The sequence below is a fragment of the Acomys minous genome (assembly GCF_964271855.1).
Source record: "Acomys minous genome assembly, chromosome: 9".
Taxonomy (NCBI): domain Eukaryota; kingdom Metazoa; phylum Chordata; class Mammalia; order Rodentia; family Muridae; genus Acomys; species Acomys minous.
In genome coordinates, this window is record NC_140490.1 from 96,723,191 (window position 1) to 97,237,962 (window position 514,772).

Genomic DNA, 514,772 nt, shown 5'->3' on the forward strand with positions numbered 1-514,772 from the left:
CTCACTTTCGAACCTCAAAAATAACTAGTTTTCCCCTCTGTTCTTTTGACCCAAATCTCACTCATCTTGCGAAGCTACGTGTGTGCTTGTCTGTCCCGCCCCTGACTCTGAGGCCCGACTCCTTCTCCCTCTTCCCTTTGTGCCAATTACGAATTAGCCAATCACATCAGATTGTGAAGTCACGCTCCCACCAGCGGGGTGAGACGCTGTCGCGTGCCTTAAAATTAAATGCCACCCGCATTAGAATAAAACGTAAGTCAACTTCCTTTCCCGGTGTTGCAGCTCACCCAGTGTAGATCACGGCGTGCCCTCTTGACAACAAGAAATCGCCTCGCCTGCCTACTTTCCCTTTGTTTCTGGGTTTCTTTGTGCAATGCCGCCAAGGACGACGTTCTTCTCTCTAGCACTTGTTTTAGCTAGAGGGTCCTTCAGAACTTCAAATCTGTCTCAAAAGAAAACTAAACTCTTTCTTTCTTTCTTTGTTTCAAATCAATCTACTGGATATCTTTGTCTATAGGCTGGTCTTTGTTCCTTCTCTAGAGAAATGTTAGTTCCAAGAGAGTTGGGTTCTATTTTGTTTTATTTATTGTATGTATGAGTGTGTGTGTGTGTGTGTGTGTGTGTGTGTGTGTGTGTGTGTGTGTGTGTCAGTTTTTTCTTTTGAACTTTACATGGGTTTCAGGACTTGAACTCAGGTTTACTTGCTGACCCATCGGCCTAGCCTGGGTCTCCAGTTTCCTGAACCACTCTATCCATGTTGAATTTTGCTTCATCCAGTGCATATTTCCCTCCGCTGTCTCTTCTTTGAAGCTGAGTATGCCTCCAAAGGAACTGCTTAGCCCAGTCTACTAAACTGTTGGTCTCCTAATTTATTTATTTATTTACTTATTCTCTTTCTTCATATTTTTTTGTTTTTGTTTTTGGTTGGTTGGTTTTTTGTTTGTTTCAAGACAGGGTTTCTCTGTGTAGCCTTGGCTGTCCTGGACTCATTTTTGTAGACCAGGTGGTCTTGAACTCAGAGATATACCTGCCTCTGCCTCCCTGAGTGCTGGGATTACAGGTGTGTGCCACCTCACCCAGCTCCTTTCTCTTTTTTCCTCCCTCTATGGATTCACACACACCCGCCACCACATTGATTTGGCTGAGGACTAGACCTGGGGCTTTGCATGCTACAAACTAATTTCAGTGATCTAGCCTTTCCAACAGGGATGATACTCCTTAGTGCAGAATTTTCTGAAAGCTACCAGTAGAGGTCACTGTGCTGCCATGTGCAATAGATGGGATTATTGAAGGCTCTGAAGGTGTTAGTGATGGCGTTCTAAGAAAACAGCAAATTGAAGGACAATCCCATCTTCCGGATACCACAGCACACAGGGCTCCTGAGACTTCACACGTAGAAGGCAGCACTCGAGAAAATTATGGGACACTAACAGGAAATCAGCTTATTCCTTCTTGGCAAATCACATTCACTGAATTCAACCTGCATCAGAAAACCACTGAATTCCAGGATGCCAGAACTGGTAGTGTCGCTAATTTACAGAGAGTTGTGGGTACTGGAGGGTCTGCAAAGCTTCTAAAAACATTTCTCATTTGTTGCTAAGACAGAAAGATCAAAGATATTTAGAAGAGGAGGAGGAGTTGGGTTTTTTTTTGGGGGGGGGGGTTGGGTTTTGTTTTGTTTTTAACTGTTTTCTGACATCAAAGAAAACTCCAAAAAGAAATTTGATTCTGAAGCCTGTCCAAGCTCTTCAGTCTCAGGGGCATCGCAGTCAGCTGGAGGCCAGTCAAAGAACTGGTGGCTAAAGGCCCTGTTTTCAAAGCGACAGAACTGAGGCTGGGCAAAGCCACAGCATTCATTACCAAGGTAGAATGCAGGCAGAAAACAAGAGGAAGACCAATGAGCTTGGCCCCCAAATCCCCCGGGGCAACACCCTACCCCCACCCCCAAACACCCCCCCACCCCCCCGGCAACCAGGGACAAATGGGGATCAATGACATCTAAGGGGGGATGGAAACCCCCAGTGTGATGCAGATGTTTGAAGCTTAGCGACCAGATGCTGGGGGTGAGAGCGTCCCTTACCCAGGCCAGCCTTCCCCTCCCCTCCCCCACAGCTCTGTATGAGCTCACAATGCCCACCCTTCTCGTGGCAGTGGCTTCATAGGACTTCAAACAGACGAAATGGAAAGCTTTGGATGAGCAGAACCTGCCTTGGCGAGAAGTCTGGGAGTTCAGAAAGGCTGGCATGAGGACAGGTGAGGCTGGGAGGAAACAGAGTCTGGTTCTCTTCCCTTCAAGACTGAAGATTTGAGCTTTAATGCACTTCTGTCGTTTTGGGGGTAGGGTTGAGGGTTAGAGTTTAAGATTTTTTTTCCCCTTTTTAAACAAGGACCTTTGTGTCTGACATATGGTATCTCCTGACCTTTCCTGATTTGATGTAATAATAATAATAATAATAATAATAATAATAATAATAATAATAATAACAACAACAACTCATTTAAAAGTACCTAGCAATAGTCCCATCCACTTGAAGAAGGTGTGCACTTAGCAAAAAGGGCACTGGCTACATCCTCTCACCTTATCTTCAGTTGGATTTGGCAGGCATGAGGAAAGAACTCCATTTTATACTGTATTTGAAAAGCAAAGTGACCGGGCAGGAAAGGTGGCTCAGCAGTTTTTACTGCATTTCCAAGAGGTCATTACTTCCGTGCCCTGCGCCCATATTGGGCAGTTGACAACTGTTCCTCACACCTGCTCCAGGGCCGACACATTCTCACACCGGCCAGCCTGGTCTACAGAGCAAGTTCCAGGACAGCCAAGGCTATACAAAGAAAAGCACCCCCCACCTACCCACCCACCACAAAACAACAAACAAGCAAACAAACAAACCCAAGAATTTACTTTTCAAGAGACTGATTCTACCTCCAGAAGCAGCTTTGTAACTTCTTGGATGTCTTGCTGGACATGAACCGCAGACGCACCATGCCACCAGACCTGGCATTCACAGATTACAGCAAAAAGCAAGGATTTAAAGCCGGAGATAAAGCTTCATTAGCAAAGCACCTGTTTAGCTCACCTACACCCTGGGTTTGAGCCCGAGCACTGTGGAAATAAGACTTGGAACCACAGCGCTTTGGAGGAGGAGGCAGGAGGACCAGAGGTTCAAGGTCAGTTGCGGATGGAACTCAGTTTTTAGAGCCCTTGCCTAGCATGCATGTTGTGACACACCTGCTATAACCCTAGCGCCCAGCAGGTGGAAGCAAAGGAGTCAGGAGTTGGTTGTGTTCAACTGCATTGCAAGTTTGAGGCCAACCTATGCTACATGAGAGTTTGTCTAAAAAAAAAAAAAAAAAATCAAGGTTATCCTTGGCTACCTAGCTATTTGAAGGCCAGCCTGAGAAAAATGAAAAAAGACAAAATAATAAAATATAGTCCGGCATTCATTCCTTGGAAACTTTCATTTCTGTCAAATGCCTGGCTGGACATTTTGAAGAGCTATTGACTCTCTTTTTCTTCATATGTAAAATTAGAATATCTTACCTCATAAGGATTAAGAAATAATAGTTGCTCTACAAATGGAGTGTGTGAACACATGTGTACCTGTGTATAAATTACCCCCCAGCCTCTCCCAGACAAGAAAGTAAGACAAGATAGTCTGCTAACATGCAAAGCACTTTGATAAAGCACTGCACAAAGAACGTAAATGGCTCCACACTAAGAGCACACAGAGCGCTCACCAGCTGTGCCACACACAGCAGACACCCGCCGAGACCTGCCGCAGAGGCACTGACACAGCCGTGTTCATCACTCGCAGGACTGACAAGAAGCTGCCCAAAGACACGTTTCCACCCAACATCACTTCTCCACAGTGATCCTCAAACAGGATTGCTTCAGGAAGCTGCGAGTTCCTGTTGCTCCAGGTAAGGCGAACTGGCAAGGGGAAGAAGACGGGTGGCACGGGCTCACGCTGTCCGCATCAACCGTCCATGCTTGGATAAGTCTCTTATAAACCTGAAACTTATTCACTGGAGGATACGGAAGGAAATGCTACTTCGGAAAAAAAAAATACTACTTCAAAATGACACTCTTAAAAAAAAAACAATGACACTCTTTACTGGTAGTGTAACTTGGTGGCAGAAAGGATGCCTTATATCTGCTAAGCCCTAGATCAGTCCCCAGTACCACAGATAGACAAACAGACAAAGATAGAAAGGGAGGGAGGGAGGGGGAGAGGGGGAGGGAAGGAAGGAAGGAAAGAAGGAAGGAAGGAAGGAAGGAAGGAAGGAAGGAAGGAAGGAATACTTACTTACTGGCTACACTAAAGGAAAAAGACTTCCATTTTCTGTTTTGTTTATTTATTGTTTATTTATTTTTAAGACCGCGTTTCTCTGTGTCACCTTGGCTGTCCTGAAACTTGCTTTGTAGACCAGGCTGGCCTTGAACTCACAGAGAACCTCCTGCCTCTACCTCCCAAGTGCTGGGATTAAAGGTGTGGGCCACCATCTCCCTGGTCAAAAGCTATACTTAATCCAGTTTATCACACACACACACACACACACAATTTATTTAATTTTACGGGCATTAGTGTGAGGGTGTCAGATTACCTGGGTCACCTGGATCCATATTCCGGGAACATTACAGTTGTGAGCTGCCATGTAGGTGCTGGGAATTGAACCCGGGTCCTTTAGAAGAGCAGACAGTGCTCTTAACCACTGAGCCATCTCTCCAGCCCCAGTTTATCTTTTGAATGAGTTGTTTGCCGTTTTTTTTTTTTCTATAAGAATTCTAAGAAAAGCGGGAGTGTTTGTCAGATCAGATGAACGTCTTTTGAATATCTTTGAAAGTCAAAATAACCCAGAAGGCCCCAAAGAGATGTTGTGTGTGGTCTACCTCAAGCTGATACTGGCAGAAGCCGGCCCTTGCCTGACTTTGGGTACAGATTAGGTAGGACGAGTGACAAAGTAGAGATGTACCTGGTGACATCTAGAGTCAAATGTGCTGGGTTCAAGTCCTGGCATTGTTTGTAGCTATATGACCAAAGCAAGTCACTATTTCTCTGTGTGTCTTTAGTTTTTCATCTCTCAGTAGTAACTCTTAGGGTTTATTGCATGGAGTAAGTGACAAGAAGCAAGCCAGGCAGTGGTGGCCCAGCCTTTAATCCCAGCACTGGGGTTGGTTGGGCGTGGGAGGCGGTGGGGGGGTTGGGGGGAAGGTGTGGCCAGAGGCAGGCGGATCTCTGAGTTCAAGGTCAGCCAGGTGTACAAAGGGAATCCAGGTCACAAAAGGCTACACAAAGAAATTCTATCTTGAAAATACAAAAAAAAAAAGATTGACAAGCTGCTGTTAAGCATAGGCGTTGGCATGTGTAAGTGCTAGGAAACACTAGCTATTATTCACATGTGGTTACCCACGGATGGCGTGATGGGCTGAGTTTTTCTGTTATAGAGATGGCAGGCTGGGGGTGGGGAGATGACTCTGTGGCTTTAACGGCACTTGCTGTTCTTGCAGGGACGGGGATTTAGCTCTCAGCACCCACATGACGGGGGGCTCAACCATTCTTAACCTCACAACGCCTTCTTCTGGCCTCCTTGTGCACTTCATGCATGTGGTGCACATACATACATGCAGCCAAAACATGCGTACATATAGAATGAAATAAGTAAATATTTTTAAAAATTAAAAGTGCTGGGTGACCTGCCAGGTGTAGTGGCGCTCGCCTTTAATCCCAGCACTTGGGAAGCAGAGGCAGGTGGATCTCTGCAAGTTCGATACCAGCCTGGTCTACAAAGTGAGGCCAAGACAGCCAAGGCTACACAGAGAAACCCTGTCTCAAAAAACAAAACAAAACAAAAAAAGTGCTAGGTGAAGTGGAATGTGCCTGTAATCCCAGCACTCAGGGAGGCAGAGGCAGGTGAATCTCTGAGTTCGAGGCTGGCCTAGTCTAAAAAAAAAAAAGAAAAAGACACACTTATCGTAAACTATTGAAATGAATAAAAAAATTTAAACAAACAATTTTATAAGTAAGTTTTCCTTGCCCACTTATTTCTATGTATATGCTTATTTGTAGGTGTATAGATGTTTTCCCTGCATATATGTCTGTGCACTATAAGCATGCCTAGTGCCTATGGAGAACAGAAGAGTGAACTGTATGCCCTGGAAACTGGATGTCCAGGCCATTGTGAGCCAATACTTGGGTGCTGGGAATTGAGCCTGGAAGAGCAGACAGAGCTCTTAACCACTGATCCATCTTGCCAGCCCCTCCGTGCCCACTTTAAATGGGGTTGAGATCCTATGTTCACAGCATAGTATGACTGAGACAGTGCGACTTCTGAACTAAGGGAGTCAGCAAGTGACGGGAGGCAAAGAAAGCATAAAGCTAGTTTTCAGTTATCCAGGCTTTCAGAAAAAAGGGATGGAGAAAAGCAAAGAGGGGCTGCAAAGAAAGGTGCCTTCTTGGCTACACACACATAAATACACACATATATCCACATACACACATAATACATACATACATACATACGCACACATACATATACATGCACATACACATATGAACATATACACACATGAACATACCCACATTTACACACACACACACACACACACACACACACTTAAAAATAGTTTCTAAAATCTCAGAAAAAAAGAAAATGTAAAATAAAGCCTGGGACTGGAGAGACAGTTCAGCCTTTAAGAGTACATGTTGCACCCTTAATGCCAGCAGTTGGGAGACAGGAAGATCTCTGTGAGTTTGAGGCCAGCCTGATGTACAGAGTGAGTTCTAGGACAGCCAGGACTACACAGAGAAACCCTGTCTCAAAAAAAAGGGGGTGGGGTGGGGGGAAGTGGTACTTGTTGCTCCTGCAGACTGCAGAGGACTCAGGACTAGTTCCCAGCACCCACATGATCACATGATGGTTCACAATCAACTGTAACTCCAGTTCCAGGAAATTTGGTACCTTCTTCTAAGGTCTGCTGGCACCAGGCACTCATGTGGTGCACCTAGATGTATGCAGACAAAACGCTCACACACAGAAAATAAATAAGCCTAAACCACGTTTTGTCTTGGTTTTGGATTTTTGATACAAGGTCTTTACACAGCTGGAGGTGTCCTGGAACCCACCATGTAGACTCAGACCTTCTGAGTGCTGGAATTAAAGGCACCCTCCGCCATGCCTGGCTCCTTGTTTTGTTTTGTTTTTTAAGAAAAAAAGACGAGAGGGGAAAAGTTGTTATTAAAGCAAACAATTCAGCTAACAATGGATTTTGGGGATGGGTTAGCAGTCATGTGTAGGCATATACTAACACATTTAACCCATTTAGCTTGCTCTAAAATTGTTAGGGTTTTTCCCCCCCATATAGTGAGTGCTCTACACAAATATACAGTAGTTACTAAGCTGCATTATAATAACCTCTATCTTATTATAATAGTCATATATAGAGAAGCACGTGGGCTTGCGATTGCTGGGGTCATGCTTTGCTTTGGCATTCTTTGGCCAAGGTCTCATTATGTGGCCCAGGCCATATAAGTCTCCCACCTTAGACTCGCTAGTACTGAGGTCCAGGCAAGCGCCACCACGCTTGGCTCCAGGCTTAGCTGTGGGTTTTTGACAGGTATGTTAGCACATGCAGCTCTCAATGAAGAGTACTGCTAAGGCGAGGAGGGTCTCGAGTTTCAGGCTAGCCAGGGAAAACTCTGTTCAGGAAAAAAAAAGGGGGGGGGGTCGGGAGAGAAAGAGCCAACTGTGATTATTGTTCTGTTAAGTATGTATTACTTTCCCTAACAACCCTTAGGAGCCAACTAACTTGAAAAGGATGTGGGGGAAATAGAACTGGGATGTAGCTCAATTGACAGAGAGCTTGCCCAATAGGCATGAAGCCTTGGCTCCAAGATTGCTGGCATTACAGGCATATGCCACCAGGTCCTGTGTAGGTGACACTAGGCACGGAAGTCAGGGCTTCATCCATGTTGCGAAAGCGCTCTACAGCCAAGTGGCAAGCCCGGCTCACACTCCCTTTTGTTTTCACTTCTCTTTTGCAGCGTTGTAAATTGAATCTAGGGCCTTCCTTATGCTTGTCCAGTGATCTACCCCTGAACCTACGCCTAACTCGAACATAGTCTCCAAAGTCATGACTCTATCTACAAATGTACAGTTGTGGTACAAGAGCACCCTACACATTATGGTGGTAGAGCATCTCAAAATGGAGTAGACATCTTGAGATGCGTATTAAATTATGTTGGGTATGCTAGCTCTCTAACAGAAGACAGGGTGCTGGTAAAATGCTCTACTGAATGCAATTCTTTTCTAATTTTACCCTCACATGCTGTCTTGGTTACCTTTGTCCTGCTGTGAAGAGACACCGTGACCAAGGCAACTTAGAAAAGGAAGCATTTAACTGGTGGCTTGCTTACAGTTTCAAAGGATGAGTCCATAATCATTGGGGCAGGGAGCAATAGCTGAGAGAGAGCGGGGCAGGGGGAGGAGAGAGAGAGGAAGAGAAGAAGGGGAGGAGGAGGAGGAAGAGGAGGAGGAGGAGAGAGATGCTTAAGACCTCAAAGCCCACCCCCAGTGATACATTTCTTCCAGCAAGGCCACACCTCCTAAAATCTCTTAAACAGTCCAGCTAGAAACCATTCACACACATGAGTCTATGGGGGCTACTCTCGGTCAAAGCCCCACACAAGTTCTACTTAGTAATTCCAGCACATTATTTTTTCGGATGTAGGCAGTCCGGCCTCCACACACTTTTCCAGAATTAGACAGGCTGAGGTGGGTGGCGGTTTATTTCATATTGCTGGGGACTGAACCAGAATCTTAGACATATGATAGATAAGCCCTATACCTCACGTAGGCACGTGATCAGCCTGTAAAGGAAGTTTTGTTTTGTAACTATTTTTTTTTAAAAAATAATTCCTATGGTATTTGTAAGGTGCACTAGAAAAAATAACAAGTAATTATCCGATTTGTTTTCTAGTTCCAGGTCTGTTCATTGTTATGTCACTTAAGACTCCAATTACCTCATCTATATAATATATAATATGCAATAGGACTATATGTTACATAGTATATGTTAGGAATATATATTATATACATAAAGGCATTATTACTAAGACACAAGTATTTCCATCCTTGTGTTTACACTGAAACAATGCCTTTTATATGTCTCTGTGATAACGCATAGGTCTCCCCTCTTGCCATCAGACTTACCAATGAAATGACCAGGGCATTTTGATAGTCAGGTAAAAGGCTTAGGACCAAAAGCCTGCTAAAGGTGCAGGACCAAATGTTTGTGGAAAAAATCAGTATGGGAACATGAAATGATAAAAATCAAGGGCTAACTGGTATTTCCAAGACAGATACCATGTCTTTATTATTTTCAGGTCTGTCGGTTAAGAGACAAAGTTACCTAATGCATGCAGGGGAGCTAGTGTTGTGTTAATCTAAGCTGACAAGCAATAATCCCATTTGTTGTTAGATTTGTACCACTGATCTCACATGAAATCTGAAACTCCCAATTCCCAATGGTTAACACTGACGTGCCAACAAAAACCTGAACCAAATCTTTTGTAGAATGACTACATTGTTGTTGGGTACTTACCTCATAAAACAAAATGTATATGGAACTAAATCTCACTGTTATCACTACAGTGGCTTCAACATGGCTCACTCAGTTTAAACTGATGATGTCATATGGTATGTTCTGGTAATTAACGCTTTTTTATTTTATTTTTTCTATGTGCTTTACGGTTGTGTTTTCGTTCCTGCGGGAGCCAGCTGACTTGAGACGGGGGTGGGGACCAGTGGCATAGCTACTTTTCCTGAGACCTTGGTGAAACTGAGTTAAAGGCAACCAGAGAAAGCTGTATGTGGGCAGCCTAGACAAGAAAACATGAACGCCACCACAAATGAGGACAAATATTCTGTCAGATTGCAGATCAACGAAATAAAACAAACTGCACAATCTAGACACAGACAGAGTTTGCTGTGGTCCCCTTAGGAAAATGCTTCTTTCTCCCTTGCTAAGTCCAGCCTCCCAAGTGGAGACTCTGCTCTGCAAATTTGAACAAGTTGATCAAATTCTGTCCTAGCACAGCAAGTATGATGCCTGGTCTTATGTGAAAAGAAAGAAGGGGAAAGAGAGGGAGAGAGAGAGAGGGAGAGAGAGAGAGGGAGAGAGAGAGAGGGAGAGAGAGAGAGAGAGAGAGAGGAGAAGGAAAGAAAGGAAGGAAGGAAGAAAAAGAAGAAGAAAGAAACAGGCTGGAGAGATGGCTGGGCAGTTAAGAATACTGACAGGTCTTCCAGAGGACGTGGGTTCAATTCCCAGCACCGACGTGGCAGCTCACTACTATCTGTAACTCCAAGATCTGACACCCTCACACAGATGTACATGCAGGCAAAACACCAGTGCACATAAAATAAAAATAAAGTATTTTTTTAAAAAAAAAGAAGGAAAAAAAGAAATGGTAAGGGTCTAAGCAGCTAATTAAGTTCTGTCCTGGGACGTGACAAGGCTCAGTAGGAACACCACACAGAGGTGACACCTTTAATCCCAGCATTCAGGAGGCAGAGATAGGCAGAATTCAGAGTCTGAGACCCGTGTGGTCTACAGAGCAAGTTTCAGAACAGCCAGGGCTACACAGAGAAACCCTGTGTGTGTGTGTGTGTGTGTGTGTGTGTGTGTGTGTGTGTGTGTGGCGCCACAGCACTTAGCGTTCATTGGATGCTAATATTAAAGCACTATACCTGCATCTACATCCCAAGTGCCGGGATTAAAGGCGTTGTGCCACCGGTAAGGTTCTAAGTCACAAAACAACAACAAAAAAACCACAACAAACCCTGTTGCAGTAGTGTTTTGGTCACATATAAAACAAGCTAAATATGTTGTAGCTTTCAAGAACTTTCATCGAAGCCAGGATGGTCCCATGCACTTGTAATCCCAGCACTAGGGAGGTTGTGACAAGAGGCTCGAGAGTTGGAAGGCAGCCTGAGCTAACAAGCCAGGTCCTGTCTCAAAATCAAAACAATAACAAATCTCACAGATCAACATGGTGAGTCTGCTGGGTCAACACCATCAGCCTCATTTTAGGTTGAGTTAATTGAGGGGTGTGAAGGACATATTTGAGTCTACATTGGAGCCAAGACTGCAGACCCAGTCTTCTGAAATGGCTTCTCAGCCTTTTCCCGAGTCCTTCAACAGTCATTTCTACTCCTCCTCACTTGACCTGGCACTTCTGAAAGAAGAGACTCGAACAGAAAGATGCCTGCTGGCACACAGTGAGTCAGAGACAGGAAATGACATTGAAACCTGCCCTGCAAAAGGAACTCAAGAGCTGAATCTCCTCAGATTGTAGCACATACACATGTTTAGCTAAATAAATGGCTACCAAATCTACTACAGTGAATCTGGATTAATGCCAATACAGAGGAATACAGTTAGCAATATGCCAAGTTATCCTTGAACTCTTAAAAGAAAAATTTTAAAAGAGGAAAATTGGTTACATCCAATGTAAGTTTAGTTTTAGGGTTTCTGCACCAATGTTAAATATGTGCCACACAACACACATGGTATAAGATTTATTGCAGAGGCTGGGCTTGGTGGTGCATGCCTTTAATACCAGCACATGGGAGGCAGAGGCGGGTGGTTCCCTGTGAGTTCGAGGCCAGCCTGGTCTACAAAGCGAGTCTAGGAGAGCCAAGGCTACACAGAGAAACCCTGTCTCAAAAAACCAAAAAAAATTATTGTAGAGCGTGGGAGAGAAGGAAATGGGGGAGTGCCCCAAGGGGATAGAGACAGAGAGATAGGGAGAGAGAGAGAGAAAGAGAGAGAGAGAGAGAGAGAGAGAGAGAGAGAGAGAGAGAGAGAAGAGAAGAGAAGAGAGAGGCAAAGTAAAACAGAGACAAGATGGCATGTTGGCCTTTTTATATACCTGGCAGCAGCAAGCGATGACATCATAGGTTGCTAAGTAACCTAGAGGCAGCCACTTATATGATGTCAACACATAGGCTTCAGAACATTTTAAGTAAATTTTCACATAAGACGAGCTAAATGGGACACATCTATAACCTATAACCTTAAATCCCAGCACTGGGAGTCAGAGGCAGGCAGATTTCTGAGTTCAAGGCCAACCTGGTCGTAGAACAGTGTGATCCAGGACAGCCAGGGCTACACAGAGAAACCCTGTCTTCAAAAAAAATCCAAATAAACAAATATAAATAAGTATATAATAAAAGTGAATATTAATAAAGTAACAGAATAAAATAAAAGAAGGAGGAGGAGTAGGAGGAAGGAGAAAGAGAAAGTTCCTTCAATGGGGAACTCTCCCCAACCCTCAATTATTTAACCTTATTCGCCAAACAGCTAGAGTAAGACAATTGACAAGGTACAGTGCTACTCGTAGGATGTTGGGTGTGTAAATTGTCATTATCTATAAACCTAGGTAGAAAATATGAGTCTGTACACCTCCCCTCCAAAGAGAGGGCTGCAGATAAACACTAAGGCCGAATTTGGTGGCGCTCTCTCATAATCACAGTCTTCAGGAGGCTGATGCAGGAGATTACCCGTTCAACGACAGCCTGTGTTATACTGGAAGACCCTGCCCCAAAAACACAAAGTGAAGCTAGCGTGGTGGTGCACGCCTTTAATCCCAGCACTCGGGAGGCAGAGGCAGGAGGATCGCTGTGAGTTCAAGGCCAACCTGGTCTACAAAGTGAGTCCAGGACAGCCAAGGCTACACAGAGAGACCGTGTCTCGAAAAACAAAATAAAACAAAACAAACAAAAACCCCACAATGTGAGAAAATGGTTCAGTTGTGAAAGACCCCAGTTTCACACATCTCCCCACTTTGCTTGGCATGTATCCTTCATTAATTTGTCGCAGTGTGCACTGTGCAAAGGCTCCACTACTGAGCTGGCTAGCCGGTCCTCCTTACTCTGTAAACACTGGCTTCAGGACGGAAGATATGATGAACATTAAACAGTGAATATCTACTGTACAAACAAACTTTCTTTCCCAGTGGAAACCTCGGGTAGCCAAGAGTAAACCCCTTATAAAGATTACGTGTATCTTTTTGCCATAGTTTTTCCTGAACCTTTAAAGGTTAATATTTTAATCCTAGAACCACTCCCAACCTTTCCTTTTCTCAAACTCCTGGCCTTGTATAAGCAAGGGGTGCTGAAACTTTGCTGCCCATGTCTGTCATAGTACTATAATTAACTTAACCTTTGTAGTACTTTTTTTTTTTTACCTTTGTAGTACTTATCCTCAAATTTATTGGTATTTTAGTACAAACCCCTTCCCCGCCCAAAAAAAAAAAAAAAAAAAAAAAAAAAGTAAAATTTAGGGCGCTGGAGAAATGTCTCAGAGGTTAAGAGCACTGGCTGCTCTTCCAAAAGTTCTGAGTCTAATTCCCAGCACCCGCATATGGCTCACAACCATCGATAATATGACCTAATGCAGACCTCTAGCCTGCAGGTGTACACGTAGGTAGAGCACTTGTATACACAATAAATAAATCTTTTAAATTTTTTTTTAAAAACAAAATTTCAAATTTCATTTTAGAAATTCCATTTTCCAAAGGCAGGCGAAGCTCTGAGTGTGAAGCCAGCCTGGTTTACAGAGAGAGTTCAAGGACAACCAGGCTTATACACAGAGAAACCCTGTCTCAAAGAACCAAAAAGGAAAAAAATAATGTCATTCTCTGGGTGTCTATTGGCTCTACTTAGATCAGTCTTTTTGTTTCTTAATGATTTATTTTTATTTTATGTGCTTTGGTGTTTTGTGGGAGGCTATCAGTCCTCCTGGAACTGGAGTCACAGACAGTTGTAAGCACCGTGTGGGTGCTGGGAACTGAACCCAGGTCCTCTGGAAGGGCAGCCAGTGCTCTTAACCACTGAGCCTTCTCTCCAGTTCCTACTTAGAGCACTCTTAAAGAGAATAATGCAAAAAATAAAAATTAATGAATGCACACTTTACAAAGTGGATGAATTTGCTTCATGAGAATAGAGCAGCTTCAAACAAATGCAAGACGGAGGTACCTGCCTTGCAACAAGATGAGAAAACGTGGAACAGAAAGAAAGGAGAAACAACCTTGGCAGTGCAGTAAAAGCCTTGAAGGGTCTTGAACGGCTGGAGGGGTGTAGGCGGGGTGCACGCGTGGAGACTTCGAACAGGCCAGCTTCACAATTTTGCGTCCGACCCTTCATCCCTCAACCACCCAGCGCTCAGCTTCATTCTCTCCGATGCAATTCGTCTCCAAAATGCAAACTCCCCTCAGAGAACGAGAAACACCCCGGGGAAAGTTCTTCAGAGGCTCCGGGAGGGGGAGGGGGGTCGGTGTCGGGGGTGTGGAGGGTGCGGGGGTGGGGTAGCCCAACAAAGGGCTTGCCGTTGGCGAGATCCTAGATGCTTTCGGTCCCCTGCGCCAAAAATGAAAGAGAAAGAGAAAACTGTCCTTTTGAAACAAGAACAGCTTCTTTCAGCTGGCATCACCTCTACCAGCTGCCACACTTGTCCTTTCTTCCTTAGACTAAAACAACAACAACAACAACAACAAACAAACAAACAAACAAACAAACAAAAAAACTGAAGCCATTTTTTCACCTTACATATTTGCCAGAAATATAAGGTCTTTGGTTTCCTGTCACTTAACTCAACCGTGTGCTGCTTCGCTTCAACCAAACTTTCCAGCTAAGCTCTTTGGGGGTGTTTCTGTTTTGTTTTGTGGCAGGACTGGGGATTGAACCCTGGGCAAGCCCCTCTACCACAGGGCTCCTTGCCCAACCCCCACTCTCTTAATCTGCTTCCTCCATTCAGTCCTTTTATCTCCTCATTACACTGACATTTCAATTCCCGCTGTAGTGCCTGCCACACAGGTGTCCAAAGAGCAGTCTGTAAAACCGTCAAGTCAGCGGACGGGAGCCGCCTGAAAAGCTGACAGAAAGTTTTTGTCCATCCTAAAATTTAAGAAGCTCACTAATCCTTCTTTACCCTGAAATGAATTTCAAAGACAATTCTCCGACTCACGGAAGCCTGGGTAAACAAAAACAAACAAACAAAAACCCTCTAAAAAACAAGACAAAACATAAAAAGCCAGCTCTAAGCTGTATGAAGTGTGCTGGTTGTCTTGTATTCATTCGTGCTCCGCTCTACAGAACCAAGGACAAAAATCAGTTGGTACTATACTTCAGGAATAGCTAGTTACATACTAATTAGGAGTCAGAGTCCTTAAAGTTATTTCTTACGAAATTGCTTACTTTGGGAAAGGGGTAGATTGTCACCTCTCCTAATTTGGCCCGTTGGGAACAAAGGAAAACTCCCTCCACACCACTCTCAAAACTCCATCTCGCGCCAGGCAGCTTCCGTTTTTTGTTTTCATTAGGAATTTTAAGAGTATTTTGAGCTGGCACTGGATTATGAGCTGTGGCGAGGTAAACAAATGGGGCAAAGCCTCAGTCTTTGCCATTCCCCCCCCACACCAGAGGTTGCAATGCAAATGCAGGGAACCAGGCTCAGAACTCAGAACAAAAGCAAAGGCCTGCATAATAAAGGGCTGCTGGCATGGGGGATGGGAACCCAGGACCCCCCCTTTTCCTAGGAAAGTGGTTTTCAGGAGGTGAGAGTTTAGGCCAGCTTGATTGTAGTGATCGGAAGAGTTGAAACGGGCAGACTTTCTATTTAGGAAATAAACATCTGCCCTGATTTAAAGGTGGGGCACCCCTAAAGTCTGGGAGACCATAAAAGGACTGACCTCTTAGTCTAAAAGGCATCGGGGACAGATTTTTTTAAGGACATAATAGGTAAGTGTGGGGAATCAGTTGATATGGAGGAGAAAGAGGCATCTTTAAAAATACTATAACGGAAAGCTTAGCTTTGATGAGTTTGGTTAGAAACCAAAGGGAAGTGATTCTGACAACAAGGGACAAATGTGGTTATACTAGAGAGCTTCAGAGCTCGTGATGGAAGGGAGAGTGTGCGGTAATTGGTGGGAAGACAGGCGGGACTGGGCAGCAGCTGAGGGAATTTGTAAGAGTGAATATAAAGTGCTATAAATGTTGTCTGTAACTAACACTGTTAGCGTTTTTCTCCGGCCTCCCTTACCACTTGGCACCGTACAAACTCAAGATCTTTGATAAGAACATCCAGTTCCCTGCCTTCACCTATGCGTAATTGTCCTTGCTGTTGCTTTGTTTTTTGTTTGTTTGTTTTTGTTTTTTTCCCTATTTCGCTTCCTTCTCCATTTATTCACACGGCTTTGGTTAACAGGCTATGTGACTTTTTTTTTTTAACATAATCTCAGGAAATTCTTGTGTTTAAGAGTCCATTTGACCACGTGTCCCTTGTTTTCCAGCTACTCTCTATTGCTCCTGTTCCTTCATCCTATTTTACACTGCCTGTTGTGTTCTGCAGACCTGGGGACCAATTCACCCAGGGCTCCCTCTCAGAGATCCAGTCCCCCCTCCGCCCCCCGCCCCCAAGCCACTTGGGATGCTTCTCGCTGGGTGATTCACATGGTGAAGACACTTGCCACCAAGCCTGGTGGCCTGAGTCCCATCCCTGGTACCCACATCGTGGAAGGAGAGTGTGAGTGAAGATGCAGAGAAACTGCCTAACAGCAATAACCAGCTCTTACAAGTTGTCCCCTGACCATATCATATGCATACCGTGGCACTGGAGGGCCCCCCCCCCCATATTAAATTTGTGTGTAAGAATGCAGTGCAGGGAGGAATTGAATTGGAATTGCTGTGTGCTTAAAGAGTTTTACATACTGTAGATTCATTCCTTTTATTTGTGTAACTATATTTCCTGTATTTGTAATTTTCATTTATACGTTTTTTTTAAAAATAAGAGTCATTTGCATTCTACTGTTATTTTGTTAGCAATCTAAGAACTCCCAAGAGGTTATTAAGTTACATCTGTGATAAGTGTTAATTTGTCGTTTCCCTTGGTTGAGCATTTAGCCATTCAAATATTGTGTGTTGATTTTTCCTCTCTCACTTCACACTATTGGAAGAAATTCCCTAGAGTACACTTGTTAGTTTAACAATACGAACCGGGCCATGGTGGCGAACAACTTTAATCCCAGCACTCTGGAAGCAGAGGCAGGAGGATCGCTGTGAGTTCGAGGGCAGCCTGATCTAAAGAGCGAGTCCAGGATAGCCAAGGCAACACAGAGAAACCCCGTCTAGAAAAACAAAACAAAACCAACCAACCAACCCCCCCCGCCGAAAAAAAAAAACCCGAACCATTTTAGTGTGCCCTACATAATGCCAGATTTAGCATTGCACTGATACTAACTTCGATCATTTGTCTGGCTGCGCTATAAAGAGTGTCTTCGTTTTTTAGTGTCCCATGGCGGCGTGGGGTGGGGGGTGGGGCGGGGTGTGTGTAACTGACGCCAAAATACCCATCAGAACTCAGTAAGCATTGATTTAAAAAAAAAAAAAAGAGCTTTCTTATTTCAAGTGTATGGATATTTTGCTTGAATGTCCGTCTGCACCGCGTGTGTTCCTGTTTCCGAGGCAAAGCAGAGAGGGTGTCAGATCCCCTGGAAAGCGAATTACAGAGCGTTAAGCAGCCTTGTGGGTGCTGGGAACGGAACCTGGCTCCTGTATGTAGAACAGCCGCCAGCGATCTTAACCAGTCATCGATCCAGCTGATTGACAGATTGTTTTGTACCCGTAGGTCGGACTTTTCTAATGCAGACTTCCTCTTGCCTCTTTGTTTCTTTTGCACATAAACTTCAGTGTCGTACATTGATCATTTTGAGTTCGGTGATGCCAAACTGAGGAGCCCTTTCCTGTTAAATCCTTATCGCAGCAGACGGTGGCCGCTGACGCACAGCCGGGTGCCTGTAGGGGATAGTTTCTACAGCCGCAGATTTGAGCAGATTTTTAATTTAAGGAATTGGCCCAGGTTGCTGCCTGATGATGATGATTCGAAGTTATGTCAGTGGCAAAAAATCGGGGAGTTTTGTGAGCACGAACCCGTGGGATATTTAGCATCTCACACGTATGTGTTAACAGTGGGTTTATTCTTCCAGGACTCTTAAGGATGCCGCAAGTAGAAAGTCTGCCCTGAGAGCAAGTTTTTGTTGTCCACGCAGAGCCATGTGCCCGAGTGGGACGCGGGATGGCCTGCGATCAAACTTATTTCAGCCAAGCGCAGTTTAGCACAGGGATGTCAAGGGGCGTGGCTTCACAGGAGGCGTGGCGGGGGCGTGGCTTCGTCCCCGCAGACTTAGCCCGGACCCTGGCGCCCAGATGCGTCCGAACTAGGGGGCCCGGGGCGCGCTGTGAGCGCTAAGATGGCTGCTAGGGCTCGAGCCGGTGAGTGGAGAAGGGCGCGCGGCTGCGGCGGTTGGCTGAGCGAGGCTCCCCAGTAGGAGCGGACGTCGGACGGGAGCCGGGGGGCGGGAGGCACCTGACAGAGTTTTCCCGCCCGCAGGCAGCCGGGGGTCCTTCGAGAGGAGAGGGGGTTGTGGCCCCGACGGAGGGAGCGAGCCAAGGGGCGCGCGGTGGAGAGGCGCCGGCGCTGGCGAACTTAGAATCGGCGCCTCTGGGAAGTCTCGGTGCATCCTGCGGTCCTGCAGCCGGAGTCCGCTGGCTACCTCCCGGGTACCGGAGATGCTGCAGGTGGACCAGAGCGCGGCCGGAGGTGGGGCGCGGGGTGGATGCGGGCCGGGCTCTGAGGTGCAAGCGCCTTGGACATCTAACCACTTCCCCCACGCCAGCTCTGATCCCCGGGAGGTGACACTCGCCTTCCCTGAGTGGGTCAGGTTCGCAGTCGCCCACCGATACTGGGTTGTGTCTGAGTTTGTAATACCAGCTTTCTAAAACCATTCCCGCCGTCTTTGAGGAGAAGGATCCTTAGAGGGGTGATAAGGAAAAAAAAGTGTCACCATGTGAAAGAGAAACAGCTGCTCAGAGTTAGAGAACAGGACTCGCCGCTTCGCCATCTTAAGTAAAAGTACAAAAGTAATCATTTTCAAGTGGAATATTAAGCTGATGTAAATTCCACTAGTCCTGGCTAATTTCCTGCAGGATAACATTGGTAAAGTGGAAAGTTCATTTCTTCAAGCTTCCCCACCCTTTAAACCTTAATTTATAACACTTTGCAAATAACTGAGCTATGAAATTAGCATGGAAATGTGATTTTCAGTTCCAACGCTTGAATTCCTTTATATCTGTTGGGAGCTGCCCTTGTGAGAGTCTTCAAAACTAGTATTTGGTGTACAAAAAGAATTGTTTGTGATTATATTCATATCCAAACAGGAGTTAAACTTCATCTTTGATTTTATAATCTCAATGAGATTATAATTTCAGTACCTATTTGCCCTAAAAGAGATGAAACTGTAGTTTTTGGACCACATAATGTTTTGTCTTTAATATAGCATCTCGAATAATCTGAAAAAGATTTTAAACATTCGGCACATTTGGACTTTATCTTCTGGTTTGAGATTTCCATAGTTGTTTTGTTTGTTGCTATTTGGAGACAGTGTAGCCTTGACTGACCTGGAATTCACAAAGATTCATATATATGTATTTGTGTGAAGGTGCCAGATTCCCCTGGAACTAGAGTCACAGACAGGTGGGAGCTGCCATGTGGGGTGCTGGGGATTGGACCAGGGTCCTCTGGAAGAGCAGCGGGTGCTCTTAACCTCAGAACCATCTCTCCAGCCCAAGAATTCATTTTTGCCAATTGTAGGGGAGAAAAGGCACTTTTTTTTTTTTTTTGGTCTAAGGTTGTTTGTTAGATCAAGTCATGAACAACCACAAAGAGTAGACTACAGATGTTTGTAGAAAAGAATTTCAATTCAATTTATTAGACTCATAATTGTGTTTTTGCTATTGTTAATGAAGCTTGCCTTGGGAAGCTGATGTATAAATGTATTGGTGTGACACTGATAATATTGCCCCCAAATGAATTACTTGTAAGTAGAAATGGGAGTAAGGAAATCAAGTAGCCTGGAGGCAGAATTTGCTTTTGTGCAAGCTTTATTTAAAAAAAAAAAACAAAACCCAAGAACAACCTTCAGCTGAGTTATAAGCAAAGCTTAGGGAAAGGCTAATTTATTGCTTAGTAAGAGGGGATCAGGGTAATTGTAGACTCTAGATTTCTAAAAGAAGAAAGAGTAACCAGAGCCTTTGGGAGGAAAGGGGAGGAGCTACATCATGATTGATACAGAGAAGTGCCAAAGCACACAATAGTAATAATAGGAGACCAGGGAGAGTTAGGGAGCCTACTGTGTTCATCTCACTCAATTTGTCCCTTCAAAAATATTGAACCCCCACTTCTGTCCACCGAACACTGTGCTCTGACCCCCACACCCCCACCCAGAGCATCTTACCAACGTCCCTTACGAGAGCAGGCTTCTGCAGTGGCTCGATGGAATAAATAGAAAGCTGAAAACTATTTACAAGGAGTGAGTAGGGTTTACCTACTTATGCGCTGCGGGTGCCGTTATTGTCATCCTTATGCAAACCCAAGTAACCATCGCAGTTTGTAATTCCTAAAGCCTGCCTCCCACTGAAATGACCATTTCCTCTCCAGCTTGCATTGTGGGAAACGCAGCGTCTTCCCACTTGTAACTTCCCGCAGCGGCGGGTCTCAGCGGACGAGGATCTGACCTCAGGGTCATCATCCACAGCACCCACGGTAGATGGGTGGACTGCTGACGTGGGGGGGCGGTGCTGGTAGGAAAACAGACTTCTGAACCTCACATGCACGTGAACACACCCAGTGATTAAAAATATAAGAGATGCTGCCTCAAGAAACCCCCAAAATAAAATACAATCAATGAAAATAAAAATTACCTTTGTCAGAGAGCAACTCAGCTTGCGCCTGCTTTAACATGTCTCCCAAGGGAAGCCGTCTTTTTCCTGTTGAGTCAGCGTCTCTCAGGCAGCCCAGGTGGCTCTCCGGCTTGAGCTCTGCCTCAGCTGTGAGTGCTGAGGAAGCATTAACATGTGCCTGACTTTCAGGATTACTGTAACACAATTTCATTCTGTTTAATGTACAATGGTAACTGGCGGGGGGTGGGGGTGGTGGTGGTGGGGGTGGTTGTGGTATGATGTTGCTATTCTGGTATCGGGGTTCGAACCCAGAGCGTTTTCTATACACTAGGCAAACACTTTATGGCTGTGGTATATCCCTATCTGTGTCTTTTCTTTCAAGGAAGTGGCCAGCTAAAAAAGGTCATATTGAAGGTAAATAGAATGACTGGAAATGTCTTTTTTGATGTATTGATTTTATGTGTATGAGTGGGTTGCCTGCATTTTTTTATGTATGTGTACCATGTGCACCCCTGGTGCCTACGGAAGTCAGAGTGGTCATATTCCCTGAAACTGGAGTGATGGGTGCTGGTGAGCCGCCATGTGAGGGGAGGGAACTGAACCTGGGTGCTCTGTAAAAGTAATATGTGCTCTTAACCACAGAGCCATCTCTCCTGCCCCCAGAAAACTAGAGTTTATAATGAAATATATTTTTTAATTTTTTAACAAGATTTATTTATTATTTGCACAGTATTCTGCCCGCATGTGTGCCTGCAGGCCAGAAGAGGACACCAGACCTCATTGTAGATGGTTGTGAGCCACCGCGTAGTTGCTGGGAATTGAACTCAGGATCTTTGGAAGGACAGATAGCTCTTAACCCCTGAGTCATCTTTCCAGCCCCATATTTTTATTTTTTATTTTTAGTGTGTGTGTGTGTGTTGCCTGCATATATGTATTATGTGTCTGGTACCTACATAGGCTAGGAAAAAGCATTGGATCTCCTGGAACTCGAGTTACAGCTAGTTCTGAGCTGTGGGTGCTGGACCAGACCTGCATCCTCTGCAAGAGCAGTAAGTGCTCTTAACTGCTGAGCCATCTCTCTAGCCTCAGTGAGATGTTAGAGATTTTATTGTTGTTTTGTTTTAAGACAGGGTTTTTCTGTATAGCATGTAGATCGGGCTCACCTCAAACTCAGAGATCCACCTGCCTCTGCCTCGTAAGTGCTGGGATTAAAGGCGAGCGGCACCACCGCCACCGCTTGACAAAATAATAGTTAGTTAGTTTTTGTTTTTGTTTTTTGGCTTTTTGAAACAGGGTTTCTCTGTGCAGCCTTGGATGTCCTGGACTTGGCTTTATAGACCAGGCTGGCCTCAAACTCAGAGCGATCTGCCTTCCTCTGCCTCCCAAGTGCTGGGATTAAAGGTGCCACCATGCCTGGTTGCGAAATAATTAGTTTTTTAACTTGTTTTTATTATTTTTAATTGAATGTATGTGCGTGTGCATATGCTTGCAAATGCTCTCAGAAGCATTGGGTTTTCAGGAGCTGGAGTTGCAGGCAGTTGTGAGCTGCCTGGTGTGGGCGCTGGGTGCTAACTCCAGGTCCTCTGGAATAGCAGCAAGTGCGGTTACCTGCTGAGCCATCTCCCTAGCCCCCTGAACTACTAATTTTTGAAGTACAGCAATGTAACTACTCTACTGGCTGGCTTCACTGTCCGTTTGATTTGGAATCGCCTAGGAGAGATACCCATGTCCCATGTGCTCATGTCTTTGAGGGATTCCCCAGATACCTTTCACTGCGGAGGCCATTGTCCCCTTTCCCTGGCCCCAGCATTCTTTGCTGTTGCTTCCTGTTCACCGAGCTGTGTGTGAGTCAAGGCTGAGAGTCACTTCTGCTGCCCTGCCTTTCCACAGTGATGGTCTTTACCTTTCAACTGTGAGCCAGGAAAGAAAGAAAAAAAAGAAAGAAAGAAAGAAAGAAAGAAAGAAAGACAAAAAAACCCCTTCCTTCCTGAAACTTCTTTTGTCAGGTAGTCTGTCACAGTAACAAGAAAAACAATTTAGAAAAAATGGTACCGAGAGGTGAAGACCGCTGCTGGGCCTCCCTGAGCCGTGCGCTTTGCTGTCCTCTGGGAGTGGTTTGCAGTTGAAGGTGATAGAAAGAGTTTGGCCCCCCGCAGGCTAGATAGGCTCTAAAATGCTGTAATTGGGAGTTTAGCAAGCTATTCGCATGGAAGACTCGAAAGTCAGTAGGAACGAGGACAGTAAAAGCTCTGTTTTTAGCTTATTGAGAAGCTCAGTGCTGATTTTCATAACACCAGATTATATTCTCTGCAGCAACGGTTGTGTGTTCCTCTTTACAACGTCTGGCATCTGTTGTCCCTTCCTTCCTTCCTTCCTTCCTTCCTTCCTGTTGAGACTCAGGGTCTCACTGGGTAGCCCTTGGCTGGCCTCGAACTCACAGAGATCCTCCCACCTCTGCCTCCTGAGTGCTAGGACTAAAGGCTGGGACTCCTTTTCTCTTTTTTTTTGAGCATTCTCTTCAGCAGCTCGCCACATTATATTATATATATAATATACGCACATATATATTTCTTTGTGTATGCTAGATATGAGTCCGCTGCTAGATACATAGCTGGTAAAGATCTTCTCCTGTCTCTTGGCCGCCTCTTAACATGGTCAATGGTTTTCTTTGCTAGACAAATGCATTTTAGTTTCACGAGTCCCATTTGGGGACAATTGGCCTTGTTTCCTAAGTAATCAGAGTCCTACTCAGAAAGGCTTTATCTGTCCTTGAACCTTGACGTGTCCCCCCTACTTTTTTCCTCCAGTGTTTTCAGAGTTTCAGGTCTTTGTGCAAGTTGAGAGAGAAAGAATCTAGCTTCATTCTTATATATACAAATGTCTGGTTTCCCAGCACTATTTGTTATGGAGTTGTCCGCTGTGCATGTTTTTGACATTTTTCCCCCGAGACAGGGTTTCTCTCTCTGAAGCCTTGGCTGTCCTGGACTCACTTTGTAAACCAGGCTGGCCTCGAACTCACAGAGATCCTGAGTGCTGGGGATTACAGGTATGCACTACCACCCCCAGCTTGAAGAATTTTTTTCTTTTTAATTTTATGTGCATTGGTGTAAGAATGTCAGAACCAAGCCAGGCATGGTGGCACACGCCTTTAATCCCAGCACTCAGGAGGCAGAGTCAGGCGGATTGCTGTGAGTTCGAGGCCAGCTTGGTCTACAAAGCGAGTCCAGAACAGCTGAGGCTAACATAGAGAGACCCTGTCTCGAAAACCGGAAAAAAAAAAAAAAAAAGAAAAATGTCAGAACCTTACTGGAGTTACAGACCATTGTGCTGGGAATTGAGCCCAGGTCCCTCGGAAGAGCAGACAGTGCTCTTAACCACTGAGCCATCTCTCCAGCTCCGTTTCTGACATCTTTGTCAAAAACCATGTGGTACTGGGACCATAGGGAAGGGGCCTCCCATCAAAGGCCTGGCTTGTAAAGATGTTAATCCATCTGACACAGACTGGACTAAGAATGTCCTTGTTAGTTCTCTGCTCAAAACGGCCATGTAAGGAGCCGCTAAGGTGCACAGAGCAAGTGCCCCTGAAGCAAAGGCACCTAGGTCGCCACATCCCCAGTTGGCAGCAGAGCCTGGTAGCACATCCACGTGGTGCTGGCATTGCAGACCTTCATCACCACGTCTCCTATGCCATGTTGAACTGCACCCTCAAACTGTGAGTCAAAACTTCCTCCCCCCTTCTCTAAGTTGCTTTTATCAGATATTTTGTCGAAGCAGGCAGCAACTGGTAATAGCTACTTTTCTTACTCTTACATCAATAACATTGTCAAAAAGGCATACTACATCTTATAACAAAATCCCAGCTTAGTTTTATATGAAATCTGCTTCTGATGTCCAGAAGCACGTACAATGGTGACCAGACATGACTTAGACTCAGGTTAATGAGACAAGTAGAGCTGGCGACGAGCCCTATATCTGTGACACCAGCACTCGAGGGCCACAGGGTCAGCATCACGTTTGAGGTAGAGAGGCACGGATGTGGTTGCCACGCACGTATAATCTCGGCACTTAGACTGAGCAGGAAGCTCACCACAAGCCACAGACCAGCCTGAATGACAGGCAGTTACCGTACCAGGGAAAGATGAAGAAACAGTTGAGGACTGACCATGACAGGGAGAGCCGTGACAGGGAAAGCAGCTATAACCAGAAGCACGTGATTTTCTAAGAGTCCGGGAGACGGGATGAAATGACTTCCTAGTTCAGCCACTGGTGTAAATGTTAATAAAGGGAGTGGTTTGTAATCAAGGGGCCTGGTGTTTGCCAGGCAGGAGCAGGAGGATTCCTGAGTTCAAGGCCAGCCTGGTCTACATAGTGAGTTATAGGACAGCCAGGCTGACATAGAGGGACCCCTGTCTCAAAACCAAAAGAGATTTGCTATCTTTTTGTTTTGGATTGCTCTAAGAATCTGCTAGCTGAAAACAATATTGCTATGTACTCTTGGTGATATTAAGCCCTTGGGTTTAATTTTATTATTATTGTGTGTGTTGCATGCATGTTCTACAGGCATGTGCAAAGGTCAACTTTCTGAGTGTTTTGTTTTGTTTTGTTTTTTCTTTCCTTCTACTGTGGGTTCCAGAAACCGAACACAGGTCATCAGACTGGAACTTTTATAGCTGAGCCATCTCACCAGTTTTCTCCTTCAAGTTAGATAATGTTTGAGATATAGCCCCTCCATGATGGTAAAGAGCATATCCAATGGTGACAAAGTGGTCTGGAGAGTGCGGCCTGTTCTTCCAAAGGTCCTGAGTTCAATTCCCAGCAACCACATGATGGCTCACAACCATCTATAATGAGATCTGGTGCCCTCTTCTGGTGTACATGCAGGCAAAACACTGTGTATATATGATAAATAAATATTTTTTTTAAAAAAAGAAATACAATGGTGACAAAGTAAATGTGTATCTCCATAAATACAGACAGTCACACTGGCTCGTGTATCAGTGCTGCAACCAATCATCCCATAGGGAGTTAGAAGGGGAACTATTGTTTTTGGTTGACAAGTTTTTATGGAATGGTGATGAATTCTGGAAGTTAATAGAAATGGCTTTGCTGGAATACACACGACAAATAGAACAGTAACAAAGAGGACAGGTTGGAATCCAGAAAAGTTTGAATACAAGACTGACGAATATATATTACTTTTTCTTGTTCCACTAGCATTTTTATTATATTTTTTATGTGTTTGCGTGTTTGCCTGAATGTGTGTGTGTGTATATATATATATATATATATATATCACACGAGTGCCTGGTGCCCTCAGAGCCCAGAAGAGGTCATCAGATCCCCTGGAGCTGGAGTTACAGGTTGTGAGCCTTTATGTGGACACTGGGAAATAAACCCAGTGCTCTTACCTGTTGAGCCATTTCTCCTACCTCATGACTAGCACTTTTTGTTTGTTTTGTTTGTTTCCAGACAAGGTTTCTCTGCGTACCCTGGCTGACCTGGAATTCTATTTGTGGACTGGGCTAGTCTCGAACTCACAGAGATCTTCCTGCCTCTGCCTCCCGAGTACTGGGATTAAAGGCGTGTGCCACCATGAGTGGTATGTCTAGCAATTTTTCTTTCCTTCTTTCTTTCTTTCTTTTTTTTTTTTTTTTTTTTTTTTTTGGTTTTTCAAGACAAGGTTTCTCTGTATAGCCTTGGCTGTCCTGAACTCACTGTGCAGACCAGGCTGGTCTCTGACTCACATCGATCCACCACTCTGCTTCCCTGAGTGCTGGGATTACAGGTGTGACGGCTAGCACTTTCTAAGAAATGAACGTGAATAGAAAATTTCAGGCTACATTATTCTCACAGGGCTTGTTTATAACATTTAGCTCCTGAGCGTATTTGTTAAATGTGAACCCTGTTCACTGGGACATGAAAGAGGCAAATCAACGCAGTGAACAAATTAACAATTTATTGTCCTTAAACCCTGGATAACCAAAAGCTTTTTATAACATTTGTAAGTACATCTGTCCTTAAAGCTGCATATGTGGTTTTTAAAAGCCATTTCATGGCCACTTATGTCATGGGTGGCATATTTTTAAAATGCATAGGATGACAGTACAGATGGCTTCAATCCCTCCGAGCAGATTTCATTGAGAGCATCCTACGTATTTAATGCTATTCTACATATGCAAGTAATATTTTCTTAGAACCTAGGAGGGGATGCCAGTGTTTTTGTTCTGCCATAGCTCTTTCAAATGCATGCGTCAAAAACCATATTTTTTGACGCCGCGGAGCCAGGCAGACTCTTATGCCTCCTCTCAGAGAAGTTGAAAAGAAATGCTTTGAGTCCTGGAGAGGAAAAGAAGAAGTGTCAGGAAAACCCTCCCATCCTCTCTTCTCTTGCAGCTTTTAGATCTTTGTGCGCTTGGGGCCTCTTTGAGGCGCTTGACCTAGCTCTCTGTGAGCTGCGGGTCCAGGCACATTGAATCTCTAGGGGCAGCTACAGCTTTGGGCCCCCGCTTTCCTCCCTGCTCGTCCCCTGCCCTGCCCTGCCGTCCACCACTTACTGCCTCCTTTCAGTGGTTAACAGCATAAATAGGTCCCCAGCTCTAAAATGTCCACGATCTGGGATTCCACCATCTGTTTCACACATCTTGAGATTTTTTTTTTTTTTTTAAGATGTGATCCCTTTTAAAATGCAAATACCCATGGGAGAGGTTAGACCTCGGTATGGTTTTGTTGTTAGACAGACTCTCACTGTGTAGCCCCCCGGCTGCCATGGGACTCACTATGTAGACCAGACTGGCTTCAAATGCAGAGATCCGCCTGTCTCATCTAGGACTAAAGCCGCATGCCGCCACATCCTGCTTGTCATAGCATCTTGACATCCATTAAAGCCTGATTTGGCTTAAAAAGAAAGAAAGAAAGAAAGAAAGAAAGAAAGAAAGAAAGAAAGAAAGAGAAGAAAGAGAAAGAAAGAAAAAAGAACCTCTGAAGAAAGTGATCAACCTGAAAGAAATTATTATCTACAATATTTTATTAATTATTTTTTGTTTGAATCTAGAGCTTTGAATCTGCTAGACACGCATTCTACTCCTGGGCTATAATCCCAGCCATTTTTTTTCCTTCTTCTTCTTCTTCTTCTTCGTCTTCTTCTTCTTCTTCTTCTTCTTCTTCTTCTTCTTCTTCTTCTTCTTCTTCTTCTAAGTCTTTTCTTTTTAAAATTGCCACCAGCAATTAAGCGGCAGTGAAGGTTATGTTATTGATTGCTAGGAAGTGTTCTCTGTGTTACAGATAAAAATATGTTTGTAACCTCACTGATAATCCCTAGCAGGATTCCTTTACAATCAGACAGCTCAGGAACGTGGCTTTGCCAGGCAGTCAGTGGTGGACACCCAAGGGAAGAGTGGCAAGAAAGGAGAGGCCAAAGTAGTAGCTGCTCCGGCATCTTTCCCCGCCCCTAGATTCTCTGATCTCCTGCCTGGAGCCACAGCTCACAGAGTGAGGTCAAGAGCCCCAAATGACTTGTCTGGCCATGTTGTAAGTTCGGACTCCAGAGAATGCTTTTAATAAAAACCATTTTCCTATGACACCTCCCCTGTACTTGAACACGTCAGAGAAATGACATCTGAGCAAGTGTTCACCGAGCAGCGTCTAGAAGTGATATCATAGGTGTCACTAAAAAAAAAATAAAAAATAAAAAAAAAAATTGAAGAGTAACAATTGCAACAAAATAGGAAAATCTGCTTGTAGCCACAGGAGTCTATTACAGAGTAGCAATGGTGCCAGATCGTAGAGCTCCGTCTTTTTTTGAAGATAAAGTATCACTGCATGGAGCCCTGGCTGGACCGGAACTCCTTGTACAGTACACCAGGCCTTAAGCCCGCAGAGATCTTCCTGTGTCTTCCTGTTTCCGTCTCCCAAGGGCTCGGATTAAAGGTGTGGGCCACCCCATCCAACCTAGAAGTCTGTTCTTATCTAGTAAGCTATATCACCTTGAGCCGTAGGCACCTACGATGCCCACAGTTGCTTGTTTTCAAGACCTTGAAAATGTGAATGGATGAAAAGGTACGATAGTGTTATTATCCAGCCATAACCCCAGGATAAATACATTGCAGGCTTTTTTTACCCCCTGTGCAGCCCCCCCCCCCCCCCCCCGAGCCTTGCATAAGGCATTAACTTATCCTACCTCTCTAGAGGTTTTTAAAGACGGGCCTGGGGATGCTAGTTGGGCTGTTAGAATGCTTGCCTGTTGCACACAAAGCCTTGAGTTCATCCACTGTACATAATAATCCCGGTGTGGTGCCGCACACCTGTAGTCACAGCACTCAGAAGGTGGAGGCAGGAGAATCAGAGACTTAAGGTCATTTTCAGATTATAGTAAAACTGAGCCATGCCTGGGAGACACGAAGCCCTGCTGCAAAACAATTGTTGTTGTTGTTGTTGTTGTTGTTGTTGTTTTTCCCATGATGAGCTAAGTGTCATGGCACACACCTGTAATCCCGGTACTTTGAATGCTACTGAGTCAGAATTGAGAGTTCAAAGCCATCCTGAACTTAATATTGAGATCCTGTGTCAAAAAAAAAAATCTAAAATGGAAATAATTGTTCTTGATATAAACAGCCCTCTCAGCTGGGCGGTGGGGGCTCACGCCTTTAATCCCAGCACTTGGGAGGCGGAAGCAGGTGGATCGATGTGAGTTCAAGGCCAGCCTGGTCCACAAAGCCAGTCCAGGACAGTCAGGGCTACACAGAGAAATCCTGTCTCTGAAACAAACAACAGCAAACATCCCTCTCAGTTCTTCAAGGATTTAAATTAATAATTATTGTATTTTTCCCCCAGAGACTTAATTTGAAGCTATGTTTTCTCTACATTTTAGAAATACATTTTTCTATTTTGTGTGTAGGCATGTGTGTGTCCCACTTCATGTAGAGATCAGAGACCACAGAGCTCGACTGTGTGGGAGTAGAGTCTGTCTTACCATGTTGGTCCCTGGGATGTAACTCAGGTCTTCCTCAGATTTGGTAGCAAGCTCCTTACCCACTGAGCCACCTTGTCAGCCCTTCACTGCATTAAATCTTTTTTATTCTCCTCCTCCTCCTCCTCCTCCTTCTTCTTTTTGTTTGTTTTGTTTTGTTTTGTTTTTCGAGACAGGGTCTCTCTGTGTACCCTTGGCTGTCATGGACTCGCTTTGTAGGCCAGGCTGGCCTCGAACTCACAACGATCCACCTGCCTCTGCCTCCTGAGTGCTGGGTAAATCTTTAAAAAAAAAACATGTATTACTTGTATGAGTGTTTTGCCTGCATGTGTCCATGTGTGCCACTTGCATGCCTGGTGCCCTTGGAGGCCAGCAGAGGGCACTGGCCTAGGACATAGTGAGACCCTATGCAGGGAACTGAACAGCAGTGTTCTGGAAAAGCACCCAGTGCTCTTAACTTCTCTGCATTTTTAAAAAGGATTTATCTATTTATTATGTGTACAGTGTTCTGTCTGCATGTAAAGACTGCACTCCAGAAGAGGGCACCAGATCTCATTATAGATGGTTGTGAACCACCATGTGGTTGCTGGGATTTGAACTCATGGCCTTTGGAAGAGCAGCCAGTGCTCTTAACCTCTGAGCTATCTCTCCAGCCCTCTGCATTTTTAAATAATTAGAGTTTTGTTGTGTTTGTGCATGCTTGAGTGACGACAGGACAAGGCTGAGGGGTTGGGTAGCAGGCCTTTTCCTAGTGAGCACTACTCTCTCTCTCTGATTCCTTCTTCAAAACTGCTCCCTCAAGGCAGCCGACATTTCCCTGTCATCCATCTTTCACCATCAGATTGTTCTGTAACCTACAGAACTGCTCAGGTCATTCTTCACAGAATTCTTTGCTCAGCTTATATTGTCCATAGACAATCTGGGGAGTGATGCAGGCTGAGAATCCTCCAAAACCCAGGTAACAGGGGTGGTTGTAGAAGAGGTGTGTGTATGTGTGAGACTGTGTATGTGTGAGACTGTGTGTGTGTGAGACTGTGTGTGTGTGTGAGACTGTGTGTGTGAGACTATGTGTGTGTGAGACTGTGTGTGTGTATGTGCGAGACTGTGTGTGTGTGAGACTGTGTGTGTATGTGCGAGACTGTGTGTGTGTGTGAGACTGTGTGTGTGAGACTATGTATGTGTGAGACCGTGTGTGTGTGAGACTGTGTGTGTGTGTGTGTGTGTGACTGTGTGTGTGTGTGTGTGTGTGAGACTGTGTGTGTGTGACTGTGTGTGTGTGAGACTGTGTGTGTGTGTATGTGTGAGACTGTGTGTATGTGTGTGTCTGTGTGTGTGTGAGAGACCGTGTGTGTCTATGTGTATGTGTATGTGTGTGTGAGATTGTGTGTGTATGTGTATGTGTGTGTCTCTGTGTGTGTGAGTGAGACTGTGTGTGTCTGTGTGTGTGTGTCTTATATCTGTGTATATGAAACTGTGTGTATGTCTGTGTGTATGTGTGTGTCTGTGTCTGTGTGTGTGTGTGTGTGTGTGTGTGTGTGTATGAGGCTGTGTGTGTACACTTCCCTTTGGCCCTGCTGATTCAACATGAACAGAAGAGAGCCAGAATAGGGATCTGAAGCAGCAGATCTAGGCTCTGGTTATCTTGAGTCTAGAAGCAAAAATACTGCTGTGTGAAGTAAACTTTTGTTAAAAAAAAAGATTGAATGAACTCAAGTGACAGGGTGTGAGCTACCCTGTGAGCGCTGGGGACTGAACCCAGGCCCTCTGGAAGAGCAGCCATCCACGCAGCCCCTGCGTGTGAAGTAAACGTTTGCTTGTGATTGAGTATAGAAGTGGGGGACCATTTAGAAGCCTCATCGTCATAGTCCAGGTGAGGTGCGGCTGTGGTTTGGATCAGGTCAGTGGCAGAATATCAAAGGCTGGTGGGAGTCTAGAGGTATCATGGAAGTGAAGGCAACGGTTTCCCCTAAGCCGCCCCCCTCTCTGATCTGGAGGGCGAATTCAAGACTGACTCCAAGGGCTAGAGAGATGATGGCTCAGTGGTGAAGATGATCCAGGCTTGCAGAGGATCCAGGCTCAGTCTCTGGTGCCAACATGGCAGCTTACAGCTCTACTTCCAGGGGATCCAACACCCTCCTCTGACCCACAAGGGCACCAGGCATGCCCATGGTGCACTTCTATATGTCCAGGCAAAGCACCCATCCACGTAGAATAAAAAGGAAGTGACCTCGCCGGGCAGTGGTGGTGCGCGCCTTTAATCCTAGCACTTGGGAGGCAGAGGCAGGTGGATTGCTGTGAGTTTGAGGCCAGCCTGGTCTACAAAGCGAGTTCCAGGACAGCCAGGGCTACACAGAGAAACCCTGTCTTGAAAAATCAAAAAATAAAAATAAAGTGATCTTAATATTTTTCTATCAACACATGAAAAGATATAGGATAATGATGTGCATTTAATTATCTACTGATGTGTTACTAGCAACTGTATGTCTTGAATTCTGTGTTTCCTATAGATTTCAACAGATTTTTAGACCTGAAGAAATTTTGAAGAATTACATTTAGTTTATTTTTTGGTTTTTGAGATAGCGTTTCCCTGTACACCCCCTTGGCTGTCCTGAAAATAGCTCTATAGTACGGACTGTCCTTGAGTACCTCTCACCTGGCTGAGAATGAAATTTATTTATTTATTTATTTATTTATTTTTTGGCTTTTCGAGACAGGGTCTCTCTGTGTAGCCTTGGCTGTCCTGAACTAACTTTGTAGACCAGGCTAGCCTCAAACTCACAGAGATCCGCCTGCCTCTGCCTCCTGAGTGCTGGGATTAAAGGCAGAGACTGAAATTTAAAACGAGCATTTGAGATGTGTGGTTTGGGCCTGAGAGCAGATCCTTCACAAAGAGAGGTTGGAAGGCACCAGAAATCAAGTTGACTTCTGCAGTTCTCCTAGGTCCCCGGAGGTGACACCTGCAGGTACCATTGCAGTGCGCAGTGGATTCTTTGGTTGTTGTTTTTGTTGTTGTTGTTGTTGGTTTTGGTTTTTGTTTTTTGAGACAGGGTTTCTCTGTGTAGCCTTGGCTGTCCTGGACTCACTTTGTAGACCCGGCTGGCCTTGAACTCACTTCCTGTAGTACTTAAGCACGGTGGCCTCGGAATTCTGTAACTAGGTACCTATCTGCATCTTGAAGTCTGCATTCAGCTTCTGTTAAGACTATGAAGAAATGCTCAGTGGTTAGCTGTTTTTAAGTTAGACTTTCTGCTTCGTTCTCTCTGTACGTTACATGGTGTTGGAGATCAAACCTAGGAACTTCTGCACGCTCTGTTGTCCTGCCAAGCTGTACCTGTAGCCTATGTGGTTACGATTTACTCCATGTTGCTTAAGCCCCTCCTACTTCCGCCCCCTCCCCATATTTTATTTACTTATTATATTTAAAGAATGTGCTTTTGGAGACGGCTGTCAGTATAGTGGACAGATACAGTTCTAATCGAGTGGAAAGTGGTCACTGGGTCTTCACCACTAGATGAGACAGAAAACAAAAGGTTTTAAAGCGGACCCAATGGAGAAAATAAAATGAAGTGTATGCAAGTGGGGGCGGGGGTAAGAAGGACGGGAGGGGCGGGGGAGGGGGGGAGGGAGAGGGAAGAGATGGGAAAATCAAATCAAGGGGAGAGAGACCAGCCTCTTGTATTGTGACAGGCAACGCAGAAATAACATTCGGAGGGAGCGAATGTAGAATACTGTTCTTGGGAAAATATCAAAGAGGATTTTCTGAGGGGGACCAAACAAAAAACAAAAAACAAAAAACCAAAAACAAAAACCCTGATCTTGTCCGACTTAGTTTTCAGATGCCTCGGGTGTTATGAAGAGAGACCCGTCCGGATTATGTGTGTCTCAGACAGACTAAGTAAATGCTAACAATGGATAGATGCAAACACATTGAGCAATTGCAGCTTGCTCAAGGGCACTCCGTCCTCAACCCTCAGAAATGGCACTGCATGGACTGCAACACGACCGAGTCAATTTGGGCTTGCCTCAGCTGTCCCCACGTGGCCTGTGGACGGTACATCAAAGAGCACGCACTGAAGCACTTTCAAGAAAGCGAGCACCCCGTGGCCATCGAGGTGAACCACATGTACGCTTTTTGTTACCTTTGTAACGATTATGTTCTTAACGATAACGCCTCCGGAGACCTGAGGTCCCTACGAAGTACACTAAGTGCAATCAAAAGCAAAAATCACGCCTGTGTGGTTCCGAGCGGCAAGGTTTTACAGCCGGTGGATACCAGTGACAAGTCTTACGCCCAACCTCCGCCCGCCAACGAAGATCAAATGGGCACCGCCCTTTGGCACCGGAGAAGGGCCCTCATGGGTAAGATCTTTCGAACTTGGTTTGAACAATCACCCATTGGGAGAAAAAAGCAAGAAGAAATCCGGGAGAAAACGGTAGCCAGAAGAGAAGTTAAGCGAAGACAGCAAGAGTCGGAGCAGCAGGCGGCCGCTGAGTCGGAAAGTACGCCCCCACGAAAGAGTTTACGCCTGCAAGGCCTCACCGAGGCTGCCACCATAGAAGTGGGCCCAGAGCAGGCGCCGCTGCCGACTCCAGCGTCACCAGCCAAGGAGAAGGCAGCGCTGCCTACCTCGGAGGACATCAAACTGAAAAAAGTAAATGACTCTTTGATCAAACGAAGGCCAGTACTAACTCCGGGTGTAACGGGCCTGAGGAACCTAGGAAACACTTGCTATATGAATTCCGTCCTCCAGGTGTTGAGTCACTTACTTGTTTTTCGACAGTGTTTTTTAAAACTTGATCTGAACCAGTGGCTGGCTGTGGCCGCTAGCGATAAGGCCCGATCCTACAAGCACTCATCCGTCTCGGAGGCGACGGCGGCGGCACAGCAGCTGAGTGAAGGCCAAGAGAGAGAGAAGAGCTTCGCGTGCTCCAAACACGCGAGTTTATCGCCAGGCCTAAGCGGAGGTGCCGTGAAAGGCCGAAACATGGAGCTCATCCAACCGAAGGAGCCGAGTTCACCGTCCAGTTCTCTTTGCCATGAATTGCATACCCTGTTCCAAGTCATGTGGTCTGGAGAGTGGGCCTTGGTGTCCCCCTTTGCTATGCTTCACTCAGTGTGGAAACTGATCCCCGCTTTCCGTGGGTACGCCCAGCAAGATGCTCAGGAATTCCTCTGTGAACTTCTGGATAAGATACAGCGGGAGCTAGAGACGACGGGAACCAAGTTGCCGGGTCTCATCCCCACTTCCCAAAGGAAACTCATCGAGCAAGTCCTGAACGTCGTGAATAACATCTTTCACGGACGACTTCTTAGTCAGGTACGGATCTCTTACCATCTTTTATCAGCTGAGAATCTCCCTACCGCGCGGCCCACAACTGGGCTGTTCTGTATGTATCTAGCAGGATGAAAAGCTCGTGGGAGGTTTTTTGGGTTTGTTTTGTTTTGTTTTGTTTTGGGGTGTGTGTGTGTGTGTGTGTGTGTGTGTGTGTGTGTGTGTGTGTGTTTCAGGTCAAAGTAAGATTCCCTTTATGAACGTGTAAAGAAGTCATCTGTTCGTTTTCAGTGGAAACAGTTGTGTTTTCGTGGGATCAAAAAAGCCTTTTGAGGGGAAGGAGATGAAGGAACCGTTTTTTCTGGGTTAGGCTGAAGCCATTCCCTGAGCAGCTGGGGGAAGGCGGGAAGAGAGAGGGAGGGGGAGGGGGAAGGGCTGGGTGTTACCTAGAGGACACAGTTGCTGTCCTGTGAGTAGATATGGCCCATGAGCAGTTTCCTGGATCCCAGTGTGGGACTCTCTGGCAAAATCCCATTAAAAGCATAAGGGTCAAAAATCTTGAACAAGTAGGGCGATTTGAAGGTAAGTAAGCAAATGTGATTTTTGTTTACATTCGTCACCCCAAATTGGTTTCCTTTGTATCAGTCACTTCTGTAGGCTTTCCTCGTTGGGCAAGGATGGGCTACAAGCCAGATTCCATCTGCCTAGTGGTCCTCTGTCCTGCGGACCTGATAGACAAACTGTCACTAGACGCAAGCCCCAGTCCTCCCACAACACACAGCTTTCCTTTTTAGTTGTTTTTAGCTTAACAGAAGGGGCTAAAGCAGTGGTTCTCAGCCCCCCCCCCCCCATGCTGCGTGTGCCCCTTTGATACAGTCGCACATGTTGTGGTGACCCCCGCCCCCCCAACCATGAAATTCTTTTTGTTGCTTGCTGCTTCCTCCTGTTAAATTTGTAATGTAAAATATCTGTGTTTTCCCATGGTCTTAAGTGATGACTGAGGAAGAGCTCTCCATCCACAGGTTGAGAATCACTGGGCTAGAGAGATGGTTCACTGATTACTGCTTTTACAGAAACCTAGAGTTTGGTTCCCAGCACCCACACCTGGTGAGTCACAACTGCCTGTAATTCCAGCCACAGGGACATCTGACACCTCTGGCCTCCACAGGCACCTGCAGTCCCATATTCCACCTAACACACACACACACACACACACACACACACACACACACACTATATCTATCTACATATATATGCATATAAATAATAATGAATATATTAAAATAATAATGAATATATATTATGCATACAATGTTATGCATGCATGCCTGCAGGCCAGAAGAGGGCACCAGATCTCATGACAGATGGTTATGAGGCCTTTGGCCTCCATGAGCACCACCACTTAAATGTGCACACCCACAAACAAGTGCACAGAATCTTTAAAAGAGGCAACAGTTTGGGTATTTAGTGATACTTTCATTTTCAGAAAGTTAGTTTCTCCCTTTAGATTTCCAATAGTGTTAAAATGGCTAAGTGGTTTTTTTTCCCCACTTTTACTTTATAAATAAGTGAATCTTGAACTTAATAAAATTTGTTATATAAACATCTTGCTTCTCCTTTGGGATGTAAGCATCCTACTGCTGAGCCATTATAGCTCCTCTCTTTTCCCTTTGAACGTGTAATAGACTCCCAAGGCACTTCAAGAGGCTTCTCAAAAGCTGACTTTCATGCTGTACTCAAGCATTGGTTTGCTACATCCAAAGTCCTTACTGGATTTGCCTTATTTTGTTACCTATACGCCTACACGCCAGAAGAGGGCGCCAGATCTCACAGATGCATATGAGCCACCATGTGGTTGCTGGGAATGAAACTCAGGACCTCTGGAAGATCAGCCAGTGCTCAACAGCCAGGTCATCTCTCTGACCCGTTATTCTGCTGTCTTCCTGTTTGTGTGAGTTACTCTGCTGGTTTTCATGCTGTGTAGATTCGGCTCATAATGCCTTCAGCTATTTATATGTCAGGTTGGTGGCATTAAGTACCCCAAATCACTAAATTGCTTCTAGCTATCAGAACTCCTTTTGTGGTGTGTGCCTCCATGTTTGGACATCAGAGGACATCTTAGAACTGCATCCTATGCCCCTCATCTTTCCCGCCCTTTGGATTCTGGGAGTCCAGCCCAGCTGGATGCCTTTCCCTAGGCAGCCATTTTGCCGCAGGCCCTAAGGAATAGCTTCGTGAGGGGAATTAAAAAAAAAAAGTTACAATCCGCGGTCCTGAGAGATTGTAAAACCTTTTCATCAGCATTCTAATCATTCATTCCTAGAAGAAAAATTTATAGCTGGCAGTGACCTCTGCTGAAAGTTAATGTTTTGGCAGAAAGAGGGGAAAACTGAGCACTACTACCCTTCCTTGCAGGTTACGTGTCTCGCATGCGACAACAAATCAAATACGATCGAACCCTTCTGGGACTTGTCACTGGAATTTCCGGAGAGATACCAATGCAGTGGGAAAGATGCAGCCTCCCAGCCGTGTCTCGTTACTGACATGTTGGGCAAATTCACAGAAACAGAAGCCTTAGAAGGAAAAATCTATGTGTGTGACCACTGTAACTGTGAGTATAGACCGTCTCTCCGCGCCTTTGTAAGACTAATCGTAGAGACTGAGGGAGCTGCAAGAAAGTTCTTCAATAGCAGCTGTGAAAACAAGTTTTTTGTTTCCACAAAAGAATTCAGACATTTCTACCTTATAATTGTTAAAATTATTAAATTTTAAATTATTAAAATTCTTCTTGCAGTGCTGGGGAGATGGCACAATGGTTAAGGGCACTGGCAGTTCTGATGGAGGGTCAGGGTTCGATTCTCGGCATCCCCATGGCAGCTCAAACCTGTCTTTAACTCTAATCTCAAGAGGTCTGATGCCCTCTTGCCTCCTCTGGCACATATGTGGTATACAGACTTCATGCAGGCAGGAAGAACATTTAACCCATACACAGAGAACAAAATACCAATTATTTTTATTATTTATGTATTTTGGTTTTTCCAGATAGGGTTTCTCTGGCTAACCCTGGCTATCCTGGAACTCATTTTATAGACCAGGCTGGCCTAGAACTTAAAGAGACCGCCCCCTGCCTCTGCATGCGCCACCACGTCTGGCTGTTGTGTTTTATTTTTCCGTGAGTGTTTTGCCTGGATGTATATAAGCATTCACATATGCAGCGCCTTCAGAGACCTGAAGAGGGTTTGGCATCCCCTGGAACTGTAGTTGCAAACAGTTGTGAGCCTCCATGTGGGTCCTGGGAACCGAATCTGGATTCTCTGCAAAGCAAGTGCCTGCTCTTAACTGAGGAGCCCTCTCTATAGCCTGTTGCCGGATTACTAAGTCCTGTTCTGTCATGTCAGTTTATTTTACATTATGCACTATGTTTGCTGAGGTCAAGGCATACACTCACAGTGTATGTGTGACTAGCATAGGCCTGTCACATAGTGTGGGTGAGGGATATGAAAGAGCTTACACATTTTTTTTTTTTGTATTTTTTGAAACTGAAATTTTCTTTTCTTTTCTTTTTTCCCCCTTTCTCCTTTTTCTGACATTTTAGCAAAGCGTAGAAAGTTTTCATCAAAACCAGTTGTGCTCACAGAAGCCCAGAAACAGCTTATGATCTGCCACCTACCTCAGGTTCTCAGGCTACACCTCAAACGGTTCAGGTCAGTGGTGCTAGTCCTACCTGTCCACCAGCTGCGAGAACAATTCGCTCACCCCTTCTGCACTTCCTGTACGCATTCTTAAACTAGTGAGGCAAACTTGACGGGACCTTGTTGTAAAATAAGCCATATCCCTCTACAGCCAACTCAGCATTGAAAGTGTGTGTGTGTGTCCTTATATGGCACATTCTTCCCTTGATTGTGAAGTTCCATTTTCTTTTTTTTTTTTTTCTTTGCGGGGGGGGGGGTGGGGTTCAAGACAGCGTTCCTCTGTGTAGCCTTGGCTGTCCTGGACTCGCTTTGTAGACCAGGCTGGCCTCGAACTCACAGCGATCCGCCTGACTCTGCCTCCGGAGTGCTGGGATTAAATGCGAGCACCACTACGCCTGCCTCTGAAGTTCCACTTTCTTTATCCCCAGATGGTCAGGACATAATAACCAAGAGAAGACTGGTGTTCACGTTGTCTTTGAGGAAACCTTAAACATGGAGCCCTATTGCTGCAGGGATCCAACACCCTCACACAGACACATACATGCAGGCAGAACACCAATGCACATGGCATAAAAATAAATAAAAAAGAATAGATATCACCTGTTTTGTTTTTGCTTTTCTGTTTTGTTTTTGTTTAAAAAGCAATGTCTCACTGTGCAGCCTTGGCCAGCCTAGCCTAGGACTTGCTACATAGCCCAGGCTAGCCTCAAACTTAGATATTACCCCTGCCTTTGCTTCAGTTCCAGGATTAAAAGCATGTGCCACCATACTTGTATTAGAAAACAGTGAGACCCAGCAAATCTATTAGTTGACGAAGTCCTATTCTTTATAAAGGACACTGTAATCATACTTGTACTAAAAGGCTATGAAAATAAGCCAAATTACAAGATAAATTTAAATTATTTTGTCTTAATTTTTTTAACATTTTGGTGGTGTTTTTGGAGGGGTGGGACATATACATACATACATACTTTAGTGGGCACGTGCCAGCGACAGTTTGTGTGAGGTTGTTCTGTGTGGGGACTGAATTTAAGCCATCAGATTTGACAGTAGGCACTTATACCTATACTAAGCCATCTTGCCAGCTCTTAAAATCATTTTCTATACAGGTAGTGCAAATACAAAGCTAATTATGGTGCACTGGAATAAATCACCCAGTAAGCCACATATATAGAGAAAAACGCATCATTAACAGGACAAAAAGGACACACACACACACACAAAACATGCATTAGTACAAAGAGTTTAGTTATCAGCTGGGTTCCCATAAGGTCTTCTTTAGGTCCCTTACTCTGCCAGTGGATCTTACACAAGCATTCAAGTTTATCCATTACCACAAAGGGCATCTTAAGATAGCGATGAACGGAAGGATAGAGGAGGCATTTAGGAAGGGGCAAAGGTGCATCTATTACTGTCTTAGTCAGGGTTACTATTGCTGTGATGAAACACCGTGACTAAAAGCAGCTTGGGAGGCACGAGCTCACACTTACCCATCACTGTTTCTGACAGAAGGAAGTCAGGGCAGGAAAACGTGGTGGCAGGAGCTGATGCAGAGGAGAGGCCACGGAGGGGTGCTGCTTACTGCCTTGCTCTTCGTGGCTTGCTCAGCCTGCTATCTCATAGACCCCAGGACCACCCACACCTGTGGGTGTGGCACCACCCACAACAGGCTGGGCCCTCCCCCATCAATCACTAAGAAAATGCCCTACAGCTGGATCTTAGGTGTTTCCTCGAAGTTCCCCACTCACTCAGGTGACTATAGGTTATGGAAAATAGAAATAAACTAGCCAGCACATATACCTTTCCCAGACTCCTTATGTTTTAAGCTGTCAGCTCCCAAGCCCAGGCCTTTAGGGGAAATCTGTGCACTCATATAGATGTTATTTATGGTATCCAGAGTTCTCCCCTTTCTCGGACTGAAAGTCTGAACATTCTCAACAGTCTTTATGGCTACCAAAGAGCATACAAGACTCATCAACACTTCAGAGATCCCAAGGGCAGTCTGTCTGGGGAAATGCAAGGCCAATGCATGTTACATGGCATCATATGCCTTTCTGGCCCAGCAGGCAGCTCTACACTACACAAAGTATTTGCATTCTTTTTTTTTTTCCTTTTTGAAGCCAGCCTATATTAACATCTCTGTATTCTCTAGGAACGTAATGCTTTAATACTTTCTTCGGTGGTGCATTTTCTCCACAGTACCCCAAACAAGATTAGTCTCATGAAAGACCTAATGTACACTGTCAATTTCCCTTTTGTACCAACCGATAGCATGTCAGTAACAAACTGCTGCTTGCTGCGCTTAGACTCCGTAATGGGACACACTGAGCAAGTGACATTATGGAGCCTCTTTTGATTCTTGTCCCTTAGACATTCCCCTGACTTAGTGCAGATGGTTGTGAATCGTTGTTAGGTATTAACAGGCACCCGTGCTTTTCTTTGTTCGTACCGACCTGTCAAGGAAGGACAGACAGTGCACCTCCCACTGAGATGTCACATCTACACCATAGCAAGGCAGAATTCCATAGCAAGGCAGAATTAAATCCAAACTATCATTCTCTAAGTTTTATTTCTACACTACGGAAGACAATTCTCTCAAGCCCCTTGCCATAGTTGCACAAGCCTGAGACAAGACATTCAGGGGTTAAAGGTCACTTCTGACTACCCTGTCTGTAAAAACAAAACCATGTGGCCACAAAGATGATGGAAGGGCTTCGGATACAGCACAGTGGTGAGATGCATGCCCAGCAAGTCTAAGGCCCTGACGTCATCCCTTCTGCACTTCCTGTACGCATTCTTAAACTAGTGAGCCAAACTTGACTGGACTCTGCTGTACAATAAGCCGTATCTCTCAACAACATTGAAAATGTGTGGTGTGTGTGTGTATGTGTGTGTGTGTGTGTGTGTGTGGTGTGTAGGGCTCAATCATCCTTATTGATTATTGTGATTATTGTGAGCCCTTATATGGCATACTTTCTTCCCTTGATCTTGAAGTTCCAACTTTCTTTATCCCCAGATGGTCAGGACGTAATAACCGAGAGAAGATTGGTGTTCACGTTGTCTTTGAGGAAACCTTAAACATGGAGCCCTATTGCTGCAGGGATACCTTGAAAGCTCTCAGGCCAGAGTGCTTTATCTATAATTTATCTGCTGTCGTAATCCATCATGGCAAAGGATTTGGCTCAGGACACTACACTGCCTACTGCTACAATTCTGAAGGAGGTAGAGCCAAAAAACAGATTTTTATCTTGGGTTAAACTTGCAAGTTTGTGTGCACTTAGCTTTTCAGCTGTTCTTAAATTGGCCATTAAGTCACCTGATCACTCACCTGCCTTGTTTCTAGAGCAAGGCTTTCTGCAGTCATTGCTGCTGGATTACTTGGGGGCAGGGGAAGCAGGGGTACAAGCTTGGATACTGTTTTGCTTTTGAGATCGATTCTCACTATGTAACTCAGGCTACTCTGGAATCTACTATGGATACCAGGCTGACCTTGAATTCAAGAGATGTGTCTGCTTCTGCCTCTCTTGACTGCTGGGATTACAGACATATGCCACCAGGCCCAGCACTGGCTACTTTTCCTTAAAGTCACACTCTCTATGTCCACTGGTTTGTTAAAGAACGGGGTATTTAATGACCTGGGCGATTGCAGCTATTTGTTCAATTTTTAACATACAAAATCACTTTGACTTGTTCTCCGTGTCCCTTCTAGAGCAGCCTTTCCACTTCCCACTGAAAAAGAGCGAACACGCGTGCGCGCACACATGCTAGTACTTCAGACAAGCCTAGCTATTCTGCAAAGATATCTGTTAAACCGCTAGTATACTGTGCTTTGTCATGAGTGGCTGAAGCGTTACCTAGTATTTCCACTGGAAATGGAAGGTGTCAAGTACATGCGTCAGATTCTGTTAACTCCAAAAAAAATGGGTCACTCCATAAATGGCACCTAAAAGAATTCTAGGCTAACTCTTTCCTGCAAAGAAAATGAACGAGCCTTTACTCTAACCTCAGGAAGCCCTGCCGTTAAGCAGGCTTTTGTAGTAGAAGCTTTTGAAGTTCTGTTACAAATATCTGGTCTCTGTGCTTCGCTCTAGGGTTCTGGGTACACTGCAATGATTCCAAGCTCAGCATGTGCACTATGGATGAAGTCCGCAAGGCCCAAGCTTATATCTTATTTTATACTCAGCGAGTTACTGAGAATGGACACTCTAAACTCTTGCCTCCCGAGCTCCTGTCCAACAGCCAACACCCCACTGAAGAAACCGATGCATCTTCTAATGAAGTCCTTAGCTGATCCAGACAGTGGGCTCTTGTTATTTGTATATATACTTTTTAAATGGGCTGACTTACGATGCTGAGCTTCATTGTTTTTATTTTAATTATAATCAGTGCATGCTAAGACATTTTGTATTTAACTACAAAGGATTTTTTTTACAAAGACAAACTATAAATTTATGTTTATCAACTGTAGGACAACTAAACTTTTTCCAAGTATTTGAGATTTATACTTTTAGTGTTACCTCAGACTATAATTACCTCTTATATTTTGATGTCTTAATTGCCTCAAATCATGAATTTGTGCAATCTAACTAAGGAAATTCAGGTGGCATCATTTTATATATATTGTTACTTATTTATCTTTTGTAGCTGTTTTCTATGCAGATTCTAAATACACAGGAAGGATATGCTCTTCACAAAAAGCATTACCAAAAAAAAAAAAAAAAAAAAAAAAAGCCATTGGTATACTGACTCCAGTTCTGCCCCTTTGGTGGTGAATAGAGATTGGAAGTGAAATACTGAAGTATCACCTACTTAAGGTTATTCCTGAGGTTTCATGCTTCTATGGGGCTCAGAATAGACTTAATGCGGTTACTGGTCTTTCACTACAAACTTTATTGCTTCCACAACTGTTCTTTATTGAATACAAACTTGAGATGAAAATGGCAGATTTACAAACAGTATACTTAAATGAACTTTGGAACTATGGGCAATGGAAAAAAAGAGTTCTAATAAAGCAGTCAAAAAAATCTGAATTTAGCAAACCAGTATATTATGCTATTATACAAATGTAGTTTATCTTGAGAATTATTTTAGATCTCTGAAGTGCTTGAGATTTTTTAGTTGAAAGGAATAAGAAATCTTAAAGAGGGGACAGATGCATAGGGCAGAAGAGAACTATTTGGCAACTGTAACCTCATTTTAAGTAACCTAAGCCTGAGTCTTTTGCTAGGATTCTGTCTACTGGAAACCTCTTAGGGCCCTGGCCTCTCTCCTGAAAGTGACCTAAATTTGAATTTACTGAAAGCAAGAGATTTCTTCTGTTGTCTTCTGAAGAAAGCTTTCTAGGCCCTGCTGCTGCTGCTGCTGCCACCTAACCTACTCAGAAAAGTGGACTCCACCAACGTACAGATCTCAAGCTCCCTGTTAGCCACTGGGAGAGCTCTGTTCCTTTTTGCTGAAGTAGGTTTATTTACAGCTTACTTATAAGCCAGAAAGAGGTATCTTTAGCATGGATTTCTGAAAGCAGTGTTACCTGGGGGAGCTGGTAACTCCAACAAAAATGTATCGACGGACAGATCATTTGTGGGAGTATATTAAAGGCTAGGTGTTCACTTACCAACACCTATACAAAGTGTTGCCTCAATGCTTAAATATACCTCATTAAAGATTTATGTGGTAAAGGTACGAGTCTACCCTTTAATTTCAAGGGCACATTGTAGCCCCTGATTTTTGCTTTTTTTTTTTTTTTTTTTTTTAAAGTTATGCTGTCTCTCATGATAGCCTACAAAGTAAAAATACCAGAACAGAAGTGACACACAGGAGAGCTATGGTACTTCAGAAAAGAGAGCCTTGAAAAAGTAAAATCCAAATGAAAAGAAACTGGTCTCTTATTAAATACCCCAGGTCTAACATAGACATCTACATTCTAAGTTGTTTTCACAAAACAGTTTGGGTTGTAATTTACTAAAGGCACTATTGTTAAACATCAAACTAAGACTTTGTTGCCAGTTAGAGGTGCATCAGTAAATGTAACAATGATTTTAAGGGATACATAGCTAGTCAGCAAACAATACATTTTTGTATGCTGGCTTTGCTTTCCTTTTGTAAGGGTGTAGTCCTTCCAGCCTTTCTGGGACTCACTGATCTCTCTGCTTCCAATAGCGTTCTGAGATAAGTTTGGACCTCACAAAGGAGACTGTGCTGACAAGCATCTTGGAACACTCTAAAGCTCTTTCTTTATAGGTCAGTTTTTTAAAATCTGGGCTTAGATATCAAGCTGCTCAAAAGCCTAGAACAGGAATCCAGAGCCCAGGAGCCAGCTTGAGAGCCTCTTGAACAGTGTGTGGGGAAAGACAGAGTTCCTACAGCCCAAACCTAGCCACATCTCTCCCCAAGAAGAAAGGTAACCCTAACAGCTGGAACCGGAACTGGAAAAGAGCAGCTGTTCACAGCAGCACATAGTCTGGGTCCACTGAGTCTCCTCTTCAGAGACAATGTCAAGCGAAATTTAAGAAATCTACAAAGCATCCCAGAGGCAATACAGCATCATTGTGCTAAGGCATATACACAAATTAAGGCTTTACATGGGCAAGTAACAATTTCGAAACTATAACGGAACATTTCTAGCAAACCACATGTAAGAATTTAAGCAGCCAAATCATTATTGGGCAGTCTAAACAAAAAAATGTCTTTACTTTCAAATTAACATACTTGGCTTTATTAAAGATAAGAACCACCTCTTTTCCTCAAGTGATCCATGATGTTAGGATCTCTAGCTTGCTGAGGGCTGTGAACGTTTATAGTGCCCGATTCCAAGGTGACATTTCTATTTAGAACAAGATCCCAATAACTTTTGCTCATGGCTTTAATGTTTTGGTTTTATAATGTGGAATAGATACCCTATTAATGTGACCACTGTGTTAAGGGACTTTTACTACATCAAGGTGGCACAATTTTTTTCCCCATGATGCTTAGATTAGTACATCTTCCTAATGATAGGAAAGACAAAAGATTTTAAAATCTGTTTCTACAAAAAAAAGCAGAACATTCCTCAAGTGTGCTCATTTCTGCCATTTCATAGACATGAAGACCTTGTAGCTCCCTTGCCTGTAGCTACTTTCTGCTCAGAATTACAACCACAGACATTAAAATGTAGCTCTCAGATCTGAAAATGTCTTTATTTTTTTTTTTTTAGAAAATGGATTCAGGAAGGTTAAAAAGCAATACCAGAGGGCATAGGTGCAGAACTGGATGTGTGCAGTCATTCAGAGCATCCAAGTAAGAATATGGCAATATAAATATCGAAAAAGCATCTCTTAGGTCTTCAAAACAAAATGTGTAAGGAATTCCTAACTAGTGAGTGATACAGCGTTTCCTAGACAGGAAAAACAGTTAACATTCAAGTCCTGAAAGCCTTTTCCTTGGTTAACTACATGTAGACAGTTTGCCTTTGATCAAACTTCTTTAAACATGGATAAAGGGATTACACAGGTCCACTGTTAAAACAGACAACATGTTGCAAATTACTTGTGGTATAATGTGTTCCAACAAAGCTTAGAAAATAAAGACGTTGAGTTGGCTTTGGACTAAGTTTAATAGTCATCTCCTCTGCTGACAACTTCTTTACAGGTTGGACGTAACAGTATGGTGTGTTCAAACTGTGCTGTGTATGATCCTTTAATGTCACATAATGGTGGATATGGATCTACAATGCCCAAGTCACACAGATTCTTCAGAGCCATTAAGTATTTACTTTCTCCTAAGCGATCCAGCCACCTTCGGCAGAAGGCAAGGGTGCCAAAGTTATCATTGATGACATTCAGCAAGTGTTTTGTTCTTGGAAGCCTAAGAGAAAAATGAAGATTAATAGTCGAAGAGTTGACTAACCAATTTCCCCCATGTTAACAGTCAAGTCTACCTGGAATCTGACTTTAAAAACATTTACTGTTCTTTCACTAATAAAAATATGTAATGTCCCAAAGACAAAACCTGCTGCAGAAGTCCTAAACAGTATAATAGAAGTTACTTTTTATACAACACCCTCAAAGAGTGCCACCTGTGAAGGCAAGATAGAATCCTACCTATAATCAATTTCTGTGAAGACTGAGAACAGTGTCACCTGGGATGGGACATTTACCAATAGGAAAAACATTAGAATCCCAGGCCTAGGAATGCCAGGAAATGACTGCATTCTCATCAGAAACTGGATCTGAATCCTTGCCTGTATCATCTTCAACGCAGTAGAAGAAAACTCGACTTTATTGCTGTATTACAGAAACCAAAGAGCTTACTGACAAGCCTACACACTTGACATCTACAATACACCATCTGAGATGCTCACTAGTTAAAACCAAGTCTTACCTTATTGGCACATGTCCCACATCAAAATTTTTCATGTAGTGTGAACACTCCATGTCATCATGAACAACACCCTTTCCTGTGCTACCAAAGGTCTCGATGGCGTACACCTCTCCTTCCTTCAAAAACATGAGGATAAAAAGGGGAAGACAGGTCAGAACGAAAGAAAGCTGTAACATGAAACATTCCCAGAGCCTGGCAGCCTGTCTCCTCAGTACCTTGGACCACTGGATATCCCTTATCAAAATACAAGTTTTACATGGGTGGGGACTTTTGTTCACTGCTGTACTCCAGTGCCTGGGGTTCCTAAAGACCCCAGCACTGAGGCCATTCATTGGTAAATAGTATGTTGACAGCCCCAGTTTTAATAAGCTTGGCACACTATGAATATGAATAGAAAGCTTATTTTGTTCAGTATTAATTTAGATGGGAGTCTCCGTTTGGAGAAGTGTCAGACAGTGACAGTGACCCTTCCTCGCATGTGCGGTGCCCCTTGCTAGCAAGGATAACTCACATACCTCCATTCTTGTCGCTTCCCCGCCTTTCACAATGGGCACTGTTTTCCCAGCATGTATTCTATATGGCCCGATTGAATGTCCATTTAAATTTCGGATGGGTTTCACTGTCATAATAAAGAAGTAAATGTTCTTTAGATCTCTCAAGGATAAAAAGATCAGCTTTTGGTACTAAGTGTTTACACCAAAGGAGTTACTGAGTCAGACTGGTGGCATAAAACCTTGTAATTCCAGCACCTGGGAGGCAGGTGAATCTCTGAGTGCAAAGCTAGCCTAGTTTATACCTAGTAAGTTCTAGGCCAGCCAGGGTCACAGTGAATCTTGGTTTGTTTGTCTGTTTTAAAAAGGGCTCTGGCTGGGCTAAAGTGAAAAGTAGTTTGTTTTATTAAAATAAGAAAGAGCTGAAGAGGAGCCAACCGTTAGAGAACACACCGCTCTTCCAGAACACACCGCTCTTCCAGAGGACCAAAGTTAATTCCTAGCACTCACACTGCAGGAGGCTCACAACCACCTCCAGAGGATTCAATGCTTTCTGGCCTCCATGGGCACCTGTGCTCATTTGCACAAACCTGCAGTCGCGTATACGCATTGTTTTAAAAATACTGAAGAGAATGTTATGGGAGGAATGGAAGAAAAAGTAAATTATAGGTGATACAAACCATATATAGACATAAGAACCTTAAAGACAAAAGAATATGGCTATAGACTACAATAACATCAAGGTAAAGACACTGCCAAACAAATCTTAAATTTGGGCTTTACTATTTCAAATGTCACAAAATCTAAGCAATCTCAATTTCTGCAACCAATGATAGAATAAAGTCACACAACATTCCTTTACAATGGTAACAGAAAGCAGGGAATAATTTAACAAATGGAATAAACAATACTGAATGATTAAGACACAAGAGGCATCCGTGTGTGTTCAAACCTGAAGTGTAACTGTCTCTTAGGAATGTGTAATTAGGAGAGACAAAGCGAAGCAGATGCCGCACATCAGCACGTATGACCCTGGCCCATAGAGATCACTGCTGCAACTGGAAAGGCAAAGAGGGGTGCTTGGTTTTCATGTCCTCTAAAGTTCCTTAACATCTCAGAACGCTCAGTTCAGATTTGGATGCTGTAGGATAAATTTCCCAGGTGTCTTAACTACTTCTTAGCTTAGAAGCAGCTTCCACAGTGCTTCTTCCATGCACCCGACAAGCGGCCCGAGACCTGATTTGGCGGAGCATACCTTGATAGGTCTTCCCATCGATCTCGACTTCATAGGACTCCATAACTTCTTGAATGGCCTCCCCGACATCACAGAGGCGAACATCAATCCCAGCACACTAAAAAAATAATGTATATATTTTAAAGCACAAACTTTTATAATGGCTTAATATTTTTGAAGATTTTTTTTAATGTATACAGTATTCTGTCTGCATGTACACCTGCACACCAAAAAAGGGCACATAATCTCATTATAGATGGTTGTGAGCCACCATGTGATTGCTGGGAATTGAACTCAAAACTTTTGGAAGAGCAGCCAATGAGTGCTCTTAACTTCTGAGTCATCTCTCCAGCCCCGGTTTAATATTTTTGAATAAAGGACAATCAGAAAAATAGTATGTATACTGCAAATTATATAAAAGGCTTTGTGAAGGATGTTAAAATAAACACACCAAGATTAAACACAATATCACACAAACTGGGAACAATGAATGAGCACGAGCTAAAGAGAACAGAAGGCAACTTTTTCTATAGCTAACTACATTTTCGGTGGTGAATAAGTGAACAAATATAGCTAAGTATAAACTCCAATGTGAAGCCCCATGGCATCCTTTCTGAATGGCTATTCTAATTGCATAGAACTTCATTGAGTTGCATAGTCTTTGGGTCTGCTTAATTTCAGTGTGATGATTTTTACTTGCAACTTAAAATCGATGTGAGTTCAAGGCCAGCCTGGTCTACAAAGTGTGCCCAGTACAGCCATGGCTACACAGAGAAACCATGTCTCGAAAAACAAAACAACAAAGACCAAAACAAAAGCAAAAAACAAAAACCGAAGGCCCTGAATAGGTGAGGGGCCAAAACTCAAAATGAATTAGCACATGAAAAGATGCTCCTCACACTAGGGGGCTACAAGTCAAAATTACAGACATGCTCACAACCATTAGGATGACTACAAAACGACCAACACATTAGAAAATGAGTGGTGAAGATCTAAAGCAACTGCTGGAGCCTGCCTTGTGCACGGCTGGTGGAGGTGAGAGCAGTAGAGTCAAAGAGTAGCAGCTCTCTATAAATACACATAGCAGAATACAAGATAGTAACTTTACATAGTGTGTATCTTAGGACACAGACACAATGTGAGGCGAAGCTAAGTGCTTTGGGGCCCACCAGAGGACAGGCTTCATCAGCACAGCACACGCACTTTGGAGGCAGTCAAACCACAGAATGTAAAAACAAAACACATAACTAAGAGTGACCCCTAATGCAAACTGTGGACTTTAATGACCGTCATGTATCAATCCTGATCAAACAACTCTAAGGAGTGTCATTTATTGAAGACACTGGCAGTGGAAAAGTAATGTGTGCTGATGACAGGGTTTATATGGGAAATTTTCCTATCTTCTGCTCAATTTTGCTGTGAAGATAAAACTGCTTTAAGAAGAAAATATATTAAGAAAAAAGTAAATAAAAATAGTCAATTCTAAGCTGGGCGTGGTGTTGCACGCCTTTAATCCCAGCACTCTGGAGGCAGAGGCAGGTGGATTGCTATGAATTTGAGGCCAGCCTGGTCTACAAAGCGAGTCCAGGACAGCCAAGGCTATACAGAGGCTGTCTTGTTTAAAAAAAAAAAAAAAAAAAAAAAAAGGTCAAATTTAAAGGCAAAAAGAAATCTAAACTGTTCAGTGAGTATGCCTATTAGAGCTCCTGGTACTGTGGACTACTAAGAACCTAAGGGCAATAGGGTACACAAATCACCTAACTATCGCACAGACCTTAGAACAATCCCTAAGAGTACTCAGCATCATGCTGTTAAATAGCACTTCAGTCCACATACCTTTATTCCAGTATTAGTGGCGTCTTTTACAGCTTTTAATAATATGTCATATTTGGGATTAAAAGTAACAGTAAAAGCACAATCAATTATTCTACCTGAAAGAGAAAATAAAGTTCACCTTTGGGTTTATTTAACTGTTAACTGTATATCCGCTTTACAGCATTACTCTATTAACCTTGCTAGTTAAAAGGAGATTGGCAGGCTCAAAGGAAGGCAGCATTCCTAATCCTGAGAGAAATTTAAAACCAAAGAGGCAAAAAAGTCCCAACTATTCAATGGCTTCAGAATACAATTTTTGTGATGTTACTGTATGATGCGCAATTCAGTGTTCTCCCAAACAAAGCAATAAACACTGAGGAAGCACAGCAGAATAGCAGAGAAAAAAAAACCCATAGTCTCAAAGCCCTAAACACAGTTTCACACATAATTTAGCAAAACCTTACAGTCTTAAGAATGTAAACTCACTCCCTTGCCGTTAAGTAAATACACACAAGGCATTTCGGATGTTACGAGCTTAGGAACTCTGTAGATCAGACAGGTCTTGAGTTCTGAGACCCGTGCCAGTATCCTGCCTTCCAGCCCCACCCCACACCTTCAAATGTGACACTGAGGACTAAATGTCACACTACTGACCTCTATACCCAGCCCTAGTGAAATATTTTGTAGTTGAATATATTGTGTATAAATCAATGACCTAAATAAGTCATATAATCATATATGAAAACAAAATAAATGTCAAGATCCAATAGTTTTCAGTTTAAGTAGGATGCCTTAAACCCAAAGCAACCAAAACTGTCCCCACACAGCTTTACAGAAAGGGAGACAAGAACAAAATATGGAGTTGAGTATTTTACAGCTCCATCTTACACATACAAAAGGGTCCCAGATGGGACTGTCTCCAGAGACTTACCACTTATATGTGTTCCAAAGTCTATCTTACAGATGTCATCATACTGTAAGACTGTCGTGTCACCAGCGTTGGGAGTGTAATGTGCAGCACAGTTGTTGAGAGAACACCCAGTGGGAAATGCCAGGCCTGCATTTAACCCGTTCTCTTTTATTAGCTTACGAGAACAGTCTTCCAACTTCTCGCTAAAGGGAAAGGCAATTTGATTTTAGACTCAAAGTATAAACCCCTGGCTACTTTCTGGGAGTGATATGAGTACCTTCTGAATATAAACAGTTCTCTGTGAGAGACAAGGAAATCTATTCCACCTCAAGCTCAAGAGAACACTCTGCTCTCAAGCCAGGCCATCCTGAAGAGCAGCCTGTGTTCTCTTAAGCACTGGACCATCTCTCCAGTCCCTCATAATGTGCACTTAAGAAACTATTTAGGGGCTGGAGAGATGGCTCAGAGGTTGCTCTTCTAGAGGTCTTGAGTTCAATTCCCAGCAACCACATGGTGGCTCACAACCGTCTATAATGAGATCTAGTGCCCTCTTCTGGTGTGAAGGCACACATGCAGGCAGAACACTTACATGTAATAAATTAATAAATCTTAAAAAAAAAAAAAGAAGCTATTTAGATAGGAGAATTGTATTCTATGATAATCATTTCACAAGATTAAGAAGAAAAATAATTTGACTAGTTTCTTCGGTACATTATATTTTGTGTCTAGACACTAAGAATTCCTATTTATTTTTGGGAAATATTTATTTAATGTATGTAGAAGAGTGCTCTATCTGCATGTACATCTGCGTGCCAGTATAGATGATTGTGAGCCACCATGTGGTTGCTGGGAATTGAACTCCTCCACGGTCACATGTCACAATGCCCAATGTTGCGGTAACATGAAGTGTCATGCTCATAAAAGATGTGAGCAGGGAAGTGCGTCTCTGCATTGTTCTCACAGTAAGAAACGGTCATGGAAGGAAAAGTACTATTGAAAAACAATTTTTTTTCTATTTCTGTATTATTAGTTTTGAAATGCTCTTTGAAAGGTGTTTTTTGAAGCCCTGTAAGGGAAGTTTACCGGCACAGGGGAGTCCAATCCAGGCCATAAACTAGGGTGAGTGGAGGTCCAAAGTAATGCCCGGGCTATGGGGGAAGAGTGGGTTTGCTGGCAGAGGCTGGAATAGCAGACAGAAGGCCAGCTGGTACTCTTAACCTCTGAGCCATCTCTCCAGCCTAGAATTCCTATTTCTTAACATGGATTGCTAGTAGTGAGTAACAGATTTCCAGAGAGACATTAGTCACTACTATATGCAAGCACATCCAGATGAAAATGTACTCAAAGGAGCATGGCTAATGTGCACATATATGCATGCTTCATAGTTCCTGATGTCCAAGGACAAAGACTCAGGAGACATTACAGATTCTCTACCTAGGACAATGACTTACTAGTGCAGGACTAATAATGGCTGATTTTAACGAGGAAGCTACTCAGTATTAAAGTGTGTGCTCTCCCACAGACCCCTTAAAAAAAGAGTCTCACTAAGTGGCCCTGGCTGGTTGGAATTCACCATGCAGACCAGTCTAACCTCAAACTTAGAGATCCACTAGCCTCTGCAGGATTGAAGTGTGAACCACCATGCCCAGTGTGAACTTTCTTAACATTTTACAAAAACATATTCCTCTTACCAGATTTCTATCATTGTCATCCCAGGCTTGATCCAGCTCATAACATATTTTCTAACTTGCCGGTGTGCTTCTGCAGCTTCTCGGAAGTCATTCCAAATCTCTTCGCTAGCCTGGTCTAATGCTTTTTTTTCTTCACTGGTACTTCTCCACGCAGCTGTTCGCCTTTGGAATAGGCATAGCATAGTATGAGTCATTAAACAACTTCACAAGAATATTAAAAGCTGAGAAAGATTAAAATTTACATGGCAAGCATTTCGGATATAAGTATATTATCAGTTTCTATATATTTTACAAAACTTGTGAAATATTAAGAGTCACGTGCTTGCAATTAATCCAATTTACATGAGGCCCCTCTAAAAGATTCATAATCAGAGGGACTCATTATTTCCTAATAAAAAATGGCAAAGAGAACCAGAAATATCAGATTTCCAGAAATCAAGCAGGTGCTGTTTGCACATGAGAAGCTACCTACACCAGCCTTCACAGGAGCACAATGACAACAGCTACGTGGGGCTTTCTCATCATTATCTGGGGACCTGGTTCCAGAGACCCCTCTAACTCCTCCATTCTGTGGACAGCAAGACTGCTCAAGTCCCTGATAGCAAATGCTATTATACTTATGATGTAATCCTCTCCAGGCTGTTTAGAAGTCCTAACACGAACCAAATGCTGCCTCAATTGCTTTAAGGTCTAACAGTTACAAAAATATCTGCACAAACAAAATAGGTGTGGGGCTCACACCTATAATTCCATCCCTCTGCAGGCTGAGGCAGAGGATTACCACCAATCTCAGATCACCCAGGGCTACATGGTAAGTTCCAAACAAAAATCACCCAAGTTTGTAACTACTAAGTGAGATGCAACTTTGTGGAGAGGGTGGTTTGCTCTTGAAACTCTAGCTTTGTGTAGGTTGTCAGAGCCTTTGCTGCCTCTAATCCACGGCCCTCCCGCACCACTCATGCTATCTACGGGTTTGCACGCGTGCCCTATACAAGACAGAGCGCTGGTTCACAAAGACATCCAGCATGGCAGAGTATCCAGTATCTAACAATGGTGGTTGTTGCGGCTGTTATTTCTGGTTTTTGTTTTGAGGAACATTTTTGTGCTGCCTAGTCTAGCCTTACCCTCCTAGTCCTCATGTCCACCTCTCAATGTGCAGCTCACTCAGTGTCTAATTATGAAAGCTACTGATGACTAAGCAACATGTTCTCAGAAACAGTAAGTACTTTAGAATGGGTTAACCTTATGAATTTGTATAATTTTCACACATTCTTTTGTTGTTGTTTCATCAGGGTCTCGCTGTGGCCCTGGCTGTTCTGAAACTCACTACTTGACCAAGCTGGCCATGAACTCAAGAGATTCACCTTCCTTGCCTCTCGTGCTGGGATTAAAGGTGTGTGCTGCCATGACTAGCTTACTTTCATTCTTTTCTTCAATTTCGCATGCATGGCTGTTTGGCCCGCATATGTATCTGCACTTGCTGTATGCTTGGTGCCCAGAGGCCAAAAGAGGGTACCAGATCCCGTGAAGCTGGAGTTACACAGCTGTACGCTGCCATGTGGGTGCTGGGAATTGACCTAGGTCCCATGGACAAACAGCTCGGAGTGCTCAAGCACAGGACCATCCCTCCTCCAGCTTTTTACATTCTTCCACTACCACAGTGCTTAGACTCAGTAGCACTGTCTCGCTGATGCTACAGAAGTGACTCCCTTCAAGGACTTAGTTCTGTTGTCTCTATAAACTAGTGATTCAGCAGACAACAGTCTGCAGATAAACCCAATAAAAGTGTATTGCAACACACCTATCGTATTTGTTTACATCGTTTATGGCTTCATCTGTGTGCTGAGTATGTGCATGTATGAGGCTGGAGGCCAGGATCAGGCATCTTCCTCTATGGCACTCTCTTACCTTTTGAGGCCAAGTCTCTCACTGGAGCTGGAGCTTACAAACTGAGAACTACTAGTCACTGTACTCCCAGGCATCCTCCTGTCTGTCCCCACAGCACTGAGATTACAGGCGTGTGCCACATCTGGCTTTTTACATGGTACTAAGAGCCCACACTCAGGTTCTTCTGCCTGTGTGGACTGCATATACTAAGGAAGAGCTATTACTGAGCAACATGGCCAGTCCTCTACAGCTTTTCATAAGACAACAACAGTAACACTCAAAACCCAATACTCTATGACCCTTTACAGGAGCCACAACTGTTCTCAACTACAGGCTTCTAAGTCAGTAAATAGCTCAAAATGCTTCGACTCTTCCCATCACTATTAAGTTCATTCCTTCCTACTGCTGCTGCTACTACTTGAAAATCAACATCTGGCATCTCAAACTTCCTACAAAGGCCCAAATGAAATGGCCTACTTGACGCACATGAGCTCAACAAAAAGTTCTTAGGTTTATTTTTCTGTTTAGATTATGTATGCTATCTATCCACTGGTATAATCGAATAAAACTACATTAAAGTCAGGTTTTAACCAGGACAGGAATACTGTAAAAACCTCACTGGAAATGATTAGAGTATGTAACTCCATCTTTGAAATTTTCTCAAACTCTGATCCTCTTGTCTCTGCCTCTCAGGTACAGGTGTGTACCACTGTGCCCAGTTTCACCCATGCTGAGGAAAAGCCCAGGGATTTATACAGGTGAGGCAGTCCTACCAACTGAAGTGAGCTACATCCACCCCCCCCCCCCCCCCCGCACCAATATTTCTTTTAATGTTTTGCCATTTTAAAAAAAGACCAAAGGTGAAAACCAAAATCCAACAAAGCAACCCAGGAATAGTGGGGCATGCCTTTAATCCCAGCACTTGAGAGGCAGAGGCAGGCAGATCTCTCTGAGTCTGAGGCCAGAGTATCTACATAATGAGTTACAAGACAGCCATAGGTATATAATGAGACCCTGTTTCTTTCTTTTTATCTCCAACTCAAGAGATCCACCTGCCCTGCCTCCCCAGTGGTGAGATTAAAGGTGTGTGTACTAAGTCTGGCATTATTTTTAACCCTGTACATGGAAACATAAAAGCCAATTTCATTTGCATTTTAAGGCACTGTATCATATATGGCTTTAAACCTAAAATAATTAAAATATAAAGGTTAAGTAAAATCTCTTTCTCTGAAAATTGGTCAAGAGTAAAACACATTTTAAATCTTCAACTAGGAATAAGTTGTATAGTAAGAGAACATTCATCTTTTGGGAAAATATTAATAAATGCAAACTATTTTGTACTTCCCAACAAAACTGATAGAACAAAAGTCATCAGTGGATATTAAGAAAAGTAAATGAGGGCTGGAGAGGTGGCTCAGATGTTAAGAGCACTGGTTGTTCTTCCAGAGGTCCTGAGTTCAATTCCCAGCAACCACATGGTGGCTCACAACCATCTGCAATGAAATCTGGTGCCCTCTTCTGGTGTGTATATGTAATAAATGAATAAAATATATTAAAAAAAAAAAGTAAAGTAAATGAAGTGGTTGAAACAAAAGGATACACCAATGACTCCAAAAGATCCGCGGATTAGCTGGAAACTACAAAAAGAAAATTCTGCCCAGCATTATGGTGTACATTTAATGGTACATAGCACTGGGGAGACAGAGGAAGGCAGATTCTTAGTGAGTCCAAGGTTAGCTGGTCTACTGAGTAAGTTCTGGGCCAGTCAGAGCTATACAGTGAGACCCCCAAAACAAACAAAAACCAGAGACAGGGGGAGAAAGAAAGAAAAAAAGGAAGGAAGGAATTGAGGCTGAAGAGACAGCTCAGCAGGGAAAGTGTTTACTACGTAAGTATCGGGGTCTGAGCTGGATCTCCAGCACTCACATAAACATCAAGTGTGGAAGTACGCATCTGTTACCCCAACACTGGGGCAGAGTGAAAAAACAAGTAAATCCAACCGGCGGGCTGGCAAGCTCCAGTCAGTGAGAAAGAGACCCTGTCTCAAGCACCTGACATTGACCTCCCAGTCTAGACACACACACACACACACACACACACACATACACACACACACACAAAACAAATGAGAGGGAGGGGAGTGAGAGAAGAAACAGTGTCATCACCGTAAGAAAGCGCCAGGACACAGAGACTAACAGGTCAGCCTGACAACACCTCTACTATAATAGGGTATGATGTAGCCTAAAAGATTTGATATAGCTGTGTCGGAAACGTTTACTCCAAATAGAACCAAGACTCATTCATACCTAATTACAGTTTACAGACATGACGAAAGTTTACTACCACAAGGAAAAACAGGAAAGCCTTTTTTGTTTGTTTAAAAGACTTTCTACAAGTGTCTGGTTTATAAAGGAGTAAAATGGGGAGAAAAAAAGAGAAAGGATTTTAAACAAGCACACTGTATTTACATAACATGGGGGGTTACTGCTGAGTTTCCTTCCAAGTGATCCTTCAGAGGCTACATTTATAAGGCAACATTCAAAGTCATCAAGTCAAACATCTAGCGCCTTATTTTTAAACAGGCCAGCAACAGAAAGAAGGCTGAGGTGTGCACATGGGAGGGGGAAGGGAGGGGGAACCACCATCCAAAAATTAGAGAGAAAGCACACAGGAAAACTGTTAAACAGTTTGGTAGGGATGCCATCACAGCACATATAGCCTACTCATTTAAGCTGTCCTGCATTCTCAGGTGCATCTTCTCCTGTTTCTCTTTATTACATCTGTGTGAGTAGGCTGTGGGTGCAATGCATGGCACGGCACACACACATGAAAGTTACAGGACACGTTTCAGGACTAATTCTCTCCTTCTACCATGAAAGATCTAGGGGCTGAGTTCAAGTCACTAGGCTTGGCAACAGGTGCCTTTACCTGCTCTCCATCTTGTGAGCAGAATACCAGGTATTTATATCAAGAGGCTTTGGAAGAAGAAACACTGAGTGAAAAAAAAAAAAAAAAGAAGCACTGAGTGCCTCAGTGACTTTTATTTGCTAGAAAATATTTATTTTCTCTATTTTATCCATATTTCCTAAGATATATATATCACCTATAAAATTAATAGCGCCCACTCAAATTTGCTCATAAAATTTAGAAAGAGGCTTGCTTATCAATCCTCAGAAATCAGAATCATAGAAAATCTTAAGTAAAGAACAAAATTAAATCTTTAAAAAAAAAAAAAAAGGTAAGCTGGGTTCAGTGGCCCAAAAGTATGATCCCAGCACTCGGGAGGCAGAGGCAGGCAGATCTGTGTGTTCAAGGCCAGCCTGGTCTACAAAGTGAGTCCAGGACAGGCAAGGCTACACAGAAAATCCTGTCTAAAAACCAACCACCTCCCACCCCACAAAAGGTAGGGGACTTGCATACAGGTCAGTGGTGGGCTTATGAAAGCTGGTGTGCACACTGCCAGACAGTGGCTCATACCTCTAACCCCAGAACACAGGATGCAGAGGCTGGAGCATAGTGAGACACTGTCTCCCAAAGAGGGCCAGCAAGATGGCTCAGTGGGTAAAGATGCTTGAGTTCAGTCACCAAAACATACACAGTGGAAGGAGAGAACCAATTCTCATACACTGTCCACAGCCCCCCACACCCATGCCCTGGTACACAAGTGCCTGCCTCTCCCCTCCCCACACAAATGCAAAACAAAAAACCAACAACTGAAAGATGCTTAAAATCACTAGCTGTGTTCAATCTCACCCTGGGAAATTATCTCATTATAGTAAAATTATCCATACATAAGACACTCTACCTATTTACCCAATATGTTAATTATAAAAGGTAATGGTGGCAAAAAAAGGAGACAGAGTAAATCTTCACCAATTAGAACAATGAGGAAAAAAAATGATACACTTATAGCACAGAATACCAAAGCCATTCAAAAGAATAACAAGAGTTATGCTTCGAACTTGGAGGTAGTACTCAATGAGATATTTGGGGGGGGGGGGGTTATGATATTAATTTTATAAAATAAATGACCAAACACTCCCCTCATAAACAGACACAAAAGTACACATATATGAGCATAGAAAAATATGGAAGGCTACCTGCTGGGTGGTTAACATGGGTCTGGAAGGAAGGGAAAAAAGAGGGAACAAGCAAAATAAAAAATAATTAAAAGATTACATTTTAAAATAAATGTGATATAAGTACTATGAGAGTTTGCATGTATTTAGACATTTTAAGGTAGGGACAGTAACAGGCGAATTCAAAGAGAAGATGTGTTATCATAAAATTTTAGAACATTCGTATCTGGGAATGAGAACGGTGACACTGTAATAACATTTGTTCATTTCTATGTTTATAGGCCAATGAGACAATACTACAGGAGACGCTTGCTTAACCAATGGCTCCACGTACTGTATTAAGCAATGCTCTTGATTCCTTCTTTAAGGCACAGCATGGCATCCTAAGTACATCCAGTCAGCAGGCTCCTGTGCTGTCAATGGCACTAAGTGACCTAGTGTTTACACCGCATCTGTCACTTATCTAGGGGCTTTATTTCCATCTATCACTGTCCCTAATGCAGTCCTGTGAAGTGCCCATTTATGGATGAGGAAATAAAAGTATAGGCCTAAGTCACCTTCTGTGTCACAGTGCAGAGTTAAGGTGTTAGACGTGAGATTCAAACACAACTCCCATGTTCAAGCCGCCCACGAAATGAGTTCTCCATGAGCTTCTGCTGGCATCCCTGACTCCTTACAGGACACTTACACGTCAGCTGAGTGGCCTACGTTACTGTTGTGTAATTTACGTGTTAGGTAAAACCAACTACTCCTATGAAAACAACAACTACTCTGAAAAGTTTCAATTAAAGACAATCATTAAAAACATTTTTCTGTCTGGGGCTGGAGAGAGATGGTTCAGCAGCTAAGAGCACTGTTGCTACTGGCAGAGGACTTGGGTTCAGTTCCTAGCACCCACATGGAGACTCACCACTACAACTTAACTCCAGTTGCAGGGAACCCAAAGTCCTCTTCTGACTTCAACAGACATCGGCATGCATGGGATACACACACACATACATGCAGGCAAACACTCATACACATAAAATAAATACATCTTTGAGAGGTTTATCTTTTTTTTTCTCCCAAATTAAGTACAGATAAGAATTGATAGGAGCAAGCAGGATGGCAAACCAGGTAAACACTTGCCATGGGAGTACCATCTCTGGAACCCACATAACAGTGAAAGGACAGAGCTGACTACACTACACAGGCACACGCGCGCATGTGCACACACATAGGCAAAAGTTTTGTTTTTGTTTTTAATTTTAAAAAGGAAGAGCTACAGGAGCTATGGAGATGGTTCAGGGGGTAAGATGCCAAGTCTGGTTTGAGGACCTGAGTTCAGATCCCCAACACCCAAATACAAAATCTGTACGTGTGTGCCTCTAACCCCAGTGCTACAGGGTGCAAACAGGCAGGCCCAGAGGACCACTGGTAACCCACAATAGCAAAAACAGCAAGTTCAGGTTCAAGGAGAGAAAGAGATACCCTATACCATCCCCATCCCACCCCACTCCCACGTGCACACACATGCACACTCACAAACACTAAATGCTTTAAGGAAAAAAGTCACACCAGGCACACATCAACTCTCAGGTCACTTCCTTTTGCTCATCTCCCCAGAAACCCAAAATGAAATTAATAAATAAAGCACTATTAGACACTTTATGGCAGAAAAAAGTGCCGTGTTATGTAAATTTATGCTGAAAGACTAAGAAGGAAAAAGCAAGTTAACCTGTATCTGTAAAGACTTCCAACTTTTTAACACCTACCCCAACATACTTTTTTTCATTAGCCAACCTGTTACTGGTCCCAATTATTTTGGATAAGAAGGCTTCTGCTGAATTTTCTTTGCAACAGGTAACAAAATTTTTAATAAAACTGTCGAATAAACTTCTGCGAAAAGTTAAACTGGCTTTACTGCTAAGCTACAATAGACAACCTAAAACAGGAAGCTATTTTATGATTCTTACCCATCTTGTGTGGGTGGGTAGTCACACTCTTGTCCTTTGGGAAATACACCATTAGGATACAGGTCACATATTGGAACTGAGGGAGGGTCTGTTTGAACTTTTGCTGTGAGATACAAATATTCGGTTATATTATCTACAGAAGCAATAAGGCAAAACCATATCTGAACAGTACAATACACAAATTATTAATAAAACCTCACCATATTCACACTTTAAGTTATGGGACTTTCCATTAACCATTTACCCAAAATTTAGTCATTTCAAAGCTGGTCAATAGTCAGAAACCTTGTTCTTCCTGCGGCAGTACAGCAGCATTGCGTCTACCATCCTTTGTAGAATTACTAAGTGTGTACATTTAAAATTAAATAAATATTTTGTTTGTTTTTGTTTTTCGAGACAGGGTTTCTCTGTGTAGCCTTGGCTGCCCTGGACTCCCTTTGTAGACCAGGCTGGCCTCGAACTCACAGCAATCCACCTGCCTCTGCCTCCCGAGTGCTGGGATTAAAGGTATGCACCACCACCGCCCGGCTTAAAATTAAATAAATTTTAAGAACTCATCCCCAACTTGCAATTAAAGGAACCAATCATGCTAACATTCCTGGGGATAACTGGTAAAGAAAATGCCAACAAGACTGCTAGATCAAAATGATCAGTGTCGCTAATTCAAACTCTTGTCTAGTTCTCTGATATCCATTATGATCTTAACGTCCTCCTCAAACCCACGGCTTAAGAGCCATTGCCAATCTAACAGGGCTCCTAAGACACTAACGTCCTCTCTTCTTCTTCTTCTTTTTCTTCTTCTTCCCGGCTGCACCATCGCCATCTCCATCACCATCTAGGAAAAAAAAATTCAAACACCTTCATTTAAACTGAAAATTTTAAAGTGCAGAGAAATAAAGCAAGCACAAGAGAAAGTGTGTGCACCCACACGTGCATACAATGCCTCTTACCCACAGATAATGGTCATTCATGCTTCTAGAGTTAAGTATCAGGTGTAACATTAAAACACTAGCAACTTTTACTTTGAATTACTCTAATAACCGCTAATGAAATTTTCTAAATTAACTTGTTTATGTGTGAATGCTTGCATGTAAGTAAGTATGCCACACAATGCTCAGTATTCATAGAGGCCAGAGAAGCTGTCAGATCCTCTGAGACTGGAGAGATAAGCAGTTGTGGACGACCCAATGTGAGAGCTAGGAACCAAATGCTGCTGTACTGCAGAAGCCACCTCACCAGCCAGAATGAAAAAAAGCTGTATCAACTTGAAAAAAGAAAAAAAGCTGGACAAGTTACTGACAGTAGTTTAATAACAATAACAGCCCAGTGACATCACCTAAAATAATCTAATCTAACACCATCAATCTTAATGCTGTTTTAAATGCCTTTTTTGTTTGTTTGTTCATTTTGTTTTTTGAGACACAGTTTCTCTAACAGCCCAAGCTGTCCTGGACTCGATTTGTAGACCAGGGTGGCCTCAAACTCAGATCTGTCTGCTTCTGCCTCTGTCTCCCAAGTGCTGGGATTAAAGGTGTACACCACCACACCTGGCACTATTTTAAAATACTTATCGGAGAAAAATAGTTCTAGGGCAAATTGTACGCAAATTAATATGCATATACACATTCTGTAGGCTCATAGGTTTCAGTCTCAAAGGGGCTGCATAGCAGTAATCTCAGCACTTGGACGACTGAGGTGGGATGCTCTTGAGTTTAACGGCAAGCTGGGGTCACTGTCTCAAACAAACAAACAAAGCTCAAAAATGAGACTTAAACACTGTGTTGCAAAATGCCTAACTCTATCCACAGATTAGTGCTATGAAATGGGGGCATAAATAAGATGGCGCCCAAGACAATTACAAGTTGATGGTCTAGCTGTAGGCCCACCATGTTATATATTAAATGTTCTCCCTAGTGATGTGGCCTAAGTAGTAATTTTAGAAACCTACACCTAAAAAATGATGTCAAGGGGCTAGAAAGTAGCTCAGTAGTTAAGAGCACTGACTGCTCTTCCCGAGGACCTGGGTTCAATTCCCAGCACTCACATGGTGCTAATAACTGTTTATCACACCAGTTCCAGAGCATCTGTTGCCTGATGCCCTCTTCTGAACTCTACAGGAACCAGGCACACATATGGTATACGTTCAGGCAAAACACCCCTACACACAAAGTAATAATTAAAAATTAGTCAAATGGGAAACTGGAGAGCTGGCTCAGAGGTTAAGAGCACTGACTGCTCTTCCAGAAGTCCTGAGTTCAGTTCCCAGCAACCACCAGGTGGCACATGACCATCTGTAATGTGATCTGATGCCCTCGTCTGGCCTTCAGGTGTACATGAAGGCAGAGCACTGTATACTTAATAAATAAATCTTAAAAAAAAAAAAAAAAAAGTCAGCCGGGCATGGTGGCACATGCCTTTGTCCCAGCACTCGGGAGGCAGAGGCAGGTGGATCACTGTGAGTTCGAGGCCAGCCTGGTCTACTACAAAGTGAGTCCAGGACAGCCAAGGCTACACAGAGAGACCCTGTCTCAAAAAACCAAAAATAAAAAATAAAAAATAAAATAGTCGACTAGATTTCTTTTTGAAGCATAGCATGCCCCTTTAAATCCTGGAGTCATAAGAGAGTCACTAAAAAAATTTTAACCACTCTACAATTTTCTAATTAATCACACAAAAATTATAATCATTGGCTTTCTATGATTCTTTCCTATCTGTGGGCTTCTTAAAAGACAGATTAGATATCAGCTGGTCAACTAAGCTTTGTAATAAAAATGTGGCACCTAATGCTGGGCATGGAGATGCATGCCTTTAATCCCAGTGCTCAGCAGGCAGAGGCAGGCAGATCTATGGGAGTTTAAGGCCAGCCTGTTCTACAGAGTTCTAAGACAGCCAGGAGGCAGGACTATTACAAAGAAACCCTGTCTCAAAAAAACAAAACAAAACAAACAAACAAAAAACCCAACAAAATAAAACATGATAATTACAGTCTACTAAAAAAAAATGTTCTTTAGATTTTTATTACTTAAAAGAAAATGGCTTAGAAGGGGAGTTTATAACGTGATACATTCTATTATAGAACATTAGCAGGTCTCCTACGCAGAGTATGATAAAAACATTGATATTGGTTAAAATGCCCAACATGAAAATATTTTAAAATACACACTTTTGCCGTCTTTCAATGCATCATATAATCAGATTTGCATACATAGCCTCTGCCATTTCATTAACGGTGTGTTTGTTAGGTGCCAAGCAATAGGTACAGGACAGTTATAAGCAAGGTACTTTTTGCTCTGGGAAAAACATTCAGTACCTAGTATAAGGCTTCAAACATTAACCTAAAGCAAAGACTCCAAGATGTACAAGCAATTTTACAGTAACTAAAATCTCCCCAGCTGTGTGAACTTGGGCGTTATTAGCTTCTTTCTACAGGGACTTCTTAAACTTTATATGGGATAGTAAAACTGTCCTCTAATAAAAAGGTCTTTCTTTGATCTGCTAGCATCCCCTGGAAGCTAAGTGCCTCACCTCAATGCCCCACATGTGAATCAGTACAAAATAAAGCCACCACTTAGCTGGTAACAGGGTGCCAACAGAGGCAAGATCTGAATATTGATATATGCTTATGGTTCTAACCATTTTAAACAGACAAGATTTACATTTATACATGTCATTTGTCCTCACTAGCATCCTAAGATATTTCTAATAGACAAAGACTATATCATCATTAACATTAGACTCAGCTCAGTGGTTATTTGTTGAATTGACGACTGATGTCCATACGCTAAAAGAAACAACTACGGAGTGTACCTCAGTTAGCAGAGTACACTTGTTCAGCAGGAACTAAGATCAAGCTAAACACTAAGACAATACAGGCAGGATGAGACAGATGCTCTAGGTCACTCTTAGCTACATAGCAAGTTTGAGGTCAGCTTGAACTACAGGAGACCTTGTCTCAGGAAAATTAATTCAATCTTTACTTTATTTAAAAATTAGAAAAGAATATCCTTAGATATAGCAGCGAAAACTGTGCAAAAACTCTTAAAACCTTAAAAAGACAGTGTTATAGAGAGGACACAGAAGCACCACCTATACAGGGACACAAACTAAATGTCATCAAAATTAAACTTATTGTACTGCAAACTACACCATCAGCAAAGGGGAGTGGACATCACAAAAAAGAAAGTATCTGTAAAACATACGTCCAGAAGATACAAAGGACAATTACAGTTCAGTGACACTCAAATAAAACAAAAACCAAAGACTATACAAGAACTTCAAAATGTGTCCAAGGCAGTAAGAACATGACAGCATGCTCATATCATCACTGTGGAACTACAAATCCCAGTGACTAACACTATACACTTTTACAGAGGCTGTAATTTAAAAGCTGACAATCATCAATTTCTTACACAGTTACTAACAATGGAGTACTCACTGCTGACATGAATGTCATACTTAGGAAAACAATTTGACAGTTTCTTTCCTTTTTTTTGAGACAGGGTCTCACTATGAACCTCTGACTGTCTTAGAATTCACTGTATAGACCAGACTGGCCTGGAACTCACAGAGATCTAACTACCTCTGCCTCCCAAGTGCTAGGATTAAAGGCATATGTCACAACACCTGGCTTGACAGTTTTTATGATGCATGGTACTATGTGTCACATGCAAATGAGACAGCTTACCGAGGGTGATAGATCATTTCTACTTCTAGGTATTTACCCAGAGAAATGAAAATACATCTACACAAAGGCATGTATATAAATGACTGCATAAACAAACAAAAAAACAAAAAAACACAACACAATATCCTTCAACTAGTAACAGACAAGTAAAATCTATTAACCACTGAGCAATAAAAAGAAATGCATTAATAATTCCTAAAACAGAATGCAACAACTGGATCACTGTCAAAACTACTAACTAGGGGCTAGGTTATGTCCCATTAGGTAAGAAAGCTTGCTGCACAGCATGAAGCCCTGAGTTGAAATCCCCAGCACCCATGTAAAAAGCCTGGCACAGCTGCATGTGCCCACAGGCCAGCATTGTGGGACTGACAATCAGATCATGGTTGTCCCAGCAAGCCTAGCTAAAGAAGTAGGCTAAGGGCTCAGTGAGAGACCCCAACCCAAGAGAATGAGGCAGAGAGAGCAAGGCACCCGGTGTCTTCTGGCCTCCACACTCACCCACACCATACGTATACATACACGTTAGGTAAAACAGGACAGATAACAACAAAAAGCTGAATAGGAATTCCACTCATGATGTTGCAGAAACTACAACACTGTATAGGGAAACAGATTAGCCATGCAAAGGGTAAAGGGTGGAAGCAAAAGAGCCAGATACAAAAGGATACCAGGTAAGCGGTTAGCGGAGGTGACACCACTAGTGAACACAGATGGCAGGTCAGTGAGTGCCCGCCACCAACCAGATGGACTTGAATTCAATTCCCCAAACCCAGTGGAGAAGAGAGACTTTATCCTGCAAACTGTCCTCTGACCTGCTAACGTACATATTTCATATTTTGTTTTGACAAGTACACAGCTATACATTCTTTCTTTCTTTTCTTTCTTTCCTTCTTTCTTTTTGGTTTTTCAAGACAGAGTTTCTCTGTGTAGCCTTGGCTGTCCTAGACTCACTTTGGAGGCCAGGGTGGCCTTGAACTCAGAGAGATGCGCCTGCCTCTGTCTCCCTAGTGCTGAGATTAAAGGTGTGCACCACCATGCCCACTAATTTTTCTAAACAATGTGTAGCCAGGTGCAGTAGGCAGAGGCAGGTTGATCTCCAAGTCCAGGACAGCCAAGGTCACACAGAGAAACCCTGTCTCAAAAAACAAAACTGTAAATATTATTTTGAACAACTAGTTTATTAGCTCAACCTAAAATTTACTGAATGTTTCCTGGCAGTGATAAACTGCCTATAAGACCATGCCTCTCAAAAAGGATCTCCTTTCCAGGAGGGGAGAAGACAAAACACAGGAGAAAGAACTGGTGCAGAGCCCCAATTCCTACTTCACGGACATGAGATGCCCAGGAGGCTACACAATGCTCACTCAGCCCTCAGCCATGCACAAGCAGCAGTCTTGTATGCTGGCTGCTCTGCTGTCGTGTCAGCCTACAGAAGGAAAAAGCAGGTGTAGGGAAGGATGCTCCTGCGGGAGGAATCAGCACAGAAAGCATCTGATAAGAGGTGAGTGGGAACCTTCCCAATGGGCATGCTCTGGATAAAAAGCAAATACTGAATGAAAGCCAGGCAGGACAGTGCACACCTGTTATACTAGCACTCAAAGGGCTGAGGAAGGATGATCTTGAGGTCAAAGCCAACCTGGCCTCTTGGTCATCTGTCTCAAATATAAGAAAAACGATTTAATGAATGACCTCTGGCATACTGTCAGATGACCACAGGATCAACTTCTCAAGTGGTACTCAACAATTCCAAATTCAATACATCTAAAGTGAAGTCTGTTTTCTTCCTGGCGTGCCATCATCCTTCCTCAATCTCCAGGCTCTCTCCTGACTTCATTACTTCAATCAGCAACTTAAACCCCTGGGGTGGATGTACTAATGCCTGTCTCCCTGCTGCTCAGACTCAAAGTCTCTATTACTAGCCCATTAAATCTTTCCTTTGAACACTATCTACAAGAGCCAGTTAAATATTAATTACCACATGCACAGCCAATTGCTAAGTGGCCTCAAAAATGATCTTGCCTTTCCTGTTTCTTCTCTGTCTCTCTCAAAGGATCCTCTCATCTGTACTGTTCACCACATTTCAAAACTTTCTCAAAATAACCCCTACTCAAGTAAATAGTCTTTCCATTTGAATTGTTTGATTTCTTTTCTCTCCTATTCTTGAGATGGGGTCTCACTATGTAGCCCTGGCCTGACACTTGCCTCAAAAGAGATCTGCCTGCCTCTGCCTTGCATGTGCCACCAACACCAAGCTCCATTTGGATTTGATCAGATCCCAAGGCTTACAAGAAGAGTTTCTTCAGCTAAGACAAAATTGCACCTCCACATTCCACACCTAACTTGCACTGATGTGTAATATGCACATTAGAGAGCCTTTTCACCTCTAAAGGTAGCCTCTCAACCACACCAGCCAGTTTTCTTTTGAAAGAAAATTTCTGAGCCGGGCGTGGTGGTGCACACCTTTAATCCCAGCACTGAGGAGGCAGAGGCGGACAGATCGCTGTGAGTTCGAGGCCAGCCTGGTCTACAAAGTGAGTCCAGGACAGCCAAGGTTAACACAGAGAGACCCTGTCTCGAAAAACAAAACAACAACAAAAAATTCTGAAGTGTCTGTGTTCTCCATTCCCTTCAAAGCTTATTCAAAAGATAGGCCAGCCATGGTCATCTGCACCTTCTACCAACATACCAACAGAGGCAGAAGGAAAGGAGTCTCCCTCACTCTTAGTGGGTAAAGGCACTTACTGTCACACCTGAGAGCCCCGAGTTTGGACCTAGGGACTCACATGGTGAAAGAGGACAAATTCCCTGAGGCTGTACTTGGAAGTCCATACATGTGTCATGAACATGTATACATACACAAAATAATTAAATGGTTTTTTAAAGATTTATTATATATACAATGCGTACTAGATTACATTGTAGATGGTTGTGAGCTACCATGTGGTTGCTGGGAGAGCAGTCAGTGCTCTTAACCACTGAGCCATCTCTCCAGCCCTTGTTTTTGTTTTTCAAGACTAGGTTTTCTGTGTAGCCCTGGCTGTCCTAGGCTCCCTTTGTTGACTAGGCTGGCCTCAAACTCAGAGATCCTCCTGTCTTTGCCTCCCTGGGTGCTGGGATTAAAGGCATATACCACCACGCCCAGCTTAAAAACCAGATAAGTAATTATTGATTCTGGTAGTCAAAATGAATTAGAAAATTAACTCAAAGTGAGAGAAAACTACCAATCTAACATATAATTCTCCTTTTCAATGTCAAGGAGATTCATGCAACTTTCTAAGTAAAATGCGGTATGGCACACTTCAAAATCTGCACTAAGATTCCACACAGTAAGACCTACCATTTCTTCTTCAAAATTCTTCTTCAAAAATACAGCTATAATCTGAAGTGATATAGAAGAGCAGAGGTGTGCTTAAGGAAGAGGAAAAGCCAACGGCTTCTTGAAGGCAAAGAAGCCAACTGTCTAAAGTAAAAACTATTCAAACTACCTCACCCAGCTAATAGTTAAGCATAACCTGTCGGCTGACAACAGACAACCCAAAACCCAAAGAATGGGAAAGCCCCAATTACTCCTGTGCCAAAATAGGCTGGGAAATAATAATAGTTTTCCTAATCATCTCTTCCTGTTGTTTTACTGATAGCACCAAGCACTAGACTTCTGGCAATTTCTATAAAAGAAATCTTATAGTACCCAAATACACTTAAGGTTAGACACAGTCCAGCATGCACATCTGAGAATGATGACTCCAATTCTTATATGGACTGAGGTGTGTGGGGGGGGGGGGGCAGGGGCAGGGACAGGGTAGAGGGTCAGACTCTGGATAAGGTGCTTTGCTTCTACTTCACATACATTAGGTCCATCACATAACCACCACATAAATATGTGTGTGTGTATAATACATATATAAATGGCATACACACTAGTATGCATTATATACCTGTGTGTATGCCATCTATATATGTGTCACATATACATACACATATTTATGTGGTGGTTAAGTGGGGTGGATAACGTATGTATAATTATACACACACACAGAGAGAGAGAGAGAGAGAGAGAGAGAGAGAGAGAGAGAGAGAGAGAGAGAGAGAGAGAAATGATAGCATCTACTTCAGCTGGTCTTGTGAGATTAAAAAAAGAAGGCATATGAAATATCCTAGATAGCACACAGTAGCAGTTCAGTAAATGTTAAAATAACAGCCTCTAATTTTATATCATACTCACCTTGGCCTTCTGCCAAGTACATATATAAAAGTTAGACTCCTGCTATCTGAGCAGGTATCAATATAGCCAAAGGGTTGTTAATAAACACCTTTTCCTTTTTATCTGTGACATTAAATTTTAATAAGTCAAGCATGGTGGCACACACCTTTAATGCCAGCATTCAGGAGGCAGAGGCAGGCGGGATCACTGTGAGTTCAAAGCCAGCCTGGTCTACAAAGTGAGTCTAGGACAGCCAAGGCTACACAGAGAAACTGTTTCAAAAAAACCAACACACACACACACACACACACACACACACACACACACACATCGAATGTTAGACAATTACTAGATGGACAAACAAACAGATTTTCCTTAACTAATGTCACATTTTCAGGGCTGGAGGGATGGCTCAGCAGTTAAGAACACTCACAGCAGAACTACCTGTAAATCCAGTTCCAGGAATCAAACATCCTTTTCTGGCCTCTTAAAATACTAGCATCAATGTGGTATACCTATATACAGGCACTCTCACACAGAACCATAAAACGGAAAAAAAAAATCTTTAAAAAAAAAAATGTTACCAAGAAGAGACTTGATACCCTATGAGCATATACGGGGGAGGAGGTCTCCCTCAGTCACAGTCATAGGGGAGGGGACTAAGGGGAAAATGGGAGGGAGGGAGGAATGGGAGGAAGCAAGGGATGGGATAACAACTGAGATGTAATATGAATAAATTACTAAAATATATTTTTAGAAAAAGAATGTTGCATTTTCTGTCTTCTCTAACCAAAGATCACATTAAGTGCTTACCTTCGTCGTCATCATCTTTCTCTTTCTCATCTAAGGCTTGTCTTTCCAACTGTCTCGCTACCTCATCCACTGCAGCTCCCGATTCTGCATCAGGTTCTTGTTGCACTGCTGTTCAAGCAAAACAGGACAAATTAAATGTAATAAAGGACCTTTCCACACTTCAATATACTCTAGAGATCCTGTATAGTCCACAAATCATTTCACAATAAGCAGCATGGGGGAGACAAGACAGAAACGTTATTATTAATATAATTTGTTAAACCACAGGAAAAAATTTCCATACCCAAGTAGTACTGCCTACTCAATTCACATTAGGAAAACCTCCATTACATAGGATAGCACCTACAGGATAGATGGAAATGTTAAGTTGGCCCCTATTCTTAAGCAGCTTAAAGATATTTTAAAAACATGCTGAATATTAAAATACATGCTGACGGCTAAGACAAGGATGTATTACACACCAGCTGGACAAAAAGCAAAATGGGAAAAGATAATCCACCACTAAAATACAAATTCTTAAACATCTACGCACACCCAGAAGTGATTACAATCCAGCTGTAGGAGCAGCATGTGCACATTCTACTGAAGGAGGGTTCCCATTGAGAAAGACAACTTAAAAACACTAGGCTCTCTAACTGGAGGGGTGGAGTTCCAGAACAGCCAGAGCAGCGTAGCGAAACCCTGCCAGACATATTGTCCAACACTTTTAATCCCAGCACTGGGGAGGCAGAGGCAGTGGAATCTCTGAGTTCAAGGCCGACTTGGTCTATGGAGGGAGTTCCAGGGCAACCAAGATATGCAGAGGAAACCCTGTCTCAAAAGACAAAAACACAAACAACCATATAACGCCTAAAAACAAAAATAAACAAAACAAGCCCAACATCTTTAGAGATGGTCTGATGTTCACCTTCAAGGGCAAACTGTGAAAGCCCAAACAGCCACAGGAGAATTCCCCTAGATTAAATCCTGCCCTGGAAAAGACCTACACAAGGTACAACTTCCACTTTTTTTTTTTTACTCTCATCTAACCACCAAATTTCTGAAACGTGTAGGTAAGTCCTCTTCAATCTCTCTGAATTCCAATTCTTATTCCTCATCTCATGACTCTTAAACATGAACAGGTAAAGGAGAAAAAAAAAACAGTTTCCCAAAATGAAGGCCGTTTGTAAAAACAAAACTTTTCACGCTAAAACACGTTCCTAGCTAACACGGTCCACGCGTAAACATTGCACAGTCCTGTCGGCCTTGCCCCTGGATCTAGATATTACCAGTTAAGAGAACCTTATCCACAGTCGCACAGCACCCCGTCTGCGCTGCACGCCAAGCGGCATCTAAACTCAGGCCTGCAAGCCCTTTAAAGCTTGAGTATGCTGAGAGAGTTAAAGCACGTGAAAATCTGCACCACCATCACCACCCGTCAGTGCCATGAGCTGTCAGTGAGGACGCACACCCATAGAAGAAGAAGAACACCCCACATCTGCAGCCCTAGTGCAAGCGCGGATGATGTGCGGGGAGGGACGTAACCGTCCCAGCAATAGGCTCCGATACCCAACCCCCACCCTCGACAAAAATAAGGTAGGTCCGGCAACCGGGCCGCTACCAGAGTCCGAAGGGGGGTTTTGGGGCGGCGTCCCAACCGCGCCGAACCCCGTGCACGGTTCAGACCTGAGCCACGCTCTGCGTGGGAGCCGAGTCCGCGCTCTCATCACCGCCCCCCCCCCGCGCCCTCCCACCATCCCTGAGGAGGAGCCGCAGCACGGGAAGCCGGCCATGCCACCTCCACCAGGCCTGGGGGATTTCACGAAAGCCAGGGCTCCGGGCTCCCGGCACCTCCGCACCCCCCTCCCCCCCCGCGTCCCCGCTCCCCGGCCACTCCTGCCGGAGCCCGAGCCAAGTTCGGCCATTCCTGGCAGGCAGAGCGACAACGCTCGACTCCTTTACCTGACACAGCCCCTTTGCCCTTCTTCTTCTTCCGTCTTTTCTTCTTGGCAGCTTCCTCGGCCGTGCTGGAGGTTCCCTCTTCCTTGTCGTCTGGGTCCAGGTCGCCGTTCAGGTGGCTCCCGAAGGACGCTGACTCCTCCACGCCCGCCATGTTGCCCGAGAGAGGGAGAGCGAGGGAGTGAGATCGAGCCGCGACGGCCCGCTCCTTCTTCACCCACCTCCACCAGCGGCGCCGGAAGCCGCTCACCACGGTCGGGACGCAGGGAATGCTGGGACGGCGGAGGACTCCGCAGCACGCGGCCTGAGCGCCCGCCCCTCGCCCGGCTGGGAGCACCTGTCTAGTCCTAAGCCTAGGGCATCTCCCCACCCCCTTTACCACCGTCCCCCGCCCCCCGCCCCGTGCTCGCCTTCCCGGCTTGGAAAAGGGTTTTCGCTCTAGAGCGCTCCCGAGATGCCACGAACACGAAAGATTTAGTGTTCCCGGTTTCTTTTTCTTTTTTTCTTTTTTTAATCCTACAGGAAACGTGTTCGTTATACGCATTCTTTTTTTTTTTTTTTTTTTTTGGTTACACGCATTCTTGATGACTCAACTGCGTTAAATTCACTATCACTGCTTACCAAAAAACTGTCTAGAAGTTTGGGATGATTTTGGAAGCCAGAATAACGCGTTTCGTGCACTATACTCCAAACCTCCGATGGTTTAAGATAGAATACCCTCTTGGGGGCGGGTTAGTACTTTTTTGGGGGGTTGGGGGTTGGAGACAGGGTTTCTCTGTGTAGCCTTGGCTGTCCTAGACTCGCTTTGTAGACCAGGTTGGCCTCGAACTCATAGCGATCCGCCTGCCTCTGCCTCCCGAGCGGTTAGTACTTTTAATCTGAGCTCTCAGGCAGAAGCCTGACAATCTCTGAGTTTGGGGCTCATCTGGTCTACATAGCGAGTTCCAGAACTATATAGAAAGACCCCCGTCTCCAAAAAGTAGATGATGAGGGGCTGGAGAGATGGCTCAGAGGTTAAGAGCACTGACTGCTTTTCAGAGGTCCTGAGTTCAATTCCCAGCAACCACATGGTGGCTCACAGCCATCTATAATGTGATCTAATGCCCTCTTGTGTCATGTAGGCAAAGCACTGTATACATAATAAATAAATAAATCTTTTTTTAAAAAATTAGATGATGAGTGGCTATTTGGATGAACTAAGGAGTTATACTGTGTACAAGCCTTTGTCCAACTAGAGAGTTCTGGTGTTTTCTTTAGTTTTAAACTAGGTCTAGCTCTAAGGTTCTCCTTGCTAGTGGTTTTATTTTATACAAGCCTGACCACGGCTACAGAAAGTGGGACCTGGGAGTGTTCGGGGATGCTAACAGCCCCTCATTCATTCCTGGCACTAAAAAACAGAAGCACTGCCAGTGGTGGCGCATGCTTTTAATCCAGCACTAGGAGGCAGAGGCAGGTGGACCTCTGTTAGTTTGAGGCCAGCCTGGTCTACAGAGGGAGTTCAGGACAGCTAGGGTTATGCAGAGAAACAGTGTTTTGAAAAACCCAAACAAACAAACAAACTAGGAGTGCATTATTTATCTCAAAGGTTCAGGCAGGCCTTATCCAATCCTCCTGAAAACTACTTCTCTTAATCTTTTACATATCTTCATTTCTTTTTTCCCCTAAGTGTATCTCTAGATTTCAATTTTATGTCTCTGGTTAAGAGCTAGCAATGTTAAAAATTAATAGGCCAAACATATTAGAAAGAAGAAGGAGGTAGCCCTTACCCAAAATCCTTGTAATTTCCCACCATGATCCCAACCCTTCCTCTTTAGTCCCTCCATTTGGGGGAGTGGGGTGGTTTGGTTTTGGGACAGAGTCTTTCTATGTACCCCTGGCTGTCTTGGAACTTTCTATGTAGACCAAGTTAGCCTCAAACTCATATCCTGCCAGGATTAAAAGCATGAGATGCCACACCCAGCTTTAAAGTTTTTGTTGTTGGTTTTTGGTTTTTGGTTTTTGATTTTGTGTTTGTTTGGTTTTTGGCCTTGGAGCATTTCACACACCCTATTCCTTCCATCTGGGCTGTGTTTTGCCTGACCAATACATACCTAATTCATTCTTTTATCCAGCCATTCAATGCCTAGTATGAACCTGGAGCTAGCAGTGTATGGAGAAAAAGAACAAAACGAAACAGAGTCCTTGTCTCATGACAGCGACTAATAAAAATAGATATGAATGATTCGAACTCTGACCAACTTACCTTAGCGACCTGTGAGGGGGCAGCTGGACTGAGATCTGAAGGCTAAGTGTGAAAAGTTCTTGGCAAAGGGAAAGGAAGACAAAAGCATCACCTATAAAAGAGGAGAAGTGCCAGGTGTGGGAGTGGACACATAATCCCAGCACTAAGGAGCTGAAGGGAGAATGGTTGGGACTTTCAGGGCCATCTATGGCTGTATAGTAAACTTAAGGCCAGGCCACAGGAAACCCTGCCTCACAAAGCAAAACAAAAGCAAAAGAGGGATGTATTTCTAGTGTTAGAGTGGTCTTTTAACTATCTTTTGTTTCACTACATAGTTCATATCTTTCAGTTTTCTTTTTTAACAGTACAATAGAGCTCAAACTGGCTCCAAACTCACTATGTAGCCATGAATGACCTTGAACTCCCAATGCTCCTGCCTGTCTGATTCCCAGGCCTTAGATTACAGACATAGCACCATGCCTAGTTCATATTAACTTTTTTGCTTGTTTTGCTTTTTGAGACAGGGTCTCTCTCTGTTGCCCTAGCTGTCCTGGAACTTACCCTGTAGACCAGACTGGCCTCGAATTAAGAGATCTTCCTACCTCTGTCTCCCAAAAGTGCTGGGATTAAAGGCATGTGCCACCACTGCGTTATTAACGTCTTCATTAGTGACACCTGCTACATCAAAGCATGGTGGTACACACCTTTAATCCCAGCACTCAGGAGGCAGAGGCCGGAGGATAAATGTGAGTTCAAGGCCAGCCTGGTCTACAAAGCCAGTCCAGGACAGCCAAGGCTACACAGAGAAACCCTGTCAACAAAACAGAACAAAACAAAACAAAAGGACATTCAAATTTTGTTTTGACCCTTCAGTTCATCTCTCACTTCTAGGGACACTCTGGCCATCTCTACCTCAACTCCAGCACAGATTGTCACAGGATCAGGGCCCAACAATGACAAAGAGATGCTAGGGTGTAAATTGATCCTCAGAAATGGTGTTAACAATGTGTGTGGGAGGAACAAGGTACTAAAAGAACAGTGATAAAACAACCTGTCCTTCTCTGTGCCAAAGGGAAGAACTGAAGTTTGCATTTCTCCTTTTGTTCCTAAAGTGTCTAGGAAATAAAATCTCAAAGCAGCAATTAAAAAGAATATATGAGCTGAATTCCCATCAGTCTGATCTAGCACTTTCCAGCCCCCAGAACAATGGGAAATAAACTCTGTTGTCTATACTTAGTTTATGGTATTTTGTTTAAAATATATATAGAAAAGCCGGGTGTGGTGGTGCACGCCTTTAATCCCAGTACTTGGGAGGTAGGAGGCAGGCGGATTTCTGTGAGTTCGAGGCCAGCCTGGTCTACAAAGCGAGTCCAGGGCAGCCAAGACTACACAGAGAAACCCTGTCTCAAAAAACCAAAATAATAATAATAATAATATATATATATAATATATATATAATATATATAGTATATCTATATTATATACACACATATAAACATATATATTAGAGATGTATTTAGTGGCAAACAACATAGTACATAAGTATGTAAAATACAGCAACATAAAAATACACATAAAAAGCACATTAAGAATGCTTAAAAGATAAGCAGGCAGTCAGCAAAGGGGAAGAAGGAGAGCTGTGCTGTTCACCATATGAAAGAGGAAACATTAGTTCTAATTTAGAACACCATTTAGCAATAGCTTAGAGTCTCTGAAAGTTCATATCATGTCCTTTGGACCACAGTTTTCTAATATACAATAAGATGGGAGGAACTGAACATGGCGGTGCACACAATCCCAACACTTGGCAGGAGGATCTTGAATTCAAAGCCAGCCTGAGACACATAGCAAGATCTTGTCTCAGCAAGTAACTAAAAATTAAAAAGAGGGCTGTGAGGGTGGATTATACTAAATTATCTTGATGGTCCTGACCTCTACCAGTAATGTGCCCTCTGCTTCCATCCCAACCTGTGATAACTTAAGATATTTTCAGAGCGTATTCGCTACCTCAGGCTGCTGTAACAAATACCATTTTTTCTCTTTCTTTTTCTTTCTTTCTTTTTTTTTGGGGGGGGGCAGGGCTTTGATTCAGGGTTTCTCTGTGTAGCCTTGGCTGTCCTGGAATCACTTTGTAGACCAGGCTGGCCTCGAACTCACAGTGATCCACCTGCCTCTCCCTCCCGAGTGCTGGGATTAAAGGCGTGTGCCACCATGCTCGGCACAAATACCACTGACTAGGTAATTTAAACAACAGAACTCTATTTCCTCACAGTTGTAGGGTTTGAAGCAGCAAATGAGATCCCATTAGGGCTAGATGCCGTGTGGTACCACAGATTGGCAGATGACCTCCTTAGATTCTGTGTGACTAGACCTTATAAGAACAACATCAGGGCTGGAGAGATGGCTCAGCAGTTAAGGGCAGTAGCTGTTCTTCTGGAAGACTGGAGTTCAATTCCCAGCGCCCATACGGCAGCTCACACCTGTCTGAAGCTCTAGTTCCAGGGCTCCTGGCATCCTCACACAGACACACATGCGGGCAAAACACCACTGAACATAAATTTAAAATAAATTATTTTTTTAAATGTCCTGTAGAATTAGGGCACAATTCTTGAGATGTTATTTGATATTGATCACTTCCTTAGCAGGTCTGTCTCCAGCCACAGCCACATTAGAGGGTGGGGCCTGAAAACATGGATGTAGCTGATGAGAGACACATACACTGTGTAACATAAGTCATACGAAGGTCTTCAGGGGCGAGAACAGTTCCCAACTGAAAAATCATAGGCAGCCCGGCATGGTGGCGCACACCTTTAATCCCAGCACTCGGGAGGCAGAGACAGGCAGGTTGCTATGAGTTCGAGGTTAGCCTGGTCTTCAAAGTGAGTCCAGGACAGCCAAGGCTACACAGAGAGACCTTGTCTCAGGGGAAAAAAGAAAAAAAGAAAAAGAAAAAATTCAAATGCCTAGTAGAAGACTATAAAACACTGTAGCCTGTCAACACAATGAATATTATATAGCCAGGGGAAAAAGAGCTATATATGGACTATGTGGATAAACTACACTCTCAAGTTGAAGAATGATACAGTCATCTTACTTTGTAAAAGATCACTCTTTTAATCTTAGTCTAGAGTCTAAGTCAGTGCTCCTCATCCTGCCTTTTGTTTGTTTGTTTTTTGATTTTTCAAGACAGGGTCTCTCTGTGTAGCCTTGGCTGTCCTGGACTCACTTTGTAGACCAGGCTGGCCTCGAACTCACAGTGATTCGCCTGCCTGCTGGGATTAAAGGCGTGCGGCACCACGCCCGGCCATCCTGCCTTTTACCATGAACATGTGGTAGTTTCTTCTTTTGAAGTTAAGGAGTCTTTTTGTGTCCCTATGAAATGACAATGAGGATACGGGAGTTTTGTGTGTTGATATCTTTTTTTTTTAAGAGTTATTGATTTATTTCGGTTTTTCAAGACAGGGTTCTCTGTGTTGCCCTAGCTGTCCTAGACTCTGTAGACCAGGCTGGCTTTGAATTCACAGAGATCTACCCGCTTCTACTTCGGGATTAAAGGCGTGAGCCACCACGCCTGGCCTACAATATCAATTCTTTTTATTTATTATTTATTGTATATGAGTGCTTTATCTACAGAAGAGGGCATCAGATCACATGATAGGTGGTTGTGAGCCACCATGTGGTTGCTGGGAATCGAACTCAGGACCTCTGGAAGAGCAGGCAGTGCTCTTAACCACTGAGCCATCTCTCCAGCCCCTACAATATCAATTCTTAAAGCTGTACTCAACAACAAGATCTTTAAGTCTGATGACCTCTGTCCTAGAGACAGCACAGAGATGGTAGAAGCTAGGGCAAACAGAAGCAGTAAGTTATGGCTGATCACAATATCGATGACACTTTAAGCAGAGGCTTATAATTGGGGACCAGAGACAAGAGGCTTGAAGACAGAAATATTTCCGAAGTATAATTAAGAGACTATGATAGTCCTTGACCTTGGAGGGGGAGAAGGTAAGAATGACACCCAGGTTTCTGACCCAGAGTTCCTGGGTGGGGAATGGTATGACAGCTGAGATAAGGAATAAAGTAGGCAGAGGGGGCTTTGGATCAGGTGGAGCCAAAGATAAGCTGCCTACATCCTAAGTTCGCGATGCCTGCATGGCAGCAGACAAAGATACCCAGCTGTCAGCGAGCAATGTGGATCCAGCGATAGGGATACTTGTTAAATGTAGCCTCAATGTGGCAGAAGACTTGAGAGTTCAGTGACCCAAATGCAAACAAAACCCAGGAGGACACTGGTGTTTTCAAGTTTTGGGGGTTTTTTGGGGGGGGGGGCAGGGCGGGGCTGGATTCTGTCAAGGAGACTTCAAAGGAATGGTTAGGCAAGAAGATGCTGTAGAAAGTGGTCAGTGGAAGTAGAGATGGTCAAGCATCTCTAAGGGAAAGAGCAGACAGGTCTTAGGAAGCCAGTGACAAACATTTTTCTTAGGAGACACTAAGAAGGAAGAAATTGGCACACACTGTCCTGCTTGGAGACCCAGGATCTCAAAGCCGTTTCAGAGATGAATTGTGATTCTCCCCTGAGTGTCCCCGAGAGGACTCTTCTTGAAATGATGCATGTTTCCCTTGCACTCTATAATATTTTCTCTAACTTTTTTTTTTGGAACGGGGTCAGGGAGGCTCAAGACAGGATTTCTCTGTGTAGACCTGGCTGTTCTGGATCTTTCTCTGTAGACCAGGCTAACCTCAAACTCAGGGATCTGCCTGCCTCTGCCAGAGAGTGCTAGAATTAAAGGGTGCACCACACACACACACACACACACACACACATGTTTTTCAAGACAGCGTTTCTCTGTGTAGCATTGACTCTCCTGGACTCTCTTTGTAGACCAGGTTAGCCTCGAACTCACAGCGATCCCCTTACCTCTGCCTTCCAAGTGCTGGGATTAAAGGCGTGTGCCACCACCGCCCGGCCCAGATATTTTCTTAATTGTATCCAGTGATATCTTAAGTTACCTTTTACCTTACAGTGTGTTATTAGCTTCTTTTGCAACTGCAAGATGATTAGTAGTTGAAAATTTCTAGTTCAGGGTAGCAAACTCCAAGTTCTCCCTAATAGCCTCTGTTTGTATCTCCTAACAAAACTGTTCTTGCAGATAGTGTCTATGCTACAAGCTAGAGACACAAGCTAGAGACATCTAAGAAGAGGAAACTTCCGCTGAGAAATTGCATCATCAGATTTGCCTGTAGGCAAGGCTACAGGGTCACTTTCGTGATGAAATGATGCTGTGGATGGGTCCAGCTGACTGGCCCACTAGGGACAACGCCACCCCGAACCAGGTGGCCCTGAGTGACATAAGAAAGCAAGCTGAGTAAGGCGTGAGCAGCAAGCCAGTAAGCAGTGCTCTTCCATGCCTTCTGCTTCAGCTTTTCCTGTCCTGGACTCTGTAGACCAGGCTAGCCTCGAACTCTCAGTGATCCACCTGCCTCTGCCTCCCAAGTGCTGGGATTAAAGGCTTGTGCCACCATGCCCGGTCACGACCAAGCATTTTATTTCACTTGTTTCTTCTCTGTTGAGCATCAAATGCTGTTTCCTCTGGGCCAGTGTATTTTAAAAAAAAAAAAAAAAGCTATTTTCTTTCTTTTGCCCAGTCCATCACTGTATGGGAGGTTTGCTCACAATCAGCTTCTAGATCATGGTTGAAAGTTGAAGTCACTAGGCAGGTCTTTGATTTCCATGTGGCAGGTTCCCTCCCCTCCCCCTGCAGGATTTCTCTCTGAAGACCAGGCTAGCCTGAAACTCACAGATCTGCCCACCTCTGCCTCCTGCGTGCTGGGATTAAAAGCATGCACCATCACACTTGCCTTTTGTGTGTGTGTGTGTGTGTGTAGCACTGACTGTCCTGGAACTCACTCTGTAGAGCAGGTTGGCCTCGAACTCACAGAGATCTGCCAGCCTCAGCCTCCCGAGTGCTGGGATTAAAGGAGTGTGCCACCACTGCCACTGCTGAAGGCGCTTTTCTTACTTTCAGATAGGAAAAAGTCTTAGAGCTCACATCCCCTGAAGCCTTGCTCCCATTCTGTGTGTCGTAGACTGCTGTTTTTCATTTCTCCGCGGCTGTGATTTTAATAAGGTTCTGGTAGCGTGTTTGGGTCTCTATCCAGAAATTCCAGCCTTGTATTTGAGTGACTACGGAGGACCAAGATAAAGGTCATGAGTGGAATCAACTGGGCCGAGAGTTCTAAATGGAGCTCTGGTACACGAATGTTCTGTGTCAGAACCAGGAGATCCCTCAAGACTTGAAGGTGATGAGGCAGAAGGTAGGTACTTTATTTATTTATGGGGTCTCTTTGTATCTTTCTGTCTCTGTCTCTGTCTCTCTGTGTGTGTGTGTGTGTGTATGTGTGTGTGTGTGTGTGTGTGTGTATGTGTGTGTGTGTGATGTTGAGAATTGAACCCAAGCCCACCTTGTGAGTGCCACACATTCCCCAGTACACATAGGCACTTTCTTCTCTAAAGGCGTATTCTTAGTAATGCATAGCCCGTGTGTGGGGTTGTGCCCATGAGCGCCGGCGCTTTCAGATAGCAGAAGATGACATCAGATTGGGTGCAGCTGGAGTTACAGACAGTTGTGAGCCTCATGATATGGGCACTTGGAACCAGTCCTCTACAAGAGCAGTGTGCACTCTTAACCACTGAACCATCTCCCTAGTTCTCACATAGGTCCTTTTAAAGGTGCACAGATATTTATGAAGACTTGGTCTCTAGCTGTTGGTATCTCTAGTCTGGCACAGGTGTAAGATGGAACTGGTAGAGTTCCTTTTAAAAATATAACCTATCGCCGGGCGTGGTGGCGCACGCCTTTAATCCCAGCACTCAGGAGGCAGAGGTAGGCGGATCACTGTGAGTTCGAGGCCAGCCTGGACTACAAAGTGAGTCCAGGATGGCCAAGGCTACAAAGAGAAACCCTGTCTCGAAAAAACAAAACAAAACAAAAATATATATATATAACCTATCTATCATAATTTTCATTAAAATGCTTATTACATATATATGTGTATGTGTGTGTATATGTGTGTGTGTGTGTGTGTGTGTGTGTGTGTGTCCCAGTGCACACACCCTCAGAGGACCACTTTCAGGAGTCAGTTCTCTCCATCCACCATGGATGATACACCACTAGGTGTAACGGTTAAAAATAAGATGCCAGGGAGCAGATATGCTATGGAGAAGTTTATTGTAGGAGAGTGGGAGAGCAGGGGAGGGGGAGGGGTGCCCCAGAGAGAATGAGAGACAGAGACAGAAAGGGGAAAAGAAAGAAGAAAGAGGAAGACAGTGGAAGAGAGGAAGAGGAGCAAGACACACACACACACACACACACACACACACACACACACACACACACACACGAGATGAGTTTTCCCTTTTTATATCCTAGGCAGGTGACCTACCTAGTGGCAGGCAGGTAATGACATCATAGGTTGCTAGGCAGACTGGGGGCAGTATGCTAACACGAGGGATAGAACTCAGGTCACCAAGCTGATGCGTTCTCTTGCTACTTTCCATTCCCTTCTCAACACCAAAAATGTCTGTATCTACCCTGACCTTTCCTTGGTTGGTTGGTTGGTTGGTTGGTTGTTGTTGTTCACTCATTCCTTTTTGGTGTTTTGAGGCATGGTATTGAGATTCCACTCTGATGACATAGTGCCTGCGATGTAGCTCAGGCTACCTCGCATTCACAACAGTCCTCCTGCCTTGCCCTCCTGAGTGCTAGGATTTCTGACATGAATAATCACAACTGGTTTTCTAATGCCTTTTAAAAGTTGTCCTGAGTGGAAGCATCGGACACAACAGCCTTCCTGGGATAGCCAAGCTCCTCCTGATGCACCAAGTGACAGTTTTGTTTGTTTGTTTTGTTTTTCGAGACAGGGTTTCTCTGTGATAGCCTTGGCTATCCTAGACTTGCTTTGTAGACCAGGCTGGCCTCGAACTCACAGTGATCCACCTGCCTCTGCCTCCCAAGTGCTGGGATTAAAGGTGTGCACCACCACACCCGGTTAATTTTCTTTTTTCCTTTTTTTTTTCTTTTTTGGTTTTTTGAGACAGGGTTTCTCTGTGTAACCTTGGCTATCCTGAACTCACTTTGTAGACCAGGCTGGCCTCAAACTTACAGCAATCTAACTGCATATACCTCCTGAGTACTGAGATTAAAGGCGTGGGTCACCACGCCTGGCCTCTTTCTTTTTTTTTTTTTTTTCTAAACTAGGTCTTGTTTTATTCCAAGTCTGACTTCAAATTCCTGCATTAGCCCCCCAAATGCTGGGATTATAGGTGAATAGCATCATGTTCCCCCTCGTGCAAGACTTTTCCTTTCCACTGCACTCTGATCCCCAAGGACACCTGGCAGTGTTGGGAGACTCCTTGTTGTGTGATCTTAAAGTAACATTGTGTGTATTCACATCTGGTAGGCTGGTAGGTGGAGGCCAGGCTTGCATCTGTGAGACACCCTCTTTTTTTTTTTTTTTTTAATTTTTAAAATCTTTCTGTGTAGCCCTGGCCCCTCCTGAAACTCACTATATAGACCAGCCTGGTCTTGAACTCACAGATATGTGCCTGCCTCTACCTCCCATGTGCTGAGATAAAGATGTGAGCCAGCATGCCTGGCCTGCTGGGCATCCTAGCATGCACAAGGAAGTTCCTTATTGCAAAGAGCTACTTGGTCCAAAGTGTCAGCCATGTTGAAACTGAGAATGAGTATCACGTTGTTTCCTGCATCCCTAATCACTTCTGTTGCACCAGGTGTCCTATCTGGGGCCCCATTGACCCATTGGGCTCTTTGAATCATCACCTACAACCATGATATAACTGATTTTTCAGATTTCAATTTTTCCTTTCTTAGGTCTCATGGCAGCATGGAGGAAATTATTGACACCACGTCTTTTTACTCTGGGCCGATATATTTCTTTGATCAGGTAATACCAATTGCTCCATTTCCCACAAGGTATTTTTTTTAACATATTTTTCTGTTTTTATAATTTTTCCATATATTGTTTTTATTTTATGTGCACTGATGTTTTGCCTCCATGTATGTCTGTGTGAGGGTGTTGGGTCTCCTCGAACTAAAGTCACAGACAGTTGTGAGCTGCCATGTGGGAGAGAGAGATCTGCTTGCCTCTGCTTCCCAAGTGCTGGGATTAGAGGTGTGTGCCACCACGCCTGGCACTTTTAGCTGGTGAGCTATCTCTCCAGCCCCGCCCCCAAGTATAATTTACTCTGTGTGTGTGTGTGTGTGTGTGTGCATGTGTGTATGTGTGTGCAAGTTCAAATGTTATAAATATGTTGCTCTGAGTATACATGTGTGCACATGTGTGTGGTAGCCAGAAGTGTCAGTCCTCAAACACTGTCTACCTCTTTTTTTTTTTTTTTGTTATATGAGGGCTTTATCTGCAGAAGAGGGCATCAGGTCATGTTGTAGATAGTTGTAAGCCACCATGTGGTCGCTGGGAATTGAACTCAGGATCTCTGGAAGAGCAGGTGGTGCTCTTAACCACTGAGCCATCTCTCCAGTTCCCACTGTCTACCTCTTAAAACTTTTTTTATTTTATGTGTATGGGTGTTTTGCCTGCATGTGTGTCTGTGTACCACATGTGTTTCTGGTCCTCACAGAGGCTGGCGTTACAGATGGTTGTGAGCTGCCACATGGGTGCCAGGTCCTTTGGAAGGGCAGCCAGCACTCTTAATCACTGAGCCATCTCTTTAGCCCCACCTCGTTTTTGGAGACCAGGTCTCTCACTGGCCTAGAGCTTTGCCCAGTAGGCTGTGCTGGCTGGCTACTGAGCCCCAGGCATCTTCCTGTTACATCTTCCTAGTGCTGGGAATGACAGGAGCATGCCACCAGGTTTGAACTCAGCTCCTCATGCTTGCATGGGAAGCACTTTACCAATTCGGTCATGTCCCCCTTGGTGATGTCCCCGTGGCAAGCACTTTACCAATTCAGTGATGTCCCCGTGGCAAGCACTTTACCAATTCAGTGATGTCCCCGTGGCAAGCACTTTACCAATTCAGTGATGTCCCCGTGGCAAGCACTTTACCAATTCAGTGATGTCCCTGTGGCAAGCACTTTACCAATTCAGTGACACCCCCTAGCCCTTCCTTATAATTCATTTGATTTGTTTTAACCTTTAACCAGCATCTTCCTCCACATGCCAATCATAAACTTTTCTTTTGTTTTAGTTAAAACCTAAATTAAGAAAATGGAAAAAGAAAACACAGGAGGACCAATTCTTATACCTAAATGAGAAGGACAGGTAAAACATTTGGAATTCCTCTTCGGTTTTCATTCATCCTTTTTTTTTTTTTTTCTTTTTTGTTTGTTTGCTTTTTGAGACAGGGTTTCTCTGTGTAGCCTTGGCCGTCCTGGACTCACTTTGTAGACCAGGCTGGCCTCGAACTCACAGCGATACCCCTGCCTCTGTCTCCCGAGTGCCGGGATTAAAGGCGTGCACCACCACACCCCTGGCTTTTCATTCTTCATTTACATCTGCGAGAGCACAATGTTGAACACCAGCGTTCCCCTCCCCTCCCCCGTTCCTCACTTCCCCCAAAACTTGCACCAAAGAATCACTACAACAGCTCCCATCACAACTTAATCAATGGTTAATTTAAGTTATCAATGGTTAATTTAAGAACTCAGTGAGCCAGTCAGTGAGTTCTTCCTCATTTTTTGTAACAAGCCAATCCTATTCCTGCCTTGGCAGGGTGGGGGGTGGGTGGGGTCTGTTCTAGATGGCACCTCTCCTTTCTGCGTGGCTTCCTCCCTCCTTGTGCCCCTTCAACTCTTTACTAACAGCACCTTGGTGTGAGAGTCATTTTTAGATTTCTATTCTCTTCCTACGGTATCTCCCTTTCTACCTTAGTTTTTCTGTTGTGTTCTGGTACTGTAAGTGATGTCTGTAGACCAGGCTAGCCCCCAACCCACATAAGTGATATCTGTAGACCAGGCTAACCCCCAACCCACACCCACATAGATCTGCCTGCCTCTGCCCCTCCCATTCTGGGATTAGAGGCGTGGCCCACCACATCCGTCACTGGATTATAAGGTGTTTAAGAATGGCTTTGGTATTTGATTGCTCTCTATCCAAGGTCACTCAGATTGCACTTGCGGCATAGAATGTGCTTCCCAAAGATTTGCGATTGACACCGGTGGGATGTGTCAAGCTCAGAAAGATGAATGAAATAATGGAATTAGACGGTTCACCTTTTTACCCTCTAGATACTGCACGTTCTGTATTTGTAAAACCAAAATAAAATCGCTCTTCTCTGTCTGTATTTTTCCAGTGTTGGGGATCTAGTCCAGAACCCGGACCATCTCAGGTGAGTGTTGATTCTAAAAGCCACGCCTTCGCCCCTTCCAACATGTCTGTATGAATCGGTCCTGAGTCTCTAACTTTATAAAGAAAACGGGTTTATTTAGCTCACGGTTTTGGAGCTTCAAGGGCACGGTTCCAAGCACCAGCTCACTTCTCTGCTGTAGCGCACTCTGTTTCAGAGCAATGGTGGTTATAAGTGAGTGACATCTCAGCGCAGGAGCAGAGAGAGGCAGGAGAGGACAGCCTTGCTCACGTTATAGCAACCCTCTTGTGAGAACTCAAGGGATTTCATGATAAGTCCTGAGAAATCCATAAATTATTCCACGCATCCAATGACCATCCGGCTCAGCAAGATTATCATCACGTAAAAATCCAGTATACAGGGGCTGGAGAGTGGCTATATAGTTAAGGGAACTTGCTGCTCTTGCCTAGGACCAGAGTTTGGTTCTCAGCACCCATGTTGGGTGGCTCCCAACCACCTGTAACTCCAGAGGCTCCAACACCCTTTTCGGGCCTCTGAGGGCCCCTGCATGTGTGTACACAGTCATACGCAGAGACATACGTACATAAATAAATAATAAAATAACCTCCCCCAAAACAACATATAAAATTATATGTTAAGCACATAAGCAGAATGTGGTGATGTCTGCCTGAAATCCCATCCCTTGGGCGGCTGAAGCAGGTTTGCTGCAAGTTTGAGCTAGCTTGGACTTCTGTGTGAGTCTCTGCCTCCACCTACGAAACACAGCAAGAGTTATAAAAAGGTTTATATGTTATAATATAGACTAAATGTATGCATGGCACATTAAAAACCAAAGGCTGTGAGATACCTGCAATAATAGTGTTTATTGAACCATCGACAGACACTAGCTGGAGGAGGAGATGGGGAAGGCAAGGTTCTAGAAGTTTCTGCAACAACATGGAGCAGGTTGAAAAGGAGTCCACTAGACCCAGACCTAGGAATGCTTCTATGATGGATACTGGGAGAAAGAATGAGATTTTTACATCTTGAGAAGTGATCCACCAAAATAAATTGAGTTTGAAAATGGTAGAGAAAAAGCAGAGGAAAGAAACCATAAACTGCATGCATTGAACACACACTGTCAATCAATGAGCGGTGAGGCAAGATGACAGAAGGACCAGCTCTGGGACAGGAGGACATCCAAAGGACTAGAAACTGGGTGGGCAGTGCAGGAAGAATATGTAAATGGATGAAGTGGCTTCCTGGTCAGCTGTGATGGGAGGTAAGTCAAGTTGCTTCCAGGGATGTGAAGCCAAGTTTCTTCTGTTGGCTTGACCTACAGCCTGCCCTTAATGGGCTAATTTTCCATTGTCCACCATTTGCCTTTAAAATCAAATTCAGGACCTCTTAGAAGTTTTCTTTTATTATATACTTTTACTTACATATAAGTATCACATCGTGTGGGTGTTTTTAGAGTTATCTGTGTATATATATATGGAATGAGAAATAAGACATGAATTTAATTCACTAAAAACATCTTCCTCCATTTAACCTGTGTATATATGTATATGTATATATATACCCATGTATGTGTATGTTTAATATAATATATTAATTTTATTAAATATAATATATATTAGGGTTGGTTTTTTGTTTTCTTTTTTGTTTGTTTGTTTGGTTCTTTGAGACAGGGTTTCTCTGTGTAGCACTGGCTGTCCTTACTCTGTATACCAGCCTGGCTTCTAACTCAGAGATCCACCTGCCTCTGCCTACAAAGTGGTAGGCTAAAGGCATGTGCCATCATCACCTAACTCATCCTAGTGTATTTTGAAATTAACTGGATTTTGATGGTGGTAACAGATAGTTTATAGCCTCATTTTTGGTCAGTTTTACTTTTCTGTTTCTCATTATAGAAACTGTCTTCTGATATATCTTTCATCCAACTAATATTCTCTTTATGTATATGGGATAGCTGTCAAACCTGTCCACAGAGCTACTAATTTTAGTTATTAATAATATCAGTTATTATTATATTTTTAAGCTTTATGGTTTCTGTGTGTGCATGTGTGTGCAGTTTCTAGTTCCTTACAAAAATACTATTTTTTAAAAATTTCCTTGAACAAATAATTGATTTAGAATCCATATCTTCCTGTAGTTTTGTTTTTTAAATTGCTGATTATTCTGGTTCTTGTTCATTTTCTCTTGATGCCTTGTGAATCTGTTTTTTAAATTCAGATCCAATATTATATTTGAAATTTTATTTTACAAGTAATGTGAAGTGTATCCTAAAGTTAGTTTCTACTGATAGATCTAAACCCAGTTCTACCAGTTGCCAGCCGCTTGAGAACAGCACCTTGGATCCACCTTCATTCTGTCTTAGAACTGTACTTGAAAATGCTAGTCTAAGCCGGGCGGTGGTGGCACACATCTTTAATCCCAACACTTGGGAGGCAGAGGCAGGCAGATCGCTGTGAGTTTGAAGCAACCTGGTCTACAAAGTTAGTCCAGGACAGCCAAGGCTACACAGAGAAACCTTGTCTCGAAAAACCAAAAAAAAAAAAAAAAAGAAAGAAAGAAAAGAAAATGCTAGTCTAGATTTATTCTAGATAATTTTCCTTTTTTTGAGATAGGGTTTCTCTACGTAGCCGTGGCTATCCTGGGCTCGCTTTATAGACCAGGCTGGCCTCGAACTCACAGCAATCCGCCTGCCTCTGCCTCCCAAGTGCTGGGATTAAAGGCGCGCGCCACCACCGCCAGGCAAGGCTCACTTTATTTCAAGGAAGTGCGGTTTACACAGCAAGACTCCATCCCTCCCGGCCCCTTGGGCAGGCTGAAAGAAATGCCTTCAGCAGGAATAGCTCTTCAATCAGAACTTCCTCGTTTCTTTAACAACACAAAGATTAGCAACTCAAAGAATAGATTATGCAGGACAGAGGATCCTCCCAGCAGGGGTCGACAGCTCAAAAGCCACAGCTCTGCGGCACTGTGAATTCAGGCAGAAGCAAGGCTTCTGCTCAGCATTTGGCCACAGGCTGAAGGCGCAGCCCCTGACTGCAGAACCCTTGGAACTGGAGTTACAGGTGGCTTCAGCTGCCTCAGAAGAGAACCAGGGTCCTACTTAACCCCTGAACCATCTAGCCCCTGGGTTCCGTTCCCAGGATCCATCCACATCTGGCAGCTCACACCGACCAACTCCAGTTCCAGGGAGATCTGATGCCTCTGGCCTCGGGGACTCTATATGTGCGCGCGCGCGCGCCCACACACACACACACACACACACACACACACACACACACACACACTTAAAAAAAAAATAAATATCTTTTAAAACTTCTAAAAAATATTAAGTGGACTGTTCCAGTGTAACTGTTCTACTATGCTGTAGGGCATTGGGAGTTGTCCCTCCCAGGCAACTGCGCTGCACACCTGTCTCCACTAATCACTCTCTCTGTCCCTACCCACCCCCACCACTATTGTGCCCACCCTTCCCGAGATTTTGAGTATTCCCAATACGAAGAAATGGTCAACAAGCAAGGAGCCGATACGTCAGCTGTCCCTATCTAACCGCTATGCTTTGTCTGCTTATATTAGAGTGCCACACAAACGTTCACAACTTCTACATGTCAAGTAAAAATTCTAAAAAAAGATAGTTTGTTCAGCTCCTCCAGTTGTCCGCTATGGCAACGTGGCTTTGAAATACCTAGGTGCTCTAACCAAAAGCGGAAGACCCCACGGGGCATGGCGGAGTCTGGCTGTAAACCTAACACTTGGAAAGCAGAGGCAGGGGAAGGTTGAGGTCAGCCTGGGCTACACAGTGAGTTCCAAGCCAACCCGGGCTACACAACACAACCTCAGAAACCAGAACAAGTGCCAGGGAGTGAGAGGGCTCAGGGGGTAAAGGTGTTCGCTGCACAAGCCTGGAGACCTGCGTTTGATCCTAAGAACCCACACAAGTGTGGGAAGAGAACCAATTCCATATAGTTGTCCTCTGACCTACACACTCACACATAACACACACACACACACACACACACACACACACACACACACACACACACACCCCACAGATATGGGCCCTCACAAGTAATAATAATAAACCGGGTGAGATGGCATATACCTCTAATTCCAGCACACAGGAGGCAGAGGCAAGCAAAGCTCTGAATTCCAGGCCAGCCTGGTCTTCGTCATGTGTTCTGGGTTAGCTAGGGATACATAGTAAAACCCCATCAGAGAGAAAGAGAGAGACAAAGACAGAGACAGAGAGAGAAAGAGAGAGAGAGGGTTCAGTGGTTAAGAGCCAACCTACATGGTGACTCACAACTATCTCTAACTCCAGACCCACGGGATCTAGCATTCTCTTCTGGCCTCTGTGGGCTACAGGCATGTGTGTGATGCACAGATATACATGCGAGCAAAACACCCATATACATAAAACAAATTAAAAAAATATATAAGAATAATAAAAAACAAAAATAAAGGGAAGAAGGCCGGGCGCGGTGGCGCACGCCTTTAATCCCAGCACTCAGGAGGCAGAGGCAGGCAGATCGCTGTGAGTTCAAGGCCAGCCTGGTCTACAAAGTGAGTCCAGGACAGTCAAGGCTACACAGAGAGACCTTGTCTCGAAAAAACCAAAATAAATAAATAAATAAATAAATAAAAATAAAGGGAAGACCATTTCATTTGTAATTTTAAAACATGGTATACTTTGGCTTTTTTGAAATTCCATGAACAGTCACTAAAAAAAAAAAAATCTAATGTCTGAAATAGCTAGCCTGCTTATGGGCTTGTTATCTGTTGCACGGTTTAGAAATTTAATATAACATACTAATATATAATTGAAGTGTATAGGACAGGCTGAGGAATAAGAGAACATATCTGAAATCTACTGAGAAACTGAGGAGCTGGAAGTGTGGGTCAGTGATATAGCACTGGCCAAGTATACCTGATGTCCTGATTTGAACACTCTGGAACCCCCATGCCAAATAAAATTCAGCTAATACTTTTTGGAAAAAAGTGGTCTCCGATGTGTCCTAAAATCAAACAAATGTATAAACAAAACATTTTTTCAGCCATGTGTGTGTAAGAAAGTTTGAGAAGTATTAACTGGGTGTAGTGGTGCATACCTTTAATCCCAGCACATGGAGGCAGAGGCAGGCAGGTTTCTGTGAGTTTGAGACCGGTCTGATGGTCTACACAGTGAGTTCTAGTACAGACAGATCTACACAGTGAGAGCCTGTCTCGCAATAACAAACAAATAAATAATACAATACAAAACAAAAATAGTTTGAGAGGTATAAAAGAAGAAAAACTATTATTATTATTATTATTATTATTATTATTATTATTATTATTATTATTATTATTTTGAGGCAAGTTCTAATAAAGGCATGCACCATCACGCTTGGTTTAAAGAAGGAAAGTTTAAGTAACTCCATAATCTTCCAGTTAACTACTTGATGGATTCTTGCTTAGTATTTTTATTATCAAATATGCCTTATATTTATATATAACTACACAGGCATATCATATATTGAGGTGATTTTACATATATAATTATGCAGACTTTTTAATTTTTTTATTTTTTGGTTTTTCAAGACAGGGTTTCTTTATGTAGTCTTGGCTGTCCTAGACTCACTTTTGTGGGCCAGGCTGGCCTGGAACTCATAGAGATCCTCCTGCCTCTGCCTTGAGAGTGCTTGGGATTAAAGGACGCCATGCTGGCCAATTATGTATACTTATAATACAGTGGGGTAACAGGCTAGATCACTGTGTGGTTATAGCATTGGCTACTAAGTTTCATTTCCTATAAAGCATCCTCCTACCACTCTTTTTCTGATAACAACAAAGTTTTAGTAAGCCATCCTATAAAAGGTGTACACATTTTTAAGATGGCTTTCCAGATGCCAAGTTAGCAGGTAAGACTACGTAGGAGCTCTCTAATGCTAGTACATGTTGTTTACAGTCACGAAATCGAACAATCAACAGAGCCAAAGAAAGCCCAAGAGAACAACGTAATTTTACCTGAGGAAGGAGACAAGCCCCGCACGACCCTCATCTCGAAACCGGCGGAAGGAGACAGGCCCTGCACGACGCTCATCTCGGAACCTGAAGAAGGGGACAAGCCCCGCACGACCCTCATCTCGGAACCTGCGGAAGGAGACAAGCCCCGCACGACCCTCATCTCGGAACCTGCGGAAGGGGACAAGCCCCGCACGACCCTCATCTGGGAACCTGCGGAAGGAGACAAGCCTCACACGACTCTCATCTCGGAACCTACCAAAGAACACAAGCCCCACAGGACCATCATTTCAGAACCTGCCAAAGAAGACAAGCCCAGTAGGATCATCTTCTCAGAACCTGCGGAAGAAAACAAGTCCCCCATGACCCTCATCTCCGACCCTCAAGAGTTTCCTGATTCTACATTCTCCAAAACATACTTGCATGAGATCTTCTTTGAAGAGTACAAACTCATGGCTTCTGAAATACTCTACGAACTTGAGAAGACACTGAAGAAGTATGCTAGCAAGGGTATGACTTTCCCTGTGGGCCTCATCAGTCTCATTACTTGCGGTTGGCAAGATCTGATTGAAGATTCTAACGCGAGCGTATCGCCAAACATGGTGGCACAAGACAGGGCCTTGGGCAGGGGGTCCAGCTCCATGACCATCATCAACGACAAGAAATACCAAATCAAGCCAGATGCAAAGGAACTGCCTCAAGAGGGACATCAGTGGGTCAGAGTGAGAAAATTTTCTCAGGTGGTACCAAAAAAATCTCCAGAAAAATCTGGTAAGTTGAAGTTACTGGCTGTGTTTATGAATATTTGGGGATAAATGAACAAGACAGTATGTAAATAAGATAGTGACAAGGCCCTGCTCAAACTATGGCACCAGCCAAGGACAATACATGCAGTAAACTTGGAACCCCTACCCAGATCTACCCAATGGACAGGACATTCTTCACAGTTGAGTGGAGAGTGGGGTCTGACTTTCACACGAACTCTGGTGCCCCATATTTGACCATGTCCCCTGAATAGGGAGGCCTGGTGGCACTCAGAGGAAGGACAGCAGGCTACCAAGAAGAGACTTGATACCCTATGAGCTTATACAGGGGGAGGAAGTCCCCCTCAGTCACAGTCATAGGGGAGGGGAGTAAGGGGAAAATGGGAGAGAGGGAGGATACAAGGGATGGGATAACCATTGAGATGTAATATGAATAAATTAGTAAACTATATATATATAAAAAGATAATGACAATGCATTGGATTAGTACAGTCTGGTTTGTTAGAGCCATTCTATTGACTAATTAATGCTTGTCAGGAGAAAGAAGCAAGTTAAAACCCCTGTTAGGCTTCTCCTGGGATAGATTTGAGGTTCTCTCTTACAGCAACAGAGACACATAGGACCTACTGCGTAATGATTGCTTAATTTTCTCTTCTTCCTCCTTTTCAAGACAGGGCCTCACTGTGTAGCCTTGGCTGTCCTGGGCTCACTTTGTAGACCTGGCTGGCCTCAAACTCACAGAGACCCACCTGCCTCTGCCCGCCCCCCACCCCACCCCACCCCAGCCCCCGAGTGCTGAGATTAAAGGCGTGTGTCACCACGTCCAGCCTTGACGTATAATTTTCTTTCCTGAAGTTTAATTTCTTTTCCAAGTTATCTCGTTTTTATTTTTGTAGCAGTATTTTTTTTTCAGTTGGATCACAAAATAATGGGTCTCATTATGACATTTTCATACATGCAGATCATCGTGTTTTTGTTTACATTAACCCCCTGACCTCACCCAAACCTATTCATTATATTTGCTAGAGCAGCAAATTGTACGGCATTTTACTAGTCTCCTGAACTGAGAGCATAGACAGGTTTGTGATGGTGAAGATTTTCATCTGTGTCTACGGCTCTACTGCAAACAAGCAGCAGATGGCCCCATCAATGAACACTGACCGACAGCTGGCTATGAATGATTGCAAACAGCTCAGAAACTCTGCTTTTAAAAATATCTTCTTGGATTTTCAAATGATTTTTTTGGGGGGGGAGGCGGTCAGTGTTTTTCAAACTTTTCTTGTTTAAACTGGAAGAACAAGAGGAAATGTGGATGTGACAGGTTGTTGCTGCTGCTGCTGATATTGATGATGTTGATGATGTTGATGATGAGGATATTGATGATGATGATGATACTGATGATGATACTGATGATGGTGATGACAATGTTATGATGCTAATGCTGGTAGTAATGGCAATGATGCTGATGATGATGGTGGTTGGTGATGTTAAGATAGCTTTTATCATAGAAGGTACCATTTCTGCATGCGTTAGGGTATTTAATTCTACTAAATTATATGGTTTATTAGATGAAGTTACTCTGTCCATCTTTATGAGCGGTAAGTAGGTTCAGAGAGATTAAATACCTTGCCCCCAAATCCCCAGAGTGATTTCTGGAAGATTAAGTTCCCAACATGTTAACACCAGAAGTTGTCTGCTATTATTAGATGCCTACTTTTGGAGGTTAGAGTTCTTAGTTGGGAATCAGACATTCATTTATAAGACAAAATTTAGGGATGGTATATGTCACCATTGAAATTGCTAGGGAGCCAGGTGGGATGGTTCATATCTGTCATCTCAGCACTTGGGAGGCTAAGGCACAATGAGACTATCATGAGTTCGAGGCCAACCTGAGATACAAAGTGGGCTCCTGTCTCAAAAAAAAATTTTTTTTTTTAACTTGCAAAGGAATCCCATTCTCCCACACTTAACTTCTAAGACCACACAGCAGCTATGTGTGATTATCTAAATTTGAACTCATAAAAACATTAGGTCAAGTAGAAGTTTCAGTTTTTCAGTCTCGCTAGCCAGCATTTCAAGTGCTCAGGAGTCATGCTGGCCAGTGGCAGCTTATCGTGCAGTGGATGTTCAAAGCCTTTCCAATAGCACAGAAAGTGCTTGCTGTACAGTGGTGTTCTAGGAGGTAATGAGTGTGCGTGTGTGTGTGTGTGTGTGTGTGTGTGTGTGTGTGTGTGTGTTGATTGAGACAGGGTCTCACTATATAGCTCTGATTGACCTGGGTTGACCTGATTGACTTGCTCTGTAGACCAGGCTGGCCTCAAACTCATGAAGATCCGCCTGCCTCTGCCTCCCTGAGTGCTGGGATCAAAGGTGTGTGCCATCACGCCAGGGTAAGATTCATAGTTTATACAAGAAAAACAATAGCAAAAACATCAGATTCTTAGCAAAGAGTTGGAAATCCCCGTGGTGTTGACCCGGGCTCTGGGGCATCTCGCAGCACGTAGTATGGTCTGAGAATGATGGCAACGTTTTTTTTTATCAGCTGCTTCCTGACTGTTGCGGTTTGACCTGAGTCCTCAGTGTGTTCTGATCCTTTCCCCTCCTTTTATTCACGGATCAAAAGGGAGCAAGAAAAAGGAGAAACAGGGTACAAACCTTCTGAGGGAGCTGGGTCTTACCAAATTTAAAGATTTCTGTGGTGGCAGCAGACCTGGCTTTTGTACCTTCTGCGTTGACAAACCTTTTCCTAGGGAGACACAACACACACATCTACTCACCCCAGATAGGAAACCCGAAACAGACCATAGTACAGACACCACCAAAGCCCAACTTGGCGAACCAGGAATTTTATTGGGGTTACTTACAGGAATATGGGTGAGGGGCTCACTTACAGGAGCAGAAATGACTCAAAGGCAGCCGCATCACCGAAGGCTACCCCACCATGGGTGACAGCTCATGAAGCCAGGAACTGGAGCATGCAGCACAGCCTGCAGTCAACTCAACAGCCTGGAGAGTGTCCTTTCCAAGTGACTCTGGTCTAAATCTCTTCAGGCAGCTCAGCTGCCTGCTGCTTCTTCGAGGTAGTTGATCTGGTCCTAAAATCTTCTTGGCAGCTCAGTCTGAGAGGGACTCTTGACTCCCCCCTCCCCCGCACCCATACTCTGGCAGGAAGGGGTCTAGAGAATCTGCTTGGTTTCAAGGAGTCCTGAAGCTATTTTGAGTTGTTTACTGCCTTGCTTAAGGAGTTTCCTGCAGTATATTCCAATCTGTAGGAAACTATTATTCTTTTTAAAAAAATTTATTTTTAAAGATTTATTTATAGTACTCTGCCTGCATGTACACCTGCAGGCCAGAAGAGGGCATCAGATTTCAATATAGATGGTTGTGAGCCACCATGTGGTTGCCGGGAATTGAACTCAGGACCTCTGAAAGAGCAGACAGTGCTCTTAACCTCTGAGCCATCTCACCAGCTCCAGGAAACTATTATTTGATAGCACCCTATCAATGAGGACAAATGGAGGGACACAGGGACATTTTATCATCAGGAGCCTGTTAATTTAACAGGTACTGTTTTGTTAGTGTTTTGGTTGCTGCAATTGTTGTTGTTTGGTTTGCTTTTTTTTGAGACAGGGTTTCTCTGTGTTGCCTTGGCTGTCCTGGAACTCATTTTGTAGACCAAGCTGGCCTCCAACTTGAAGCAATCCATCTGCCTCTGCCTCCTCAGTGCTGGGATTAAAGGCCTGTGCCACCACATTCAGATTTTTTTTTTTAATTCTTAGCAGTATTTTCCATTAATAGATTTCCTCTTCTCTTTCCTCTTTTATGGTACATGAAAAACATGTTTTTGTTAATATTTGTGTCTATGTCCAATTCATTTTCCATTGAAAAGTGTGTAGAAAACTCAAGGACAGTTAAGAAGGGCTTTAAAGAAGGCAGGTGTCATAAAAAGGTCCCTGTCCACGTTTCTGCTACTGGAAATGTAATTGTTTGATGACCCCCGAAGACTCCGAAATTCCTCATTGCTCATCCCTGGGGGACATGAGACACTCATGACCTGCGCTCTCTCTCTTAAAGACTCGCCGTGGCTTTGTGTAACACCCTTAGGCTGCACTGCACTATCAGATGCCCCAAGCAACTCTCTCTCCTCCTCCTTTTCTTCTCTGGAAGTCACACTCATGTCACTGAATGAGAGAGGCCTTCTCAGCCTCCTCAGCCTCCTCCCCATCCCTCCCTTCTTGTTCTCTCAAGCAGTTCACCTAATTATATTTCTGATTTATGTTTCGCTCTGTATTAGCAGTTGATTCTTAGAAGACCCTGCCCCCACCACAGGGGCTCCCCAGAGGCTTGCCCATCATCAAGATACCCGCCCAGCCCTTCCCCAGTCAGTTTTGCTTTGACAATAGTGACTGTGACAGCCCTGAGTATCCGGAGAATGAGGGTGCGAGCAGCGGTTCACATGGACTAGATCTTCAAGGCCACCTAACAGCCTTTAGAGCTATCAAGACTCCAGAAGAAGCCAAGCATAATCTCACAGTCTCACAACGAATCTAGAAACTATGCAGAGGCATCTCCAGGTTTAAAAGCTGGTTCATTTAAAGAGCAAGTGATGAAAACATTTTTTTTTTTTTTTGATTAACAGCAAGGCTTATTTTATTGGACTTTCGAGACAGGGCCTCACTATGTAGACCAGGCTGGCCTTGAACTTCCAGAGATCTGCCTACACCAGCGTCTCAAATGCTGAGATTAAAGGTGTGTCTCAGCGGGGCGGTGGCGGCACATGCCTTTAATCCCAGCACTCAGGAGGCAGAGGCATGCGGATCACTGTGAGTTCAAGGCCAGCCTGGTCTACAGAGTCCAGGACAGCCAAGATAACACAGAGAAGCCCTGTCTGGGGGGGAGGGGGGAGGCATGTCTCACTATGCCTGGCTATTATTGGTGTTTATTGAAATCCTGGGTAAGAATGGTAAATACCGGTCGCTTGGTTTTCTGTTGAGGTTCTTCTAGAGCAGCATCCTCTATCTTCTCCTTCCCCTCACATCCTCCTAACAGCTCTCCATTTTTCTCCCTTCTAGCTTTACTCAGTCAGACCCAGGGATCCCAGCTCACCAAGAAGAGCAATATACCTAGTGCCAGTCACTTCTCACTAACACCCAAGATCTGTTTTGAGAATGGTAAGACCCCTTATTCAACCAGGGTCAGCTCTGATGTGCAATTGGAGTGGGCTCACTTGTTCCCCAAGCCCGGGAATGGTCCCCCACCCCCACCCCCAGCTATCCTCTTATAGTGGCCTCCATCAGAGTGAGACCCTGAAGGTCACCGCTCCCAAGGCAAACTTTTCGATGTAGCCACCTCTGACTTTTCTACCCTAGAAACCACCAGGAAGTCAGGTTTTGTGGCAGTGATGCTTCTATTCTTGGAAGAGAGTCTTTGGACCCTTCTGTTATAGCCAGAACCAAGAATAAAGGCTATGGGCCCAAAGGCAAGCTTGTCCCATCCCCCCCCAAACTCTTCCGCTGTTATGAAGGAGACTCCCCAAGGAAAGGGTATGGTTGCAGAATCAGAATCTGAAAAAATGCATGAACTCTTGAATAAACTTACAAAATGGATGATATATTAACTTTAGAAAAGGGAACGTTGGTGCGCAGGTGTGATATAGCCATTGGCTGTGCTGTCACAGAATGCACAGGAAGTCAGGTGACAGGGCTTTTTATGACGCCCTTTATCTTAAACTTAACAACCTTGAGAACTTATCAGAGATTCTTGACTCGGAGAAGTGCTTAACAGCCACTTGGGTCTCCACGCTTGCCTCTTTATCTAACAATATGTGTTCAGGAAATCAGAATTTAGGACCGCCTCCGCCACAGGCAGGGTGGGCCAGGTGTTGAGGAAACGGGTGCATTCAAGCACAGTAGGTAGACAAACAACAAGATGGAAAGGGCATGTAAGAACCCCAAAAGTTCAACATATAGGTATGCAGGAACCATGCCCCAGTGACAGGAAGTGCTTCATAGACAATCAAATGACAGCTCACTCTGTGCTCTGTGAGAGGGACCCAGGGCTTGGTCATTGAAGGGCAGGACTTTTTCCCAGGTCTGGGGAATGGAATTGGCAGGGCCAGAGTCTACTCTCAAAGAAACCAGGGTGCAGCCTGTTCCGTCTTCCTCCTTACGGCAAAGCTGGTTCTTCTGATCCGGTGAAGAAGAGCCCGAGGGTAACTGTGGTTGGATTTGGACTCTTGCTGGTAAACAGCCATTTAACTCAATCTAGCTCAAACAGTAGTTCGTTGTTCAAGAGCTGTGGGTCATTACAGGAAGCAAAGCGTTTATAGGGAGCAGAGCCCAAGGCAAGCGCAGGGCTCAGCATGGCAGGAACTCTGCTCTCACTGCCTCTGTCCTGCCATATTCCAGTCTAGTCCCCACCCACCGACCAACTGGGGAAACCACTCCCCGCTGCCCTTAGATTCACACGTTCCTTGCTTAGGAAGAAGGGTTTGTTTCTCTCAATGTCACAGGTCAATCCCCTGTACGGGGCTCAAATCAGACCACCCAATCGTGATAGTCTGGACAACAGAGTGAACGTATTGCTCAGCCTGGCTTAGTAGCTCAGAGATGGCGAGAGATCTCTAGTTGCTGGCTCCCCTAGAGCGGTATTCAGTGGGAGTGAAGACGTTCCGTAGTCTCGCGAGAGAGGGTCTGTTTACGATGGGACAGGGAGGTGGGGGAAAACAAAGGGGCCACGTTGCCACATTGCCCTGCCAGTTTCCATTAGAGCCATAGCTAAAATGAAGAGCAGGTATTGTAGGCAAAGGCCTGGTGATGGAACATGCATGCCCTTCCAGGGACCTGCATGGCTTCCCTTTGCGGAAGGCAAACATTCCAGGTGGCGACAATGGCGCTTACGTGGGAGGAGTCATGTTTTCCTTTCTCCCTATCACTTATTCATTCTTCCAGTTTTCTTCTATATTCGATGGATTAGTGAGTGGGCTAGACTTGGTGGGATGGCATAAGGAAGCGGCAGGCTCCTCTTCTAAATTCCCCAAAGCTGCCCATGGGTCTGCTGCCTCTCTGCCTCTCTGTCTCTCTGTCTCTCTTTGTGTCTCTGTCTCTGTGTCTCTGTCTCTGTCTCTCTCTCTCTCTCTCTCTCCTACAAGGATAGAACTTTCACAAGACAAGAATATTACAATTGAGAGCGGCCATAAGAAACCATCTTGCTCGAGTCTCTCTCGTTTTACACAGGAGAGAAAAAAAACACAAGGATGCTGAGTTTATTTACCCAAGTTCAGTAGAGCCCATCTGTTGATAACTGCTGCAAACGTTCTTTCTGGCAGATAGCACTGTGTCCCCAGGCAGATAGCACTGTGTCCCCAGTCTCAGGGCAGGGGTAATGAAGACCCTGGTCTCTGCCTGGAATGTTGGGATTCAGGAAAAAGCCTCAGATGACATCCTAGGGATTGAATGGTTCCAGGGTGAAGCGTTCATCCCATTTCCGTGCAAACCCTCCGAGGACGGGTCATCTCGAGGGGACAGTTATACGCAGTTTACCGCAAATGAGAGATGTGGCGGCTTTTCCAAATAGGCTTCGGTAGACTTGGGACAGGGTTTGCCCAGCCAGCACTGGTGGGGCACATGTTTTGAACGACCTCCTTTGTGCTTAATATGTGTGTTGTCTTTTTAAAGGTTGGATCCCTTGCTCGAAATGGGAAATTCTGAAATGGAAGGCAAACCTCAGTGCAGCTGTGAAGAGACTGCAAGTAGCCACAGCTCAAATGTAGGGAGCTCCCTCCATCCTTACAGTAGGATGTACTTGTATAAGGCATAGAACGTGGTAGCAAGAATAGGTCAGGGCCTGTGGCGCTCTAGACAGGTCACAAAATCACACTGCCTGTCATGTCTATAATATGAAAACATGTATTAACACTCTCTCCTCTTCTCTCCTCCCCTGCCCTCCCTGCCTCTTATTCCTTGCCCTCCCCTCCCCTCCCCTCCTCTTCCCTCCTCTTTTCCTCTCCCCTCCTCTCCTTTGTTTCCTCTCCTCTTCCTGGTAATGTGTGGGGAAATTCATAGTGAGGTGGTCGGTCTACCAGTTCTGCCACGTGACTAACACAGGATCGTGTGTCAAAATGTGGAGAAGGGAAAAGAGGAAGTCAAGGAACTAAAAGGCAGCCGAGGGCATTGTTTTATAGTTTTGTTTTTGTTTTTATTTTTTAAGTAAAATTGGTGTTAATGGAACTTGTCATCTACAATAGGATCCTGAACATTTCAGGACATTAACAAACAATAGAGGGCAAATCTAACCATCTGGAGGCTGGGATGATGGTAGGTGTCTCTCTCTTAATGATGAGGCTAATATACCCTATTAAGAGGGTAAGTTAACATACCCTAAAGCAGAGGTTCTCAACCTTTGGGTCACAACCTGTTTTGACATTGAATGACCAGGATCACCTAAGATCATTAAAAAAACACAGATTATTACACTACACATAAAATTCCAGTTATGAAATAGCAACAAAAATATCTTTATGGTCAGGGTTACCACAACACGAGGGACTGTATTAAAGAGTTGTAGGCACTAGGAAGATTGAGAACCACTGCCCTAAAGTGTGGCTAACTGTTCACAGTCTTACGCTTCAAATAGGCAGAGCCTGCCATAAGACCTGGCACTCTGGCTGACCACTCCCAGTGTTTTTGTGTGTGTTCCTTGCCTGGTCTCTGAGAATGACATTGGGGGTAAATTGCAGATGTAATACATGCTCAGTGTTTAGTTTAGTTTAATTTTAAATTGAAAGTAAAAGACAAATTAAAAACATATAATCTTTCTACTAAGATAATAATGTTTTTACATTTTGGCATGTTTCCTCAGACCTTTTCCCCAGACATGCATGCACAGAGATCTCCACAAATATGCAGTAAATATATAACATGTATTTTATGTATGCTTATAATACATAAAACATAGCCAAGCAGTGGTGGTGCATGCCTTTAATCCTAGGACTTGGGGAACAAAGGCAAGAAATCTTTGAGTTCTAGGCCAGCCTGGTATACAGAGAGAGTTTCGGGACAGCCAGTGCTGTGACACAGAGACAGCTGTCTCTCAAAAAACCAAAGCCAACCGAACAAACACAACAAAAACATAAAATATGTTTTAAAAATATAAAACCATCTTTTATATTTTATGCACGTGTGGTTGTGTGAGCTTGCATTCCCCACATGTGTGCAGGATCCTGCAGACAAAAAGAGGGCATTGGATCCCTCAGGACTTGACTCACAGACAGATGTAAACTGCTATGTCGGTGCAGGGACTCGGACCTTTGAAAGAACACCCAATGCCATTTCTCTAGCCCTAAAAACATCTTTTAAATATCACATTGGTCTTCCTTTATTTTTCTCTCTTTCTTTGACCATGAGGATTTCCCCCATGCTTTTAAGTTCTTCAGACGCAGAATGTTGAAGGCTGCTTGGGTTCCGAAGCATGGGTGGATCATGAGGGTTTACATTTCTACAACCATGCAGAACGTGTGTGTGTGTGTGTGTGTGTGTGTGTGTGTGTGTGTGTGTGTGTGTGTGTAGGGGGATGTTCTTCTTGAATTGAGAATGCTAGATGCAGAATTTGTTAACAAGATACATCTTTAAGGTTCTAGAGATGGATTGCCGTTTGCTTTCCAGAAAAATCCTAACCCTTCACAAGAATGTAAGAGAAGCTCCACCTCCCATTAGTCTTCGAACTAAATAAAATCATGATTATTTAACCTGGCTAAGTTAATAGGCAAATGTTAGTTCTCTTAGATAATTAAGGACATTTAACTCTTTCTTTGTTTCTACTGGGCTGTAGTAGAGGAAGCTTTGCTTTTCTAGTTGTTTTTGTTTTTCAAAATTTTCTTTAAAAAAAAAAGATTCATTTATTTATTATTATGTATACAGTATTCTGCCTGCATGTACACCTGCCGGCCAGAAGAGGGCATCAGATCTCATTGTAGATGGTTGTGAGCCACCATGTGGTTGCTGGGAATTGAACTCAGGACCTCTGGATGAGCAGGCCAGTGCTCTGAACATCTGAGCCATCTCCCCAGCCCATCTCATATTTTCCTTTGGAGGATGGTGATGTGAAATACTAGGCTGGGTGCCCCTGACTGGCATTTAACCCTAATTTGACCATTTCTTAGCCCTGTGACCAGGACTTCAGATGTCACCATGATAGAACCGTTTGCGTGACTCTCCTGCTCCCATCTGTTAGTCATGGAGCCGGACGCACTACACTTCTCAAAACCTCATTTCCCTCCTGTAAAATTAGGGTCCTCAAAGGGTCCACACCACCGAGCTGTGGAAAGCACTGAGATCACGTTGCTAAGCAACACAGTACCATGTACACCTTGTGGTAAGAAACGGAGACAGGTAGATTGCTATACCTCCCGCCTTGCCAAAACAGACAGGTCCAATGAGAGGGTCTGACTCAAAGAAAAGATGGGGGGAATAACTGAAGAAGACATGTGCTATCAAACCCTGGTCCTCACACGTTCATACTCACATGTGTATAGACATTCACACGCATGTGTGTAGATATAAACCACACACAAAAATTATGTGTATCTGTGTGTAGGTCTATATATGTGTGCAGGGCGTGCAAGTGTAGGAGGCCAGACACCCACCTATAGAGTCATTCCTTAGGTGCTATGCACCTAATTGTGTGTGTGTGTGTGTGTGTGTGTGTGTGTGAGAGAGAGAGAGAGAGAGAGAGAGAGAGAGAGAGAGAGAGAGAGAGAGAGTCTATCTATCTTTAGCCTTTACTCTGGTCCTTTACTGATGAAGTCAGCTCCCCAGCCCCTTCCTGATGGAGCTGGCTCCCCGGAGCAGTTTCTTTGCTGTACTTTGATTCTCTCCTCATCTGTAAGGTGTGTTTCACATCCTCAATGCACACTTCTGTTCTTGCATTCAGTGACTGCCCACCACCCTATCCTGGCTTTAGCTTGGTAATAGACTCCTGGGCTGATTTCATGTGAACTTACAGGTACTTGTCACCTGCAGGAGAAGCCAGGGGCTGGCCTCTGTCCCTCAACCTAGAGATGATCAAGATCACTGTCAATGTCTTGAGGAAAAAAAAAAAAAGCAAGAGAAACATCGTCTTTGGGCCCGTTGGTCTTCACTCAGAAAGAAGCTGTGTCTATGAGCCTGTTAAGGGTGTTAGAAGAGAAAGCAGCGCTTTCAAAAGCTAGTGGGGAACTTTGCCAAATGCCACCACCCACTCAGTATTTCACTAACATGGCATTTATAGAACACAAAAGTTCCACCTTGTACATTTTTGCACAAGGGCTTTTGTGCCTTAATTTTTGGCCCTGTTGGCAAGGAGGGAAATCATTCCTCCCCAGGTGACTAAAGAGGTTCATGCTGTACAGGCGTGCCTCGCTTTCCTTTAGAACAATCCACAAGGCCCATTGGCAGAAAGTCAAAGAGATGTAGAAGCTTGTCTAGGCAACAAATGAAAGTGCCAGGGCTCAGGAAATGGGAACTAGGTTCAGGATTCTGAGTGGCTTTCTAAATAAGTGTTGATGACCTGCCATTCCACCAGGCAGGCCCCTGTGCTTATAAAACGAGGTGGTCTGCACGTGCTCCAACAAGGCAATCTGTAAGCGCCTTGCCTCAGTCACACTGTTCAAAAATTCTTCTACCCACTCATTTCTGTTTGCTGTTGTTTGTTTGTTTTCTTCATTTCCTCCATGGTTTGTCTCCTCGGCCGTTGTTCATGGGACTCTGGGAAGTCATAGGGCGATGTACACCATCGCAGACTCGGAGGCCAGCTTCCTCTCCAATGCTGTGGGAAGGGGCTGTACTTCAAGGGGCAGAGCCCTATGCCTCCCTGATGCCACTTGTCCAATTTTTGACAACTTATTTGATTCTTAGTTGTGAGAAGACAGGAATGAAAGGAGAGGAGAAGCCGGAAGAGGGAAGCAAGAGGAAATACAAAAAAGAAAGTGAGAGAGACACACAGAGACAGACAGAGACAGAGGAACAGAGAGACAGAGAGACAGACAGTGACACAGAGAGATAGAGAGATAGACAGAGACAGAGAAACAGAGAGACAGAGAGATAGAGAGACAGCGACAGAAAGAGATAGAGAGACAGAGGCAGAGAGACAGACAGAGACAGACAGACAGACAGACAGACAGACAGACAGAGACAGACAGACAGACACAGATGGCTATAATCCAGCATTTGCCCCTCACTCACCATACTGGCTCTCATTTCCTTAACAGGGGCAATGGCTATTAGCCAGCCCCTCCTTTTGTTAATCACCTGCATTATCTTCTCAGTCCTTTAAACACATGTTTAACCTTTATTTATTTATTTTTTTATTTTATGTGCATGGGTGTTTTGCCTGCAGCTGCCACACGCATGCAGTGCCTGCAGAGACCAGGAGAGAGTTATGCACCCCGGAACTGGGGTTACAGACGGTTGCTAGCAGCTACCTGGGTGCTGGGAATCAAACCTGGGTCCGCTGGAAGAGCGGCCAGTGCTCTTAGTCACCGAGCCGTCCCTACAGTCGCCGCCTCCTCCTCTTCCTCCTCCTCCTCCTCCTTTTCACACTTGCCCTTTAAGTATGGCTCTTTTCACACTCCCAACACTCTCACAGCACAATTAATATGTGTGCGTTCACACACGCTGGACACACTCCACCCCTGACTCACACTCACAGAGTCCAATTCTCCCAAACACTCCCCAAGAGCCTTGCTGACATCTGCCCGCCCCATTTTAGGACATTTCAAGTGCATCAATCACAACACGAAAACACCAGGCTTTGTCATCCGACGCGCCTGTCTCAAGGGACTTGCCTTGTGCAGTTTTAGACATTTTCCCATTGTTTTCCGCCTCTCTCTCTCCTTGCTTTAACATGCTAAATCTCTGTGGGGCCCTCCACTTCTAGCCAGAGCCCTGCTGCTTCTCATCCGTCTCAAGTACTGGAACCTGCTCAATTCCGCCCCTTCGTTCTAAATATCTGAGGACCACAACCAGGCACTTGTGGTCACCGAGTCCATGGAGCAGAGGCCAGGCCATGCAGCTAGGAGCTAGGTAGCCATGGAGATCTCCCTCTAGTGCGTGACCTTGTCCTCAAAAGCCTGCCTCCTGGCTTCTCTTCTTGATGATGTGTTGCTGAATACTTTACTCGGCATGCTTGGGCATGCACATATATGTGGGTCTTCATGCATCAGCGTGTTTACATGGGTTGCATGCAGAAAGCTGGGCTGGGTGAGAAGGCTTGCTCTCATCGGCTGATTTGGTGGCTCTTGAATGTGTGGCCTTGCGCCCTGGCTTTTCACATAGCCGTGTAACTCCTGCACTGTCTTTATAATGGTGACAGTGAGTACTTTTCTTATAAGAGTGTTCGTTTTTGCCTGTTAGATGGTCCCTAGTGAATTCTTGCACAACACTGACTCAGTGTTCTAAGGGCCTGCCTTCCCGGCTTAGGTTGAAACTTAGAAACTAGCTGGTTTTCTGTCCACCTCCCTCTTCCTTTGCCAGCACATAATCAATAACACGTTCATGCCCCCTACTAAACTGCAATGAATGCAGCCAGTGTTTATGGAGTACAAGCCAAACACTGGGCTGGGGTGTGTGTGTGTGTGTGTGTGTGTGTGTGTGTGTGTGTGTGTGTGTATGCCTCACATCTCTGTGAGATCCTTTTAGCCCCATTTTACAGGTCAAGAATGTAAGGCTTTGGCGGGTGTGTGTGTGTGTGTGTGTGTGTGTGTGTGTGTGTGTGTGTGTGTTAGTATTTTGCCTCATATGTTCAGTGCCACATGGAACGGTTAGAACTCAAGCTTAATTCTCATCCTGTGCTTCCTTCTGCTCCTGTGAGGTCAGGGGTTATGTGGTTGTTCCTTTTCTCACAACCTCTGGCACAATGCTCACCCACAGAGAGACTTAATGCATGTTTAGGAAAGAGAAAGCACTCTTGCCCAGGCGGTGGTAGTGCACGCCTTTAATCCCAGTACTTGGGAGGCAGAGGCAGGTTGATCTCTGTGAGTTCGAGGCCAGCCTGGTCTACAAAGAGAGTTCCATGACAGCCAGGCCCACACAGAGAAACCCTGCGTCAAAAAGAAAAGAAAAGAAAAACAAAACAAAATAAAACACCCAGTTGAAGGTTTCTGGGCTGAATCTACTTCCAATGAAGGCTTGGCTAAGCCCTGGGCTGACTTCTGATTTAATGTAATCAATTCCCTTAACCGCTCAGGACGAGGCTACAGAGCCCTCTGAGTCATTAGCCAGACAAGACCAAGAAGATAGGAGACAGCCATGTCTCATGATCTTTTCTTTTGCACAGAAAAACAGAGGAAGCTAAGCAAAGAAGAGAAGGATTCAACAGACAATTGATCCTGCGCCACTACAACGACCCGGAAGTAGAAGAGGAGACGGCAGAGCGCCCCCAGGAACCGCAGCTTTTCTGGATGGAACTGCTGCAGGGGAAAGCTCAGATGCCAGCTATGGGAGAGGCCAACCCAGAGATGAAGAAGTTCCATTACGCCCTCATAGATGGCTCGTCTCTGACCTAATATCCTCACGGGATTCCCCAGAGGAAAGGAGGGGGAAGGAGGCAGGCCTTAGTCATTAGTGCTGACAGCCCGGGTTTCCACCCAGCGGAAAAACTAGTCCAGGAAACACTGGAGGGAAGAGGCCCATGTTTCCTCAATTCCTTTCCCCCAAGCATTCACATCCTGTCCCACTGAGTCAGGAAAAAGAGCCCCAGAACAGAATGGAAGCGAGCCCCCAATTCTTAAGCCTTCAGCTTTGTTCAGAGAACCTCTGATATTTTTGTTGAGCACCCGAGGGCTCGTGTGATTCTGAGAAGATACATTCTGCGTGCTTCATTTTTCTTTACGGAGAAGGGACCACATAGAGACTTGGTAAATAGAGAATGTGGCTTCGAAAGAAGAGGGATGTGTGTGTAGGGGGGTGTCAATTCCTACGAACCCCAAATGAAAAAAAAAAATTCAAGAGTCCATCACAGCCCATCTTGTAGAGGTTAGGATGGACCAGTTTTGTACAATGATTCATAGACCTAGTGTTAATCCTCAGCCCTACTTAGCCTGCATCTGTCCATGGATGCTGATGGTGATTCCTGACCTCCTTGTTCTTTGCTGAGTCATCATCATCACCGGGTGGTACTAGCTAGTAGTACCCGGCCACTTTGGTGTCCAGAGACACTGCCGTTACCAAGACCAGCCTGATTGGACTTCTCTGTTATTAGAGTCCACAGATTAGTTTCCAACGGTGGTTCTGCTTCTCAACCTGTGGGTCAAATGACCCCTTTCCTAGGGGTCGTACATCAGACAACTCTCTGCACATCAGATTTTTACATTACCATTCGCAACAGTGGCGAAACTACAGTTATGAAGTAGCAACCAGAATAAATTTATGGTTGAGGGTCACCGCTGCACGGGGAAGTGCCTTAAAGGCTTGCAGCACTAGGAAGGTTGAGAACCACTGGTTTAAAGGAACGTGAAGCTAAATTATGAGAGCCCAGGGAGGTGAACCTGTGGGGAGAATGGAGAACATACATCAGGAAGTCAGGAAGCCTGTATGTCGGTCTACCTGCCACCAACATGTCCTGTGACCATGGGAAAGAGTCACCCTATTTAGACCCCCCTCCCCCCAACACACACACACTGTCTTATTCTGTAATAGCTGGTTTTTAAAAGTAGCAGAGTGAGGTATGGTGACGTGTGCCTATAATAATCCTGGCATTTGGGAGGCAAGAGGCTTGTGGGTTTGAGGATAGCTTGGGCTCTATAGCTAAACCTTTGCCTCAGAAAATTAACAAATAAAATTTAAACAATTAGAATGTGTGTGAGAAGGACAATTATCAACATTCTTGTTTGACCAATGTCAGTTCCTTAACCTGTTTTTCCATCTATCCTTCTGGCCGCTTGGCTGTCTGCCAGAGTTTCTCTGACGTTCCTTGGGGTGGCCTGTACACCAATATATTCAGTGACTGGCCGGATCCAGTTGTCCTGGGGACCTTTACACCCTTTGGATGTGGTAGCATTTCTTTTCCTCATAGGTATGTCAGGTTGCAGGTAAGCTAGACTCTGTGGGTAAGCAAGGTTGTGGGAGAAGCGCTAGCTGATGCTAACAACGCCATCTTTTAAGTTGCCTATCAATTTGGAAAAGAAGTTAGGGGGGATGAAATACTCCAGTATAGAATAAATATGTATCTATGGGCATATATGTTCAAAGCTTCTTCCCATATAGGCTTGCAAATTTACGTGGGCCTCAGTCTCAGGTTGTAGCGCCATCCATGTGGGGGCGCTGCAGCTCTCGGGAGCACAAGCTTTCGGGATGGCACAGGCTGGAGACTGTGTTTGAGTGAGTCCTATATCATCTGGTCTTCCTTGACCCCTAAGAAGCAGGAAACAGGAAGCAGGGATCCATCCTACCACTGCAGAAAGTCTCACATCTCTCTCAAGCTCTCTAGTGTCCCTAGGGGTCCCTTTCTGGGCTCTGTCCTCTGCCTTTGTCATCGGCCATCTTGGAGTCTGGTTCTCTGTTCTGTCTCTAAAAGTTTTTAGTTTGAGCCAAGTGAAGGATTTGCTTCTTTGCTGCTGCTGCTTCTTCTTCTTCTTCTTCTTCTTCTTCTTCTTCTTCTTCCTCCTCCTCCTCCTCCTCTTCCTCTTCCTCCTCCTCTTCCTCCTCCTCCTCCTCTTCCTCCTCCTCTTCCTCCTCCTCCTCCTCTTCCTCCTCCTCCTCCTCCTCCCCTCCTCTTCCTCTTCTTCCTCCTCCTTCTTTCCCCCCCCTCTCTCCCCCTCTCCTTTCTTCCTCTTGGAGAAAGGATCTTTCTACATAGCTCTGACTATCCTGGAATTCACTGTGTAGTCCAGGCTAGCCTAGAACAGAGATCCTCCTGCCTGTGCCTCCTGGGTGCTAGGATTAAACTCAAGCACCACAGTACCCAGCACCACTTCTTTTCTAGATTCTCCCCCAAGTTTTATTTTATTCTATTAAAATATAATTTTTTCAGACAATATATTTTAATTATGGTTCTTCTCCCCCAACCTCCCCACCCAGTAGGTGTGAGGGATCTTGCTAAGCACCAGCTTGACTTCTCCACGTTCAATGAGTTCTTTAGGTGATGTCATCAGCAATAGAGCTTTGCCATCAGTTTGTGGAGAGCAGCCAATAGCCCTAGCAATACCTGGGTTGTTTGGGTATCCCCACAGGGCCCCTTTGGCCAAGAACTCGATTAGATTTAACCTATTCTTGGAACTGGAAGCTTCCTCTGGTGATAAGAGATGCCCAGTTGGGGCTCTGTCTCCCTTGTTATTTGACAATTCCATTTACATCACCTTCATATGAGTATATATTTTAGGAAGCTTCTATTGTATTAGGTTTTCATACAAACTCTTAAATGGCTTTTAGTTTTACCTGTCCCTCCCCTATATTCCCTCCCCCACCTCATCTTTCCATCCCCTTCCTATTTGATCTCCCCATTCTAGTCCCCCCATCTCCATATCCAGCCATAACTATCTATCCTATTTTACCTTCTAGAGTGATCCAATCCTCCCCCAGTCCTCATACTGTAAATTGTCCCTCTGTAGCTATATACCTGTTAGCTTGCTTATGGAAGACTTAACAGGTGACATCCACATATAAGTAAACACATACCATATTTTTGTCTTATGGGATCTGGATTACTTCCCTCAGGATGATTTTTCCCAAATCTATCCATTTATATATGAATTTCATGATTTTATTTTAAACAGTTGAGTAATAATCCGTTGTGTAAACACACCACTGTTTTCTGTATCCATTCATCCATCCATTGATGGACATCTAGTCAGTGTTCAGTTTCATGCTGTTATGCATAGAGCAGCAGTGTACATGGTAGAGCAGGTGTCTCTGTAGAAGGATGGAGAATCCTTTGGGTATATGGCCAGAAGTGGTGTAGCTGTGTCTTGAGGTCGATCTATTCCCATCTTCCTGAGGGACCACCACACTGCTTCCCATGGTGCTGTACACGTTTGTACTCCCACCAGCAGTGGATGAATGCTCCCCTTACTCTACACCATCACCAGCATGAGCTGTCATTTGTTTCATTGACCTTGGCCATTCTGACTAGTGTAGGATGAAATCTCAAGGTAGCAGATTTGCATTTTCCTCATGGCTAAGGACATTTATTTAAGTGTTTCTCAGCCATCTGTGTTTCATCTCTTGAAAATTCTGTGTTTAGACCTGTAACTTATTTTTTTGATTGGGCTATTTATTTATTTTCTTTCTTTCTTTCTTTCTTTCTTTCTTCTTCTTCTTCTTCTTCTTCTTCTTCTTCTTCTTCTTCTTCTTCTTCTTCTTCTAATTATTCTTCTTCTTTTTGGTTTTTCGAGACAGGGTTTCTCTCTGTAGCTTTGGCTGTCCTGGACTCGCTTTGTAGACCAGCCTGGCCTCGAACTCACAGCGATCCATCTGCCTCTGCCTCCCAAATGTTATTTGTTTTCTTAATGTCCAGTTCATTGGGTTCTTTATGTATTTTAGAAATTAGCCCTCCATCAGCTACTCAGATGTGAAGCTGTTAAAAAAAAATCATGTCCCATTCTGTAGCCTGACTCTTTGTAAGTGACAGTGTCCTTTGCCTTACGGAAGCTGTTGATTTAGTGTCTTAGGTGTGTTCAGGAAGTTGTCTTCTGTGCCAAAGCATTCAAAAGTCAGTGTATCTGGCCTTACATTGATGTCTTTGGTTCATTTAGAAGTGAGTTTTATGTAGGGTGATAATTGTGGATTTATTTGGATTCTTCTGAATACCAACATCCAGTTTGACCAGCATCATCTGTTGAAGATTCTTGTTTTTATGCAGTGTGTATTTATGGCTTCTCTATCAAGAACCAGGTGTGTACAGGTGAATGGATTTAATTCACAGTCTTCTATTTGATTCCATTGATCAATGTGTCTATTTTTATGTCAATATTATGCTGTTTTTACTACTATAGCTCTGTAGGACAAATTGAGGTTGGGGATGGTGATGCCTACAGCAGTTCTTTTATTACTCAGGATTGTTTTAGCTTTCCTGAGGGTTTTTCTTTTTTTCATATGAAGTTGAGAATTGTCCTCAAAGTTTGTGAAGAATTGTGTTGGAATTTTGATGGGAATTGCGCTGAATCTGTAGACTGCTTTTGGTAGGGTGGCCATTTATACTGTTAATCCTACTGATCCATGAATGTGGGACATCTTGCCGTCTTCTGATTATCTCCTTCAGTTTCTTTTTTTTCTTTTTTTCTTTTTCTTTTTGGTGTCTTAAACTTTTTATTACACAAAATTTTCACTTGCTTGCTTAGAGTTACCCCAAGACATTTTATGTTTTCTGAGGATATTTGACAAGCACTGTTGCCCTGACTTCTTTCTCAGTCACTTTGTCTTTTGTTTGCAGGAAGGCTACTGCTTTTTGTGCATTAATTTTTGTATCCTGATACTCTTCAGAAAGAGTTTAACAGATGTAGGAGTTTCCTGGTGGGATTTTTAGGGTTACGTATGTATACTACCATATCAGCTGCATATAAAGATACCTTGACGTCTTCCCTTCCTACTTGTATCCTCTTGACCTCTTTTGTTTGTTTTATTGCTTTAGCTAAGACTTCAAATACTGTATTAAATAGGTATGGAGAGAGTGGATAGCCTTGTCTTGGTCCTGATTTTAGTGGGATTGCTTTGAGTTTCTCTCCATAGATGTTGATGTTGGGTACGGGTTTGCTGTGAACTCTGTTTGTTATGTTGAGGCGTGTAGTCTTAGAATTACTATTGCTGTGATGAAACATCATGATTCAAGCAGCTTGGGGGAAGAAAGGGTTCATTGGCTTATGCTTCCACATTACTGTTTATCATCAAAGGAAGTCAGGACAGTAACTCAAACCATACAGGAACCTGGAAACAGAAGCTGGTGCAGAGGCCATGAAGGGCTGCTTTTTACTAGCTTGCTCATTGTAGCTTGCTTTCTTATAAAACCCAGGACCACCAGCTCAGGGATGGCACCGCCCACAATGGGCTAGACCTTCCCCCATAAATCACTACTTAAGAAAATGCCCTACAGGCTTGCCTATAGCCTGATCTTAGTGAGGCTTTTTCTCAGCTAAGGCTCCTTCCTCTCCAGTAACTCTACCTTGTGTCAAGTTGACATAAAACTAGCCAGCACCTATGTCCATTGTGTCCCTAGTATCCCTAGCAGGCTTATCATAAAGAGGAGCCGGATTTTGACAAAGCCTTTTTCTGCATCTAATGAGATGATCAGGTAGGTTTTTTTTTTTAATCTTTCAGTTTGTTTAGATGATGGATTGCATTAATTGATTTTTGTTTTGGTTTTGTTTTGGTTTTGGTTTTCCGAGGCAGAGTTTCTCTGTGTAGCCTTGGCTGTGCTGGACTCACTTTGTAGACCAGGCTGGCCTTGAACTCACAGCGATCCGCCTGCCTCTGCCTCCCGAGTGCTGGGATTAAAGGCGTGCGCAACCACGCCCGGCTACATTAATTGATTTTTGTATGTTGAACCATCCCTGCATCTACTATATGAAGCCTACTTGAATACAGTGGATGATCTTTTCGATGCGTTCTTGGGTTCAGTTTGCAAGGACTTTATTGAGAATTTTTGCATCTATGTTCGTGAGAGAAATTGGCTGGTAATTCTTTGTTGGGTATATATATGGTATGGTTATCAGGATAACTGTGGCCTTGCAAGACAAATTGGGCAATGTTCCTTCTGTTTTTACTAAATGGAATAATTTGAGGAAGAGTGGTGTTAATTCTTCCTTGAAAGGATTTTTTTTCCTGTTGGGGGACTTTTACTTATTGTCTCTACTTCTCTAGGGGTTATTGGCCTGTTTCAATTGCTGATATGATCTTGATTTACTTTTGGTATATGACATGTATCAAGAAAAGGATCCATTTCTCTTAGATTTTCTAGGAGTCGAGCACAAGTTTTTAAGGTATATATATATTTTTTTAATTTTTTAAGGTATATTCTTATATGATTCTCTGGATTTAACCAGTGTCGCTTGTTATGCCACCCCCTTTCATTTCTAATTTTGTTAATTTGGTTTTATTTCTCTCTCCACCTTTTAGGTAATTTAGATAAGGGTTTGCCAATCTTACTGACTTTCTTAAGGAACCAACACTTTGTTTCTTTGATTCTTTCTTTTGTTGTTGTTCCTATTTTATTTATTTCAGCCCTAAGTTTGAGTATTTCTTGCCATCTACTCTTTTTGGAAGTTATTTCTTTTTGTTGTTGCTGCTGTTGTTCTAGAGACTTCAGGTGTGCCATTAAGTTACTAATATGAGACCTTTCCAATTTGGTTTTTTTGTAGGCACTTAGTGCTATGAACTTACCTCTCAGAACCACCTTTATTGTGCCCCATAAGTTTAGCTATATTGGTTTCCATTTTCATTTTCATTTCTTTCCATCAGCCTGTCTGTCTATGTGGGTTTTTTGTATTGTTTTGTTTGCTTTTTTGTTTAGTTTTGTTTTAATAGAGTAGGTTTCTCAGTGTAGCTCTGGCTGTTCTGGAACTCACTTTGTAAACCAAGCTGGTCTTGAACTCATAGATACACCTGCCTCTGCCTCCTGAGTGCTGGGATTGAAGGCATGGGCCACCACCACCTGGCTTTCTTTCTTTCTTTCTTTCTTTCTTTTTATATTGACACTTTTTTTTTTTTAATTCAGTAGGGAATGGTTCAGTTTCCCTGAGTTTGTAAGCTTTCTGTAGTTTCTGTTGCTGATAACCAGCTTTAATATATAGATAAGATATAAGGGTGTTGTTTAAATTTTCTTGTATCTGCTAAGAATCGCTTTGTGTCCATGTATGTGGTTAATTTTGGAGAAAGTCCCATGAGGTGCTAAAAAGAAGGTATCAAAATCATAGAAGAAAATTTCCCTAATCTAAAGAAGGAGATGCCTATTAAGGTACAAGAAACATACAGAACACCAAATAGACTGGACTAGGAAAGAAATTCTCCATGACACATAATAATCAAAACAGCAACTGTACAGAACAAAGAATATTAAAAACCTCAAGAGAAAAAGCAACGTGCAAAGTCATACCTACTAGAATAATACCTAACTCCTTCACCGAGACTCTAAATGTCAGAAGGGCCTGGAAAGATGTTCTAGAAACTCCAGAGGCCACAGTTACCACCTTAGACCACTATATTCAGCAAAACTTTCAATCACAGTAAGTGGAGAAAGACATTCAATGATAAAACCAAGTCTAAGCAGTATTTATCTACAATTCCAGCTCTACAGAAGATGTTATAAGTAAAAGTTCAACCTGAAGAGGTTTAACCTTTCATCCACGAAAACACAAGGAATAAATCATTTCAGGCAAGAAAATTAAAAGAGGGGGGAAACCCCCATGCCACAACAACAAAATAACGGGAATCAGCAGTCATTGGTCATTGGTATCTCTCGACATCACTAGTCGTGATTCTCCAGTAAAAGGACAAAGACTACGAGATTAGATTTGAAAACAGTATCCATCCTCCTGCTGCATCCAAGAAATACATCTTAATATCAAGGATAGATATCACCTCAGGGTAAAAGGATGAAAAAAGATATTCTAATTAAATCACACCAGAAAAAGCACAAGCTGGTGTAGCCATTTAAATACCTGATAAAATAGACTTCAAACCAAAACTAATCTGAAGAGATAAAGAAAGACACTATATACTCATCAAGGGAAAATACACCAAGAGAATATGACAATTCTAAATATTTATGAACCAAACACAAAGACCCCCACGTTATAAAAGAAACATTACTGTAGCTTAAATCACACTGATAGTGGGAGACTTCAATACCCACCTCTCAGCAATAGACAGGTCATCCAGACAAAAACTAAACAGAGAAATGCTCAAGCCATCAGACATAAACCAAATGGACCTAAAAGATATTTACAGAACATTTCACCCAAACACAAGAGAATATACCTTCTTCCCTGCAGCTCATGGAACTTTCTCTTTTCCTGACTTTCATACATTAAAAATATTCTCCTTGGGCCTCTGGGAAGGAAGTTAAATTCTTGAAAGAAAAAGTTGCCTGTGTAGTATATTTGTATGTACTGATTAAAAGTCTTGCCAGGGCGCCTACTAATGTGCGCATGTGCGGGCACCAGGTGTGTCAGTTACATTTGGAGGAGACAAGAAAACAGCTAAATATATGCTCTCGCAGGAGGGCAAAAGTGTTTTAGAGAGATGTAAGTCAGGATACAAGGAAGCACAGGGACGTGGACTGGAAGTCTCTCTGCTTATATGAGATGTCCCTTTGGTAAGAGGCCATAGGAGCAGAAACATCTGGAAGTCATTGTTTGGCCTTACTGCTGTAGAGTAGTGGTTCTCAACCTGTGGGCTGTGACCTCTTTGGGGGCGGGTGTTGTATATCAGATATCCTGAATATTAGATATTTATATTATGATTCATAACAGTAGCAAAATTGAAGTTATGAAGCAGCAACAAGACAATTTTATGGTTGGCGGGGGTGGGGGTGGGGGTGATTTCACCATACCATATGGAACTGTATAAAATGGTCACAGCATTAGGAAGATTGAGGACCACTGCTGTAGGGAGTATTCTAGGCAAGAGGAAGCCAGAATAGAGGCCTTCTGATAAGCGGATGCTCCCCAAAGCCAAGCACAGCTATGATCTGTAGGCATCCCCCCCCCCAATGTCTCTGGACATTCTACCCTACACACTCCCCGCTCCTGCCCCCAACACTGCTCTCCATTGACACCCCTCTGGAGTCAAGACAATCCTCCTGACGTGGCTTGTTATTTCATAGCTCAAAACTTTGAAGACAGTTTATTTGTTGAATGCCTGGGTCACGGGAGATTTATAGAACAGTAACGCAAACATCTTATATAGACAGTTAAATGGACTGTCTTACCTCAAAAGCCGAGAACCTGTCCTTTCCAGTCTCACAGTGCTTTGCTGAAGCCATAAGTACCGTATATGATCTAAGTGACGCGGACATGAGTCATGGACAAAGACTAAATGCAGAGACAAGAGCACGTGGAAGGCTTCCCTCCCTGTGCTGTGTAGCGTGGCCCTTCCAGGTGGCAAGAATGTGGACAATACTGTTACTACTACTTGCAGCGTGTATGTGTGTAAATGAAGACATGAAAGGTACTGCTTTATATGTGTGTTAACGTGAAGGACACACCGTCTGCACTCAGTCAGATAGCAGAGTATACAGGCATAATGAATTTTTTCACCCTTCTGTTTTTGGGAAACTGAATCAAGGACCGTGAGTATGCTAGGCAAACCCTGTCACTGAGCTATGTCCCCAGTGCTCTTTTTTTACTTTATTTTATTGTTTATTATTATTATTATTATTATTGTTGTTGTTGTTGTTGTTGTACATATGCCATTATACGTGTGTGGAGGTCACAGGACAACTCTGGAGTTTGCTCTCTCTTTGCATCTTTCCGTGGCTTCTGGGGATCAAGTTCAGCTTTCCAGGTCTGCGTGGCAAGTGCCTCTGGCTCTGAATCTTCCTGAAGGCGCCACTCTTTTTCCCTTTTGTGTTTGAGGTGGGTTCTGGCTAAACCACCCAATCTGGCTTTGAGCTCACTCTGTAACTTAAGCAGGCCTTGAATTTGTGACTCCCGGGCCTCAGCCCCTTGAGTTGCTGGGGATTATAGGTCTGTACTGCTAGATCTGCCTTAGTGTCTTTATAATCAGAAAAGCCTAAGTATTATTTTTAAAAATCCATTGTACCAACCCAATAATATGATTCGGAGACTTAATAAGACAAATTACAATGGAAGCTTTTAGTGTGTTCTAAGATAGATAGGATGAGACAGAGCAATAGCTCACGGGGTGATGTGTATGTCAAGGCCCAGCCTGTGGAGATGGCTTCATGGGTATCAAGTGCTCTCCAGCTCATCAAATTGTTTATAGTAGTTATATAGCCTTTTAAAAATGTCAATCATACCTCAATAAAGCAGCTTTAGTCTTTAAAGGCAGAAGCTGAGCTTGGTGCGGCAAACTTGTAATCCTCCAGTGGACTAAGGCAAGAGACTACTATGTTCAAGGCCAGCTTGAGCTATACAGGAAGACACTGCATCAAAAACAAAGTGAGAGACAGATAGTACATAGACTAGATAGATAATAGATAGATTGTAGATGGATAGATAGATAGATAAATAGACAGAGGAATAGAGAGAGAGAGAGAGAGAGAGAGAGAGAGAGAGAGAGAGAGAGAGAGATAGGTGGATAGAAGGGTAGACAGACAGACGGATGGATAGACAGACAAGCAGAGGGATGGGTAGATAGATGGATGGATAGGTAGAGAAGCTGAGTTTGGAGCTGTGTGGGTAGGCAGATAGCACTCTGAAAGACCTATGGAATGGAGCAGAGAGATTTGAAAATCCCCAAGCATAGTAGAAACACCAAGGCTGAGAATGTGCACACCTCACAATGTACAAGTTGATACAGGACTGAGAGAAACTCTCTCACAGGGGCCATGAGAACTGGTGGTTAAAATTGTTTTACAGTCCTGGGAAAGGTGCCAAGGTATAAAGGTGTGTGTGTGTGTGTGTGTGTGTGTGTGTGTGTGTGTGTGTGTGTGTGTGTGTGCGCGCGCGCGCCAAGCTGGAGATGGTCCAGTGCCTTAGATGGGCTGAGCAGGAGGGACCTCTCCTTTCTTATTATTGGGAACCACTCCTCAGCTCCTCCTGTAAAAGAAGTCTGGAAAGCAGTGAGCAGCCCCCTCCCACGGAGGAGATACAAGCAGCCTTGGAGAAGAGGACAGTATATCACTTCCTTATGACCCCTGTGACAGATGACCATAAATGACGTGACAGCACAGATCAATCCTATAGTTGTGGACATTAGAGGTCCCCAACAGGTCTCTCTAGAGCAAAATCAAGGCACAAACGAAGTCACATTTTTTTTTTTTTTAGCAAGCTGCAGGGAGAATCCATGTTTCTGGCTTCCCTGGCTTCGGTGGGCAGCCTGCACTCTTGGGCTCCTGGTCCCTTTCCTTCCCTTCAAGCAGCAGGTTAAGGTCTTACATCCCTTTCTCCACTTCTCCCAGCATGTCTCCACTTCCAATTCTGCCTCTTCTGCATCCTTTATTTAAGCATCCTTGTGATGACATTGGGCCCACCTAGAGAACCTCCTCAATCTGGAGATCTTTAGCTAGAACCACACCTACAAAGTCACCTCCCTTTTCCATGTAAAAGTATATTTATGAGCCCTTGGGATTGGAAAATGGACACATCCAGGCATCACTATTTTTCCTAAAAGGCCAAGTTAGAATCTCTAGCCATCTCTTTTGCAAAGCTGGACTTTTGACTGTTACCATTTGGCTTCTAAATATACTCCTGAGTGACGTTTGCTGAGGTTGCGTCATACAGTTTCTTGAACCTCTGGTGCTATGAATATGACCGATGCTTGACCCTCCTGATTTATACCATGTCTCCCAGCCTCAACCAACCCCCTTCCTCCCCAGAGCCATACCTCCAAGGCTCAGAAAGGAAGCCCGGTAAACAGTGGCATTAAATGTCAAGGAGAGTCAGTTGGTGCTAGCTCACTCGGGAGGCAGAGGCAGGCAGAGCTCTGTGAGTTCGAGGCCAGCCTGGTCTACAGAGAGAGAGACAGCCAAGGCTACACAGAGAAATGCAGTCTTCAAACAAACAAACAAACAAAGTCAACAAGGCTTGGGATAAGGTAAGATGCAGGCTGCAGGAGTCAGGAGCGATGTCAAAATGTGGCAGTGAACCAGAAGCAGGCAGTAGGAACTGCAGGTCTCAAGGGTACCTACTGGCTGTGGATGATAACTATGTTAGTTTTCCTTCGTTATCTTGAAAGTCACCAGAAGCTGGGTGTCCTAAAACAACATGGTTGTGTTCTCTCCCAGTGCAGGGGGCTGGAAGACAGAGAGGAAAGCCCTGGGCTTCTGGAGAGACTCTGTCCCACACGTGTTTCTTGTTCTGTCCGTTGGCAGCCCACAGATTCCTTGCCTGTGTCTTTGTTTCTGTTTTCCATTTCCCCCTTTTCTGGGTTCTCTCTCTCTCTCTCTCTCTCTCTCTCTCTCTCTCTCTCTCTCTCTCTCTCTCTCTCTCCTCTCTCTCTCCTCTCTCTCTCTCCTCTCTCTTGCACACACCCTAAACCCAGGATTTCATTCTGAGATTCATTCTTTCTTTCTTCTTCTTCTTCTTCTTCTTCTTCTTCTTCTTCTTCTTCTTCTTCTTCTTCTTCTTCTTCTTCTTTTTGTGGTAAGGGTTTTTTCCAACAAAATTTGGACAACCTGCTAGACAAATTCTAAAAGAGCTGCAACACTTCTAAGATTCTGAACTAATTACATTTGCAAAGGCCCCGCTTTTCAAACAAGGTCACATTCTGAAGCTCAGGCCTGGGTGGGGTTGGAGGGAGGTTGGACTCAACTGTCTGTGGTCGCTTTGTTTCTCTGTGGCATGTTATTTTCCCACATGGTCCTATCTGCTGGTTTTCCAGATGCTCAACTTGAGTTCAGTCGTTGACAGTGAAAGCACCTAGGTGGAAATGTGTAACAAATGCTGCGAATATGTACAAATGCAGCGATGCGGATGTTTCCTGGCCCTTAGAGTTTCAGGAAGATGCCAACATCACAATTGACCCATAAAGTCACCTCCCAGTGAAGCAAGGCCCCAAGGGGAACGGACTTGAGCTCCGCATTTGCTGAATTTCACATTTCATATAAACTCCAATCACACATCTTCCCATCTCCTGTATTTTGAGTTTCCTGGCTTCCAGATGATGATAGTTTCATCTCTTAAAAAGTTTGGAAGGCAGCTGGGCGGTGGTGGTTCAAGCCTTTAATCCCAGCACTTGGGAGGCAGAGGCAAGTGCTCTCTGAGTTCGAGAGCCATTTCCATGACAGCTAGGGCTACACAGGGAAACCGTGTCTCGATAAACCCCGCCCCCCAAAAGAAAGTTTGGAAGGAAAGATTAGGGTGGGAGTTGAGAATCAAGCCTTGCAAGGAGCAAGAACATTCTTTTCCTCCTCAGGAAGCTTGTAACTGTGCATTACTGCACTTCCGCTGCGTTCAGCACTTCCTGCATACTGCCTGAGCTTCCTCTGCTGTGGCCCCTTTGCACTGTCTGTCTCTCCGGTCGTTTCTGTGAGCCAGGCACCTGTCGAAATATGTCAGTAGCTCGCCGCCAAAGACGAGACTGGTCAGCAAAAAGCCAAAGGAAACAAAAGACTAAGGCTTAACCCTTAACACAGAGGGAGATGGATTAGCAGGCTTGCAGAGCGGCGCATGCGCGCGCGCGTGTGCGTGCTTCACACTAAATGCCTGCCCTCAGTGTGCAAGGAAGGGCCTGTCCCAACTTTGATGTTGAGATGAAATGAAGATGACCTGGAACCATCTCAAAGGCCGAGGAAGCACTTTCAAAAGGTCGTCTCGCCTCTCAACAAGACTAGTTTAAAAGTCGGGGAGGGAAGATTAAAAGGCATGACGCAATCTTCTCTGGCATCTTATTTGGACATCTTATTCCGGGACACTGTAGACAGGATGGAGAAGTGATAATTGCTTTGTTGTTGTTGTTGCTTTTTTTTGAGAAAGGGTCTCATTGTGCACTAGAAGCTGATCTCAACTCCCTGTATAGGACAGGCCGTCTCTGAGCTTCCTGCTTCATCATCATTTTTTAAATAATTTAATCAGATTATATCTCAATTGTTATCCCCTCACTTGGATCCTCCCATTCCCTGCTTCAACATCTTAAGTGCAAGAATTACAGGTTTGTGACACCAGGCCAGAATTTCCAAGGGCGGGGGAGAAGGGGGGAGGGAAAGAGGGAGAAAGAGGTGGGGGGAGGGGGTGAAAGGATTTAAGTGTAAAGGACACTTTAGATTTCATTTAATTTTCTCAGGAGCCCTACGCTTTTAGCATATTTCTCATCAAAGAGAACTGAGGCTCATGGACGAGGGATAGCTTTCCCAAATCCACGTGGTTCAGAAGAGTTTTGGACGTTTTAAGCCTCTAATCCAGTGGCGCCCCCCCCCCCCCCCCCACTTTCCAACCTTTAATAGGTTGAGAGAAGGAGAGGCAAGCGCTGAGTACATGTTGGACGAGAAACCGTGAGTCATGGTAACCATGATACTGAGATTATGAGCCTGGGCTCGGAGGCTCGATGACCTAAGGATCTGGCTGGCTGCCAGAGCTCGGAGGCAACTTGGCCTTGCATCTTGCAGGCCAGCTCAGGCTGTTTCATGGGATGGCTGGGCTGCAAAGCAGCAAGAAGGAAGACGAATCCCACTGCATAAGTGCTTTTTTTAAAAAAAAGATGTATTTGTTAAGTACACAGTGATTTGCCTGCATGTACGCCTGCCCACCAGAAGAGGGCACCAGAGCTCATCATAGATGGTTGTGAGCCACCATGTGGTTCCTAGGAATTGAACCTAGGACCTTTGGTAGAGCAGACAGTGCTCTTAGCCTCTGAACCATCTCCCTGGCCCGCATAAATGCTTTCCAAGCTGGTTGGTTAAATAGGGCAAGTCATATGGCCACATATAGATTCAGAGCATGGAGAAATAGCCATGCATTCTCTTGAGACACTGTACAGTCTTGTCTTTTATTTTTATTTTTTCCTATTAGCTACAAGAGAAATGGTTAAAAAATTATCTAGTGTCTCTTTCCTTTGGTTCTTTTCATCTTCAGTTCTATTTTGATCAACCATTTGCCATTCCCTTGAGGTACATGAAGACATAAGAGATGGATGTTCAGGTCCTATTAGTTTGCCATTTAAGGGCACGGATGCAGACTTGTAAGGACTGGGTATCTTCTCACTCCTGATTTGGGCCCAGATGTTTTTATATTCTCACTTGTGCTGATTTTATGCTGATCCAGCCTGCACTGGCCACCTCCTTTTATCTCAGATACCAGACCTACTACCTGTAACTGTTTCCAATGTTCAGACACTTAAGTCTATTATTTCCGTTGCTGTCTTTGTATATTTTCTGTCCCCTAACAGAATACCCAAGACCATGTCTCTAGCTCCTTCCTATGAATTCTTTCTTTGTTTTTTGAGAGAGGGTCTGTCTTTGTAGCCCTGGTTGTCCTGGACTCGCTCTGTAGACCAGGCTGGCCTTGAACTCACAGGGATCCACCTGCCTCTGCCTCCTGAGTGCTGGGATTATAGGCATGCCCCACTGTGTATTCCTTAATGTTTCTTCATACTGCCAATTCTTTTTTTCCCAAAGATTTATTTATTATGTAAACATTATGCATCAGATCACTTTATAGATGGTTGTGAGCCACCATGTGGTTGCTGGGAATCGAACTCATGACCTCTGGAAGAGCAGACAGTGCTCTTAACCACTGAGCCATCTCTCCAGCCCCCCATACTGCAAACTCTTGTTGGAATTCTGAACATTTAGTGTTGATCACTTCTCAGTGAGAAAGCCCATTATGATGTGGGCATTGATAGTACACTGATGTTTGTATATATGTATTATTATGGCTGTATTTTAAATGTTTATTATTTTGTGTGTGGATGATGCAGGGAGGGGGACATGTGCTGTGGTCAAAGGACAACTTCGTGGAGTTAGTTTTCTTCTTTCACCTTTATGTAGGCTCTGAGGATCTAACTCGGTAAACCAGGTTTTCAAAACAAACACTTTTATGTTGTCTTAAGAACAACATCCCAATTGTTTGATTGTTACCGATGAAGACTCAGGAACCAGATGCTGGGGTGAAAGCATACTAACTCAGAGAAGCAGAGAAAGCACCCAGGTGACCTTCCTACTCAGCCAATGATGTCCCAGAAGGAGAAGGTCTTTCTCCTTCTCCACACCGTCTTAAATACCCTCAACTCAATGTCCCTTTTTTCTGTTTACTCCCTTTCAACTGGCTCCTTGCTCCACCTCTTGACCTATGGCTGATGTTATTTACCTCTTGGGTTAAAGGTGTGTGTTAGGGCTAAGCCACACCACAAGAAGAAACAGGTTTTTTTTCCCCCAGTTCACAATCTCAGGGTTTACAATGGGATAAAATATTCTGCAACACTTTTGTTGAGCCTTCTCCTTGGGACCTAGACCAGAAGTTCTCAACCTGTGGGTTGCAACCCCTTTTGTGAAGGTCAAACAACCCTTTCATAGGGGTCCCCCCAAACCACTGGAAAACACAGATATTTACGTTATGATTCATAACAGTAGCAAATTACAGTTATGAAGTAACAGTGATATAATTTTTATGGTTGGAGGGGGCACACCACAACATGAGGGACTGTATTAGAATGTTGCGGTATTGGGAAGGTTGAGAACCACTGGCCTAGATAGCTCTTTAATCTATCATCTTCTCTCTTGAATCATTTAACAGGTCTCAGCTTCTAAGTCTCCTAGTATGGACTTTGTGTCCCTCACCCACCCATTTGATCATGGCACTTCCTCAATTTACTGTTAAAGTGCTTTCATGTCTCATTTCTTCTTAAAGACAGAATTCGTGACTTCACTTAGGAGTCATGCATTTCTGGCCCAAGACTGCTAGTCACTCCAGAATCTACTCTAGTCACACTAGTATTTCCCCCACGCTCTGGAATGCACCATGCCTGTGTGCCTCTTTGTGGCCTCTTGTTGGAACCGTTTGGATGGAGCGTGTTCCTGGGTCAGGTGTCCATGTCTGGTTCAGTCAGCCATAGTCCAAGAAGCATGGCCACATGATAATGGAGGCCAACAGAATCCTCTGGGTTCCCTGTCGGTGGGAGTGATGGACGGACAGGGATGAGCATCTCACAAGGATTGTTTGGATCAGCTGAGCATCCAAGAAGCATTGGGTCAGAAGTCAAGTGGCCATACTCCAGCACCAGGATAGACGGGTTCTTTTTCTCCTTAAGGCTGTACCCTGATGGCTTCTATCATCAAAGCAATAAACCTGTGACTTTCCCCCCTTGTTCTAAATTGGCCCCATTTCTGTGTTTGTCATAGGAAAATCATAGCAATGATGTTTAACCAGGATGGAGGCATGTTGATCAGCAAAACGGGAAACATCGTCAGGGAATGGATGTGGCCTGCAAGGGGAGAAATTGAAAATCCAGTAGAAATTTTGGTATTATTTTATAATTCATTATTCTTTTTCAAATTTGTGTGCGTGTATGTTCATAAGTGTGAGAGGGCACATTCGTGAGTAGATATGTGTGCATGTAAATACAGAGGCCACGAGAAACACCATCTACCTTTTGGCAAAAAAGAGATTTATTTATTTGTGTATCTATTTGCATGTAAGCCTACATGACAGAAGAGAGCATGAGACAGAAGAGGGCATCTGATCCCATTACAGATGCTTGTGAGCCACCATGTGGTTGCTGGGAATTGAACTCAGGACCTCTGGATGAGCAGCCAGTGCTCTTAACCACTGAGCCACTGTCCACTTCCTTTGAGATGAGCGCTCTCATTGGCCAGCAACTTACAATTAGGATGGATTGGCTGACCCTTGATTCTCATGGATTCTCCTGTCTCTGCCTGCCAATGCTGGGATTATACTCCTGTGCCACTGTGTCTGGTGGTTTTTGTGACTTCTTTTGCAATCTGAAAGGAGGGGGGCAAACTTGACTCCAGGCCAGAAAACTATTGCCGTATGAGGATGTGAGACTAAAGTTACTATATTTTACAATTAAAAAGGTGAAGAAAAGCTGAGAAATTAAACTTCTGATGCAAGTACCCTGCTACTTGAAAGTTAACAAATGATTAAAGCTTTGAAAGCTCTGGCCAAATACATCAGAGTGGCCGTTCTGCATCTTCGTTGCCAACTTTCTAGGATATGTTGCTTTGTATGTGGTGTTTGTAAAGTAGCCAGCTGCACTATAGCATGGCCACTGTGTATGGTTGTTTAAATGGGACACTGAACAGTTAATGTTAAGGCTTCTAAAATGTGTGAGTACTTGGGGTCATTAATGACGTTTCTCGGCACTAAAAGGGAGTCATAATATCTTGCCTGTCATGCATGAAGAGGCCGGCGGTGCTAGAGGCAGAGAGAGACCTCAGACGGACCCAACTGACCTAGGATTTTCTCAACCTAAAATGGATCCAACCTTTTTTTGAATTATTATACATTTTATTTTCGATTTACTTTATTCATATTAAAGCTATACCTGCCCGAATGCATGCATGCCTGGTGCCTGAGGGGGTAATGAGCCTCCATGTGGAGGCTGGGACTTGAACCCTGGTCCTTTAAAAGGACAACAAGTGCTCTTAACCACTGAGCCAACTCTCCAACCCCCAGGATCAGCCTTCTTTATAAGATATGACCGCATGACTTGCCCTCTCGACTTCCGTTCTTTGAATAAGGGAGCAGCACAGGACCCCCAAGCCCGTCCGCCTTCTGCATTTAGGTGGCTGCTGCCTAGGAATGTCTGCCTCTCTTCTCTGTCCGTGCCTCACGCAAACATCGGGCTTTTACTCAACTTGTAAAAGTAGCTAATATGTCCCTGAGGAATTCTCCTTTTTGTTGCCTCCAGGTTAATAAATACATCACTGTGACCATTTCAGGGCGCTTTGCCATCACCCTGATCTACAAATGGCACCCCCAAAGCCTGAAGCTGTCGCTGGCGCCTGTAAAACCTCCAGATTTACTTGATAAGGTAGGCTGGATTTTTCCCAGGCATTTTAGACCAGTGGTTCTCAAACTGTGGGTCTCGACCTCTTTGAGGGTCACATCTCAGATGTCCTGCATATCAGACGCTTACATTATGATTCATAACAGTATCGCAATCACAGTTATGAAGAATCAACAGCATGATTTTATGGTTTGGGGGGTCCCCACAACATGAGGAGCTGTATGAAAGGGTTACAGCATTTGGAGAGTTGAGAACCACTGTGTTAGGCATTGAGCCATGTATAGTGGGGTGTGCCTGTAAACTCAGCACCCAGGAGGCTGAGGCAGGGTCATTATGGGTTCCAGGCCAGCCTGGTCTAACACAGTGGATTCCAGACCAACCTTGGATGCATTTCAGCCCTTGTCTGAAAAAAAAAAAATTTTTTTTTTTCTGTTTTCAGGTACCTTAGTAGTGAACTTGACTGGTTTTGATGAAACTTCAGAAACTTGAAAAATCTTGAATGTATTGATGTGAATGGTACAGCTATTGGTTTGGTTTTGTTGTTGTTGTTTTTAGATTTATTTGTTTATAATGTATACAGTGTTTCTCCTGCATGTACACTGGCATGCCAGAAGAGGGCATTAGATCACATTACAGATGGTTGTGAACTTAGGACCTCTGGAAGAGCAGTCAGTGCTCTTAACCTCTGAGCCATCTCTCCAGGCAGACTGGTACAGTTATTTAAAGAAAGCATATGAGCGTGTATGTAATGTACTTTTTACTTTGTAGAATTATGACAAACATTTTGAATATCCTGAATTTGTTGGAATTTCCTCACAATTATTAATGCCTTTATGCCAAGCTATCTTGCTCCCCTGGGTTTCAGTAGCCCTGATAAGAGCTTCAATCTCTCCCAGCAGTTCCCTGATATTAGCCCCTCTTCCTTCCAAGAAGCTAAGGAAAGATTGGTCACCTACAAAAGAGAGCGCAGGCTGCTGGAATTCCTGGCCCAGAACAAAGATGTAAGTGCCAAGGATTCCCTGTTTCCATCTGGCAGGCCGAGGGGGCTTTTCTTTTTCACGTTATTTAGTTGTTTTCAGTCTCAGCATAGACTGGGTTTGCCTGAGAGAGCCAGTGAGTCTTTGCCGGTCTCGGCCTCTGGCGGGGAACAGTCAGTTCATGCTTTCACATTATCTGGGCCTCTGGAGCTTCTCTCACCTACAGCTACGTAATGTTTAATGCCAGTTGCCAAAGAAGCTTGCACTGTAAAGCTTTCTACTTCCAGTTAACATAAACCACGACTAGGAATGAGGTTCATTTTACTCATGAAGCATGCTAACAGTTGCTTCTTTCTCATAGGTGGGGTCTTCAGAGTCCAAGGCCCATTCGTGCTCATAGGATGTTTAGAATGTTAACCACGGCAGGGGGGTAGGGGTAGGGGAGAGTTGGGGGGTGTTAGGGGCAGGGTCGGGGGGGGAGGTGGGGGGGGGTGGAAGCAGATGATAATGCCGTGTGTTCACATCCTGGAAAAGAATTCTTATATATTCATTTTAAGAGACTGGAAAAACACATATCTAACATTCATATTGACTATGTTACTTAAAAGATTTATAAGTGTTTTGCACACACACGTGCGCGCGCATGCGCGCGCGCACACACACACACACACACACACACACACACACACTGTGCATGTGCTTGTAGCATGGAGGCAAGAAGGCAGCATTGAATCCCTCAGAACTAGAGTTCTAAGCCTCCACGTAGGTTTGAGTGCTAGGAACCAAACACGGGTCCTCTGCAAGAGCAGTGGTTCTTCTTAACTGCCGAACCATCTCTCCACCATCAAATGAATATGTTACATTCATTTATTTACTCATTTATTCCTTATTTGTTTGTTTGTTTCTCTGCGACTGTGTTTTTCTGTGTAGCTTTGGCTGTCCTGGACTCACTTTGTAAAGTAGGCTGGTCTCGAACTCACAAAGATTCACCTGCCTCAGTGCTGGGATTAAAGGTGTGTGCCACCACACCTGGCTAGTATATTTCTTTAATGAGAGAGATGGGAGAGAGGCAGGGTGGGGGTGGGGGAGACAAATCAACAACAACAAAAAATATTTTAACAGTATTATTCAAGGGCTGAAGGTTTTTGGTTTTGGTTTTGTCTTTGTCCTTTGTGGGCCAGTGACCAAACTCAAGGCCTTGTGCCGGGTAGGCCAGGACTCCACCACGGAGCTACAGCCCAAGGCAGTTACTGCAGTTCTGAAGGTTTGAGTGCTATTGTTTATGCTCTTTCCTGTCGTGAAATCTGTCACACCTTCCAACAACTTTGAGTAAGGATGGTCTGTGCACGAGCCTTCCTGTGTTGTCTTACTCAAGGTGGATACAGCCGTCCCACATGTTCACAGATGGCTCAGAGTAATCAGCAGAGGAGTCTCTTCTAGCCTTGACTGTCCTAGACTCACTTTGTAGACCAGGCTGGCCTCGAACTCACAGCGATCCGCCTGCTTCTGCTTCCCAAGTGCTGGGATTAAAGGCATGTGCCACCATGCCCGGCAGCTCTTTCAATTTTTAAAAAGTGTTTTACTTTTTTTTTTTTTTGTATGATATTTCTATGGGAAAAAAATGTTAAGGCATGACATTTTTGGAAAAGATTGGCTATTTTCTTTCCTTCCCAATAACCTGAGCTCTCAGGTAAATGATGATATTTTGTGATGTCTGAGTCCAACAGCTGTAATAAATACACCATTGAGTCTTCCACTTTGGAAATCGTACAGGTGATTCACAGACAGATGTCTGAAACTTAGGAATCTTTTCTTTTTCCCCTGCCCAGCGTTTCCTGTGACCTGCTTCCTTTTAATGTCCTGACATGAAAAGCAAGCTATGTCTCTACCCTTAGGCATTTATTTACTGTTGATCTCAAGCTGTGCCCTGGCGGGTGCTGCTCCATGCTGTGTACACTGGCTGTCTCTCAGGCTGTGGCTTGCTTGCCCTGAGAGGTTCCGTTTCCCAAGCAGCACGGGATTCTAGTGGATGGAGGGTGACCCCCACCCCTTGGCGGACACATAGATACCACCATCTGCCCAGCACCCGCCACAAGGCACAGTCTGATAGCCATCTATCCTAAGGGTAGAAAGAGTGCCACCCTGTAAATGTGTCAGAGTAACTGAGAGTTTAGGAGCACATGGGGCTATTAAAATCCCATGGGTAGGAGGCTGGGGAGATGGCTCAACGCTTAAGAACACTGGTTCTTCTTCCAGAGAACCAGAGAACCCGAGTTCAAGTCCCCAATATCCACACGGCTCCTCACAACTATCTGTAAAATCCCATTTGTGTGTGTGTGTGTGTGTGTGTGTGTGTGTGTGTGTGTGTTTGAAGAGTTGTTAAGATGACTAGCTGTTCCTCCAGAAGACCTGGATCGAATTCCCATCCCCTACAGTGACTCACACCGATCCTAGCTCCAGTCCCAGGGGAATCTGATGTCCTCTTTTGGCTTCTAAGAGTGCTATGAAAGGAGTAATAATAAAGCTTGTTGTTCAGGAGGAAAAAAAAAAAAAGAAAGTATCAGACACACCGGACCAAGGAAAGGTTCAATTTCCTGACCCTACAAAGAGACGGAGATGTGAGAGTCTGAAAGTGCTGTCCTCACTAGCCTGTCCCCTGACTATCCAGTGTGTGCATCAAGGGGGGCTTAGCTTGGCTCTCTCCCTGGTGTTGATGTATCCCTCTTAGATTGCTGTCTGTCCCTCTGTCCATTTGTCCCTCTGTCCTGTGTCCTGCCTTATACTGTACAGTCTCTGCAATCCTATACATTGTGTCTGCACTTTTGTTCAACACTGAGGTTTTGCTCCAACCCATGACCCTCAGCCTGACCCCACAGCAGCATCTCTGGCAGACCTGCTGTGGACTTTGCTGTCTTTTCTACCACAGTAGAGACACTTCCACATGCATAGCAACTTCCTGCTTCTGCCTCTCAGGCCTCCGAAGCTCCTTGAACTCTGTTGTGGTCTCCATATCTCTTTGTAACCTATATGTATTCAGATAAGTATGTTTCCTATATGATGTATAGTATGTAATCTTAGAACTAATATTAGAAGTGAAGATTAGAAATAAAAAAAATATGTATTTGCCTTACCTTGATATCAAAGAAATCAGGACTTCTTGGCAAATTACAGCCAATATTCATTGTTTTTCACTAAATTCTGATATTGTGGATGGGCACATATTGTTTTTAAATTATCTGTATTATCAGCAGGCCCAGCTAGCGATCAAACAAGACACAGACACTTGTTATATTTTAAAATAGACTTAGTTAACCTAGGGCAGGGCAGATATTAATCCTCTAACCTACCTGCCCCAATCCCACGCCATCTGCTTCTACTAACTTCTATCAAGCTACCTCCCATCCATAATCCCAAATACTTGCTAATGTTCTTCATCTGGGCCAGATTCTCCATCCACTCCGGCCATGTACTTCTCCTCCATCTAACCCATGGCGGCCTTCCTCTCTTCACATCAGGGTCTCTCTCCATTCTCCTCTTGGCCGTCCTTCTTCCCAGAATTCCTCTCTCTCTCCTAGCCCCACTTATCTCCTCTGCCCTGCCCAGGTGGGATGGCTTTTTATTAAGCAAAAGTTGGGGCACACAGACAGCAAGCAGTAATTACCATCAAAATACATTAGACCATCCCCCCAACAGACACAAATGTGTTTGCTTCTTTTTTTAAAAATTTATTTTTTTATTATAACTATGTATACACTGCTCTGCTTGCATGTACTCCTGCAAGCCAGAAGAGGGCGGTATATCACATTACAGATGATTATGAGCTCCCATGTGGTTGCTGGGAATTGAACTCAGGACCTTTGGAAGAGCAGGCAGCACTCTTAACCACTGAGCCATCTCTCCAGCCCTGTGTTTGTTTCTAACGTAGTGTGTTTATGACATTTAAGGGGAGATGTCTATTTTCAGAGACTTTAAATATGAATGTTTGTAATGAGTTGATTCATGATTTCCACGCTGGAAACAACTCAAGTCTCTATTAGTTGGTGAATAGATAAAAAGACCATGTCACTCACTGATACTGAAGAAATGGGCTCCAAAACAAACGAGTTCATCCAGGCATGGTGGCTTATTCCTGTAATCCCAGCAGCCAAGCAGCTAATGCAGGAGGATACCAAGTTTGAGGAGGGTGTGGGTTGAGCGGCAATAGTCACAAAGATGGATATCCAAAAGGTTCAGCTAAGCAAGAAAATTTGGACTTGAGAGAGTCGACTCCAACTATGTGTAGCTCTAGAAAGACCTTGGGGCAGAGCTGGGGAGTGCTCACAAAGAGGAAGAAGGAAACAGCGGGGCGATAGAAAGACCCCACATCTTGATTCGAAAGTGGTACTTACACAGACAGGGTCAGAGCCCATCACATGGTCACCTTACAAGGTGCTGTGTATTGACTGTAAGTTATAACTTAAAAAAAAAAAAAGGCTAGTATGCCTAAAAGACATTCTGGTAAGAGCACAGATTCAGTGAAGAAATTGAGCAGAACAGGGTCACACACTAGCTGCATATGTCAGCACTAAATCTCTCTCTCTCTCTCTCTCTCTCTCTCTCTCTCTCTCTCTCTCTCTCTTCTCCCCCCTCCCTCCCTCCCTCCCTCCCTCTCTCCTTCCAGCCCTCCCCCAACTTTCTTTCATTCTTACCTATTTTTGCAGTTCTGGTAACCCAGAGCTTGCCACATGCTAGGCAAGTGTTATGCACCTGGACAAGATTCCCAGGCATGAGAGTTTTTAAACCACACGCGTCCTGTTCAGTGTGTTAGCCATATGAACCCACAGAAACAGTTCCTGTGCAGTCTGTGCACCTGTAGAGAGATAGGCTCCTGTTGGGGGAATTTTTTAGTGTTCATTCCTTATTTCTTAGTGCTAGTAATCATTTAAAAACTAATCAAACTACACTTACTCTTTTTGCCTCTGACTCTTCCAAAATTTATTCCCCACAGATGGTGCACAGCTCTGTGAACTATCATTGTAAATTCCATTTAGTGTCTTTGCTGGCAAATTGTGTTTTTAGCAAGTCTGAGAGAAATTTTGATTAACGTCTGTTGTGGAAGTTTTGGAAGGAGGAAAGAGAAGGGAGAAATGTAATTATAACCCCCCAAAAGTAAAATAAATAAATAAAAAGAAAGAAAGAGAAAAGGAAAAAGCTTCAAAAAGAAATCGAGGGAGGGAAGAACCAATAGATGAATGGATGGAAGAAGGGAAAGAGGGAGAGAAACTTGTGAAGAAATTTATTGATATTATATTAACATGTAGCTGGTCTTTGCTACTTTGTGGGTTCTTCTTTTTCTCACCCTTTAGCCCTCCACCCTGTTCACCCTTTATCACAAGATAGGAGTGAAAGAAGGATAGTGGGAAGAGAGAGAGAGAGAGAGAGAGAGAGAGAGAGAGAGAGAGAGAGAGAGATCTTTGAACCTAATTTATTTTTTGTTGTTTCTTCTTTGAACATGAGTTCTGAACCACCACCATCACCCACCACCACCATCACTACCACCACCACCACTGTCACCATCACCACCACCACGACCACCACCACGACCACCCCCCCACCCACCATCACCCCCCACAACCCCCCCCACCCACCATCACCCACCACCATCCACCACCACCCACCAACACTACCCCTCTGCTAGAGCACGAGGCAATTCATAGTCAGCTGCTGAGAAGCCGTCCCATATCCCCACACCTGGGATTAAAACAAAAACATATTCATGTAATATCCCTGTGCTTTTAAAGAAACCAAAATCACAGAATTCTCACTATATTAACCAATTCAGCAAACAGTAGTGAGAAGATGCAAGAAAAAGCTTGAAGCTGCAGGTATGATGAGGGGTTTCTTTCTTCTTCTTTTTTTTTAATCCAAGAAAATCATTTGACTTGGGAGTTTAAAATATTTTTTTGTAGAGCCACCCATTAAAACCCCAGCATTTGCCAGGGGTTATGGCACCCAGTTCTGACTCTAGCACATGAGAAGCAGAAGCCTCTAGCTGAGAGAATCTCAAAAGAATTTTTAAAAGCTTTGTTGAAAATGTAAGGTCATTTAAAGTATACTTATTCCACCAATAACCTCAATTAAGATAGCCATTGTTTTTATTGAGCTGATTATACTTGATAATTAGATTCCTTATCAATTAATGAACAGAATGTTATGTATTTTGAAGTGTATTTATAATTTTAAAGTGTTTTATTCTCCATTAAGTACTTCAAATGCATATTTATAACCCTAACAAGCAAAACATTGTCAGGTTCTTAACCTTTATAGAACATATAAATTAAATTAAAGGGATGTCTAAGTTCTCTTAAGTATTTCAATTATGTTTGAACTTGGTCACTTTATGTAAAACTTTTAAACTTAATTATCCCAAGTATATACCATTGTGCTCAATGTAAATGGAAGACTCAAGGAGAACATCTCAGGTTTTATTTTTTGTTGTTGTTTTTTGGCGACAGGGTTTCTTTACATAGCTCTGTCTGTTCTGAAACTCACAGAGATCAGCCTGCCTCTGCTTCCTAAGCGCTGGGGCGAAGGGTGTATACTACAGCACCTGGTTTCAGGTTTTCTTTTTTGTTTTGTTTTGTTTTGTTTTTTGAGATAGGAGTTCAGTGCATAGCCCTAGCACTGGCTCTGTAGACCAGGCTGGCCTTGAACTCAGAGATTCTCCTGCCTCGGCCTCCTGTGTGCCACTACACCTGGTTTTAAGGTTTTCTTAATTCATCAAAATCTTCACCTTCCCCTGCTTGAGAGAATCAAGCTGTTAAGAGCACTTGTTGCTCTTGCAGAGAACCAGAGTTCTCTTCCCAGCACCCACATGGTTGGAGGTTGGTCTGATGTATTTTATTACTAATTACTGCTTGCAGTCTCTACCCGACCTGTACCTTGCCTAGAGCCTAACCTATTTGACCAATAAAAGGCCATCACACCTGGGCAGGGCCAATGGGATAGGCGTGGCTAAGGTTCCTGGGCAGGAAGACAGAGAGAATCTTGGGAGAGCGGAGATGCTAGGAGAAGAGGTTGCGCCATCATGGGTTTGGTGGAGGAGAAGCACATGGCCAGCATGGATAGAGACTTGACCCAGATAATGATAATTAGAAAGTATTTGGGATTATGGATGGGGGGGGCGAGGTAGCTTGATAGAAATTATTAGAAGCAGATGGCATGGGATTGGGGCAGATCTCCCAAACCTGCCCCACTATGGGAAGTAGTTTAGGGGATTAATATCTGCTCTGGTGAACCAAGGCTATTTTAAAATATAACAAGTGCCTATGTCTTGATTGATTGCTAGCGGGTTAGAAAATACTGCCATAATAATAATAATTATGGGCCTAATAATAAACATTATTAGGCCATACTGGTAATTTAACTGCAACACACGTGGTAGCACTCAACCATCCATTGTAGACGATCCTGCGACAGGTAATACATTCATACATATTAAAGCTTCAGTATCGTGAGATAAATTGGCTTCATCTTTATTTACCCATTACATTTTTGAAGTTGAGATTGGGTTGTAAGCCTCATAGTTTTAGGTGATTGATGTCAAGACCACTGATGTTTCTTTGAGTTCTTCTTTTTTTGGGAATCATTATAACAAGGACGTTCCAGACTATGTCCTCTAGGTGAAGCTGATTTTTCAAAATCATGAAAGTATCAGCTTTAGAGCCTGATTTCCATAGAGTGCACCCTTTAAAGTCCTCCCTGTCTGCTTCGTCAGCCTCCGCACGCCTCACGACTCCTGTGTCTCTTCATGTTCTCCCTGCTCTGTGCCCATCTTCATCTGACCTTGCATGATGCCCCAAAACAAGAGAAGAAAAATACAATTTGTGCCTTTACATGTAAATGTATAATTAGTGAATATTTATAACAGAATTAACAAATTTCCCAGCCCTTTCATTTGCCTGACCTAAGTAAATAACTCTACATGTATAACATGATATGGAAACAGCTCATTTACTCTTGTAACTATAGACTTCAAAGGCTAATGAGGTCATCACTATATACTTCCTTGGCTTTCTCTGCCCATAAGTAGAAGCCTGGGCACTTAAAGGTTAAACTTCCTCCCTATAACTCCAGTTCTGACATGGTCTTTGCTGTATTGTGCTTTTCAGCCTGCCAGGGTTTTCAATGGACTGTGAGCTCATTAGGGATAGAGAAATGGCCCTTTCTCTCTTAATTTCTTCATTATGATAACATTTGTAAGCATATATTTCAGTGGCATTAAGTATGTCCGCAAAGGAATGTGGCTTTTACGTGTGACTTTAGTCCAGGTTTCTGGCACATTGTCGGGCTATATACAGCACTTAGTAAACACTCACTGGGTAGTGAGTGTGTGCATGGGGAGGAGGGATTGAGGCTTGCTGACCACGCAGCAGGCAGCCTCCCTCCTATGCATGTGTGTATACCATAGATATCAACATGTGTATTCCTCTCCTTGTTTTGAAAGTCTTCAAGTTTAGCAGACACAGCGGACACAGACATTGACGACCTCCTAATGGACGTAAGCCTTTTGCACGACCTTGTGGCTTCCATCAAGCTGAGCAGACTGCGGAAGAAGGTGAAGCACACATTCCTTTGCTGGATGAATTACTACAGATCCATGCTGGGTAAGCCCTGGAGTGCATTGTGCTGCTTCGAGTGACCAGCTTCCCTGTCCTGATTTCTGGAAAACCAACACGTAGACAGTGCCCCCACCCCTCCGGCAAAGGCTCCAAGGTGGCACATTTACAGCTGTAAAGTCCTGTTCCATGGCTTCTTATCATGGACTTGGTGATGACCTGCATTAGGAAAACATGACTTTTGATCTTGTTTCCTTCTTTGTTGGGGGGGGGGGGAGAAAATCTACATGGTCCCTGCTGTGTTTTCTTTTTTATTATTTTTTTGTGTATTTTCTTTTTTAAAATATATTTTATTAATTTATTCATATTACATCTCAATGGTTATCCCATCTCTTGTATCCTGCCATTCCTCCCTCCCTCCCATTTTCCCCCTACTCCTCTCCCTTATGACTGTTCCTGAGGGGGACTTCCTCCCCCTGTATATGCTCATAGGGTATCAAATCTCTTCTTGGTAGCCTGCTATCCTTCCTCTGAGTGCCACCAGGCCTCCCCATCCAGGGGACGTGGTCAAATATGGGGCACCAGAGTTCATGTGAAAGTCAGACCCCACTCTCCCCTCAACTGTGGAAAATGTCCTGTCCATTGGCTAGATCTGTGTAGGGGCCCTGCTGTGTTTTCATTTGGAGAGCTTTCAGATCTATGTAATCTATCTTAGATCTATCTATCTGGTTGTGAGCCCAGGCTTTAATGGCTGAGCCATTTCTCCAGCCCTCGTATTTATTTATATATATATAGTTTTTATCAGAAGCTCCTCTCACACATAGAAGCGCAATCTTAGTCTCTGTAGTAAAATGTCAGTCTTGGTTTATATCACTGTCTCACCTGTGTGGAGAAGGGGGTCTCGTGCTCAAAAGTTCTATTGAATGTACATCAACTAATAGTTGGTGCTAATTACAGAGCCTATCACAATCTTAGTTCTTGTCTGGTGATGAAAAAGAGAATCTTCTCATTATTCATGGATGTTGGGTTCTGTAGTCTTCACAAATACTTGGTTAGTGTGCCAGTTGCTTTTCTCACATCTGTGACCATATTCCTAACAAATAACAACTTCACAGGAAGAAGGCCTGGCCTTGGCTCACGGTTTGAGAGGTTACAGTCCGTCACGGTGGGGAAGGCATGGAACAGCTCATAGTGGCAACACTACATGGCTGGGACTCCTTAGGTCTCAATGGATGAGGAGCAGGAGCATCTTAGCACTTAGCTGGCTTCCTCTGTTTCCCTTTCTGTGGAATCACCCTACATTCAGGGTATATCATCCCTCTTCAGCTAAACCTCAAAGATACCCAAGTAATTTCTCAGCCCTTTGGTTGATGTCAAGTGTAAAGACATGCCCCAGGTGTGTTCTCTGGGTAAGTCCAAATCCACTCAAGGTAACAAAGAAGATTAGTTCATCCTTGGTCAGCTTTACATCCAGACACAGTCCAGCCCTGGCCCTCCAGGGTTCACGGTAATTTCATGATACAAAAGGTACTTAGTTCGGAGGCCAGAGAGATGGCTCAGAGGTTAGGAGCACTGACTGCTCTTCCAGAGGTCCTGAGTTCAATTCCCAGCAGCCACATGGTGGCTCACAACCATCTACTTTGTGATCTGATGCCCTCTTTTGGCCTGCAGGTATACATGCAAGCAGAGCATTGTATACATAATAAATACATCTTTAAAAAAAAAAAAAAGGGTACTTAGTTCATCTTTAAGAGCCCCAAAGTCTTAACGATTTCAACACTGTTCCAAAAGCCAAAGTCTCCTCTGAGATCCAAGATGATCTCTTTAACTATGAGTCCCTATAAAATTAAAAATGACATTACGCATCTCCATAAAACACTAACACATAGTAAACATTCCCATTCTAAAAGGAAAGAATTGGAACACAGCCGAGAAAGATCAGACTTAAGCAGTGGTTCCCACCTTTCCTAATGCCGTGACCCTTTAATACGGTTCCTCATGTTGTGGTGAACCCCACTCCCCAGCCAAAAAAAATTTTTGTTGCTACTTCATAACTGTAATTTTGCTAGTTATGAATTGTAATGTAAATATCTGTGTTTTCCAGTGGTCTCGGGTGACCCCTGTGAATGGCCATTCAATCCCCAAAGGTTGAGCCCAGTGGGAGACTAAATATTTTAATTTAATAAAGTGATACCTAATGGATTTTTCAAATAAAAATATATAGTACTGTAAAAAAAAAAATCAAAAAAAAAAAAAAAAAAGCCCAGTGGGGCAAACACCAAATCCTGCAGCTCCATGTACGGCATCCGAGGCTCTCGGTGGTATCGTCTGGGTTCCAACAAACTTGAGTGTCCCCATCCCTTCAGTTCTGCAGCCTGAACACACACAATCCTTCAGTGCCAGTAGCTTTCCTTGGTAGACATGGGATGGTCCAGGCACCTTCAACATAGAGGGGCAGCCACTGAAACTTAGGCTTTATTTTCATAGCTTCGTGCCAGCCTTTGAGGGGGTTTTAGCCCCTCCCACATATTGCCTGGCCTCCATGGAGTTTTGGGACCTCAGTGCGAAGTTTAACTGCTGCATTGCACATGCCTATAAAGTCAGTATCATAGCTCATAATACCAAGTTCTGCTAGCCCAAGATATTTTGCATTGCTTTTGACCACAGCTGTAGTGGCATCTGTGTGCCTGAGAGGATGAATCTTGGAAAATACTTCCCTACATGGCTACTTGTTGATGGGACATCCCTTTAGTGTCACTCTTTCCAAAGGAATTTGCATTTTATAAGCTGTAATGTTTGATGAGTGAGGCCAAGGCAACTTTTCTATTTTGTTGCAAAATCCAAATTTTTTCTTTAGTGGCCCTGGTTTGTCTTAAAATTATAGCATCTTAAAAAAAATTATAGCATCCTAGCCGGGCGTGATGGCGCACGCCTTTAATCCCAGCACTCGGGAGGCAGAGGCAGGTGGATCACTGTGAGTTGGAGGCCAGCCTGGTCTACAAAGCGGGTCCAGGACAGCCAAGGCTCCACAGAGAAACCCTGTCTCGGAAAACCAACCAACCAACCAAACAAACAAAAATTATAGCATCTTTATACATATTTTGTCTGCAGCTTTAAACCTGCTTATTCGTCAAACCACACACTCTTGTATCTAAACCACATGGGCAGGAGCTCAGCAATAGTCCCACTTCTCAGGACCAATTTTCTGTATTAATTACTTTTCTTGTCACTGTGACCAAATACCTGATCAAAAGGAATCTGTGGAAGGAAGGATTTGCTGGGGCTTATGGCGTGAGAGAGTAGACTTCAGCAGCAGGAGCTCACTTGAGCTTCCTGTAAGCTCTGATTACAGTGCTTTTATCAGTCTCTATAATCGTTTTTATTTACTCATTTGCCTTTATAAATAAAATTTTTTTCTTTTTAATATTTTTTATGTCCAGCAGCAGTTTCCCCTCTTTCCTCTCTTTCCAGTCTCTCTCCTCTGCCTCCTCTCTGTCCTTCACCCCTGCCCTCCCCATCACTCCTCTCTGTCCTTCACCCCTGCCCTCCCCATCACTCCTCTCTGTCCTTCACCCCCCGTCCTCCCCATCACTCCTCTCTGTCCTTCACCCCTGCCCTCCCCATCACTCCTCTCTGTCCTTCACCCCCGTCCTCCCCATCACTCCTCTCTGTCCTTCACCCCCGCCCTCCCCATCACTCCTCTCTGTCCTTCACCCCCGTCCTCCCCATCACTCCTCTCTGTCCTTCACCCCCGCCCTCCCCATCACTCCTCTCTGTCCTTCACCCCTGCCCTCCCCATCACTCCTCTTTGTCCTTCACCCCCGTCCTCCCCATCACTCCTCTCTGTCCTTCACCCCCCGTCCTCCCCATCACTCCTCTCTGTCCTTCACCCCCGCCCTCCCCATCACTCCTCTCTGTCCTTCACCCCCCGTCCTCCCCATCACTCCTCTCTGTCCTTCACCCCCGCCCTCCCCATCACTCCTCTCTGTCCTTCACCCCCGTCCTCCCCATCACTCCTCTCTGTCCTTCACCCCCGTCCTCCCCATCACTCCTCTCTGTCCTTCACCCCCGCCCTCCCCATCACTCCTCTCTGTCCTTCACCCCTGCCCTCCCCATCACTCCTCTCTGTCCTTCACCCCCGCCCTCCCCATCACTCCTCTCTGTCCTTCACCCCCGCCCTCCCCATCACTCCTCTCTGTCCTTCACCCCCGTCCTCCCCATCACTCCTCTCTGTCCTTCACCCCCGCCCTCCCCATCACTCCTCCTGCTTCTCTTCAGAAAAGGGCAGACCTCCCATGGATATGAACCAAACGCGGTAGAGTATCAAGTCGCAGTAAGACTGGTCACCTCTCCTTGTATTAAGGCTGGATGAGGCCACCCAGTAGGAGGAAAGGGGTCCTAAAAGCAGACAAAGGAGTCAAAAACATCCTCTACTGCCACTGTTGTGTGTCCCACAAGACCACCACATTACACAACCAAACCATATGTGCGGAGGACCTAGTGCAAACCCATGCAGGCTCCCTGACTGCTGGTTCAGTCTCTGTGAGCCCCTATGGGTCCACGTTAGTTGACTCTGTGGGTTTTCTTGTGGGACCCTTGACTCCTTTGGCTCCTACAGCCCTTCCTCTCCCTCTTCTACGGAATTCCCCGAGCTCCACCTAAGGTCTGGCTGTGGGTCTCTGAGTCTGTTTTCATCAGTTGCTGGGTGAAGCCCCTTTGATGACAACTGTGCTAGGCTAGGCTGCGTGTGGTGGCGCATGCCTTTAATCCCAGCACTTGGAAGAGGCAGGTGGATCTTTGTGAGTTTTGAAGCCAGCTTAGTCTACAAAGGAGGCACCAGGACAGCCAGGGCTGTTGCACAAAGAAACCTTGTCTCAAAAAAACCCAGACAATTGGGCTAGGCACCAATCTATAAGTAGAGTAGAATATCATTTGGAATCGTTTCATTCAGGGTATTTTTGGTTTGTTGTGTTTTTTGTTTTTGTTTGTTTGTTTGTTTTTGCCAGTCATGTTTGGTCCTATCCCAGGTCTCTGGACTATCCACCCTCTGGTTCCTGGCCCTCTAGGTAGTGTCAAGGTGCACTCCCTCTCAAGCTGGGTCTCAAGCTGGACCAGCCATTGGCTGGCCATTCCCACGATTTCTGCTCCACTTTTACCCCAGCACATCTTGTAGGCAGGACAGATGGTAGGTCAAAGGTTTTGTAGCTGGGTTGGTGTCCCAATCCCTCTTTTGCAAGTCTTGCCTGGTTACAGGAGATGGCGAGTTCAGGCTCCATATCACCCATTACCAGGAGTAGAACCTTATGCGTGTTTCTGGCTGACAAGACCTTGTTCGTTAGACGCTGTTAGTTCCTTAGCTATGCGCTCAAGGTCGGCGGTGTTGGCCTTTTGTTTCTACGGGAAGGTGTCCATTAACTCTGAAGCCTGGGAAACTCACAGCTCTGAGGGGGGACAGTGTGCCAAGGGGAGGGAAACTTGAGACACTGAGGCCCAGGAACCCCAGCGCTCTGAAAGAAGGCCTCCTCAGCAGAGGAGGCATCGCAGCTCCCAAGGGAGCATTTCCCCAACCCCAGCTGAGCTCAACCCAGCTCTTTCTTTGTTTTTCTTCTGGGCTTGGCTTCTTCTGATGAGTCACACCACACAAGGCAGAGAAATCTCTTAAAAGAGATTTATTGGAGGGATGAATCCAGGAGTGGCTGCCTCTGCTCCCAGAAGACAGCAGGGAACTGGGCACACACACACAGCCTTAAATAGGATTTTTTATTTAGGAGGCAGAGCTTTCTAGGGTAGAGATTTCCAGAGTGAGCGTTGGCAGGTTTTTGCTTAGACTTTTCACCTAAAATATGCATAATCTAGGAGGGGTGCCGCTGAGGGACTGGAGATGGTCTTTGTGACAGTTAGAGGCTGGAACTGCCATTGTGACTTTTAGAGAGATGTTGGGGAGGGGCCTATTAACTCACGCCTCAAGGGCTTTACACAGACTTGAATTCTAAGCTAAGCAAACAACTTTCCTTAACTAAACTGTGAATTTAAGGGGTCAGATTCTTGGTCCTGGTCCCTGGCTGACAGTGTCAAACCATGTAAAGCTCCCTGCTTTCGGGGGGGGGAATTGCTAGTTCATACACTGTTGCCGCAGAGATAGTGATGGAGCTCACAGACTGCTTCCAGCTAGACAGGCCTGGTTCCCCCTGAGAGCCCTGTCAACAGCAGCAGCTGTAGCTGAGGCCTCAGGTGCTGCTGCTTTCTCTGTGGCTTCAGCGGCTCAGTTTCTCCAGGCTTCTGATCTCAGGTCCCCCCTACCCATCTACCCCCACCCCCACCCCCACCCCCGCCCCTAGGCTGTGAAGATTTAGTTTCATCTGCTCTGGATTCCTGAGGTGACCACAGAGGGTGGTACCCAGGGGAGCTGAAGAGCTGAAGAGGGGACAGCCAGGGAAAGATGTAAGGGGAGACCAGATGCAAAGTTTGAAGTGGCCCAGCCTGGCTGCTGGAGCTCCCCTAGGCCAGCCCTGGACGCTTTTCCTGAAAAGTATACAAAGCTTACAAAGGGAGTCTGTGGCAGGGAAAGCCAAGTTGGCGTGAGGAGCCATAGGTAGCGTGCCTGAGTGGAACCTACTCCACGTATGTGTTTTCTTTGTAATATGCATCAAAGGCCATTGTATGAGGGTGCTATTTGAATAGGATTATACATTTTAAATACTTGGCTCACTCCCTGGCACAAAGGTAAACTCCTATGGATTGTATATGTTGATGACCTAGACATCGTCCTTATTTATAGCACTAGTACCATGTTCCCTCAGGGAAGACCCAAGAGGTACCCATGTCCGGGGGTCGGGGGTGGGGAAGGTCAATGAACAGGGAGCATCTATATGTGGTGAAGGAATATTCCAGCTATATTACACCCAATATAATCTACCCAGCTCGGCCTACAAGTGTCTTTGTCCCACTAACGATGGTTTCATTTCAGGCCTGGAATCACCGCACACTTGCAAGATGCCCAGGCTTACCAAAAAAGCGGGCAGGAAAGCAAAGATTCCGTTGGCGATACCTGCCGTGAACCAAAAGGCAAAGCAAACAGATTGGTATAAGGAGTGTCTTCGATACAGAAACACCATCCTCACACTGAAGGAGTTCTTCAAGCCTTCGCCTCAACATTACACCCACAAGACTTCAACCACCAACCAATGTCCCCGGTAACCAGACTTTCCTATTTCAGCCGTCTGAAATCTGCCCTCGTGGTTGAGGGACATTAGAGCAGTGGTTCTCAACCTTCCTAACGCTGGGATCCTTTAATACAGCTCCTCATGTTGTGGGGACCGCCCCCCCCACCATAACATTAGTTTCATTTGCTACTCCATAACTGTAGTGCTGCTACTGTTATGAATTATAATATAAATATTTGATGTGCATGCAGGATATCTGGATATGTGACCCTCCGAAGGGGTCATGACCCACAGGTTGAGAACCACGGTATTAGACGACCCTGTCTTTCAGCTCTTTCATGTTGGCTCGGTGGTGTCGTCTAGGTGGCTGAGCACATGTGTGCTGGCTTGGTTAGACGTTGTCACCTTCAGCCTGTATTTAACTGCTTTTCTTACAGATGGGAAAATACCTAACATGTGCAACGCAGAAGAGAAAGAGATCACTCTCTTACACAATTTTAGGCGCTACTCCATTATGGTTAGGGCATCTACATCAGGGGGCACGGGTTAGACTTTGGTGGTTTTGGTCTTTTCCACATTTTGGGGTATCAGGGAAGCAAAGAAAATGGGATCAGAGGTGGGGCAGCCTGTAACCCTCGACACCCTACCCCCAAGAACCAGCTCCAAACAGGTCCTCCAATTAAAGAACAAACACTCAACGTACAATAAGAATAAACCATAATACATGCTTATCAATGAAAAACTTTCCTGTCACTGGGGTCCAGTTACATGCACAGATTCTCTCTGCTCTCGTAGGTGTCTCATTTAACAGTGGAATCTGAATGACTCAGAGATAGTGTCTTAGTTTGCCTTCCCCTGTTTGGAGAAACATGTTTAGAAACCAGCTGTGCTGCTCACCCATCTTGGACCCATCGGCACATGCGTGGCACACGGGACTAGTTATCTTCTTTTCCTTGCCTTGCTCTCTTGAGGGGACTGAGCCATTGTTTTTATTTGTTTGTTTTTGTTTTTGTTTTCATCAGCATAGAAACAACCTAGTTCTCTATGCACCTGTATCTCTGGTCAGGGGTGAGCTGCTAGGGGCAGGACTTTGGGATGGTTGTAGGCGCACATGTTTCTGTTCCCGTTTTCTTGGCTTCTTGATTCATCAAGATGAGAAGGAGCCACCACCAAAGCTAAGCAGAGGCATCCATCCCCTGCCAGGCAGGAAGGCTATGGTGTCATCTCCAGCTGCGTCTAGATAGCGTGGGAAGGGGGCAGCATGGTTTCTAACCTGGCTGGCCCACTCTGAAGCCAGGCCAGGGAAGGTCTGGCCTCCTTTCACATGTACCTATGCCCATACCTGGCAATAAACTTAATATCACTCCCCAGCCTAAAACTGCTTCAGCACCATTTAACAACAGCAACAAACTCATAAGTACAATGAGCATGGGGTTTGTGTATTTTTAATATTAACTAATTTTTGGCTTTTATTATTTTTTAAAATTAAACTATAATTGCATTATTTTCTCCTTCCCTTTTCTCCCGCCCAACCCCTCCCATAGACACTCACCTTGCTAAATATATAAATACAGCTTGCTCAATCCATTTAGTGCTACTTGTATATGTATGATTTCAAGTCTGACCACGTGGTGTCGGATAAGCAATTAGGGGGCTCGTTCCCTGGGGTGGACTATATGGCTCCTGCTCTCAGCATTCCTTAGTTGTTTGTAGTTCTTTGGTTATGGGCGGGGCTCCATGAGCTGCCCCCCTCCCACAGTAGCATGTCTGCTGGTGGTGCACTTCTTCAGGTCTCGTTTAATCAGCAATATTGCTATGGGTGACAATTCCCTGTCATGTCTCGGGGATATAACCTCACAACAGCTTTTCTGGGACTCTGGCTCTTACAGCCTTTCTGTGCCGTCCCCCCCCCCCCCCAGTGATGCTCTCTGATCCTCAGGTGTGCAAAGATTGTGTTTTAGATGTACCAGCTGGGGCTTGGGCAGCCCATGATCTGTTTGTGTTTTTCCGCAATGGTTTCCTTTTGTTGCAAAGAAATGTTTCTTTGATGGAAGGGTATTTGAAGGCTTGTCATCATACCTCACTAATGCTGCTACGTCAAGGGATGCCATGAGACAGCTGGCCATGTAGTGAATTATTGCAACCATTATCAGCCACTTACAGGCATGTGGCTAGGCACAGTCAGTGAGGGAGAGACTTGGCCAACATCCCCTGAAGGCATCACGTCCTTGGGAAGAGATGGTTATGGAGTGTGAATCAATGGAAGGATAGGAGTATCATGTTAACAGCAGTATAGACAGAACAGGAGAGATGTGCTGAGGAAGGAGTGTATTTTTAGAAAGGGAGGATGTGTGTGTGTGTCACTTTTCTCTTGCTGTGATACAATACCATGACCAAAGCATCATATACATATATTAAAATATATTATATACATATATAATATACCACACACACAGACATACACAGACACACACACACACACACACACACACACACACACACACTGATGCTGAGGTTGGGGGAATCCAGGGTCTTGCACACGCCAACACTGAGTATTACCACCAAGCCACTCGCTGCCTGCCCAACCCCCACCTCCAACGCTGAGCTGAAAAGATGGATGGTTGATGGTTTTAGGGAGCACTTGCATAGAGTCTTAGGTGCAGGTAGAAGGGAGGAGTATTTTGGCTGGGAAATGAGGATTGTGTGGAACCCTGCTGCCATCAGAGGTGGTTTCGGATTCACTGAACTCCACTCTCCACTGAGGACTGAACTAAAGAGACCCCTTGCAGGATCCCTGTTCATGCTCATGGCCTGCCTATGCTTAGCTGTAAGCACGTCCTTGCTGTGGTTCTCTCCCCACTTTGGAGCCAAGGACTTTGATTCAGTGCTGTGACTGGAACGGTAGCTTGCAGGGTCAGTTGGTAGAGCGTCTTCCTCAAAAGCTTGTGAACTTCAGTTTGGATTCGCAGCAGCTGTGTTAACACCCCGGTCCATGGATCTAGATGGGAGCTGCAGCTCATTGGCTAGACAGCCTAGCTGGACCTCATGAGCTCAAACTTAGAGAGAGACCCTTTCTCTCTGTAAGTTCGAGGCCAGCCTGGTCTACAAAGTGAGTCCAGGACAGCTAAGGCTACATAGAGAAACCCTGTCTCAAAAAACAGACAAACAAACCAAAACAAAACCCCAACAACCCAGCCTTCCCCCCCTCAAGAAAAATCCCAACACTTGGGACACAGAAGCAGGCAAATCACTCACTGTGAGTTTGAGGCCAGCCTGGTCTAACCTGGTCCATCCAGTGAGTCCCAGGATAGCCAGGTTCCTCCCCCCCTCCCAAAGGGAAAAAAGATAGTGAGCAACTGAGGAGGAGGAGCTTTCTGGTGCCTTCTTCTTATAATAACATTAATTCTGCTAGGTGCAGTGGGGTATGCCTGTCATCCCAGCACTCAGGGAGAAAGAGGCAGGTGGGTAGCTGTAAGTTTGAGGCCAGCTTGGTCTACAAATCAAGTCCAGGAGAGCTAGAGCTGCCCAGAGATACCCTGTCTCGGGGAAAAAAAGAAGATTAATCCCATCAGGTCAGCATTGACCCTTTATGACTTGATTTAACCTTAAGCCACTTCCAAAAAGGACCTGTTTCCAGTGCAGGAGCATCGAGGGTTGGAACTTCAACTTATGAATTTCATTGCTGCTGTTTTGAGGCAGGGTCCTTTGTAGCTAGCCCAGGCTGGCCTCATGTAGCCCAGGCTGACCTCAAAACTCCTTATCTTGCCTCCATCACTGGCTGCTAGGATTCCACCACATTTGATTTCTGTCATGCTGGCAGTGGAATCAAGAAGTTCATGTGTGCTAGGCAAGCACTCTGCCAACTAAACTACATCCTCAGCACCAACATACAAGTTTTTAAGGGGATACAAACATTAGGTCTACAATGTCAACGGTGAATACTTTAATGATAAGGCAATGTGCTGTCCTCACCCCTAAGAATTAGAGTTGTTAATAACTAAATACTGTGGTTTGAACAGATTTTAGTATGTCATTAGGAAAAAAAAAACCTAATCCGGGTTTATGAAGTTTTTGTTTTTGTTTTTTTCTATAACGCTTTATTACCTGACTGGAAGTGTGCTGGAAACATGAAATTCCCCTCACAGACAGATATGAATACCAAGGTACAAAGATGTCACGTCTCAAGTGATAGATGACAGACTGGGCGTGGCTTTCCAATTTCCACTCTTAATATACACGGCTATAGAGTAGTCTATGTCTTAATTACTGTTCTACTCCTATAAAGAGACACAAGTAAGGCACCTTACAGAAGAAAGCAGTGAGTTTGGGGGTTTGCTCACAGTTCTAGAGTGTTAGCTCATGTCATCATGGCGGGAAGCAGACAGGCATGGCCCTGGGGCAGGAGCTGAGAGCTGTATATACAGCCTGATCCACAGACATCAGGCAGGGGCACTGGTGTGAACTTTTCAAATCCCAAAGCCCATCCCCACTGACACACCTCCTCCAACAAGGCCACACCTCCTCCAACAAGGCCACACCTCCTCCAACAAGGCCACACCTCCTCCAACAAGGCCACACCTCCTCCAACAAGGCCACACCTCCTAATTCATTTACTTCTCAGTTCCACTCCCCAGCAACATTCAAGTGTGTGAACCTCCGGGCTCATTCCCACCCAAGTCACCACAGTCTACTAACAGACAAAACAATCAACTCAGAAACACACTGTGGGAATGTCATCTTCAGGGGTCATTGAGACAGTGGGATTGGGGTGGGAAACAGACACACAAGTTGAGCTTTCAGCTCCGTTGTTGTTCCTATTTTTTGGAGTTTAGAGCTTCACTTTTTCTAGTATGAGAGTCTGCCCTCTGTTTCTAACGGTAAGAGAATAAAAAGGAAGTGCCTTGCACACCCAGCCTTGAATGTATTCTTCCGGTACATGTTAGGCCAGTCACCACTCTGGTAATAGACTACTGGCCCACGGAGCCAGCAGGCATGCATCTGTGTGTTTTTGTTTGCTTGTTAGCATGTTGATAGATACTGTCCAGGACTCAGCTTGACGCATTTACAACGCACCGCCCATGACTCAGAGTGCGCCTTCTGTGCTGGACGTATTACCAACGCACCCGCCCGTGCACCGGGGTGCACCTTCTGCCCTTCTAGCGCTTTAACTTGGCTCCTAACCACTCTGTTTTCAGGCTTCCTCTTCTCAACAACAGGAAGGATTGGTGGTTTTCTTCCCAGCTGGTTTGCCCTGTGATCCTGAGGAAGACAATGTGTGGGGAGGAAGGGGACATATGCAGATGCAGCTGTCGCATCATTCCTGAAGTCACAGACCTAGAGTACGACCACCTCATAAGGAACCAGCTGTCCCACACGGATCAGATCATTGTAGTCTGTGTGTTCTCAGCTAAGAGACAGGACAAGACTATAAAAGAAGTGACTGAACTGTACAAGGAAATGAACAGGTCTAGAAACATGCCTTGTGTTCAGGTGAGTGTTGTGGGGGCAAAGACAAAGGGGGGGTGTGTTTGCTTGTGGGTTCCATTTTAATACACTTCCCCAGCCACGTAAAGGATCAAAGAAGAACTTCACTTTCCTCCTTTGTATTTTGGCATTGTAATACATTCGTAGAATAAGGTCACAAATCCCTTTTTGAAGATTATATTTATGTATGATATATGCAGTACTCTGCCTGCATGTGCGCCTGCCCACTAGAAGAGGGCACCAGGTCTCACTATAGATGGCTGTGAGCCACCTTGTGGTTGCTGGGAATTGAATTCAGGAAGGTTACAAATCTTAATGACGTCACTCTGGGTTTTGATATGCTTTTTCTCCCAAAGAGAATACTAGAAACTTGAAGGGAAAGGCCTGGTTGGAGATGGTTACGTCCTGGGTCACAGCCCCTAGAGATTAATGCTTTTCTTTTGCATTTGCCTAAAAGAATTGTTATAAAATTAGATCACCCCCACTGCACACAGATATTTCCTCCTACGTTTCTCTACCATGCTGTTTTTTGTTTTTGTGTGTGTATGTTTTTGTTTTGTTGTTGTTTGTTTTGTTTTTTTTGTTTTTTGAGACAGGGTTTCTTTGTGAAGCCCTGGCCGTCCTGGAAATTACTCTGTAGACCAGGTGGCCTCCGCCCAACTGCCTCTGCCTCCCGAGTGCTGGGATTAAAGGCATGCACCACCACTGCCGGGTTCTCCACCTGTTGTAAAGCAGCCAGGTTGGGAGCCATCCCCAGAATCATGAGCCAAGTAAACAACTTTAAAAAAACATATATGCTTTACCTCGGGCCAGGTACTCTGTTATACCAACACAAAATGGGTCAAAATAGGTATACAGTATGATGGATTTTTGGAATATAATGGACCTGTATATTATAATGGACCTGTATATTATAATGGACCTGTATATTATAATGGACCTGTATATTATAATGGACCTGTATATTACCACCCAGGGGAAGATATAGAATATATCCAGGCCTGAAAAATCTCTCCTGTCTCCCATCTCTTCTCAGTAAATAATCTATTAAATTAGCCAAGCTCAGCCAATCGTATTCTGATTTCTTTGCATGGGTAAGTTAGTTTTGTTCATTCTTGATGATTGTTGTATACTAAAAAAAAAAAAACAAAGCAAAACAAAACAAAAAACCCCACAAAGTATAACTTCCTGAGCTATAGAACAGGAACCAGAACAGTGAAAACCATCTACCTGCCAATATCTGCCCCCCTCCCCCCCATTCTGTGTCTATGGCAGACATCACTAATCCATCTTTCTTTCCTTCCTGGCTTCTTCCCTCTTTCTCCTCTGCAAATGTCCCTTCTTTTCCCATCCTATGGCTTCTGCTCACTTGAGGCTTTTGTCATCTCCCAAGTCACCTCGAACTGGTTTGACCACGTCTGGTCTTGTTCCCACTGAGGTTTCCTGCTTATTACGGGGTGTTCTTTAGACCCAGGGGCACGATCACGCAGCTTTCCTGCTTATCTTCTCAGCCAGTGGTTTCCAACCTAACGCTGGGACCCTTTAATGCAGTCCCTCATGTTATGCTGAGCCCCAACCGTAAAACCGTCTCCTTGTTGCTTTAAAACTGCAATTTAGTCACTGTTATGAATTGTAATGTAAACATCTCCTATGCAGGAGATCTGATCTGCAATCCCCAAAGGGGTCGAGACGCACAGGTTGAGAACCACTGCTTTCAGGACTTCCCTGTGGATCCAGGCCAAGTTTCTGTGGCTTGGCTCTCCATACTAACCCCAGGAGGACTATTAGGCGATGAGTCAGAGCACATAGTGCTTGCTCTTGAGTAGGCTGAGCCTGCAAAAGCCAAAGGCCTGGACTCCGTCAAAGCACTAGCTGCCCCTGGGGAATTGTCTTTGGGGCGCCGCCCCGCCGTGTGCCGGAACAGCTTCTGGGGAGTGTGTCATTGTCTGCTACAGGCCTGGTGGCCTTGTCTGAAACTTGGTAGGGGAAAAAAATCATCTCTCTGATGAAACTACAAAGCTTTACTTCCCATGAGGATAACCTCAGTTATCAGAAGACCGGTTGGTTTCTCTTTCCCCTTGCTTACTCATACAGCACAAAGCTCAAAACTGCATGGTAATAAACAGGTAAAACCTTCCAGAACACCAGGTGCAGTCATGTCTTCAATCCACAGGGAGCTTCCAGTTATTTCTATTGGTGTAAGGCAGGCAGGCGGACTCTAGAATTTTGGGTTTGAGGACATGAACACTGTTGAACGGAGCCAAAGCTTTTTTGGCTGTTTTTCCATATGGTGGAGTAGTACAGGCCTTCAATCCCAGGACTCAGCAGGTCGGTGGGTTTCTTTGAGTTCAAGGCCAGCCTGGTCTACACAGTGAGTCTGAGGCTAGCCAGGGTGATAAAATGAGACCCTGTCTACAAACAAACGAATGAATAAAACAAAACAAAACAAACAACAAAACTCCCTACCAAACCTCTGGGTTTTTTTTTTTTCTTTTTCTTTAGAGTCGTTTGGATTCCTTCAGATTGCTCAAATACGACATTGCCTCTGCAGCTAAGTTTACAAAGTCTAGCTGCCCACTTCTAGTTCGAAGGCACAATCTCACCCCGGGAATTTTCTTGGTATGTGTTTAAGATTCATGACGGTAAGACACATGTTCCATATGTTGATTACCCAACTCAAATTCACTCAAGATCAATAGAAGGCTAAAAAGAAGGCAAATACAGCTTCACTAGAGCCTTCATAGAGACCCTGACCATAGGCCTTCTTGGCGCTGGAGGGATGGCTCAGTGGTTAAGAGCGCTGGTTGCTCTTCCAGAGGTCCTGAGTTCGATTCCCAGCACCCACAGGGTGGTACCTCACCAGTCTACAACTGTGGTCCCATGGAATCCGATGCCCTCTTCTGTCATGCAGACGAAACACTCATATAGGTAAAGTACATAAATAAATCTTAAAAACAATTAGGTCCCTTTAAAACAGAGGTGCCAAATCGTCTACCATATGAGTTGACAAAGAGATTACTGAAGTGACTACAAGTCAATTCTCACCTTTAAGAAGCATACTACATAAGCTAACTGAGGAGGAAATAAAGATATAAAAACTTCCAACCAAGTAGAATAATACCATAAGTGAAACAGCCTTATGAGGTAAAATATGGACTTTGAAAGCAAGGCCGACGTTAAACCTGAGTTCCACTACTTGCCAGTGTGAATTCAGGCAAATTACCCCATTTCTCTTGCTTACAAAAAAGGGAGTGGTTGATAAACACATTTTTTATAGCTTTATCTAAGATAATACTATATATTACTTGTATACTGTAAGAAATGAAATATCTTGTGCTTTCTTTTTAAGATAGTGAACTCATAAAATTACTAGCAACTTTCAGCAAGGCAGTTGAGCTTGTTACAGATCCTGTAGCACATCATGGACATCTACTCATGCCACAGTTGGGCTTTCTGTCACTGTGGATTAATTTGTCCTCTCTAGAAATCATCCATGAAGTGCGCTGGCACATACCTTTGATCCCAGCACTCTGGAGGTAGAGGCAGGGGGAGCTCTATGAGTTCGAGCCCAGCCAGAGCTGCATGGTGAGACTCTGTCTCAAAGAAATATAGAATTTTGCCTAAAAGCATTCATACAATAAGGATTCTTTGGTCTGGCTACATTAGGGAATCACAATGGTACTTAGTGTGTGTGTGTGTGTGTGTGTGTGTGTGTGTGTGTGTGTGTCCATTTAGGTCAAAGCTCAATCTTGGTGTCATTCCTCAGGGACCATCCACTTTATTTTTTGAGACAGGGTCTTTTACCAGGGCCTAGAGCTCTCTGACTAGCTAGGCTGGCTAGCCAGTGATCCCAAGATCTATTTCCCCATCCGTGCATCCTTGGCGCTTGTGTTAAATGTATGGCCACCAAGCCCAGAGTTTTACATAGGTCCTAGGGATTGAACTCAGAACTTCATGCTCACAGAGGCAAACACTTAGCTAATGGAGGTATAATTTCCTCCTAGCTGGGCGGTGGTGGCACACGCCTTTAACTTCAGCCCTTGGGTGGCAGAGGCAGGCTGATCTCTGTGAGTTCGAGGCCAGCCTGGAAATAAGGGGAAAAAAGAGCCTCCTAATTAAAAAAAAATCCTCTCTAGGTGATTTTAATGAGAAGCAACAGACTTCGATGGTCTTTCAAGACCTTTCTTCCTTTCAACAAGCAAGTGGACAAACCCCTAGTTTCATCTCTAGTCAATTGATGCAAAGCAGTGAAATATAACTTTATAAGAGTTGTGTTTTGAAAACGGGGGTCAGGCATGGTGGCGCACACCTTTAATCCTAGCACTCAGGAGACAAAAGCAGGCAGATCTCTGTGAGTCTGAGACCAGCCTGGTCTACACAGTGAGACCCTGTCTTAAAGAAGGAGGAGGAGGAGGAGGAGGAAATGGAGGAGGAGGAAAAGGAGGAGGAGGGCTGCCATTGTATTATTTACTTTTCTCATTGCTGTGACAAAACAGCAGGGAACTCAGGGAAGGAGGTTGGCTCAGTTTGAGTGTGCAGTTCATCACAGTTGGGAAGCAGAGCGAGGCAAATGCTGCTACTTTGCCCCTCTCCCTGTTTTTTCTTTTTATTCATAGGACAGTGCCACCCACACTCAAGGTGGGCCTCTCCCCTTCAGTTAACCCTGTTCAGAAATGCTCTCACAGACATGCTCAAAAGTGTGGCTCATAGACCTTTCTAAATCCAGTCAATTCTACAAAAAGATGAGCCATTGTGGCTCTCAATATTTATGAGTTTTATTCTATATCATATATATATACACACACACACACACACACACATATATATGTCCTATATACCCAATGAGTAATTGCTGTGTGTTTTATTATCTAAGTATTCACAGTAAGCAAGGCGTGCTGGTGCATGCCCTTGACCCCAGCTCTCAGGAGGCTGTCTGAACTAGGATCACCACAAGGTAAAGGTCAGTTTGTGCAAGACCCTGCCTTTCCTCTGCCAGAGGAAGGAAGGGAGGAAATCCCTCACAGCCACTCAGAGGCTGGGTGCAATCCTGATGTTGTTCTGGTAGAAAGAGGTAGAAAGGGAGACTCAGACTAAGCAGTTTGTTCAAGATCAAGGAGCTGGTAATCAGAGATTCCGATCCAGATGTCCTCCCACACCAAGGGCACTTTTAATGAAAGACTGTGGGAGCTGCCACGAGGCACTGTCCCAGCACACGGCATTGCTTGTGGCTGTGGTCACCATGTGGGTGAAAGCCAGCCTTTCAGGTTTGTGTGGAAAGTAAGTCAGCTTTCTGCAAGTGCCAAAGGACTGTTAGGCAGGAGAAAGGGACTCAGTACAAATGAGACAGGACATACGACAGAAGCTTTATCCTGCCACCGTCGAAGGTGGATGTAAAAGAGAGACCGGTCACCGTAGACAGTGAGTCATTCTGTGTAGTAGTGGTGTCTCCCCATAGCGCCTGGCTGTCACCAATGAGTGCCTCGCTCCTGTCTGCCTAATAGACCCTGGGAGTCTTGGCAGATAAGATTGGTTGATCTGCAGCCTGGGTGGGTTTCCTGTAAATGTACCAACAGGGGGTGTGTGTGTGGGTGTGTGTGGGGGGGGGGCGCTGGATGGCTGGACAACTTGCTCTCCTGAGCCTCTGAAACAAGCAGCTTCCTATTTAAAGCCTGGCTGCCAAGCTGAGAGACCAGTTAGGCTTCAGCCTGCTGAATTATCTGTCCACTGGGTGACAGTGTTGCTCCACTAGAAAGAAATGTTGCCTTGTTCCTGAGCCAGAGTACTCCAGACCCCTAAAAGGAAAGACTGCAGGCGGATGGTGTGTGGAAGGTAGCTGGACGGGCACAGGCTCCCCTTTGTTCTTAGAATGAGGCTGAGTGGGTTTATATTTTATCCCTCAGCGGTAAATGTGGGTGAAGGATCATCTGCTGTCCCCTTAGGCTCCGTTCCTTTGAGGATGGATATGACTCCCACAGTAAAATGAACCTACGCTTTTCTGATAGTTTAATGAGGGCAGGAAGCTCTCGAAGAGCACTGTGGAAACTGAGCTGAAAAATCCATGTCAGCTGTCAGTCTTGGTGAGAGAGGATTTGCCCTCCAGGCATGCATGCGTCTGCCGCACCGTTCATTACCCAGGGCTCCCAATAGGACCACGACTGTCCTCAGGGAGCGGTACTGCCAGACCTCCAGGTCACAGGTTTACGCTGTTCAGTCTCCTCTGAACGGATCCCTGTCTCCAAGGTGGAAAAGCACAAAGGTGAGACAAGCAGAGAAGCTTCTGGCTCAGTGTGACAGGTGGAAATGATGGAAGCATGTTGTGAACCACACCAAAGAGGAGGGGACCACACAGCTCAAAGGAATGAGAAAGAGAGCTTTGAAAAAGGACTGATAGGGGCTACTGTCTGTTTTCTTCCATTGCTCCTCCCCAACATGGAATGGAAAGAATAATAATTCACAACACACTAACTCATTACAGTGCTTTTTAAAATTTTTTATTTTTATTATTTTTTTACTTTTTAAAAATATTTTTATTTATTTATTTTTATTATTTTTTACAGTGCTTTTTGAGCAACAAAATTTATATCGATACTAAAGCTTTTTAATCAGGTCGAAAGGCTAAAATAGAATGCCTAATTTAAAAAAGCACATCCTCAAGCTTTTATTATCACAAAACATTCTCCTCTTTTATATCATTGGGTCCAACCTATTTGTACTAATTAACATGTTTATATTTTAGTACATTTAATAGTGGCTTTTAAATAATTTATTTTTATTTTCTGTACACTGGTGTTTTGCCTGCATGTACGTCTGTGTGAGTAGTGTGTCAGATCCTGGCTTTACAGACAGTTGTGAGCTGCCATGGGGGTGCTGGGAATTGAACCCGGGTCCTCTGGAAGAGCAGTCAGTGCTCTTAACCACTGAGCCACCTCTCCAGCTCCACTCGCCATTGAGTAATACTTGACACACTGAGTAACACAGGACGAAGGGCCACAGAGGACAGAAGGCTCTCTCTGCAGCTCAAGTCACTTCCCTGCCTCAGCTCTGTGGACACCTAAGGGGGCCTCTTCTGACTCTTCTGTGCTACACCTCGACACCATGAGCCTCGATAGGCAAACCTGCACCCACGAGAATTTGATTCCCTTCAGTGTGTGGTAGGGATGCCTTGCCCAGGCTTCTAGTCTTACCCAGCAGGGACCAACCACCCAACTGTAGAGAGGGCGGGAGGGTCCCTCAAGAGCGCTTCTGTCGCAAAGGTTGAGTGCTTAGAGGGACTAACGACAAAAGGGCAGTTTCTCCAGAGAAGCAGGCCCAATGTGACACCCAGGTATGTCTGCCCTTTCCCCCAGTAAGTCACCGTGAAGCAAGACTAAAAAGACAATGACGTAGAGCTCCGGACACCTTCACGAGCCAGGGACACCCTCACCTGTTTATCTCCGGTACAGACATACTTATGATCTGTTTCTCTCTTCACTGTCCCTTCTTAGATGTCTCGTCAGGAAGCTCTCTGGAGGCTTCTGTGATGCTTCTGTAAACTGAGCTGGGGTTGCACTAGATGATCTCAAGGCATCCCCCAGTTCCAACAGTCAAAGCTGAAAAAACGCACGTTCTGATCAGGGGCGGAGATATAGCCCTTTTAGGGCCTGTTGAATTCCTGTTTGATGGTTGACCAGGGCTACAAAAGATGTATCTTTCAGGCAAATGGGGGCGGGGAGTGACATTTACCATGCCTTTTGTAATGCCCATTAGCCAGCCTAAGACGCTGGGTCCAGTCCAATCATCAGCACTACACAGCCCCACCCTCCAGAACAGGACACAGCTATTTTTATTGTTTTAATCTATTGTGTGGGCCTGTGTGTGCAGGTGTGTGTGTGTGTGTGTGCAGGCGTGTGTGTATGCACATGAATATGGAAGACAGAAATCAGCGTCAGGTGCTATTCCTTAGGCTTTGTCTACTCTCCCTATTTTATTTTATTTTATTTTATTTATTTATTTATTTATTTTGGTTTTTCGAGACAGAGTCTCTCTGTATAACCTTGGCTGACCTGGACTCACTTTGTAGACCAGGCTGGCCTCGGACTCACAGCGATCCGCCCACCTCTGCCTCCCGAGTGCTAGGATTAAAGGCGTGGGCCACCACGCCCGGCCCTACTTTCCCTATTTTAAATACAGGGTCTTCTACTGGCCTGGAGCACACCAAGTAGGCTAGAATGGCCGCCTCATGAACCCCACAGATCTGCCCCCTCGACCTCCTCAGTTCTGGGATCATTAGCATGCAGTCTGACTTTTCACATGGAGACTCTGGCTTCATACCAAGCATCAAAAACCCTAGAAGCGACTGCCTTGAGCATATCTGGTTTGACCCCCAGGAACGAGGATGTAGGTTCTCCATAACTAAGAGGCCTGCCCTGCAAAGCTATATTTAGAAAGTCCTCTAACCACATGGCCAGTCAAAATTGTGTGTGGCTATCCCAACAAATTCAGGAGACAGCGGCCAAACTTACTGCTAAGAAACTGATTTGTGACGCTGAACTCAAAAGGCCACAGTGTCGAAGGGGTACGACAGTCATAGGTAGACATGTTTTGTCACTACCGAGACAAAATACCTGACAGAAGCAATTTAAGGGAGGACAAGTTTATTTCAGTCTCAGTTTGAGAGGGCTACATCACAGTAGGAGTGGCAGGCGGGAACGGTGGTCACTGGTGACAGAAGCGTGTGGTGGTGGCTTCTTCTCATCGTGGTGGACTAAGAAGTGGATGTGGACTGCAAGTAGGGGTGGGCACAGCTTTCCATGGCCCAGCCCTAGTGACCTCTTTCCACCATCCCGGCCCCACCTCCTAAAGGCTCCATGGCTGGAGACACATACTCCAACCCTGGGCCAGTGGGACCACTCCAGACTCAGACCATAAGAGAGATGACGTCAATCTTAATGTGAATGTGGTTTGTAAGTTTCATCACCAGAACCCACCAGCCAAACTTGCGACATTGGGCAGCCAATCTTTTTTTTTTCCATTAAAAAATATCCTTTCATTTATCCTTTGATAATTTCGTGCACATAAACAATGCTTCTTGCTCATAGGATCCCCTTCTTCTCCCTGCCACCGCCCCCCAGGCACCCCAAACACGTCCCCTTTCTCTCTCCATAGCTTCTCCTTTCTGTTGGTGTTGTAGAATAACCCACTGAGCTCAGCTAATGTCGCCTGCCGGAATTTTGGCTGCCCTTGTGTAGACGATCATAGCTGCAATGAGCTTGTGAGTCCGACATCCATGTCAGGGCCAGAAGACAGCATCTCCCAGCACTCCTCTCTATCCCCTGGCTCTTACATCCTTCCTTCCTCTGAGACAGATGTTCTCTGAGCCTTGGAAAAGAGGTATTGATACAAACGTCCCAATTAGTGTGACGTACTCAATAAACACATCTTCTCAGCACTTTGGCCTGTTATGCATCACCTGCTAACCACTACAGAGAGAAGTTTCTGGAGGTGGCACTAATTTATGAGTTGATGCATAAATACTTAGAAGGCCATCTGAGGACATGCTCTTAAGCAAATCAGCAATAAAAGCTTCTTCCCTAGGGCCTGTGGTCTCCAACCCATGGCCTTTCGACCAGATTTACAGTTACCAGACATAAATTCCTTCTTATGGAGCAGGCCTGAAATCCAACTCAAAACAGTTGGTTACTCCCATAACTTTCGGGCCACCATTGCAGCAGTGGGTACATCTTGCCTGGCAGGTGGGTACTGTAGCATGGAGGGTTGGCCACAGGAATTCCATTGAAGTCTTTTCTTCCTCAACGGCCTGCACAGCATCTTCTAGCACTATGAAAAGCAGTCATTAGGGATCACTACGAGCTTGATTTCTCTATGGCTGAGGGAGCGATGTTTTCAGCAATGGGGGTTTTACTATCTGGTTCTCGTGGAAAACCAGGGGCCTGTACTGTTAGTGAGGCCTCTGAAAGCGCACCTGACCAGTAACTCATAGGGAGGAGTCTTCATGTCCTACTGCTGTGAAGAGACACTATGACCAAAGCAACTCTTTTAAAAGAAAGCATTTATTTGGAGGATTGCTTACAGTGTCAGTAGTTCAATCCACTATCATCATGGCAAAGAGCACTGGGCTGGAGCAGTAGCTAAGAGCTACAACCTTATTCCTAGTCAGGGGGTGGGGTGGGGTGGGGGTATGGAGGGGAAGAAGTAGTAGTGGAGGAAAGAGGAGAGGGAGGGAAAGAAGAGAGGCTGTTTGTGTGTTATGTGTTATGTGCATGCATGTTTGCGCATGCACATGCTTGGGTCTGAAACCTCAAAGCCCACCCTCTGTGACAAGGCCACACCTCCTAATCCTTCTCAAATAGTGCCACTCCCCGATGATGAAGCAGCCAAGTAGATGAGCTTAATGTGGTCATTCTTATTCAAACCACCACAGGAGGCAACCCATGCCTGGTACTGAGAGTTCTCATGTAATTACACACGTGTTCTGGGGAAACCACTGTCCACTCATGCAGTGTTTGTGTTCCAACTCCTTGTTTTCAGCTGTGTGACCCTGGCTGATAGCTGCTGAGTCCCAGCCTGGCCTTGAACTTACAGCATCATCTTGCTCTCGCTTCTCGAGCACTGGGTTACAGCAATACCATAGCAGCTCTGGTACCTCATGTCAAATCTGATTTTTAGAGGCATGTTTGGCTAGGGGCTTGCATATTTGGGGAGAAAAGCCTGTATTTATCAAAGAAGTAGAAACCATCTGGTTGGGATTAAGGTCATGACATGTTTCAAACTCAGGAGTTTCAGTGGGATGGTGGTGACATGTGCCAGTAGTGACAGTACTCAAGAGATGTGTCAGAAAGGCCATGAGTATGAGGCCAGCCTGGAAGTGCACAGCAAGATCTGTCTCAAATGGAAAACAGAAACAAAACAACAACAACAACAATCCAAAACCAAACCCCCTAAACTCAAGAATTTCTAATACAGCGTTTCTTTCCTTAACTATGCTGACAAGGCTGTTCTAGCCCTCTGCTTTTTAAGTATGCCTATTAGTTTTTCAAAAGATTTATTTTTATTTTTGTGCCTTGGTGTGTGTGTGTGTGTGTGTGTGTGTAAATGTATGTCACATGTGTGCAGGTGCCCTTGGAGGCTAAGTGGTTATAAACTGTCCAGTGTTGAATGCTGGGAACCAGACTGTCCTCTATAAGAGCAGTACAAACTCTTAATAACCACTGAGTCACCTCTCTAGCCTCTTTTTGTTGTTGTTGTTGTTATTTTGTCTTTTTTTTTTTCCAGAGCTGAGGACTGAACCCAGGGCCTTGCCTTTGCTAGGCAAGCACTCTACCTCTGAGCTAAATCCCCAACCCCTTCTTTTTTTAATTTAAAAAAAAATTTTTGACATTTATTCATCTATTGTTTTGAGTATGTGTGTGTGTGGGCACTCATGGACAATGTGTGTGGTGTGTGTGGTGTGTGTGCGTAGGTCAGAGGATAACTTGCAGGAGTTGGTTTTCTCCTTCCACCATGTAACTAGGGAGGAAGCTCGGATCATTAGGCTGACTGGCAAGCACCTTTATCCACTGAAGCATGTTGCTGGCCTGACTCTGCTTTTTAAACAGATTACTCGGGTATTAGTTAAAGAATTCTTACTATATTTTCCAAAATTATTTACAGCTACGATATTTGGGGCTATATAATTCATCAAAAAGTTATAAACTTTAAAAAAATTGAGTAAACAGGAGCCAGACCTCAGCATGCAAAGCACACTGCATCCTGCCTCGAGCAGTGGCTTGCAGGCGAGCATGACCATAAGTGGGCCACTGTTCCACTGAAGAGGTCTTTACTTCGGTCGCCGGGGGAGGGGGCAAGGCAGGGGGGCTCGGTGTGAGACCCCTGGCCTGTCCACTGACCACTGAAGGAAATCCTCACATGGAACTTCTCAGGGTGCTCGCCGCGACTCAGGGAACATGGTTCCCATATGTGCCAATAAGACTGCGGACAAGTTGATCCGCTGAGCCAGCTTCCTGCTGAGGATGGGGAAGTGGGTCCATACCATGATCTGGGAAGAGTGCAGTGGCCCTGAGAGTGGCCCAGAAGACTGTCGCTAAAAGAAGCAGGCAGAAGCTTCTGGCTAGAACAGCCAGTACAGCAAACCTGTGAGTTGGTATCTATAAAATGAGATTTACCCCCCTTTGCAGGTGGCTGTGCCTGGCAGGCCCAGGGTGCTGGAAAAACTGTCAACTGAAAATGTTAGTAGATAGTCAACAAGGAATGAGTAATTACTGGCTTACCGTTAGGCTTTGTCTTCGGTGAAACCTGTTAATAGCTTTCTAAACTTGTGACAACTATCCTCGAAGAGCAAGAAAACTGGATCACCAGAGGTCAAATTGTCAAGACCTTAGACTTCAACTTGACTTCAGATCTAGTGGTCCATCGGCTCTGCCTCGGCAAAGCTCTAAGGTTCAGTTTTGTTTCAGAACACCTGAAGGGCTGAGGAATAGTACAGCTGACCTGGAGACCAGAAAAGCCAGTAAAATCTGCATCTACCCTGTCACAGCACAGTTTTACTGTACAGGTTTCACATCTAAATTTTATTTAAATAATCTCTGCAACATTTTGTTCCAAGATGCTTAAAACTCTTTCTGGCTTCAATGACATATGTCCTAACTCTATCCTATTGGCTTTTTTGGGGGGTGGGGGTGTTTCAGGGTTTCTCTGTGTACTCTTGACTGTCCTGGACTTGCTTTGCAGACCAGGCTGGCCTCGAACTCACAGAGAGCCACCTGCCTCTGCCTGCCGAGTGCTGGGATTACAGGCGTGCGCCACCACACCAGGTAGCTCATGAAAGCCAGCCTCAAGGCCAGAGTGTGTGGCAGAGCATGCTGGTGGACAGCTTCAATGCCAGCACTAGTGAGGGAGACACAGGCTTGCCACAAGTTCTAGGCCAGCTGGGCCAGGTAGGGACTAAAGCGGTGGGAGAGCAAGAGTGAGGGCATGTGCTAGAGATTTAAAGCTTTGGGACTAGATCTGGTCAAACTGTAAACCGCAGAATCTGAAGGTTTTTATCTGTCCCCCCCTCCCATTTAACATTTCTCTGCATGATTATCAAGATGTTTTTCAAGAACTGGACACTGCAGCATTGTCACTCCTTTCTTACTAGGCTCCAGGCAGCAGCTTGAATACACATTGGATAAAAAGCATGCTTCCAATGAGTGAATGTAAGACCCAAGTAAGAATAGAGTGGCACATGCCTTTACTCCCAGCACTCGGGAGGCAGAGGCAGGTGGTTTGCTGTGAGTTTGAGGCCAGCCTGGTCTACAAAGTGAGTATAGGACAGCCAGGGCTACACTGAGAAACCTTGTCTCAAAAAACAAAAAAACAAAAAACAAAACCAATCAACCAACCAAGGAATGAAGTGTTGCCAATTCATCACTTCCCTCTTTGCCTCTTGTTTGTTTTCTAGACAGGGCCTCACTATGTAGCCCTGGCTGCCCTGGAACTCTGTAGACCAGGCTGACCTCAAACTCACAGAGATCCACTTTCCCTTCTTTACATAGGCATTTTAGGTCCAAGGGGAGAAGTTCTGGCTAAACATCCTCCTTCTGCCACTATTGAGAAATAATGGTGTTTCACATCTTATAGAATTTCATGTGCATGCTCTGCAGTATACCTTTGCTATTGGTTATAATAATAATGCATTAATGATCTATTATTAGCCATCTACCATAGTTTCACCTTCTAAGTTCAAGCAAGACTGTGGCTTCATGGCTAAGCCATGCATGAGTGTTAAAGAATTAGTCTGAAGACCAAGTACTTGGGGTCCAGGAACCACACAGAACGCAATTCATCCTGTGCTGACCATGTAGCCAGACCTAGGAAACAGATTCTTGTTTCAGAAACGATGAATTTTCAGAAAATTCTATTTCCACAGAGGAAACATTGTGGTAGAACACTCCCTCGTGATGAAAAGATCCTATCGTCTAAAGGGAAAGGATTAATGTGGAGCCAGAGAGAGCTACTACTCCTTTTTTAAAAAATTTTTTTTATTTAATTTTAACTTATGTACATTGGTGTGAGGGTGTCAGATCTTGGAGTTACAAACAGTGGTGAGCTTCCATGTGGGTGCTGGGAATTGAACCTGCAACCTTTGGAAGAACAGACAGTGCTCTTAACCACTGAACCAACTCGCCAGCCCCTACTACTCCTTTTGAATTTACACATTTTTCTAAGAGTTTCAGGCTCTCCGTTAATTTTTTAAAACTCCATTAAATTCTGTGCTAGAATACGTTTTTAAAGTTTTAATTACTTTCTTCTCCTGCCATCCTTAAGAGGCACTGTTTACTCCCAATCTCTAAACGTTCAAAGAGAATGTGAGTTGTTTGCTGTGTCTCAAGACTCACCTTCTGTCACACCTCAGTGTGGAACAAGCTTGGTTTGACACTGAACAGCCAACCGTCTTCATAAATGGTTAGAGGAACAGGGCTGGAGACATGGCTCAGGGCGTGAGGACACCTAAGGCTTTCAGAGAGGACTCGATTCAGCCCTCAGCACCCAAATGGAGGCTCAAAACTGCTTGTAACTCCATCCCAGTCTGTGTAGCCTCCGACACATGCATAATCAATGAGCCTTTTTCTTAAATCTGAGTGATTTAATGGTTACACAATTTGCAGAGTTCTCTGTTTTGTTTATAATTTCAATCTACTGACTTTTCAAATGCAAGAGCTCTGTACTGTCTTAGCGGTTAGCTGTAAAATAAAATAAGCACATTACAATGCTTAAGAACACATGTTGCGGGCTGGAGAGATGGCTCAGCTGTTGAGGGCACTCACTCACTGTTCTTTCAAAGGGCTCGGGTTCAAATCCCAGCACCCACATGGCAGCTCCCAACTGTATCTCCAAGACCTGACACCTTCATACAGACATGCATGTAGTCAAAACACCAATGCATATAAAATGAAAATAATTAAAAAATAAAAACACATGTTGGCATCTTTTAGCTTAATTAGCACATCAGTTGGCCACTTTGGATGTGGATGGAGACAACTATTGGGCATGTTTCTTTAGCTTTAAACTTCAAACTCACATTCTAGAAATATGTATCCTGTATACACACACACACACACACACACACACACACACACACACACACACACACACTAATACTTTTAGTTGAAGTTTTTCTTTCAAATTAATAGGGCCATCCTTAAGATTAAATACTGAAAATGTTTCATTAATTTCTTTCCAGATGTACATTCGAGGAAAATTACTCTTTGCCAACTTTATTTTTAATGGTTACAGCACATCTGCTAAAGACCTTCAAAAGCAAATTGTGAAGACAAGAAACGATTATCACATGGGCTACTTCCTGCCCAACGACTTCAGAATCCAGTAGACTAACCACACGTCTCCTAGGCCTTCTCAGACAAGGACATGTCTCAAAACTTGTTTTTTTGGGAGGTACTTTTTTTCTCCTTGATTAACTACTTGCTGGAGAAAGCAGTTAATATCTTACAGAGTTCCAAGAAAGACTACTTTAGTTGTTCTGAGGCTCCCAGGGTCTGAACCACTGGACACCAACTTCCTCTCTGATGCTGGTATGTCTTTTCTGTCAGGAGGTTGACATACAACTTGCTGTATCAAGAGGGAAATGGTAAAAATGGACATTTTAAACTCAAGCCAGGCACCGTGCTACTGCACACCTATAATCCTAGCGTTAAAAGGCTAAGGTAGGAGGATGACTTGGGTTTTGATGCCAGAATTGGTTACAGAGTGACACAGTGTCTCCAAACAAAATAAAACAACAACAACAACAACAAAAAACAACCAACCAAAATACCTGGATAATTTAAAATTAAGCCATTATTTTCACTCTGATAAATTACCACCAGGCCTTTAACAAGCAAAACTTCAGCTAATGAGTCAAAGGATTGCCCAGGTGATATCATCCTTTTAAATCTTGCATCAAGAGTTGGGAAATAGAATAAGGGAAGAGAAGTACCCACAGGAGGACGGGAAGGGACTTCTTCCCTTTAGTCACCAGATCATGTTGCAAACAGCAGGGTATAAAAGGGACACACAAAAATACACAAGGAATTTCAGATTTTATTAGAGAGTCTTTAAGTTTAGAAGGAACAGTTATACAGATAAGCAAGCCTACAATTCTAAAAGCTTAAAATAGTTGACAACAGTTGATGTGATAAAACATAGAAAATGATTATAAAGTACCACGTTTAAAAGGAGGCACCTGCACACATCCATAGCAGCATTGTTTGTAATAACCAAGGGGGGAGGGAAGCAGTCAGTGCCTGCCAGTAGGTGAACGACCCACAAGATGTAGTAAACACGTGCATTATTCAGTCCTAAAATGAGCTCTGTCACATGCTAAGTGAGATGAACTTGAGGGCATAACAGGGAACAGAACGGTGTCTGCCAGGGACTGTGGGAAGGGAGAAGGGAGGAAGGGGAACTCTTATCGCAATGGTAGGACAGCTTAAGAAAAATTCTGGAAATGCTCCTGTAAAGGCATAGACATTACCTGAATCGAACTGAGAAATGGTGGCAATGGCGAAACTGGTTATCCTAACAAAAAAAGTTCCCCCACAGGACTGTACAACCTCAGGAACTCAGTTAGGGCAGGGAAGTGTAACTTTAACACAGAAAGTGTACATACCCATAAGATAAAAGGAAAAAGGATCTGAAAGAATATTTCCGAAGGCTGTTTTCTGGGGATGGAGGGTCTCAAAGGTAGATCTCAGAGCCATGCACATGGTGGGCCAGTGATGCACCACTGAGCAGACTTTAAAAACTGAACAAAGGGCCAAACCTTGCCAAGATTGGTGACACACACCAGTAATCTCAACACTCTAGAGGTGGAGGCAGGAGGATTGCTACAAGTTCAAGATCAGCCTGGCCTACACAGCAAGTTCTAGGCCAGTCACTGTTAGTTACATAATGCAAAAAAATAAAAAAATAAAAAAATGGAGAAGAAGCAAAACCAACCACAACAAAAACAGGGCCAGGTACTACGGTGGTACATACTTACAATACCAGAACCTGGGTGGGGTGGGGTGGGGTGTAAAAGCAGAGAGATCAGGAGTTTAATGCCAACCTTCAAAGCTAGCCTAGGTATAAGTCCCTGACTTAAAAAAAAACAAAAACAAAAACAAAAACAAAAAAAACCAACCTAATTAAGCAGTTAATAATTTCCTATTTTCAGTGCCCACAATTGACTTTGTAAATGAGTACAATGCCTGTCCCCCTACTGACAAAACACATTGTACATCAACCTAATATGTTCACATGCATTTTAGCAATGCCCAAAAAAATATTGTCAGCTGTGCTCTCAGATAATATATCCATAAGGAAAACACTACAAGGAAGAAAACACTGAGAGAGAAGCACAAAATTGAATCTTTGGGATAAAGAAATCCACAGTATGAATGTGCTGTAGAACTGATGCTACAGGTGAGCTATTCAGGGGAGACACAATAGGTGCCAGGCCTTTTTTGTTTTGTTTTTTGAGACAGGGTTTCTCTGTGTAGCCTTGGTTGTCCTGGACTCACTTTGTAGACCAGGTGGGCCTGGAACTCACAGTGATCCATCTGCTTCTGCCTCCTGAGTGCTGGGATTACAGGCATGTGCCACCACTGCCCGGCTTGTCAGGCCCATTTTAAACTGTGAGCTGGTACCTAAAGTCGCTGGTGTACTAAGGATTGGCGGGAGAGCACAATGTTGAGTTCCTTATACATGGAGGGCTCGTTAGCCTGCACTAAACATCAAAAGCATACCATTTCAATGCTTACCGTAATTTTTGAGTTTGGGCATCCATGTCTTATCTTCCAAGTAAAAACAGTTGACTATGGCAATGCTGGCTGTGAAATTAGGCCATATTTATTAGATCAGAATGATTTAAAAGCCCAGAACAGCAGGGAAGAAAAACGAAGCTCTTAAAATGTTGTTCTGCAAAACACTGATGTAAAATCTGAGCGTGTAACCCAACCCATCTACTGTGTCACCTTACTTGCTGCCATGAGCCACAGAAAACTTAAAGAGAGCTATGATGTGCAGCAGACTCAGCAACAGGAAAATAGGCCAGTTTCTGAAACAGGACCCGAGAACCACTGAGCATTAGAACCAGAGGACAAGGACTGATGCCTTTCAGGAAGTGTGAATAATCAGCCAGCGCAAGGAGACTGATCTGGCATCACTGGAAGCAGTAATGAAAACACAGTTTTGCCCACTTTGGAGGAAGGCTGTTTTGAGGACGGTTTTGTGGCTAAGTTGCTGCCTCACAAATAGACATTTAAGTCTATTTTATCTGATGACAAAAGTTACAAGACCAGTTCTCCTCACTGGCAATTAAGAATAACCACATAGAATTTCTCTTATGGGAAAGTACTATAGTGTCAGTCTGGGGAGACCTTATGCTGCTGTCAAATGTTGTCACTTTGATTTCAGAAAGATTACCCAGCCAACGCTCACTAAACAATAGGTACACACATGAAGTGAATCGTGGTGAGGACAGGACGAGCAGTCAGCCTCTGTTATCTTCAGTCTTCACACTCTGGATGTTCCGGGAATGATGCGTGGGTTTAGGTTGGTTCTAGGATAGGCCCAGGGGCCTGGTTTGATCTGGGATCCCTGGGACCATACCTAGAACAAACCCAAACAAAACCAAACTCCTTGGGACTGCTTTCAGCTTGAATGGGCTTCTGGGCTTCTCACCCATGTGGGCCTCCAGGGCTGTACCGGGGCCACACACCAAACCTTTAAAGGGACAGGAGTGACATTCTTGGAGCCTTCTATACATTGTCACATGCTAGGACTGTGCCTAAGCACTGTCTAAGTCACAGTGTTGAACAGAAGGTACAGACTGGTACGAAAATAGACACAACATACTTGGACTCAGAAACCGAGTTAATTTAGACCTTTAGCTTGGAAGAAAAAGAGGGCTAAGAAGTTGTTTAGGTCATTACAAAAGAGTGAAGTTACAGATGACATACTTTAGTTTTAGAAGGAATGTTAAACAATAAACTTATTTGTATGTAGTCAACTATTAGATAATGCTATAAAACCTAAAATAATATCTATATTTAAGAAATAAGTGAGAGAAATATACCTATGTAGCATATTTAAAGACGGTTCATTTTTAGGCTTGTATAATCAGAAGTGTATGCACGTTCTAAACACTCTTTCTACTTCAGCAACATATGTGCTCAGTGAACTTCAGCACACAGTGATAAAACTAGCACCACTGCTGACAGGCTAAAGTGGAAACTTATGTACTGCATTTTAAAGCTACCATGTACATTTGAATATCACACAATCATCCCTCTGTAACCTCGGCTGGCCTGGAACTCACTATTGAAGACCAAGCTGGCCTTGAAATGAGACATATAGCTGCCTCTGTCTCCAGAGTGCTGGGATTAGAGGTAAGTACCACCACACCTGGATCTTACCACACATTTACAGATATGTGTAAACTCCTTCTTCCTGCTAAGTTTCACACATGCGACCCTGATGCGAAGCCCTTGTCTTTGGTGTCCGGCAACTGCACCGAGTAGAGCTGTGTTCCTTTAACAGCTTATCCAAGACAAGTTACAGCCACGCCTGGCAGCACTCTATTCTGCGGTGACGTCACCACGGGAAACTGCTTTGGACCACTCTCTTACAATTATTATATCATAATTCCCTTCCTTCACGTGGGTGACTGAAGGCCAGCTGCATGAGCGTGGCGTGCCACTCACACTGTGTATGAAGAAAGCCTGAGGCCCATGGTCACTGAAGGCCAGCACACAGACGGTCCAATCAAGGAGGGCTGCTGCTAGACAGAGCCTAACTGCGTTAGAAAATGTTAGGTTTTCATTCAAGAGAGCAAAGTCATCTTGACACACACACACACACACACACACACACACACACACACACACACACGAAAGGCTAATGTTGGCATGTCAACTACTGAATGACAGTGGAGATTCTGTCACTCAGTTACAGGCCTTAGCTCTGACGCTGGTGAGGCATGGGAGGCTTTTAATGCGCACTTCACTTAGAATGAAAGAGAGCAAAGATACTGTTTAAAAATCTAGCATATTAAAGACTAAATTCTTTGTGACCTGGAGTCTACTTCTCAGATTATCTTCAGTAACTAATGTTTTCTTATTTTCCAGGGCTTAATCTACTTTGTTTTGGAAATGAAGATGCACTTCTCTTAAAAAAGCCAAAGAAATTTGTAACAGCATGTGGTATCCAATTCAAAGAGAAAATACATATGACAATGCTAACGCCAATGGGCTGGTTTCAATCATTGCAAAAGAATTACAATACAGAACCAACTTTAGAGAACGCAAATGTGGAGAGACATGACTATTTTTGTATAGTAACAATTCTATTTTGAAAGCAGGCACTTCACCCCATGAATTTACTGGAACAAAGATTGTAATCCAATAGGTCCTAAGAAGTCCTACCAAAAAGCCGATGCACTTAAGCAGTATGTCTTTTCACTCTGTATCTGTTTGCTCTTATTTTACACAATTTAACCAGCAGAGCCATCCAGTCTTGAAAGCCGATCGAGGGCTCGTGTGAAAATGGGGAAGGCTGCTAATTCAAGCACACGTAAGTAAGCAGGAATATGAACGGAGGAAAGAATAACTATCGAAACAAACAAATAACTAAAGCGCAGTGCAAACAAATGAACTTGATAAAGGGGCAGCTTCCAGTGTTGTGTATCAGGGAAGAACAGCCCAGGTTAATAACGGTCGTTTTGCGCTGGCCGTGCTAGTGCATGCCTTTCATCTTCGCCCTCGGCAGACAGATCTCAAGGCCAGCCTTGTCTGCATAGTGAGTTCCAGGACAGCCAAGGATATAGGGAGACTCTATCTCAAAAGCTAATACTACTAACAATAAATCATTTTGTGCATTTGTATATATGTTTGTATATACATGTATATGTGTGTGTGTGTGTAATATAGAGAAAAATTAAAGTGTGTTTCATATATTGTTAGAGAACTGGACTGTCTGAATGATTCCTTGCCCTGTCAAGCTAGCCAGTTCTTATTAAATGAGTCAGGGTTAGTTTCAAACCAGTAACTTTGAATAATAAGATATGCTGTGCAGAATTCACAATAATGATATAAACTTTAAACCTGTGTCCTGAAGGGAGGCTAATTAACAAAAACAAGTGACTAACGTTTTTTTCCAAAACACAAAGAATGACATACAAAGATACCAGTCAATTTTTCTTTTACAGTTGAGTTCATTAAGAGTCCTAGAAACAGCAGCACACAAACACCGACTTAGTATTTCAAATATATGGCAATCATATTTTTTAACCGAGTAATTTTAGCAAGTTCTTAGCAAAGCACTGAGTGCACATACAAGAATGCTAAGCAGCAAACCAGGCAACGAACAGCTCATGCATGCGACCGACAGAAAAGCGCTCGGCCTCTGCAGTCTACTTACTCTTAGTTAGACACAGTTCTAGCAAGCTTGGCAATCTGGTTTCTCGGTCCGCAGCGGATTAGAAGCAGCAAATTAGGGGCCTACGGCGGCAGAAGCAGGCATACAACATGGCGGCAAAAGTGACAGCTGATTATAGGGGAAGATAGAGAAACTGCGAAAAGAACAGACACAACTCAAAAGGCAAGCAGTATGAAATTATGCAGCAAAGGAGCGCTTGACGTCATATGTCTCGGTTGTCCCTGAGAGAGAACGTGTTTATTCTCCACTAGAGGGACTGATATTCTCTAAGAGGCTAAGCTATTTCCCGTACATGCTGGAATTAAGGGACAGAAGTAGAGAGTAAGTCCCACTGGCGGCTGTTACATTCAAGGACTAGATGGGTTTGCGTTCATTCCCTGAGAGATGGAAGGACTCAAGTTAGTCACCTGCTGACGAGGACACTGGAGGTCAGGCACCAGGCATTTTGCCGTCTTATCTCCTACAGTTCTTGGACTTTTGTTTTCTAATCTAAGCAAAAAGTACACAGATATGTCCCCATAAACAGACCGGGGCGTGGGGTGGGGGAATCAATCCTAATGCTTTTTCTGGCTGTTCAAGCACTGTATTGACTTTGGTCAACACACTTTGTCTCAGGTATTTGGTTCTTGTATCCTTGCACTATTTTGGTACAAAAGCAATATGCTACGACTAAACCAACCTGTGACACCCCACCCCCACCCCCGCCCGCCCATGTTATTTCTATTCATTTAGCAACATGAAACATAATTCATGTTTTACATGGGAAGAAAATAGTACGCCCCCCCCCGTGTTATTTCTATTCATTTAGCAACATGAAACATGATTCATGTTTTACATGGGAAGAAAATAGAAGAGTGAAAATGAAATCTAGTGTCACTTCTATTCAAGGCTTGGTCAAGTTGTAGCTCTTTAAATGTATCAGAAGTAGACTTCTCTTATTAACCTCCAAGCATCCTGTCTTTCATTATAGGAGTTAGGATATTACTATTTTTAATAAACTGAGCTATCCATTTATAACCAGACCTTCTTACTTCTTCATCCTCAAAAGCATCACTACTTCCATAGTTTCTAAGAAATCAATAATAACACTTAGCAAATCAGGGAATTTGAGTTTTCCTGAGGAAACTCTGAACACATTGAGGCTGGCAGTACTCGCATTTTTTTTTTTTTTTTTAGTGAAAGACCTGGGATGCAAACTCCAGGCTCTTTCTGCAGTAGAGCCCAACACCTGCTCTTTTCTTTTTCTTTTCCTCCAGACGCAGGTCCTCATTGGGTATCTCTGGTTATCCTGGAGCATGCTCAGCTGGCATCTAGCCTCTCACTTGCAGTGGTGCTCCTGACTGCACACCTGGAGGGCTGGCATTTCACACGTATGAGTCACGCCATGCTCCGAAACACCCTTGTCAATCTGTCTTAAGCATGTCTTTTTCCTGAATGCTTATCATCAGCTCCTAATGAGATAGATTCAGATGCGGTGACTATAATTAGTTTTAACAAAGACTTTATATATAAAGTTAGATAACATACATGGCTTGGGAAAAAAAAAAGCAGAAGGTTGCAAATGAAAGATTAGCCAAGAGTATGGCCCTGGCCCTGCTGCCACACCAGGGCCTTACAGAAGCAGAGAAAGAGGCATTGAGGCTTGGTAGGTGACGACAGGTCACTGGCTGCCCCAACTTTCCCATCTGCAGATACATAAAGGGTAAAAATGCTGTTTTCACGAGTGGCCTAAATAACATGCATTTTTCCTCTGAGTTCTAGGTTAATCCTGGTAAAAAATAAACAAACCCTGGCAATATCTAAGAGCTGTTAGACTACTACTCCAACAGTTCCCAACAGATTGGTCATGCTATAAAGTTTAGAAAATACAATTATATAAGTTTTTTGCCAAAAATGTTTTTTCCCAGAGTTCCCTTCTGGATATGGAAGGACGGCTATTAAACCAGTCAGGAGGAAGTGAGGTAGCCTTAGGAGCACACGTGTAAGGGCAGGCATTGCATCTCCCATCAGTCTGTCACATCCAAAGGGCCTCATGCTAAAAAGTAAAATGCTATGCAGAGGATCTAAGACTTTACTGAAGTCTAAGACATAACCAGTACCTAGGTCTCTTTCCAAAATAACTAATAATTACAGACAGATGGCTTATATGACTTAGGGATCCACTAAGAACTACAGAGAGCGTGGCTTAAAGTCCGCGCTGACTCAGGGATCCACTGAGAACTACCGAGGGCGTGGCTTAACGTCCGCGCTGTGACTCAGGGATCCACTAAGAACTACAGAGAGCGTGGCTTAAAGTCCGCGCTATGACTCAGGGATCCACTGAGAACTACAGAGAGCGTGGCTTAAAGTCCGCGCTATGACTCAGGGATCCACTAAGAACTACAGAGAGCGTGGCTTAAAGTCCGCGCTATGACTCAGGGATCCACTAAGAACTACAGAGGGTGTGGCTTAACGTCCGCGCTGTGACTCAGGGATCCACTAAGACAGCCAGGGGACACCAACTTAGGATAGTGTAAGAGAAACTTAGTCAAAATTTCACAGCGAAAACAGCGCTTTATGTTGGGCATGTCTAAATGATGAAAGAAATATAAAAAGAACATCACTTAAAGTCCAAATGTCCTTAATCACGACTTCAACACGCAGTTTTCATGAAACAAAGTAAGAGCTCTCAGCTTGGGAGACTGGGGATTCCAGATGCAACCTTGTATTTCAGAATTTGGAAGTATCAGCTCAGAGAGCATAAAACTGATAAAACAGTATGAACAGATTCCTGTTAAATTGATACGACTGAACCAAAATAGACTAAAAGAATTAAAAATGACTAAACTCTAATTTTTCCTGTGTTATAAATTAGGAGAACTCTTAACAAAATTTCCTTAATAACTTCTAAATCTAGGAAAAACTGGAGTTGGCAAACAACAATTTAAGTAAATGTCAAACCATGTTCTTTAGGAATACAGAAGTCAGTTACAAACCCTTTTCCTTGGAATGCAGCTATTTCCATGTCTACCTTAAGGTTACTGCTCCCGACAAGTTAATATGGCCAAGCCAGAAAAAGGCAAAAGTACTAGCTGTACAGAGTCGCTTCAGAGGAAGTAGATTTTCCTCCAGATAAAAAAGTTGCTCAAACAACACTTGAGACTAAGTCAGTTCCCTCACTAAGGGCAGGAAGTTACAGGGAGTCCCACACTCTCCTCCTGGAACTGCAGCATAAGTCAGTGTTTTCTTACGTTCCCCCCAAATCACGTCTATAAACTCCCTAAGTGCACAGTAGTAACAGGTTTCAGAAAGAGAATAATCCTGAAAATATCACTGAAAACACAATTTGAGCACAAAGCAGATGAGACTGGTCTGTGGGAGGCATCTCAAGACGTATTCACAAGGAAATACAGAGGGACGAGGATACTTCTCGAAATGCTGATGTGTTTCCTGAGTCTTAGTAAGATAGGCCGGGCTGGAGAACAGCACCGTGACCCACCTACAGCAGAGGCACAGCTGTCTCTGAGTAAAGTGACATAGAACACTGTCTGCAGGGTTGGGGACGTGGCCTTTGATGTAGAGACACCACCCGGACATCTGAGCGGCAGGAGGAGTGAATAGAAATAAACTTAGAAGGGTGCTTTTAAAACAGTCCACTATTTTCCATTTAAAGTTTGCACGGCCCCTTGAAACAGACACATATATGAACAAGGAAACAGGAAACATACTACAGCCCAGATACTCTCAAAACTACTTTTAAGTTCCAAACCCCAGCACGCATCAATTGAATTCATTACATATTTTTATTTAGAACCTGTATCTCTGTCTTAAGAGTGGTATAAACACAATACGGACAACGTATTAGCACGGCCGCTGCAGTTACACACTGCCAGGACACAGTAGAAAGGGCTCATTCTAATTGTTTATGCTCCGCAAGAGAATATCCTAGTTACCTATGGCAGCAAATTTTGGCAAAAAAAAAAAAAAAGATAAATTCATTTCTTATTAAAAGTACTTAAAGAATTGCCAAGATTATCAGTTTTGCCACACACAAAACAGTTTATTAAAAAACTGCCCTTACCTTTCTCTCCTGTTCCTAAAAGATTGGCCTATACAGGTATCTATTAATTTCAGGTCAGGTTTTCAAATCAGTATTCACCCTGTAATTTCACGTCTTAGCTTTATGTAGAGTAAACACACACTCATTTTCCTTTCCAGTCTTGAAGCTAAAACACTTTTATAAAAAGAACAATCAAAAAAAAAAAAAAAAAAGGAAGAAGAAGAAATCACTTCATTTTGGCTTTTATTTTTCTTCTACCTCATTTTCACTTCCTTCATCTATTAGTTCTTCCTCCTCATCACCAAAAGTCTGTTCCTGCATGGTGGTGAAGGACAGAGATCTGGCAGCCACTTCTGCAGCCAGGCCAGCAGTGAAGGTGAATTCTGGTGACAGCTGTAGTCGAGCCAGCCTCTGCTTAATGGAGGGCTGTGGGGAGTCCCTGGGGGTTGGAGGGGCAGCGGCCCCGGAGGCGGTGGCGTTGGTGGTCGCTTGAGGAGACTCAGGCTCACTGTCACACTGGTAGCATGTTCTTTCTTCAGCTCCTTGGAGGAGGGCTTCGTTTGCAGAGGTGTCTTGAGTTTCACCCTCTGCAGGGCTACCACACACATACTCAGTCCTGTTTCTCTCAGGGTCACTGGTGGAGGGTTTACTATTTTCCTCGGCAGTATCGTTACTATCGGCCTTTTCTGTATCTGAATTCATGGGTGTTTCAGAATTACTTACAGATTCCACTGGGTCTACAGGAGACAAGGATTTCAACACAGCTTCAAAGAACAAAAAGAAAAAAAAAAGGAAAAAGATAACTAAAGACCCAATGACTTTTAAACTCCCAGTAGCTTTTTAAAAAAAGGAACAACAAATAAATAAATAAAAGCTCAACAAAACTTCCTAGTAAAATAAATGTAACTTTGTAAATATGGGGAGTTTTATGAGACAGAATACCTAAGAAATTAAATGAGATGGGGGCTCGCTGAAGAGTTAGTAGTTCAAAGGCAGTGTTCTCAAAGCATGGTCCTTGAATCGGCAGAACCAGCTGCCCCCTAGGAAGCTGCTGGAAACATCCTGGAGTCTGATCATAGCTAGAGAACTGGACACTGGGGCCGGGGGCAGGATGCTTACAAGCCATCCCACTCAACTCTGATGCTCATTAAAGTTTGGGGACGACTGTCATTAAAGGAATACACTGTGGCTTTCACCACAAAGATAAAAGGCCTGATATGACCCAGATAAGGTTATCTTTGTCATATATATATATTTACAAGGCATGAAACATACAATTCATCTTACTTGCCAGTCGCCTAACAGAACCTGAATAGAAGTAAAGCATACTTCTACAGTTTGTAATGCTACAGATAACACAAATGAACTAATCTCTGCATTCAACTACCAGACAAAGTATAACACATAAATAGAATACAGATAGATCCATACAGCAGAAGTTGTCCTTGCAAGAAAAATGAGGTTTTAGTTAGCCCCTCTTGGTGTTAGTAGGCAGTGGGTTGCTTGCTGGGCAGTCTCTCCTCCCAGCATGAAGGGTTAGTACAATACAATAGACTACGAAGCATGACCGAAGGAAAAAAGTGCGTCTTGAAGGTCTGGCGTATATTTAAAAGGCATTTTTGTAAAACGTGTCCTTTTCCAAGAACCATCCCTATGCTGCAGTAACTCCACTAGGGAAGCGGCAACAACAGAAACATGGCACAGCAGGTTCCAGGGTAGGCTTTCCCTCGCTAACTCCATTCGGACTTTACCCCTGTAGGCAGAGATGAAAACAACTCTGGAAGACATACTAGAAATTTTCATGGGAAAGCATTTTTTTTTCTTTCTGGCATCAGTAGATCTTTACTTACTTTCACAAACTATAGAGCATTACTGCCTTTTCAAATGAAAATGGAATCAAAAGCATGTTCTTAAAAATGAGTCCCATTTCTCTCATTTGCCCATAATGTCAATAGGTAATTTTATAGCTAAATAATATGAACACTGCACAATAGGATGCAAGCTTATAGACAATGCGATTTTCAGCATTTCTGTACATTCTTGCTAATAAATCTGCTAAGTTTTAACAAGCATCCCATGCTACAAGTGTTCGAGATCATTGCTAATTACGGGAGGAGCAGCATTTAGAAGGGAAGCATCAGATGACAGCAGGCTACAATGTAAGCCTCTGGGGAGCAGATTTCTTTCTTTCTTTCTTTTTTTTTTTTGTTTGTTTGTTGATCTGTGTGCCACATACAGCAGTAAACAGTGTCAGGGACCTAACAGGTAGTCAGTAACTACTTGTGGAGTCACAATTTGCTGAGTGAATGCTGCTGGAGAATAAAAGCTAGAAAAAAGAGTAATTTAGAGACAAAAACAAAACAAAACAAACCACCCGAACACAGAAACTGATCGTGTCTTAAAAAACCATAGCACCAATCTTTAGTTCACGCACAGGCTAATCACAGAAGCCTACTGCTGCCTCTGGGAGGGTCACCATGACTCTGCTGTGCTGCTCAAGCCCTCCTTTACAGCCCAGCTGCAGGGCTCTCCGGTGTGAAAGTCGATGGTGGCAGGAAAGGCCGGGCAGCAGAGGCCTCACAGCGGAAACAATGCTGGGGAGGACAGCTGGGTAGTGAAGATGGAGTTCTTGGTCAGAGACCGGCGTACACTGTCTCCAAGAATATAAACAGCATGTTTGTGGGACTAATCTAATTCAATAAATGTAAGCTGAGGAAGGCATCTCCATTAGAAATCCTGGGAAATACAAGTGGGCACGATGGGCTCTCATGCTGGAAAGGCTAGGATTAAAAGATGGACCACTGAAGGTTTAAGACAGGAGGCCATCACTAACGAATGAGCTGTCTGGGTTTGAACAAGGTCTGGGATAGCTTGCAAGATAGCTCAGGGGAGGGAAAGGGAGCGAGGTGGGAGCCAGCTAAGGGGCTACTGTAATGGACACGCATAATCTAGTAGGGATCTGGGTTCTAAAGGGAAACAGCAAAGAAAGGCGAAACCAAAGAGACCGTGCTGGAGAGAAAGGTGAGGGTTCCCAAGAGAAGACAGGAGAGCCCAAGGAGCTCTCCAGACTAGATGATCAATACACTTCTAGCGAGAAAGGGAAGGCATCAGGCAACTGGATGAGTCCATAAACATACTCTAAAACGGGATGGGAGGCCCATGTTCGGTATCAGCTTAACTGAGAATGAAGTATGTTGACACTGCCAACTACCAAATTTCTCTTCATTCCTTCTCTTGCCCCCCATGAAGTATGATCGAAGAGAAGAGAGCGAGGATAACGTAAAGAAGGGTAAGGCCAGCCAACAACACCCAAACGTGACTGTGGAGTCAGTGTGCACAGGAACACCTCCTCGGCTTCCATCAAGCTAAGTTACATGAGCCGGCCAAGTGGCCCTGGTCCTTATGCATTTTTTTTTTTTTAGCATTAAACAGTTATTACTGTTGAGTTTTATTGAAGTACTTTAAATAGAGAACTGAGCTTAGAACCTCAAGTTTATTCCTTTCTTTCGCCTGTCCTTCCCTTCTCCCCGAAAGGGTCTGGTTATGTAGCTAGGTAGCGCAGCCTTGCTGTGCAGCCCCAGCTGGCCTCAAGCTCAGGGCCCGCCTCGCCTCAACCACCATGCTGAACTACAGCGCCACCACGGCCAGCTTGATGTGTTCAACTTGCTGTCCACTCTGAAAGAAATCTATCAAAGAATTAAATAACTGGCGAAAGAGTGTGACTTCACAGCCCCAGTGTGATTCTATGGCATTCTTTTATTGATCAAATTGATTCTGCTTCTATATGAAAATGCTATACTGACTGGTGGGGTTCTATAGGTAAAACGGCACTCATGGTTCAAAAAGCAAAGACCCCTGTCACCGAGGGAACCTGGACTCTGAAGTCGGAGCTTACCGTGGTCACTAAAGAGCAGCTGCTTCCATTTTTGCCTTTCTGCCTCTGAAGCCTTAAATCCCAGCACGGATTTTAACTCCTGCAGCACCCTCTTGGACTCCTCCTGCTCGCGCTTCTGTCTCTCTCTGTCTTCTTGAGACAAGAAATACAAATCGTCCTTTCGGAACTCGCTTTCTATGTCCATGCCATCCACGTAAGCTTCTAGTTCCTGAAAATGGACCAAAGACAGAGACCGTCAGCAGACAGCTCTCTGACAGGATCCATCACTCGCAGCTGCGCAGTGGAAGGACTTTCTCCTGGGACAGTCACTGTGACAGCTGAGGAGGATGGAAGGCAACAAACGTGTCTACTGATAAATTAAGATCTTCAAAGCGCTGAACAGTGGGTATGAAAGAGTTCTAGATAGGAAAGTTTAACACCATTAATGGCTGCGTCCTACTCTGAGTCAGTGAATCAAGTTCAAGGCACCAAGAGCAAATATTTTGACATAAATTTGCATTGCACTGTACTCTTAACCTCATAAGTCCAGCAACTTATCTGACGTGATCCATGTCACCTAAAATCAAAGTAGGCAAATTGTATATGGACCTCCTCTTGAGGGGAAGCCAGCACCGTTCACCCTTACCTGCTCCTCAGGGATGGGGTCTCTGTCCTCAATGTGGAGGGTAGGCCGCACGAAGGGTGCTGCGGTGCAGTGTGGGTTTTCACACGTTACTTCAGGCTTGCCTTTACAAAGAGAATGGGTGGGAGGGCAGGATAAAGAAGAGAAACAGGCCATCAGAAACAAATGAGTGAACATTAATGACATGACATCCTTGACACTGACACCTTGCTGGTTTTATAGCCCAACTTTTCTTTTCCTGATTGTTTTGTTTTGAGGCAGTGTCTTTTTAGGAGCCTAGGCTGGTCTTAAGTCAACCTCATAAGTATTATATTTTTGATGTGTATTACTATATCTGGCTCCCAAAGTGGTCAGGTTAAAACTTTTTATTTGCAAAACTTAAAGACACCTAAGTTAACATTAATAGCCATATATTTACCACTGGCGTTAAGTTAAACTCTTGGAGGAAGTGGTCATAGTATCTGTCACATGCTAATGACAAATACTCCATCCTCACAAAATAAACACAAAGATCACTGGGCATGGTGATGCACACCTTTAATCTCAGCACTTGGGAGGCTGAGGCAGACTGATCTCTGAATGTGAGGCCAGCTTGGTCTACAGAATGAGTTGCAGGACAGCCAGAGTTACAGAGAAACCCTGTCTCAAAAAACAAACAAAAATTAATGACATTAGGAACAATTTTAATGATTTTTATTTTCCCATTATTTTAACTCAGAATTGAAAACTAGGGTCACAAGTAAATATTTTCACATGCTCACTCAGCTGAGTTTACCTTCTATTACTTGAATGTCAATTTGGTATTTAATCACATGATTAGATTTTGCATGAAACAAAACAAAATATCCAAAAGATGTAAACCTAGCACTGAGGAGGCTGAAGCAGAAGTTCAAGACCAACTGTCTCAAAACGCTACCCAAAGGTTTATCCATCCAGACTTACACCTTTCAAAAGTAACACTGGTCTCTATTTAGGAAATGTTAACTGGAGAGCCATCTTCAAGCAAGACAGCCGCTGACTAAAACTAAGGTAAATTACAGCAGTAGGGAGCATTAAAAGAGACAGGATCTCTTATTATTTTGATTTTTGTGTGCTAGGCACTGAACCCAGGAGCTCAAGGGAATTAGGCAAGTGCTCTGGTACATAGTTACCTTAAGCCCCAAGTCTAGGAACATGAAGTTTTGATAGTTCTTAGCCAAACATGCAAATATGATATTACTGAATCTTATGGTATATGTATTAATAGTGGGTAAACTTCTGACAAGAAAAGTTTATTTATAAAATCTGAAAGCATTTCATCATAAAACACTGTGAAATAGTATAAAGGAAGGCTAAAGGAAAATAAAGACAATGGCAACCAAATAACGTATGTTTGGGAGGTAGACATATAAAATTATGGGCAACCAGTGAAATTTGAGTAGGTACTGTGGATTAGATGGCAATATTGTATCAGTATTAAATTCTTTCATTTTGACAGTATCTTGCATATTAGGGAAAATACCCAATTTGCAAAATTACAAAAAGAAATATTTAGGGACAATGGGTGTAGTGGTTTTGAATAGGACTGGTCCCCATAGGTTCATGCGTTTGAATGCTTGGCCACAGGTAGCACTAGTAGGAGGAAGTATGCTCTTGTTGGAGGAAGTTATGTCACTGTGGAGGCAGGCTTTGGGGTCTTATATGCTCAAGCTATGCCCAGTGTGGCACACAGTCTCCTGTTGCAGGCGGAGCAAGAGGTAGAACTCTCAGCTCCTCTAGCTCCACGTCTGCCTGCGCGCTGCTGAGCGCTTCCCGCTATGAGGTTAAAGGACTAAACCTCTGAAATGTGAGTAAGCATCAATTAAATGTGTTCCTTTATAAGAGTTGTTGTGGTCATGCTGTCTTGTCACAGCAATAAAACCAAACTAAGATAGTGGGAATTAATGTCTGCAACTTACTCTCAAATAGTTTAGAGTAACAGCATCACTTTATTTATCTGTATACGTTATGCACGTACGTACAGAGACAAGACAAATGTGGTAGAATTTACACAATTAGACAATCTAGATGAAGGATATTTTAAAACTTTTTTTTGCAATATTTTATGAGTCTGAAGTGACTTCTAACTAAAAAAATATATTTTATGTGTATGGGTACTTTGCTTGCATGTATGTCTGCACACGATTTGCGTGCCTGGTGCCCATGTTGCCTGAGGAGGGCATAGGATCCCTGGATGGAGTTACAGGTGGTTGTGAGCCATCAAGTAGGTGCTGGGAACCAAACCTGTATTCTCCAGAAAGGCAATCAAGTCTATTAGCTGCTGCGCCACCTCTCCAGTTTCTAAAATGACTTTTAAATGAAATATCAAAATCTAGCTAATAAAACGTTCAAACATTTAAAGTTTTATAGCCATGGGAAACTGTGTACAAAAACTAACAATAGGATAGTTATTCATCACCTACCTAATGATGTGAAGACAGTTTTCATGTAGTAGCTAAGTCATTAATAGTCTACTTTTCAGAGTGTGCTCAAGAAGCACTGAATGGCATGTACTATTTTATTTTTATTTTTAGTGTACAGCCTTTACATGGTAAGCACATATTCTACCACTGAATGAGGTCCCTGCTAAAGATGTATCCTTTTGTTTGTTTTGGTTTTTTCGAAACAGGGTTTCTCTGGGTAGCCTTGGCTGTCCTGGACTCACTTTGTAGACCAGGCTGGCCTTGAACTCACAGCAATTTGCCTGCCTCTGCCTCCTGAGGCTGGGATTAAAGATGAGCACCACCACCGCCCGGCACATCTTTTTTTTTTTTTTTTTTTTTTTTTTTTTAAAGACAGGGTTTCTCTATGTAGCCTTGGCTGGCCTAGACTTGTTTTGTAGACCAAGCTGGCCTCAAACTCACAGAGATTCTCCTGCCTCTGCTTTCCTAGTGCTGAGATTAATGTTGTGCAGCAACACACCTGGCTTAAATCAGTTCTTTTTCTTTACTTTTTTTTTTTTTTTTTTTTTTTGGTTTCAGGTTTTTGTTTTTTAAGACAGGGTTTTTCTGTGTAGCCTTGGCTGTCTTGGACTCTCTTTGTAGACCGGGCTGGCCTCGAACTCACAGTGCTCTGCCTGCCTCTGCCTCCCTGAGTGCTGGCATTACAGGTGTGTGCCACTGCACTCGGCTTAAACCAGTTCCTTTACTACTTGACCTGTAAGAGTTTCTGGAAGTTCTGATAGTAGAACATACTACGAGCATTTCTCCATTTCAGTTTTTATAAAAGGAGATGGGATGCACATACAAATCATCATATGTTTTATATTCAAGCAGAGTTGAGACTTAGAATTCAGTGCCAATTGCACAACTCTTATTTTTAATAAAGCACTAAGAACTTTTATGAACCCAGTTCCACCATGTCAACAGGCAGGCCACAGAACAGAATCCCAGCAGGACGGAACAAGCATGGTTGATAAGCGTATGCTGTAAGTAATCCAGAGGTACCTTTTTTATCTGTGTTCCTTCGTAGCAGTTTATCCACCTGAGAAATGGCTTCTTCCCAGCAACTGTTGCTGGCCTGAACGTGGGGCTCAATCAGTTTTAATTTCTGCTCTAGTATCGGATAAGCCTCTGATAGCAGCTCTTGTGTCTCTTTAGTACAAACGAGCTTTTCAAGTTCATCTTCAAGAATTATTACTCTGTGCAACACATAAAATCAGTAATAGGTTCACAAAATATAAAATGGAGATTTTTTTTTTTTATCATTTAAGAGGAGTATTGTAAGAAATGAAGCCTATAAAATTAAAACAGTTCTTGAGACAAATGGTGGTAATAGTTGTTCAACATTGTTATGTATTTGCTACCACTGAACTGTACACTTAAAAATGATCAAGTGGGGCAAGAGATGTATCTCAGAGCTGAAGCATTTAGTTAAGCAATCTAAATCAGCCAATTGAAACAAATGAAACTTTATAGGGAGTATTATGTAATTCATTCACCAATATTTCTTACATATATACTAGGTAACTTATTGTCTCTTCCTTCTTTTGTTTATTTTTGTTTGTTTGTTTGTTTGTTTTTGGTTTTTGAGACAGTCCTGGTACTCACTCTGTAGGCAAGAGTGGACTTGAACTCACTGCCTGCCTCTGCCTCCCAAGGGCCGAGATTAAAGGCATGCACTGAAAAACTTCTGATCTAAAAGATAAATTAAGCCATCTCCTGCTTTATGGCTCAGTGGTTAAGAGCACTGGCTGCTCTTGCAGAAGTTCTGAGTTCAATTCCCAGCAACCACATGGTGGCTCATAATCTATAATGAGATCTGGTGTCATGGTGTCCTCTTCTGGCATGCAAGTGCATGTGCAGATAGAGCACTCGTATGTGTGTGGGTGTGTGTATACACACACCCACACACACCCACACATGTATATATTACATAAAAACTAGCAACCAGGAAAATTATATATATATATTTTATACACACACACACACATGTATATATTACATAAAAACTAGCAACCAGGAAAATTATATATATATTTCAATATTATAAAAATATTTAAATTGTTTCCACACACAGTCCTGTAGGGAGACACTGAGGATGAGAAGAACAAATGGGTGAAGGGACAAAAGCAGAAATCAAAAAGGTTTCAAAATATGAAGCAGAACAAATTTTTAGGCAGTGCTTTTTAAGGCAGTAAGAACCATGATAGCGAGTGGGCGGAGTCTTACTGTCCAGCACTTGGGAGGCCGCAGCCATAGGATCGTGAGCTCGAGGGTAACTCAGGGTGCACAGAGAGCTCCCATCTCACACCAACAGCCAAGCACCCCACCCACTCACTGGGGAGGAAGGAAGGTGTTCTACAGCAGCAGGATAGAAAACAAAATGCACTAATTTGTACTTGGTATGCTTGTTAATTAAAATACTCTAGTAGCAGTACCACATATATAATACTCTATCTTAAAATAGAACCACACATTTCTCACATACAATCCCCATTCCTGCCTCTTGTTTGTATCAACGTATCTGTGTCCGCTCAGTGTAGCATTCTTTCCTCCTTAATCAACCTTTCCTCTAAGGTATGCCAATATGCCTGGCATATTTCTCATTCTGGTGCCCCAGATTTTTGGGAGACTTGGTTTTTGCTAATATAACACTTCCTCTGAAGTCTCATTTTTCTCTCTATGATGCTTGCTCTTGTCACCTTGATGAAATCTAGAATGAACTAAGAGACACATCCTCAGGTCTGTGAGGGCATTTTATGGGAAGGATTAATTGAAGGGAGAACTCGAGGAAAAGCAGTGTTTTGCCTGCTGCTTGTGGTTCTTGTTGATGAGTGCATTTACCCTGTTGCTGCTGCTGTTCTCCGCTGGCGTCTGACCCCAGCTTGTGTGGCCTTGTGATGTGGAGTAACACACAGCAGCTCTTCAGCCATCACTCAGACCTTTAGAACCAGACTGGGGCTGCTGAGATTCCCAGCCCTGCAGACAGACCAGCTGCTAGTTTCTTGACCTCTCTAGGATGCAGACAGCTACTGCTGCACTACCCAGTCTCTACTGTGTAAGCCAATCTACTAAAACTCCACCTTTTCAAAAAAATTGTTTGTAGATTAATTTATCTTGCGTGTATGACTGTTTTGCCTGCATGTATGTCTTGAGCCACATATGTTACCTTTGTAACTCCAGCCCTGGAGCATTCAATACCCTCTTGTGGCCTCTACTGACATCTGAATATAACTGCACAGACACATGCATAAGCAATACATCTTATGTACATCACCCTGTCGGCTCTTTTGCTCTAGAAAACATTTTCTTTTATTTTTTAAAGATTTATTTATTTATTATTATACATACAGTACTTTATCTGCCTGTGTGCCTGCACACCAGAAGAGGGCATCAGATCTCATTATAGATGGTTGTGAGCCACCATGTGGCTGCTGGGAATTGAACTCAGGACCTATGGGAGAACAGTCACTGCTCTTAACCTCTGAGCCATCTCTCCAGCCCCTAGAGAACACTTTCTAATACACTCAGACCATCCAACTTTTGCTTCCCACACATGTGGAAATGGCCTTGTTGTCCCTGTCACTTGCCATGAATTGGTTAGCATTCACCTGTATCTTTGAGTGGTACAGAGAGACCACAGGGACAGCCTCATCTCAGCTTCTCCCCTTTTCCTACTCCTGTCTTTCCTAAGTCTCCTATCGACCTCTCAAGGCCTTGAATTGAGGTAGAACTTGTCTTCTTAAGCCCGTTTCTAAGCTTACACTTCTTTCTCTGTATATCTTGTTCTCCTTCGTCCCACTGGGATCAGTCTTTTGAGTTTATCGAAGTCCAGCCCTGACCACTTTCGTATCTTTTAGCTCATGTATCAATTTCCCCTTCCACTTCTTGATGGACATGCTGGCTCAGGGAAGTTTATCAACTGCAATCTTATCAGTCCAGTAAATCCCAATGACCCTCTTGAGAGCCAGTACAAGAACTTAACCATTTGTTCCGGCCCCACACTACGAATACTTCACATTTATTGGGAAAAAATTCAGTTGGTATGACGATATTCAGATGTTATACTTTGATTCAACTCTCTCTCTCTCTCTCTCTCTCTCTCTCTCTCTCTCTCTCTCTCCTCTCTTGTCTTTTGGAGACAGAGTCTCCCTATGCAGCTCTGGATGTCCTGCAACTCTCTATAGGCTAGGCTGGCTTTGAACTCAGAGAGCCGCCTGCCTCTGCCTCTGAAGTCCAGGATTAAAGACATCTGCCACTAGGCCTGGCTTATTCAAAATTTAAATGTGAAAATTTCCATTTAGAAGTAGAGGAGAAAAATATTTACAACTGATGAAAGTACACCAAATCAGAATATAAACCATTTAGAAGCTATAGCTGAATGTCAATATTATGCAAAACAGAAGATAAACAAAAATAAAATGTGAATATTACCCTTTACTGAGGCCAAAAAGTTTATTCTGTGCTATGGAAATATTTCCAAACCTGATGTATTTAGAAAGTAGCAAAGTATTACTCTAGCTAGATACAGCGTTGCCTCTCATAATGCTGGAGTGTGTTGACAGGTACTTCTCTCAGAATGCAGCTTTCAGTTTTAAAGTCCAACTATGGGAGGGTTATAAAGATGCTCATTTTTGATAATCTTCCCCATTTTATCTCTCAAAGATAGGAAGCATCTGCTTTCTGCTGAAACTAGGAAAAGGGGGAAAAAACTTACAACTGATTCTCTTAAATTACAGTGCTTACAAATCACTGTTTCCTTGATAGCTCATGCCTACAAGCCATCCTTCATGTCCATTTGTTTCTTCTTTCTCATGGGTACATAAGGGGTGGCCAAAATGGGATGAGAATGGCGCTTGCTTATCACTGTGACGTTCCCTTACACGGCTTCTACACTTACTCATTCAGCAGCGCTTTCAGATGGAGCTGCAGGCTGCGCACTGCTGTGTGCAGGTTACTCAGCCCTCTGGACTTCTGCTGAGCTCTGGGTAAGCGCTGGGGTACTGACTGGTGCTGAGTTTCAAAGTACCGAAAGAACTCATAGCTGCGCTTCAGCTCTTCCAAGCAGGCGGAGTGAGCATGAGGTAGACCTTGAGTCACGTCAGAGAGAATGTGATGAGGCAGGAGTGCTGCAGTAAGTAAGGGCCCGGAAGGTGAACTGGCTGTAGACAGTAACAGGGCTAAGCGTCTGAAGAACTCTGAACTCTGTGCCACCCAGAGCTGGAACAAAACCTGAGAGATAGGGTGGGGTGGGGAGAAGGGGGTCGGGGGAGTGGGGAGGGAGAGCGAAAACATACTGATCAATAAAAATATTGTCACTATTCAAAACAAACGACAAATTTATTTACCTTCTGACTTTAACTATTCACAATATCAGAAATAATGGCTAAACTGAACTTGAACTAACTCCAAGATTAGCCAAGGACACTATACAGAATTATGCAGTCATAGTCATGTAATGATATAGGATTCTAATACAGAAGTTAACAACTGTATGTAACTTAGCACAGTTCTATCCTAGATAGAGATGACCTAGGAATGGATTGGGGGCAGGGGGCAGAGGGACAGCTCAGTGCATTTCCAGAGGACCTGGGTTCAATTCCCACCACCCATATGACAGCTCAGAACTGCTTGTTACTCCAATACCTCTGACATCATTGGTACACACAGGGACATATAATTTAAAATAGTAAAACAAAGCCTATAATCCCAGCACCCAGAAGGCAGAGGCAGGCGGATCTGTTGAGTTTGAGGCCAGCCTGTTTTACACAGTGAGTTTCAGGACAGCCAGGGAAATACATAGAGAATCCCTGCTTCACAAATGTATTAGAAATGAATTTTTCTTTAAAAAATATTCAGGCTAGTGAGGTGGCTCAGAGGGTAAAGGCACTAGCTATGAAGCCTGAGAATTTGGGTTCTCTCTCCCATACTCACACGGTGCAACTCCCACAAGGGATGCTATGGTATGCAGACACCCATACACACACAGCACGAATTTGCTGCTGAGGGGCTGGTTCAGCAGTTGCCAGCAGCTGCTGCTCTTGCACAGAACCCAGGTTGGGCTCCATTCCCAGCACCCATATGGCAGGCAGCTTACACTCTTCTGTAATTCCAGTTCCAGGTGAGCCTGGAACAGAAGCACTGCACATCTGTGGTGCAAAGACACAGATGCAGGCAAAACATCCACACAGATTTAAAAAAAATGAATCTAGGGTTCAAGCCAGCTGTGGTGGCTCATACTTTTAATCCTAGCACACAGGGGGCAGAGACAAACAGATTTCTCCAAGTTTCAGGCTAGTTAAGGCTACATACACAGTAAGACCCTATCTCAAGAAAAAACAGGAAAAAAATAATTTGGGTTTCAAAATGAGATTACTACTATGTTCTAAGAATTAGCATGTCTGGCATGAAAATTGCAAACCTATTTTTTGTTCAAGATTAACTTAAAAATATTATGTGTGTACATATTTGTTTGTGTGTGGATATGTGCACATGAGAGTGTAAGTGGCTACAGAGTCCAGAAGAGGGTGTCAGACACACTGGAGTTGAAATTACAGGTGATTGTGATCCACCTAAAGTGGGTGCTGAGAGCCAGATCGGGTTCTCAGTGGGAGCATTATGTGCTCATAACTACAGAGTTTTCTCTCCAGTCTCTGTAGACTTAGGCTTGAGAGACACAGCACAATGCACAGAGCGTCTCTCCAGACACAGCCCTAACATAAGGCAAACACACAGGAAGCACTCCAGCACTAACAAAAGTAATGGGCAAACTACTTCAGACAAGCTAGATTTCAATATTAACAAGCTATGAATATAGATGTTCTCAAGATGACTTTATTAGATGAACTTCAAATTATGCAGATGATTCCATGGGACTCTACACACACACACACACACACACACACACACACACACACACACACACACACACACACACGAAGAGGGAAGGATAGAAACCAATAGAGGGAAAGCCAAGAAGGTCTCTGAAAATTTAATTTGGTCCATGAAGGAAGAGGAGCCTATGAAACAGGCGTTGTGTGTGCAGTCTTGTGACAGTAACATACATGATACATGGTATACCTAAAGAACGGCAAGGTCAGTGTGGTTGACCCAGCTTAAGCAGGAGGGAACATGGTGTATTATACAGTTCTGGATTTTACTGAGAGAATTAAGAAGTTACTGAGCAGAAGAATAAAATGACTTATGCTTTAACAGGCTCCTTCCAGCTGCTGAGACTTCAAGAAAGGGCAAGTGGACGTTAGATGTTAGCAAAGTAATCCGAGTTCACGGTCCCTGAACCACAGCACATAGAGGTAGGGAAGGTGAGCAGCGACTGCACTCTGGACAGATGGTGACAGGAGACCAGTGCCTAGGGAAGAGCCTTCACAAGGGTAGTGTGAATCCAGCGCTTTGAAAAAGACATTGGAAAGAAGCAAGCTGGCATCCAATTGATACTTTAAAAAAGACTGACTTATTATTGAATTTCTGTCACATCATCCAGTTACACATTAAAGCTCAGAAATATAAAGTTTTCCCATTTGTTCTTTGGAGAAAGTACACATTCTTTTCTGCTTGCTCGTTTGGATAAGCTGCTTTGGCTAAGGGAATATCCCAAAGCTTATGGCTGAGTAGCACATTTTGATTTTTAAATAGTTCATGGCATCTGGATTCATTTCTTAAATCAGAAAATATAGTACCTTATAGTAGTAGTAGTAGTAATAATAATAATAATAATAATAATAATAATAATAATAATAATAATAATAATAATAGTTAAACACATAAAGAATCCAGGCATGGTACCATACACTTGTAGTCCTGGTAACTCAGCAGACAAGAGGATTACTTGAGTTCATGGGCTGAAAACTAGCAGGATAGTGAGACCCTTTCTAAAAATACAGTTCCCATTTTTTGGAACTATATACCTGAATACTGCTGAGGAAGTGGACACTGTCCCAGGGTCTTTGTAAGCAAGTTATAGCGCTGTATCAAGGTTTACCATGCTGGTCTACCATAACCTAGGCAGCGTTCCTTTATTCTATTGTAGTTATCACCTCCAAATCCTCTGCACTTACCAGGTAGGTGTCTGGAATAGAGCGTATTTATGCAGAATTCACCCCTACACAAAGCTACTATGTAACTTGGCACACAGATTCAATAGTTTACAACAGTCACCTCAGGAGAGATTAGTGGAATCGGAATGGCTAGTTCAAAGCATGAATCGCTTGTAAGTGGCTCTAATATATGTCAAATTACATTGTCAGACAATTAACTTTACAAAATATAAGAAATCAGGGAGAAAAGTGTTGCAGTGGCCCACATAAGATGGTAAGCGGTACCTATAATCCAGCTAGCCGGAGGACCGAGGAAGAACTTTGAGATCAAGTTTAGCGTAGGCAACAGAGCGAGACATGTCAGAGAAAGAGAAAGACAGATGGGGATAGGGTGGAGGTGGAGGGGAGACAGAGAGGAGAGAATATGATGATAAGGACAGCGGCTAAGGTAGGGCAGGGATAAGAGGAGGAAAAGGATGGTACTCCATTTTCTAGAATCGGAAAATGTAAAAAGTAAAAGATCCACATCTCAATGCAAAATGTATCTTGGTAAGTGCAGCCAACTGCATCTGAACTGATCCGCAATGTTATCAAGAGACGTTTCAAAGACGAGAAACAAGTATCTCCACTCAGCTCCCTAAACTAAAGGGAACATAAGGCATTTGGACTGACTTCTTAACAACTCTCTGGAAGCTGACTGCATGTGTGCTTTTAATGCTGTTTTGTTTTTTGGTTTTTTGTTTGGAAACAGCGTCATGCTAAGTATGTAATACATGCTGACCTTCAACTGTGATCCTCCTGCATCAGCCTCTTGAGTGTTGAAACGACAGGTGGGCACATGGCTTTTTTAACTTGCCTTAAATTATTTGTTTTCTTTAATATGTTTCTATGGCCACAGCCGGGCAGTGGTGGCACGTGTTTAATCCCAGCACTCTGGAGGCAGAGGCAGAGGCAGAGGCAGAGGCAGAGGCAGAGGCAGAGGCAGAGAGGCAGAGAGGCAGAGAGAGAGGCAGAGGAAGAGGCAGAGAGGCAGAGAGGCAGAGAGGCAGAGAGAGAGGCAGAGGAAGAGGCAGAGAGGCAGAGAGGCAGAGAGGCAGAGGCAGGATCTCTGAGTTCGAGGTTATCCCAGTCTATAGACCTTCAGGACAGTCAGGGCTGCACAGCAGAAAATCCCAGTTCCAAACAAACAAACAAACACAAAAACAAAAAACAAAAAACCCAAAAACAAACAAGCAAATAAATCCCCCCTATGGCCATTCATCACTACTGATGGTACAGTGCTTAGCTGTAATTTGCTTTCAGCATACTTTGGGTGTATCTGATAACATCCTCAGATTAGTTAGTAAGAGTGAAATGCCTGGGATAAAGGCTCTACCCTTTTGTGAAGACGGGAATTCACTAGTCAGGCTTATACCGTCATCACCTGTATGCGAGCTCTCCTTGAGTCTTCAGTGATAATGACTGCTATCAACTTCCTTTGTAAAGATGACTTAGTATTTCTATTTGCATTTCTTTCAATAGTATGAGTAAAAGTTTTCTTGTACTGCATGGTTTTGTACTTTTGCTCTGTGAATGGCCAGTCCATGTATTTACCTAGCTTCTGGTTGGTTTTTTGTTGTTGTTGTTGTTGTCTGTTTGTCTTTTTGAGACATTTTTTTTTTCCGTGCAGCCTTGGCTGTCTTGGACTTATTTTGTAGACAAGGCTGGCCTAGAATTCACAGAGGTATGCCTGCTTCTGCCTCCCTAAGTGCTAGAATTACAGGCGTGAGCACCAGGCCTGGCTCCCGCATATACTTTTTGTTTGCTTGACTGTATGTGCAGTGCTGGGGATGGACCCAGGGGCCTCGTGCTCTCTAGGCCACACAACCTATCAGTGAGCTAAACTCTGACCCCTGTAACCTTTGGTTACCTTAGTACTCTTCATACACAAAGAATTCAAGTTGTACAGTTTTACTTTATTGTACTTAAAGCACATGGTACTTGAAGTTTGGAAGTTAATTTTGATATTATCAATTATACTCTTTCATGTGGCTGTAACTAGTGAAAAATTATAAGAAAAATTGGGGGAGGATTTTATAAATTTTATATAAATTTACCTAGGTTTGTTGAAACAAATTCATGTGCACTTCCTATCAAGTAATTCACTCATTTCTAAACATTCTCTATGGCACTCTTAAATTAAGAGCACTGACACCAAAATACAAGGCCCTCTCTCTTCGTTTGGCCTGTATGATCTCTCAGCACCTGAAGGCAGCATCCTAACATGTACAGCATTGTAAACGATGGCATGTGGCACCACGGAAGGGGAATAGGAGCATAGCTTGTGCTACACAGCGACCGAGTAGTCCGTGCCTTCTAAACGGCTGGTTACCTTCAAGGCTGGCAGGCTGAAGCCATCTGTCAAGTTATGAGCTTCCTCTTCGGATATCTGTTCTTCACTGAGTCCGAGCCCCAGCTCCTTAAAAGGTACCACACAGATGTAGTTGGTAACATTGTCACTCTCGGAGTTCAGGGGGTAGGTTAAATCAGGTTAAGGCAATCAACAACGCCTCTCATTAACACATTTAAGATAGCCCGAAGTATTGAATAACTTCATTCAGTTGGTTTAAAGCAAGGAAGCCAAACTCCAGCATTCTTTCTTTTTCTTTCTTTTTTTTTTTTTTTTGTTTTTTTGAGACAAGGTTTCTCTCTGTGTAGCCTTGGGTGTCCTGGACTCGCTTTGTAGACCAGGCTAGCCTCGAACTCACAGTGATCTTCCTGCCTCTGCCTCCCGAGTTCTGGAATTAAAGGCGTGAGCCATCATGCCTGGCTTCCAGCATTCTTTTTAGGCCAAGGACCTGGTGTCCGGCCACACTCTTTGGCTTAGGTACACTTACTGACTCTTCCGTTACACTGCAAAGATGGCGCACAGGAACGGCACACAGGGGTTCCTTGAAGTGAAATCTCTTGTATATGTAGTGGCTTTTCAGATAGATATGCATACCCCTGATGGCCTGAGCAGTTTCATGGATGTTCCCAGTGTGAACATCAAGGTCGGAATCTTTGACCTTTGTATAATTTTATAGGATGTTCTGGCTTAAAAGGGTTCTGAACCATTTTTACACCACTAAAGCTTTATACTTTCTGGTCCATCTAAAAGGACACTTAGATCTTTCTCATCATTCAAGCCTTAGTTTCAGTGCCAGCTCATCAGAGGGCACCCAGTCACTGTAGTACCCACTGACAGTTCTCTGCCATATCCCCGGACCTCCTCCTTTACAGTAATTATATTTGCAAATCCTAACTGCCAGCTTTTTATTATGTTACCTATTAGAAAGCAAGCTTCGCTGGAACAAGGGTCACTTTCCTTGTTCACTGTAAGGTCCTCAGTACTGAGGAAAGTTGACTAGTGCAAGCAAGTTCCCTCAATCTCCCTACTCTAAATTTATGCTGCTTGGGGCAGAGACTGTAGCTACACATATAACCATGGCATAGCTAGTGACCAGCACTTGGCTTAGCACCATGTTTATGTTCAATACATTCTCACTGAATGACTAGCTACTTGGAGTTCATAAGCCATTATCAGATCCATTCTTTCCATAGTCTTTTGTTTGTTTGTTTCCAGACAGCTCTGGCTGTCTGGCTATGCAGACCACTCTGACCTTGACCTCGGAGACCCACCTGCCTCTGCTGGGATTAAAGGCATGCGCCACCCTTCCTGATTCTTTCCACGTCCCTTTGCTTCTTACTACGTACAGTGCAGACTTGTAGTCTCACGATCAACTCCTATGTATTTTTTAAAGGACCAATTCATGCTACAGCCCCTTTAATTCCATCAGGGCAGGTGCACCGACCTACTCTGCTGGAAGGCACCCTGAGCACTTATGTTGTATTATGAGTGCTGGGTTATTTCTAGGTCACACTCAAAAGTCCTCGGGACATGTTTTTGATCTGTCTCATTAACACCTGCAAGAGTGTCTGACACACAGCTGGTAGACATTTTAAGCAGTGGAGGAAGCAGATGGGCAAGTTTTTCATGAAAATTCAATTGCTTTCTCTTCATTTCCAAAGAGATAGCACAGTATAGCTATATGTAGTACATATTTACACACATATACATATTGTATGGTTTAAATGGTAAGTCACTTAACTTCTATGTCTGGTTTTCATAAGCAGAGGTAAAGAACACAGCCGGAAGGCCTGTGTAAATCACGTGGGGCTGGAGCACAAGGCACATGGAAACACACACTGTCTCCATCAGAACCCAGCAGGCTGAAGGGAGAGCAGTCTTTTAACCATCTATTTACTCACAGTTTAGCATATTTATGAATCGTAATTTACTAATTTATGGGATTACTGCCGTTTTAAAGATGAGGAGAGTAGGGCAGAGAGAAACTAAGAAACTAGCTTAAATTAATGAGAGTCACCTATGCAGTAAGATAGTGACATAGCCAAACTTGAACTTAGGGAATCCAGCACTAGAGTTTTTTTGAAAGGGGAAGGATCTCCTGTCCTCAGCTTATTGCAGGTCAGGACACACATTTGCCGTATTTGCTCCTTTTCTTAAAGTGTCTCATGTAACAAAGGCAAGCTCTTGGACCTCTTTCTTTGGACCAGTGAAGAGAAAGATTTCGAAAATGTTCCCCAGTGGTAACGACCCACACGGGGCAGGCTTTCTTCCTGTCTGTCACTGTTACTCCTCCTGCAATGTACTTTTAAAAATAGAACTAAGGAGAGAGATTTGATGTGGAATAGACAATATGAATTTACAGTTCACTCTCCGGATGCGAGTGTAATATGTAATTCGGGGCTTTGTTAACTTGTTAGCTTCACACGGAGACAAAAGGATATTTCTTCAGCATGTACAGGGTAGCTAGCCTTGCAGCTTGAAAGTTGGCTCTTACAGTCCTGTAGACAGCTTTCCGAAGGCCGGCGAGGTGCTGGCTGGGAGACTGGGCAGCCTTATGAAATGAGCAAGCAGCACTGACCCTGTCAAGCAAACTTGAAAAGTAAAATGTGATACAACTGTACAGGTGTCCTAAAGTTTGTGTTTCCTACATCCACAATTCTATTAAACTCAGAAACCATTTCTTTCTTAAAATTACTATAAGTATCTCAAGTCAAGTATAACCTCCTTTTTCTTGATACATACAAAGCCACTAAAATACACAAACCAAAGTCAACAACTGAAAAATTTAAAATCTCATGGAATATTTAGTCAAATAGAGAGAAGATGAGTTTTAATTCTGATAGAATAGAAATGAGGAACATTTACATAGAATGTGTGGCCTTCTACATAAAGACACTCTACTTGGTAAAATCCACTACAGCAGAATTACTTCACAGGCTTCAAACTCAGCACCTACAGGTGATATGCACGGCTTAATTATCAACACCTTCTCATGCTTAATACGCATCTAAATTATGTTCATGAATCACTCATTTGGTGACATGTACAGAGCAATTAACTACTATATAGAAATGTGGTCTGTACATTCATAAAAGTAGGGTAAAATTACTTACCCACCTGCTGCCACTGGCACTTACCTACTCATAATGAAGTAGGAGACGCAGGAACGAGACAGGACCAGTGGCCAACAGGGGGATGCAAGTAGAAAGGCAAAGTAAGGGTTACTGTGCGCCAGGCCAGCTGCTCTCAAGCTTTCATGCTGCTCGAGCTTTCCTTAAGCCAACAGAAAGCACTGGCAGCAATGGCATGGGATGTGCTGCTTTGTGACTGAGAGCAGGCAAGGCTAAATGCTGCAGTCATTCTAATCAGCAGCCTCCCCCAGTAGCGAGACAAAATGTCTGACTTATCTGGTAAACCTCCATGAAACCACACATCTATAAAACAGACACCGAAGTAGACATTTTACAATGTAAAACCAAACTAAGATATACAGACAAAGATGGACAGACTTAATTTTAAGTAAGGGAACAGAGGAAAAGAAAGGTTAAATTATTTGCTAGAAAGGAAACATCGAGGCAGAAATAAAGCACTCCTGGTTTCAGTGTGAAGCAGCAGGGCTTGTGCTCTGCTGAATCTATTTTACAGACTGAACTGTGTCTAAGACCCTGCAAGGCTTATTATCCCTGTGCCATTTCAGTCCACTGTCCAGTTAGATGGAGACAATGAAGAGACGCCTTCCAATACTTTTTACCTGGGTGGTACAAAGCATAACCAGGTCAATCATGCTTAATGGCCTACTTTACTTTTTCATGTTAATTGCATGGATACGGGTAAAAAAATCAGAAAACTGACCAGAGTCGCAGCATCTTGTATACATGTTTAAGCATTAGTTGGGCTCCTAGCCATGCATCTCTCAGGCCTTTCAATAAAATGCTGTGTAAGTCGACAGTGACATGGATATTGTACTTAATTGAAAAGTGACTTTTTAATTTTTAAAATTTGACAACCAACTTAAAATTTTCTATCTACTGGTAAGAACTGCATTTAACCTAATGGAAGGACAAAATCAACAACATCCACAGGATTGTTTTGCTTTGCACTGAGCAGCACAAGGCATAAAATTCCTCAAAGTCATTGTGGCCATTTGAATAAAAATGACTCTCATAGGCTCATAGGGAGTAGGTGTGGCCTTGCTGGAGTAGGTGTGGCCTTGTTGGAGTAGGTGTGGCCTTGCTGGAGTAGGTGTGGCCTTGCTGGAGTAGGTGTGGCCTTGTTGGAGTAGGTGAGTGACTGGGGGCAGGCTTTGAGGTCTCAGAAGCTCCTGAGGCCTAGTGTGGCATTCACTTCTGCTGCCTGTGGGTCAAGATGTACTGTGTCTGCCCGTGTGGCATGCTTCCCACCATGATAATAGACTACACCTCTGGAACTGTAAGCCAGCCCCAGTTCAATGTTTTCCTTCATAAGAGTTGCTGTGGTCATGGTGTCTCTTCACAGCAATGACACCCTAAGTAAGACAGTTAGCTCTACTCTCAGGATTGCTGTAAGGAGCACGAGAGCACAAAGAGTGTGGTGCTGACTACAGACTCCTGCACTTCTCCACTGCACGATCTCCCAGCGAGAGCTCTGAGGGCAGGGTGAAGGACTAACCTAGAGCAGAGCCAACTGAGTGACGCGAAGACTACAGGCACCATCTCCCTCCTGATTTTCTCTATAGCCCAACCTCACCTAATTAGAAATCAGTAACTGTTCACTGCATACTTGTTTTTCCCAATTATATGTGTCAACAGAAAAATGTTACACAGCAGGAAGAGACAAGAGAGGTGACAAAAGATGTCAATATGATTGAAATATATTATATACATGAATGAAATTGCCAAAACAAAACTCATTATATAATTAATACATGCTAACTAAAACATTTAAAAATTACATAAATTATTAAATATACTGTAGTCTGTCATCTGTGAACATTTAGTAGGTAGTCTAGTGTACTAAAAACGGGCTTCTAAAGTTATGGATATGAATGGGATCATAACGATGTGATAGATATGAATAACTGCTCTATGAATAATACTATGAATAATTCCTTAATTGTATGTAAAAATGACTAGCACAGCATATGGAACATAGCTTGTCCCTAATGAGTGCAACCCCTCTGTATGTGGTATGTGATATGTGGTGTTTGCTCATGTATGTGTAAGCATAGATGCCAGTGTACACAGGTGACCTGCACTTTCTTTTCTTTTCTTTCTTTCTAAAATTTATTTATTTATTTATTACTTATACAGTGCTTTGCCTGATATGTACCTGCATGCCAGAAGAGGGCACCAGATCTCATTATAGACGGTTTTGAGCCACCATGTGGTTGCTGGGAATTGAACTCAGGACCTCAGGAAGAGCAGCCAGGGCTCTTAACCTCTGAGCCATCTCTCCAGCCCCAGGCCTGCACTTTCACGAACTACTTTATTCTCTTAAAACAGGTTCAATCATTGACTCTAGTGCTAGGCTGGAGGTCAGTAAGGCTCAGCAATGCTCCTGTCCCTATACTGTCTATAGCACTGGGGTTACAGCTATGTGGCCATGCCTGGCTTTTTATACAGGTGATGGAGATGTGAACTCAAGTCCTCATGTGTGCACAACTGTTCTTTCCTGCTGAGCCATGCCCCTAGTCCTGCAATTCCCCTTTCAGTAACTATCCAGTATATCACGACAGCTAGACTGCTAAATATTTGGTTTCCCATGGGAACGAGCAACATCCTTGTGAGCATGATATAATGTTCTAGTGCTACAGCAGCTGCTAGTGGTTACCCAGGGAGCACTATTAATATATGCTAAGATTTAAAAGTGAACTCATGGTAGACACATCTACCATCTAAACTGGGCAATGAGGTCTTTTGATAGGGAATAAAGGAAGCAAACATTTATTGGGCAGCCACGGCACATTACGCTTAGTGTTAAACAGTGTCCCCATCTCATATAGTCACACAGCAATAGGCCAAAGCAACTGTGATTTGCAAAACATTTATCCAAGTGGAGAAGCAGAACTCTACTATACACCCATCTCCCGTACAATGACCTCATCCCTTCACTCATGAGCTATGTGGACTTGTCTTGCCGTAACTGTAACACAAAAATAAAAGCAGATGATATCCTCCTTAAAGTAAAATAAATAACAGAACAGACTTATTTAAGAAAAATAAAGTGAGAAATGAACTCACAGAGTAAATCCCCTGGAAATGACTTCAGTTTCTTGGATGAGACGTAGAGATTTTCTCACAAGGTTAGTGAAGGCTCGGCTATTTGCTGCCATATCTTCTAAACGGACCCTATGTTTTTTCAGAGTCATTTGCAGTTTGGCTGTCCTCCAAAATTTCAAAACTCGTATGATCAAGTAAAGAAATAGAATTACTCCCCATACCAGCCAGGAAGACACAATCCACCACGTGGGGAGCACGAGGAGCAAACTAATGAAGGCAAATAGCATCGAGACATCCCTATGAACACAGAGACCAAGAAAAAGCCATCAGGCACGGGGTGGGGGGTGGGGGAAGGGGAAGTCAGCTACCTGAGCTAGTAAAAGCAATGACAGATCTCGGTTTACTAAGGCAAAACACTAGCTTCTTTGTGAAGCTACACTTTAACCGTTTTAAACATGTAGCACACTAGATCATGTTGCCTAGGTATTAAAATCTGAGCTGGTGAAATTAGGTAGAGGACATTGGAAAGAAGTGTCTTCTACAACTGTTTTAGGAAGGATGGTATCTAATATGCAAATTATAGATTTAAAAGTCCAATTTTATAGATTTAAAAGTAATAATAGTATCTCAGAGATCTTTCAAGCAGTGAAAACCATGGTGAAATGTGTATACACAAAACAAGAATACAGGGAAATGCTTCTCTGGATATGGGAGAACAGCACCAGCAATACTTGGGACTTACAGTCACACTCAAGTCATGTGAGAACGCGTCTTATGTGTTGCATGTGACTATGTCCACCCATCACTTTCCACCTTAGTTTCTGAAGCAGGGCCTTTTCATGGAACCTGAAGCTTATCATCTTGACTACAGTGTGTGGCCATCATGGCCTCAGCGTCTGCTTAGCTCCGCCTGCCCACTGCTAGGGCAGGTGCATACCACCACAGCTGGTGTTTAGACTTGTATGTGGGTGCCAGGAAGCTTGAGTTCAGGCACTAATGCTTGTGTGGCAGGCACTTTACCCTCTGAGCCATCTCCCAGTTTGGAGAATGCTTCTCAATAAATGTTAGCCCTAACTTCTTCCAGAATCCATAACTTTTAATAACTAATTTACATAACTAATTTATAATCCTGGTAAAATTGTAAATCAAAATCTCATCATTTACTTTTATATAGAAACAGCTGTGGTGATTTGAATGAGAATGGCCCCATAGGCTCATATATTTGAATGGTTACTCACTAGGGAGTGGACCATTGAGAATTACTAGGAGGTGTGGCCTGGCTGAAGTGGGTGTGGCCTTGTTGGAGGAAGTATGTCACTGGGGGTGGGCTTTGAGGTTTCTCTTTTCTCTCTGCCTGCTGCCCATTGGATCAGGACGTAAAGTTCCCAGCTACTGCTCCAGCCTCATGCCTGTCTGTTTCTGGCCATGATGTTACAAACTATCCCTCTAAAATTGTAAGCAAGGTCCCACTGAATGCTTTCTTATATAAGTTGCCTTGGTCCTGGTTTCTCCTCAGCAATAGAACAGTAACTAAGACAACAGCAAACTCTAAAAGCATTTACAAAATCTCATACTTGCTCAGCCAATCGCCTTTACAGATTGAACGCCATTGTGGTTAGTACTTAAAGTCTGTATGTGCACAGGTATGTGTGTGTGTGTGGGAGGCCAGAGGTTAACTTTAAGCGTCATTATGCAGGTGTCACTCACTTTGTTTTTTACTATTTTTGTCACTGTTGTTTTTCTGAGATAGGTATCTGAATGTAGCCCTAGCTGGCCTGACACTTGCTCTGTAGACCAGGCTGGCCTCAAATTCACCGAGATCCACCTGCATCTGTCTCCTGAGTGCTTGGATTATAGGCGTACAGCATCACAAACAGCCTTTTTTTTTTTTCTTTTAATCTTTCCAAATATGTTAGGCTGGGCTCCAGTGAGCCCACGGGAGCTCCTGTCTTTGCCACCCCAGGAGTGGTATTAGAAGCATATGCTACCATACCAAGCTTTTTGGAAAATGTGGTGGGTTTGGGGATTGAACTGAGGTCCTTATGCTCGCAAGGCAAACATTTAGCAGATGAGCTAACTCTCCAGCTCCATAAATGCTTAGCATCTACGGTTCATTCTTCACAGATCTTTAAATTCATTTATTTATACAAATATTTATAATACGCATATAGGTATCTATTTTTCTGGGTCTTTTGGAGACAAAGTCTTTACTGTGTTGTCCAGGATGGCCTTGAACTCTTGGGCTCAAGCAACACCTTCGTGGCCTAGACTGTAACTACATTTGTGGGATTCCAGGTACACACCATGTGCCGGGGAAATTCTTCTATTTTTTTTTTTTTAAAAACTGTAGCTATCCTCATGACCGTATTTCAGTGACTGCTGGCTTAGAAACACACTTGACTATGTGGTACAAAGTGACAGGAGAGATAAATTCAGAGTTCAGGCAGTTAATACAGCTACTTATTGAACTTGAACAGTTTGGGCAGTAACTCTACATTCCTTGATTCATTCTTCTCTGTCAAACATGATGAATGAATAGGAGAAGGGCACCAACAATTCCCCTGTGTGTGTGTGTGTGTGTGTGTGTGTGTGTGTGTGTGTGTGTGTGTAGATAAGTAAAATCTTTTAGTATTTATCATTTCTTTTTTGAAAAAATATTTTAAGACATGTGATCTAAGACTTTTGCCTTAGGCTCAAATATTTTCATTAGGATTATTTTTGTTTGCCTGTGTGTTTTTCCTCTGAGACAAGCTCTTTGCTATATTGCCCCCCTGGCCCCTAACTCCCGGGATCCTATGGTCCTCCAGCTTCAACTCCTCAAGTAAGCTTTAGAATAGTTCAAATCATTAGTTATGCTATCAGTTATGATCTCTTCTCAGCCAATATATCAATAATTGATGCTTTATCGCCATGTCCCAAACTTTACTGTCCCTGTAACACAGCTATGACATTATCTGGCTAGGGCAGACATGCACACTGCACTGTTATATTGATATTTTGAGACATTTATCCCTGATGTCTGAGCTGCTAAATATACAACTAATTTTACTGAGTTTGATAAATACATGATAACTTTTTTCCAGCGCTTTGTAATTTTTGTTTTGTTTTTATCTCTGGCATAGCACTACATTTGTTGTAACTGTAAACATATGAGATATTTATAAGGCCTCCACAATAGAGAATATTATGATAGATTTCTTCTGCCAATTCTATGTAAGCAGTCAAAAAAGAAATGTTTTCTGGACAGTACCAAATATTAGGGGTTGCCAGGGAGCAGAGTGTTGGAAGGTGTCCATTTTCCTGTTGAGGCTGTCCTGCAGACAGGATGCTGGGGTCAAGCAGCTCAATTAGCTCCACATCCTCTTGTAGCAGGACTTCCTGTTGCAGGATGGTATACAGTGAGTCCAGTCGAAATCCGGTGTCCTTTCCATCAAAATACAGGAAGAGAGGTATTAATACATATGCAATACTGCATTAAATGCTATGTTTAATAAAGTTCCAGTTATAGATATTTATTTTCAAAGTAGACTCCAAGAAGAAACACCAATTCACTCTCCCCTTAGTGGGACAGGTGCAGTTTTATTTTCACTCTAAATATAAAACAATAAAGACTGAGGTGGGCATATGTGAAAAATGAATTTTTAGTAATGATATGTAAAGTAATTACAGATTATTAAGCCTAGTCATATGTGCCTTCTTAGTTAAAACACTGGTATGCAATGTGAGCAATATCATACACATAGGAAATATTACAAAAGATGCTCACTTTGGATACTGTACCCATTGAGCCAATGTGGTAGTTTGACTGAGAGTGACCCCCATAGACTTGCATGGATGAATGCTTGGTCCCTAGTTGGGGGGCTGTTTGGGCAGGATTAAGAGGCGTGCCCTTGTTGGAGAAGGTGTACCACTGGGGATGTGCTTTGAGATTACAAAAGTTGGGGCCATTTTCACTGTGCTTTCTGTCTCCTGCTTAACAAATAAGCCATGAAGAGATATCATGTACTATAGCCCTCTGAAACCATTAGCCAAGACAGAGTCAATGCTTTCATTTACAAGCTGCCTAGGTCAGGCTTTTGTGATAGCAACAGAAAGCAGCTACTACATTTTATCAGAGGGATCAAGTGTTCCGCCCCCTGGTCACACCCCTAGCCTGGAAGTGTCTATACTTACAGCTTTGAGAAAACTGAAAGTAAATGACCACATAGAAAGGTGCATGGGGGCACAGGAGCTGCTATAAAGGTGACACGGAAGCACTGAAGTTCAAGTCAGAGACAGTACGAGAGAGGACAGCTGAGCTAGTCTGAAAGCATGAGCAAATCTGACCAGAGCGACTGGAAGGGTGCAGCGGACAGGAGAAAGTCTAAGCTGTGAGAGTGGAATCTGCGATCGGCTGTGAGCACAAGGCAGAAGGGGAGAGATGAACAGGAGGCTAATGTTCACAGTAACTGGTGATGTGGACTCAAAGAGACTGAGTCGCTTCTAAGAATTCTCATTTCAAAGAGTCAGTCTTTGGTAGTTGCTTTTTATGTGTTTAAAGGTTTTAAATCAAATGTATTAATTTAGTATTTAGAGTATGTGTGTGGGTACATGGAGATCAGAGCACAACTCATAGGGGCCACTGTTTCCTTCCACCACGTGGATGCTAGGATCCAACTCAGATCATCAGGCTTCCCGGCAGGAGCCTGTACCCCACAAGGCATCTTCCTGGCCCTTGTCTTTTAAGTAACACACAAGAACATAAAATTAAGCGGGACATGGGCACTGATGCTTGCAAACTCAGCTCTTGGAAGGCTGGAACAGGTCAGCCACAAGTCTTAGATGAAGACGGGCTAGTTAGTGAGGCCCAGGCTATTCTGGACTACAGAGTAAGGCTGTCAAACAAAAACAAGACAAAATCAGAAGCAAAGTAAAACACAACAACATGGAATTCTGTTAATGAGGTACTATGTAAATTTTGGTACATACATACTGTAGGATGCTTACATCAGGTCAAACAGACCTGTCTTCTCTAAGATTTATCATTTCCATTTAGTGCAAATTTCCACAATCCTTTCTTCCAGTTTTTGAAATATACAGTACATTGATGATATCTGTGCTGGAGAGCCCTGCTGTCTGAGGTTGCAGTCCTCTGGGCAGCTTCATAGACACCTCCTGTGCACCAGCATGGCAGAATTTATTCTTACCTAACTATAACTTAGCACCCAGTGGTCGCTGGCACAGCTGCAAGCTCGGCTCTGCTGGTGGGATACTAGGTAAACAGGTCATGTGTAACAAGCCTGAGAGCCCAGACCTAAGTACTCAGGCCTGGATCTTGGCTCTATAACTTAAACAAGTTACTAACATCTCAGTGCCAATTTTCTCATCTGCCAAGAGAGTAACAGCAGTACCCAGCCCTAGGATTAAATAAGTTGACATTTGCAGAGCGCACGCCTGTAATCTCAGCACTCAGGAGGCAGAGGCAGGCGGATTTCTGTGAGTTCGAGGCCAGACAGGTCTACAGAGTAGTTCCAGGATAGCCAAGACTACACAGAGAAACTCTATCTTGAAAAACCTAATAAACAAACAAACAAACAAAAAAATAGGTTGAATTTTGTTAAGCATGAAGAAGAGTTTCTATAGAAAGTATGTGTACTACCATGTATGAAATAATTAAAGAGCCAAAACCAAACCAAACCAAAACAAAACCAAAAAACAAACAAAACCCCAAAACAAAACAAAACAAAAAATCCAAAGCACAAAACATAAAACTTACGAAACATAAACATAGGCAATTGTTACTAGCCTGGTAAAGGAAATAGACTTAATAGGATGATTACTTCAGCAAAGCTAGGATCACTTACTGAAAAGATTGAGAGAAAATAGGAAAGAATTCCACCACAGAATAACAGCGCAAATACCACCCTCAGGATAAGGGAGTTGAAAGACTGGACTCATGGGTAAAAATATCAATAGTGAAACTGGCAAGGGAGGTTAGGGTTAAATTGTGCCAGTTTAGTGCTGATCTGAGTGCTAAGCTTATGTGACGGGTAACAGTAATTTCAGCTTTTAAAAAAGGCACCACTATTCAAACTAGAGGAGGACTGAGTTTTATTGGAAACAGGACTTTAGACTCAGGAGATCTCAGTTCAAAAAACTTCCCTCTCTCATTTTCTTGCTGAACATTCTTGGACAGTTCACTTAAGTTTCGAGGCCAAGCTGTCTAAACCTTGCTTTTCTCCCACTGGTGTAATACATCAAATCCTGTAATGTGATTTGGAGCATCCAGTCAAATGTGAAAGCTTTGTAAATGCCTACTTTACAATAGTCAGTGTGAAAGAACCATACTTCTTAGGGTCACAGAGCAGCCAAGAACCCTGACACCTGCTCCCGCACATCTCCGAGAGCCAAGGGAACTCAGCAAGCTGAATGCTTTGGGTACCCTGCATATTTACACTAGTAGGCTGGAAGGATGACTGCGCCTCTATAGGGGTTTGGCTAAGCAACAAGTACATCACAGCAGAAACAGAGAGAGGGAGGGAGTTTTACAGGAACTAGAGACGCCATCAATACTGACTCTAGGAAAGGGTGATTTGTCAGTCCTTCAGGACCGGACTGATTGTTCCAATTGTTTTATTTGTTTCCTTCCTTACTGAAAGAAATGCCAGTCAATGAAGGAGATGGCAGTAAATTAGCAGTCCAACAAAAATGGCAGTAGTAACTTCCAGAACACTGGCTACCTTTCATAAGAAACATGAACAATAGCAGCAAGCCCTGTTTAAACCAGCTACTGTAGAATTTCTACTGAAGTCTAATCACATCAGAATCATCAGCAAGACAGAGTTTGAGCCTTCAGCTCTCTCACTGTTACACGGGGCCATAACAGAACGAGGTAGAGCGAAGGAACACTCACTCACCAGCCTGTGAAGTTCCTCATCCTTCTTACAGCGCTGAGAGGAGAAAAGCCAGCCCTTGATGGTTTCCGTCAGCTTCAGCAGGATGCCCTGCTAGAGATTATGAATGACATTGTATAGGATTATTAATTAAGCACTCAAGGATCAAAAAACACTAAACAAGTTACCTCTAAGTAATTAGAATTTTTAATTAGAAAAAGAAAAAAAAACCTCATTTAGATTATACACTGTCAATGTGTTACAGCCTCCTCATTTATTTTTCCTTTTAGTTGTATAACAGAATGACCTAGAAATTGTATTTACATAATTAATTTCTGGGTCCTTAAGTTAGACTTTAATTCAGTGGAATTGAAATGAGACATGTGAATCTGATTTTTAGAAAATAGTCAGAAGTCACTATGATGTAGCCTGTTTATCATGGAAATACTAATGGCTATCTGTGTCAACATGATAATTATATTTATTTCAGAATGAAAGTATAGTATGGCCCACATTCTTAATATACTAATTTTGTTATAAATACTCAATTTTGTTATAAAATACTAAAGCAGAAAGGTTTTTGTTTTTGTTTTTGTTTTTTTCAAGACAGCGTTTCTCTGTATAGCCTTGGCTGTGCTGGACCAGGCTGGCCTCAAACTCCTACTTATCTGCCTGCCTCTACTTCCCAGAGTGCTGGGATCACAGGTGTGTGCCACCATACCTGGTACAGAAAGATATTTTAATCCCTTTTATGAAAACTGTTGTATGCCAAAAGCTTTATTAATTAACCAATTAAATATGTAATTGAACTTAAGAGCCCCATTTCCTGAGCATGCCAGTAAATGAGGTTTACAGTCATGTACTGATTTCTATGCTACCAGCAGCCGTGGAGACAGAGGTGAGTGTCCATACTGCTGCTGCAGAGAACTTCATAACGAAGCAAAGACAGCACAAACAGTTCACAGCAATGAAGTGAAAGACCATTCAGTGATGTTTTATAATGCTTATGAGCAGCTCCACCAGCAATTTCTGAAAGCAAACATTGACTAAACAACCCAAAGTTACCCATTTTGGTACCTGAATGCTAAAGAATGAGGGTAATTACAAAAAACAAAGACTTCAATTATTTTCTTACACTCATTCTTCTTGGCATGATTTTTTGTTTGGGGTCAGGTCATAATTTCTAAACTTTCTGAAATGGCCTTAACCACATGCCTGCAAAAATGCATTCTTAGCATTGACAAATACAGAACCCAAATATCAACAAATTTTGAAAAGAATGAACATGTTCTACATCCTACAGTATTGAATACTCAGGGAAGATTTACCTCTTTATGTGAAAGTAAACTAGCATATCAGTCTCACTAGTATGCAGACTGGCTTTTGTCATTCGTGTTTTTGAGACAGGGTCTTTCTATTATGTAGCACTGGCTGGCCTGGAACTCCCTGTGTAGACTAGGCAGGCCTCTGATACACACCTGCCTCTACTCTCAAGTGCTAGGATTAAAGGTGTGTGCCACCATGCCCACCTGCTTTTGACTTTAATACATGGTCAAACCATATGCATACAGTTAATTATTTAAAAATAAATTTTGTTATGATTTGTTATCAGAAAGCATTTGATTTGTATACCCATTTATACAAGCAGGGTTGCATAAAAATTCCTTGGGCAAAAAAGGGGTTATGAGCAGAAAAGGTTTAAGGAGCTCTGAGCTAGGAATTATGACTCAAGAAAGATTTACAGAAGCTTACTAGATGTGCTGACTCCATGAATCATTTCATTTACTTCAATACTTAACAGAGTATTTCTTTATGCAAGGACACAGTCATCCTTGATGAACAACACAAGATGATAAATGTTCGGTCCAAGTTTCCCTCTGAGATAAGTCTCTCACAGTCTGCTCTGAACACACTATATTCAGTTCCCAACAACTTGTAAGAGGGAGCTCTTGAGAGAGGGTTGGATAGGTAGTTGCTGATCTTGCATAGGTCTAACGAGCTGAGTCAAGACAGATGTGCCCTGGCCTGCAGGGTCCTTGAAGCAGATACTTCCATTAAAGCCAGAATCTTATGGTCAACCACCTGGCTTGTGCCCTCTGACTTACCCAAGATTTGTCATGTTCTGCTGGGAGGAGGATCCTAGGAAGAGGGGCCAGAACCAGGGCGTATACCTCAGTAGCAACATCTTGGTGCACTGCCACATAACAATACCTAACTATGTTCAATTTTTATATGTAAGTTTACAAAAACAACCCCCCCCCCCAAAAAAACCCTGTAGGGCTGGGTGTGTGTACAGCTTAGTGGTGGGCTATCTGTCTGCTTGGTATAAAGAAGTGCCATGTTTAAACCACAGCATCAAAACAACAAACTCCCAAAGAACAACAGATACTGGTTGGCAAGATGGCTCAGCCAGTAAAGCCTCTTGCTACCAAGCAGAACACCTGAGTTCAGTACCCAGCACCCACAGTGGATGGAGAGAGCTGACTCTTGTAAGTTGCCACTGTAGAAAAAAGAATTAAAAAAAAAAAAAACAATTTAAGGAGCATACCACTTAACAGAGAACTAACATGGGCAAAGTTCTAACTAAGGTTTTAGTATATTTCTTTGGTCTCTCCAAATAATGTCAATATTTTAAAAAGTGATATATCGTATTTCTCAAATCATTTTCATTTCCTCACATTATATTAATTACCCACAAAAAATTCTAGTACAGCAGTAAGGACTGATGTTTGTCTCTGTCTGTGAAATAAAAGTCTCACTAGTGTGAGGAAGAACTGAACTTGGCCTTGCGCATGCTAGGCGAGCACACTACCAGTGAGTCACAGGCGAGGCAAGCGCAAGCCCCACTGAGCCACATCTCTGGCCCTAAAAGACAGTAGAAGTAATCATTAAAGATAAAGAACAGAAGACTCAGCCATAAAAGTTGAGCGTGTTTCTTACTTTTGGTAGGACTCTTGTGGGAGGTTTTTGAGGTCCCTCTGTTGTCAAGCATTTTTCTGTTTTTGGTGACAAAGAAGAACATATTTCAAAATCTGTGTGTCCCAAATCCTGTAAGTACTGGTAAAGTGGAGAATTCTGAAAGAAACAGGAAATGAGGCACATTTCAAGATCGCTAATGTTTCAAGAGTTTTAGGATCAAATGTAAAATCACACCTGGGCATCAGCTATGCCACACTTTTTATGGCCTCTCCTATGGGGAGTGAAATGATCTGCTATAGTAAAATGCCACCAAACGCCAGTAAATCAACCAACCTGCAACAAAAAGACCCAAAAAGGAAAAGCTCGAAACAGATGCACATTTTTTTGAATGAGCAACAACAAGAAAAATGAACTCAGAATTATAAATAGATTTCTTAAGCAACTTTTAAATCCAATTTTTTGTTGTGTTTAAGTAGACCTTTCTAAAACAGGCAGCACTGGCTATTGATAACTGCTGAGAGGACCTACAGTGAAACAGATATTAAAGCCAAGAAAAATGAAATATGTACATTATAACTCATGTGTAATGGCATACATACCACACACTACATTATTTAGCACTAGTGTGTGCGTTACCAGTCATGCTTGACACAACAAAGAAAACTCCAGTTACTTTAAAAATAGCTATCACTCACATATTAGGCAATTCAGATATGAGAGAGCATGGTTTTAAATAAAAAGCATGTGATCACAGTGGTTAAAAACACAAGCTTCTTAAGATGGCGGTGATATAACACCCCTGTATTTTCAGAATTAGGGAGGCTGAAGGCCATTGTGGGCTATTTGTTAAGACCCTGTCTCACAACATACAAAAAATAAATAAAACTCTCGAAGCAAAGTTTAGGTTCAGATTCCAGCTCTGACTGTTACTAGCTAAGTAATCTGTGGCAATTTACAAACCATGGGTACTTTCAGCTGTCACACCTAAAAAACAAGATATTTACATTTAATGCAGAGGCAGAGACAGGTAGATCTCTTGAATTTTAAGTTAGCCTAGTCTACATAGTGAGACTATGTCTCAAAAACAAACAAACAAACAAACAAACAAACAAACAAAAAAGGGGCAGAAATCACTTAAAACAGTTCCTGGCATATACCTTTTTGTAAATTATATGAAAATGGCATAGGCTAAGTGACAATCCCATCCCTGGCTCAAGTGTTGTGTAGCAGTTTCCTCCAAGATTGAAGCATTCTACCCTGCAGTGAAGCTCTTTGATCAAGGAGGAACAACACAGAATATCTTAAGGAAGTCCCTGAAACTGACCAAATTCATTAGGTCCCTCCCTGCTAGAGAAAGCAATAAAAGCTGATACTCCTTTCAGACAAATAAAGCTGAAATGTAAAGAAGACCCTCAGACAAGGCGAGCTGTAAATAATACCTTGAGACTAGACTATTGGGAGAGGCAGAAAACAGCCAGAACACAGTCTGGAAGAGGCTTTAAGCCACCTGAGGCACCTGGAAAGAACACTCTCCAATCTGTTGAGCTGCCTGCAGACTACGCCGTGTGCTTCCTGCTGCTTCTGTAAGCAATCTCTCACCCATACTCCTACAAGTAACTCCAGTAAGACTCACTGCTTGACCAAGTTGGACTTCAGTGGTATCTCTACTTTGGTCTGTTGTGGGTTCCGTACCTGGGGTAACTAGACATGTATGTAGCTTCTCCCTGGAAAAAAGTGGTCACACAACACCAAGTAACCTCAATTCCATTAAACAGAAACATACTATTACAATTAGATGAAAATCTATTGAGAAACTTACCATGGATCAGCAGCAAACATTAAGTCTAACCTTCCAACTTTTCTAAAGTAAAAGTTGAGTAACATGTTTAAAAAGAAACTTTGAGGGGCTAGAGAGATGGCAGGGCTGAGTTTGACTCCTGGAAACCCATATGGTGGTTAACAACCAAGTGTAACTGCAGTGTGGGGGAATCCACATACATGAATGCATGCAAAACGTTATATACATAAAGTAAAATAAACTTTCAGGGGCTAGAGAAATGGCTCAGCAGTTAAGAGCACTTGTGTTTCCACAGAGCATCCAGGTTTGGTTCCCAGCACTCACCATGGCAGCTCACAATTATCCATAACTAACTCCAGCTCTTAGGGATCTGACAGCCTCTTATGACCTCCACAGGCACCAGGCATGCACTTGGTAAACACACATCCATGTAAAACACCTACACACATACAATAAATCTTAATTTTTAATTTTTAATTTCATTCAATGGAATACCCCAATCTTAAAAAGCAAACAAGAAGCTGGGCGTGATGGCACACGCCTTTTATCCCAGCACTGGGGAGGCAGAGGCAGGGGGATTGCTGTTAGAGGCCAGCCTGGTCTACAAAGTGAGTCTAGGCCAGCCAAGGCTACACAGAGAAACCCTGTCTTGAAACACCAAAAACCAAAAACCAAACAAGCAAGAACATCAAAATCTGTAAATCAATGTTAGAGTGACACAGTCACAAAAGCAGCAACAGAGCTGCCAATCTAAATTAGGCAAGAGAGAAGCAGACTCTCCAAAACCACTCCAGTTTATTCACAAATAGCCCAAGACTGAAGTCTGGGATGCTCACGTGCCATGGTGGGCATACTTAGAGGGGTGGGGCAAGGAAAGGTTTTAAGGGCCAGATGGACCACTGGCTACAGCAGCTGATGGAAGAAGCTAATTTTTATTCACTGGAGCTCTGACTCTTGCTAACGGAGGGTCTGCATAGAACTCACATAACCAGAAAATGTAGGTTGGGGAAAATCCTCTGTGATAGTCCCTGTTACTAGCATGTGTACTCTGGACACACAAAGGAGCTCCAGGAAGCCTTTTGCTTGGGTTAGGCATAAATGACTTTTGTTTGCTACAGACAACTTTGACACAGCTAATAACTCTGTATCATCTCAGTAAAAGTTCTAAGGGGGCATTTTCACTATAGCCCCTTATTTAGGTGACAAAACAGATTCACTCGGCCAGACAGATGGGACTGAATAAAGAATTTGGCTAAAAGCCAGCACTATGAGATATTACAGTAAATAAACACCGAGGAACACCAACTTAGCGGTCTAAACCACAGGATCTCAATGGGGGTTGAATGACTCTTCCGCAGGTGTTGCCTAAGACTATCAGAAAACACAGATATTTACAATGAATAAAAGTGGCAAAATTACAATTATGAAGTATCAATGAAAATAATTTTATGTCTGGGGGACACCACAACATGAGGAACTGCATTAAAGAGTCTGCAACATTAGGACGGTTGAGAACCACTGGTCTAAATGAAGAAGACACCAAAGAAGCTTACTTATGCCTTTATCCAGAGAAAACAAACAATTACAAGAATACATGAGATGTTATGGAAATAGGAGAGACACCTAACTTAGATTCAGGTTGTTTGAGATTATATCCCTGAGTTCTGAATCTGATGGAATTCGGTCTAAGAGACCAGGCATTATGAGACAAACGCCTTCCATTTAATTTCACTTTTAAGAAAAAAAATTTAAACAGTAGAAGGGAAAATGTTTCTTATCTCTTTATCCAATTGTTAATGGATAGCACATATGGTTAATTTTCTTTCAGGTGCGCTTTCTATTAAAGCACTGGCTGGAAGGCCCGGAACTCACAATCTTCTGGCCTCGGCTTCCCGAGTGCTAGGATTGAGCATGTGCCATCATGCTCAGCTTCAGACTGTTCACCGGCTTCATAGGATGTGCTTGCTTTGGAGACAGAGTCTCCTGGAGCCCAGACTGGCCTGGACTTGCTATGGCGGCAAGACTGACCTTGATCAAGATCCCCCTGCTGTTTCTGGTACTTTACGTGTGCTGGAGACTGAACCCAGGCCTCTGTGTTAGGCAACCACCTTATCAGCTGAGCTGTACCCCCAGCTTCCGAACAGTACATTTGAAAATCACCTGTAATGTTTACTGAAACAATTGGGTTACTCAACCTGTATTTTCAAGCTGAACTGTGAGCCCTACCCTGCTCTGTCTTCAGCCTGGCAGAGGAACACTGGTTCACTCCTTTGGCTTGACCTTTTGAAAAGGTTACATACTAGAACAACAAAAACAAACAACGAGACCCCAGACTTGTTTTTAGAACCCCCTTTTCCACAGGCGCTCCCAGGGGGAGGAATAATAAATAAGATGGATCAAAGTGAAGTTACCCTGGATTTGCAGGCCATATGGTCTCTGTTAGAAGAGTGGAGCAGCAGAGTGAATGCAATCAGAAACAACGGACACATAAACCCACGAGTGTGGTTACGACCCAATGAAACTTGATACACACGGAAATCTGGAATCCTTACCGTATTCAGGTTACAGAATGTAATCGTTCTGATGTTTTCTCTGATAATTTAAAAAAGGGAAAGCCATTGTTTGTACAGCAGCACTTACAAAAATTGGATGGGGAAAATTTGACCCAATGTCCTTAATTTACTATGTTCTCTTCCAATTGTAGCCTCCGCTGAGACCAGGGACTCTTCTGAGGAGAAGCTTGGGGAGGGTGGGAGATAGGGACACATCTATAAACGTAAGTTCGTTTTCTACTTGTGACTGGCAGTGCAAATTGTACCACTTCCCCCCACATAAAAACCTGGACCCTGCATAAACGAACACCAGAGCTCTATTTTTTATGTTTATCATTGAACTCGGGATTGCAGCTTTATTTTAACTTTTATGCTTCAATAACTTTTGAGCCAAAAGAAAATTCAAAATTTAAGCAACAACACACAATTAGAAACCGTTTTTGGTTTAACAGAACATCAGCCAAAATGAACTGACCAAGATAGACCTTGTAGTACATTTTAAGAATACAGAAGACATTTTTAATGAAATGTTATTTTACATTAAAAAAGATGTATGTTTAAATTTATGTGTATGTGTGTGTTCACATGAGTTTACATGGACCACCTGAGTGCAGAAGCTCACAGACAGCAGAAAGGACATTGGTCTCCCAGAGAGGAAGTTACAGGTGGTTGTAAGAAGTCCCCTGCAAGAGAAGTAAGTACTCTTATGCAGAGCCATCCTTCCAACCCCACCTTAATTCGTCAAAAAGGTTGCAGCTAACATGGTATTTTTTTCTTTTAAATTGCTAAATAATCTAGATATTATTTGACAGCTCTCAAGAAACCACATCCTCATCAGTGGATTTCCAAATCAAGATGCCCTGAAGCCAAACACTATGGTACAAGCCTGTAATTGTAGCTCATGGCTTCAAGGCTAGCCTCAGCAACACAGCAGGTCTGATGCTAGCTTGGGCTACATGAGACTCTGCTTCAAAAGAAGAAAGGAAGGAAGGAAGGGAAGGGAGAAAGGAAGGGGGGAAAACCCAAACAAAGAATAATGTACCTCTCTTCAAACAAAAGAACCTTTATAGTTTTAAAAACTGAAGAATCCAAAGCCTGTTTTCTGTTTATATAGCTGTTTATTGGCATTTATGATCTCATACATTAAAAGTGAAAATTAAAATATTTGTTTTACTTAGAAATAGCAATAAACTCTTTAGGAATAATAATGTAAGCAGCGTATTTAACTAAAATGTTCCAAGTGGGAAAAATGGGTTGACATCTGGAACCTTCCTTACTGAAACTGGAGTAATAGAAGACTTGTGCGATGCTGCTTTCTGCGTGGGTGTTTTGTTTGTGGGTATGTTTGTGCACCATATACAAATGGCCATGGCAAAAGTTGACAAGTGATAGTTTACCTTGGAAAAGGTGAGCCTTAGTGTGGATCACGCAGTCTTACTAATGAGCTGAATAAGCATGGAAAGAGTGAAAACTGTCAGCATCAAAACTTGATCATGCTGGTTGGTGGTGGCATATGCCTTTAAACCCAGTACTTGGAAGGCAGAGGCTGGAGGATCTTGTGTGAGTTCGAGGCCAGCCTGGTCTATAAAGTGAGTCCAGGACAGCCAAGGCCTCACAGAGAAACCCTGTCTCAAAAACAAAAACAAAACATCCCACCTCAAAACCTCAAAGACTTACTTGATCATTCAGTATAAAATACATTTTTTTTTTCCTTTCATGACAGGGTAGAGTCCCCTCCCTCCCCATTGTAGCTGTTCTAACCACTATTTTTTAGAGGTCTGGGGCCATTAGGTCTAAGACCCAATTAAATCTATGGAAAGATCTACTTTCACATAGTGAACAGTATTACCCATTACTGGTAACTCTGGAAAGAGGTGTGGAGGGTAGGCAAATGGTTTGTTATGTCATAGCTCTTTCCCTTGGTTCAAGCAAAACAGATCAGAAATGCTTCGGTTGTTTTTTGAAGAGAAAGCACTAACACTGGACTCAAAGTATAATCTGAAGTCTTAGAGTGGGTCACTGCTGCCAAAAGCAATAGGAGAAAGCTCAGACACAGCATGTGGGAGCTCCTCCTCAGGAAATCCTTGTGGTTCAGTTCCTGTAAATCCCTGCTGACAGAAACACACACCATAGCCCCAGAAAGAATTCTGTTCAGTAAAAAAATAGCCGAGAGTTTTCAGTTGTGCTAAGCTTTTTCTGGTGGTTGAAGCATATTTTTGTAACAAAAATAAAAGCAGGCAAGAAACCTCAAATTTTTTGTCAAACAAAAAGTTCATAAAAAAAAAAAGGTCACGAAAATGGCTCATCCAGGTTTTATCCTTAGGGTGCTTCACGGTGTGCCTCTCCCCTGTACCCCACAATAAGACATTAGGTCCCAAATGTAAAGCCTGAACCACTCACTTTATGTAGTATTTGGGTTTTTTTTATAGATAAATATTCAGTAAAAGTGTCAACGCTGCTATTTTAAAACAAAAATCAGTTCAGAAGTGAATGTGATGGATAAAATGCTTTTGTTATTAAATTACCTCCTGTCAGGTGTTTCAAGCACAATAGGACAAGATACAGACTCTCAGGTCTAGAGCTGGGGAGAGACTCGTAAAAGATGGTGGGAGGTGACGTCTTCTAAGAGTAAGTGACAGAAGGGCAGGGAAAATAAAGAGAGGAGCTACAGACTGGTTGGAGGCTGATACAAGTGAAGAGCTGTATTCCAGAAGGACCAACCAAACTGGCTGAGAGGAACTGAGAACGCTCTGCTTTTTTGTCCCATTACAATAACATTTCCCTCTCGTTAGCCTTACAGTAGTGCAGCGTCCCATCACACATCTAATGGCATGCCCTATCTAAAAGCCTCCCAGAGACAGAAACGGGAGTGAGTCCTATTCCCGGAAACGAGTCTCCGCATGGAGATGGCATGGAGATAGCCGTACACTTGAAGTGTGACCCTACTTCAGTCTCTGGGTGCTAGGATTACAGGTGTACACTACCATGGGCAGCAAGAAGGCGAACTTCTTTACAGAACTTTGTCATACCCTTGCTTTAACTTTGAAACTTAAGGCTTCCAAGACTTCTAGCTGAACTAAAGAGCAAGCAGATTATTTCTCCTTGGATTTCATCAAGTTAAATGAATTTTGGTTTCCTAATAAACTATTTTCATACCAAAGGCTCCTGTTGGAGTATCAAGATAAGAGACGTGCATCTGACTAACTGGGCCACAGATACAACCTAGGAAAGGTAGGTGTCTGAATAAACCCTGCCTCCTTCAGAAATGGCTCCTTCCTAGGTGATTCCCTTTAGCTACTGACTTGAGAAGCACCACCAATGTCTGTGCACTCAGCTCTTTATAGCCATGAGTTTAATGCCTGTGGATTTAAACAACCATGGGTAGGATGATACATGGACTTTTACTGTTGTTAAAAATTTTGCAATGCTCCCTTGAGTCACAACTCTGTTTATGATGCCATATTATAAGCGCGCAGGTCACTTAGGCTATTTTTAAACTAAAAACTTAACTGAAAGACATAAAATGAGAAATAACTTTGTTCAGCCAGCCCTTAGCGCTTAGCCCTTTTCTTCTAAAGGGAATAAACATTCTTTAGTTTAGGAAGCCTTCCCTCAAAATGTAGTATGTATTTATGTAGCTATGGATGGCTTTTGAAATGTTTAGACAAGATGGAAATGTACTTCATTTTTCTGCACTTGGCTTCTTCAATTACTACACTGTGGAGATCCTTCTACATTAGGAGGAATAGTCTACTTCTTCCTTTTAGGTGTTCTCATAGCACCTCAATCCCGTGTGACCTTGCTTAGCCAGCTTCCTATTGTTGGGTGCAATGACTGTGGTATGCATTTGTGGGAACATTAAGTAAATGTTGAAGATCAAAGTAAAGCTCAGTAGTGGCCCATGCGTGTAATCCCAACACTTGGGAGGTGAAAGCGCAGGGTCAGGCCACAGTTATGACTGAATGTGACTGCCATACAGAAACATGGTAGTACCTGCACTGCTGTTTCCAACAGCTCAATGGTACTGTTTACTGAAATATAAAATAGTGGCAAAGAAACAGTCAGAGGAGGAAAACAGTGAGTTAGAAGCAAACTTGAGCCACACATAACAGTGCATGAGTGCATTTCCAGCACTCAAGAGACATATAGGCAGGAGGGTCTGGATTTCCAGGGCTAGGGGCTCCACTGGGAGATCCTATCCAGAATATCCAAGGGCTGGGGAGGAGGCGGGGAGGCGCCTGAGTGATAGCCAATGTGAACTATACAGTCTTAAATACTAGCCATTAGGAGAGTCGGACTACTGCATATACAGATTCAAGTTTTTAGAATACAGTCACAGAGGCAGACCCGTATGGGACACAGGTATAGACAACAGGGGCTGGAGAGATGGCTCAGTGATTAACAGCACTTGTTACAGAGATCCTGGGTTTGGCTGGAAGCACCACCATGGAGGTTTACAGGCTGCCCTCTGATTTCTATAGGCACCAGACATGCATATGGGGCACAGCCATACATGCAGGCAAAGCTTTCACATATATTAAATCAACAAATAAAGCTAAACAATAACGACAAAAGAAATCTGGCAAATATATCACTAGTAAGGGTGTGGGAACAGGTACTTCATACACTGTAAGTGTAAGTAGGAAAATATAAATGATCGTATCCGCTGACCTAGCACTTCTAATACTAGGTGTCTAGCCTTGATATCCCTGTACTGTTTGAGCATGTATATATATGTATTAATATGTATATGTACATATACATATTAACATATTTATATAACATAGTAATTAATACACACACACACACACACACACACACACACATACATTCATGTAATACTGATTGAAAAAATGTACCCAGCATAAGCCCTACTGGTAAAGAAGGTATCAGTATCCAATTAAGTGTTACTTTAGCAAATCAACAAAACCATCTTATGCTATTTCCACACTAAAACAAATCATTTAATTTATTACATATGTTTTTATTTAAAGTATCAGTACTATATTTAAACCACACTCTTGGATCTGGCAAAATGCTAACTACTGTCAGCTGTTGGTTACTAGGGCTTGCCAGTGTACACTAAACACAAAAGCAACAGGAAAGCCGTCACACTGGCTACCACTACTGCAATGTGAGGAGCAGAGAGCTGGCATGGAGGCCTGCAGCTGCAATGTGGAGGACGGACCTCACAATGCAGGCTTCCCACCTACAGAAGCCCATGCTCATCCTGGTCCAGAGGCGCAGGGAGGATTTCTATTCTGATTACGGAAGTTGCTAAATTGTTCACTTTTCTTTTCAAATGTGTATTAACTTACATGTGGTACAAAGTAAGTCAGTCATATATTTTTAGAAGTTAATACAATACCAACAGTACCTCTAAAAGATGCTGGTTTCAAAATTAAAAACTTAAGGAAAAGGCACTGTCAATGAGAGGGATTTGATGGGAGAATATTTGTCTGCAAATCACAATTTATTTGTTGTTTTAAAACATTAAAATAAAAACCCTACCCTTTTATCTTTGAATTAATTGAACACACAGATGTAAAGTCACATCACAGTAGCACGGGTCTGTAATTCCCAGCTAGTCAGTAGGCAGAGGTAGGAGGATCATCCTGAGCCCAGGGTTTGATGGCAGCTGAGGCAACAAGATGAGGACCTTTCTCAGAAAGCAGACCAGCCTAAATATGACTATCATATACAGAATGGAAATCTTCGGGGGAGGCTGTTAACAGGAAAAAGATAAACACCTTCATTTGCTGTGGCTTCCTTACTGCTGCTAGGCTGACATAAGATAAACTGAGGCACTAAAATTATTGCTATCAAATCATGCAATCAGTTTCTAAAATCGTAAATGAGGACTTTATTTGAAGAATCAAAAAATTTAAGTCAAAATCAATGAACAAAATAAATGTCATTCCCTATAGAAACCAGTATCTCTTTGCTTGTCTTTAACTGAGAAGATGTTTGTAAAGTGTAATCTAAAATAAAATACTCACTGCCTTTCAACTCTTAAAGCACTAGGAAATATAGGCTAATATACTACAAGATTAAAATTACAAAACAATAGGAAATAGTTGTTGGAGCTTACACATTTTAGCACAACTTCTAAAAGACCACTTATTCCCAAAGCCCCAAATCAAAGCATTTGATTGCTCCATAACATTAACTGAGACAAAACCGAATGGCAGAATTTAAAAATATTAAAAGGGCTCATAAACGCAGTCTAACTAAACTACTCACAGACAGCATAGTTTTAAGCTCTCCAGTTTCCCCGGTGAAGAATGTACTGCCTCTTGTCCATATCTCTCTGATGCAGATTGGTTTCTGAGATGACTCCCACTTGTTTCTCCAGAGCTACAGTACAAAATGGCCACTGGACTGGAGGGCGTGTCTGTCATTACTAAGCATTTTTCTATCAGAAGCAGTGCTCTGAAAAAAAAACCTGACCATCGTTTTAGCTCTACTCTTACTCAGCAACAGCGGAGGGGAATAGGGAGAGTAGGGCTTGAAAACGCCTTCAAAGGATGTTAATTAACACTAGTGTGCATTTAAAGGTCGTTTAGACACCAGTAGAGCAGGTAAGACACAGATTCATACATCTTCTTGGCTGCTGGCTTCTAAACATTTTTGAGTATCACTCAATTAATCTGACATGAGGTGCTAATGGGCAGAAAGTTAATAAAGGAGTGTTTTTCAACTCTTCGTGCACATTGCCCATTAAAAATGTTAAGACGATGAAAAGCAAAATAAAAAAATCAAACTCATCAAAAAGGAGAAAGCTGACTTCTGTAGCTTTTAAATCAACCGACTGAAAAATAAGGATCAACAGTGACCTGTTCTTGACCAAGAGGGTAGATGGATTGAGTCTTCTCTGGCTTTGATGCTATCTAGCTCTCAAAGTTTTAGAAATGTGGCTGATTAAGGGGCATATGCTTGTGAGGCGCTTGGTGAGGCACTTATACCTATCTTTTTCAGCTGACCTTTCTTTAAAAAAGGGCAGAAGGTCAAACATATTTGACATAAAACTTTAGGAGAACATGCAAATATCATTAAAATGAAGTTTGGATGTTAAGAGATCATATCAACTTTATTTTCTTTCTTTGCTTACTCCAAAATTGAAAAAAATAAACACAAATGCACACAACTGAGAAAGAAAGAGAGAGAGTGAGAGAGAGCGAGAGCGAGAGAGTGAGCGAGAGGGAGAGAGAGCGAGAGAGAGCAAGAGAGAGCGAGAGCGAGAGCGAGAGAGAGAGAGAGAGAGAGAGAGAGAGAGAGAGAGAGAGAGAAGAGAGATTCTTTGCAGTTCCTTATTTTTTGGGGGGGGGGAGTGTGGCCGGTGGGCATGTAGGTGCTACGGTGTGTATGGGGCATCAGAAGGCATCCTTTGGGAGTCTGTTCTCTCTTTCCATCATGTAGAACCAAACTCAGGTCGTCAGGCTCGGCAGCGAGTACCTTTATCCGATTAAGTCATTTTGCCAGCCCTCTTTGAGGTCTTTAAGCCCACTCTGTGGGTCTTAAAAAGATAAACGAAAGCTTTCTTTCAACATGAGTTTTCCTTTGTTTAGAAAGTCTGAGGTACTAGGGATGATGGTGCATGCATATAATGTCAGAATTTTGTGGGTGGAGGGGACAGGAGGATCACGAGTTCCGAGTCCTTGGATACATAGAGAGTTCAAGGATAAACCCTCATTAAACAAACAAGCAAACAAACCAGTAAAGCAAAGCAAGATATGCTTACGTAGAAAGTCCATTTTCAAGAAAAGTCTGAACGTATAAAGTTAAAGGCTGTGGGTCAGCCAGGCTAACTCCCTATTAAGATACAGGCCCTCTGGCTTGCTGATCTGTGGTAGGTCTAGCACCACGGAGTCTCAATGGGCACTAGAAACAATACTCAGAAAGTCCAGAGATGAAAGAGTGATACACTACCTGTAGCCTAGATCTTTCCCCCTGAATCCTTAAGGCATTTTACTTCTAGGAACTTGGGGGGACACTTGGTACAAAACCAGAGAAAAGTAGAAGTAAATCAGGGGTTCCAACCTAAACATACATTGAATGTGAGTAAGCTCTCTTCATGCAGTTCCTAATTGCTGCAAGTTTCCAAAAGGCTGATCTCTTTCACTCGGGCCACCAGATAGCCTCGGGTCTCTTGGGACAGAAGTAAGACATATTTCATATTAAAGAACCACACAGGACCATCTTACTATAACTGGGAGACATAACTGGACAATTAAGTGATCCATTCAGAATCTTAATGTGAATTAATGTACGCCAGCCTCTCAACCCGGACTCCTTCAACAATGCTTTGTAAAGAATGAAAAATTTTAAGGAAGGGCATAAAGTACCATGGTAATCATAAAAATAATGTGGGCAAAGACAAGACTGTATTCTTACCAACTGAGGCAGGTGGATCTCTGGAGCCCAGGAATTTGAGGCTAGGATGGGTAGCATAGCAAGTGTGAAAACAAACCTCAAAGTAAACAACCTGCATCATAGCTCTAGGCAATGGGCTTACACATTTAATAGGTTCCATACAGATATATAAGAGGGCTGGAGTACGGCTGAGTGGAAAAGTACTTGGGCAACATTCATGGGGTTGCTATCAGTTGCACTGACAGGACCACAAAACATTAAAAAAAAATTACTTTTTTCGAATGTCTAAATTTTAAAAGTAAATCAATAAATCTCTATTTGGGCCCAGAGGATATGTAATAAAGTGAAAAAAAAAAATCTAGAAGCAAATGGGGAAAAGACAGGCTTGCTCTCTAACATTCATTTTTATAATTCATATTAAATATGTGACTTATTTTGATATAACTGGTGATAAGCTAAGTCAGCTTTAGTGACCTACCTTTTATTACACAGGGTTGTGACTTGAGACCATTCAGAGTCTTTTATTGCAGTGGTAAAAGTGATAGTCTGTTATTATAGTGGCTACTTAAAATAATAGGATTTAGGACTTTATGCTCTATAAACTAAAACAAAAGACTCAACTTAAGAAAACATTTCTAGGGAGGGAGGATGGAACGGGAAAATATAAGTGAAGGGATAACAATTGAGATGTAATCTGAATAAATTATTTAAACTAAAAAAGAAAGAAAACACTTCCGCATAGTATAGTTATTCCAGATAGCAAACTCCATCAACAAAGTAGCAGTGCCACGCACGCCCATGCACACGCACTTCCTTCCATTAGTCATTACGCGAATCAATAACGGTAAGTAGGAAAGAATTCACAGTAACACTTTGCACAATGCTTTTTGTTCTTTAAAGGATAATAGCTTTTAGAAATATGAAGAAGATCTACTCAAGTAAGAGGGATTTTTAAAACCATTTTAAATGTGGGCAGCTGTTTGACAGTCATTTCCTTCATTTTCCTTCATTTAGCTGAGTTGCCGCCAAGGGAAAAAAGGACCAGTCAAATGTACTGGCAGGAGAGGGCTGACCTACTGCAACCTACGTGCGGTATAAAAGATCCAGGTGAGAAAAAGATCAAGATTAAAGGGTGAAGAATGATCGTTTTAGCCAAGAAGAAAGGAAGGAGGGTAGAAGAAAGTCAGCAAACATCAGAAAGCCTTTTATAGGAAAGAGTCAGCTAGCAAATTAGGTTACCAAGAGCTGAGGCAGAGGATCACCTACAAGAACAGCCTGGGCTGAAACTGGTCGTTCAGCAGTGAAGGTCTTATTTTCTGACAGTGGTCGGAATCATTCAATTTCTCCAGTTAAGTTACTGTATAAAAACATAAGCCAGGTATAGTGGTGCACCCCTGTAAACTCAGGATTTGGGAGGCTGAGACAGGAGGATCTTTGTGAGCTTAAGGCCAGCCTGGTCTACAAGGCCAGCCAGGACTACATGGTGAGAGAGACCCTGTTTCCAAAACCAACCACCAAACAACCCCCCAAGACCTCAGAGACGGAGCCACTGGGCCCACTGTAAGGTATTAACTGCAGAGGCAGATGGGAGTCTAGCTGTGATGAACTGAAGGTGCTCAGACTCCAGGGGAGGCCCGAGAAGTCTCCCCTCCCCCATCCTTCAGTGCCTCTTCTATGCCATTTTTCAGATTATGAGGACTCCCAGCTGAGCCCCAAATGACTGAAAACACAGCAAAACCCATTCATAACCCAGGAACTGTAAATTAGAGCAAGATTCCTTAAGACAAGTGTGGGGAGGTGGCACAGGTTAAGAGATCGCGTGGATCACGGGTCCTGTCAAGGCCCTGAGTTGGTCCCCAGCACTATCAGGTGGCTCACAACCACCTCCAACTCCAGCTCCCACGGAGCCAATGCCCTGGCCTCTGGCCTCACACACAAGCCCATACCACGCATATACACACAATCTAAAAAATCATAAATAACTAAATTTTAAAAAGATACCTTAAGAGTTAAAAGGAGATTGAGTTAAAAAGAAAGGATATTCTTGTGATACTTTCCGAAAGTAAAACTTCTTAATCGTAACGTGGTGTGAGTCAGTCTGTGCCATGTAAGAGGTAGACCTCTGACCCTGGAAAGTCATTAGCGCGACAGCATTACACCAAGTACGTGGGAAATGATGACGAGCTTTCTCGGGGTGGAGCGGGGGGTGGGGTGGGGGGGGTGGGGGTGGGGTGGGGGGGTGGGGGGAGGCGAGCTGGGCGTCCGGCACATGTGCAGTCTGTCTGGCTTGTTGAGCCTCCACTGCACCTCTCATATTGCAGCGCATCTCCTGTATCAGAGACACAGTAAGCCACCCTAACCCTGACCGACCTTGCAGCTAAACTGGATTTCTCCCAGTTGTGTGTATCTGTCAGAGATCTGGAAGGAAAACAGGGATTCTCTCCCTCCCTTGGCTTTTTTGAGACAGGATCTCACTACAAAGTTCAGGCTGGTCTTAAACCTGCAATCCTCCTGTCTCAGAGTCCCTAAAGCTGAGCATTGCAATGCTGGGCTCTTCTTTGTTATGCCCAAGTAGTCTTGGTTTCATGTGGACAGCAACAGTGATAGAGTTTGATCTGTACTTTTCAACAATAAGCTAACCACCAATTTCTTTTCTTTTAAAGAGAAGTTTTGAAATTTAAAAAAATGATTTATTTTTTTTATTTTCTGAGCATTGGTGTTTTGCCTGCATGTATGTCTGTATGAGGGTGCCAGATGCCCTGGAACTGGAGTTATAGATAGTTGAGTGGCCATGTGGGTGCTGGGAATTGAACCCAGATCGTTTGGAAGAGCAGCCAGTGCTCTTAACCGCGGAGCCATCTCTCCAGCACCTAACCATTAATTTCTAACATCAGATTCCTTTCTGCTTGTGGGATGAACGGGCTTCTGTTTTCTGCACTAGGGTTTATGGCTGATATAGATGCAAACCACACAGCTCTTGTTTCAAAAGGCTGGGGAGATGGCTCAGTGGGTAAAGTAATCCTACATAAGTCTGAGGACACATGTTCAAATCCATATAAACAAGGCATAGTATCTCATGCCTGTAATTGAAAAGATGGAGAGATGGAAGGAAGAGGCAAGCTGCTCCTGAAGCCCACGGCCTAGCTAGCCTGCATCTACAGTACTGGACAAGATACTCTTGTCTCAAACACGGTGGAAAGCAAGAACCTATAAACCAATTTGTCCTCTGCCCTGTGTTGTGGCATGATGCACACTTGCACTAATGCACACGAGTGCCTGCACATGCACACACACATATCATATACACATGTGTAGAAATATACACAAAAAGAGATAATTTATCATGGAGCCAAAAGCCAGTGACAGTGGCAGGAGAACACAGATCTAGGTCACCCCAAATACTATGTTCCAACATGGTAACAGTTTCAGGAAGTTTTTACAGTAACAGAATAGGGGCATTCTAAATCAAGGTACTTGATCCTGATCTCTGCTACTGGCCTCAATTACTATCTGACATTCTCAGCCTTTGAGTTGGGGGAAGCTACAGGTCTGTTTAAACATTCCAAAAAGACTTACCTATCATCACCAGGATGTAATGTCACACACAGAGGTGGGTAACAAATGGTTGTTTAGAAGGCCAAAGACAGCCCAAGATAAGTTTGGCTCCCAACCTGTAAGATTTTTAGTTCTCTGCAATCAGTCAGTTGCCCTTTGTACAATGTTTAGCTTATGTGCAGCTTTGTTTTTCTGGGAACTTTGTTTCACACTGATATAATATTAAGCATGTGTAAATAGGGATAATTAGCAAAAGCTGAGTACAATGTACTGGCTGAGTGAGTCAAATCAAAGCTGGCAAGGAAATACTGTGTTTCACAAGTGTTCGGCTCAGTAGAGTTTAACTAGGGACTGTGTAGAACCTAGCTGAGCCAGGCCTACCTGAGTCCTGGCTGAGGAATCCTACAAGCATGGGTAACTCACATATGCTTTGAGACCTGATTTGGATTTGTTTTTCCTTGGAGACCCTGCAACTATCCTGAAAGTTGAACATATTATAGAACAGACCTATGGCCAATAGTGGCTGAGTCAACGGAAGTATGTTTGTAGTGTTCTGGGAAAAAGCCTTTCAACTTGCGGGCTATGTATTCAATATGGGTGCATAGCTCATTGCTTTTGAATACATTGGTGGTGTTGTAATGTGTTCTGGACCATCAGTGAAGCCTACAATTCAAAATTTGGATACCGTCTTTGCAGAAAAGGTTAGATGACATTTTTATGGTATCCAAAGTAATTACAAAAAGCCCAAATGATTCAAAATCAAGTATCTATAGAAGAGTAACTAGTTTGGAGAAGACAAAAGCCTAACCTAGTCTGTAAGACTTCTTAAGACATTCTCTTTTTTATTAATAGATTTTTGTTTTATGTGCACTGATGTTTTGCCTGCAAGTATGTCTGTGTTAGGGTGTCAGATCTTGGAGTTAAGAGGGAGTTGTGAGCTTCCAGGTAGATGCTAGGAATTGAAGCCGGGTACTCTGGAAGAGCAGTCAGTGCTTTTAGCTGCTAAGCCCCCTGTAAGACTTTTTGAAAAGCCATAGTTATGTGCCAACAGGCCATGCTTGGTTAGAAGGCAATAGTTTACAGAATCCTACAGATTCCAGATGCTGTGGGCCTGTAACATCTGGACTAATAAGGAAATGAATCTTCTTTAATGTGGGGCCTTTCTACTATTTTGGATTTCTGAGTGACAGCCCAATGGCCACAGATTTGCTTATGATTAGCAAGCATTTCCTTTTTTGATTACTGTCTCCTGTTCGAGTGAGTTCACTACTGCAAATTTCAACCATGAAGAAGCAACAGCCGTGCCACTGAAGCAACTGACAGGAGTACCGACCTACACTTATTAGAACGTACTACATACAATGCTCATTTGCGTCTTTTCTTTTTATATTCTAGAGATGAGAATTTCAGCTTCTCAGACTGTTCAAAGACTCGGTAATTGGTTTTGTCGGCCAGGCAGTTATGACCTTCCATAGACCTAAAGGCTAAGGAAAGAAATATTTCTGGAATTCAGCAAAAGTTCAAAGTTCAAGAGAAGAAAATACTGATAGTTGTGGTATCAGGTAGAGGAGTGCAGTTGATTACTGCTTCGTAGGTTTTCTTACTGGCTGAATTCAGCTGGGATGGAGATGGTAATGGAATACAGGTGACAGGGCCCAACATAGTGTTAGAATTACAAGTCTCACAAACACACTGAGAAAGATAATCACCCGCGACTCAAATCCCTTACCAATGCTAAGCTAAGTCATGGGCTAAAGAAGAAATCAAGATGATAATCACAAAACCATGACTACCCTTCATAATTCATGAAATACAGCAAAGCAGTACTCACAGGAAAATGTACAGTCTTTAAATTATTTTCAGAAATCAAGAATCAGTTATTGATTTTGTTTGAATTTACTCATGAATTTAACTCATGAAGCTAGGGAAAAAAAAAAAAAAAACCAAGCCAAATAAACATAAAGAATCTGTAGAATTCTGTAAAGTAGCACAAATTTTAAAATGTGTAAAAGCAAAAAACAAAAAAACCCACCACACACAAAAAAATTTCCTGGCTGTAGTGGCACATGCCTTTAATTCCAGCATTAGCTCAGGAGGCAGAGGCAGGAAGATCTCTGTGAGTTTGTGGCCAATCTGATCTACAGAGCAGGTTCCAGGATACCCAGGGATACACAAAGAAACCCTGTCAAAACAAAGTAAAAATTACAAATAATATGTAGCTGATTAAACAAAACCAATAACTAAATCTTTTACTTATCTATATGATAAGCTGAAACTCTATAGAATATAAAAAGAAAAGGCATAAATAAACATCACATATAATAAGTTCTAATTAGTCTTATAAAAATAATAAGAAGCATCTTGGCGTAACTCTTTTTGGGGTGGGGGTGAGACAGGGTTTCTCTGTGTAGCCTTGGCTGCCCAGTGGCCAGTGGGCCAGTGATCCGCCTGCCTCTGCCTCCTAAATGTTGGGGTTACAGGCGTGCACCACCACGCCTGGCTTCTTGGTGTAACTGTAATCAAGCAAGTCAAAGACCTTATGACATGAACTTCAAGTCTCTGAAGAAAGAAACTGAAGGAGATGTCAGAAGATGGAAAGATGTCCCGTGCTCATGGACTGGAAGGATTAACATAGTAAAAATGGTCATCTTACTAAATGCAATCTACAGATTCAATGTAATTCCCATCAAAATACCAACAAAATTCTTTACAGACCTTGAAAGAACAAGTCTAAGTTTCATATGCAAAAACAAAAAAATGCAGAATAGCTATAACACTCCTGTACAATAAAAGATCTTCTGGAGGTATCTCCATCCCTGACGTCAAGCTATATTACAGAGCAAAAGTACTAAAAACTGCGTGGTACTAGCATAGAAATAGACTGGTTGATCAATGGAATTGAATTGAAACCTAGACATAAATCCACATACCTATGGACACTTGATTTTTGACAAAGAAGCCAAAACCATACAATGGAAAAAAGAAAGCATCTTCAACAAATGATGCTCGTATAACTGCATGTCTACATGTAGAAAAATGCAAATAGATTCATATTTGTCATCCTACACAAAACTAAAGTGGATCAAATACCAGATACATGGCACCAGATATACTAAATGTTTTAGAAGAGAAACTGGGGAAGAGCTTTGAACTCATTGGCACAGGTGACAACTTCCTGAACAGAACACAAACAGCTCAGGATCTAAGATCAACAATTAATAAACGGAGCTTCATGAAACCAAACAGGTTCTTCAAGGCAAAGGACACTGTCAACAGAACAAAATGGCAGCTCACAGACTGGAAAAAGATCTTTACCAACCCTACATCAGACAAAGGGCTAATATCTAAGATATATAAAGAACTCAAAACGTTAAACACCAACAAACAAAAAAACCCAATTAAAAAATGAGGCACAGAGATAAACAGAACTCTCAAAAGAGAAATCTCAAATGGTCAAGACACACTAAAAGAAACGGTCAACATCCTTAGTCTTCAGGGAACTGTAAACCAAAACGACTCTGAGATTCCATCTTACACCTATCAGAATAGCTAAGACCAAAATCTGAAGTGACAGTACATGCTGGAGAAGATTTGGAGAAAGAAGAACACTCCTCCACTGCTGGTGGGAGTGTAAACTTGTATAATCACTTTGGAAATCAAATTGACACTTTCTCAGAAAATTAGGAATAGCTCTACCTCAAGACTTAGCTCTACCACTCCTGGGCACATATCCAAAAGATGCCGCAGCATACAACAACAACACTTGTTCAACTATGTTCACAGTAGCATTATTTGTAATAGCCAGAAACTAGAAACAGCCTACATGTCCCTCAACTGAAGAATGGATAAAGAAGCTGAGGTACATTTACATAATGGAATACTAACTACTACTATGAAAAACAAAGAAATCATGAAAATTTCAGCCAAATGGATGGAACTAGAAAAGATTATCCTGAGTGAGGTAGCACAGACCCAGAAATATACACATGGTATGTACTCACAAGTGGACTTTAGCCATATTGTACAGGATAAACATACTGCAATGCACAGACCCTAAGAAGAGAAGTAACACGGAGGATCCAAGGGAGCATGCTTAAATCTCACTCGGAAAGGACTAGAATAGACAGCAGCAGTGGTTGAAGAGAAGGAACAAGGTAGGAGAGGGAGCACAGAGAGACATAAGGGTGGAGAGCAGACCTGGAGAGAGTGGAGGCGGAAGGACAGAAGGCCCATAGTGAAAAGAGAAACTGTGGGCTGTGCCATCTTTGTGACAAGCTGGAGACCTAAGTCAGGATAGGCTTCAGGGAAGATATGAGGGGGACTCTAGCAGAGACTCCTGGTAGCAGGGGTCATAGAGACTAAAAAGGCCACCCCCTAACTAGACAGGACTTTTAGTGGAGGGAGGGGAACACCAACCCACCCACAAAACTTTCACCCCAAATTCACCCTGCCTACAAGATGTGCAGAGATAAAGATAGAGCAGAGACTGAGGGAATGTCCAACCAATGCCTGGCTCAACCCAAGACCCACAGAAGACAGGCAACCTCTGAATACTATTAATGATATTCTGGGCCTGGAGAGATGCTCAGAGGTTAAGAGCACTGCCTGCTCTTCCAAAGGTCCTGAGTTCAATTCCCAGAAACCACATGTGGCTCATGACCATCTGTAATAAGATCTGATGTCCCCTTCTGGCCAGCAGGCAGAACACTGTAAACATAATAAATAAATAAATCTCTTTAAAAAAATGATACTCTGCTATGCTTGCAGACAGGAGCCTAGCAGAGTTGTCCTCTAAGAGGCACCACCCAGAATACAGTTTGAAACAGATGCTGAGACTCACAGCCAAACATTGGGCGATGTGTAGGAAGTCTTGTGTGAAGTAGGGATAAACATATTTTTTGTTTAGATCACAAATGGGGGATGAGAAAAACACTTGTGAGAGAATAGGTGATATTTATCTCCTTAGAAGTTGAACCACTGTGTGTGGGAGATTGGTTGTTAACCAGCTGAAAAACATCCTTGAACAAATTCTGAGAGGAGGTATAAAATGTGAGCCAAAAACAAGAGGTGGGAGACTTGGGATAGTTTTGGCTGTTCATTGCTCCACTTCGAGACGTTCCTAGGGAACCGCTCAAGGGAAGGCTTTGGGCTCCAGTTACGGGTGAGGTTCCAGGTTCTGGTTGCTCCAGGTTCCAGCAGAAGAAATCCTGCTGATTACACCAGGAGAATCATTCCTTGGAACTGATATCCTTACTGTTTCATTATTGTATTCTTTAATCTCCTTTTCCTGTTGTTTAGGTTAGTCAGGTTATAAGTGAGGTACTCTCAGTTAATAAGTTCATAATAAAATATATTTGCTAAGAAAATTGAGCCTACACTTGTGGAAAAGTGGGAGGAAGGAAGGAAAAAGGAGGTAATAGGAGCTCCACAAGAAGACCAACAGAGCCAACTAACCAGGGCCCAGAGGGGCTTGCTGAGACTGAAGCACAACCAAGGACCATGCATGGCCTGGACCTAGGGCCCTACACAGATGTAGCTGATGGGCTTCCATCATGTGGGTCCTCTATCTAGTAAGGGGAGTGGGCGCTGTCTCTGACATGGACTCTGCTGCCAGCTGTTTGATCACGTCCTCCTGTGTGGACTGCCTTGCCAGACCACAGGGGAAGAGAACATGCTCAGTCCTGATGTGATTTGATGAGCTGGGGCGGATGGGTAGGGGCTCCCCTTATTTGAGGAATAGGGGAGCGGGGGCAGGAGGAGAGGTAGAGAGGGAGATACTAGGAGGAGAGGAGGGATGGGGCTACTACCAGGATGTAAAGTGAATAATAAATAAATTAATGATAATAATAATAAAAAGACTAAACTCTGGGCTGGAGGGATGGCTCAGAGGTTAAGAGCACTGACTGCTGTCCCAAAGGTCATGAGTTCAATTCCCAGCAACCACATGTTGGCTCACAACCATCTATAATGAGATCTGTATACATAATGAATAAATAAATAAATAAATAAATCTTAAAAAAAAAAAAGACTAAAAACGAAGGAATTACTCCTGAAAAGAAAAGCTGGCTGGACACGGTGGTGTACGCCTTTAACTGCAGCACTTGAGAGGGAAGCAGGGATAGGCAGATCTCTGTGAGTCTGAAGCCAGCCTGGGCTACATGGGAACTTTTAGGTCAGGAACTTGTAGGGCATCACAGTGAGACCCTGTCTCCAAAGGGACAGACAGACAGCTGGATGTGGTGACGCACACATGCAATCTTGACCTGTGGCAAAGGCAGGATGAACACCACCAGTTCAAAGACAATCTGGGCTACACATTTAAACCCATCTCAGAATAACAAAGGGGGGAAAAGTATTAACTTTGATATAGGACAATTTGCTAGAATATTCTAATAATACCTGCTGAATGTTTATAATATGCCAGGTCATAATCTAAACAATTGTTATAGTCAGTCACTTACTATCCACTGTTACTCTCTGAAGTAGAGTCTATTATTTCTATACATGATTGAGAAACTTGAAGCTGAGATAAGTGACTTACTCAAAGTCACATTAACTAATAAATAGCTGAAATAGCCCTTCCTGTTTCAGAATCCATTTCTTTCTATTATAATACCTCTCAAAAGAAAAAAAAAACAAAGAATAAAACTGTAACTATGAAACAAACAGACTGGGGTCTGGAGAGATGTCTCAGAGGTTAAGAACACTGTCTGCTCTTCCAAAGGTCCTGAGTTCAATTCCCAGCAACCACATGGTAGCTCATAGACATCTATAGTGAGATCTGGTGCCCAGGAGTACATGAAGGTGAAACACTGTATTCTTAAATAAATCTTAAGACAAACAGACTGACAGAATATAGTTGCTCTCCTTTTGAGCAAATGACTATCTTTAAGGGGCAACTTAGCTATAGTTTCATGGAAAGTGTAATTCTCAACTTGTAAAATCAGTGTTAGGACACAAAAAGAGATGGGAGGCTGACTGACTTTGAGAAGGTGATCAGAAGCTGGGTGGTAGAGAATATGCTTAACATGAACAAAGTTCTTAGTTCAATACGAAGCGACAAAGACAAAAGGCAAGAAATAAGTGTTTTGTATGAGAAGATTCCCTATTACAAAGATGTCAGATTTCCCAGAACTTATTTATGGATTTAATGTGATTTCAAACAAAATTTCAGTTAAGAACTGAAATTCACTGGCTCATCATTTTAGAACTCATGGAACAGTGAGTCAAGAACAGCCAAAGGCGTAAGAAAGAAAATCATATGACACAAGGGGGTGGGGGATGCAGAAGCTTGCCCAGTGGTGACAGCACATGACTGTAATCCACTTTGGAGACTGAAACAGGAGGGTCACAAGTTTTTGAGGAAAGCCTGGCTTATATAGTGAGACTTTGCCTTCCAAGGAAAAATAAAAGGGGGCAGGGGGAGGGGGGCATGTCAGATGTAGTGGTGCCAACATTCAGGGGGCAAGATAACACCTCTATGAGGCCGAGCCAGTCTAGTTTACATAGTGAGCTCTGGGACAGCCAGGGCTACACAGTGAGGTCCATCGCAATAAAATAAAATAGAACTTTGATTAAAACAAAGACAATATATTTTAGTGGGGGAAAGGATAATGCTAGGCCAATCAGATATCCATATGGGGGAATATGACAGGTCAATTGCATAGGGTCAAATAAAGCTTTTAGAGAAAACATCTTAGGGTATGCAAGTATTTCCTTGGAACATTAACCATAAAAGAAAAAGGATTAAGTGTGTTTTAATGAATTTAGGAGACTCTATTCTTTGAAATAAACTATTAAGAATGCAGAAAATGGGCTGGAGAGATCGCTCAGAGGTTAAGAGCACTGTCTGCTCTTCTAGAGGTCCTGAGTTCAATTCCCGGCAACCACATGGTGGCTCCCAACCATCTGTAATGAGATCTGGTGACCTCTTCTGGCCTTCAGGTGTACATGCAGGCAAGACAGTGTATATATAATAAATAAATTTTTAAAAAAAGAAAAAAGAAAGCAGAAACTGGGGCTGGAGAGATGGCTCAGTGGTTTACAGTCTGCTCTTCCAAATGTCCTGAGTTCAATTCCCAGCAACCACATGGTGGCTCACAACCATCTATAATGTGATCTGATGCCCTCTTCTGGCATGCAGATTAATTTTTTTTTTTTTTTTTTTTTTTTTTTTTTTGGTTTTTTGAGACAGGATTTCTCTGTGTAGCCTTGGCCATCCTGGACTCACAGCAATCTGCCTGCTTCTGCCTCCCGAGTGCTGGGATTAAAGGCGTGCGCCACCACGCCCGGCTTTAATTTTTTATTTAATTTTAACTTATGGGCATTGGTATGAGGGTGTCAGATCTAGGCATTACAGACAGTTGTGAGCTGCCATGTGGGTGCTGGGAATTGAACCCAGGTCCTTTGGAAGAGCAGGCAGTGCTCTTAACCACTGAGCCATCTCTCCAGCCCCAGATTTATTTTAAAATAAATAAATCTTTAAAAAAAAAAAAAAAGAATGCAGAAGCTGCCACTGAGATGGCTCAGTAGGTAAAGGTGCTTGCTGCCAAGTCTGAGGGCCTGAATTTGATTCCAAGGGATTACACAGTGAAAGTAGAAAATCAACACTTGCAAATTGTCTTTTGACCTCCATGTGTGCACATGTAGACATACATACACAGAAATGTAATAAAATTTTATATTTAAAAATGTACAGAAGACACATATATACATTCTACAGGGTGTGGGGTAGATATACAATTAAGGACTTGTAGCCTTTGTATGTAGTTTCTTTAATAATAAGAAGGAAGCAATGGAAAGACTCACACTAGTTGTTAAGCATATCACAAAGCACCTTAAGTTCCCTACCAGAGACACTGACATGAAAAGCACACAGAGATATAGGTACACGTTTCCTAGAAAGAGTGCTGGCAGGGTGTGGCACAGCGAGATGTCTGCCTGCTGATAGGAGTGCCAATAACTGCTTGGAATGATGTCTGATAAGATCTATGTAAAGCAAATATATATCTTTTCTATAACCCAGTATTTACACACACACACACACACACACACACACACACACACACACACACGCTTAACAAAAACACACACTGAAAGGTTCTCAATAACACTATTTACAATTATTTCAACTCAGGAACTACTGAATGTACACCCTGAAAAGACCTGATTTAAAAAGTCATAGAGTCACATGAAATACTGTATCAAAATAAAATGCATAGGCAATCATATAAACGAATCTCACAAGGCCAGAAAGGAAAAAGAGAAAAGAAGACAAACACAAAAGGACCATGTAAATGAAACTTCACAGTGTGTAAACAGTAGTCGAGGCTGGCTATTACAGTTCTGAATAGTGGTTATCCTGGGGGGTGGGGGCTAGTAACTGAAAAGCAGCAGGAAGGAGGCAGTAGCGCTAGTGATGTCCCATTTGTCATTTGAATGTTCATAGATGTGTACACTCTCAATATGTGTGTATTCCGTGTGTGTGTGTGTGTGTGTGTGTGTGTGTGTGTGTGTGTGTGTGAGACAATGATCAAGAAAGTTAAGCAGAAAGTAGGAAAAGTTAAGTCGGCAGATAGGGTAATGGTGGAAGTGACAGATGAATAATTCATGCAGGGGCTGAAGAAAGTTAAGAGTGCCCATCGCTCTTCCAGAGGACCGGAGTTCAATTATCAGCACACATAGGCTGGCTCACGACTGTCTGTCACTCTAGTTGTGGTGTGTCTCAGTTTTCTCGTCTCTAAGAACACCAAGCATACACGTGGTGCGTAGACATACATGCAGGCAAAATACCCAGAGGCATAAAATAACAAAATGTAAAAAGGAATGTGCTGGTGAGTAAAACAAAAGAAGTCATATAAATAAACTTTTAAGAAGTTAGGCTGTGGGTGTAGCACGCTTATTAAGCATGGAAAAGCCCTGGGCTTAATCCCTAGCACCAAAATAGTAAATAATATATTTTTAAATGGCTAATCAATCTCTAAATGTAAATCAAGCAATATAATGTTATTCTTGTGGGGCACGATGGGGTGTGCCTATAATCCCAGGTACTCAGGAGGCTAAGATGAAGGAGTGGGGAGTTCAAGACCAGCTTGGATTACATACTAAGACCCTTTCTGTCTTCTCCACCCCCCAAAAAATGGGGGGAGGGGAGGGAGACAAGATTAATGACAAATTTAAATATAAGCAAGATATATTCAAACCTCTGTGGTATGTTTCTCATGCTAAACACACAAACACACACACACCACCACCATCATCATCATCCATTTGAACAGAAAAACTTCCAAGAACATTTTTTCTTTCTCTTTTATAGGAAAGGGTCTCATATCTCATATTACCCTCCAACTCACTAAGTAGCTGATAACTCTGAAGTTCATAAGAACTTCCTCCCACCACCTTTTGAGCGCTGGGAATTACAGGCATGTATCAGGTTTTAGGTGATGCTGGACACTGAGCCAAGGAGGCTGTGCATTCAAGGCAAACACTCTACCAATGGAACTACACCCCCATCCCAATAAAACCCCCAGCGCCAAAAATACCAAAACCACATTTGTTATGTCCAGATATCACAAAAAAAAAAAACAACCCAAAAAACCCAAAAAAACAGCCACCTACTTTTGTGTCCTTTCATCTCCCACAGTCAATCTGTAGCCATTCCCTCAATTCATATTAGAAATGACAGTATGTCATTATTTCATTATTTTTTTCCGACTTCCAAAATGAATGCCTTTGTCTTCTCTATTGAACGCCTCCTCATGACCTACACCCTTCATTATAGCAAAATAGTCTTAGTCCCACTTTGAAATCCTGGGTACAATTAAGTCGTTTTACATGGCAACCCTCCACACTCCAGCCCCTAAAACTACACATTAAACATCCTCACTCCACCCCGATCCTTGGCGTACATGAAATCCTTTCCCTGTGGTACATTTTTCTCCCATCCATCCTTCTGATTTCATTGACAGTTGATGATCTATCTCGGGTATCATTTGCTGGGTGTAGTTTTAAAGGTGCCAACAACAGACAACGGTTACCAAATTAACCTTCCATGGACAGTTTGTACAATTCCAAGCACTTTACATTCTGTACCATATCTCTCTCTCTCCCATTGTACAGCATGGGTAATTTCTTTTCTTCTTCTTGTCTTAATTTCCTAAACTCTAGTTGGCTTAGGAAAAGTAAGGCATACATACATACATACATACATACATACACACACACATTCCTGGGTGTGGGTATTGGCATGTCTGATGGGGGGGGGGATGGCATTAAAAGCACTGGACTTTATTTATTTTTTAAATTCAAGATGGCAGAGACATCTTAAAATAGTCCTACACAAAAGCGTTCACATCCAGACTAGAGCTTTCATTCGTAACTGGCTACACCTAGCGCAACAGCAGGGACAAAAGAATGGAACCTAGGGGCTGAGCCACTCCAGAGCCCTCAGCCATTGACCACAGGTCTTACTCACACTTAAACCTCAAACCCAGGTAGAAAACCGGCACCTGCTGCCCGCATTCCAAAGGCCACGCCTTGATGATGACTATGATGATGGTGACCCGAGAGAGACACTTCTGGATAACACGCCCGCAAAAACCAAGGATAAAAGGCAGCCGGTTAAGTAGCACAGAGAGAGGAGTATCCGGCACGTTTCGGCCCCGCCCCAGCGAGGCGCAGTCCGCGGAGGTGCAGCCACCGGGTAAGGACTGAGCTAGTGCTCCCGCCCAGAGCCGGTTAACCGCGCCAGGTCTGGGAATTCTGGGCGAGCTTGAGGGTACAGGCCAGCCACCCCAGGACCCCATGGGCTGTACCTGTCAGTCGTCCGCAGCCAGCAGGCCCCGAAACAGCGGAGGATTGCTCACCCGGGCCCGCAGGCGCGCGTCAACCGATCCCTCCCCTCCGAATCGCTTTACCTCCTCGCTCTTTCCTCTAGCTCTTCTGAAACAAAGACGGTCCACACTCCCCGCCATTTCCTCCTCACCTCAAAAACCACCTCTTCGTCAAACTCCGGTGTCATCCTTCTCCGCCATACCACCCGCCTCGGCACGATGGGAAATGCAGGCAGGCGGGGCAGCCAGCACCCAGGCTTCAGCTCCTTGCCCACCTCAGGGGGACATTGAAAACTACTACTCCCGGCATGCTTCGCGACTCACGCCCCCTCCTTTACAGTCTGCTTATTGGAGCGGAGGGCGGTCGTGTAGGCTGGAGGGGCGGGAGCGGGCGGACGTTCCCGAGCTCCTATTGGAGAGAGCTATGGCTTTTGTCTGCCTTTTACACGCCGCGGCTACCAGGGGGCGCCCGGAGCGCGGGTTTTTTTTTTTTTTTTTTTTTTTTTTTTTTTTTTTTCTCCTCCGGAGTCGAGGAGGAGCGCGCGTCCGCGACGCCGCGGCGGGCGAGCTCCTCCCGTGCGCGCGCCTGGCGGTCGTCCCGGAGCGCGGCGGAGCGGCGCTCGCGCACGTCCGTCCGTCCTCCCGTCGCCGGCCACTAGCGGTCGGGTACGCCGGAGTGTCTCGGGAGCCCGGCGTCCGTCCTTTGTGAGGAGCTCAGGCTGTGCGGACGGGATGTGGCCGCTGCGGGGACTTTTGTCTCCCGCTCAAACTCTGGAGAGAGTGGCTTGACCCGGGAGCCATGGACTTGAGGGCGTGAGCTGCGCGGGGGGGCAGTCATGACTTCTGCCGCGGGTAAGTGGTAGCAGCGCTCGCGCCGGGGCTGGGAAGTTGCTTGCGGGCGCCGGCGGGGCTCGGGCTCCCGCTGCTTTCCTCCCCCCCGGGGTGGCCGGTGCGGTGGCGCCGGTCGCTCGCGCCCGGGGTGGGATCCTCCGGGACCCCCCCACCCCATCCCGCCCCACCCCACCTCCGCCCCACGGAGCCCAGGTGAAGCGACGGCGACGCGGAGCTTGCTCCTCTAGTGCGGCTTCGGCGCGCTGTCTGTCGCCTGTGCGCGGGGTGGCAAGCGTGGAGTCCGGTGCGGAGTTATTCTAAGCTGGGACAGTTTCCCAGCGATTTTGAACTAACTCCGCTGCGAGCTTGAGTTGCTTCAAAACCTAGTATTTACTGACTTGAAGCTCTTGGCATCGGGAAGGTTTAAACAGAGCTGTTCTTCCCCTGGTGTTTCATTACCTGAGTGCGCACTATTTAAGACGGCAAAGCAACAAAACAAATCAAGCAACACCTCTCCCAAACAAACCCCGCTCCCCCATTTTTTGTTTTGTTCTGGTTTTTGCTCATCTTCACTTTTTTCTCCCTACCCTCCCTGTTCTTACCTGGATAGTGTAAACAAAGTCTTATTTTCCCGTCTGCTTCCTTTCCACTCACCCAAATGACAAAGCCTGTGCTTACCTTTGTGTGAATTTAAGCATTTCAAAACATGCTTAAGGAACAATTTTTATTTTCCCAAATTTAAGTGTTCAAGTGACGTGACAGTGTCTTACTAAGAACATAGCTTATTTTTACAACCAAAATTTAATAAGGTATGGAATATTTTAAGAACATCTGTATCCACATTGGCAGGAACTTTGATGAGACAGTGTTTGTAGTAAAGAAGTTTAAGGCTAAACTTCAGTCCCGTCTAAGAACAAGCACTTAAGTATGAGATTACGTTTTCTTTGCTTTCTTTGGCATTTGTTTAAAATGCCTGCAACTTGAAACTGTCAAAAGTGTACACACACACACACACACACACACACACACACACACACACACAAAATGTTCTGATTTGTATTTCTAAAGCCTCAGAGGAGTCACACTGCTAGGTATAATCAGATTACATCAAACAAGCAAGAAATTAGTAGCAAGAGAAATAAGAGGCCGCTGTAGATCTTTTGATGTTATGTGTCTTCACTCATGTGACCATCATGCATGATTGGAGTCACTTACAAACGTTTCTCTTTAATTTTGGGATGTGTTCCGTTTACACAATGGAGTGTTTTCAAATTTCCGTGCCTCATCAGCATTCAGCTTTGCAAAATGACTGAACTCTTTCAATTAATTTGAAATAAAAATTTAAAAATTAATTAAAATTTCTAGGATTCGGTCTGGAAGTTTATGACTCTTTCATTTGAATTACTCTAGGACAAGGCTAGCTATTTTTATACTTATCAACTTTACAATTAAGGAAATCCACAGCATTTTTTGTGGTATTTAAAAGAGACACTTCCTGTGTCTAGCTGAGTTAGTTGATTTTTTTTTTTTTTAAACCATGGCTTTGCTGAGAAACGTTAACTGCTTCTTTTACTCACTGACCTGATGAGATGTATTGTACGTTTTATGTCTAGGGGATATGGAAGAGGACTGAGGTTTTTCTTTCCACCCCATTTTGTTAAAGCTCTGTATACATTGTCCTCACAAGCCATGGGTGTGGGGTCATAACAATGAAACAACCTATTAAAGCTTTGGGGGAAGGTTACTCATGAAGCCAAGTGTTTGTTTTCAGCCTATTCCAGTGTATTCCAGAAGGCTGGTTTAAGTTAAGATTAGAGGGCTGGTGTACAACATTTAAATGATCTGTGTCTTGAAGAAGCACTTGCTTTTGTTTTGTTTTTCTGCGGCTGTTGAAAAGTGAGCTCATAGAGGAGATTTTGCAAGTATTCTAAGTATAACATGAAAAAAACCATTTAAAAGTCAGTCTGTCTGTCTGTCTATCTATCTATCTATCTATCTATCTATCTATCTATCTCTATCGTATTGTGTATGTACATTTCACTATTTCACTGATGCCTGGGCTTTTTTTCTTTGGGGCTTGCAGAGTAGCCTAGAGAGTGAGTGCATACATGAGCCAAGGCCACCTGCGTGTAACAGATGACGAATCTGTTTATAACAGTAAAATGGTACTGATGCTTCACTTTTCTACCTTAGATTTCCCTTGGAGCCAAACAGCTGTGTAAATAAAAGATTTGCTGTGCTGCTCCAAAGAAGCAGCATTTGGGTCTGATTGTGTTAGTACGGTGTCAGGAGCCAGAGGTGCAGAATCCACTTCCAAACATTGTGTGCTGATTTCAAGGTTTGGCACTGGAGTACGTCATAACAGAATTTCTTCCTGGAGTTTTGAGCCATGTTCTTTCAAAATAGAGCCATCAAAAATAATGAGGGCCGGTGAGATGGCTCAGTGGGTCAGGCTCTTGCTGTCAAGACTGATAACCAGAGCGTGGTCACTGGGGCCCACACGATGAAAGCATGGACCCTCTAACACTTCTATGATATGGAATGCACACCTACCCCTCCCCACAAATAATATATAATCTAAAAACTAGTCATGAAGCTGACGTGGTGTTGCACCCTTGTAATCCCAGTGACTTGGCACACACTCGGTTCTATTAGTCATTAAGGAATTACACAATAATCCTATTGAAGTTCATTGTGCTCCCTTTTCAAAACATCATTTTTTAAAAATCTATTTTTAAAACGTGTGTGTGTTTGTATGTATGTGTGGTGGGTAGAGGGTTGTGCATGTGTGAGCACAGGTGCCAGCAGAGTTCAAAAAAGGTTGTCCCTAGAGCTGGAGGCAGCTGTAGAACCCTCCTCAGCTCTCTCCAACCCTCAGTCCTCCCCTGGCCACATGGGTGCTGGGTACTGTGCTCAGGTTTTCTATGAGAACAGTACGCACTATACTCCTAACTACGGAGCCATCTCTTCAGCCTTCAGAACACCATTTGCTGTTAGATTGGATACTGAAGTTAAAAATAAAAGAATCTTTCTGTCGCTGAGATGTATTAAATGGTCTATATGTGGCAGCTGTCTGTTCTCAGGCCCCCTTTTGCCGCCCCCCCCCCCCCAGCTCTCACCCAGCAGTCACTAAGATCGTGAATAAGCTGGACTCCGAACTATAGTAGTAACCTCTTCCCATTTGAAGACGCAAGTAACTAACACTAGTAAGCCCAAGTTCACGGTTACTTAGTGAGTGTGCGTGCATCAGAGGCTTTAGAACAGTGCTTCTCAACCTGTGGCTCACAACCCCTTTGGGTTTCCCATATCCAATACCCCGCATATCAGATAAAATTTATATTGTGATTTATAACAGTAGCAAAATTACAGTTATGAGGTTGCCATGAAATAATTTTATGGTTGGGGGTGGGGTGGGGACCACCACAACATGAGGGTTAAAGGGTTGTGTGTAGCATTAGGAAGGTTGAGAACGTCTGCTTTAGAACACAGTGCTGTGCTGTATTTACTGGGAGTCGGTCTTGCCTCCTACTTTCTGTGACATTAAGAGAGAACAGGGATTTGTCTCTTGGACTCAGACTCAAAGGGAGGGCTGGAACTGGTACTAGAGGTTAATCCTGGTTTAGGGAGAGGGAGGCAGTAGGGTGGAAGGAAGGCTAAGGGTGGCACGAGAAATGCTTTAGGGAGGCTGAGCTGGAGGGCCGAGAGTTTGAGGTCACCCTGGAGGGACTTGGCAAAACAATAGCAACAAAGTAAATGGGAATACAGTGTATTTCAGGACGAGCAGAAAGAATTGATTAAATGACCTTGAACCTTCTGACTAGACTCTTAAGATCAGAAAGTAAATTGCTAGTTAGATGAAATCGTCCTTCTTTTCCTTCCTTCCTTCCTTCCTTCCTTCCTTCCTTCCTTCTTTTCTTTTTTTGGTTTTTCAAGACAGGGTCTCTCTGTGCAGCCCTGGCTGCTCTGGAACTGGCTCTGTAGACCAGGCTGGCTTTGAACTCAGATCCGCTTGCCTCTGCCTGCCTAGTGCTGGGATTAAAGGCGTGAGCTGTCGCCGCCTTCTAGGATCTCTTACACATTCTTTCTCTTTAAATATACCTTCTAAAAATGCATATTATTATTAGTGAGTATGCGTGTGTGTGTGTGTGTGTGTGTGTGTGTGTGTGTGTGTGTGAAGGTTAGAGAACAGCTTGGTAGAGACAAGTTTCCTTCCACCTTTACGTGTGTTCTGGGAATTGAACTCAGGTTGCCATGTTTGCGTGGCATGTACCTTTGTCTGGTGAGCCTCTGGCTAGCCTGATTTCTTTTTAATTATGATAAATAAAATAGAACATCCTAGCCTCTTTCTGTTTCTGGGGGGACAGAGTCTCACTGCATAGGCCCCGCTAGCCTCACACTCACAACAGTCCTCCTGTCTCAGCCTCCAGAGTAGCAAGCACTGGGATTACAGGTATGCACTGCTGTGCCCAGCCGTGTTAATTACTTATAAGTGTACAGTTCAGAAATGTTAAGAACATTGTAGTAGCTGCTCTCCAGAACTCACTTAATCTCGTAAAAACTCATATTTTTAATTCTTTGAAAAACCCCAGAGGCAAGCCGTTTTAACAATGACAGAAATGAAAGCAACGTGACAACCCTGTCAGTTTCTATTGAGTAAGAAGAGAGACAGGGACAAGCCCTCAGGCACATATACTTTCCCTTAAGATTTGACTTGATGGATGGGGAATTTAATTTAATACACTCCTTCTGTAAGCTTTATCATTAGGCTTTTCCAAAAAACACAAGAACCAAACCTCAGGCTAATAACAGGCTAACTGAAAATTGCCTGATTTGGGAATTTGTATTATTTTGAAAATTCATTTCCTTCCTTACAATAACCGTGTGCCTAGGAATTGAGTTTGCTAAGGGATCTGTTATAAGAACTCGTCTGTGCCTATAATGCCAGAGTTGGAGAAATTCCTCTTTGCTCAGGAAGAGGAAGTAGAGCACACCACTTTTTTTTTTCTTTTTACTCAGTCCCATGTAATATTTTTTTTCCGAGCATTATGACTAATTTCCTTTGTGGAAGAGAAAATCAACACCAAATGAAATATCAAAGCCTCTATGTGTGCAAGAAAATGAAACAATGTCAAACAGTCTTGTGCGGCACAAACTGAGATTGTTTTGTAAAGAAGTTTTTATTCTATTTAAGTATTAGACCCCGTTGAAGAAGCTAATTTAAGACGTATAAGATAAAATGTGCATGAACTCAAGTCCCCTGAGGGAAGCGTGATTGACAAGTAGAAGATCCTGAGGAAACTTAAGAGAAATACCGTCTCTGTGTGTCATTTTTACATTCATTAGGGTCTTTTAGAATGAAGACTTATGTCTTGTTTTGCTTGTGTGTGTTTGTCTATTTGAGTACATGTTCGCTTGTGAATTCAGGTACTTAAGGAGGCCAGAAGAGGGCGTCCCATCGCCTTGAGCTGCAGTTCCAAGTTGCTGTGAACTTCTTGAGGGGGATGCTGGAACTGAACTCTGCCCCTCATTATTGAACCAAAAGCACTCGTAGCCACAGAGCCATCTACCTCTCTAGCTCCCTCACTAGGGTCCTCTGTGGAAAGCTGGTGTCAAGTTCCACGCAGGCTAAGAGCCAGCCTGCAGAAGTGCAGCATTGTACACCAGGTGTGGACGGAATACATGGTGTGTGGTGAGGGGGTCACCGTTTAATGCTGGGCTTGAGGGTGAGGCCGGGATTCCAGCACCTGGACGCCGAAGCAAAAGGCTGTGAGTCTGAGACCAGCCTGGTCTCACAACACCCTTGCTCAGAGAAACGAAGCATCCAGACACATCGTGCTTGCTGGTGAGGGTGTGATAAATGGCAGAATCTATCGCCCATGGGAAATGAAACACAAATGTACAGATTGTATTTTCACATGCTCTTCTATCGGTAGATCTGGAGCCCGGCCTGGGCATGTGATAAAATAAAGCTCTATGAAGAAATATGAAATTCCCGATTGACCCTCAGGCCGAGAAATACCAGCCTTGTTATGAACCTCAACACCAATGAATTTACTTTCAGTTTTATTTTGTTTTTGTTTTTTGGTAGAAAATGTCTGATTTCCACATACATTTTTAGACTGCATAGAGGTTTTACCAGCTAGACACTTTTTCCCCCCTATGTAGGTGCTGGGAATTGAACCCAGTCCTCTGGAAGAACAGTCAGTGCTCTTAACCACTGAGCCATCTCTCCAGCCCCAGGTAGACACTCTTTATAACAGAAGTCCTGTATTACAAAAGAGTGCTGCTTTTATTTACGTGAGACACTTAGGGAGTTGCATACTGTAGGCAGCTCTTAATACCCTGTGGACGAGCTGAAGATACTAAACAGAACCACTAAATAAAAGCCAATGATTTAATGAGTGTCCAAGTTAGAGGAAAATTAGCAGTGGGTTAACTAAGAAGTGGGCGGTGTAAGCAAAACTGCGTTACACTAAAACTTGAGGACAGTTTCAGGAATTTTCAAGGTAATGTTGACTATCTAAGATAATGTAATCTGCCTAATAAAATGAAAAGTCATACTGTTAAAAATGTTATTTAACAAGCATGGTGTTGCATGCCTGTAATCTCAGAAAGACATGAGTATGGCTGTAAGTTCAAGTTATGTGGTAGGTACCAGGCTAGCCAGGGTTGCATAGCAAGACCTTGTCATAAAAGACAAATAAAAACAGGAAAACGTTATATATCTTTGTAATATCCTCTATGCTTCACCTATTTCATCATTTACTTATTACATTTTTTTTCTAGACCTTAAGAAGCCACCATTGGCTCCCAAGCCAAAGTTAGTGGGGACCAATAATAAGCCACCTCCGCCTCCTATTGCGCCTAAACCGGATGTTGTAAATGCTAGTGTTCCACAGTTAACAAAGAAAGCCAAACCAGCAATTGCGCCAAAACCAAAAGTCCTGACAAACTCAGCTGCTCAAGACATCAAGCAGTCACCCACAAAGACGCTCACTTTGAACCTGCAGGAGCGGGAGCCAGAATTACCCAAGAGCCCTGGCAAGTGTGATTGCAAAGATGCCGGAGCTCCGCACAGTGATTACATTTTACCTGCATGTCCGTGCAGTCCTGGGTGTGTTCCTGAGCCTGGGAATAGAGAAAGTTTGTGCACAGACCGGCTCGTTTTAGAGCCTCTGGCAGTGAAAGAGAGTTTGGAGAATGGTAAAAACGGTGCGTCCTCGCTACGGGCTACAAAGACCGGCAGTAGATGGGATTCAAGCAGCGAAAAGTGCCGGAGCCAGAGTGGAGTTGTCTTAAAGGCAAGCATCTTGGAAGAGAAGCTCAAGGAGCTTCTAACACAGCAGCGGTCACCTTGTAGTTCCCCGAGGAAGCACAGAGCTCCAGACAACCCAGAAATGAACAGTGGCAAGAGCGGCAGCAGACAGATCAGAATTGAGTTTGAAGATCTGTCCTCTTCCCTGTCCACCGTTGAAAAGGTCCCTGCTCATCACAGCTGCCACCCACAACCTCCTAGGGAGGGGTCTCAGAATCTTGAGACTCGTCTGAGTGACAATGCTGAGGGTCACAGGCACTGTCTTTCGTGTGACGCGGATGACAAAAGGATGACTTCAGATGGACCTAGTGAGAAGACAGAGGTCAACGATCTCGGGCCTGTAGAAATCCACTTATTACCTCATCCCACAAAGTTTCCAACTCCCAAGCCCAGAAAGACACATGCTGCTCGTCTGCGTCGCCAGAAGTATGTAGAGACTCCTGGTGAAAGTGCCGAAGAGCCAGAGGATTCCCACAATGGGTCCTCTTGTCTCCTGGAAGATAGTTTGAAAAACAATAAAGTCAGTGTTCTCCATCAGAGTGCATTGTACATCCAGGGGCAAGTGGACAAAGCGAAGCCAGCAAATAAAAGGGCTTTGACCTCCGACTCCAACAGACAGGACTCAGTCACCTCACAGAAAGCTGAGCGTCATGGGAAGCCTCCTTTGGAAAAAGTGGCACTTTCTTCAGACACAGACTCTGTCTTGAGCTCCAACAGCCCAGCAGAAGACAGTTTCGGCATGCTGCCTGCTGCGGACAAAGAGACTGCCCTTCCACAGTGCAGTACTCAGCCTTCGAGCTTGCCTCAGCAAGTCAAACTAGCCTGCACTGAACATCCGCCAAGGGCCTGGAACACAGACTCGTCAGGTCCTCAGATACAAAAGGAGTCCTCCTCTAGAGTTGTTCCCAAAAAGCCTCAAAGACACAGCTTGCCTGCTGCAGGGGTGCTTAAAAAGGCTGCTTCTGAGGAACTTGTAGAAAAGAGCTCATACTCTTCAAGTAAAGAAACAAATGCCGAGAAAGGACTGCAAAAAAACCACCTACAGCATCTGGGTCCCTCAAACCATGGTATATCACCATCATCCTTTGATTTGCCCAACCCGACTTCAGAAAAGCCAGTATGGAAGTTGCCTCATCCTATTTTACCTTTCTCAGGGAGCCCAGAAGCCTTGAAGCGTGTCACTTTATCCTTAAACAGGGAGCCTTCTATTTCCCTAACTAAGCCAAGAGCAAAATCGTTGTCTGCCGTGGATATGGACCGGTGCAATAAACCGTGCAAAGACCCCCCAAAGAAAACTTCTTTCAAAAAGTTGATCAATGTGAAACTGTCCATTGGCTTCCTAAAGAGCGACTTTCAGAAACTCAGGTCAAAAAGCTGCCAACATGGGGACGTCACCACAGGACATCCGCTCAGTAGAGAGCAGAAAGGGCTGGAAAGTGATTGGCAAGGCTTGGTGACAGGAGAAGAAACGAGAAGTAAACCCGCCAAGGCATATTCTGCAGAAAACTGCAGCCTGGAATCTCAAAAGGTGAAACCCTGGGGCCAGGCCAGTGCCGGCAGTGGGCAAAGAACGGAGTCCTTGGATGACCAGATGCTCTCCAGGGACTCAGCCTGTCCGCTGTCTTCCAAGTCTAGTGCAAGCGACTGCATGCCAGAGTACGAGAATGTGCGCCATTATGAGGAGATCCCAGAGTACGAGAATTTGCCCTTTTTTGTGGCTGGTGGGAGAACTCCGGAGTTGGGATGGCAGAACTCCTACAGCTCGGAGGACACTGATGCAAATCTGTATGAAGCAGAAGAGCCCTATGACGCTCCAGACGGCCAGCTGCAACTTGATCCTAGACATCAGCCTTCCAGGTAATACGTGGGTGTCAGCTAGACCTGCACTTCCCGTGCATCGTCTTTGTAATTAGCCTTCCACAGCTCTGATATGGGACTGCAGAGGGGGAAATTGCCTGCGGAGGAACCCTTCGACCAAGTGTAGATGAAGGCAGTTCTGTGTTCAGACTCCTTCTGTCATACAACAGGAGCATTTGCACTGCAAGCTTGTAATGTGTGTGCCTTTAATCTCAACACTCGGGAGGCAGAGGCAGACCAGACACGAGGCTAGCCTGGTCTACAAAGTGAGTCCAGGACAGCCAAGGCTACACAGAGAAACCCTGTCTCGAAAAAAAAAAAAACCCAAAACCCCAAAAATAATAATAATAATAGCAAGATAGACCTAGAAGGATGATGTGGGCCAGGTCCCAGCCCCACCCCACCGTGCACCAACATAGAACCTTAGGCAGCACACTGGTTAATTCAGGGAGGCTTATGAAATGATGAAGTCCATGCATTTATGGAAGGTGCCATCATTGGAATACTCTAGATCTAGATCTTGTCACTCTTTAAGCATTATTTTACTTGCTGACCTCAGGTGCTAACAGGAAAGCGTTGTCGTCCTCTTGTGTATGTCCTGCCTGTTCCACCTCACTCTCTGGGATCCGACTCCTCGTTGTGGCTCGGCTTTCCAGTCCCTGGCTTCGGGGAGCTTCTTCGGCTACCTAGTGGGAAGTGTTTACATCCTACTCTTAACTTCCTAAACTCTTTGCATTTGGTAGCACAGTCTGAACTGCGGCATACCGTTTAGTGATGCATCTGAGTTCTTCTGTGTTTAGTCTTTAGAAAAAAAAAGTACTTACCTTTGACAATTTCACTCATGTACATAATGTGTGTTTGTCCTTTCCACTCCCACTACCCTCCTTCATCTCTCTCCATTCCCATTGACTCCTTTCTTCTTCCCAGGAAGTTACCCCACCCCTACCCCCCTCATTTTCATGTCCCTTTGGCTTCTGGAGACTTTGTTTTCGTGCGACCTACTACAGCCAACAGAATTATGTTTTCTTGCGTGAGTGCGAGTGGGGAATTATTTACTGGAGCACAGACACCTTAACAGTGGCTACACTACTGAAGAAAATGGTGTTCAGTTTTAAGCGACCTGAAGAGTTCTGGTTCTATGTTTTTATTCTACATAAGGCCAAACAAGGAGCCTACTAGGCGTGGAATGGACACTGGAGAGAAGGCGTGAAAAGGAGGCAAAGGAAACAAGCCTCGCCTCCTTCACTCGCCAGTGCTGCAGAGGCTGCCTGTGCATTGGCTGCCTTTGCAGTGCTTGGTTGTATTTTGAAGTCGGCAGATTAGAGTCCTGAGTCTTAAAATGTGGCTTGTAAAAATACTACCATACCTAGCACATAGTGGGACTTCAAAGGGCTGTGTGTGAATTAGTGGGTGAGTTAAATAAAACTGTCAAGGAAGTCAAAACAGACAGTGAAACAGATTGATTGAGTTATGTTAATTTTCAGATGCTCTCATGGTGACTTTTTGTTTTGTTTTGTTTTTTCATTTAAAATGATAATCTTTACCTATCCTCTTTTTTACCTGTAAAAGGCTTCTTAGGCCTTTTGCCTATTTTTTCTTACAGCTGACCACAATTTGTTTATACTCCTAAATATTAGTACGTAGTCAAAGACCTCTTTAGCATAAGTATTTTGACACACTTGATATCTAATAACTATTTGAAGAATTTATCTTTTTTCCTATGTGCGATATTCTACCCATGAAGCAATTTTATTGATATTTTTAATATCCTTTCATTAAATGCATGTGTTTATGTACGTGCATGTGTGCGCATGTGTGTGATGACTTTGATTCCTTTCTTCAGATACACCACTGTCCTCTGCTGTGATCATTTTTTTCCCTTCAAACAGGAGGCTTGACCTTGAGGTTTGTTTCCTGTTGGCTCAGCTCTCAATCCCGAGGGCTTACCACTATCTCTGACATGCGTGGATTCTTCACTTCTGGGACTGGTTTGTCCGGTCTGCTCCTTGCTTGAGGGGAAGCAGGTTCTGAGCGGCTAATGTAGACGGCCAGCCGGTGTAGCTGGTCAGGCATTCGTAAGGAAGGCTCTTTCTGGAGACCACGGGAAGCCAGTGGATGGCATTGGACAGGCTACAAGGTGTCAAGGATGGCCTGGGGAGGGTGGGCAACTTTGGCTTTTGAAGTTCGAATTCCACAGAGGGTTTTGTTTGAGTCATGAACACGGCGGCCCCAGTGGGCTTTGAGAGACCTAACATGTGCCAGCTGGATCCAAGCGCTCAGCCATAGAGCCAGGCTCAAGCCTTAGAGTTTGGTCCTTTTGTAAACAGTTGACTAGTCAGAGAAAGCAAACTGTTGGCCTTCGTGAGGAGGACCCTGGGAAAAAGAAATGAGGTGAATGAGGGGCTGAGAGCCGAGAAGATTCAAGTGGGAATCCTGAAGGAAGGTCTGCAAATGGAGACCCGAGCCTTGGAAGAATTAATTCAAAATGCAGGACCCTGGCTGGGCATGCAGTTTAGCAGTCTAGTACTTACTTGCCCAGCATGTTCAGAATTTTTTTTTTTTGAGAGTCATCGGGAAAGGATTCAGCAGTGTGTCAGCCCCCAGGGAAGGGAATCCAGGACTTCTCTGGGGCTCTGGGTTAGAGTGTCACTAGCTTTGGAGTCTGTTTGGCTGACTCAGAGGTATCCCATTGGTCACTTTCTTTAAAACATAGATGTTTCATAAACCTGAGCAGTTACAAGTCTATAATAATCTATTTGTCATTTATCAGCAAATATTTAAATAATAGACTGTCCCAAATTCTGATTAGGATTACTTTTTTCCCAAAGAATAATGTTGGGAATTCAGGTAAAGGGTTTGTTGTTGTTGTTTGGTTATTTTGGTTGTTGTTTTTCCAGACAGGGTTTCTCTATGTAGCCTTGACTTCCTAGAACACACTCTGTAGACCAGGCTGGCCTCGAACTCACAGAGATCTGCCTGCTTCTGCCTCCCTGAATGCTGGGATTAAAGGCGTGGTCTACTGCTGCCTGGCCCAGGTGACCTTTCTGTGTGATCCTGTAAGATGCTAGCTGTGCCTGGAATTGGAGTGTCGGCCTGGATGTCACTGGAGCACTTGTTACCTCAGAGGACTAGCCAGAGACTCAGCAGGACTTCCGAGGAAGTGGCAGACAAGAATGAGGAAACCAGGGGGCCTGGCTGAGCTTGCTGGGGGGGCTGTTGTTAAAGCTGATAAGGAGGGAAAGGTACCCTGGCTGTTCAGTAAGCAAAGGGGTTCTTTACTTCCTTTTCTTTTATAATGTCTATCCTTTCTCTTTTCCCCACTGTTCTTTGTAAACTGAGCGTTTCTGAGCACAAGCAGAGTGGGTTGTAGCTAGAGAGAAGGGAGGAGGTAAAGAGAGGGGACTGGGAAGCCCCCGAGGGAGGGGGGGACGAATGGAGAGATGGATCCCGAGGGGAGGGAGGGAGGGAGGGGACTTCTGGATACGGAACCGTAAGCCACACGTGTCACTGTTTGCCTACTGCATCTGTGTCTTAATTTCTTTGGAAGTAGGATGTGAGTCACTTTGGAATGTTCTAGTGTTTGGGGCAGATTTATTTATTTGACAAGATTTTAGTCCAGGATAGCCTAGAAGTCTAGGCTTGCACCCTTCCCACCAAAGCACCTCTCTGAGGTGCCAGGGTTACAGCTGGGTCACCATTCAGGGCTGGGGGGTGGGGGGGAGGAGCGAGGAAAGATCTCTTCCCCAGAGTGTCTCTACATCATAACCCTAAAAGAATTAGCAGACAATATACATCTCTGTTTCAGTGAGTACGGACAGCAAATTTCCAGCTACTGCTCTTACCCAGGAGGCTTGGTTTCAAAGAGAAGGTTATAAAATTTAGGTCATTGATGATGGCATTCCCTTTGAAATTCAAGCAGATTTCCTGACCTGGGGGGGGGCACAGGTGGGGAGGCACTTTACCTGGAAATGGTCCAGATTTTTCTTGTGATGTTTTGCTTTGTCCTCATAGGCACTTAAAAAATGATGGCAGTTTACCCCCCCCCCCCCATGGATATTAAGCATGTGTGCATTTGAAGTTGAGTGTTTACTGGCAAGGAACTCCCTGCTATGAGGCAACAGGTAATTACAGCACATGATATTTTCATTGAAAGTTTAGCCTGACAGGGTATTGAAGATCACCAAGGCCGAGGTATGTAGTTCAGTGATGTCGTGCTTGCCTTGTGCACACACAGTCCTAGATAGAGCCCTCAGGACTACAAAAGCAAACAGAGACAGCCTTACAGATCCGCAGTGACACTTGAGCCAATGTTGGTTTTTAAGTCAACAGGATCAGACTTGGCTTTCAGGAGCCCACGGGTTCTGTTTCTATAACATAGGAAGGGCATGTTGGTGGAACCCGGGAGGGAGAAGCCTGAAACAGAAGTAGCATTAGAAATGTGAGTCGTTCCAGTACCACCCAGTAGTCCCAGTCTCAACAAGTTCGCATTCATCTTTTAGTCTTCCAGAAACAGGCTTAAAAGGAAAACAAAGAGACCTTAGAATAATCTCTTTTTTATCAATCGGTGTCACTATACTCCCACCGAAGACTGAATGCTATTTTTGGTTGGTTGTTTCTCTCCATATTAAACATGGGACTGGGCTTAGTACGCTGCCCAGTAGCATCTGTACTGGATCTTGGCAGACCCGGCCTAGAGGGCATCTGGTTTACCATCTGGTGGTATCGTTGAATTTTAATAGTGTGATTAAACAATTAAAGAGCAAGCTCTAAGCTAATGGTTTATAAGCTAATAGTTTCTTTGTTGTCATATCACAGATAAGATCATACACAGCTAGAAGGTGGGGGTGGGACGCATAACATCTCAACAGTGGCCCTTTCCTGTCGGCTGTTTTTAGATTCAGGAAATATCAAATATTTGTATGCCTCTTTAACTCAGTGTTTCAGAGTCACACAGTTTTGACAAATCTGTTTATTTACATACTTAGCCTATATTTGACACCGTGGCTAGAAGAGTTGGGTTTTATTTCTTCCCAGTAAAGTTTCCTTTTTCTTTTAAAATAATCTGCAAGAATTAGTAAAGGGTTACAGTCTTATCCAGTCATCTCTTCTTGCTCTCTTCTTTTCTTTTCCTTTTCTTTTCTCTCAGAACAATTACATTGATATTTTATCAAATATCTGATTTGGAGTAGTTGGGCATCTTAGGCTTTGTTTGAGGCAGGGCCTCATTATGTAGTCCAGGCTGGCCTCAAACTCGAGATCCTTCTGTCTTGAGCCCTGAGATATAAGTGTGTAGCATTGTCACACTCAGCTTTGTTTTTATTTATTTAGTTAGTTTTTTGTTTTTGTTTTTTTGTTTTTTGTTTTTTTGAGACAGGGTCTCTCTGTGTAGCCTTGGCTGTCCTGGACTTGTCTCTGCCTCCAGAGTGCTGGGATTAAAGGCATGTACCATGACACCAGGCTTTTATTTTTAACACTTTTACAGACAAGTTTTAGTGGGAGATTTAAGAAGACCCTTCTGCACGTGTGTGACTGTGTGTATGTATGTGTGTTTGTGTGGTGTTCATGTGATACAAGTGTGTGAAAGTACTACAGTGTATATACATGTAGAGGTCAGAGGGCAACTTCTGGTGTCTGTTTTTACCTCCCACCTTTTGAGGCAGAGTCTCTGTGTTTTGGTGGGCCTGCAAGGTTCCCAGAATTCTGCTGTTTTTGCTCCCACCTGTGTCAACATAGGAGCACTGGGGTTACAGATGAGCACATTACAGTGTCAGCTTTACATGAACTCGAGTTGAACTCAGGCCCTCCAGTTTGTGTGGCAGGCATAGCCACCGACCCATTCTCCAGCCCTTTATGGTTTTCAATTAACTGAGCCCTGGGGAGCTACAGGGAAGGCTCAGTGGTTAAGAGTACTTACTGTTCACGGTCATCAGAGTTCAGTTCCTGGTACCTATGTCAGATGCCTCACTCTTGCTTGAGGGGATTGTTTACCCTGTTATGGCCTCTGTGGCATCTGTGTGTGTGGCATACACACACACACACACACACACACACACACACACACACACACATTAAGGGGAATAAGGGGGAAACATTTAAACAAATGCAGCCATGGAAAACTGATCATTTAGATCAGAAGTAATGCTACCTTCATTAGTCTGTTTGTCAATAATGGCACACATTTTCTTTTCTACCTTGAATGTTACCCAGGAGCAAGTACATGATTTCTCAGTTTATTAATGCCACAGGCATATTTCCCGTCACTCCCCACTGCATTCAAATTACATATTCATTTTCCTGTCATTCCTCTTTTTACCTTTTAGATTTCAAATTTTATTGTTTTGCCCGTATGTATGTATGTATGTATGTATGTATGTATGTATGTATAGCATGTCCTGGATGAAAGAAGAGGGCATCGGATCTGGTACTGGAATTAGAGGTGATTGTAAGCCACCAAATCGGTGGTGGGAATTGAACCTGGGTCCTCTGTAAGAGTGACCAGTGCTCTTAACCGCTGAGCCATCTCTCCAGCCCACTCATCCACCTTCTTGTATTTTCTAGCACATTAGGATAGTATCCTAACTCCTACTCCTTTTTTTTTTCTACTCTGAAAATCCATTCTGAGTTGCAAACATCTTAATAGATGTGGTCCATTCACACATTGATCAGTTGTCTACATATCCTTTACCTATCAGGGCCTTAAAAATGCAAACTGGGCCTGCCTGTAATTCTAGAACTTGGGAAGTAGAGGCAGAAGGACCTTGAGTTGTGAGTCAAGCCTGGGCTACCTGAGACCCTGGAGAGAGACGGGGGGGGGGGGGGGGGGAAGAGAGAGAGAGAGAGAGAGAGAGAGAGAGAGAGAGAGAGAGAGAGAGAATATGAATATATGAATTGCTTGGGGGCAAACAAATCTGGTGGCTGGCTGACTGGCACGTCTATTTTGTCCCATCAGTTCATTCTGGGAACATGTCCCCAGGACAGGAGCCAGGAGCCAGTGCTGTGAAGCAGTTTCAGGTTTTCTGAACTGGTTGTTCTAACCTGGTGAAACCTAGATCTCTTAGTAGGTTGGTGTGTTGAGGACAGAGACATTACTTGGCAAGACATGGGGCAGGTGGACTTGGCCTGGAGTTCCCCAGGTAGTTCAGGAGAATTCCAGATCCAGGGTCCTGTGGGATGAGCATCTTCTCCTCTCAGGAATTCTTCAGTAACAGCTGCACTTACACATGACTTCTGTAAGCTTTCTGTGTTCTTCCAGACAGGCATCTTTCCTTGGAATCACAGAGATGCCTTTTGGATTAAACAAGTATGATGCTTAGATTAGCCTGTTTATTTTAATGCCTTTTTGGTGGGGAGTACCCTTGGGCAGGGTCTTGCTCTGTAGTGTCTGTCTGGCCTGGTACTCCACTAGGGTAACCCAGACTGTCCTTAATCTTATTGCCTCAGTTTCCCCTGTAATGGGATTACATGTATGCATCACCATGCCTGGATTTATGAAAATGACAAGACTACGGCTGGAGACATAGCTTAACTGGTAAAGTGTTTGCCTAGCACAGGCCCTGGGTTCAGACCCCAACATGGCATAAAAATAGGCATGGCGGTCACTGGTGTACTCCCCACACTCCTGAGGTAGAGACAAGAACGGATCAGAAGTTCAAGGTCATCTTTGGCTCCATAACAAGTTCCAGGGAGATGACACCCTACTTCAGAAACCTTTTTTGAAAGACTATATTTTAGATACAGAGAGCTGTTTGTATTGTAGCAGTTTGGTTTGGGGAAGCTAAGAAGAATCACTGACACTTAAAGGAAATGCTGAATTCCAAGGTAAGGTCAAAGCTGGGCATTGTGGCGTGTGCGCTTGGAGGGTGGAGGAAGTGAAATTGGGAGCTGAGCTCAAGGCCAGCCTGGCCTAAGTGAGACCCTGCTTCAAGAAAAAGTGATCAAGAGACAGAGACAGTGTCGGGTGCTGTGGCGCACGCCTGTAATCCCATCACTCGGGAGGCAGGGGCAGGTGGATCACTGTGAGTTCAAGTCCAGCCTGGTCTATAAGGCGAGTCCAGGACAGCCAAGGCTACACAGAGAAACCCTGCTGGGGGGGGGGGGGAGACAGAGACAGAAAGAGAGAGAGAATAAGAGAAAGAAAGAATGAACCAGCAACTTACTGTGGGTTTTTGTTTGTTTGTTTGTTTTGTTTTTTGGTGGTAGGGAGAAATTACTTTGGTGCTTTGACCTGCCTCCAGTCATTTTGTTTATGGATCTGTAGGAAAAATGATATTTGTAAGTAGTTTTGACATTGTCAAAGATAATCTGTCACAGAAGTTGCAGAAAGAGACAAGACTCTAGACCATCAGTGACGTAAAGCGCTGCTATGTGACTTCCAGGAAGAGCAACTGTCATCTATAGTTACCTTTCCCAGTTTCTCAGAATTTTTTGTTTATGTAATTCTTGCTGTTGCCCGTTGAGGGTGACTCGGAGTGTCATTAAACCCACCCCAAAGTGAAGATGCTGAACCGTGGTCAAGTGGGCTTAGGAAAATGAGTGCTGACGGAACTGCAGCTGCATTAGCGGCTGGAGCTGCTGGGCCCATTTACTGGAATCTCTCATTAATGAAGTATTTTGGTTTCTGCCACAGGAAAAGTTAAATAATAAACACTGGACAAAGAAAGTCAGTTTCCCTCAAATGTTTGGATTAAAAGAAAAAGAAGAGCAAGTGTGTTAGTCTTTTTATGTTCAAAATGCTATGGCTGCTTGTTCAGCTCCTGAGTCATGTGGACTTAGCTGAAAGCGTTACATGTTTTGCTTAGATATCTAATTTGTTTCGTCAGAGTGAGCCTCTCAATAATATTTATATAGGTGGCCACTCTGGGACACATCCTGGTATCATTTGAAACGTTATAAAGAGTGGATTTACTGGGGCTTCCTAAATCTGAAAAGTAGTTCTGGATTTGTGATGCTTCGGCAGCTGCAAATCCAAGTGCAGGGACCTGTGCCTCCGCCGCTGCCTCTCTCTGGGCTGTGCATGTATCTGCAGTCAGAAGCAGAAAGCTTTTGATTGAGTGAGAAGCCTTCTTCCCTTTTTCCTGTCCCTCCCAAGTCTAAGAAGAGGAGCAAGGACAGTGCGGTCAGCCAGATTAGAAACAACAGAGGGAGGGTAGAGAGTGTGTTTACAACGTCAGGTATGATTTGCTTGGTGGCAGAAGTTTCCAACCTCAGTCTGTGAGGAGTTTGGGGGTAAGGAAACTTAAAAGAGGTTTTTTTTGTTTTTGTTTTTGTTTTTTGTCTTTCCCAAATCAAGTAGTTTGAAGTAAAATAATTATACCTTTTAGTAGTTCTGGGTTAAGTATACTCATAGACTTATTAGCTTTTAGAACTAAAGGAGTCACTGCAAAGCTTCTTTATCAGCGCCTTCACTTATTGTTGAAATCAAAACCTTAGCAAGGGGGCTAGAGAGGTGGGGCAGCGGGTAAGAGCACTGTCTGCTCTTCCAGAGGTCCTGAGTTCAAGTCCCAGCAACCACATGGTGGCTCACAACCATCTATAATGTGATCAGATGTCCTCTTCTGGCCTGCAGGTGTACACGCAGGCAAAGCATTGTATACATACTACATAAATAACTCGTAAAACAAACAAACAAACAAAACCTTCGCAAGACTCACAGACTTTCACCTCCCAAGAAGATGAGACATTGTAAGACCAGGGCTCCAGCCTGGACCTCCAAGACTTCCTTTTCCTTCTCATGCTGGTAGAAGCATTCTAGAGAAGGTACCAGGAGCATTCTAGAGAAGGTACCAGGAGCATTCTAGAGAAGGTACCGGGAGCATTCTAGAGAAGGTACCGGGAGCATTCTAGAGAAGGTACCGGGAGCATTCTAGAGAAGGTACCAGGAGCATTCTAGAGAAGGTACCAGGAGCATTCTAGAGAAGGTACCGGGAACATTCTAGAGAAGGTACCGGGAGCATTCTAGAGAAGGTACCAGGAGCATTCTAGAGAAGGTACCAGGAGCATTCTAGAGAAGGTACTGGGACTTGGAAAGCTTAGTTCCATCCCAGTGGTGGGAAGGTTCAGGCTGACCTGCACCACGGCTCAGCTCTGCTGTGAAAGATACCAGTACCAGCCAGGGGCAGGGGACGCATGCCTATAATCCCAGCACTCAGGAAGAGAGGCTGAGGCAGGCGGATCTCTGTGAGTTTGAGGCCAGCCTGGTCTACAACGCAAGTCCAGGACAGCCAAGGCTACACAGAGAGACCCTGTCTCAAACAACAACAGCAACAACAACAAAAACAAACTCTGTTACCTAGTTAAGGAGGCGGTCTCACATGGCTGAGAGTTAGAGGGTATGTTACTACTATGTTATCTGCGCTGAGGCTCCTAGACTAAAGTCAGCCCTGGCCACAGCCTCAGTCCCGGCATAGCACCCAAACCTGGCTCAAAAATGTAGAATTGCCTAGTACCACTATTACATGTTAGCAGTGCGTTCTTTCCTCGTAGCACCCGACTCCTTCAATCCAGTGCTCCTTCTGTCCTACCAAGAGTCAGGACCAGAGAGTCTCAGGGACTAGAAGCGCTGTTCTCATCAGACACCCTGGGTTTGGTGTGTAACCGGAGTAGCTACTGTAGTCCCTCATAGGTGGAGCATTATGCTATGTTTGGAGCGATTGTATGCATGGATCTTATCATTTTCTTGCATAGACGAGGAACCTGAAGTTGCTCAGGGACATGCAGACAGCACATAGATAACCAATTATTGAAATGAGAGTTCTGATCCTGTGGCACACTGCCTCAAACCCTAACATCTTCAGTTTTTTCTTTACTGTTAGCCAGGGTTCTGACAGGACTGTGGACCTTTTATCCAGGGGATATAAAGGGAAAAATATTCTCATGCAGAATCCACTCACAATGCCCATACTTTTCAAGCAGGAAGAGCCCAGGCCAGGCAAGAGGTACTTCACACTCTGCAAACTGGATCCTACCATGTTTTTCACTTGGTCTGTTTAGTAGTGGCCAGCACTCAAAGCATGTTAAAGGTGGTTTCTGTCATTTGCTAGTTGAGCATGGTCATCCATGAGATGGAAAGTATTAGGCATGACTTACATTTATGACTTACTTAAGACTTGCTTTTTTAATCTGTTGTTTTTTGTTTCTCATTCATGCTGTCCCATCCTGTGTGTGTGTGTGTGTGTGTGTGCCTTTAAAGTTCTCTCATTTAATAAAGTTAATCACTATTTATAGATTTCTCCAAAGTAAATTTTGTAAAAACTAAATACCTTATATATTAAGATAATATCCACTCATCTTTTTGAGACAAGACCTTATTATGTAGACCAGACTGGCCTGGAGCTTTTGACCCTTGTGCCACAGCTTTCCAGGCAGTAGCATAACTGACACATGCTAGCACCTGTAGCTGTTATCTCTATTGAATGCTATCTGTATCGAGCACTACTGTTATTATCTGTGAGGGGGAAGATGAGTTTAAGTAAATGGTAGGGTATTTCTCCCAGAGCGGCAGATGATGAATAGTGTACAGTATGAATCAAAGGGTTTGTTTGTTTGTTTGTTTGTTTTTCCCAGACAGCGTTTCTCTTTATAGCCTTGGCTGTCCTGGACTCACTTTGTAGACAAGACAAGAATTCATATCGATTCACCTGCCTCTGCCTCCTGAGTGGAGTGCTGGGATTAAAAGTGTGGGCCACCATGCCCAGCAAAGTTTTGTTTTGTTTTGTTTTAAGTGGACTTTCTGGAGATTTGGGGTCATGAGAAGGTTAAGGCCTGGACCCTGGATGTAGGTGTGCATTCGGTTTGGTCAGAAAAGCTGCTGGGATGCTCCTAGACAGATCTGCTCGCATTATTGCTATGGCAATAAGTAGGTCAGTCATTAACCTTGCCCCATCAGAGGCTTGTAGCATTTGCCACAGACTAAGGTGCTGCTTCACGGCCTATTTTGTTTTCCTTTCTCTCCCCTTGGCATAGCAGGTAGAAACTGATGTGGATCTGTGATGTGTGTGTGGTGTGTGTGTGTGTGTGTGTGTGTGTGTGTGTGTGTGTGTGTGGTGTGTAGGGCTCAGTCATCACCTATCCTGTTGTACCTTTTCATTTGGTATGGTTCATCCTACCTGTGCTCAAGTAGCCATAGTCTGTCTCCGTTCAAGCAAATCAGTGCCATAAATCATATTTAAATCACCTCTGTGCACACCTCTTGGGTATTCTTACACTATTTCCATACTTTAATTACTGTGCTAGTTGTAACACGTTTCTGTAAGTTAAGCTGGGTAAGACATCTATACAATTAGGTAGATACAGGTACATGAAAGTACTCAAACTGTATTTCAGTTAAAATACCCTGTAATTCAGACTTTCAATGGATTTGTAATGTTTTCTCAATTTAAACCAAATTAGAACCTACCTAGCAATGGGCCCCATGTTTGTTAGCTGGGTGGTCAGGGTGTTTTCCTGTGGAAGGGTGTATGAATCAGGGCCTGCACTGTTTGGTCTGCTGGTGTGTTGTTGCGCTGCCTTGTGTAACTCGCTTCCTGCCTCTCTTGTTCTCCCACATTTCATGTGTTAAGGGTGGACAGGGTTATGAACCACCATGTGGTTGCTGGGAATTGAACTCAGGACCTTTGGAAGAACAGACAGTGTTCTTAACCTCTGAGCCATCTCTCCAGCCCCTTATTCTTTTTAACATTTACCTTGTTGGTGGCCATAGTGGCACACACCTTTAATCCCAGCACTTGGGAGGCAAAGGCAGATGGATCTTTATGAGTTCAAGGCTAGCCTGGGCTGTCCAGGCCTGCCAAGGCTACATAGAGAAACTCTGTTTCAAAAAAACAAAACAAAACAAAACAAAACAAACCTCATTGGCACCCCACTCACTAGAGAAGAAAAATCTCTGTAGTGTAGTATTTAAGACCTTTTGTATCTGACCACAGCCAGCCTTTGCAGGTTTATAATCTTACTACCTACCTACAGTAATCTGACCGGTGCCAATTCCCCTTTGTTAGACTGTCCAATAACCTCTTTACCCAGACATCACTTCTTACCCGTCTAGACTTCACTCAGGGTTATCCTTTAGTATGCATTGGGGCTCACTCTTTGTCATTTTTATTTTTAAAGACAGGATGTCTTGCAGACTGGGTTGGCCTCAGACTTACTGTGTGGCAGAGCATGACTTCAACCTCAGCCTCTCTTGCCTTCGCCTCCCAAGAGCTGCATTGACAGGCCTGGCTACCACACCCAGGTGTGTGCCATGCTGGATGCTAAACCCAGGGCACCCACTCTACCCACTGACTCATATCCCGAGCCCTGCCTCTTCTAACCTAGGGAGAGGCACAGATATGCTCCTACACGTACTTTGTTGCTTTCCATCCTAATTTACCAGTTTCATTTTCCTTTCTGCCAATTCCCGTCCCTAACAGTACCTTATCTGTTTATGATTGGGATTCTTCCAGATCGTGGACTTCATGACCAGGAGTTACACTGTGTTACAGTGCTCTGGCACTAACGTTCGGGATTGTGTGACCAGGAGGTGCACTGTGTCACAGTGCTCTGTCACTAACATTTAAGATTGTGTGACCGGAGCCGGGCGTGGTGGCGCACGCCTTTAATCCCAGCACTTGGGAGGCAGAGGCAGGCAGATCGCTGTGAGTTCGAGGCCAGCCTGGTCTACAAAGTGAGTCTAGGACAGCCAAGGCTACACAGAGAGACCCTGTCTCAAAACCTGCCCCCCCCCAAAAAAAAAGATTGTGTGACCAGGAAGTGCACTGTGTCACAGTGCTCTGTCACTAACGTTTAGGATTGTGTGACCAGGAAGTGCACTGTGTCACAGTGCTCTGTCACTAGTGTTTAGGATTGTAAACTGGGAGGTGCACTGTGTCACAGTGCTCTGTCACTAACGTTTAGGATTGGTTTTGGCCTACAGTAGATGCCTAGTAAATGCTTATTGAAAGGATGGATGTGACAGGACATTTTTGTACATCTGCATCCTTGCTCTCTCCCATAGCATGTTGTCCAGTATATAGTGCTCAAACTATAATAAAAATAACACTGTTGCAGTATTTTTACTCTATACCAAGCAGCACAAGGTACCTTGTCCCTAGGTGTTTAACAGTTACACTGCACTAATAGATCGCTGTTTTCTAATACTTCATTGGTGTGTGTCTCTCTCTCTCTCTCTCTCTCTCTCTCTCTCTCTCTCTCTCTCTCTCTCTCCCTACTTACAAATGTGAGAGTCAACACTGTGAGGGATTGCATTTGTACCTTTGCACCCTAGCTGTTACTGGCACAAATTAGATGACTACACCTATGCAAATAATATGGAGGTTAAATGTTGCTTTTATCTGTGTGAGGTCAGAGTCTAGCTGCATTTTGAGCACACTCGTGTCCCATCAACCAGGCTTCCAGAATGCGCAGGAAACACCTGTTAATTTTGAGACGCAGTTGTGTCGACTGGGGGAATTACTGCTGTCCACTGAAAGACTGTTCATCTGGAGAAGTGACAGTGAGCTAAAGAGTCATAGAGTGTTCATCTTTATTAGTTCATAGGGAGCATCTGACTCCCTATGGGATAAAGGGATATATTGTGGGATGGTTAAACAACAACAAAAAAACCACTGGGTTTACCCACCCCGTTCCTCTTCCCCAGAACCCCAGAAGGAAGCCATTTTGGTCTCACGTGGTCCTCATATTTCTTACTTTTCTGTTGTTGTGATGAAGCATCATGGCCAAAAACAACATAGGGTGGAAAGGGCTGACTTCATCCTATAACCCTTAGGTCCCATTTCATCCCGGAGGGAAGTCAGGACAAGAATATGGAGGCAGAACCTACACAGACACCATGGAGGAGTGCTGCTTCCTGGCCTGCTCCCCAGGGCTAGCTCAGTATGTTTTCTTCTATAACTCAGGACCACGTGTCCTCAGTGAGATGAGCCCTTCATATCAATCATTGGCCAAGGAGATGCCCCACAGCCTTGCCTAACGGCCAATCTAATGGGAACAGTTTCTCAATTGAGGTTCTTCTTCTCAAATGACACCAGCATGTGTCAAGCTGACCAAACAAACAAACAAATAAACACAAAAACAAAACCCAACCAGGACAGAATCCAAGATATCATGGACTATTAAGAAAGTGCAAAGATAATTGTAACACTCAAAAAACAAATTTTTTTTAAATCTAAAGATTGAAGAAATTCACTTTAATTAACAGAACTGTCTGTGTGTCCTAAATGTGCTAAGAATAGGAGTGGGGGGAAAAAAGTCTAGACAACCAACAGATAAATAGTTTTGGAGTCAGCAAAAATTTACCAAGATGTCCTGCTGACAGGCTTTTTAAAAAAAATAGCATTTGAATAAAAAGATATATGTGTATATGTCATGTATATACACAGATACACATGATATATGTGTGTGTATATGTATATATGTACACACATACACACACATATATATATCATATCTATATCTATGTCTTTATCTCTATATATCATGTGTAATCAGGAGCATGGGGCATGAATGATCCCTGCATGCTTGTTGTTGCTCAGCTTACTTTTTCTTTTTATGCAGCCCAGGAACAAACCCAAGGAATGGCCCCGCCCACTTTTAGGCTGGGCCCTCCTACATCAGTTGAGGTGGTCAAGACAACCCCTCCACAGACCTGCTCATAGGCGAGCCTGGTGTAGACATCCCTTTTTAATGCTTTCTTCCCAGGTGATCCTAGATTTAATACTTGATCCCAGGTCAAGCTAACAGTGAAAAGAACCACTGCAATACCTTCCCTCTTAAAGTCTTAAGTGTTCTTTCTAGGTCTTGGGCGACATAGTAAGTTCTCAGCCAGCCCATGCTACAGAGGAAGACCCTGTTTCAAAAAAGTATAAAAACAAATGAGTTGAGAAGTAGATTCCGGTGTACCCTCAGCACCCAGGAGGCACAGGTGGGAGCAACAAAGGCTCCAGGAAAGCTGCGTAACAACACCCCACCCCTTCAAACTGGCAGGTGGAAAGAAAACGGGCGCTAATGTGCAGTGAGGAGTACAAAAGGACAGTCGGAAGGACAAAGGCTTTCTGTGGCTGAAGGAAGTGGATTGGAACTCATTAACATACATAAAGCCTTTCAGTAGGACAGAAGTATTTAAATAAGTAAAATAAAAATATTAAAAATTAGACCGGGCGTGCTGGTGCACACCTTTAATCCCAGTACTGGGGAGGCAAAGGCAGGCAGATTGATGTGAGTTCGAGGCCAGCTTGGTCTACAAAGGGAGTCCAGGACAACCAAGACAACCAAGACTACATAGAGAAACCCTGTCTCTAAAACCCAAAACATCATCATCATCATCATCATCATCATCTAATTATTTTTATTTATTATGTATATGAGTATACTGTCTTCATGCACACCAGAAGAGGACATTGGATCATAATATAGATGGTTGTGAGCCAACATGTAGGTGCTGGGAATTGAACTCAGGATCTCTGGAAAAGCAGCTGGTGCTCTTAACCACTGAGCCATCTCTCCAGCCCAAATTTAATTTTCTTAAACTACAAAAATAATGCATCCACTCTAGCTCTTTTGGGAGCCTTTCTGATGCTAGAATTAGTTTAGGTGTGCTTTGCCTGTGATTGTTCCTTGGTTCATTCTTTTCATACGATAATAGTCTAAAATGAGATCTTGGGCACTTTTTGTATGTCACTGTATTAGGCTTACCACTGATGGGAACTTGAAGCCAGGTGGGTGTTGTAGCACATGCAGGAGGCTTGGGAATTCAAGGGCAAGCTGTGCCACAAAAGCAGGACCCTGTCAGGAAGCAAATAAAAAAGGCAGCGATTCTGAACACTTAGCTCTTAGCGGAAATCATGTCCCAGTAAGGGTTTCTGCTGGCTGCTCTGCTGGAGCCCTCTGGGTGGACTCTGTCTGTCAAACATGTGTTTACAAGTGCAGCCCGAAGGCGTGGGTGCATGTTTCTGCTCTACCATATCATCTGATGCTCTGCTGGAAACAGTTCTTCTTCCTTCCCTTTATCTTGCAAAATAGAAAGAGTTGTTTGGTCATCTTGGCCTGCGACTGAAGACAAGGTCTATGGTCCTAGAAGAGTGTGGCTTGAGAGACTGCAGTCAGTATGCTGGAAACTGTTGCCGTGAGGCACATTGCAGCATGGTCGGGTTGGTTTGTTGTTGGGTTTTTTTGTTGTTGTTTTTCATTTATGAGGAAGACCAAATGGGCATACCTGTCTCCAACCTGCCCTGCCTCTCTGAATTTTCCTTCTTAAATATTAAAAAGGAAAACGTTGTTAATGAGAAAGGCTTAAAAGAATTGAGATTAGTAAACTTGGGCAGAGAAAATGGAGATTTAAAGATTATTTATATGTTAGTTTAATCATATAGCACTTTTAAAATCTATAAAATGAAAGGTAAATATTCTCTTCATTCCCCTCTCACCGGGAAAGGGGCCTTTTCTCTTTAATTGTTTTGTTTCACTTTGTTTTTCTCTTTAATATGGAAAGTTTTAGCATAAATGGAAAGTTTAGGAGGCGTCAAGCTGTCTCTGGGAGTCTATTGTTTGAAGTACAGGGAAGTAAAGACAGCTGACCTAGCAGTTTGCTTAGGATCAGACCCCTGCTTCCTCTTTCTAGGTTTGTGCCCAACTCAAAGCCTGACCCACTGGCTGCTTGTAATCTGGGAGAGCAAAATGGGCGTGGCGCTAGGGGCTTCTTCCTACTCAGTATTTCTTGCCTTCTCTGGTTTTAGTCAGAACAGGACATTCTGTGAACTGCTCACACTAGGAAGGAAATCAGCAACTTTGTTGCATACATGAGGGTGTTTTTCAGTGTCAGCCATAGGTCCCTCTCTGCCTGTCATTCCTCAAAGTGATTGTCTCTGTACAAAGAGAGACAAAGAAATAGTGGAATGCCACCAAATGAAACTACCTTTTAGGTTAGTGACTAAAATTCCTTTAGGAATAAGAGACAGTACAACTCAGAGCTTGAGGGTTTTACTGTGTGAGCAGTAAGCTCCCCAGAAGTATCAAAGCTAACTAAGCATGACACCTTAGGAGATGCACTGCAAGGCACACCCGACTTCAGTGATGGAAGGAGTTCCTCACTCTGACACTTAAGCCGGCGGTGAGTGTTTTCACGACACTGATAATGCAGGGTCTTTTGGGTTTTTTGTTTGTTTATTTGTTTTTTGGTTTTTCGAGACAGAGTTTCTCTGTGTATCCTTAGCTATCCTGGACTCTCTTTGTAGACCAGACTGGCCTCGAACTCACAGCTATCGCCTGCCTCTGCCTCCCGAGTGCTGGGATTAAAGGCGTGCGCCACCATGCCTGGCTTGCAGAGTTTTCTTGAGTAACTGTCTACACAGTCTGGATTGCAAGTGTCTGCAGCAACCATTATTTTCCCTTTAGTATTATAGATAACACCATATTGGAGAGACTAAAAGGACAGGCAGCTTCTGTACAGAAGCATTGTTTGCAAATTATTTGCATTGGTTCATAAAGTCCTCATAGAGTTATAGGCCTGTTATTGTCTTCATTTTATGAATGAGGAAAACTGAGGTACTAACAAATTAAAGACTTACTAAATTTTATGAAGGCGGTAAATGCAGAGCACATGTAATTATACTGCAGACCAGCAAACTTTTCCCTTAAAAGGCCAGTGGGAAATAGTTAATACTTGACAGGCCATAACTTTCCTTTTGCACCTATCCAATTCTACCTGTGCAACATTGTACAAATATGAGCATTCTCCACTCCAATAAAACTTTATTTGTGGGCACATTGCTTTGATAATATAGCTTCATTTTGCGGTAGGAAGCAAAGTACCCTTCGTCATTGTTAAATACAGATTATTATACTTCATTAAAATGGAAAATGCCTCAGAGACTGCATTCCAAAATTAAAAACTTGATGTTGTATAGTATTTTCACATGTCAAATAGTTCTTTCCCCCCATCCTTTGAAAGAGTACTTAGCAAGCCAAACATGGCAGTATACCCCTGTAATGCCAGCAATCAGGAGACCAGGGTGGGAAGGTACATTTCAGCTCGACCGTGCTATTAAGACTGTATCAAAATGAAAACAAAATTCTTAACTCTGTAGGCATCAAAATAAATGGCAGGGTGGACGTACCTCATTGTGCTCTACAATACCTGTGCTCAGATGTTAGGATTAAGTCTAATTTATTCATGCAATAAATAGATCAGGTTGGTGTCAAATTCTGGACTTACTAGGAGTGAATAAGGACAAATCTAGACCCTGGCCATTTTATCTACTCAGTAAACACTAATGCCTTTCTTTTCTTATGACTTTTTGTTTTGTTTTGTTTTGCTTTGCCACTTTTAATGTTAATTTTTAATTTTATTTTTTAGAGTTATCATTTTATTTTGTGCATCTGAGTGCTTTGCTTGCTTGTATGCCTAGTCCATGTGCATGGCCGGACCCTGAGGAAGTCAGAAGAAGGCGTTGGGTTCTCTAGAGCTGACTTACGGACAGCTGTGAGCCGGCATGTGGGTGCTAGGAATTGGACCTGGGTCCTCTGCAAGAGCAACACGTGTTCTTATGACACATATCTCCAGCCCCTCCATTTTGGTGGTTGTTGCATCTCCATCCTCAGACCCTTCTATATTCCTTTCCTTGGTCTCATTCAAATTTATGACCTATTTTTTTCATTAATTGTTGCTATGTACCTACACACACATTCACATGTATATTGCTAAATACATGACTACAACCTGCTCAGTGTATATAACGTTGTTGTGTGTCTGCTTTCGGAGCTGATTCTTTGGTAAGGTATAACTGGTTGATGCGCTCTTTCCCTGGGGTTGCCTGTAGTTCTGTGTGTAGGGTGGAGGCCCTAAGAACAGCTGCTCTGCTGTGTCACGCTTCTTTGGCTCCTGTTTCGGCAGTCATGTGGCGAGCCTGATGGTTATAGCTCCTGACTTCCCTGGGAGACACAGTCTTACAGCAAACGCCCTGTTCCTTTGGCTCCTAGAGCCTTTCTACTTCCTCTGCCTCAGTGATTCTCCAGCCTTAGGTAAGAGCTGTGGTGGAGATGGACTGCTTGGGACCAGGCTCCACAACTCCGCATGTTTATCGCGTGTGGTTTTCTGTGATGGTCTCCAGATGCTACAAAAAGAAGTTTCTTTGATGAGGGGTGAGAACGTCACTTGTCTGCCTAGACCCCGAAGCTTGGTTGAAGTTGTATTTGTTTCCTGTCTATTGTATATAGTAGGCAAGCTCACATTATTTCATTGAACCTTCATAGCAGGTGGTATTCTTTCAGTTTTGTAGTTGAAAGGAACATTTAATTAATAGCTTAAATAGCTAACCAGTTACATATAGACAAGTGAGAGGTGGGCCTTTTCTTGGACTGAGACAAGTGTTTTCCTTCTCTATAGAGGACAGCCTCTCCTTTACTCCTAGACGTATTTGATGCTATAAAGAAATGCTTGGGATCCTACTCAGAGTGAGCCTGTATTAAGTACGTGTTTACTCTTACTTCCTGTACATTTTCCCTGACCCTGGCTTTAGAAGATGTTATCACAGTTTGCTAGAACCGTCAAGGTTTTTTGAGGGGGGCAGTTCTCAAGGATTCCAACAATGAACAGAAGTGGTCAGCCGTGTGGCTATGGAGGGTACACTGCTGTGTGGGATTAAGAGAGTGCAGAAGGTCAAGTCCAGCAGCACAGTGCTACAATTCCTACGCTAAGGAATATGAGGCAAGAGGGCTGTGAGTTTGAGACTGTCCCAGGCTACATGGCAGGACCCCATTTTAAAGAAACAAAAGAGAAGACGGAGAAGGCTAGCACTATCTTAGTGGTAGAACTCTTAGCCAACATGGGTGAAGCCCTGGGTTCTATTCCTCAATACTGAGTGAAAATGAAAGGGTGGAGGAGAGCACCTGCCTGATGCCCATCGTATCCACCAGTTTTGAGAAACTCAGAGTTCTCCAGGGAACTCTGAGACAGAAGGTTCTGTTTGGGCCTTTGGTGTTATTGGTGCATGGCTGTCCTAGAGTAGACATTAAAGAGAGCTCTTTTGTGTCTCATACGTATGGAGGAGAAAATGTTGCTGCAATTGCTCAGAGGTATCTGTGAATATGGAAGTGAACTAAAATGTGTTCATGAGTAACAGCAGTCCAGCCCTGTCCAGCATTGCCCCTCACAGGCTCCAGGCAGCTTACTGACCTTTTCCCAAGAGGGAAGTTCTGCTTAGGGTTGTAGGGTCTGTTAGGAAGTGAGACGCTTCAGCCGATCTGTGCAGAGCCTGGGCGTGAAAGCAGACGTCCTTGAACACTAACTACTGTCTGCGTATGCTCCCGTCGTACTTTCTTACAGTAAGGTCTGCCTGTGATGTAGCATTTAACATGCTGTAACATGGAACATGCACGTTTCTGCTGTGTTGCCTTAGTGCCTTCGGCTTGCTTATTGTTTGGATGGATCAAGAGCCTGTTCAGGTGTCTTTATGAAGTACAGTTAGGGATATGCAAAGACAACTTTCCATACCTCTCAATGTGGTTGATCCAGGCAGTTCCTTTAGAACACACCAGTGGGCCTGCTTGCGCAAGCCCGGATCCTAGAGGATGGCGGTCTCCCTACTGTGCATTTTAGTCACCTTCCTGCTACCATATTAGTGAGGGAGGCATTCTTATCCTAAGGTTGTGGCTTTGGCTGAACACACAAGTTCAACACCGACTGAAGGGCAACATACATTCACAGCTGGAGAAGGAGCACACCAGATGTCGCGCAACACTACGTAGGAACAAACTGAACCTCCAGGAGCTATGGGAGTCGGGCGTTGTATATCAGGAGGGTGTGGTGGTCGCCCGGCTCTACAGGAGGTTTATTATGTTTGGTTTATTCGAGCAGTTCCCTAGACTGATAGTTGCTTGGCTTCCACCGAGGGCCTTCTCCAGTCAAAGAAAGAGTAGGGGAGAATTTGGGCTTAGCCAGTCAGGCCCACCTGACTTGCCCCAAATAGCAAGGCAGAAGTTAGGCCTTCATTTTTTGTCTTTATGCTACTTCAGTGGTTTGTATGTACCAAGTCATAGTCAAGAGTATAGCACATGGTCACACTTTCCAGTTGTCTCACCACCACCTCCGTGGCCACTGGAATTAATTAGGGTTATGGCGACATGACATTAGAGGAAACACAGTGTGGCCACATAAAACTGACGCAGGACAAGTGGTCACCCCGAGAGAAGCGCCCCGCACTGTAAGCTTTCATTTTGTATCAGTCTCACCTCCTGGCCTGGTCCCCTGCTGGCTCCTTTCCAGAATGCTAGATCTTGGCAAGGCTGCTGAGAGCGAGGCCTGGATCCCCAGCACTCCTGCGGGGTGTGGGATAGATGAGTGTCTGTTCTGCCTTGTTAGCTGCAACCAGGTCTCTCATCTTACAGAAGTGCCCACGCCATACCTCCCCCATACGCTGTCTGCCCAGTCACTCTCTCTGTCTTAGGGCCTCCGTTTGCACCGCCCCCCAGGCTTCCTGCACCCTGGATGCTTTTGCTTCTTGTTGACTTGCTGGAGTCATGTCTCCAAGTCAACCCTTGCCCACCTCGCTGACCACAGCAGCCTGCAGGGGCCTGAGGTCCCCTGTAACATGTTACCTAAAGTATGTGCCCCTCTTCTCCCTCCCTCTTCCTGGTTCTTTGGTTCTAGCCCCTCTTCCTTCTCCCTCCCCCACCCCTCTCTTTGGCTTTGCTGATTTGCTGCTAGGGATAGTAACCCCATGCCTTGCACATGGTAGTTAGGGGCTCTTAGCACTAGGTTGCATCCCTAGTCCTTGTTTTCTTTTTTAGATAATAGTCCCTGCTACTATGTTTATCCTAAGTCCCTTTTCTCTCTCTGTTTAGGAAGGCCACACTCAGTAGGAAAATAAAGAGAAGGAAGAAAATAATTGAGAGCTTGATTATTTTAACTAATTCTAATCTTTTTTTAGCACATAGAATAACAAATAATAGATACATAATTGGTCCTTAAAGCATATTTATTTTATAGAAATAAAGGCCATAGTTGCCTTATGTGTTTTAAGTACTATTTGATATGTCAGTAAAATTATGTACATGTGTAAATATATGTGCATGGGTTTGCAAATAACTGCCCTTATGTGGCCATCTCAGCATCATTATTTCTCTTGACCTTTACTTGGTGTGATACACACACACACACACACACACACACACATACACACACATACACACATTAATATTATGTAAATAAATACATGATATGCCATGAACAGGTAAAGGAAAAAATAGCCACAGGCTCACAATGCCTAATTTTTTTTAACTTTTCAATATATGAAACATTATAGGACTGGAGAGATGGCTCAGTGGTTAAGAGCACTGACTGCTCTTCCAAAGGTTCTGAGTTCAATTCCTAGCACCCACATAGAGGATTACAACACAACCATCTCTAACCGCAGTCCCATGAATCCCAGTGCCCCCTCTGGTGTGCACGTGTGCATGTAAACAAAAGCACCCATATACAGAAATAAATAATTATTTTTAAAAAAGAGAAGGAAACATCATTTTTTGTTATGCTAATAAACTAGATCAGAGACAGCTAGATTTTATTGACAATAGCTTTAAGATCAGTAAAATGATTTTCTATTGGTCTTAACAAAAAGTTACAGTCTGCGTTGCTGGAAGTTTATTTTAAGGGATCATTCCTCAAAGCCTTCCAAGTTCGAAAACAGCAAAGTTTCTGACACGTGGTCGCTATTTTAGCTAGCACTTGTTTTGGGGTAGACTTTTATAGAATTCTTTTCACTCCTAGGCTAGAAACAGCACAGACTTGACCTGGCTGCCTCCTAGCTAGGCAGGGCGTGGGTGGGGGTAGGGAGGGGCGGGCAGGGGTATGGGGGGAGCAAGAGTGGTAATTGGATTACGCTCTCCCTTGCTCCTTTACTAGCTACTGGGTGAACTGGGGACCGGAACAGATCAGGGAGCTCATAGGAGACATACCACACAGTTTGTTTACCTTGGTATAGGTTACAAGTTTTACGGCTACTCTTTGACTCAAAAAACTGTTAAACAGTCCTTCTGTTTTTTGCTTTTTGTTTTTTTTAAGCCATCAACTGGCTAGCCTGTGCTTTTGAGAGCTGATGATGTAGTTCAGTTGTATAGTGCTCACCTAGCATGTGTGGCTTGTATGTTACCTAGGAAGTAGTCTGTATCCTTGTATTTGGGGAGTTAAAAGATTTCTGTGGTGTGTGTGTGTGTGTATGTATGTGTGTATGTATGTGTGTGTGTGTGTTTTTACTGAGGATCAAATTCAGGGCCTCACACATACTAGGCAAGGACCATACAACTGAGCTGCTTCCTTGGACCTCAAAAGCACATATTTGAAGTGTGTGTGTGTGTGTGTGTGTGTGTGTGTGTGTGTGTGTGTGTGTGTTTATTCATTTTTCTTCTAGGTATATGGAAGCACACTGTGTCCTGGTTTTGTAGGCCACCAATGTTTGCCAGAGAACAAGCAATTTCATTCATTGTGTATAGATCTAACTTACTTTCAAGTAGGCACTTAGCAGTTTTCATACAGAGTGTCCCCGTTTTAGTCTTCTATTAGTGACCACTGCTGGAAACTCCCTTTAAAACAGCTTTTTAGTTCAACCTTAATGACCTGTAAACTGATGAGGTACAAGTCTAAAGGCATCTGTATAGCTGCCTTTATACCTTAAGGAATTTTTTGTTTTGTTTTCTTTTTTGTTTTTTTGAGACAGGGTTTCTCTGTGTAACGTTTTATAGACCAGGCTGGCCTTGAACTCACAGCGATCCGCCTGCCTCTGCCTCCCGAGTGCTGGGATTAAAGGCTGTGTGCCACCAAGCCCAGCCCTATGAATTTTGAATTCTTTCTTCTTCCCTTAAGCCATTTTCAGAGTTGACCCTCGCAGACTGTCTTTAAGCTATCAGCCTCAAGGTTCAGATTCAGACACTGTTTTGTTTTTGTTCAGTAGGGAGGGCCCGGCTTGAAGAGTCTTAGTAATAAATGCCTTCTTGGGGGATGGGACGGCCTGGCCTGTGTGAAGGTAGATTTGGGGCTGGACACTGGAGTGTGTGTTTGACCAGCACTGAAGCTTGTCTTTTGCTAACAGTCTTTTGGAGCTAGTTTTAAATCATCTCTAGCTCATCTTTCAGGGAAGCAAGGTGAATTTTTTCCCAGCACAGAACCGAACTTGGGATTTATTAAAATCAATTTTTGGAAATTTATTTGTGGGATGGACCACTTGTTCGCCTTCAGCGTGTATGGCGGTCCGAGAGCAGGTTGAGGAAGTCCATTCTCTCCTTGCATTGGGAACGTCCCAAGGATCGAACTCAGGTCCTCAGACTTGGTGGCAGTCACCTTTACTCACTGAGCCATCTTACTGGTCCAGCCTGATAGTTTTAAAGCCTTGATTGCTAGAACCTCTAAAATTTATGAACCAAAACACTAATCATATGTCTTTTATAAGTTCCATTTTTTTCTTTTTTCCTTAATTTTGCTTAACAAACTCTTACCATCTCCTTTTAAGTTTTTAAGGATTCTTAATCTGTATTAATCAGTTCTTAACTTAAAATGGTTAATGCACTGCTTACAGGCTACAGGTTTTTTTGTTTTTTGATTTTTGGGTTTTTGTTTTTAACTGACAGCATAATAGTGAAACCTTTTACTTTCATTTATTATTATTATTTTTATTTGTTTTTCCTGATACATCTTCTTAGATCTTCCAGGTGGTCCTGGAACTCACAGTTGCTCTGCCACAGCTTCCTGGCCACAAGGGTTGTAGGTGTTTGCCACCGTACCCAGCTAATGATTCGTGTGCTGCTGTGTACCTATATCCTGGAACTCTGGAGGTTCAAACAGGATGCTCAAAAGTTAGGGCCAGCCTGGGACTCCAGTGTAAGGCCCTGTCTCAAAAGGAGAAGAAAGAAAAGAAAGAAAGGAAAGAGAGATGGAAGGAGAAAGGAGAAAGGGAAGGCTAACGTTGTGGGGAAGGCCTGCAGATGACTCACTTCATTCACCTCCTGCAGAGTCACATTGTTGACTGTGGTACTTGTTCAAGTCAGATCACTGCATCTAACTGTTAACCCTTGCCGCCTAGACTCTGCATACTGTCCTAAAAACATAACAGGGCTGTGTGACTCCTAAGAGGTCTACTGGCAGGTGAAATGACCAGTGTGCCTACTTCTTAGGGTGCGCCAGGTTTTAATGAAACAATCAAAAGAACCGCCCTTCTTGTTTTAGGGGAAATTCCAGGTGTACTGTAAGACTTCAAAGCAGACTTAAGAAGAACGGTTCAGGGTTAGTGTTTGTAGCTCAGCAGTAAAGCCTTTGCTTACTTAGTGTTCAGGAAGCTCTGGGTTCAATAGAAAAACAAACAAAATGAACAAAACCAAACAAAAATATTCGAGAAAAGGTTTTCAAATCTTGGTTGCTGCTGACTCGATTCATAAATCAAGTGTTCCTGTGACACTGGCATCCACGGCGTTACGGCGGAATTGAAGGAGCCACCGTCTGGTGAAATGATGACGCTGTGAGCTTTATGTAATAACTGATCGATCGTTCATTTAGTTTCTCGTGTAATGTTCATCCTCTGAGGACCCCGGTCTCACTTTTCCGGTGGTAAACATGAGAGCAGCCAAAAGAAAAAAACAGTCCCACAGTCACAGCATGCTGAGCATGCGCATGTGTGTTCCGCCCAGCCCAGGCCGGGTGGAAGGTGGAAGAAACGCAGGCTGGAGTTCGTATTTACATGCTGCTACAGAAATTTAGCCCCGCATGGTGGCCCACGCCTTTAATTCCAGCACTCGGGAGGCAGCGGCAGGTGGATCTCTGTGAGTTCGAGGCCAGCCTGGTCTACAAAGCGAGTCCAGGACAGCCAAGGCTACACAGAGAAACCCTGTCTCGAAAAACCAACCAACCAACCAAACAAACAAAAACCAAACTAAACCAAAACAACAACAACAACAACGAAATGTTGTAAAGTGCATATGGAGATATTCCATGTCAGGCAGCATGCTGGAACTTGGCTGAAAACACAGTTGTCTTGTGCTTCCGTGTTAGTGAGGAAAACTAGATTTTGTAGCTGTTGACGTGAAGTGATTTAGGGCCTAGAAGAGACAAATAGTTTGTGATTCAAGGATAAAGAGAATCTGGGAAGGTCTTAGTCAGTAAGCAGTCTTTGGAACTTAGGGCATCCCTCTGTGTCATGTCAGGAAGTTTGCATTCATGAAGTTGTGTCTTCACTCCCTGTGGAGTTGGGATTGACCCAGGATCTTGTACATGCCAAAGCAATGCTCCGCCCCAGCCACACGCCCAGCCTGCCTGCAAGTATAGCTCCTTCACCCTCTTAAGTAGTAACCTTTGCATTTCACTTCATTTGCGGGGCTTGTTTGGTGGTGACTGTTGCTGTTTTTCTGGTTTGATTTTAGAGTCCAGCTTGGCCTCAAACTCATGGTCTTGTCTCAGGACCACAGGTGTAGGCCACCACATTTTCTCTTGAGTTCCTAAAGGCTACGACAATAGGAGCTATCTTAAGAAAAGCCTTTTAAATGTTTGGCGGGGAATCGCCTTTCAACTCTTAGCAAAAACAGAACAAAAAACAAAACAAAACCCAGTTTCTTCACTACTCAACACCTGAAATCCCTCTGTCCAGAAAAATCCACAGAGGAGGCTATCAGGAAAAAGCCTTCTAGGACAGAGCTCCCCACACTACTGGATCCTGTTTCTCTAAGTCAGGGACTGAGGTCTTTGTATCTTTAAGGAAGTTTCCAGATAGTGCTGGTAACTGCTCAGAAATTTAACATGTGCTTAGGTAGCAAAGCTCTAGAGAAGATCAAAAGAGGTGAAGAGCCAAGGTGAAAGTAGATGCGGCTTGGCTCTGTAGCTGGGTGAGAGAGCCATTGTCTAGGATGCACTGAGACCCTTGCTTGGGTCCCAAACAGGCAACATCCCCTCCCCTAAGGTACATTTCCTTCTATCTACATGGATGGGCCCATTGGTCTACATCTTGTTTACTTTGATTTTTTTCTTGCCAATACAAATTAAAAATCACCAACTCACCCGCATTGGCTCCAATCCCAGCTCCCAGGAACAGCTAGCTAATTTTGCCAGTGATCTGACTGGAAAATCCCTGCTTCCCTCCCACCCCAGGATGTGAGTCTCCTGCTTGTCCAGGCCACCTATGATAAAGGTGTGCATCCACCCAGCCGAGTGATAAGAGGCCCCAGCCACTGAGTAACAGGAAGCCAAGTCTTTGGTGGTAGGAGGCCTTCCTTTTGGCAGTTCGCCTAGATCCAGCTCATTTGTGTAGCAGTTGAACTGCAGGAATGGTTTCTGAAGCAACTCTGTTATTCTACAGTGTAATCAGGACCTGGCAGAGAATTTACCCTTTAGCTTTTAAGATTCACGTTAGAAGTGCTTATAATTTGGAGCTTTGGCAGTTGACTTGACCTGCCCGTGACCTCCAAAAGAGCCACAGCAGGAGTGGAATGCAAATGTGTCTGTTCTGCAGGAGTGTTTCCCTTGATGATTTCCTGGGATCTTTTCCTGGCTTCACCTATTCTATTCTGCAGATGCCCTGTGCTGACCAACATCAGAAAAGCAGCATGTTGTTTGCTGAGACAGCTTCACACTGTAGCCTGATCTCGCAGCCAACCCTTCACTTAAAGCCCCAGATGGCCAGGCAGTTTTTAAAAGCATCTTGTTTCTGAGTGTGTACACCCTATGCTAGAGTGATTCCCATCATCCGCCTGGGGTGCTTTCCTGTGGAATTCCCCTTCCAGAATGGAGCTCTGTCTCTACGCAGTGAAAACCTCGGTGAGCTCTAGCTGACAAGGAAGAGCAGAGCAGATAAATGGCCTGGAAGCACTTTTCCAATGTCAGGCTGAGTCACAGTCACCTGGAGGGCTTGTTTAAATGCCCTCATTAGACCGCTGGCCTCTGTCCCTCAGAGTTTCTGTTTCTGTCAGAGGCTAGAGCCCCAAAGTTCACTACTGCCTACACTTTGAACTGCGGGCCCATTATCAGTGGTAACCAGGGTGGTGGGCTCGTGCTCACCGTTACTCCTGTGTGGTTGGTTGGATGCTTACTGGCGTACTTCCTGAGTTTTCCAAATTTGGCATGTTGTTGTTGTTTAAAATACTGAGGCCCAAGGTCTCAGCAAGTCTTCTAGTATACGCCTTCGAGGTCCTCCTGGTTTGCACTAGGAATCAGTAGGCACTCGGGCTTCTGAGGGAAGGACACGTGGGAACGGAGGCAGCCTGCTTCCCAGTCATCTTCCTACTTTCAGCCTGATGTTGACTCTGTCTCCTAAAGCTAAATTTTAAACCCCGGAGTGAATTTGAGTTTATGACAGCTGTGTCGGGAAGGAGAGGCGGGGCTCGGCTTATCTCGGCTTTTCCCATTCCTTGGAATCCCTTAGGTGTAGTCTCTGCCATGACGAAGATGAGGTAGCTAGCTGATCCTGGTTTGGTCTAGCCAGCACTTCTTTTTATTGACGGTAATTAACCACAGGCGTTTCCTTTGATGCAGCTCTGGAACCTGCCAGGATGGACGGGATGATCTCCATCTCCGTCTTGGTGACCTGCCCTCTGACGAGGAAGTCACCAATAGTTCCGATGACGATGATGTCAGCTCCGAGTCCAGTAAAGGAGAGCCAGACCCGCTGGAGGATAAGCAGGTATATTTTGGTAATTAGTTTTTTCTACTTTCCTTTTTTTCTTGGCCTGTCACTGTGCATGGGGATGCTGTTTATCATCCTGACAGGAAAACAACACTCACAACCCTAGTGAGTTAGTCTGGAAACGCTTTTCAAAGTCTTAAGTTTTATCCCTTGTCTAATAAAGCACCTAAAATATTATATATCCATATATGTATCACCTAATGATGATTTAGTGGTTTTTGAGAAATTATTTTACCAATGTTCACTGGCTTTTTATATGTGCACGTATGTACGTGGGTATAGACATATGCTGCTGTGTCGGCATTGAACTTGAAGAAATCTCTCTCAGGGATTGTTCTTGCTCTGCTACTGATTCTTAGGTTTCTTTGTTGTTGGGTTTTTGTTCATTTGTTTTCGCTTTATGTGTGTGGGTGTTGTGTCTGTATACATGTCTCAGATGCCCTGGAGTCTGTGTCACAGACAGCCGTGAGCCGCCATGTGGGTGATGAGAGTTGAACCTGGGTCCTTTGGAAGAACAACCAGTGCTCTTAAACAGCGAGCCAGCTCTCCTGCGTATTGTTTGGTTTTTTGTTTTGTTTTGTTTTGTTTTTGAGACAGTTTAACATAGTCTGGCACTGAATCCTAGCAATCCTTCTGCCTCAGCCTTCTGGGTCCCGGGATTATAGGTATGAGGCACCACACGCAGGGGAGTTCTTATATTTCTTGAAAGAAGGGAATTGGATGCATTGAGCTTTGACCACATCTTTTAAAAACTTGTTTTTAAATAAAGCTCTTGTGTACAGAGGGATGGGGGAAGGTTGCTCAAGTAGTATGCTTTTGTGCCATGGTACATGTGTGGAAGTGTCAGGGTGCAACTTGCAGGAGTCAGTTCTCTTCTACCGGGTGGCTTCCGGGTTCAAACTCAGGCTGGCAGCGAGCGTCTTCCCCCACTGGGCTGTCCCAGTGGCACTTCAGGACAGAATAAAGATCGCTGCTGGTACTAGTTACTTCCCGCGTTGCTGTGGCGAAATACCTGACAAGACCCAGACTTAAGAAGGGATGGTTTATTTGGGCTCACGGTTCAAGGGTGCAGTCTCTCACGCCCGAGGAAGTCACCGCAGCAGGGGCCGAGTGTGACTAGTGTGACTAATGCTGGCTTCCAGCCTGCTTTCCCCTGGCACTCAGCCCAGGACTCCAGCCCGTGGAATGGTGCCGCCCACCACTAAGGTGGGTTTCCCACGTCAGTTAGTTAGCTAGCGGGGGCTGTCATAGGTTAGTACTGCTTTACTAACACACACACCAAAAGCAGCGTGGGGAGCAAAGCGGTTATTTTGTTTATGTATCTGGAATCACAGTCCACTGAGGAGTGCTGCTCAGGGCTCAGCCTGCCAGGACCACTAGCCCAGGGCTGGTGGCACCCACAGTGGGCTGGGCCACATCAATCACTCATTAGGAAAATGTCCCACAGGCTTGCCTACAGCCAGATCTTACGGGAGGGATTTCTCAATTGAGATTCCCTCCTCTCAGATGACTCCAGCTTGTGTCAAGTTGACATAAGACTGACCAGCACAGGGCAGTCCTTCATCGGTGTCCCCTGAAGCCTGTCTTCTGTGTTATTCTGGATCCTGTCAAGTTGACAGAGGGTGTGTTAACTATCTCACTGTGACCAATATAGCCATCCTTAAAACAGTCCAGTGTGTGTACGTGCTACGTGAGTATGTGTTCATACTTGTGCGTGTGTTTGAGAGGCATGAAGACTGACCATATGTGTGATAGGGAAATTCATTGTCCTATTTTTAGTTTATTATAAACATTTATATGCTTCATTTGAAATCACATTTCTTTGAATAAGGATATGATGAGAGGGAGATAGCGAGCATAGCAGCAGTGTCCCCATGATGTATTGGAGCGATACAAAATGGATCCTCACAGTAGAGCAAGCCAAGGGGAAACACTTGTCACCTGACTCCTTGTCATAATTTACTAGTCCGTTATGCTCCTTGCTTAACCTGTTCCTCTGTTTCAGTTTGCTCTCACCTTTAAATGAGTGGCCCAGCTGGGCGTGGTGGCGCACGCCTTTAATCCCAGCACTCGGGAGGCAGAGGCAGGTGGATCGCTGTGAGTTCGAGGCCAGCCTGGCCTACAAAGCGGGTCCAGGCCAGCCAAGGCTACACAGAGAAACCCTGTATCGAAAAACCAAAAAAAAATAAAAAAATAAAAAAAAAAATGAGTGGCCCAGTGTGGGTGTCTGACCTGGAGTCCCAGGGCTGGAGAGGTGGCTCAGCTGTTACTGCACTTGTTGCTCATATAGAGGTCCTGGCTTCCATTCTCAGCATTCTCATAATGGCTCACAACCGTCTGCAACTCCAGATCTGACACCCTCTTCTGATCTTGGCATGTGCTGCACATGCATACATGCAGGCAAAATACATAAACACATAAAATGATAAAATAAATAAACATTAAAAAAAAATTGGTTACCACGCCTTTAACCCCAGCACTCGGGAGGCAGAGGCAGGTGGATCAATGTGAGTTTGAGGACGGCCTGCTCTACAGAGCAAGTACAGGACAGCCAAAGCCACACAGAGAAATCCTGTCTTGAAGAAAAAAAAAGTGGTAACCAGCTATGAATTGGTTAACTTGATGCTAATTACTTAATCTTTTTGGTTTAAAGAATGCCACTTTGTAAATGAAAGCAAAATATTACTTATAAATGAATTGATATGTGAAAAAAAAAATCTAGACTATTTTTCCAGGCTGGGGTTCGAGCTCATTGATGACTTGTTCTCTGCTGATGAGAATTTCTAAACTGGATGTGGCAGCACACATTTGTAATTCTAACAGTTGGGAGGCAAGAGAATTGGCATGAGTTCAAGGCTGGCTAGGGTTAAATAGTAACTTCAAGATTAGAATGGGCTATAGAGTAACACACTGTCTCAAAAACAGACAACACACACACACACACACACACACACACACACACACACACACACACACGGATTAAATATCAGATCAGGTTGTTGGAAGTTGTCGGTAAAATGAAGGCAGGTGGATCTGTAAAGCTCCTGACAGCAGAGTGACTAGCACAGACACACACAGCCGACTTGGGGGGTTTATGGACTGTCCTGGAACTGCCCTTGTACCTTGCCCATACCTTTTGTGCTTTAGCTCTGTGCTGCTTCTTAGACACAGATCCTATTGGTATGTCTAGGATACCCCGCACATCCCAGGTCGCAGGTGTTAGAGGTTAGCAGTGGCCATGGCCCATGCTTCTGTGCTGCTCACAGCCCAGTGGAGGAAGAGGGATCAAAATACGTAAACAGGAAGGAGCTCACAGGGTGTTTCCAGGCAGCAAAGGGAATTGCAGCGATGTGCTAGGAACCGTAGTGGCCACTTTGGATGAAAGCCTCTGAGAAAGTGGTACTGGGCTAGAATTTAAATGAGCACAAAGAGGCAAAGCCCGTGGAGAGTTTGAGAAAGAACATTCAAGTAGTATTGTGTGGGCCATAATTAAGATCAAGACTTACTCTCTCCGTGAGGGACCTTGCTCGCTCTTTTCCTGGTTCATCTTGTTGTTTTTCACCTGAACCTTTTCCAGTTCCTCTGGAAGTGGTGTCTGTCGTTATCTCCACGTGGCTCTGGGGACAGCAGTGGTGCACGGTAGAAATAACGGCTCTGTCCTGTCCCATGGCTCTTCCTGGCATCATGTTCTGTCACCGCAGGGTCTCCTTTAGTCTGCGGTCAGTGGAGACCGCTAAAGCTGTCTGTCTCTGTGCCTGCCTTCCCCTCCTGTCATGTCCTTCTGTGCCGCATTGCCATCTCCCTGCTAAATCTTTGTCTTTTTTATCTCCCACATTTGTGCGTGGTGTGTGTATGTGCATGCACCATCACAGATTTATAGAAGCCGGGGGACAGTTTGTGGGAGTCATTTCTCTGCTCTCCTCTGTGGATTTCAGGGATTGGATTCAGATCTTTAGGTTTATGTGCCAAGTACCTTCACCCACTCAGGCATCCCATTGGCCTTAATTTTGTTTTTTGTTTTTTGTTTTTGTTTGTTTTTTAATGTGACTACTACTCAGTTAATTGTTAACATGAAACATTTTTTTTTTCTTTTTTAACTTGTAGCAGTAGCATCAATGATGTGTCTCCTTTAGAATTCTCAGCTGCTCTGAGGGACTTACATTGTGTCTCTTCATCTGGAACAGCAGCTGCAGTAGAGTATGTTAGCACCTCCTTTCTAGACAGCCCGTTACCCTGCCTCACTGTAGCCTAGTGAACATTTTTAAGTAGTTTGCTTTCATGGATAGTCTCTATGGTGAAACTGTTTGGGTTCCCACCTCTCACTAGCTCTGTGATTTTAAACAACTCACTTTGGTAAGTCCTAGTTTCCCTGTCCGAAAAACAAAGAGAAGTTCATCTTGTCACTTCATAATTGAACGGTCTCAGATGGGGGTCTGAGGAGACACTAAGGTGGACCATTGGGGAAGAAGTTGATTAGAGGAACTGTAGAGGTCATGGCCAGACAGACAGGTACCCACGTGGTGGAGGGCTCTCAGGAGAGTTTATGCCCCACCAGCAGCAGAGACAGATAGCAGGGCGGGGGGGGGGGGCTGAGTAGAGGAAATTAGGGCTCAAGTGACTTTTCTGAGAATAGGGGTTATTTGACAGCACAAGCCTGAAGTCAGGCTTTCTGAGTCCTGGGCAGGAGGAAGGAAGGGGAAGAGGTGTGTGGCCACCAATGCGCTTTGGCTATAAACTCCCAGATGTTCAGATGTTCTGGCAGCTGCCAGTCTGTTAGCTCGCTATTCCCAGGGTCTTAGTAGGGTGTCCGTCAGTGCCTGAGAGGGGAATGGCAGTTGCTGACACCGTGACCTGAGCAGCAGGTGGATTCTAGTAATACTTCTCCAGATGTGAGAATCTAAGTGGTCACCGGCTGAAAAGTGAAAAAACCAAAGGTGACATCTCTGTACAGTAGAACAGTATCTGGCCATAAAAAGCACTGAAGAGCGACTAGGTGGGGAGCCGTGTTTTAGGAGACATGGGAGTAGTCTAAATTTAGCTTGTGACGATAACTGGACAGGCCCAACGTCACAAAGAACCACCGAATTATTTAAAGAGTAAAACCACATGTTATGGCATTTAATAAGAACAGACAGGTGTGCCTTTAACCCCAGCCCTTGGGAGGCAGAGGCAGGTGAAGTCCTGTGAGTTAGGGCCCAGTGAGTTCCCGTCTAGCCGGGGCTGTAAAGTGAGAACCTGCTTCACCAACAACACCAACAGCCCAAAGTGCCGACAACAGCAGAAACCCCCACAGCCTACACATATCTTTGATTCATATGAAGTCAGGGGATCTTAGAAAGGCTGTGTAACCTGCTCGAAAACTCCAATATGGAATCTTTCATTATAGTCTGTTTCTGCTAACAAATTGGTCCATCATTCACAGAAGCCAAAAGATGTCCACAGAACATGTTTGGAGAACAGTAATAAGCCATAGGACTCTTTGCTAATTCCCTTTGGAAACTCGTGTGTGTTTGTGTGTGTGTGTGTTCACACAGAGGCCAAGGGTCAGTATTGGGTGGAGGCTTTCTCTAGTGTTCTCCACCGTATTATTTTCTTTTTTAATCGGAGCTCTTCCTGAATCTGGCACTCACCAGGGCAGCTAGGCTAGTGTTTGCTGTCATGCCAGCTTTTTATGTTGATACCGGGAATCCAAACTCAGGTCCTTACTCCCGTGAGGCAAGCACTTTAACATCTGAGCCATCTCTCTGGCTCCCTGGAAATTCTCCAGAATTTAGTTTATTATGCTTTCGGTTTTTAATAAATGTTTGTTTTAAAGAAATGCGCTGGGCATGGCACCTCATGCACATGGCCTTTAGCATTTGGAAGGTAGAGACAGGAGCATTCCTGCAAATTTGACGCCACCTTGTTCTACACAGTAAATTCAACCAGCCAAGGCAACTTAGTGAGACTTGGTCTCAGAGGAAATAAATACATAAAATAAGTAAGTAATAAAAAAAAGAAATATATTCATTTTGTTTCTTTGTGGTTAGAACATTCACTCTGCAACTTCTCTGATTATTTGTTTCTCTATTCTTTTCAAACCTTTTGGAAATAGGCTGTGATGATTCTGTTGTAAAGAAGGGTGGGGACTGAAAAGGTTATCTCCTTCAGGTATCACCCTGGTATCACCTCGTCTTTGACGTAAAAGTGATAAAGAGCTGTGCCTTGGACAGGTCCTGCGGTTAATATTTATCTCTTGCAGATAGAACCCTTGAGTATGACAGGGAGGACCTCTTAACAATAGTACTAAACACGCTCGGAAAAATGTCCTCGGACATCACTGGTACTGAGCCAATATCAAACGAAGGAACCCACTTAGGAACTTAACAAAGCTGGGCTGTTATCAAAACATCAGAGCATATCACTGGATTTCAGATCCAAGGTTCTGTTTTGGAATTTGTGTGACTTATTTCATGACCTTGACGATGTGATTTTATTAGTCTGTGCCAGTGTCTCAACTTCCACAATTCTCACTCTGGGGAGATGATGTTATTTAACAGGCAGTCTGCTCTGAAATGTGATACAGTTTCATGAGCTGAGAAGTTTTAAGATAGCAGGCGTGGCCTCTTGAGGTCTCACAAGGAGTGTGTGTTCCCATCCCTGTCTTGCTGGGTCTGAATTAGTGACTGCCCTTACAAGTGGGAGAGAATGTAGAACCTTTACCCTTCATTGCCTTTGACTTTTTCCTGCTTCAAAATGACTACAGTCCGTTGATTGCTTTTCTAATAACATGTCTATATTTAATTCTATAATTTTCCTTGCTTAAGAGGAATAATGCCCCCAGTATTGCATGCTCATGTAGAAGGCTGGAGTTGGTTGCTAGCAGGTACCCAGAACCCATGTCATGTTGCTCACAACTGAAGCTTTGACCTCTTTGAGCATCTGCGCTCATGTGTGCAAAACATATATGCCCAAAACTAGAGGCTCATCAGGCACACACAGACACACAGACAGATACACACACACACCCCATTAAAATAAACCTTAGGTGGAGCATGTTGGTGAATGCCTTTAATCTCAGCACCTGAAAGGTAGAAGCTGGTGTAATCTATGAGTTAGAGGTTACTATGATCTAAGTAGTGAGTTCCAGGCCAACCAAAGCTATATATACAGTAAGACCCTGGCTCAAAAATTAAAACAAGGGGCTGCGGAGATAGCTCAGTGGTGAAGAGGAACTCTTGTTCTTTCAGAAGACCCAGATTCAGTTCCTGGTTCTTACATGGTAGCTCACAACCATCTGTAACTCCAGGGTCCTCTGTCACCTCTAAAAGCACCAGGCACACATGCATGCAGGCAGGCAAAATACTCATACACAGAAAAAATATGAAAAAATGAAAACAAAGTAAAAAACAAAGAAAGACAAAATAGATAACTGTGTGGACCCCTAGATCAGATTCTTGTATTTAGTTCAGCCCACTATACTTTATTATATGTGCCACAAATTTTGAGTTTGAGTTTGTGTTTTTATGTTCTATAACACATCAAACAATGTGCTCTAGTCTTAGATTCTAAGAAAGTGACAGCCACTTGTATACATCTGCTTGCTCATGAATGTGCTTGCTCACGAGCAGCAGATTAGGCCCTCCATGTATATTTAGAAGGATTCCAAGGTAGGTAGGTAGACTAGAGAGAGTAGGAGATTTCAACAGAGAGTAGGAACATACTTTTAAGTAGGATGTGAACAAGAGAGTGATCTCGTCCTTTGAGGGTGACAGAAGAGAGCATCCAGGCAGCCTTCAGAAAGAGAAAACCCTCACTTGCCATCTTAAAGAGTGAGTGGAGCATGGCAATGAGAAATCCTCTCCGTGGAAGGAAAGATTGTAGTGGATGTAAACATGTTTTGTTTTGATCCCAAGTGTGGTATGTGAAACAGACTTGTGTGCGGGTGTGCAGTGTTTTTCCGCTGAAAACAGACTTGTAAGAGAATGGGTGATGTTTGTCCATTGGAAAAGGAACCGGTCTTTGCCTCTCTCTCTCTCTCTCTCTCTCTCTCTCTCTCTCTCTCTCTCTCTCTCTCTCTCTCTCTCTCTCTCTCTCTCTCTGTGTGTGTGTGTGTGTGTTTTGGTCTTGGCTGTTCATTGAAAAGCTCCTAGAGAGAACTGCTCCAGCAGTTCACTTTGAGGTTCCGGGTTCCAGCTGTTGCTCCTGGTTCCAGCGGCTGCAGTTGCAGTCACCTTTGCTGAATTGCTGGTTTGTTGTTTAATCGGTCTGCTGGAACCCTGCTGACTATGCAAGTGGAATCACTCCAAAGAACTGAGTCTAAAAAGGTCTACTTCTCCTGTTCCTGTTAACCTCTTTTCTCTCCTACCTAGAGTAGGTGGGTTCGAAGGGAGGTATAAGCATTAAAGAATCCCAAGTAAAGTAGGTTTGAAAAAGTTCAAAGCCTACAAAAGATGCTCTGCTCTTGACCAGAGGGGAATTCCAAAACAAAAGGAGGGATGTAGAAGGAGACAGATAGGCCGGAGCTCTCTTGGAATTAAAGTAGTTCCTGTCTAGCAAGAGTCAAGTAAGGGGTCTGGCGGAGTAGGAGAAAGAGGGAAGGGTTACTCCACACAGCATAAGATTTTGTCTTCTTCTCCGCTTCTCATAGTTATGGGGGTTAAGAAGTTCCTTTGCCTCAGGCCCAAAGCAATACAAGCAGACCGCTGACCGCAGTCCCTCGAAATGAGCTCAATTAGACCACTTTTACGGTTCTCCTGGGTGTTTTGTCAAGGGTCGAAAGTCTAACACACACTAAGGAAAGGATCAATTAAGTGGTGAGAAAATATTCATAAGGGTGAACCAACAGGCTCTGTTGACTCAAGGTGGCACTGAGGACAAGAAGAGGAATTCAGGTGTCTGGCATTGATGCATGGGTAGGTACAGGCCAGTGTAAGGAAGCTTTTATTTCCTCTACAGGCTCCCTATCTGAATGAGGTGAAATAAACTGAGTAAGCACACCAACTGGAGAAAAAGCAGACACATCTATTAGCATGCATATGGGAGCCATACAGAAATGCAGAACACAGAGAAGGGCCATCCAGTGCATAGGGAGTGAAGGTGGAGACGATGCACTGTGAACTCTGGTTGTCACTATGTAGAGCAAGTCTCTCTTGGGTGGCAATGCTCAGGGAAAAAAAAAAAGAGGGTTGTATTTAGCTCTGTAGGTGGAGACAGTTTCATATTTTCTGTGAGTTGGCCTTCCCTAGTTAAGGGAATTTTTATGGAGGAAATGCAAGACAGTCACACTTATTTTGGGTAACCTTTCTTCAGTGAGATGAGCACATCTGTGATGGAGCCCAGGGACAGCTAGAGAGCCTTGAGGTCTCAGGTGGCTGTGTGTGGTTCTGTGTTCCTGTGGTCGGCCTGTCCGAGCATCATACTTTAAGGTCTTGTTGCTTGAGCCCTGCACTGGGGTGCAAGCATGGAACGAGTATTTATAGTCATTGAAGGTCGTCAAATGCCTTTTTCTTTGTGGAGTCTCCCTGATTCCACATTGGGCCTTAGTGGAATCGCATAAGGTGCTCAGCAGATTCGTAGTGGGGGTATTATGTGCTATATTATTCCCTTTGTCCACTTCTTGAAGAGTGGGGCTACTTCTTTTTTATTTTTTCTGGTTATACAAAATAATGGCTCTCATTATGATATTCTTACACACACACACACACACACACACACACACACACACACACACAGAGAGAGAGAGAGAGAGAGAGAGAGAGAGAGAGAGAGAGAGAGAGACAGAGAGACACACACAGAGTAAATTTATCTTAAAATGCCAATAAGAGAAATAGAGATATAAATTTTGTCTCCATGATATTAGGAGACTATAGAAACCTCAATCAAAATACATAAGGGCTGCCAGGCCTACCTGCAGTGTCTGCAAGGCCCAGTATCTGCACATCTTGCCAACACACTCCTGGCTTTGTGTTTCAAGACAGTGAGTGTCTTACTAGACAGTCCAGGGTGGCTTATAGTTCAAGATCCTCCTGCCTCAGCCCCTGAGTTCTGATGGGCCTTGTTTGTTTGTTTGTTTGGGGACAGGATCTCATTGTATAGTCTGGCTGGTCTCCATTGCTTGATCCTCCCACCTTACAAGTTTGTGCCTCTATGCCTGACTTGATTGTTTTTAGTTGTAGCTATTCTGTGGGTGTGAGGTTGTATCTCATTGTAGTTTTAGCTTGCAACTTATGGTAGCTTTAACATAACCATGTCAAAACATTTTGTATACTTGTTGGCCATTCTTTTCGTCTGCTCCAGTGAAACATATTTGTTCTCATTTCTACCTGAGTTGTTTGAGTATTCAGAGGTTTTTATTGCATGTATTTCTGTGTACTACATGCATGCCTGGTACCTGGAGAGGTAGTCAGAGCTCTTGGAAATGGAGTTATGGATGGTTGTGAGCCACTATATAGGTGCTGGGAACTGAACCTGCTTTCTGCAAGGGCACCAAGTTCTCTTTAGCTGATGAGCCCCGTGGTTATCACAGGGTTTTGTTTTTGGGGTGTGTGTGTGTGAGAGAGGGGGGGGGGACGTTTCTCTGCTTCCGGTTCAGAAATGTAGTAGAAGAGAAGTGGTTGGAGAGAGAGAGAGAGAGAGAGAGAGAGAGAGAGAGAGAGAGAGAGAGAGAGTGTGTGTGTGTGTGTGTATATTCTGGATACTAGTCCTTTTTCAGAATTATGTATAAATAAGTTTTCTAGTCTGTACTTCTGTCACATTTGCTAGGAATAGTGTATTTTTGTAATTATGGAAGATCCCATTTTGTACAGTTTTGTCTGATTAAGGCTCTACTAGAGCAAGGTTCTGAACAGAGAGTTCCAGTGCTGGGAAAATACTAAAAGGTGGAAAGGAAATAGGAGGCAAATGCCAAAGTAGTTACACCTTAAAAGAAAGATTTATTTTATATGTGAGTGTTCTGCCTGATAACTGAAGCCATCAAGGACACTAGGTCTCCTGGAACTGCTGCTACAGATGGTTGTGGGCTGCCCTGTGGGTGCAAGAACAGTAAGTGTGTCTTCTTCCCCTCACTCCCAGACAGAAACTTTCTATGTCGGCCTGGTTGGCCTGGAATTCTCCATGTAGACCTCACAGAGACCAGCCTGTGTCTGCCTCATACCTGCTGGGATTAAAGGTGTTTGTTTGCCTTTAATATACAATACCTGGCTAGCAAGTGCTTTTCACTGCTGAGACATCTCTACCCCACATTGTCTCGATTTTTGGGTTTGTATACATGGGGTAGGGGTTGGGGGATGAAAGCAATGCTAGGGATCAAATGTAGGATCTCAAACGGTCTGCTCATCACAGAACTATGCTCCCAGCCCTTTAATGAATTTTTAACTTTAAAAATATACAGTGTACTTCATTAGCATTAACCTTATAGTCACATGTCTGTAACTATAAGGAGAAATGCATAATGCTGTTAGGAAAGCATGGGTTTGTTAAATACTCAGAATGCACGTATGCAATTGCAGTCATTAGTGCATGACTGGTGTCTGCTCTGCACGATCAGGCTGGGATTCCCGAGGCACCTTAGCCACACCTCTCTGCTTCCGTTTCAGAAATGTAGTAGAAGAAGAGGAGTGGCTGGAGCTGAGTAGAACAAACCTTATGCCACCCATCCATCTTAGCCATTCAAGCGCCTACCTTAGAGAAGTGGGTGTTGCTGAGCGGTGGTGACGCGCGCCTTTAATCCCAGCACTTGGGAGGCAGAGGCAGGCGGATCGCTGTGAGTTCCAGGCCAGCCTGGTCTACAAAGCGAGTCCAGGACAGCCAAGGCTACACAGAGAAACCCTGTCTAAAAAATAATAATAATAAAAAAACCAAAAGAGAGAGAGAGAGAGAGAGAGAGAGAGAGAGAGAGAGAGAGAGAGAGAGAGAGAGAAGAGTGGGTGTTAATAGGGACAGAAGTCACATTCATCATTTGTCCCTTTAGGAACAGAATTTGAGAGCTGGGGAAAAGAAGAAAGGTAAAACACACCAGGCTAATTAGACTGCATTTTTATGTGCCCTGAGTTCATCACTCATCCTAGCTGGGCTTCTGTCATCATGATAAATAGCATAACTAAAAGCCGCATGCAAGATCAGAACCTGGGAGGCAGGAACTGAAGCTGAGGCCACAAGGCAGTGAGTGCTGCGCCCTGGCTTGCTTCCCCGCTCGTGTTCTTATCCTCTTCTACGGCCCAGGATTACCTGCCCACGGACAGTACCACCCACTGTGGGCCGAGCTCTCCTGCGTGGATCATCCGGTCATGGAAATGCTCCACAGACATTATCACAGGCTCAGAGGCCGTTTCCCACTTTTGGTGCCCTCTTCTCAAGCATTCCAACAGCCCAAGTTAGCCATCACGTGTTGCCATTTAAAGATTCTTTTCATGAAGAGTTGGGTTGTAGCCTCCTCTGAATATTTTTTGTCGCAGCAGTCGGTATCAGTGGAAGGGTTAGGGTTTCTTTCTGTCCCGTGCAAACTCCTCTGTAATAAAAGAAAACATGGAAGGGACAAATACAGGGAATCTGCAGGGTTATTTGTTACTGTCACACCCACTTGTGAGCCCAGCAGCACTCAGCAAGTAAAGGCAAGAGGATCAGGAGTTTAAGGCCAGTCTCTGCCATACAGCAAATTGAGTCCAGCTTGAGCTGCACGGGTCTCTGATTTAAAAAAGGGGGGGGGTGAGTACTGGAGAACAAGAGAGAATTTTAGTGTGTTATTTAACAAATTGTTTCACTAAAAGACTATTTAATGTAAATATTGCAAAATGGCTGGATATGACAAATCTTGGTAGGAAAGTAACTATACTGGGTGTGTGTGTTTAACAGTGAATGCTGGGAAGATATGTCAGGGTTACTACCAGGAGTTGACAAATGATGCAATATATACTACAGTGTGTGTGTGTGTGTGTGTGTGTGTGTGTGTGTGTGTGTGTGTGTACTTGTCTGTGGAGACCCAAGATGTCAGGTGTCTTTCCCAGTTGCTCTTTGGGGTCTTCCACTGAGCCTGCTTGGTGCTCAGTGTTATAGCTAGACATGTTCGCCAGCAAACTCAGGGATTGCCTTGTCTCCATGCATGCAGGGTCACAGGTGCACAGTGCCACACCTGCCCGCCCCCCCCCCCCCCCCCCCGCTTCAGGTATCTTCAGCCTTGCATATATTCATAGCAAGCACTTTGCTCCCTGAGCCATCCCTCAGCCCTGTTATAAAACGATACGATACTTTTTAGGTGTATTGCTGAGGATCAAACCCAGGACCTCAGGCGTGCCGGGCAAACGTTCTTCTATTGAGTTTAACCCCTACCCCCAACCCTTCTACTAATCAACTTTAAATATTCACTGTTCGCGTGTCTTCTGCTCTTACCGTATATATTTCCTGTGTCTGAACTGTCCATATGACTACAGCCACTACTTATGATCTAATTGGTCTCAAAAGCAATTTTTAAAAATGAATCTAACTACCATGACTATAATTAAAATGAAAATTCCTGGAGCTGGAGAGGTGACCCAGTTGTTAAGAATGCTTACTGCTGCTGTAGAGGGCCCTGTTTCAGTTCCAAGCACCCACAAGGAAGCCTACAACTGCCCCTGACTCTGTTCCAGGGGACCCAGTGCCATTTTCTAGCCTCCAGTGGCTCCTACATGCGCTTGGTGCACATATATTCACACATAAACATTAAAGGTAAAGAAATTACGTACCCAGATTCCAGGGGGCTGAGTATGTAAGCTTCATGGTAGAGCTCTTACCTAGCATGTGCAGTACCCCTTAGATCAGTCCTCGCCACTAACAAACAAAACCCCAAATCTCAATACGGTGAACCTTCAGGGCGAGGTGTGTCTGTAGCTGAAATAGGAAGAGTTGAGGCCAGTGTGGGCTACAGCAAGACCCTATCTCAAAAATGAAACAACAAATTGAGGGAATAAAAGGACTTTAAATTATGTACAGAATACAGTCACAGGCTTTAACTATCACTAATATGTATTCTCCCTGAGAGCTGACTCATTTTTAAAACCATGGTTATTTTATACCTTTGTATTGACATGGAAATTCTGGAACCACGTGAAAACCAATTCAAGAACTAAGAAAGGGCTTGGGTGTAGTTCAGTGGAAGAGTGCTTGCCTAGCATGTTAAAGCTCCCTCCCCTCCCCCACCTTTTGATACCCAGTAGCACAAAAAATTAAAAACTAGAGAACTAAGCTACTACTTTGAGCTGTCACACTGGTCACAGGGCTAAGTAGATCTGCTGGGATGTCGCACCATTTCCGGGTAGAGAAGGCTATTTCTGAGAGCCATTGCTTTAACACATCGCTGGCCCCGCCCCCAGTGGCATCCCATGAATGAACAACTAGTGGATTGCCATGGTGACTTTTGATGCATTTCCTTGCCCAGTGATTCTTGAAGCAGCACAAAATAACTGTCTCCGTACTGCTAATGCTGAAGAGAATGCAAACGACAAAGCAACAGGGAAGAAAAAAAAACTTTATAAAATGGGGTCTGATGTTTTCCTACAGAAGCATTGGAGCTTTCCCCTTTTCATAGTAGTAGAAATTGTTCTTTACTTTTTTGGGTTTTTGTTTTGCTCTTTAATTTTTATGTTTGTGCGTGTGCATATTTGTGTGCACATACACGTGTGCTCTGCTGGGGGTTTAACAGCCGGTATGCTGAGCAGACTAGTACTGCTAAATTACATCTCCAGCCTTGTTCCAGTTATAATTTTCACCCTATATAAATACCCTAATTCTTAGCTGGGCATGATGGTGCACGCCTGTAACCCCAGCACTCGGGAGGCAGAGGCAGGCGGATCACTATGAGTTCAAGGCTAGCCTGGTCTACAAAGCGAGTCTAGGACAGTCAGGGCTACACAGAGAAACCCTGTCTCAAAAAAACCAAAAATAAAAAATAAATAAATAAATAAACACACACACACCTTAATTCCTTGTTCCTTACTTACTGTTTTTTTTTTCCCTCTTCAGTAAGGAATTGTGTTTTCAGATCTTTCAGAGAATATAAGGGAAACTCCTTCTGCCTGTCCTCTGCAAACAACAACAAACTCACTGAAATGTTAGCTGTGCTTTCCAAGTCATCTTCATTTTTTCTCAGACATGTGCAGTTTTTGTGCTTGATGGGATAAGTAACGCTCAGACTAATAAATAATTAAAAGATGGCGGCGTTGGGATGGTGTCGGATCTTTGCTCTGATTACACTGTGCTTTCAGAATTAGAGCCATTTGACTTACACAACCCATTAATAGTTCTTCATAACTTCATGTATTATCGAATGTGCTTTTTTTTTATTTATTTCTACTTGGCCTTGTAGTGTTGTCTAAGTTGGTCTAGAACTCACCACCTTCCTGCATCAAGTCTCTTGATTGTTGGAATTACTTATATACATGGCCTCACTGGGCTTATTGTGAAATTCCTAGTTGTTTTCTCTGTAGGATATGACATTTCCATTTTGAGCCTTTGATGCTGTTCATTTGGTTGGTTGGTTGGTTGGTTGGTTGATTGGTTGGTTGATTGATACAAGAGTCTCACTATGTAGCTTTGGCTGGCCTGGAACTCACTTTGTATACCAGCTGGCTCAATCTTATAGAGATCTAGGTGTTTCTATAAGTGCTAAGATTAGAGGTCTGTGTCCCCCAATTCCACTTGTGATTTCTCTCAGCTACCTCTGTATCATGATTTATCGTCGTATTTAATTACCCATGTCTGCCTTTGAGGTATTGTACAGTGTGAATTGTGTGCTAATAGAAGATACAAGGATCAGAGCTAAAGTGCATGTCTGCCCAGCTCACAGCTGATCCCGTTTTGTGAATTCATGCTTTCTCAATGCACTCTTTATCTTCAGGATGAAGATACTGGGATGAAAAGCAAAGTTCATCATATTGCCAAGGAGATCATGAGCTCCGAGAAAGTGTAGGTATCAGCTTGGCAGTTCAGAAGACTGCTCTTCCACAGTTGGCTTTTTAAAAAAATTTACTGCTTTTCTTTTTTCCTTTACAGGTTTGTGGATGTGTTAAAACTTTTGCATATTGTAAGTATCTGATACTATTCTCAAATCTAAGATTATCCTCCAGTCCTATTCTTTTCCTACCCTAAAGATTCTTAGCAATGCTAACCAATAAATTGTACACATGTGCTCTCTAGTGCTTAGTTGTGTTTAAATTTGTAATAAAATATTATATACTTATAAATTAAATACGTATTTATAAATTATATGTATATGTATAATAAGCATTTTCTGAAATATCTGTTTCTCATTTGCATATAGATATATGTAGATGATTTCTGACAATATGTCTTCAGCACTTTCCATTTCTTCATAATAAATGAGCTGTGGTGCCTGCTGCTATTGCATTCTCCTTCTTGTCTTCCTCCTTTTCCTCCCTTTGCCCCTCATCCTATGTTTCCCCCTCTTCCCTCTCACCCTCCCCTCCTCCTTTTCTTCGTCGTCTTTTTTTAAAACCACCCAACTACATCTTCAGCACTCTTAATGGTGGTGTCTCTTTGGCGGCCCTTTCTTCTCTAATCTTAACAGCTCCCAGACACACGTGAGACAGACATTTTCACAGCTTTTTTTTTTTTAAATAATTGATAACTTGAACAGACTCATTAGGAGACAACTGTATGTAGCTTTAGTGTTACCTTTGTTTTGATTATATTTTGGCAAGGTATCCCAAATATCCCAGACATCTCTCACTTGTGTGCCATTAACTGCTCAAATCCAATAGTTCTTTTAGCTATAGGCATACTTTCCCTTGAACATTTGATGATCTGTCTCTGCCTGCCTCCCTCTCTCTTTCTGTCTGTCCCTTCTCCCTGCCTCTCCTTCCCCTCCAGCCCTCAAGTCCTCTCCTTTCTCACTCTCTTCCCCTCTTTCACCATCTGTCTTTCTCCCAACTTCTCTTTTGAAACAGAGTCTCACTTTAGCCCATCCCTGCCTCAGAGGAGGCAAAGCAACAAGGGGAGGAAAGTGTGTCTTTGACTTGTACTTCCTGTTTAGAATCCATCACTGAGGGGTGTCGGGGAGGAGCTCCAGGCAGGGCAAATGGAGGAACATTGTTTACTTGTTCGTTGTTTAGGTAATTCTCAGCGAGCTTTCTTATTCAGCACACACCCACCAGCCTAGGGATGGTGCTGCCCGTGGCGGACTGTGCCCTCTGCAGCCAATCATCAGTCAAGATAGTCTCTCATGGATGTGGCTACAGGCCAGCTGGTCTGGCAGTTCTTCAATTAAGGTTTCTTCTTCCCAGGTGACTTTATTTTGTCAAGTTGTCAACAAAATCTGGCCAGCACATAGACTCTCAGTAAACCTCAAGGCCAGCTGGACATACAGCTATCTGAATACTTAATAGAATGTGCTGCTTGTTTTCCTAAGTGCAGTATAAAATGGACAGGTTTCCCCGATGTTTTGACCATCTTAGAACTACCGTTCTGCCTCAAGTACACACTTACCTTGTGAGTCATGTGAGCCTTTTAAATGACCGTTCGCACTGCCCTCTCTCTAGATCCTGTTAGCACCGCTGCCACCTTCACTTCAGGCCCCTAGGTGAAGTTCGTTATTAAGAGCACGGGGCCTGCCTTCTGTCTTCCCTCCTTAGCTTGGCATCTCCTCCTCTCTGTGACTCTAGTTCAGTCTTTGTTTCTCAGCTTCCAAAGACTTGTGGGTATTAAGTGATGCTCGTGTGATTATTTAAGTTACCAAATCTTTTTAAATGAATGGCCTTCTAATGAGCATTCTTTATACACCTTTTAATATAGTATATAACTATATTACACAAATTATTTATTTTTAGCCCCATCACATCTGTAAAAATAGTCTTTTGTTGTTCTTGTTTATTTTAAATGAAGAAAGTAACATGTTACTAAGAGCTACTAAATTTCAAAGCCAGGCTTTGAAGTCGGGTCTATATGAGTTATTAGTGCAGAAATTTAAAATGTTTGCTTGCAGTCCTAACCATTGCTATTTATAGTGCAGTTGTAGGATGTAGTGTGTCCTTGGGCATAGTTGTTGCTTACAGAATTCTTTTCAGCTGCCTGGGAAACCAGAGAAACTTTAGGGGTTTTTTTTGTTTTGTTTTGTTTTGTTTTTTATCTTCTAAGGGGGAAAATGAAGTGGATTTTGTTACTTAGGTTTCTTACACACATAATGTATTAACGTTATTAAAGAGGGTTGAAACGTGTTAAAAGCGGTTGGTTTCAATGTTTTGCATTGTACGCACTGATGATTATGCACAACTCGACTTGTTGCATATAGAAATGGAAGGACCATCCAGGCGTGGTGGCGCATGTCAGGCGGATAGCTGTGAGGTTGAGGCCAGCCTGGTCTACTAATCGAGTCCAGGACAGCCAAGGCTACGTAGAGAAACCCTGTCTTAAAAAAACAAAAAAGAGAAAAGAAAAGGAAGGCTCATTTCACCTGGGAAAATATTTTCATTTTAAAAATGAAGTCAGCAAAGCACAGTGGCACGCCCCTGTCATCCCAGTACTGGTGAGCTGAGCGAGTATGAGTTAAAGGCCACCCTGGGTCTTCTAACAAGAAACAAGAGGGAGGCAACTGTTGTTGAGGTGGGGGCTTCCCCCTTTACTTTTACTTCTCAGTCTCTCTTTTATTTTTGCATATCTATAACAGGTCTTTGAGTGCTGCAGCTGCTTTGCTTTCCTTTAAGTGAGTTTTACTCACTGAGAGCTCAGGCCTGTCCATGTGGGCTCTGTAATTCAGGGGCTCCTGATGGTTGTTAAACAATGCCTCGAGGTCAAGCAAGCTGCTCGGAACAGCTGCTAATTAAGTCCCTCCCTGCTCTCTGCTTCTGGAGATAGAGAGCCTGACTATAGGCAAGGCCATCTGTTTTGTGCTTCAGTGCCTCTGATGTTCAGACTTGATCTGATCCAAATTGCTTTTTGTTTGGGTCTTCCCCGAGTGATAAGAGAGTGAAGGAGTTGCTGTCGTAAAGGGTTAGAGTTGTTCTGCTTCTTAATTATGGGCTATTGGGGGCGGAATGTTAAGACTAATATTGTGATGTGCTTTATTATTTAGAGGCTCCTTTTGATCTTTAAAAATTCCAACTTGAGCAAGTATTTAGTGAATGTGGTTATAGGTGATTTGACTTTGCGTACAGAACCCTTGTTTGGTTTTTTATTAGAATTAGTGCCCTGTGTAGTTCATGTCAGTCATGGCTGCAGTGTGCCTAATATTTTACGACATCTCCCCTCCTCCTTTATTTTAATTATGCAGTCTCTGTGTCTCCTCACCCGACTCTCCTTTCCAGTGCTGGTTTTCCAACCCTAGGCCCTCACACAGCCTAGGCTGGCGCTCTTCCACTGGGCCACACTGCCAGGCTTCTTCTCCAGCTTTCCTGGAGCTCAGAGGTGCTTCATTGCTGAAGTACACGCTCTGCTCACCGGGAGTTTTGTGGCAGATCATTCCACTTTCCCTAATTATCCTGGCTGTTGGGATTTAGAAAAATAATGTGGCACATGTTGGGAAAAAAAAAAGTTGTGGCTGCCTGCCAGTGGCATCCCTCGGGCTAAGGTTCTTCAGTATCTGGGAGTTTATCTGGGAAGTTCCTGTTGAAGTAGTTGCATCTGGCCCTGGGGTCAGAGTGCATTGTTTTTGGGAGATGGAGCCAAAGAAGTGAAGGAATGCAATCCAGGTTGCCCCGCCGTGTGCAGTGCTGAAGGCTTTTAAGTTACATATGGAGCTTTGGTGTTCATTGTCTTAGCCTGGAGGCAGGGATGCCCTTTCTGGAGCTGGGGTGTTTAGGATTGAAGTTAGGATTTTGTGTGTTGTACACTAAGCTATGTTCCCAGCCAGGGGACATCTTTTGTTTGGTTGGTTTTGGTTTTGCTTTTGTTTTGTTTTTTGTCTTTTTGTTTTTTGTTTTTTGAGACAGGGTCTCTCCATGTTAGCATTGGCTGTCCCTCTTTGTAGACCAGGCTGGCCTCAGACTCACAGCAATCTGCCTGCCTCTGCCTCCCGAGTGCTGCAAGGGACATCTTTTTTATGTTCAAAAAGACACCAAGAAAACCAATGATAGCCCTAGTTGAAAATAATTATTAAATGACATTTATGAAACCTTTTCAAATTTTGTTTTCTTTTGTTTTTGTATATGTGTGTTTTGAGACAGTTTTTGTTTGTTTGTTTGTTTGTTTTTTTAATAACATAGCTCTGGCTGTCCTGGAACTCAGTATGTAGACCAGGGTGGGCTCACTCTTGGAGATGCACCTGCCTCTGCCTCCCATGTGCTGGGATCAGAGATGTTCACCACCATACCTGACTTTTTTTTTTTTTGTAATTAATTTTTTAAACATAACAAGACAGACCTTACTCAGCACCAGTGTTGTTGAAGGGATTTTGCAGTGGCAGAGATTAGACTTAAAACTCTGAGTATACAACGCACAGCCCAGGAGCAAAGTGAGTTTTGGTGGGTAGAAGATTCCCCAAAAGGAAATGGAGGAGTCAACGAGGGAGGGGGCGATCTGCTGCTCCTTGGGAGATGCTGAAAGGCAAGGCACAGGGCCAGAAACTGGAGGTGGTGATGGTTCTTAGTAAAGCTAGCTTGTATAAGGAAGTGTATCAGCTGACCACTTTGGTAAAACAGAAAATCACTGCCATGTGCCTGCTTAAAACATAGAACTGGGTCTTATAGGCCCAAACTCTTGATTTTCCCATAGTCTTTATTAAGTGCTGTTCTTTGTTGAGACAGGGCCTTGCCGTGGAGCTCAACGTAGCTAGCTTCAAACACATAGCAGTCCTCCTGCCTTGACCACTCCCTATCCCGACCCCTAAGTCCTGGGTTTATGCATGTGCAAATGCCACCATACCAATCTTTCTTTGGCTCTCTTTGAAATGCAAAATAAACTTTCTATTTTGTTTTGAGCTACTACCATAATTTTAAAAATATATCATAGGTCTTCAGCTCATCTAAAGCTGCCCCAAGCATCGAGTACTCTTGGGGGGCGGGGGGGGGGGGAAGCAAGCCTTGCCAGGTATGTGACAAGAGCGTCCATTCAGAGGTGGCCATGTCATTGGTCAGCCCAATTTGGATTTGACTGGTCTTTGTTAAATATATCTTTTGGTTTTATCCAGACAGGTTCTCTCTGTAGCTTTGCCTGTTCTGGACTTAGTAGACCAGGCTGGCCTTGAACTCACAGAGGTCCGCCTGCCTCTGCCTCCCTGAGTATTGGGATTAAAGGCTTGCACCACCACACCAGGCTGTTAAATGTGTCTTAAATAAACAAGTTGCCGTTTTTGGCAGAGGAAGATCTAGAATGCAAAGTCTGGCCGAAGCTGTGTCAGACCAGTTCTTAAGTTACGTAGCATGCAACATCCACTGTCACTGTCATGGGGAGGAAATGCCTTCCAGTTGGAAAACAAAAGTTATTCTGCTGCCAAGGGACCAGCACAGCCATCACTTAATTCTGCTAGGAGAAAGGAACATGTGTGTTGCTTTGCTGAGCAGGAACTCATGCATCTGAATTGTGTTAATCACTAATGGGTTGAAAGCCATGTAGTGGCTTACCTGCCGAACTTGAAACATGTTCAGAGTCTGGGGTGTGATTCATAAATGTGCTCTCTAGTGTTCTTGATAGTAGGCAGTCAAGTGACTTCCAGAAGGGTTAAATAGCTGCAGTTTCTCCTAGCAGATGCCAAGGCTGAGTGGGGCAGGCTGCAAGAGATGGAATCTGGCTGCCATAGGTTTAGTTTCTGGGGGTGCTTGTGTTGTTTTCTAAACTGGAGCCTTTTCAGGCTAAATTCTTGTTTTACATTTTACTATTCAGTTATACGAGTTAGTTCATCAGTTGCTGTGTAGATAAAGGGTTTCTTTAGATTAATGTGATTAATGGGGCAATAAAAATGACCTCAGGCTCTGCTTCCAGAATAAGTTATAAAGCATTTGTTAAGAAAGTGAGGTGGCTAGGCACATAGCTCTGTTGTAGAGTTCTTGCCTAGCATTCAGGAAACCCTGGGTACAATCCTTAGCACCTAATAAATGGGGTATGGTTGTACAGGCCTGTTACTCCAGCACTTGGGAGGTAGAGGCAGGAAGGATCAAGTCCAAGGCTACACAGCAACTTTGAGGCCATACTGGCACATCTATAATCCCAGTCATCCAGAGGTTGAGGCAGGAGGATTGTGAATTCCCGAGGCTGGCTTGGTCTCAGTAAGACAGTCCCAAACAAATAAAACACTTAAGAGAGCTGGAAGCATAGCTCGGTGGTAGAGCTTTGTCTGTATGCAGAAGGCTAGGGACATACATCCCAGTTCTGTAAAGAAACTTAACTGGATTTTTGGGTAGGAAGCCTTTCTGTTCTTCTGAGGTATATGTGAGACTTTTTGAATTTGGGGTTTGTTTTATTTTCCTTTTTTTAAAATTGTTCTGGATAAATAAGAAATGCTCTTAATTTCTATTTTAGGGACAAGTGTTCAAGGGATTAACAGAGAAAATGCTATCCCTTTCAAAGAGAAAGCCTATGAGCTTCTTGAGGGTTCTGCTTTAGGGCTTGTAATCAAACTGCTAGGAGAAGGAATGGACCTCTGTTTTGGAGTCTTGGACAGCTGGGAGATTCCACTATTGTTTAATTTGGATCTGGAGGCCCACCCTCAGAGGACAATGAAGCCTCAACACATACTTATCTCCTCCCCCACCCTTTCCTCCTCCTCTGCAGTGACAGGGCGTGGTGGCAGTGACCTATATTAAAGCGTGGCACTAGTGGTAGTCCTCGAAAGAGTTGAAAGTGTAAATGCTGAGCTTATTGGGAACTTGGCTCGTGGGAGAGAAGCAGTAAGGCCTAGAGGCTCAGAGCTCTGTACTGACTCTGCACTAAATGTACTGCAGAAAGTTTTATGTGCAACATGCAACTGAACATTATTTCTAGTACTGTACTAATACTAATTACGTAACACTTGTAACAGAAGAAGAAACCAAGGCTAGCTCAGGGAAACGCAGTAAGTCAAGAGCCATGGCTTAGATCTAGAATCCTGAGTATAAGTACCTCCATCTACAAACCTGAATACTGACAGAGATGAGGGGCTTTTCAATCCAGGATGGAATTAGTGAAGCCCTCCTGGGAACTTCTTAAATTTTTTAATTCAACATTTTTTTGAGAATTTCATACATAAGTACTTGTATTTATGTAATTTCCGTCCTTTTCCCCAACCCCTCCTACCCTTTCCAGCTCTTCCTTTGCCCCACACTTCCAGATTTATTCTTTGTAATCACACACACACACACACACACACTCTCTCTCTCTCTCTCTCTCTCTCTCTCTCTCTCTCTCTCTCTCTTCACTGAGTCTGCTTAGCATTGCTCATATGTATGTATGTCTAGGACTGGACCACTTGGGATTGAATAACCTATCAGAGAAAACGGATTCTCCTCCTTTTGGCAGTCGTTGGTTGCTCACGGCTCCTCATCTAGGTGTGTGGCCTTGTGAGAGTGTCGTCTGTGTCCCCCCCCCCCCATTCATGTTGGCATATAAGTTGATGTCATTATACAATTCTAGTTTAAGCAGCTTGCTGTGACCTCATGGGTATAGCTTCCCTGTCGAGTCTAGCGCTATCTCAAAGCAGCTGTTTTGGTTTTCTGGCACTCACAATCTCTTCTCCCTGTGTTCCCCAGGGTTTCCTGAGCCTTTAAGTCTAGGGATTATGTTGTAGGTGGACTAGTTGGGGCTGGACACACACAATCACTTATCTTCTACATTTTGAATAGGTATGGATCTCTGTACTAGCTCCCATGTATTGCAAAAGGGAGCTTCTTTGATGAGGGCTAAGAGCTACACGTATCTGTGGGTATAAAGATCAATATTTAGAATACAGTTAAAAATTATGTTGGCTTATGTATTCGTCAGAGTTCTCTAGAGTAACAGGATTTATAGAATGAATCTCTCTAATATACATATATGGAGAAAGAAGATTTATTAGAATGACTTACAGACTGTAGTCTAGCTAATCCAACAATGGCTGGCTATGAATGGAAGATCCTAGAATCCAGAAACTGCTCAGTCCAGGATGCTGGAAGTCTCCGCTGACCTTCAGTAGATACAGGCTGCAATGCCCATGAAGGAGTGGACCTGTTAGCAAAGTGAGAGCAGGCAAGCAAAGAGCAAAAGCTTCCTTCTCCATGTCCTTCTACAGGCTTCCAGCAGACGGTGAGGCCCAGAGTAAGGGTGTGTCTTCCCACCTCGAGATCCAGATTAGTGGTGGACATTGATACTTAAAAGTAAACAAAGTCCCTTAGTGGTATGCACTCCATTTTTGGATATTAGTTAATTCCATGTGTAGTCAAGTTGACAAGCAAAAATAACCATCACAGTTTAGAAAAATGGCAGTAGTAGGTTCTTCTCTAGGGTCTATGGCCTCTCCAGCCACAGGCTAGGTTTACACAGTACCAGGTACACATTTCCTCATATTGAGCAGGCCTTAAGTCTAATTAGACAGTTGTTATTTACCCCCAAGGTGAAGGTGGCAGTACTGCATTCTTTTCTTTCTTTCTTTCTTTCTTTTTTTTTCCTTCACTATTGCATTCTTGATTTCTCCAATTTCTGTGTCCAAAGTGCATGGCATCTTCAGCAGTAGGGTCTTAACTTCAAGTTGTGGGAGACAAGTAAGGGTCGTCACAACCCTGTGTTGGACTCCCCTGACTGACAGCTCAGTGCTTTACCTTACCTATCACCAGTATTTTGTTATTTTATGCCTCAGGAGGGAGCATTATCACCCCATGTAACAAAATAGAGGGGTTGTGTTTATATGATGGCACTAATTCCTAGAGTGACTTTAATTCCTAGAGCTGCAAAACAATTTTTACCTACTTCTTTGTATAACTTAAAGATAAGACTGTCTTGTGGTTTCAGGGCTTCATAGGAAGAGGAAGACTAGGCAAAAAGTAAATTTGATCAAGTTACGTGCATGTATGGTGATTTTCGTCCTCCTGACTGTAATAGGATTTCCGGGGTGCTGTAGCACGTGCGTCCAGGCAGCTTGGGAAGCCCGTGATTGAGGAGCGGATCCTTAACCAGATCTTGTACTACCTGCCTCAGCTGTATGAGCTCAACCGCGATCTCCTGAAGGAGCTGGAGGAAAGAATGCTGAGCTGGTAAAACAAGGGGCCATTTCAGGCTTCCTCAGAGGATACGGCTTAAATGAAGCCACAGGGATAGTACAGGGGTAGGGGGGTGGGCACGAGGGTGGTGTCCCTTATCCAGAGATACTTCAGGACGTTGAAGATTTGGGCAGTTACCTGTAGATTTTGGATAGCCTTACCTTGGCACACTGGAAATACATGTCATTTAAAAAGCTCTTCAGTAATGCTTGCTCAAACCCAAGCTCAGCCAATTTAGCTATTTCCTTTTCTATTTTTTCCCCCTTTTTGTTTTGTTTTTCTTTTTGCTTGTTGAGGCAGAGTTTCACTTCCTGGTGCAGTCCAGACTGTCATTTTTTAGAGTGCCATTACCAAAACAATTCCTGTACATAGTCTATCTTTTGTTCCTTTTAGAACTTTATATATTAATAACACTCTGAATTGGCTTGAAAACCTAACTTTAGGCATATTTATATAAGTAATATAAAGAGGCTTAAATATGTTTTGCTTATACTAAAGGCTTCCTCAAGTTTGGGATCTGTAGATGGTCTGCGTTAGAAAATTCAACATTCCTAAGAACCAGGCTAAATTAATGAAAGCAAGAGCTCTTCAATTATGGAAAATGTTTCACTTATTGCTAACAAAATAGTTGAAGTGTTTGGATAAGGTATTTTCTATGAAAATAATCTTTCCACTGGGCCTGGTGGAGCTGGTTTGCAGGTCCAGATAACTGGAAACTGATTTGAGAGGACCAGAAGTTCATTAAGTTGTAGGGGCAACTTAATGAGTCTCTGTCTCAAAAGAAAAGGTTAAGAGACAGCCTGGCAGGGTGGCCCAGTAAAGAAAGGTGCTTGCCACCAAAAGTGGTGATCTGAGCTTGCTCCTCAGAACCAGCACAGTAAAAGGAGAGAACCGATTCTCATCTGTGTTAGAGCAGTTAGCACCCAGTACTCTGTATGTAGATAGAAATGTGCATGTTTGTTTGTCTTAGACTAATTTAAGTGCTCACACTGTTAAGGGAATTACAGTATTTTTAATTCATGTTTTCATTCCAGACCAGGTAGAGAGGGAGCAGTCTTTATCTATAAAACAGAAGTTTGAAACTGGGTTAGGGCCATTTCTTGGTGACCTTGGGTTGGTTGAGCTGGTGTACAATATCTCTTTGCCAGGAAAACATGGAAGCAGAGCCCACCTTGTTGGCCTAGAAAGCCCTGGCCCTGTGTGCCCTACCCCTGTGTGACACTTCTGTTCTGCTGTCCTGAAGGACATGCTTAGCCAGGAGTGACTCTTCACATTGATCTCTAGGCCCTAGATCATGGTCTGCACCATAAGGAAGGGCCTGATTGGAGGCCACTGGTGACCCCTGATCTACCCACTGCTGCTGGCAGGTCACTTTTTTGGGAGTAGAGCCATGAGGAACCCTAACCCTATCCCCGAGCTGCATGGCTTAGGATCTACTGTATAGTACAGGCTGATGTTGGCCTCGTGGTGTTCCTTCTGTCTCACCCTTCAGAGTACTAGGATTACAGGAGGGAGCCGCCATGCCTAGCAAGTATTTTCTTTCCAAGGTTTGACCACCTTCTGTGCTAGTTGGTAGCTTACATATGACAACGATGTCATATAGTACAAGGGTCTAACTTTCATAAAATAGTTTAGTGGGGAGAAAGACAAGGTGAATAGACAAGGAAAAGATTGTGCTTTGCAGAGACTGGTAAAATGCTGGGGTACTTAGTGGGGGTTAAGATGGCTAAAAGCGGTTCTCTTAGACTAGAACCTATTCTATTGGACTAGGAACACAGTCATCAGTAGAGCGCTTGCCTAGCACATGGAAGGTGTCCAGGCCCCCCTCCCCCAAAAAGGTGGAACATGTAAACCGACCTGGGCATGTGGGGTTGGGGAAAGTCCAGGCCTCCGTATTTCCTTCCAGGCATGTGGAACCATTAGTAAACAGCTACAGCAAGGGTGGACTCTGTCTACTCAAAGGGCACGAAGAAGCTCTGCAGAACAGGAAAAGGGAGGAGAACCCTGACCTGAGTCAGACAGACAGGAAGGTGCAGCAGCCCTTGTGCCCCTCGAGTTTATTTATACTTTAAGCGCAGTAGAAGGACCTTGCGGAACTGGGTGTCACGGCTCTCAGCTGTAATCACAACAGGAGAGAGGCAGAAGCAGGAGGAGCACGAGTTCAAGGCCAGCCTGGGTAGCTTAGTGAGATCATCTCAACACACACACACACACACACACACACACGTATATATAAAGAAGGCATCATTGGAGATCACATACTAGGGTGTGCATTTTTAAGACTCTTACTGTCCTGACGACTATAACAGAGAGGACAAGAAGGGGAGAAGCGAGGACAGTAAGAGCCGGCAGAGCCAGACAAACTGTGCTCACGGCTGGGACAAAGATGAATGAGGAGCAGGCATCTCAGGATATGTTTTGAAGAAGAGAGGGGAAAATAGATCAGCTGCTGACTTAGCTGTGCCTTGGACACATTTATGACTGTTTTCATGTTTTTATGTATCCTCTGTCCCTAGGACTGAACAACAAAGAATTGCTGATATCTTTGTTAAGAAGGGGCCGTATTTAAAAATGTATTCCACGTACATCAAGGAGTTTGATAAGAACATAGCTTTGCTGGATGAGCAGTGCAAGAAAAATCCAGGGTTCGCTGCGGTTGTTAGAGAATTCGAGGTATTTGCTACCATGTAACACTGAACTTTTTGTCTTATATTTGTCTTCTTGTCTTACTCTTTTTATAGTCATTGAAAACAAAACTTTGGAGTAAAAGTGTATTAACATGCAATCTCTTCGCTGAGTGGTGGTGTCACATGCCTTTAATTCTAGCACTTGGGAAGTAGAGACAGGTAGGTCTCTGAGTTTAAGGCCAGCCTGGGCTACAGAGTGAGTTCCAGGACAGCCAGGGCTATACAGAGAAACCCTGTATTGAAAAATAAAACAAACAAATAAAAAAAAAGGAGAGAGAAAGAAAAAGAAAAACAAAAAGTATTAATAATAATTTCTTCTCAGTCATAGAAGGAATTGAACAAATAAAGCAGTGAAAACTCAAACAGCCCAAAGTTCAATTCTGAAGATCCACTGCACATTTTACTGTTTTAGTTGGGTAAACAGTATTTTGGTGAGAGTCAGTTAGCTAGTTGATCTGTTTGAAACAAGGTTTCACTGTGTAGCCCAGCTGGCCTCAGAGGCCTGGCTTTCAGGTCTCACCAGCCGCCTGTGTGGCTCGTGCCTGTGTGCTCCCGGCACTTGGGAAGCCGAGGCAGAAAACTAAAGAATTCAGGGTCATACTCAGCTGGGTAGTGAATTCCAGGCCAGGATGGACTGTGTGATCGCTGTCTCAAAAACAAAACAAGGGCTAACAGGATGGCTGGGAGGGCAAAGGCACCTTCTGCCAAGCCTGGACGTCTGAGTTCACGTGTGCGATGAGGGAAGTGACACCTGAAAGTGGTCCTCTGACCTCAACACACAGGCTGTAGCATGTGTGCACCTAGTACCTACACGCATGTGCACACACACACACACACACACACACACACACACACACACAGCACTAAACTAATGAATAAACAAATTAATTAATCTTACTTTTTTAAGCCTGTGCTAAAAGGCATACACTATAGACTTAGGAGCTCAGCAGTTCTGTACTGTTGTGTATACAATTCCGTAATATGAAGTATGTAAGCAATGCTGTGCAACCATCCTTCTAAAATGTACTTAGTCCTGCAAAATTGAGATTCTGTGGCCATGAAACATTAACTTGTCCTTCTCCTCCACCCTGGTCACCCCCATTCTGCCTTGATGAATTTGAATATGAAGGGAACATTTCTTACTTTCAACCTAATATTTTTTTCCATTTTTCTGACAGCTTCACATATAATAATGGAAAGGGACATAATTTTTGTTATATAAGTAAATAAATTCAACTTTAGCATCAAAGATAAAAGCTTTTATCTTTGCTTTATGTGTCAGCTAAAGATCTGTGTTTTGACTGAAAGTTTGGAAAGTTAGAGATGCAAACTTGATTTGATTGGGATAAAATGATATTGTACTTTGTAACCCAGACTTGTCTCAAATTTGTAGTGCAGTCAGGGCTGTCCTTGAACTCTGGTCCACCTGCCTCAGCCTTCTGAGCACTTGGATCACACTTTTTTTTAACACTCAGGTTAATTTTACTTTACCCATTTGGATTGGTATATTGTAGTGTTGATTTCTTTGTTTTGAAACTAAAATGGTCAATAAATTCTAGCCATACAAAATAAGAAATGAAAAGCTTTAAAAATATTATAGTATTGCTGATTTCTACTTTATAGTGATTTCTAAAAGAGACAAATAATTGTACTGTAAGAATAATTTGTAGTCTTTTCTGTTTTCATGCTCTCACAAAAAAAAAAAAAAAGAGGCGGTACTGGGTATCTTGGGGCACATCCTATAATCCTAACACCCAGAAAGTTGAGACAAGAGCATAGAGAGAGTTCAGGGCCAACCTGAGCCACATAGAGAGATCCATCTCAAAAAGCAATGCCACACATACACACACACTCATTTTGACCCTACCACATTGGCCTTGGACGGTTGGCTCAGGAGTAGACTGAGGTAACCATTCTACATACAAAGAAAAGAAAGTTTAAAGGAGAATCCCATGGCTTTATGGCCAGGTCAGGATCTTCCAAGGCTCATGGTATGCCTCAGCATGGCATGCCTCAGCATGGCATGCCTCAGCATAGTATGCCTCAGGGCAGCACGTGTGCAGCGTCCTGGGTTCTAGTCCCAACACACATGCACACACATCCCAAAGAAAGCACCATGCAGTCAGGGGTACACACACCGACATGGCTGTCTCGTTCAAAAAGGGTTTTACATCCTTCATTCTTGTAAGAGAAGGGGCCCTTAGCAGGGCGCCTCTTTCCTTTAATTTCTGCACCTGTCCCCAGCACCCTGTTGTTACTGTAAGTATACTGACCACGGGGCTCTGCTTATTGCTCAAATCTAACCCCAATAGTTTTAGATAGATCTGCTTCCTTCTTTTAGAGGCCAGGTTTTCCTTCCTTGTTTCCTTGGGGCTTGTAGTTAGGACTGTGTTGGCAGATGTGGAAGCTGGGACCTCCCCAGCAGGGAATGCAGTTGTAGGCCCCACACTCTGTTGGGAGGGCTGCGAACCAGTGCTCTCAGGAGCAGCAGCTCAGAGACCTGAGGTGGGTTTGATAGCTCTAGTCGGTCTCCCTTGCTGTGTGGCCACTGCGTCTCACAGAAGGGAGCGTCTCTCTCCATCCTCTTCCCAAGTTTACTTTGAATGCTTTTCTCCCCCTTCAGATGAGCCCTCGCTGTGCCAACCTGGCCCTGAAGCATTACCTGCTGAAGCCAGTGCAGAGGATCCCGCAGTACAGGCTGCTACTGACAGGTGGGGGCTCCAGAGCTGGCAGCCGGGTCGCCCTCAGTGCCCTCCCTGAGCACTGCCTTTCCTAAGCAGGCTGTCCTCCTTAGGCTTTCACTGCTGTGACGACACCATGATTAAGGCGACTCCTATGAAGGAAAGCATTTGATTGGGCCTGGCTTATAGTTTCAGAGGTTTAGTCTGTTCTCATCATGACAGGAAACATAGAGGTGCATAGGCCGACATGACGCTGCAGAAGGAGCTGAGAGTTCTGTGCCTACTCCAACAGGGCTACACCTCCTGGTAGTGCCAGTCCCTGTGGCCAAGCACTCAAACACATGAGTCTATGGGGACATTACTACTCAGACCACTGCCCAGGTCTGTGTAGTGCATCGCTGGGACTGAACCCCTTTCAGTGCTTTGAACACCAGTGTCTGCTCTCACCTCAGAGCATTCACTCCTTCACCATATCAATCCTCGTCTTCGTCCTTTTACCTGAACAGTATTGTTAATCCCAGGGAAGTATTTTCTTAACCACTCAGGGGGCTCTGTAGTCACTCCCTTCTGTTTGCACAGCACTGTCCTGGTGACCCTAATTAATTTCCTCTGTTGTTATAAGGATTGATTAAAGAACCAAATTATGTGCATGATCCTAGAATAATTCTTTGGACTTTGTATATTCTAATAATTTTGCCATTCTTAGCAATAATAACAGTACGCTTACTATTATTACTTGAGTATTCTGGCCATCATTTGTAGGTTGTTAGACTTCCCTGGCTAGTTTACAAGAGGAGCTGAGGTGTGACTTAGATGAAAGCACACATACGTGGGTACTTTAGTTCCCTGGCTCTTTAAAACTTACCATAGCAACAAGTTTACGTGATATTTTTTTTTCATTGATGAGATAACAGGCTTATGAAGATTTAAATGGTTTGATGTTATAACAAAAGCTAATACACATCATATTTTTGCCATGCACTGTTGTGTCTACTGAGATTTGCTGATGTGTATGGGGGGGCAGGTATATATGTGTGTGTGTGTGTGTGTGTGTGTGTGTGTCTTATATATAATTTCATAATACTTTGTATCAAAGTGGATTAAAACACTGAAATGTCACCACAGCTCAATAGTATGTCCGTATGTCCGTATGGTTTTGTGTAAATAGAATTTGAAATACTTGGCTATGCTATGACTGTTGTTTCTGGAGGGGAAAAAAAAACTAAACCATGATGTGCGTGCTGTCTCTTTAGTCAGGTTCTCTTAAACCAAGGTTGATAGAGGAGGATATGAGCCCTGGAAGAGCAGCATTTGCCCATTTCCCTTGAGGCAGAGGCTTCAGGCTTTCCCTGCTTGGCAGTGACAAGAGTGGATGGGAGGGCCTTTTCTAATGCCCTGTGACCTGCCAGCCGAGGTGTGTCAAGAGCCTCAGTTGAGTTTCTAAGTTCTCTCTCTCTCGAATGACACAAAGCAGAGCAAATAACTTGAGGATATCCTGGCCATCTGCGCTTGCTTCCCTCTGCTGTTGGCCGAGATTATTAATTCACAGGATGAGAGGAAGTACTGACTGTTTTTGCCAGATACATCTCCAGCTTTGCCGTAAGCAGCTGCTGAATGGCTGTTTCCACAGTCGTAGAGTGAGTGCGTTGTTTTAGAGGCCAGAGACAACCATGGCATCAGGCGTGAGAAGCAAAGATCGTTTAGTGAAAATGACGTGTAAAAGATCCCCTCCCCACCCCCTCCCCTGCTGTGGCTGGTCTACATAGTAAAACACTGCCTGTGTTTAATTTAGATTGCATGCTAAGTTGTTTTTGGTGGAGAAGAGAGAAAAAAACCAAGTTTTAAAAACTGTATACATGTCTTCTTTTTCTTTTTAAGACAAAGTTTCATTGTGGAGGCAACAGTGCTTGCCTCAGGCTACTTACACTGCTGTTGGCCTCGTGAATGCTGGGATGATAGGTGTGCACCACCATGCCTGGCTTTTACATTTCTTTTTGTTCCATTTACTTACTTGTTTGTTGTGTGAGATGTGTATACATGTGTGCCATAACACATGTGAAGGTCAGAGGACAACTTACAAGAGTCCATTTCCTCTTTATCATGTGGGTTGTGTGGATTGAATTGAGCTCACCAGGCTGGGCAGCAAGTGCTTTTATCAGTGCTCATACCTGGCTTTTAAAAACGTGGGTTTTTGTTTTTAATTATTTCATTTATTTTTGAGATTATAACTGCATCATTTTCCCCTTCTCTTTCCTCCCTCTAGACCGTCTTTGTTCTATCCCAAATTCATGGCCTCTTTTTTTCATTAATTAAAATCTGTGGGGTTTTTTTCTGTTTTCTTTTTCTTTTTTCTTTTTCGAGTCAGAGTTTCTCTGTGTAGCCTTGGCTGTCCTGGACTCACTTTGTAGACCAGGCTGGCCTTGAACTCACAGTGATTCACCTGCCTCTGCTTCCCAAGTGCTGGGATTAAAGGTGTGCACCACCATGCCTGGCTTTAAAGTCTGTTTTTAAGAAAATATTTGAGCTGGGCATGGTGGTGGTACATGCCTGTAATCCCAACACTTGGGAGGCAGAGGCAGGTGGATCTCTGTGAGTTTGAGGCCAGTCTAGCCTACAAAGTGAGTCCAGGACAGCTAGGGCTACACAGAGAAACTTGTCTAAAAATAAAAACAAAAATAAATAGGTAGGTAGGTAGGTAGATAGATAGATAGATAGATAGAAAGAAAGAGAGAAAGAAAGAAAAAGAAATTGGGCCTACGGGTCCAGCTGAGTTGGTAGAGTGCTTGCCCAGGGTGCCTGAATCTGTGGGTTTAATCTCCAGCAAACTGGGGCATGTGTGTATAATCAAAGCAAACAGATTTGTTGTTTTTTAATACCAACATCATGTAAGATTGGACTTTTAAGTCTGTCTGTGTGGTTCAGCATCCAGAGGGCAGCCTGGGTTCCACATCCAGCAAGCTGGTCCATCACTGCTTGCCTCCAGACAAGAGTGCACAGACCTCCAGGTCAAAGGTCTCAAGGTCCCATTTCCCTCTCAGAGGCACTTTAGAGCGCTCAGGGTGAGGCCCGAGGCCTGAGCACCAGGCCAGGTTCCTGGTCTTACCAGGGGAGGCGGAAAATGAGTTTCCACTAGAGTGTTACAGTTTAGCTCTTTTAGAATGAGATTGCTGGTATCAGAAGATAGTGGAGGCTTGGGAGGGCCACAAACCAGTGATGATACCAGAATCGTTACAGTCCTTCCTTCCTGCTGTGCTGAGCACAGCAGAGGAAGTAGGCAGAAGTCTGAAACCTGCTGGCAGGCAGGTCCGGGGAGACACTGGCCTAGCAGTGCTTTGCCAGGGGTCAGCATGGAGCTAGCAGTGGTGGAGCAGCTGCCAAGGCAGCTCAGCCATAGCTGTCTTGACCGCCTTACCTCCAATGTTCAGCATCAATTCTTCCGTGGAATAAAGGGAGTCTCAGATGGTCATGGTAGGAGAGTGGAAAGCAAGCAAGCCAGCCAGCCAGCCTTTATTTATAAACCTTGGGCCGTGGGGAGGGGCTTGTGAATGTGTCTAATTTGATAGGGCTACGGGGACCAGGATGCTTAATCTACATGCAGTAGAACAGGGTCCTATTACAAGAAGGAAAGCACAGTACTTAATTATCCTATCCTCGAGGGAATAACTTGTAAGTATGATCATTTGCTGGAGGCTAGACTCTCCTCAACAGCGTGGGGTACTTCCAGGAATTCCCTGTGCTTGCTGAACAAATCCTTTATCAGGAAGTGTTTGGCCCGTTATCTTCCTTGAGGGCTATATGACATTCCTTACAAAATCTGGGGTTACCGGATCAGGTTGAGTGGGAATCCCGCTGAGAAAGGGAGTCTACCATCATAGACCCAGCACAAAGGGCTATCTGGAGGCATCAGACTTCAACCATATGTATGTCTGTCCTTTCTTTCTTTCTTTCTTTCTTTCTTTTTTTCTTTCTTTCTTCCTTCCTTCCTTCCTTCCTTCCTTCCTTCCTTCCTTCTTTTCTTTCTTTTGTTATGATTTATTCATATTACAACCCAATTGTTATCCCCTTGCTCTTATCTTCCCAATCCCACCCTCCCTCCCTCCTCTGCCCTGTTCCCCTCCCCTAGACCTCTGACTTCACCTTCTGACCTCAGCCTATCAGGTCTCATCAGGATAGCCTGGACCCCCTTCTGTGTGCCCACAAGCCCACCCCACCAAGTTCATGTCAGCGGCATCCCCCCCACCCCCCATGGAGAATGAGCTGTCCATCGGCTACATCTGAACAGGGCGTCTAGTTTCTCTGCTTGCAGTGTCCTTGGCTGATGCGTCAGTTTGTGCAGCCCCCGTGGGTCCAGATCCACCAGGCTTGATGGTCTCCTTGTGGAGCTCCCGACCCCTCCAGGCCCTTCCACTACAGCTCTCAATCCTTCGCCCAGACTCCTGCTGCGAGTCCCAGTATCTGTCCTAATCCCTCGCTGGGTGGAGTCTCTCAGAGGACATCTGTATACCATGTGTGTCTTTCTGGCTCTGGGTTACCTCACTCAGGATGATCTTTTGTAGTTCTATGTATTTGCCTACAAATTTCAAGATTTCCTTGTTTTTGATAGCTGTATAATATTCCATTGTGTAAATGCACCACAGTTTCTTTATCATTTCTTCGGTTGAGGGACTTCTAGGTTGTTTCCGGATTCGGGCTATATGTCCAGGTACATGCCCAGGAGTGGTATAGCTGGGTCTTGAGGTAGCACTAGTTCCAATTTTCTGAGAAAGTGCCAGATTGATTTCCAGAGTGGTTGTACAAGTTTGCACTCCCACCAGCAATGGAGGAGTGTTCCCCTTTCTCCACATCCTCGCCAGCATGTGCTGTCACTTGAGTTCTTGATCTTAGCCATCAGACAGGTGCAGATGGAATCTTAGAGTCGTTTTGATTTACCTTTCCCTGATGACTAGGGATGTTGATTTCTTTAAGCGTTTCTCAGGCATTCGGGATTCCTATGTTGAGAGTCCTCTGTTTAGCTCTGTATCCCATTTTTTAAATTGGATTATTTGCTTTGATGGCTTTTAATTTCTTGAGTTCTTTATGTATTTTGGATATTAGCCCTTTGTTGGATGTTTATCCTTCCTTCCTTCTTCCTTCCTTCCTTCCTTCCCCTTTCCCTTCCCTTCCCTTCCCTTCTTCTTCCTTCCTTCTTTTCTTTCGAGGGGGTTTGTGGGTTCTTAAATTTTTATTTTAATGCTGTTGGAGGCAGTGTCTTGCTGTGTAGTCCTGACTGGCTTTACATGCTAGGTAGCCCAAATTGGCTTCAGCCTCACTGTAACCCTGCTGGTTCACACTAACGAGTGCTAGAATTATAGACATTTTCCTCTACACTAATCTCTTGGAGGCATTTTCATTAGGGTATGTTTTTAAAATTCATAGACATACTCCACATAAGAGCCTAGGCTGGCCTAGAACACATTATATAGCCTAAGCTGCCTGGAACTTGTAGGAATCTTCTTGCATATATGTATATATACTACATGCATGCTTGGTGCTCACCAAGGTCAGAAAATGGTGTCAGATGCCAAGGAACTGGAGTTTGAGACAGTTGTGGACCACCGTATGGGAGCTGGGGATTGAACCTGGGTCCTCAATAAGAACACCATCCAGTCTGGATGTTTAGTCTTAAGTCTACATCTGCTTAAATGACTAACTGGGCCCCCACGTTTGGGAAAGCAAGTTCAAATTACGCAATCCTCCTAACAACCTTGTAATTTCAAATGCACAAACAGTCCAGTAGCTAAAAGAAAGAGTAAGCCTTTGTTTGAACCGAACTCCTGATGTCCATTAGTATCTATGTATTTGGCAGCGCGAGGAAGATTCCTGCCTGACTCTGTGTAAGCAGACGTGTGTGCTTCCTTTCTTGGCAGAGGGAGTCTGAGAAACGCATAGATAGATGAGGACCCATAACACAGGACATTTCTTTTAGAGAAAGGTGAGTGGAAATCCCCAGAGGCAGTGGTCTTTGCTACTGGTTAGCCATCTTTTTTTTTCTCTCTCTCTCTCTCTCTTCAGTGCTTTTCCCCATGGGAGAACTATAGTTTCTGCTAAAGTTCTCTCTCCCTTCATTGTAGTAAAAAAAAACTCCAACTAAATCCTCTGTGGGATTCCTTGTAGAGGAGCACATGGCGTGGAGCACATGGCGTGGAGCACATGGCGTGGAGCACATGGCCACCACTTGCATCCCCCAGCACCACTAAAACAAACGCACACATTAATTTAATTAATTAATTAGATTAATTCTTGGTAGTAGTTTTTAAAATATCAACTCAAAATTAGATCTAAGAGGATGCATACAGTTGTATAGTAAAATGTTCAAGAAAAGACAGTGAGCGGTTTACCAAATGGATCCTGAATGCTTTTTAAGTGTTCCTTTTGTGCTGCCTGGTCACGGCTAATGTGTTACAGTCCGGCCCTATCCCGAGTGTGCGGGGCGCTCAGATCCTCTTGCGTTGGAACTAATAGGAATTCTGACACATAGGCAGGAAGCAAGCAGACACTGCTACCGAGTCGTCAGCAGTCTGTTGCCTGTTTCTCATCTCTTCAAGAAAGAAGCTGTCTGGGTCTCAGAGGTCTTGACCCGTATCATACTTGACTGATAGGCCTAGGAAACGAGCAGTTGTTCCTTTTTATGAATTTCAGAATCTCTTGCAGTAGCATCATGATGTGTGCCGAATGGATACATCACTATATAGCATTTGGCATCGAGAACAAGCACCCATGACGCAGGCCCTTACGGAAGGACCAAACTCCTCTTCCTGGTTACTCCCTGCTAGGATCTCCAGGTTTTCCTGTCCCTCTGGATCTGTTCCTGCTGGGTCAGGGCTTTCCCCACCCACTGCAGAAATGTCTTCCTACTGGCCACACCACTTATCATCACGTGCTGTGTAACCCAGCGAATCGTTGTTTCATTCCCTACCAAAGGAGTACTTTGGTTCTGCTTGCAGGTTTTGGTGATCTGTTATTGTTATTTAATTTGTTTACTTACTTTTGTACTACAGATTGATCCTAGGGCCTCAGGCATGCTTTACCAGTATTCAGTCACCCACCTTTCTCCCCAGCCCTCGCTGTACTTGCTAGAAAAGCCGGGAGCACACTTAGCTGCAGTATAGAGGCCAGTGAGGCCAGCTTTCTCCAGTCTTACTCTCCTTTGCTGTAGTTGTGGGAGGCTTCCCGCTGCCTGCTGAAGCACACCCTTCCAGGCTGAACTCTCCATGCATTCATCACTCACTCAGCAAGTGCTCACAGGGGCCGGGCCTGACCTGGACAGCCGGAGCTGGCCGGCAGCGCGGAAATGGCCCTAGCCCCACAGGTCACGCAGTGCTTTGAGGCTGTGTCCAGCTACCCCGGTTCCCACTGAGCTCTTCTTCGCTCTCTGAAATTTGTATGGATCTTGCCCCTTGTTATTTTTATAATTTTCCTTCTAAGGGCTCTTTTATGCATATAGAAATATGTAAGTAATATAAAAAGCCAGATCCTTTTTCATCTTCTATTGTTTGGGAATGACTCATAGACCTTTTCAGCTTTTTTTTTTAATCTCTACATATATATTTGAATTTTTCTCAGTAAAAGCATTTTCTTTTGGTAGAACATTATTACATTGATATTGAAGGAAGTTGAATTAAGCAGGCTCACTGAGGAGAAAGTATATTGAAAAATATATTTTAAAATGCTTCTGAAAATCCTTTCCACTTCCACAGTTATGGAAACAATAGTCCTTTAAACTTTGAGTCATTGTACTTTCTTTGATCTTGTTCAAAATATCTGTTATATTAAAGTTGATTTACTAATACATTTTATTACTTTTTCCTATAGTCTTTGTCTTTGTCTAAGATGACATTAACTCCCTGTAGGTTTTAGAAATCCAAGACTACACGCTGTGACTCTGAGTGAAAACCAGGCTAATCTACAGATTTTGAAAAGTAAATTAGTAGCTTACACATTAAAAATCCTTATTGAAAACCCCTATTAGCAAGTATTTTATTGCCGGGCAAGGTGGCACACGACTGTATTCTCAGCACTTGGGAGGCAAAGGCAGGTGGAGCGCTGTGAGTTTGAGGCCCGCCTGCTTTACAAAGCGAGTCCAGGACAGCCAAGGCTACACAGAGAAACCCATTCTCAAAAAAACAAACAAAAAACAAGTATTTTATTTTGAAACCAGAGCTGATTGTGTACATCCAAAATCACTTTATTTTGGTGTAGTGGCCCATACCTTTAGTCACAGCACTTGAGGCACAGTCAGTCAGCTTATCTACATAGCTAGTCCCAGGCCAGCCAGGGTTGCATAGTAAGACCCTGTCTCAGAACGAAAATCAAACAGGCGATTTCAACACTTTCTACAGGTCAGAATTTGATTTTAAAAAGGGTCTTGATGACCATATCTTAGATGACAGACAAGGAATTTACTTTCTCACAAACCTAAAGGCTAGATAGAGGCATTTCTCTCTATGGGGAGATAGGAGATAGTGCCGTCCAGAATTTATGTTAACTAGCCCAGATCCTGTCCTATTGCAATTCCTTTTTAATTATAGTCTGAGGAAACCATTTTAATAGATTCTATTAAATAAATTATATCTGTAGAAATATTTAAATACTTTGGAAAGACCTCAGGACTTAAAAGCAGACCTATGCACATCCTATCTTCTTGTTCTTTCTGTGTATTTGTTTTTGAGGCAGTCTCATGTAGCCCGTGCTGGCCTTCAGCTCCTTAGGAAGGCAAGGGTGGCCTTGGAGCTTTGCTCCTCTTGCCAGGATTACAGTCACGCATCACTGTGAACTACTGGGGATCACACTCAGGGCTTTGTGCTTGCTAGGCAAATACTCTTGCACCTGAATTATATACTCAGACCTATTCTGGTTTTGTTGTTGTTTTGAGACCTGATGTTGTGTAGCCCAGGTGACCTCAAATTTATTATCTAGCCAAGGATGACCTTGAACACCCCATCTTCATGTTTCCACCTCCCAGATGCTGGAATTATAGTCTGTGCTACCTCGCCTAGCCAAATGTGCTCTCTTAGTCCTGAGTTAATTAAGATCTGATGGGATATTGGATAAGTACCCTGACTCAGAGATAATGCTATTGTGAGTATTCAATATTTTCCACTGTTTGCCTCAACTATAATTTGTCATAAAATATATCTTATTTCCATGGTGATAGAGTCACAAAGGTTGTTAGTACTTCTGGGATTTGCTACCAGTACCGGTAGACAGAAACTCTTACTTCATTTTAAGGTTGATGAAAATGGGGCTAGGTGTGGTGGCACAGAAGCAAGTGGATCTTTGTGAGTTTGAGGCCAGCCTGGTCTACATTGCAAGTTCCAGGATAGCCAACGCTACTCAGCAAGACCCTGTTTCATAGAAAAACAAAACAAAACAGTAAAGGTTAGTGAAAATCAAGGCTGTCTGTCTCTTTATGTTTATGTGCTTGTATTTTGTCCATCCAGGGTTGCAGATACCCTGGATATTATCAGCAGGGACTTCTACAAAGCTATTCTTTCTTCAGTCCTTACTGCAAGCTTGACCTAGATTCCCTGCAAGTAGCCAAATGCCTCTGTTTCTGGGACTTGTTTTGGCAGTGATTTAGTGAGCAGGATTTGTTGCTAGAGTTTCTCTCACAGTTTTTGTCAGAATTACGGCCTCACAGGGACTGTTGGAAAAAAACACAAAAATACAGCTAACTGTGAACTCCCTCTGGTGCTCAGCTTTGCTTTGTCCTCCACTTGCCTGTTGCAGAGTACTCTTGTCTCCCAAAGCCTAACTGTGCTCTGTTGATAGAGTAGGGGGGACAAACACAGGCAAGAGTTTCTTTATACTTCAGAGTGGCTTAGTGTGCCAAGGCTCTTCCTGTGTACTTGAGGTTGTCATCTGATCGACTAGCAGCCTTGATCGTCCAGCCACCAAGAAAAGGAGTCCTAGAAAACCCAGAATAATCCCTTGAGAGGCTTCCGTTTGTGATTGACTCCTCTTGAGGGCATTCTAGACACGCCTCACCCACGTGAGAGGGCCCTGAGGCTGGGTCTACCTGCTCTAAGATGTACCTCTAAAGCTTGTCACAGCATGGACTTGGGGTTCATGAGTCCTTTGAAGCTACCTTTTCAGGACCAACATCATCAAAATCTTGGGTAGATAGACAAGTTTTTTTTCTTGGTTCTGCCCTGCATTAAGATGATCAACTGATGTCCAAGTCCAGCCCATCTCCCAATCAGCCGAGAAGGGAGTCTTTTCTCACAGAATGCTGTTTCTTGCATTCGAAGCCATGAGTCTGGAGGGGGGAAAAACATAAAGGTCCCTTTTCTAGCTTATACAAATGCCATGTTTATAAAGGCAGGTCTAAGCCACGTATTCAAGGACTAGAATTGAACTGGTATTTGAAAAATGGAAGAATTCGAGCCAGGAGTCACAGTGCTTTTTATTAGTAATGATGTTACCCGTGGCTGGTGTCTGAGGCCAGTGTGTCCAGGTTCTTGGCATCATGTGAAAGGATTGAAATAAGTGCCCACAGATTTCAAAGTAGCAAGGACACTTCATTCATTAGCACAGTGATAGAGCTGATCGGAGTACACTGTCGAGTGATATCAGGCCACATGAATACTCAAGGGTTCCTCGGTTATTGACTGGGACTTTTATGAGATCCAAAGGAAGGGGGTGCTGGTTACTAAGGGATATAGTTTGGGTGGTTCCCTGTTCTCACTGATTTCAGCTAAATAACCACTCTTTCTACTGTGCACAGCCCTTCGCAGCATGCAGCTGATCTTGCCACGTGCACACCCAGCTATGTACATAGGGGATTCTCCCTTGAGGTCAGTCAGAGGACACAGTTTTCCTTCTCACCTATTCACAGAAGTAGTTCAGGCTGAGTATGTCTCTGACCCATATGCCCAGTGTAACTGGGAATACATTTGAATAGAAACCGTCTGTGTTTGGTGGTTGTTAGGGAGCAGGACCTTGTTCTGTTCTGCAGTGTGGAGTGGACTGCATAGATATGCAACTGATGCGGACAGAGGTCCTGAGTTGCTGGGTGCCTCGTAAGAGAAGTATGTGTACTTTCTTGTAATACTAGCGCCCGGGAGGTGGTAGCAGGAGGGTCAAAGGTTCAAGGTCAATTGAGTCTGAGGCCACCCTTTTGACAATGCCTTTTAAAATTATACTTTTAAAACATTTGTTCATAGTAATACAAAAGTAGTTTGCAGTATGAAAAAAAGACAAGTTATCAAAATAATGATCTATGTTACTTAAAACGATCACACCATTTATCCAACTCTGTTAATTTCCAGGAGTACGATAAGATGCTGTTTCTAACATCTGCTATGCCTGGACAACAGATTTAAGACTACTGTCAGGCAATAAAATAGAGGAGGAAATCCTTCATATTGCTAAGACACATCAAGCATCTATAAAGCCAGAAGGAAACCAGATTTGTACTCAGTACTGGTAGTGGTAACACATACCTGCAACCCCAAGCACTCAGGAAGCTGAGGCAGGAGGATGGAAAGCTTGAGGCCAGCCTGTGCTACATAGCAAGACACTGTCTTTTTGAAAAAACAAAATCAGGCTTTGTGGCACATAGGTGCATGCCTATAACCGTGGAGGCAATATTGATCAGGAGTTCTAGGCCCGTTTAGGCTGTATGAAGACCTGTTTCAAAGAGAAATACTGGGGGCTGGAGAGATGGCTCAGAGGTTAAGAGCACTGACTGCTCTTTCAGAAGTCCTGAGTTCAATTCCCAGAAACCACATCGTGCCTCACAACCTTCTATAATGTGATCTGACACCCTCTTCTGGCCTGCAGGTGTACATGTAGGCAGAGCACTGTATACATAATAATAAATAAATATTTAAAAGAAAAAACATTAAAAAAAAAAGAGAGAGAAATACTGTATGCATTATTTTAGAGACATGCTCAAGGGTTGAATTTCCTTCATCATTATTTAATTTACCAAATTTCTCATAATGTACCTTATAATTAAAGTAGGTTTCACGATATTTTATAGTTTTTTGTTGTTTGGTTGGGTTTTGTTCTAATTTAGTTGTTCCCTGGGACAGTCTTGCTATTTCCCCTCAATCTTCTAATCCTTTTGCTTCAGTTTCCCGAATAGCTGGGATTGCTGGCATATACCACAATGTGTAGCCAGCCTAATTCTTTAACATATTCAGAAGTGCTGAAGGGACTGGTGGCCCTCAGTGGTAGAATGCTTGCTTGACCCATGCAAAGCCTGGGTTTGATCTCCAACACCATAAAAATTAATGGATTAAATAAAAATAAGTAAAAATACATTGAAAAAAGAAGTTGCAAGATTGTTCCCTGGCTAGACATCACTAACCAGGGGAGTAAGAATTTCTTCTTTTTTTTTTTTTAATTATACAATATATTCTGATCAGCTTTTTCCTCCTTGATCTCCTCCCAGATTCTATCCACTTCCTTACCTATCCAACTCCCTGCCTTCTTTCTCTCTGTAGAAAACAAATAGGCACATAAAAACTAACAAACTAGCCAGGCAGTGGTGGCACACAGCTTTAATCCCAGCGCTTTCGAGGCAGAGGCAGGCAGATCTCTGTGAGTTCGAGGCCAGCCTGGTCTACAGAGTGAATTCCAGGACAGCCAGAGCTGTTACACAGAGAAACCCTGGCTTGAAAAACCAACCAACCAAACTAGAATAAAGACAAAACAAATAGAAAAAAGAATGAAAAAAACATGAAAAACATATAGTCAGACATATACCCTGTTCCATAAAAACTCAAAATTAGAAATCATGATATATAAGCAAAAGATCTGTAAGTTTTTTTTTTAAAGTGTGGTTTGTAATTTTTTTTCCTTTGTGAGTGGTTGTAGATTGGAGTCAGGGATGGGAGCTTGTGCCCACTTCCCCTCTCAGCACCAGGACCCTACCAGAGGCAGACCCATGCAAGCTTTATTCATGCTGCCACAGTCTCCTGGTTCATATTATGCTTCTGTCCTGTTGTGCCTAGAAGGCCGTTTTTTTTCCCTTGGTGTCTTCCATCTTCACTGGCTCTTAACAATCCTTCCTCCTCTTGGCAGATTTCCCTGAGCCCTGAGCCCTGAACGGAGGGATGTGATGGAGGCATCCCATTTAGGATTGAGTACCAAAGGTCTCTCCCTCTCTGCACATTGTTCTGTTGGGGATCTCTATTAGTTCCCATCTGCTGCAGGAGGATGATGGCTGAGCAAGACGCTCATCCACCCACATAGCAGAGTGTCCTTAGGAGTCCCTTCTTTGCTGTGTTCCTTTAGCAAAACAGTCATATTTGGATTTCCAGGGGAGTAAGAATTTCGGCCTCTGATGCCATAGAAAGAGCTCTGGGACTCTCTCCCAAGCTGCCTTGAAGAAGTCAGTCTTGTAACTTGACATGTAGACATTTGTTTCGTGTTTCAAAGGACATGATCTTTGGAGAGCCAGGGTAATTTTAAGCTGCTTGTTTCTGACTTGGAGACTTTGCAAAACAAGCACTTTGCCTAAGTTGATAACCTTTCTCGGGAGCCCACAATTCTGCCTGTGCTGCTAAAGGAAAGAAGGAACCGGAAGAAAGACGGCAAGCCTCGTCCTCCGCTTTGGGACATTTTACTCTGGAACAATACTCCACAGTTTGTTTCCTGTATTCTGCCACCACCTGCTTTCAGGATGATCTGTGTTTGAAGGCAGAAAGTTCTAGGCTCCCTCCAGCAACTGAAATGAAATGAATCTGTGAACAGTTTGTACTTTTAGGTAGATGTTGGTTGATTATGATTGGCCATGGTGAAGCTTACTAGCAGCTCTGATGTAGACAGTGTGGGACTAGAAGAAGAGGCAGTGTTTTAGGGCCCTCATCCTTTCTCTTTGGCCATATGTGAGTAGAAAGGTAACTTGTGTATCCCTAAGGGAGTACACATGACATGTTTCACTTGGTTTTGCATTACTAATGTTAAGGGACAGGATGCTCCGGAGTTAATTAATCAATGGTGCCACCTGGTGGTCCAAGAGTACATTTTGTGATGTCCATATACCAGTAATTTGATTCTCATTCATTGTCTCTGTGTCTGTCTGTCTTTGTCTCTCTGTCTCTTTCTGTCTCTCTCTCCCTCCCCCCTCCTTTCTCTCCCCCCCCTTTCCCCCTTTCATACTGTCTCTGTCTCTAATTTAAGATGTCTACCTCGCAAGTGCTGAGGTCACACAGGTGTGCGCCACCAATCCTGGTTTTTGTCTTTCCTAGTTCTGATTCAAAACTAAACAAAAAACAATAGTCTCATTGGAGTTTGAGACAGTTTCTTTCTTTCTTTTTTTTTTAAACAGCTCTTTAAACTATACTTAATTGGTTTGGACAGGGGCAGGGAATTCATGATGCTACAAGTCTAAGTTGGCAGCTGAAGCAACTGCTGGCCCTTGAGTCCTGTGACGGTTTCTGCAGGGCCAGGCCCTGAATGGGAGGTGGTAACTAATACCCGTGACTGTGCAGGTTGTCTGTCTGGTCTCCTTTCCTGGTTTCACCCTGGCTGCAGCCAGTCCCTGGGTAGCTGTGCTGTCTGACTCACATCCATTGCTCACAGTCCTCATGGCGCTGCCTGCCTGCCTGATTCATACAACTCTTGAAGGAAATCACGGACAGATGGGTGGGCTAGCTGAATTGTAGAGACCAGTAGCCTAAGTTTTCTTTTCTTTTTCTTTTTCTTTTTTTTTTCTTTTTTTTCTTTTCTTTTTTTTTTTTTTTAAGATTTATTTATTTATGTGTACAGTATTCTGTCTGCATGTGTGCCTGCAGGCCAGAAGAGGGCACCAGATCTCATTATAGATGGTCTTGAGCCACCATGTGTTTGCTGGGAATTGAACTCAGGACCCTTGGAAGAGCAGGCAGTGCTCTTAACCTCTGAGCCATCACTCCAGCCCCAGTGTCATAGGTTTTAAATTGGCAGAAGGCTGACTTGTCTGCGTTCCTGCCTCGATTCAAAGCTTGTTGTAGCGATGGCTCAGCAATTAAGAGCACTAACTGCTCTTCTAGAGGACCTGTGTTCAGTTCCCAACACACACATGGCAGCTCACAACTCTGACACCCTGACACAGCTAAACATGCAGGCAAAACACCAATGCACATAAAATAAAAGTCAATAATTTAAAAAAAAATAGCTCATGGTAGCAACACCCTTAGTATACTTTCTGGGTAGCAACTGTATTCAACCCCTGTTCCTGAAAGCTCATGTCGGCAGGCCAGCAGCCTAGTTTGAACACTAGCCCAAACCAAAACCAACCAACCAACCAGCCAAACAAACAAACAAAATCTGGAAAATGGTTCTGAGGTCATGATTTCCTAATATGCATGTCTCCCAGGAAGCTTTTTGGGGATAAAGAAACAATTTCATTTGCAGAAACAAACTTCAGTATAGATGAACAAGAACTGAATAAATAAATAAATAAATAAATAAATAAAAAGAGGAATTTGCCATGCATCTGGCACTTAAGTGAACCTGCTTTCCCATCTTCAGCTAACTTCAAGCTTAAGGAGAATTCCTTGGACCTTATGTCTGTTAAAAGGGAAGTTTGGGCTGGCAAGATGACTCAAAAGCCTGCTGTGGCTGCCCAGGCCTTTAATCCCAGCACTCAGGGAGGCAGAGGCAGGGGGATCTCTGTGAGGAGCTTATTGTCATGCCTTCTGACCTGAGTTCAATCCCAAGCCTCAAGGCGGAAGGAGAGAATTGACCTTTAATCTGACCTGCATAAGTACATCAGGGCAGGCAAGTGCCTCAGGCAAACACAAATGTAACAAATAAGTAAGTGTTAAAAAATAAAGGACAAGCTTGTTTGTTTCGAGACAGCGTATCACTGTACTGGAGGCTAGCCTTGGATTCATCAACCTCCCTTGTCCTGGATGACAGGCATGAACCACTCGAGAGGGTCTCAGTTCTAAGCACTTTCAGCCACAGGATTGTTAAATACACAGTCATCAAACATGGCTTATATATGGAGCACATTCTGAGTAGAGTCAGCTGCAACTAGCCTGTTTGGTTTTATTGAGACAGAGCCTCCCTTTGTTGCCAAGGCTAGCCTGAAACTCATGTAGTCTAGGCTAGCCTTAGATTCCTGGCGGTCCTTTCACTTCAGGCTCCTGAGTTAGAGTGGCAGGCATGAGCCAACACGCCTGGCTTAATAAGCATTGGCTGCTTTTTGGTTTTTGTTTTTAAGTCTGAGAATAGGCTAAGCAATTTTGTGATTTCTTTTTTTTTTTTTCTTCATACTTCATCAGAGACCTGCCATCCTCCCTGTGCATTTGGGCTGTCTTCAGATCTGAATTCCTAGTGAGCCTCCCTGACAAGATGGAAGCCTTGCCATACCCCAAAGAAGCTTACTATGGTCACACACAACACTTTACCAGGTTTACTACCATGCTGGATAGTTATAATATGTATATCCAGACTCACAGGCTCCTATGTCATTACCACAGAGACAGAGAAGTTTCAACAGTTGGAGTGTATCTGTCATTACATTTGGAAAACCAGTGTGAGCATCCAAGTTTTCATATTTGCTTGAAGTTCGGGGATGTGGTTCAGTGATTGACCATGTCTGAGGCCCTGAGTTCCATCTCCAGCATTACACAGGCACAGGCACAGGCACAGGCACACACACACACACAGAGAGAGAGAGAGAGAGAGAGAGAGAGAGAGAGAGAGAGAGAGAGAGAGAGAGAGAGAGAGAGAGAGAAGAAGAAGAAGAAGAAGAAGAAGAAGAAGAAGAAGAAGAAGAAGAAGAAGGGATTCAAGGGGTTGGAGAGATGGCTCAGCGGTTAAGAGCACCACGGTGGCTCACAACCATCTATAATGTGATATGATGCCCTCTTCTGGCTTGCAGGTGTACATGCAGGCAGAGCACTGTGTACATAATGAATAAATAAATCTTTATAACAAAAAAAGAAGGGATGCAGAAGAGAGCAGCTAGAGGCAGACAGCATGGGGCCAGGAAGTACATGGGAAGTGTTTGAATTGTGCCCAAGCAAATATTGTTTTAGGACAAGGAGCCTGTGTTAGACAGCAGCTAGAAAGTCAGAAAAGTAAGTAACAGACCATGCCATGGGGGATGGTGTGTTCTAGAGAAAGAAATAGGATGGATAACTAGGACATGCAACATTTCTCAATAGAGAAGTAAGTGTTGTCTGAGTCCCAGTGACATTTTCTGATATTAAAGATTCGTTAAATAGAACTATCCCAAATTGTAAGGCACAGTGCACCAAGTTGTTTCTGCTGTTCACAAACCATCTTCATCTAGCCTGGGGTTTCTGGACCTCTGCCATGCTGAGATTTGGGTTGTCTGTCCTGAGACTGTATCAAGGATGAATCCAACCCCCGGATGCCAGTAGCACTCCTTCTCCCTAGCTGAGACAGCAGAAAGCATCTCCAGACATTGGCATGTGTCCTCTGAGGCCAGATGTCTGCATCTGCAAAGCGCTGCTTTAGAACACACGGGGAGTTACTTTGGCACTCTGGTAATTGGGAGATTCTTGGGTTGAAAAATCTGACTCCCGAGCCTTCAGAGTATTCATGCCTTGAGGTTTTTGTATTAGACCTTGAGGTTTAGGCATTTGATGGTTGGTAGAGTAACCACACTCAGGAAAACAGCAGGCGACCTGGATTGCATTTTTGGCCCAGGAATGAAGACTTGTGAGACTTAGTCATATGATACTACACCTTCTCTCTCTCTCTCCCTCCCTCCCCCCCCCCCCCCCGTGTTTTTTGTTTGTTTTGCTTGGTAAGCTTTCACTGGGTAGCTCAGGTTGTGCTAGCCTCAAACATTAGATACCCCTGCCTGCTGCTTCTTCTCGGGGTGCAGTTACAGGTATATGTTCCAAACTCTGCTGATTTCTTAGCTTAATGCTTACAGCAGTGGTTCTCAACCTGTGGGTCGCGACCCCTTTGTGGTTGAGCAACCCTTTCATAGGGGTCTCCTGAGACTATCAGGAAACACAGATCTTTGCATTATGATTCAAATCAGTAGCAAAGTTGGAGTTATGAAGTAGCAATGAAAATAATTCACGATTTGAGCTCACCACAACATGAAGCGCTATATTAAAGGGTTTCCAGTATTAGAAAAGTTGAGAACCAGTCTACATGCCTAATCTCAGGGTTTTGTTCTTCCATGGTTGAGCTAAAAATAAAACTGAAATACTAAATTTAAAAGATGAGTTAGGGAGTATCCACACTGCATTGTTGTAAATACTCTGACTTGTTTCTTTTCTAGATTATTTAAAGAACCTCCTAGAAGACTCTGTAGATCACCGAGACACCCAAGGTAAGTAACCTTTGCACTCTTAGCTTTTGTATTAGGTTTCCGTAGTTACGGCTGGAAAGGAAAGATGCACTGAGCACAAAACCCTTACATGGAACTCTTTTTTTTTTTTTTTTTTAAGATTTATTTATTTATTATTATGTTTACAATGCTCTGCCTACATGTACACCTGCAGGTCAGAAGAGAGCATTAGATTACATTATAGATGGTTGCGAGGCACCATGTGGTTGCTGGGAATTGAACTCAGGACCTCTGGAAGAGCAGTCAGTGCTCTTAACCTCTGAGCCATCTCTCCAGCCCCGGAACTCCTTTTTAAAAGTTCCCTCGGGCAGATGAGACTAGAACTAGGGGAAGTGGCCGTGTGCTGCTGGAGGCAGGTGAGGGCAGCCTCAGGAGAGTGGACGGGCCTGGCCTGATCAGGAAGGGCCTTCCTTGTGCGTGCATCACCCTGCCACGGTGGAGCCAATCTGTACGTGCCCATTTCTCCATCTTCAGAACCAGAGACTGAGCCGGATGGTCCACGAGGTCATTTCAAACTTGAAGTGACTAACCTACAATTCAAGGGTAAAGTTTAAGCCTCTGCAGGCATTAGGCATGCATACAGTGTACATGCATGCAGAAAGAACACTCATACACATAAAATAAATTTTAAGAATTTGAGCTTGTTTCAAAGCCAGTTTTAGAGATTTATAATCATTGTCTCATAATCATTGTATGTCTTCTAGCTTCTATTTGTCTTTTGTGTTGCTTTTTTTTTTGGCTTGACTTTTTAAAATAAGGTTTAATTGTAGCATAGGTTGGATTAAAAGTTGCTATATAGCCAAGGATGACCTTGAACTCCTAATCCTCTTGCCTCTACGTCCTAGTACTGTGGTTACAAATATTTGCTCTAAGTCTTGGCTAATTTGTTTTAAAGCCGACTGGCCTCGATCTCATCATCCTCTTGCCTTAGCCTCTTTTTAAAAAGATTTATTTATTTATTGTGTATACAATGTTCTGCCTGCAAATAACACCTGCGCACTAGATCTCATATAAATGGTTGTGAGCCACCATGTGGTTGCTGGGAATTGAACTCACGTCCTTTGGAAGAGCAGCCAGTGCTCTTAACCTTTGAGCCATCTCTCCAGCCCGCCTCAACCTCTTTTGAGTGCTGCGACCACAGGGCCTGTGCTTCTACTCCCAAGTTAATTTCTTTGGTGTAATCGTTGTTTGTGATACTACAAATTCCCCTCAGGACACGTACTAGGCAAATTCTCTACCACTGAACGATGCACACAGCCCAGAGTTACTCTAGCGTCTTAAAGAAAAGTGATGCTTCATGTCTTCAGGAAAGACCTGGTCCAGTTGATGAAGAAATTTTAAATCTCTACCATATGAGTAATGAAAGCGATAGCTTTAGAGTAAGGATGCTCTGAGCTGTACAGAGTCATAAGAGGAAAATATGACCGATGTAGCGGCAGAGCAGTTGGCTTGGGAAAAAGCAGAACAGTGAATGAGCTGGCATAGGTGGAAGAGTAGGCGTTGCTGACCTGAGTCTGTCTCATGAAGAAGGAAAGATAAGACCCGGGGTTATGTCAGCAATACAGTGTTCACTCAGCATGCACAAGGCTTGGCTTTGTTCCCCAGGACACCTCCCTCAGACCCTTATTATAGTGACCTTGGCAAACAGAGGCCCAGGAGACCTCTGTCCCACGCCCCAGACTTATGCCTTCAGTAAATTAGACATTGATCCCACACATGAAGCAAGTATAGAGTTGGAGATGAAGGATCTTGATCCATGGAAGTTACCCACTTTCAAAGAGACGCAGATTAAATAAGCAGTGAACAGGGAGATGCACTGTGTACTGAGCAGCAGAGCTGAGGACAGTAGGGGCAGCTGTGGACTGCATGTACCCGGATGAGGGAAAGTTAAGCAAATAGAGCTTTGAGAGGTAGACAGACTGTCTAAAGGGGTAGAGTCGTCAGCATCTCTCTCTCTCTCTCTCTCTCTCTCTCTCTCTCTCTCTCTCTGTCTTTCTCTATCTATCTATCTCTTTTGTTTTTCAAGACAGGGATTTCTCTATGTAGCCTTCACTGTCCTAGACTTGCTTTGTAGACCCAGCTGGCCTCGAACTCACAGAGATCCACCTGCCTCTGCCTCCCAAGTGCTGGGATTAAAGGCGTGCGCCATCACGCCTGCTGTCAGCATCTCTCAAGGAGATGGCATGCAGAGAGTAGAATAGAGGAGCTTGGACACCAGTTGGCAAAGTACAGCATCTCTATTAGTCACCCACTCAGTCCTAAGGTTCTCAGCCCTGCTCCCTGCAAATTGCAGCCGACCAGAGAGATGGGCGTTTCCAGGGAAACCATGAGCATGTGCTGTAAAGATAGCCTCAAGTTCTGGCTTGTTGCGGGGATTGCTATATAAGGAGACCCTACTTTTCCTTTAGTAACTGAAAAGGGTGGGAGTGTAGTTCAGTAGTAGAACCATAGCCTAACATAAATAGAGCCCCAAGTTCCATCTCTAGCATAACACACGCGCACACACATACACACACACACACACACACACACACACACACACACACAGAGGTTTTAAGCAGTAATACTGAGGAGAACATATGTTTAAGGAATACAGAAGCCTCTAGGGTTAGTACTAAAAAGAGTACCCAAAGTCAGACAAGGTAACACAGACACACCCAGCATTCAAGAAGTAGAATAAAGCCGGGCGTGGTGGCGCACGCCTTTAATCCCAGCCCTCGGAGGCAGAGGCGGGTGGATTGCTGTGAGTTTGAGGTCAGCCTTGTCTACAAAGCGAGTTCAGGACAGTAGATAACACAGAGAACCCCTATGTTTCAAAACCCTGTGTGTCAAAAAAAAAAAAAATCAAGAAAATTAAGTGGTCCGACATTCAAGAGGCAGAAGCAGGTGGCTCTTCGTGAGTTTGAGACCACGCTGGTCTACAAGAGTGAGCTGGAAGACAGCCAGGGGCAGAGAAACCCCGTCTTGGGAGGAAGAAAGGAGAAGAAGAATTTTAATTCCAGCATTGGCTACATGAGCAATGGCTCCTTCGTTGCCGAACACTTACTTACGTAAAACTCTGGGAGAGCTTGCTTTCTCCTCTGTCATTTCCCCTGTTTGTCTCAGAATGTCCCAGTCATGTGTGCAGGGCAAGCATGTGTGTCTAGGTTAGTGACAGCTAAAGGCTGTGAGCTTCTCCGCTGCCTACCCAACAAAAGCTGTGTGTGGGACCTTCCTGTTCGTTGTGACAAATTGTCTTTACATTTGTTCTTTATGGAACATTCGGATACAGCCACATCCCCAGACAAAAGACTTAGCTAGGTGTAGTGGTAAATACCTGTAATCCCAGTATCACCCCAGCTGAACACATAAATACATACATACATACATACATACATACATACATACATACATACATATATACATATGTGCTTTTATATCTAGGTATAAAGATTTTGTAACCAGAACATTTAAAAACACTTGTGAAAGGCAAAGGATTAATACAAATTATAAACCAAAAATAGTCCCATGAAGCTAAATAACCCAGTGTACAAATTGATGCCTGAAGTTTCCATGCTTCTGTGTGGCATTCCTCTTCCCGCCTTCCCTTCTCCTTTCCTCCCTCCATCCCTCTCTTCTCTCCCTCCCTCTCCTATCCCCAGCCCTTTCTTCTCTCCTTCCCTGTGTCCTTCCCCTCCTCTCCCTCTTCCCCCTTTCTCTATTGAGGATGAACCCCAGAGCCTCTCATTTTTCTCATGTCTACTAATTCACATCTCTTTAAATCAGTCTAAGAGAAGAAGACTGAACCCAAGGCCCCCTTCTGCTTTTGTTTTGGAAGATTTTGCTTTATTGGTGCTCAAACTGAACTAGGGCCTTAACCATGCAGAGTACACGCTGTATCCCCGAGCTGTATTTCCAGCCTCCGAGTCTTATCAGAATCATTCCCAAGACAGTTTGTATTTGGGGAGCCCTTAGCTACTAGGTAGAATCCTATTCTTACCCTTGTAAACGTCAGCATGATAACGCTATCTCAGCAAAACCCAGGCCTGAGACGGGATCTGTGCTCTCCTTAGGGGCTGTGGCTCAGTTTGTTTATTGATTTTATTTGTTTTGTTTTTGCCTGTTTCTCCTTGGTTATACCCTCACTGAATCTTTTTGTTTGTTTGTTTGTTTGTTTGTTTGGAGACAGGATTTCTCTGTGTAACAGCTCTGGCTGTCCTGAAACTCGCTCTGTAGTCCAGGCTGGCCTCGAACTCATGAAGATCCACGTGCCTCTGCCTCTCAAGTGCTGGGATTAAAGGTGTGCACCACCAAGGCCTGGCGCCCTCACTGAATCTTAATGTCTATAGTTCCGGCTACTCATGGGCAACCAAGGTCCCCACAGAGCTTAGCTGCTGTGTAGGGGTTTCGTCAACCATAACTGCTTAGTGTTGGAATTCGTTTGCTTCCTTGGCAATGACCAGGTGCCCTTTCTATTCCTGCACACTTTAGATGCCCTAGCCGTTGTTATAGAGGTAGCTAACCATGCCAACGACACCATGAAGCAAGGGGTAAGTACCTGGGAATCAAGCACCCATACACTGCGGAAGCTGGAAGCCCAGGCGTCACATGCTCTGCATTGTCTTCTGTAGGACAACTTTCAGAAGCTCATGCAAATCCAGTACAGCCTAAGTGGACACCATGAAATTGTGCAGCCTGGACGGGTAAGTGTTCTTGGAATGCCTTCTACAGTTTAATAACGGTGTGTTTGGGCAATGTCTGTAGCTATTTTTATCTTAGTTTTGAAAATGAGTTATGCCAGTCTTCACTGACCTAATACACATCATTCTGTCCATTCAAAACAGTATGATGTAAGTCACGGTGACAAGCAGTCCAGTTCAATTAGGAGAGAGGCAGGGGACCCCGCGCAGTTCCAGTAGGGTGATTTAATAGCAACTGAACACACACAGCTTTGAAAGCAATGTCGTGTAAAACTGTCAGGCCTAGAAGGAAAGAGATTGCTGTTTTGATGCTCTTCAGAGAGCACAGAAGTGGCCTAAGAAATGAACCCAGGACGTTGCAAAGTGAAATTCTTAGGTCCTTGGGTGTGCTCAAGATCAAGTACACGCAGTCCACAGAATGCTCCTGGGGCCAGTGCAGGATTTATGAGACCAGTTGTTCTATGCCTTAGATATTTTTTAAGTTTCTTCATAATTTTTAGTTTCTTCCCCTTTTTATCTTTCTAAGAAAAAAATTAAGTTACATTTGTGGTGTGTGTGCATGTGTGTGTGTGTGTGTGTGTGTGTGTGTGTGTGTGTGTGTGTAAGTCAAAGGAGGATTCTTTCCTACCATGTAGGTCTCAGGGATTGAACTCAGGACATCAAGCTTTGCAGCAATTACCTTTAACCCCTAAGCCATCTCACTAGCCCCTTTAACTTTTTTTTATTTATTTTAATATTTTACATATTCATAACTTTATATTTAGAAAATATTTTATATTCATGTTATGTGTAAACATTTTAATATGCTAATAATGCATAATTAAATATATTTATATTTAATTTTTATGTTTTTGTATATAATAAATGTATTTTTTATATTTATATTTTATTTTATAAGACAGAGTCTTACATAGCTCAGGCTAGGCTTGAACTTACGTTCTTCCTCCCAAGTGCTGGAATTGCAGAACAGCACATGGCTTCGTGCCTGGTTTATAGAGGTTCTAAATTCAAACCCAGAACTTCCTGCATGCTTGGCAAGCACCCTGCTAAGTAAACTACAATCCTTTTAAAAATATTTATTTTTTGTTTTTATTTCATGTAGGTGAGTGTTTTGCCTACATGTGTATAATGTACACCGTGTGCCTGCAGTACCTTCAGAGGCCAGAGAGGGTGTCAGTTCTCCCGGAACTAGAGTTAGAGGCGATTGAGGGCTAGCCTCTATGATAGCAACTAGTAATCCTACCCACTGAGCCATCTCTCTAGTCCCCCAGCCCCTTGGTTTTTTCATCCCCATTTCTAAACCACTTGGAGGGCTTAAAAAGGAACCATGTCCTTAAAAGTCACGAAAAAGCGATGTCTCCATGGCTCCCACAAACACAGCCCTGGGAGGATGCTGGAAGGAAAGTGTGTGTGTGCTGTAGTTACGTGGTGATGGCAGGACTAACTGAGTGTTTGCTTTCGATGCATTAGGTTTTTCTCAAAGAAGGCACGCTGATGAAGCTGTCTCGGAAAGTCATGCAGCCCCGAATGTTTTTCCTGGTAAGAGGAGCTGTGTGGTTGGACATGTCCAGGGCATTGCTTAGTGGAGGCCTGCGTAACAGGTGAACTCAGTGCATTCAGGTGGCAGCTTAGAGGCAGCTGGGGCAGCTGTACCGCTTGTTTCAAGCATAGGCAACGATGAAATCTGTTATGATGCTTCATCAGCATTTTTTCCCCTCTTTGAATTTAGTTTATTTTTTTCAGGCAGATTATAATTTGTGTGTGTGTGTGTGACAAGGTTTCTCTGTGTAGCCTTGGCTGTTCTGGACTCTCTTTGTAGACCAGGCTAGCCTCGAACTCATATCGGTCCACCTGCCTCTGCCTCCCTGGTGCTGGGACTAAAAGCTTGTGCCACCACACTTGGCAGGCAGATTATAATTCTTTAATGTAATTCGGAATCCATAAAACTTAAAGCTCTAATAGAACTTAGAAATGAAATGCATTTCCTTGGAAAATTTCTGACAGGTAATCTTTGCCTTTTATTCTTGTGTGTTATTAATATCTCTGTTGCTGAAATTAGTTCCGGCAAGTAGCCTTGTGCCGTGCTTCTCCTTTCAGTTTAACGACGCCCTGCTGTACACAACACCCCTGCAGTCTGGGATGTACAAGTTGAACAACATGCTCTCGTTGGCGGGAATGAAGGTCAGTGTGCATTTTACACTTTTCGTTTACGCAAGCCTGTGCAGAAAAGAGTCCCTAAGGTAGTCGCCTTTGTCACCACCTCACTTTTCTTTTTGCTCCTGCTTCTGCATCTGTTCCTTTCTGTCAGAGGTTTGCTTTGCTCTTCCATTAGTTATTCAAGAAATAGTTATTGAGGATGACTGTAACAAAAATAGTAACAGATTTGGTAAAAAATGAGGGTAAATTTTTAAAAATGAGGATGAGTTAAAGGATGTTTCATTTTGTCTCTCCTTCCCAAACCTCCCTTTACCCATAAGACTTGCAGTAATGGAGACATGGTTCCTGTAAATACACAGTAGTAAAGGTCACTATAAACATACACATAACATTTTTAGGAGGTCAAGCTGAGTGTGGCAGCATGCACTTTCAGTCTCACCCCTTGGGAGAAGCGGGCGAGAGGATCAGGAGCTCTAGGGCTTTCTCAACTACACAGTGAGGTTTTGTTTGTTTTGTTTTTGTTTTTCGAGACAAGGTTTCTCTATGTAGCCTTGGCTGTACTAGACTCACTGTGTAGACCAGGCTGGCCTTCAACTCACAATGTTCCACCTGCCTCTGCCTCCTGAGTGCTGGCATTAAAAGCGTACGCCACCACCACCTGGCTTACATAGTGAGTTTCAAGTTAACTACTTGAGACTCTACCTAAATATAACATAAATAAACAAATAGATTAATAAATAGATGAATAAATTGAGTTTAGAGCCAAAGACCGTTGGTGATATATGCCTTTAATACCTGATACACAGGAGGCTGAGATAGGAGAATAATTTGAGTTCAGGAGCTCAAGACTCTCTGAGGTAGTGTAGTAGGAGCATCATCTTAAATGCATATATACATACATACATACATACATACATACATACATAGTGTTTGTGTGTGTGTGCAGAGTTGTCTTAGTTCGGGTTTCTATTGCTTTGAAGAGACACCATAACCACTGCAACTCTTATAAAGGAAACCATTTAATTGGGCCTGGCTTATAGTTGAGAGGTTTAGTCTGTTGGCAGCATGGCAGCATGCAGGTAGACATGGTGCTGGCGAGTTTTACATCTAGATCTGCAGGCAGCAGAAAGAGAGAGTGTGTGTGACACTGAGCATCTGAAACCTCAAATCTTACCCCCAGTGACATACTTTCTCTAACAAGGCCACACCTACTCCCAACAAGGCCACACCTCTAATGATGCTACTCCCTGTATGTCTGTGGGGGTCATGCAAACCACCACAGTAGGCTTTTTAAAAGGCTTGGATTGGGGCTGTGCTTTTATTTTACTTCCCAGGCTGGCCTATGTAGTGAGCATGGCGTTGAGCTCCTTATCCTCCTGTCTCAACTTGCCACGTGCTGGAATCATAGATGTGAGCAACCGTACCGAGCCTCTTATGGGTTTTAGGAGATAGAGTTCACTCTGTAGCACAGGCCAACTTAGCAATCAGGATGCTCTTACCTCCTTGCAGGCTGAGATCACTGGCGTGAGCCACCATAGCATAGGAAAGCATGTATCTTTCATAGGTGTGGTGGAGGGGCCAGTGTGCTGTTTTTGATTGACAGCTGGGGAATGGCAAATGCTACAGAGTGAGACCCTTTCCCAGATAAAACATAAAGCAAAACCACCACCTGAGAGAGAATCAGGGAGGTCTTTGTGGAGAAAGACAGAGAGCCTTGAGGCATGACTTACAGACCACCATCCTGGGGCATTGGGAAAAGGCATTCTGTAGAGTAAGTATTGTGACCTAAAGCTGCATGTGAGTATTCAAGGTTGTCTGGAACATAGATGACAGAGGATGCAGTAGGTAAAGCTGAGCGAGGAGCCTGGCTGTGGACATCAGTATCCACGGGCTGGGCAGCTTCAGCTACTGTTCATATGTCGGATTTGTGGCATGGTAAGTTTGACAGATGTCGGTACCTTCTTCCAGGTCGGAAAACCTACCCAAGAAGCGTATCAGAATGAATTGAAGATTGAAAGTGTGGAGCGTTCTTTCATCCTCTCAGCTAGGTAAGAGTGAGTGTGTGTGTGTGTGTGTGTGTGTGTGTGTGTGTGTGTGTGTGTGTGAGAAGTTATCCCATATTCACCTGCATGTACACACACACACACACACACATATGTTGAAATGACATTTTGGTTGGGCAGTGGTGCCGCATGTCTTTAATTCCAACACTTGGCCTGGTCTACATAGTGAGTTTCAGGGCAACCAGGGCTACCCAGAGAAATCCTGTCTCGAAAACAAACTAAATAAATAAACAGAAAGAAATGACATATTGCTACTGTAGCTCACTCACTTGTTGTTTTTCTTTTTAATTTATTTTTAACATTTAGCTCAACTGCTAGACATTTTATTTCTCCCTTTGCCAAAGCTTCTTTCCCACAAGTGTGTTCTTTGTACTGTCAAGCACGTGACGGAGCTGATAGAAGAGTGTGTGCTAGGAGCACCAAAATAGCAGCGTGCCTCTGGATAGGATAATAATGCTAGAATTTATTATGCTTATTACTTTAAAAAGTATTTAAAATACTACCATAGTTTATCAGGTGATTATAAACACATAGTGCTTTATATTTTACTAAAAAGATTTCATGTATTACTTAAGTAAGGCTTGTAACCTATGCAGTAGTCATCATCTCATTAAAAATGGGGAAACCACTGGGCAGTGGTGGCGCACGCCTTTAATCCCAGTACTTGGGAGGCAGAGGTGGGCAGATCGCTGTGAGTTCGAGGCCAGCCTGGTCTACAAAGTGAGTTCCAGGACAGCCAGGGCTACACAGAGAGAACCTGTCTCAAAAAACAAAAACAAACAAACAAAAAGTTGAGTTGTTCGCTAATGTAGCTAACAAATCCAGAATGGAAATCAAAGCCTTTGCTTCTGTGTCTGTTGTTGCTATTGTGTATGACACCAGCTCACCTCAAACTGAAACCTACAGAAACTTACGTGTAATGGAATCATGTCCCAAGGGCTGGGCTTCATGACACACACCCACAGTCACTCAAGATTATTCTCCTCCACATAGAAGGTTTGAGGCCAACCTTGCCTATGCAATTCCCCATCTTAAACAGGGAAGCTATAATGTAAATCAAGCATTAAGGAGACACAAAGTTGTGTGGTTCACACAAGCATAACTCACTATATTATGTTTCACACTACCTGTGTGATACTTTAGTTTGTGTTTGTTAATTGGTTTGTTTTGCGGTCTCCCACCTCCCGTGTTTTGGAATTATAGGCATGTGCTACCACACCCACCCCAATATCACATATTCCATGAACTGAAAGTTTGTAACTACTCTGCATACATCCTTGCAGTGCCCTTTTCCTTTTTATGAATTAAGATTTGCATGTCCGTGTTTGTGTGTGTGTGTACATGTGTGAGTATGTGCACGTGTGCACCTGTGCATATAAAGAAGGCAGAAGAGGGCATCGATTCCATTAGAAGTGGAGGACAGGGCTTGTGGAATTCTGAGCTTGCTAGGTGACTCCTCGTGATTGCTTGTTTGTTTGCTTTCTGACAGCAGGTGCTCATTTGATATTTCTCTCTGGCATATTATTTCTCTAATCTCACATCTGTTATCATGATCTGTAATACATGATCATTGATGTTAGCATTGAATTGGTTTGGGTACCGTGACGATGTTGAACTGAACTGAGAAATGTGTGGTTTTCTGACCATGAACTGTCTGTCTGTGTTTTCCCTCTCCTATGTCCTCCCTATTTTCTTAGACAAAATAGCCCCACAGTGACCTGTACATGTCCAACCAAAAAGAAGAGTTACACATCTCTCACTTTAAATCAAAAGCTAGAGGTGATCAAGGTTAGTGAGGAAGGTGTGTCACACGCCCCAAGAAACTGGAAACTCTGGGGCCAGTTGGCCAAGCTGTGAATGGAAAGGAGACGTTCTTGAGGGCTCGATGCGCTGCTACTCCCTGAACGCATGGATAAAAGCAGCCTTACTGTTTTATGGGGGGCCGTCTGAGTAGTGTGGATAGAAAACCAATAAGAGCCTCCCCTCAAGCCAAAGCCTGTTCTAGAGGAAGGTCCCTTTCAGTTGTGTGAAAATCTGGAGAGGTGGGGACCCTGCAGCAGAAAGCCTGAAGCAAGTAGCCCTTGATTCGTGAGGTCTGTGTGGTGTCTGAGAGCGTGCAAGCAGACGGTGAGCCACTAAAGCAGCGGGTGCTGATGGAGAAGCTGCAATGATTGTCCAGAAGATGGGTCTGGACCCCAGAGGGCGGCCGTGCCGGCCAACAGATCTCCATCACCTGGAGCTTGATGGCTAGAGAGGAGTTAGCTTACATCTCCATGCATGATACCCTACTCCACATCTTCCCGCCTCTTGCAGGGATCTCCCCAACCTGGGCTTCATGTCTTTAGTCAGTCAGTAGAAGGGAGCCTCTGCCTTTGGCTAAGCATTGTGCTAGGCATACAGATGTAGTGAGTGATTAGAAGAGCCTTTCTTCACTGAGCTTCTATTCCACTAGGGCATACGTACACTTAGCAGATATTAGCCCAAGTAAAGTAAGTAAAATTGTAATTAAGTAGAATACAGGAAGAGTACTAGTTGTTATGGGGCTGTTAAGGGAGCTTGACATAGGGAAGAAAGAACATGGAGCTAGTCCTTTTTTTTTTTTTTTTAATTTATATAGTGCTCTGCCTGCATGTACACCTGCAGGCCAGAAGAGGGCACCAGAGCTCATGATAGATGGTTGTGAGCCACCATGTGGTTGCTGGGAATTGAACTCAGGACCTTTGGAAGAACAGACAGTGCTCCAAACCTCTGAGCCATCTCTCCAGCCCTGGAGCTAGTTCTTGAAGGCTCGTTGTGTACCCTGACGTATGGAGGGTAGGTGCTGGATAACTAGGCAAAGAAAAGCAAGAGCCTCCTGGTACTTAGGACTACAGAGTTCTAAGGTAGAAAGGAGCATGTAGTATGAGGTAGGAATACAGGGCTAGGCGCCCGAGAGAGGCTTAGAGAACCACGTGAGCTAGTACGCAGAACCACTCTGTGTAAGAGCATAGGAAAGCCACTTAATGGTTTATAACAGAGACCAGTGCGGTGAGAGGATTTTACTCCTTAGAAAGGATTATTCATCAGGAGTTGACAAGCTGTGTGGACTGTAGGGGGCTGGTGCCGTTCACTGTGATGGGTAGCACTTGAATTCGAGCAGTTTAGAGGAAAATGGGGTTGGTGTGCACATTGCACACGCGAGCTGTTAGCACAGCGCAGTGGGCTCAGTGTCAGTGAGAAGACAGACTGGCTGTGCGTGTGTGAATGGCGTCATCTCGGAGATGACCCAAGCCATGAGAGTAAATGAGGGCGCACAGACACACTGCAGTTCCCCATGAGCCTTCTGTACTCTTCAGGTCCTGTCAGCCCCTCTGCACACTTGCCCTAAAGAAAACAGTGTCTCCTCTGCATGCATTCTATGCAAATTATCTTTCTCACCACCGTAAGGTATGAACTCTTAGCTGAAGCATATTTTGTGTGGCTGGTTTACAGCTTAGTCCCTAACCTATAGTAATTGCCCAGTAGACCGAGTTCAGAAGCGTCACAGTAGTGTTGCCTGTAAACATCATTGTTGTACCCTGCACTCAGCACAAACATGGGTGTGGCAAGGTCTGTCTGATACACCCAGAAATCCCTTCGAGTAGACAGTTTTTCCTCTTAGCAACTCATTGCAATTGAGAGGAAATAATTTTAACTTGGCAAAACTTTGCCTTCGATGATATACACATTCCATTAAAAAAAAAAACAAAACAAAATAGTCAGGCTGTTTGTCAGTTTAAGGAAGATGTGGGTTCTTTTGCTGATCCCATTACAAAAAGCCTAGGGTGTCAGCACCGCATGCTTCAGGCAAATGTGTGTGGTCTGTGAGAAATGTGCTATCAAGAGCTGGTAAACATCGTCTTGGCAGGAGCCCACACAAGAGAGCGCCAGGACTGATTAAACAAAAGAGCAGCATATGTGACGTGATGTGCACAGTCAAATCGCATTCCCCGTGCTCCTGGGGCTCCAAGAAAATCCAACAGCAATTCTCAAGTTAGCCATCTGCCGCTCTGTGTCCAGTTACTTTGAGCAAAAAGTGGGTGGTGTCAGGAGGGCTGGTAGTGATTCCGACTGCTTGCCCGGAAGTCCTAATGTCCGTCTCTCTGTTGTAGTTTTCAGAGAACACACACCAGATGGAACAGACCCGGTGTAAAAGGGCTCAGCCCTTCATGACGCTTGTCAGAGTTCTTTATCTGTGCATGGTGACAATGTCTAGTGAGGTAGGGGTGGAAGTAAGATCCAGTGAGCATTCCAGGGCCTCTGAAATGAGAAACGGTGGCACTCCTGTGGCACTCAGGAAGCCTTTGTAAGTGCCCTTGGCCGAGCAAGGTAACTATCAAGTGGCTGCTGTCTCTGGCAACAATGTTGCAATAGCAGAAGTAACAGGCAGATTTTATTTGGTTTAGAAAGAAAAGTGTTGTTGCTTGTTTTGCTCTTTGTATACGATGAAAATTTTGGAACTATATTAAATTTTAAACATAATTTGTAAATTTTTTAATCAGTTGAATAAGTAATATAAATAGCATTTATCAGGGAAGTACATTACTAAAGATTTGTGTTATGGCAAAGGCAAGTGATTGTAGTATCTGCAGTAACGAGGGAGCTAGGGCCAGAGCAAGTCACTGGCAGAGTGCTTGGTCTGGGTCCTTGAGGTCCTAGGAAAGGAGGAAGAAGACAAAAACAATCCGAAAAACAGTACCCTGAGTCCATATGCCTTCCGCCCATGATGGAGTTTTGCTTTTATTTTGTTCTTATGTGATAGAATGTATATACTTAAAATTGGAGTGAATTACACAGTGAGCTGCAAAAAAATTAAATTAAATTTAAAAAATCAAGACTACCACTGACTTTCTTGTTTTACAAGTTTCTAAAGTATTTTAAATCCAACTGTAGCCGTCAGGTCATTTAGCGTACTTTAATACCACGCTTCAAAAAATAACAGAGATTTCTTTACCTAGTTACACTCTCATTATGATGAGTTCCTTTTGATAGATGTTTAAGTTGATTGTTAAAGTCTCTTTTCCTCCCCTTTCCTCTCCATGTCTGTGTATAGATTTACATATATATATTACCTCAAGTGTGCCTGGATATTTGGAATATGCAAAACAAAGTTTAAACGACTTCATAGGGGGCTGGAAAGATGGCTCAGCAGTTAAGAGCACTGACTACTCTTCCAGAGGTCCTGAGTTCAATTCCCAGCAAACACATGGTGGCTCACAACCGCCTGTAATGAGATCTAATGTGCACTGTATATGTAATAAATAAATCTTAAAAACAAAACAAAACTAAAAAAAATTTTTTAAAAAGACTTCCTAACTGTCTTGACTCCAGTAAGACAGGGAGGCTTTAGTGAAATCTTTATGTCCAAGGAGGAAAGAAATTAGAGAAGGCAGATGAATCAAGCTCCAGGAACGAGCCAAGAGACTGGTGGGAAGGGAGCCAGGAGCAGAGCAAAGATGGGACAGGAGAGACTTAGGGGGAAGGGACACAAACAGACACTTCTCCAGAGAGAGAAGCCCAGTGGAGGAGGAAGAGGAGTGCCTTAGTGGAGAAGCACACAGCAGGCCCCAGGGAGAGGGAGCCAGGGAGAGGCACAGCCTTTGCTTGCCCTGGGTGCCCAGGAGGGCATAGGCGGCTCCAGGAGCAGAGAGGCTCTCTACAGGAGCAGAGGGCACTGACTGAGTAGGCAGGGAGAGCAGGCGGAGGACAAGCAGCGGAAGAGACAAACTCTAAAACTGGAATCGAGCATGGTGGGTGGCAGAAGCCAGCAGCAACAATGACCCATACCTTAGGAGATGTATGTGAGGGTTTCGGCATCAGATACGAGAGAGGGTGCAATAAAGAAACTGCCGATCACCTCTCCCCCAAATAAAAGCTGGGCATGGTGGCGCACACCTTTAATCCCAGCACTTAGGCAGAGGCAGGCGGATCTCTGTGAGTACGAGGCCAGCCTGGTCTACAAAACGAGTCTAGGACAGCCAAGGCTAACCCAGAGAGACCCTGTCTCGGAAAAAAAAAATGAAGAAGAAAAAAAGAAACTGATAACGTGACCACTCCATAATATAGGAAGGTTTCTATTACAGATGGGAGTCGGGGTTGGAAAACAGGCAGAGGCATCTGGAAGAGTCCAGAGCACAGAAGGAAGGAAGTTGAATGAGCATGCCCGGCAACTGGACATGGCCAGAGCTAAGGAAGTAGAGGAGCGTGAGAAAAGAGAGAGAGGGAGGGAGGGAGAGAGAGAGAAAAGAGGAGGAGGAGGAGGAGGAGGAGGGAGGGAGGAGACAGAATGAGAATGTGGCCGCTGTGGGGTTAGTTTGCCATTATAAAGACAACAAATGGGTGTCTGGGAGGAAGGAAGCCTGGGCAAGGTAGAGTGGCTGGGATGCTAGCGTCGACTCTGAAATTTGCAACATGTACTTGTGACACTGAGGGAGCCTGGAGGCCAGCATGGGTTTTGATATGCACTCTTCGGTACGTCCCTTCTGCCAGAGATGAAAAAAAGAATGGCTCCTTTTGTCAGATGGGAACTGAGGTTTGCAAGTTCCTGGGAAGGCTGACTTTTACCTACCTGCCAGAAATCCTCGAATCCAGCCTGAGCTGGGGCTAGAGTCATTTTTTGACAGATCAGTGGACCTGCCCTTTCGAGGGGAGGATGGAGTACCTTTTGGACCGCACAGGAGGGTGAGAATTACTTGTTAGGGGAGAAGAAAAACAAAGGACAAAAGATCCCCCAGCGCTGACATCTGTTTGATGGACCCTTTTGCTCCCACCAGCTCTGCCACCGAAAGAGACGACTGGCTGGAGGCCATATCCAAGTCAATAGAAGACTATGCCAAGAAGAGAGTCACCTTCTGCCCCAGCAGGACTCTTGATGAGGTACTGTTGTCTTCTCTTTCTGGGCTTGCTTTCAGTTTTTAGTTCTTTGGGTTTTTTTGGTTTTTGTTTTTTTTCTTTTTCTTTAACTGTAAAAAGTTCACGGAGGTTTAGAAAAGGAGCCTGTTCCTCAGAGATGGAATGGAGGAGCCTGTTCTTCATAGCTTCTCCTAGTTTTAAAACTTAGGTGTGGGAAGTTTTACTTATTTACGCATGTGGTGTGGCTGTAGGCGTGTGTATGGGGAGGGAGTGTTTGTCTCTGTGTGCTGTGGGGATTGAATTCACACTGAGCACATGCTCTTCCAGCTCCATCCCCGGCTTTCACTGTAGGCAGCTGGGAGAGCGTATATTAGCTCAAGGAAGAAGCTAAGCATCACAGTACCGCAAGCATCTTTTACAGATAATTTTGCCGGAGAGGATTTTCAAATGTATCTCATCTTAATATACTGAGGGCTCAAAAAATATAGTAGCCCACTTTTACTCTCGCATCGTTAATGGTGCCATCGGCATTACCTACCAGGAAGACCCGATTCTGTCCCAGGCAGTGTGCACCAAGGTAATCAGTGTCACTCTTCTCCCACAGGACCCAGAAAAAGAGGAGGAAGTTAGTCCTCTGGGGTCAAAGGCTCCCATCTGGATCCCTGATACCAGAGCCACCATGTGTATGATCTGCACAAGTGAATTTACTCTGACCTGGAGAAGACACCACTGCAGAGCCTGTGGAAAGGTCAGAGGGACAGCGTCTGCCCTTGTTGGGATCTCTATGGCTCTGGGCCATGAGTAGTGAGGAGATATTTTCCTCCGAAGACATTGTAGTATACAGGGAAGGGAAAAAAACAGTAGTTGTGAAACACGGATGCGGTCTTACCTATATGTTTGGGGCTGGAGTAGGGAATATTGTTAGAGGTTCCCCTCCCTCTGCTCTCCACCCACAGTTACGGTACCATTGCAGCCATGGAGATCTTGAATTCAAAATGAAAACTAAGCGAGGCATGCGGCACTTGCCTGTAATCGCAGCCCTCAGAAGGCTGAAGCAGGAGAATCTCAGCAAGTTGAAAGCTAACTTTTTGCCTTTGTTTGTTTAATAAATAAAACCCAATTCTATAGACTCCTAATTATACTACGGCTTAGTTTTTTAGACATCTTTGGTAGACAAGATCAGTAGGAAGGTCTCTATGTAGCTTTGGCTGGCCTGAAACTCATTATGTAGACTAGCCTGGCCTTGAACTCACAGAGTTTCACCTGCCTCTTCCTCCTGGATGCTGGGATTAAAGGTGCGTGCCACCACTCCTCGACCAATGAATGAACTTATAAAGAAAACAAATTTACTTTGACTTATACTTTTGGACTTTAAGCCTAAGCTGATTGGCTTGTAGTGTCAGGCTTAAGGCAGCATTTAAAAAAATGGAAATGACCACACCATCTTCTTTGAGTGTGCACCACCCTAATGACCTCTTAAGGTTTCTGACACCCCCCCTCCCACTAGTGCCCAAGTGTGGACTTGAACACATGAGGCCATGGAAGATATTTCTGATCCATACCAAAGTTACACTTTTATGTCTTTAGCAGAATACGAGAGCTCCTTCAATTGGTAGAATTTCAGAGAAGTAGTTGTTGCTGTGGCAATGATGCTCAGGGGGATGCTAAGGGGATGATGCTTAGGATAAGGGGTGGTCAGTGAGGCTGGCAGACGTTCCTGCACATTAGGCAGTGTTCTGAAGGCTTGTGTAAGCTCCACGGAGCACACTGTTTATGAAGCAGGCACTTGGGGCCTATATGTAGCCTCTCAAGTGTGGCCATGTAAGTTAACTCACAGCATGCCACAGTGCCATGAGATAAGTGAGATTCAGTCACCGTCAAACTGTTTTGAAAACAGAAAGCGCCATAAACTGTGGCCTTTTTTTAATGGTGTGTGGTCAGAAGTCTCCCTGAATGAAATAATCACAATATGTTTTCAGATCGTGTGTCAAGCTTGCTCATCAAATAAGTATGGCTTAGATTACCTGAAAAGGCAACTGGCGAGAGTATGTGAACACTGCTTCCAAGAACTACAGAAATTAGGTAATGTGAAAGTCAGCATTTTACCAGCCTCATTCCTCAGACGCTTGCAGCCTCCTGCAAGAACCATGCTTGCCGTGACAGCATGATTGCTAGACTCCTCTTAATTCCTACTGAGCTCTAACATCAATTCTATGGTATTTCCAAGAGAAATTGGACTGAGCCTTTTTTTTTTAACAATGTGAAAACTAACTATTGAATAATTGTTACAGAATGAAATGTTTAACTCATGAACTATTTCAAAGTTTGAACTTACTAAATGATTTGTCATTCATATTCTTTTAGATTTATTTATATTATGTGTGACTGTTTTGTCTGAATGAAAACAGTGACCGTGTGTGTGTGTGTGTGTGTGTGTGTGTGTGTGTGTGTGTGTGTGTGTGTGTGTGTGTGTCCCCAGAGGTCAGAAGAGGGTGTCAGAGCCCCTGGAACTGGAGTTCAGAATGGTGGTGAGCTGCCGTGTGTAGTGCTGGGAGTTGAACCTAGGTCCTTGGCAAGAACAGCTGGTTATCTTAACCACTAGGCCATCTCTCTAGCCCTTTTCCTTTTCTTCTTCACCTCACCCTGTGAAAGTATAAAGGGCCAGACCCAGAGCTGTGCATGTATGAGGTAAATGCTATACTGCTGAAATACATTCCCCATGTCCAAGTATGTTTACCTATAAAGTAATTCAGCATGGAAAGTTACTAGCTGTTGCTTTATTGAGTTCTATTTCATTGGATGATTGGTTTAGTGAAGGTTTTTAAGTACACTTTTATTAACTTATTTATTTATTGGGATGGTTTCCCTTTGTGACCAGATTAGCCTGGAGCACTCTTGGCAGGTGCTGCTCTTTGAACAGTTCCAAGGTATTCTGATTCTGCCTGTTGAGTATCTGTGAGCATTATTTGACTGCAGGCAAAGAAAATTCAGCCAAGAGGACTGCCCAAGGCTCTATTTTAAATTTCTGGAATCTCTAGATCTAAATTCTAAAACCATTATCCTTTCTATTCATGAAAAGTAACTAATTAGGAAAGAGGAGTATCTATGTGAATAAAACTAGATGCCATGCTATTTTAGAATCCCCGCTTTTACAAATCAATAGTTACTGTTTGTGTACATTTTTGAAGATACATCCATCGTTTCTTTGTCAGCCTTTCTGTTCCACTCATCTGTCGTCTGTCGTCACCCACCTCTACTCAGTCAGTAGATCTTGTCGGTTTTATCTCAGAAAGTCTCACTCGTCTTGTTTTCTTTGTGCCACCCTCAATAAGGTCTAGATTACCGCAATCATATCATTCTGCAAATCTGCCTTCCTACCTGCTGCCTGCTTTATTTTTCTAGGCTGGGTCTGAGAGGAATGCGGCTTAGTGCAAAGTACCTGCCTAGCAGGTGCAAGGCTCTAAGCTTGATCCTTAGCACCGTGTAAAAAGCAACACTATGAAAGTGGAGATGATTGATTTAGAGCCAGTCAGCGTGGCTCACACTTGTAATCCCAGCACTCAGGAGGCTGCCACAGGGAGGCTGCCAGAACTGTTCGTACGCTTCCCTAGGCTGAACAGTCCTCCGAGTCTCTTAGCGCCACCCCGGCCACTTTTCCTCCCAGCTTCATTCTTCGGTCAGCAGACCTTCTGCTTCAGACAGCCCTGTCTTTGTCTCTGTCAACCTTTTTAAGTCAGCAGGAAAGTTTGTAAAATTGAGGGGGTCCTTGTATATTTCAGAACTTATTTATTTACTCCTTTATTTCTTTGTTTACTTGTGCTTTATTGAAACCGAGTCTTACATAATTCAGGTTGAGGTTGACCTTGCTGTGGTAAGCAAAGATGGACCTTTGAACTCCTGGTCCTCCCACCTCCATCCCCCACGTGCAGGACGGGTGCCACCACGTCCATGTCCATCACCGTGAATTTTCACTGCATGTTTTGGTGCTGAGGATGGGACGTAGGGCATTGTGCACGCAGAGCAGGCACTCTGTCACTGAGCTGTGTCCCCGGCTGTTTCAGAATTCTGAGGGCACAGAAATGTGATCTTTTCGCATGGTTTGTAGTTCAAAAAGTCTGTATATAATCCCCTCAACTGCTATGCAGCCCTTGCCTGCCATCTTTGTTTCTCGAGAATCCTTTCGTGGGTATCTTGTGCATCATCGCTTACTGATTTTAGCAGAGATTCTGAGTGCTTACCCTTGCTGCACGGGCATGCCTGCTCTGTTATAGATAAGCAGCAGTGCCCTAAGATTGGATCTCCTGGAAATCACAAGTCTCCTTCAAGTGCCTTGTCGTCGGTCTTACACAGTATCCCATCCGGAAGAAAGCAGAAAAAAATCCCAGCTGCTCTCAAAGAAGTAAGTGTTTCCGTTAAACTTGATGAGTCTGATGTCATTTCCTCTTACTGTTAGGACATGAGTTTTAACACTCTGATGGCTATGGCAGATGCCTTACAGTTTTTCTTCATCTTATGACCTGAGCCATTGACAGACAATGGCTGCGGAAAGTTTTGGGCACCTATTAGTATATCAGAGTGCACGCTGGCCCCCAGGTTCCCTCTGTGTCACAAGTACCTGTCACACATTTCAAAGTGCATGCCAGCATCCCAGCCCTTCCCACCTCCTCCCCTTCCCTGAAGCGCCACCTCCCCCCCCCCCCCCCCCCCCCCGCCAGCTCACAGGCGTCTTATAATCTCTCCGTTCTCACTATGCTCTGCTCCCAGGATTCTCACTACCCTCTCTCCCGCGCTCGTCTCCCCACTCTAGCATACAGCCCTGGCCCAGTCCAGTCCACTGCCTGTGTTCTGCCTCCTTCCTTCTGTCTGCTCCAGACTCTTCCATTTGCCTCCGGCTGACCTTTCTCTCTCATATCTGCAGTAAAAACCTCGACCGTATCATGGAGCCACCGTGTTACCAAATTTCTTTACTGCACCCCCTCAAATCCCGAGAACACCCAGTGTGACTCTGAAATGTGGTCATGGTTATTGCTTTCAGTAGCTATGGCTGCAAGTGGCCCCACCTTTCATTGCCTTGTCTGTCATCTGTGAACCACTGAACTCCACACAGGCCTTCCTTTTCCAGGTGTCAGCAAACACAGAAGACTCCACCATGAGCGGCTACCTGTACAGGTCCAAGGGCAGCAAGAAGCCATGGAAACACTTATGGTTCGTCATCAAAAACAAAGTGCTCTATACGTATGCTGCGAGCGAGGTGAGAGGGACTCTGTGGAGTGGCTTCGGGATCTTGTTTTAGTTTTGTGGGTCTTGTTTGATGCAGAGCTGAAAGGTGTGGGGCCTTGGACATGCCAAGCAAGTACTGTTTTAGGCACCAGGAGGTGGAGTTGCTGGGTTTTTGCTCTTTGGTGTTTTGAGACAGTGACTCATCTTATATTCCATTTAGCCTAGGTTGTCCTCAAATTCATATCATCCTCCTGCCTCAATCTCTCCAGTGCTGGGATTACAGGTGTGAGCCATTATGCCTAGCATGTTGCTAGGACTTTGAATGTGAACACTGTTATTCTTTCTTCCCATGAGTTCTTACTCAAATGTTAGGAATTTCTCGGAGTACTAAAATGCCAGTTTCTGTCGTCATGAGTGCTATTTCACACAAGACAGAGACTGCCTTTCTTCTAGCCTTCCTTGGTGTCCCCAGCTTGCACTGATCAGGCATCAGCACAAATAAGCTTTGTCATAAACTATCTCTAGCTGTCCTAGGATCCTGCCTTTTTACCCAACCTGATCTGTGTAACAGTAGCCTATGAAAGCCACTATGTGGGGTAGGGGTGGGCTGGAGAAATGGCTCAGCAGTTAAGAGCACTGACTACTCTTCCAAAGGTCCTGAGTTCAATTCCCAGCAACCACATGGTGGCTCACAGCCATCTGTAATGTGGTCTGACACCCTCTTCTGGCTTGTGGGTGTGCATGCAAGCAGAGCACTGTATACATAATAAATAAATAAATAAATAAATAAATAAATAAATATTTTCCAAAGAAAGAAAACCTCTAGGAAAGCTGGGTATGGTAGCACAGTCTGCAGCCTGGAAGGTAGAAACAAGAGAATCAGGAGTTCAAGGTCAACCTCAGTTACATGACTCTGGAAAGAAGGAAGGGGGCACCAGGCATGGGGGTGCATGTCTTTAATTCCAGCACTTAGAGGCAGCGGCAGGTGGATCTCTGTGAGTTCCAGGCCAGGCAGAGTTATATGGTATAATCACCCAAAACAAACAAACAAACCAACAAAAAAGTATTGGGGTTGGGAAAAATAAACACCTCTGGAGAATGCAGGCAGGAGAATTACTGTGAGTCTCAGGTCTGCTTGGACTATGGAGTGAGATCCTGTCTCAACCAACAAACAGTAAGTTTCCCAGAGTTCCTCACTGGGATCCAGGTACATCACTGACCACTCTAACTGTTATATGTCTCCCTCCGTAAAGTTAAAGAGCATCGCCTGCTCTCCTTGGCTACAGTGGATACAAGCATGTTGAAAACTGGCAGGGGCGCGTAGGTGGCTCCCTGCTCACTAAGTAAAAATAAGCTGCTTAGCATTACTGTGTTGTGTATGAAGCTGAGTTGTATAAATCAAGACCTTTCCAAGCGGCCTTAGATCTCCATCTAAAAGCCTGCCTTCCTCTGTCTGTTTTGAATTAGGATGTGGCCGCTTTGGAGAGTCAGCCCTTACTAGGCTTTACCATCACTCAAGTCAAAGACGAGAATTCAGAGTCTAAAGTGTTTCAGCTGCTGCACAAAGGCATGGTGTTCTACGTATTTAAGGCAGACGATGCCCACTCGACTCAGAAGTAAGTAATGCAGACTTCCCTTTTCCTACAGGAGGGTTCAAGCTCTTGTCTTAAATGATGTTTTTAAAAGGCATGGAGAGCAGCTCAGAATTTAAATCGGAGATCCAAATTAGGATTTAACCTTTTAATTCAGACTGTTAATTCAGATGATTTTAAAAGAGAAGATGAAAGAAGGGTGGCCCTGTCCATTATGTCAGTCTGCAGTGACCTGGAGGAGGCACCGGGAGCTCTGCTGAGGGAGGCAGAAGCAGAGGTGGAAGCCCTCTCCTTCAGAGAGGGCAGGGATCCCCCCCCCCCCCCCCCCGTTGTTCTGTGGACCAGTAGGATTTAAAACAACTGCTGGCTAACTTACTATTTTACAGGGAAAGTCAGACACACCAGGAGACACACAGGCTGATTCCAAGGACTGAGTAAAAGGAAATGGCTATCATTTTCGAATGCCAGCAAGAGTCTTGATTTGAGGTCTTAGGATGCTGTTTAACCCAAAGTGTGCATCTGTAAAGTGGAGTTCCCCTCTGCGCACGTAGCTCGGCCTCCGTCTCCTCTCACTTGATTTAGTCCACCTCACAAAGCAGGCTGCTGCTTTCAGTAATGGGTGTTCATGTTTTCTCAGAAGGCTTTAAAGCTGCGTGCTTGGGGGTACAAGGGTATAAGCTCTGAGTATAAGCAAGGTAGGCAGTTTGTAGGAAGTTAAGAGCTAATATGCTAGAGTTGCATATGTTTCCCGAGTCCCCACCAGGTATAAGGCTGCACTCTGCAGGACTCCCCGGGCTTCTACCTACTTGCAGCAGTGTATAGCTGGTGTGTGTGTGTGTGTGTGTGTGTGTGTGTGTGTGTGTGTGTGTGTGTCTGCAGCACGTGTGTGCCTGGTGCCTGGGCGAGGGGTGATCAGAGCCTCTGGAACTGGAGTTACATACAGATGGCTGTGAGGCACCATGTGGGTGCTTCTTAAGTCTTCTCTTGCAGTATAACATAAGCTATTTGCACCTAAAATTTGAAGTTTTGGAAATTCTGTCCTTGAAATTTGAGCTGACTGTGTTATCACTAAGATTTAGTGATTTCAGATGTTTGCAGCTCACCCCAGTCCTTTCTTCTGCAGTCTATTATTGTAAGAAGTCAGTTATCAGTAAGCGTGGGGTGGAGTAGGTTTCAGGAAATCCAAAGAGCAAAGAGCAAATGGACACAGCCCCAGCATCTTCTGAGTAGCCGAAGCTATGTGCGTCCAGATGGCACTTTAGGCCCAAGAATTGGTGATGACTGCTGTGAAGTCTTGGAAAGCTTTTGCAGCATTTGCAAGTTCTTGTTCTTAGAATAACTAAATGGCACTATCATTTCCTTTTTATTGAAACATTTGGGATGAGTTTGATTTAGGGGACATGTAAGGGAGTTTTGGTTGGGAGAGTTAAGTAGAAAAACAAGTCCATAACTAGTTTTCAGAACTCACTGGGTCAGGATGCCACAAAGTGAGGAAAGGAGTTACGATTAGGGCCTTTGTTGACGTATCCCTTCCAAAGCCAAGAAAACACACACACACACACACACACACACACACACACACACACACACACACGTCACTCACGCACTTAGCATTTCTTTATTGTGTATGTGCACGTGGTATTAGTGTGGAGGTCAGAGGATAAGCAGCAGGAGCCAGTTTCCACCCCTGCCATGTAAGTCCCAGGGACTCAGCTCAGGTCGTCAGGCTTGGTGGCCTTCACCCACCATGCCTCCTCACTCACCCCAGGACATCTTAGAACATTCACACAGGAAGTAGTGATGCCACAAAGAACACACTTTCCAGGCCAAATGTGGGCTCAAATTACCAAATAAAGAGTGGCTCCCTGCGAGTAAGACCTCCAGTGTGCTGTAGGAGAGAACTCAGGGTCACACCCCCGGTGTCACATGGTTGAACTGCACAAGCCTAACGGGTCTCTCTTATCCCCAGGTGGATAGAAGCATTTCAGGAGGGCACAGTGCTGTAGCTGCACTGGCGTCACTTCCTCTGTGACCCCGACAAGGTGGAGGAGGCCCAGCAGAACGGGAGAAACACTATTCACAAGCCATGTGAAAATGAACACTGCCAAGAAAAAATGCACCCACAGTCGTTACGAGTTCAGTTGTCCTGTTAGGTATATACAGCTCCTAAAAATGTTTTTCATATGTGTTATTTATTAAAACGTTGATGTTTACTTGCTGGTCAGAATTGGTTCTGAGACTCACACTGAATTCTAAAGTACTGTTTAGAGCCTGGGAGCTTACCTTAATACTGTATTCTGTACACTATTGACGATGTGCCGTCCACAGTGTTGTCTCTGCCTTACCTCGTGACACTTGGTAAATCTTTACAAGTAAAGCCTACATGTTAATTAGCAAATTTCCATACAGTGTTTGGTTTAGAAATTACAATTTAAAACTGCTGGTGAAAAATCCATATTTTTGAGTCACTAAACGTAGGTGGAGTATTTTTTATATTGCAGTAGAGATACACATAGCCGGCTTCTACCTCAGTAACTGTAAAGTGAGATCCCAGTGGAATCTGTACTGATAACTGTGTCCCCAGCTCCCACCCCCACCCCTCACCCCATAGGATCTTGTTAACTGCCAGGTTGGCCTTGCACCAGCTGTGTAGCTCAGGTAAACCTTGAGCTGCAATCTCTGCCTAGGCCTCTGAGCTACTGGAGTCCCAGGCCTGCACATCATGCACTGGCTTTATCTAAAACTGCCAGTTTAGTGTAAAAAGAAAAAAAATTTTTTACATTTGTTTTTGGAGACAGAAACTCACTCAGACCCCAGGCTAGCCCAGAACTTGTTATGTAACCCATGCTAGCCTTGGCTTCTCAAGTGCTGGGATTACATGTGTGCCACCAAGCTTAGCAATTGGTGTTTTAAGAGATAGATTATGGCAGGCACTTTGTTACCTAATGCCTTCTATTAAAGGCATAGTGGCGCATGCCTTTAATCCCAGCACTCAGGAGGCAGAGGCAGGCAGATGGCTGTGAGTTCGAGGGCAGCGTGGTCTATAAAGGGAGTCCAGGACAGCTACATAGAGAGACCCTGTCTCAAAAAACAGAACAACAACAACAAAAAAGAATTTTGAGCCCAAGTCAGTGGTGACACTTATGTCTAAAAGGGTGTCATATTTTCTGTAACATGTATTTGTAAAGTGATCTGAAGTCACTACCATTCATGTTTTTTTTTTTTTTTAGGGAAATTTTATACTACTCTGATTTATTCCCCTTGATGTTTAAATTTTACTCTTCTCTTCCCCTGGGACACAGCCCTTCCGTGTGGCCCAGGCTGGCCTTGTATTCATCACCCTGACTTGGCTCTCACATACTGCGAGTATAGACATGTGCGAACCCATCAGACTTTATCAGCCAGCATCCCTTGTTAGGAAAAGCTCATATTTTTAATTCTGGCACACTTACTGTTTAGCATATAAGCCCCCTTGCTCACACATACAGAAAAAAAATGTTGATTAGCAGCAGGAGAGGGGAAGTTAACATGCTGAAAAGTGTTTTAGTGTCTAAGTATTTTATTGACTGAGTTTAAACTATCAGCTAAAAGGCAAGATTGTCCATACAGTATTCTATTAAAGGATACAAGATTTTCCTGCTTCTTTGTAGGTGATTTTTAAATTTAGTGTGATGTCAGGAGTTGAAAATTATATCCTGAATACTGTTTTTTTCATCACGAACACCTGCATGTGGTCTTTTGGATGCTGTTTTCTGCACATAAACTAGACCTAGAGGTGGCAAGTGTAATTTTTCTTGGATGCTTCTAGCTATCACATAATTTGAAACCCTGTGCAATTTCACACACCCCTACAGACTCCCTTGCCACAGGAGTAAGCCAGCTCTTTGTAACTCATTTTAATTGGGTCACATCAATATTTTTCATGTAAACATCTGTGTAATGTTTATGGTGCATTCCTTTTGGAGACCAGAGTTCCTTGTATTTCTGTCTTTCGTCCTCTTTGAATTCTTGGCCCCTTTAAGATTTGCTTGTGTGCCTCAAAACATCTAAGAAGTATTAACTAGGATATTTTGTCTCCTAGCACTTGACAGAATCAAGAAACTGATCAGAGTCTAAAATATATATAAAGAGGAGTTAGTGCACAAAGTAACTCCGATGTGATGAAATCCATATATGGCTGTGTTTGCTAATTGCTTAGTCCTGTTGCACTTCCTGATGTAACCGTTTCGTTCTGTTTTCCCTGATGGCCTCAGTCTTCTCCAGGAAGAAGCTTGACTCTGAGTACTTGCTAACATTTTTAAAAAATGAAGTGAGACACACACACCCTCAGCTTATAATACAATGTAACGATACTAGGGAACAACAACTCGAGCCTATGTTTTTGTCAGCCAGATATACAGTCGGCTCTGGAGGCTAACATCGTCATCACAGCATATAGGGATGTCTTAAATGGAGTTTCTACTGTGCTCACTGTGGACAAAATGCTGGAATTTCCAGGGGGAAATTTTATCTCATTGCCCCTCGTGACCCTTAAGAAGAGAAGCTATGTTTGTCCCACCCATGTCTCCTGCATCTTCAGAGCTTTAGTTGAGTACAGCGAGGACAGGGTTTCCCAGGTGTTTTGTTTGCAGTAAGAACCTGGCTGTTTTTCTTTTTTTAAAGGCAGCTTGGCCTGCCTCCTCCTCAGTGTGTCACCCTGCCTAACTCAGTAACAAGACTCAGCTGTCACTGAAACAGTCCCCAGAGCTTATGCCCACTTTCCCCACCATCCTGCAAGCCCATGTTCATGGCTTTCGTCCCTTGCAAGTCTGTTTTCCTGTGCAGCAAAAGGACACCACAAGGGCTCTAGAATCCGACTCTGGGTCTCTCTTGAACTTTCCATCCTTGTCCTGTGCTTAGGGCTGCTACAGCTTTCCCTCGGGGCTGGGGGTGCATCGCGGGGATGCAGCACTCGCCTACTGTATATGAGTTCAATCCCTCACCTAAAAAAATCAAACTTTTTTTTTTCCCTTTCTGATACCAATGCCTTCTTTGTATTGGTCTGTTTTAAGCATTGTCTAAGCAATCTACCTGAAGCAGAATTCTACTTTAATCCCTGTTCCTGTGGACTGCAGCTGCACTCCCTGGTTTGGCACGGAACAACTCCTCTCATCCCATAATACTCCAACTGACCCCACTTCAGCCTTTCTCTGTTCCTGCTGTTTCCTTTGTTCTCCTGTCAGCCAGCCTGGCCCTGTTTCAGTGGTGAGGTCCTCGTCTGCTTCTGTCCCTTAGACTAGATGTGCCTTCTTTCCTGTGTCCCTGTAACCCTCACTTCATACACACACTCTGATTAGTCTCACCACACTCCGTCCGTGAAAACCACTTCCCTTGCTCACTGGAGGTTCACCACATCTGACAAGAGTGCCTCACATGTAGTGAAGAAATGTTCACCTGTTGACTTCAATCTCTCCTATTGGGTCCCTAAGCATCTTCAGCACAGATTCTCTGGAGCCTATGCCACTTTTAATGCTATTTTCTAAATCAAAGTCTGTGGTGTTTTCCCTTATTAGAAATGCTAGTTACGACTAGGAAAGTGTTTTAAGAGAGAAAACAGGTGTATTTACTATACTGTAAAGGCAGCAGTGATTGGGATAGTAACGTGCCTGCTAGAAAAAGAAATTAAAGGTAGTAGGAGCTTTAAAAAAAAAAAAACTAAACACCAAAATAGTCTTTTTCCTTTGAGCTGAAGAGTGGAGGGAGACAACTTTCCCTCTCATGGAGTTATTTGCTGTATGTAAGAGCCAGTTTCAGAATATTTTTTAAATGACTTTTAGTGTTTTTCTCAAAACACTTTTTTTTTTACTTAAAGTGATCATGGTTTGTATCTTACTGTTCATATGAAGATCATTTATAAATAAAAGTAACATTGTAAATAATGTCAATATGTATTATAGTTTCTACAAAATAAATTTACTATAATATCTACTGTTTGTGTGAATTCCTTTATTAGAGGTTTTGTTTTTTGACTCATTTTTGACACTGGGTAGCCCAAGCTGGCCTTCAGTTTTCAGACCTTCCACCCCAGCCTCTTAGTAACTGAGATTATAGGCGTGTGCCCCTGAACCCAGCTTTGACAAAGTCTTTTAAGCCATGCCTTTAAGATGAGCCTTTCTCATCCCTTTTGCTAGAGTGTGATAAACAGACATGGCACCTACAGTAATGATCCTAAAGTGGCTTCTGTTTCTAAGGCTGATTTATTCATTTAGTTAAAGACAGGGTCTCGTCTTGCCTTGTAATCCAGGCTGGCCGAATAGTCATAGCAACCTTCCTGCCTCAACCTACCAAGTAGTGGCGTGACAAGCATGAGCCAGTGTGCCCAAGTTTTAATAAGTCAACTTCTTATGACTTAGTTCATGAACTGGAGGAGAAGGGTAACCACAGCATCCCAATGAAGACGCTGCAGGATCTCTCCCCTTGAATCCAGTGTGCTTTCATAGTGTTCCCCTTTTGGTCCAGCTTAAGGCTGTTGGAAGGGGTGCACAATGGCCAAACCAGACAACGCTAAAAGGTAGTGTTAGACTTTGGGAGAACTGCGTATGAAATATAGTTCTAATTGCTGGGGAAGGCTACCAGTCCTTTTTCTATATCTAAATACTTATTTCCAAGGGGAAATGACATTCTTTTTTTTTTAAATTTGTGTATTTATTACATATACCGTATTCTGCCTGCACACCAGAAGAGGGCACCAGATCTCATTATAGATGGTTGTGAGCCACCATATGGTTGGTGGGAATTGAACTCAGGACCTCTGGAAGAGCAGCCAGTGCTTTTAACCACTGAGCCATGTCTCTAGCAACCACCTTTTTTTTTTTTTTTTTTTTTAAAGATAACCAGGCTAGGCTACTATCGAATTGACTTTGAGCTCCTCCTGTTCCTCCAGCCTTCCCTCCCAAGTGTTAAGATTACAGGCATGAGGCATCAGAATAGGGGACAATTATTCTGCCTAGCACAAAAAGAGTTTGGTTCCCCTCTCCCCCTCCGCCCGCCCCAACTTAGCTTTCTGCTGAGTCTGGCTGCACTTCTACAGTGCTTATTTAGATGCAAAGGAAATTTCCAGCTCACCCCAGAGTCTAACCACACAGTACTTAGAACACAGATCAACGTCTCCTGCCCACAGGGTGACCATTGTCAGAACGTGATGTTCCATTAGTGACCTTTCGTTTTTTTGCAAATCTTTATTTATCAGCAGGAACTGATAACTATCTGGGGCTACATCATCTAACAAAAGGAACAAAAAGCAGCCTTTTGGAACATAACACACACACACACACACACACACGACTGCATTCTTGCTGTTTACTCAATACAGCCTGGTAAAATTTTCCATGATTTTGCCTTCGTTTTATCTAGGGAACTAATCTAAGAGAGTGGGTATTTCAAAGTCCAGTTTTCCAGAGATTAAAGACGTCTCCTCCAATTAGGTTGTTATTTCTCAAATTAAAACTTTCTTTAAGGGGAAGGAGAGATGGCCTCATCCAGTAAGAGGACCGGAGTTCAATTCCCAGCAGGTACATGGCCGGCCACTCAAAACCATCTGTAACATCAGAACCAGGGTTCTGATGGCCTCCACCTGCACCAGGCACACCTGTGGTGCACAGGCATACATACATGCAGGTAAAACACTCATATAAATTATTTTTTTAAAACCCTACAGAGCACGCCTTTAATCCCAGCACTTGGGAGGCAGAGGCAGGCGGATCGCTGTGAGTTGGGGGCTGGCCTGGTCTACAAAGTGAGTCCAGGATGGCCAAGGCTACTCAGAGAAACCCTGTCTCGAAAAACCAAAACAAACAAACAAACAAACAAAAAACCAAACCAAACCAAACAAAACAAAAAACAAAAAGAATCATGAGTTAGAAGACAAGCGTGGCTTCCGACAGTCCCAGTTTCAAGACTTTTTCTTCTTTCAAGATTTTTACTTTTAGTGTTGAATGTTTGGCCTGCACATATGTTTGTGCACCAGAAGAGGGCACCAAATCCAATAGAACTGAAGTTACAAAAGCTTGTGACCACCAGGCATGTGGGTGCTGGGAATCAAACTGAGTTCTCTGGAGGACCAACAAGTACTGTTAACCATTGCGCCATCTCTCCAGCCCTCAATTGTTCTTGATTTCTAATTACGTGTGTTTGGGTATGTGCACTTGGGTGCACGTGCCCGCGGGGTCCCTGGCACCAGAGTTGCAGGTGTTGCCAGAACTTGATGCTAACCTCCCCGGGCATCGAGTGGACAAGCAGCTGCTGCGGCGGTCTTCCTCCACACCTGCAGGGGGCAATCGACTTCCAGAACCGCCGCTGGACTCCGGGGGCCCTCGGCTTCACCCAGGGAACGTCACCAAGGCTGGCCGCTCCTCCAATGCGCAGGCGCCAAGAGCACCGCGCAGAACCGAGCCGAGGGTGGGGTCACGAACTCTGACCCCCACCCCCAAACACACAAACCTAGAAAGCTCCCCAGTACCCTTGGCCTCGGGGTCCCCCTCGCTTCGGATCTCTCCATCCCAGCGGCCGCCGCGGCGGGAGGGGTAAGTAGGGTACGGGGCGGCCCAACCGCCAAGCGTCGCGGCCCGAGCGCCCGTGTCCCCCGAGTGTCTGAGCTCCGGGTTACCCTAGTGCTAGGCGGTAGCAGACTGCCTAAAGCCATGGGAGGCCGGGCGGGGACAGAGATCTTTCGCCCTCTGGGAACCTTGCCGATAAGGCGCCGCTTCCCCCGCCCCGGGGCTTGAGCGCGTGGTGGGTGCAGGGCTGGGTGCTGCGGGGCGCGGGACTGGCGGGCCACGTACCCGGAGGCTACGGGATGCTGCCCCTCCGCCCGCTCCTGTCTCTCCCTGCGCGGAGAGGAGGAGCAGCTGCTGCGGTTGCATCTCGGAGGAAAGGTGGCCTACGGAACTTCATGCATCAAAGCTTCCAGTAGCCCTTTTGTTAAGAGCCTGCCTCCAATTCCTGCAGATAGTATCTTGTGAGGTGAGGATATTGCCGGGCTGTCTCTTACCCTCAGTTAAGGAGGTCAGCCTAAGCTGGAAAGGACAGACCAAAAAAAAAAAAAAAAAAAAAAAGGTAAATCCTTCTGGGACTTTTACCCTTCTCTGAAAGTTGTTAAGTATGCCTTAGACTTTGAAGGAGGGTTTTTTGTTTGTTTTTAAAACAGTGTCAGCTTGTTTACCCGGTTGAGTAATTATTTTTAAACTTCATGTGTCCAGTTCGGTACATTTGGAAAGAGAGTATTGACCTGTTCAAACCAAACTTGCAAAGATGAAATGCAAATTGATTTGGGAGGCTGTCCTAGGAATTGTATTTTTGGGGGACAGAAATTCAAGTAAATTAGGGAAGATTCACAGAAGGTGCGAAAAGGGGCAGCGTCCCTTGAGAAAGATCCGAGACTGGATGATTTGTGGGAGCCAGACTGGTGATGCACGCCTGACATCCCAGTGCTCAGGAGGCCTAGAGTTCCCCGCGGAACTGGCTAGAAACTGTGTATCGCAGCCCCAGAAGACATACAGAAGATTAAAGGAAAGATAGTACGCATGCCCTTTCTACAGCATGTGCGGTAACCTTTTGGAGAGCACCTTTGAATACAATGTAATTTTTCCAGTTGGGCTCATACCAGGGAGCGGAAGTCAAAGGGTTAACAGTAGCCAAAGTTCACGACTCCAGGTCTGTTCCCTTCATAGCCTCCTAACTCCGGTTTCAAAGACTGTTCTAAAGTTGTTTTCATTGCTATTGAAGAAGATACTTGTATCCGTTACAAACAAACAAAACCCATATGGTGACAATAAATGTAGCTGATTTCATCTTTCTGTGTAACAAGGTTGAAAGGTTTTGAAGGGGAGGAATCCAAGGCAACAAACCATAAATATCTACTGTGGTGTGGTGAAGTGTGAAATTCCTACCCCAGAGATAGTAAGGACAGACACCATACACTAAGTAGCACCATAAGATCCTCTCTGTGTGCCTGGAGACACACACACACACACACACACACACACACACACACACACTTTTTAAAACCATCTCTAGAAAAACGGGCCTCTGCTTGAAAATCCTAGGAATGAATTGAAGTTTGTTTTTGAATCCCAGTTAACGCTTCCTGTGTACAGTGTACACTTGATCAGTCAGGAATTGTGGGTAAAATAGAATTTGAACTGGGTCTCAGAGGTCAGGTAGAGTAAGTGAGGCGGCGGCGGGAGATTGAAATGGTGTATTGAAGGTGTTGGTAAAGCCGCTGCTTTGTAAACCTTGATGTTTAGCATATAGCACTGGGCTGTAAAAAAATGTGAACTTGTGGTTTTCTTGGGTTGGGGGGGAGTAATCTCCATCAGTTGCCTGTATGTATGTCTGTGTGCCAAGGGTGTACAGTGCCCTGAGGAGCCAGAAGAGGAATAAGAGTTGGGGTAGAGGAAGGGAACTCAGGTGCTTTGAAGGGCAAATGCTTTTAACCCTTAAGCCATCTTTCCTGCCTATGGAGGTTATTTTCAATTAAAAAGCCCCCTACTGTAAACATCTAGAAAGAATCAGTTTTCGCCCTGTCTTTTCTTGTTAACTTTTTTTAGTAAAACTTTCAATTTTATCTTTTAACATAAACATATTCTGGTTGCTTCCTAGAAGCCACATGTTAAAATCATTGAACTTTTTTTCAAAAACTAATATCTGACAAATAACTGTTTTTGAGAGCCATAAATCATTATGAAAAAAAAAATAATAAACCAAATCTGATTTCTGCTTCATCCAAGATATAAGTTCATCTCTCAATGTCAGTAGCCTTGAAATTTGACTGTCTCGAGAAGCAGCTCTGCATCCTGAGAAGCTTCTGTAGGCTGAATCAGCTTGCCAGTATAGGAAAACAGAGACACAACTTTCTAATGAGCACAACTGACTTGGTGCTCCTCGGCTACAAGTGCCTCACTCATTCAGTGAGTAAAAGGACATCCATTTCCACCAACTTTTTTATTTGTTTTTTGAGAAAGGGTTTCTTTTCTCTGTGTAACAGAGCCCTAGCTTCCAGGACTTTCTTTATCGACCAGGCTGGCCTCGAACTCACAGAGATCTGCTTGCCTCAGCCCTCCAAGTGCTGGGACTAAAGGTGTGCACCACCAGCGCCTGGCCCATTTCCTCCAACTTTAACTTCTGCTCCAAGCCCACATTCTCCCATACAGTTTCTCCAACAGCATCTATGCAGAAACTTAAAGAAACCTTTTAGCCGTGAACCTTCATTTGTGAAAATAAATCCATTGATGTTAAGATTAATATCTTCCCAGCTCATGTGCCCTTCCACCGGGCAACAAAATAGTTTTTCAAGTATGCTTCCTTCCTAAACAACTATGCCTGGTTAGAAATACTAGTTGAGTCATCTAGCTGAATTACTACAGTCTTTGGCCTCCTTAGACCTAGTAATAAGCTGATGGAACTGGTCGTATTAATTCTGGAAATTCTGTTGGAAAGAGTGCTCTTCAATAAAGAAACTACGAATGTCATCACTAGCTCTGTTCCATTAGCAGGCCCCTGACTATTTAATCCCCTCTCTCATGAGCCACTGGTGATGTTTCAATGGTGACACATGTGTAACACACACACACACAGTTTTTGCAGTTAAATAAGAATCTTTGTAGGTTACAAATAAGTGCTTTTCACTGATGCTAACAACTATTCAGAGCCTCCCCCCCCCCCCCCTTTATTTAGAGTGTTTTAAGAAACATTCAAGGGCTGGAGAGATGGCTCAGAGGTTAAGGGCACTGACTGCTCCTCCAGAGGTCCTGAGTTCAATTCCCAGCAACCACATGGTGGTTCATAACCATCTAAAATAAGATTTGGTGCCCTATTCCGAATAAATAATAAATAAGTCTTTAAAAATAAATAAAAAGAAAGAAACATTCAAAACATTCTTTTGTCTTACTACAGTATGTTACATACTTATTAAGAAGGTGTCCATTCAGCTACTCCATGCTCTCTGCAGCCAAAGCCTCATAAAAACCAAGCCAAGGGCTTCTTACTTATTGTCACATCATCATGCTTATTAGAAATAAACCTGTATTGCAAAGATGCCTTGACTTTTTTTTTTTTCTTGTCAATTTGGGTAGTCTACAATCTGGCTGGGAAGATTTAGACAATTATCCACAATTGAACAGTTTTGCCCTAAGATACAAACAAATATTACTTATACTTTTTAAAATAAATGCTACCTTTAGCTTATGAAATTACATTTGTGGTTAAATTTTTTTAAATGTTGTTTATACCTGGGCAGTGGTGGTGTATACCTGCACTCGGGAGGCAGAGGCAGGAGGATCTCTGAGTTCAAGGCTAGGCTGTCTACAGAATGAGTTTCAGGACAGCCAGGGCTACACAGAGAAACCCTGACTCAAAAAAAAAAAAAAAACACAAATAAATAAATGAGGAAGGGAGAAGCAAAGGAGTGAAGGAAGGAAAAAAAGAAAGAAAGGTAGGTGCTGTTTGTTTATATACATACAAGCACAGACATGCACACACACACACACACACACACACACACAGCAGTGATGGTTGAGGAATATTGTTTAAGGACTTTTGTCTTGCTGCACTGAACATTTAGTTTCTGGAAAAAGAACAGCAGTTCTTTTTTATTTTTATTTTTTAAGATTTTTTGTTTGTTTTTTTGTTTTTTGTTGTTATTGTTGTTGCTTTTTGTTTTTGTTTTTGTTTTTTTGAGGCAGGGTTTCTCTGTGTAGCCTTGGCTGTCCTGGACTCGCTTTGTAGACCAGGCTGGCCTCGAACTCACAGCGATCCGCCTGCCTCTGCCTCCCGAGTGCTGGGATTAAAGGCGTGCGCCACCACGCCCGGCTTTATTTTTTAAGATTTATTTATTATTATGTATACAGTGCTCTGCCTATGTGTACACCTGCAGGCCAGAAGAAGGTACCAGATCTCATTATAGATAGTTTTGAGCCACCATGTGGTTGCTGGGAATTGAACTCAGGACCTCTGGAGGAGCAGTCAGTGCCCTTAACCTCTGAGCCATCTTTCCAGCCCCAGAACAGCAGTTCTTAAAGACTGTGGCACCAAGCACAAGGCCTGCACAGATTTAAGACAGACAGTTGCCAGCACAGAGTGGGGAGTGGGCACAAACTCCCACCCGTGGACAAGACACTCTCTGCAATTGACACCCACTAGCAGTGAGAAGTTGGCTTTCCCCAGTGGAGTCTCGCTGGGCATATTAACCACACCTCGGGGCAGGCCCCACGCCCAAAGCAAAGCCAGCTCACTGGCATTCTCATAGACCGTGTCCCATCCGTCTTTGTTTGGGTTTAATCTTACGGGCCTTCTGCTTACTTGCTTTGGTTTCCATCTTTGTGGGGTTTTGTAAGGGTTTAGGTGGATGTTTTTTGTTTTCTTCTTTGTTTTAAAGAGAAAAGAAAGACTATGAAGTTGAGTGGGTAGGGAGGTGGGCAAGCTTTTGGAGAGGGGGGGAAAACATGATGAAAATGAATTGTATGAGCCGAGCATGGTGGTATGTGTCTTTAATCCCAGCACTCAGGAGGCAGAGGTAGGTGGATCTGTGAGTTCAAAGCCAGCCTGGTCTACAAAGGAAGTTCCAGAACAGCCAGGGCTGTTTCTCCAGAACAGAGAAACTCTGTCTTGAAAAACCTATATATGCATGCATGCATATATACATACATACATACATACATACATACATACATACATACATACTTATTTTCAATAAAAAAATTAATCATATGTATATGCATTGAGGGGTATGCACATAAGTGCAGGTGTCGATGAAGACCAGGAGGTGTCACATCTCTGGAACTGGAGTTACAGGTAGTTGTCAGTTATCTGATGTGGGTGCTGGGAACCGAACCTTGGTCCTCTGTAAGAACAGTACATGCTGGTAACTGCTGAGCCATTCCTTCCGACCCCACAATAGCAATTTAAAAAAATCATGCAATAGTTTATACAATCCAGGAGCATATTCATCTTATTTTTCTATTGCTGTGATAGCCATGACCAAAGCAACTTATAACCGAAAGAATTCAATATGGGGACCAAGTATTCAAACATAGGAGCCTATGGGGGTCATTTTCTTTCCATTCCAGAGGCCTAACGTCCATGACTATCCAGGTGGGGAGTATGGCAGGCTTGGTGCTGGTTAGTAACTGGAGTTTGCATGTTAAGACAGCAACAATCAGAAGGCAGAGAGAGTGTGTGTGCGCACCTGAGAGCTACCTGGAAATTGCACCTGCTTTTGGATGCTTAAAACCTACTCCAGAGACACACCTGCAGCAAGACCGCATCTGCTACTCTTTCCCAAACAACTCCACCAACTGGGGACCAAGTATTCAAACATACGAGTCTATGGGGGCCATTTCTTTCAAACTACTACAGTACTAATTTGATAATTAGATGCTAAAGAAGGGTGGTAGGAAAATGTTTGAAAATCTTTTTATAATAGTTACAAATAATTACATAATGGTTTTACGTAATTAAACCATTATGTGTCTGTAGAAAACAGAAAAGTTTATATGGGGAAAAGAAACTTCATAGCACCCAGTAGCTAAGCTGAGGTGTTTCAGGCAGAGTTATAAAAGTATGTGTGTTATAAAAGCATGCATAGTGCAAAATGCACATGTTTTGTGCTTAAAAAAATAAAGGTCTCAGTGATGTGGCTCCATACAACATGAGTGGACCTGTGCTGGCAGCCACACTTTGGATTTACTGTATATTTGATTTTGAATTAATTTTTGGTCATTACAGTCTTAAAAATGTTTTACTGTTGCCAGATTTGTGTTGATTCCTATGGTGACCCATGCATGATCACGTAAGGGGTAGAGATCCATGGTTTAAGAAACTGAGGGGATTTGTTTATTCAGCCACGTCTATGGAAAGGATGAAGAGAAGAGGTGAAGGGGATTTTGTACAAGAGAAATCAAGGTTCATGGCTCTGAAGTAGTAAAGAGAGCATCCTTACACTTTTGAAATCTGATTTCATTTCATCTGAACGAGTATTTTACCTACATGTATGTCTGTGTACCACGTGCATGCTTCATGCCTACAGAGACCAGGAGAGGGTGTTGGATCCCCCAGGAACTGGAGTGACACCTAATTGTGAGCCACCATGTGGGTGCTGGGAATCAAGCCCAGGTCCTCTGCGAGAGCAGCCATAGCCCTTAACTGCTGAGCCTTCTCTCCAGCCCCCACCCTCCTGTGTCTTGCTTTCTACCTCAGGTTAATAAAAATACATAACCCTTCAATGACTAATTTAGTTGTCTCTTCTAAAAGATTTTTTTCCCCTAAGCCTTTCTCTAGCTGTGTTCTTCCATGTCCTCTCGCTCACTTAGTGGGCATTTTGTTCCTTCTGCTAACTTACACGGATGCAACGCTTATTACCTACTAAAGACCATTAGCTACAGCTATATTTTCACTTACATCCATTCTTTAACTTCTCAAAGAGATGGTGTTGACTGTCTTATTTCTGAAAAAACAAAACAAACAGCCTCAGGTTAAGTGGCCGGAGGATATTATATAATAAACTATGTGTTTACAATTGGGATTACAACTCTGAAACAGGCTGACCGTGAACTTGAAACTCTGACTCAGCCTCAAGTGCTGACAGGGTAAGCAATTTAAACTTTTTGATGTACAACGGCAAATTACTTCTCTTGGGAAGGTAGACTACTTTAATCACCAACAGTCTGCAGACTATTGCGGGTCTCTGCTGGAAAGGTCAAAGTCTGGCATATCCGGATAGCCAACTGAGCTCAGTCTATTACAGTGGACTCCCTTTCTCAGCTGGGTTCTCTCTTTGCCTGATCTGGGGAACCCCAGATCTTGTAAGGAGCATCATATAGCCCTCAGGGAAGATTACAGGCCAACTCTTTCCTGATAGAACCTGTTCAGCAAGCACTTGGGGATTCCTGGAAATACCCCAACCTATGCAAAGGAGATTCTAGCATCAGCAAATGACCTATAAGCTTACCTGGAAGTTCTTCCCCCACCAGTAGGATAATTAAGTACTGTGAATGTAAATGAGGTACTGTAGCACCGCATGTAAATCAAATATCCTGGCATCCTCCAGCAAATCAGACACATTCACCCTCAAACCCACTGCCCAAGGTTTATAAATGCCTGGTTCTTGAAAACAAAGGTTAGCTGGCTTGCCCTCTCACTCCTTGCCTCCCCCGTGACCATCTGAGCCTCCTTATTTATTCTGGGGGGAAATCCCTGCTGGACCACTGGGGCTTGACTGCCTGTCTAGGTAGTGATGGCAGAGCTGCTATGGCAGCTGCTGAACCCCACTCGGTGCTGCCCACTGGTGAAGCACCCACCTGGCCTGTATCTCCCCAGACTCGCCTTCTGGCTGGTTTTGGGTGCCTGCCCTCTTCCTCTGCTGTGCTTAGCACAACAACTTAACAAAGGACTATAACACTTTTGGTAACATCATGGGCTTGCAGAGCTCCCAAGTCTCCACTGCTGTCTCATACCAGCAATCTCATTCTAAAAGAGCTAGCTAACTATAACACTTGGTGGAAAGCTCAATTACACCCCACCTCCACCCCCAGTGAGACCGGGATCTTTGCCTAGCGCATAGGCCTCGCCCTAAAATGATCTAGTCATTCTTGAGAAAAATGGGACCTTTGACCTTGAGATCCGTCTGCACCACCTGGACCAGCCTACCAGAAGGGGAACCCAGGCCACCTGCCAGACACTGAACAATAGTCTATGTTAGAATTTGCCTATAATACTAATAGGCAGGTAGAGGCAGGAGGGTTAGGAGTTCATGGTCATCCTCAGCTACATAGCAAGTTCAAAGCCAGCCAGGCTACTTGGGACTCTGCGTTTAAAACAAAACAAAACACAAACAAACAAACAAAAAAACAGGCTGGAGAGATGGCTCAGCAATTAAGAGCACTGGTTGCCTTTCCAGGGGGATCCAAGTTCAGTTCCCAGCACCCACATTGGGCAGTTCACTGCTGCATGTGCACAAATTTATGTACATACATATAATAAAAAGTAAATTTTTTTTTAAAAAAAGAAAAATGTGGGCTGGAGAGATTTGCAGGCTTCAGCCTGCAAAGCGCCTTCTAGCACCAAGGGCTAGCTCAGTGGTTAAGAGCACACTGTCTGCTCTTCTAGAGGTCCTGAGTTCAATTCCCAGCCACCACATGGTGGCTCACAACAATCTATGGTGAGATCTTGTGCCCTCTTCTAGCAGGCAGGCCAGAATATTGTATACATAATAAGTAAATCTTTAGAAAATACCCCTATTTTGTCTCACTTTCTGTGCAACCTTGAGCACATATATTGGTCAGCGGCTGTGTGGCACTGAGCGTGAAGGATGGGGAGCATGGTAAACTTGCGGGAACTGGGGAGTGTGTCTAGCTAGAATGCACAGTTTACCAAACCCCATAGATCAACCAAACAGTGGTGGATATTGAGAAGATAGGTAATTTTAAATCTGTGTGTTTGATCTTTTGCAAAACAGGAAAGTAGGGCCGGTAGAGATTGTTGGGGGATGGTCTGATGTATTTTGATGCTAAATACTGCTTGCCGTCTCTGTGGACCACCTTTTGCTTAATAAAAAGCCATCCCACCCGGGCAGGGCAGAGGAGATAGAGGTGTGACTAAGATTCCTGGGCTTAGGGAGAGAGGGGGTGGGGGATGGGGAGGGGAGAAAAAATGGAATCCTGGAATGAAAAAAACAAAACAAAACAACAACCACGAGGAGAAAGGAGAAAGACCCGAGGAGAAGGGAAGAGAGGAAGGCCGTCATGGCTTAGATGGAGGAGAAGCACATGGCAGGTGTGGATGGAGATTTGGCCCAGATGAAGAACATGAACAAGTGTTTGGGATTATGGATGGGAGGTAGCTTGATAGAAGTTATTGGAAGCAGATGGCATGGGATTGAGGCAGGGATCCCATTCCTGCCCCACTATGGAGAGTAATTTAGAGGATTAATGTCTGCCCTGCCCCAGGTTAACTAAGGCTATTTTAAAATATAACAAATGCCAGTGTCTTAATTGATCACTAGCCAGACCTACTGGGCATACTGATAATACGGAGAGCATACTGTTAATATAGCTAATTTAAAAACAATTAGAGATGGCTTCCAGGCAGAGACAGGGGCATTACTGGGACTTGCTGCCTTCCGGCCTAGCCAAGAAAACGTGAGCCCCAACTTCAGGGAGAGACCCCACTTCAAAGGAATAGACAGAGTGATGGTGGAGGAAACTTAATGTTATCCTCAGGCATCAATACATGGACATGTAAACACACACACACACACGCACACAAATTAAAATTAAAAAAAAAATAGTGAAGTTGCAATTCGGTGAACCATGTTGGGCTTTGAGATTAAGATACTTGCAGCCTACATAGGTATAATTTGGCTGTCCTCAAGGACAAGAAAGGGACAACACTTAGTGTAAATTCTGCGGCAGTATCGAAATAGAAGTCACCAAATTATAAATTAATAAAGTCACTAAAGCCGGGCGTGGTGGCGCACGCCTTTAATCCCAGCACTTGGGAGGCAAAGGCAGGCGGATCGCTGTGAGTTCGAGGCCAGCCTGGTCTACAAAGTGAGGCCAGGACAGCCAAGGCTACACAGAGAGACTCTGTCTCGAAAAACCAAAATAAATAAATAAATAAATAAAGTCACTAAAAACTGAACTTCAAAAGGAGAGTTGTTCTTGTTTGATTCGCTTACTGCTTTTGTGTTTCTGGGGATTGAGTTTCGGCCTCTTCTGGCATGCTGGGCAAGCGCTGTCACTATAGAACTCCCTCCAGCTTAATAGAAGGTAGAGGAATTATGGTTTAGAAAGACAGAATTCAGAGCCGGGCGTGGTGGCGCATGCCTTTAATCCCAGCACGCAGGAGGCAGAGGCAGGCAGATTGCTGTGAGTTTGAAGCCAACCTGGACTACAAAGTGAGTCTAGGACAGCCAAGACTGCACAGAGAAACCCTGTCTCGAAAAAACCAAAAATAAATAAATAAATAAATAAATAAGAAAGACAGAATTCACGGTGGCACCAAGGAAAGTAAACAACTTTTTCAGTAGGCTAGAACACTGGCAGCATTCTGGTTCTAGCCTGGCCCTTCCAGACATGGGGTGCTTACTATGTTTGCAGTACTAAACATGAATTAGCAACTCAAAACAGAGAGCAGCTGGTTACCCCTATAACAGGCTTGCCACTCTTGTGCCACTGGGGACATTTTGCTTATGAGGCATCAATGTCATCTCTCAAACTCTACAGCTAAGTAAGACTGTAGTTAACTGCCCCCCCCCCACAGCCTGCAAAGCGCCTTCTAGTGCCAAGGGCTAGCCTGCAGGGAGGAGCCTTCAAGTCTAGCCCCAGCCTGATTTCTCTTATGTCCTGTGACCAAAGACGGTGGTGTCTTCAGCAATAAGGTCTTACCATCTAGTTCTCGTGGGCAAGCAACAGAGGTGGCAATTGCTTGTGGGCCTCAGAGACCTCCTTGAATAATAATAGCTCACAGGAAGCAGCCTGTTCCAGGCCCTGGGATTTTCATAAAACAGCATGTGGCTTGTAGGAGCAGCTGGGTCGACTCACACAGGTACAATGGCTTTTCAAAGCAGATACGTCCGCGTATGCAAATACAGAATAGTTACACGAACCCCCAGCATGTTACCTCCATTGGCTGACAGTGTCCAGCACTGCTAATACACGGCCAGTCTTGTTTTGCAGAAGCAGATCTCAACCTGTGGGTCGTGACCCTGGGGATCAAACTACCCTTTCACAGGGGGCGCATAGCAGATATCCTCCATATCAAATATTTACATTATGATTTATTACAGTAGCAAAATTATAGTTATGGAGTAGCAACAAAAGTAATTTTATGGTTGGGGTCACCGCAGCATGAAGAACTGTGTTAAAGGGTTGCAGCATTAGGAAGGTTGAGAACCAGTGGTCTAGTCCCTCTCACCGCCCAACCACCTTAACTGGATTATTTTAAAGAAATTCTTAGGCAGCAAATAATTTCACTTATAAATTCTTCAGTAAATATTTTATGTATATAATTGTTAAAAGGCTTTTTTTTTTTCATCTTTGGCAGATATTTTGACAGTTAGGTCATGGCGACCATAGAAGAAATTGCACACCAAATTATTGAACAGCAGATGGGTGAGGTATGTCTAGTTTAAAATTCATTTGCTGACCTGCCAAACTTTCATTCTTTATGCTAAATGTTGGTACTAGGTTTTGGAAGTTTCTGGGTGAAAAATGGCCTGGCTTTCAGATAGCTTTTCTATGCAGCGGAAAACAGTTAAATAACTGCAATACAATATGGTAAGTACTATGATTTTGATGTAAATGGTGCTGTGGAACACACGCACACAAAGTTTATAATAATAAAAAATAAGTGAAAAGCTAATAAAGAGTTAGGAGTAAGAGGAGATCTGATCAGAGAAATATTTTAGGGGTTAGGAAATCTGAGACCAGTCTTAAGTTACTATATCCTATTTATAGCAAAAAGCAACAATAACATGGCAGATGATTTTAGGGCTTTATCCAGAGTTTTTAATGGTATTATTCTCATAGATATTGCTAATTTTGGCCACATCTGACATGTTTTTGGTTTTGGTTTCTTGATTCAGGGTTTCTCTGTAGCCCTGGCTGTCCTGGAACTCTCTCTGTACACTAGGCTGGCTTCGAACTCACAGAGATCCACCTGCCTCTGCCTCTGGAGTGCTGAGATTAAAGGCATGTGGCTTAAGGTCTGATAATAACCAGAGCGTGGCAACCATTGTCTTTATCAATAACTGGGATCAGACCTTGAATAGCTTAGCAAGTAGAGGTACTTGCCGAGCAAACCCAGAGACATGAGTTCAAACCCTGGAACCCACAGAAAGGCGGAAGGAGAGAAACAAGTCCACGGGATTGTCCTCAGACCTCCATATGTGTGCAGTGTCTCTCTCATATGCACGTGCGCGCCCCCATGGATGTCATGCGCGTGCACACACACAAATAAGATAATAATAGCTAGGATAGTTTATGTTAAAAGCACAAAGCAAGCTGGGCAGTGGTGGCGCACGCCTTTAATCCCAGCACTCGGGAGGCAGAGGCAGGCAGATCGCTGTGAGTTTGAGGCCAGCCTGGTCTACAAAGCGAGTCCAGGTCAATCAAGGCTACACAGAGAAACCCTGTCTCAAAAAACAAAACAAAGCAAAGCACAAAGCAAATATCCCATAGTTCAATCATGTTGTATCATAATCAGCATGGTTGATAAGATTCAAGTACCACAAATAAGTAAATCTTATGTTAATAGTAATAGCTGATAGTGAAATAAAAAAATAAATTAAAGCTTCCTCAGGATATTAGTACCTATAACAAAAACAAAAAACAAAACAAAACAACAACAACAACAAAAAACCGGGGCTGGAGAGATGGCTCAGCAGTTAAGAGCTCTGACTATTCTTCCAGATGGGCCCAGGTTCAATTCCCAGCACCCACATGGCAGCTCACAACTGTCTGTAACTCCTGTTCCAGGAGCACTGACACATTCAGACATACATGCAGACAAAACACCAGTGTACGTAAAAGAAAAAGAAAAGAAAATTATTGACTTGCCAGGCCACTGGCACGTGCCTGTAATCCCAAAACTCAGGAGGCAGAGGCAGGAGGATCTCAAGTTCAAGGCAGACTAGGTATAGAAAATGTGGACAAAATGATTCACTTTAAGAAAAAGATAAAAATGTTTATGACTTCATAAGACAAAATATCTGTTTCTTCAAAGTTCTCCCAAAACGCAGTCTCACAAAGGTACTATGGAAAGGAATGGAATGTCTTAATAGCATTTTGAATTGTGGAAACTGGTCATTGACACCAGACCAAAACACGACTGGTAGCTTTGCAAAAGTTAGCTGGAGTGTGCAATCAGGAGTTATACACAAAGTTAGCTGCAGCATGAATCGGGTTATGTCATAAAGAAATGGAGAGCCCAGCGCAGAGAAGTGAGCAGAAGGCAGGCTTTATATAGGGTTTCTTGGGAGTCCAGCTTTCCAGGGTAGTTTGGGATTGGTAGGATTCTGTGGCCTGATCCTAGGGCAAGCTCAGGGATTGGTAGGATTCTGTGGCCTGATCTTGAAGCTCAGAGATTGGTGGGATTTTGTGCTCAGGGATTGGTGAGGTTTTTGCTGTTGTTGTGTTTGGTTTTTGTTTGTTTCTTTATTTCTCCACTTGGCCCTGGACTCTGGCTTGGGGTCAAGTGAGGGTCAGGGTATTCTTTTCTTGGCTCTTTTATCCTACTATGTCAAGTTTGACATGATACCTGGCTCCTGACTTTTTGAGTGTAGTGTCTTCCAGAGAACTGAAAGTTGCTTCCTTAATTACAGTTCTTCTCCATGGAAGACCAAGTTATTGTATTGTCTTTCCTTTCAATTATTCTGTTCCACTGTAGTAAATGCTCTTTTACTGATCCAATGTTTCAACCAAGAGACAGTTAGATCACATATGTACCCAATTCTCCTTTCTAAAAGCTAAGTGAATATTAGACTTTTAATCACAATGAGTATTGTTGAAAGAAGCAATCTGAAATAGGACAAAAAGCAACTTAAACATGGTGTTCTGACTAGTGTTATATCAACTTGACTTAAGCTAGAATCATTTTGGAAGAGGGAACCTTATTTGAGAAAATGTCCCCACCAAATTGGCCTGTGGGTAAGCCCGTGGATTTTTGACTAATGACTGATGTGGGCGGGTGCTCTCACCTGGGCCTGATGGTTCTGGGTGCTATAAGATGGCAGGCAAGCTGAGCATGCTACGAGGAGCAAGCCAGTAGGCTCCTCCATGGCCTCTGCATCCGTTCCTACCTCCAGGCTCCTGCCCTGTTTGAGTTTCTGCCCTGACTTCCTTCAATGACGGGCAGTGATGTGGAAATTTAAACTGTAATAAACGCTTTCCTCTCCAGGTTGCTTTTGCTGTGATGTTTTCTCACAGCAACTGATACCCTACCTAAGACACAAGGTAGCATCTGTTACAGATGGACTGGCTCACAGCCAAATCCTGTAGGATATTGAAAATTACTGAAGTTAGAGCCACCAATTAGTAGAAATACTCTATGGAAAATATTATTGAGAACTTAAACAAAACAAAACTAATGGTAGAAATAACGTTCATCAAAGAGTTCAAACCTTCATTATCCATTTCAGAACCTCCTCTCAAATTTTGTACACAAAGTGATTTCAGAAAAGTAGAAGTAGAAAAAAGAAAAAAAAACCAAACTGAAACAAGTCTGAAAGTTGGGTCACGGATTAAATCAGTTTAATTTTAGGAAATACTTGATTTGTAACAGAAAATGGCATTGTTGAGATGATTCTCCCATTCATGAGTTTATCCCGCTGTAGACCGTCCCGTCCTGTAGAGCAGAGGTCACTGCTTTCCTCACTGCCCAGGCCAGTGTTTTGTAACCATGATTGACTAACCTCCTAGCCACCAGCACCCCCTGCGAAGTGTTTACCTAATCCAGGCTAATCCTTTTTTCACTCTCACCACCAAGCTTGCCCTGTTCCCTGCCAGTGTCACTGTTTATATATGACAGTGTCAAAGGTTTCCTGTCTGTCCCTTAATTTTACTCTTGAACATTTCAAGTCTTGCAAAGTGAGATCAGCCACTCCCCTCCTCCCAGTCCCTAAAGCAGTGTGGTTCTCAACCTGTGGACCATGGCCCCCTTGTGGGGGGAGGGGTCACACATCAGAGGTTTACATTACAATTCATAACAGTAGCAAAGCTACAGCTATGAAGTAGCAACCAAAACAACTTTATGGCCAGGAGTCACCACAACGTGAGGAGCTGTACTAAAGGGTGACAGCGTTGGGAAGCACCACTGGCCCAAGGTGTGCCGCCGCTGTTTTGCACGATGGGAAATCTAGACTCTGCGGGTCCTCTGCAGCTCCACGCTATCTGCCCCAGCTGTTGCTCACATTTCCGTTGCCCACTATAGTCTGTTCTGTCTGTCGTTCACAAGGCTGTCTTGCTGTGATTTGTGCCTTAAATGTGTAAGACATATTCCCCAAGTCCTCTGGATCACCTTGTGTGTTTGATTTTCTGTATCTGGGATGCTTTACAGTTCTGATGCTGCCTGTGTTCACTCAGGTGTTTGTGTATACGATATATGTATACATATACACATATATACATATATATAACATACATACATACACACACACATATACCACTCATTAAAACGAGTTTCCCTCTTCATACTTCTTTCGTCTCTTTCAACTTCCTTTGCTAGTTTCTTCCTCAGCACTCAGGATAGCTACAGTATTAATTGCCTGTCTTTCCCCACTAATGTGGAAGTTTTATGAGGGCAAAAATTTCGTGTCTTTCACTGATATACTGAAGGACCCCAGAACATCTGTTGGTCTAAGTCGGTGCTTCTCAGCCTTCCCAGTGCTGCGGCCCTTAGCACACAGTTCCTCGTGCTGTGGTGACCCCTCAACCACAGCGTTGTTTTCATTACTACCTCATAACTCTAATTTTGTTACTGTTATTAGCTACAATGCAAATATCTGTGTTTTCCGATGGTCTCAGGTGGCCCCTGTGAAAGGGTCGTTCAACCCCCAAAGGGGTCGAGACCCACAGGTTGAGAACTGCTGGTCTAAGTGCAAAGTGAAAGAAAGAAGAAATCAGAATAGTGAGGTCAAATAATCTTGCCATTGTGCCTTTATTTACAAAGTTCACATGTGCTTACGCCTATCAGAATTTCATTAGAAGTAGAATTGCCATTTAAAATGTGTATAACCTTTTCTGGCTTTGTTTTGACAGTAAAATGAATTCATTAAAGAAAATAAAAGCCAGTTATGGTAGCACATCTCTGTTCTCTAGTCCTCAGGGGGTGGAGGCAGAGGCAGCCAGTCGTGGGTTCAAGGCCAGTTTGGCTACATAGCCAGACCTGTCTCAGAAAGCAAACAGACAAGATTGAGTTGGATTATTAACGTGTCATGGTTGTATTAGATTGTTACAGATCAGCAGACGGGACAGAAAATCCAGATCGTGACAGCGCTTGACCATAGCACACAGGGCAAGCAGTTCATCCTGGCAGATCATGAGGGCTCCACCCCAGGAAAAGTTTTCCTCACAACTCCAGATGCAGCAGGTGTCAACCAGTTGTTTTTCACAACTCCTGATCTGTCTGCATCACACCTCCAGGTAAATCATTGTTTAAAAAAAAAAAGTCTTTTCTCTTATACAGGGAAACAGTTAATAAGATTGATAAAAAAGTAGATCTGAAAGAAGAAATTAGAATTCTTTGCTAGCGTCCTGATAGCTGTACCTAGTGTACCTAGCTGTACCTAGCTCTTGATACAATGTAACAGGCTTAGTAGTTCCCCCAGGGCTCCTAGGCATCTCACCTAGTCTCACTAATGGCCAATTATGTGGTGTCTTTGTGTAGCAGTCATATTTGTATAACTGTAAGTAATCGCATAACATTTATTTATAACTCTCTTTCTTTAAAAGAAAATCCACAGCTATCTTTTTATGCTATCGTTTTTGGGGTTTGGAGGCAGCAGGGCTCTTTCATTCGACACAGGGTCTCATTTTGTAGCCCAGGCTGCTCTGAAATCAAAGATCCTTGCTCCGTAGCCTCCCAAGGGCTCCGCACGGCAGCCGTGCATCACCATGCCCAGCTTTATCTTACGCGTTTGTCATGCTGGTCCATTTGTCACAAAGACACATGTCATGAAAGGTCTTAGAACTTTTGGAAGAATTAGACATATTTCATCTGAGTAATATCAGTGTGTATGAGGGGCTTACATTTAAAAACATCCCGTGTATCTGTGTGTTGAACTTTTCAACGATTTATTTTCTATGTATGTCCGCACTTGAGGATACCTGCATGTGGAACATGTATGTCGGTGCCTGTGGAGGCCCAAGGAAGGCAGGCCTCACCTCAGTCCCCGGAACTAGACTTACAAATTGGTTGTGAACTCCCTGATGTGGGTGCTGGGAACCGAACCCTTGTCCTCTGTGAGAGCAGCAAGTGCTATAAACCACTGGGGTCACCACCACCAGTTGGGTTTTGGTGTTCTGGGTTCGAGAAAGAGTCTCATTACATATCCGAGGCTGGACTGGAACTAAGTAGACCAGGCTGGCCTTGAATTTACAAGGACTCTGCCCCACCCCCAGCCTTCCCCACCCAACCCCCACAGTACTAGGATCAAAGGTGTCCGCCCTCAGGGCCCATTCATTTGGCTTCTCAGTGGAATTGTTGCCACTGCTGTGGAACAAGTAAAGGGGCACTCATAGTTTCTGCCTTGTGTATCACTGAAATTGTTGCCTACGTGTGAAAGGAGGCTAGCGGTTGAGCTACTCGTAAGATCTACCCGCCGTAATAGGATTCTCAGTGCAAGGGGAACTTCTGTCTGGTAAGAGGGCACCCTGGCTCAGCATTCTTCCTGTTGGACACTGTGACACTGCTGCTGACTGATAACGCGTCTTCCTTCTTTTAAAAGCTCTTAACAGAAAATTCTCCTGACCAGGGACCAAATAAGGTTTTTGACCTTTGTGTAGTATGCGGAGACAAAGCATCAGGTATGAGTAAAACAATTCTGCATGTGTTATACTGTGAAATTAAGAGCTACTCTACTGTGTTCCCTCTAAAATACAAAAATAAATAGAATGTGTTTTATGCTTCATATTTGCGGCCTTATAAAACTTCATTTTTCTCTGTTTTGTTTTGTTTAATTTTTTTCTTCAGTGTCATTTGCTTTGATTTATAATGTTATATTTGTTTTCATTTCACTGTTCGTAAGTAAACACATAGAAAAGTTTTAAATGTAAAAATTACATTTGCCAAAGGAATCAACGGAAAATGGAGCGTGGCCTTTAGTAATACGGCGTATTGTTAATATACCGTTAACACACTTCCCCCACCCCAGCTTTAGGAAGTCAGAGTAAACCAAGCTGCTGTGGTCGGATGGGGTCCGCTGGGGAAGTGTGACTCGAAGACTCGGGTTGGATGTGCTCAGAGTCAGTTATCAGTGCTCAGAGATAAGCCATCTTGGTTCTGACCACAGCTTGTGTCCTGTCAGAAATACATACTCATGTCTGGTCACATGCAAGCACAGGTGGCAGTGGGCCCACATTATGTTTGCTAATTTTTTTTTTTTTTTTTGAAATTTCATTACAAAAACCTCCCTGAGCACTTTGCCCTGAGTATGTGTAATTTGTTTTTATTATACTAAACAAGTGGCTGGCGAAATAACAAGTTAGCCAAAATGTCATATGTGTGTGAGAAGCTTGCCTGGCTGTGTCTGTGTGGTGCGTGCGTGCGTGTGTGCGTCTGTGCGTCTGTGTGTGCCTGCCTGTGCGGGCTTGATACCCGTGGAGGCTAGAAGAAGGTGTCGAATCCCCTGGAAATACAATTACAGGCGATAGCTGTAGGTGGGTGCTGGGAACCCATCCTGGACTCTTAGCCACTGAGCTAGCTCTCTAGCCCGAGACTATAACAGCTTTATTAAGAAGTTTTAAGCCAGGGCGTTGTGGTGCACGCCTTTAATCCCAGCACTTGGGAGGCAGAGACCGGTGGATTGCTGTGAGTTCTAGGCCAACCTGGTCTACAAAAGTCCAGGATAAGTAGCCAGGACGGTTACACAGAGAACTTTGTCTGGGGGGGGGGGGGGAAAGGGAGGAAGAAGTAGAAAACTCACAAAGAAAGATTATTATATTTCCAGTACTAGATAGCACTTCAGATTTTTCTGGAGCATACAGAGTTAATACTAAAGTATCTATTATACCCAAGGACGCAGTTTGGTACTAGAATGCTAGCCTAGCATGTATAAGGTGGTATATTTAATTCTCAGCAAAAGGAAATAAAACAAAACACTGCTATATGATATATGACTAAACTATATTTTGTAGGATTTCTCAGAATTAAAAATTTTAATGTGCATAATAGAATTTTTGGTGATGATCTTGTTTTCTTTCCTAAGTTCCCTAACATTTGTAATGTTACATTATAAATTTTTTTTTTCCCTAGACTCATATTGTAGACCAGGCTGGCCTTGACTCACAGCCATCCACCTGCCTCTGCCTCCCGAGTGCTGGGATTAAAGACATGTGCCACCACACCCAGCTTACATTATAAAATTTAAAACCGTATTATTAAACTTACCATGGGATATGGCTGTTTGAATCTCTACTTAAATAAATCCTTAGAAAATGTGTCAGAATCTCAAAATCACAATTTCATCTTATATATTGTCGTTTTAATCGAAAAAAGATGAACTTGTTTCACTTCTAACCTATAGCACATTTTGTGTTTTCTTAAACACGTCATCCTTAGGACGTCATTATGGAGCAATAACTTGCGAAGGCTGCAAAGGATTTTTTAAAAGAAGCATCCGGAAAAACTTAGTATATTCGTGTCGAGGATCAAAAGACTGTATTATTAACAAGCACCACCGGAACCGCTGCCAGTACTGCAGGCTGCAGCGGTGCATCGCGTTTGGAATGAAACAAGACTGTACGTACTTGCTTTAAAGGGCTAAGGTTTGTAAGAATGCAGCAGATTTGGAAAGCGTAGCCAAGTTAGCACATCTAAGTAGCTCAAGTGTAGTGCCTAGTTACTTAGTTACTTTTCTGTCGCTGTGATTCAGTGTCATGACTAAAGGAGCTGAGGGGAGAAAAAGCTTATTTGGGTTTATGGTTGCAGAGGGCGGAGAAGGCATAGTGAGCCAGCAGAAGCAGGGAACAGGCTGATCCCATTTTAGCCCCGTGGAGAAAGTGGAGTGAGGGTATAAACCCTCAGATTTCATTCACATTGGCACACTTCCTCCAGCATTCTTGTTCAAGCTGTGACATAGTCCAACTAAAAATAGAATATGTACATATGCTAGGCGTGGTCGCACGCCTTTAATCCTAGCACTCTGAAGGCAGAAGCAGGCGAGTTCGAGGCCAGCCTGGTCTACAAAGTGAGTCTAGGCTTGCCAAGGCTACATATTGAAACCGTGTCTGAAAAAAAAAAGAAATATGTACATATGTATTTATTATTTAATAAACAAATATTTTTGATTACTCCTGTGATGACAAGCACACATTTCCAGCTGGCACTTAGCACCCAAATGATTTTTGTAAGTTGTCTCAGAATTTAAAAATCTTAATGTACATGATAGAACTTTTTAGTGATTTTGTTGTCTTTCCTAAACTCTCTGTAGTATTGTTAATGTTACATTATAAAATTAAAAACCGTGTATCATTAAAGCAGCTAGCCACCAGTGTGCTTTGTAACTGATGCTCAGAATGTGATCTTTGTAACAACAGCTAATACAAACTAACTGCACCATCTGTGCCCAAAGCTGTTCCTTGTGTGTGAGTCTGAGCAGTCTCAGGGCAGATCTCTGCGGCCACCTGTACTGTCAGGACCTTAACAGACAAGGGTTGGCAACTCAAGGCCAGACATCTAATAGGTGGCTGCACTTAGTTTTGAGTTCTGACAGTTTGCTGTTCCCTCTACCCCAAAGGAAACTGTACATTTAACAAATGCCTTGCTGCCTCTGTAGTTTTTACAAAATTCTTACAGATCCTTCATGTTGTGTAGATGAATGTATGTGTAATACATATTTATTTCTTAACTAGAAAGGCACCACTTAGGCCTTTTTTATTAGTATGATCTTCAATTGGTCAAGTTTCTTTTTCTTTAACTGTGTATATAAGGGACGTCTCGCTTCAGTCTTTCTCCTCAATAGTGAGGCTTCTTAAGAGTCCTGTTTTCCACTGGGCGTGGTGGTGCACGCCTTTAATCCTGGCACTTGGGAGGCAGAGGCAGGTGGACCGCTATGAGTTCGAGGCCAGCCTGGTCTACAGAGTGAGTCCAGGACAGCCAAGGCTACACAGAGAAACCCTGTCTCGAAAAACTGGAAAAAAAAAAAAGGGGGGGTCCTGTTTCTCTGCCATAGGAGTGCTAAAATAGAAAGAAGTGAGAATAAGACGTCAGTTGACCAGTTTTACAAATAGCGAGTGACATTGTTGAATGTGCAGACTCTGAAAAGATAGATGGTCATTTTGAAATCCAGCCGGAAGCAGTGTCTCTTAGCCATGTTGGTGATAAGAAATTTAGATTTAAAATTGTGGTGTAATTATCTAACATGTTCTTATAGCCGTTCAGTGTGAAAGAAAACCCATAGAAATATCCAGAGAAAAATCTTCCAACTGTGCAGCTTCAACAGAAAAAATCTACATCCGCAAAGACCTGCGAAGCCCTCTGGCCGCCATGCCAACCTTCGTGACGGACAGCGAGACCGCCAGGTGCCCTACCGCTGACATTAAGTAGCCGGTCATTTGCTTCTCGTCCCAGATCTAGTAAGGCTAAAAGTTGTCCTTCATTTGTGACAGGTCATCTGGACTGTTGGATTCAGGAATGTTCGTGAATATTCACCAGTCTGGAATAAAAACAGAATCAGATATGCTGATGACACCAGATAAGGTATGTGGCACAATTTAAAGTGCCTGCCCCCCTCACACCCACCCCCTAACCGCCCCCCTCATCCACACCCCCCTAGCCCCCCCTCACCCCCTCTCACACCCACCCCCCTAACCCCCCAACCCCTCTCACACCCACCCCCCACCCCCCTCACCCCCTCACACCCACCCCTAACCCCCCCTCACCCCCTCACACCCACCCCTAACCCCCCCGCACCCCCTCTTACCTCCAACCCCCTAACCCCCCCCCCACTCCCGTTCTGGAGTTTGAACTTTTAATCCCCATGCTATAGAGCAACAATTCCTGTTTTCTCTTTTAAAAGATTTTATTTATGGATGTGAGTGTTCTGTCTGCATGTATGCCTTTACTCTGAGCCATCTTGCTGGCCCTAAAAAGATAGGAGGTTCCTGGGATGAGACTTTCTTCCACCTGTATTGGACTCTGCCTCTGCAGCACTCACAACCCCAAAGTCCTAGAGCATCGTTCAGTGGAAAATATATGCAGCATATGTGAGGTTCTTGGTTCAATCCCAGCACCCGAAAATGTAATGCCAAGCACTTTAACTACCGGTGGATCTCCCCAGCCCCAAAAGGATCTCATAAACCAAAGATTGCATATATAAAAGCCTTTGAGTTGGAAATATATCCAAAAGCTCATGTGTCTCTATGAGAAGTTACTAAGTGTCAGTCAACTCATTGCTTTGACGGTTGAAAGGGCCAAAGACTGTGAAGAACTTCCCTGCCTTTCCTGGGCAGTGGCTTCAGCTGCAGCTTTGGAGAGACTTTAGTTCTGTCTTTTTTTTCTCTGTCTCGTCTGTCTGTCTGTGTCTGTGTCTGTGTCTGTCTCTCTCTCTCTCTCTCTCTCTCTGTGTGTGTGTGTGTGTGTGTGTGTGTAGCCTTGGCTGTCTTGGACTCACTTTGTAGATCAGGCTGGCCTTGAACTCACAGTGATCCAGCTGCCTCTGCCTCTGCCTCTGCCTCTGCCTCTGCCTCCCAAGTGCTGGGATTAAAGGCGTGCGCCACCACATGTGGCGATTTATTAATATGCTTTTATTTTAGTATTTCATAACCTAGAATTTGATATTTGGATTTGATATTCCCACTTTGCAAAACATTAGTGCTTTTTTAAATTTTTTCTTAAAGGCTGAATCACACCAGGGAGACTTAAGCACACTGGCCAGTGTGGTCACGTCATTAGCAAATCTTGGCAAAGCCAAGGCCCTTTCTCCCAGTGGTAGCGATATGCCTGTAGTGGAGAGCTTGCGCAATGGTGATGCTCCCTTCTGTGCATTTCATCACGATGGCCAGACCAACAGTGATGTCTCAAGGTAAGGGCTGTTTGGTGTCGGTGTCATCTCTCCAGGTTTCCTTTCAATTGATCAAAATGTTTTTGCATTAAAGTCTATCTATAAAAGTTCCTGAAAACAGTATTTCTTTAAGACTTAGGAAATGTAGGGCATCGTAAGGGTTAACCGAAAATCTGCCTTTAGTGCAGCCTTGCTGAGCCTTCTCCTGAGTTTCATGAGCAGTAAGTGCATAGCATAAAACAACTGCTGAACTCTGACATAAATAACTTTCTCTACACATGGAGAGATTGGTACTCCGGTAATATGCAATACTTCAAACTGCACCCACTAAGTTCCATGTGTTGATTTTGTGATGTGGATAATCACAGAGGTCACTGCAACGCAGCAGTGTCATACAAGAAAGCTCTGGTTTCTGAAGCCTGCCTAGTTGTTGTTGTGGTGCCTGTGCGTACCTCTCCTAGACGCTGGCACGGGGTGGGGGGGGGCGGTCCAGGGCCTCCTGTACACTACACAAACCTTCTGCCACTGGGCCGCACCCCTGCCCTATTTGCAGAAGACTTTTCAGGCTTAACCCTCCCTCTCCATAGTCCTGGGTATGGAACCCGGGCCTAATGCCTGCCTGGCAGACCGTCTCCTACTGAGCTAGTTCCACAGCCCTTTGACTTGAATCATAACTGCAGAATTTTGTATAAGAATTTCGTTTTATTGATGGAGATTGGTCATGCTCATAGCCTGTGATGTCTCCCTATAGGGCATTTGACACTCTTGCCAAAGCGTTGCCTCCCGGAGAAAGCGCAGCCTCCTGTCAGAGCTCCGTAGAGGGCGTGGAAGGAAACATGCATCTAACCGCTGGCGAGTCGGGCTACATGGAGAAAGAGGGGCCACTACTCAGCGAGTCGCATGTAGTTTTCAGGGTATCTTTATTTATTAATTATTTTTTAATGTTATGTTACTGTTCGATTTTTATCTTCCTTTCAACCGTCAAAATTTGCCTGCCACACTTTTAAAGTTAGAAGTACCCCTGGTAGAATTTTGGAACTGAAACCTAAACATGCTCGCCCTGCTATCGAAGACAGTGGGCCAGCTTGCTGTCGGTCAGTCATGGTAGTGCAGTTAGTTGGTTAGATTTCAGAAGCCATTGCTTTTGCTTTCATTAAGCATGGACATCCATCGTGAACTGAATATACTGCTTTTGTTCAATCCGTGCCTGCTACTCTCTTAGCATAAATTCGTATCTGAGACCCAGACCTTTTGCTCTTATGTTAGAAATGTTTAAGATAAACATGATGAATGTGTGAGTTACCTTTCTACCCTACAGCATTATTGTCTGAGGGTGCACGTGATGCATTTTAGTGTTAGGTTTTTAGCTGTTAGTACTTTTAAAAACCATTTTGGAAAAGGAGCATTTGAAATTCAGTTTGTTCCCCTAAATACATCTTGCAATGGTGCTGGGCCCTATGTATATAGATAGCCCTACGTATATGGCCCTACCTATGCTAGGCAAGCGCTCCACCACTGCCCCTCTCCTCAGCCTCTGAACAAGCTCATAAAACAAGCAAAACAGGTAGACCATTAAAAACATACATACATGCATGCCTACATACATACATATATACATACAAAGCCTAAGAAATAACTCTTGAACAATTGATTTGTTATTCAAATTAATATGCTGAACAGAGCTGTGGGTGTGGCCCCCCACTGAGACCTCATTAGCACCACAATTGACCCCTTACTTGGATCTTTGCTCTGCCAGTTGTGAATGCTGTTAGAAAGGCTTGTGCTGGAGAGAGATGGCTCAGAGGTTCAGAGCACTGACTGCTTTTCCAGAAGTCCTGAGTTCAATTCCCAGCAACCACATGGTGGCTCACAACCATCTATAATGTGATCTGATGTGCACTGTATACATAATAAATAAATCTTTAAAAAAAAAAAAGAAAAGAAAAAAGAAAGGCTTGTGCAAAATAATTGAGTGGACATAGCAGTCCATAGCAGTTCTGGAACACTTGAGAATGATTTACGATAGATTATAAACTTTTCTACATTTCTTAGGAAAACACTTACAACTATCAAGTAAGTGTCTGTACTGCAACTTAAAATAATGGACAGAAAATAAGTGTATCATAAGGCAAAGACTATAGACATAAGATTGGTATGTCAAAATTCAGCTTGGTTGAAATAGCCACAGAAAATGTTAACCATGGTTTAGTAAGCCGGGCATGGTGGCGCACGCCTTTAATCCCAGCACTCAGGAGGCAGAGACAGGTGGATCGCTGTGAGTTCGAGGCCAGCCTGGTCTACAAAGTGAGTCCAGGACAGCCAAGGCTACACAGAGAAACCCTGTCTCGAAAAAACAAAAAACAAAAAACAAAAACAAAAACAAAAAAAAACCCTATGGTTTAGTAATTGCTGCAACATGATATACCAATTAAATACATCAAAGAAACCAGTTATCATGTAAAGTTTTACTAAAAATAACAGAAAAAATTCAAGTGGTTTGTTTTGTTTTTGTTTTTCGAGACAGGGTTTTCTGTGTAGCTCTGCCTGTCCTGGAACTCACTTTAGAGACCAGGCTGGCTTCGAACTCAGAGGCCTCTGCCTCTGCTTCGCAAGTGCTGGGATTAAAGGCTTTGTTGCCACCATCTCCCAGCTTCAAGCCTTTTATCTGCACTGCACAAAAAAAAAAAAAAAAAAAAAAAAAAAAAATATATATATATATATATATATATATATATATATATATATATGTATATATTCACAGATGATAAAAGAAAAGATAATGAGAATAATTAATGCCGTGCTTAAAAGTTACTGTTGGTGGACAGTCAAGGGTGGGGCGAGGCAAAAATGCTCTTTCCCGTTGTTCTTTCATATTCTAAATAAAACACATTCTTCTGTGCTCTGAGTTTCGTTTCCCCACTCTGGACTTAGATCGGAGGAAGGACACAAGAGAGATGGAGGCAGAGCCCCCGTACAAGCCAGGACCAGCGGCTGCTTTAGAGAGGAGCTGTTCAACTTCCTTCCTTTGGTTCATACCTTTAATTGTATGAAATAAATGCTTTGGACAGAGAACTAAACAAATCCAAGCTTTGACTGTTCTTTCTGAATTTGGTGGGTTTTCTCTCTCTCAATTTTTTCTTCTTCTTTTTAGGGGAAGGTTTTCGAGACAGGGTTTCTCTGTGTAGCCTTGGCTGTCCTAGACTCACTTTGTAGACCAGGCTGGCCTCGAACTCAGAAATCTGCCTGCCTCTGCCTCCCTGAGTGCTGGGATTAAAGGCGTGTGCCACCACGCCCGGCTCCATGGCTGTATTTTAAAACTCTTTTAAAGTTCTAGTTTGAATTGTCACTGTAATATCATCATGTTCTGTTTATCTTCTCCATCTTTCCTGGGTTCTGAAACTAGCATAATCTTTGTTTAAAAAATCAACCCATTATGTCCCTTGACAACTTAAAATGTAGCAAGACCCTGTCCTAAAAATCATTATATTCTGTAGCTGCCATTGCTCGTGTGGGATTCAGGTCAGGCTGTGTCACGTGACCTTTTCAGGCCCTTCACACTCCAAGTCGTTTTCATCCCTTCTGGCACATGCCATTCTTAACCCTGCCCACACATCTCAGCATCCAGATGTGAGTGCTGAGATCCAGATGTGAGTGCTGAGACCACAGCTGCTGGTGCTCACAGCAGCCCAGCAGTCACCCGAGTGCCTAATCCAGAGTCACAGAACCTCGGAGGAGAAGCCATGTCTCTTGACAAGTCAAATGTGTGGGGGTTTTTTGTTTTAAGTTTTATTCTGACAGTTAGAATTTTGACCTAGAAGCCTCACTAAAGAGATACTTGCCAAAGGCAAGTAAGGAAAACATACCACTAGTATTTTCTTGTTTAAAAGGCAGCTTAAAACTATTTGGCAACGTGTGCTGAGGTCTTTTTGGAGGGTGTTGTTTTCTTTTGTGGATTTCTGTCTGTTACTTTGGCTTTTGTGACAGGGTCTTGCTGCGTAGCCTATGCTGGTTGTGAACTCCTGGTGCTAGTAATGTGCTGTGATGACAGACAGGTGCCGCCACGCCTAGCTCACCAGCGTTCTGTGTTGTTCTGTATTGTTCTTTTGTAGCACCCCTTATCCACAGCACCGAGTGTTCTGTTAGAGTAGTTCACCTAAGTTTTCACTCCCCCGACTCACCTCAGGCAATTCTGAAATGCTACACTTCCCAAAACGTTTGCACTTATCCCTGTGTAAAAGCAGCTACATCCTTGTTTCTAAGGCACTTGATATTTGCTTGCTTCCTTTAATTGTTTTGTGGGTCTGGGGAAGATGGCTCAGTTCCTAAGTGCTCCATATAGCGTGAGGACCCAAGTTCAGGTCAGCAGCGTCTGAAACAGAGCATCAAATAGATGCGCGTGCTCAGAATCCCAGCTCCCAGGAGAGGTACCGGAAGCTCCCTGGAGCTCACTGGCCATAGGCTTGCTGTATCAGTGACTTCAGATTCAGGGAGCAACCCTGTCCCAGGAACAAGGCGAGGTGCCAGCGGGGAGATGACTCAGTGGAGTTTGACCCCCCTGAGACGCACAGTGGAGAGAATTGCTTTCTGAAAGCTCTGCTCTGTCCTGCACAGCACATCATGGCACACACCCATACACGTATGCACATAATCACATGCACACCATGGCACACACCCATACACTTATGCACATAATCACATGCACACCGTGGCACACGCCCATACACGTATGCACATAATCACATGCACACCATGGCACACACCCATACTCGTATGCACATGTCACATGCACACCATGGCACACAGCCATATTCTTATGCATGTATCATATGTACACTATGGCACACACCCATACTCGCATGCACATATCAGATGCACAATAATATAAAGAAAAACTGGAGGGTAATAGAAGACACTCCACATTAACCGCTGGTCTCTGCATGCACTTGCACACATACATGAAGGTATGCATACATCTCTCTCTTTCCTCCCCCTCTCTCTTCCCTGCCCTTCCTCCCTCTACACACACACACACACACACACACACACACACACACACACACACACACAGAGAGAGGTATTTTTAAAGAAATGTTTTCGGTTTTCTGAATTATTTTGTTGTGAGTTTTTTGTTTGTTTATTTGTTTGTTTTTGCTGCTCCAGTAAACACAGTTTTGTTTTTTGTTTTCATGAGTCTGCAGGGATTGTTGGCTGATAGAATCCATTCTTAGCATGCGCAAGGCCCCAGGGCTCAGTCCTCAAAAGACAGTCTGTAGTTCCCCATTTTCTTTTCTTTTTTCTTTTTTTCTTCTTTTTTCGTTTTTGTTTTTAGGTTTTTTGAGACAGGGTTTCTCTGTATAACAGTTCTGGCTGTCCTGGACTCACTTTTGTAGACCAGGCTGGCCTCAAACTCACAGCGATCCACCTGCCTCTGCCTCCCAAGTGCTGGGATTAAAGGCATGTGCCACCATGCCCGGCGCCCCCATTTTCTTATATAGAATTTAAACTATCTGTTTCCCTGCCTCATCATTTGGTGCTGTCAGTATTAATAAACAGGTAAATCAAGCTGGGGTGTAGCTCGGTCAGTAGAGCATCTGTCTAGCATGCATACATAATGCCCTTAGTTTGCTCCCCAGCACTACAGGTGAAAGTAACATGCTTAGTGTACCTGAGGTCCCACCTTCTTTTTTTTGTTGTTGTTGTTGTTGTTATTGTTGAACAATGGTTTGTTTATTTATAGGTCTATGAGGCGACTGAGTTGGGTCAAGTCATAAATTAGAGGTAGATGTGGGCCTGAAGATGCAGGACACTGTATGGGCCCACAGTTTGGGGTATGTGCCATTTTCTGGAGAACCTAGGACATCCTTTCTAAGCAGGTAGTTGGATTTCCTTACCTGGGAGAGAGACTGGTTTAGGCAAATGTCAGGAGGAGTGTAAGGGTGGAAAGCAATGAGGATGTAGCAAGGGCAGCGATCAGGATCAGACAAGGTCTGGCAGGCAGCGTTGTCAGTCAGAGCTGTTGAGAAAGCACTCCCAGCACGTGAGTGTTTTGTTGTCCTGAGGATGGTGGCACTGTGGAATTCCACCTTCTTTTTTTATCCTATTGAAAATAATATTTTTCTTACAATCTATTCTGATCATGGTTTTCCTTCCCCCATTTCCTCTATGTCTCCTCCCACCCCATCCTTTTAAAACAAACAGGAGAAAAAAATCCAAAGAAACCAGAAGTAAAAAGAAGCACAAACACATACACACGACATAAAAACAGAATTTGAGACCACAATAGACAAAGAAAAGGCAGTCCCATATTCTACTCCTATAAGTAGTAATTAGGGAAACCTAATTCCACCTGATTTTAAACGAAGACTTTTTTTTTTCACTTAATTTTAAAATTGAAAATAGATCCTTTGCTCATACAATACATCCAGACCCCAGTTCCCCTCCCCCCTACCCCACCCCCACTTTCCCCAGCTCCACTCCCCCTCTGTTTCCCTTCAGACAGGAGCAGGCCTCCAAAACACAACAACCGAACATGACAAAACAGGACACAATAAGGCAGGGCGAAAGCCTTCATATCGAGGCAGCCCAATGGGGGGAGAAAAAGAGTCCTAAGAGCAGGCAAAAAAAAATCAGAGAGTCATCTGCTCCCACTGGTAGAAGTCCCACAAAATCACCAGCCTAGCAGCCGTAGCATATATGTAGAGGACCTGGTGCAGACCCGTGCAAGCCCCATGCTTGCCACGTGAGTCTCTGTGAGCCCGTATGAGTGCTTAGTTGACTCAGTGGGCCTTGTTCTCCTGGTGTCTTCTGTCCCCTCTGACATGAAGTTCCCTGAGCGCTAAGGGGAGGGACCTGGTGGAGACCCCCAGTTTAGACTCTGCATAATGTCAGGCTGTGGCTCTATGTACCCGCTCCCCTCTGCGGCTGGAGGAAGCCTCTCTGGTGACCACTGGACAAGGCACTGATCATATTTGTCTTTCTGGATGATTTTTTTCTAGTTTCACCCATTTGCCTATAAATTTATGATGTCATTTTTTTTTTAACAGTTGAGTAATACTCCATTGTGTAAATGTACCACATTTTCTTCATTCACTCTTTGGTTGTGAGACATCTAGGTTGTTTCCAGTTTCTGGCTATTACAAATAAAGCCACTTTGAATATGGTTGAGCAAGTGTTCTTGTAGTAGGATGGATCGTCCTTTAGAGATATGCCCAAGAGTGGTATAACTGGGTCTTTTTTTTTTTTTTTGTACAACTGGCTCTTGAGGTCGATTGATTCCCAATTATCTGAGGAGCTGCCATATTGATTTCCGTAGGCTCTGTACAAGTTTGCACTCCCACCAGCATTAAAGGAACGTGCCCCTTCCTCCACATCTTTGCCATCATGAACTGTCACTTGTACTGTTGATCTTAGCCATTCCCACGAGTGTAAGGCAGAATCTCAAAGTAGTTTGATTTTCATTTCCCTGATGGCTAAGAGAATGTTGGACATTTTGTTGTTGTTGTTGTTGTTGTTTTGTTTTTTGTTTTGTTTTGTTTTGTTTTTTGAGACAGGGTTTCTCTGTGTAGCCTTGGCTGTCCTCGACTCACTTTGTAGACCAAGCTGGCCTTGAACTCACAGTGATCCGCCTGCCTATGTCTCCCGAGTGCTGGGATTAAACGCGTGTACCACCACGCCCGGCTGTTGAATATTTCCTTAAGTGTTTCTCAGCTATTTGAGTTTTCTGTATTGAAAATTCTGTTTAGATCTGTAGCCACTTTTAATTGGATTATTTGGTTTGTTGGTGTCTAGTTTTTCTTGAGTTTGTTTGTTTGTTTTAATATATTTTGGATGTTAGTCCTATGTCAGTTGTGGAATTCATGAAAATCTTTTTCCATTATGTAGGCTGCCGTTTTGTCCCATTGATAGTATCCTTTGACTTGCAGAAGCTTTCCAGTTTCTTGAGGCCCCATTTATTAATTGTTGATCTTAGTGCCTTGGCTGTTGGTGTTCTTGAGGAAGTTGTACAAGGCTATCCCCCACTTTTCTCATCGCTCGGGTTCAGTCTATTTGGTTTTATGTTGAAGTCCTTAATCTGAGTTTTGTGCAGGGTGATAAATATGGGTCTGTTTGGATTCATCTACATACAGACATCCAGTTTGACCAGCACCATTTGTTGAAGATGCTTTCCCTTATTCAGTGTGTATTTCTGGCTTCATTGTCAAAATTCATTTGTCCATAGATGTGCAGATCTACGTCTGAGTTTTCAATTCCATCAATCAATATTGCCAAGAGCCATTCTGTTAAAGGAGCTCATTAGGCATGTAGGCTTTCTAGGAGGTGATCCAGTATTTCACAGGGTCTGTACCATGATGCACACCCAGAATTGCTTCAAGCCTCTGTCTGACACAATGTCAAGAGCCATTGATGTGGGGAAGTTTAGTAGGCATGGGAGCTCTCTGGAAGGGATCGGTATTTTGCAAGGTCTGTACTGTGATGCACCCCAGCATTGCTTCCAACCTCTGACAACCTGATCAGTTGTGCACTGCTGCATCTCTCTAAAATCTGGCATTAGAGCCAGGCTTGGTGGCTCATGCTTTTAATCCCAGCACTTAGGGATGCAGAGACAGGTGGATCACTGTGAGTTGAAGGCCAACTGGGTCTACAAAGCGAGTCCAGGACAACAAAGGCTATATCCAAAGCCAGCCTGGTCTACAAAGTGAGTCCAGGACAGCCAAGGTTACACAGAGAAACCCTGTCTCAAAAAAACCAAGAAGAACAAATATCTGGCATTGGTGTAAACTGTCACTTTCTGGGTATTGACCAGCTCTGATTGAGCAAACTTCCCACAGGATCTTGTCGAGGATGTACTGTTGTTCAGATGAATTAATCCCTGATTATGGAATTCCTGATTTGATTCAGATAGTTTGAAATTTTTAAATTGTTTTAGATATTCTAAAACAATTTTAGAGAGTTTATGGCTACAGTAAATACCTTTGTGGACCTCCAGATGCCGCACTAGGGGATACCCTTGAAGCAGATTTGTGGCCTCAGATAAGCCTTCACTCCAGATGGCACCATGAATCACCATAAATCTAGGCATGAACCCAAGATATAATGGGGCTACCTAGAAATGTCTAAATTAAATACAAACCTTAATGTCTAAATATATAAATTGTTCTGTTATAATTTCTATACCTTGTCACTTTGTGACAACATATGTTGTCATTTTAAATGTGCTCTGTTTCTTAGAATGAAAGACAAATAAGCCAGGTGTGGTGGCACACACCTTTAATCCCAGCACTCAGGAGGCAGAGGCAGGTGGATTGCTGTGAGTTTGAGGCCAGCCGGGTCTACAAAGCAAGTCCAGGACAGCCAAGGCTAACACAGATACACCCTGTCTTGAAAAATCAAAAAAAGGGAAAGAAAGACAGATAAAATTATTGTTCTGAAATCATTATGAACTAAGAGATAGCTGGATAATATATAGTTATCTCAGTCCTATCTAATTGAAAAGTCATATCTTCTTGTAAGTTTAAGACCCTGTTAACCTTTAGGCCTTGTCAACCTTTGTCATAGGAACTTATGTAATAGATACATAGATAAAACATGTTTATTACCTTTCAAACATGTAACCTGTTGTATTTTAGAATTCATCTGTTTTTGTGATTAATTGCCCTTTTTTGACTATGAGGTAATTCCCCTTTCTCAGAAGTATAAGTAAGGTGAAATTGGGAAGCATAACTTCAGTTGAAGTTAAGATGCCTAACTTCATCCACATTTTCTCTTGAATGTGTATATGTGTGTGTGAGTGGTTTATTTTCTATCTCTCTCATATTTCTTATTTCTCTATAGATTCACAAATAAGTTAGCAGACTCAGGACTTTACCATCAGCCTTCTAGGGCTAGCAGGTGTAAGTTTACATTAGCTTATTGGAGATCTCTGCAAAGAGGCCTATATACAGATCAAAGAGCCTCCTTTCCTGACCCCCCTGCAGTTTCCAGCTAGAAGCCGCTTTTACAGCCTCAGCTATAGGAAAATTGTGGTCAGTTTAAATTTCCCTCCTTGGCCACAGTACAGCCAGTCCCTGGACAAGGAACCCCGGGCTCCTTTTCCTCTGTTGATCTTATGATCTATGAGCATGGGACATCTTTCCACCTTCTGATATCTTCTTCAATTTATTTCCTCGGAGACTTAAGGTTTTTATCAGACAGGTCTTTCACTTGCTTGGTTAGAGTTACTCTAAGATATTTTATATTATTCGAGGCTGTTGTGAAAGGTGTTGTTTCCCAAGTTTCTTTCTCAGTCCATTTGTCATTTGTATATAAGAGGGATACTAATTTATTTGAGTAATTTTGTATTCAGCCACTTTACTGTAGTGTTTATCATCTGTAGGAGTTCCTTGGTAGAATTTTGTGTGTCACTTATGTACACTATCATATCATCTGCAAATAGTGATGCTTTGACTTCTTCCTTTCCCATTTGTATCCTCATTTCCTTCAGTTGTCTTATTGCTCCAGCTAAAACTTCAAGTACTATATTGAACAGATACAGAAAGACTGGATAACCTGGATAACCTTGTCTTGTTCATGATTATAGTGTAATTGTTTTGTGTTTCTCTCCATTTACTTGGATGTTAGCTACAGGCTTGCTTTATATTGCCTTCATTGTGTTTAGGTATGTCCCTTGTAGCCATAATCTCTCCAGGAGAAGTGTTGGATTTTGTCGAAGGCTGTTGAATCATCCAATGAGATGATCATGTGGTCTTTTTTCTTTCAGTTTATTTATATAGCAGATTACATTTACTGATTTTTGCATGTTGAACCATCCCTGCATCTCTAGGATGAAGCCTACTTGATCATGGTGGATGATCTTTTGTTGTTGCTGTTGTTATTTGAGACAGGGTTTCTTTTTGTAGCCTTGGCTTTCCTGGACTCTCTCTCTGTAGACCAGGCTGGTCTCAAATTCAGAGAGATCCACCTGCCTCTGCCTCCTGCTGAGTACTGGGAGTGAAGGCGTGCGCCACCACCTCTCGGCAGGTGTGGTATTCTTGATGTCTTCTTGGATTTGCTTTGCAAGTATTTTATTGATTATTTTTACATCTGTGCTCATAAGGGAAATTTGTCTCTAATTCTCTTTTTTGTTGAGTTTTTATGTGGTTTGGGTATCAAGGTAACTGTGGCCTCACAAAATGGATCAAGAATATTCCTTCTGTTTCTAGTTTGTGAAATAATTTGAGGTTGTAATTAACTCTTCTTTGAAAGTCTGGTAGAATTCTGTGCTAAAACTGTCTGGCCCTGGTCAGGAGACTTTTAGTTACTGTTTCCATTCCACTAGGGGTTATAGGCCTATTTAAATTATATATATATATATAATTTTTAAAGTTTTGACATTTATATGGATGGATGTTTTGCCTGCATGGATGCCTATGTGTGTAGTGCCCTTGGAGACCAGAAGAGGGCGTCAGATCCCTTGCCATTGGAGTTATAGAAGTTGTTAGCCACAGTGTGGATACTGGGAATTAACTGGGCCCTCTAGTCAGGCCACCTCTATTCTTAAGCAGTGAGCCATCTTTCCAGCCCTTGTTTTTTATAGTTTATCTGACATTTATAGAGAACTTTTGTATTTTATTGGTGAAAACTCTTTGATCTGTTTGGTATCATAGCTACTTTTGAGAACATGATCAAAGCTGTGTATTAATCCCCTAGGAAATCTCACTACTGGGAGTTGGAAAGGTGGCTCAACCAGTAAAGCCTCCCACGCACAAGGGCCTGAAATTGGATCCCAGAACCCATGTTAAGTAAACCAACAGGGCCGGCCGTGCTGCCACCTGCTTGTGATCTCAGCTCTGTGGACCCAGAGTCCAGCTTCTCTGGGGTCCCCCAGCCAGCAGCCAGCCTAAAGAACCAGCCTAAACCAGCCTAAAGAGCCAGCAAGAGGTTCTTTCCCCACAAGAGAAGATAGACGGTGTGATGTGTTAGGAGTGGCCTGTCCTCCAGCCTGCCCTTGACCCTCGCACTCCCATGATGCGCACACAGGAACACACACAGGGAAAGAACATTACACGAGGTGTAGCTCCACAGCCCCACCCCACCCACAGGCAGCTGCTGTTCCCTGTTGGGAGTCTCCCTGCCCTGCCCTTGTTCCTGTGTCCTGAGGCACTCTCTTCAGCAGAAACTGGGTCATCTACATTTTATTTTGCTTTTTTTTTTTCCTACTTAGATGTCTGTGAGGCTTTTGTTCTGTTTTGTTTTGTTTTAGAGCAAATCTTGCCCTGTAGCCCAGACTGCTTAGCACTTGCTGCATAGCCCAGACTGGCCTCAATGTCAAGGTCGTGGTCCTCCTGCCTCATCCTCCCAATCTGGGACTGCCTGTGTGCACCACCATGCCTGGCAGATTTTTTTTGTTTTTGTTTTTGTTTTTTTGGCTGTCCTGGACTTGCTTTGTAGACCAGGCTGCCTCTGCCTCCCAATGAAGCAGAGCCACGTTGGACATCCTTGCCTATGACTTTTCTGTGTATGTGTAAGCATTTTTGTAGAATAGATTTAGAAACAGTGCCCAGGACCAGCAGTGTGGCAGATTTTACAGTTTATCAGATTTGGGGGTGGACATTCAGAGTTGTTCGTGGTTGAACCCTGCTGATTCCCAACACCCAACATGTGATAATGTCTGAAACATCAAGCATTGATCCCCAAAATGGTTCCTAGTTTCTCTAGTTTTGGACTAGGGCTGTTCAACAATGTTTAAGGTCACAGATACAACCCAGTTTTCTGATTTTGGTAGATTAACAGCCAGATTCCCTCTGCTTTGGCCTATCAGTCACAGTGAGTCCCCATTTCCCTGGTCCTCACTGAGGTCAGTACTGTGGCTTCAAAACAGGAAAAGTGGTCCTTCCATATGTCACATGTAGTAATTGCAGCTTGCCTTAAGATTTTAAGGATGCTGGGGCTGGAGAGATGGCTCAGAGGTTAAGAGCACCGTCTGCTCTTCCAGAGGTCCTGAGTTCAATTCCCAGCAACCACATGGTGGCTCACAGCCCTCTATAATGTGATCTGATGCCTTCATCTGGCCTGTAGGTGTACATGCAGGCAGAGCAGTGTATGCATAATAATAAATAGATAAATCTTTTTTAAAAAAGATTTTAAGGATGCTTTCAGAAACATTTTGATAGAGGATTTATTTTCACTGTGGTCAGACACTTAAAAGTAACTGTCTCAAGTCAAACTGGATATTACTTTTACAGTTGTTTGTTTATAACAACACAAACTTATAGTCAAACTTATTTTTTTGTTTATAGTAAAATAGCCTTTGAGTTACTTGCCTATGAACATAGTTTTCCCGTAGAACTTTTTTTTTTTTTTTTTGGAGACAGGGTTTCTCTGTATAGCCTTGGCTGTCCTGGACTCGCTTTGTAGACCAGGCTGGCCTGGAACTCACAGCAATGCACCTGCCTCTGCCTCCCTAGTGCTGGGATTAAAGGCGTGCGCCACCATGCCCGCTTGAACATTTTTTTTTTAACATGCCTTTGTAACATTGTTTTAGGCTAGGGCCCTGCTGCACACACTTGCTTTTTGAAGCTCTGAAGGAGTGTCAGCATTAAGCGCTGGTTCCCATGGTTTCTTCGGCCTCCATCAGGCCTTCATCATGCCCAGTAGTTGGGAGCATGCTCTTCTCCGTTGGCACCTGGCAGACCTCTTTCATACTCACCACTCTGCTGTCTCTGCCGCCAGCGTAACCGAAGGGCCCTTCAGCATCTAGGACTGCTTCTGATACGGAGATTGACTGTGTCCCATCAGTAGAGAAGGGACAGGGGAAGAAAACACATTGACGCCCCAAGATAGTAACTTCATGAAGTAAACCAGACCATGTCTGATAGCCATTAGGCGAGAGTCGGTTTGCCCGGATAGTATGTTGACAGAACTTAGGATCTGCTCCTTCCTACTAAGCACTCTTATGATACCCAGTGGCTTGGATCAGTCCCATACTAGGTCTTGTAGGCGAGGATACAGGACCCCTATACAATGTGTTATATTTATAGTCAAGGTTTTCAAAGAACTGATAATTGTAGAACTGTAAGTCATGAGATGATTTACCCTGATCCCTGTTCACGCTAGCTCACCATGCCTTCTCCTATGCCCGAGTACCTGAATGTGCACTACATTGGGGAGTCGGCCTCCAGACTGCTGTTCTTGTCGATGCACTGGGCACTTTCCATCCCTTCTTTCCAGGCGCTAGGGTGAGTGTTTTTGACGTCCTTGCATATAAATGTGATTTTTTTTTTAAATGGGACACGTGTATCTAAACAAGAACTTTATTCGGGGAGACTCTGTTATTACAGTAAAAAAAAAATGGTCTGCTATTCTATTTATTTGGCAATTCATGATAGCTAACTACAGTTCTCTATTAGTTCTTGTGTGGAAGAGTAGCTGTGTTTTAGAGTTTGAACAAGTTAAAAGTCTGGGTAAGTGGAGAGGACAAATTGTGACAATAGCTAGCTGCCTTCCATTAGCTCAGTGATAGGAGTGTTTGGGTTTTAAGAGAGGCACAGTGGTCACAGTGGTTAAGAGCACCGTCTGCTCTTGCAGAAGGCCCCAGTTCTGTTTCCAGCACCCACCTGGTGGCTCACAGCCTTCTTTAAGTGCACGTTCAGGGCATCCGACGCCTTCTATGCCGGCAAAGCACACATGTATACATCTTAAAAGATAGGAATGCACGAGAACTCAGGTATGTCCAGCCTCACGGCCATGGGCCACATATACCCCAGGGCGGCTATAAGTGCAGCATAAGATCATATAGCAGGACTGGAGAGTTGGCTCAGTGGTTAAGAACACTGTCTGCTCTTCCAAAGGTCCCGGGTTCAATTCCCAGCACCCACATGGCAGGTCACAACTGTCTGCAACTCTAAGATCTGACACCCTCACACCAATGCACATAAGTTAAAATTAAATTAAAATATTTTTTTTAAAAAGATCATATAGCAGCATAGGGTTTTTGTGATATATTTCATTTATTTATTGTAATTTGATGATTCTATCTTTGAACTCTGTGCATTGCAGTGTCCAAAGGCTGGATACTCCTGTTGGGTAGTTGTTGTCTGTCGCCCCCCGGACCCCCCCCCACCCCTAAACCCCCAACAACCTTGACTTAGTATTTCTCCCGGGCTTGGCAGTAGTGATCTGCATTTGCTTACATGGTTATGTTTAAAATTAGAGGTGATTGTTTCCCAGGGATCTAGTTTCCTCTCCAAAAAAAGGGAACAAAAAAAAATGCCAACCTCCAATGACCATTTTAAAAATTGCTCCAACTGTGACAGACCACATCTGCATTTCTGCTCTGAAGCAACCAGATGAAACGGAAGTGATCTCCTCTAAGAAATCAAGAAGTCCGACGACCTTTGTCTAAAGTTATAGGCACCAGTAATCCTGATGCCCAGCCTGTCGTCAGCGAGTTTTAGCTTCCTCACAGCACCCCGAGTATTCAGTCTGATTTTATAACCACTCGCTTTCCTAGCCTGCTCATTTGTTTTCCCACTTGACACATGGGAACAACTCCCCCTTCCTATCGCTATAAATTGCTTCCACTATATAACTAAGAGGCGCATGAGCCCCGGCTTCAAATTGGTGATACCACCATTTGGTGACTAGCGAATCAGCGGTCTGATTTAAAGTCTGGAACCTTTGAATGACGCTTCCCCTCTTGTCTCAATAATATTCAGCTTTTAGTAACATTTCAATAGTTTTAAGCAAAAAAAAAAAAAAAGATTGCGCTGGAGAGATGGCTCAGATGCCAGAGGTCTTGAGTTTCTATACCCAGCAACCGCATGGTGGCTCACTACCATCTATAATGTGATCTGATGCCCTCTTCTGGCCTGCAGGTGTACATGCAGGCAGAGCACTGTATACATAATAATAAATAAACAAATCTTTATAAGCAAAAAAGAAAAAAGTTAAAGTGTGGTATAAAACATTAACATACTCATGTCTTACTATTTGTTCAGCATTAAGTGCCATTGGCCGAGCTCATAACTGACACTTTCAGCCCACAAAAGCAACCTAGAGATTTTTTGTTTGTTTGTTTTGTTTTTTGGCCCAGAATAAACTACCTAGTAATTTAGTTTTTTTTTAAATTAAAAAAAAAAAAAAAAGAGTTGGAGGTATACTGGGAACTGTGTCAATTAGTCACACCAGCGTTGTTTTTAATTACTTTTTGCTTATTGCATGGCAACAGCCGAGCCGTTGAAGAAACTAAGACAAGAGCTGAGCTTTCTGCTTACTGAATAATTAATTTTATAGCAGCAGCCACTTTCCTCTGTGGTCTGTATTGGAACTCCGTTTCTGTGCTGCTGCCACAGGGCTCTTAATTAGAATAGCTGTTGAGCTAACAATGCAGGCCATTAGCTTCTGTGTAAACTCCGTACTTCTTATCTCTGCCTAGATAATCTGTAAATCCTTTTCATGTGTTGACTTAACCAGATAAGGGCGGGAGTCTAATGCTGGGAAAATCTGTTGTATGGAGATGCAGGCTGTTCTAAATCTGCCTGACATGGGGGCTGGATTTTCCTGGCTGGATACAGAAATTGTCCACAGAGAGACACAGACAACAATGGCAGTCAGACACCTTTGCTCCAGTGACCTAGGGGGCGGGGGCTAGTTAGTGACACTGTATTTTGAAAGGCCTCTATATGTTGATTTTCTGTTTAAGATCCGTAGTTTAGCCAGGGTGTGGTGGCTCTCGCCTTTAATGCCAGCACTCAGGGAGGCAGAGGCAGGTGGATCACTGTGAGTTCAAGGCCAGCCTGGCCTACAAAGTGAGTCCTGGACAGCCAAGGCTACACAGAGTAATCCTGTCTCAGGGGGGGAAATCTGCAGTTTAATGGGTAGGAAATTCATTCCACATGATTTAGGTGAATGGCCCCACAGTTCAGTAGATTTAGAAACTGGGGATTATTTAGTGTCATTTGCCTAGAATGTGGACACCAGCAGGGGTGTTGGGTTTTTTTCTTTTTTCTTTTTCTTTTTTACATCTATTTGTGTGTGTTAATGTGCTGCTGTGTGGTGTGCCTGTGCATACATCTGTATGTGTGTTGTGTATGTGTGTACATGTGTGTGGATGTGCTGCTGTGTGCCGTGCATGTGCGTGTGCATGTGTGAGTGTGTGGAGGGGCACATGCATTACAAGGCAAACATGGAAGCCAATTCTCTCCTAGTTTCAAGGACTGAGCTCACGCTATCAGCTCAGCGTGAGTGCTTTCAGCCACCCAGTTACCTCCCACGGCCTCTCCTGCCCAGGCTGACCTCAAACTCACGTCAGTCCTCCCGTCTTCACTCTCCTAGGTGCTGGGATGGATCGCAGGCACGGGCTGTCACACCCAACTCTGCCTGGACCCTTAGAATCAAAACTTCTAGGCCACCATCATTTGAGACAGCAGATGTTATAATTGACACAAGCTGTCATTAACTCCACACCTCAAAGTAAAGCTGCCAGGCTTCCGTTAGCAGTGCAGTGTCTTCTGTGACCTGGTGGCTTGAAACCTGCCATTTGGTGGATTTATTGCATATTGTTGATTTTCTCTAAGAACTATGGATTTAGTTCAAACAGATAGGGGCATGGCTAAGGCATTGGGTGTATTTATGTGGATGCTAAGTGGTTGGGTTGTCCTCGGGCATAGGTGGCTTGGCCAACTTAATAAAGCTTTTGTTGTTAATACTTGTGGGGCTCTCTGGGACCTGCATAGATAGTTTAAATGCATTTTTCTATCCGTTCCTTTGGCTTCTCAGAAGAAAGATATTTTCAAAGTAAGTACTACAAGGTGACTGTAGTAGTTATTTATTTCTTAACAGAAAAATTCTGATAGCAAACGTGCCCTGATTCTAGGATAGTCTCAAACTCACTATGTAGCTCAGGTTGGCCTTGAACTCTCTCTCCTTTCGGGTCAGCTTCTTAAGTACTGAGACTGCAGTCTTGCATCCTATCCCTGCCTGGATTTTTGTTTTGAATAAACTTGGGTGGACGTCTGTTGTTGTCAGTTTAAAAGTATGCCCTAATAGATGCTTATTATTAGGCTTATAATTGTTACAGTGGCATTAGTTAACCCGCTGTCACAATCAATAAAGAAACAGACACCTGGTATTTTTTAGACTAGCCTTTTCATGTGGGCCATGGCAGATATTAACTCCTAAGCTACCGTCTGTTACATCTCAGTCTCCATCCCATGCCATCTGTTGTAATAATTCCTATCCAGGCTATCTCCCATCCATAACCCCAAAATACTTGCTAAGGTTGTTCATCGGGTCATTTCTTTCATGTGGAACTTCAGAGTTCCTTCTCTAGGCTCGCAGCTCTTTTCTGTGCCATGGCGACTTTCCCCCTCTTCCTCCCCCCCTCCTCCTTCCTCCTCCTCCTCTTTCCTCCCTTCCTTCCTCCTCCTCTTCCTCCTCCTCCTCTTCCTCCTCCTCCTCTTTCTTCCCCTCCTTCCTCCTCCCCCCCTCCTCCTCCTCCCTCTCCTCCAGTTCCTGACTGCTTCTCCTTCTCAAGATTCTCTCTGTCCCCAAAGCCAGAGTAGCTTTGCCATGCAAACAGGGAGGCCAGGTTTTACACAGCAGTATTTGGGGTGGTCCAGATGTGCTTGTCAGGGCAACCTTTAGACCTTGGGAGCCAGGAATTAGCATCAGAATATACATCCCCTTAGACCAACCCCCAACAGAAGTCCTGTACTTGATTTCTGCAATTAACCCTTTGACTTTCTGGTGTTTTACTCTCAATTATCCTGGTCAGCTACTTGTTTCAACATTTCTCATCCTCCACACTGAATCTAAGCTGTTCTCTGAGCCTTCTCTAGGAGGTCAGGGTGTTTCCAATAGCAAAGACCAGCTCTGACTTTTTTCCCCCCAGTTATTTTTACTTTCCTGTATTTGCTATGTGTCCTAGTGACTTTTCTATTGCTGTGATAAAACGCCATGACCAAGTCAACTTATTGAAGAAAAAGGTTTTTTCGGGGAAGGGTCTTATATTTTCAGAGGGTTTCGCGTCAGTGGCCATGATGTTGGAAAGCATTCCACTTGCAGGCAGGTATGCATCTGAACCTCATGCAAGAAGTGGAGAGAAAGCCTGGGAATGGCTTGGCTCTTTTAAGCTTTAAGCCCTGTGACACAGCTCCTCCAACACGGCCACCGCCCCTAATCCTTCCCAAACAATTCTACCTATTGGAGACCAAGTATTAAACATATAAGCCTATGGAGCTGTTTTTGTTCAAACCTCCATGTTAACTACTTTGGTTCACTGTTTTCCTTTTAGAACCTCATAATCAGGGGTTAAGATAAAAGCTGGTTTGCTTTTGCCTCTTCTTCATGCCTCGAGTGGTCCTAAAGTACAGAATAAATCAAAACCCCTGCAGAAATAAGTAATCCCATTGCTAGTAGTTCAGTGCCCTGCCAGCTCTTCCCAGGCCATGGTCACTGACCATCCGAACACCCCCCACATACTGACACATTACACATATCTCAAATCCCACATGTAAATTCCCATGTTCCTAATGGCTGCCGGCTTTATGGGAGTGTTACAGCTTACACGCTCATCTCTATCGATAGACGGTTGGGCTGTTGCCAGCTTTCGTATTCTACGCAGGGCCACCAAGCACACTTTGTCAACGTGTATTTCACACAATAGGTCCTTCCCAGTGGAATTGTGGTGTCTTATATAGTTTGCACGTGAGCTCTGATATTGCTAGACACTGTTCCCGGAAGCTACCTCAGCAGTGGCCCGACGGTTCTCTTTTCTTCATCACTGTTCTTGATTCTGGATCTTACCCTTTCTGACAACTGAACACACTGTCTTCTGATTTTCCTTGCCTTTAACCGGGATGGATCTCTCTCCATTATTTTATGTGTGAAAGTTTAAAAATACTGGAGTTTTTTTTTTTACATTTGAGCTTTGCTCTCAAGTTCACTTCATAGTTAAGTCTCTTCTGATGGCAGACCATCCTCCCCAAATACTGAGATAAAAATCTTACCCACATAATTCCCAGGAGGCAAAAACTTCCTTATAAACTCTTGGCTTTTTGCTGTTTTTGTTGTTGTTGCTGGGTTTTTTGTTTTTGTTTTCTTTTGTTTTTTTGGAGTTTGTTGTTGTTGTTTTCTTTTGTTTTTTTTGTGACAACATGTCACACTGAAGCACAGACTAGCCGGGAACTCATTACGCAGCCCAGGCCTACCTCTTACTCTCACCGTCTTTCGGCCTCAGCCTCCCACGTGCTTTGTGCACCCACATGCGCCACCATGTCCGTGTATGTTGTATGCTCTCAGGCAGTGCCGGTCTCGGTGTCTTTTGTTCTGTTTTTCATCGATGTGCATGAGCTGAGTGCACTTATATGCACCACGTGCAGCAAGTTTTTTTTTTAATAACATTTTAGTTTCTTTTGTGTTTGGCACGGCACACACGTGGAGGTCAGAGAACGACTTGTGGTTGTCAATTCTTTCCTTCTTCCATGTGGGTCCCAAGGACCGTCAGGTGGCCGGGCTTGGTGGCAAGCACTTTCACCTTCCTGCCATCTCGCAGACACCTTTTTGTGACATTTTCAAGAAGGAAGTAATGTGTGTGCAGTCGTCAGGAGGAGCTTGTTTCTTAGCAGCATATTTGTACTAACTTGGATCTCTTTGGAGAAAGGAAAGAAATCTTATAGTTTAATTTTCCTTTTTTTCTTTTTCTTTCTTTCTTTTTGCTTCTTCAAGATAGAATTTCTCTGTGTAGCCTTTGTTGTCCTTGACTCCCTTTATTGACAAGACTGGCTTCAAACTCACAGAGATCTGCCTGTCTCTGCCTCCCCAAGTGCTAGGGTTACAGGCGTGCGCCACCGCACCTGGTATAATTTAATTATCTTATAATAAAATGTATAAGTTTCACTTGAATTTTTTTTCTCGTGAAAAGACCCACAACTGTATCTTTTCTGACTGTCTTTTTAAAGTCCTCACTTCTGCCTATTCTATATCCTCAAAGATACAAAACAAACGAAAAAAAAATCCTGTTTGTTTGTTTTCTATCTGCCATGTATTTTGAGGTCTTCACTGCCATGCAGAAATGCATAAGAGAATTTTTACCTTTGGGTAGTATGGCAAACAGACCCCTACCATAACAAACTAGAAAACTGTGAAATCTGTATAAACTTTGACTGGATGGATGGGTAAAGCACCAAAGGCGACTGGACGGAGAGAGACATGCTATAAGAGGGCATTTCTTCCAAGAAACAAGCTCTGAAGCCAGATATCACAGCGCATGCCTGCAGTCCTAGCACTAGGGAGGCCGAGGCCAGAGCCCAAACCATTGGAGGGCACTCCATAGTGAAACTCTGCCTCAAACAAAAACCTATCAATAAATATATAACTGCAAACTCCTGGGGCTGGAGGTATGGCTCATGGCCCTGGGGCCAGTGTTTTATCCTCAGCAGCGCAAGAGAAAAAGCTCCCATGTAGTCCTCAGAGCATGAGTGGGCTGGGTTTGTTAACTGGAAAATCAAGTGGAGGAAGAACATTCAGAGAAGGCAGGGCCACACTAAAAAATGCACCCAGCAAGCCACTGAACACTGACTGTTGCCCTTCTTACCGCGCTACTTTTTTCATTGCTCTGACAAAGGCAGCTTAAGGAGGAAGGTTTCCTTCTGGCCCGTCAGTTTAAGAAATAATATTGTCCATCATGATGAGGGACTCGTGGTGGCACTGACAAGGAACATTAACCATTGTACCACTGTTTCAAGCTTGCCGGAGTTGTCCCTTATTGCTGCAAGGCTTGCTTTCTTGTCTGGCTTTTTTTTTTCCAATTTATTTATTTATCATATATACACAGTGTTTTGCCTGCCAGCACACCAGAAGACGGCACCAGATCTCATTATAGATGGTTGGGAGCCACCCTGTGGTTGCTGGGAATTGAACTCAGGACCTTTGGAGGAGCAGCCAGTGCTCTCAACCTCTGAGCCATCTCTGTCCAGCCCCTAGTCTCTGGATTTTAGAGGCAGTGTTTCATGTAGCCTAGGCTCTCTTCCAACCACTGTAATGCCTTTGAACGGATGATCCTCCTGCCTCCTCCTCTTGACTGCTGGGATTGCAAGCTTAGCCCAGCATTTTTGTGCTTTAAAAGTTATCTCCTGGAGCTGGGGCGACGTCTCTGTGTTTAAGAGAACTTGCTGCTCTTGTAGAGGACTTGAGGTTGATTCCTGACATCCACAACAGGCTCTCAGGGGCTTGTAATACCAGCTCCAGGGGTCCAGTGCTCTCTTCTGGCCTCTGAGGACACACATACACATTTCACACCAACCACACTTACACACACACACACACACACACACACACACACACACGCAAACGCACATGCAACACATACATGCACACACCACACATACACACGTGCAAACACACATGTATATGCAAACACACACACATGCGTACATGACATATACAGACAGTCACATACACATGCCTGTAAATTTTTTTTAAATTACCACCCATCTTTCTTCAAATTATTGAATGTCATTGCCTCAGTCCTGTCCCCTGGCCCTCCCATTTTCTTGCATCTTCTTCATAACAAGTGGAATTTTAGTTAACTGAAATTAACTATATATATGTGTGTGTGTGTGTGTATATATATATATGTTCATATATATATTTTTATATAACACTTATATAAAATATCCAAAGTTATACATTTATATTTATTTTTTTTCAATATATTCTTGACAATTGATTCATAGAAATGCCTATGGAGAACAGTGTGTCATTTCCACACTCATACAGTGTGTAATGGTTACCTCAGGTACATATCACCTTTTTGTATTGGCAAAGGTCAGAATCCTCTCTACTTGGCGTACTGTAAATCTTACTGTAGCCATTGTTATAAACTGGCTGATGATAGTGAGCTAGCTGAGATTCAAATTTCATGGCACTCTTCATGGACTCTGTCAAATGTATGCCCATGGGTCTTTTAGACTAGTTGTAATTTGGTGTTTTTTTAAGAGCATCAATCAGGGTGAAGTTTATATCTGATGTATGCTTTTGTTTCTGTTTTTACTAGGCAAGAAAACAGCATATCATTGGTAAAAGCGTATTGGAATGAACTCTTCACACTTGGTCTTGCCCAATGCTGGCAAGTGATGAACGTAGCAACTATATTAGCAACATTTGTCAATTGTCTTCATAGTAGTCTTCAGCAAGGTAAGAGCACACCTTTATTACGTTCTCAGGGACCTAACTCGGAGTCTTCAGCTTTACAAAATGTTCTGGCCAAAGTTAGATAGCCTGGTGATTGTGATAATGTTTTACCTTTTTACTCTGAGCAATCGTAATATTTTGATAAGTATATTAATCATTCAAAATATTTTTAAATGAGGAAAACACCATGAAGGCTAGTGTGATTAAGTGTGAAAGGCTCACTAGTCAGTGTTGGTCACCAAAATATAATACCTGAGGGTGGGTTAGCAAGCAGTGTCTCTAGGAGAGAGAGAATGCATGCCCGTGCGCCAAGGAATCCAAACTTGGTTCTAACAGGAATGAGTCTAACCTTGTGAGGAAGCCATTGATCCCTCTCCCTCGTACAAGGCTTGCCTCCCAACCTGCTCCCTTAGCAACCAAATTCCAACATGGATTTTGGCAGGTACAAACCACGCCCACATCATGAAAAAGTCCACATAGATTTGCACGTAGGTAGAGAATGTGTGTACTTCTCTCCCATTGCCAAAGCTGTACCTTTTCCTAATAGCCCTCAGAGTCACAGGATGAGCTGGTTTTGGGATCGTCACATAGGATCTATTGTTTCATCTCAAGAGAATGGGAGCACGTTCAGCTCAATGGCACCAGGAAGACTAGTCTAGGAAGGCAGAAGTTCAAGGCTGTCGTGGGCTACATAGGCAGACCTTTATGCAGACATAGTCTCACTGTACACCCCAGGCTGTCTTGGAGCGTCATAGAGGTCCTCTGCCTCTGCCTCCCGAGCTCTCGGATTTAAGGCATGTATGTATACATGTGTCACTATGCCCAGCTTCAAAAGGCTTCTCTAAAAGAAAAGAGACTGCATACTTTTTTTTTCCTAGATGCTTCATCTGAGGAAGTAGGTAATAAGGAACTTTAACACACTTTGAAAATGGATCACTAAGGGCTTGAGAGATGGCTCAGAGGTTAAGTCTGCTATTCCAAAGGACCCAGGTTCAATTCCCAGCACCCACATGGCAGCTCACAAGTGACTGTAACTCCAGTTCCAAGAGATCTGACACCCCCACACCAGTGCACATCAAATAAAAGAAAATGTCTCACTAATTAAAATGCTGCAGCCTTTAGCTCAGGAGTAATGTATACAGTAGTCACTACTTTTTAGTTACTTAGACGTTCTATTTTTCATTGTTTTTGTTGGTTTTGTACTTTTGGTTGGTATTTATTTTTTTCAAGACAACATATCAGTATCTTCTTCCTCTGCCTTCAACACCCCATAACCCATTCCATATTGAAGAGGAGTGAAGGTGCATGAAAAGGGCCAAACATTTTAGATGACAATTAGAAGTGTGTGTTTGTGTTTTAAAGATAAAATGTCACCGGAAAGGAGAAAGTCATTGATGGAGCACATCTTCAAGCTGCAGGAGTTTTGTAACAGCATGGTTAAGCTCTGCATCGACGGATACGAATACGCCTACCTGAAGGCAATAGTGCTCTTCAGTCCAGGTACATAAGCACACGGTTGGTCTTCTGTTTATCACTTACGTAGTCATGTTTGCACTTTTGAGATAGGGTCTCTCTTGGCCATGTAGCCCTGGTGAGGCTAATACTGCCTATGTAGCCCAGGCCCTGCCTGAACTCTTAGCAGTCTTCTGCCTCAGATACCCGAGTGTCTCATTTAAAGTATTTGATGATACGGTGAAATTGGAGCTCTCATCCACAGCAGGTAGGAATGCAAAATGGTGCAGTTGCCTGGCATAAGAGTTCAGCAATTCTTCAAATGTTAAACACAAGGAGGCTGGGAAAATAGTTCAGGGGTAAAGTACATGCCATGCAACCATGGGGACCTGAGGTTGAATCCCCTACACGAATATAAAAAGCCAGGCACAGTAGTGTGTACCTGCAAACCCAGTGCTGGGGAGTGGGAGTGTGATAGGCAGATCTCTGGAGCTCATTGGCTGCCCAGCCTACAAGATCAATGCATTCGGTGAGAGACCCTGTCTCACAATGTAAAGGCAGAAGAAGGATGCCTGGCCACTCCTTTTGGCCTACACACACACACACACACACACACACACACACACGCACGCACACACGCACACACGCACACAAAGTGAAGCATAAGTGAATGTTTGTGTTGGCACTAGTGATAGTAGCCAAAAAGGGGATGCTATATAGTTAGCCATCAAAAAATGATTGAAGCCTGGCTTGGTGAGGTCTGTCTTTAATCTGAGTACTTGGTAAGTAGAAGCAAGGTGTGAGGATTCAAGGGTACACAGGAAACCTGAGGCCAGCTTCGGTTAAATGACACCCTGGCTCAAAAACAACACTTAAGAAAAAAAGAAAGAAAGCCAGGTGTGATGGCACACACCTGCAATCCCAGCCCTCTGGGAGGCCAAGGCAGGTGGATTGATGTGAGTTCAAGGCCAGCCTGGTCAACAAAGCGGGTCCAGGACAGCCAGGGCTACACAGAGAAACCCTGTCTTGTGGAGAAAGATAGAAAAAAACAAAGAAAGAAAGAGAAAATAAATGAGACTGGTGAAATGGCTCAGCCAGTGAAGGTGCTTACTACCAAACCTGATAGCCTGAGTTCCAATCCCTGGAATCCACATGGTAGAAAGAAAGAACTGAAGCCAGGCATGGTGGCACACGCCTGTAATCCCAAGCACTCGAGAGGCAGAGGCAGGTGGATCGCTGAGAGTTCGAGGCCAGCCTGGTCTACAGAGCAAGTCCAGGATAGCCAGGGCTACACAGAGATACCCTGTCTCGGAAAAAAAACAAAAAAGAAAGAAGGAACTGACTCTTGGAGCTTCTGGCCTCCAGAAATGCACTGTGGCATGCGTGCCTGCATACATACACATATACATATATGTGCATACATACATACACACACACAGAGACAAATACATAAGTGTAATAAGAAAATTTAAAAGACAGATAGGTATATATGTGGAATTATGTGCATACCATGGAATGCCGCTAACACAAAAGGTTTTGATACATGCTATGACGTGATGAGCCCTGAAAACATTGTGCTAAGTGAAAGACCCCATTCATAGAGGCACACATAATTGTTTGACTCCATTTATGTCAAGAACAGTGTGAATTAGTCATTTGTAGAGTCAAGGAGTTGGAAGATGGGGAGTGATTGCTACTGTTGGGGGTTACTTTGGAATCATAAAAGTGACCCACAATTACATTCCCGTGGTGAGAGTAAAAACTCTGAATATACTAAAGTCATCCAGTTGATGCTTCGCGGCTTTCACAGTGTCCAGAGGCTATGGCTGTGCCAGCTTTAAATCTGATGTTAAGGATATGAGACATCTGCTCTGAAAGTCATTGGAGCACACAGACCTGTATTGTTTGAGTTTTAGGTGTATCTTGTCAGGCTTTTTTTTTTTTTTTTGAGACAAGGTTTCTCTATGTATCCTTGGCTGTCCTAGACTTTGTAGACTAGGATGGCCTCGAACACACAGCGACCCATCTCCCTCTGCCTCCCGAGTGTTGGGATTAAAGGCGTGCCCCACCCTGCCTGGCCTTGTCAGACATTATTAAAGCAGAGTACAAGACAGTTACTACTGTGTCCAGGGCCCGTTACCCCCTCAGGAGCTTACAGAAGCTGCAAATGGAGGAAGATGGGCCTGTTGCTTCTCTGCCACTGTCTAGTTTTCAGACAGTAAAGAGGCATCAAACCCCAGTTGTGAATGGGAAAAACCCACAGTCTTCCGTCCCAGGGAGGGTCTGTGCCTTCAACTCTGATAGGCATCCTGTTCCTGTGAGTCCTAATAAAATTGTCTGAGGGAACCCGTGTCTTCCTCTCAATGATATGAGGAAGATAATTAAAACCTTTTGCGCTGTTCAGTGTTTCTCCTGGGCCTCAGGAGAGTGCAAGCCGAGTGCTTCCCAGGAAGCTAATCATCTGCACTTGTGGTTTTGCTCTTTTCCGTTTTTTCTGTTTGTGGCACTGGCATAGGACCTTGTACAGGACACTTCAAGCCCAAGCGTGTCTCTGATTTAGCACAGCCAGTTTGCCAATTTCACTTTTCTTTAGGTAAAATTGAGAAATTAGATATACATTGACGAAGTTCTTTGAATATTTCTACTTGTGAAATATGACTATCAAAATATTTTCTAAGTTATTTCATGTTCCCGTGTTATAGTTTTTCTAATAGAAATAAAAGTGTCTATAATTCATGATTTCATAAGCACTTTTAAACTTGGCTATATTTGGGGAAGCTCCTTGAAAAATGTAACCTGTGGGCTGGAGAGATGGCTCAGCGGTTAAGAGCACTGTCTGCTCTTCCAGAGGTCATGAGTTCAATTCCCAGCAACCACATGGTGGCTCACAACCATCTATAATGTGATCTGATGCCCTCCTCTGGCCTGCAGGTGTACATGCAGGCAGTACTCTGTACACATAATAACAAATAAATAAACCTTAAAAAAATATATAACCTGTAAAATATTTGATGGATTATGGGTGTTTTTAAATTTAGTCTTTAATTTTTGGTAATTTTCTGTTGTTAAAAACAAAATGGTGAGCCGGGCGTGGTGGTGCACGCCTTTAATCCCAGCACTCGGGAGGCAGAGGCAGGCGGATCACTGTGAGTTCAAGGCCAGCCTGGACTACAAAGTGAGTCCAGGACAGTCAAGGCTACACAGAGAAACCTTGTCTCGAAAAACCAAAAAAGGAAAGAAAAAAAAAAAAAGCAAAATGGTGTTAGGTGGTAGTGGCACACGCCTTTAATGTCAGAACTCAGGAGGCAGAGGCAGCCGGATCTCTGTGAGTTCAAGGCCAGCCTGGTCTACAGAGTAAGTTCCAGGACAGCCAAGGCTGCACAGAGAAACCCTGTCTCCACAAACAAAAACAACAAACAAACAGACAAAGCAAAATGGTAAAAACAAAACAAAACAAAAGCCATTCCAGCACTTTTGAGGAAAAAAAATATCATATTGGTAACACACAGTGGAATGGCTTTAATTTATTACACATTAAAATAGTTCCTCCTGGCCCCAACATGGTGTTGGACCTGGATTCAGTAACTACTGAGAGAATGAAGGCGCAAAGCACTGTAAGTGGGACTTCTGTGTTGAATGGACCGTTTGTTCCTCCACCCTCTGTCTCCACGGTCCCTGAATTAGTAAGTGCGCATTCAGGACTAGAATAACTGTATTCTTTTATGCTTAGATCACCCAGGCCTGGAGAACATGGAGCTGATTGAGAAATTCCAGGAAAAGGCTTATGTGGAATTCCAGGATTATATCACGAGGACCTATCCAGAGGACACCTACAGGTACCTCTAGGTTAAAACTAATGTGATTCATTTCAGGAATTTGTGTTTGTTTCGAGATCAGGTCTCATGTTGCTTGCCTTGAATTTACATGTAGCCAAGGATAGCCTTCAACCCTGACTCCCCTGCCTCTGCCTCCAGACTGCTGGGACTACACACAGACAGGCGACACCGTGCCTGGCCTAAAAGCTTTGCCGTAAATCTGTTCTGTCATTTTTTTTTTTCCATTTTAAGAGTAATTTAATGTTTTAGTCAACCATGACCTTTGAAATAGTTAATGCTACTGAAGGCCATACTGTGACTGTCATTACAGCTTAGTGTATGCCTCATCACCACCGATGAAGGAAGTTCCAGGGCTTTAGGTTAGTGCAGGGCTCTGCATTCGGCCCCCAGCACAGAGGGAGCAAACCAGCTGTTAACAGGCATCACATGCAATAGTTAATGAGGGCTTACTTTAAATCAGTGGTTCTCAACCTATGGGTCGTGACCCCTTTGGGGAGGGTTATCTATTGACCCTTTCATTGAAGTCACCTAAGACCATCAGAAAAAACAGATTTTTGCATCATGATTGATACCAGTAGCAAGATTACAGTTAGGAAGTAACAACAAAAATACTTTTATGCATGGGGGTCAAAGGGTCACAGCAATAGGAGGTTTGAGAACCACGGCTTTAAACAGACAGGGTGAGGAACTAGCTCAAAGACGCAGGATTGCCAGAGCCCCGCTTTGTCCGGGGAGTTGAGCTGTGGAGCCCAACTTTTCAGATGAAATAATTGAATTAGTAAAAAAGAAGAAAATGACCAATTAAAACACCTTTAAACTGATATATAATTAATTTTGAAAAGTAGCGTATGATAATTCTTCCAAGTTATTTCTTGCTAGTGTTCTTTGGGGTGGAAGGGACTTTTCTTTTCTTATTTTTATAAAAACCAGCCACCCACCTCTGGAGGAAGGTGGGGATGTGAGTACGATGCCGTGCTTGCTGGGTCTAACGTCGGCGTTTCACTTTCCTTATGATAACACTATCCACGTCTCAAGATTCTGGTAGGCTTCCCTGTGGTCAGTCTCCAGCCAAAAATATTAAATAAGCAATTCCAGAAGTTCCTCCTGCATCCTAAATTCCACGCTGTTCTGAGTAGCAGATGCGATGTCACCTTCTCTTATTTTGTCCCACCTCTGATTGCGTCACCCCTCTGCCCAGCACACCCACGTTGTGCAGACTACTCCTGTGTTTATCTGTTGGTAGCCTCCTCAGCTGTCACGAGTTTCATTCAGTGTCTGTTTTCCTGACCACCCAAAGCACGAGAGTAAGGATGCCCTCTCAGTTTCTTACATCCTACTTATTTAAAAGTTGTTACCCTTGAGCAGCAGTTTTCAGCGTCAGGCACACTGTCACACAAGCTGACAATCCTCCCTTCATGAACTTTCTCCCAAACACGGAGTTAGACTGGAAGCAGCCATTTGGCTGTACTGTGGAAAGGCCTGGAGGAAGTGACACTTTACCTCTAACAAGGGGCAACTGGGTCACTATTTGAGCCCAATGACTGTTTTCCATGTCCATGCTCTTTGTAATAAGATCAGTTGCCTGTTACACCATTTCTAGGATCATGTGTGTGTGTGTGTGTGTGTGTGTGTGTGTGTTTGTGTGCCTATGTGTATCTTGTGTGTATGTGTATTTGTGTATATATATGTGTGTCTGTCTGTGTGTTTGTCTATGTGTATGTATGTGTCTGTATGTGTGTGTGTATATGTCTGTATCTGTGTGTGTTTGTGTGTATATATGTGGCTGTGTATCTATGTGTGTATGTGTGTGTCTATTATGTCTGAGTGTGTGTATATATTTTCAAAAGAAAAGAGCTTTTGGACCTCTTGTGTTCTGATAACATAAAGCATTGTTCTTACCACCTGAAATGAGTTGGGAAGCTGTTGTTGAGTGACACTAACTCATGCTTTAATAATGTAGTTCCATGGCTCTTGCAGCCAAGTGGGGACAGCATGGTGTCACAGTTCAGAGCACGGCTCTCCTGTGCAGATCGCAATAGCGTACTGGCCCCTGTCACACCACTCTAAGCCTTGACAATGTAAACTTCTGCTTTCAGGTTTTGAAATTTTGATCTTTGCTATTTTACATGGATGCTTTTCTCCATTTCCGCTCTCAGGCTCTCGAAATTACTTCTCCGACTGCCGGCCTTGAGACTGATGAGCGCCACCATCACTGAAGAGTTGTTCTTCAAAGGTCTCATTGGGAACGTACGGATTGACAGTGTCATCCCACATATCTTAAAAATGGAGCCTGCAGACTACAACTCTCAAATAATCGGCCACAGCCTTTGAAAGCTGTGGTCACGTTGCTATGAACTGAGTTTACTGTCCCTCCTCGGGACACAGGAAACCAAATGGAACTGTTTGCTCCCAGGGCACCTGCAAATATTAACTTTAAGAGTAACCAAAACTGAAAGTATTTTTCTTTTGGATTCCTTAGGAAGAATTTAAATGACCAGCCAGGGGTCGGGAATCAGACTTCCCTGTCTGTCCTATGGGAGTGAATTAGAAATGGCATGAGTCTGTTCTTGGTGAAGATGACACCCGAGCCTGTCTCCTCCTCACCATCTACACTAAGCTGTCTCATTCTGTTTTATAAAACAAATAAACCAGTCATTTTCCCCCCTTGAGTTGTGTTCTCTTCCTGTTTAATTCCATTGACCTAATACACTGTAATGATGAGATGCCTAAGCAGGAACTTATTCTTATTCTTCCATAATGTAATCATTTTAGCTACCGGATCCAAAGATTATTTTATGCTCAGTTATATAATGATAATATTAGAACTATGGGAAGTGAGAAATGAATGAATATATATTTTTGGCTTTTATAAATATCAAGGTGCCCTTTAGCATATAATACTCTCATTGCTGGCAATGAGACACAAGCCATTTGTAATTTTTTTAGTGTTGTATATTATTACTTATGAGCACTTTTATTCATTGTAGTAGAAAATTAGCCTTGAAACTAAGATGGGGATCTTGTTTTAAAATTTGGGGCTCATGGGGCTGGAAAGATGGCTCAGAGGTTAAGAGCACTGACTGCTCTTGCAGAGGTCATGAGTTCGATTCCCAGCAACTACATGGTGGCTCATAACCAACTATAATGTATCTGATGGCCCTCTTTTGGTGTGAAGGTGTACATGCAGGCAGAGCACTGTATATGTAATAATAATAAATAAATTTTTTTTAAAAAATTGGGTGTCTACTGTGTTTTAAACACAACCGAGACTGAGCCTGGGATGTTTTAGTATTTTAGGATGCTTATTAACAGAATTGCTTTTCCATTCCACAGGAAGCACCTGGCCGCTTCTCACATGGGGTTCGGCTTCTCCACCTTACTCGGCTGCTTCTCACGTGGGGTTCAGCTTCTCCACCTTAACTCTGGCCTTTAGCCATTTTTCTTAGGTCACTTAAAAAGACCCACCCAGTTTGTTAAGTAATGAAATTATCAAAGCCAACATAGTTCCAAGGTGAGCTAAGTAATCAAAGCAGTCGATAACTTGTCAAAGGATATGCACTCTTTTTATTTTTTCACTGCACTGCAAAGTAGAAGAGGGCTGCTACAACAAGCTGAAGTTTCGTTATTTGCTACAGTGAAGGCATTTTAGACTCCTCAGGCTTTCACGTCAATATGACAAGCATCACTTCTGTGTCCTGACTTCACACTGAATTCCTTTGGTAAATCTAGTCATCTGTTTATTAATATTTTCTCTCCTCTCCCTCCCTATTATCTGTGTCCTTATCTCATCTCTTTCTCCCCTCCTCCCCTTCCTCCATCCCTCCTCCCCTTCCTCCATCCCTCCTCCCCTTCCTCCATCCCTCCTCCCCTTCCTCCGTCCCTCCTCCCCTTCCCCACCTCTGCTTTGGTGTTTTGAGACAGGATCTTGCTACCCAGTCCAGTGCTCTTCATGCCTCCAGCCCTCAGTTGCCAGGGTTACACACACACACCACACACTGATCTTTGTTCATTTTTAAAACACAAATGTAGGGATCTCGTTGCAGCCAGAACATTCTTCTAATAAAGATTTTTGCTGAGTTTTTCTATGGGGGTGGATTTTACCACCACTAAGAGCAGCAAAAAGTTTAAAAGTATAATCTTACAGATATTACCAACTTACTACAAGGGCTTTATTTATTCCCTGTTTAATTTTGTCAACAGCTTTATTTATAATAAGCTGCTGGGAAAACTACATAGAGCATAAAATGCTCAAATGGACTATTTGCCGGGGCATATGTAACCTGCAGGGTAACATCTGTAGATGACAGTGTTATATCACAATGCCAAGATGTCTGGCCCCTCTCCTACCTTTATCATCTCAAGATAGTAAGCCAAGGATTCAGAAGAAGAATCTTTTAAAGCAGTGTATTAATGATTAACATATTTGAGGGGTTTTTTTCTGATTAAGTTTGTAGTTATGTTGGGAAGTGTTTTTGAAACTGCATTAAAATGTGGCTTGCTTTACAAATTTCTGTATCCTGTCCATGTATTTTATTTCAGTGGCCTACTTATGTTGGTGTTTGGATGTCTTCAATTTATGGCAAGGAAAGTGTCCCAGTGGGAGAGCTTGTGCTTAGCTTAGAATTTACAAGACCCTAGGTTCAGTCTCTGGCACTAGAAAAAGAATTAACCATTTTAGGAGCAAAAACAGTGGCTCAGCAAGATGCCTTGGTGGGTCAAAGCACTTTCCATGAAAGCCTAGGTTTCAGTTCTCTTCTGTCTGAGCTACACACACACACTAAGGCACATACATGCCCCCCTTACACACACACACACACACGATAAGATTATATAAATGATAGCCTGCATTAACAGGCGAATGAGTACATAAAGCATGCAGAATATAATTTAATCAGTTTCTTGTTACATATGTGTAACAATACTTGTATATGTACATATACATATAAAATGAGTGATCCAGCACTTGTGGGTCTATGTGAGTTTGAGGTCTACAAAAGCAGGACAGCCCAGGAAACACAGAACCCCTGACTCAGATAATGTTCCTAGGACAGGGGAAATGGCCCAGTGGGTAAAGTGCTTCCTGCTCAAACTTGGTCTGAGTTTGGGTTTCCAGAACAAGCCAAGTACTGTGGTGTGCCTCTGCGCTTGTGGCCAGAGGTGGGGGTGGAGTCACATACAAATGGATACCAAGGACTCCAGGCCAGCCAGTCTAGCCAAATTTTAGGTTCAGGTTCCGTGGAAGACCTCGTTTCCAAAACATAAGGTTGTAAAGCTGGGGAGATGGTTCAACAGTTAAATGCCCTGGCTGCTGTTGCTGAAGACTTGCAGCTGGTTCCCTGTCTTGAAAAACCAACCAAACAACCAAACAACCAAACAAACAAAATAGAGACCAATAAGAAAGAAATTGTAGCGGCAAATGGCTATGTTTCACAGATATCCTGATGGTAATATTGTATGTTGGAAAAAAGAAACAGGCTGGAGAGATGGCTCAGTCTGAATGCCTGCCATGCAGAAGAAACTGGCTTACATCATCTCAGATCCCATGTAGAAAATGCAGGTGTGAGGTTGGAGAGATGGCTCAGTGGTTAAAAGCCCTTCCAGAGGTCCTGAGTTCAATTCCCGGCAGCCACTTGGTGGCTCACAATCACCTATAATGAGATCTGAGATTTGATGCTCTCTTCTGGCTTGCTGGCACACATGCAGGGACAATACTGTATACAGAATAACTAAATACATCTTTAACACACACACACACACACACACACACAAAGAAAAAAAGCCGGGCGTGGTGGCGCACGCCTTTAATCCCAGCACTTGGGAGGCAGAGGCAGGCGGATTGCTGTGAGTTCGAGGCCAGCCTGGTCTAAATCGAGTCCAAGATAGCCAAGGCTACAGAGTAAAATCTTGTCTCGAAAAACCGAAAACAAACAAGGAAAGAAAAAAAAGAAAGAAAGAAAAAAGGAAAGAAAGGGAAACGATGGCGGCACCTTTGTAGTCCCGGTGCTGGAGAAGTGGAGGCAGTGGATCTGCGTCTGGCCAGCCAGCTCTACTTGGCAAGTTCCTGTTTTTAATCTTTAGTTTTATTAATATGACTCTTCTTCTTTTTTTGGTTATTATGGTTGGGGAGTTGCCAGTGTTGTTTACTTATTTTATTATTTTTGTGAAGCACTAACTCCGCGATAGTCTATGTGGTGTCTATGCTCACATTTTGAACATTAACCTAGCAACTAAAATAGTAAATCCTTGAGGTATTTTGCTTCGTCTTACACTTTTCAATTCCTCCTTAATCCGCTACCAACACACCAGCAACGTATGTATTCAAAATCGTATGCACTCTGTATCAGATGTACAATGGTGTGATATAAGCGCAGCAGTGCGTTCTTTAGCTTCTAGTGCTATAAGGAAGTTTTAGAATGGGCTCTGTCTTTTTTTCCTTTTTCTTTTCTTTCTTTCTTTCTTTCTTTCTTTCTTTCTTTCTTTCTTTATTTAGAGGAAGGCACTGTTTCTGTATTGTCCCCCGCCCCTCCTTTCTGGGTACAGCCTCCAAAAACGCCAACCTGTACTTACTGTGAAAATCAGAAAAAGAAAAAAGGAAGGAAAAGAGAAGAAGAAGAAGAAGAAGAAGAAGAAGAAGAAGAAGAAGAAGAAGAAGAAGAAGAAGAAGAAGAAGAAGAAGAAGAAGAAGAAAAAGAAGAAGAAGAAAAAGAAGAAGAAGAAAAAGAAGAAAGAAAGAAAGAGAAAGAAAGAAGAAAGGGGGAAGTTCTGCGCATGCGCAGAGCCATCGGCGCCTTCCTCTTGCCGAGGAACCTCCAACCGGCGGTTGCTTGCGCTTGAGAGGCAGTTTTCCGCCCGGCGGGTTTTCGCCGGGCCACGGAGAGGGCGGGCCATGCAGGGAAACATGGCGGAGCTGGTGGCGGTCCTGAAGCGCGGACTGCAGCAGATCACCGGCCACGGCGGCCTGCTTGGCCTCCTGCAGGTGTTTTTCAGGTAGGAGGCCAGAGCTAGCCTCTGGGTCTCTGGGGACTGACCTGCGCTGGCTGCTCTCCTGGGAAGGGGTCTAGGTTAGATCACCTTGGAGAGACACGATTCCCGTCAAGGACGACAGACAGGTTCAGTCCCGGTGTTGAGTTCCTTGGACACAAGTCTCTGGGCCCGGGTCAGCCCCTGGCGATGGAGCACACAAGTTAGGGCAGCTGGGCTGCACCGGCCCCGAGTCCTGGGGTGTTGAGGCCGAGCAGACGCCTCCCTGATGACCTTGGGGAAGCTTTCCGCTGCCCTGTCGTGCAGTAAGAAGTTGAAGGAGGCGAGCCTAATCCTCGTTCTCAGTCCTGTTAACCCCACAAGCAGCAGCAACTGCAGGGAGACCCTTAGTGGACTGAGAAATCCAGGGGCCGTTCGTAATACGAAGATGACATACTTGTTGACTCCCTGAAGATTTTGCCAACTAGTGTCTCTGGGTGCGGGTAGTAGATAGTCGTGGACTGTGGCTTGAAGATAGTGTTTTAGATGTAGTGTAAGTCAGTTGCGTTGGTTCGTGTGACCCACACCTGTCTGCTGCCGGGGCAACACGGGAGACTTGAGAGCTCTCAGCTGGAAAAGTTGATTCTTGAGCGCTGAGTGGCAAGAGCCTTCAGCTGAAGGCTAGAGGTGTACGCCCAGCGATCACCCCCAGCCTTTTCATTCTTGAGTCTTTGCAGCAGTAGATGGTTTCTCTCACTTTATGGCTGTTGTGTCTTGGACCGTGAATCATTCAAAGAATCCCACCTCCCCCACCCCCACCCCCCACCCCCACCCCCGTGTATTTACAGGGCAAATGATATAAAGGTTGGCACGTTGGTGGGAGAAGACAAATATGGAAACAAATACTACGAGGACAATAAGCAATTTTTTGGTGAGTACAGTATTTTTTTTTTAATATAAATAATTGGATTGGGGTTGGGATTTTGAGTCTATTTTTCACGCCATGCATGAGCTGATACAAAGTGCTTGGAAAGGAAAACTCATTAGAAAATTTAAAAGGTGGGCAGATGTGATGGTGTAGCTAGTTTGGGCTCCTGCCACCAAGCCTGGTGACTGGAGTTATTCTCTGTTTGTTTGTTTGTTTTGGTTTTTTGGCTTTTCAAGACAGGGTTTCTCTGTGTAAATGTCCTAGACTCACTTTGTAGACTAGGCTGGCCTCAAACTCATGATCCGCCTGCCTCTACTTCCCAATTGCTGGGATTAAAGGCGTGTGCCACCACTGCCTGGCTGGGAGTTATTCTTTTTTATTTTTCAAGATTTATTTATTATTATGTATACAGTGCTCTGCTTGCATGTACAGCTACATGCCAAAAGAAGAGGGCATCAGATCACATTATAGATGGTTGTGAGCCACCATGTGGTTGCTGGGAATTGAACTCAGGACCTTTGGAAGAGCAGCCAGTGCTCTTAACCTCTGAGCCATCTCTCCAGCCCCCAGGAGTTATTCTTAAAGTATGCTCTTTAGTCAACCCTATGCTGTATCTTTCAGGTGAAGAAACCAAGACATCTATCAGCTAAAGCTATTCCATAGTTGTATGTAAGCCACATTTACATGGCTGCAAGTGGTACTCCCAGAGGTTTACATCTTATTCTTTAGCCATAACATTTTAAACACAAACCACAGAACTTAGGTTTGGGTCAGATTGTAAGAAATTATCTGGGCTGGGCATTGTGGCTTCTGTGATCCTAGCACTCTGGAGGCAGTGGCAAGAGAATTAATTGCCAAAGGTTTGAGGCTACCCAGGACAGCCCAGGCTACAGAGAGAAACCCTATCTCAAATGAAAAAAAAAGGAGGAGGAGAGAGAAAGAAAGAAAAAGCAAAAACCAAAAAGAAATTATCTAAAAACTGGTTTTTAGAGATGAAGCAGCCATTTTTTTTTTCCCAACCAAAGAGACCTAATCATATCACACAAATGGTGATAGAGCCCCCAAGGAGGTTCTCTTTAACTCATTATTTTGTGTTAGGAATTAACTAACTTTCTCTTCTTTCTTTCTTCTGTTCTCACACTAACCTATAAGTATCTTCATTTTTGCTAATTATTAAGGTGACAGATAGTAGTATTGTAAATATTAAAAGTTAGTACATAGAGTAAAAAGTGAAAGCTGAGCTGAGACTATTAAGTGGTTCAGTGATAGAACTTTCCTTATGTGCCCAAGACCCTAGCCCAACACATATTACAGTACAAGGGTAAAAAAGAAAAAAAGGTGAAAAGCTCCTTCTGTTGTGATTTTTCTGTATTTCTTTTTTCTTTCCTTCCTTCCTTCCTTCCTTTTTGTTTCCCAGAGCTGAGGACCGAACCCAGGGCCTTGCACTTGCTAGGCAAGCACTCTACCACTGAGCTAAATCCCCAACCCCTGTGTTTCTTTCTTCTAAAAGTTTTCAGTCACATTTACTTACTTACTTAGCTTTATGTGTGGGTGTTTGAGTGGGGTGGTGTACATGTGTCAGAGGACAACTTTGGGAGTCAGCAGTTCTCCTTCCACAGTGTAGGATGCAGTGATTGAACTGAGGCCCTCACACTTGGCTAAATGCACCTTTCCTGGCTACCATCTCATTGGGCCCTGTAATCTTGCTTCTATTTTAGACCTTTTTTTTTTTTAAGATTTATTTATTATTTACACAGTATTCTGGCCACACGTGTGCCTGCCCACCACAAGAAGGCACCAGATCTCATTACAGGTGGTTGTGAGCCACCATGTGGTTGCTGGTAATCGAACTCGGGAGCTTTGGAAGAGCAGACGATGCTCTTAACCTCTAAGCTATCTCTCCAGCCCCTTGCTTCTGTCTTAATACTTTACTTTATGTATATTTTAAAAACTTTTTAATGGGGGCTAGAGAAATAGCTCTGTGGTTAAGAGCAGTTGCTGCTCTTGCAGAGGACTGGGGTTCAGTTTACCACATGGTAGCTCACAGCTACCTGTTAACTCCAGTTCCAGGGGAATCTGATGCCCTCTCCTGGCCTCCAAGGGCACCAGGCACACATGTGGTGCACATACATACATGCAGGCAAAACACTCATACACATAACACTTGAAAAATTGATCTTTAAATAAATGTGTAAATAAGGACTGAGAGATGGCTTAGCGGTTAAGAGCACTGGCTGCTCTTCCAGAGGTCCTGAGTTCAATACCCAGCAACCACATGGTGGCTCACAACCATCCATAATGGAATCTGATTCTCTCTTCTGGTATATACAAAAACAGAACATTCATATACATTAAAGAAAGAAAGAAAGAAATACTCTAAAAACAAATTCCTAGAAGTGGAGTTGCCAAGCGTGAACATGAACTCTCAACACAAAATTAAGTTTTTTAGCTTTATTTGTTTTATTTTGTGGGTATGAATGTTTTGTCTGCATGTGTATCTATATGTCATATGCATGCCTGGTGTCCATGAAGGCATCAGATCCCTTGAATTGAAATTATAGATGACTGCGAACCATTTGTGTGGGTATTGGAAACTGCACCCAAGTCTTTTGGAAGAGCAGCAAGTACCTTCACTGCTGAGCCATCTCTCCATCCCTGACTTTCAACATTGTGTGTGTATGTATGTATGTATGTATGTATGTATGTATGTATGTATGTTTGTTTGTTTGTATCTTATTTGAGATTGCTAAGGATCAGCTCTGTCATAGTATAAATGTGTTGCCAAGTGTAGTTTATGAAACCTTTCCCATGGTGCATTCCTTCAATCTTGACAGTTCCCTGTCTTGCTGGATTATAGTTCACGTTTAGTTATTCATTCTTCTCTTTTTTTGTAATGTTTTTTGTGCCAGTCAGTCTGATCTTGAATTCAGCTGTCCTGACAGTGGACCTAATGGAAACCCTAATGTGAGCGTGTGTGTGTGTGTGTGTGTGTGTGTGTGTGTGTGTGATGTTGGGTGTATCTGTATGATATGTGTGTAGTGTGTGTATACTATGTTGGGTATATTTTGCTGTGTAAAGTGTGCAGTGTGTATGTACTATGTTGGGTGTATGTTTATGTGTAATATATGATTTCTGTAGAGTGTTTTTGCATGTATGTGCTGGCAGTTGGGTTCACAGCCTTTTCACAGTGGAGAATCCTTGCTTCTCCTCAACACCGTGACACAGAATGAACAGAGAGAGTAGATACCAACGTGTACACTCTGTTGGATGTATATGTGTGGTATGTGGGGGTGTGTAGTATGTGTGTATCTGTGTGCTATTTTCGGTGCATGTGTGTATAGTATGTGGAGTGTGTGGCTGTGTAGGCCAGAGGACAGCCTTGGGTATCCTTCCTCGGCACCATCCACCTTCACGGTTTTTCCTTTCACTGGCCTGGAACTCACCAAGTAGGCTAGGCCAGCTGGCCAGTTTGTCCTAGGTGCTCATCTGTCTCTGACTGAGCTGGTACCATATGCACCTGCCACCAGGCCTACATGTATGTGCTGACTTTGATCTAATGTGAGCTCTGGGGCTGAAACTCAGCTCCCTGTGCTTGCAAGGTTAGCACTTTCCTGACTGTTTTCCCCCACCCTGGAAACATAAATAGGCCACCCAGCTCATTTCACCAATTTCTGTTAAGTACAGTGACACAGCCATACTACTTTGATGCCGTGAACTGTCCTCCTACCTGACCATCAATTCAAATACTCGCCTAGTATATAAAACTCAACACATTCCCAAAACATCAGTGTTCCTTGTGTGGTTTTAATTTCTTTAGAAACCTAGAATTAATGTGTGGAGTTATGAGTGCATTTTTGCTCTGATCTCTGAAGAACTTTCTTACCTGTGACTGCCCTGGGCAGACAGGACCACACCAGTGTCAGGGTGTTGGGAAGAAACAAGGATTCTCTACTGTGCAAAGGTGTTGAGCCAAGCCCAGCTCAATCCCTGCCCTGTGATGAAGCCTGCTTCCCCGTGCCGAAGGCTGCCGTCCTTCGGGCATCACTGTTGTGTCTGAACAAAACGGTCCTGTCTTCTTGGTGATATGTGCGTGTGCTTTGAAAGTGATCTTCACTGTTCACTCACTTCTTCCGCCCAGGCCGTCACCGGTGGGTCATGTACACCACTGAAATGAACGGCACAAACACGTTCTGGAATATGGATGGAAGCATGGTGCCTCCTGAATGGTAAGCTAAGTCAGCATGGGGTTGATTTGAGGGGCAGTATTTATTTCACAATAGAGGTGCCTGTTGCCTAGTTACTAATGATAAGAGCCTGCCTCGGGCACAGCTACAAGTTACTCCCCAGGTCAAGTGGCTTAAAATTGCAATCATTGGCTCTTTTCATACTTTTTGTGGGTCAGGGGTTCTAGGCAAAACAAGGTGGCTTGTCACTGCTCTGGGATGTCTGGGGCCTCAGAATTCTAGACTCGCCTGAAGACTTCATTTAGCAGCTGGCAGTTAGTCTAGCTATCTGCTGGGAGCACAGCTTGGCCGTGGTTGGCACACCTTCATGCCTGTGGTTCTGCAGGTGAGGGCTTTGAGAGAAAACAAGCCAAAGCCATATTGCCCTGAGACCCAATCTTAGAAGACACTGAGCACCTTTTCCTGAAGGTGTGAGGTGTGTGTGTGTGTGTGTGTGTGTGTGTGTGTGTGTGTGTGTGTGTAATATATATGTAGGTGGTGTGGTAATCTGGGGAAAACAGCAAGCCACCATACCACCCACGTTAGAGAAGGGAACGGTACAAAGAAAGCTGGCTCTGGCCTTCCCTAGCAGTTTGAATTCAGGCATGTCCCTCAACGTCTTTAGGGCTTGGTTTACTCATCTGTACAATGATAGCCCTAAAATTCCTCAAGTCTCTAAATCCTGTGTGGTTTCATAATATGCATGTTTTGAAACAAATACAAAAATTTAAATGTTCCCACTTTATATAAATAATCTCACTTTATATATTTATATATATTCCATAAATTTGTATATTTTACACCAAATTGCTTATCGTCTTTTTTTTTTTATTCTTGAAATAACAAACTCAGAAAATCCTTTCCAGTTGGTCTAGAAATTTTCATCTAAGAAAATTTAAAAAGCAAAACCACAGATATTTCTGGCTGTAGTGGTACAAGTTTGGGGTTCTGTCTACGTAGGAGGCCGAGGCAGAAGAACAACACAAGCCTGGGCAAGAAGGCTGGGCAATGGCTCAATGGCAGAGCACTCAGCCAGCACTAAGGCCCTACCTTCAGTTCCTAGTGCTGGGAAATAGCAACAAGTAGAACGCCAGAAGTGTATGCACGGGGTTGGCTGTGACATTTTACTTTACTTGAACCTGGCCACTATCGTAGTGTGGGGGTCTGTTCAAGAGGAACTGGGATTATTGCACATGACACTCTTCAGTTGTAAAGACTCTTGGAAACCAGGCCTGTGACGTCAGTAGGTGACATGCAAACATGAAACAGAAGAGGGAGTGCTGTACTCTGCCTTGAGCTGCAAACAGACCCCGCCAGAGGGCGGCAGCCCCACTCAGCTCTCCCTGGTGCCCTTAGGTGAGAATCCTACGCAGGATTTCCACATAATAGTTTTTTCTAAAAGAATACATTTGAATTTCATTGTGAGAGTTCTTGTTTTTCTAACATTAATTTTTTTATAGCAATTTAAGTATACCTGATAGAAAGTTCCCTGGTGAAGGAAGTGATCTATGTCTACACAGCCTAATACAGTAGGCACGGCTGGCCCCAAGCACTTTAAAGTGTGGGTAATCAACTAAGACAGGGAGTCATTTGTTTCTTTACTGGATCGGGGCTTCACTCTGTGACCTAGGCAGGCCTGGCACTCATAGTGATCCTCCTGCCTCAGCTTCCTGAGTACTAAGGTAACAGAGATGAGTTAACATTTTATTCATATATTCAGTCTTTAATTTTATTAAAAATAAAAAGCCCACTTGATTGGATAAACAGTTTTTAAATGATGTTGGTCAGGGAAAATAGGCTTCCAAGGTCTTTTACCCATAAGTAGTGTTTTGCCTCAGCCAATACATGAAGTAACTGGGAACGCTGCTGCTGTTGCAGGAAGTTACTGGTTCACAGTGTCCGTGGTAAAGCTGCAGGGGCTCGGAGGTGGCATGTAGCTGGTCTTTGTTACTTTGTGGGTTCCTTTTTCCACTTTTTATCCTCCTGGTTTTATCCCCTAACACTAGATAGGCAAGAAAGTGTAGAGGGGAGAGAGAAAGAGCGATCCCTGGATCCAATTCCTTTCCTTGTGTTTCTTCTGTGAGCACGACTACTAAGAAACTGCAACCAACCCCCCTGAATGACCACCAACCACCAGCTGTGCCTACTGGCGGGGGTAGGAGGGATGCCAGCATTTATACAATCACAGAAATGATCTGCGACTAGCAAAACTATGCTACTGCTAGAGCACGAGACAAATCGTAGTCAGCTGCTGCAGACGGTCCGAAGAAGTCCCACATCCCCACACGTGGGATTAAAACAAAAGCACAGTTTTATAATGTTTCTGTGTTGTTATTGTTTGTTTTTTGAGACAGGGTCTCTCTGTGTTAGCCTTGGCTGTCCTAGACTCACTTTGTAGACCTGGCTGGCCTCGAACTCACAGAGATCCGCCTGCCTCTGCCTCCTGAGTGCTGGGATTGAAGGAGTGCACCACCACACCTAGCTCTTATTTCTGTGTTTTTTAAAGAAACCAAAATTCCAAAATTGTCACTATAGTGATAGATTCTGGCTTAGTGCTGTGATGTGAGGTGAGCCCTAGAGCTGCAGTTTCTGGATAAAGCAGTTCACTTGGTAAAGGACTCTGAGCCCACAGCCTCAAGGTGAAGCATTGGGCTTACTAACTGAGGGACCACCTAGCTTTTGCTGATTTGTTCATGGAGTTGCTCCCTAGGTGGTCATGGGAGGCTTGTGCACCGTTGTGTTGAGATTGACATCTGTTTCTTTTAGATATTAATATTTGTGCTTGGGGTCAGCATCTTGAGAGCTGGGAAATTGGGGGGTAGGAGTGCCAGTTTAAAATATTTGAAATGAGGAGTTAAAATTCTAGAGAGATAAAAGTCCTGTTCAGCCAAGCATCCTTTTATTATTTTTTTTAAAAGATTTCTTTATTTATTATTACAAATACAATGCCCTGTCTGCATGTACACCTGCAGGCCAGAAGAGGGCATCAGAGCACATTGTAGATGGTTGTGAGCCATCATTTGGTTGCTGGGAATTGAACTCAGGACCTCTGGAGGAACAGTCAATGCCCTTAACCTCTGAACCATCTCTCCAGCTCCCCCCCCCCCCCCCCCCGCCATGCCCAAGCATCCTTTTATTTATTTATTTATTTATTTTAATTTTAATTTTAATTTTTTTTTGGTTTTTCGAGACAGGGTTTCTCTGTGTAGCCTTGACTGTCCTGGACTCACTTTGTAGACCAGGCTGGCCTTGAACTCACAGCGATCCGCCTGCCTCTGCCTCCCGAGTGCTGGGATTAAAGGCGTGCGCCACCACGCCCGGCTCCAAGCATCCTTTTATATGATCATGTGTTCTGAGATCACTGCACAAGAACTCTGAGCTGGAGAAGACAGGATGTCTCCACAGGTGACTGAGGGCTATCGAAGACAGGAGGCTGAGTGTCTGTGGGGTGGGGTAGAAGAGCACTTTGATGACTCATCTTTTTATGGGGGTGAAGTGGTCTTGGACAGGCTCAGCTGTGTTTGTTTCTTAAGACCTCACTTTGCTAAATGCTGTGTATTGTGGAAGTCTCAGTCCCTTTCATATGTAAATCTGTGGTAGGACACAGATGGAATAGTTTCTGCCTGTAATCTCAGCACTCCAGAGGCGGAGGCTGGGTGATCATGAATTCAAGACCAACCTGGGGCACAGAGTGAACTCCTGCCTAATGCAACAAAGTAAAAGCGAAGGTGAGTTTGTCTTTAATTAGACACCAGGTGCCATTATGCACATACCATATGATGAGTAGATGCACCTTAATCATCTCTCTGTGATCGACTGTTTATTGCGTATCCCGTGCTTATTAACTACTGTAGGTACTACACAGATAGAACAGTGAATAAAGCAAGTGCATGCTCTTATGACTGAAAAACGTGTGTGTTGAGTATATTTGGAGAAGCAATGAAAGCAAAGAAGATACAATGAGGCTGGGGTTTATATGGAGATGGAAAACAATGAGGGAATCCAGGTGTGTGTGTGTGTGTGTGTGTGTGTGTGTGTGTGTGTGTGTGTGTGTTGTTGTTGTTGTTGTTGTTGTTATTGTTGTTTTGAAGCAGTCTTACTGTATCGTTTAGGAGGCATGAAACTCATGACTCTGCCCCAGCTTCCTGGGTGCTGGAATTACAGGCATAGCCCACCATGTCTGCTTGGCAGGTTATTTTAATTCAGAGGATAGGGAAATCTTTGAGGAAGTGACAATTTAGGAACCTTAGGAGGAGGCAGGAGTTCCAGACAGAACTTAGCTGTAGAAGCCCTGGTGTTTCTCACACACTGCTCGGTGTGTCCAGTTTGGCCACAGGATGGAGGGATAGAAGGGAAGGAAGAAATGGGATGGGATGAGTAACTGTCCAAGAACACTGTAAGCAATTCACTTTGTCTAAAATTCCTTGGCGGTCACTGGAAGGTAAGGTGGGTTGTGATCCAGTTTACAAATTCTTTTAAACATTCTTTGGAAACAATCTCAGACTTTCAGAGGTATCACCAGCATTGAAATCACTTCATAGGTCCAAATGCTGCCCATCATGCCTCAGTACCTTTGTGTGTAATACTGCAAGTAGGACATCTCCCGTGAACCACAGTTGAAACATCAACTTCAAGAAGTTATCAAGGATATACCATGGGATTTGGGCTGAACCGGAGAACTAAACTGATGAAAGACAAATCAAGAGGATAAAATGCATATGTATTGATTTAAGTTTTATAAGACGTGAAGTCACTTAAGGCAGATAAATTATATAATGTTAGCTCTCGGCATTATGGCAGAATGCCCGAAATAACTACATACAAACAGGAAAGAGCAAATGCAAGAGCCATACTGCCCCAGAGAGCTTTTGTTTTTGTCACAGGCAAGAATAGAGCTCAGTAGCAGAGCACTTGCCTAGGATGTGCGGAGCCTTTTGTTCAGTCCACAGGAAAAGTAACTAAGTGAATAGATGAGAGTCTGTTAAAGCAGCAAAAGGGACACGCATGGGAGTGGTGTTGGACAGTGACAGTTTCCTCACAAGTATGGTTAGACTGCATATTGGCCAGGGTGTCACAGATGCAAGACCATGCTTTCCTTGTCGCGCTCTGCCAGATGGCCTCCAGTGTAACTTTATCCCATTGTTAAGTATAACTTCTGTCAGTTCATGAAGATGTCTGGTAGGCTTTTCCTAAAATATGAAATTACTCATTTTACCTTTGTAATTAACTAGCATCTTATGAGGCAATATTTTACATTTCATATTCCATTTATAATAAATATCAGTTCCTATTTGAATCAGTTTATGATCAGTTTCTATAATTGGTTCCTTTATTGCTTCAGTCAGGCTGCATCTGATCCTTGGGAAGCCACTTGGAATGCCTTTTGGATGCTTCTGAAATGGCCCGTCCTTCTTAGAGTGCTTCCTTGCTTTTGGATACCAAGTGCTCCTGGCTCACCTCACGGTTCCTATCTCAGCTTTGCAAACAATGATTTCTGTGCAGGGTGATGGGTTAGGGCAAGCCTGATGCCTTCCTTTCAGTGTCATGTAATTCAGTCCAGTCTGAGGGAAACCAGAGAGCTATGAAGTCTGATCTTTTTGCTGTCATAGTTTTGCTAGATGATAAAACTTGAATGGGATCTGAAGATTACAGGATAGTGGTTGAAAAGCCATTGAAGTCATTCTAAAAGGTTGGCGATGGGTGTGGTGAAAGGGCATATTCCTGAGACGAGATGAAAGCTAGGTCTTTTGGGCCAGTGAGCTAAGATGTGAATTCAAGGGAAAATGTCCTGAAGGAAATGAAAGTGATCCATAGTGCCTGCCAACTTTAGGAAAGGCAGAGCTGACTTGCTGCTGATACCAAGAAAGTGCTGGTGTTCTCATGCTCTCAATATCACGTCCAAGCAGCGTGGCTGTCCCTTAAGACTCCACAGCTCTTCACTCCTGTAAAGGCTCAGAGAGACAAGGAAGCCACAGGAAAATGTTCAAAGCCAGTAGGGCTTGGTTCATGACGCTTAAGGAAAAAAGGCATTTCTGTGATGAAACAGTCACATGTGAAGCAGCAGAGACCAGTGTAGAAGCCACGGCAAATTATCCACAAGATGCAGCTGAGCTAATTGATGAAGGTGGCTGTGCTAAACGGCAGTGTAGACGAAGCAGCATTATATTGGAAAAACTCCTCCACACAGGAGTTTCATAGCTAGAGTTGGGTTGAGACATCAGTGCCTGGCATCAGGGTTCAAAGGGTGACTCTCCTTTTCAAGGCTAAAGTCAGCGCTGTTTACTGTTCCAAAAAGCCTGTGCTCTGAGGAATTGTGTTAAAACCTGTGATCTGTGAATGGAATGGCAAAGCCTAGACAGCAGCATTTCTGTTTACAACCTGATTCACTGATGTCACTGTGGAGACATACTGCTCAGAAAAGATTCCTCTCCAGTATTGCTACTCACAGAAACCATTGCTGAGTGCTCCGAGGGAGCTGTACAAGGATTAATGCTTACAGTCCTGCTAACACGCATCCCTCCTGTAAACCCTGGACCAAGGAGTAATTCTGACTTTCAAGACATGATTTACAAAATACACACAGTAGTTATAGCTACTACAGACAGGATTCCTCTGGTAGCTGTGAGCAGTTAATTGAAAACACAGAAAGGAGCCACCATTCTGGATACCATTAAAAGCATTAATGACTCATGGGAGGATGTAAAAATGTCAGCATAGAAAAAAGTTGGGAAGGGGTCAACTCCAGCCTTCATAAATGGCTTTGAGGGGTCAGGACAACAGAGGGAGCAGTAATGAACAAGAGAACTCAATTAGAAATAAAGCCTGAGATGCTGCTGTGACTTTATGCTAAAACGTTACTGGATACAGAGATGTTCATGGGTTGAGAAAGAGATCCTTTGAGATAGTGTTTCCTGGCAACGATGCTGTGACTATAGCTGAGGTAATAGCAAAGGATGTCGGGTATCTCATCAACTTAGCTGATAAAACAGTAACATGGGTTGAGAGGGGTGGCTCCAAGAGCTGCTGCTGTGGGTAAACTGCTGTCTCACAGCATCACGTAACTGCATGCAGATTCCTTATGGAAGACTCAGGAGCTAGAGATGACTCCTCCGTGGGTAAAATGCTTAGTGTGTGAGCATGAGGACCTCAGTTTGGATCCCCCTTCCATCATGGTGGTCTTCACCTGTCGCCCTAGCACTGGGAGATGGAGTCAAGAGGGTCCCAGAGACTTACTGACTGGCCAACCTACCAAGCAGCAAGCCCTAGGTTCAGTGAGACCCTGCCTCAAAAATTGAGGTAGTGAGTTTAAGATAAAGGCTGTGCATCCACCTCTGGTCTTCGCATATACTGTTCCACAGGCGCATGTACAGGCGTACAGACACACAGACACACAGAGAAAAGGGAGAGAAACTGGCAGGCTAGGGGTGTAGCTCAGTGGCAGAGTGCCTGCAGAAGAGACAAGACTTCAACAGCAAAATGCTTCAAGATGATGGCGCAGCTTTTAGCCAGAAAGTATAAATTAGGGCATGTGTAGTTGAGGGCCTGTGTGCTAGGAGCCAGCATCGGGCAAGCTGAATTTTTATATGCATAGTCTGCCAAAAGGCTTCTTGTGACTCAGTTTGGTACTTTCCTTAGTGTGCTGCCGAACCCACAGAATGGCACGGCATCCAGTAGTGTTTCATATCCCCCATCTTGCCCCCTGCCTAATCCTGCACATTGCATTCTCATCTCTCCCAGTCTACATTGGTATCTTTTTCCTTGCTATACTTAGTAATTCTTTGTATGTAACCAAGTTAGTGCTTCCATGCTAGTCCCCCCAGTAGACTGCCACCTCCCATTGTGAACTTCCTCTTTACCCCAGGCTGCCTCCAACTCCCACACATGGTTGCTGTGTTCGTAGGAGCAGCTCTCTTAGCGTGAAGTTCTGACTCACCTTGCTGGGCTAGGTGCCAGCATGGGCCCACACGTTTTAAAGTAATTTTTCAAAGTTAACTTATAGAAAAATGAGTTTCATCGTGATGTTTTCATACATATCTATAATGACTGTGTGGTCATATTTCCTCCCACCCTAGCCTGGCCGTACTTCCTGGCTTTTGTATTCTGGTTGCTATGTAGAGTCCAGGAAGTGGTTAAGGCATTAGGCTAAGTCCTCAGGAAGCTGCTGTGCGCTGTCAGTTGTCTGGCAGGAGGTGCTAGGCTAGCACGCTAGTGATGCAGCTGCAGTTTAGGGTGGGTTTAGTTATCAGTCCCGGGGCCCGGTTATCAAGCAGCCTAGCACAGCAGCAAGTGGCTCACACTGTCCTGTAAGCGATTGGCTGTTTCATCTGGGTCCTGGGCTCCAGACCTTGACAGGGCTACACCAGAGTCACCATCTGCAGCTTCTGCAGTCGTGTCTTCACTTGGGAAGGCTACACTGCCACACTCACAGGGTGGGTCCTTTTGCACTGACCTGACAACAGTGGGAGAGAGAGCAAGAGCCCTCTCCAGGTTGTTAGGAGTGAGCCAATTGGTCCTACCCCCTACTCTAAAAAAAATTAGCGTGGTATGAGGGGGTGGATCCAGGAAAGGTGGTTACAGAGGCTGTCTCAGAGGCCTGGAGTAGTGAACCAAATAGACCCTTTTGCCCCTAAAGTGCCTTTTTGCTGTGTCTTATCACAGCTTCAGGAACAAGCTAAGACATATGTAAAACTTTTAAAGGCAAAGGAAGTGTTTATTAAGGGGCTGAGCCGTGGTGGACCCTGTGTGTTCACTAAGGGGCTGGGCCGTGAGGAGCCCTGTGTGTTCACTAAGGGGCTGGGCCGTGAGGAGCCCTGTGTGTTCACTAAGGGGCTGGGCCGTGAGGAGCCCTGTGTGTTCACTAAGGGGCTGGGCCGTGATGAGCCCTGTGTGTTCACTAAGGGGCTGGGCCGTGATGAGCCCTGTGTGTTCACTAAGGGGCTGGGCCGTGATGAGCCCTGTGTGTTCACTAAGGGGCTGGGCCGTGATGAGCCCTGTGTGTTCACTAAGGGGCTGGGCCGTGATGAGCCCTGTGTGATGATGCTACGCGCCTGTAGTTCTGGCACTCCACAGGCTGAGAGAAGACTAGAAGGCCCGAGGCCACCCTACACTACATAGCAAGACTTTGTCTCCAACAACAAGAGCCTGCTCAGATCATTTGCTCATTTTAAAATTCAAATTACTTGCTTTCTTGTTGTTGGGTCTTTTATTTCAAGGTCTTTGACCTGGGTTACTGTGCAGTCGTCAAGGCAGGTAAGGCAGAAAGGGTGAGGAAGCAGGCTTGGTAGTCAGACTTGGGGCTGGAGGAGTAGCAGTTGAGAACACTCACTGGAAGTCAGGGTAGATTGGTGCTGGAGACAGGAATTCCCTGACACCAGGTAAGACACCAGGTAAGACTACATCATCTGTATTGCTAGGAACTGAGCTCTGATTGATAAGTTGCCTGTGGCTTGGGGCAGTCGTAAAAGCCTGTTGTTTAGGTGCGCTTGGGCTTGCCTCGGTGCTGCTGTGCCTGGACCAGGCATGCTCCTGTGGGAATGAGAGTTCTGCCACGGTCTGTGCCTCTGACTGTTGAGGAGCATGAAGCTTTTAATCACAGGCCAGCTCCTGCCCCTGCCGGATGCTACGCTCATCTCCCTTGAGTACGTGCTGTGTCATCTAGGGAGTAAAGAAACTTAGCTCCTGGATGGCTGGGTGAGCCGTCTCCTGCATGAGCGGCTGCAAGGCGCTCAGTGAGAGGAACATCTGATGCTGCCCAGCTGGCAGGCGGTGTGACTCCTGTCCTCTATGCTGAGTCATAGCTGCCAGGGAAGCCTTTGATAGATAGTCTTGCAGTTGTTCAGCAGCTGCATAATGTCACCTGGGACAGAGTCTTCCGAGGCATCGGTGGATTCTGTTAGAATCAGAGACCTTTAGTCATCTTGTCAGTTTCACTTACTCTTCCCTAGTCTTGTTGGGAAACCAGCGAACTTTGTGGATCTTGGCTTTGCCTTGCTCCCTTTCAGTAGCCAGCAGCCAGTACAGCCTCTGGGTCCACCTGTGTGATCCTGTGCTGTGGATGACTGGGAAGGGCACTGGGCTTCATGGGAGTAGTATAATTATTAATAATTAATAATGACTCATATGATTATTAATACATATGGAATAGAAATATTTATATTAACTAATGCTGGTAATTCAGTGGGCAGTTATTCTTTAACCCTCTATTATATAAGTAAAAGACACAGAAGCCTGATAGATTTTTTTAATAAGCCTTACTGCACTGGACTGTGCAGATACCAACCCCATAAGCTGCTTTTGTCTCCCAGCCACATATCCATGCCACTTGTTTTAATCACTGCTATCCTGGCTGCTTCCCATCAGAAATCCCCATAAATACTTGCACATGCTCCAATTGTGCTGTTTGTGCTCCATCAGGCCAGTCCTCAGAGCAGGCTGCTCTTGGCCATGTGCTCCTGGGTCACCATGGTGACCTGCTGCTGTTCTTCTTGCTCCCTCTCATGGTCCTCCAGCCCCCAAGCCTGCAAATCTTAGCTCTGCCTGCCTCTTTTCCTCCCAGTCTGGGCCGTAGGCAACTTGATTATCCAATCAGGGATAATTTGGGAGGCAACATTCACAGACTTCTTTTTGGATACATTAGAATTTGCTCATAGGACAGCAAGGATCTTGGGGGACAAGCAATTAGCACTGGAATACATAGTCGGTCCAGATCAACCACAATACATGAGCCTGGAAGGTAGAAATGTTGCTGTCTCTAGCCTCGTACAGCACTCTGCTCACAGACTTTTTTGACTAACTGAGGTTCTCACTACATGCCAGGTTCTGGTGGTGTAGTCATGTGAGAAATGAGATGTATATACCCTCTGGGAGTTTATAGCACTCAATGAGTACAATCTGGCAGAATACTAGTGTTTTACAATTCGGGGTTTCATTTTCCTGTCAACTTTTTTTTCCTCTTATGGATCATCAGTAAGATTTTAATTTCTTCAGAAATTTGTATTTGTTTAATTGCCTGTATAGAATAATCTCAAAGTATTTTTTTAAGTATAAAGTATTGCATATTTTTTACCACTTTATTTTTTCCTCAGTTTTATCTTTAAATTAGCTATCATTCCCTACCTAGGTAGTAATGCACAAAAATTGATTTTTCACTGGGTGTGGTAGTCAGCCTGTGCATGGAATTGCAGATGTAGAAACCAGGTAAATAATGAATAACTACATAGAACTTGACAGAGTTAAAATGTTACTGAGTGTGGAGAATTAGAACATTGGATTATTTCATGCATATAGAGTAAAATTATTATTTTCACTCAAATCAGTAGAAGTAGATTTCCTGTTTGTGATTTGGTATATTGGAGCTCTGATCTGATTAAAAGTTGTAGTTTAATGGCTTGCTTAGATTTTTGCCTGCTGCATATATTCTGTTTCCCCACTTGGTGGCACCTTCTGTTCATTTTTAGCTAACATGTATTTTTCCTCAGTGTAGAGCCCTTATGCTTCCTTATATACTGAAATTCTCTCCCTCTTTCCCTCCCTCCCTCCCTCCCTCTCCTTCCCTCCCTCCCTCTCCTTCTCTCCCTCCCTCTCCTTCCCTCCCTCCTGGCCTGTGTTCTAGATTTTTTTTGTAAAGAACAATGTCATAGAAAGGGGATTGCATGGAGTAGGTGGGTAGACAGAAAAGAGTCAGGAGTGTTTGCTTGGGTTGGGCCTTCTGGTCGGTACCATAGTGGTGAGCAAGGCCATTCACAGAAATAGAAAGAGTAGAGTGGGTTGTGGTGTCCATGCCTGTACTCAGTAGTAGGTCGGGGAAGAAGAATTGGGAGTTGAAGGTCAGCCTGGGCTGCATCCCACCAGCCTGGGCTCCATGATGCCTGGTACCTCTGAGAAAGGTAAAGAGGGGTTATGGAAGACATGGAGGGCGGGAGGGCCGGTGGGCTGGGAGGAGAGAGGTAGGTAAGATGGGTGGTCAGTGTAGAGCATTTGCGTTCCCTGCAGGTGGCCCTGAATTCAATCTGGAGCTCTGCAAAGACAAAACAAATCAAAGCCTGATTATGAGAAGGTGCAACTATTGGAGAAACCTTGGAATTCCAGAGAGACAGGGGTGCAACCAGAATTAAACTCTGAATTCCTTGTCGTTTGAACGTGCACCCTTAACATTTCACTCACCAGGTCCACAGATACCGGGTCAGCTTTTGTCTTAAAGGAATGAGAGATGGACCTTGCAGTGTTGCCTCGCTCGCTTCTGAGTCCTGGGTTCAGAGCTCTGGTGATTCTCTTGCCTCAGCCTCCTGGGTAGCTGCTCCTGCTGTCCCATAAAAACCGCAGCAAGGGGGATAGTTCGCTGGTCGCATTTTCTTTAGGAGAAAGTTTGTGTTGATAAGTGATAGGCATTTGTATTTCCTGTATGTGTTCATGCTTTCCTTCTCCCATTCTCAGACATTTCGGGCCTCTCAGCTAACAATCTGCCTGTCAGTTGAGTGTTCCCGTAACTGGGGGCTTTTGTACAATGGCAATTTGTATTTAAAATGAACATCCTATTTATTGCAGCTGTAAGTCTTAAACTGTAGTTCTTCTTAAGCCTCAAGGCTTAGCTCATAAACAGAATAACAAGATTAGTAAATTGAATACTTTCTGCATAAAAATAAAGACTAATCACTTTCTCTTGTTCCTTGATGAATGTTTGATAAACTCTAATGGAAAGGATTAAATTCTCCTAAGCAGTTATATCTATTTACAAATTTAGCTCATTACATTATTTTAAGCATTTTAGTTAGGTTACATCTATAAATTTAATATATTTGATTTTTTTCCAATTTTTCAGATGCACAGTGAAAAGGGTATTGAGTTAGTGTTCTGTTCACATAAGCAGTTCTTTTTACTCAAGCCAGAAACTTAAGGGTCATTTCAACTCATCTTCCTCTGACATCTGTCAGCTACTGTCCCCTGCCTTACTTCCCTTTAAGTTATTGTTACTGTGGCGCCATTAGCATTAACTCTACTGGCATTTCCATGCTTGCACCGAACACTGTCCTGCGAGCACAGCTCCCCTCTCCTCACGTGGTCCACAAGGCGTGTGTGATCTCAGTGCTTTCCAGCTCCGAACACTGTCCTGCATTTGCTCTGGCTTTGCCGTAGACTGAGCACCCTCCTCTACAGGACGGTCATGTGGGCTGGCTCTCTAGGCCTCCATGGATCACATGTGCTTTATTGAAGTTGGCTTCCCTAACTGCCCCTTGGGAAGAAGCCTGCACTCCCTCGCACTGTCATTCTTTCCCTATTGACCTACACCTCTGCCTAGCATCTTTTTTTTTCTTTTTATTGAAACTGGATTTGACCCTTATCTGATGTGTCCTGGTTACAGTTTCCCAGTTTCCCCTCCACTGCTCCCAGACCCTGCCCACCTCCCCTCCCATCCGGGCCCACACCCTTTGTGTCATTCATTAGAAAATAAACAGGCTTCTGAGGGATAAGAATGAAATCTAAGATAAAACAGAAACTAACACATCAGAATAGACCAAAACAACAGAAGGAAAAAAGCTCAAGAAACAGACACTGACACCCACTTGTTTTGCACACTCAGGAGTCTCGTAAAAACACCAAACTGGAATCTATAATATATATGCAAAGGACCATATTTGTATTTCTGGGTCTGGGTTACCTCACTCGGGATGATCTTTTTTTTTTTTTTAAGTACTTTAAGCAAAAATAACATTTCTTTGTGGTTTTTCAAAAATATTTCTTTTTATTTTGTGCATATGACTGATTTGCCTGCATGTATGTAAGTGTACCTTCTAACTCAGGCTAGAAAAAGGACCTGCAATTACAGGCAGCTGTGAGCCTCCCTGTGAGTGCTGGGAACAGGACAGGGTCCTCTGCAAGGACAGGAAGTGCTGTTACCTGCTGAGCCAGCTCCCCGGTGCTCTGCCCTATTCTTGTTTGAGACAGTCTCACTATGGAGCCCTGGCTGGCTGGGAACTCTGTAGACCAGGTTGGCCAGGGAACCAGAGAGATCTACCTGCCTCTGCCTCCCCTGTGCTGGCATTAACGGTGTGTGACACCACACCTTGCTTAAAATAGATCTCTCTTAAGGTTTCTTTTCTGACCATAAAGTCAGAATACTAAAAGATTATGTTCTGGGAAACTACACACTGGATGATTAGATTTTTCTCCTATTTTTTAAAAATTACAGGAACTGGTTATGTAGCCCAGGCTGGCCACAAACTCACCATTCTCCTGCTTCAGTCTCTAAATGCTGGTGTGACAGGTGTGTGCCCTCACACCAAGCTCTGTTGTTGTTGTTTTTTAAAAATATTTATTTACTTATTATTATGTATCCAATGTTCTGTCTGCATGTACACCTGCAGGCTAGAAGAGGGCATCCGATCACATTATAGATAGTTGTGCGCCACCATGTGGCTGCTGGGAATTGAACTCAGGACCTTTGGAAGAGCAGGCAGTGCTCTTAACCCCTGAGCCATCTCTCCAGATGCGCCCTCCTGCCCCCCAGCTCTGTTTTTATTTTGGTTTTGAGATAAGGTTTCATGTAGCCCAGGCTGGCCTGAAGATTGTTATGCAATCCAAGGCTGGCATTGGTGTGGTAACCCTCTGCCTGTATGCCCCCATGCTGGGGTTACAGGGATCCAAAAAGGATTCTGACTTTTACAAAGAAAGGTTAATGGAATTTTTTTTTTCATACCTAGGGCGTAGAAGTAACTGGGGTTAGAACCATTTTTGTTGCCAATGTCCAGAATTAAAACAAAACAAAGCAAAACAAACTTTATTGTATTCATAGGTTATCATACCATAATACATTCTGAATATATTACAAGTAGGAAATTAGATAAATAGATGTCTTCAACATTGTGTGACCATTAGTGAAACACCTAGGAAAGCATTCATTAAAGGTAGCTTGAGAGAACCATTTTTGTACTTTGAAGTAATTTTGTTTTAAATGGCACCTTATTTGGGACGAAGTGAGACTGAAAGTGATTAAAATCTATTTATAATTTCATAATAGTCTATTATCCCACCAGATGGAAACAATAACTATTAACATGTTGTTACATATTGTTCTGATCTCCTTCTCTATGTACGTAGTCCTTTTGTTTTCATTCTTTAACATATGTAAATTTTTAATTTTACTCATTTTTGTGTGCGTGTGTGCTTACATGAGTTTATGTGCACCAGGTGCGTGCAGGCACCTGCTTAGGGCATCAGATCACCTGGAACTGGGTGCTGGGAACCACACCTGCTCCGTCTGCAAGAGCAATACATGCTCTTAACCACTGAGCCATAAATCCAGGTCCAAAATTGTATTGTTTAGGTGTGTTTCTGTCTGTCTCTGCCATGTATATAGGTACCTACAGAAGCCAGCAGACAATGTCAGATACCTGCACCTAGGGTTACAGGTAGCTGTGAGCTGCCTGAAGTGGGTGCTAGGAACTGGATTCAGGGCTTCAGCCATAGGCGTAAGCACCCTGGACCACTGAGTTGTCTGCCCAACCCCTGTTTTGATGATTGATGTCCTTGTTCTGCCACCTTGGACAAACCATGAAGTCTTGTACACAGGATCTCCAGCTTATTAAATTGAATCTATAATCTCCACTTCTCATGTTATAAGAATAAATGAATTAATATTTCTCTAATGTTTAGAAAAAATGCCCATGTACATATGCTAAGTAGTGTTTAAAAAATTAACCAAACAACTTGTCTCAAACCATAAAATATGGCAGATGTTTTTATCAAGTGATAGAATCATCTATAGTGTAACTTATAGTGAGAGTTTGGTCTAGTGACTCTGCCATGCATAATTTAAGTATTCCCTCTTATTCTTGGCTTTGTTCTTTCCATTTTCTCACTATTATAAATAAAGCTGTGATAAACATCCTCCTTGTACATAAGTGTTTGGCCCACGTGTCCTCCTTTCTTTAAGGCAGATTTCTACAAGAAAGACTATTAAATACAGCATACATGGCCTATAAAGTTTGAAAGAAACTTTTAATTTTTATTTTTATTAAAGCCCATGTAACTTCTTATGATTCCAGTAAATGTTTTAAATAACCTGTACATTTACTAAGGCATTTTAGATGCTTCTTATGTCTCTAAAATACTTATTTAGATTAGTTACTTGTTGGTATTTCTAAGCAACTCAGTTCTATCTGAAATTTTTTGATGTGTAATGGGAAATCTAACTCAAATATACTGAAGTGTATCAGCATGATGGGAAACAAAGATATTAAATCATAATTGCTTTCATCCTGCCCGCCCCATCTACCCAACAGAAGCTGATATAAGCTTTAAAAAAAAAATCAAACATGGTTTTACAAGATGGCCAACTCAAACCTTGTCAGCATAGCGACTGCTACTCATTAAATGCAATCTGAATCAAGTCTCAGTAGGCTCTTCTTCAGAGTTTGATGATGTCATTCTAAAATCAGCTGGACGTCCTCCAAGACAACTGGATGCTGATAAGAGCCAGGAAGACTGTCACTCGCACACATCAAATGTTAACTCACTAACAGAGCACAGCAAACAGGAAGACTCTTAGCCCCCACAGGTGCAAGTCAACCAGAGGAAGGGCTGGTTCGTCACATCACTGGGGACGGCAAAAATTTCTCGACATACTGTTAGGATGAACTTGTTTTAAAAAAAGAAAAGTTATGTTTCCCATTACACATTAAAAGAGTCCAGCTTCGCATGATCATTCTGTCCCCTCAACTCCCACTCCCACCTCACAGGGCTAGAGAACTAGGCAAGTGTTCTTGCACTGAGCCAAGTCTCCAGGCCCAAGATTTAGTGGGTTTTTGGTTGTTTGGTTTTTTGAGACAGAGTTTTTCTATGTTATCTTGGCTGTCCTGGACTCACTTTGTAGACCAGGCTGGCCTCGAACTCACAGAGATCCTCCTGCCTCTGCCTCCCAAGTGCTGCAATTAAAGGCGTGGACCACCATGCCCAGCTAGATTTAGTGTCTTTAATACAAGTTGTTTATTCCGGGGCATTCAGACTCAGCTTGAATTGAAGGCATGTGCGGAAACCATTGTCTCCAGCAGGACCCTCATGAATTTCAAACTGAGGCTTTGTGAGCCAGGCTAACCCAAGCATACTAACTATCCAGAAAGAGCCCTTAAGCTCGCATACTAACACCGCTTATAATTAACTCTAGATGGCATTTTCACATCCACAGTCAGGATCCATGCTATGAGCAACACTAATGATTTGACAGTATTTTTTTCTTTATTTGTATGTAATAATGGTATACCTGAAAAAGAATGATGCCTTAAATTAGGCTTAGTGACAATGGTGGCAAGAGCCAGCTAGCACGCGCTGCTTGCCGTCGGTCAGGGTGTCTGCGTACTCAGTCTGACCTTAGACCATAACTTGGCTTTCTCCTCTTTAAGGCACCGCTGGCTTCACTGCATGACTGATGACCCTCCAACAACACACCCGCCGACTGCTCGGAAATTCATCTGGGCAAACCATAAATTCAACGTGACTGGTACTCCAGAGCAATACGTCCCTTATTCCACTACTAGAAAGAAGATTCAGGAATGGATCCCGCCTTCCACACCTTACAAGTGACAGCAGTGGAGACCACGTCCAGCACATGCAGGATGGTGCAGGGCTTTCCTTGGAATCCCACCTGTGCAGCTGACCGTGAACTTGATTAAAGTACCTTGACCAGGCAGCAGCGTCTTACGCATTTTTGCCCTTCGTCATTTACCACCTGCACAGTAGAAGCTCACACATGAGGGAGGGGAATTGTCAGCATATCAGTGAGGGTGGGTGTCTGGTGTAAAGTTCCCAACTCTAGGAAATAGCCTCAGTGGGCGTGTTTATGCTTCATGGTCCTCCCTGACTTCCATAGCTGGTTGATAAGGGCAGGCCTAATGGACCTGAGCCAGATGGAAGCTGGGAGTTGCAAGGAGAGACACGAACACCGAGTGGCTTCATGGCTCAGTGCAGGAGAAGATTATTGGAGATGTCTTTATGTGGGGGGTGGGGAGGGAAGTTGGTTTTTAGATACAGGGTTTCTCTGTGTCAACAGCCCTGATTGTCCCAGCACTCACTGTGTAGACCAGGCTGGCCCCAAACTCAGAGATCCACCTGCCTCTGCCTCCCAAGTGCTGGAATTAAAGGCATGTACCACCACTGCCTGGCAAGATGTCCTGTTTCCTGGGTAATAGTTTGTTTTAATCTGTGTATTCTCCACATTTCAGTCAAATCCTTTTTTAAGACAGGGACTCATGTAGCCCAGGCTAGCCTCAGACAGTGTACTAGAGCTGAGGGTAACCTGGAACTCCTGATCTTCCTGGTATTACAGGCCTACACCATCACATCTGGCGCTGGGTTGCTCTTTAAAATCCAGAGATCCACGCCATGCTGATACATTTTGACATCTACCTTGTGGTTCTGTTTGAAGCCAAGGCTGTGAACTTCTGAGCCAAAGACATCAGCACAGCAGAGCCAGTTCTAAAACGTCCTCAGTTGGTAGAATGAACTGTTTGCTTCAAGCCTTCCCCTTGAGTATCCCCTATTAAGCTGGATCAGGCTGAATCCAGAGCCCTTGGGTGACAACTGCTCAGCAGGCTCTGCAGGCTCTGCAGGGCAGTTTTCTGCATTTTGCTGGTTGACTTATGAAGCATAGAGCCAAACAGTAAAAGGTGGCCCGTGCTGGGTTGAGGTTTTGCATGCTGTGTTCATCTTCCATTGACTCCTCTGGCAATAGTCTTGGGTTTTTTGCTCTTTTTGTTTTTTAAGATTTATTTATTTTTATATGTAAGTACTCTATTGCATGTAGGCCTGCATGACGGAAGAGAGCATCAGATTGAAGAGGGCATCAGACCCCATTATGGATGGTTGTGAGCCACTATGTGGGTGCTGGGAATTGAACTCAGGACCTTTGGATGAGCAGCCAGTGCTCTTAATTACTGAGCCATCGCTCCAGCCCAATAGCACTGCTTTATATGCTCTTAGAAGTAGTTTGGCAAGAGGAACCAAGAAGCAGTTCTTAGCTCCTCACTCAATGACTGTACTGTAGTAGTAGATATGTGTAGAACGCTTGCCTATGTAGCCATTTTCTCAAGTGGCAGATATTTGGAAAGGAATTAGCCCTGAATCCCAAGGACCCGTGAATATGTGCTCCAAGTTAACTCTAGTTTGGGGGTAACTGATAGTATTGTTACTGGTTAGAGTAAAGGATCATGGGGATTCAGTGGAGACCCTATTTCATTGTGAGCCCCAGCCTGTACATGCACAGCCCAATTCCATGGCTTATATCCTCATTCCTTGAGTATAGACATCATTTGTAGCTTGGGATCATTGGTTGCCTGCCCTGGGGTCTGAGTGTTCTTGGGGTACAAAGGTCAAGGTGAGTCATCTAAAGCCTCTCCTGTGTTTTAAGTGCATCCCTAAGGGTTCATGTGTTGAAACCTTAGTTCCCACTGTGAGATGTGAAGAGGGTAGAAATTTCATCTGGCCATGTTTTTAGAAGTGGGACTTTTGGGGAGTGACTAAGATTAGACAGGGACATCATCTCTTCTGCGACTTAGAGATGCATGGTACTGCTGGGTATAGTGGTACATGCATGTCATTGACGTACTTGGGAGGCTGAGACAGGAGAATTGAGTTTGAAGCTAGCCTGGGCTATGTAGTTGCAGGCTAAGCCCGTTTGGGTTCACCTAAGGTAAGATGCTGTTCCAAAAGAGGAAATTGAAAAGAAAGGAGAAAGGGGGAGGAAAAGAAAGTAAAGAGAGGGAAGGAAGGAAGGGTGAGAGTACCTTGCGTTATGTGGGTTTCTGAGATGGCATATGGTAGACAGACATTTTTACTTATCACTTGACTTGAAAAGCTAGCAATCCAAAATCAGCCTCTAGGCCAGTGGTACCCAACCTTCCTAACGCTGCAACCCTTTGATACAGTTCCTCATGTTGTGAGGACCCCCCAATCATACAGTTATTTTTGTTGCTACTTCATAACTGTAATTTTGCTACTGTTATGAATTGTAATGTAAATATCTGTGTTTTCTGATGGTCTTAGGTGACCCCATGAAAGGGTTGTTGAGCACCCCCCACAAAGGGATCATGACCCACAGCTTGAGAACCACTGCTTTAGGTTAGCCATTCCCTAGGTCCAGCTACAGCCTAGGCAGGTTTGCTGCCCACCACTCTCAGTGTCTGGTCCTTTCTGAACACAGAGACTTCCAAAGGAGAAGCACAGTGGAAGCCCAAGAGTCTAGGAGCAAGAGTGTAGTGCTCTTCAGGAAGGCAATTATTTCCCTTTTAGGAAACAGTTCTTACTTGCTACCTGGGGGATGTTGGAGACTATGGGTAACCAGTGCTCTGATCCACCTTATAAACTGCCTGTTTCTACTACTGTCCTATTACCTCATAGCCGGGACCAGAGTAGGCTGTGTAGGCACAGAGAAGTAGAGTGATCAGTCCCCGCACCACACCCTAAAATACCCTGTCCCTCTACAGTGTTCCTCCCAGTCTGTCCCTTCGCCATTGTGCAGTGTTATTGGCCAATAATCTGACAATGAAAAAGGCCAGCCTGAGCCAGGCATCGGTGGCCCATGCCTTTAATCCCAGCACTCAGGAGGCAGAGACAGTTGGATCTCTGAGTTTGAATCCAGCCTTGTGTACAGAGTGATTTCCAGAACAGCCAGAAAACCCTATCTAGAAAACAGAAAACAAAACAAAAAGAAAAGAAAAGGCCAGCCTGGTTTGTAGATACTGAGTGACGTGCACTGCCAGCTGGAAGGGCCCTGTTCTCTATCATAGACCCTGTCTGGGACCGTCTGGAGGGACAGCGGAGGGCAGAGCTCAGTGGGTGGCATTGTAAGCAGTGCTCTTTACCAGGTACTTTGCCTCAAAGGATGCATGGGCAGAGGTCAAGATCTATCATCACTGACTAGAAGGTCAGAGATGTGACAAGAGCAGTGTTCCAGACTGCTGAGGAAGTTTTGGAAGGGCTTTGAGAAATGAACCTTGAAGATTAGACCTAAGACCCCCCCTAAAGCTACAGAAGGAAACATCCGGGTGCTTCCTGAGGCTCCGTCTCAGTCCTGATCCTCACCTTAGACTTATGGTCCTGGTTGCAGACCCAATACTAACGTACTGTTAAGCCCAGCATTGTCAGGGCCTCAGGCTCATTTCACTGGACTTCTCCAATTCTGTTGGAATAGACAGTTATTCTGCAATTATCCCACTTAGCTGACATGTCTTAGCCAGCACTGAGATGTGAGGGCTAAGAACATGCTATTAGGGGTCCCTAGAAGAACAGAACTGGCAGGGTGAATATATATTATAAAAGAATATTAGGGTGTCCTCCATCATAGAGGCTGGGTAGTCCAACAATGGCAGCCTGTACATCGGACACCCATGAACCCTGAAGCTACTTAGTCTATGAGGCCAGATACATCCGCTGTCCCAGCTGCTGCTGCAGGCCTGGAGAATGGGAAGCCACTGGTCCTGAGTCCACGACAGAAGGCTGAAGAAGCCGACCTTAAGATGGAGAGGGCAGGGATAGTGGAGGGACAGACCTGCGAGAAGTGAAGGCCGACAGGCAAGCAGGACCGCCTTCCTTCTGAGCTCTGCGTGTGTAGGTCACTGTCAGAGGTCCAGGGAGGGCCTTCTCTTCTTGACTCCTTCCTAGAAATGCCCTCCCAGACCTGCCAAGTGGCTTGTCTTACTTAATTCTAGCTCTAATAAAATCATCAGTCAAGGTTAGCCATCACAATCAAGGACAGTGCCCTGGGCCAGGAAGTCTCAGAGAAGAGGCACCCAGACCAAGTCTGTTGGGATCCATGCTTAGAGTCACAAGGTATCCCTGGTGACTTTTCAGACCTCTTGTCTCTCCCTTTGCTACTTGCTGTGTGCTACATGCTTCTGTTCCTCCAGGTGTCCACTGCTTCTTGTCCCTGGCCTTTCCCCTTTACTGTCCCTCCTAGAACCTGCAAGGATACGGCAGCGCATTTGCATCACTTTCTTTTTCCTGTCTTTGGTGACCTGCTTTAGAAAGATCACCACCTTAGCAGGATGTCCTGTGCCCATTTCATTTAGCTTTCTCAAGAGCTTCCCGTTTTAATGGGTTTAGGTTGCAAAAACTTTCTTGTATTTTCATCATAGGACCTAGGTGCTATGATGAGAAGCGTAAGCAAAGTTCTTCTAATAAACCATCTGCATGCGGAACACTCACTATCTTAGGTGGGTTTCTGTTGCTGTGATAAACAACACCATGACCAAAGCTAGTTGGCGAGGAAAGGGTTTATTTCATCTTACAGCTTATATATAAATTAGTTCATTATGAAGGGAAGCCAGGGCAGGCACTCAAGGCAGGAAGCTGGAGGCAGGAACTGAAGCCGACACCATGGAGGATCCGTGCTTACTGGCTTGTTCCTCATGGCTTGCTCAGCTTTCTTTTCTCCTCCCCCGCCACCTTTTTGGTTTTTGAGACAAGGTTTCTCTATGTAGCCTTGACTGTCCTGAACTCACTTGGTAGACCAGGCTGGCCTCAAACTCACAGAGATCCGCTTGTCTCTGCCTCCCAAGTGCTGCAATTAAAGGTGTGCACCACCACCCAGCTTCAGCCTGCTTTCTTATCAAATCCAAGGTCACCATTCTAAGGGTGGTGCCACCTTCAGTGAGCTGGACCCTCCCACATCAATTGTTAATCATGAAACCAGACCACAGGCTAGCCCACATGCTGATGTGGTAGGGGCATTTTCTCATCTCATGAGTGACACGTCCTCCTCCCAGATAGCTCCAGTTTATGTCAAGTTGGTAAAAACAAAATGAACTACAACCAACCAGGACACTCAGTATCTACCTACTAAGCACTAATGCATAGCCACATTGATCAGATTCCATAATTTTAATGGTGGTGAGGTAATCACCAGAATAAAATACCAATCCTAAACAACAAATGTGGAAATTTCAGAAAATAAAAGCACTTCTAGGGAAAATACTAAAAAGCATGCAAATAATTCTAAGTAGAAAACTAAAAAAGCAGTTTTAAGCAATTTTGTAAGAGAAAAAAAAGCAATGCTAATTACCATATGTGCACTATATTTCTGAAAGCATGGGCGATTGTTTCAAGGGTTTGTATTTGCTGGCATGGTTAGCTTGCGAAGGCCTCTAGGCCTTTCCTCTGCACTGTCATCTTCTGAGATACAGAGAAACCCTATTTGTAACACTGGCCTCCAGAATAACTTCCATGCTCAGCCTATAGGACTGAAGTTGCACCATAAGTGTGCAGTGACCTGGCTATGTTTGGTAGCTCTGGCCCCAGGCAATAATGTCTATGAACAGAATCTGTGGACATAATGGAATTACAGAAATCAACACTAGGTTGTGGATTCTCTCTCTCTCTCTCTCTCTCTATATATATATATATGTGTGTGTGTGTGTGTGTGTGTGTGTGTGTGTGTGTGTGTGTGGTGTGTGTCTATATATGTATGTATAGATACAGATAAGATATAGGTAAGGTATAGATATACCTATAGATATAGATGATATAGACATAGATATATTACACACAGCAAATCTGTTGGAACAACCTCTTATCCCAGAGAGAAAGCGGTATTCCTGGGCCACTCTTGAACATCTCAACAGTATACGCTCCAAATGGCCTCCTGAAGTTGTGTGACATGTTGGTGCTGAGTCATCCACCTAGCAGATGTGTCAGGTCAGGAGTCTAGCTCCTGGATATTGCATCAATCTCGTCTTAAGACCACGGCTTCTCCTTGGGACCACACCTCCCCGGCTTGCAGCCCCTATGGAGTGGTGCATTTGACTCCACCCATGCTCCAGTTCTGAGGACTCTACACTTCACACCCTACCAGCTTCCGATGCTGGGTCCAGGGCACCCCAGTCAAACCAAATGTAGGACTTCAACTGGCAATACAGAAAACTGACGTGTCACTCATAAGACTTAAACCTAGAGGGTTCACACCTGGCATGACCAGAAGGCAGGCCGAGAAAGAGGAGGCTGCGAAGGGAGGCGGAGCTTAGAGCAGGAACAAGGGACATTGCTGAGTTTAGTGGCTGGGGCTGTGGTCTCGTGGGTGCCTGAAGAAGTATGCTCCATTTAGACTTTGCCATATTTATTTTTCTTTTGAATTGAGATTATCTTAGGTTTTTTCCTCATTTGCAACTGAATATCCTTGCTGGTCTAAAGTCCTTACAGCTGTCTCAGGTCTCCTCTAGTAATCAAATTTGATACAGGCGTCTCCTACCCTCACTAGATAATAGCCCTGATTATGCAGTTTCAGATTAAACAGTGTGTTATTATGAATCAGTGGCGTTTTCAGGATTTATTACTAAGAACTGATAAAGAGCTCTGCCTTGATGGCTAAGTTCAAGTTGAAGTAGATGCACGTGTCCCACAAAGCCTCTGCGTGTGCACTCGACGGTGCAGTCAGGGCTTCGGCACTCCTGTATGTGGTGGCCGTGCTCAGCAGTGACAGTTTTACAGTGTTCCAGGCACGGGAAGACTTGCTTGCTTTTTTATACCCTGAGCTTCAAACTTTGAGTCGTAATAAAATTGGAAAAGAAAGAATGAAAGAAAAAAAGATAGCCATTTGGATGTCACTGAAGCTAAGCACTTGGCCCCACAGTTTGGGGTGATTTGTGACACTCTTTTCAAAGCAATAGAAAGAAAACGGGAAAAGCTGTTGAAATTTAAATATTAGGTTACCATGAAAAACTGTTGCCTCACTGATCCTCTTTGCCTAGCGTTAGGATCAATACATTTATAATACTAAGGATTTCACCCAAGGAAGCACCTGTTAGTTGTGGCTTGAGCTAGGTGGGAAAAACAAAAAAGGCCCCGTGGAACTGAGACACCACTCAGTAGCAAAATTTCAGTTATGAAGTAGCGATGAAAATAAATGTGTGGTTTAGAGCTCCTAAAACGAGCAGAAATAGGTGTTATCCAATGGCCGTGACCCATGGGTCGAGAACCGCCCTTCTACATCACATCAAGTTGACAGGATTAACTACCAGAATATGTATAGATGGCAAAGTACGTGTCACATTAAAAGCACAATTTTGCGTTGGAAAAATGAATAAGACAACCCCACTCTGTTATCTCTGTAATCGAGCTGCAGAAAAGAAAAGGCGGCAAAATTGTCGGCTTTTAGAATCTGTGAGTCGAAGGAGGCTTGGGACCGGCACTGACTACAAATGGTCAGGTTTGGGGAAGATGTTCGGCAATTACTTGCGATGGTTGTACAGCACCGACAGCACACCAAAAAGCTGCCAAATTGTATGCTTTAAAGCCAGTAGATGCTATTTGACTTTTGATCTCTGTTTTCCAAAAATATATGAAATTCAGTTTCTAATGGGTTGTCGACAGGAACTGTGGTTCAACATAAAAAAAAAAAAAAAGAAGAAAAAAAAGCTACAATTACTCCATTACAGATCTTGCTCATTCCAGTGGTTTTTCTGTAGGAAAAAGAGGATGATGGGGCCCAAGAAGTCCCATATGTCATAAAACCACTGAGAAGTTAGCAAACAGGAGGGCTGGATCCAACCAGGAGGTGCTGAGCTTGGACTCTGAACCTCTTGTTTGGGGAGGTGGACAGGAAGCCTTGCCTTTAAAGAAGCCCCGTCTAGCCTGGTGTGGTGGTGGTGGTGGCGCACTTGCCTGTAACCCTAGTACTGCGGAGAGTGAGGCAAGAGGGCGGCATGTTGAGGCTGTTTCAACACACACACACACACACCACCACCACCACCACCACCACCACCACCACAACAACAACAACAACAAATAAAAACAAAACAGAAAGCTGGGCGTGGTGGCTCACACCTTTAATCCCAGCACTTGGGAGGCAGAGGCAGGCGGATCGCTGTGAGATCAGGCCAGCCTGATCTAAAGTGAGTCCAGGACAGTCAAGGCTACACAGAGAGACCCTATCTCAAAAAACAAAACAAAACAAAACAAAAATGACCAAACAGAAAAATCTAACTGTAAAGGTTAAATCTAGTCTGGTTTAAATATTTAATAACGTATGTAATAGCGTCTACGTTAGACTAGTAAGTAAGTTTCTGAGTTCAGTAGCTCAGTGACATTGTCAAGAACTATTTTCTCTGCCTTTCCCTTCTGCCATGCTCAAAACCTAAAGGTGGTGATTGCTTTGGCCCACATCACATTCAGGTAGCCTCCTCAATCATAATTGGGTGCTGGGTGTTGAGGGGGCGGGGCCTTGGTTTCTCATTTGAGAACACGGAAACATCTTTAGAAACTTCCAACAGACTTCCTCTCCTGCCTCATTGACCGGAACTGTATCTCTTGCCTACGGCTAAACCAATCACATGGTAAGGATCACGAGATGACACATTTGGCCTATTTATCAAGTGTCATTCCTAGTGACTAGAGAAGAACTCATCCTTGTCAAAAGATGTAAAGAGTAAGAGAAATTAAGGTTCCGTGGCCAAAAGCTTGAGGGGGCACCGGGCAAGCTGGCAATGCCTGCCATGCAGAACCGTAGTCTGGTCAACCAGCTGTAGTGAGGTCATGATTAATGTCCCTCAGCAAGTGACATGGCCACGTCCATTGCAAGAATAACCATCATACTGAGGCTTTGTCTGAATACGTGGAACTCTTGACAAGTTTCCCCCTTATTTCAAGTTACATGCTTCACCGTGACTTCAGATGACCTCTCTCACCCAGGTGGACCTTACCAAAGAATCACAAATTAAAAAAAAAAAAGTTCTTGCATTGGAAGGCAGCTCACTCTAGAGGCTGACCTGATTTTTAAGTTGAGAACTGAGCTAGTCATTAGTATTTGTCGCACGACTATGCTTGTCCCAGTTCCTGACTGTCTCCACACCCAGCCCCCACAACCTTAAATTAAAACCCTTAATGAATTGCCCACTGTTGACAAGGAGCCAATGGCTTTGTGCTCAGGCCCCTGGTAATACCTGGAGCTCAGCTGCTCTGTAACCTTTGGTGGATGATGGCTGGCTTCTCCTCGCTTCTTGTTTGTCTGTTTTCTGGTTGAGTTTTATGTTACAGTTCCCTTTAGCCTTCTACAGTTGGTATTAGTCTCATTTTATGCATTGCCAGTGTGATCTACTCCGGTTTGGGACTTTCATTTGATCCATTGCTTTCATTTTTGTTTTTTTAATTAGTCGTGGTGGTGATCAAACCCAGTGCCACCAGGCAACTCCACTACTGCAGAGCTACTTTGCCATCCCCGGAGGACATTTGAAAACATTTTAAACTTAAGAGGTTGGCTTGCTCTAGACATCACAGCGTGCACCTTTAATCCCAGCACTCAGGAGATAGAGGCCAGAGGGTCTCTGTGCGTTCAAGCCCGGCTTGGTCTACATTGTGAGTTATAGGACAGCCAGGATTACATAGTGAGACCCTGCCTCACAAAAACAAAGCAAAGAGAAGTTTTGTTTGGGCCTAGTGGCATATGAGAGAGGCGGGGGAGAGACAGAGAAAAACAGAGAGAGATAGACAGACACAGAGAGGGAGAGAGGGAGAGAGAGAGAGAGAGAGAGAGAGAGAGAGAGAGAGAGAGAGAGAGAGAGAGAGACAGAGACAGAGACAGAGACAGAGACAGAGAGACAGAGAGAGACAGAGAGAGAAACAGAGAGAGACAGAGAGACAGAGAGAGACAGAGAGAGACAGAGAGAGAGAGAGAGGGGATTCCTGTCTTTCATTCCCACCCTCTGCTTGCTCAATTCAACCTGGATTTTGTTCATCGGCAGTGAGAGAAGTGCCTGGCGCCTTGGGCATTAGCATTCTGCACTGACTACTTGGCTAACAGTCAGAGCTGTCCAAATTTATGAGGAGGGTAATGGAAGTCATTTTCATTCTTGTGAGTTCTCTTTATTAGCATCTCATTGAGCATTGTGTGGCTTTATAGAAGTAAATGTCATTTGTCATTAGATTAGAGGGACTTATTTGAAAGCGGTCTCTGACTTTTATTCTTTACAGATGATTTTGTCTGGCTCCTACTCCGGCTCTAAGTCTGCACTTTCAGCGTTTTGACTCAGGGCCATATTTACGAGGGACATTTAGCCAGCCCCCCCCCACACACACACACACTGTTCCTCTCTCTCACTTGTGTCTCTTCAGCTCCCTGACAGCAGGGTCAACTCACGCTTGGGGGTTTCAGTGTGTGGGTTGCTGCCTAGGCCATGGGACGTCTCCTGGCCTCTTGGTGGCCACCGTGCATCTGCTCCTGGAGCTTGTGTCACTTGACACTGATTTCTTTTCGGTGGTTGCTAGGATACGTCTAAATCCATTCACCCTTGAGGATCACAGCCAACTTGAGTTCTTCCTGACTTCTCAGTACTGCAGGGGCAATGTGAGCATCCTATTCCTTTTGCTGAGCTGAGCGTCACTGGGGCTGGGGCTGGTGGGGAGAGCGAGGAGGCAGGAGCTGAGCAGCTCAGTGTCTTCTGGTGTCTTCCTGCTACTTCGGATCTGGGTAAAAATGAGCCGAACTGCCTCACTCCCCTTTCACTTTTGAAGAATGTCCAATAAAACATGTATTCTGTCAGATCAACCTTGAACTCAACATTCCTTTTTTACCCTCTCTTTTCCATTTTCTTTCTTTCCTTCCTTTCCCTTCTCTATTTTGTCTGGAATGGAACCTAGGACCTTGTGCTGTACTTATGAGCAATCCCCGCCCCCAGACCCCAGACCCCCTGGTTCTGCTGAATTCCATCCAACAGACTGTGTAGTCATGCTGTGCTATTTCTAATCTACATCAGCCCACGTGTGCACCTCAGTCCTTCTCATGATTCCCAGAAGGTCTTCTTCACAATTCCGCGATGTCACAGCCCATGCCTGTAAGCCCAGCACCGGAGGTGGAGCCTGGAGGCTCAGCAGATCACGATAATCCTCAACAACATATCTGGTTGGCGGCCATCAATGCCAGCATTGGTGAGGGCCATTGTGTTTTAGCCTCTGTGCTCAGTGCTCATGTACTACTTAATTTCCATAGTCAGACGGTGAACAGGTGCTTCGCCGTCCATTCTCCAAGTGAGGCAACAGAAGCAATGAAAAATAAATGGCTGTTGACCAGGAGCACTCACCTGGTTGGTCTAGAATTCAAGTTCAAAGAGCATTCTAGAAACTGGAATTTAGTCAGGTGGTTCACACATGCTGACCTTATGGCCTAGGCTTCCTTCCGATTCTCTGTCTCTCTACATCTATGAGATTATATGTGTATTATAAACCGTATTAGTTTTCATCCATTACTGGCAGATGAATACAACATTTACCTGGAGTCTACAGCATATGGGGCTATGCACCACAGCAGAAAATGGGATGGAATGTGGGGGTCAGGTGGGGGTTGTACCTTTTCTTTATGGAAAAGGGGACTACCTATCTCCATTGGGCTCCTGGCAACAGTCCAGTAGAGCTTAGAGAGCATTGGGTAACTCTTCTGAGTTGAAGGAAACTTAGTTTGTTTCACCTACCCTTCCCCCTCTCTTTTGACACTCTGTATCTCTCTGTAGCAGGCTGGGGATGAGAAGGAGGAAGGGTGCCATGGGACTTTGTTGCTGCTGCAATGGCAGGATGACAAGCTGCCTTCCTTACTATCTGGAAGAGTCCCTGGCATGGGAACTCTTGATTCGAGACTCACTAGCCTCAGAGGGAGGGCATTTTCTGACCCCGCTGGAGCAGTGGCAACAGCATTGGTGGCCACTCATGAGACCTGGGCAAAGTGGTGGCACTGGAGAGGACCGCTGAGGTCAATAGTGGTGACGTTCCCTCTGAGGCAAACTGGGTGTCACCTGGAGAAATTGGGGGCTCCAATTGTGAGTCTAGGGGTTGGGTGGGGGGTGCTGCCATGACCTACCCCTTATTAGGATCTAAATATCTAAAGATGCCCCTGTGGGAAATGAGAAAACTTCTCCTAAGCTCGATGCACCAGAACACCTCATGTGGATGGGGCTGGCCACACTAGCCTGGAAAGAGGCCACCACTGAAGCAGTGGGTGAGAGCTGTGTGGGAAGAAAGGAGAGAGAGGCTGGCCAACCTCCCCGGAACCCCTTCCTGCCCTAAGTGGTGCTGTGTTCACTTGCTCCCGCAGTGTTCAGGTGCAGGTGCACACGAGCCCTCCTTCACTCCACCAAGGACATGCATCTGCTTATGGGAACAATTCCAACATTGCTGGAGTTTAATAGAAATATAACAAAAACTTAGCAGCAGCTGTAGCTGTCCTTTTTTTTTTTTTACTGCAAAGCAATAAATGTACAATGGTAGAAAAATGAGAAAACATAAAAAGAGAAAATTATGGTTCTGCCGCCCATAGAATAGTGTTGTGAACACCTCTAAAGAGATCTTTTCTTTTTTCTATGCAAAATGTAAATTTTTTTTATAAAAGCCTGAATCTCTATCTTATTTTCTGACTTGTTTTTCTACTTAATGAAAAAAATTATTATGAATATCATGCAGTTTTCATTTTCATCTATGAGGAAATTAGATAAAATTTATTTCATTATAAAAATATATCATAATTTATTTAAACACTTACTCCATTGTTAGACCAGACTTTGAAATCTACTGTTATATCTTGACCTATGGGGTGGAGAATTCTACTTAAACTCCTGGTCTGGATTAAAGACCAATAACCCAGGAAAATATACTGACCAGTTTTCACTGTAAGAATTTTATGGTTCCTTTCCACACAAAACAATGACTGCTGTGTTCTGTGTTCCATCTTTTATGACTTGCTAATGTTCCTAGCCAGGCCACCCTAGCATTATTAATTATACCTCATCCTTAACTTGGGAGATGTTCCTGTGAGTGAACAGTGATCCATCTTCCCAGAGCTCACATGAACCCAAGTGATGTACTGAATGTTAACACACTGCTAGAGTTCAGGAGAAAACTAGCTTGAAAACAAATAAAGCAAAAACCGTAACAGAACATTAACTCACTGCTTGGGGTGTATGCATGTCCTTCCAAGAACATTAGGAAAAGGGTACAAGTCAAGATCCACCACCAGAGAACAGTCGAGTGTGTTGGTCCACTCCTGCCTCCATGCCTGCCCTCACCTCTGCCCCCATCTCTGCCCCCACCCCCACATAAGTCACTTTCAAGAGAGGCTATCACTAATTATCTCTGCCTTTGATTTGGTTTGGAGAAAATACTCTATAAATTAATTCTTTCCTCTGGCACATGCTGTTGGCTGTCCAGTCTGCATTCATCTTCCGTCATCTTCCTGTTGTCCTGTTTTCTCTGGGGGGACCCTCTCCCCCTTTCCAACCATGTAGTTCTTGTGATGGACGCCACAGCCATCTCTTGGTGAGAACTTGGCATCTCTTCTCTTAGAAACAGTGTTTGGTTGAAAGGCAGGCACAAGAGCTGAGCAAGTCCAATTGGAGAGCCTTCGAAAGGAATTCTGGGACATGGACTCCTTCCTTTTCTCTTTGACACCAATGGTGAATGCCTTCCCATCCCCAGAGCTACTGGTTGTCATCTTTAACAGAAGGAACCAGACTCTGGCTGCAGAAACTGGAGATGGCAAGACCCTGAGATCTTTAAGATGCCAGGCTGAGCTCCACCTAAATCAATAAATATTTGGGGGAAAATATCCCATACCCTTAATCAGCAGAGAAACGCAAATCATATATACACAATGTATGTAAAGCATATATACACAATGTACTTTAATTCAGGCACAGAAAATGGTGTTATTGCAGGCAAGTCAACAAAACTGGAGGTCCTACATAAAATATGTCAGGGTCAGAAAGTCAAGATCACATGTTGTCTCTCAAATATGGAATCCAGATTTAGAGATGGACAAACAGGAGGGAAAAGTGGGATCAAAGTACATTAGGTATGTGAATAAAATGCCATATGAAGCTCACTACATTTCTTTTAAAATTTATTTTATTACTTTTTAAAGAAAGGGTGCATTTATTATTATGGATACAGTGCTCTGCCTGCTTATACACCTGCAGGCCAGAAGAGGGCATCAGATCACATTATAGATGCTTGTGAGCCACCATGCGGTTGCTGGGAATTGAACTCAGGACCTCTGGAAGAACAGTCAGTGCTCTTAACTGCCGAGCCATCTTTCCAGCCCTATTTTATTACTTTCTTTGTGTATGATACATGTGAGTCTGTGTACCACCTATGTGCAGTGCCCAAGGAAGTCATCAGACCTGCTAGAACAGGAACTGCAGACAGTTGTGAGTGTTGGGAACTGAACCCAGGTCCTCTGGGAGAGCAACCAATGCTCTTATCCACTGAGCCATCTCTTCAGCCCCACATTTATTTACTTTGTACGTGGATGTGTGTAGATGTACGCATGCTGGGCACATGTGTGGAAGTCAGAGGATAATTTTTGATCCTGCCATGGGATTGAACTCAAGGTGTCACACTGAGAGGAAAAGTGCCTTTATCTACTGAGCCATCTTGCTGGCCCCCAACTCTTTATTTTATTCAATTAATATTCACTAATTTATGAAAGGAGTAAATAAATGAGAAAAATCCTTCCTAAAGTCAATTGTCTATCTGTCCTTTAAAAATATGGAAACAAGTAATATTTTTTTCCTAAGTCAGCATGGAGAAAGTTTTCTAGTGTTTGTACCTGACTTAAATGATCTCATTCATGAGAAATTGTGGGCTGACATTAATGCAGACTTCATTCCAAGATAAGTTTGTCTCTTTTACTCCTCCATACAAACCAGGTATAAAAAATAGTTTTTATCTTTTTTAAAAAAAGATTTATTTATTATTATGTATACATTGCTCTGCCTGCATGCCAGAGGAGGGCATCAGATCACATTAGAGATGGTTGTGAGCCACCATGTGGTTGCTGGGAATTGAACTCAAGACCTCTGGAAGAACAGTCAGTTAAGAACAGTCTTAACCACTGAGCCATCTCTCCAGCCCCAGTAGTTTTTTATTTTGAGGGACAACTCTAGTCAATAGGTAATAAGTGTCTGCGATCTGTGTAGGGAAGGACGCTGTTCTCAGCAAAAGCGCGTGCAAAAGTGCCGTGATTGTTTAGTCATGTCTGCCGGACTATAGGATGGCGAGCGCCTAGGTATCTCATAATTTTGATGCCATTGCTCTAACTGAAGGTTGTCAGGCTTAGTAGTAAGTGCCTTTCCCTCTGGGCTGTTTCACTGGCTCAGCTGTCCTCCTCTATTTGGACAGAGGGTCTCAAGTGGTCCAGGCTGGCCTTGAACTCACTGTGTAACCTAGAGCTCCCAGTCCTCCAATTTCTCCTGGCCCTACCCTTCAACGCTAGGATTACAGGCATGGGCCTTCACAATTGCCTCGGCTACCCTCTTCGCTCTCCTGTCTCTCTGTTCATGTGGATTTATCCCTATTTTCTACCTGCTTTATTCCTTTACGGATTTCAGAAGGGAGAAAGGATAAAAGCCTGTGTCCAGTCTCCTTTACTTCAGCACCAGGAATCAAAGACGCTTTGGTTTAAAAAAAAAGAAAAAAAAAAGGGCAGCCAGCATTGCCCCAGGTAACCTATCTTTTACATGTCCCTGAAACACAGCAACTTAAGCAGAAATTAAATCTGCAAATCTCAATAACTATTTTTAAGGAAATGTGAGCACTCAGAAACCTAATACGCTCCAGGGCAAAATGTCTTTGCTCTAAAAGAAACAATAAATTCCACCTAAGAAAAGAATCGCGATTCTTTGTTCCGTGAGAACAGTCACGGTCCTGCAGTTTCTTTCACAAGTCAACCCAACTTGATGAACACTTCTACACCCCTCAGGCCTGCATCCTTACTGCAGGGATCTGTCATTGCCCCCTGCCTCCACCCCTGAAAGATCCCAGCTCTGTGTCAGACAGACGGTGTGTTCTGAAGGATTGCTGGATGCCCTCCCCCAACCCCTGCCACCTCCCCCTTGTCTTTCTCGGTTCTTGGCTGTGATATGGGAACCCGTGGCGTCACAGAAACAGTCATTGCTGCTCTTGCTGTTATCTCCGCCTTGTTATCAGCTGCCACCATGACTACAGAGCGAAAACAAGGAGAAACGAGGACGTAATTCGTTCATCTGAAAATAGCCCGCAGGAAGTGCCACTCACGGACTTGTTTACCTTTACATGACACATCTTGACATCCCTGGGGGTCAGAACAAGCTGTTCCTCTTGGATACTCTTCTTTAAATTTCCCCAGACTTAGGCTCCAAAACCTCCCATCACCTCTCCACACCCAGACAGCTCACAGAGTAAGTGACGAAGGCAGGGAGGATCCAGGTTCCATGGAAAGTGAACCCTTTTTTTTTTTTTTTTGAGACAGGGTTTCTCTGTGTTAGCCTTGGCTGTCTTGGACTCACTTTGTAGACCAGGCTGGCCTTAATCTCACAGCAATCCACCTGCCACTGCCTCCCAAGTGCTGGGATTAAAGGCATCACCGCCCAGCCCAATTATTGACTTCTTAATGTACCTCTTTAATATTTTACCACTATTTTCCCCCTTCTGAGACAGCCTCCTGCCTCAACACCCCAAGCGCTGAAGTTACAGGCGTGTTCTGCCATGCCTGCTATAACATCATTTCCTGTGGAGAGAGAATTCATTCTTTCTTATGGCACAAAGAAGATTGTAAGACTTTCAGCCTAGGCTTTCATCTGGGCAAACTGTGAACATTTCCTAAACTGTCAACTTGGAGAGATTTTTATTAAGTTGGATTTCATAAATGAACTCTAAGATTTCATACATATTTCGAGTTTACTTGTGTGGGAAGTAATTCTAAATTTCTTTAGCTTGATGGCTTTCATATTTCTTCAGTTTGTCATCCATAGCTTCACTGTAACAGTAGACGATAATGTCAATGTTTCATTTCGGATCGGGAGGAAGTAGGTTGCTAAGCAGTGTAAAAACTCCATTCTCTTTCTCCTAACGAGCTTTCTGTGTGATTTTTTTAAAGACACACAACTGCTTAGGGGAAGGGTTAGGAGTTGCTTCCCAGTGTCAGAATAATTTCTGTGGATTTTACTGCATTGGGCTGTTCTTTTCCTCCCAGCCACAGCCCCACCCACATTATAAGCACCTCCCACACACGTGGACACTCTAGTCTGTGCCTCAGGCTTTATGCACAGCCTCTGACATACAGGCGTGGCCACCTTCTGGGGTGGCAGTGGGCTATCCTACCCTCTTAGAAGGTTGGAGGCCATGTAGAACTCTGGCAGTGGCCTCCAGCTCACATCAATAAGGAATTCTGGGTACTCAAAACATAGGCGTGACCCGGAAGGTATACATTCCAGATAGCTTCTTTCCTTGGCACTGTGGACTTCTCCTCCCGATGGAGGGTGCATCAGAAGAAATATCAGAGCTCAGTCCTCACAAATCTGGGCTCAGACAAGAGTTCCTGCCACTCATGCGGGGCGGTGGTGGCACACGCCTTTAATCTCAGCACTCAGAGGCAGAGGCAGGTGGATCCCTGTGAGTTCGAGACCAGCCTAGTCTACAATGCAGGTCCAGGATAGCCCAAGGCTATACAGAGAAACCCTGTCTCAAAAAAAAACAAAAAACAAAAAACAAAAAAAATTAAATTTAAAAAAATAAATAAAAGAAAACATTTAAGAGTTCCTGCCATTCAAGTCCAGGCATGGACTATTTTCTTTTATTCAGATCGTTAAAGTATTCCACCTAGTGTGAGGTTAGATGTCAGGCAAATTTTACAAAAACAGGGAGCTGCGTTAGAAACATTAACGGGGTCCTTCCTCTCAGGACTTTGGAAAAGGATTCAGGTTTGACCATCTTTGTTTTTCTAGTCAGTCTGCCTTTGTAGGAAGGAGCAAACCGCCAGTGATCTGCAAGTCTGAGTTTCCACCAGTCTAGAGACAGCCGTCAGATCTATTTGTTTACTTATTTCCTTCTGAGACAGGATCTTACTGTGTGCTTAAGGCCAGCTATAACCTCATGATTCTTGCACTTCAGATTTAAACTTTTGTCTTCATTTAGAGGCCAAGCATTGAGGCCGTCCTTGCAGTGATTCTTCAGAACCTATCCATATTGCAGAAAGCTGCCACCTGTAGAGACCCCATCTCAAAAATAAGATAGAGAAGCAATTAAAGAAGAAGACTTTTGGACTTGAAGAGATGGCTCAGAGGTTAAGAGCACTGGCTGCTCTTCCAAGGGTCCTGAGTTAGATTCCCAGCAACCACATGGTGGCTCACAACTATCTATAGTGAGATCTGGTGCCCTCTTCTGGTGGGCAGGTGTACACACCAGCAAACACTGTATATATAATAAATAAATAAATCTTTAAAAAAAAAAAAAGAAGACATTGCAACCTTGACTTGTGACCTTGGTAAATGCCTACAGCATACACATACACATACCCCACCCCCGAGAGAGAAAGAGAGAGAGAGAGAGAGAGAGAGAGAGAGAGAGAGAGAGAGAGAACACATTCAAATAAATCCAGCCACCAAGACTTTTCAGAATGCATTATTATAATAAAAACACCGTTTGGTTAGTTTAATGCCCCTAAACATATAAAAATAGATTAATTTAAATATGATTAAAGTGAGATCTTTGGAGATTCTTCTAAATGTCTTATTAGGTTTAACTGCATAGAGCTACATCAAGTTTTTTTTTTTTTGCATATTGTCATTGTTTTGCATAAAAATACATTTGAGGAAAAATTCTGGGGTATTAAAAAGAAAAAGCAAAGAAGATAGATTTTGGTTTCTTCCATGTTATAACAGTTCCTTGGATCTGCCCGAACAAAAGCTGGATAGATTAAAAGGACAATTTACAGTGTCCTTCCTGGGGTCTAACAGTTCACATCAAGGTGTTGGTAGGACTGTGTTCCCTCTGAAGGACCAGGTAACATGACGCTTTGGTAGCCTCGGGCATTTCTTGGTTTTCAAATGTGTCAGACCAAACCCCTGTCTTCACGGTGTTTCTCTGTATCTCGTCATGTCTGTTTGTATCCATTAATATTAGATTGGGGATACTAACCATTGGATTTAGGAGGGGAAAAATCCACCCTTTGTACCCTACTCCCTCCCTTAAAAAAAAAAAAAAGACAACTTCTCAGTGTGACCTCGGGCTCAAGGAGCTCCAATTGCCTCTGCCTTCCAGGCACCACTATGCTCAGGCTGGCCCCACTTTTACTCACTTCAAGGAGGCTACTAGTAAGTGGAAGTGGGTGGGTTGGAGTGGGCAGATATGAGCGAAGTACAATGATATGTGTATGGAAATATAATGAAACCAACTATGCTAACTAAAAAAGTCAATGGGGGGGGGAAAGACCCTATTTTCTCCTAAAATTTAGGAGGCAGAAGCAGGAAGATACCAAGTGTCAAGACAGCTGGAGCTATGTAGTGAGACCTAGTCTCAAAATAGATGATGATGATGATGTTGTTGTTGTTGTTGATGATGATGATGTTGTTGTTGTTGTTGATGATGATGATGAAGTTGTTGTTGATGATGATGTTGATGAAGATGATGTTGGTAATGATATACCTAAAGAACAAATGCATAACAACATTAGAAATCCTATTTCAAAATGAGTGTGAACAAATGTGAGTTAGGACCTCGCTGCTGTTGTAGAGGTACAGTTAAACTTCTAACAAAGACTACTAACATTTTGTACCCTTCAAGGTATATTTTTGAATGATGGGGAACTATACATACATTCAAATTCAGTAGATATATTTTAACTTTGCTTTTCCCTTAAGAATAGGATGTTAGTGAGCATCCCATTACTGTAGAAAGATGCTTCCATATGGAGAAAAAAGATTGTTTTGGGCTTAGAATTTTAGAGGGTACATGATGCTTTTAGGCTTTTGTGGAGGGAGCATACTGTGAGTAGCATGTCTGGGTAAGCAAAGCTGGTCAGCCCTGAGCACACTAGGCGAAAGAAAGTGATAAAAATGGGTGAAGAGCTTGCAGTCTCCTTTGGGCACAAGCCTGCATAACGTAAAGAATTCCACTATCCTCTACCTTTTAAAGGTTCCTCACCTCCAGATGTCCCACGTTGGGACTAAGCCTTCAGCACAGTGGCCCTGGAGGACATTCGTTCAGGATCCAAACTGTGGCAAACACCTATGACTTCTATTTGAAACAAAAGTCGGGTGAATTTATTCAGCAAGTCCCTATCTAGTACCCAGAATAGGCGAGGCATTACCCTGAGACCTAAAGACAAATACAGTCTCAGCTGCCGACCAGCTCACCTCTAACCATGGGCAAAACAAGTTCGAGAGCATCATTAATGAACCTGAAATGTGCTACTCCAGGGAGGAGGCTTGCGTGACCCTAGGAGGTAAAAACATGGATGGCTTTCCCTACAGCGTTCCAGCTCTTTCGACAGCCCCTTGAATGGTCCAGGGTGCTCGAGGTCAGAATGGGTTCCAGACACCGTGACTGGGATGCAAGGAAGAGGCACGGAATTCTCGTCATTGTTCCTGGGCAGCAGACAGCACAATGGGGCCAGATAGAGGCTAATGGCCAATTGCAGATCAACACAACTCACCAAGGAGCTGGTGATGAGCTATAGAGGTTTTCCATCAAAGAGGTAACATTTCCGGTCTGAGAGCATCACTGAAAAAGGTGTTTTTCGCCCCTACATTCAAAGGTCATTTCACTGTCCTCCTCCCTTCTTTTTGAAATACTTTCCCTTCCATTCTTCTCACTCTAGCTGTCCTGGTTTCTTGCCAGATTTACAGCCGCTCTCTCATCATTGACCTTTTCGCCAGCTCTCGGGGCCAAGGCAAGACATCAGCATGGCTGGGACCTTCCCAGCATGGCCGGGGCCTTCCCAGTTCTCATCCTGGCCCCGAGATCTCATCCAGACCTAAACTGGTTCCTCAGCTTCAGCCTCTCACTTGAGGCCCAAATCTGCTCACGTCCCCGTAACACCTCAGATTCAACTTTGTTTGTTTGTTTTCCAGATTCAATTTCTTAACCCTGTTTCTTTCCAGCTTACCAACATTAATAACTGTTCCCATATTCAGGCAGAACCAAAGGTTTAACATAACTCTTCCACCCTCACCCACACACAACTCCGTCTGTGGGTCTTCCTGGTCTTACTACCAAAACAGATCCTCAAGCCATCTACTGTCGGCGCTACACTGTCCAGCAGAAATAAGACACCAACAACCAGACTTCTTCTCGAGATCTTTACTCAGGATTAAGCTCAGTGGGAATGGCCCCGAAGAAGGGAAGGGCCAAGCTTAAGTACAACTCAAGGGCCAATCAGCTCATGCCAGGTGCCACCTCCTCATAGGTCCACGTCAGAGCAGGACTGCTCGTCATCAGATCACCAGTTACCCTTGCATAGCCTTTTGCCATATAAGGACTTGTTTATCTTAGAGAGCGCTCGCCGTCGGGATGGCGGAAACCTGTGCCTTGTTAAGGCGCGGCACCTCGCAGCTCCCCACAATCTACTTTTCTTCAGCCGTCATGAAGAGACCCCAGTTGTCCATTACCTACACAATTGCAATAGTACACACACACACACACACACACACAGAACAGGCTCTTATGTGACCCCAGGCTGGCCTTGAACTCAGTATGACCTTGAACTTTTGATCTCCCTGCCTCCACCTCCAGGTTTCTGTGATTACAGGTGCATGCCACCCATCCAGTAAGAATTTTAACCATTTGGTGGCGCATGCCTTTAATCCCAGCACTTGGGAGGCAGAGGCAGGAGGGTCTCTATGAGTTCGAGGTCAGCCTGGTCTATAAAGTGAGTCTAGGACGATAGCAAAGGCTACACAGAGAAACCCTGTCTTGAAAAAAAAACACAAAAAAGAAATTTTAACCAATTACATCATTCAGTATGGAATCCAAACTCCTTACTATACTTTGCAAGGTTTTCTATGACGTGTTTCCCACCTCTGCTCATTCTAACCACTGATCTACCTCTGTTCCGTTCAATATATCCATCCTTTTCCTGCGGTGTGGACTTTGCTATTGCGTTCATTTCTCCGCCTACTGCTTACATAGAGACATCTTTCTTGTCCTCCGGAGACGCTATCCTATATAAGGGAGGCCTCCATCTTTACTGCTCTGCGTTTTATCACTTATTTCTACCAGGGAATTGATCAGCATGAAGGATGCGTGATTGTCCCTTTGTTTATGTTCTTTCTCTCCACACACGGCTCCCTCTCCCCAACTCTCAAGTTAGAAGCCTGCGCACAGTGATTGCTACACAGCGTGGCGCTTCAGGCAGATCTCTGTGTACCCATAACCCATCTGTCTTCAAAGCTCTCAGCACCGTGTCTCCTCATTTACATTGCAACATATAATCTTCCCAATTACCCTCTAGTAGGCTTATTATTACCGTGCTCTCAGAAAGGAAACTGCTTTCCAGGGCATGATAACCTACCTACCCGCCTAAGGCCACGTGGACACTGGGAAGGATGGGGGAAGAAATCATAAGCATAGTGTGATGGCTGATCTTGTTTTTCACTTTGGTGACATGGCTGAGAAGTGCCTAGGGGGTTAGTGCCCTGGGTGTGTCTGTGAGAGTGTGTCCTGGTAGAGTTAACTAAGGGAAAAGGATTGCCATATGGGATAAAGGGAAAATGGAGAAAGGCACGGGTACAAGGCATCCTCTTTCTCTACCCTCTGGCCACCATGACTGGAACTGTTACACTCTGCTTCCTACTATCTGCCACTGTCATGTTCAGCCTCACGTCAGGTCCAAAGCAGAGCTCAGACGAGTCCTTAGAAACCTTGAACCTAGTCTTGAACTCAGCATGTAGCAGAGGATGACCTTGAACTTTTGATCTCCCTGCCTCCACCACCAGGTTTCTGTGATTACAGGTGCATGCCACCCATCCAGTAAGAATTTTAACCATTTGGTGGCGCATGCCTTTAATCCCAGCACTTGAAAGGCAGAGGCAGGAGGATCACTGTGAGTTGGAAGTTAGCCTGGTCTACAAAGTAAGTCCAGGACAGTCGAAACACTGTCTCGAGAAGTCAAAAAACAAAACAAAAAACAAACAAACCCAAAAAACCAAACCAAACCAAACAAAACAATAAAACAAAACCCTAAACCCATACCCACCTTCCTCCTGAATGCCACTTCAGTCAGGTGTCTGTCACAGCAACAGTAAACATAACCAAACTTGCCAGTGTGGGCAGATCTGAGCTCATGCAGGGCCTCGCTGCACCACGCTGTAAGCCTCAAGCCCACGGCCCTTAGAGGAGCCAAAGGAACAGCACCGACACAATTTAAGGTGCAATTCCATCTCTTCTTTTACTTGACTTACTTTAAAGAACAAGTCTCTGATCTTGTGTCAAACAAACACACCGGCCTACCTACCATGCTTTTAGCAATGGTTTCACGTTTTTATTGGTTTAGGGTTTTTTTTTTTTTCACCAAGTGTTGGTGATCAAACCCAGGTCTTTGTGAATGCTATTGTAGCAAGAAGCTTGGAATTTTGGTTTCTTTAAAAAAAAAAAAACAAACACACAGACATATTATAAGAATATGATTTTTAATTTATTTAATCACTTTATAGCCTGATCCCAGCCCCCTTCCATCTGTTTGTGCTTTAATCCCAGGTGTGGGGATATTGGGCTGTTGCTTTGCAGCAGCTGACTGTGATCTGCCTCGTGCTCTGGCAGTGGGGTGAGATTTTGCCAGCTGCAGATAGTTTCTGTGATTGTGGATGTTTGGAATTCTGGAAACTTTTCAGTGGGGTATATAAATGCTAGGGCCTGGAGAGGCATGGTGGGTTGTTGGCTGAGGTTTGTTAACATAGTCATGTTTAAAGAAAAAACAGGAAGAAGAAATTAAATATCTTGACCGCAAAGATCAGACATGCCCCAAGGAGCTCCACTACCCTAATCAGCAGGAAATAGTCTAATGACAATGATAACATCACCACCACCACCCCTTTCCTCTCTATCCTTTTTCTCTCCTTTTTAGTGTTAGGGGGCTGAAAGGGTGGAAGAAAAGGGGTGGAGAAAGCTAGAAGAAAGAACCCACAAAGTAGCAAAAGACTGGCTACACTACATATGCTTTTATTTGAGGAAAACACTTTCTCCATGCCATAAGAATTCAATGTAGCCATTTGGTACCAAGGGAACTTACCTTCTCCTTTTTTTTCATCCTAAAAGTGACACCTGACCTGAGCCAGCCAATCAGCTAATTACTTTCCCAGTCTTCAAGCTTGGCACACAAAAGGGTATGGAGTCTGAATCAGGCCAGGCAACATCTCTCCTGGAACATTGTTTGAGCTCTGGGGACAAGAGTTCCTCTGGGAGTGTCGTTCTTTATCATAGTAGCCAGGGGCTGCAAGTGGCCATCTTAGTCACACAGAGTCTTCTGGAAAGAGAAGCTGGACAGATGACGTCAAAAGCCGGGGGGATGGAGGGGGACAGATCAAAAGGACTGATAACACCCTTTCAAGCCCAGAACCCAGCCATTTATTTATCCTGTCGTTTGGTTAACATTTGCCTCTTCACTAAATGGTTCCACAAGCATGAGAACGGTGTCTGCCTGTGCTCCTCACGACTCCCCGGGGGCTGAAGGCGGCAGCTGTGGTGGTGCACGTGTCCATATGTATGTGAACCAGGTTCCTGCTTCTAAGCAGATAGCAGCTCCCAGCATGATGATAATAGTCAAGAGAAATACTTCCTAGTTATGGCTTTTGGAAGGAGCTGCCTGGACATACGGGGTTTGATTAAAATTGAAGGCAACTCAACCTTCCTGGAGTCTTATGCAACTTGATAACACATAATGAGTACTTAAAGAAAAATAGGTACCAGTGAGTATGGACCGAAGCAAGACAGGGATAATGCATTCTGGCTCCGCTTTTCAAAAATGTGGGTCATGTCTGAGGCGCCATAATTTAATTTGACTCTAATATGTCTTTGAGTACTCTGTCAGATTATAACCTGATTCATCACTCACTTTGGAGGCTAAAAATAGAGGGAGATACAAGAGGTTCACATCACTTAGCAAAGCGCATTTTTTTTTTCTCAAAGAACCGGGCATAAATCAGAGGCAGTGCGTCATTCACTTCCATCCGAAGCCGCAGGCTGGGGACGCGTGATGCCCGGCAACTGTTTCAGAATGAAATGACTGTTGCGCTCAAATCATTGTCATCCACGAGAGATTGCCTGAGATCGTCACGTGTGACCGCTTGATGGTCTGCCCTGAGTCAGGCTCTGCTAATCAGTCCTGCCTGATCACTGGCAGTTTCATCTGGTTTCCAGGGGAGCAGTTAAAATCATGGCATGGGCTAAGAGGAAGGAAGAAATGTGAGGTTTCTCTTGAATATTTCTGGGGGGAAAAATCTGTCTTACATTGTGTTCCAGCTTCCCCCTGGGATAAAATGAAAGTGACTTATGTACCTGTGTCCCACACCTGCAGAGTGCTAAGTCCTCAGGGAGCCTCAAAGGAGGGGCAGTGGAAAAATTAAGGCTATTTTTCCCCCACCACCACCACCTTAGTTTTTCGAGACAGGGTCTCTCTGTGTAGCCTTGGCTGTCTTGGAGTCACTTTGTAGACCAACCTGGCCTTGAACTCACAGAGATCCGCCTGCCTCTGCTTCCTTGAATGCTGGGACTACAGGCGTGCACCACCATGCCCGTTTTGAGGCTGTTATTTCTTATGGTGCTGGCTCAGAAGTAGGAGGAAGTGATGGCCTCTGATGCTGCAAATTCAGGAAGAAGAATGACTGAATGAAACAGTGATTGTGGCCTACTTGATGATAGACAGAGCAGCGGGGATCATGGGTAGAGACAGAAACGAACGTGGATAGAGCATTTAACTACACACTGGGCAGTGGCAACGTGGTGCTGCCCACAGAACTGACCCAATCGGGTTGCTGTGATCACAGGGCGGACCAGGTGGCTTCAAAGCGGCAGACCTGATTTCTCTCAGTTGATATGGAAATTCAAGATCAGGGTTCCGGTACGATGTAGTTCACAGAAGAGCTGTTTCTCAGCTGAGTTTTGGTAACTTAAGAAAGACATTGAGTGAACTTCGTAGACACTTAGAAACAGCCAGTTTGTCTCCATCATAATAAAGAAAGCAGGGTGCCCCATCAATGGCCAGGACACCCTGGCAACCCCATGACCTAAATCCAAGAGCTATATCTCTGCCAAGGACAGTTTCCAGCAGGAATATGGTAGGACCCAGAAGGGTACACTGCCTGACTCTGTTACCTAATTCTTGGGCTCTATCACACCTAAGTACCTTCTCTCTGAGTCCTAACATAAGGACAATTGAGTCCCCAAACACCTGGCTTTTATACCCCTAATATTGGTGGGGGAAAAGAAAAGGTGGTAGCCACTATTGTCATAGATTACAAAGCTGAAGCAGAGAACAGTGGCACCACTTGCCAAGAACAACACCAAAATGGCTCATTTCCTTGGCTGGACAGAGGGTTTGCTGCAGAGTTTGGACAGGGAACGTGATCTGAAAATGCCATCCCTACCTGGGTCTGTTGACAATCTTTACAAGAACACCCCCTCCCTTCTGTGTGTGTTGCACGCCTACATATGTGTGTGGGTGTGTGCTCCTGTACACGTGGAGTCCAGAGGAGGCTGTTTCACGCCCTGCTCTACCACTCTGCCTTGTTCCTTTGCTATCATGGAAACTGGAGCTCAGCTGGTGGCCAGCCAGTCCCAGTCATGCCCCTGTCTCTGCCCCCACATACACAGTGTTACAGCTGTTGACACCCCTGGCCTTTTACATAGGAGTAGGATTAGAACTCAAGTTCTCAAGCTTGCAAGGAAACTGCAGTTACTCACGGAGCCATTGCTCCAGCCCCTGGTGAGGAAATCTTGTCTCCCCATTTGCAGGTGTATTTATTCTCCCTTAATTTTCAGTTACCTTTTAATGCTACCTATGCAGTGCTGGCTTTCCTTCTCCCTTAATGACTGGACGTTCTATTACGCAATGATTCCTAGTGCTCTTTTCTATTGTTTCTCCACATTTATTTCCAGGATTAAACAAACCATCCTTCTTTAAAGAGAAATCATTCAATGTAGTTCAAAGCAGTTTATTCTCTTCCAGCCTTTTTATATTTTTCTGACTTAATTCTTTGGTTAGTGGTGTGCACATTTGTGTACCAGCCGTCACGCGTGTGGAGGTCAGAGGACAACTCTCTGGAGTGGGTTTTCGTGTCACCCTTGTGTGGGTTTTGGGCATCAACTCGGATCATCAGGCTTGAGTTGGCGAGCCACAAAGCTCTCCCCCTCCCCTCCACCCCCCTGCCTCTTTGTCTGAGGCAGCGTCTCACCATGTAGCTCAGGTTGGCCCCTCCTGCCTCAGCCTTCTGGATACTGAAATGACAGGTCCATGCCATCAAACAATATGAACTCATATCTTAGTTGTTGTTTCCACAAGCTATGGGAAAACATTACCGATCTCCATGTGAATCTATGAGGGACGGGGTTAAAGCGAGATGCTTAAATTTTGTGGGTGCCTATGACACCTACAAAGCTTATAAATGGATTTGTTCTTATTTTTGTTTGTTTGTTTGTTTGAGACAAGGTTTCACTGTGCAGCCTTGGCTGTCCTGGACTTGCTTTGTAGACCAGGCTGGCCTCGAACTCACAGAAGATGCAGCTGCCTCTGCCTCCTGAGTGCTGGGATCACAGGCATTTGTTTTCTGTGTTAGGATGTTAGCTGACATTTATTGTTTTGAATCACATTCCCTAGAAGCCAGACCTGAGGCAGTGACCCAATGGCTGACCATGAAGACGTGCAGCTCTTTACTCATAGAGGCGAGAGTGGGTGATGCCAGGCTGCTGAGGCTTTCAATACTGGGGTACCCTGGCCCAGGTCAGGGGTGCCTACTACACAACTGTGGCTTGTCACTGAAGGCTGCTGGTGAAGGAGGCTCAGATGCCTATCGCCTGACACCTGCACCCATCTCCTGGGTGCAGCTAGTTTTGAGATTTACACCCCAGTCACTAAAGATGTCCATCCAATAACTGCCCCCTTCCTCCTGCTGTAGCCAGCAACCAGTGGCTCAGGCCCTCTTTCTGTTCCAAGGCTCTAGTTGATGCTCACTGGAGCCAGAGGCTCTGCCCTAGCTGAGCTTCCTCTCCCTGGGGCTCCCTCCCTCTTTTCTCCATCTCCCCTCTGTTCCCAGAGAGGGAGCATATGTCCTCTCATCATTTTGGGGATTGGTTTCCAGGGGACACCAGCCCAGACCTCAAGGGAACCTCTTTTTGTTTGTTTGTTTGTTTTTGTTTTGGGTTTTTGGATTTTTTTTTTTTTTTTGAGACAGAGTCTCTCTGTAGCCTTGCCTATCCTAGACTCACTTTGTAGACCAGGCTGGCCTCGAACTCACAGCAACCAGCCTGCCTATGCCTCCCGAGTGCTGGGATTAAAGGCAAGCGCCACCACGCCTGGCTGTGAACCTCAATTTTTTTTTTACCCCCGACATTCTAACATAACAAGCACATCCACCGCCTTGGTAGCACAAACTCAAGGCTAACAGTTGTATTTCAGAGGGTTTAATATAGCAAATATGTAACTGCAGATTGCCAACCATTTTCCGAGGTGTTTTGTTTCGTTTTGTTTTGCCTTTAAATGTTGAAAGCATAGCAATCAGAATTAGAAGAGATAATAAAAATAATGTTTAAACCCCAAAATTGTTTTTTTTTTAAATCTCATTTGCATAGCAGCCCCTCCCACCCCTTTTTTGTCTGTTTTTCTCGAATTCTTTTTCTCATCTTACTGAGAAAGGAAACAGTACACTGGGCTTTTGAATTTGTCCGTGTACCTTTTGCTAAAGAGATAATCCTCCCCGAAATCTCACCATTAAACACCATCTGGCTGTTACTGAGAGACTTCTTCGGGCTCAAAGCTGAATCAAATCTTTTCACAGTGACTTCAGCGTATCAGCCTGGCACGAGGCGCCAGCTGTGAGATAACACGCTCCCAAGTACTGCGTGGATTCCACTCCTCACTTCCCTTCCCAAGGCTGAACTCTTAGGATCCTGTACTCTGGTTCTGAAGAGACCCACTTCCTTAAAGGGGAGAGGGGAGCAGGTTTCATGGTCTGAGCCCCAAAGCAGCTCAATCTCCCACGGCGCTCCAGGCTGTAAGCATGCACGTATAGGAATCGGCAGTGCGCGTTCGCTTCATTGATCTGGCGCAGCAGTCGGCCTTTCCTAGACTGTCACGCTCCGTCGGCTTAACGTGACTCAACACACCACACGCAAAGCACTGTGTTTGGAAATGATCTAGAACTACTGCTGGGCCTCACTTGGGGCTCCGCCCTTTGTTCAGAGCATCCCTGAGAGACGGTTCAATGGTGGCTCTTTCAAGAGAATTGTTGGAAAACTTTAAAGCGGTGCCGCGGAAGGACGTGGGAGCCTGGTAGAGAGTGAGTTAGGAGAGAAGAAGATTGCTGATGCCCTTGGGCTTTCTGCTCATTCTCCACGCTAGGACACAAGTGAGAAGAGGAGAACGTGACACTGGGCTGGCAGGTGAGACGTGGCCCTGGACCCATCACACATCTGCTGGTCTTGGTACAGTTGTTTCCATGCTTTTGTATATTAGAATGGTGCAGCATCAGTGGGTGACTGTTTCAGGTCAATTCAGACTAGGTGGCCTCCCCCAAAACCGATTAGACTCAGATAAGGAGGCTATTCCCAACTTGAGGTACCTTTTTGTTTCCCTAGTAACTTGGCTACCTTGGTGTATGACGCCAAGGATCAAAGCTGGTAGCACCAAGCGTGAGATCGCTGACATTAACCGGAAGTTGTCCTGATAGGTACCTGCCCTGGAGCTGGCCTCCCAGGCTTGTCCTTTGGGTTAGGAGGGGCAGTGGATGCTGCGGTACTGTTACGGTTAGTAACTTCATGTTACAGATGTGCACACTGATCATCAGTGAAATGACTCGCCCAGGGTCACACCAGCCAGCAACGGACACAGCGAGGACTCACAGAAAAATGTAACTTTGTAGCAAATAGAAAAAGGGTATTAATATGCCGGGCGGTGGTGGCCCATGACTTTAATCCCAGCACTCTGGAGGTAGAGGCAGGCGGATCTCTGTGAGTTCAAGGCCAGCCTGGTCTACAAAGCAAGTCCAGGACAGCCAAGGCTACACAGTGAAACCCTGTCTCAAAAGACCAAAAAAAAAAAAAGTATTAAAATAATACAATTATGCTATTTTACTTAGCACATCTAAAGTATACTTAGTTAAGTTTTCTAGGCCATTCTCCTAGAATGAAAGGGAATTAATTTTTCGGAGTGATTTTCTTGGATATTTTCAAAAAAATTATTATCAGCTTTTATACTCAAATAATCCAGCGTAATTGAAACAGGGATCACTTTAGCAGAATTACTTGAGAATTTCAACAGTCTTCTCAAAAGTCTCTCCCACACTTTGTTATCCAAACAGTTTCCTTTTGAAGTGTCTATGCAATCAGTTTAATTGTATTTACATTGTGGACTCACACAATTAGCACACATTTGCTCTGACAAAATGAGGCACACACAACTAGCATCAGGAGGAGAAATGTCTGTTGGAGCCTGCACTGATTTGATAATATTAGCGATATTTCCATCTTAAGATGACCTTTGCTTCCCCGAGCAAACTGGCAACAGCAAGGAGTTGGATGATGAAGGCTGAGCTAATGAGGCCGGTCAAACAGTTCATATTATGCTTCCTTTGGGTACCGTACAGCTTAGCTGATTCAATGAGGGTACTGGGCTTATTATAGGGGCAGCCCCATATGCTTATGGTTATCAACAACCCCTGCATCTTAGTATTCATGTTCCTGTGTGACACGCTCTCGTTTAGTGTTGATGGGACCTGTGACTTGCTTCTAACAGGACAGCATGTACACTGGGGTGTTACGGAAGAGATTAGACCATGCTGTAACCTGTAAACTCTCCCTTGCCTGCCTGAAGCCAGTTGTCAAGTCCCACGTGTGATGCCCCTGTGGTAGGACCTGAAGGTGATCCCTAGCTGACAGGCAGCAAACACCAAGGGCCTTTGTCAGCCTGCAGAGCAGAGTTCTGCCAAAGTCCTGTGAGAATACCTTCCCCAGTTTCATCTTGAAATGACACTACAGCCCCGGTCCAGGTCTAACAGTGGCTCTCAGATGCCCCAGAACCATGGGATACTAAAAATGTGCTGGGCTAAGCTGCTACATGTGCAGTGATTTGTGACCCAGCATTGGGTAACTAATAACAATGATTATATTGTCTGAGAGAGACATCCATCCTGGTGCTTTTTGTTTGTTTTTTGGTTTTTCAAGACAGGGTTTCTCTGTGTAGCCTTGGCTGTCCTAGACTAACTTTATAGACCAGGCTGGCCTCGAACTTAGGCAGCAATCTGTCTGCCTCTGCCTCCCGAGTGCTGGAATTAAAGGCGTGCGCCAACCACCACCCAGCCCATCCTGGTGCTTTTTGGTGGAACCCATGGGTGGTGTATCGTACTTGCTGTGGAGATACCATGGTGAACAGGAAGGAGAAAAAGCCCCACAGAGTCAATGCAATTCCTAATAAAGTGTCAGCGACTGAGCAAGTGACAGAAGTGGGGGGGGGGGGTGGAACCCACTGGGACCACTGTCATAGTCCCACAGCAAGTAAGCCCCGCCCACTCCTATTTCCCCCAAATTCCCATATACCAACCAGATAACCACATACGGCCTGTGGGGCATCCAGAACCGCAACAATTTAGCGAAGGTAATAGCCTGGGAAGATCCCATCCAAATGGGGTTCAAGGCTCTCTGGGGCGTGGTTGTGTGAGTCCTGGGGTACTGGATTCCTGGAGTTACCCCGACACCTGCAGTGTTTCTCTGTTCCAGCTCTTGAGAGAAGAACCTTTTCCTCCCTCTCCAGCGAGTTCCCTGAAAGGCCTGGTGCACTGTCAGTTTGGACTGTTCACAATTCATCAATCTTCAGCCTCTAATTTTCAGCATCATTAGCCCTGCGACTGCCTGAGATGGTGAGAGCATTTTAGGGATGACACAGAAGCATCCTTATTCAATGACCGTGCTTTGAAGCGAGACACAAAATCCTTAAGCCTACGTTAAAAAAAAAATTGGAAAAAATTTCTGTAAAGTTAGGTGGGCTTGCTTACCTCACAGCCTTTACAACCCTCTCTCCTCAGTCTACCGGGACCTCGCTTTTACCAGACAGCTTCCTTCATTCTGTGTGCCTGTAAGTGATAGTGTTGCATTTTTGCCACTGGCCACCATGTATTAACATTGGCACATTTTCTGCTGAACTGAAAAATGCAGATTGGTTTGTGGGACTACCAACTCTTGAGGCTTCATTCAGGGACTCCAGAAAGAAAACTGTAGGCTCAATTTTTTTTAAACCAATATATTTTATTAACAACTTGGTGCCTGAGCATATGTCACTTATAACCCGACTAACCAAAACAATAGGAAATGAGGATTAATGGACACAATAACAAAACCGTAAGCATATCAGTTCCGAGGAACGATTCTCCTGGCACAATCTGCAGGATTTCTTCTGCTGGAACCTAAAGTAACCAGCATCCAGAACCTCAGCAGGAGCCGGAGCAGGAGCCGGAGCCCCGAAGCCTTCCCTCGAGTGGTTCTCTCTAGGAGCATCTCATAGTGCAGCAATGAACAGCCAAAACTATCCCAAGTCTCCAAAAAGCCCCGCCTCCAATTCTGGGCTCATTTATATATCTCCTCCCAGAGTCTATTCACGGGATCTTTTCAGCTGGCAACAATCAAGCTCCCGCACGAGGTGCTTGGTCTTCTAGTGGATTAACCTCACCTGTTCTCTCACAAGACCATTTCAATCCCGCACTTGGGATCCTAAAAAACAGGTTTATCTCTCCTCAGATAACCTCCCTTCTTCCGTGGATGAAGCAAGCAACAGGGTCTGGGCTTCTCTCTCCCCCTGCTTGGCTCTGCCTCTACCTAGTAGACACCTTTTTTTTTTCTTCTGCTCCACGGGCAAAAGTAGGGTAGAGGTGAGAGAGAAGAGGGTTGGGGAGTTATGAGTGGAGCTGATAGCCTCACAATCTTCATGCCTCATACGTGACTAAAGCTAGCAACTCCGGGAGTCTGTAGGATGGCACAAGGGAACTGTCTCATACCTTTGCAGGAGAATTCCACCGCTCCATGTCTTGCAGTTCCTTTGGCTGAAGTGGCTAGCACCCATTCCTCAGGTTTTCTCGGCTCTGTCCTCAGCCTTGGGGACCCAGCTGAGTGTAGTGTGCCCTGTCTTGACCTTGGCTTTGTTCTTACTGATCTCCTTTGTCGATTGCCTCAGCAAGCTCTGAGAGTGGCCACTGAGCCTACTTCCACATCCTGCTTGCCCCTTCATCTCCAAAGCCTAGAGCCAGCTCTTCTTGATTCTCCATGGTTTCTCAGTGGAATTGTCTTAGCCCACAGCTGGCGTTTGTGTATTCGTTTGTTTGCTTGCTTTTTGAGACAGGGTTTCCCTGTGTGCAGCCTTGGCTGTCCTGGACTCTCTTTGTAGATCAGGCTGGCCTCGAACTCACAGTGACTCGCCTGCCTCTACCTCCCGAGTGCTGGGATTAAAGGCGTGCGCCACCACTGCCTGGCTCCACGGCTGGCTTCTACCCTCCTGTTCCCCAGTCAATGCTCTCCCACCTTCAGCTCCCAGTGGAGGGCACTCAGCTCACAGCCCTCTAGGCAGGCCGTTGAGAATCCCAGCAGGCTTGGGAGAAGAAGGTAGCAAGGACTTGCATCAGAGAAAGCGCATCCTCAGGATGCTCATCAGCCCTGGGCTCCAACTTCTGATCCCTTCATCCCCTGAGCTCACAGTGGGTCCCAGTGGGTGATCAGCGGGTTCCTTTCCACCCATGTAAGGTAGGGCAAGAGGAAAAGGTGTCTCTGACCTGAGGCAAAGCAATGCCTTATTAGCTTCCATAAAACAGTTGTTTCAGTGACTGGTGGCTTGCTGTTGTATTTTACCTCTGTCCATATAGCATGCTTAAATCCAAACACTGGGCTAAGTCCCGATTCTCAGTGTCTTGGGATCTCTCTAGGAGAAGAAACTACTACAGGCAATCTCAGTAGTGCTTTATTATATGATATTAATTAGAATTGCTGGAAGGAAAGGCCAAAGATGCCAAAATCAAGATGTTTCATAGCCCAAAGCCGTGCATTCAAAGAGACGTCCTAGCGCATCTATGTCTCAAACACCCTAAGGCTGTACTAGCTCAAGTCCATTTATGGTTGCCAGATAAGAGTTTATGGCCACAGGCCCAGAAATGACTACCAGCCTGACCCCACATCAGCTCTTACAAAAAACCAAGTGCCTTTGTGCCTATGCTTGCCAGCAGAACAGTGTCTGCAGCCCTCCATGGCTTGCTTAGGTTTGGAGTCTGTAAATAGTCAAATGTCTATATATTAGCAGCAAAGACTCTTGGGAAATGTACTCTCTTTGGAAAAGACAATTCACTGGATAGAACTCAAAAACAAAACAAAATGTTTTGAAAGCTGGCCATGGTGGTATACACCTGTAATCCAAGCACTCAGGGAGGCAGAGGCAGGTGGATTGCTGTGACTTCAAGACCAGTCTGGTATACAAAGAGAGTTCAGGACTGCTAAGGCTACACAGAGAAACCCTGTCTAGAAAAAAAAATCAAGGCAGATACACACAAAACATCCCTTCTAAAATGTGAATGGGGCTGGAGACATGGCTCAGTGGTTAAGAGCATTGTCTGCTCTCCCAGAGGTCCTGAGTTCAGTTCCCAGTAATCACATGGTGGCTCATGACCATCTATATGGGTATCTGATGCAATCTTCTGGCATGCAGGTGTATATGGATATAGAACACTCATAAAGTAAGTAAATAAATAAAAATAAAAGCTAATAAACTATTGACTATAAAGTAAAACCCCCATTTTTGCATAGCTTTTAAATTGTGTTCACTTAAGATACACTAAGATGAATTTAATTTTTTAAATTTTTATTTATTATTTATTTTACATTTATGAGTGTATGGCATCTATGCAGGCCAGAAGAGGGCATCAGATCCCTGTATAGATGGTTGTGAGCCACCATGTGGTTGCTGGGAATTGAACTCAGGACCTCTGGAAGAGCAAACAGGGCTCTTAACCACTGAGCCATCTCTCTCTAGCCCAATGAATTTAATTTTTAAAGGCTCTTCCTTTGTGTCATTTTTTTTCTTACCCTTATTCTTTCTTCAGTTGTTGGGGGTCTCCCAGAATCTTGTGTCTTTGTTCTTCAATACCAGAAATCAGTTTGATTGAATATTTGATAGTATCTGGCCACATCTAGTCCCCCTGGAATAAAAGTGAATAAGTTAGAACGTTTAAATCTTAGTGTAAAGATCGGCACATCCTGGGCATTCAATGCTCCTCCCTCTGTGTTCTTGCCTATTTTATCCATGATTTTTCTTGTTGTAACAACATACCTGAAAGAAACAACTTAACGAAGAATGGGTTTATATTGTCTGGGGGGAGGAGGTTAAAAAAGATATGGATAAAGTCCTTCACACTGGTAAGGTGTGGTGGCAGGAGAGTGAGGTCACAGGTCACGGTGCGACCATCCACAAGCAGGAAGCGGAGAGTGTGGCTGGACTACAGCACATAGGTTTATCCCCCGCGACCCGCTCCCTCTGGCAACTTTGATTTCTGAATTTAGTTAACTCAAAAAGTTTGTTAGGAAAACCTTTCAGTTCCCTAAACCATCTCCCAGGGAACTGGTGATCTTGTATGTCTCGGGACGGTCATAAGAACAAACGTAGTTAAGGTGTTTCCAAGGAAGATATTGATAACTGGCCAGCCTCAGTTCAAAGCTCATTATCCCGTTAGTGATAAGAATGGAAAGGCACTTGAGAAGCCTGGAAGGTGGACGAAGTGTCAGGCTGAATTCAGTCCCACGTTTTCTTTAAAGAGGAAGCTTGTCTTCGGCTGTGGCTGGCACCCATGGGTGACTGATTTGCTGTAAATTCAGTTGGCTTAATGTGAGCAGGCCATGGGAAATGTGTCTCTTCACAGTGGGGTTTAGCAATCCACGTGAAAATGAAGGACTAAACGAGCCCATGGAAATGTGCCTCTCCTCTTCGAAAGCACCCATGGAAAATGGATAAGAGCTCTCGGGTTAGGTGGCTTTCAGCCCTGTGGCCTGGCACATTGGCTTTCTGTTGCCCCATTCTGTTTCTGAATTAAAATAACATCTTAAATACTGAATTATAAATTGCTTCATGTGTGTGTGTGTATGTCTGTGGTGTGTGTGTGTGTCTGTCTGTCTGTCTATAGTGTGTGTATAGTATGTTTGTGCTCTGTATGTGTATATGTGTATCTGTCTGTGGTGTGTGTGTGTTTGTGCTTTTGTGTAGTGTGCATATGTGATGTGTAAGTGGTATGTGGTGTATGTGTGTATGTATATCTGTCTGTGGTGCACGTGTATCTGTCTGTCTGTGGTGTGTGTGCATGTGTGTGTTATGTGTGTGGTGTATATGTGTGTGTCTCTCTGTGACGTATGTGTGTGGTATGTGCTCTATGTGTTTATGTGTGTGTGTGTGCAGGTCAGAGGAAAAACCTCTGGTGTTACTCCTCAGTCTCCTTTCACCTTTTGTTTGAGACAGGGTATTTCACTGACCTGGAGCTTCCCAAGTAGGCTAGACTAGACTAACTGCCCAGAAAGTGCCTTACAATCAGACCATCTCCCTATAGACTGTTCCTTTTGGCAGATAACATTTCATAAGTATCTTGTGAGCTGTAGAGAAGATTTTGAAAAATAAAATTTCCACATGAAAATGATTTTTAAAATTTTCTAGGTTATTTTATTATTTCACTTTTTCAAGTAAATATCATATTGCAAAGCTGATTTATCTCAGGTTTTCCTGGTCTGTACATTGGAATGGGGGCACATTCCTGGGGACAAACCAGATTTTGTTGCATCTGTCTTTTTGTTTTGTTTTTGTTTTTTGTTTTTCGAGACAGGGTTTCTCTGTGTAGCCTTGGCTGTCCTGGACTCCTTTGTAGACCAAGCTGGCCTCAAACTCACAGCGATCCACCTGCCTCTGCCTCCCAAGTGCTGGGATTAAAGGCACGCGCCACCATGCCTGGCTGTTGCATTTATCTTAAGCCATCATGTTTCAGAGCCTTGACCATTACATCCAAGACATGGTTATCACAGCAAATCCTCAGAAGGCAGATTGCAAGAAGGTCCATCCACTCTAGTTAGGGGGGAGAGAGAGAGAGAGAGAGAGAGAGAGAGAGAGAGAGAGAGAGAGAGAGAGAGAGAATATGTGTTATGTGTGTGGTGTGTGTTTGTGCCTGTGGCATATGTGTATGTGTGGTGTGTGTGTATCTGTGTGTGGTGTGTGTGTGTGTCTGTGCCTGTGGTATGTGTGTAGTATGCACACGTGGTATGTATCTGTGTGTGTTATGTGTGTGGTGTGTATATGTGGTATGTGTCTGTGTGTGTCTGTGCCTGTGGTATGTGTGTGGTATGTGTATGCGGAGTGTGTGTGTGTTATGTGTATGATGTGTGTCTGCATGTGTCTGTGTGTCTGCATGTGATATGTATGTCGTGTATATATGTGGTATGTGTGTACATTTCAACAACCCAGGCTGTCCGTTCCCCTTGGACAGCCCCGAGCGCCACCCTGAGAACTCTATTGTTGAGTGAACTCCAGTCGACCTGCCCTTGAGGCACCAGAGTAGTGTTAGTGCTCCCTTGAACCAAACATGGGGCAAAGCCGGGCCACATCCCTCATGGGAGAGAGAAGGCTCTGCTGTGTGGCCCTTTGTCCCATGAGCACACACAGGCTGTGCATCTTCAAGAGGGAGCCTATGTCAAAAGAGGGGCTCCATGGTCTGCAGCCGCTCTTGTCACAGAATGGAGATGTAAATGCTTGGGCAGTGTCGAGGACCTCGCTGGTCCTGCCTTCCTCTTCCAGTGCAGAAGTGCCTCTCTGCCCTGATGTAAATCATTTATGCAGATTGGCGACTTTTCTCCCTGTTCATCAGTGCAACTTGGAACCCCTTTGGTTACAAATAAGACGCAATAGCTCGAACCAACAGAAACAAGTAAAGGGCTAAATTGGGAAATGTCCCGAGTGTCTGGTGAAGCAACACAGCAGGGCTGCAGCTGGGCCTCATGGAGAGCCTAACAGAGACACCCCAAAAGCTGTACTGATGTTTCCTCTCTTGTACTGATGGGTTTTCTCTGACCTCTACTCCACCTGGCATATGGACTGGGACAGGATTGCCTCCAACTGGCTGTTTCTGAGTCATAAGGAGACATAAGAGTGGGGGTGGGGGTGGGAAAAGAACCTGAGTGCCAACTTGGGGAGATCAGTAGGGGCCAGAGCAAGATGCTGCTTTACAGAGCAGAACTTTAGCCTGATAGTGGCGAGCGGCAGAGTCACTGATGAACAGGAAATAGAGCCAACATGTTGATGCACACTGAATGTTTCTTACTGAAATATTTGGGGACCAGCCATGTTTTAGCTTTCTGAAGCCTCAGTTGGCCTAGAGCTCACTGTGTGGATCAGGCTGGCCTCACTCTCACAGAGATCTGCCTGCCTCTGCCTTCCGAGTATTGGGATTAAAGGCGTGTGCTGCCACTCCTGATGGCTTTCTGATATTTTTAAAGATTTTTAAGTATTTGCATACATGTAATGAGTTCTCTTAGGGATAGAACAAGATATATGGAATTCATATAGAATACGCAATTCACTTACATCCGACACCTTATGCATCCATTTGTAGGTAACCTCATATAATTAAAAATTCGATTATAGGATTAAGGAACTAATCTGTGTGTGTATAGGTGGGTGGGTGGGTGGGTGCACACATGTCATGGCACGCATGTAGAGATAAGAGGACAACTTGCAGGGGCGGTGGGGGGGTCTGTTCTCTCATCATGAAGGTCTCAGGAATTGTACTCAGCTGATCAGGCTTGGTGGCAAGCATCTTTACCTACTGAGCAATCTCCCTAGTCCTCCTTACACGTCGCTTAACGCACCTTCACTTTGATTACAACTTGCCATGTAACATCAGAGACAAAACTGTCCACTCGTGGTGTCATGCTGGTGTTTGAAAAGCAGTTTAGTGTTAGAGCACTTTGGACTGTAGGTATTTGAATTCGAGATGCTCAACATGCGATGTGGTTGTGCTGTTCTTGCTGGTAGCTTTCAGAGAACAAATAGATGTGAGGGAACAGGACCAGCGCCGGGCAGAGAAGCTGGGATATTTGCAAACACATTTGGCAACAGTAAAAGGTTTCTGGATGAACAACCATCAAAAATGAATTTTAAAACCCGCTGTTTGATGAATCTGAGCTGTTTCTGGGAATGCTCATCTGCGGTGCTTTGCATGACTTTACTGCAGCCTGGGCTCTTGAGTATAGCATGCACATTTTGAACCCCATGGTGCCACGCCCCGTGACATCACACCACACAATGCTATTGAACACAATGCCATTGTCTGGAGTAAAAGCTGTAGTCTGCTGTGAGTTGCAGTGCTTTTATTATATATATAAAGTTTTCTGCTCCGACAGAAATATGGTGGCTTGGTTATGGGAAACAGAGACTTAATATGCCCCTATCATCCATCTTCAGTATATATCAAATCAGTATATGTTTGAACTTACTGCAGTAGAATACTTAACTTTGAAATTTGCTGTTGGAGTTGCTAATACGAATTTCATAAAAACTTTAAGTGAAGGCTGGGTGTGGTGCTGCATGCCTTGCAGAGGCAGGCAGATCTCTGTGAGTTTGAGGACAGCCTGGGCTACACAGAGAAACCCTGCCTTGAAAAACCAAAAAAGCTTTAAGTGAGTCTTGGCTTGATGTTAGAACAGAATTTTTCACAATTACATTTAAATGGCCCTAAGAGTATTTATGCCATCGCACTACATGTTTATATGAAGCTGTCGTCTCAGCATCGACAGTTAAATGGGAAAACAGTTAACTCAACCCTAAAACAACGTTGAAGATGTTCCATGTCCTGAAGTAGCAACTTCTCATCCAAGACTTATTTCTTTATGTAAAAGTAAGAAGGCATATTGTGGTAGTTTTAATTGTCAGATCAATACAGTCTAAAATCTGGCAGATAGGTCTCTGGCTATATCGGTGAGGGATTTTTTTTTTTAATTTTAGAATTTGAGGTGGGAAGATCTGCCCACTGTGGGTGGCATGGTTCCCTAGCAGGAATTTGTGGACCATATAAGAGTAAAGAGACCAAGCTGGGCGCTAGCATGCAGGCCCTCACTGCTTTTCTGGCTGCAGATATGCAACATGCAGATTCAAGCTTCTGCTGCTGTGGTTTCCTTACTGTGAGATGGAATACACACACACATACATACACACACACACACACACACATATAACATATATATAACACATATATAAATATATAAAGCATACACACATATATAACATATATATATATATAACACATATATAAATATATAAAGCATACACACACACACACACACACACACACACACACACACACATATATATAAAACATAGAACAGTGAGCTAAATAAAGCCTTTATCTTTTAAGGTGCTTACTTACAAGTTACACTTGATTTACTTGTGTGCATGTGTGTCTGTGTATGTGGGTATGCATGTAACACAGTGCACATGTAGAGATCTGAGGACAAGTTGTAAGGTTAGGGTGTCCTTCTACAATGTGGGCCCCCAGATCAGTATGGGACTGCCCTTTTAGGGCGCTTCTGTCTGGGTGTTTTATCACAGAACAGGAAATGAAACCAAGACACACTTCTATCTCATTAGTATGCAAATTTATCTTAAGCTTTAATGATTTGCCCAATTATAGACACACTAAGAATTGTTTTTGCAATGAGTTGATTGACTTTAAGTAAATGTTTGGTTTGCATACCTGTTTTATCTACTACATACTCAGGGCACTACAAAAATTTCTCAGGCAGAAAGGGGCCATGAGTGCAAAAAGTTTAAGAAGCCCTGATCTATAGATTCTGAAAGAGACTTGAAAGCCCTGCTGGTAGAGAAAGAACCGAGGAAAGACTGAAGAACTATTTAAGAGGCAGGATCCATGGGTCTTTGTCCCTGATTGGCTACAAAGAGAGGAATAAGAACTCAAAATGACCACGAGGCAATTGGCCTTAGACTCCAGGTGAACGCCATGCTGGTAGAGGCAAGGATGCCCCGAGACGCAGCAGATCTCTGTCGCAGCCTTGCCAGCATGGGACCCACCTGACCACACACAGGAAGCTAAGGCAGCTCTATGCTCTGGCTTTGGGGCACTTTAAAGATGCTCCGGTGGGGATATCAGGAAATCAAGACTATTTAGTTCTAGCTCCCGGGAAAGCTAATGCTTGACTTTGGTGGTAGATCCCGGACTGATCAGTTACCATTGGTTCAATGGTAACAATGGACAATATCACGCCAGAGCAGCTCTGAGTAAGAACAGTGGGCACAGCGTGGAAGCCTGGAGAGTAAGGCATTGAAGAAGAGGGGTGAGAGAGAGAGGACAGCTCACAGGGTGGACAGAGACACTGACAGTCGGCGTTGCTAAATGCCACTAGGAGGATCAGTAATGTGCCTGCAACTGCCCGCTCATTCAGTTTCCCCACAAATATTTCTTTGAGCAGTTATTATGATCACCATACTGTAGCTGTTAGCAGCTTAACAGCTGGATCCGAGGTTGGAAGATACAGCTCAGTGGCAGAGGGCTAGCGTGTGTGTATTCCCAGTATCCAACAACGATGAACGGCAATGATGCAACAGCAGCTCAGGCTTTGGCGTTCAGCTGCCTTAGGTTTTGAATCACAGCCCCAGAATGCACTTGCGGAATGACCTCGGACCAGTCATTAGAGTCTCTGGGCTTCTATTTTTCTCATGGCAAAATGGCAGCGGCAACAATTGTGTTGTAAAAATGGTATAAGAGTTACGCAATGCCGGACACACAGTGAGTCCATAATAAATGCCATCATGCGTCAGCCACTCGTCTGGGTTTCAGGGTTTCGGCTGCGAGTGAGACAAACCAAGTCCTGCTGTTGATAGACCTTACACTCTCGTCCTGGAGGAGAGGAATACAAACCGTAAGCGACAACACGTGGTAGAAAATGGCAGGTGGATGCTGAAAGCGACCACGCACAGGCTGACAAGCTGGGGCACCTTCTCTGGGAGACAGTGATTACGGAAGGCCCTCCAGCATTTACTCTGTACCTTGAGTGATGAGTAAAGACCCTGGGACAGAACGCACCAAGCAAAAAGGCAAACAAACGTAGCGACCCTGAAGATAGGAAAGTATTAGAGTGTCCAAGGAAAAGAGCAGCCCATACCTGTCTAACTCAGGCGCATGTTCCTGTCACCTCCCGGTCTGTCCAGCACAAGTCATGCAGTAAACTCATCCACTGAAAGCCCTGCACTTGAGACAAGATGTATTCGCCGTGCCCTGAATGGGAAATGTGGCCTGTGTGTTCATCCATTTCAACACAAGGCCTTCTTCCACTGCCTCAGGATTACCTGCCACCATGATGCAGGGGTGGGGGGTGGGGGGGGGGAAGTAGGGGGAGACGGGGGTGGGGGTGATGCGATTTCCTGAAATCGTGTAAGTCACAACAGACCTCTGGTCCCTTGAATCACGTTCCACACAGTAGTGTATTCAATCCCTTCTGCAGACCCAGAAGCTGAAAAGAGTGGCCGAAGGGTCTTCTGTCTGTTGCAGATTTATTGAGATGCCTACGCCCCCTGCCCCTCCCCCCCATCCCCCACATAATCTGCAGCTCATCTTTCAAAGTGCAAAACTCTGCCGTTTTTGTTTGTTTGTTTGGGTTGTGTAACTAGCATTACAACGGATTGATAACCTTTGATGACCTCTGAGTAGTTACTCTGTTCCCTATTCTTCCAGGCCCCTGGCATCATCGCTCTACTCTCTGTCCCTTGCTCTGGCCTCACCTAGACAAGCCCTCCTGCCTGTGAGTCAGCCACATCCCTGGCTGCCTGTCCAGAGCACCATGGCGACCACCACACCTCCTCACAGGTACTGAATGCGCCCCAAACAGTGTTTTAACGTAAATGTGGGGTTGCTGCAAATCAAAAGTGTTAAAACAGAGATGTCTTAGGTGGGTGGTGGTGACGCACGCCTTTAATCCCAGCACTTGGGAGGCAGAGGCAGGCAGATCATTGTGAGTTCGAGGCCAACTTGGTCTACAAAGCGAGTCCAGGACAGTCAAGGCTACACAGAGAAACCCTGTCTCGAAAAACCAAAAACCAAAACAAACAAACAAACAACCCAACAAAACAACAACAACAAAAAAACCAGAGGTGTCTTAGAAACAATTCTGATTCTGGTTCTTAAAGTCTGCAAATGTATCAAAAAATCGCCATTAGCAAGAGAGGCTTGCAGGGAATTACAGGAGAGCGAGAGAACTCAGGAGTGACTGTTTGACCTTAGAGTGACTGCCAGTTAACCGCAGTACTCAGCCACTTGTCCTCCGCTGAGGCAATGCCGTGGACCATAGCCTGGCCCTTTCAGGGAGGGCAAGGGGCAAGAGAAGTTACATAGTAGGTTTCCTTGTTAGAGGGCCCTGTGTGTGCTCACTAGAGGAGGAATAGAAATAATTTCATACAGCTCAAAAATTTAAAAATTCAATTAAAACCCCCTCGGTAGATTAAAAAAATAATATCATAGCTATTCTTATAAGTCTTAGAAATGATGAAAGTATTAAATATTAAAACTTCTCTAAACTGTCTACATGCCTCTTGTTCTTAACTCAGCCTTTCTTTCTCCCCGTGTACATAGCCACACATATGTGCACCGGTAATTCTAAGGCACATAATTTTTTTTTTTGCTTTTATGCCTTAAATTTATAATCTGGACATGTCTTCTAATCATTGACTTGTTCTAATTAGAGTTCGGACTGAGAGATAGCCACTGGGTGAGAGTATTTGCTGCACAAGCATGAAGGCCTGAGTTCAAATACAGTATCTAGTACCCACATGAAAGCCTGGCACGGCCTCAAGTCCTTGTGACTTTAGCATTGGAAGATGGAGACAGCAGATCCAGGGAGCTGGCGAGCCAGCCTAGCCAAAATGGTGAGAGATCTTGACTCACAGGAATAAAGCAGAGGCAATAGGGAAAAAAAAAACCACAACGTTTTTCTCTGGCCTCCACATGTACGCACGCACGCACGCACGCACGCACGCATGCATACATACACATACGCACGAACACACCATACACCATACCATACCACACAACAATTGTTTTAGTTGCATATGAAAGAGTAATGCAAAATGGATGACATAAAAGGGTGTGTACATATGCAAACAGACTCTTAAAAGATGAAGTAGAAGCTTATGCTTGTTGAATGTTCCAGAATACTAAAGGTACCATTGCTGATTTGTGTGTCAGAAAGGAGCTGGGCACTTCTGCTGGGGAACTGTATCCTGGACATGGACATTGTGCCATCCTAGAACTTGGATGCCACTGAAGGGACTCTGGCCTGGTGACAGCTTTGCCCACAGTAATGCTAGAGAAAAGCCCTCGTTCATTCCTTGATATGCTGTGTTCTTTGTCTCTGCCTATACCGCCTGTATGCACCTGTGTCGTGTGTATGTCCCTGCATCCCGCGTTTGTTCCTGAATCCTCTGGTTAGATCCTTTCAGCAACAGATGCAGATCTATCACCTGTCCTGTGCTCATTCCAGGAATCAAGCAGCTTCACCTTGATAGTATCAGTTATCAACCTGATTAGATCTAGAGTCACCTGGAAGATAGGCCTCTGGCTGTGCCTGTAGGAGGTTGTCCTGACTTGGCTCAGAAAGGCGGGGAGACCTGCCCACTGCAGGTGGCACCACTCCCTAGGCTGAGATCTTTTACAGCATGAAAAAGAGAAAGTGAGATGAGCACAGGCACACATCGCTCTCTCCTTCCTCACGATGGACGTGATGTGACCAGCTGCTTCAAACCCCTGTGGCCTCAGTAGATTGTGCCTTTGAACTTTGCTTTTGTCAGGGTATTTTTTTTTCCCAGTGGCAAGGAGAGTAACAAAACACCAAATTCCATAGGTGTGCAAACTCTTAGTATAAAGCATTGCTGTATTTGCATGTAACCTATGCAATCATATTTATTTATTGTTTATTGATGCTTGGGATCAAAACCAAGGCCCTGTGTATCCTAGGCAAACTTGCTTGCTATTACCAAGTCTTTTTTTTTTTTTTTTAAAGAAATGGTTTCACTATGTAGCGCATGCTGGCCTTGAACTTACATTCCTTCTACCTCTGTTTCAAGAGAGCTGGGACTGCAGTCATGTGTCACCACGGCCAGCCTCTTAGATGCTTTAAATCACTCTAGATTACTTATAATGCAGTGACAAGTATATGATGAATGCTGTGCAGCTATTGAATTAGGACATAATTTTGTATGTATTTATGTGTGAGTGAGTGAGTGTGTGTGTGTGTGTGTGTGTGAAGCAGGTGTGTACGCATGTGCTTGTGTACGTGATGGCCAGGGGTACAGTTTTATCTCTTAGGAAACATTAACCTTGTGTTCTGAGGGAAGATCTCTCCTTGAGACCAGATACTGGCTGATTAGACCAGGGATTAGATTAGAGCCAGTGAGCATCAGGGATATTGTCTCTCTACCTCCTCAGTGTTGGGACTGCAAGCGTGTGCACCATGCCCAACTCTATGTGAGCACTGGGAATCAAACCCATGTTCTTAAAATTACACAGCGAGCTCTTTACCAGCTAACCGAGTCTTCTCCCCGGTCTCCACTTGGGGGAATACATTTGAAAAGTCATTGTGCATTTTGCAGCAACATATTTTTTGTTTTGCCGTTGCTGTTGTTTTAGCATTTTCAAACTGTAGCTGGTTAAATTGCAGTGGGTTGAATCTGAGGCAGAGGACTGACCGGCCTTGGTGTGTTCTGAAGGTCCATAATGGATGTTCCAAAGAAGAAGACTGTAACCTCCCGCCGCCCCCCCCCCACTGTTGTTTATATGTAGTCGAAGATGGTCATCTGGTCTCTGAAAGCTTCCTTCTCAGTGTATCCAATTTGAAGTTCTCCTCTTCCCAGCGTGTGCCGGCAAGCACAACCGCTGAAGCGACAAGCGAGGACAATGCATGCTGGGAGGGCTGCAGCTGGCCTTCTGAACTCGTTTGGAGTGGGCAGCGCTGTGAGGAGATTTCTTCTATCTTCGCCACTTGAACAACAAGCTTTTCATCTCTTGCTGGCTGCCTTGGAGGCTTAGAAATCTTGTCCCCAGACACATTTCTAGCAGCAGCTCACTTGGAGCCAGGACAGCAGGGAGACTGACATGTGACTTTAACAAATCAAACGCCAGCCAGCCAGGAAAGATCTGCTTCGGGTTGTCGTAAATATTGTGCCTAGGACAGTGAGGAGTGTGGAGCAGCGGGGTTTATGCCATGGAAGCAGAAGCAGCCAACAGCGCAGACTTTCTCTGCAGCCAGCACAGGGATGTCTAGAGTGTTCTTTTCACACACCCAGTCACCGAGCACTTGTTCCCACTCCCTCGCTATGCCTCAGTGCCTTCGCTGAGCATTTATTACGTACCTACGGTGTATATACCTTTTAGGCAGGGAGGATATGACAGTCAATAAAACAGCCAAAATCTCTGTCCATATAACCTTCCCTTATGGAGTTGTAAGCAAACAAATGGGCAACTCACATCAAGTTCTGATAAATGGTACTTGCTGTGAAGACAGACAGACAGACAGACAGACAGACAGACAGACAGACAAGCAGGCAGGTCTGGGGAGAGGGAATGCCCAGCTGAGGATGGATGGGATGCTTAGACATGAGATATGAGCTAAGGCTAAGGATGCTGGGGTGTGAGTCATGAGGCCATCCCAGTGATCGTAGTAGAGAGAAGAGCAATTCAACAGCCCTTGATATGGGCCCATGCATATGAGAGTACGGAGCTCAGAGGCTGGTGCAGATGGGGCTGGGTGGTAAGGAATGAAATTTCAGGCCAGGCTGCGGGGCAGTGGGTGGGTATTCCAGGCCACTATGAGAATCAGATTCCTCTCTGAGACAAAAGGCTTTGGAGATGAGCAAACAGAAGAGTTAATTCCGTTCTCATTGACTGCGGTGTGACGAGTAGGCTATGGCAGGGGGCCAGAGAGGAACTGGGGACACCAGGAATCTACTGCAAAGGTACAGGTGAGAGAAGGAGACCATGGGCGGTATTAGCAGTCAGAATGTAGTTGGAAGACAGACCGCTATGCTGAGCAAGCAGGCTGTCTTTCAGAAGAGGTTCAGGGACAGTCCCATTTGGGGTTTGCTAAGCATGAGGATGCTGGATGGGGGACTTTTGAGTGTCAAATCAGAGTTGTTGTCTGAGACATAAGTTGAGAACCATTCACCTATAAGTGGCCTTAAAGAGACTGAATGGTCTACGCCAAGTGAATAAAGATATCTAGAGAAAACAAAGGACAAATTCCTGAGACTACGTGTGGGGCTTTACATCTCCTGGGGGGGGGGCTCTTCTTGGAGAGAACACACACATGAAAAATAAGGTCCTCCTCTCCGTGGCAGATGTTGCTGTGATGTGTGTAACTCAACAAGGCCCCCATCCTTACCATCAGTGAATCGGCATGAGTCTGTCTTGATGCTGTCCCCGCTCCTGCCCGATGCCATCCAAGCAGTGGTTGCAGAGGGCGTGCCCCCACTGCTCTGCAGAGCCACTGCCAGAACACCTGTGTGCTGAGCACCTGTTTGTTTGGGTTTTTTTTTTCTCATCTCAACCTTAAGTCACTGAGGGAGTCTTGGTTTTGTCCTGAGAATGAAATTTGGACCTTGGTTTTGCTGTATCCCAAGCCCGTGGCGTTGGGCAAGTGTCTAAACTCCCATTTCCCTGTGTGCACATATATCCCAGGCTTGTTTTGATGACTGAAGAGAACACACATAGAAAAAGCCACCCTTGGGCCTGGGAGTGAAAGATAATGACAGTCTTCACTGTGTGCCAGATGTGGTTACCCCCGCCTTTTATGCACCTGCGTATTTATCCCAACAGCCCTCTGAAGCGGGCATTGCTCCTTTCCACTCTATAGACAAGATTAGGTAATTTGGCTGGTAGCTCAAGTAGCCAGGCTGTAGGAATTAATCATCTAGCCACTGTGCAAGGCCATTGCTTCAGAATGCTTAAGATGTTTCGTTTTCTCCTATTTGCAAGTCCTTTAATTAAATGGCTCCAGCTTGGGAGTCACATTTTTTCCACTTTCCCTTGTCACTGAGTGGCATTCATTATTTGACCCCCAGGACAACTTGCGTTGTCTTTATATCCAGATGGGCAGTTTTGTGCAGTGACGAGAAACGAAAAAATTCGAATGTCCTGGAAGACAAGCGATAAAGGCTTGCTGGCAGCCCTCGCTGATGGAAGCCGGGTCCTGCAGCTCAGGATCAACAAGCCATCCTGCAGTTACAAGTCTCCTCTAGAGGAGCTGGGAACTGACCAGAAGGGGAAATCAGAACAGAATGGAGGATGGTGTTTAGGGATGCTAAAAGTGCCTTCATCCTCTCTCTCTCTCTCTCTCTCTCTCTCTCTCTCTCTCTCTCTCTCTCTGTGTGTGTGTGTGTGTGTGTGTGTGTGTGTGATTAAAGGTGGAGTGTGGATGATGCACACATGCAGGATATGTGTGTTCCTGTGCACGGGGATAATAACATGGCTTCACAGGTGTTTGGTGCAAAGGGACTGGCTGGGATCAATTTTCTGGCTTCTGAATCTTCCAGTCATCGACCTGATGGTCCAGAGAAGGAAGGCAGTCTCCTGGGAACCAAGCTCCTCATGAAATAGACCCTCCATGTTTAGCCAATAAAAACACAGGGCACCTAGTTAAATCCAAATTTCAGATAAATAGCAAGTGATTTTTATTTATTTATTTATTATACACAGGCTCTGTGTGGCATTTGGTGCATCTTTTACAGCCCCACCGGCATCATTGTTATCTGTGATTCACATTTTACTGACCATGCTGCATGTGACTGACTAACTCACTATGAAAAGAATAGATTTACCTGCTGGATTTAAAGCATTTTAAAGCCTACAAATAATATATCTAGACTAAAAAAAGACCTTATTTCCTTGTGGGTTTGGTTTTCTTTAAGGATGCCCCATAGTCACTAGACACTATTATCTATGAAATTGGGGAAGTAGTCATAAAATCTCTGCTGTCTCTTGCAGACTTCATATGTGTGTAGTTGTGTACAGTGGCACAGGCCCCTTCAGAATACCTTAATGTTCAGTAGGAAAACCAATTAAGAGTGCTTTCAAAGGATTGCTTATAGCAGGCTTTAGTAGCCAGCTGGTGCCCTGGGGTGTTCAATTTCTTCTTCTGGTTCCACCTTGCACATGATAGAATCCTTCCTAACATACAGGTAGCTGAGAAGCCTCTGGAAGAAATGATAGGCTGATGAGACAGCCCAGGAGGAAATGTCCCACAAGGCCTGGTGGGAGGCAGCCCACAGACTGCCAAGGGAAATGCCATCCTCATCCTTGTCACCGGAACAAAGTAGAACAGGAGTGATGTTTGGCTTTCAAGTGTCATTCGTCATGTTCTTAACGTGTCACTCTAGTTGTCAGTTAGACCCACTGGCCTTGGTGGTGTGTGACAAGGCTGAGTACTGGTGCCCGTGCCATGGAGCCATTGTTAGGACATCATCAGTAAAAGTACGTTCTCAGGAAGCAATTGATCAATGTTAGTCACTAATGTCACTATTGTCACCCAGGATGCTTCCTCCTAAGGAGTCCATGTAATTTTTATAAATAACCTTTTCTGATGGTGGCTGCAGTGCATACTCACAAAACCAGCATGTAAACAGAAAACCAGAGTCAACAAAGTTAAACAGCAAATCCTCCATCTTTTCTTACCTCTTGCTCTGTATACCTCAGAAACGACTACCTGGAAGACTTTTGGAAACACAGATTGCTGATCCCCAATCACATCTAAAAAAAATCAGAACCTCCAGGTTCTGCATTAATAAACAAACAAACAAACAAAACCACATTAATAAAACAAAAAAGCATTTGTCTCGGTCACTGTTCTATTGCTATGACGAGACACCATGACCAAGGCAGCTTTTAAAAATGAAAGCGTTTAATTGGGGCTGGCTCACAGGTTCAGAGGTTTAGTTTATTGTCATCACAGCAGGGAGCATGGCAGCATGCAGGCAGACCCGGTGCTGGAGAAGGAGCCAAGAGTTCTCCACCTGATCCACAGGCAGCAAGAGGAGACAGTGCCACTGGGTCTGTCAACCCCCAGTGACATACGTCCTCCCAACAAGGCCACACCTGCGAATGGGTATCATCTTTTCAAATAGGTCCACTCCCTGGGATGAAACATTTAAATATATGAGCCTATGGGAGCCGTTCTTACTCAAATCACTGTAGCATCTCAGAACATTCTATGGCAAAAGTCTATTTAAGGAGCCTTGGCACTCCTTCATGTGTTCTGTTGCTCATAATACTTTAAAAAGTTGAACAATAGCCGGGCGGTGGTGGAGCACGCCTTTAATCCCAGCACTCCGGAGGCAGAGGCAGGTGGGTCCCTGTGAATTCGAGGCCAGCCTGGTCTACAAAGCAAGTCCAGGACAGCCAAGGCTACACAGAATAACCCTGTCTTTAAAAACCAAAATAAATAAATAAATAAACAAATAAATAAAATAATAAATAAAGTTGAACAATATTTTATGTTCTGTTTGTTACCTGCTGTGGCTAAGCTACAGGGTTGTGGATCACGATTCTTCTTTTCTTTCTTTCTTTCTTTCTTTTTTTCTCTTTTGGTTGTTCTGAGACAGTGTTTCTCTGTGTTGCCTTGGCTGTCCTGGACTCACTTTGTAGACCAGGCTGGCCTCGAACTCACAGGGATCCTCCTGCCTCTGCTTCCGGAGTGCTGGGACTAAAGGTGTGCGCAGCAGCCACCAGGCTGGATCATCACTCTCCTACAACATAGGTTTTCTTAAAAAACCGTAGCTGCAGCTGTGCTTTCTTCCCCTCCAGCAGCCCGCTCACAAAATGAATCCAACTTACAGATGACATCACGCTTGCCCTCTTGTGCCTTTCCGGTTTGCCTCATAGACAAAGAGAGACCCCCCCCCCCTGTCACCATCCTGTGATTCCTTCTCTCTCCTCTGGCCTCAAGGCCCCATTTGGGGGCCATGTGTGGCTCTGGTCTACTAGCTGTCATTCTCTGGTTTTCTTGCTAATGTTAGTAATTCCCCTGTGCCCCACCCTGCCATGGACATGCCGGGTGGGGGGTGTGTGTGGGCTGTACATTTTCTTCCTTGAAATATTAATTTGACATATAACACTATTTTTCCTTTAGTGCTCGGCTGACCGTGATGGTTACTTCAGCTCAAAACAATCTTCAAGGACTCTAGGGGGAAATGTCCTTGGCTGTCCAACTGACATTTTAGGAAAATAAAATGGAAGTGAAACGCTATAAAACCCCTCGGAGGTGGCTGTCTCCAGTTACTGAGTAATGAGAACGGATATGGAGCGAACAAGAGCCTTAAACCAATTAGGAAACCAACACACAAGGCTATGTGTGTGCGACGGGGTGGGCGTGGAGGGGGCAGCACAGTTACCTGAGGCCCCGTGCTCAGTCCCCATAAACGAGGTATATTGTCCATAAATCCACCACTTAGGAGGTAGAGGCAGGAGGATCAGAAGTTCAAGATGAGTTCAGGACAGGGTCTATGAAACCCTGTGGAAAAGCTAAAGGAAACGGAAACCTACCGTCAATGAACTTGCTGAGTAAATACAGCGGGAACTGGGGTTCCACACAGCTCCACCCTGTACCCGCTGGGTTGACACTATTGGAAAACTTGTCCCAACCCCCTGGATCAGGCATTTCTCAATTTACTCCTTGGGAAATGTGCTTTTGGGAATAGCCAACAGGAGCGGGGAATGCAGGTTACCAGAGGGGCAGGTCTGTACCCTTAAAAGTATTTGTGTAGGTGCCCCAGCTAGGTTGACCAAAATGATGGTAAGGAGGGCTGCCGACTGCTTGGCATTTGCTGTTCCCCGAGGATAGGGGAGCGCTGCCAAGGAAGCCCGAGCTGTTCCATGAATGAACAGACGATTCACTGAGCAGATTTTAATGAAGGTAGCATCTAATTACTGAGGACTGGCATGCCAGGCACTCTAAGGTTGATTGAGGAAGCACGGGAGGACGGCCCCTCCGCTCTTGGGAGAGTAAATATTTGGAATGGTGCTGGCGGAACAGCTTTCTGTTGAGGAGTGAAAGGGATGGGGGCAATTAGCTAGACAAAGCCCGTGGAGTCAGGATGTGCTGGTCTGCATTCCCTTCACCACACACCTCAGGGATATAGGAGTCTTAAATATGTGGACACTTTATTGTAATAGGGATAATGTGGATGTTGTCCCCCATCATTTCCCAGTATGTGTGGGATACTGGTTCCAGATGCCTCATGACGTTCAAATCCCTATGGAAGGAAGTGGCATGTTTTCATAGGATCTATGCATATCCCTCCTATAGTTTATTATCATTATTATTATTGCATGTGTGTATATGCATGCTTGTGTGTGTATGCTTACACTGAAGCACACACAAGTGTGGAGGGCAGTTTTGGGTATCTTAGTTGCACCCCCATTTAGTATTTTTGTCGGAGTCTTCCACTGCCCTGGAACTTAGCAAGTAGGCAAGGCTGGCCAGCCCCAGGGATTTGCCTGTCTCCATCTCTTGGGATTACAAGCGCTTGCCACCACTCCAGGCTTTCTCTTCTTCTTCCATGAGTTTTGGGGATCAAACTCGGGTCCCTGTGCTTGCACTGAGCTGTCTCTGATCCCTAATACCAGCCCCATTATTATTATTACCACTGCCATTTGGAAGAGTAACCCTATATAGCCTTGACTGGCCCGCAACTCTCTGCGTAGACCAGGGTAGCCTGGAACTTGCAGCAGTCCACCTGCTTCTGCCTCTCTGGTGCTGGAACTGTACGTGTGAATCACCACTTCAGTGCTCTCCTGTACTTGAGATTGAACAGAGCACCTAAGAGCAGTGTAAAAAGCCATGTGGGAAGTAGGCATATGGTATTATTTAAGATCTAATAGCAAGAAAACGGTCTTTCCCTGTTAGGCACACATGCAACCCCCACCCCACCCCTATCCCCACCTCGGGTGCTTTCAATCCAAAGTTGGTTGACTCTTGACTGTGGAAATGGAGGAAGGAAGACGTGGGACCCAGCTCTGCTCACACAGATGTTCAAGTCCCCCCACCCCGACCCTGACTTAACTCATTGTTTACCATCTAGAAACCTAGGTTATTTTGTTTGTAGAATGGGGCGAGGGGTCCACTTCATGGTGGGGCAGCTAAATCACACAATCAGATGCACGGTCCGTGCGTACAGTGCTGGCATGCCCAGGAGGGAGCTACTAATGCAACTCGGTTGACGCTTCTAGAACCCTTGGCCAGAATAAATCTTTCTTCTTTTGTTGAGATAGGTACCACGTGCCTGTTCATTACTATGCTATTCATAATAGTTAAGGAATGGATCCCTATAAGATTTTAAAAAGAATATTTTCTTGGCATGAATTAATGGTATGTAATAATGTGTTTCATTATGGCATTTTCAGACATGTATATAATGTATTGGCATCATGCTTATCCCTCATTGCCCCTGTCTTGTCAGCTTCCCCCACCTGTAAGTCCCCTTCCTTTTCCTAACCCTTCCCTCTTCTGCTTTCACACCATCTGTCTGTCTATCTATCTATCTATCTATCTATCTATCTATCTATCTATCTATGTATCTATCTTGATGACCTCTGAGTTTCATCAGCAATGTTTTTGACAACATGGCTGAGATGTTATTTACAGAAGCAGAGCACCCTAAGTGGCTATACTACTGAAGAAGATGTCTCCTCCTCTCCCAGAATCCTTTAGCATCCTATGGATCCTCAGGGAGAGATGGGGCCTGGTGGGTCCCTCCGTTTCCATGGCAGGCCCATCTCAGGACAGGTAATCACAGGTGCTGTGCATGTAAGAAAGCCACCGCCACCTTACCCTGAAGACAGCTTTCCCCAGCACTTCGCCGCATCCTCTGCTTCTACAGTGTTCCCTGAGCCTTGGAGAAGTTGATATAGACTTCCTGTTCAGGGCTGAACACTCAGTCGTCACTGGTTCTCAGCACTTGGACGGTCATAGGTCTGGACGGTCATAGGTCTGGACGGTCATAGGTCTGCACTCCCCACTCTCCATTGCAAAAAAGAGCTTGACTGACCAAAGACAACAACACCAGTCTATGAAAACAGAGGGTTAAAAATAAATTTTTTTTTTGAGATTTCAATAGAATTTCTTCAAAAATAAAAATTCTCCAAAATTCAAAATTTTCTTCAAAAGAAGAAAGATTTATTCTGGCCAAGGGTTCTAGAAGCGTCAATCTACTTGCATTAGCAGCTCCCTCCTGGCCACGCCAGCACTGTATGCACAGACCGCTCATTTCTTTTTTCCCTTTCCTCCATTGAAATCCTCCCACGTATCCCATCCAATTGTTCTTTTTCAAATTCATCGCCTCTTTTTTAAATTGGTTGCTACGTGTGTGTGTGTGTGTGTGTGTGTGTGTGTGTGTGTGTTCCTAAGTACATAAATACAACCCACTCAGTCTGTATAATGTGATTTGTATACTGTTTTCAGGGATGGCCATTTGGTATTGGATGACTAACTGGCGTGCTCTTCCCTGGGGGTGGGCATTTCCACAGCTTTCAGCATTTCTTGGTTGCCTGTACTTCTATGTCTAGGACCACAGCCTCATGAGCTCCGCCAAGCCCCTATCCACATTAGCCTGTCCACTGGTGTCACCTCGTTCAGGTCATGTTTAGGCAGCCATGTTGGTGAGCCTTCATGGGTGCAACTCCTAACATCTTCTCACTTCTTGTCACTTCTCGACAGAGACCATTACAGAAAACCACAACCGATCATCCCGCAGAGTGCTTTTTATGCAGAGGACTTTAGTGGCTATGGTCCCTTCCTTCTTTCAGATGGGTGTCCACTTCTCTGTGGGATAGGCCCTTAGAGCTTGGTCTGTCTTTGTTAGTAAGTGTCCGCCATTGTTCCTGGTTCCCAGCGAGGCATGGAGCCTCAGTGTGGCACGTATCTGTATTCCTCTTACTGCAACTGAGCTCCTTGTGTGTCTCCTTTGTAACTTTGGTCCCCGCCCCTCAGAAGCTGGCAGCCTGCTCTTGAGAAGCAATCAAGGACAGAGCGTAAGGCTAGCGGAGTGTCCAAGGAAACGGGCAAGGGGGGGCAGCGTGTGACATCTTAGGTAGCAAAGGCCTTACTGCCACAGTTGGGAACAAAGGGCAGATCTCCAATTGCCAACACAGCCAGACTGTTCATGCCCACTTGTCATTTATACGCAGCATTGCATCACCAGTCCTTTTCCTCGCCCTTTAAATGTCACGTTAAATAAACTAGCATGTTGTGCCGTGCTCTGCAGGGCTCCCAGAAAGGTACACAAAAGGCTCATTCTTGCCTGGAGAAGTTGCTTTGGGCTCTGGTCACATGGGATCTGGGTCAGGGTTTGCTTATAACTAAGAGCAGACCCTGCCAGCCACGCTCAAAGCATGAGGCAGCAACTCACTCTGCTTAGCAGGAGTGTCCTTGCCTGATCTCTGGTTAGAATGGAGATGTCTCTCTGTAATGGCCCTCAGCACCAACACTCTCTTCCTGGCACTCGAGAGGCAGAGGCAGGCAGATCGCTGTGAGTTCGAGGCCAGCCTGGTCTACAAAGCGAGTCCAGGACAGCCAAGGCTATACGGAGAAATGCTGTCTCAAAAACCAAGACAAACAAACAACCCACCCCCCCCCTCAAAAAAAAGTGGTTGACTATTCTGTAACTGTGTCCTCTGAGGTCAGAGGAACATGCACAGTTGGAAGGTTCTACCGGTGAGGTTTTGAAACTTTGGAAACCTGTTGATGGAGATACTCAGGGTTAATTCCATGAGGGGTTCTTATCTAAATTGCAAACCGAATATTGCCATTGTTGGTGCTAGTTCGGAGTGGCTCGGAGAATAAAGTTAATGCGACATAAGGGCAAACATTTTTTTTTTTTTAATTATAGTACGCTTCACAGATTTGTGCATCATCCTTGCACAAGGATCTTCTCTCTATCGTTCCGATTTTAGTATATGGGTCAACATTTATTGAGAACTTCCTGTATGCAGAGTGGGCGGATCTCTATCTATCCCATAATGATCTTGTTTGTATTAGAAAGTTAATATGGGGCGGGGGGGGGGTGGCGGTGGTGGGGGGTTGGGGGAGGCACGGGATAGGGGAAGAAGCAAAAGGGGAGGTGGGCCTGGGATAAAATACAGCCCCCTCAAAAAAAAATACAGCCCCCTCCCCAGCTAGATTATTTAACATTTCCATCCTTAAGGACTCCTTAAAGTCCTATCCTAGCAAGCGGCATGGCGTAGGGGTTAGCATCAACAGATGAATCTGGGAAGGGCAACCCCTCCAATCACAGAGGTAGTACCAGAAAGGGAAGGAGTTCCCACCTCCTGGGGTTCTAGACTGACAGTCAGGAGGACCCTTCCCCTCATTGAGAGTCCCTCACAGGCCACATGGAGGATCAAGGTATTGGTCCCATAGCTGCCGATCTGTTTTTTTTTTTTCTTAAGGTTTTAAGAAAAGAGAGAGACATAACGTCCGTGGAAGTACACACACTGTCCTACAGTGGCTTGTTGAAGAGGTGTATCCTGGGTTCCACACATCTCTAGTTAATTTTTCTTAGCCTCTCGAGGTTGTGGACATATGAAACTGTGTGTGGAAAGTGCATGTGCACAGTGCCTGCCCAGTGTCCATGCTCCAGAGCAATAGCAGTTAACTCTGTCCTTCCCTTTGCAAATTGTTCCAGGTCCCAAATGCTGGGTGATGGCTCTAGACTCAGGAGCCGTGAAGGGCCAGGAATTTAAGATGTATAGCTCCTTAGTGTGGATAAGCAATCATAAACAGAAGAGAAGATGACAAATGGTATAGTTTGAGGAGGATGATAGAGAACTCATGCTGCGGATGAGGGTTATTAATATTATTTGTAATCACCAGACATTATGTGTATTCTTCAGATGGCCAGAGTTTAGACTTTTTAAAAAAATGTTTTTCTTCTTTCATACAATACATCCCAACCACGGCCTCCCCCCTCTTCTCCTCACAGTTTCTAAACACACACACACACACACACACACACACACACACACACACACACACACACACTTTCCCAGCTCCACAGCTTCTCCGTTTCCCTTCAGGAAAGAGCAGGCTTCCCAGGGATCTTCACCAAGCACAGCATGACGAAGTGCAACAAGACTAGGCACAAACACTCACATCAAGGCTGGATGAGGCAACTCAGTAGCAGGAAAAGGGTCCCAAGGACAGGCAAAAGAGTCAGAGACACCTCTTCTTCCGCTGTTAAGAGTCCCACAAAACCCCAAGCTAAACAAGCACAGCGTGTACGCAGAGGCCTAGTGAGGACCCACACAGGCTCCATGGCCGCCTCTTCAGTCTCTATGACCCCCTATGAGTCCTGCTTAGTTGAGTCTGTGGGCCGTGTTCTCCTGGTATCCTTGACCCCTCTGGCTCCCACAATCCTTCCCCCCTTCTTCAACAGCGTTCCCCTAGCTCTGCCTAACATTTGGTTTGAGTCTATGCATCTGTTCCCATCAGCCATTGGAGGAAGCCACTCAGATGACCATAGGGTGAGGCCCCAATCTATGAGGATGGCAGACTATCATTAAGCATCACAAGCAAAGATGGTGAGGTGGTATAGCTTGAGAAGGGTGATAAAGAACTCATGTTTTGTCCCCCAAATCTCTCTCTCATGGCACCTGAAACTATCATATTACGTAGACCCTTGTGGGAATCCATTGAACACTCGTTTGAAATAAAACTTTTCAGAAGACACGCACATTGAGCAGTCATTTCTCAGCAACACCTTTCTGATGACTTTACTAAATCCTAGGAATTTTGTTTCAAAAGAAGGAGCAGGAAGAAGTTTTTATGCCCCCCCCCTTTCCATCTCCCTCTCCTTCCCTCTCCTTCCCTCCCTCCCTCCTCTCTCTGTGGGGTGGATGTGGTTGTGAGTGTGCATGCACGCATGCGCACACAGCTACATGTTACCTGTGGAGGTAAGAGCTTAGCATCCACTATCTTTCTCCGTTGCTGTCCGCTTTATTTTTTGAGACAGAGTTTCTTACTGAACCTGGAGCTTGCCAAGCTGGCTAGACAGGCTGGCCATAAAGGCCCAGGGTCCTCTTGTCTTCGCCCCCCCCCCCCCAGTGCTGAGGTTTCAGATGGCCAGCACTTCTGTCTTTGTGTGGGGGTGTGCTAGGATGTGAACTCAGGTCCCCATGCTTGCAAGGCAAGCACTTTACTGGCTGAGCTACCTCATCCAGCACCAAAAGAAGTAATTTCTGATGGAGAGAAGCTAAGGGAAACACTTATATGAGGCCACACATTCATTTCTCCATTCTGCCAACACTTATTGAACACCTGCTGTATGCTACTGCTTAGAAACAAGCTCATCTTCTAGGGAAGGAGAGTATGCAGGAACACAGCTAGCACCGGCAGAGCATATGTGCCGAACTACGGGCCATATTCAGAGCTGTGCCCTCCTTAGGCAGGGTGGTCTGGGAGGGAGGAGAGTGGGAAGGACTGCTTCCTGGAAGAAGTAATGGGGCTGCATCCTGAGCACAGCTGGTTGACAAGAACCCTGGTTGTACTCTGCAAGGCTCCATCCATCCTTAGATCTTTCCCGTTTTATCAGTTACTCGGATGCATATACCAAAGTACATTTATCATTGGCAGAGGGCACAGAGAGAGAGAGAGAGAGACAGAGAGAGAGAGAGAGAGAGAGAGAGAGAGAGAGAGAGAGAGAGAGAGAGAGGGATTACTTTGGACAGTGGCAAAATGAGAGCTCCGGGAGATCTTCGCTAAGTCCTGGAGGGGATGGCTCAGTGGGTAAGGGTGTTTGGTGCACAAGGATAAGAGCCTGAGTTTGGATCCCCAGTGCCCACATAAAAGCTGAATATAGCTGTATACGCTTCGAACCCCAGTAAAGCAGGTGGAGGCAGCAGATCCTGGGATCTCGATGGCCTGCCAGCTTAGAATTGATGGTCAGGCAGCATTAGGAACTCTCAGGCTTGGTGAGAAGCCCTATCTCGGGAGAGTAAAGTAGAGTGAGCACGGTAGAGGAAAACACCTGATATCTTCCTTGGCTTTTGCGTGTACACACACACACACACACACACACACACACACACACACACACACGTAGAAGAATGTGCCAAGTCCAACTCAATAAACCTAAATATAGATCCGTAAAAGACCTTGTGCGTATATTTTAAAAATAAACAAACCAAGACCCTGCTGTTCCACTCCTTGGAATAAGATGCTTCACCACACAACAAGAACATTTGCTCAACCATGTTCATAGCAGCCTTATTCATAATTGCCAGAACCTGGAAACAACCTAAATGTCCCTCAGTCAGAGAATGGATAAAGCAATTGTGGTACATTTACACTATGGAGTACTACTCCGCTATTAAAAGCAAGGAAATCCTGAAATTTGCAGGCAAATGGATGGAGCTAGAAATCATACTGAGTGAGTTAACCCAGACTTAGAAAGACTCACATGGTATATACTCACTTATAATTGAACACTAGCCCAACAGGGATGTCCCATGAAAGTTTTCACTTACCAGGAGATTGGGATAGATGTAGGGACTTCCTATTGGGACTCTAGGTGAGAGAAGTATGGGAGAATGGGGAAATAGAAGGATCCAGAGGGTCCTAGAAACTTACAAGAAGACCATCATGATAGGCGGATCTGGATCCAGGGAGTTTCTGCTCAAACTACACCAACCAAGTACAATACATACAGTAAACATTGAACCCATACTCAGATCTAGCCAGTGGATAGGACATTCTCCACAGTTGTGTGGAGAGCGGGGACTGACTCTGACATGAACTCTAGTGCCCCATATTTGACCACTTCCCCTTGTTGGGTGGGGAGGCCTGGTGGCACTCAGAGAAAGAACAGGTAGGCTACCAAGATGAGACTTGATAGGCTGTGACCATATGGTGGGGGAGGAGGTCCCCTTCTGTCACAGACCTAGGGGAGGGGAATAGGGTGAAAGAGAGAGGGAGGAACGGGAGGAGACAAGCAAGGGGATAGCAATTGAGATGTTATCTGAATAAATTAATAAAAAAATAAACAAACAAATACAACAAAACCCCAAGCATCTCTAAAGCATCAGAAAGGGAATGAGAGATGAAAAATAATATTTTAAACATGTTTTAGCTCAGAAGTTAGCAAACTATGGCTCATGAAGCTAATTTAGCCAGTTGCCAGTTCTTTGTAGGCAAAGTCTTCCGTCTAGTGCAAGGCTACCTTCACACTTTATCGACAGAGGCCAGCAGTTACAGCAGAGACCGTCTGCGCAATGAGGCACTAAATGCCCTTTCATGGCAATATTTGCCCCAGTCCCACTCCTTTTAGTCCATTGCAATTTCAATGCGAGTCAAGAGTTGCGATACATGCATTTAAAAGGCCAGTTCTCTCTTAGGGCTACCTTAACACAAACCCAGATGCTGAAAATCACTTGTGAGTGAGTCAGCGAAGGAATGGGGAACCAGAAAAAAGAAAGAATGTCTGCCTCACCCTGGCCTTCATGGACCAGAGAGCACAGCAGAGTCCCAGGCTCAGTTCTTGGGATGCAGTCAGGCAGGACTCATGGCCATTGGGCTGTGTGGCAGAGAGGCAGGCATAAGGGGTCCTGGAACAAGGAAAGACGTAGAGATGGTTAGTCCAAGGAAGCAGACTGCCAGGGAGGACAGCATTGTCACAATACTGACTGCTGAGTCATATGTCACTGGCTCCCCGAGGACAGGCAGTATTAGGGTGCCTGGCTTTCAAATGAGGAATCTGAGAGGTAGGAAGATTCAGTGGCCTGCAACCACACAACCAGTGAATGGCAAAGCTGGGACTCAATCCATGCGGTCTGGCCCCCAGAGCCCACAGGCTTGATTGTGTATCGCTCGTTGTAGACCATCACCGGCAGGGATGTGAGTTACCATGTACCCTCTGATTCCAACAGATGGGGCAGCATGCGTGGGGTGGGGGAACAGAGAAACAGACTCTGGATCCACGCCAGAAAGACCTTTCTAAGGTCCAGAGATGGAGTGGGTGGTTTAGGATGAGGGCTAGAAACCTTGACTAGTATGTGTTCAAGTAGTAGGTTTTGGAGACAGAGAAAATTCTTGCTCATTCTCCAATGGCTTCCCTCTCTTGATTCTGTCATGCTCTGAGACTTGCGGGGGGGAGGGGGGAGATTCCTAGCATGGCCTCATAGTCATTAGAGAGGAGAAGGTGGGACGGAGAGGTGAGAGACTACATGGCTTCTATAGAGGCTGCAATGTTGTATGCCTTCTTCTAGGCTGGCTCCAGAAAGTTTTCTTTACCTCATAATTATATAATCAAATTGTGACTCTGTCTATGGGTTAACCCGCTGACAGAGGCAGAGGAGGCAGCTAGGGAGTAAGCCTTTAGCACATAAGTCTTTTGGTGGACACATACTGAAACCATAACTAAGTGCTGGGAAATTTGAAAAGTCTCCTTTTATTCCCCCGCTGCCGCCTCCGCCCCCCCACCCCATGATTTTTGATGCATCCCCTTGCTGTGCTGGAAATCACTTTATTACTAGAAGTTAATGGCAGCGCTTGTCGATATAATATTCTCATTGTGTCACATGACAATTTATGGACCCTGATTTTCCTGCTTCAAAGAAACAGGTTCTGGGGTAAGGGGTTCCCTGATGTCCCATAAACTCCTCCAGACTAATCAAGCCAGTCTGCCTGTGTGCTTTCACCCAGTCCCACCCAAGGGGAGAAACAGTAATGTCCCACTCAAAATATATGGCTGCTCCCTGTTTAGGCATTAAGTAGCGGGAAGGCCTGTATTTCTGTACTTTCTATAGAAGCAAGGTTGGGCTGTGGACCAATAGTTTCTGTTGTTGTTGGGTTCTTTTTTTCTTTTCAGTGCTGAGGACTGAGTCCAGGGCCTTGCGCATGCCAGGCAGGCGCTCTGCAGCTCACGTGGAACCCCAGCTATTCTGTTTACGTTTTGGGGTGCTGAAGATCCAAGCCAGAGCCTCGTGCTTGGCAGACAAGCACTCTACCAACTGCGCTGCAATCGCGGGCACACCAACCATTTCTGCATATGAACTTCCCTGGTCGATAGAGTGGGCTGTGGTTAACAGTAAGGAGTAAAGCCAAACAGTAGGCTCTTAATACATACTTGCTCAATATATAGGACCAATGAGGATGTATTGACTTTGAGGGAAGGGGATGTTAAGATAATGTCCTTTTCCTTTTCTTTCTTTTTTGTTTTTTTTGTTTTTTTTGTTTTGTTTTGTTTTGTTTTGTTCTAATAGTAACTTGTTTTGCCTGATGTTTTTCTTGTCAGTAGCCAGATAAACAGAACTCTGAGCCTTTCTTTAAATGCATTTCTCTCCCGAGGGGGCGAATCTTCATAAGGAAAACTTTTTATTTAGCCAAACAGTGTGTTCCCAGCCTGCTTTAATCCTAGATCTGTCCTCCCTCCGCTGTCAAACAAAGAGTTGTAGCCCAACGAGAGCATGCATTGTTAAACGGTCGATTCACTCTCTGGCTGAGGGTACAGGCTTTTGTGTCTAAGGAGACCACTGCATTCATTGTGTCCAAGGACAGAGTGTTCCCTGGCTGGCTTGTTTACTGTGCGTTTTAATGAGCTGCCAGGTCTCTCATGGCAGCCTCTACTCCAGAGGTAGAGATAGATACTGGAGCTGGTCTCAGTGGTGGCTTAAGAGCTGTTTCTAGTTCTGTGCTTCCCCTCTGCCCCATTTCTGCTTAAGAATTGAGTTTCTCATGCAAAAATGATAAAAACTCTCAGGGGTAAGTGGCCCCGGAAGAGGGGGGAGGTGATATTGAGCTTCACAAGGACAAGCAAGGACTTTGCCTTGTTGGCTGTGTGCTTCTGGCACTGGATGATGCCTCACACACAGGAGCGACCAGGATGTGAAGTGGGTCCATTCATTCATAAAACACACATGTCTGTTATCATATCTCCATATCTCACATATTGTCAAACTTTGTTGGGGGCGGGCTATCCTGAGGTAATACTAAAAATAACCATTCAGCAAGTCAGCCATTGAGTGGAGCAGGTTGGACCTTGAAGAATGCCTATGTGGTGGATGTTAACTCTCTAATTCCATTTTCACTCGGTGTTCGGGTGACGGAGAAAGGATGTCTTGGGGAGAGGTATTGCGGGGGCGGGGGTGTCTTTGAACAGGGGTGGCTTACAAGCTGGAACAGAAGTGTTTAAATAATTAAGCAATAGTGCAGCTGTGCTGCTGCCACCACCTGATAGCATCGGTCTAATCATCAAAGCCATCAGACACCGAGCAGCCGAACGCAGGCAGATTTCACCCACGCCCACCAAATGGAAATACCATTGCTTTCCCCCCTCCCTTCCCAGGTAAATAGGAGCCCTGTGAAAATATAGAGTAAGCTGGAAGATGGTTCCCGCAGTATCGTTTTTTAAAAATATGTCTCTGAATCCCCAAACAAAAATGACAGAACAACCAGATGCTAACCGAAACCCCAGAAGTACATTAACCACAGAGCAGGGGACAAGGTACCCCACAAACTCCCAACCCCGAAGACCTGTGGAGTATCAGTGACTGTAGGGGAATGCCAAGGGAGGCTTCTGACTGTCTGAGGACACAGGAGTCCTGGAAACTCAGTTTGGGAGCCATTGCTAAGAGTGAATGAATGGACGGGGTTTGTAGGGAAAGAGAAAGAAAAGAAAGTAGAGAAACTGAAACAGTAAGTCCTGTTATCATCAGCCAGCGGCCTATTCGTGTAGCATTTTGATAGGCAGGGAGTGGGTCTTCTAGATTGGCAGTGCCAGGCTCAAGTGCCAAAAGCTTATGGACTGGGTTCACAGACTCAGAGGCTTATAGTTGCAAGCCCTGGGAACTAAAGGCTTATGGCTAAGCCTTTAGAAGCTGGAGATTTATGGCTCTGGGAGCTTAGGATAGAGGCTTATTTCTCTAGTTCTGATTTCCAGCAGCCCCGCGCTTGGCAGCTTGTGTAATCCTTGACCCTTAGCAGCAACTTGCGGTAGCATCATATTATAGTCCTCAAACTTGGGATGTCAGGACCGTTGGTCCCTAACAGCAGCTAGTATGACAGGCCTTGGGGCTTAGGAGTCAGGACTCCTGGGACCATAAGGCCTGGCAGCTCCAAGGAGCTCCTCCCGTGACTAGGACGCAGTCTCTCAGGTTTGGCTCTTTACAGATTTCTGCTTCCTTACCCTTTGCTCTCCCAGCTGCCACTGCTGCAGCTGCAGCCATTTCCCCAGTGTGCTCCCAGCTCAGCCTACCCCACCCATGAGAAAGATCACAAACACATGACAAGGGCGAAGCTCTTTACTGAGCCTAAGGTCGCAATGCTCTTAGGCAGCACACACATAAGGAGCTCCTGGATGGCTTGAAAAATATAGGGAACAATAGTTGTATAGCCAGAAGGGATGTGGCATGCAAATGTGGGGAAATGGTATTTCCACCAATCACAGAAAAGCTATTTCACAAAAGCCAATCACAGGCCTCCAACAAGAACCAATTATAAACCTGGCTTCGTAACAGCACCCTATCTGTCAACTGCAAGTTCTTCACTGAGCCACTAGGGGGCAGGCTTCCTCTTTTGGTACTTGCAGAAAATTCAGGATGGCTCTCTGAAGCTGATGCAGGCAGGGTCATCACGGGGTCACCAAAACTTGTTTGTCCAAGTTTTGGTTGAGGGTGCTGGTGCAGATCGGAACAGTCATTACTGGAACCAGACCTCCTGAGGTTGAAGCTGTGGCTTCAGCAGTCACCCTCGGTGGCCAAGGTCATTCACGGCTGCTGGAGTAGCACTTCCTCAAGGCACCCAAGAAGTTTCCAAAGGAGTTGAGCTTCCATTTGACAGAAGAGGGGCTGCATAGTGAAGGGCAGTAGGGAAGGAATAGAAAGCCATGTGTAAGTGGTGGAAAGCAAGAAGGCCAGGCAATCTCAGAGAGCAAGCTGCCTTAGTCTAAAAGTCATGCGAATATCAGAAAAAGAGGTTTCCATGAAGGTAGAAAAGCCACCGTGGACAAAGCATCTTTCTGAAATTTCAGAAAGATGAATTTTATATAAGCCTTACAGTTATTTCAAGGGAAAGCTAGAACAGAAATCATACCAGAACTATGCCTGCTGAACAGACTGAGAGTATAACCCTTTCTATCTTTTTACTTTACGTGTATACACTTTATATTCACCCATTGTCTCTTAGCTCGTCTCGCAGATGGCCATCTCTCCGCTTTCATTTGTGATTCCATGAGAGAAAACATGCCATATTTATCTGTATTTCCCCATCATGTTATTTTTCATGGAACATATTTTTTATTTTATGTGTGTGCGCAGCAGTATATGCATGTTTACCACATGTGTGCAGGTGACCATGGAGGCCAGATGAGGGCATCAGATCCCCAGAACTGCAGTTATGGGCCCTTGTGAGCTGCCTGGTGTGGGTGCTGGGAACTGAACCCAGGTTCTCTGCAGGATCAGCAAATGTTCTTAAGCATAGAGCCATCTCTCCAGTTCCTCATTATGTTCTTTAAAGTTGTTTAAAAAAAAAAAAAGCAGGTGGTGGTGGTGGTGGCAGACGCCTTTAGTCCCAGCACTTGGGAGGCAGAGGAAAGCATATCTTTATGAGTTCGAGGCCAGCCTGCTCTGCAGAGTGGGTCTGGGACACTCAAGGCTACACAGAGAAAGCCTCTCTGGAAAAACCACAACCAAAACAAAAACTAAAAATTAAAACTAAAACCAAAAATAAGTGACAAAAACAAAAAAAGTCATTAAAAATTGTATATTTGTGTGTGTGTGTGTGTGTGTGTGTGTGTGTGTGTGTGTGTGCACATACCACAGTGCATAAATGGAAGCTGTAGAACAACTTCCAGCTTCCAGCTCTTTTCTGAGCACGCTCAGTGGCAAGGAGGCCACTCCTCCACAAAAGCTGTCCCACTGCTGGGAGTATCCTCTGCCTGCTTTATCTGCTCTCCATCAGTGTGCACGCGTGATGGTTCAGAACCCGGCAGCTGTGAGTAGCAACACAACAAGAGCGGTTAGACAAAGATCTTAATTGTTAGGCTAGATGAAAGGCGAAGCATTCACTTTGCTCTCGCAGCGGGCCCAGATTTGGTTCCCAACAGCCACATCGGGAATCTCACAATTGCCTGTAACTCCAGCTCCAGGGAGATATGACACCTTTGGCCTCCATAAACACTGCACTCATGTGCCCATACCCACAGGCAGACACCACATACACATAAATATACAAAATAATACCACTAGATAGTTTACAGTACGGATGTTTTTGAAGACTAAATAAGTGTTAAAATGAAAAGTATAATATATAATGGCTAAATAATCCATAAGTTAGGTATGGAACGGGTAAAAATGAGAGACCAAAATAGGAAAGGTATATACAAAATTGTTCTTAAATATTTCCAGATATAATACTTTGTTGTAGCATTATTTCTCTTTTGAGATCATTGTGAGATAAAGATAATAAATAGTTGTAGTTTATTCTAACCCTGCCAACACAATAACCCCTGTTATTAAGAATGAATATTTCCATTTGTTAGAAAGAAGATATATTTATAATTCAGAAGAACTAAAATAAAAGCAAATACACATTGGAGTTAGAATCACCAATGTAATGCGTATCATAAAAGACTACTTACATATCATATGTACACCATGATACAATATATGAATGAAAACACACATTTGGAATCTGTGTATATATTATGTGGGCAGCAGTTTATAGACCACATAGTCTTTTTTCATAACACAGATTTTCGTAAGAGTGAAAATCCCCCAAAGTCCAATACTCATAACCACTGCCATAGTTTGAATTTCCACACAGGCACTAGATTTGCGAGGTCTGTGTGAGCTGGTGGCTGCAGGCCCATCAGGCATCCAACCATGAGAGGCTGCTCATGGTAGTTAGCTGTGGTCTTCTCACTGTGAAAGGGTTAGTTAGTTAGTTAGCAAAGGCTGTGCCTTAACTGTGCTGTGTGTGGTTGCTGCCCTGACTTCCAAGCGCTGTTTCGAAATGCCACGCATGCTGCTATTTTGTGTCTCACTCCTTCAAAGCTGGACTCACTAAGGGAAGAGACACGTAACCCGAGAGACCGGAGAGTTGGCTCAGTTGATATAGCGCTTCCTACGCAAGCCTGAGGGCCAGGAGTTGAACCCCCAGAATCCATGCGAAAGCTTGACTCAGTAGCATCTGTAATCCAGAGCGGGCATCAAAGGGTAGAGAGCAGAGACAAGCTCCCAGGTTCAAGTGGGAGACCTTGTCTGAGAAAAATAAGGTGGAGAGCAACTAAGGCAGACACTTGACATCAACCTCTGCCTTCCTCGTGGAGGCACTCACACACATTCATGCACACACACAAGCATGTACATAACACACACACACACACACACACACACACACACACACACACACACACACACACCTTGAAGCCTTATCAAAGGCCTCTCTTGAACAGAAAGCATACAGTACTGGTCCACAGCCCTGTGGCTCACCTTCTGAACACCACCACTGACTGAGAATGCGCTGGGGCTGACTTGAAGAGAGTCAGGAGGAAGCTGTCTTGTGACTCCTGTCAGGTTCACTGGCATCTTCAGTTCTTTTTTTTTTTTTTTTTTTTTAAGGGAGAAAGGGCTTATATTTTGTTTGTAATCCATGTTACAGCTCATCTTTTTTTTAAAAATTAAATTTATTCTTTTAAATGTATCCACTTTACATCCCTATCTAGTCTCCTCTCCTGGCCTCATCTTTCCTTCCCCCTGTCCTAGTCCTCAGAAAGGGGGAGCCCTCCTCCCCTACCAACTGACCCCGGCCTATCCTCTTTCTGTGTCCTGGCAAGGCGCAATATGGAGACTGAGCTGCCTATCTGTTACATCTGCAGCCTCTGCTCCTTTTACTAGGGGACGCAATATGGAGACTGAGCTGCCTGTCTGTTACATCTGAGCAGGGGGCTTAGGTCCTCTCCATGCGTGGTCCTTGGTTGGTGCATCAGTTTCCACAGCAACCCCCCCCCCCGCCCAGATTTGTTAGCTCTGTTGATTTTCTTGTCCCCTCCAGGTCCTTCTATCCCCCCACTCTTCCATAAGACTCCCTGCGCTCTGCCCAGAGTTTGGCTGTGAGTCCCAGCATCTGCTTTGATCCCCTGCTGGGTGGAGTCTTCCAGAGGACCTCTATTGCAGGCTCCTGTCCTGTTCTCTCTCTTCAGCCATGGCCAGTGTCTGTTCTATTTGCCCTTCTGAATGTGAGTTAAGCATCCTCGCTAGGGCCCTCCTTGTTACTTAGCTTCCCTCGGTGTCTTCCTGCTATAGCTTGGATCAGAGGGCCCCTCAAGGTTCCATCAGCTGAAGGCTTGCTCCCCACTCTGTGATGCTATTGGGAGATGGTGGAACCTAGCGGAAGAAACAGCATTGGGAATCTCCCTTGACGGAGATACTGGGACCCCAGCTTCTTCCTGCCCTTGTGTCCCAGCAGCCACGAATGAGGAGACCTGTCATTCAGTTATCCATCACCACGGGAAAGAGCCAAGACAACAAACAACTTGCCTCAGTGTCTGCCCACAGTCCTTGCTTCTAGGCAGGCTCAGAGGTAAAACGTTACAGCAGTTGGAAAACGTGGCAAGAGCTGCTCACCTCATGGTGAATAGAAAGCAGGGAACAGATAGGGTAAGAAACAGCAGACAATAGACCTAGGCAAGGGGAATAGAGTGAAAGCGGGAGGGAGGGAGGAACAGGTGGATACAAGTGAGGGGAAAACAATTGAGATGTAATCTGAATAAATAAATAAAATAAATAAATATAAATAAATAAATAAAAAGAAACAGCAGACAAGACGCATCCGTCAAAGGCACACCTCCAGCCTCCCACTCTCCCCAGTCAGGCCCCACCTCTCAGCATTTACATCACCTTCCAATAATGCTACCATAGTAAGAACCATAAATGGATTAATATGTTCGTGAAGCCAGAGTCCTCATGGTCAGCCACCTCACAGATGCCCATCAGCTAGCAAACAAGACCCCAGTACGTACTTACATACATAGTGTGTAGGGATAGATCATAGCCAGGCCTGAGCTGTGACAGATCATGTGCCCTTCATGATGTACATCAGTGGTTCTCCGCCTTCCTAATGCTGTGACCCTTTAATACAGCTCCTCATATTGTGATGACCCCAACCATAAAATTACGTCATTGCTACTTCGTAACTTTAATTTTGCTACTGTTATGAGCCATAATGTAAATATCTGATAGTGCAGGATATCTGATATTCCATCCTAGAAGGGAAGTCGCAACCCACTGGTTTAGATGTTTGGCCTACCACAGGCCCCAAATAATAAGATCCAGAACCATAGACCAAACGCTTTGCAGCCATCAGCCAAAGTAAACATTATCTCATAAGTTGATTATCTCAGGTAGTCTGTCAATGGGAAATTCTTAACTTACCTTTATGGTTTTTTTAAAAAAAATTCATCACTTAATTCTGATTGCTTGGGTATTAGTTTTCAAGAAAGACGTGTGGTTGTCTTACTTCCTCGATTCTTCCTCTGCCTTTGGCTGGCTGTAATAATTTTGGGTCGTTCTTTCTTCTCTAAGCTCTGTAGACACTGTTTCGCCATCGTCTGGCACTGATGTTGCTAGAACACGTTTGTAGCAGGCTTGATTCAACCCCCACCCCACCCCTCCCCACCCCACCCCACCCCAGGAAGATCTGTCTTCTTCCCGCAGCTGTCAGAGTAGTGATTTTTTCCCCCCAATCAGAGCTAGTAACAAAGCTAGGCAGCATCTTAATGTTTATTCAAGTCTGAGTAATGGATTGCTGTCTTTGCTGTCCACTGGGCTAGAGCTTAGAGTCAGTCACCTAGGCATCACACCTCTGTGCGTTCGTCTGTGAGGGGTTTAACTGGTGAGTGGGGAGTCCGATGGCATTTGGGTGGCACCAATGGGATGAGGTCCCAGACTGCATTAGCAGGAGGATGTGTGCAGATTACAAGCACTCATGCCTCCCTGCCTCCTGACTATAGATTCCGTTTGACCCATGTCTCAAGCCTCCGCCACCACAGTGGGAGTGGCTCCTACCCCCCTTCCTAACACGATGGGCTTTATCTTTTCACTAAACTGTGAACCAAAATAAATGCTTCCTCCTTAATTTTCTTCTGTCAAGAATTTTGTCACAACAAGAAAAGTAGCCATCCAGCCTGTTTCTCTTTGAATCCTTCATAGATTCAATCCTTTCGTTTTAAGAAAATGTATCATGTGCCTGAATACATATTTTATTACATTTATTGGATCCTCTACACCAATTAAGGATGCCAATTATCTGTGAGTTTGATTATCTCATGCTCTTCTTATTACATCCTATTATCTTCCCCCTAATTACTCTATTCCTTCTGTGCCTTTCCTTTGTATGTGCCATAATTACCTCAAAGCCTTTTATCCGTGCCATTAATTCAATTTCAGTCATGTCTTTCCTGTCATTTGGCATTTTTAATCCAAGGATTAGATCTATTAGTGTTGTTTAAGTTTTCTATTCATGTCCTTAGCCGAAAATTCTCCTTTTTGCTTCTGCCATTTTGTCAGTGCAGTTTGAATGTCTTTACCCAGCAAAGCACTCCATGAGGACTTCCTGTTTCTTGCAGACTTCCTTGTAGACCAGTTTCTTTGCAGGTCCTGTGCTGTCTTCCTTCCTCCCTTCCTTGTCACCACACTGTGTTCACATGGTCACCGTGTAAGTCCTTTCCATGGGTCAGTCCCAACTGGAACTTTTACACGGTTAATGCTGTTTGGTGAAGTCGCCTTACCCTCTTCTTTCCTTATTTAGAATGAATTTATTACCCTTTCAGCTATTGTCTTGGTTCAATTAATCATAGATTGGAAAAGGAAGTTTTATTCTGCCATTTATACCCTGAAACTTTAGGATGACTTTTCTAAAATGTGCATTTTATCCTACAACATCCCGCTCTTTGATGTTTTTAAAATCAATTTTTAAGAAAATAGGTTTAAAATTCCTCTTAAAAAGTATTATCTTATGTCCAAGATCCTTTGTTGTTTGGCGCACATCCTCCCTAAGTTTTTGCTGAGCCTTGATCAGACCTCAGGACCCTTCCCCCCAGAGAACCTTTTTAAAACTTAGTTCCCCTCTCTGGAAAGCTTGCTGGAGAGCCCCCTCAATTTCTTCCCTGGTGTACTTCAGCTTCCTCTCTCTTGTGCTTTTCTGACATAGCATTTATCACACTGAGCTGTAATTGCCTTTTATGGTGTGTGTGTGGGGGGGTAATGGATTTTGGAGTCAGTCTACCTAGGTTCAGAACTTATCTCTCCTGTTTGCTGTCTGCATGCTTGGGATGACATCATGCAGCCTTTCTGTCCCTTGATGGGAATTCACAGTTAACGCATGCAAAGCTCTCTCGAGCACATGCTCAGTCAAGGTTGCTCTCATTGTTTAGGAAAAGGCACTAGCAATGAAGGCAACAATGACCCCATACAATGAAGCCATAAAGTGACAGGGCGGGAGCTATCCGTGGTGCTAAACCCTGCTTCCCACCACTGGCCAGCAGCTGTCCTCACGCTTAGTTCCCTGTAGAACAAATCCATGACCGTAACTTTCCAGATGTGGTAACGAGCGTGAGTACTGCGTTTCCCTTTCTACAACCACCATCTTAATTTTGTCTTGATTACCTCATGAGTGCCATCCTGTGTGACTAACTTTAACCTCCTGACCTGTCTGCCCGCCTTTGGACCATATAATCTTCCGTAATCACATTACTGTCCTCCAGGTCTTTATATCAGGACTTAGCTCTACTTATAATTCCTGAGGGAACTTCAGAAAGGGTAGAGAGAACTCAAATGGCCATGTGAGGGGTTGATTAAATGATAACTGTCAGTGCGTTATGCACAGTAAGCAGGCAATAAAGGTAGCAGAACAATCCATTGGTTTAGGGAATATAATACGGTTTGAACACCTTTCTTTCATTAATTTATTGAACATGTATAGAGGACACCTTTTTGTGATAGTTCCTGGAGGAACTATTATATTATTAGTATATTAGTATATAGAATTAGATCAGTGTAATTCTTCCTCTGAGGATGCTCAGAGTCTGAAGGAGAGAGGACCATGAGACAGGTTGCAAAAGACATGCATTTCAAAGACTAGGATGAAATATGGTTACATTAATTTTACCGCAGTAAAACACCCTAGCAATAACACCTTAAGGGAGAAAGGGTTTATCTTGGCTCCCAGCTTGAGGACACAGTCAACATGGCAGAGAAGTCGTGATGGCAGGTGCTTGAGGTGGCTGGTTACAGTGCACCCCCATGGCCAGTAAGCAGAGTGGTGAGTGCTAGGGTTAAGCTCGCTTTCCCCTCTTTATCTAACTCAGGACCCCATCCCACGGGGTGGTGCCGCCCACACTTAGCGTGAGGTTTTCTAGCTCAATTAAACTAATCTAGATGCTCCTTCATGGCCACAGCTAGGCTTGTGTCCTAGGTAATTCTAGATCCTGTGGTGCTTACAATCAACCTTAGCTATCACAGAGTATGAGAGTAAATATAGACCGCATGCGGGAGGCACAAACATAAATTTGGCCTTTAAAAATGTCTGCTAAGGGATGGGCATTGGCACAGAACCTTAATGGAGAATCAAACTCCTCTGATGCTTATCCCACCAGATCTGAGCTCCTTCTTTACCACACCACCCTTTTCCAACCTTCTCTTCCCCCAAAAAAAGGCTAGCCCTAGACTGTGCCTCAGAGATGTTGAATACACACTTTGAAAGGGCAAGTGGAAGAGAAATGGCAAAGCAGCCATGCAGAACTTCAACAGCCAAGTAAACGGCTGGCCCTGAGTATCTTTGAGTGGCTGTAACACTGCAGGGAAGAAAGCAGAAGCCCTATATACAGTGGCCCCCTGCTGAATAGCCCTAACCCTTCCTAAGCCAGATTCCCTCCCCTGTCATCTGTCTCACCCCTCCAGGCTGTTGCTCAGTCCACAGGCAGAATGTTCTCCACTCTTCCAATTCTAATCTCACACTCTTCTCAAGCTAAGCACTCATCTTTCCCAAGAAGCCTTATTTTCCTTTTTAGATAACCCCATAAGACGTTAGTATGATCACTCGACAGTCAGCTTTACTGACTCACGTTTCACCACTTTGAAGACATTACAGAGAGAGATGTAAGTCTGAGATACACTAATGACTACCTCTCACTGTTCTGGAGTCACATTTGGGTTCAGACATGTCCAAGTTACATGTGGCTGCATGTGACTGAGAAGGGCTGTAAATGTCTCCCAGCACAGTATCCTAAGCTTACCTAAAAGACTGAGCTTTCTGCAGTTCTTGAGTGTGAACTTTGTGGATGACAATGTTGCACCGTAGTGTCAAAAAGTTGGGCACACCTGGTAGAACTATATCAGTTATTAGCATAAAATATTGTCACTTATAGGCTGGATAGTAGTGGCGCATGCCATTAATCCCAGCACTCGGGAGGTAGAGGCAGAGGATCTCTGTGAGTTTGAGGCCAGCCTGGTCTACAAGGAGAGTTCTAGGGCAGCCAAGGATACACAGAGAAACCCTGTCTTGAAAAAAAAATTCACTTTTTAGTCATGCCAGCTCTTTAAAGTTGGTACACCTTACCTACCTAATATATTATGTCCTGTAAGAAGGAGTTAGTGCCAACCGTCTTATAGGGCTTGGGGAAGATGACGGCATAGACACACAAAACCACTTGTTGGTGTCTAAGGATATATAAAATTCTTTGTCTTAAATATTTACTGGAAATGTTTTTTTAATCTATCTGAAGGAAATGTAGATTGGTTCAACCAATGTGTCCATTTCCTTCATAGCACTAAATAGATAAATTATGGATGGTAAAGGTTGAAAAGGATTTTACTTTGTAGCTTAGGCTAGTCTAAACCCCATTCTCCTGGGTCAGTTTCCCAAATGCTGTGATTACAGTCTGGTAGGCATAGTTTAAAATATGTATTTTTATTTTTGTTTCTTATATTTCTTTCTCCCTTCTCCCTACTCAATTCCTTCCAACACCCCAACAGCAGGTAGGAGAGAAAACAGGTTAGTGGGGAGAAGGGATGTAGTCCTCCTTAGCTACTTCCTGCTGTTTAGGGTCATCGGGTCCCTTGGGGCATGTCCAATCCTCACTTCAGGATATGTCCAACATCTTCTTGTCACACTGCATCAACAGCTACCAGGAGCAGCAGGGGGCAGCACCAGAAGCCTTCTTCTTTCTCAGAGCACCTCCCTCTCCCCAAGTTTCTCTCTGGGCCTGGCATTTATTCCCACTGGCAAAGACCATGCCCCAATATGTGGTAGTTCCCAGCTGACAAAGATCATGTTCCCTCTCAAGAGACAGTTATCAGCTGTGGACAAACTGGAGCATCCCCCATATCCCACACCTGGGATTAAAATAAAAATATGTTTACATAACATAAACCAAAACCATAAACCCCAGTGTCCTGCCTTATAAATGACGCAAGTTGTTGGAAAACATCCTAGAAAGAAACAAGATTTCATTACTAATGGGTTTCTAAATGAAGGATGATAGCTGGGATGAAATTATGGTCATATTGGCTAATTTCTTTTTTGTGTGATTTTGATGTTTAATTATGTGTATGCATGTGTGTCTGTGTGCATGTGAGTGCAGGTGCCTGTGGAGGTCAGGAAAGAGTAGAGGGTCCCTGCTCTGAGGTTCAGGAGGTTGTAAGCTTCCTAGTGTGGTTCTGAAAATGAACCGTGGTTCTCTGCAAGAGCAGTAGGTGCTCTTAGCCACTGAGTCAGCTCTCCAACCCCACATCTTGGCTAATCTGTCATTACACACAGCAGAACAATTTGCTCATCTTTTACTTTTTAATGTCAGACTGCAAACTGGTTGCGGACGGCTCAGTTTTATATCAGATCCCTTTCCACATCAGTAGCCAATGTGAGCGGTTAGGCTGACCTCCCAAAGCTAGTGCACTGCTTACGGTGTTGAACACAGAGCGTTACAGCTTCAGCATGAACAGGGTGAGAAGTGACGGTTACTGTTCGTGTCCGGTGGCAATGGTATACAATGAAAAGAAGTAAGCAAGAGGTAAACACGCATTCTTCTCTAGGATTGGATGGTTTCCCGGGAAACAAAAACTATGTGTGAGGTTAGAAGGGCAACAGGGGTGTGACAGTTTGAAACAGAGACGACTCTGCCATCAAAACACCCAAGAATCACAGACCTCAGCAGCACACTACCTCTGCAAAGGGAAATGCTGACCCAACCCAGTTTCATTACTTTAATAATTGATTTTTTTTCTAGGTCGTTGTACAGAACAATTGGCTCCATTATGACATTTTCTTACACACACACACACACACACACACACACACACACACACACACATACAATCACACCTTGCTCATATTTTACTCTTGTACCAATGGGTTGTATTTTCTTCCCCAAACAGAGAGCGGCTCAAAGCAGAGCCATAGTAGCAAAAAAAAAAAAAAAAAAAAAAAAAAAAAAAAAAAAAAAAAATCAAGGTGCTGTCACAAAAAGCTGTGGACACACAGAAGCTTGGTCCCCTATTTACAAGTGGGTCAAAAATAAGCACTGAGCCAAAGATGGCCTCTAGCAATCGTGCCAAGGGACCTGGATATCCACCCTCCAAACAATCATTTCCAATGGGCCAGAGGCCTTGTAATTGCTTGAAAGAGTTGTCTCATTTGAGCGCTGGCTCTCAGTTGGTGATTTAGGAGGAGGGGCTGGAGGAAGTATGTCTCTTAAGGCAGAGTTTAAAGATTCTGGCCTCTCTTAGTTCGTTCTCTCTGCTTCGTGCTTATGGCTCATGGCGCGAGCCCTCAGCTTCTGTTCCAGCCACGGTGTCCACCTCTCTCTGCTTCTGTCCCACCATCATGGACTCCAGCCGTCTGGAACCGTAGGCCGAATTAAAGTCCCTTTTCTATAAATTGCCTTGGCCACAGCGTTTTATCACAGCAGTAGAAAACTAAGGAGTGTGGACTTTTAATGTGAGACCTGAGGTTTGAAAACTGCTAGGGAAGAACATGAGGGAAACGTTTGGAGATACAGGACAAGGCAAGGACATTGGAGAGAGGATTCCGATAGCTCCAGGAACCATCTCAAGAGTTCACAAATAGGATCAGAGGGAACAGTCACCAGAGTGAAGTGACAGGCTATAGATCTTTGTCAGGTAGAATGCATAAGGAATTTCAGGAGCCATCCAGGCAATGAATGGGTTAACGAACTCACTAGACATTTCTCCGAAGAGGTAGAAACAAATTATTATGTACACTAAAAAAATTTAAAAGCATTCAAAATCTTTGGCCATCAGGGGAACGCTCATTTAAACTGCTTGGAGATTCTCTCTGGCTCCAGTCATAATGGTCAACATCAGAAAACAAATGCCAAGTGTTGGTGAAGACATCAGGAAGAGGACCTCTTTTTCAGTGATGGTTGGAATATGAACAGCCACCACGGCAGCCGGTGGGGAGGTGCCTCAAAATTTAGAGCAGAACTAACGTGGGAGCTAGCTATACCACTCTTGGGAATACACTCACTTGCACATGCGTGCCTGTTCTGCAGGATACACAACAGACAAGCAGTGGAACAAGCCCAGGTGCCCATCAACATAAAGGAAATGAAGTACAGATAACGTGGGATTTCATTTAGCCCTAAAGAAAAAACTATCTGACTATGGCGGCACACACTTTTCATCCCAGAGGTAGAGGCAAGAGGTGAGTGCAAGGCCAGCCAGTGGTACAGTGAGGAAATAAAATAAAATAAAGGAAAATGGATGTAGGTGGAAATCAGGATGTCAGACTAAATGTAATACTCAGAAAGATAAACACCACATTTTTCTCTCGAATGTGGACATGGGGGGTGGGGAGGGGAGGGAGAGACGAGAAGGAGGGGGGGGAGACTTGGGGGGGGGGTAAACAAGACTTACAGGGAGAGGAAGGGTCATGGGATAAATGTGATGGGAAAGCAGATGGGCGGGGGAGACTGTTTGACCTGGAAGAAGAGAACCAGAAAAATGACAGAAGAAGGGATAAGAGAGAATATTGAGGGCGGAAGGCACATAAAAAGGAAGTGTGTCGTCATTTATGTGTGAAAATGCCATGAGGAGACCCATACCTTGTATGCAAACTTAAAACATTTAAAAAAAATTATGCATGTAACAAATACTTGAAGATGGCCCAAACTATTATTTAGCTAAAAATGACTACCTCGTGTACACTAGGGGTCTTATTTGTTTCAAAAGAAAGGCTATGAATTGGATTAAAGATCAAATTCACAAAGCAGCGAGCACTATTTAGGAAGAGAAGGGAACCAGCGCCGTGGAAAGCAGTTAAAGCGTTTTCAAACAAGAGGCTCGCTGGGTGCTGCTGCTCCAGAGGACCAAGCTCAGTGCCCAGCAGCCACAAGGGATGCTCACACCCACACTTCCTGTAGTGCACCACGAGGACTGTGCACAGACAAGTGTAAGCTAAGGGTGACATACAAACCGATGGCGTCATTTTTTTTTCTGCATGTTTATTTGGCCCAAGTTTTTACTT

General features: G+C 44.1%; 7 protein-coding genes across 24 annotated transcripts; 5 read left to right on the plus strand and 2 right to left on the minus strand.

Annotated features, from left to right (window-relative positions):
- Positions 1 to 220: 220 nt before the first annotated feature.
- USP44 (ubiquitin specific peptidase 44) lies at positions 221 to 43,749 on the plus strand. 8 transcript variants are annotated; one of them, XM_084794399.1, is made up of 9 exons: positions 238 to 252; positions 2,152 to 2,253; positions 2,762 to 3,168; positions 3,816 to 3,921; positions 33,588 to 35,076; positions 37,447 to 37,642; positions 38,627 to 38,735; positions 41,740 to 41,945; positions 42,815 to 43,749. In XM_084794399.1, the coding sequence occupies exons 5-9, from the start codon at positions 33,658 to 33,660 to the stop codon at positions 43,012 to 43,014; spliced, it is 2,130 nt and encodes a 709-aa protein (XP_084650525.1). In that variant the 5' UTR covers positions 238 to 252; positions 2,152 to 2,253; positions 2,762 to 3,168; positions 3,816 to 3,921; positions 33,588 to 33,657; the 3' UTR covers positions 43,015 to 43,749. The 8 variants fall into 8 exon arrangements, with proteins under 8 accessions (XP_084650523.1, XP_084650526.1, XP_084650525.1 ...); XM_084794397.1 differs by lacking the exon at positions 2,762 to 3,168 and having other exon boundaries at positions 221 to 252; XM_084794398.1 differs by lacking the exons at positions 238 to 252; positions 2,762 to 3,168 and adding an exon at positions 1,763 to 1,864.
- Positions 43,750 to 45,879: 2,130 nt separating this feature from the next.
- METAP2 (methionyl aminopeptidase 2) lies at positions 45,880 to 73,086 on the minus strand. Of its 2 annotated transcripts, none has more exons than XM_084794407.1 (11): positions 72,786 to 73,086; positions 70,845 to 70,949; positions 61,913 to 61,978; positions 61,144 to 61,246; positions 53,223 to 53,384; positions 51,553 to 51,734; positions 50,643 to 50,737; positions 48,828 to 48,924; positions 47,597 to 47,700; positions 47,082 to 47,197; positions 45,880 to 46,565 (listed from the first exon to the last, which is right to left on the minus strand). In XM_084794407.1, exons 1-11 carry the CDS (start codon positions 72,934 to 72,936, stop codon positions 46,313 to 46,315), a joined length of 1,434 nt encoding a protein of 477 aa, XP_084650533.1. In that variant the 5' UTR covers positions 72,937 to 73,086; the 3' UTR covers positions 45,880 to 46,312. The 2 variants fall into 2 exon arrangements, with proteins under 2 accessions (XP_084650533.1, XP_084650532.1); XM_084794406.1 differs by having other exon boundaries at positions 70,845 to 70,952; positions 72,786 to 73,078.
- A 7,831-nt stretch (positions 73,087 to 80,917) lies between these two features.
- Positions 80,918 to 178,253, plus strand: LOC311604446 (uncharacterized protein). Of its 7 annotated transcripts, none has more exons than XR_014781495.1 (19): positions 80,918 to 81,318; positions 83,895 to 83,967; positions 85,229 to 85,302; positions 86,333 to 86,368; positions 92,289 to 93,115; positions 98,181 to 98,279; positions 100,785 to 100,875; positions 107,419 to 107,646; positions 109,006 to 109,155; positions 125,029 to 125,149; positions 126,558 to 126,680; positions 127,553 to 127,657; positions 136,119 to 136,278; positions 143,198 to 143,423; positions 148,589 to 148,883; positions 151,380 to 151,496; positions 164,098 to 164,446; positions 169,022 to 169,466; positions 176,883 to 178,253. XR_014781495.1 is itself a non-coding variant. In XM_084794391.1 (17 exons), exons 2-17 carry the CDS (start codon positions 83,908 to 83,910, stop codon positions 164,242 to 164,244), a joined length of 2,859 nt encoding a protein of 952 aa, XP_084650517.1. In that variant the 5' UTR covers positions 80,918 to 81,318; positions 83,895 to 83,907; the 3' UTR covers positions 164,245 to 169,014. The 7 variants fall into 7 exon arrangements, 2 of the variants coding, with proteins under 2 accessions (XP_084650517.1, XP_084650518.1); XR_014781496.1 differs by having other exon boundaries at positions 177,619 to 178,253; XR_014781497.1 differs by lacking the exon at positions 176,883 to 178,253 and having other exon boundaries at positions 169,022 to 171,014.
- On the minus strand, positions 174,598 to 236,321 carry VEZT (vezatin, adherens junctions transmembrane protein). 4 transcript variants are annotated; one of them, XM_084794394.1, is made up of 12 exons: positions 236,038 to 236,318; positions 207,798 to 207,932; positions 204,882 to 204,968; positions 201,236 to 201,408; positions 198,007 to 198,282; positions 194,230 to 194,379; positions 191,771 to 191,918; positions 186,246 to 186,577; positions 182,351 to 182,544; positions 178,890 to 178,990; positions 178,265 to 178,472; positions 174,598 to 175,133 (listed from the first exon to the last, which is right to left on the minus strand). In XM_084794394.1, exons 1-12 carry the CDS (start codon positions 236,071 to 236,073, stop codon positions 174,613 to 174,615), a joined length of 2,361 nt encoding a protein of 786 aa, XP_084650520.1. In that variant the 5' UTR covers positions 236,074 to 236,318; the 3' UTR covers positions 174,598 to 174,612. The 4 variants fall into 4 exon arrangements, with proteins under 4 accessions (XP_084650520.1, XP_084650521.1, XP_084650519.1 ...); XM_084794395.1 differs by having other exon boundaries at positions 194,230 to 194,367; positions 204,882 to 204,971; positions 236,038 to 236,315; XM_084794393.1 differs by having other exon boundaries at positions 204,882 to 204,971; positions 236,038 to 236,314.
- Positions 236,322 to 236,390: 69 nt separating this feature from the next.
- On the plus strand, positions 236,391 to 352,869 carry FGD6 (FYVE, RhoGEF and PH domain containing 6). Its single transcript, XM_084794390.1, has 21 exons — positions 236,391 to 236,737; positions 243,503 to 245,888; positions 275,380 to 275,527; positions 291,381 to 291,448; positions 291,536 to 291,566; positions 300,479 to 300,630; positions 303,153 to 303,309; positions 305,947 to 306,034; positions 324,252 to 324,302; positions 328,791 to 328,849; positions 328,931 to 329,002; positions 330,470 to 330,538; positions 331,097 to 331,180; positions 333,125 to 333,204; positions 340,011 to 340,113; positions 340,694 to 340,837; positions 342,069 to 342,171; positions 344,361 to 344,488; positions 345,212 to 345,340; positions 346,777 to 346,925; positions 348,871 to 352,869. Exons 1-21 carry the CDS (start codon positions 236,722 to 236,724, stop codon positions 348,905 to 348,907), a joined length of 4,254 nt encoding a protein of 1,417 aa, XP_084650516.1. The 5' UTR covers positions 236,391 to 236,721; the 3' UTR covers positions 348,908 to 352,869.
- Positions 352,870 to 355,326: 2,457 nt separating this feature from the next.
- NR2C1 (nuclear receptor subfamily 2 group C member 1) lies at positions 355,327 to 409,777 on the plus strand. Its single transcript, XM_084794408.1, is given in 15 exon segments — positions 355,327 to 355,462; positions 366,978 to 367,050; positions 371,879 to 372,073; positions 373,378 to 373,456; positions 375,210 to 375,389; positions 377,023 to 377,170; positions 377,258 to 377,348; positions 378,488 to 378,672; positions 379,403 to 379,565; positions 392,743 to 392,864; positions 401,684 to 401,823; positions 403,183 to 403,320; positions 407,003 to 407,108; positions 409,265 to 409,422; positions 409,425 to 409,777. Coding segments are annotated over 14 exon segments (1,797 nt in total). The 5' UTR covers positions 355,327 to 355,462; positions 366,978 to 366,996; the 3' UTR covers positions 409,463 to 409,777.
- A 4,121-nt stretch (positions 409,778 to 413,898) lies between these two features.
- Positions 413,899 to 436,899, plus strand: NDUFA12 (NADH:ubiquinone oxidoreductase subunit A12). Its single transcript, XM_084795118.1, has 4 exons — positions 413,899 to 414,095; positions 414,917 to 414,999; positions 419,135 to 419,222; positions 436,613 to 436,899. The coding sequence occupies exons 1-4, from the start codon at positions 413,995 to 413,997 to the stop codon at positions 436,791 to 436,793; spliced, it is 453 nt and encodes a 150-aa protein (XP_084651244.1). The 5' UTR covers positions 413,899 to 413,994; the 3' UTR covers positions 436,794 to 436,899.
- The last annotated feature ends 77,873 nt before the right edge of the window (positions 436,900 to 514,772 follow it).

Bases quoted from the DNA above. Each gene is read 5' to 3' on its own strand.
- LOC311604446 (XM_084794391.1), top strand. From the start codon at position 83,908: ATGGAGGAAATTATTGACACCACGTCTTTTTACTCTGGGCCGATATAT. The intron at 83,968-85,228 runs GTAATACCAATT...CTTTTGTTTTAG, and splicing joins CGATATATTTCTTTGATCAG to TTAAAACCTAAATTAAGAAA. The intron at 100,876-107,418 runs GTAGGGAGCTCC...TCTTTTGCACAG, and splicing joins CAAGTAGCCACAGCTCAAAT to AAAAACAGAGGAAGCTAAGC.
- NDUFA12 (XM_084795118.1), top strand. From the start codon at position 413,995: ATGCAGGGAAACATGGCGGAGCTGGTGGCGGTCCTGAAGCGCGGACTG. The intron at 414,096-414,916 runs GTAGGAGGCCAG...GTGTATTTACAG, and splicing joins CTCCTGCAGGTGTTTTTCAG to GGCAAATGATATAAAGGTTG. The intron at 415,000-419,134 runs GTGAGTACAGTA...TCTTCCGCCCAG, and splicing joins GGACAATAAGCAATTTTTTG to GCCGTCACCGGTGGGTCATG.
- METAP2 (XM_084794406.1), bottom strand. From the start codon at position 72,936: ATGGCGGGCGTGGAGGAGTCAGCGTCCTTCGGGAGCCACCTGAACGGC. The intron at 51,735-53,222 runs GTAAGAGGAATA...CTTTCCCTTTAG, and splicing joins ATGACAATGATAGAAATCTG to CGAGAAGTTGGAAGACTGTT. The intron at 50,738-51,552 runs GTAAGTCTCTGG...TTTCTCTTTCAG, and splicing joins CTTTGGAACACATATAAGTG to GTAGAATAATTGATTGTGCT.
- FGD6 (XM_084794390.1), top strand. The intron at 300,631-303,152 runs GTAAAACAAGGG...CTCTGTCCCTAG, and splicing joins GAGGAAAGAATGCTGAGCTG to GACTGAACAACAAAGAATTG. The intron at 324,303-328,790 runs GTAAGTAACCTT...TGCACACTTTAG, and splicing joins AGATCACCGAGACACCCAAG to ATGCCCTAGCCGTTGTTATA.
- VEZT (XM_084794393.1), bottom strand. From the start codon at position 236,073: ATGACACCGGAGTTTGACGAAGAGGTGGTTTTTGAG. The intron at 182,545-186,245 runs GTAAGTGTAGAA...TGTGTTGCACAG, and splicing joins CTGAAAGCGCTGCTGAATGA to AGTAATAATTCTTGAAGATG. The intron at 178,991-182,350 runs GTACCTCTGGAT...CTCTTTGTAAAG, and splicing joins AAGGAACACAGATAAAAAAG to GCAAGCCTGAAGTAACGTGT.
- USP44 (XM_084794397.1), top strand. From the start codon at position 33,658: ATGCTAACAATGGATAGATGCAAACACATTGAGCAATTGCAGCTTGCT. The intron at 37,643-38,626 runs GTGAGTATAGAC...CTGACATTTTAG, and splicing joins TGTGTGTGACCACTGTAACT to CAAAGCGTAGAAAGTTTTCA. The intron at 41,946-42,814 runs GTAGAGCCAAAA...GCTTCGCTCTAG, and splicing joins CTGCTACAATTCTGAAGGAG to GGTTCTGGGTACACTGCAAT.